The following is a 576,716-nucleotide window of genomic DNA, read 5'->3' on the forward strand; positions in this document are numbered from 1 at the left end:
TGTAAGTTTTCTAACCACATAAATAATACCCCAATCACCTGCAATATCTAATTTACCCATTCACTAAATCTGACACATTGGGATTGTTCCTGGTTTTTATGCACCATACCACCCAATAGTTTGATATTTTTAAAGAGTTGGTAACCATATTAAATAAGAAATAGCTGCTCAACAGTTAAAGTTGAGTCAGACTTCCCTGCACATTTGAGAAAATGAATTAAACCAATATAATATTTTAAAAAAATAATCAGTCCCCAGGCTGGTGTAGCAGCAGTTCTTTGATAACATAGAGATTCAGATTTTTAAGTGACTGATCTTCCATGGTCCAGTGGAGAACAAGCATGGAGTATTACTAATCTTCACAGCTTGATTGCTTTTTCTGATAGCATTACAAAATTAGTGGATGAAAGAATTTGTAATTTATCTGGGTCCAGGAAAAACCATGGATGCAAAAATCTTTACTTGCAAAATTAAATTCAATTTGACTTAGATGTGGAGCACTGACACTTAGATTTTAAAATGGCCTGCTCGGTGCAAACCCATCCTAATGAGAAATGGTTCCGCACCAAATTGTGATGTTTAAAATGGGGTATTTCAGGGGTCCTGCCTTATTTAACACCCTCGTTAACAATCCAGTGAAGGTGTGATGGTACATGTTAATTAAATTTTCCAACGATGGTTAATGAGGAGAAATTGAATGTACTAGCAAACATGAAGAATAATATGAAGGGTTCTTAGGTTTTGACCTACCTCCTTAGACGGTTTGCCATGCCAATTATGATGGATGGGACTGAAGAAGATTCAGAAGAGCTACATATAATATTTGGGTCAACAATGCAGAACAGCAATCAACTATTGAGTTCTGGGGAAGAATTATGGCAGCCATAAACAAATGCAAGGTCAAAAACAGGATACATTGATAAGGCATGGGAGTATCCCAAAAAAGAGAATGAAAGAGAAGAACCAGTAATATCCTTACATCCAAGTCTGAGCAGTGTGTTTCTGACCTAGTCTCAACAAACAGACTCCTTATCACACAAAACTCCCTTTTTATTTGGTGAATGTGGATTCCTAGCATTCACATCCAGAAAAAGTCCCGGCAATAAGTCTTTCAAGGTTTAATTGCAACAACAGACCATATCAGTCCTTGGGTAGTTGCCAGGCCAAGAGCTTCTAGTCACAACAGTACAATGAAATACCTGGTGAAGAATCTCTATGATGTACAAATTCAGATAAGCGAATAAACGAACTAATTGTCTCTTGCAGACGCTGCCATTTATTCCCTAAGGGAGAGGCCATTCAACATCCATTTGTACTTTTACCCCCGAGTCGACCCCTGTTCCTTAATTGTTCTCTTCTCTTGACAGCTCTATGCATGCACGCATCGGGAACAGGCTCCAGCTGTTCCGCTTATCTCTCACTCTGAAAGTAACTGATAACTGTTGGATGGCTCTGGCCCCCTCTCTGCCTCTGACACAGAGCCCTCAGCAGAGCCTTCTCCAGACTCCAGCACTGGCCCATGTTCCTCCCCAACCTCCACACTGTCCGAGTCTGCTACCAGCTCCGCTGGCCACTGGCAGTCCACAACACAGTGGGTCTATTTACCAAAGGTTTTAGCTGTGTTTCAAATAGCTTCCATATTCAGAAGTAAAACTGGAAGTCAATTTAGGAGGTTAGACTTTAATCACTGTCTAGAGCAAATCCAGACAAAACAACAACACGAGGAATCAAACTTTGGTAGACTGAACGATGGGAGAAGAGGCTTTAATGGAATGAAAATCCTTCAAGCCAAAAGACTGCTGACTGGATGATGACTCTCTCTTTTCTTCTCTGCAGAGAAATGAGCACTTAGAAATACTCTGAACTGGAGCTGGGGGCTGGAAAGAAAAGTACAGGAGCCTGGGAAAAGAGAAAAAAGAATTAATGAGCTGGATAGGACCTACCTCTGAGCCTGATTAGTTCTGTAAAGGCCAGAAATTGTCCACACAAGCTCTTCAGAGCTCAAGATGCAAGAAGTAAGATACTGGCTGAGATCCCATAATGATCTTCACCCTGAATCCAGATGAACGAACACAACAGCTGTGCTCCTATAACGTGAGATAGCAAGATGTGATTTAATGTTGATCAACCTTCTCCATCAATGGATGGGCACCCTAATACCCTGAAATACAAAATGCCCACCTTCGTATTGGCATTATACTAGGATGCTGTGAGAACTTAGCTAGATGATGAAGTTCATCCATCGTGTTCGAAGAGGACCTTGACAGCTAATTGAGGGGATGTCAAGACTTGCACGTGAATTGGATTAAAGTGAGGGAGATAAGTGCAGAGTCAGCCTCGTGCTCTCTTCCCAGATTCCATCTTGCTCCAATAGCAGGACAGGAGTCAAGACAGTTGGAGATGGGCTGGGCGTATTGGTTGACCAGGGCATCTTTCATATCTTGCCATGCTCTTAGCTCATACCACATCACTTGCAGAAACCGCCTTCATGACCGTTGTCCTACTCTAGTAGGTTCCATCCACCCAATCCGTCAGAATCTGTCTTCACATGCTCGGGATAGAAAAGTGCCTATCTCACCGAAGGTCAATGACCCAACAGCCACTCTCAACCTGGTTTGGCCAGCCTGTCAAAGCTGTTGCCTGGGGTGTGGCCGCTGCGCATGCTACAGCCACTAGACGCCACAGGTGAGAGCTGAGTGACAGGTGGGGACCAAACATGGACGAGCTGCCCTAAAAGGACGTGACATGCCCCTACACCAGAGGTGCTGCCTCTCCCTGAACATCCCATACACCCTTACATACACTTGGCTAGAAATAATCTGCTGGAGTACCCAATCTCGCCTCCCCTCCCCTGCAACATCTCAGCAGGGTTTCAGAAAGTTAGCTGGGAGCGTCGCGTTTTAAAATTCACTATTTTCGAGTAAAATCCTTTCAAGAAGATTATGAACCCCAGAAGGTATCTTTTAGGGATTCTGTGTCTTCTTAACTTGAGAGACAGATAGAAGGGGTCCTAGTGAGATGTAAGCGACGAGTAGGACAGAAGTGCATTTTTTTTAAAAAGAAAAATTAACATAGAATTGCAGGTGTTCATATGTGAGGAATAAACAAAAAAATTAGGTGATCATTGCACTGTGAAAACAAGATGACAGAGGTTGTAAACTAATTTCACAGGAAAGTGCTTTAAAAATACTCATTCATTTGTTTGTTTTCTGTAAACAAACTCAAAGTGTAATTTGAAGACTAAAAAGGCAGTAGCTTTAGGGATTGGTCAGTGTGACACATATTCATAAGACTCATAAATCTGACGAGTGACAAAGAGGACAGACCATGCTTAATTCATGCATACATGGTTGAATAAGTTACAGTTGGGTTAGTTCACACATAATTCCAATTCACAAATATTGTTTACAGCATCATATGTGAGCTAAAAACATATCTTAAAATCCAGTCAGTGAAACCTTACAGATGGGTATCTCCATTTCAAAATCTGTTAATAAAATGCTCTGGGATAAATCTGGCATGGAATGATAGATATAGCCATAGTATACATCCAAACTACAATAGACTGTGTTGTTTCTCTGTGTCATATAACACATATGTGGGCATATACATCTTTTTTACATCGTGGCGACCAAAATTGGATGCAGTATTCCAAGTTTGGCCTTCCAGCTTCCAGCTGATCCTTAAGAAGTGGCTGCAAGCTTAAAATTTCCTAAGATCCCCTGAATTTCTGGGAGCCAACGATGAAAGAATATTGAAAAGAGTCAAAGTTCTAAATTAACAGCCATGGCATCTTGCTTGGGTTGAGCCTCGGGCTCTTTTCTGCCCCATGGGCCCTGGCACTCTCCTGGCACAAGGTCAGGATTTCTACTGCATTTCCCTCATTAAGATCAAAGCTATCATCACCTTCTCTCTCTCTCTCTTTCTCTCTTTGAAAAAAGAAAGCAATAGAAGAAAAGTATGGAAAGTCTCTGCTTGAAACAGAGGATTTCATTCATATTCAAACAAACGTGAGTACAACCTTATACAAACTTCACCACTCTCTCTTCAGAGCTGGGACAAAAGAAAAGAGCAAGCTTACACAAGGATATTCAGTTCATGGCCAGTGTAAATGTCTCTGTCTTTGTCACAATTAAATTTTACAATGCCATTGCATTTGCAATATGCTTCTGCCTAAATTCTTGAGCTTAGTGGATCACAAAGTGATTACATTGGAAGAGGCGGCGCTGTACGTTTGAAACTGAAATTATTTCAGCAATGCAAACATTTCAGCTCTGTTAAGAATTTGCTTCAATGTGTATTTATGGTTGAGATTCGGGACAATCAATGGCAGGAAAAGCCAGTGCCATTGACTAGAAAGATCTTCCAATGTATATTGTAAGTATTATAAAAAGAACTATTCAAAACTCTGAATCAGCGATGGGTTCCTAATGGTTCAGAGTAGTTCGGCTGAGCCAGTACTACCTTGGCTGCCTGGGTCACTGGAACCGGCAGTGACCCAGGCCTGCCAGGTCCCCAAACCAGTTTTCCCGTGGGGCCGTAGGGGCCGTCATCTTGTTTTTTTTGTTCTGTGCATGCACAGAGAAATTTTCGTTGTACTGCACATGCACGCGCACCGCTCATCAAGCGCGCATCTATGAGCAAACCAGCAGTAGTGGCTGCCGGAATTCATCACTGCCCTGAATGGTAATCCCAAAGAGGGATGCCTTTAGCAGGCGTTTCGAAGATTCCTAGTTGACTCTTGAAAGACCACAAATTTCTGAAATGAAAAACAAACCGAAGGTTGAAAATGTCCCACATTCTCTCTTGAGTCTCTTTTCTCCAGTGTAGTGTCATTCAATAGATGCCCCTGCTTTCTATTCATTCATTCATCTTTCTTCTTTGATAACCTCTTTCAGTAGTCGGCAACTATTGTACAGGCTGTTGTTCAGTGGTGGGATTCAAATATTTTTAACAACCGGTTCTCTGCCCCGATGACCAGCTGGTTAGGCATGGCTGGGTGGCCATGTGACTGAGTGGATGTGGCCAACTCGACGTCACTCACGTCGAGGGGCGCTTCTCCTCGCCTGGCTTCTGGTGACCGTGGGAATTCTGCAATGGTTGCAAGTGTGAAAAATGGTCATACGTCACTTTTTTTTTTCAGTGCCGTTGTAATTCTGACTGGCCACTAAATGAACTGTCGTAAGTCAAGGATTACCTGTACAAAAATACAAAAAGCTTTTTTCGCTTGCAAAAATCTGCCCTAAATATCAGTCATTTAGATTAGAAATGCCTGCAACCCAGAGTTACAAATCAGGCAGGGTGCAAAAGCACCTTGACGGATTAAAATAGTTAAAATGCAATGATTTCTTCCAACGACTGGTTCTCCGAAATGCTTAGAAAGTTAACAAACGGTTCTAGCGAATAGGAACAAACCGGCTTAATCTCAGCCCTGTTGTTGGTATCAACAGTGATACTCTAATCCAGTGGGTCTCAACCTTCCCAATGTCGTGACCCTTTAATACAGTTCCTCATGTTGTAGTGACCCCCCCCCCAACCATAAAATTGGTGTCTCGGTTCCTAAGACCGTCGAAAATATGTGTTTTCCGATGGTCTTAGACGATCCCTGTGAAAGGGTCGTTCGACCCCCAAAGGGGTCCTGACCTACAGGTTGAGAACCACTGCTCTAATCCATCTGTAGAGGAATAATTCAGATTTTCGATTTGTAAGATAAAAATGTGAGACAAAAATATTTCCATAGAACAAATTGCATGCTGCCCAGCACCCAGTGGAGGTTGGTGGATATACAAAATCAAATGAACGAACGAACGAACGAACGAACGAACGAACGAACGAACGAATGAATGAGCAAACTTCTGTCTGTCTCTCTCCTGGCTTCTATCCACTGGAATTCTCACTTGGCTGGCATTTCTACCATTTTCATATTTGTTTAGCACAAAGAAAAGCCAAAATACAGCAATTGTTTTAAAAAAAAACTCTCCACTTTTGCAACATATAGATCTAACTATGTATTTCTATAGTATACCCACACAGGATCTAAATACCAGTATTTGTCATTTCAGATTGTTTCTACATTCTTCCTTTCAATCAAGGCTTTTCACAGGCAGTGCTGCCCACACATTCTAACTGTCCATCACTTTCAACAAGAAAGGAAAAATTAAAAAGGGCTATTTTTACAGTGCAATCCTTTATTCTCCATTGGAAGAGTAGCAATTCTATTTTCAACTGCAGATGAAGTCATTTCTGGCAGGCCAAGCTGCCAAGAGTTGTACTATTCCTCTCTATTTAGTGTAACTTTGCAGAGAAGGTAGGCTCCAACGTAGCCATACCAAAAATAAAAACATCTTCTCAGTGGTGGGATTCAATTTTTTTTTACTACCAGTTCTGTGGGTGTGGCTTGGTGGGTGTGACAGGGGAAGGATACTGTAAAATCTCCATTCCCTCCTTACTTTGGGGGAGGGGTATGTTAAAATCTCCATTCCCACCCCACTCCAAGGGAAGGTTACTGCAAAATCCTCATTCCCTCCTGATCCGCTGGGACTCAGAAGGCAGAGAATAGATGGGGGCGGGGCCAGCCACAGGTGGTATTTACCAGTTCTCTGAACTACTCAAAATTTCCGCTACCAATTCTCCAGAACTGGTCAGAATCTGCTGAATACCACCCCTGATCTTCCTCATTGAAAAAAGTGGTAGGCCCAAAAATGTGTAGACCACATCCTTTTTATCTTTAAAAATTATATTTTATTTCTGCTGTTTCCCATCTTTCCTATGTGAAGAGTCTTCTGGGCTCACACTAAGCACAGAAGATATAGAATTTATTTGAAAATTCTTTCTTGTCTGCAAAAAGTCATTGCTCTGCTCTGCTGTTCTATATATGCAATGGGATCTATGAGATTCTTTCTATTTAAACTTCGGTCATTCATAAACCCTAGCCTATGTTTAAACAATGAATCTGCTCAAATATAATAACCTGCTTCACTTTTTATGTAAACAGTTACATATTTATCTCCTTCAACATCTAGCTTGGTGTAAATACTTAAATACATACGTTTTTGCTCCGTTTCTATTGCATTTCTATTATGCCTTTTTTGGTGTGCTGAGAATTGCTTTTGAAATGTCTGGACGAGAAATTCAGTAGGCAATTATATTCTGATTGATATAGAGAGTTGAGAACTGGGGATCTGTATCAGAATTTGCAATTTCCTGAAGTATCAAAAACTCATGAAAAATAGGTATGGGCTACAATTCTTAATGAGTTGCAATTCTTATTGAGTTATATGGAGCCCTGGTAGATACCAAGGATTGGTTCTACCAGCATGGAAAACAGATAATCCAAACAAGGAGATAACAAAGGGACACCAAGTTGTTGTGTAATTTGTTGTTTATCTGATTATTAAAAAACAAGGAAGGGAAGAGCTTGAAAGATTTTCTGCCTTTAGTAATGACACAATAACTATGAACCATTTTCTGCAACTCTTTGAGTGTTCTGTTGGGATTCTTCTGGGGCAAATACAGAATCTTGGAACCATTAAAAGGAATTTTCCACTCTTTCCTATAATAATCAATTTCATTGTATTTAAGTACAATGACAATAAAGATTATACTTATAGTTAATGAGTTCATTAAGTTGGTGTTGCTTTGAATGATATTGCAAAGTTCTTCCTAGGTTCATTGTCATTTATCAGATAAGTTGCAAACTGTCTTGGTCTCTCTTTTTTGATTGTTTATTCTTCTTGTCACTTCTTCCAAGCAGGCCACAATCTCTTACATGTCATTCTGGATAATATCCATCTCAGATTTGATGTGGTCAGATTTTCATTCCAAATTCTCACATCTCATCTGGACATTATCTGCTCTGGGGGGTCTCACTTTGACTCAGATCAAAAGAACGAGTCCTTCACTGGTGGCACAACCCTACAATATTTCATTCTTAGCAAAGTTTGCTTGACTTCAACCCTGACTGAGTGTGGCCCACTCAAGTCATTTAAGAGTGGGATAAACAATGGGGAATATTGTAATGTTTGGTGGGTGTTTCCTGGCCATTGTCTGCTGAGTGGCAACTCCATAACAACAACTATATAGTCACACCAATTCTTTGTTTCCAGTGACCATGTTGACACTCTTGGTGGTGCTGCCTGAAACTTGCCAATCTAAAAAAAAAATCTCTTTCTTTCCGGTATTTACCCAATCTCTTAATATTCAAATGTCCCATATTACACTTTAGGAAGAGAGGAGGGGAGGGGAGGGAAGGCTATGTAGACAATGGAAATAAATAGATATGAGACATACAGAGCTTCAGAATGTTGTTTAAATCCATAGAGCTTGTTGAAACCATCTCCAGCTTCTGAGTGGGAGTAATGGGTTGACCACAATCTACAAAATATACGCTGGTATAAGAATTGTCTTCAAAATCTGCAAGTATTCTACCGAGAGGAGAAGAGAGGAGAGGAAGGAGAGGAGAGAGAAGAGAAAGGACAGGAGAAGGAGAGGAGAGGAAGGAGAGGGGAGGGGAGGGGAGGACAGGAAAGGAAAGAGAGGAGAAGAGAGGAACGAGAGCGAGAGGAGATAAAGGACAGGAGAAGGAGAGGAGAGGAAGGAGAGGAGAGGAAGGAGAGGAGAGGTGAGGAGAGAAAGGAAAAAAGAAAGGAAAAGGAAAGATTCCACCATCTCACCTTCTGCACAGTCCTGACAGAATCAGGTTGTAAATTCCTCTGATTTTGACAAAACACTGTTGTCTTACTGTACACGCCATTTATGCCGTCTCTTCAAACAAGTTTCATTTACCAGTAAATATGTTGTATTGCTGCTCTGCATTCATCTGTGAAAGTCTGACTCCTTTCATTCCATTCCCTGCAGCAGGGATCCGGGAACAGGAGATGTCTCTGGTAGCCAAGCAGCAGTAACTTGAAGGCATTTAAAATCACCCAAATAAACAAACATCATAGGGGGGTGGGGGAAATAAAATAAAATTCTCAGACTAAGCACATGTGTATAGTCCACTTCATTTGAGAAAATCAGCCCTGATTTATCAGAAGGCAAATTAGAGGAGCTTCAAAGTTCATGTGTGAAAGCTGAGTTTTTCTGACCTAGGCAAGGATTCTTCTGGGGGGAAAAAATCCACCCACTTGATTCCTATTGAGTTCCCCCAGGAAATCCTCTGTTCCCTTGTTCTCTAACCCAAGGACTCACACTCATCTTCGCAAGAGGGATTTGGGGGCGACATCCTGCAGTAAAAACATAACAAAGCTCTGAAAACAACTGAAAATCACAACGCTAAGGCACACAACCAAACAGCCCAGCTGAATCTCACATCTCAAACGATGAGCTCAGTAGCTTCCTGACTCCAACCCTCCAGGGATCTCCTAGGACTTTAGAGCCTTCCAAAAGGCTAACAGGATCAAGAGTCGTCAAATCTCGGGGGGGAAAGATCAAGCTAGATACCCTAAGGAGAATCAGTCAGCCATCAAACCCTGGAACTAACTGAAGCAAACGATGTCGCCATCAGGGTTACACGATTGTTGCCACCAAAAATGGTGTGGTTTTAACTAATAGCTTTCTAGGGGGAAACTAAAACTGGTGGTTTTATTTTAGAGAGTTTGCTTCTTAAAATGGCTTCAAGGTGGAGAGCATTGTAATGCAATGATGAAAAATGGAGACTCCTGACTATGTTATCTACAAATATGAATAAATACAAATGCATATCTACAAAGCAACCTTGATTATGTGTCAACTCTAAATTTCAACCAACAAATGCTCTGTCTTACACATTGGCAACAAAAATCAGAACACCAAATATAAGCTGGGTGGATACAACCTTGTCGACAACCCTCACTCTGACAAGGACTTAGGAGTACTCATCTCAAACGATCTAAGCCCCAGAGCCCACTCTAACAGCATAGCCAAAAAGGCATTAAGAGTTGTTGACCTAATTTTCGAAGTTTCTCATCCGGTAACATTGTATTGCAAACTAGGGCATGCAAAACTTTTGCCAGACCAATTCTCGAGTACAGCTCATCTGCCTGGAGTCCACACTGTGTATCAGACATTAACTCAATTGAGCTGGTCCAGAGGTATTTCATGAGAAGAGTACTCCACTCCTCTACTCACAACAGAATACCCTATGCCACCAGGCTTGGCATTTTGGGCTTGGGCAACCTAGAACTATGCCACCTATGATCTGATCTAAGCATAGTACACAAAATTGTCTGCTACAATGTCCTACCTGTTAATAACTACTTCAGCTTCAACTGCAATAATACACAGGCAAACAATAGATACAAACTCAAGGTAAACTGCTCCAAACTCGATTGCAGAAAATACGACTTTAGCAACAGAGTGGTCAATGCCTGGAATGCACTAACTGACTCTGTGGTTACATCCTCACACCCCCAAAACTTTAACCTTAAACCTCCACAGCTTCCACCTTAAACCATCTATCCGGGACCTCACCCCATTCCTAAGTGGTCAGTAAGAAGGGGGGGAACATAAGCGCACCAGCGTGCCTACCGTCCCCGTCCTACTGTCCCTATTTATTTGTACCCATTTCCTGTGTTCATGTCCATGTTTATACTTATATCTGTTATCTCGTACATGTTTGAGAAATGAAATAAATAAAATAAATATGTTGACAATGTAGCTTTGCACAGTGAGAAGCTAAAAACATCTTTTTTGGGGACTTCCTGCCTTCTCATGTTAAATCTCAGAACTTGGAATGATTTTAACAGTGAGTTGGGAGTTGAAGTCCATGATGTGTTAAGATCCCCTCTGAATCTATGCTACAGTGAACCGACTTTTATTTCTGAGGGGGTCGCTTGAGCCATTTTGATATATTTAATAAAATTTTGGAGGGGAATTGGTATGTTTCATCATTTCGAAAGTGACCTTGAGGCGATGATGGTGAGCTTTCGGAATTTATTTTCGATGAAACCCAAATCCATTGTTTTGATAGATCGTGTCATAAAAACTGGAAGAACGCAGCTGCTTTCCACTAACAGAGCAAAGAGAATTTTCTGATGAGCCCCTGCAGATTTCACGTTATTCCAAATTATGCATGGGAAGATCTTTTCCTAGGACCACAGGCATATTTCAAATTGAATTTCATGCAGTCCTTGGCTAAAAATCAGAACTTTCTGGCAAGGCAATCATTGCTATTTGCCCCCTTCTCAGCTCACAGAGAGAAGGAAAACCATGTCAGAGAGGTGAGGGAAGATATCAACCCAAAAATGAGACCCTCATCTAGTTGATTCTGGTCCTGTCTGTGTGTCTGGTCTGTCTGGTCTGGTCTGCCTGTCTGTCTGTCTGCCTGCCTGCCTGCCTGCCTATCTCTATCTATCTATCTATCTATCTATCTATCTATCTATCTATCTATCTATCTATCTATCTATCTATCTATCTAGATACCTATGTCTGTCTGTCTATCATCTACCTATGTCTGTCTGTCTGTCTGTCTGTCTGTCTGTCTGCCTGCCTGCCTGCCTGCCTGCCTGCCTGCCTATCTCTATCATCTATCTATCTATCTATCTATCTATCTATCTATCTATCTATCTATCTATCTATCTATCTATCTATCTATCTATCCAACTCAGAAAAATAATAGTGATGGTGATGCATACATTGCCAAAGAGAAGAAAAAGCATATAAAAATGCTTCAACAAAACATTGAAACAATTACAATAAAGTATGCCATTATAATATATTATAAAATTATAAGTTTTTCAGAGGGCGATATTATTCTGAAATGCATGCCTATTACATGGAATTGTACAACTGAAAAGGAGGAATGCATGTTATCTGTGGATTCTGCCATGACCCAGAATTAAAATTTGGCTGGTAGAAGCAGTGAACAACGACGCAAAAAGTATTTGTGAATATTCTTTTTCAGAGAACTGCCTTATCAACAGGAAAAAGTGGAACTTTTGAAAATGATGTTAGAAAGTCTTTTTCGTCTCTTCTCTTCCCTCTCTCTTTTTCTCTTTCTCTTTTTGCCTTCTTATTAAACTTTAGATACAAACAGATGAATGAAGCAACCTGAACAGAATAGCAAAGTAGTGCATGCCTAGGGCAGCAAATATGTTTTAATTTTTTTCCCTGACTTCTCTCTCTCTCTCTCTCTCTCTCTCTCTCTCTCTCTCTCTCTCTCTCTCTCTCTCTCTCTCTCTCTCTCTCTCTCTCTCTCTCTCTCTCTCTCGTCTTTTTCTAATGGATTATGTATCAAAAGCCTCTCCCTAGTCTGAATTCGGAGCGTTCCACAAATGAGCAGAATCAAAAAGTTTTTCTGCATCTGCTTTCTCAGCCCTGCTGTTACCCTTTGGCGCTGCCCCCATTACTTAGGGCTTATAGACTTTTATCTGTCTAGCAGCTGGCACCAAAACATCACAATCAACCCACTTATTCCAGGGAGTGTCCAGCATTGCAGCTGCTCAGAAGGTTGGCCTTACCTAAGAGATTTGCCTGACTCCACGGGAATTCATAACGAAGCTTTCTACCTCCAAAGTTGATGTTCTTGCTGAATAGCAAACTCTGAATTTTTAATGAATGATGGTGAACCTCCATCAGACATTGGTTCCAATTATGACCAAGCATCTAGATTTTAAGAGAGAGAGAGAGAGAGAGGGAGGGAGGGAGGGAGGGAGGGAGGGAGGGAGAGAGAGAGAGAGAGAGAGAGAGAAAGAGAGAGAGAGAGAGAGGGAGAGAGAGAGAGAGAGAGAGAGAGAGAAATAGATAGATAGGGAGGGAGGAAGGAAGGAAGGAAGGAAGGACAGGCAGACAGGTTTTGGGGAGAAGCAAGGGAGTCTATTCTGGAATTTAAAAAAAAAAGAAATCCAAAAACTGAACACAGAACAGCTATGGAATGCTTGAATAAAAGTCCCAAGCAGGAAGGTTTTTCCACCCACCAATCAACATGGAAAAATCAGCCAATGGGATTTGAAATGGTGGGAGGAAAGGAGAACGAAGGAGCATAACAGGGAGAAGACCTTATGCAAAACCTTATGAACCATTAAAAAAAATTGGAAATTTTCCATCTGGAGCACATGGCTGTTGTGGGCTTCACTTGTTTGATTTATGATTGGTGCTTGTGAACTCTGACATTAAGTGAGGTGGAACAAAGTTTTGTTTCTCTGCTTTTAGTTGAGGAGTTAGAGGCTTACTCAGGGTTGTGAGAGTTCAGAGGATGATGGAAAGCCTGCATACTCTGGCTGAGAGGGTTAGGAATACAAAGCTGACTCTTCTTACACTCATGAAGTCATCCAGGTTTTGCTCATATTAGTTTTCTTCTAACTGGACTGGAGAAAGTTGCTATAGATGCCAGAGAGAACCCTGATTTATTAAATATATCAAAATGGCTCAAGCGACCCCCTCAGAAATAAAAGTCGGTTCACTGTAGCATAGATTCAGAGGGGATCTTAACACATCATGGACTTCAACTCCCAACTCACTGTTAAAATCATTCCAAGTTCTGAGATTTAACATGAGAAGGCAGGAAGTCCCCAAAAAAGATGTTTTTAGCTTCTCACTGTGCAAAGCTACATTGTCAACATATTTATTTTATTTATTTCATTTCTCAAACATGTACGAGATAACAGATATAAGTATAAACATGGACATGAACACAGGAAATGGGTACAAATAAATAGGGACAGTAGGACGGGGACGGTAGGCACGCTGGTGCGCTTATGTTCCCCCCCTTCTTACTGACCACTTAGGAATGGGGTGAGGTCCCGGATAGATGGTTTAAGGTGGAAGCTGTGGAGGTTTAAGGTTAAAGTTTTGGGGGTGTGAGGATGTAACCACAGAGTCAGTTAGTGCATTCCAGGCATTGACCACTCTGTTGCTAAAGTCGTATTTTCTGCAATCGAGTTTGGAGCAGTTTACCTTGAGTTTGTATCTATTGTTTGCCTGTGTATTATTGCAGTTGAAGCTGAAGTAGTTATTAACAGGTAGGACATTGTAGCAGACAATTTTGTGTACTATGCTTAGATCAGATCATAGGTGGCATAGTTCTAGGTTGCCCAAGCCCAAAATGCCAAGCCTGGTGGCATAGGGTATTCTGTTGTGAGTAGAGGAGTGGAGTACTCTTCTCATGAAATACCTCTGGACCAGCTCAATTGAGTTAATGTCTGATACACAGTGTGGACTCCAGGCAGATGAGCTGTACTCGAGAATTGGTCTGGCAAAAGTTTTGCATGCCCTAGTTTGCAATACAATGTTACCGGATGAGAAACTTCGAAAATTAGGTCAACAACTCTTAATGCCTTTTTGGCTATGCTGTTAGAGTGGGCTCTGGGGCTTAGATCGTTTGAGATGAGTACTCCTAAGTCCTTGTCAGAGTGAGGGTTGTCGACAAGGTTGTATCCACCCAGCTTATATTTGGTGTTCTGATTTTTGTTGCCAATGTGTAAGACAGAGCATTTGTTGGTTGAAATTTAGAGTTGACACATAATCAAGGTTGCTTTGTAGATATGCATTTGTATTTATTCATATTTGTAGATAACATAGTCAGGAGTCTCCATTTTTCATCATTGCATTACAATGCTCTCCACCTTGAAGCCATTTTAAGAAGCAAACTCTCTAAAATAAAACCACCAGTTTTAGTTTCCCCCTAGAAAGCTATTAGTTAAAACCACACCATTTTTGGTGGCAACAATCGTGTAACCCTGATGGCGACATCGTTTGCTTCAGTTAGTTCCAGGGTTTGATGGCTGACTGATTCTCCTTAGGGTATCTAGCTTGATCTTTCCCCCCCGAGATTTGACGACTCTTGATCCTGTTAGCCTTTTGGAAGGCTCTAAAGTCCTAGGAGATCCCTGGAGGGTTGGAGTCAGGAAGCTACTGAGCTCATCGTTTGAGATGTGAGATTCAGCTGGGCTGTTTGGTTGTGTGCCTTAGCGTTGTGATTTTCAGTTGTTTTCAGAGCTTTGTTATGTTTTTACTGCAGGATGTCGCCCCCAAATCCCTCTTGCGAAGATGAGTGTGAGTCCTTGGGTTAGAGAACAAGGGAACAGAGGATTTCCTGGGGGAACTCAATAGGAATCAAGTGGGTGGATTTTTTCCCCCCAGAAGAATCCTTGCCTAGGTCAGAAAAACTCAGCTTTCACACATGAACTTTGAAGCTCCTCTAATTTGCCTTCTGATAAATCAGGGCTGATTTTCTCAAATGAAGTGGACTATACACATGTGCTTAGTCTGAGAATTTTATTTTATTTCCCCCACCCCCCTATGATGTTTGTTTATTTGGGTGATTTTAAATGCCTTCAAGTTACTGCTGCTTGGCTACCAGAGACATCTCCTGTTCCCGGATCCCTGCTGCAGGGAATGGAATGAAAGGAGTCAGACTTTCACAGATGAATGCAGAGCAGCAATACAACATATTTACTGGTAAATGAAACTTGTTTGAAGAGACGGCATAAATGGCGTGTACAGTAAGACAACAGTGTTTTGTCAAAATCAGAGGAATTTACAACCTGATTCTGTCAGGACTGTGCAGAAGGTGAGATGGTGGAATCTTTCCTTTTCCTTTCTTTTTTCCTTTCTCTCCTCACCTCTCCTCTCCTTCCTCTCCTCTCCTTCCTCTCCTCTCCTTCTCCTGTCCTTTATCTCCTCTCGCTCTCGTTCCTCTCTTCTCCTCTCTTTCCTTTCCTGTCCTCCCCTCCCCTCCCCTCTCCTTCCTCTCCTCTCCTTCTCCTGTCCTTTCTCTTCTCTCTCCTCTCCTTCCTCTCCTCTCTTCTCCTCTCGGTAGAATACTTGCAGATTTTGAAGACAATTCTTATACCAGCGTATATTTTGTAGATTGTGGTCAACCCATTACTCCCACTCAGAAGCTGGAGATGGTTTCAACAAGCTCTATGGATTTAAACAACATTCTGAAGCTCTGTATGTCTCATATCTATTTATTTCCATTGTCTACATAGCCTTCCCTCCCCTCCCCTCCTCTCTTCCTAAAGTGTAATATGGGACATTTGAATATTAAGAGATTGGGTAAATACCGGAAAGAAAGAGATTTTTTTTTTAGATTGGCAAGTTTCAGGCAGCACCACCAAGAGTGTCAACATGGTCACTGGAAACAAAGAATTGGTGTGACTATATAGTTGTTGTTATGGAGTTGCCACTCAGCAGACAATGGCCAGGAAACACCCACCAAACATTACAATATTCCCCATTGTTTATCCCACTCTTAAATGACTTGAGTGGGCCACACTCAGTCAGGGTTGAAGTCAAGCAAACTTTGCTAAGAATGAAATATTGTAGGGTTGTGCCACCAGTGAAGGACTCGTTCTTTTGATCTGAGTCAAAGTGAGACCCCCCAGAGCAGATAATGTCCAGATGAGATGTGAGAATTTGGAATGAAAATCTGACCACATCAAATCTGAGATGGATATTATCCAGAATGACATGTAAGAGATTGTGGCCTGCTTGGAAGAAGTGACAAGAAGAATAAACAATCAAAAAAGAGAGACCAAGACAGTTTGCAACTTATCTGATAAATGACAATGAACCTAGGAAGAACTTTGCAATATCATTCAAAGCAACACCAACTTAATGAACTCATTAACTATAAGTATAATCTTTATTGTCATTGTACTTAAATACAATGAAATTGATTATTATAGGAAAGAGTGGAAAATTCCTTTTAATGGTTCCAAGATTCTGTATTTGCCCCAGAAGAATCCCAACAGAACACTCAAAGAGTTGCAGAAAATGGTTCATAGTTATTGTGTCATTACTAAAGGCAGAAAATCTTTCAAGCTCTTCCCTTCCTTGTTTTTTAATAATCAGATAAACAACAAATTACACAACAACTTGGTGTCCCTTTGTTATCTCCTTGTTTGGATTATCTGTTTTCCATGCTGGTAGAACCAATCCTTGGTATCTACCAGGGCTCCATATAACTCAATAAGAATTGCAACTCATTAAGAATTGTAGCCCATACCTATTTTTCATGAGTTTTTGATACTTCAGGAAATTGCAAATTCTGATACAGATCCCCAGTTCTCAACTCTCTATATCAATCAGAATATAATTGCCTACTGAATTTCTCGTCCAGACATTTCAAAAGCAATTCTCAGCACACCAAAAAAGGCATAATAGAAATGCAATAGAAACGGAGCAAAAACGTATGTATTTAAGTATTTACACCAAGCTAGATGTTGAAGGAGATAAATATGTAACTGTTTACATAAAAAGTGAAGCAGGTTATTATATTTGAGCAGATTCATTGTTTAAACATAGGCTAGGGTTTATGAATGACCGAAGTTTAAATAGAAAGAATCTCATAGATCCCATTGCATATATAGAACAGCAGAGCAGAGCAATGACTTTTTGCAGACAAGAAAGAATTTTCAAATAAATTCTATATCTTCTGTGCTTAGTGTGAGCCCAGAAGACTCTTCACATAGGAAAGATGGGAAACAGCAGAAATAAAATATAATTTTTAAAGATAAAAAGGATGTGGTCTACACATTTTTGGGCCTACCACTTTTTTCAATGAGGAAGATCAGGGGTGGTATTCAGCAGATTCTGACCAGTTCTGGAGAATTGGTAGCGGAAATTTTGAGTAGTTCAGAGAACTGGTAAATACCACCTGTGGCTGGCCCCGCCCCCATCTATTCTCTGCCTTCTGAGTCCCAGCGGATCAGGAGGGAATGAGGATTTTGCAGTAACCTTCCCTTGGAGTGGGGTGGGAATGGAGATTTTAACATACCCCTCCCCCAAAGTAAGGAGGGAATGGAGATTTTACAGTATCCTTCCCCTGTCACACCCACCAAGCCACACCCACAGAACTGGTAGTAAAAAAAAATTGAATCCCACCACTGAGAAGATGTTTTTATTTTTGGTATGGCTACGTTGGAGCCTACCTTCTCTGCAAAGTTACACTAAATAGAGAGGAATAGTACAACTCTTGGCAGCTTGGCCTGCCAGAAATGACTTCATCTGCAGTTGAAAATAGAATTGCTACTCTTCCAATGGAGAATAAAGGATTGCACTGTAAAAATAGCCCTTTTTAATTTTTCCTTTCTTGTTGAAAGTGATGGACAGTTAGAATGTGTGGGCAGCACTGCCTGTGAAAAGCCTTGATTGAAAGGAAGAATGTAGAAACAATCTGAAATGACAAATACTGGTATTTAGATCCTGTGTGGGTATACTATAGAAATACATAGTTAGATCTATATGTTGCAAAAGTGGAGAGTTTTTTTTTAAAACAATTGCTGTATTTTGGCTTTTCTTTGTGCTAAACAAATATGAAAATGGTAGAAATGCCAGCCAAGTGAGAATTCCAGTGGATAGAAGCCAGGAGAGAGACAGACAGAAGTTTGCTCATTCATTCGTTCGTTCGTTCGTTCGTTCGTTCGTTCGTTCGTTCGTTCATTTGATTTTGTATATCCACCAACCTCCACTGGGTGCTGGGCAGCATGCAATTTGTTCTATGGAAATATTTTTGTCTCACATTTTTATCTTACAAATCGAAAATCTGAATTATTCCTCTACAGATGGATTAGAGCAGTGGTTCTCAACCTGTAGGTCAGGACCCCTTTGGGGGTCGAACGACCCTTTCACAGGGATCGTCTAAGACCATCGGAAAACACATATTTTCGACGGTCTTAGGAACCGAGACACCAATTTTATGGTTGGGGGGGGGGTCACTACAACATGAGGAACTGTATTAAAGGGTCACGACATTGGGAAGGTTGAGACCCACTGGATTAGAGTATCACTGTTGATACCAACAACAGGGCTGAGATTAAGCCGGTTTGTTCCTATTCGCTAGAACCGTTTGTTAACTTTCTAAGCATTTCGGAGAACCAGTCGTTGGAAGAAATCATTGCATTTTAACTATTTTAATCCGTCAAGGTGCTTTTGCACCCTGCCTGATTTGTAACTCTGGGTTGCAGGCATTTCTAATCTAAATGACTGATATTTAGGGCAGATTTTTGCAAGCGAAAAAAGCTTTTTGTATTTTTGTACAGGTAATCCTTGACTTACGACAGTTCATTTAGTGGCCAGTCAGAATTACAACGGCACTGAAAAAAAAAAGTGACGTATGACCATTTTTCACACTTGCAACCATTGCAGAATTCCCACGGTCACCAGAAGCCAGGCGAGGAGAAGCGCCCCTCGACGTGAGTGACGTCGAGTTGGCCACATCCACTCAGTCACATGGCCACCCAGCCATGCCTAACCAGCTGGTCATCGGGGCAGAGAACCGGTTGTTAAAAATATTTGAATCCCACCACTGAACAACAGCCTGTACAATAGTTGCCGACTACTGAAAGAGGTTATCAAAGAAGAAAGATGAATGAATGAATAGAAAGCAGGGGCATCTATTGAATGACACTACACTGGAGAAAAGAGACTCAAGAGAGAATGTGGGACATTTTCAACCTTCGGTTTGTTTTTCATTTCAGAAATTTGTGGTCTTTCAAGAGTCAACTAGGAATCTTCGAAACGCCTGCTAAAGGCATCCCTCTTTGGGATTACCATTCAGGGCAGTGATGAATTCCGGCAGCCACTACTGCTGGTTTGCTCATAGATGCGCGCTTGATGAGCGGTGCGCGTGCATGTGCAGTACAACGAAAATTTCTCTGTGCATGCACAGAACAAAAAAAACAAGATGACGGCCCCTACGGCCCCACGGGAAAACTGGTTTGGGGACCTGGCAGGCCTGGGTCACTGCCGGTTCCAGTGACCCAGGCAGCCAAGGTAGTACTGGCTCAGCCGAACTACTCTGAACCATTAGGAACCCATCGCTGATTCAGAGTTTTGAATAGTTCTTTTTATAATACTTACAATATACATTGGAAGATCTTTCTAGTCAATGGCACTGGCTTTTCCTGCCATTGATTGTCCCGAATCTCAACCATAAATACACATTGAAGCAAATTCTTAACAGAGCTGAAATGTTTGCATTGCTGAAATAATTTCAGTTTCAAACGTACAGCGCCGCCTCTTCCAATGTAATCACTTTGTGATCCACTAAGCTCAAGAATTTAGGCAGAAGCATATTGCAAATGCAATGGCATTGTAAAATTTAATTGTGACAAAGACAGAGACATTTACACTGGCCATGAACTGAATATCCTTGTGTAAGCTTGCTCTTTTCTTTTGTCCCAGCTCTGAAGAGAGAGTGGTGAAGTTTGTATAAGGTTGTACTCACGTTTGTTTGAATATGAATGAAATCCTCTGTTTCAAGCAGAGACTTTCCATACTTTTCTTCTATTGCTTTCTTTTTTCAAAGAGAGAAAGAGAGAGAGAGAGAAGGTGATGATAGCTTTGATCTTAATGAGGGAAATGCAGTAGAAATCCTGACCTTGTGCCAGGAGAGTGCCAGGGCCCATGGGGCAGAAAAGAGCCCGAGGCTCAACCCAAGCAAGATGCCATGGCTGTTAATTTAGAACTTTGACTCTTTTCAATATTCTTTCATCGTTGGCTCCCAGAAATTCAGGGGATCTTAGGAAATTTTAAGCTTGCAGCCACTTCTTAAGGATCAGCTGGAAGCTGGAAGGCCAAACTTGGAATACTGCATCCAATTTTGGTCGCCACGATGTAAAAAAGATGTATATGCCCACATATGTGTTATATGACACAGAGAAACAACACAGTCTATTGTAGTTTGGATGTATACTATGGCTATATCTATCATTCCATGCCAGATTTATCCCAGAGCATTTTATTAACAGATTTTGAAATGGAGATACCCATCTGTAAGGTTTCACTGACTGGATTTTAAGATATGTTTTTAGCTCACATATGATGCTGTAAACAATATTTGTGAATTGGAATTATGTGTGAACTAACCCAACTGTAACTTATTCAACCATGTATGCATGAATTAAGCATGGTCTGTCCTCTTTGTCACTCGTCAGATTTATGAGTCTTATGAATATGTGTCACACTGACCAATCCCTAAAGCTACTGCCTTTTTAGTCTTCAAATTACACTTTGAGTTTGTTTACAGAAAACAAACAAATGAATGAGTATTTTTAAAGCACTTTCCTGTGAAATTAGTTTACAACCTCTGTCATCTTGTTTTCACAGTGCAATGATCACCTAATTTTTTTGTTTATTCCTCACATATGAACACCTGCAATTCTATGTTAATTTTTCTTTTTAAAAAAAATGCACTTCTGTCCTACTCGTCGCTTACATCTCACTAGGACCCCTTCTATCTGTCTCTCAAGTTAAGAAGACACAGAATCCCTAAAAGATACCTTCTGGGGTTCATAATCTTCTTGAAAGGATTTTACTCGAAAATAGTGAATTTTAAAACGCGACGCTCCCAGCTAACTTTCTGAAACCCTGCTGAGATGTTGCAGGGGAGGGGAGGCGAGATTGGGTACTCCAGCAGATTATTTCTAGCCAAGTGTATGTAAGGGTGTATGGGATGTTCAGGGAGAGGCAGCACCTCTGGTGTAGGGGCATGTCACGTCCTTTTAGGGCAGCTCGTCCATGTTTGGTCCCCACCTGTCACTCAGCTCTCACCTGTGGCGTCTAGTGGCTGTAGCATGCGCAGCGGCCACACCCCAGGCAACAGCTTTGACAGGCTGGCCAAACCAGGTTGAGAGTGGCTGTTGGGTCATTGACCTTCGGTGAGATAGGCACTTTTCTATCCCGAGCATGTGAAGACAGATTCTGACGGATTGGGTGGATGGAACCTACTAGAGTAGGACAACGGTCATGAAGGCGGTTTCTGCAAGTGATGTGGTATGAGCTAAGAGCATGGCAAGATATGAAAGATGCCCTGGTCAACCAATACGCCCAGCCCATCTCCAACTGTCTTGACTCCTGTCCTGCTATTGGAGCAAGATGGAATCTGGGAAGAGAGCACGAGGCTGACTCTGCACTTATCTCCCTCACTTTAATCCAATTCACGTGCAAGTCTTGACATCCCCTCAATTAGCTGTCAAGGTCCTCTTCGAACACGATGGATGAACTTCATCATCTAGCTAAGTTCTCACAGCATCCTAGTATAATGCCAATACGAAGGTGGGCATTTTGTATTTCAGGGTATTAGGGTGCCCATCCATTGATGGAGAAGGTTGATCAACATTAAATCACATCTTGCTATCTCACGTTATAGGAGCACAGCTGTTGTGTTCGTTCATCTGGATTCAGGGTGAAGATCATTATGGGATCTCAGCCAGTATCTTACTTCTTGCATCTTGAGCTCTGAAGAGCTTGTGTGGACAATTTCTGGCCTTTACAGAACTAATCAGGCTCAGAGGTAGGTCCTATCCAGCTCATTAATTCTTTTTTCTCTTTTCCCAGGCTCCTGTACTTTTCTTTCCAGCCCCCAGCTCCAGTTCAGAGTATTTCTAAGTGCTCATTTCTCTGCAGAGAAGAAAAGAGAGAGTCATCATCCAGTCAGCAGTCTTTTGGCTTGAAGGATTTTCATTCCATTAAAGCCTCTTCTCCCATCGTTCAGTCTACCAAAGTTTGATTCCTCGTGTTGTTGTTTTGTCTGGATTTGCTCTAGACAGTGATTAAAGTCTAACCTCCTAAATTGACTTCCAGTTTTACTTCTGAATATGGAAGCTATTTGAAACACAGCTAAAACCTTTGGTAAATAGACCCACTGTGTTGTGGACTGCCAGTGGCCAGCGGAGCTGGTAGCAGACTCGGACAGTGTGGAGGTTGGGGAGGAACATGGGCCAGTGCTGGAGTCTGGAGAAGGCTCTGCTGAGGGCTCTGTGTCAGAGGCAGAGAGGGGGCCAGAGCCATCCAACAGTTATCAGTTACTTTCAGAGTGAGAGATAAGCGGAACAGCTGGAGCCTGTTCCCGATGCGTGCATGCATAGAGCTGTCAAGAGAAGAGAACAATTAAGGAACAGGGGTCGACTCGGGGGTAAAAGTACAAATGGATGTTGAATGGCCTCTCCCTTAGGGAATAAATGGCAGCGTCTGCAAGAGACAATTAGTTCGTTTATTCGCTTATCTGAATTTGTACATCATAGAGATTCTTCACCAGGTATTTCATTGTACTGTTGTGACTAGAAGCTCTTGGCCTGGCAACTACCCAAGGACTGATATGGTCTGTTGTTGCAATTAAACCTTGAAAGACTTATTGCCGGGACTTTTTCTGGATGTGAATGCTAGGAATCCACATTCACCAAATAAAAAGGGAGTTTTGTGTGATAAGGAGTCTGTTTGTTGAGACTAGGTCAGAAACACACTGCTCAGACTTGGATGTAAGGATATTACTGGTTCTTCTCTTTCATTCTCTTTTTTGGGATACTCCCATGCCTTATCAATGTATCCTGTTTTTGACCTTGCATTTGTTTATGGCTGCCATAATTCTTCCCCAGAACTCAATAGTTGATTGCTGTTCTGCATTGTTGACCCAAATATTATATGTAGCTCTTCTGAATCTTCTTCAGTCCCATCCATCATAATTGGCATGGCAAACCGTCTAAGGAGGTAGGTCAAAACCTAAGAACCCTTCATATTATTCTTCATGTTTGCTAGTACATTCAATTTCTCCTCATTAACCATCGTTGGAAAATTTAATTAACATGTACCATCACACCTTCACTGGATTGTTAACGAGGGTGTTAAATAAGGCAGGACCCCTGAAATACCCCATTTTAAACATCACAATTTGGTGCGGAACCATTTCTCATTAGGATGGGTTTGCACCGAGCAGGCCATTTTAAAATCTAAGTGTCAGTGCTCCACATCTAAGTCAAATTGAATTTAATTTTGCAAGTAAAGATTTTTGCATCCATGGTTTTTCCTGGACCCAGATAAATTACAAATTCTTTCATCCACTAATTTTGTAATGCTATCAGAAAAAGCAATCAAGCTGTGAAGATTAGTAATACTCCATGCTTGTTCTCCACTGGACCATGGAAGATCAGTCACTTAAAAATCTGAATCTCTATGTTATCAAAGAACTGCTGCTACACCAGCCTGGGGACTGATTATTTTTTTAAAATATTATATTGGTTTAATTCATTTTCTCAAATGTGCAGGGAAGTCTGACTCAACTTTAACTGTTGAGCAGCTATTTCTTATTTAATATGGTTACCAACTCTTTAAAAATATCAAACTATTGGGTGGTATGGTGCATAAAAACCAGGAACAATCCCAATGTGTCAGATTTAGTGAATGGGTAAATTAGATATTGCAGGTGATTGGGGTATTATTTATGTGGTTAGAAAACTTACACTCAGGCTCCTAACAACTCCGGGCAACTTATGAGAACAATAAGGCAAGAAAACAATTGTTAATACATTGTTAGTAGAAAAAAAAAAACCATTCTAAAAAAAATGTAGCATTAAAATATTTAATCTCTGATCAATCCACTGTGAGGGATAGCATCTGCTGATATCTTCATAAATGGTAATATAGTGAAATTGTGATCATGAGATCTCAAATTTGTAGGGAATTATAGGCAGCCTTGGGTTTGATCCCTATCTTCATATTGGACAAACACAGATCCTAGCAAGCAAAGGATTCCAACGTTTCTCCTGGATCCTGCCTGAAAATACATATATTCTTTTTCTAGATAAAGATATATCCAGTGGTGGGATTCAGCCGGTTCGAGCCGGTTCAGGCAAAAAGGTGGTTAAATTGCTGGCTGGCCTCGCCCCTTCCAGCCCCACCTCTTTCAGGAGTCCCCACACACCTTGTTTTGACTCCCAGGTAAGTGCAGGGAGGCCTACTAGGCCCAAAACGCGACATGTGGGTGGTGCGGTTGGGCCCCCCGTGGCCCATTTTTGCTCCCAGTGGGGTGCAGGAGACTGAGTGCTGCCTGTCACACCCTTGGCCATGCCCACCATGGCCACACCCAGCCAGCCAGTCATTAGGGCAGAGAACCAGTTGTTAAATTATTTGAATCCCACCACTGAATATATTCCTTCTCTACCTTGTCCTAAATGAACATGGGATTGTATATTCAGTCTCCTAACTGGAATGCAACATGTGTGGGAGTTTAAACTGTTTAGGTCCTGGAAATATGAACTCTATTCCTTTTTTTAAAAAATGCAGTTTAATGATCAAAACAAGTAACAATCCTCTTCTTATACCCTTGTGGTTTCCAGTGAAACAATTGCACGAGAAGCCAGTGGCTTGTTTATTCCCAGTGCGCACAAATTAAAGGAGCAGGAATATTTGGTTCTCCTCCCAGTAATAAGAATATCAGAAGTCATCGCTCCCCAAAAGTCCCATTGTAGCAAAATGCATGCTTCAATTATGATTTGCATGATTTAATGAGGATGAAATATGTGGAGGGTTGCACAACAGTGTCATTCTTGGCTTCTTTTTGTACAATCACTCAATTTTTTTTTAAAGAGCTGGGTAATTTATGGTGAAGCAAAACAAAGCAACACAACACAATACAACACAAAGCTCCGCAATGCAAGACTCATTCTTGTCACATCTATGTTCTCACTATCTCAAAGTTGAATTTGTATATAGGAGCCAGAGATGTTCTAACCGGTTGAAGAAGGACAATTTCAAACATCAGCATAAGTCTGTATGTTTTTCACAGTTTTCCTTCTGAACTCCATAGTTAAGATATTTAGGCAATGAATGAATTGACACGTGGTGCTAAGCCTAGACTTGAAATCCTCCTTTTCTGATCAAATTGGAATGACCATGTTCCCATCACAATTTTGGTTCTCAAATTTTTCTTCACCATGAACCCCCCTTTATGGCCTCCAAGACAGAACAGAACAGAATAACACAATTGGAAGGGACCTAGTCCAACCTCCTGCTTAGGCAGGTAACCCTACACCACTTCAGACAAATGGCCATCACTCTGCTAAACAACTAATTCCCACCACACTGTCATATTGCCTTCTAAGACTGTATTACTATTATTCTTCTCTTCCTTCCTCGTATCTATCTCTTCCCACTTATGACTATAACCATGTTGCTTGTATCTTTAAAATTTATATTGTTTTATTTGTTTCCTAGTATAATTTGATTGCTTATTAGTAACCTATGCTATCACTAAGTATTCTATCTTATGATTCTTGATGAATGTATTCTATTTTATTTTTCTTTATGTACACTGAGAGCATATGCACCAAAGACAAATTCCTTGTGTGTCCAATCACACTTGGCCAATAAAAAATCTATTCTATCCTATCCTATCCTATCCTATCCTATCCTATCCTATCCTATCCTATCCTATTAAAAACCTCCGGTGTTGGAGCATTTACAACTTCTGGAGGCAAGTTGTTCCATTGATTAATTGTTCTAACTGTCAGGAAATTTCTCCTTAGTTCTAGGCTGCTTTTCTCCTTGATTAGTTTCCACCCCTTCTTGTCCTACTCTCAAGTGCTTTGGAGAATAGCTTGACTATCTCTTCTTTGTGGCAGCCCCTGAGGTATTGAAACACGGCTATCTTGTCTCCCCTAATCCTTCTTTTCATTAAACTAGACATACCCAGTTCCTGCAACCATTTTTCTTATGTTTTAGCCTTAACTCAAGACTTCAATCATTTTTTCCAAGCCTTTGTGGCTTGACATTACAGCCCTCCACAGGGCTCCACAAACCAGAGGTTGAGAACCACCATCCAGAGGTAAAAACAAAACAAAACACAAAACCTACATATGTTAGGGTTGATGGCGACAATTGAACCCAGCCTATCCTTAAATCTATAAAAAAAGAGGTTCTTAAACTCCACCCCATTTCTTTCCCAAGTTTTCTGTTCTGTTCATTATTCAAAGAGATGGAGTTGTCATAGTGAACTCATCAATGAAATTGTGCATGTAATGTTACCATAACTGAAAGGAAATAAAAAGAAGGGCAGTGAAACCAAAGCGTTTAACTTAGCCTCTGAGCATGATGGAGCCTAATATAATTAACCAACTTGTGATATCTCTAGCAATTGTAATTCCAATTATTTGCTAGCTGAAGGCAAGTTTCCCTTTTCCCAAGTTAGGAAATCATGTAAATAGCCTAATTAATACAATTTGCCTTATGTTCTTCGAAGAAAAACAAAAACAAATATGTCAATTTTTTGAATAAATAACATGCTATAAACTAAATGTATATAAAAAAAAACCTCTGTCAACAGTCACTTTGCAGAGCAAATATTGTTGGTTTTTTCCCCTCAGCATTTTCATGTAGTTCAGTATCATTTAATAATATCAGAACTGCTACACCCAAATACCACCTCAACTCTGGTCTGCATTGCAATAAAATAGAAGACATCTTTTTGGGGTTGAAGGGATTAAAAAAGTTCTTTTGTAAATTCAGCTGTGACTATATATATGTACAACAGGAGACAAAGAAATACCTGAAAAACTGAATCAGTTTCTATCTCCACTCTTTTTAGTATCAAGGGATTTCATCCCAACTTCATCCCAATATGAGCCTCGGCAGTACAGTGGTTAGAATGTATTAATGCAGGCTAACTCACTGCTTACTCCAGGAGTTCAATTCTGAGCAGGTCAAGGTTGGCCCAGCTTTCCATCCTTCTGGATGCCAGAGGTGGCATGCAGATCCCTCTCTGCTGGCATACATGCCATCATCTCAGGTCAGATCTCCGAGGCGTTTCTTTCGTGAGCTTCTGTTTCCCTGCAAATGACAAAACAGAAGCTCACGAAAGAAAAAGATCTTTGCCATGCTGCCAGGGTTGGGATGCCCTGCCTCCTGCCAGCCAGCTGGTCTTTGGGTCTCTGCTGCGCAGGTGTGCATGCCCATTCATGCACACACACACCTTTCTGTTTGGGCACTCAATGTCTAAAAGGTTTGCCATCCCTGGTCTAGATGTTAGATTTTTTTCTCCATTTTCCCTGAGAGGGGAAATAAACCTCATTTCTACTCAAATATCTTGAACTAGCCTGAGCCTTTGAAATTTGAAGGAAAGTTTAAGTAGGGTGTCTGTACTATGGTTAGCAAGCTGCGTGGATCAGCCTTAGGCATTCGAAACGGGTAAAACACACATCCTTATTAATAAAACCCTGCAGTCTTATCTGATTTATGAATGAGATCCACAAAATGCAGCCCAAACCTGTGCTAAATAAATGGGGTATTTTGTTGTCTCCCATCAAGCCACTGCTCATTAAAAAAACAGTAGCCATCCAGGAGTAAAAAAATAAATAAAATAAATAAACATCCCTCCTCAGATGCCTAAAATCACTTGATTCATGAAGTTACTAAACAATCAGTCATCTCCCCTCTGTAGCATTTTTAATAGGTTCTTTGCTCATAAAAATGTCAGTCACATAAGACCATGGAGAAGAACTCTGTGCGAGAATATGACTTTTCATCTACGAACCCTTCAACCCTTCCAAGATCATCTGTGCAAATAGGAGTGATGAGTAACAAAACTGGAGGACAAAATCAATAACGATGGCAGGCCCCGTGTGCTTCTCGGTCCTAATTTGGAAGTAGCTTTAATTTAATTAATTAACTGTTGTAGTTGTTGTTAGTTGCGAACAGAGGTAGTATTCTGCCAGTTCAGACCAGTTCATCCAAATTGTAGCAGGTTGAGCTGCGCTGAGCGCATAAGAACCAGTAGGGAAGGTAAGTAAATACCACCCCTGGTCGCAAAGACATGTCCCATCCATCGCAAACCCATGGATGACATTCCTCCAGGTCTTCATGTCATGTACCATTCCCCGGAGTCCATTGAAGCTCACGCCTACTTCTTTGGTGACTCCAAGCCACCTCATTCTCTGTCGTCCCCTTCTTCTGCCCTCAGTCTTTCCCACCATTAGGCTTTTCTCCAGTGAGTCCTTCCTTCTCATTAGCCAAAGTGTTTGAGTTTCATCTTCAGAATTTGGCCTTCTAAGGAGCAGTCAGGGTTGATCTCCTCTAGGACTGACCAGTTGGATCGCCTTGCAGTCCAAGGGACTCGTAGGAGTCTTCTCCAGCATCATAGTTCAAAGGCCTCAATTCTTTGGCACTCAGTTTTTCTTATGGTCCAACTTTCACAAGTTGGACTTCCGCTTAATGCTCCAGCTGACAGCACTGGAAATGTGACACAAATATGAAATTCATGACCACTCTGGGAAGTGATTTTTTAAAAAAAAACATCCTTCCTGATATCTAGCCAGATTTTAATTTTGCTGTACACCCAGTTCACCCTCACCAGTTCACTTGCCTTCCTCCCTTACAATTCAAGTCCGACTTTCCTTTTGCTGGATGATGATGTTCGTCTATTGTGTTTGAAGAGGACCTTGACATCTAACGGGATGTGGGCTGTCCACAATGTGTCCTCAGGTGGCTGGTAAGGCCTAGATGGGCACGAAATGTTCTGCCACATGTCGGGCAGACATGTGTGGGCACCATTGTTGCAGCATTTGCAGCTCTGGCTTTGTGGAGTGCTCATCTCTCTTGTGCTATGGTTGTCCTTCTGTCCTCAGATGCCTGACAGCCTTGGTGGATCAGTGTGAGCTTTATCGATCGGTCTTGTGCCAGGGTTTCCCAGGAAGTGGTGTCAATTTCCAGGGACTTGAAGGAGGCTTTCCATGTGTCTTTGTATCGCTTCCTTTGTCCCCCCATGTGATTGCTTTCCTTGAAACTGCTCAGCATAGAGGAGCTTTTTGGTCTGGCGTCCTTGCAACATGGCCTGCCCAGCATGTCTGGGCTTTCATCAACAGGGTGTGAACTGATGGCAGGCCTGCTCTGGAGAGGACTTCTGTGCCTGGCACCTTGTCTTGCCACTGGATCCTCACTATTCTATGGAGGCAGGTCGTGTGGAAGTGGTTCAATTGCCTAGCGTGCCTCCTGTACAGTCCAAGTCTCCCTGGCATGCTATTTTACTTTTTTAAAAAAAATGGAATGATATCTTGCAGGAAGGCTGAAAGATGTGGTTCTTCTTTTGGGATTATGGTTTGAAACAAAACACCAGGGAAGATTAGACATGAAGAAGTACAATGGAATGAGCAGGACCATGAATCTCTGAGGGACAGAGAAGAGTTCAGGAGGTGGGACGGGGCAAGGACCCAACTCATGGGAAAACAGGCTGCTCATAAGCTCTGCCAAGTAGCAGCACTGCAAAGAAAACACCAGTTTCGATCCAATTCCAATTAATTCAGGGCCAAACGAAAACATCCCCGCTCATCTCTAAAACAGCTGACTCTGAATAAGTGCAAAGCTTTCTTTGAAGGTTCTTACCTTCAATGCTTACCTACGCGCTTGTTTTTCTTCTACCCTCCTTCTCTTTGGATGGGTGGCTCCTGTTCTGACCTAGGCTTAATAGAATCACGAAACAGATTCCTTGTTCCACAACAAACAAACAAAAAACAAACAAACCCCAACCCAACCCTTTTTATTTGGTGAATGGGAATTCCTAGCATTGACATCCAGAAAAAGTCCCGGCAATAAGTCTTTCAAGGTTTAATTGCAACAACAGACCTTATCAGTCCTTGGATAGTTGCCAGGCTAAGAGCTTCTAGTCACAACGCTGTAAAATGAAATACCTGGCAAAGAGTCTCTGTGAGGCACAAACTCAGATAAGCAAATCTTCACAATAATAAATAAACTAATTGTCTCCTGCAAACAGCACTCTCCTTTTGCTCTCGTTTATTACCTATGGGAGAGGCCATTTAGCGTCCACTTGTGCTTTTACTCCCGAGTCGAAACCTGTTCCTTAACTATTCCCTTCTCCTGACAGCTCTGCACATGCATGCATTGGGAACAGGCTCCAGCTGTTCTTCTGCCCCACTTATCTCCGACTTTGAAAGTAGATGATAAATGTTGCGCAGCCCTGGCCCCCTCTCTGCCTCCAACACAGAGCCCTCAGACTCCTTCCCCAGACTCCAGGACTGGTCCATGTTGCTCCCTAATCTCCTCACTGTCTGATTCTGTTGCCAGCTTCGCTGTTTGCTGGCAGGCCACAACAGCTTCATTGACATATCTGACATTGCCAATAGCTATTTTTTCCACCCACGTTAGCTTCTGTTTATGTTGGCACTGTTTGAAGGAGCTGGGTAATTGTGGAGAAGTTTTGGAGTCTGCAGATCTGGATATTATACTTTCAATGCTCATCTTGGGTCTATGTGTACATTGCAGTTAGGACACCTGAGCCTATTCTGCTCGCCTACCCTCACACACACAAACACATTTGGCGAGTTGTACTACTGGCAGTTTGTGAGCTAAAAGAGGCATTTGTTTCCCATGGAATAATACAACAGAAGCAAAATGAAAGGAAATGAGTTCATTTCACTAAGTGCTACAAAGAAAATCAGCTCTTTCTTGGCAAAGTGAATTCCCAAAGCTAAACTTGTATTTGTTGGGAAACAGAGAAGGAGAGATTGCATGCAACTAGCTTGGGAAAGCATCCAGTCAATAACCTCTTTGCCATCTCCCACTAATTTAGCAATCTTGACAATGTAGAACGACTTTAAGTAAATGATGCCATGAGAACGTTGCCACACCCATTTGTCCATCTGTCTTTCCATCCAGAGCACTTGACGTTGTGATGCTGTGGCAACATCAAAGTGCTGCCATTGTAGACACCCGATGTTAGAGTTTGCAGCAATCCAACCAGCACACAAGTAAATAATTCAGAAGGATTCATTTAAGTAAGAAACTTCTTTATATGTAATATATACAATATATATTGTACATAAATATATACAATATATTATATACAATAATATAAAGCAAATGCATGTATACAATCACAGAAGGCAGAATACAAAACCAGGAGCACAGAAACACAGAAGCAATATCCACAGAAGCAACTCTTATACATATTCAGATCAGTCAAACTAAGCCTCGCCCAGACTCTGAGCTGTCTGGGTCATCAAACGGTCCCCATTGGCTGACCTGCTACTGTTAGATACTAGCTTCAGCTATAATGGTTTCCACCAAGGTCCTCTGTTCTGGCGGGAACAGAGGCTTAATCTCATTGGTCGAAGGGTCTGACAGCTCCCTATAAAAGGGCTGCTGTCAGATTCAACCTTCGCTGGCTTGTACATAGTTGCTACTGAGTTAATAAAGAGCTGTTGTTACCGTTAGCCTGTGTGTGTCTTTCCATTACCCGATCTAACAGTTACCATGTCTATTCATGAACTCTCATACAGTGACACTTGTCTCAATGCCACTGTAAAACAAAAGAAAGCAAAGGGCAATCTTATTGTCTGCACACATCCACATGCACACCCAGAGCTGAGTATATATCAACAAATGCCAGTTGAGACTGGCAGAAAATCTAAGGCAGAAGCAGGTTGGGAATAAAAAGCAAAACCCAAGAAAAGAGAGGAACCAGGTTATTAGATTTAAAAAATAAAATAAAATGGGCTTCGTGCCCCACTGAGTGATACGAACATGGACATATTGACTTGATCATTATGTTGGTTTTTGTCACTCAAACCCAGAGGCAACTGTTGCCTCTTTTGTTCAATTTCTTATTCAAGAATAGTTTGTTCACCTTTCACTTGCAAAACCTCATCTTAAAAGATATTACATCCTGTGGAATTGCAAGCAGGCAACTGTGAAGAGCAAAATAGAAAGCAAAGACTCAAAACCCATCAACCAGCTGCCCATTTACAGTCTAAACCTGGTATTATTGTTTTGACTTTTGTTTTCTTCTTACCTTCCCTTTTTAAGTATCTTCAGCTGTTCTGCTCCTTTGGAATAAAATCTCTCCAGACTTTCAAATGGACTTTTCCCTCAGGGCATTCAGAAAGTCCATGAAGATTTAGTTACTCCAACAGACTCCGGGGGAAGTGAAGTGGCTTTGATTGGGTTTTTGCTGCTAGTGGTATACTTTTAGTTGTTATAGATGTCAGCTAATGAATTTATATGGTGTCGTTTCACTCTAACCTGCATTACAAATGGGGATTTTTTGGTACTGACATCTATTTTGTGATTGTAAAATCCTTAATGTCCATACATTTGTTTCATTTTGTTTTATGGTGTTTCTCTGCCCCTCCAACTGATGTAGAGTCTAGTTAGTGTTGAGATAGATGGACTCTTATCCGGCAGGTTTCTCAATTTAGGTTCCCCCAGACGTATTATCCAGGTTGGTTGGAAATTCTGGTTCTTCTAAGTTATAATAATAAATCATGTCTAAGATGCTACATTTTGGAAGACCGTTAAATAATATATGTGACTTAATCCAGAGGAAGCTATTGAAGCTGTTGATCCACTAAGGAAATAGTTCACATTTGTATGAACTTGTGATGGACTGTACAAGTCTGAATTCCCAGGAGGGAGGTTGGGTATGTCTAGTCTAACAAAGAGAAGGGCTAGGTGTAACATGATAGTAGTCAAATATTTGAGGGACTATCATAGAGAAGAGGGGGTCAACCTAGTTTTTAAATCATTTGAGGGCAGGACAAGAAATAATGGATTGGAAGCTTATCAAAGACAGGTCCAATTTAGATTTAAGGGGGGGGGAATCCTATCATCAAGAACAACTAATCAGTGGAACAGCTTGCCTCCAGAAGTTTTGGGTGCTCCAACACTGGATGTTTTCAAGGAGAGATTGGACAGCCATTTCACAGGGATGGTGGTATATGGTGGTCCCTTGCTTGAAGATCTCCACGGTCCCTTCTAACTCTGTTATTCTGTATTCTGAATAAGAGGCAACTCTGTTGAGTTTGTATGAGATAATAGTTCTCTAACTTCCCTAATAGTTCTCATTGCGTATGTTTGATATACATGGTGGAGTGTTTCAGTTTGTCCAAGATTCTTCAAGATTTGTCAAGTGTGGAACAATGTGCTTGGAAGAATCACCATGTGTCTGTCATGGTATTTGGGCTTGATAGAACTAGAGTTGCATATTTGATGACTTGCAGCCTTTATAAAACCAGGGTCTAGAATAAGTGAGAAAATAGCAGTATTCAGCATTCATCTGGTTAGATAGATTGATAATGGATAGACGTATGTTCCAACATATTCAAGGTAGTGTGTAAAATAATCCGAACCAGATGATGTTCAAAACAATTTTAAGAGCCAAGTTAAAAGAAAATAAAGGAAAAAACAATACAGACATAACATGTATTTACAAATATGCCTATATTGAAAATTAAAGCCATTACGGTCATCAGTGGTTCATATATATTCATCAATTCTGCACATCACTAAGTAGTTGGAGCCATATGCTCGTGTTTCAATGCCAAACAATAATTCTTTTGATTATGCATTCATTTTCTCTGTCCAAAAGTCAACTCCCAAGTGATTGAGATAAATGTCAAGGTTAAGTTAATACATGTAATTGCTTAATAAAGCTGTGATAGAATAGTCACATAAAAGAAAGTTCTTATTTATGTTATTTAGTGTGATAAACAAGTATTGTAAATAATAACTGACTCTAAAAGATCACCGTTGTAGATGATTTGTAGATAACCTCTATTGTACACCACCATTGAGAATTCTATTGGGCGTGAGCGGCATACAAAGGATTAAGTTTCCCAAGGAAGGAACTATTTTAGATATAAATATTTCCTTGTCAGCCGTGTCCTTCTCTAGGGCATGATGCTCATCTCCGTTCCTTGGCCAAGGGAGCCAGGGTTATCTGAAGATCATTTCTGTGGTCATGTGGCCAGTGTACGGAAGGTTGTTATTTTCCCACCAAAGTGGTACCTATTAATCTACTCACATTTTCATGCTTTTGAACTGCTAGGTAGGCAGGAGCTGGGACAAGAATGGGAGCTTACTCTTTTGCATAGAGCTCAGGTCTCAAATCTGGGCTGTCAGCTTTCCAAGCTCAGAGTCTTTAACTGCTGAGCAATTGAGCCCACCCCTTATTTTAAATATACAAATCCATTCAAAAGAAATTTGGAAAATGCTGTTCCCTATTTAGAACCCTCAAGGGTTCAATCAATGAGGGGCAACCTTTATTGTAAACAAAACAGTAAATCTCTGCTGATCTAAGCATCAAGGGAAGAGCCCACTTTTTTAAAAATCCCAAGAATAAATATATCGCACTGAGTGATTCATACAAGCAACATGGAAGAAAATATCAGTTCATCTTAATAAGCTAATTGAAAAACAAACAAAGGAACAGGAGTGAGTTAAATGCTCCTGAGATTAAAAAGCTGCTTTAGTGTATGGTGACTGTCAAAATCCCCCCTTCCCCAAAGAGTGTTTGCTTCAAATTAAAATTATTTACTGTAAATAAGGGTGTTGTTTATAGAAGCCACAATGTTTACGATTTGTTTGCTGAAATCAAACACCGGGTTGAGTGCAGGAGCTAAACATTTTCTCAACTGAAAAGAAAGAGACAATTGAAGACAAACTCAAACTATTCAGAGGGAAAGGAAGTGATTGAATGTGACAGGTATTCAGCAATTATTTCAGGTTAGTCTTTCCCCTGGAAAATCCCCACTTTTTCTTTTCTTTTTAAAAAAAATCATTTTCCCTCCTCCTTTTTCCCCCCAAAATTTTATTTTATCTAACAGACAAAAGGACTCGGATCATTTTTGCTTTATCTGATTTAAAAGCATGGAAATGGAGATCCAACAAGCCAATGTTTCTTCACAACTTGATTTAAACAGTGTTTTTCCCCTCCCTCTCTAATCTCTGGTGCACATTGATTGTATCCCCCCCCCTTCAAATCATTTATAAGTAGCACCAAGGAACTATCAGGTTATGTGGACGAACATGGAGTAAAAATAGACATATCCCTCTTTATTCAGCATACAAAATTGCTTCTTAGTTCATTTCATCCTTGTAACTGCCCCTTAAAGTAGATTAAGCTGATGTAAAAAAAAAAAAAAGGACTTGGACCAGACTTACTCTGGTCCAAGTACTAAATAAAAAAAAATACAATGGTTAATATGGTTACTGAGCCGAGGTGGCACAGTGGTTAGAGTGCAGTACTGCAGGCTACTTCAGCTGACTGGTAGCTGCAGTTCAGCAGTTCAAATCTCACCAGGCTCAAAGTTGAATCAGCCGTCTATCCTTCCGAGGTGGGTAAAATGAGGATCAAAATTGTTGATCTATCTATCATCTATATACATACGCATACGCATACGCATACGCATACACACACACACACACACACACACACACACATATATATATATATATATATATATATATATTCGTAGATTTTCACGGGTGTAGGTATGCTGGTTTTGTTGTATTCGGGTCTTTTCCCGTGTAAGGTTGAGATTGTCTTTGCAACCTTTCGGCAGGATCTCACCTGCCATCTTCAAGCTGTGGGCTTAAAATGTGATCGGAGCTGCCGTCTTTCTGTAAGTCTTGGTGGGAGGGGATGGGGTGCTGGCTTTGTTTCAGTTTGTTTCATCACAGAACACAAGAACGCAGTAAGAAAAAAAGAAAAAAACTTCCTCCCTTTTCCAGCACCTTAAAGCTACAGGACATGAAATCAACTTTGAAGGAGCCAGGTTAATCTCCAAAACAGAACACCTCAACAAGAGAATAATTATGGAAGCCATCGAAATAGAGAAACACCCCCACAGCATGAACAAATGTGATGATACCTCCCACCTACCAAACATCTGGAAACCAGCCCTAGCCAACAAACGAACACCACCCACCACCCAAGCCGTTAAAATACAAAACAACAATGCACACACAGCCTGCACCAATCAGCACCAATCTACCAATCATGATACAACCACACAACCAATCATTCCACTTACTGAAACAAAGCCAGCACCCCATCCCCTCCCACCAAGACTTACAGAAAGACGGCAGCTCCGTTCCCATTTTAAGCCCACAGCTTGAAGATGGCAGGTGAGATCCTGCCGAAATGTTGCAAAGACAATCTCAACCTTACACGGGAAAAGACCCGAATACAACAAAACCAGCATATATATATATATATATATATATATATATATATATATATATATATATATATATATATATATATATATATATATATATATATATATATGTATAATTTATTAGACTTCTAGACCGCCCCCTCTCCCCGAGGGGACTCGGGGCGGTGTATTTATATATATATATATAGCTTTTGATTAATTCCTTCTCTTAAGTGACATGCATTCAAAAGAAACCTAGCAACTTTCAATGTTTTCTTGCCCACATTGGTAGGAGAGAAAAAAAACTACATGAAATATGTCAGGCCAACATTTCATTGAGTTATCCTTATAATATTTGCAAGATTCATTTTAAAATGAAATAGCAAATGTTTACTTAGTCAGTATAATTATATTAGCATTTCCCTTATCACCTTGTGTGACTTAACCATTCTATAACTTTAGAACACAGAAGAGTCTTGCACCTTCCCATTGTTTGAGATTATTAACAGAACATTTTGTGGTGCCATCCCCCATCTCATCCCTCCCCCTTCCTCTGCCCCCCTCCCCCAATTCAGGGATGTGTTGCAAACTTACTAGCAGGAGCACCTATTCAGTGGTAATGCCTATGTTTGAAATGGTTGTTCTAGAAATGTTGGAAGTTGAAGAATTTTTTTTAATTGCACTAGTCTATTTTCACTGCTTTCCTTTTACTAGGAAAGCCAATTTCACACAGTTACTACTTTAAATGCATTTTATGGTGTTTTAAATATTTTATTGTGCGCTATCCTGGAAACATATTTGAGTATCAATCTACATGATCAATAAATAACATAAACGAGCTTCTTGGATCTTGCCTTGACTTGTATATAACTTGTTTTTGTTCACTTCCATTCACTTTAAGATAGCTTGCTTCCATTTTGCTCTTTAAAAAAAAAAACACAAAATGCACACCCACCTACACCCATCTATAACACCCACACACACTGCAAGTGAACCTGAGGAGCTTAAGTTTTCATCCTGCAGAATTAGTGTATTAGTGTAGATTCAGACCTGCTTTTCCGGATTTATGAGGATGCCTATGTAAAATATGGTGATGTCAAAATGCTGCTTAAATCACAATTGAGCAATAAACGGGGATCGGATGTATGGTAATTAGAGTGGTGGTGTACATACATTACTGAACTATTGCTATATGCTTTTGTAGCATGGTTTTTTTTAATGCAGTCTCTAAAATTAAAGTATATGTCTAGAAGGCACCTTGTTTTCTTTGTGTGTATGTGTGCGTGTGTGTGAACCTGTGGCTTAGTGGCTAATACAACTGCCTAATATGTAATACAGCCCTGGTTTGAATCCTAGTAAGGGAATGGCTAGCTGATGAGAGCTAAATAGCTTGAAATAGATCTATACTAGTCTCCCTTTATTTATTTATCAGCACAAATACAACAGATAGATAGATAGATAGATAGATAGATAGATAGATAGATAGATAGATAGATAGATAGATAGATGATAGATAGATGAGAGAGAGATAGATGAGAGAGAGAGAGAGAGAGAGAGAGAGAGAGAGAGAGAGAGAGAGAGAGAGAGAGAGAGAGAGAGAGAGAGAGAGAGAGGTGTGTGTGTATTGGTCTGACATGATCCAGTTTTGATTTTGACAGGATTGATTCCAATACTTTGCTTAAACTGAGGGAATTTTGAGGTTCTTTGTTCTTCAGGCTGGGCCACCTTACATATATGTTTAGAAGTTATTTATGTATCTAAGCTACTACCCTGTTTCCCTGAAAATAAGACCTCCCCGGATAATAAGGGCTTTTGAGCACATGCGCTGAAATAAGCCCTCCCCTGAAAATATTGCAACACAGCAGCAGCCATGAGGTGACCACACTCGCCGCCTCCTGCACCTCAAAAATAATAAAACCTCCCCGAAAATAAGGCCAAGTGCTTATTACGGGGGTGGGGTGGGGGGCGGAAGATGTCAAAGGAAAACAAGACCCTGTCTTATTTTCAGGGAAACACGGTATACTGCATTCATGTGAGCTACATTGGACAGCTGGTAATCTCTTGCCTTCAGATTTTTGTTTTCAACCTTCTTGAAGCCATGCCAGCATCGCTAATGGCAAGTGATTGTTGCTTAGCTGATCAGCCTGAAGGGCTTATCCCGTTACAAGCCTTCCAGATCTCTCCAACCTAATGCTAATTCCTAGCATTAGGGACATGATGGCTTAAGCCGAAAAGATCTGTAGTTCAAAAGCTGAGAAGGCTGAAACTTTGTCGTGGCCTACTTCTTTGCAGGAACATTGGATATTAATTGATAAAAGGTTGTCAAGAGATTTGTGAAGGCAGAGCAAAAGCAATGGTCAGAGGCATGGGCTGACACAGCATGCTGAACCAGGTCAGTTAAAGACTCGATTAAGTTTGCCTATATCTACAGAATGGGGGAGCCCAATGGCTCAGTGGTTAAAGACAGCAATAGCAATAACAGACTTATATACCACTTTACAGCACTTTATAGCCCTCTCTAAGTGGTTTACAGAGTCAGCATATTGCCCCCAACTATTTGGGTCCTCATTTTACCCACCTCAGAAAGATGGAAGGCTGAGTCTGCCTTGAGCCTAGTGAGATTCGAACTGCCAAATTGCAGGCAGTCGGCAGAAGTAGCCTGCAGTACAGCACTCTCACCACTGCATCACCATGGTTCATGCTGAGCTTGTCAGCTGGAAACCCAATTGAGACCCAATTGCCATGTGATGGGGTGAGCTCCCATCCTTGCCCCAGCTCCTGCCTACCTAGCAGTTCAAAAGCATGAAAATGTGAGTAGATTAATAGGTACCACTTTGATGAGAAAATAACAACCTTCCGTACGCTGGTCACATGACCACAGAAATGGTCTTCAGTTAACGCTGGCTCCCTCGGCCAAGGAACGGAGATGAGCATCGTGCCCTAGAGAAGGACACGGCTGACAAGGAAATATTTATATCTAAAATAGTCCTGTCCCCTAGCAGTTTGAAAGCATGCAAATGTGAGTAGATATATAGGTACAACTTTGGAAACAAAATTCCATGTGACTCGATGTATTTTCTTCCTGGCCCCTTGAAATGGCTTTGGACAATGGTGGCTCCCTCCAGTAAGAAACAGAGATAAGCACCTACAGCAGGAGTGTTAAACTCAAGGCCCCCAGGGTGCTTAGATTTGATCCTGCGGGGCTGCCATGGAAATAACAAAGCACCTGCCCGCATGCCTCTGGTAGTGAAAACAGAACTTGGGAGTGTCGCACATGACTCTCTCAATCTCTGTTTTCACTGGGAGAGCACTGCCGGAGCCCGGGAGGGCCACCTCCCCTACCCCCCGAGGTCAAACATAACCCTAAGGTGGCCCTCAATGAATATTTTGATACTCCTGCTCTAGAGTCAGAAACAGCTGTACAGGGGAAACCTTTTATATCCACAGAACAGGATCCTAAGAATCCTTTTCAGGTGACCATGGGGTAATTTCCTCTGCAAAACTTTATTCTCTCGTTCATTTATCCATTTTTTTGAAGAGGTTCTTTATACGTTTTCCAAAGGAAGACGCCTGCAGTGAAATGTTATTATTTCACTATGAAGAATGAGCAGAGATGATTATCCTAATAACGTTTCTTGAAGCAGGGGGAAAAATATGGCTTATTTATATAACATATTAGCATTCCTGCTATATGCAAAACAAGTAAATAAATGTTAAACTAATATATTACCAAAAAAGTCAATATTGATTACTTTGAAATTGATGTGCCAAGTACTGGGCTGTAAAAAATATGCTCAAAGTCCAGTGAAGAAGAAAAATCTTACATTCAGAGTAAAATAAATCGCCAAGCTATAATTTAATCATTTAATCCATTGCAATAATATTTTTTGCTGTAATTTATTGTGCTACTACAGAAGCTTTTTTAATATTAAAAAATAGCACATTACCGATTCAGGGATGATGGTTATTGTAAGGGTGACATTACAAGAATATCATTGAGGCTATTTGTCTTTTTAACTAATAGTTGATTATTATAATACATGAATCATTCAAAGGCATTTTTTTTACTATTTTCTTCTTCAGTATTGGACATGAAAAGTGTAGTTGGGGGAAGGAGAAGCATATATTTGGTCTTCCAAAAACTTTCTTTGTTGATTACCCCACCATTGGATGAGATCTTAGATAAGGAGGAAACCAAATTTGAAATTTTGGCCTTGGACAATCTGGGATTGCGCTGCCTGTGGTCTGATCTAAGCACAGTACACAACATTGTCTGCTACGTCTTACCTGACAACGACTTCTTCAGCTTCAACCTCAATAATGCACAGGCAAACAATCGATACAAACTCAAAGTAAACCGCTCCAAACTTGATTGCAGAAAATATGGCTTCCACAACAGAGTGGTCAATGCCTGGAATGCTCTACCTGACTCCGTTGTTACATCCTCAAACCCTCACAGCTTCAACCTTAAACTGTCTATTGTGGACCTCATGTCAGTCCTAAGAGGTCCATAAAGGGGGTGTGCATAAGTGCATCAGTGTGCCTTCCATCCATTTCCTGCTGTCCCCATTTACTTGTATTCATTTCCTTCGTTCATGTCCATGTTTATATTTATACCTGCTATCTTGTACATGTTTGACAAACTAATAAATACAAATACATTTAAACCTCTTGTGGGGTCCTTGTTGCTCTCCGAGCTTAGTTGTTTTCTGGCAGATGATTCATCACCCAAACTCCACTGATGATGTTATTAGTTTAGGTCGTAAGATGTCTGCACGAAAAGCACTAAGCTCAGACAGCACCAGAGATCAATCTAAAGCTAAGGACAAATTTCCTGACAGTTAGAACAATTAATCAGTGGAATGACTTGCCCTCAGTAGTTGTGAGGGCTCCAATACTGGAGGTTTGTAAGAAGAGATTGGGCAACCATTTGTCTGAAATGGTATCAGGTTTCATGCTTGAGATTGGACTAGAAGACCCCCAATGTCCCTTTCAACTCTGTTGTTCTGCTACATTATTAATTTAATTCTTCATCTTGAGCTGCAGTGCTGAATGTGCATTGAGGGAGGGGAGTATTTAATTTTAAACCATTGCTTTTAAATATTTCCACAAATGGTGACATTGGACAATTGCCCTGAATGACACTTGCCAATTTCTCCTTTGCCAACTCTCTCCTTGTGCTGATTGCTTGAATCTGACCTGCTTTCCAACACAGGTTATAGCATTTGTGTAATGCTCAAATTCCTGGCTTCTAATGAGCCTTGATTTCTTTTTTAAAAAAATCTATTATTCAGCATTTCTTGAGCAAAGTTGTTTCCTTTTGCTTGACATTAATCATGTAAGAATGCATTGAGGGGACTGAGCCAAGAGGGTATTGCCTGATGAGCACTGAAAAACCCTGCAATTGCAAAACTTACCTAATTTGCATAGAGACCAATCGTTTGGGGACTAATTGGTAGGTTTCAACTGTCTTTTCATTTACCACGCGGCATGAGGTGACAATGCTGCCTGGTTGTCATACCTCTTGGATATAAATTTATATCATCGCCACATATGGTGCTATCATCACTGCATATTCCCCATGGCAGCCATGTACTCGTGCTAGAAGACTCTCAGTGCGCAAAGTCACATCTCTCTCAAAAGGAAATGGCAACGGCCCCAAACTAAAAGGCAAATAATCATTCTCTGCAGGCCTGTTTTATCAAAGAACTATTTCAATGAATATTTTCTTCTGTCTTCTCCGCAGACTAATGCCTGCAATATATAAGCCTCTTGGGGGAGGGGGGATTAATAGATTTATGGTGCAAGTCCTAATGTGTCCCCACTCCAGGGGTGGTATTCAGCAGATTCTGACCAGTTCTGGAGAACCGGTAGTGGAAATTTTGAGTAGTTCAGAGAACCGGTAAATACCGCCTCTGGCTTCCCCCCCCCCCCCCATCTATTCTCTGCCTCCGGAGTCCCAGCTGATCAGCTGGGTCTTCTTCTGTTGCCCTGGAAAGCAGGTTAGTGGGGTAGGGAGGGAATGGAGATTTTGCAGTATCCTTCCCCTGGAGTAGGAAGGGAAGGGAAATTTTACAGTATCCTTTCCCTGGAGTGGGGAGGGAATGGGGATTTTACAGTATCCTTCTCCTGGAGTAGGAAGGGAAGGGAAATTTTACAGTATCCTTTCCCTGGAGTGGGGAGGGAATGGGGATTTTACAGTATCCTTCCCCTGGAGTGGGGAGGGAATGGGGATTTTACAGTATCTTTCCCCTGGAGTGGGGAGGGAATGGAGATTTTACAGTATCCTTCCCCTGGTATGGAGAGGGAATGGTGATTTTGCAGTATCCTTCTCCTAGAGTGGGGAGGGAATGGAGATTTTATAGTATCCTTCCCCTGGAGTTGGGAGGAAATGGGGATTTTACAGTATCTTTCACATGCCACACCCACCAAGCCACACCATGCTCACCAAGCCACGCCATGTCACACCCACCAAGCCACGCCCACAGAACCAGTAGTAAAAAAAAAATTTGAATCCCACCACTGCCCCACACTGATGGCTCAACATGGCTTTCTAAGTTGAGTGTTATGCAATCTGATGACATTTTAGGGATTTTTTTTAAAGGAAAAAAATAATTGAGGTCTATGGCTGAGCATCTCAAATACATGGGATACTATTAGCAGAAGGTCTATGTTATGAAATTATAATCTTGGAAATTACAACTGTTATCTTGGTGCTTGCAACATTTCTTCACACATATGAACTGTTTTGACTTGTGAGGCAATGGTGAGAAGCAAGAGAGGGGAATGGCTTTTGTGTACATCTAATTCTCACCTGGTTTATTATTCATTAAATGAGTTCTGTATTTAAGGGAAAAAAGGGGGAACTTCCTGGATATTTCTCTCTCTCCCTCTCTCCCTCCCTCTCTCCCTCCTTCCCTTTTCTCCCTCCCTCCCTTTTCTCCCTCCCTCCCTTCTCTCCCTCCCTCTCTCCTCTTTTCATAAATCTAATTTTAACTTCAAACATTATGAATGTCTGCTAGCATTCATTGCCTGATTGTCTAAACCCCATACCCTGCATCCAAGATAAACATATTATGAGCATTTTGTTTCTTTAATAGGATGTTCTGCTACTTCATTACTGAGAATTTTTCCAGCACTGGGCTTATCTTCAGGAACATATTTTGCAACAAGAACTTCTGCTGAATTCAAATCTCCAGCCGACTCACCCCTTGAAAATGATACAAGAGTTAATGGAGTTCTCCCTTCTCATCCAACGTCTCCTTTAAAACACATATAATCAATCCCCAATTCTTTTTGCATGTGAATAATTGGCTTGGCAGCCATTTTGTTATAAATATATATTGCATTGACTGCCAAAAAATACCCTGCTGAAAATACAAATCTATATGACTATATATTTTTAATTTTTTTTAATGCAGTGTTGGTTTTTTTTTTTAAAAAAATCTCCTTTGCATTTCTTGGTTCTGGCCATCTAGTTTGGCGTCTTAATTATAGAATAAGAGAGGGGTCAAAGTAGACTTAAAGACTTTCCAAGCAGCTGAAGAAGAAGAAGTGGAGAAAGACTGAAAGCAGACTATAACTATGCCAAAGACTTTTCTCAAGCTCAGGAAAATTGGAAGGTTTTAATCAGTAGAAACGATTGGAGGCAGAAAAGCATTAAGATAAAGGAACTCTGTGCCAACTACTTCTGCATGGAAAAAAAATGCCAGGTTTCTCCCACCTAAACAGATGAATTTTCTGACCTGAAATCAGGAAGCCATGTATTGGGCCATGAAAGCTAAATCTATTTTGTCAGGAGGTTAACCGGGTGCCTCATGTAAATTGCAAATGCTATGAAAAATAGATGGAGTGGAAACATTTAATTTTATGAGTGCCTACAGTGAGTTTGCTGGAGAGTCAGAATTTCAGGGTTGGGGAACTGCAGCCTGGCCGGAATTTCATTAATTGTTTGATATGTTTGCATACGTGTGCCCTACATATTTGGAAGACGTGCTTAGAACCAGCTACACACTAAACTCTTATGAGGAACTCTTTCATTTCCCAACTCTGTGGGCCAGACTATCGACCCTGTAAATGGATCACATTAGAAACATCATTAGAGACCATCACCGTGAAGAGATAACACTAGTGCTTAACACAAATGGCTTCTGTGAAATGTGTAGGCAGATAAATGGATGATTTCTCCAAATTTCTGTATGGAAACAATTTCTCAAGAGCAGGGACACTCTTCAATGGTGACACGGACACCACTTCGTGGTGTCTTCCCTTGGAATTTGAAAGCTACAGGTTGCTGAAGATCTGATGCATAATGAAAGACAGGATATTCACCCATATATTGTTTGGACACCTGGTAGCTAAATAACTATAATGATCCCCTTTTTTCTCCTTTGGGGAAATTTTGAAAGCAATTTCTCTTTCAGCAAAGTGAAGGAGAACTGGTTAAAAAAAAGGTTTAAAAAATCCAGCAAAATGTGTCTATCCAGCATTAGATGAAGACCAACTATAACTAAGCAGAAACTTTCTTGAGGGTTTTTTTTTTGGGGGGGGGGGGTTGTACCCATTGCTTTCACCATCACCAAGTATGATTTTTAGAAGAAATGCCCATCACAGGCTTGTTATCATTTTCCTGGTGGCTATGAAAAAAGTTTGTTTGTGGAAGTGTGTGCATTAGAACCACAAAATATACCCTTTTCATCAAAACATAACAGATGAGAAAAGAATAATAGAGTTAGAAGGAACCTTGACCGTCTTCTAGTCTGATCCCCTGCTGAAGCAGGAAATCCTACACCATTTCAGACAAATGATTGTCCAATCTCTTCTTAAAAATCGGGACACCTGCAACTTCTGAAGGTAAATCATTCCAGAATTTGTTAACCCCATGAGCCGTTTGGGGGAATTAAAAAAAAAATCAGTATGAGATACTAATATGCTATCTGGAAACCACAGGTGAATAGTAGTTGTGGGTAAGGTCTGTAGGGTTCACAGAGCAATGACGTAGATAGGCATCTGAAATTGTGACATTGGTTTCGTCCACTTTAGAACAACAACAAAAAATCCCCATTGCAGTTGGAAATTCTAACTATCTTTGTGAAAGAGATCAAAGATCAAAAGTGCCAGTAACATTTTCATTTGTAAATATTTTTTTAAAGGTAAAAGATTGCCTAGAAAGGGGTTGAACAGTCAAGGATGTCTTACATGTATTTCTTTATTCACTAAAGTTTTTTTTGCTATTATGTTCCTGTAAACTCTAAACAATTTACCTGAATACAGGATTAAAAATTCCAACAAACAAAACACAAAGAAACCTACTGTGAGAATGTGATTTATGGAAGGAGCACTTCTAAACAGCCATTTATTTTACAACGGAAACACACCAAGGTGGCAGATAACTAGATACCCAGGATAACATGTGATCCTGGGTATCTAGTTATCTGCTACCTTGTGATCTTTCATAACTTGCAATTTCTTCTAAAGGCAAGCCATTACTGGAGAACCTTATCCTCCAAAACTGAGATCTAGTTTATTCCAGAGGTTAAGAGTGTGTAGAGATTCCAAAAGTGGTCTTGTATTGACCATGGATCATCTCCCACGGGTGTCTTTTTCAGGAGACGACTTGTTTTTTTTTCTTTGAAGAGGTTTCGCTTCTCATCCAAAAAGCTTCTTCAGCTCTGACAGGATAGGGGGGAATGGAAGGATTGATACTCCTTGCAGACAGCTGGTCGTTTGCATCCTTTTAGAGGGCCGTTGAGGCCACTTGGAGGTTTATCTCTGTCCTCAGGGTCACCTGAGCAGTGGCGCTCCTGGTTCTTGTAGTCTGCAATGTTTTTCCTCTGGAAATCCATTCCTACCCCCCACACTGTTCCAAGCGTGTTCCCCCCAAATTGTATAGCTGGAGGTTATACCTCTAGAGCAGTGATGGCTAACCTTTTCAGTACTGAGTGGTGAATGTAGAGCGTGCACATGCACGCATGCAGGGGCTGGAGCACTGGAACCCTGAAGAGAACCCAGCTGCTCTTCCGTCACACTTGTGCACGCTGAATATGCATGCGCAACAGCCAGCTGCTCTGTTCTGGGTTCCAGCATGTGTATACGTGCGGAGCAGCTGCCCGCCGTGCTCATGCTGCTGGACCAGTTGTCCAGTGTGCATGTGCATGACAGAACCCGGAAGAGCAGCTGGCGACAGCACGCATGCCCACAGAAAGAGCTCTGTGTGCCACCTCTGGGATGTGTGCCATAGGTTGGCCATCATGGCTCTAGAGGTATAACATATACCTCTAGAGCCGTGGTTCTCAACCTGTGGGTCGGGACCCCTTTGGAAGTCGAACGACCCTTTCACAGGGGTCGCCTAAGACCATCAGAAAACACATATTTTTGATGATCTTAGGAACCGAGACACCAATTTTATGGTTGGGGGGTCACCAGGAACTGTATTAAAGTGTCGCGGCATTGGGAAGGTAGAGAACCACTGCTCTAGAGGTTATATCTAGAGTTTAAGATACCATGCTAGAAACCTGGAGACTGAGTTCTAGTCTCATCACTCTCTAGAAAGCAGGAAACGTTAAAAAGTTTTCAAAATCTTGCCAAGAAAACTGTAGGGATTTATCCAGACAATTGCCAGCAATCAAGCCTGACTCAAAGGAAGAAATACTGCAAATGTCATAAGTAATAAGCTCTCACTTTCATAATGCTAAAATTATAGGCAACATTTTCATGATAGACTGATGGTCAAGAACTGAATCCCTAAAAACGACCAATTCTGGTTTATATAATGATGACCAAGTTCTGTCTTTTCACCAAGTTTGTAGGAAGGAATAATAATAATAATAAAACCCAGATATATTTTTTAAAATTTTATTTGTAGGGGCTGAAAATTGTGGTGGGTGGAATATTCTATAGACTTTAAAATCTGCTTCTCTGTTTAGGGGGATAAGAAATATTCCATGTTATGGGTGACAGATTCTGCAGAGGTTTGTTTTAAATAGAACTTAAACATGTTTTCAAACCTGCAGAAACATAAGAATTCTCTGCAGGGTGACCTCAACGGAAAGTTCATTTAGATGGGCTGCCTTATTTAATGAAAAAAATATATTTTTGCCTCGTTAATCTAAAAATTGGCTGTGCTAATGATAGCATAGTTTTGGACTGCACATCAAAACACAAATTGAGCCTATTTCATTCTCTTAAGAGATTCTGAAATTTTAAACCACCCCAAATATATTTAGATGTCTTGAAAGTATGTTTTGCTAACATTATTAATACAGTATCTCTAATCGTAGGATAATTTTCAAATAATTATGGAAATGTCACTAGTGCACAATGTTATGGTGTAAACAGGGGGGGGGAACCTTTTGCTAAAATGTAACTGCTTATATAAAGGCTTTTATTTCTTAGATAGAGGGAGAAAATATTAAGGGCATGGAATTTTATTTATACTCTATTTTTACGGTACCACTATAAGAAGCCATATAGTACTGAAGTAGTATATTGGATTATTAGCTGTTACTGTGTTGGACAATAACTCTCTGAAGATTCAGCACAATCTCTGCCAGATAAATATGCCTGCTGTGTAAAGATGCAATGGAATAAACCCAGAATATATGGCTTCCAGGAAATTCTCAGATTTCAACCCATCAAATTTCTAGTTGAAAAGATTAGATATTTGTAATGAGAAAGACATAAGACCGGGGTGGCAAACTCAATTTCTTTGAGGGTTGTGTTTAACTTTGGAGTGCTGAGGTAGGTGTGGGCATGGCCAGCTCAACATCACTTGTGTCAGGGGCGTCTATGGTGGCCCAAGCACTCTGACAGCGAAAATGGGCTCCCAAGCTCCTCTTCCCGCTGCGACAGCCTCCTGCAACCCTCGTCCAACGAAAATGGATCTCATGAGGGTTGTGCGCGGCCTTCCTGAGCTCTGTTTTCACTGGCAAAGGGATCTCAGGTTGGTCTTTTTGATGTTCGCAGGATGGCCCCAAGGGCCAGATCTAAGCACCCCGTGGGCCACATCCGGCCCCCGGGCCTTGAGTTTGACACCCCTGGCATAAGAGGAGCTGTAATAGGTGACACAATAGACCTACAAGTGTCCTCAATTTACAGCCATTCACTTAGCAAGTATTCAAAGTTGCAGGCTACTAAAAAAAGTTACTTATGCCTGTCAAACCACTCCTGCAGATATGTAGCCAAAATTCAGGAGCTGAGAAACATGCCCAGTTAATTTGTTGATTATTTTCTGCCCTGTGTCCCTTCACTGTTGAATGCAGGTACTAGCTGTTAGGGATGAGTCTGTGATGACCATGGAACATGCATAATAAGACATAATATGGTTTTTTTTTGTTGCTGTTGTTGTTTGCAGAAAGAAAGAAGAATTGTGGTTGGGCACAATTTCTGGGAAATGGCAAGGGGATTTTGAATATTTTCATTAAGGCTCCTGCAATTCTCCACCAACTTTTCCTTTGTGGTCAGAAAACAATATTCACACCATATTCCCAGGCAAGAGGTTTGCTCACAGCTCTCAAAATTCCTGCTGAGCTGTTGTATACAAGAGGATGTGTGCAAAAGTGTGACAGTCTTCCATTAGGCAGACAGGGACGGGGAGGGGAAGACTTTGGTTTCCACTGTACTTTAACAACAAAGCAGTGTGTGTCCGAAACTTTAAAAGGTTACATCTAGTGGGTATTTTCAGTCGGGGAGAGATCAATACCGCTATTTAGTACCTAATAAATGGCTTTTATTGACCTAGACTGTATGTGTGTGTGTATAAAAAAGCACCCTGATCTCTTTCGCCCTTTCTGTCATATCTGTTTGCAGCTGGAGATATATGTGTGATGCCTCTGCCTCTCCTCCCTTCAAAATCTCCCCTGTCATTTACCTTTTCCATAAATCCTTTGACACAACTTTCCTGGTTTTCAGGCAGGGCAATAATTCAAACCTAAGTATTTGAAATAGTTGTTTTGTCTTCCATTTTCTTTGTCATATCGTCCATCTTAATGTTACACTGCATCCTTTCAAATTCAAACCTTTATTTTCAGAGTACCAGTGGCGGGATTCAATTTTTTTTGCTACCAGTTCTGTGGGCGTGGCTTGGTGGGCATGGCAGGGGAAGGATACTGTAAAGTCTCCATTCCCTCCCCAACTCTAGGGGAAGGTTACTGCAAAAATCCCCATTCCCTCCCGATCAGCTGGGACTCGGGAGACAGAGAATAGATGGGGGCGGGGCCAGCCAGAGGCGGTATTTGCCGGTTCTCCGAACTACTCAAAATTTCCGCTACCGGTTCTCCAGAACTGGTCAGAACCTGCTGAATCCCAGCACTGATGTATACAATGAGATTGGCTGATACTCAGTGTTTCATTTTTAACACAGATTGAAGCAATGACTTTCCTTTAGTTTTCCTCCTTACATTAACAGAATAATTGCAGCAAATTCTGCTCAAAGATCTTCAGAATATCAAATCTGTTCTAAAGTTGAAAATCGGAACTCTTCAGCTTTGGGATTTTTCTCTTTCCTGATTCACATTTTTTCTCTCTTAAAGCTCACATTATTTGCTGCTTAATAAACCTCACAATGACATCCACTCTGCTGATTTGGCTAGTACTAGTCAATGTGAAAAGTCAGCATATGAACTGAAAGTTCCCATAGCAACAGTGTGTGTCTGTTCATCTCTATTTTGCAGTCTTTGACATTTTTATATTGATACACCATTAATGAAATCCGTAAAGGTGGCCCTAAATTTCAAGTGTTTAGGGTTTGTCAGTTTACTTCGGTTCGCTCCTCGCTTTAATGTTCGGCTTACTGTATTTACGCAAAGGGATGAGAGCCAAGAGACATTTTCATGTTGCAGAAAATATTTTCCTTTCTCTCTTTTACTATAAATAGAGCATGGCGAGTGAATACGGCAGTAAAGTTGAAACTACCCTGTTTCCCTGAAAATAAGACCTCCACAGATGATAAAGCCAATCAGGCTTTTGAGTGCATGCATTAAAATAAGCCCTCCCCCCAAAAATAAGCCCTCCCCTAAAATATTTAAACGCATGTGCAGCCGGCCCCTACCATACCCTGTGGGGAAGGGGGGAACATGCCCCACATCCACCTGCCTTTCATGTGGAACCGCCTCATAGAAGCCGCTCCTGCAAACCCTATCTACCAAACCCCTTCTCTTAGTGACGGTCACAAAAAGAACAGCAGGCCCAGCGACGATAGGGCTGACAAGAGTGTGCCAGAAACAGAGACAGAACTTCTGGCCCTCTCTGGATCAGCTGATCTGCAGGCCGCGGGCCAAAGTTAAGGGGCCTCCTGCACCTCAAAAATAATAAGACCTCGCTGAAAATAAGGCCAAGCGCTTATTTTGGGGGTTAAAAGAAAATAAAACCCTGTCTTATTTTCGGGGAAACACGGTGGAGGTGCTAACTCTTGCTCAATCAATGCAGAGAAGCAGGAGATCTGTTGGCCCCACAAATGATACTGATATAACAACAACAACAAGAACAACAACAGGTTTAGAATGGACGTAATTGTAATGTGTGTCATAATTGCAGGATTTACTTAAAACACTGATTTGAACTGAAAAGGAACAGCAACAATGAGCATCAATTCCTTTCAAATAGTCTTACACTAGGTTGTAGGGGGAAAATATCTGTGAAAATACTCGTAGCAGAAGTTTAAAATTCTGGATCAATAATCCTCTGTCCTAGACGAGACCTTGAAATATGGAACAATATGAAAACGTTCTAGGAAAGGAACCTGAAAGCACAAAATAGTATTCTATAGAGGTCACAGCCAGGTGTGTGTGTGGGGGTGTGTGTGACATTGTACTTTTTTAAAAAAATATGACCCATCTTCAATAAAAGACTTTGGAATGACAGTCCGTCAAAAAAACTGAATTACCATTGATTTTGTGTTCTCCATCCATTAAGACTGCAATCTGACATTCTTGTTGGGTAAAAGGAAGATGACATTCTTTCAGATGAAAGCAGATGCATCCTTAAACCTCCTCTTTTAAATCACAGACCTTGTTTACACTGTTTCCCCACCCCCACCCCATCCCTTCATGTTTTAACTTTGCATTTTGACATTGCGTTCATTTGGTATGCTTTCGTTTTTCCAAACCACAACACAATCAGATCCAGGAGGAAGTCCATGTTCAGCCCAAGTAACATGACACAACAAAGTAGTTGGTAGGGCTGGCGAGAAGATTGACTTTTTTCAGATGAAAGCACACCGGTGGAAGAACTCCAAAACAATGTTGAAAACTGCATAGAAATCCTTTGAAGGTAGACTGAATGTCTAGAATGCAGCCTGGCAGATTCGATGGTGATTTATAAGGAGGAAAAGAGATATCATTGAGGTAGTAGAATGGGTGTCTCTTGTTCTGAAATGAAGCCAAAAAAAGTAGACTGACATTTTCTTAGTGCCCTTTCCTTCACGATTGGTTTCTGATGACCTTGTTTGGAGCCAGGAAGGACATGGAGGGCTTACTTGGAGATTTTAACTAGAAACTGGCATACAGAGAGAGAAAGATTAAACTTTCATGGGTGATCTTTGAATGATGATAGATAGATAGATAGATAGATAGATAGATAGATAGATAGATAGATAGATAGATGACAGACAGACAGACAGACAGACAGACAGACAGTCAGACAGACATGGATGGATGGATGGATGGATGGATGGATGACAGACATGGGTGGATGATAGATATCTAGATGATAACTAGATAGATAGCAATAGATGATAGATAGATAGATAGATAGATAGATAGATAGATAGATAGATAGATAGATAGATAGATAGATAGATAGATAGATGATAGGTGGGTGGGTGGGTGGATGATCGAGGTTAGATGATGAGACAGAGAAAGAGAGAGAGATGATAGATGATAGAGATGATAGAGAGATAGAGAGATGGATGTGTGGGTGGGTGGGTGGATGGATGGATGATAGAGGTTAGATGATGAGACAGAGACAGAGAGAGAAAGAGATCATATATAGATGATAGATAGATAGATAGATAGATAGATAGATAGATAGATAGATAGATAGATATGAGACAATTCAAAGTTCACCCTCAAACATTTTGTTCTGAAAGTTTAATCTTTCTCTATCAGATAAATATGAGAGGGAGGGTAGTCTAATTAACCTGGTGTCAAAGTCAAGAAATCTTCATAGCTACAGTAGAATCCTTAAGATGGAATATAGAAGGAGACACCTTATTTAATGTTTGCAAGTTGCCCTGAGTCACCTCTAGACCAGTTGGGTGGCATACAAGTCTAACAAACAAATACATTTGCAAAATTCAAATAAGATACTGCAATGGTTTGCATACAGTACAGCCAAGAGTTGAAAACACGGCCGTCGTGCCATGATTCTGGCATGAATTTACACTACAAAAATTGACTGTGTTCATCCAATATCTGTATCTATTTGCAACGATTCTTATCTGTACTTGCTTGCGGTGCTGAAGAGACGATTTGCTATCCGTGTGCCAATAATAAAATATGCGATGCATATAATAGTTCTTAGCATGCTTGATGTACAAGCATAGACAATAGACAGGCAGTTTGGAATGCAATTGACAAAAACCAAGAAGTGTATCTGCTTTTGTAGGGCTCTTGATATTCCATTTTCGCCTCTGGAAAGAGAATAGAATTCAAAAGGGAGGCCATATGACTTTCAAGAATTCAGCATAAGGACGGAGGAAAACCAAGCACAGTAGGCTGCTCAAATTCAGTTAAATTGCCAGGATTTGCAGCCTGATAAACAGGAGAGATGTTCCAGCAGAAGTAAAGAAGAGATGAAGCAGATTTACGCAGGATCAAGGTTTGAAGTTATGCTATAAACATGTGGGACAACTTTCACAGGATGAAGCAAATTTAAGCTTCAAGCCCAGCTTTTAATAAATGTTGCTACTGGTCTCTAAGGAGGCGGGCTGCTGTTAGCTCTCCTTTATATTATTTAGGCCATTTGGGGAAGGTCAGAGTCTGGGAGAAAAAAACAAAACAGAATGGGAGGCATGAATTTTAACAGACAGAATGTGCAACAATCCTGTTTTCCTCATATATGCAATGTATGACAGTCAGTCAGTCAGTCAGTCAGTCAGTCAGTCAGTCAGACAGACAGACAGACAGACAGACAGACAGACATATGGCTGTCCAATCTCTTCTTTAAAATTTCCAGTGTTGGAGAATTCACAACTTCCAGAGGGAAGTTGTTTCACTGGTTAATTGTTCTAACTGTCAGGAAATTTCTTAGTTCTAAGTTGCTTCTCTTGTCGATTAGTTTCTATCCATTGGAAGGTTTACTTAATTACCAGGGATAGATTGGGTGAAATATTTCTCCCAAATGATTCAGTGATAGATACTCCTAAATAAAGTATGCACGCTTGAGTTTTTAGGTTGAGTCACAGGGTTATTTCTTTTTCTCTTCCTTGGTTTTCCTCCACTGATTATTTCACAAATGCAGAGATGGTATTCAGCCAGTTCTGACCGGTTCTTGCGAACCGGTAGCGGAAGTTTTGAGTAGTTCAGAGAACCAGCAAATACCACCTCTGGCTGATCGGCTGGTTCTTCTTCCTTTACCCCGCACAGGACAACAGATCTGGAAAGCAGGTTAAGGGTGAGGAGGGAATGGGGATTTTGCAGTATCCTTCCCCTGCCACGCCCACCAAGCCACACCACACCCACAGAACCAGTAGCAAAACATGTTGAATCCCACCACTGCACAAATGTGAATGCTTTCCGCAACCCAATTTTAATTTGACAAATCACTAACTGACAGCATTTTTCTTATGTGTTGCTGAAATCCTTCACATAACCTCCACCTAGTGAATTCATTTACTCTGTCTTTGGCTAGAAAGCCAGGAAGCATTCTACTTTATTTTATTAGAAAAAAAAAATGTATATTATTATCCTACACAGCCCACTCTTTCCCCAACCGTCCTGCCTCATCATCTTCTTCATGTTGTAAAGACATTTATGTATAGGAGGGGGCAAATGTTGGACTTCAAGGCATGCTTTCTGGCGTCTTTGCAACTCCAGATAAGGACAATCTCGTACAATAATCCATGCAGACCATGGCCAAGAATTGCCAAGCAAATAAAGCCCAGATCATATTATTTTCTCTGAAGGTTATGCAGTTGATCATATTATTCTGACAATTTCAGCCAGCCAAACATATATTGAAGCTTCAAAATACAATTAGCTACAAAAGAGCGTGCATATATGATTTTATAATTTTGATCGTATCGGGGTCATTAATGTATTCAGGTGACAAAGCATTGCATTCCTAGATTCTATAATAAATATTTTCCTTTCCTTCCTTGTAGAGACTATTCTACGTGCAAAATGATATCTAGTATTGATATTCTGTTAGACAGCTGGACATACTAATTTTGTTTTCATTAGCGTTGTGCATTCACATTTTCTTTAATGCTGCAAAATAAGAAAAATATGATGATTTTCCCCATGAAAGAACATGCAACTGTAATTATTCCTAAAGCAATTATTTTTAAAATGCCCAAGCATTAAATCTCCATCTATTTTGCATGGAATTATAACGAAATGAATATATATATATATATATATATATATATATATATATATATATATATATATATATATATATATATATATATATATATATATATATATATATATATATAGTGTGTGTGTGTGTGTGTGTGTGTGTGTGTGCTGATAAATAAATAAAGGGAGACTAGTATAGATCCATTTCGAGCTATTTAACTCTCATCAGCTAGCCATACCCTTACTGGGATTAGAACCTGGGCTGTATTACATATTAGGCAGGAGTCTTAGCCACTATACTTTATCAGCTCAGCTGATAAAGGAGGAGAGCCTGTGGCATAGTGGCTAAGACTCCTGCCTAATATGTAATACAGCCCAGGTTCTAATCCCAGTAAGGGTATGGCTAGCTGATGAGAGCTAAATAGCTCGAAATGGATCTATACTAGTCTCCCTTTATTTATTTATCAGCACAAATAAAACACAAATATAAAAAGGCAACATTAAAAATAAAAATATGGTTTTCTGCCTGGATGGTTTTCTGTGATGAGCCGAAGGACAGAAGGAGGGAGTAGTGAGCTTCCTCCCATATTTGGGCATACCAGGGGTTGTAACACAAATACACACACACACACACACACACACACATATATATTTGAAGCATTTAGAACCATGAGTAAGGTAGACAGGAAAATGATCCTCTTGCAGAAAACTACCAAAAAGTTTAGACGTTCACGTTCTGTTGCATTTTGTCCAGCAAAGTTAGAAATGTGACTGAAGCAGAATTCCTACGCTGATTTCTGCGCAAGATCACCTACGCCATTGATCAGAGGTCCCAGTTTGCCTGCAATTTTCATCCAATTGAGCTGAAAAACAGTGGAGTTATAGCGATTTGCATTCTCTCAGTGGAATAGACTGGAATCTGTTTTTTTTCCCCCTGTGCAAATGAAGAGATTGCAGCAGATTGGGTAGCTGTACAGTTATCTGGACCTTATCAGATCATTCCTTGATAAAGAAAGAAAATGTTCTTTCTTCAACTCTGCATTAATGCAGTTTAAGGGAGATCTGACAGAGCACAAAATGTAGGTATTATATAGTCCCTGGGAGTTGTCACCGCTCTTAAACTGGGTCTGATGTTTGTTCACAATCTCACATTCATTCTCATAGCAATTGCTCGTTTTACCCTGATCAAAAATTCAGTTCTGCTAGGGACATTTTTGGAGTTCTCTGCTTGTTGCTTTTAGAGTCAGCTTTTGATATGATATTACATTAACAAAAGAGACGGCTACCGACACCTCTCACCTTTCTTCCTGGCACACAATTACGGTTCATTATCTGGTCATTGTATTATGTGGCAGATTATATAACCTCCGCTTTTCTACAGTGACAAAAGGAAGATTGCTCTTGGGTGCCAGATTGTGTTAAGCAATAGCGTCTACTTTTCTGTTAGTTGATTTCCCCCACCCTGCACTGACAATTCACTTCTCTATTTTTCGCCTTATAGATAGGGAAGTACACAGAATCAAGATCACGTGAAGTGTTAATAAATACCACTTTATAATGCCTTGGTAAGGCCACACTTGGGATACTGCATCCAGTTTTGGTTGCCGCAATGTAAAAAAAGGTGTTGAGACTCTAGAAAGAGCACAGAGAAGAGCAACAAAAATGATTAGGGGACTGGAGACTAAAACACATGACAAACAGTTGCAGGAACTGGGCATGTCTAGTTTGATGAAAAGAAGGACTAGGGGAGACATGATAGCAGTCTTTCAATATCTCAGGGGCTGCCACAAAGAAGAGGGAGTCAAGCTATTCTCCAAAGCACCTGAAGGGCAGGACAAGAAGCAATGGGTGGAAACTAATCAAGGAGAGAAGCAACTTAGAGCCATACAGTTAGAACAATGAATCAGTGGAACAACTTTCCTCCAACACTGGGAGTTTTTAAGAAGAGATGGGACAACCATTTGTCTGAAGTGGTGTAGGGTTTGCTGCCTAAACAGGAGGTTGGACTAGAGGATCTCCAAGGTTCCTTCCAACTCTGCTATTCTATATTATCTGTAGCCCCATTTCAACACCATTAACTTTAATCTTACCCCCCCCAAAAAAAAACGAGATAGGAAGGAAGAGAGAGAACCGAAATAATTCTGATTTGCTAAGGAACAAGAGGAACTAAACATGCTATTGAAAACCTCTGGCTTCTGAAGAACTGAGTCCACTCAGCTGCCTCATCCAGAAACAACCAACCAGCCAACCAACGAACTAACGAAAAAGGATATTTCCAAGCTCTTTTGAAAAATCTTCACTCAGCGATTCTTATAGTATATGCAATACATAAGGATAAGGAAACAAATTCATCCCTTCTTTGAACTTCCTGAAGAACAGATTGGACATATGTTCAGGTTTTTTTTTATGAATATGTACTTTTTAATCTCAGCGGTGGGATAAAATATGGCTACTCCTTTATAGTCTTTTGAAAAAGTTTCAATTTATTTCTGGTTCTGATGGAAAACAAGAAATGAAAAGGGAAGAACTGGCGTGCGGCATAAACACATATTTCAGCTTCATTATGAAAGCAGCGTAGTTTGTTTGATTATTGTAACACCCTAGTAGGGTGCAAAAAGAAAGGATAGGCGCACCTCTGAAATTGCTCATGGTGAGACAGTGAACAAACATGATGTGTGATCTGAATCTCCTTTACCTGCATTGAAGTCATTGTAATTGACTGTATTCCTTGATGGAGCCATTTGAGAATACATCATCACTTTTCATTTACAAACATGGAAACTTCTACCAATTCTTAATGTCGCTGAGCTTTGAAATATCTTCTTCATTGATCATTTCCTACCTTCTTTGTCTTTCATGGAATCGGACCATCTGTTCTTCCATCCAGGATTTCAAGGGAGATTTTCTTCAGTCCTACTGTTGAAACTTGGGAACATTCTTCATGCAAAATACTGCCCTGTCATTAAGGTCCTACCAGAAGAAGAAAGGAAAGAAACATAGACAGGAATTGTCATGCCCCCCCCCCCATCAGAATCTGAATCTGAATCTGTGGGAGAAGATGAGCTGGTACAAGAGCTGACAGAGATTGAGAGGGTGGCTCCATTGGCTTTGGAGGAAACTGGGGAAGGGCAGAGTCAATCTGGGCAAGGCTTTTCAGGATTAGAAAGGTTTACAGACAGGGAGGAGCAGGAGAGACAGAGCTCAGACAAAGAGCAAGGACCACCCCCTCCTGATCCTAGAGCACGGAGAGAAGAGAGAAGGCAAGAACAATGCAAACAGAGGCAGCTGTGAGGGAGGAGAGTGCCCCAAACCCCTTCACAAGGCACACTTGGGGAATGAGATGTAAGGAGGTTCCAGTGGGAGGGGCATTTCTTGGGAACAAGCATTGAATCTGTGGAGCCTCGTGTGCACTTGCCGATGTCTGTGATCTGTCTTGTGTGGCTTTCCCTGTTTGCCTGCTTCACTGAACTTCTTGCTCTGGTTACTGTTTGGATAACCTAGCTTACTGGACTGCTGGCCCTGGTTACTGTCTGGCTAACCTTGCTTATTGGACTACTCACAGCCAGACGTTGCTGAAGATGCATGTGAGAGCTTTGCTCCGTGACTTGTATTACACATGGGGACATTTGGGGGGCAAAGTTGGAGCAATAAAGGGGAGTTCTCTCTTCTCTGGCTGTGTTGGTTTCATGCCATGCCCCGAGTCATCACAGGAATCATTGAGAGATCATGGGACACTTCTATAAAAGCATAGCACATGTCAGAGTTCCAATAGATTCCCTAATTAAATCATGAGCCTCGAGCCAAGGTTCAAAAGAAATCCACTTATTTATTACGAGCTTCATGTCAGCACATTCCCAAGTGAAGCCAGCTCTGACCCCACGTAACGTATGGCTCCAATCATGACCTTGTTTCACCCCTCCCCCCAGGGTGTGTCATCAATCACATTCACGGGTTGTAGGGATTCCTCCCCTCCAGCTGCTGTAAGTAACTCTGGCATACAGCCTTGAGAGAGATAAGTCTGGAATATGTATCCGTCTATTGCTGCCATGCCGTTTCATCGGTTTCCCATCCCCTCTTTCCTATGGCAACTCGAGAGCAGGCCAGGGACGCTTTGCGAGTTGACAGTACACATGTTGCCTCTGAACAATAATTGATTCAACAATCTCTGCCTATTCATCATCATACAAATGTGGTGAGGAGGTGAGTAAGCTCTTTGGTGACCAATTGTCTCTTCTGCACTCATTCTTCAAATTTAGATTGGAGTCTTCGGAGCACTTTTTGGTTAGGTGAAGAACTGAACTTGGAATCTGTTCACAAAGCAAACACTTTCCCAATAAGCCAGGCCAGGACAGTTTCTGGAATTGTAGTATTTGATGATATTCATAAATCAGAACTGGGCATTACTAAAGAGAGACGAAAGAAATACCAGGTAAAGCTCTCTCTTAGGATGGGTAATTAAGGAGGCCTTGTTCTGTAGGAGAATTAAACCTCAACCCCCATCTTCATAGTTTTTAGGTGAAGCTTGGCATGTAGATAACTGTTATTGTAGTTTTTTCCAACTTTTGAAGAGATGACATGGTTCGTGGTATTCATAGCTTTTAGTCAATTTCTCTACTTTTTAAAAAATTGCTTTATGCAAGGGGGGAATTTACCTGGCGTATACGTAGACTTTCCTAATATTACCATTAGTTGAATGGTTTGGCCCTGTTTTGCTTTATCCCCCTTTTCATGTATGTAGGTTTTAAATATTGATTTAAGTTATTTTTATTTATTTTTATACGTTGCTCCAGGATGGGATTGCATGGGAAGCTAGATATCATTGTCTTTAAATATATCAGACAAAGAAATAGAGCCAACCAATCTAAAGCAGCCTCTTTCAGTGTTACTTCCAGCTCTGTTTGTCAAAAAGTGGCATTGAGATTCGTTTTTGCTCTGATCCTAGCTAAGCAGCTCACATGTAGCTCATTTATTACAAAGACCGAGTGCTGATGAGTATATCAAAACCGTATTTTGGTGGAAGAACACAAATACGACATATTTTCCTCTAATGAGATTTTCTTATTTCTTCCAACATTCTTGATCTTTTTCCCCCCTAAGATGCACACACGCAGAGGCAAGCACACACACACAAGCACAATCAAGTGGAACAAGCCAGTGTCTCAGCTGCATTTCACAGTTGTTTGGAATTATGAATTCTGATTGACTACCTGATGCTAAATCAGTAGCAACTGCCTGTAGAATGATTGCCAATTGAGCAAGAATCCTCCTCAAAGTGGCTTGGGTTTTTTTCTTAGCAAACTGCTCAATCTATTTAATGCTGGCACTCTGTTATCCAAGATGTAGAACAGATTTCTATTTACTGAAGTGCTAGTAGCATTCTATTGCTTGTCGATGTGTTCTATCTAAATTAACACCCACCTCTGCTGTTCCATTTCAAGGGAAGAAACATTTACTCCTTTCCCAAGCTTTTTGAAAAATACAGCAAGGGAGGAGAGAAAAACAAGGAAAGAATATAAATAACCAAAACATCAATAGCACGTGTGAAGAATAGTGTGTATTTTACCTCCTGAATTGCAAGAGGGTGGGAGGGGGAGGCTAGGACAGACAAACCAAGCTGCAAACAGGAATTTCTTCTGCAGGAAAATGGTTTTTGTGATTTTTGACACCCAACCTCTGATGTATTGGGGATAAAATCTTGAGACTTGAACAAACCTAGCAGTGGAAAATATGACAAATATCTAAGAAGAAGAGCAAGATTAGGGTGAGTTTCCATATATACTTTCGGCTAGAGTTGGATCTCAGATTACCGCAGAAGACTTGGGAGGGGTGCACCTCATTGGGGAAAGTGATTTATGACACAGAGTGAGGGGAGGGAAGGAACAGGTGTTAAATTCAGCTATAATTCAAATAAGGCTAAGATCTATCTGCGAAAAGGTCTTGCCAAAATAAATGCTCCTAATAAATGACTAATTTTCTTTTGAAATTTGGTCCGAGACTTATGAATCAATTAGGGCATTTTTTGGAAACCTGACACACTAACTTGGTCCAGCTTTGTTTTATCTTTCAGTATCAGCCAAGATTCTCTAAGATAATGAACAAATAAGGAATGGCAGCTGAAACTTTGGCGTCATGTTGATGGAACAGACAATATTGAGCACCTAGGAGTAATAGTCTACCTGAATAAACAAGTCCTCCTTTAGTATTTAGGAAACCAAGAAGGAGGCAAAAGAGAGTTAGGATAAGCCTATTAGTCCTACTTGAACCCTTCTCCATACACAGACGTTGGCCATATCATAGATCATCTTCTATCCATGGAGGTTGTCCTTCAGTAAGAATTCTGAAAATTCAAGGTTCAAGCTTGAATGAAGATCTATCAAGGCAAAGAGAAGCTTATTAAAACAGTCACCCTTTGAACATAGAAAGAAAGGCAAGGTGTTAGACCTAGCAACCACACTTATATAGAGATAAATATAGATATATTTGTAAATGCAAGGATACCATGTCTAAGGGGAGCTAAAGGTTCCTCGAAAGATAAGTCACAAGAGGCGGAGGTGTAGGATTCCTTTTTCTCCAGAAAATTGAATTTGGCCTCACCTATGTCATCACCTGCCTTGAATGAATGATTTCAGGTCATTTTCCCCCCCTCTCTCTCCCAGAGTGACAAAGTCAAATCTTCTAAGCTCTCCTCTGAAGGAAACAAGTTTATATCCTGACCTTTTCAGTTACCCTTTACATTCCTTTCCAATTATTTCAAATCCATCTTGATAAAATAAGGATTGCACACATAGCATTCTGATTACAGATAAACATGATTTCACACTGTGGTATAAACAGCTTTCCCAATATTTTCAGTACCCTTCTGGAAGCAAATAAACTGGTCACTGGATAACTGCCACTCTTGGACTCATATTTTCAATGAGTTATAGAAAAAAAATTCCTCCATAATAGGATTAACAATTACATCTTAATACATGTTGGGTATTTTTTAGCCAATATTTTCACTTGCAACGTAGACAGGGTGAATATTTTTCTGTACAGTTGTGATGTTGCTTTGCAATTCTCTATCCATCTTAAGTTTCCATTATGTACGCCTTCTGCCATTTAACCTGTTAACGGGAGCTTGTGGGCATATAATGTATCTTGATGGATCCATGTTGTCTTGGTCAATAACCAGTGTATCTCTGAAAAGCCCACAGGCAGGATAGCACCTTCTTATTTGCATTCATATATATCAATACAGATTTTCAGACTTCTGTTGCCTCTAACAAGGCAATTCATAGCCACCAGGATTAACAAGCATCAATACTCCATGAATTGATCTAATGCAGTTGTCAAAGTTGATGACCAACATAATGCCTTCCATTAACAAATTCTACCATTCCATGCTTGCTGATGTTACTCATGGTCTGAGGGAGGACATATTCAATATCTGAGCTATGGTGGCACAGTGGTTAGATTGTACTGTAGTATTGCAGGCTAATTCTGCAGAATGCCAGCAGATCAACACTCACTGCCTCAAGGTTGACTCAGCCTTCCATCCTTCCGAGGTCATTAAAATGAGGACCCATATTGTTGGGGGCAAGAGGCTGTCTCTGTAAACCTCTTTGAGATGGCTGTAAAGCACTGTGAAGCGGTATATAAGTCTAAGTGCTATGGCTATTGCTATCTCCTGAGCCCAGAGAATTTCAAACAGTAAACAAGAGAGGGAGAGAATTTAAAGAAAAAAACATTGCAAACGACAAAGGGAAAAACTTGAAAGCCGAAAAGATGTCTATAAGTATACAGTAGCCATGATGCATTGTTATTATGGGGCAAAAGAAGTTGGATTATCTTTCAGGAAACTGGAATAGTCAGATGCCATCTGAAGCTTACTGAGAGCGAAGAATGTCTTATTGCTGCCCAGGTATTCACTTCCTGAGATACATCAGAAAACCAAACGAAACGGTACTGTGGGCAATGAAATGCTTTCGAGGGCAGGCAGATACAATCCTGGTCGACTTCACAATGATAATGGGATGCTTTGCTGTAACCAAGGGCAGACGAGCAACACAAAGGGCCATTGAGAAAGATAACTCAGTTGACCTCTTTAGCTGGCAACAATTGACTAGTCCTATTGCATATTAGGGCAAAAAAAAAAAAAAGGACTTCCATCACCAGAGTGAAGAAAGAGATATTTGCACCTGCCTGAACTTAAGAAAATCTAGGTCAGCCAAACAATCCCTTCCGTTTGGAAAGGTGAATCAATTACGATACGTCAGAACCAAAAGTGTGGAGCCACGCCATGAAAACTTGACCTCTGCAGAGGGGATGAATCCTAAAGGAGAAGTGATGAATGCAAGGAACAAAAGAAGGCAGTCCTTTCTTTATAGATAAACCAAGGTGTAAAAATAGGTTGGGGCTATGGCTGAGCTCATTCCCGTCATCCCATTGTTAGAAACTTATTGCAAGAACTTATGGTGTGTAACTTTAGAGGTGTAAGAATGGGATTCGTAGTTCACCTACAGTTGGCCTCACCTGTGTACCACATCTACATCATATATATACTTATCCAATTTGCTTCCCAATTCTGTCCGGATTCTGGACCACAATTGTATGCCAAACATTTTATTGTTCTGCTTGTTGCAAGGCAGCTTGCAATTGGAAAAAAGAAAAAAAAAAGAAAATGTGCACCAGTACCAGCCAGAGGTGGCATTTGCCAGTTCTCCGAACTACTCAAAAGTTCTGCTACCGGTTCTCCAGAACCTGTCAGAACCTGCTGGATTTCACCCCTGACCTACAATTTTTAGCTCTAATGACTGTGGACTTATTAAAAAAAAAAGAATATCAACTTGAAAGTTTAACAGCTAGCCATTAGCAAGTCAAATATGACTTCCTCTTAATTTAAACACAGCTTGATTCCCAGGACAAACCTCCTGTGGAATAAATGCCATGAAATTATCCAGGTTTTGCTCAAGATGTAACAGATGAAGCTCTTTGTGTCTTTCGCCTCCTAATTTATACAGGGAAAAAATCCAGAAATGGTTAACAGGTTGGATAATGGGTGTCCCATGCTGCACTCTTGAACTGAAGCCACTTCTATTGTGAGTTTTTGGCAGCTTGTAACTCCATAAGGTTTAGCTTTCCTTTCCCCTACTGTTTGATGGTGTGTAAACATCACTAATTAGCTATAAATACCTACCAGCACCCAAATACAAAGTATCATACAAAGAACAGCTGTAGCATTCAATAAACTCGTCTTCGCTCTAATAAATCTGGAGGTTCAGACAAGTTCTGAGATTGGAAAAAGATTTGGTTTCCTTTTCTCCCCCTCTCTGCCCGCTTTTGTGGTGAGATTCAATTAATGAAAGATGCTTTAAGCTGCTGTTTCTGGGAGGAGAAAAAAAAACTTACATAAAGCCAGGATTTTAAAAAAACATGTGAAGTTTTGTTTGGGGAGTTGTATAGGCATTGCAGAAAGATTTGTGAGCCTCCCCACACCGTCCGCCAATTCATTGGCAAAAGCAAACAGAATAATAAGTAGGAAAAAAATGGAGAAGAGACAGAAAACAGTCGAGAGAGAGAGAGAAGGTTTCAAATGAACGGAGAACAATAACAGGAAAAAAGATGCTTCTTCCTATTTTTTGTACTGTTGTGATGGTAAAAACAAACTTGTCCTTTTCTTTGCACTCGCAGGCTTTGTACAGATCTGAAGATTATACCTTGGCTCTGCCCTTTTCTTCTCTGGGTTGCTCGATGCATATCCAATCTTTAAACTGATCCTTTTCAACCAACTGCACCTTGATTGTAAAAGCCTTGTCTTGTTTTCGTGGAGCGAAACGCTCGCGTGGATGGAACGCTGCAGATCTGTTCAATGTCACCGTGGTTAATTAATCAATTTTAATCAGGTTTTTGCATATTTATCTATAAATCTCAGAAGGGTCTACAGTAAAAAAAAAAAGCATAAACATCGTGGTTAATAAGCATCGATATACTAGCAACATGAAAAAGGTTTTCTGTTTTTTTTCTTCAAAGGAACCTTGATTAAACCTTTAAAAGAGGCCGTCACAACAAGGTGCTAATGCAGTTAGCACATTAGTCAGGAAGAGGTATTTTAAACATGCCACTGAAGCAGACTAAAGTTGACATTTTCTGATTATCTGTTTTGACCGAGGCTTCCCAAGAGCATGAAGCAAATGCCTGGTCTGATAAAAAAACCTTTTATTAATTGACTGTGAATTCTGCTCATCCACATCCAGCAAAGTCTTTCAAGGGAGGATTTACAGTCACAGACTTTATCTGGCTTGGAGAGCTGCCAGGCCGGTATCTGCAAAACCTGGCAAGGATTCCTGGAGAGTCACGAACCAATTAAGCAAACTAATTGTCTCCTGCAAACTCCACTCCCCTTTCGCTCCTCTTTTATTGCCTCTGGGAGGGGCCATTCATCGTCTGGCCTTACTCCCAAGTCGACCTCTGTTCTTTAGCTGTTCCCTTCATCTGGCAATTCTGCACATGCACACACTGTGAACAGGCTCCAGCTGTTCATCTGCCTCTCTGATGTCTGTCTCTGAAGGCAGCTGATAACTGGCATAGGGCTCTGGCCCCCTCTCTGCCTCCGATGCAGAGTCCTCATCAGAGCCTTCCCCAGACTCCAGGACTGGCCCATGTTCCTCCCCAACCTCCCCACTGTCCAAATCTGCTGCCAGCTCCACTGGCCACTGGTGGGCCACAACACTTATTATGGAAGGGATGATGAATTAGCATTGTTATTTGTCCATTTGTTGGTTAGATTTGTGGTCTGGCTTTTGTTTGGGAATCAGTTCTAGTGGTTCATTCTCTCATTTTTTCCTAGAAAGTGTGTGTGTGTTTATGTGTGTGTGTGTGTGTGTGTGTGTATATAGTGGGGTAGGTTGGACTCAGAAAGAGTGGCTGATCCAAAAGTACCTTATGAGATTCCACTGATTTGATTCAAGATTAACTGGAACATAAATCTCCCTGGTACCAATCAAATGTCTTAACTACGATGTGTATCTTATGATTCTTTAGCACAGCAGCAATACTTTGTGCAACTTGAAAGAAAACTAACGTTGATCAGAACGTGCTAGCCAACTTTTTTTTTTTACACAACACATAAGATACACAATGGAATTCACTTCCATCAGGTCTGGCAATGGCCAATTATTCCCTAAATTCTAGAAACAGTGTCGTTAAATTTTTTGAAAGGCATTGCGAATAACAATGAGTAGCAATTACATACGATGTAAGCTATAACATTCTCCTAAAATTAACCAGATGCTTTAAAAGAAATCTAAACAGAAAAAGAAAAATATAAAACCACTGCAAAGAAATCACCATTATTTCAGTGATTGGTGCAAAAGGAAAAAAAAAAGTCATCTCGTTGTGTCCCTAGGTTAATCTACAAACTACAAAAATATCTAAAATTTAAGGCGCTAGAGTGCAAAAACATGTTACTAGTAGTATTAAAACTAAAAAAAGGACTTCAAAAATCAACTAATCAGTTTAACCATATCTAAACTGTCCAGATTACAGTTTAACAGAGTTAGAAGGGACACTGTAGGTCATCTAGTCCACCCCTCACCTCCGCCCAGCAGACCCTACCCCATTTTTGACAGGTGGCAGTCCAGTCTCTTCTTGAAAGCTTCCAGTGATGAGTCACTATTGCCAATTGGATGGCCATATAAATCCATCACAAGAAATAAATACATTTCCCGGTGCAAAGAGAGAATGAAGGGTGTGTTATGGAGAAGGGGCCAAAGGTAAGGGGAAAAAATAAAGCATTGTTCCATTTAGCCATTTCAGTTCTGGAAGTGCAGCTTCCCTTGGCTATATTTCAGTTTTATTTCATTTCTGTTTAAAATCAGGGAATCATTTATAGACTTCCAACAAGCCTTCACATTTGGCATATCTGTCACACACCCAGATATACATGAATGACATTATTGGTCAAGATTCTAAAGGAACATTTCTACATATTTCTAAAGTGCATGGGCCTTTCTTTCCGCTTTTGCGCAGCAAGTAAAAACATGGCTTCATGAAAATTGAAATAAGCTTTTAGCAGCATTAACACATCTTCCATTTTCATGGGTCAAGAAAGGAACATGCTCTGGAGAAAACAATAGATATTTGCTTATGTATGGGTAAATGTTTTCCAGATGTGCAGTCTGGAAACCAGACCACATTGTACAGCTATCCAACAATTGCAGGAATAACACCCTAGTTGTCGTCCTCCTCCTCCTCCTCCTTCTTCCTCCTCTTCCTCTTCCTCTTCCTCTTCCTCCTCCTCCTCCTCCTCCTCCTCCTCCTCCTCCTCCTCCTCCTCCTCCTCCTCCTCCTCCTTTTCTCTCTTTCTCTCTCCCTCCCTCTCTCTCTCTTGCTAGTATCTTCTTTCACTGAATTACAATATTTGGCACTTGTGAGGTTAGCAAAAATAAATAAATCATTCAAAACGTCCATTTCAAGCTTTTTAGGTCAACCTAGAATCTCTCCTCTGGAGATCAATAAATATGTTACCGCAGTCCTGAACAAATCATTTTTTTTCTACATGATTTGCACAAACTACCCTTATTTGCACATCCTAGATTAACCTGAGAGTTAGAAAAATAGCCCTGTGCCTTTCCAAACCTTGCTATGCATATTTTCATGGACCAATTATGGGCTCATCTACCTTAGTCCAAAATCCCTGTGAAAGTATGCATTACTCCAGAGTTGAAGGAAAGGGAAGGACATCAGTGGTGGGATAACCAAGAGGGCTTGAGCATCCATTTTGTAATTACCATTAACTAATTAGTCCTAATTGAGAGCATGCAATACAGCTTCTTTTATTTCCAAATTGAGTTGCTTTTGCATGCTCTTAATTCAAGTTTAACTCAAGACGCTGAGCTTGTTGATCAGAAATGTCGGCAGTTCAGCAGTTCGAATCCCTAGTGTCACATAACGGAGTGAGCTCCCGTTACTTGTCCCAGCTTCTGCCAACCTAGCAGTTCAAAAGCATGTAAAAATGCAAGTAGAAAGAAAGGGACCACCTTTGGTGGGAAGGTAACAGCGTTCCGTGCGCCTTCGGCGTTTAGTCATGCTGGCCACATGATCATGGAGATGTCTTCGGACAGTGCTGGCTCTTCGGCTTTGAAACAGAGATGAGCACCACCCCCTAGAGCCAGATACAACTAGCCTGTATGTGCAAGGGATCCTTTACCTTTAACTCACGTTTTCTTCTATTTCTGGACATATATTTTCAGAGTGTGTAATTTTCAGAATAGATGAGAGACAGGGAGGAGGATGAAAGAGAGGAGAGAAAAAAGAGAGAGGGAGAGAGAAGGGAGGGAATTGGAGATTTTCTTCCAAAAGTTGTAGATTTTTCTTTCACAGTTTAAGGAAGTATAGAAAAAGAAAATGATACTTAAGTTGATGTTTTGAGGTGTTAGGGCTAAATTGGAATACTTTGAAAATGGCAAAATCTGTGGAATAACTAAGCTCTTGAGACACCATTACACCTACTAGCAACCTCTTATTAATACCTGAGTACTCCACTTTCCTTTCTCAGCATATTTGGTGGCCACTTGTTAAAAAGAAATATAAGTAGTGAATTCATCTTACCATGACTGATCATCAACTATTGAAGACATTTTATGCACTGCAATTGTTAACATAACATCCATTCATTACCAACTCACCGTACACCGCGGTAAATGTAATGACTGGGTCATCAATTTAAGCGTGTCACTTCCTCTGATCGGCTGGAGCCATAGGTAACTTAAAAGCACTTATCACTTTTATGGCATTTTACGGAAGGGTTTGATTTTGTTTCGATGGATAGAGTGATTTGGATGCTCTTGTAATTAATCCAGTTCATTTAAGAGGGACCTTGTGAACTTAGACAACGTCCTTATATTATTTGTCTAACCTAGTAGAATGTGGTGGCTCAGGGGCTAAGACGCTAAACTTGTCGATCAGAAAGTCGGCAGTTCCGCGGTTTGAATCCCTAGCACCATGTAACACAGTGAGCTCCCGTTACTTGTCCCAGCTTCTGCCAACCTAGCAGTTCAAAAGCACGTAAAAATGCAAGTAGAAAAATAGGAACCACCTTTGGTGGGAAGGTAACAGCATTCTGTGTGCCTTTGCCATTTAGTCATGCCAGCCACATGACCAATGAGACGTCTTTGGACAGCTCTGGCTCTTTGGCTTAGAATTGGAGATGAGCACCGCCCCCTAGAGTCGGGAACGACTAGCGCATACTGTATGTGCAAGGGGAACCTTTACCTTTACCTTAGTAGGATGTAACAGGAATAGTAGTCTTTAGGTTGTGCATAAGGTTGCATGATACTTTTAATCTGTAGTAGTTCATGTCGATTCTGGAAAGGGTTCATTCTGAACTCTTGGGAATCTACTACTAAATTGTATAAACCTGTAAAGTTTGTGGTGCCCTCTGAGTTTGATTATTTGCTTGCGTTACCCAACTAGCCAAGATTATCATTATGAATGAGTATGGGGTTTGCTACTAGTTTATAATACTTGCCCTGCCAGTAGGTGTGGTTTTCTCCTTGGTAGTTTCTTGATTTGGGTATTGTTTTCTTCCTGATTGTTTGTCTGGTGTTAATTGCTACTTATCTGGCTGTAGACTGAGGGAAAGGTTATGTTCTGGTCATTTTGTTCCTGTCTTAGCTTTTTAATGGTGTGTAAATGTGGTTTACCTCTATGTAGATCAGAACCAGTGAAAGATTTTGACAACTGCAGTTTCTTAAACTTCATCTTAGAACCCCTCTCCCCTTTTAAAAATTATGGAAGGCCCCAAACGGCTTTTGTTTGTATGGCTTATATTTTCAATATTTATCATATTAAAAATTAAAATTGATGTATTCATGAAATATTTATAGAATCATAGAAAAATAACAATATCTAAACCTATTATATGCTAACATAAATAAAATATTTTCCATGAAAAAATCTCTATATGTTAATAAATGTTTTTTAATTTTTTTTATAAATAGTAATGAGAAGAGAGACATTATTCTAATTTTTTTGCAAGCATCATCAATATCAGACAAATAATTTTGATTTCACTGATCCTGGTGTGTGTGTATGTGTGTGTGTTTATGTGTGTGTGTGTGTGTGTGTGTGTGTGTGCAGTCACACTTTAAGAAACTCTGGTCTATTGGACCAAATGTAGGTTTTTCTTTTTCTTTGTAGTATTATATTTTTGTCTTCAAAAATCCCTGAGCATGTCCTGTGCCCCCATGGATTTTTGCCACAGTCAGATTTCTCATTCTGCCCCGACCGTAAGTGATCAAAAGCAAGGTCAGTTGTCAAACTGACAAAAGTTGTGAATTTTTGATGTAGACCATCTAGCATTAGTGATACCAGTTGGAAACTGTCTTGAAGCATTTAGATTAAAAATAAAATCACATCTGTAAGTTTCCTGGGAGAGCCATACTATGAGTAGAGGCTTTAAATTTTTGGGAGAAGCTTTGTTCTGAATATTAATATTATTCAACCTAGTTGTGAATTCAATTATTTCCCATGATGCCAATTGCAATTGCACATCCCAACTTGTCTGTATTTATAGAGCCGAGGTGGTGCAGTGGTTGGAGTGCAGTACTGCAGGCTACTTCAGCTGACTGCTAGCTGCAGTTTGGCAGTTCAAATTTCACCGGCTCTAGGTTGATTCCGCCTTTCATCCTTCCGAGGTGGGTAAAATGAGGACCCAGATTGTTGGGGGCAATTGGCTGACTCTGTAAACCACTTAGAGGGGACTGTGAAGCAGTATATAAGTCTAAGGGCTACTGTTATTGCAGGCTAATACTGCCAATTGCCAGCAGTTCGATTCTGACCAGCTCAAAGTTGACTCAGCCTTCCATCCTTCCAAAAGTCGGTAAAATGAAGACCCAGATTGTTGGGGGCAATTGGCTGACTCTGTAAAACTGCTTAGAGAGGGTTGTAAAGCAGTGTGAAGCAGTGTATAAGTCTAAGTGCTATTGCTATATAAACAAGCAAACATCCCTGACCTTAGGTATGATTTTAAAACTTAAGTAGGATTTTAAAACTTAAGTAGGATTTTAAAACTTAAGTAGGATTTTAAAACTTAAGTAGGATTTTTAAACTTAAGTAGGATTTTTAAACTTCTAAGAAGCAAATTGAATAATGGACACCATTGCTTAATAAAGGATGATGAGAGATAGTCCACAGAAGTTAGCTCTTTCTCTCCCAACTTCTGTTGAGTTTCTGCATCCCCAAAATTTTCCCTCTAGTGAAACCAATCTCATTAATGTACAATTGAGAGGTGGACCTGGAAAGGGGAAAGGTGAGAAGGTGAGAAATGTTGGTGAGGTTACCATTTCTCTACTAACAGGATTATTTTTCTTTTTTTTCCCCTTTCCTTTCTTTTTCCTTCTCTTGAAAACTCCCCTCTCAAGCAGCAGCTTTCAAGGAAAGGCATCTCCCGGAGGAGATTCTGAACCAATCTTTGTGAGTAGTTTTTTTTAAATGAAGCTGAGGGCTGGCTAGGGCACTTGGGCCAAAGGTTGACCACCCCAGCTCTAATGAATAATAGTGCCTTTCTGCAGACACAATAGATACAATCTGCTTTATTAAGTTTAATGAGACTTTGTTCAAAATAAGAGTCTTCAGGAATAGATCTACAGCTTCACACATAGACATACACACAAGCAGAATAACAGGACCATGGAGGTCTTCTAATCCAACCCCCTGCTCAAGCAGGAAACCCTTCACCACTTCAGTCAAATGGTTATCCAATCTCTTCTTAAAAACTTCCAGTGTTGGAGCATTCACAACTTGTGGAGGAAAGTTGTTCCACTGATTAATTGTTCTGTCAGGAATTTTCTCCTTAGTTCTAGGTTGCTTAGTTCTCTCTTTGATCAGTTTGATCCATCCATTGCTTCTTGTCCTGCCTTCATGTGCTTTGGAGAATAGATTGACGCCTTCTTCTTTGTGGCAGCCCCTGAGATATAGGAACACTGTTATCTTGTTACCCCCTATAAGCGCATGCACGTGTAGAAATATTGAGTGAATCATTAATCAATGACATATCTAATATATACAATAGAAGAATCTATTCGTGAATTTAAGTGAGTGGGAAATTTCAATTGTATTATTATTATTATTATTATTATTATTATTATTATTATTATTATTATTATTTGTTTTGCTTTGTTGTTTCCCTTGTCACAGGTCTCCCAATTTGGGTCTGGAAGTTGCATTGGGGGTACAGTCCCTGCACTTATGGGGAAATCCTTCATATCTCCCTGTGACCTTTTTAGCTTTTACCTATTTGTAGAAAGGATAGCACATTCATTGGTGCCACTGCTTAAAAGGACGGGGGCTGAAAGAAATAATGAACTGTAGAGATTCTCAGTCATCCAGGTCATGGTTGTCCCCAAGCAGGGGTGGGTTCCTGCCAGTTCTAACCTCTTCTATAGAAGAGGTTCCACAAATCTACAGTGCTGTTTAGAACCGGTTCCAGCTCCCTCCCCCTGCCCGTCCACACATCATCAAGATGAAGAGCGAGAGGAGGAATTCTGGGAGTTGAAGTCCACAAGTCTTAAAGCTGTCAAGTTTGAACACCCATGGGTTTTTTTTTAAAGGGTTGGGGCTGCAAGGGTCTTGTAATTTGACAGCTTTTAAGACTTGCACACTTCAAATGCCAGAGTTTCTGAGCCAATATTTTGGTTGCTAAGCAAGAGCGTTGTTAAGTGAGTTTCACCACATTTTACAAGTTGGCCACGCCTACCCAGTCACATGGCTGGCAAGCCACTCCCACCTGGTCAAATGGCTGGCAAGCCACTCCCACAAAGCAGGCCACACCTACAGAAGAGGTTCTAAAAAAAATTGAAACCCACCAGTCCTAGACTTATGACCACAATGGAGCCCAACATTTTTGTGGTTAAGTGAGAGATTTGTTACCTGAGTTTTGCCCCATTTTGTGAACTTTCTTGCCACGGTTGTTAAGTGAATCTCTGCAGTGTGATAAGTTAGTAACTTATTGGTTGTTAAGTGAATCTGGCTTCCTCCACTGATTGCTTGTCGGAAGGTCACAAAAGGGGATCCATAGGGACAAGGCAATGGTCATAAGTATGAATCAGTTGCCAGGCACCTAAAATTTGATCGGGTGATCATGGGGATGACACAAAGATTGTCACTGTGGGAAAAAGTCACAAGTCACTTTTTTTCAGTGCCGTGGTAACTTTGAAGGGCTGTTGAGTGAACTGTTCTAAGTCAAGGGTTCCCTGTGACTCGTTTCCGCCCTCGTCTATTAAGAGACACAATTTCAGAAAAGGAAACAAAGTTATAAAACAAAATTACAATGTATGCTCCGGCATATGGAACCAAGTAATAACTGAAATGATAACATTAAGCTTAAATATTTTATGTTGTTGTAATAGGCTCATTCAACAGATCTTGGTGCTGTTGAATGAGCCATCAGTTCGTGAGACATTCAGCATAGTCTCACTCAGTAAGGTGCCTTCATTTCCTAATCTTTGATAAATGTTCCCCTTGCACATATGTGCTAGTTGTTCCCGACTCTAGGGGGCGGTGCTCATCTCTGTTTCAAAGCCGAAGAGCCAGCGCTGTCCGAAGACGTCTCCGTGGTCGTGTAGCCGGCATGACTAAACACCGAAGGTGCACAGAACGCTGTTCCCTTCCCACCAAAGGTGGTTCCTATTTTTCTACTTGCATTTTTACATGCCTTCGAACTGCTAGGTTGGCAGAAGCTGGGACAAGTAACGGGAGCTCACTCCATTACGTGATGCTAGGGATTCGAACCGCCGAACTTTCTGATCAACAAGCTCAGTGTCTTAGCCACTGAGCCACCTCATCCCTAATCTGTCATAAAGGTTTTATCATATCTACCTCTAAGCCAGCCCGGGAGAGGGGTAACATTAAAATTAACTGTTGAATATCACCATGCTATCTTCAAAAGGAACATAAAAGTTACTTTTCTGTTCTCTAAAACAGTCCCTGGAATGCCTTCTAATGGGAAGGTTTAATAGGCAAATTTGTTCGAGAAAAATGAAGAACTGCTGTTTTTACTCTGGGCAATTATCAATTATACCTCAAACATATAAACATTTTCCATGCATAAACAAAATAATTGGTAGTCTGCTGCTAACAGGGATAGAACAAAATAGAGGATTTAGCATCTTCTAAAAAGTCAAAAGTTTTGAAGGGAGAAAAAGAAATTCACACATATGGAGGAGGAGGAGGAAGGAGGAAGAAGAAGGGAGAAGAGGAAGAGGAGGAGGAAGAACATGGAGAAGGTGGTGGAGGAGGAGGAAGGAGAAAGAAGAAGGGAGATGGGAGACAGGAGATGAGAGTAGAAGGAGGAGGAAGGAGGAAGTGGGACAAGAGGAAGAGGAGGAAGAGAAGGAGGTAGAACAACAAGGAGAAGGAGGAGGAAGAAGAAGAAAGAGGAGGAGGAAGGAGAAAGAAAAAGGGAAATTGGAGGATGAGGGGGAGGAAAGGAAGAGAAGGAAGAAGAACAAGAAGAGGTGAAGGAGGAGGAAGGAGAAGGAAAAGAAATAACTGCACAGTAAGACAAATCCAGCATAAAATAGCTCAAATCATGTGTTTCTTAGCATGAGCCATTTTAAAACCATGGATACTGGAAGCAATTTGAAAGTAAATTGATCCCCAATAGGGAACTATGTAAGGAAATTAAAAGATAATCAGATCTCTGGTAAGAAAGCAGACATATACTGTGTACACAGCACTGAGATTAACCTAACAAGCCAGTAAGGCAAGAGAATAAGTTGGCCAAATTAATGTCTCAGGAGAACTGGGTAAGATATATAATGTTGTCAGCTCAATATCAACATCTCCCTTTAATGCAAATAAAAAAAGAAAGAAAATAAATTCCACTGGAAAACAAATCATTGTTGATTTTCACATTTCATTATTACTGAGGATGAAAATGCACAAAAGTCCTGAGTTTTGGGTCGGGAGACAATACTGGAGTCCCACGGCACACAACAAAAGATGTATTGTTTTGAAGGTTTTGGAAAATCCAAATGAAAATAAAAACCAATATATTTTTTTTATAGCTATGGTATATTTTGCTTTTTAAGGGGCTCAGTGGCTAAGACGCTCAGCTTGTCGATCAGAAAGGTTGGCAGTTCAGTGGTTTGAATCCCTAGCATCACGTAACAGAGTGAGCTCCCGTGACTTGTCTCAGCTTCTGCCAACCTAGCAGTTCGAAAGCACGTAAAAATGCAAGTAGAAAATGAGGAACCACCTTTGGTGGGAAGATTAACAACATTCTGTGCACCTTCGGTGTTGAGTCATGCCAGCCACATGACCACGGAGACGTCTTCGGACAGTGCTGGCTCTTCGGCTTTGAAAAGGAGATGAGCACCGCCCCCTAGAGTTGGGAACGACTAGCGCATATGTTGAGGGGAACCTTTAGCTATATTTTGCTTTTAAAACAAAGCCAGCCCATTGAAAGATGAATAGATTGGAAATTGCTAAAAGAGAGAGAGAGAGAGAGAAAGTGAGGGGAGGACGGAGGAAGGGAGAGAGAGAGACTGCAACAAGGTAGTTTGTTGGTGATATTTTTAAGAATTATTATTATTTATTTATCAGTGCACAACATATGTACATAGGTACAACTCACAGTGAAGACAGAAGACAGAAAATCCCTAACCCAATAAATCATATTAACAAACACCCAGCCCTATTGCACCAGTGTGAACATGTTACAACTTGCACGGGCCCTACAAGTCCATCGTACTATGTAGTTATGATGTTATTTTAAATTTTAAAATGTAAGTCAAGCTCCTATCATCAAAATATGATGAAGTTTGACTTGGTCTTCCATAGAGAAGCAGGCCATAAAATTTCTACCAGTTATTTTTTTCTTTTCTTTTTGGTTTTGTTATCTAAACATGCTTCCTCCTCTAACAATTCTCCACTGAAAGTGGGACTGTCTTTGCAACGTCCTTATTGAAACACCAGGGATGACCAGGAAATGCTTCTTGACTCCAGCGCTGACACGATTACACATTGCAGAATATTCAACCGTGCCTCTCCGAATGCTATATTTGGACTCTCGGCATTAATATACCCACCACTGCATTCAGAAACTACATGAGCAAGTCATTCAGGTGAAAGATGTAACTTCAAAGACATATGTTGCATACAATACCTGACCAAATAGAACCCTGTAGGAGCGTGGGAGATTGGTCGATTATACTTGTGCTTTTAAATATTTATAACATGCACACACACACACACACACACACACACAGAGAGAGAGAGAGAGAGAGAGAGAGAGAGAGAGAGAGAGAGAGAGAGAGAGAGAGAAGACACTGTTGGCCAAATATACCCAAAGGTTATCTACTGTTTGGTGTACATTGCACAGGGTAAAAAGTGCAGAATAGATTTGTGAGCATCTTATTCGACCGTTCTGGGCCACTGATATTTGTGTTGCAGTTAAAGTAGAAGGGGGGCAAAAATCTTGGAACAAGGATAGAGAAAGATGAGAGTCTTGATATCCTCCACATTCCCCCAGAATGGACTCATTTTCACAGGGGAGGGAAATGTTATTTCTTATTTAGCTGCACAAGGTATGGACGCCCTGGTTATGCTTTTGGTAAGATGATGTTGGTAATAATAGAATGTTAAGGAGAAAACAGGGAGGGAGAGGATGAAGGAGAGAGAGGAAGGGAGAGAAGAGGAAAGGCTAAGGGAGAGGAAGAGGGGAGGGGAGGGGAAAGGAGGAGAGAGGCAGAGGAGAATCTGAAAGAGAGGGGATAGGATAGGATAGGACAGGACAGGACAGCATAGAATAGAACAAGGATAGGATAGGATAGGGGAGAGGAGAGGAATAGAACAAGAATAGAACAAGAATAGAACAAGAATAGAATGGAATGGAATGGAATGGAATGGAATGGAATGGAATAGAATAGAATAGAATAGAATAGAATAGAATAGAATAGAATAGAATAGAATAGAATAGAATAGAATAGAACAGAACAGAACAGAACAGAACAGAGGAAATTTTAAAAACCCCAAATTTTTGCAGACAGATTTTTCATAGGCCCCTGGTGAATGTAACACAAAGACCTACAGTTCGCTCACAAACTCACAGCTTGGAGCTAACCTCAGCTAACTGGTAACCCCAGGTAGGGTGAGTTAAAGCCTGAACTTCATTTCCTACATGCATGCAAAACCTGGCTTTAAAAAAAAAACAACTTGAGTTACTTTTTTCCTTGCAACTAGTGGGAATCTGCCTCGTATACTTAGTTGATCATTCAGGACTCCGTCCAAACCCAGAAAACTCTCTACTTAGTTCCGTAACAAGTGTTTTCTGCAAACCCTGCCAGCACCTTCAGTAAACCTGGTTAATCTCAGACCTCAGCCTTATCTCAAGCTAACAGAAGGGTTACTTTTTTTAAAAAAAAGATCCTCCTCTCCAAAGTTTAAAAATAAAGTTGGCAATATAAAACAGTGATTTACCTGAGATGAAGATCAAAAAAAGAATTTCTAGTTAATCGTACTTGAGCGTACCTTCCTGTAGTACTACAAACACTATAGAGCCTTCGCTTGGTATTTTATAGGTAAGAACAGCCTTAGATAAAGAGTACAAAATAACACATTTTGGGAACCCTGAAGATACGCTTCTCTGAACAAAGAGCCACATAAAATATGTCACGGTGTGGGAAGATAAAACCTGTATTGGGATTTTCTTAGGATAAATGGCAAAACTTGTCAGACAAAGATCCCAGCTCCCAATTTCTGATCCATCCTTCACTTGGCTACAATGAGGCAAAAGATGAGATCTTTCAAGGCCATTTCCCAGTGAAGCAATTGAGGATCCACAACACAACCATAGTACTGTTTTAATTTCCCCATCAACACAAACACACCTAAAACAACTCTGTGGGTCTGTCTCCTCCTTTTTTCCTTTTGGCAGCTGCTGTTTCTTCCAACTTTAGTGTTCTTCTTGTTGTTGTTAGTTGAGAAGTCATGTCAGATCCATCGCGATCCCATGGACAACATTCCTCCAGGCCCTCCTGTCCTCACATCCTCCAGAGTCCATTGAAGCTCACACTGACTGCTTCTGTGACTCCATCCAGATACCTCATTCTCTGTTGCCCCTTCTTCATTTGCCCTCAATCGTTCCCAGCATTAGGGTCTTCTCCAGTGAGTCCTTCCTTCTCATTAGGTGGCCAAAGTATATGAGTTTCATCTTCAGGATCTGGCCTTCTAAAGAGCAGTCAGGGTTGATCTCCTCTAGGACTGATGGTTCTGATCGCCTTGCAATTGAAGGGACTGGCAGGAATCTTCTCCAGCACCAGAGTTCAAAGGCCTCAATTCTTTGGTGCTCAGCCTTTCTTGTGGTCCAGCTTTCACAGCCATACGTTGCAATTGGGAAAACCATAGCCTTGACTACATGCACTTTTGTTGGCAGGGTGATTTCACAAAGGGTGTTCTACTTTCCTGTAAAAGCCAAGATGCTTATATTTTGGTCAGCATACATATATCATTGTTGTTCACCATAAAAATATCTTTTCTTCTGCAACTCTGATTAGACCACAGTCTTGCATCATCATTATGTTATCACCTTCTTTCATACTCAAAGTGGTATTTTGATGAATAGTGAGATTGCCTTCAGAGTTTGTGGGTGCTTCTTCACTGGAAGTTTTTAAGAAGAGACTGGTCAGCCACTTGTCTGAAATGGTATGGGGTTTCCTGCTTGAGCAGGGGGCTGGGCTAGAAGACCTCCAAGTTCCCTTCCAACTCTGTTCTATAATAAGAAATTCCCTTCCACATCTCTATCAAAAGACAAACTCTGTCAAGGAAAAGGAAGTTTTTTTTTTAAAAAAAAGTTTGTTGCCGTTCTGCAACCATTCAGTGAAAACTCTGCTATTTGAAAATAAGGTGTGGAATTTCTTCTTCTTTCCCTTGTAAAAATTCTGAGAAATCATCTAACCTTTCTGGCCCAATTTCCAAAGAATTTGAAGAGGCCGTTTGTGCCCTGTTTTAATTAAGAAGAACATTGATTTTCTTTGTTTTGTTTCGTTTTTATCGCATCACACGCTCCTCCCCCCCCCTGCAATCTGAACAAGTCATCAAAGCGCATTTTAAAAACTGCAGTGGCAAACAGAACATAGATTCCCCCCCCCCCCCCCCCCGATTTTACTAGCTTCTATGTAAACGTTCACCAAGAAACAGATGGGAAACATCTTGAAGGTTACGGTTTCTTTTTCAAAGATGCGCTCAACTTCTGAAGGGGCAGACACAGTGAGAGGAAGAGACATGATATGATATATCCACAGTTCCTGTGATTCACAGATATATGTGTGGACACAGTCACACACAAAGTTCTGTGATATATACAAAGTACACACATTGTGTGTTTGTCTTTGCGTGTATGTGTGTGTGTGATCTTGGTATGGAAACCAGGAATCCGTAATATATATATAATGAATCCATAATATATATAATATACAATCTATCAATAATGTGTGCATGTTTGTTTGTTTGTTTGTTTGGATTTAAATGTAAGTGCATAGGTATATATACATGTGTATATAATATATTACAATATGTTGTAAGCTACCCATTGGATATTAGATGGATGGGAACAATGTTATAAATGTATAATGCAATGCAATAGCAATAGATTTAGACTTATATACCGCTTTACAGGCCTCTCTAAGCAGTTTACAGAGTCAGCATATTGCCCCCAACAATTTGGGTCCTCATTTTATCTGCCTCCGAAGGATGGAAAGCTGAGACAATCTTGAGCCTGGTGGGATTCAAACTGCCAAATTGCAGGCAGCGAGCAGGCAGCAGAAATAGCCTGTAGTACTGCACTCTAACCACTGTGCCGCCAAGTCTCAATACAATACAACATTATCAATCCTAATAAATCTGATTCTTTAATTGCAGATTATCTGTTAATAAGTCTCTACACTAGAATGAAAATCCATTTTGTATTGTTCTTCCAATGCATTAAGCAGTTTTCCTTTACCAACAGAGTGATACTAAAGGTAATTGTTTCTCTTCTGCAACTTTAGAACAGAGGTTATATTCAGTCTTTACCAACATTCAGTCTTCAAACTTTCTCAGAACTCAAATGCAGCCTTATTGTCTTTCCTAACAGCCAACTTGGTGAACAGAAGCATTGCAAAAAATATTTCCCTCTGTTGATTTCTGGTAACTTGTTTTTTTTTTTTTTAAGGGGAAAGAATAAGCATTTCTATAAAGCAATTTATGAAGAAAGTGGAAAAGTTAACCGATTCAATTGAAATAAACCCTGCATCTCCTTTCAGGAAAACCAAGCCATCTGGGATATTTTCTTTGAGGCCACGTGTAAGAATCTTCTCTGGATTTTCGATAGGAAAGTTCCAATGGTGGGATTCAATTTTTTTTGCAACCGATTCTGTGGTCATGGCTTGGTGGGCATGGTGTGACTTGGTGGGCATGACAGGGGAAGGATACTGCAAAATCCCCATTTCCTCCTGACCAGCTTGAACTCGGGAGGCAGAGAATAGATGGGGGTGGGGCCAGTCAGAGGTGATATTTACCAGGTCTCTAAACTACTCAAAATTTCTCCAGAACTGGTCAGAACCTGCTGAATATCACCTCTGGAATGTTCTCTTCAGATCCTTTCTTTCTTTCTAGCTTCACGCTTCACATCCCATTTGTCCTTCTAATTTTGACATTCCTTGTCTGAATAGCATAATCATCACAATTGTCTTAACGTTCCCCTTGCATAAGCCAAAATCTTAGCCAATGTTTTACTGCTGGCTGGTTTCCCCTAAGCAGTTACTGTTTTCCCATAGGAATTCCTCAACGTTAGCAGTGTCATGGTATATTCTGAAATGTGGGAACTCAGCAAGAGTCTCGGAAGGGAAGGAAAACTACCCCACAAAGAAAGGTATATATTGTGCACTCTATTATTCATAAACAAGCCTTGTGTTTAGTCTGTGGTTTACTTAAAAGAGATTCACACTTTATTTGTCGATGCCATCATAAAATACAGATTTTGAAACCAAACCAACAAAGCATTGATCCACTGTCGCCATGAAGTTTGCAAAGCATAGTTGCATAGTTATCTACGATAGCTAAAGGTAAAAGGTAACACATACGTGCTAGTCGTTCCCAACTCTTGGGGGCAGTGCTCATCTTCATTTCAAAACCCCAAAGAAAGTCCAGTTGCCTTTTGAAAAAAGCAATTTGGGGACATCGAGATTATTATTATTATTTATGTTTAAGGTTGCCGACCCCTGGTCTATACTCACGTGACTAAGACATAGGGCAATCTTGATGGCTGGATTTTTGATAACACTATTGCCTCTAGCATCTTGACTTGGTTGACCATATAGCCTGAGGTTACTCATGATTCACTAGTTCTTCTTTCTGATTAAAACATGCCCATCCAATACACTTCTTTGCAAATGAAGAGAAGCTGACATTGTAAATGCCTGGAGAAGGAAAGCAAGATTGGCAGAGATGTGGTCTCAAGTGGCAAACTCAGAAACTCGTCTTTTGCAGAGGCTTAGAAACCTGTTTGTGTTTTGTTTTTTTCTTTGTTTGCTTTCCCCTTAATGCCTTTCAAAGCAGAAGATCATTTTGAAATCATTCTCAGGGACTGCAAGTACGATATTCTTCCACTGTACGGAGTGTGAGGATGTCCTGTTTTTCATTGCACAATCATCTCTCCAGCAGTCTGCATGAATCTCTGTTTCCCATATTTTCATTACATTGTAAGTATTTTAAACCCACTTTCCTCCCTGGCTTTTCTGAGATAGGGAAATAGAGTCAGTCGGGGAAGTCTTCTGAGGGATAGAAACTTGTGTCACAAAACAAACAGATAAACAGCAACTGCAGCTTCCAATATAGAACTAGCTAGAATGGAAACTCAAAAGCACCACCAAGGGAAATGCTTCTCAAGGACTTTTGAGAAGAACAGAGAAGGGCAGAATCCTCCTTCCCAGGGGGACCCAAAATCCAGAGAAACGGTAAGGCGGGTTTCTCTTAATTAAAATTAAGGAGGCATAGAATCAAAATTAAGAATTAAGAATCACAATTAATTAAGGGTGGCGTAGAATCAAAGTCACGCGAAGTATTAGTACCACATTATAAAGCCTCGGAATGACCATGTCTGGAATACTGCATCGAGTTTTGGTCACCAGGTTACAAAAAAGATGTTGAGATTTTGGAAAAAGTGCAGAGAAGAGCAACTAAGGTGATTAAAGATCTGGAGACTAAAACATGAAGAGCGATTTCAGGATTTGGGTTTGGCTAGTGTGGAGAAAAGAAGGACTAGGAGGGACACAATAGCAATCTTCTAGTATTTGAGGAGCTGCCACAAAGAGGAAGGGATCAATTTATTTTCCAAAGCACCAGAGGGCAGGATAAGAAACAATGGATATAACTTAACCGAGGAGAGAAGCAAACTGGAATTGAGGAGAAACTTCCTAACGGTGAGGGCAATTAACCAATGGAACAGAAGTTGCCTTCAGACATTGTGGATCCTTCATCACTGGAGTTTTTTAAAGAAGAGACTGGACAATCACTTGTTTGAAATGGTATAGGATCGCTTGCATGAGCAGGAGGCTAGACTAGAAGACCTCAAATGTCCCTTCCAGCTCTATTCTGATTCTGAAAATCCTCTATGCCCTGAGAAATATGAGATCACCAACTTCATGGTAAATGATTCTTTGTTATGTAGGGAACACTTCATTAAGACTACTTTGCAGGGCTTGCTCCCTGAGAACATCCATTCATGTACATACAAACATACAAACATACAAACAAACAAACATACATACATATGTATAGACCGGTGCCCTAAGTTTTACCTCCAAGGTTTGCAGTCCATAGATCCTGTAGGCAATTTTGTTACCTCCAATGACTTCACCCCAGCATCCAAAAAGAGTTTTAAAAGTTATTTTCTATGTTGAAAACATAATATTCTCTTTCAAGAGAAGGCAAAATCGCAAGCAAATATTCAAACACTTTTATCAAGTTGGTTGCAGACATCATCTGCATATCCTCTTTTATATCTTATTAGGAACAAACAGTAGTAGTCGAACAGTAATTGGTAGATGTGGTATAGTAGGGGGCAATGTTTCCCTTGAGCAAGCACAGCTATCACAAATTGCTCTCTCTTTTTTCCCCTGTAATCACAAACGGCCAGTTTCTACTCCCATCTTGTTTATCTACCTTATCTGTTACCCTCCTTCCTTCCAATGCATTGGTTATAGTAAGAGAAAATGTTGTAATTGTACTTATAGTTGCCCCAAGCAAAGATATCTCCTTTCTATTTCTTTGTATTCTTTCTTTCTATACTTTTCCTTTTCGTTTGCTTCTTTTACTTGTTATGCTGTTGGTTAAAACTTTCATTGTTATTTTTTTAATGGAATGCTTCGAATAATTAAAATGAATTAGAACATTTAATGCAAATAGCAATATCACTTACACTTATATACCGCTTCACAGTGCTTTTACAGTCCTCTCTAAGCAGTTTACAGAGTCAACCTATTGCCTGCCAACAATCTGTTTCCTCATTTTACCCACCTCAGAAGAATGGATGGTCGAGTCAACTTTGAGCCTCGTGAGATTCAATTTGCCAAACTGCTGGCAAAGTCAGCAAAGGTAGCCTGAACTACTGCACTCTAACCACTACACCACCATAACATTTTAAAGAAGAGATTCCTAGATGTAGAATATGCTTATTGACTTCAGAACACGCTTTGCCTAGAGGAATTCCTCTTTCCCTCTCATTGACCACTGGAATCAATGACCCAGCTAAGTCATAATTGTAGGATGCATAACTGATATGGTTTTTTCTGACTTGAATGGAACATCGCAACCTGTCTGATAGCTATAAACCCTGAATCTTAATTTGAATAGGGAGAACTATATGTGCGGGATCATTCCTTTACCCTGCTTTTTAGCTTCTGGTGAAGAAACCCAGCGAATTTTCTTGGCTGCAGGAGAAGCTTTGAACTTTCCTTAGGAGCCATTTCATTTGGGGAAATCCACATCCTTTATTGCTTTAATTAGTCACCTTCTCTATTTCCAAAGAACCAATATTATTCCTGAGAAGTAGCCTAAAGCTAAGCTCAGATCAGACGATACAGCGTAGGCTTCAGCAACTGTCAGTTTTCCATCTCGGGAGGAAATACAGAGCGTGAGTCATCAGAACTAATGAACTTGATCTTGTGATACTGGAATGCCAATTATGTGATTTCTCCCTGCGGTCTCAACAACCCAACTGACATTTGTTCTTCTCGGCAATCCCCTGATTTCACAATACATGTTTCGCCATGAGTAGCAACCGTTGGGTAGCCTCCTTCACGAGGACACCATTTTTACTTATTTATTTTGTCCACTATTTTCCACAGTCAGAGGAATATGCCTGAGACAATACAGAGAAACAAGCCACTTCAACAAGTGGCCATAAATTATCACCAGATACTTTAGCAGCATATGTCTTTGTCCAGCCCTGGCTGCAGATTTCCACGAACAAACTTCAACTAAGCATTCTGACTGATAAATTCACGGGCATAAAGTATAAATCTCTCATTTTGAAGGCCTATCTTGTCAAACAGTCCCATTTATTGCCGGCATACTGCAGTCAACGCACAATGCCGTAGCCACTTAGCATAACAATTCCATATTTCAAATCCGACCGTAGGTAGTGCTAATTACAAGCAGATGCCAAATGGTATTCGCGTTTACCTTATTTGTCAACATAACACAGAATTATCCACAAATGTTGGAGCACCTATTGCTCATTAATGAATGCAGCACACATTCTATTCAACGCATGCATTCATCCGGATTTCAAAGATCCTGAATGATCTAACCTATAAAAGCTAGCTATATTATGTGACAGATATTGTCAGTTGACAGAACTAGGAAAAAATCTCCTTGGGAGATGGTGAGGTGGAGATGGCAAGAATGAATTGTATTGGAACTGCAGGAAGAAACTGAAGCAATATCACTTAGACTTATATATTGCTTTACAGTGCTTTACTGCCCTCTCTAAGCAGTTTTACAGAGTCAGCCTCTTGCCCCCAACAATCTGGGTCCTCATTTTACCCACCTTGGAAGGATGGAAGGATGAGTCAACCTTGAGCTTGGTGAGACTTGAACTGCCAAATTGCAGGCAGCCGGTAGGCAGCAGAAGTGGCCTGCAGTACTGCATTCTAACCACTGCATCACCGTGGCTGAATGACTGAAATGTACCACTAGGTTCTATAGCAAGGCTCTCAAACGTGGCAACTTTAAAACTTGTGGACTTCAATTCCGGCTATCTGACTGAGGAATTCTGGGAGTTGAAGTCCACCAATTGCCAAGTCATCTGGAGATCCCTGTTCTACAATCTCGTAGAGACAGGAAAGGAAGACAAGCTTCTTAGCAGTCCAAGCTTCATTTCCTCTTTTTCTTTTCTTTTTTTTGAGTCAAATCAAAACAGAACAGAATAAGAAAATTGGAAGGGACCTTGGAGGTCTTCTAGTCCAACACTCTGCACAAGCACGAGACTTATTCTCCTACTTGTGCAGGAGATTTAACTGATTAGGCCCTAACCCTGCATTAATAAATTCAGGTTTTTTTTCCAGATGGCAACTTCTTGAATGGACATCCCCCAGAGGTGTTTGGTCTTCACTTGTTAAGCTACAAACATGAGTTTACTAAAACATGGCTGTTATGCTCACATAATTTGCTAGGCCTAAACAAATCCTTATAATACCTTCAGGCAGGTATTCTCAAATGTGGGGATATCATGACTCCCTAAAATAATGCATGGTTTTGGACACATAAATAAAAGAAATGTTTGTTTTGGGGGAGGGGGAAATTAGGGTTAGCTAATCAGTCTTCGTTCAGTGGTTAAGATGCTGAGCTTATTGATCAGAAAGGTCGGCAGTTTGACGGTTCGAATCTCTGGCACAGTCAGTTGCACAGTGGCAGATAGGACAGCACTCCAGAGGGTTAAGGTCATTGCCCAGAAGGTCACTGGTTGCCTTCTCCCCTCTTTGGAAGAGCTTTGTTGCTCCCACTGCCTTAAGAAAGTTCAAAACATCCTTAAACATCCATCTCATCCTTTTTTTGAACTATTACCAGACGGTACAGGACAAGAAAAACAAGGACAATAAGGCTGAAAAACAGCTTCCATCCCAGAGCAGTAGCTATATTGAATTCTACTGTATAGTACACTATTAATGCAATATCGGGGGGGGGGGGTTCAATTCAATTGTAAAGAATGTGAAGGATGTGTGTTTGTGTTTTATTGTTATAGTTATAATGTACATTGAAGATGGCACTTAATTTCATTGTACAAGGTGCAATGACAATAAAGTAAACTAATGAACGAACTAATGTTGAAAGACAGGAGATCTGGAATAAAACCGAATGAATTTTTCAAAGGATTCTGCTTGACATCAAGGGGAGGGGGGGAAAAAAGACAAGTTAGACCATCTAAAAGCATTTCTATTTAAAGTCCTCGAAAGGCATCAAAGAGTGAAGATATGACATTGTGTCAGAACAAAAGGACGAATCTGTGACCAAGAATAGATGGTTACAATATCTTTTTGGCACAATTGTCAGAAGTACTTATTATGAGTGAAAATTACATAGAGGCACCCACTTGCTATATGCCATTGCTGCTCAATCAGGCAGCTGTGGGACCAACATGGGCAGTAATGATACAGATACTTAAGGGGGGGAAATATGGAGAGTTTCCTTAAATGATTCTGTTTAATGGATGGTTATGACATCAGTTTCTGACATGCCATCTGCAGGCATTGCAAATGCGTGCAAATATGTGGTTCCGGAAATGCAGGTAACAAAGAAAGGATAACAGAAGTTTATGTCTTTGGCACAACACGAAGGATGCAAATAAGATCAGAAATCACAGCCCTACCTGTTGCAGCCCAAGTTATCTATAAGATTTATGTGTTCCTGATTTAATTACCTAGCAATCTTAGACATGGTTGGTTTGGACATCAGAATAGGAGGGAATCAGAGGTGCTATTCAGCCAGTTCTAACAGGTTCTGGAGAACCGGTAGCAAGATTTTGAGTCGTTTGGAGAATCAGCAAATAGGCTGGCCCCGCCCTCCCTGCCTACTAGCCGTCCAGCTGATTTTTTTGTTGTTGCCCCAAACAGGAGAACGGAACTGGAAAGCAGGTTAGTGGGGTGGGGAGGGAATGGGGATTTTGCAGTAACTTCCCCCTGCCACGTCTCAAAGCCACACCCAGAAGACCAGTAGTAAAAAAAATTTCCGAATCCCACCACTGGAAGGGATGCAAAGCATTTGGGCATGAATTATCCAAATATGTCAGTGTGTGTGTGTGTGTGTGTGTGTGTGTGTGTGTGTGTGGTGTTATGATACTAATTATGATACGGTTTAGTACAAAAGTCTCTGGGAAATAGCAAAAATGGTCAAAATTAATTATGGATATATTTGACCCAGAATGCTTGTAATAAATATTTAAGCAGTCTCTCTGAAAGGGGAGAAGCAAGTGACAAGAAGAAATAAGTGGTTGTTCTGAAAAGCACAATTTGGAAAGAAAATATTATTTCCTTTCCTGTAATTAATTTCAGCCTAGAAAAGTCATCACAGGCTTATCATTGTGGGACTGGAGACATTATTTGCTAATCCTTTTTTTTAGGAGGAGGAGGAGGAGGGTGGGGGATCATGTTTAAGACAAAGGTTTATTCTCTGGTACCCAGCAGTTGAGACAGGATTCTATCTTGTACCCCTCATCCTATTCTCCAAAGCACTTGAAGCCAAGACAAAAAGCAATGGATGAAAACTAACCTGTGATTACCCAGGGCATGGCACAGAGATAACACAGGCAGCTGGCAGTTCAAACCACCCCTTTATTGCTCCAAATCTACCCAAATGCTCCCACATTTTTGGCAAGTCCCAGAGCAAAGTGATGACACAAACATACACACACACACACCTCAAGCAGCCTCTGGCTGCAAATAGTCCAGCCCAATGCTGTGAACACCACGGCTGCACAGCAAGAAATCCAACAGGGCAAGTTGAAGAGTCCAGGAAGCAAGGGAACACAACAAGTAATCTAGTAATCCAGAAAGAATGCAAGGAATCTGGGAAAGTTCAAACGTCAGCACTTAACACTCCAGGAATTCAGCATGTGTTTCCAACAAATGCCTCTCCCTACAGCATCTCCTTAAGTCTCAGTCCCCAGGTGTGGCTTGTTAAGAGGGACAGGGTGCTTTCCTCCCAAGTTGTTGGATCAGTCTGCGCTGTTCTCGCCTTCTCTCCACTCTCCATGCTCACGGATCAGGAGGGGGTGGCCCTGGCTCATCGCCTGAGCTCTGTCTCTCATGTTCACTACTTAGCCTCTCTTGGTCATCCTGCCCTACTTGCTCCCTGCCTACAAGCTGTCCCAAAAATTAAAGTCCTGGCCTGACTGGGTCTGCTCTTCCCCATTTTCCTTTGAAGCCTGTGGATCCGCCTCCTTGATCTCCGTTCGCTCCAGTTCCAGCTCATCTTCCTCTGCAGATTTAGGTTCTGATGGGAGCATGTCAAAGCCAAGCGTTCAACCTAGAACTAAGAAGAAATTTCCTGACAGTGAGACCAATTAATCAAAGGAACAACTTGCCTCCAGAAGTTGTGGTTGCTCCAACACTGGAGGTTTTTAAAAAGAGATTGGACAATATCTGTCTGAAATGGTATAGGGTTTCCTGCTTGAGCAGGGGGCTGGACTAGAGGACCACCAAGGTCCCTTCCACTATTAATCTGTTATTCTGTTTTATTTTTCCCAAAGGAGGTTACTGAAGGTTACACCTGGCCTTCAGCCTTCTGGGGAGGAAGATAAATGCTCCCAAAATAGGGGGTGGAGCTCCCAGAAAAATTGAAATGCAAACAAAATTACAAAATAAATACAGGGCAAAAAGGTGGCTGTGATCTCATGGAAGAAAAAAATGTCTCAGTTTTCTAGCTGAAGAATCCAGAACTATAAGAGAGGAGGGAAATGGACTTAGTTCTTGCTTTAAAGGAGTTGTGATTTAATTTTTATTAGCTGCATCAATTCACATACCTCTCCAGTTGGATTTCATTTGTGTAGGACTAAATTTTATCTGCTTCCTGCAGTGAGGAGAAATGTATAGGTGTTGCTGTTTTTTTTTACAGAAAAGGTTTCCAGCTAGAGAGGGTCAGAAATCTCAATGATAGTTTCTAAAGTTTGCACAAATGTTCCTCCAGCTGGGAAACCATGAATTCATGGCACTGGCAATTTTTAATAGCTGAAATTTGCAACTATGCCTTTCTGTAGTCACATGAGACACATTCGTGTGAGCATTAAAACTAAGATGGATTACACACATTTCCTTTTACCTGCACGGGTAGAAATCTAGGCAACCTGAAGATTTAAATTCCAGTACAATATGGAAGTTAGCTACGTGAAATCTTGTGAATACTACTTTATGTATATTACGAGCCAGTAACACGGCATTGCCCAGGTATTTGTTTATAGGGGGGAAATGTCCGGAGCAAACGTAATTTCTAATGTTGGATTTCCCCCCTTACCTGAGGGAAGCCCCTTTCTAGAGTACTGTGAAGTCATTACCATGGCAGCTCCACTGCGCTGCACAGTAGAAGCCATTTTATTGCAATACAGTAGAAGTCATTTTAAGGCACAAAAGGCTATATCTTAACAGGACATACACTCCGAGGGATGTTAGGATGTCTTACCCCCACAGTATTTGTTTCCAAAGAGTAAGTCATCTGTGTAGCAAGTTTGGTTGAAATTGTTCGACGCGTTTCAGAGTTATGCTGGAACATACACACTCACACAGTTGGTTTTATATAGAGAGAAGATTAGAGATGTAAAAATGTACCACTCTCAATATAGAACTTTTTGGGGAGCACTGGAAAGTTCTACTTTACTTCCAGATCACTTTTGACAATTCAAGGGATGTTTTCCCCTGCTGAAGTAAATAAAACTAGTTGCATTCTTGTTCTGGTTGATAGGATCTGAATGAAGGTCTACAGCAGAGCTTCTGATAAAGAACACACTGTTGAATATAGAACTGTGTCCTGATCGGGTAAGAAAATATACTTTCTTCATTCAAAATTACATCGATCAGCTGAAATAAAACCTGTTTGGCTTAGGTTGTGTGATGAACATGATAGGGACAGAGCAGAGTCACTTTGATAAATGATGGTTAGTTGGAAGAGAAAGTGAAGACTCCTTAAATGTCCCAGAGCAAATCTGGAGAAGATTTCCAAGGAGAGTTGTGGGTTTAAATATAGGCCAGATACTGAAAAGGACATTTTCTATTTTCTGCAGATGGGTTTTTAGAAGATAAGGTGATGGAAGGGAAGAAGTTTTATCAGCCACAGTATGTTCTGACCGAGGTTTCCCAAGAGCATGAAGCAAACTCCTGGTCCTGACAAAAGTCCCTTTTATTAATTTACTGTGATTTCTGCTCATTGAAATCCAGCGAAGTCTTTCAAGGGAGGATTTATAGTCACAGACCTTATCTGACTTAGGGAGCTGCCAGGTTGATATCTGCAAAACTTGACAAGGAGTCTCAGAGAGTCTTGAACCAATTAAGCAAACAAATTGTCTCCTGCAAACTCCACTCCCCTTTCGCTCCTCTTTTATTTCCTCTGGGAGGGGCCATTCACTGTCCACTTGTGGCCTTACTCCCAAGTTGACCCCTGTTCTTTAGCTGTTCCCTTCGTCTGGCAACTTTGTGCATGCCACACTGGGAACAGGCTCCAGCTGTTTGTCTGCCTCAGTGATGTCTGACTCCGAAGGCAGCTGATAACTGTCAGATGGCTCTGGTCCCCTCTCTGCCTCCGACACAGAGCCCTCATCAGAGCCTTCCCCAGACTCCAGAATGGACCCATGTTCCTCCCCAACCTCTTCACTGTCTGAATCTGCTGCCAGCTCAGCTGGCCGCTGGTGGGCCACAACACAGAGTATTGAAGTCTCTGCCAATTTGAGTGGGAGAGAATGTCAGCCTTTGGCTGTTATTTATTTTTCAGCAGAAAGTAGCATAGTTAGTAACAGTCATGTATAGGAACAATTATTTTAGTCTGGTTCATATATCGTTTATTATAGAACATTTAAGGTACATAAAAGTCAAGAGAGAGAAAAAAGTGTTTTTTGCAATGATGGTTATCTTCTCAGCAGGCTCAGAAACTGGGGGTCAGCCCAGGCAAAGGAATGCAATGATCCGAGTTGTAAGTTACAACAGCTTGGGTGAAAGTGAAGGTAGATATATGTGTTAACAAAACAAGCCTAAGAGGAATTGGCCCTGTATTTTTTTCCAAATCGAGTGAATTCACAAAACCCCACAATGAGGATATTTCACAGGTTATAAAACCTCTGTCTTTGAGCCAGGTGGCCTCATGGATTACTTTTAGTGCTTGCAAGGTTTCACTTTTATATTTGTGATACATGAGAAATAAATCTGTCTGCACGATATTAAAAAGCTAACTTTTTTTTTTCAAATTGGCTTAACGAGATGGCAGCAAACAGGATGTACCGTATGCCTGAGGTGGAGAAGGAAGAAGGGATCTGTTAAAGAAGAAACTTCAAGTAAAGATTACTCAGTCCCTAGAAAGAGGTTTGAGGTTTGAAGAAACTTCAAGTAAAGATTACTCAGTCCCTAGAAAGAGGTTTGAGGTTAGGGCTACGGCTAGGGTTAGGATTTCTCATTAGTTAATCCAGAAAGAAGAAAGAGCAATTAAATAAAAACACCTGCATTTTGTTTTGTGTAAGACAGAGCAGAGATAAATTTGGACGGGCTTTGTAGAGTCTGATATTCCATTCTAAAATAGGATCCTTGCCATGTCTGTTTGTCAACCTTCTCTACGAGGAAGGGCTGACATTAAGAAAAAATGTAGCTAATGTCCAAAGTATTTTCCCTTGACTGGATGGGGATTTTACAGTTTTTTAGAAACTGGTATACCATGGCTGAGGGATGTGGTGGCTCAGTGGCTAAAACACTGAGCAGTTCGGCGGTTCAAATCCCTAGCACCATGTAATGGAGTGAGCTCCCATTACTTGTCCCAGCTTCTGCCAACCTAGCAATTTGAAAGCACGTAAAAATGCAAGTAGAAAAATAGGAACCACCTTTGGTGGGAAGGTAACAGTGTTCCGTGCACCTTCAGCATTTATTCATGCCAGCCACATGACCACGGAGACCTCTTTGGACAGCGCTGGCTCTTCAGCTTTGAAACGGAGATGAGCACACCCAGCTCAAGTCGGGAACAACTAGCACATATGTGCGAGGGGAGCTTTTACCTTTATACCATGTCTAAAATAAGCTTTGAGAAAAGAGCTCTCTATTTTTCTTGCAACAATATAGCACATTTCTATACACACTTAATCAGAGCTTTAATTATCATCATAGAACATTGTTGTCTGTAGAGGCTGCTGCCAAATAACTAGTACTTGGGTTGTTGGTACTCTGTCCCTTTACGATCTTCCCCATGTCAGCCCAGGGAGTCCTTAAAAACTGGGCACAGAGGCAACTGGAGGCTACAGGGTTGAAGTTGTGGTGATGGTGTAGGAGTGAGAGGGAAGGTGATTTGTGGTTGTTTGGGAAACTAGAACAGCCTGAAATAGCTTACGATGGAAATGGAGCTCACAAAGAGAAGTAATGGAAGGGCAGAAGTTGCAATAGAATAGGGAAGAGTGGTACAGTACAACAAGTACTAACCTTGTGATGTGTTTCCTAGAGGCCAGGTGTGTTTGTATTGGTTCTCTGGGGTGTTGGAGCCTGCTAACCTGGGTATATGTAAAATAATCTGTAACATTGTTCTTCTAAGTTCTGAACGTTTAGTCCGTTGAGTTGGTTGTGTTGTGGCCAGCCTTGAAAATGTGGTAAGCTGTAGTTAAAAACAGCTTAGCTTTTTAAAATGTACTTTTTAAAAAAAAATGCATCCATGAGGATCTAGAAGAGATGACAATGATTTCTCCTCTACCATGGAACAAATGCTTTTTTCCTTGTAAATTGTATGTATTTTGGAGTCCCAACTCAATCAGATCTACAAGGGGACCTGCTAATATGACCTGTGGAAGAGCTTAGATGTTGTTATCTTCCTTGCCATCTCCTCATGGTTTCCATAGAACTGTGAAATACTAAGATACACATAGCTGGTCTATATAGGATGTTGAAACTTTGGAAAAAGTTCAGAGGAGGGCAACTAAGATGATCAAAGATCTGGAGACTAAAACGTATGAAGAACAGTTGCAGGATCTGGGTTTGGCTAGTCTAAAGAAAAGAAGAATTAAGGGTGACATGATAGTATCCCAGTATTTGAGGGGCCGCCACAAAGAAGAGAGGGTCAAATTATTCTCCAAAGCACCAAAGGGCAAGACAAGAAACAATGGTTGGAAACTAATCAAAGAGAGAAACAACTTGTAATGAAGGAGAAGCTTCCTAACATTGAAGACAATTAACCAGTGGAACAGCTTGCCTCCTGAAATTGTGGGCAATCCATCATTGGATGTTTTTAAGAAGAGCCTAGACAGACATTTATCTCAAATGGTATAGGTTCTCCTGCTTGAACAAGAGGCTGAAATAGAAGACCTCCAAGATCCTTTCAGCTCATTCATTTTAGATAGATGATAGATGATAGATGATAGATAGATAGATAGATAGATAGATAGATAGATAGATGATTGATAGATAGATAGATAGATAGATAGATAGATAGATAGATAGATAGATAGATAGATAAGTATAGATACACACACACACAAACTCACACATGTGACCCCTGGTAGTTCCACCTCATCAATTTTTGTGTTTGAGTAGCTACATATTTATACATAACCTTGAGCTCCTGGAAAAAGTAAGATACAAACTCCCTAAACAACAGTAAACAAGCACCTCAAAGCAGCAACTGCCTCTTAATGTTGGATATGTTGTAAGAATTGCAGTTGTAAGATCTGTATAATTAGAGGAGGAGAAGAAGGGAGAGAAAGTGGCATTTTCTACAGGTTGAAAAGCCAAAAAATTCTAAAGAATATGAAGTAACCTTTGAGGCTGAACAGTGATTCACTTGCACAGAGGCTATGAAAGATTAAAAAAAGAGGAGAGAATAGGCAGGTTCAAAAACAACACCTTTCTACACAACAATATACAATTATAACATTGCAGCTAACAAGCTTTAGAAATAAGGAGCAATTATGTTTCCCTTGCTCCTGTCTTAAAACCTTATTTTCATAACCTCCTGTAACCAAAAGGTAGCAAGCTTTCCACCTCTAATTGGAATTTTTACAATGAGATGTTAGACTCTTGGTGACGATGAGCCATTACTTACACAATGTAATTGTTAGATTGCTGTCATTTAAAGGAGGGGGGATTGCTCAGAATTAACGATTAATTTAAGGACTATTTTTGCATTACTCCCTGAGATACAGTGAGAGAACAATGGACACCCATCACTACACAGGAGTGATGCATTGAATTTCGAACGCCACATTCAAATCAAAGAGAGAAGCAAAATTCTACCACTCTGTCAAAAAATGGGGGGGGGGGGGCGGATTACAAATTAACATGGTGAAGTTTTGGCCGCAAAGTTACTTGAATGAATAAGTATGTTAAGAAAAAAATTAAAGGGCTTTGTAAATGTCATTTATCAGACAGAAGGATAAATAATGCAGAACCCGGAAGAAAGTCTACCAAGAAACTACAAAATTACATTTGTGTAATCCTACGTAAGTTGATATAATGTTTAAAGTGAGTTTGTGCAAGCGGCATTGACTTCCAACCAGATGTCTTTAGAAGGGCATTCAGTCGCCATTATTCTGTAAGAAGTCTGCCCTGTATCCATGCTGACTAGGGATTATGCCCTTTGCCTATACAAACTTAGATATGTCCTTCTGCCATTGTTTAAACCACTTGTTCCCAATGTGGGGTCCACGCCCCACGGGGGGGGGGATTTGATTTTTAATGGGAGCAATTTGAAAATGAGCTATTAACTGAATTTTTGAAAGCCCACCCATTGTTCTTATATATTTGTGATGAAACAGATGTGTTTCATTTACCTATTGTCGTCTTTGTTCAAGTGCATTTCCTAGGGCCTGGTCTGAAAAAGATATCCCAGCTGGAGGGAGGGGGGAGCAACTGCCAGCCAAGCAGATGTGTTCCCATTAAGGATCCTGGGACTGGCAGAGTCTCCCTCCCTCCCTCCCCCCCCCCCTCTCTTTTCTGTGGGCTTTGCTGCTGGGGGGTTGCAGGGAGAGCTGCTTTGTGGGAAGACAGAGTAGATGGCTGCTGGGAAGCCCAGCAGTGAGGATACAGACCCAGGACCCAAGTTTAAGTAAGAACTTGTTAGATTTACAGTTATTTTTAGTTTGCGTTTTCCCAGGCTGTGTTTTACAAGTCTTTTCCTCTCAGAGCAATCTGGGGCTGGACCACACATGTGTAGGCCTTTCCAAGCCTGTGTGATTCACCTCTACACACTGAACTACCAAAGCATTTCCCCACTAAGCTGCAGGTTCAGACCAAGTGGGCGAGTAAAGAGGGGGGGGGCATAGAATCTACTGTCTTTCATTCTTTTATTTTTCTTTCATGGGTGCCATGTTCTTTGGAACCTTGTTTAAACCAAGTTAATGGCCTTTTAGGCTTCCTCCACATGAGTAGGAGTCCACTTTTTGAATAGTAAGAATTATATGTCATGGGGGGGGGGGAATCAGGATTTTAGAGATGCTTAGGTGGGGCATGTCCCCCCAAAAAAAAGATTGGGAACCACTGGTTTAAACGGTACAGCGGTTGTCAGAATAGGTATGGTTTGAAATAAAAACATCTGGAGTCTTCCCCGTGAACCCCTGGAACTGTTCTTAAGTGTCAATCAAAATTCATTTGTTCTCGATTCCAGGAATGGAGTTAAAGTCCTTTTCCATCTCTGTGTATTATTTCGGTTTTACTTTCTGAAATTTCCAGCTTGTCATTAATTTGTTGAACCTCTCTAGTAAGATGCCCTGTAGGCTTCTGAAAGTGAAATTTTTTATAAGGTTTGATTGCCTGGACCCAAGGAACATTTAGGAGCAAAATGCCATCACTACTTCTCAATAGAAGCAAAATTAACTATGAACGAAAGCAAACTTGCTTGATTAAAATAGGTTCCAAGAGAAAACACATGCATTTTCTGCTCATGTTAGCACAGCAATCTATTTGCAACCCGATGGTGTTGCTGTTTTTTTGAGTTTATAGCATTTGGATTCCCTGTGTGTATGTTTGGATGACTTAAGCATAACACAGCTGTGTCTAGGGAGAAGAAGAAGCATAGTTTATATCACTTGAGCGCTGAACTAATAATTTAGTTGACCTCCCTGAACTACTGTCTAGCCACGTGTAAAATTAGGTGCGTAGAAGTAATCTAAACAATACAAAATTATTCTAGAAAAGAGAATTGATACTCACCCCTTCCATTATTATTTCAGGAATGGGTATTTTTTTTTTTAAAAAAAGATCTGTCTTTCCTACAAAATAAATATGGTCACATTGTTGCTTAATGAGTTCCTAAGCCATTTTAATATCTATTACAGACATTGTTCTATATTCTCATGTGCTACCTACTGCTTTCAAGAAAAAAAATAAAGTAGTGCTTCATGAAGACAATGCAAAGAAAGATAATTTCCCCTTAACTAGACATTTGTTTAATGATTCAACTCTAATCAGTATTCTGATGAATCCCAAGTTTTCTTAAAAACTTTTCAATTTTCATTTAATGAGAAAATCGGTAAAAATGAGCAAGTTTAGAGTATTTTGCTTGTAACTAAAGATCTTAGAAAATTGTGCCTGTGCCACCATCTTGTGCTTTTTCATATTGAAATCCCAAAAGATTTCACCTCTTGTATTCCGAATATCTTGTATTTGAAGCACTAATGGCTAAGAAGGAAATTAATTCCATTGCCTGGACATTCTGAGTGGCATTGCCTTACAGATGATCACTGATTCCTCTGTGGAACAAGAAGTTTCTTTATAGAGTTCTGTTCACCAAGTTTACAGAGCTCAACATTTTGCCCACTGGCAGAATTATACTAATCATTACTAGTCTAATAGCTTGTGGTACTATAAATATCTTGCTGTAGCATTCAGAATATCTGATGTTCTGGCTTTAATTTCCTAAACCCAATCCATGAAATCCCTTCATTTGCAGAAACCTCTTGGGGTGGTGGTGCATCTTACTGGTTGCAGAAGTTGAGCCAACTGTGTGCAGCAGTTGCCAAAAAAGCCAACACAGTTTTAGGTTGCATAAACAGAAGGATAGAATCAAGATCACATGAAGTGGTAATACTATTTTATAATGCCTTGGTAAGGCCACACTTGGAATACTGCATTCAGTTTTGGTCGCCACGATGTAAAAAAAGATGTGGAGACTCTAGAAAGAGTGCAGAGAAGAGCAACAAAGATAATGAGGGGACTGGAGGCTAAAACATATGAAGAACAGTTGCAGGAACTGGGTATGTCTAGTCTTATGAAAAGAAGGACTAGGGGAAACATGATAGCAGGGTTCCAGTATCTCAGAGGCTGTCACAAAGACGAGGGAGTCAAGCTATTCTCCAAAGCACCTGAGGGGCAGGACAAGAAGCAATGAGTGGAAACTAATCAAGGAGAGAAGCACCTTAGAACTAAGGAGAAATTTCCTGACAGTCAGAACAGTTAATCAGTGGAACAACTTGCCTCCAGAAGTTGTGAATGCTCCAACACTGGAAGTTTTTAAGATGTTGGAAATTCATGAGTTTGATCATTTTGCTGTGGTGTTCCAAAATAGTATCTTACACAGCTACATGGACCAATGAGTTCACTCAGTAGAAAGCAGTTTCTTAAGTCGCTGTCCATGGTTCTGTCAGCACTCCAGTCCTGGGCCTACTTATATGGACCATTGACCACAGGATTCTTGGTCTGTAAAGCATTGGCCATAATTCAAGAGCAAAGAAATGCTCTGCCACAGAAGAGCCCCTATGTAGTCCTCTGCATCTTTCCTTTAGAAGATTCAAGTGCCTGTCAATGGAAAATATATCCACTGAATAGCTACTGACAATCAGAATACATTGTTCCCCTGTATTCTTAATGTCCCATCTCCTACTGATACTGCTTTCGGATCATTGATTTCTCGATGAAAGAGGAAGAAATTTTCTTAGGCTTGCTGGAGAAAAACCATAGCCCACTCTGTTTCAGCTGTCCAGCCAAGAATAGAATATTGTCCTCCAGCTGCTCTTAATACTGAAAAAACAGTTTTAGTTCCTACTGATCTGTTAACTATATAGAAAGTTTGCGGTAAGCCCGATCTCCCCCATAAAGGTCTATGTGGATGGGTCATCCACTCTCGTGTTGAAGGTAATGATTTATTTGCTTCTCCTCTGAACCCCTACGATATAATCAAAACCATGATGAAAAAAGAAAGAACAAAGATTTCAATATTCATCTGGGAGGAATCTGCAGGGACTATGCAGAATTTGGACAGAATCTACCATGACTGTTTAACAATCGTGCTTCTTCTCCCATGCCAAGGATTAAAAAGTCCCCTGCGTTTGGTTTGACAAAAATCAGATGTCCGTATGTATTATCAATAACTAGTGTATTTATTAAAATAATGCAGAATGTAGCCGAATCTATGCTGATGTATGGTTCCTGCTGATATGAGGGGAATGACAAATGTACTTTTCAGTGCTTTAGCCAATGATATCCCATTTCAGTAAATGCTTCATACAAAAGCAGAATGCAGCCAGAATTCTAAATTGAAGGAGAATGAATAAGGGGAAAAAATACTGTTTACTGCAGATATGAGTGCTATGAATATTGTTTTACCATAGGGAGCTGCCGTTCAGGCATTCAGCCTGGCAAATTTTCTTGTAACAGCATTGTGTTGAGTCCCTGGTGCCTATTTGCTTTCTCCTTCAAGTAGGTGGAATGGGACCTTATCTACTCTTCATTCCCCCTACAGGCCTTTGATGCTAACTTATCCCAAAGCAAAAATGACCTTAGTCAAAGCACCAGAGACTGATTCAGATCTTTCCTCAGTCTTAATTTGGAGGACTTTACAAGATGCACACATGAACTTCTCTCAGCCCAATTCATTTCACAGGATTGTTATTGTGGGAAAAACAGAAGGAGGGAGGAGTATTAGGTAGTAAAATAACAGAAGGGACCTTGGAGGTCTTCTAGTCCAACTCCCTGCTCAAGCGGGAGATCCTATGCCATTCTGGAAAAATGACTGTCCAATCTCTTCTTAAAAAACCTCCAGTGATGAAGCACCCACAACTTCTGAAGGAAGCTGTTCCACTGGTTAATTGTTCTCACTATCAGGACATTTCCTCTTATGTCTAGGTTGGATTTCTCCTTAATTAATATATTATAATATAATAACAGAGTTGAAAGGGACCTTGGAGGTCTTCTAGTCCAACCCCGTGCCTAGGCAGGAAACCCTACACCACTTCAGATAAATGGCTATCCAACTTCTTCTTAAACACTTCCAGTATTGGAGCATTCACAACTTCTGGAGGCAAGTTGTTCCACTGATTAAATGTTCTCACTATCAGCAAATTTCTCCTTAGTTCTAAGTTGCTTCTCTCCTTGATTAGTTTCCACCCATTGTTTCTTTTCCTACCTCAGGTGTTTTGAAGAATAGCTTGACTCCCTCTTCTTTGTGGCAGCCCCTAAGATATTGGAACACTGATATCATGTCTCCCCTAGTCCTTATTTTCATTAAACTAGACATACTCAGATCTTCATATGTTTCAGCCTCCAGTCCCCTAATCATCTTTGCTACTCTTCTATGCCCTCTTAGCATTCAACTGAGAATTTACCAAATGGCAACTCAAATGATGAGAGAGTAGGATTAAAAAAATGCACTGAAATATCAACCCATCTGAATGACTGTACAAGCTTAAATAAAACTCAGTAATGAATTTGCACCTACAGCAGAAGGCATAAACCTATTTAAAGATATGTAAATTTGCAAAAAGAAGCTTTTTCCATCATTATTCATAAATAGCTACAATGGTTTACTACATTGACCTCATGTAATAATGAGCACAAACTGTTACGCTAAGTAGATCCATAAGGGAGACTACCTGAAATTCCTATTCATTCTACCTTCAGTTAGATAAAGAAAAGGCCAATTATAAGCATTAAAAAAATATATGAGAAAAGTGCCACATAAAGAAATTCAGTCAGGAAACCTGGGGAAGCAGGAAAAGATGAAGAGAATTCTGAAAGCTAGACAAGATGATCTGGATTTGTTTCTTTAACTAACACAATGAATCATGTGGACATGTTTGTTTATTCAAAATGCAACATGCATAACGTCTCTTCATAGTTGAATGTTCTAGTCTATCCCGTTCTATTCTTATGACTCATCTCAAATTCATGACCCTGGGTGTAAAAGTATAATTATTCTACAAAGAAAGATTTAACAGTAACAAAACAATGCACATATAATCATCTATGGCAAATAACATCTTCATTCACATTTAAAATTGTTGCTGTTTTAAGATGTTGCTTGTAGATGACCCAGATAGTACTTAATGTATTCATGTAAAAAGTTCCAGTATAATCCATGAAATTGATAGCTTGATTAAAGTAAAGAGGGCTAAACAGTTTCCATGAAAGAGTATCACATTTTTATTGAATCTGAAACCAAACCATCCAGCTAGACGTACCCAGTTCCAGCAAGCGATCTTTATATATTTTAGCCTCCAGTTCCCTAATCATCTTTGTTGCTCTTCTCTCCACTCTTTCTAAAGTCTCCACATCTTTTTTTACATTACAATATGAGATAATGACATGAGAAAACACTGTCTGATGAATATGAGCCACCTCTGAGCTATACACACAACGTGTGTCAGAAGAGAACTGAGTTCTGGTTAAGCCAACATCCCCACGCACTGAATTGCAAAGTAGATCTTGATTAAGTCCGGTACAAAAGAATATTTATATGACGTAGCAATGCATTAAAGGTTAACAAAAGCGGAGTCAATGTACGTTGACTGCTGTTAACAAAGATAAAAGCAACAATTCCTCAAGACTTACCTACTAACTCTTTACATTTAAATGCAACTCAGAAAGAATGAGAGAGAGAGAGAGAGAGAGAGAGAGAGAGAGAGAGAGAGAGAGAGAGAGAGAGAGAGAGAATATTGTGAAGGTTAATGTACAGCAGACACATTAGATGTATCCTTTATTAAGTGCTTCGAGAATGAGTGAACATGCTTGGAGATGAGTGAACGATCCAGAACCAGAAGCTATGAATAATCATAGCTTATAATAATCATCAATAATCAAAACAGAAAGCCAAGTGAATGGCAGAATCAATAGGCAAATCCAATTATGAGATAGATAGACAACCAAAACTCTAGAGCTTTAAAATCTACTTGATTCAATAAGTCTGAATCGATAGAGGAAGCCCTCTTATCCTACTTCAAACCCAAGTGGGAATAGCAATATACTCTCTCCACATATTTTCCCTTGAACTTCCATATGCACATACAGGTGCAGTTTTTTCTAGCTTCAAAATCATACCATAGCTTTATATTAATAGAATAGAATGGAATAGAATAGAATAGAATAGAGCAGAGCAGAGCAGAACAGAACAGAACAGAATAGAATAGATATTGGAGAGTAGAATAGAATAATAGAATAATAGAGTAGAATAGAATTCTCTTTCAGTTTTAATTCTATTCTAGTTTTATTGATAGAAATCTATTCTATCGATCAAACTTGTCAGTCCTAGAGGAGGTCAACCCTGACTGCTCTTTAGAAGGCCAGATCCTGAAGATGAAACTCAAATACTTTGGCCACCTAATGAGAAGAAAGGACTGGAGAAGAGCCTAATGGTGGGAAAGATGGAGGGCAAAAGAAGAAGGGAACAACAGAGAATGATGTGGCTAGATGGAGTCACCGAAGCAGTTGTCCTGAGCTTAAATGGACTCCAGAGGAACATTGGCCATGTGGGTCACAATGGGTAAGACATGACTTTGCAACTAACAACAACAACAAGCTTCTAAGAAGGCCAAGATCCAAACTTGGGCTCCTAACAATACTAGGCATTTCAGGTAGACATAAAACAGATCCTTACCACAGTGAAGCTTCTGGGACTGTGAACAACAGTTTGTTTTTCAGGAACAGCAAAGATAAGATGTACTGTACATCGAACAAGGATTCTTGTAATTCATTGCAAACAGCTTCCTCTTCAATTGTCTGAAGTATATCAAACAATTTGAGATCCTCCCCCTTTTCTCTATGCTGAATATACAGTAGGCAGTAATCCAAGGAATGCCAACAACAGCCATAACTGTCAACATTCATCTTATTCATTTATATTGAAAAAGTATTTTAATCTAAAGTTTCTGCTTATAAAAATGTTGACAGTCTGGTTTATCCCCCAGACAGATTTGGCATTTTCCTACCAGAAATTATTATTTTTTGTATCCTCTGTAGAAGACGTTATGTTTAAAGGAGGGAGAATCTGAGGCTGTACAATGCCACTTTGCACTGTGAAGCAGTATATAAGTCTAAGTGCTCTTGCTATTGCTATAGTTAACTCTGCCCACTGCCAGCAGTTCAATCCTGACCAGCTCAAGGTTGACTCAGCCTTTCATCCTTCCAAGTTAAATGAGGACCCAGATTGTTGGGGGAAAGAGGCTGACTCTGTAAACCTCTTAGAGAGGGCTGTAAAGCACCGTGAAGCGGTAAATAAGTCTAAGTGCTATTGCTACCCACATCATTCTCTGCTTTCCTTCTCATTTTGCCTTCAATCTTTCCCAAATCAGAGTCTTTTCCAAGGAATCCTATCTTCTCATTTGGTGGCCAAAGTATTTGGGCTTCCAAAGGACAGTTAGGATTCATGTCCTTTAGGATTGACCAATTTAATCTCCTTGCCATCCAAATCTAGATTATAAACTTGAGAATTCCCACCAGGCATAAACGGAAGAAAGAAAATGCTTGTGCCAGACTCAGTGACAGATTAAGTCTCACTGGTGCCCTAAGCATTGTCAAATCTTGGTGCCCCCCTCCTTTGTACATACTGTACAAATCTTCATTGTTTTTTTTTTCTTTCTCAACTTTGTGGTGCCCCTTGGCATGGCGTCCTAAGCACATGCTTCGTCTGCTTAATGGTTAATACACCACTGGGCAGAGTGCTAGAAAGTGTCATCACTGTAAATCTGGAACTGAAAGCTTCTCTCCCACCCACCCACCACTCCAAAAAAATCAGTGTGCATGTAATGAATCTTTGGCTTGATGATCAGACAGCTCTAAGAACAATAATCTTGAGTTTGACAGTTACTTTATGAATGTATTAATTGATTGATTGATTGATTCACTCCCATACTTATAAGAACCCAAAGATTCTGTAAAGCTATTCATCATTGATTTCTTTCAAAACTAAATATTGCTTGATTTACTCTGAAACTCATGATTGGTAGGGGTATACACAGGCTCAGTGTTAGCTGGTTGGGGGATAATCAAGAAGATGCAAATGCCATTGAGTTGTTGCAATGCAACTCAAGCAGCATCTCTCTTTTCTCCCATAAAATTTTATAATCGTACTTTATTGTCATTGCACGTATATACAGAGTATACCTATACGAAGAAATTTACATAACACCCAGAGACCAGGCCCAACACACATGACAATCCCCAAACACCCCCCATCCTCCAAAAATTCCCCACCACTGAACCACCCAAGCATCCACATAACAGACCAAGTAATGTTGTCCAACAGCTCACTGATGGTGGCCCTTTAGATCATTGTTGAGTGCAATTATAGCTCTGGGATAAAAACTATTTGGAAGATGTGTGGTCTGAGTTTTAATTGTGTTGTATCTTCTGCCAGGGGGCATCAGTCCAAAAAGATTGTAAGCAGGATGGGAAGAGTCTCTGAAAAGTTGTGCAACTTCCTTAAACAGCAAGATGCGAAGATGTCATCCAGGGCTGGTAGCTGGAGCCCTGTGATATTCTGGGCAGTTTTAATGATTCTCTGTAGAGCATTTTTTTTTTTTTTGGTCCACTGCAGAGCTGCTCCCATACCATGCAAGAATGCTGTATGTCAGGACACTCTCCATGGTGCTGCGATAGTAGGACAGAAGTAGATGCTAGGATAGATTTATCTTCCTGAGCATTCTCAGGAAGTACAGCCTCTTCTGTGCCTTCCTCACAAGCATGTTAGCATTCGTACTTCCATGAGAGGTCTTCAAAGATAAAAATGCCCAGAAATTTTAAACTACCAATTGTATTGTCACATACAAAGACGTCACATACAAAGTGCAGCCGAAGTGCAATGCTGCATTCATCTGTTTTGGTGCTGCATCTTATCAAATGCCCCTACATGTTGGCCAGGTGAGTTGAGATCAAAAGTTGTGAAGGCCTACTGGAGAGAATATCACCCCGTTAGTCATTAACAGGGCCTGTCCAAAACATTTTGCTGTCTGAAGAGAAGACCAAGATCTGTTCTCTTAGGTGCAAGATCTGAAACTGGACTCTAGTTAAAATCAGAACAGGCGTTGTCTCCTGATAGATCCTGTCAACCTCTGTTATTCCATTCTAACCTGATTTAATGATTGCAAAGATCCTTCGGATGTTCGAAGAGTCCAAGAGGTCCATTTCAAGGTCAGAAAGCAACTTGACAGAGAGAACAGAGTGTTTCATGATCCCAGGGGGCCTTTTATTGCATAAATGTGATAACTCTTATTTAGACATTTTAATGTTGCTTCCAGCCCCACTAATCTTCTTGGAGAAATGAAATTTTAACTCAAGAAGCTAAGTTAAAGTGATGTTAAACCCCCCTGCAGGCGTTTCATAGATATGTAATTTACAGGCTGGGGATTTACTGGAAAGAAATGAAGATGGGGTAAGCGGGAGGTTGAGGAAGAGGATATTGGATTTTTCCCCTCTTTTATTGTCTACTTTTGCATTGGCCAAAATGGAGAAATTCTATTCCACATCCTTCAAGTAATTATAATTATTGGAACCTACTCGGGTTTTTTTTTCCAGTTGGAACCATTTCATTTATTTCAAAACTTGGAACTAGGCATACCATGAGCCAAATTATGTGATAATGCTTCCCTTCTAGATTGCATCAGCTTCAGACAATGGGAAGTGAAGTTCATGATAGAATGTTTTCTTATAGAAGAAAATTCAATCTCTAAGTAAGCTCCTGGTGAATTTATTGGATAAAAGAAAAGGTTCCCCTCACACATATGTGCTAGTTATTCCCAACTCAAAGAGGCAATGCTCATCTCCGTTTCAAAGCCGAAGACCCAGCACTGTCCAAAGACGTCTCCATGGTCATGTGGTTGGCATGACTAAATGCCAAAGGTGCACGGAACCCTGTTACCTTCCCACCAAAGGTGGTCCCTATTTTTCTGTTTGCATTTTACATGCTTTCAAACTGCTAGGTGGGCAGAAGCTGAGACAAGTAACAGGAGCTCATTCTGTTATGCAGCGCTAGGGATTCAAACCATTGAACTGCCGATCTTCTGACTGACAAGCTCAGCTTCAGACACAGTTGCCCAGTTTCTGTCAGAATGCCTTTTGGCAAATGATTCAGAATTCCTCCCTTCTACTAGAAGCAAGTATGTCAGGGTAAAGTTTTAAAAGCTGGCCAGCTGCTACAATGATGTAATGCTGGGAATGAGTCAGCAAAGTTTTGGGGCTGATAACACTTTAAGAACCTGAAATAAGATGAGGCCCTATTGGGGCGCATCTCTCTCTCCATGTGTACTTCCATGCTGTAATTGCTGAGTGCTGTTTGTTTGAGTTCTGACTAAAATATGTGTATGTATATATTCTTTGTAGATAAGATCACTATTTAAATACAAACCTCTGTTTGCTGTATTTGCTCCTGGGTTGTCTCACATAGTCACACTGTGCGCATTCCGAAAAAGTATTGGGATGGCAACATTAAGGTGGCTGCTGCAAAGTGCGTATTCAATAACCAAATTACAATCCAGGTAGCAGTCATCGCAGTATGTAACATTGATGAGCAAACTGTCACTCAAGCTACAACTGGAGGAGAAAGATAAGTATCTACAATCTGAAGATGAGATTTTATGCATTGTGGATTAGTTTCTTTCAAATTGTCAGACCCTGTCAGACAAGGCAATAAATTTTGTCCCTTCAGACAATGACCTCTTGTTCAGGAATTTGTTTAAGCAGAAACTCACAAGCACAATATGATGAGCTGAGCTGCTTTATTGCAGAGAGAAATACATGCAGAATTTCCCTGTTGCAGAGCACAGCAATCTAAGCATTATTGCAGTGATTTGGTATTGTTTTTTGTTTTAATCCTGGATTATATTGGTTTCCAGTAAATTGCTCGGAGCCTCCAGCAGTTGAGTGACAGACTGTAGATGCCAGAGTAAATAAATAAATGCAGATCTATGGTCCAGAGTTCAAATCCAATACACATAAAATACATTATATACATTTGATATCATACAATTTATCTACCTTAAATGGTTCCAAATAGAATGCAAGCCAACACACTCTATCTCACTTAAGGTTCAAAACTTTAGATGTTTAAAGACCCATTACAGCATCTTCACTTATCCATGAGGTACCACAGTCAAGAGAGTCAAGCTTAAGAAACCTCCAGCTCTAATAAAGGGGCCTCAAGGAAATAACTAAAAGGTATATCTATGATTTGTCACATTTGCATTACAACCATTGGTTCAAATTTACCCAAGAATGCCCAGAAATAATTTCAAAATCATAGTGCAGATACTAGAGAAAAATACTGTTTCCAACAGTCAACAATGGCACAATTGGATGTTGGCAAATTGTCTCTCCCTACAATAAACCATAGTTTCGGGACTATCATTGTAGCCAATGCCAGAGATAATTGCATAAGCTCCTACATTGACCTTGATGTGAAAATATCACACACACACACACACACACACACACACACACACACACACATACATATGTACGTATGCATGTACCTTGTTTCCCTGAAAATAAGACTGAGTCTTATATTAATTATTAGATGACCTACAAAGTCCCTTCCAACTCTGTTAATTTGTTAACCTATTAAAACTGGAGTCCCTTGGCAACTGTGTTTAACAATTGAACAACCGTGGCTAAAAGAGTTTCCAAATCAGGCATGACTCTCTTTACAACTGCCTTGCTTAGCAACAAAAATTCTGGTCTCAACACACATATGTATGTATGTATGTATGTATGTATGTATGTATGTATGTATGTATGTATGTACCGTGTTTCCATGAAAATAAGACCTGGTCTTATATTAATTTTTGCTCCAAAAGACACATTAGCACTTATTTTCTAGTTAGGTCTTAGTTTGGAGAAAATATGGTACTAAATGCATCTGTCTTACTGATATCTTAAACAAGGCTTATTTTGGGGGTAGGGCTTATATTACAAACATCCTGAAAAAAATCACACTAGGGCTTACTTTACAGTTGGGTCTTACTTTGGGGAAAACACAGCATGTACATAAGTCTCATGAACAGAGCATGAAAACATTATCTTTTTCTATTAGAGTGGTGGCCCAACTCTACCCAAAATTAAGGGATTGCAGGTTCATAAAAAGGGAGGGTATAGGTTTTGGGGATGAGTGAGAGAAGGAAAAAAAAGATGATTGTCTGTTCAGTTCTGAGGATTTACACATGACTGACAGCCCTCCGTATGGACTTTTGAACACGTGGATGTGCCATTAGAAGACTTATCAAAAGCAGCACGGAGAAAATGTGCAAACACAGGGCAAACCAGCAAATCATTCATGACTTCTAGAGACCACATAGATGTTCATCAAGCTGCTCTCTCCCTAACCTGGTCTTTTAGGTCTTCTGAAAGTTACCCTGTAACGGAATACATCCTTGCTCTGGTTGTCCCAACAGTGGGTTCCGGCAGCCGCTACTGCAGATTTACTCAGGGATGTGCCCCACGGGCATGCTTCTCACTTGATGTGTGCTGCGCTCACATGCACAATACAACAGAAATTGCTCTGTGCATGCGCAGAAGCCAAAAACAAGATGGCAGCGCCTATGGAGCCATCAAGAGAACCAGTTCGGGGGCATGGAAGGCCGGAGACCCAGGCCACCAAGCTACACCGGTTCAGCTGAACTGGTCCGAACTAGTAGGAACCCATTACTGGGTTGCCCTCTTCTACTCTTTTGTTCCACCTTTCCCAGCATTAGAGTCTTCGGTAGGGAGCTAAATCTTTGCAAAACGTGTTCAAATTAAGACAATTTGAGCCTGGCTTGAATTTGATTTGTTCGATGATCCATTTGTTTTGTTTTCTTGGCTGTGCAGCACAACATTGTTCATCAGAAACCAGCACAATCTTCTTTTTAATTCCAGTGCACAAACACGTGGGGCGTTTCTTTTTTTCTCCCCCATTCTTTAAATACAACTCAAAAAGAAGCTTGATGAAATCATAGGCACAACTTTGGGATCTTCTTGTGACTGGGATTCGTCACACTTGGAGCTGGCTCAGGATGTAAACAGCTTGATGTGTAGGACAGCTGGGCTCAAATGTATGTATGTACGTATTCTCATTTTTGGGAATTAATTTCAGGAAAGCTCTGCTGCTGTTTTCTCAGATGCCACATTTACAAGATGAGAGCTCCTTGACTTGAAATGAATATGAATAGAATTCTTCCATAGGCTGCATTCTTCTCAAGGCTGGGACCCAAAAGACAGGAGAGAGAATAGAGAAAAGGTGGGGGAAAGTCCTCCTGCCTTGATTCATCTGGTAAATTACCAGGCATGGAAAGCACTCATGAACCTCATTTTGAAGAGACAACCCTACAAATGGAATTTATCTGCAATGCACATAAATTAACACCCACCTCCATTTCCTTCTCCTCATCTGGAATATTTTGAAATATTATCCCAAACTTCTACATGTTTTTTGTCTTCAAGAGTCTATGGAGATTCTCTATCATCCTTGTCTTCAGGTGTCTATGGAGGTTCTCCATCATCCTTGATTTCAGGTGTCTATGGAGATTCTCCATCATCCTTGTCTTCAGGTGTCTATGGAGATTCTCCATCATCATTGTCTTCAGGTGTCTATGGAGATTCTCCATAATCCACATCATGGTTGTCCCAAAGATGCTTTTTCAAAAGGCAAGTGGACTTTCTGTTTCCTTGAAGACATTTCACTTCTCATCCAGGAAGCTTCTTATTCTCCAAATTATTCTCCAAAGAACCAGATGGCAGGACAAGAAACAATGGTTGAAAACTAATCAAAGAGAGAAGCAACCTGGAATTAAGGAGAAATTACCTAAAAGTAAGGAAAATCAACCAGTGGAACAGCTTGCCTGCAGAAGTTTTGGGCGTGCTCCATCACTGGAGGTTTTTAAGAAGAGACTGGACACCCATTTGTCTGAAATGGTACAAGTCTCCTGCTTGAGCAGAGGGTTGGACTAGAAGACCTGCAAGGTCCCTTCCAACTCTATTCTATACTTCTGAAAAACAAAGTCCAGTTGTCTTTTGAAAAAGCGTCTTTTGAAGACTGTTGTCTTCAGATGATAGAAACCATTCATCCTCTCCATTCTCTAGATCCCATTTTTCCCCTATTCACCTCTTTTGTTTGATTAGATTTATGAATGAGAGGCAAATATGTAAAATGATAGATTGCCATTATTTCATTTCCAAATCTTCTTTTTGGATAATTGCCCAGTCAATAAGAGATACCTTCTGGCCCTGAAATTCCCTTGTAGATATCTGGCTTTATAAAAGGACAATAGTGATGAAAAATAATACAGAGGAATCTTTAACATAAAGAGGTAGCCTTGAATGCGGAAAGGGGCGATGGGATTCAATAAAAATATCAACGTAGAGTTCAAAAGCTATATTTTGTGGTTAGAATCCATTACTTGGTGAGATAGGGGGGGGGGGTGTTGGCAAAGTAGTTATTAGAAACAACGCCCACATGAAGAAGATTATGTAGGAACGTTGACTGTTGAATTTATGGGCATTTTTTGATCGTAAGTCTTCTTATATAAAAATCTCATAAAAAGGAAGAGTCCTTTTGTTATCCTTTACTTTTCACTGCTCCCACATACAATAAAGCTTTTTTTTAATTACATGGAAAAAGATATCTTTATAAAAGAGATAAACATTAAGCACTGTGCAAAATGCTCATATTCCTCATCTTAGGGTAAGATTGTTCAGTAGAAATTTTGGATTCATCTGAGATCCTACCAGAAAAATATCTCTGTCTCTCTGTCTCTGTCTCTCTCTCTGTCTCTCTCTCTCTCTCTCTCTCTCTCTCTCTCTCTCTCTGTGTCTGTCTGTCTGTCTGTCTGTCTGTCTCGCTCTGTCTCTCGCTCTGTCTCGCTCTTTCATGTCTCTGTGCCTCTCTGTTTTTCTCTCTGTCTCTCTGTCTCTTCTTCTCTGTCTCTGTTTCTGTCTCTCTCTCTCTCTCTCTCTGCAATACTTGCCTTAAATTAGCCCAAATGTTACCAAGAGGTGTGCAAGTTTTCAAATGCTCCAAAACTTTTCATTAGCCAAGTAACATTTTTATCACTTAATTATTTAATTTATTTATTATTTATGTAACCTTTCCCGATGAAGCATTTTTCGACAATTTGAAGCACACTTCACAGGGATTTTTTTTCCTGCCTGTTTTTTTTATTTGATCTAATTTTTCTCAGCTCTTTTATTGCCTGATAAAGTTGGATATATATATCCATATATATGCCATCCATTGTTCTCTGAAAATCTGAGGATTAATAAAAAAAATAAATCTAGATTTTGGTAGAGTTAATCAATGGCTTTTAAGAAGAGCTGATGGTTAAGGAAGCTGTTACCAGAGAAATCATTATGTGCATCAACCTAGCATCCGTTATTATTCGCTAATAGGATACTACGTGATCTCTACCCAGATAAAGAAATTTGATAGCACTTAAATATCTCCTTATTTCATTAATGGGTATATAAACAGTCTGGTTCTTGCATCCTATTCTTGTTTGGGTGGTGGATTTAGGTTTACAGCTGTTTAAAGTCATTATTAATGCATGTTCTGCGGAGTTCCTACCCTAAAAGTAGCCAAGGTTGTGAAATTATAACAGAATAACAGAGTTGGAAGGGACCTTGGAGGTCTTCTAGTTCAACCCCCTGCTCAAGCAGGAAACCCTATACCATTTCAACAAATGGTTGTCCAATCTCCTCTTAAAAATCTCGTGTTGGAGCACCCACAACTTCTGGAGGCAAGTTGTTCCACTGATTAATTGTTCTGTCAGGAAATTTCTCCTTAGTTCTAGATTGCTTCTCTCCTTGATTAGTTTCCACCTGCTGCTTCTTATTCCACCTTCAGGTGCTTTGGAAAATAAGTTGATCTTCTGTTCTTTCTGTCAACCCCTTAGATGTTGGAACACTGCTATCGTGTCACCCCCTAGTCCTTCTTTTCATGAAACTAAATGAAAAAATTGTTGGGCACAAACATCAAATGACCCCCTCACATCCATCCACCCACACATCTCTTTGTAATATGTTCAGGAACAAAGTGTGGGACACTGATCTGTGGATGTTCCTGCCACTTTCAACCCATTTATCCTTCTGTTGCAAACCTGCCCGATTCTCTGCGCTTTCCCAGAGATTCCAGATGCATTGTTGTGGGTTTTGAGTTCCTCTTTGTTTATTTGTTCACTGGGTTGGTTTCTGCTTTGGTGGCTTGTGCCCTTCAGCACCCCCAGGAGACGGAGAAGGTGGAACATACACAGGGCACAATTGAAAAGAGGCTAAAGCTGCGTAGAGCCACGCGAAAGCGAGGTGGATTGTGGTGTGTAAGCATATAAAACAATGGCTCTGTGCAGCCTCCCACGGTGTCAAATGTCAAGGTGAATTTCCTGGAATGGAAGGGTACGCATGCTGCTTTATGTGCGCAGAGGGATGTTTTATGTTTTATGAGGAAGAACAACTTTTCCACCAGAAAGCCATAAAATACTTAGCTTGCAAGGTTGGATGCTCTCTAGCTATACACAGCAGAAAAGGATAAGTGGAGAAGGAAAGTGGAAAGAGTTGTCTTCTTTTTTTTCTGTTTGAAAAGGGGAGGCAGGTTGGGTCCTACATTTTTTTTCCTTTTTGCTACCTTACCGTTCTACCGTTCTTCGTGTACCTTACGGCTAAGGAGAAATTTCCTGACAGTTAGAACAATCAATCAGTGGAACAACTTGCCTCCAGAAGTTGTGAATGCTCCAACACTGGAAGTTTTTAAGAAGATGTTGGATAGCCATTTGTCTGCAGTGGTGCCCTGCCTGAGCAGGGGATTGGACTAGAAGACCTCCAAGGTCCCTTCCAACTCTGTTATTCTATTCTATTCTAATCCATTCCATTCTACCCATTGTATAGCAGTTGTAGATTTCTTTCAAACATATTCTACACCACCACGTCAAACTTGCTGCATCATGATGCTGTCACATGATGTTTCACAACGTTTTTTCCCCTTCACTATAATCAATAAATAATCCGCTTGAATATTCGACTTTAGTAACAAGCAGGTTTCCTTTAAATTGCCTTTGAACTGGACAAACATGCTTCCTCTCTTTCCTGCCCTATCCAGCAGTGAGCCCTATTTAACCTGCTAATTGAACCTGCTTCACAGGATTGTCCATGGGGGTGTTTCTGTTTGTTTGTTTGTTTGTTTGTTTGTGAGAGAGAGAGAGAGAAATCAATGACTGTGCAATTAAGACTCACTTCTTTTGCCCTGAGTGCAACATATTGAGAAGACTTTTTTTTTTTTAAGTAGAGCTTCCAAGCACAATGTCATGGGTTATCTTGCCACTTGTCAACCCCTATCTTCAGACACTTGGTTTGGCCTATGTGTTGAGGATTCAATCTACTGCTACTAACTGAATGCCAAATTAAATTTGCAACTCCGCCCCGAGTCCCTTTTTGGGAGAGGGGGCGGTTTAGAAATGTGAAGAATAAATAAATAAATAAATAAATAAATAAATAAATAAACTCCTGTGGTTTAGGTGCTGGTGTCTAGGAGTAAAGCAGGGGTGTCCAAACTTGGCAACTTTAAGACTTGTGGACTTCAACTCCCAGAATTCCCCAGCCAGCTGGGGAATTCTGGGAGTTGAAGTCCACAAGTCTTAAAGTTGCCAAGTTTGGACACCCCTGGAGTAAAGTATCTAACTTGGAAGAAAGAATACATTTTGACTTAGTCCTAGGAAAATGAAAGGCGAGGAAGCAAATCAAGGTAACCTCACTTTTATTCTGTCTGGTAGAAGAGGCAAAGACTGCTAGATTTTCAGAATTTTCTCTCTCCCTCCCTCCCTCCCTCCCTCCCTCCCTCCCTCCCTCCCTCTCTCTCTCTCTCTCTCATAAACACACTCACAAATACACATTCATTGTATTTATCTCCTGACTAACTCCCAGACATTAAGCTAAGAAAAACAGTAGCCTACTCACAGTACAGATTAAGCATTTTTAAAACAAATCAAATCATATCATAAGAAAGTATATTAAATCAATGGTCAGATCTAAGGTAGAAGGCTCTACAAAGCAGTGATGGTTTTCAGGATCTCCCTGAATATCATTGGGAGGTTGGGAAGTGGATTTTAATAGGAGAAGATTTCTGAGGATCTGCCTTTAAGCTTCAGCTCCCTTGGTTATGGGGAATTATAAGTTGTTTCTCCTATGATGACCTTACAGGTCAGACCAATTCTAGTTGGAGAAAACTGTCTTCCTATCTACCTTTCTTTTCTTAAGAAGTTGAAAAATAATCAACAGTTCAGTTATTTCCCGAGGGAGAAAAAAAAATATTCTGAGAAATCCCATCACCACTCTTCAGCACAAAGACAGTTCTATCATTATCTAGACAATTTGTCTGAATCTACTTTCCAAAATTAAAGAATCCAAAGAAGCTAAGCCACATTGTCATAAGAAATAAAGTCAACCTAGCCTCGCAAATCCTCTTTTTTCATTGAAAGCTATCTCATGCCTTATCTAGGTAATAAAACAACATTTCAGTAGCTACATGCTACTGTATTGCTTTCTCATTAGCTTGGAATTTGGAGGACTTAATCAGAATTTTCCTTCACCTATCTGTTAGAAGAAGCACTTTCATGTTTTTTTGAAAACATGGCATTTTAAATCATTAGCAAGAATGTAGAGTCCAAGTACTCTGAGAATTATGATTCTCTATTGATTCATCCAATTTCTTTTTAATGAAAGAATTTGTCTGTAATTATTTTTGATAAATAATCCTAGGGTGCTTGCTGCATACCTAGGATGCTTTCATAATTTCTGTCAATTTATAATTATGACTGGAGGGGAAAAAAAAAACTTCCTTCAATTAGTGGCTAGTTTAGCTTTGTCCTCCTGGCATGTTTTCTCTTCTTTTTTCTTTTTAATTAGGGGCGTATGAATCATAGAAAGCTCTATTTCATTTTGCGGTGCAAGAAGTCTATTTGATTTTGTAATTTAATGAAGGAAATCAATTCCAATTGGTTTGAAGACATGATAAATCACGAGGGCCCGTATGCAAATTGATTCAAAGGCTTTTGATTCAATCCAAAGGTTTGACCAGGGGAAGTGATTTGACTGAATCACCTTTGAATCAAAGCATTGCGTAGTCCTAGTAGGTCTATCCCAAATATGAATTTCAGTTACAATCATAAAGAGGATTGTTTTAGCAAGTCTTGCTTTGAAATGATGTATTTAAATTCAAAGGAATCATAGAATTGGAAGGAACTATAGAAGGGACGCAGTGGCTCAGTGGCTAAGGCGCTGAGCTTGGCAGTCAGAAAGGTCGGCAGTTTGGCAGTTCGAATCCCTAGCACCGCATAACGGAGCGAGCTCCCGTTATTTGTCCCAGCTTCTGCCAACCTAGCAGTTCGAAAATATGTAAAAAATGCAAGTAGAAAAATAGGAACCAACTTTGGTGGGAAGGTAATAGGGTTCAATGCGCCTTTGGCATTTAGTTGTGCCAGCCACATGATCATAGAGACATCTTTGGACAGCGCTGGCTCTTCAGCTTTGAAATGGAGATGAGCAAAAAAAAAACTAGAGTCAAGAACGACTAGCAAATATACACGAGGGGAACCTTTACTTTTACCTATAGAAGTCATCTAGTCAATCCTTGAAAAATTGAAGGTTTTACAACAGCCTTTCTGATGACCATTCTGTCTGAAGAATGCTAGTGAAGGAGAATGTACTACTTCATACAGCAGCCTTCTTCTGTTAACTAATACAATGAACGTTCTTCTTGATATCTAACCTGAATCATCTTCTCAGTGGTTTTAATTCACTGATCGTTGTCTTGCTTTCTTGAGATATTTGAAGAGTGTTATCATATCTTCCCTTAGTCATGTCCCAAAGGTGCTTTTTCAAAAGTCAACAGGACTTCCTTTGTTTTTCCTTGAAGACATTTCACTTCTCACCCAAGAAACTTCTTCAGTTCAATGGAAGAAGCTTGTTGGATGAGAAGTGAAACAGCATTAGTCTGGCATGATCTGTTTTTGACAAACCCATGTTGGCTTTTGGTTATTACGTGGTTGGCTTCTAGGCATTTGCGGATTCATTGCTTGATTATCTTTTTCAGAATCCTCCCTGTTACTGATAAGTCTGTAATTTCCTGGATCTATTTTTTCCCTTTTTTGAAGATGGGAACTACACCAGCTCTTTTCCAATCCTCTGGCAGTTTCTCGGTGCTCCAGGATCTTTGGGTCATATAAGGGTCATATAAGATTTGGAAACAGCAACCGTGCAGTTTTGTGATGGAGGAGATTTTAGTAACTTCCCAAATACTACGATTATGGAAGATATTCATTTTATGAGACTGTAACTTATTTATGCATTTCAAGCATAAATTTGGTTCATACAGTTGGTTAATTGCCCAGTAAGCCAAGTTGCAGGGGCCAAGATAATAATTTTCTTGCTGGAAGAATATATATATCAAATATGACCACAATGAATAAGCACATTATGGCATTAACCACACAGTAATCATAAATGCAACATTACATTCCAATGGTTTATTTTTATTTTACCCATATTAAATCATACCTGATACAGAGAGTAAAATGAGTGGGAAATACAAGTGGGGTGGAATAACCTAAAAGAAGGACCAATCTTCTTGGTAATAACACAATGATCATAAAGCTTCCTTATCTATAAGAATGTACCTTAAAAATAGCAGAAAGTCAATTATTTGGCTTAGGCAGAAATCCTGCTCATCAGAAATTGCAGACAAAACCATTTGGCTACTCAAACAGATCACAAGAGGGTCATTTTTCATGATGAATTCCAAAATAAATATTACTAGAAGCTCTTCGATCAATATGCAAGCTTTTTATTGTTGTTAAATAAGAAATAGAAAAGGTGGGGAAATCAGACCATAGGGTTGAGGATTTGGTTGATAAAGAGGAACCTGTTTCAGAGATGCTGTTTAATTTTCAAGGTTCTGATGCCTAGAAGATGTCTTCATTATGGAGTGCCTTCTTGAAAATTAGAGAAGCTTCTTTCTTTGACACTGGTAGAAGCATTTCTTCTACCAGTTGGTGGAATCCAACTTGTCATGCTTAAGATTCCCAAAGTCTTTCCCAGTCAGGGATAAATAGAATCCAATCAATAGTCATATCGAATGATCTAAGTGCCAGATCTCACTGTAACAGCATTGCCAAAAAGGCATTAAGAGTTGTTAACGTAATCTTGCAATGCTTCTTCTCCACTAACATTGTACTGCAAACCACAGCATACAAAACCTTTCCCAGACCAATCCTTGAATACAGCTCTGGAATCCGCACTGTATATCAGACATTAACACAATTGAGTGAGTCCAGAGGTATTTCATGAGAAGAGTACTCCACCCCTCTACTTGCAACAGAATACCTTATGCCACCAGGCTCGAAATTTTGGGCTTGGAACACCTAGAACTACGCCGCCTACAGTCTTACCCAAGTGTAGTACACAAAATTATCCACTACAATGTCCTACCTGTCAATGACAACTTCAGCTTCAACCACAATAATACACGAGCACACAATAGATACAAGCTCAAGGTAAACCACACCAAACACGATTGCAGAAAATACGACTTCAAAAATAGAGTGGTCAATGCCTGGAATGCTCTACCTGACTCTGTTGTTACATCCCCAAACCACCATAATTTTAACTGTCTACTGTTGACCTCACCCCAGTCCTAAGAGGCCAGTAGGGGCATGGATAAGTGAGCCAGTGTGCCTAAGGTCCTTGTCCTAATGTCCCTATTTATTTTTACCCATTTCCTGTGCTTTTATTCATGTTTATTCTTATTTCTGTTATCTAATACATGAGTGACAAACTAAACAAATAAATAAACCCCCTAGACCAATCTGAAGTTCCAAATTGGTGCAGAGAATAAGCCTAATAATTAGTTTTAAATTTTACGTTGATTTCAGCTTGGCTGCATGCAATGACTATTGGGTTATGACACTCTCTTGGCCTTGAGTGAATGGGGACCATCCTTGCCTCACTTGAGTGAATGGCAAAGACTCAAGGAAGAACTTCCCTTTTGCCTCTTAGGCCATGGGCTATGATGCAACGGATGAGCGATGGCAGGATAAAGCCTTGGGAAAACGTAGTTTCTCCATAAATTATGACCACAGCCATGAAGCTCCCAAGGAAATTCAAAATAAATCTCTACCCTCTGACATTTATTACACATCTAAATGAGATACAGCAGATGTTGAACTGAAAAACTAAAGAGAAGGATATCAACAGTGAAGCTCGGCTACCGTTTAGCAATAGCGCATCCCTCTTTATGGGACAACAACATGCACAATAGCGCTGACTTGTCAAAGTCTACGTCATGGTGCGTCGTAGCAGGTTGGGCTCAGGTTGACTCAGGATTACCCATTAGAAGGAATTAATTATTCCATGCCTTAGAAGTCATGAAGAAAATGTGCACATAAAAATGCAAGTAGAAAAATAAGAACCATTTTGGTGGGAAGGTAACAGTGTTCCGTATGCCTTCAGCATTTAATCATGCCGGCCACATGACCATGGAGACATCTTCAGACAGTGCTGCCTCTTCGGCTTTGAAATGGAGATGAGCACTGCCCCCTAGAGTCAGGAACAACTAGCACATATGTGCGAGGAGAACCTTTACCTTCACCTAACATACTGAATCAGAAATTAACAATTCCCTTTTCAGCCTTGCCTGCTCTTGAACATAATCTCTCTAGCAAGTTCAGAGATTGCTGTGTTGAATGAGCCCCAGAATGGGTTAATTGAACAAACCATGGCAAAAATAATCACAGGTTAGCATGTCATGTAGAGATAACACTATTTAGTCTATTCAGGATCACACTTCATCCTTGCACTTTGGCTTGCTATTTCCTTATGCTGAGGGAAGCAAAACAAAAAACAAAACTCAAGGTCAAAGAAGAAAGTACTTGAATAAAGTCAATAAAAAAGTAAACAGCGTTGAAGTAAATGTTGAAAAATCAGGGAGTGATGTAAACTTCAAGGAAATCAGAGACAGCAAAAAAGAGGGCATCATTTTCAAAGTTCCTCCCACCCCCCCTCCAAAAAATCAGTAAAACTGAGGAGTATTTGGTGCTCTCTGAGTTTGGTGGTTTTCTTGCCGACATTTCATTACCAAACTAGGTAATCTCATCAGTGCTAGAAAGGAGTGGGGCTCTTATTTGAATATCCTAGTGGCTTGCCCAGTCAGTGTTGATGGGAGTGGTCTTGGGGGGTCCCTGATGAGAGTGTTGTTTACTGTTAGCTTGTTTGTCTGCAGTGTTGTATACTTGATTGTTGGTCTAGTGTTAATCTTGGTGTTAAGTAAAACTGAGCTATAGGATTCAGAAATCTGAGCCCATTTCCAAACAAAAATATTAAACCTTTTCTCTACTTGTATTCCCGAAGGATTATAAAGTCCATATCTTGGAAAAAGATAAGACTTTCAAATTCATGGAAAGTCCAATCTATATACCATCTTCAGTTTGGTGGGACCAATATATCCCAACTACGGTGTTTTTCAGAGTATAAGACCCTCTGGGGTATAAGACGCACCTTAGTTTTCAGGGAGGAAAATAAGGAGAAAAAAAATTCTGCCTCTGCCTACCAGAATCCATGGTATTCAGCTGACACATGATAACAAGGCCAGCCAATGAATAGGCATAGCAACTAAGTCAGCCAATGAGGGCTATTTGGACTCTGAAATTTGCTCTGTGAACAGCAAGGAGACAGGCAGGAAGGAGCCTGGCTTAGCCAAGAACTGAAAGTGAAACTACTTGTGTTTTGTTTGTATTTACTGCTATCTTGGGAAACCTGCTTTTGGTAATGTATTGTATATTATTATTATTTTGAATCCTGCTGAATCAGTTACTGTGCTTTCTGAATGTGATTGCTGCTGCAAACTCTGACTAGCCAGGTCAGCTTCAGCACTTATTGCAGCTTGATTCAGCACAGCTGATTAGCGGGTGGATCAGACTGCCAGAATACCCCCAATCAGCTGTTCCAGGCTACAGGGATTGCCACAGACCATCACTGCCTCCATGCCTCATGTTTTGGGCCTCTGATGGGGGTGGGTGAGGCTACATTTGGTGTATAAGACACACCCAAATTTTCATCCTCTTTTTTGAGGGGAAAGGTGAATCTTACACTCTGAAAAATACGGTATAAATGCAAAATGACAACCTCATCAACTCTTGTAAATAGAACAGAGAGAAGTTGCCATCTTGTTGTCTTCCTCAGGCCGAAAACATGTTTCTTGGACTATCTATGCTGATCAAATATACCTGCTTCCTTTCTGATCCTGTGGGGAACCTCAAGTAGAATTGAAGAGTCTCAAAAAAAAAAATTGCTCATTTTAACGACTGTCCGAATCCGCAAGGCTCAAGAGCTTAATTAAAGACAGAGAAAAAGGTGACAAGGGGAGGAAGGAAGGAGACAGAATCAAAGAAACACTATGAAAAATGAATGCTGAAATAGTTGGAAAGGATCCATGGGTGAGGGAAACAGCAGAAAGCATCTGGCACCATTGTACATGATTGATGTTCCAAGTCAGGAAGTGTCAAGGAGAGAGAGACATAGAATATGTCATACAAACACAATCCAGGGAAGTGGCAAAAGGGCAAAGTATGTGCTGGTGTTTTTTTTTTTTTTAAATTTATCCGATGATCCAATAGGTTGAAACGAAAGGCCACAAGAAAAACCGTATTCACAACTATAACGTAACTGAGGGCGGTTCTACAGAACCATTCTGCGTATATTTTTCAGACGCTGGTCCTTAAGTCAAATGAAAGAGAAGTTGGTTTAGAAAATATTTCAAACGAAAGAGAATTTGAGAAACTATTTCTCGGAAAAGTGGACCACAATGTCCTTGCAATTCTTGAGTAAGGATGAGGATGTCGTTATTTAGGGGGGTGGATAGCAATAGCACTCAGACTTACATACTGCTTCACAGTGCTTTCACGGCCCTCTCTAAGCGATTTACAGAGTCCACCTATCCCCCCCCCAACAATTTGAGTCCTCGTTTTGCCCACCTCTGAAGGATGGAAGGCTGAGTCAACCTTGAGCCTGGTGAGATTCGATCTGCCAAATTACAGGCAGCCAGCAGTCAGTAGAAGTAGCAGCAGTACTGCATTCTAACCACTGGGAGGGAGGGAGAGAGGGAGGGAGGGAGGGAGGGAAGGAAGGAAGGAAGGAAGGAAGGAAGGAAGGAAGGAAGGGGAAGGGGAAGGGAGGCAGGGAGGGAGGGAGGGAGGGAGAGAGAAGGAAGGAATGGCAACATCACTTAGACTTATGTACCACTTCACAATGCTTTTACAGCCCTAAGTATTTTACAGAGTCACCCTATTGCCCCCAGCAACCTGCATCCTCATATTACCGACCTCGGAAGGAAGGAAGTTTTTGTTGGCATTTTTGAAATCTGAAACAGATTTCACACCACCAATAGTAAGACTGTGGTTAAACTTCTCTCTGCAATTTCAAAACTTTTACAGTCATCTCTGTATTTTATTGATTTCCCTTTTTTAAAAAAAAAATCCTTATTGCGATGATTAGGTTTGTTTTGATTATTTATGAATGTTATTGGCTGCTTTGGAAGGAAAGATTCCTTTTTGAGCCAGGAGGATAAAATTTTTAATAAAGAAGACTGTCTGCATTTTTGCAACCTTACCCTCTGTTCTATTACTCAGAAACAAGTTCCACTGATTAAGAAAGGCTTATTCCGAAGAAAGGAAGCCCAGGTTTATAGCTGGCTGCACATTCCAATGGATTGCCTTTTCATGTCAGACTTACGTGTACAAATTCTTAACTACATGATGTCTAAGTAATAAAATCTGCTTCAATTCAAACTTGAGTTTGAGGGACTACATGGAGATATCCATGTTTTTTTCTTTGCAAAAATGTGGAAATGTTTTCCATTGTCTGTTGGTCTGTTTGTGTTAGAAATTCTGCTTATATGTATAGTAGCACTACAGAGCAAACAAAGAGTACAGTCACCATGTGCTTTACTGCTCAACTATATAAGTGTTACAGGAAACAGGAAACTGTTAGAACAAAAGTGCATGGAATAGATACCATAGATCCCAACTTGTAAAAACTGCTGTCTACTGGCTGAATACTACTGAATACTAACCAATGTCATTGTATTTATTTTGTACAATGACAATAAAGACTATACTATACTGTAGTTGTTGCATAAGAATGCATTCCAACAATGAATTCCAACAGTCAGCCAGTCAGTCTATTATCTGTCTATCTGTCTGTCTGTTTATTTATCACCTATCTACCGATAGATAGATAGATAGATAGATAGATAGATAGATAGATAGATAGATAGATAGATAGATGATAGATAGATGATAGATGATAGATAGATAGATAGATAGATAGATAGATAGATAGATGATAGATAGATAGATAGATAGATAGATAGATAGATAGATAGATAGATAGATAGATAGATAGATAGATAGATAGATAGATAGATAGATAGATAGATAGATAGATAGGTAGATAATAGATAGATTTCCTTTTTTTGTTTTTTTTATTAGCCAGTGGGAGTCACAATTTATTTCAAATTCCTGAAAGTGAGGTTTGTAGAGTTGTTAAGGAAGGAACCAGAGATACGACTGTTGCTGTTTTTATCATCTTTTGATTCATTTTTATTTGTTCTGTCCTTCAAAACCAAATTTATCCTAGAAACCTGCTGCTTTTGTTATTCATTCCATACTTGCAATCTGAAAAATTCCAACAAATGGAATTCTTCTTTGAAGCCTTCCTTTGCATTTGCACTGGAATGTGAGACACCACGAAGGCTGCAAACAAATGAAAAGTTGACAGTACCGCGAAATGCACCATTTGTACATATTTTGTATTTTATTTTATTTATTTGAGTTTATAAGTCATGGAACCTCAATAGATTTTGCCCATTCCTCCTCATAACAAAGAGGCATTCAAAGACTTTTACACTCCTACGTGATATTTGTTGCCATTGTTGTTCTTCTCTTAATACTTTGGAAAGCAATTTTATCTTTATTAAATTGAAGGTGAATGCCTAAAAAACAAGGAGGCAGCAACAAAGCACTCTTGTGACTCAGAAGGAGTAAATCTTAAAATGAATTACAGCTTAGAATTTATATAGAGTAATCTTTGCACCATGGCCCAATATTGGCTTTTTATTTTTATACAAGAAACTATACAAAGCTTTCCTGTTTTAGAAAGGGACTTTTCCTAGGTAGCACTAGTTACCATATTAAATTAGAATTTAGAATAACAGGGTTGGAAGGGACCTTCGAGGTCTTCTAGTCCAATCCCCTGCTTAGGCAGGAAACCCTACACCATTTCAGACAAATGGTTATCCCGCATTTTCTTAAAAACTTCCAGTGTTGGAGCATTCACAACTTCTGGAGGCAGTTTGTTCCACTGATCAATTGTTCACACTTTCTGGAAATTTCTCCTTAGTTCTAAGTTGCTTCTCTCCTTGTGCTTTAAATACATGTTGTGCTCCTTACACACAGATTTGTATGGTGCTCTTAGTTTATAAAGCACTGAATTGTAGGGGAGGAAAAGGAGCTCAACATAGACTATTAAAAAGGTAACAGTAGTAGCAAATGTAGAAGCAAACGTCTGGAAGAAATTGGAGAAAATTCAATTTATTTTAAACACACAATAAAACTGTGCCAAGACTGAATTCTGTCAGGAAGCATTACATTTAAGTTTGAGATATAGGTTTCTCAAAGAATTGTGCTTCAAAATGGAATGCCTTTACAGCATCAGAGCTGAAGGCTGGGCCAATCGAAGTAATTTTATTAATCAAATTTATTTATTAAACAAATTTAATAAATCAGTTTCCATCCATTATTCCTTCTCTGGCCTTCGGGTGCCTTGGAAAATACCCTGACCCCTTCTTCTCTGGGGTCGCCCCTCAAATATTGGAAGACTGCTCTCATGTCTCCCCTGGTCCTTCTCTTCACTAGACTAGCCATGCCCAGTTCCTGTAACCGTACTTCATGGGTGAGTGGGTGGATGTGTGGGTGCGAGAATGGATGCATGGAGAAACAGGATCTTCTGAAGTCATCAGCATTGATGAGACCTACTGTTCAGCAGTGGACATCCTGCCAAGAAAATCCCAACGAATTTTGAAATACTTTCTGGGTTCCCTGAAGTAAGTGCTTTGAAAGCTAGATTTTTGGCTTCACGTATAAAAATCACATTCTCCATGATGCTCTGGCTTCAAAACTTTAATCAAAAGCAGGTTATTCATTCTTTTGTTGATTTCCCTGTTACTTCTAAAGTTCTACACATTTAGAATGAAGCCGGGGGGGGGGGGGAGTGGAGAGAGAGAGAGAAGAAAAGTAGCATAATTCACTCTTGATGTCAGTTGAAATGCTCATGGGTAACCAACCATCAGCCATCCATAAAAGCCATAGGTGAAATCTAATTTTCATAAGCACCAATCAACACTGCAGATACTCTAGGCAGTCTGAAACTAATTCATGAGCATTTCACCGACAAAATGGAAAGGTCTAAATCTGCCCAATTTTTTTTTTATATTTAAAATGAATAATTCAACCGGCTCTATAAAACATCTATTTTAAACGCATTATTCCACAGCAGACAATGTTCTCCTTGGGGTTCTGTATATCATGATAACATTCAAATCATTCAGGGCTCTTGAGAAGCAGACAATATCAGAATGTCACCTGCTGGATATAATGCTGCCTTTACATCTGCTACGACACAGTCTGGTTGCTGCGATAAATAGAGGCCTTGTATATCTCCCCCCCCCCCCCATAAGGAGTAAGGTTAGGCAAGTAAGAAATGGAATTCCTGCCTGTTGGGAGAATTATTTCATTGAAGAGCTGATTGCCCAAGATCAGAAGGTCCTCAGTCATATTCTAAGGTATCTTGAACATTCTTTGTAGGTAAAGGTAAAGGTTCCCCTCGCACATATGTGCTAGTCATTCCCGACTGTAGGGGGCAGTGCTCATCTCCGTTTCAAAGCCGAAGAGCCAGCGCTGTCTGAAGACATCTCCATGGTCATGTGGCCGGCATGACTAAATGCCAAAGGCACACAGAACGCTGTTACCTTCCCACCAAAGGTGGTTCCTATTTTTTCTACTTGCATTTTTACTGTCAGATCCAACCTTGGCAACTTTAAGACCTGTGGACTTTTCAAATCCCAGATTTCCTCTGGATTACAGATCTTAAAGTTGCCAAGGTTGGGCACTCCTTACTGTATGTAGAACTCATAGAACAACAGAGTTGGAAGGGACCTATACCATTCCAGACAAGTGGCTGTCCAGTCTCTTCTTAAAAGCCTCCAGTGATGGAGCGCCCACAACTTCTGATGGCAAGGTGTTCCACTGGTTAATTGTTCTCACTGTCAGGAAATTTCTCCTTAGTTGTAGGTTGTTTCTCTCCTTGATTCGTTTCCATCCGTTGCTTCTTGTCTTGCCTTCTGGTGCTTTGAAGAATACGTTGATCCCCTCGTCTTTGTGGCAACCCCTCAAATGTGGATATTGTCATACTCACATATATGTGAATATCCGTCTTTCACTGTGTCATCAACTTTACTGTAGCACTTAGCTTTCCTGATGGACCAACTGCACTTAAATAGCAAGAGCACTTAGACTTCTCTACTGCTTCACAGTGCTTTACAGCCCTCTCTAAATTGTTTACAGAGTCAGCGTCTTACCCCCAACAATCTGGGTCCTTATTTTACCCACCTCGGAAGGATGGAAGGCTGAGTCAGCCTTGAGCCTGGTGAGATTCGAACTGCCAAATTGCAGGCAGGCAGCAGTCAGAAGAATTAGCCTGCAGTGTTGCACTCTAACCACTGTGCCACCACAGCTCTAAATCCTAAAGGAAGACTTTGCAAGAGACAGAATCCATGCATTCTGAAGTCCACCAGAAGCACATTTTTTAAAAAATTCTGTTAATTTAAGTTGCGAAGAGGAGAGAGAGAAGAAGAAGAAAAAAACTCTCACCAGATCAATTATTCTATGCATTTAACTCACAAAGCAAGGCAGGGGAGTTGTCACCACTAACCCAGCACCTTCAGGGTTAACTGTTCCACTCTTTCCTTTCTCCGTATACATCCTCGTGCATTCTGGCAATTCATCTGCACTGTCCATCCCTCCCTCCCTCCCTGCCAGCATTGCTAAGGGAGAAGAAAATGAACCCAAGATCAATTGTTTTGGTTTGAGGAATATAATAGCTGGAGAGAAGGAATGTCCTCATCCCACTTCCCCCCCCCCCCCCCATCTGTGCTTTGAAGAGGGATTAATCCTCCTCGGGGAGTCAAGATGCACGTTACATGGAAATATGAGTCATTTACTCCAGTTAGTAGAAGACGTTTTTTTAATGTAACTGGACTAATAGAAGAAGGCTCCTTAATTTTTCAAGTGTTAGTCCTTCTGTAGCCTGACGGGCATTGTTATCAGCATTCCAAAAGAGGCCATCAGATGGTAAAGAAAATCACTCCTATTTTTTAACCTTGATTTTATTCAACTTAAGCGCTCGTTCTGGGAACATTCGAGGAAACTGTTGAGTGGCAGGAATTGAAAAAGGTTCTACAGCCTTTGGTCATTGAATCACATATCGCAAGAACATTGAAGGGGGATGCTTTGCCTGCCCTAAAATGCACCTTCCCTCCCTATCTGTTCTTGCCAGCTGCAGATTCAATGGATTATTTTTTTCTTCGGAGAGAAGACTTTGTTTTCCTGGTTGATGACACGTTACCATTGACTTACAATAGTTCATTTAGGGACCATAGCAACCAGTAACAATGGCACTGAAAAAAAGTGTCTTATGACGTCTGTCGCTTATGATTGTGGCAGCATCCACGTGATCAAAATTCAGAAGCTTGCCAGTTGACTCATTGTTCTGATCCAGCAGCCCAAACACGACAAATCCTCTGACCTGAACACAAAAGATTTCTTTATTAAGAGTGCTGGCAAAAAGTTTATCTCGCAGGCTAACAAGTCCTTCTGGATAGAAGATGAGTAGTTGTCTGCCACACCTATTCATCTCCGCCCCCTGCCTTTGATCCCCAAAGGTAGGGTGGGGCCTCGCTAGCAGCGGTGGCTCTTCCGTCCCAAGGATCAGCCCACAGATTTCCACTGCTCTCCTCTCCTCTGCCTTCTGTGCATCCGTGTGTCAGGGACTGGACCTAGCTGTTCCTCCTCTTCCTCATCAGCCACCTCCAAACCTTGGGGCTGTTGACTTGCCATCTGAGGGCTGAGGATCAGCCCAGGCTCCACCTCTGTCTCTATCTCTGCCAGTTTCATTCCCTCTTCCCACTTGGAACTCTCTTGTTGCCTTGATGTTGACCTTGACTCCCTCATCTCCTCCTCTCTGATTCGGCTGCTGAAGGGGCCGGTGATCGTCAAGCCACAACACTCATATTTATGACGATGGCAGCATCTCTGGGTCATTTGATCCCCTTTTGCAAAGCCCTGACAAGTAGAATCAATGGGGAAGCCAGAGTCACTTAATAGCCATATTACTAATTTAGCAAGTCCCGTGATTCTACTTAATAATGTAGAATCTGCAAGGAAGGTGGTATATATTAATCCAACATCAGTATTTAAAGTTTGTTGCCTTTTACCAGTGACCAAAAAAGGAACTATTGTATTCGGGTCTTTTCCCGTGTAAGGTTGAGATTGTCTTTGCAACGTTTCGGCAGGATCTCACTTGCCATCTTCAAGCGTGGGCTCAAAATGTGGGCTTAAAATGGGAACGATAAATATATATAATTTATTTATCAGCACAAATGCAACACAAACATAGCAAAGGCAACATTAAAAATTAAAAAAAATATGGTTTTCTGCCTGGATGGTCTTCTGTAATGAGCTGAAGGACAGAAAGGGGGAGTAGTGAGCTCCCTCCCATATTTGGGCATACCAGGGGTTGTAATACAAATACGTTATATATATATATATGCTGGTTTTGTTGTATTCGGGTCTTTTCCCATGTAGGGGAACACGGGAAAAGACCCGAATGCAACAAAACAAGCATACCTACACCCATGAAAATCTACAAAAACAAATATATATAATCTTCCTTTTCTTTCTTCCATACCTCTTTAAAAGTATTGAAAGTGTCAGATTTTTTGAAAAAAAAATCAATATTTATTTATTATTCAATTTATATAGCTACCTGAACAGAGCTTGGATTAAACCTAAGCTGGCTTCCTACAAGTAGCCCAAATGAAGCAATAAATAAATAAAATTTATATCACCGACATCTATAAAACAAACTTTAGCCTGTTTGATTTTAATCCCTCTTGAATAAATAGAAAACTCCTAAAGTGGTTATAAGTCATGAGTGGTGTTAGATACACAGTCCATTAAACCTATAATTTATAAGTTATTAAATTGCCTTACAAGGTCGAGATTTTTTCCCCCTTTCCTTTTCCATCACAGGAGGAAAAAAGTTACATGAGAATCTGCCTCATAAGCAGTGGTGGGATTCATATTTTTTTTACTACCTGTTCTGTGGGCATGGCTTGGTGGGCATGTCATGGCTTGGTGGGCGTGGCAGGGGAAGGATACTGCAAAATCCCCATTCCCTCCATCCCACTAACCTGCTTTCCAGCTCCATTCTCCTGTGCAGGGCAACAAAAGAAGACCGACCATGCCGATCAGCTAGGAGGCTTGGAGGCAGGGAGGGCGAGGCTAGCCTATTTGCCAGTTCTCTGAAATACTCAAAATTTCAACAGAGCTGATCAGAACCAGTTGAACCTCTGCTCATAAGGTCTCAACTGGCAGAGATTTTAGGGTGGAAACTTTCCCAGTTTTACCTCAAGATCTTGAGAATTCCACTGGGATTTTTTATATGCAAAGGAAGTATTTTCCCACTATGTAGCTGTTCTCATTGTGGTTGCTTGCCCAAACAAATCTTACTTGTCTTCACAGAACACTTCAGAAAAGTAACAAAATAGTTGCTTGTGATCCACCTCCAGAAGGTTCCTGCTCAGGTATAGTGTAATGTTTGAAATTACGAGATGGGCTGATATTTTTCATTTATAAACACGAAACCACCTTAGCTAGAATCAGTTAAAATTGAATATCGGGTGATAAATGAGTATTTTCCTTTCTCAACATTATTCCTTTTGAAGCCTCACATTTCAGTTCAGAAAAGGAAGGGAGGGAGGAGGGAGGGCGGGAGGGAGGGAGGAAGAAGGAAAAAAGGGTCTTAATGGGAAGGGAAGGAGGGAGGGGAGAGGAAGGAAGGAGAGGGAGGGAGGGAGGGAGAAAGGAGGGGAAGGAAGGGAGGGAGGGTCTTAATGAGAGAAGGAAGAGAAGGAAGGAAGAGGAGGAAGGAAGGAAGAAGGGGGGAGGGAGGGAGGAGGTTTCTTAATGAGAAGAGTGGGAGAGAAGGGAGGGAGGGAAGAAGGAAGGAAGAGAGGGAGGAAGGGAGGAAGGGGAGAGGAAGGAAGGAGGGGAAGGAAGGGAGGGTCTTAATGAGAAAGAAAAAGGAAGGAAGAAGAGGAAGGAAGGAAGGAGGGAGGGAGGAAGAAGGAAGGGGGTTTCTTAATGAGAAAGAAGGAAGAGGAGGAAGGAAGAGGAGGAAGGAGGGAGGGAGGGAGGGAGGGAGGAAGAAGGAAGGTGGTTTCTTAATGAGAAGGGATGGAGGGAAGAGAGGGAGGGAAGAAGGAAGGAAGAGAGGGAGGAAGGGCAGAGGAAGGAAGGAGGGGAAGGAAGGGAGCAAGCTTCTTAATGAGAAAGAAGGGAGAGAAGGAAGGAAGCAAGGAAGGAAGGAAGGAAGGAAGGAAGGAAGGAAGGAAGGAAGGAAGGAAGGAAGATGAAGGAGAAGGAAACTCATATTACTGTTTAACTGTGATTTAGTCAACACACTAATCATTGAGTAACCCAAAGCTTGACACTGTATAAACACAGCCATAGATCAAGAAGCAAGTGTGAAAACATTCTTGAGATCGTATTCTGCCCCATACATCCCTGCGACCAATCCGCTCGCACAGAGAGGGCCTCCTCCAGGTGCCGTCCACTAGACAGTGTCGGGGGGCGGCGCCTAGGAGTAGAGCCTTCTCTGTGGCGGGCCCAGCCCTGTGGAATGACTTCCCTCCGGATATTAGGAATACCTCTGACCTCCGCTCCTTTCGTATTAAGCTTAAGACCCACCTATTCCAAGTAGCTGGCCTGGCTCAACTTTGATCTAACCATATCGCTCCTGATGGGTTTTTAATTGGGTATTTTAATTATATTTAATTATTTAGGGGTTTTTTAATCACTGTATTTTAATTGTTTTTTATTCATCAGCCGACCTCCTCCTTGTGTATGTCTCGGTATATGTCTCTGTTATATGTTTGTTTTGTCCACATATTTATTTCATATGTTTCATTGTACGCCGCCCCGAGTCCTTCGGGAGAGGGTGCGGCTAAGAAATAAATATTTATTTATTTATTTATTTATTTATTTGTCCACAAAAGTGAGACAGACAAATTGCAAACTTGGAACTTTGGAAGCCTACATTTGAGACCCCCAAGGAGACGCTGGTTTAAATAAAACATTTCCATCCGCATTTTACGATTTCTGAAGCGCCACATTGAGGCCTCCTTCCAAAATGAATATGCATAGTAGACAATTGATAATAGCCGCATAATTTAATTGTCAGGAGTAGATTGCTTCATCTTGAATAAGCGTATGCATATATATGAATGTAAACGTTGCTTGCATATTTTTAGCATCAGTTCATGGTATCATTACTTAACCCCAGTTAACAGGCAAGGAGGGCCTATTCTGAACCGATGCGAGATCTGAACCCTCGTTAGGGACAGTCCTGCCTATCGCAAATTAAAAGAGACTAATCGAGTGTCAACAACCATCTGGTTTTATATTCAGCATTATACTAATACTGCAGTCCTCTCAACTCGAAAAATAAATCTGTCTATCCATCTGTCTCCAACATTATCAGCTTTTCAAAAAAAAAGAGAGAGTTGAAACTAGAACTTTACTTTGAGGATGTGCGGTGGTCTTGAGGAGCTGATGCCACATATTGTTTTGGGATGTTTTTAAGCAATTTCTTTGAATGTCTTTTTATGGCGAACCATCAAGAGCCTTCTGTGATTGTGGACAGAATACCAATGTGAAGAATGCTCCCCTAAATAAATAAATCTTCTGATTCCAAGGATGTGTGCATAAATCGGAATGCGCATTAATCACCTTCATTTGTTCCTCAGTCTCTAACCATTAGATCATGAGAGAGGAACAGGAGGGGCGAGAAGAAGGTTGGGGAGAGCTACAGCATGCTAATTTTCATTGGACCCACGGAATTAATTTTCGGGAAATTTCCTTCTCCTAGATCAAAGGCTTGGAGAGGGATGAGCAAATTCCTTCAGCACCCAGTGGAATAAATAGCAAAAGTTATACAACATCTTATTTTCAAATGAGCTAGGCGAAACAGAGTGGTGGAAGAGATATTCACCGCTGCATGGATTATCCCATTAGTGTTGGATCAAAAAAAAAAAATTAACATGAACCTTTGGATTGACGGAAACTCAATGGGAAGCAACCCTGTTCAGCTGAGAATTCTTTGAATCACAATTAAAAGAGGAAACACATTACGGACAGCAATACAAGGAAACCTCATTTGAATCAAAGTTGATTCCCGTTGACCTTATCACACATCCATGTAGTTGTCTAGGCAACAATTACCTCCTTGTTTTTTTAAAAAAAAGAATGTTTATTTATTAAATTTACATGCAGCCCACCTCCTCAGTAATGTGATGTTGGGCAGCTTACAAAGAGCAAAAAGGTAACCTATAAAAGCAATTAAGAGTTTTAAAAGTATACAAAAACCAGAACCGCTGGTTGAGGAATTTGAAGAGTTGGAAGTCGATGCATTTTTAAGCTGCCAAATTTAAGGGCTGCAGCTGTTGAATCTTGGAGAAATGAGAGAAACATGGAGAACGGTTACAGGAACTTAGCATGGCTAGTCTAAGGAGACATTTATTTATTATTTTATCTATTTATTTGTCAACATGTACAAGGTAATAGGTATTAGTATAGACATGGAAATTTTCGCATGAGATTGGTGCAAATAGATGGCTGTAAATAAGTATAACATGGCCATGAACACATAAGATGAGTACATATCAATGGGGACAGTAGGATAGGGATAGTTGGCACATTGGTGTACTTATGCACGCCATAAGCAGGGTTCCAGTTTTGGTCACCACACTATAAAAAAGATGTTGAGACTCTAGAAAGAGTGCAGAGAAGAGCAACCAAGATGATTAGGGGACTGGAGGCTAAAACATACAATGAATGGTTGCAGGAACTGGGCATGGCTAGTCTAGTGAAGAGAAGGACCAGGGGAGACATGATAGCAGTCTTCCAATATTTGAGGGGCTGCCACAGAGAGGAAGGGGTCAAGCTATTTTCCAAAGCATCTGAAGGCCAGACAAAGAATAATGGATGGAAACTGACCAAGGAGAGATTCAACCTAGAAATAAGGAAGAACCTTTTGACAGTGAGAACAATCAATCAATGGAACAGAAGTTGCCTTTGGAAGTCGTGGGAGCTTCACCACTGGAAGCTTTGAAGAAGAGACTGGACTGCCATCTGTCAGAAATGGTGTAGGGTCTCCTGCTTGGGGGGGAGGGTTGGATTAGATGACCTAGAAAGTCTCTTCAAATTCTGTTATTCTATAGCAGACAGGGAGACTCTCAAATCCACCATTCCTTCATGAGTGATCAAAAATGCAATTCAATTAATCTTCTCTTATTAAAAAGAACCTCTTGAATCATTAAAAAGATAAGAAATGGCTAGACTATCGATGAACTATTAGTGTCTCTCCTTACCATCTCTCCAACCCATGATGTCAGAGACTACAGGTAGTCCTCAACGTACAACCATAATGGTGCCCAAACGTTATGTTGGTAAGTGAGACATTTCTTAATTGAGTTTTTCCCTATTTTATGACTTTGCTCACCACATTTGTGACTTGAATCACTGCAGTTGTTAAATGAATCTGGTTTCCTCTTTGACTTTGTTCATCAGTAGGTCTCCAAAGGGGATCACACAACTCCGGGACACTGCGACCGTCACAAATATGAGTCAGTTCTCAAGCTCCGAATGTAAATGAGGGGTACTGCAAGGGTCATAAGTGTGGGAAATGTTCATAAGTCCCTTTTTTCAGTGTCATTGGAACTTGAAAAGGTGACTAAATGAGAACTAGACCTATAAAGTAATAAAAAACCAGAACGCAGCAGACTTCATATAATACTGAAAGCCTCAGATATAACAAATTTGATATTCAGCTCTATTTATTATGATTTCTACACAACAATTTCGTTTATGGATTGTTTGCTCCTTACATTGACTCCCCAGCATTCTGGAAAAAAACAAATAAGAGCTCCATCTTCATAGTGAAAGTTTGCAGGAATCGTAATCTCTCTTCTTGTTCATTTCCCTCCACACACAGGAGAAACATATACAGTTAAGTGGTGATGATTAAGATTGCAAAAAAAAAAATGGTTTTCCTTAGGCAAAGGAACCCATTTACAAAAATGGTTTTCCTTGCAACTCTGTTCCATATTTATAGCTCCCTATAGGATCTTTAAAAGACCAGAATATCATAAATAGTGATTTACAAGCTATTTTTAATCTTGGTTACAGAAAGCAAAACACTAAATTAGTGTGGTGCCAACATTTCTTATGTTTTTCCTCTAGCATTCGTAGTCCCTTTCCTTTGATGGAAGTGAAATCTATTTAGAGGAATATATTCCTCTATTTATTTCCAGAGCGGCATGGCGGCTGAGAGGTGAAGACGCTCGCCTCCCACTGAAAAGGTTGAGAGTTCAATTCTAGGCAGTGACAGATGTTTCTCTATCAGGGCGCAAAAAGAAAATATCTGCTGTGAGCTCCACATAGGCATCAGGAACGGCATCCGGCCAATAAATTCTCAGCTTCATTCAGTTGTCCCCCACACCTCACCCCAAAGCAAGAGATTGCAGGAATTGTAAAAAAGAAAATATTTATTCCCAGTGAAGAGACTCTGGTCTTCTGGTTTCTAAGCTAGCACCTGAACCACTACACCAGGAGTGTCAAACTGACGACCCACAGGTGGGATGCATTCATGAGCAGGCCACGCCTACTTGGGAAAAATATTGTGAAATGTTACCTAATGGCAATGTGATGCAGCGAGTTTGACGCACTACACCAAATTCTCTTTCAACCAAGAGTTCCAGCAAATTTCCTTTTGGGGGCGGGGATGAAAACAAATGTCCAAAGAGGAGTGTTTCTCTCCCAACTGAAGAAGAACTGAGGAAAAAGTTTCTGATCTCAGCCTTAGTTGCCCCCAAGATCTCTTCTCATCAGCTTCCTTCATGGGTTCTTCATCATGAAACATGAGTGAATTAAATTATCTAAAATCATCCAAATGCTGCCAAATGATAAATTGCGATGATTATACGTTAGGCGTGAATTGCCTAGTTTAGCTTCTCAATATTATCTATTAAAAGAGGCAATAAATAGGAGCCAGGGCCTCATTTCTATGTTTATTCAGGGTTAAATATTTTGTACATTGAATCCAGGACTGATGGAAAGATGTTGCAAAAATGCTGCATTTCCTTTCCTATCCAGAGGTGGGTTGCAGAACCGGCAGCAACTGGCCACACCCCTGAACTGGTTCTCCAGTCTCTGCTGCCGTTGCCGGCATGTTGTTTATTAATTTGTCATGGTCTTCGCACATGCGCATAACAATTTACAGTAAACTGTGCACGCGCACATGTGTGAAGCATGCGCGAAGCGAAGCGGTACCAATGCCGTTACGAACCCACCCCTGTTCCCATCTAATAGTTATCTCTACATTCAGTTTGCCCATTTTTTTTCCTCCTCAGATTAATAAAGATATATTCTCAAATACCTTCCCTTGCTTTCATCAAAGACTGTCTGTAAGAACCAAAGCCTACATGTGCGAGCAAGTCCTTTGGAAAGAAAGTCATTGATTTTGTAATCCCATCAATAACCAGAAGCTCAAACCTGCAGGCCATTTCACATCAAAACTGTTTCTCATCTATGTAACAAAAAAGAAAGAAAGAAAGAAAGATCGAAGGCACATTTGTGTATTTATTGTGGCACTCTTCTTCCATTGGAAGAAGGGGACATATGGCTGGTTGCTGCCTTTATCCAACAGTGGAATATTTTAACCCATGCAGAGCAATATCGCTTCTGGGTTAACTTAATTATACCATACCGAGAGGTCTGAAGTTACCCACTTGGTTTTTTTTTTTGGGGGGGGGTGGTGGTTGGATTAATTTTGGGAATATGAGCTGAAAATGTTGCCCCTTGTATTCTCCCCCCCCCTTTTTTTTTTCATTTGATTAACTGGAAAAGCAAACTATTCTGTATTGTCTGTGTTTAATTCAACTGTTTAAAATTGGAATTATAACAATGACATTTTAATAATTTGCACCGACCTTGGAAGAATGGAAGGCTAAGTCATCCTTGAGCTTGGTGAGATTCGAACTGCCAAATTGCAAACAGCTGGCAGTCAACAGAAGTAGCTTGCAGTACTGCAAAGTAACCACTGCACCACCACAGCTCGTGATCATGAAGATGATGGTGATGATAGATGGATGGATGGATATAAATATAGATAGAAAGATGATGATAGGTAGATAGATAGATAGATAGATAGATAGATAGATAGATAGATGATAGATAGATAGATAGATAGATAGATAGATAGATAGATAGATAGATGATAGGTAGGTAGGTAGGTAGGTAGATAGGTAGGTAGGTAGGTAGGTAGATAGATAGATAGATAGATAGATAGATAGATAGATAGATAGATAGATAGATAGACAGACAGACAGACAGACGATAGACGGATGGATAATAGATATATATATTTAGATTGCAGAGATGTAATTTAGCTGTGCTTTTTCTGTCTTCAGTCTGGTCCTTCAGATCTAGATTTGAAATTTCAGTGTTCAGGGATAATCTCAGACACCACCAAAGAAATAGATTTCCAGAAGGTTTTCAGTGTCCAGTGTCCACCCAAGTGTCGCTGCAAGGTTTGCGACACACTCAAGTCCGGATTCGCCTGTTTGGGTCTTCAGGGTTCTCCCTTGGGTGGGAGAACGAGCCCCGGTCCTCACCGGGAATTTGGAGGGTCCACGCGTGGACGAAAGCCGCAATTCAAGACATCACACAAAGAGTTTTCTCGAGGGAGGCAAGCACAGAATGCTCGGAGAATGTGAAAGCTACATTCCTCCTGACGTGTTCTGCACAAACCCATTTATTGCATAGTTTTACAAAGGCTGGGAGATAAGCACGTACAAGAAAAGTACACTCAGTAATTTCCCACAAATAACAAGAAAACAGTTATCAAATATTATAACAAGCAAACAGCTATAGTTAAATGTTGCAGTTAGCCAACATCCTATGCAAGCACTTTTTAAGGTCATTTTCTCACGGCCTACTTGCGTTTCAGCTTCAGCAAAGCCTGAACCAATCTACTATTACTGTTATACACTCACACCCAAGAAGTCGATTTCCACTCAGCAGTAGTCATCTGGTACCCATTAGCAACTTCCAATGGTTTAGATTCTATGGCCTTCTCAAAACTGTACATAAATAAAGTTGGCTTGAGTATCTATTGCCTTTCTTCCTTCTCTTCTTTCTTTTCCCAACACTATAAAGAGCTCTACGTGTTTTCAAGGCCAGTTTTGAACCATCACTTAACTGCTTCTGTTTCTGCAGTGAAATTGAAGGACACATTTGGGTGCAATATTAAATATCACAATCAGCAGCAATCTGGCATTTCCTATCACCAGCTCATTTAAGCAAGCAGGCACTGACTTCTTAGACCTTGATATGCTTGTCATTCTGATGAAGCGGATTCAAATAACTGAATTCATTTAAGTGTCTGCAAACGATAGATTATTAATATGAAAAGGGGAAAAAAAACCAAAGGGAAAAAAAACAAAAGCATCCTTACGTGATCTCAAAACTTTGTCTGGAAGGAGAAAATAAATTACAAATGACCGCCACGCACTCTTACCAACTTTTATTGATGGTCTGATATTTTTGCTCAATGAACCCACAGCTTGATAGGTGATACATCACTCACTCCTGTGTTGAGTTTGTCAAATTTTCTCTGATTGAAAAGTGTTGTTGTTGTTGTTTTTTGCTTGGCACAGGTTCTGCAGCTCCCCACCATCCTCGCTAAGCCCAAAAGTTGTCAAAGAAACTTCTTTATGAATGCACAATTTATTCAGATTGTGGCTGGAGGTGCCTTCGTCCAGAAAGTTGTTCCAAAGATGAATCTGACAAAGTTTGCCTATCTTTTAAGAATGCTTCACACATGGATGTATATGTATGTTTGTGTGTGTACATGTGTGTGTGTGTGTATCTCACCTCTTTTATTTCTTATGGGAGGGCCATTCACCATCCACCTGTGACTTTACTTCCAAGTTGACCCGATTTCTGCGTTGTTCTTTTCTTCTGGCAGCTCTGCGCGTGTGCACACTGGGAACAGGCTCCAGCTGTTCCTCTGCCTCACTGCTGCCTAGCTCCGAAGGCAGCTGAGAACTGCCAGACAGCATTGGCCCCCACTCTGCCACCGAGGCAAAGCCTTCATCTGAGCCTTCCCCAGACTCCAGGATTGGCCCATGTTCTTCCCCAACCACCTCACTGCCCAACTCTCCTGCTAGCTCCACTGGCGGGCCACAACAAACGGCTTGTCTACACTCCTCCACAACCATCATCCTTGCAAGGTGACAAGGAAATGTTTTTTTTTTCAAAACAAGGTGGGCCTGTGCTCCATTTTGCTGTGGAAGTCTTGCCATTTATTTTTATTGTTTTATTTTTGGTGTTTCGCCACCCCGTCAACGCTTTCAGAAGCCTTGCTAAGAGCTGACAACCTGGTTTGTGACATTCTCATTATAGTCCTGGGTTTTCTGAGAAGGTGGCAGGAATAGTAAACAACTTGGGGTGTTTTTTGTTGTTGATGTTGTGGTGTTTGCTGACACAATGCAGTGTGATGAATTCCAGATTTGTTTACTAAAACATACACATTAGTATGGTACGTGTTTGTTCCAGTCACTTTTCAAGGATCGTTTCTTAGACACAGTAAGCACAACTGTGTATATAAAATGGGATTGTTTATGATCCACCTATTCCAAGGCCTCCGAGCTGCAAGGAGCCATGCAAGCTCATCTTTTCTTGCCCCATAGTCTGTTCTAACCATAGCTGCCCAAGCTTCATTGTACAGCTGGTTGTTGTTGTTAGTTGCGAAGTCGTGTCCGACCCATTGCGACCCCATGGACAACGTTCCTCCAGGCCTTCCTGTCCTCTACCATCCTATGGAGTCCATTGCAGCTCATGCCTACTGCTTCATTGATTCCAGCCAGCTACCTCCTTCTCTGTCATCCCTTCTTCTTTCGCCCTCAATCGTTCCCAGCCTTAGGCTCTTCTCCAGGGAGTCCTTCCTTCTCATTAGGTGGCCAAAGTATCTGGATCTGGCCTTCTGAAGAGCAGTCAGGGTTGATCTCTTCTAGGACTGACCAGTTTGATCACCTTGCAGTCCAAGGGACTCGCAGGAGTCTTTTCCAGCACCAGAGTTCAAAGGCTCCATTCTTTGGCACTCAGGCTTCCTTGTGGTCCAACTTTCATAACCATACATTGCAATTGGGAAAACCATAGCCTTGACTAAATGCATATAGCTGGTTCACTGCCTTGTCATGGTGAGGGGGCTTTCATAGCCCAATGAAGCTATGAGCAAGAAGACAATGGATCACCCACCCACCCCTGCCCAGAACATCACAGGTGTCCCTGACATGAGTAACATTGATCTGGCCACAACCACCTGGCCCCCCGAGGTCAAATACAACCCTGATGCGGCCCTCAATGAAATTGAGTTTGACACCCCTCGTCTAAATCAAGTGGGTTTGGGAATTACAGATCAAAGGATGACGACAACTGGTTTTTCTGGAGACATAACAAAAGAGATGAGGACAGTAAGTTTGGTCTAGCTTCTCTCACTCACAAAAATACGATCATCAGAGAGGAGACCATACCTGAAAAGAATTAAGAATGTGATCTGTTAACATAACTTACTGTTCTGCTTATTGGAGACAGACAACACACTAGGCTATATTTAAAACAGGGTTAAGTGATTTTTGGAGCAATGTCCCATAGGAATCCAGCCATTGTTTCAGCGGGTTAGTAGATCCTGACCATTGTGTTAAACTAAAATGTGTTTATACTTTTTATGGATAGATGAATGTAGCAATTGTTTAATCTGGGATTACAAATTGGCAGGTTGTTTGAACTCATCCAGTTATCAAAGAAATATTGGCTGAGTTCAAACATTCCTTTCAGCTAAGGGTTTGTTTGTTATCCCTGGTTTATTAAAAAGTAACTGTATTGTTATCTATTTCTTCTTTTCAGTTTGCAGTGTTAGGTTTTTAACTTTATGACTTCCAGAAATTTAGAATGATATATGCTTTGTTCTTAATTGCTATTATTTGAACTATTTAAAACCCTGAATAAAAAGTATATATATTTTTTTAAAAAATGTAAAGCTCCTTTTTTGAGTTGCTTTATAAGAGGCTCCCTTTAATTGTCTTTTAGTTCTCAGATTTGGCACTCAGACAAGGTCTCCTGGTATCTCATTGTCCTTATCAGAGAGAGATTAAGTGTTCATTAATTGGCAGCCATTCAGAGCTTTGGCTGTGTTGAGAAGTTTCTGACTCAGCACCTTCAAAGTTTTCCTCCACAGCAAAATTTGTGTTCATCGGATCTTGACCTTCTGCCAAAGATTCAAAGAACTACATGATGTACAGTATATCTATATATTGGATCGGATCGGATCGGATCAGAGTAGAGTAGAGTAGAGTAGAGTAGAGTAGAGTAGAATAGAATAGAATAGAATAGAATAGAATAGAATAGAATAATAGAGTAGAGTAGAGTAGAGTAGAGTAGAATAGAAGACTGGAATAAATATAGACTAAGCTAGACTAGACTAGACTAGACTAGACTAGACTAGACTAGAACAGAACAGAACAGAACAGAACAGAACAATAGAGATAAAGGACCTCGGACATCTTCTAGTCCAACCCCCTGCTCAAGCAGGCATCCCTATACCAATCTGGACAAAGACTGTTCAATCTTTTCATAAAAACCTCCAGTGATGGAACAGCCATAACTTCTGAAGAAAAGTCATTCCCTGATTAATTGTTCTATCTGTCAGGAAATTTCTAGGTTGATTGATTAGTTTGATTAGTTTCCATCCATTGCTTCTTGTCTTGCCTTCAGGTGCAACAAGCTTTGAGCTGCCTTGATGCAGCCGTCCATTTTGTCAAAGATCTTGGCCAACTTTTGGATTGCCCTAAATTTGGATAAAATCAAGCTAGGCTAAACATCCTTTTCGCCTCCTTCTTGGTTTTTCTTCTGCAATTTGGTAACAAATAGAAAAATGATCCCCCGCCGCCCAACCGAAAGGAAAGGAATTTGTGTTAAATAGAAGGACCGGTGTTTTGACTAGTTCCAAAATAGCTTCTTATGTGCTACAGAAGACTGTGATTTCCACCAAATACAATCTGAGGAATTCATTCTGCCACTGGCAAACTCTGCCGCTAAATTTCGCTGACTGTGTAGACCAGACTTAACATACACAAACACCAGTTATAAAAAAAATCTGCATGTATCTTTCCCTAATTCCCTGAAGTTTTTATCACCACATGCCCTTCATGTTAAAACATTCTATTTCAAACCATTATACAATTGACTTTGCCATCTGGCTGCTTTTGTGTGTATTTTAGATGGAGCCATTTATAATTAGATTCCAAGCATCTTCTCTCTAATTCCCTTCAGCTTCTGCCATTTTGAGCCATGGTGGTGCAGTGGTTAGAATGAGTATTGCAGGCTGACTCTGCTGACTGCCAGGAGTTCGATCCTGACCAGCTCAAGGTTTACTCAAGCTTAGAGAGGGCTTAAAGCACTATGGGATGGTATATACAGTAAATCTAAGTGAGATTGATATTGCTATTTCCTCCATGATTAAATTTGAACTGATCCTCACTCTGCTGGGTTGCTAATGGATAATACTCAAAGTGTATGCGAGCAAAACATTTGACCAAATAATTCAATGTATGATTTATTAAGGTGTGAAAATGGCCATTATATTGAAAAAGTCAAGGTACTGGGAAACAAAGATGAAACACACACACACACACACACACACACAGAGATGGGGGAGGGGGAGGAATGAAGTATCCTTGAACACATTGCAATGGGCTTTTTGTGATACAAACCTATTTGAAAGCAAGATGTGAAAAGGAAATACAAAATGTTACAATTTCATTAAGTACGTTGTGTTCTGTAGGGAGAACAAGGCAGGCAGGAACTGAGGCAAAGCAGGTTGAAGCTAACACAACCTTTATTAACAGTTTAACATGGCAAAATGTAAGGCAAACCTCAAACCGGCAAACAGCAACATTTGACAGCTGACAGCCCTTTTATACTAGAGCTGTCAGATGCTGAACCAATAGAATGGCTGCATCCCCCCCCCCCAGCTAGCTGCTCGCATCTCAACCAATCAGGGGCCGACAATGATAGTCAATGGTGTCATAGCCTCGAGGACTTAAAATATTGTGTTTGCTAAGATAGAAAAGGTTGCAGGTCAAACTTGTGCTTACAAACAGATTTTGCTTGGGTTTTTAAAAACCTAAAGAGAACAGATATAAAGGCAGAATGAAGTTGGAGCCCAATTGTCAACACTAATTAAAATGCAAAAGTACTTTGGCAGTTGCCAAATATTATTTTTTTCTCCATCTGCTTTGTATAAGATGACCATGAATCTTCCATCAATGACCCACCTCTCTCTCTCTCTCCCTCTCTCTCTCTCTCTCATCCCTCTTACTCTCTATTCATCCATCCATCACTACCCCTATCCCTATCCTTATCTCTATCTTTGTTTCCATCTCTATCACTATCTCTATCATATCTCTCCCCCCGCGCTCTCTCTATCTGTCTGTCTGTCTATCTGCAGTTCTGCACTCAAACCACTCTGCCACCATGGCTCAATAATCATCTGTCTGTCTGTCTGTCGGTCTGTCTGTCTAATCATCTCTTTCTATCATCTACCACTCTAACATATATGTAACATCCTTTCATCTATTATAAATCCATCCATCCATCTTCCAATCATCTATCCTCAGTCGCTTAGTAAATTTTTGAGGTTCTGTTCCACACTATACCAAATAGTTCTTTTTTACATAAAACTTTATTAAACTGCATTCAAAAGAGTTCTGCGGCAATAAAAAAAAAACCTATCTCTGGTTGGTCTTTGTAGGCTGAGGCGATTTCTTTCCTATCAGGTTTTATTCAATGTGATGAAAGCTACTTTCAAAAAATCCCTTGAAAGAAGAGAATTTTGGAGAAGCTCTCGTGAAGGAGAGCGGTGTTCTTGCATTTTACTTCCTTGCGGTTGGCCAAAGGACATGTATGAATGTCTTATTTTTCCTACCCCAATTAACTTTGAAGCCTTCTCTCTTCCCACACATCCATTCAGTCCCCAAGGCCTCTTTCATTAGTGCTCCTACTGTCACCCTTCAGGGCAGGTCTTCAATCTGATTTCCCCTGGGAAGTTTGCCGACATCATAGATCTGATTTCTTTGCCCACAAATTTGGTGAAAAGCTTCAAAAGGCCAGATTAACTGGCCGGGAACAGTAACTAAGCAAAGGAAGAACAGCCACAGCATATTCAGGATGTTACAAGTTGCTTCCTTTTGTAAGGAACAAAACTTAAGGGGTAAAAATTAGGAAAATTGAAGACTAGAAAACTCAATGATTGTTGTGACCCGCCAGCGGGCAGGTGTGAAAACCAAAATAACATATTTCCTAATGATAGGTTTATTTGTCAGGGAGACAGATGTTTTGGAAGGTGATGACTTTTCCTTAGCGGAGACATTAACAGATGCTAAAGTTGCAATAGCGGCAGAATTCTTATATTGATAAACTGACTAGATGTCTTCCAAGCTCCATTCACCATCTTTATTCACTTTTCCCCTGTGAATTGCTTTATTGACAGCAATAGCACTTGGACTTATATACTGCTTCACAATGTTTACAGCCCTCTATAAGTGGTTTACAGAATTAGCATGTTGCCCCCCAACAATCTGGGTCCTCATTTTATTGACCTTAGAAGGATGGAGGGCTGAGTCAACCTTGAGCTGATTAGGATTGAACTCTTGGCAGTTGACAGAATTAGACTGCAATACTGCATTCTAACCACTGTGCCACCATTACTCACAAAGTGCCCCTACCTACCTCTCTATTTATCTTTATGTTCAGCCTGAAGAAATGTAGTCCAGACACGTTAAGTAGGAAAGTATCGACTAAATGCCTATTTATTACTATCGTTGGTTGGCCAGTCAGCCAGATGTTCAGACTAGATTTGGCATATTAATCCACCTAATGAGTCCTTCCCAAGGACTGCGACTAGCCAGAAGTTGTTTGATGGTATCATTGCAGGATGTAAGCCATTCTGACTTTTTACAACTGCTACTTGCAATTGACAGATGGGGTTTTGTCAATGCCAATAGTGTCCAGATGGTGCTCCAGATCAGGGGTGAGTTTCAGCCAGCGTTTGCTCGTGTGCGCGCTTTGGGTGCACGCTCAGTTCAATGGAAATAGTTCTGCACATGCGCAGAACTAAAAAAATAAGAGGGTGATGGCGGCAACTGGGGAACTGTTTCGGGGGCGTGGCCAGCCTGGGTCACTGCTGGTTTTGCAACCCAGGTCAGCATGCCACTACTGGTTTGGCTGAACTGGGCCAAACTGGTAGGAACCCACCTCTGCTCCAGATGTTTTCAGATTTCACCCAAGGCATTTATTACCATTGGAACTGTCTTTACCTTCTCGTGCCACAGTCATTCTATGTCTATTTGCAGGTCTTTGTATTTCGTGAGTGTTCCAATTTTGTCTTCTAGTCCGCTGTCTCCAAGGACACTCACAAGCAAAGTTGATGGGGAAGCCAGCAGGAAGTCAGAAGTTGCTCCTGTGCTGCTCCATCTACCCATGCATCATTGCATGTCCTTCTCCACATGGTAGCAGCCACCTGCCTGCCTGCCACCAACTTCCTGCCAGCTTCCCCACTGACTCTGATTGTAGGAAGCCATAAGAGGTTGAAAGGAAGCCATTGCCTAGTGGCCCATGCAGTTCAGTTTGTAACTGCAATTTGGAATTACATTTACATTGCTTACAGATGGAAATTCCTGTTCCAGTTGCCTTCATATCTATATCTATATCTATCTATTCTTTTTCTTTTTTCTTGCATGTTTAATTCTTTCTTTTCATTTCTCTTTCTCTAAGTTCAATTTGCAGTAGCTTTATTTATCGTAGTTACAATGTTTAATAAAAAATATGCTGAAAAAAAATGTGTTGGTATGTCTTCAGCAGTGCAATAGTTCCCAGTTTCTGATTTCATATATTTTAGTCCTGGCACAATATTTTTCTCATTGTTGTTCTTTCATTCCAATGAATCTCACTTTTATGTAATAGTACATGACATTATATAAAGGTTACATATCCAGGGATGAAAGTGAATTGAATTCCTCCTATTTCTAGCATTAGATACAATAAAACTGGTGACTGTTTTGTACATTTTCAAAGCAGGATTATATTTTTAATTATAGTTTTTGCTCCGAGGGGCAGGAATTAGGATAAAATTGCAGAAGGAATGGGATAGTTTTTTTTTACTCAGAAAAAAAATAACCTTCAGCATTTATCAACAACCTTATGTGTTCTGCTAACTTCCCTTCCCTGCAATAAATCATTATTCCATTGATGGCATAACTATGTAACAACAACAACAATCACAAAAACACATTCTGTTCAGAATGAGACTTCAGTGCGAAGTATAAAAGAAGTTAAAACGTGAAGGCTCCTAACAAAATAGGTTAAGGGTTTTTATGGCTTATAGCAGAGATAGGTAAAGAAAGCCATGCATGATAGGGAAAATATGGATAAACAAAAGGTTTTTCTAAGCCTTTCACAAGATTTAAAGTTATGTTTGTCTATTGAGACTAAAAGAGAGGAAATGGAGAACCAAGGAAAGAAGCTGGAAAGTCATAGACTGCAATCAAATCTAGTAGCTACCACCAAGTAAGTGCGTGTGTGTATGTAAAATGGACATATTCAAATTCACAGAGGATTGGGTTATCATTGTATACAAGGCTGGATGACGTCAAACAGCAAAATATGATCTGGAACGTATGTGAGGATGCTCTTAGCACCTATCCAGAGCACCTTAAATCAAACACGCCTTTTTTTTCCCCTGAGACTATATACTTGCTACAGAGAGCAATTGTGCCAGATCAGGGAAAGAGGCAACTGCTGTAAGGTTTTCCCCAGAGGTGATGCCCCATGTCTAAAAAATTGAATGTTGACCTTCAAATCCACCTCAACGCACAACTGTGCAGCCTTAATGGCTACTATTTTTTTATGGCTGCTCACCATCCATGAGCCTCGGTGGTGCAGTAGTTAGAGTGCTGGCTGCTTCTGCTCTGAACATGACAGTTCAAATCTCACCAGGCTCAAGGTTGACTCAGCCTTCCATCCTTCCGAGGTGGGTAAAACGAGGACCCAGATTGTTTGGGAGCAATAGGTTGACTCTGTAAACCTCTTAGAGGGGGCTGTAAAAGCCCTGTGAAGCAGTATATATGTCTAAGTACTATTGCCACCCTCCTGTACTGCAGGCAGCACCCTTCAGAAATCATCTGCTGAGGAACATTTTTTTAAAAAAAATGGCCATCACCTCCTATCTGTAAACTTCCCATCTACATCTGACTGGACCCTATCTGATATAAAGTTGTGAAGTGCTTGGCTTGATTCAGCTAGATTCTTGCTGTTTTTTGTGTACTTCAATTGACTTCGGGAAGTAGGATGATGGACAGGTATCCGAATGAAACAGGCTCAAATGGACAAAAGGAAACTAGATGGAAAGGGATTAAATGAGATTTTTGGAGGTTTAGGTGGGTAAATGGAGAAGGTGGAAAAGTTGGATGGGTTACAGACAATGATAATGAAGTGGAGGTACTATGATTGGAAATGGCTAGACAATGAGCTTTTTTTTGGGGGGGGGAGACTGTGGTTTCTTGGGATAGACGTTATTTGGCAGCTTCCATAAAACTGACGATTGATTGGCTCACTGGAAGATACATTCTTGCTCTTCCAGGTTTGGCTTCAAACATAACGATGGTTTGAGTATCTCCAAATCTCAGAGGAGTAGAAATTGCGACCTACCATCCTTTTGCCAAAAAGCTTCTGTAATCTTTAAGCCAACCCAAGCTGCTTAATGCAGGGGTAATTTAAATTATCCCTTCTCTGAATTCAGAAATTATTCATTACCTATAAATGAAATAAATGAGAGATGGGGCCGAAAAACAGCAATAAAATGTTCTTCTGCCTTTGAGAAATAGTAGATATTTTTGCATAAATATCTTATTGGGTACAAATCACCAGCCTACCAATAGGTCAATCATGGCCTTGATAAACTTTCTGCAGAGAAACTGCAGAAAACTCTTTCATTTTTATTTTAACTACTAAGGTTCACGTAGATTGTTTCATGGGCAGTAAACCTTTCTTCTCTTCCTCTTTCCTTCTCCTTGGTCTTCTCTTCTTCCTTCTTCTCCAGTCAGGCTTGCAGCCATCTTTTCTTTTGGATCTTTGGCCTGCCACGCTTTCTATTATTCTCCTATGCTTTTTCTATTGTGGGGGAATGGGAGGGGGGATTGTAAGGAGTGAGATGTGATGTAGCCATAACAAACTTCTTTCTAGAAAGCCAAAGTCATCTTTTGTCTTTGCATCTTCACACCTGACCGGAACTGGACGGGTGGAACTGCCAACAAGGCAGTGGAAGATTGGACCATGTGATGGGATGTCAAGAAGCAATGGATGGAAATTTATCAAAGAGAGATCCAACCTAGACTTAAGAATTTCCTGACAGTTAGAACAATTAATCAATGGAATGGCTTACCTCCAGAAGTTGTGCATGGTCCATCACTGGAGGTTTTTAAGAAGAGATTAGAAGCTATTTGTCCAGGATGGCATAGGATCTCCTGCTTGAGCATGGGATTGGATTGCCCTGTTTCCCTGAAAATAAGATCTCCCCAGATAATAAGATCAATCAGGCTTTTGAGTGCATGCACTAAAATAAGTCCTCCCCGAAAATATTGCAACACAGCAGCAGCCATGAGGTGGCCACACTCACGGCCTCCTGCACCTCAAAAATAATACCTCCCCAAAAATAAGGCCAAGTGCTTATTTGGGGGCGTGGGTGTCAAAAGAAAATAAGACCCTGTCTTATTTTTGGGGAAACACAGTAGAAGACTTCAAATGTTCCTTCCAACTCTTATTATTCTGTTATTTCTCCTGCTCATATAGAGATAAGCTTTTGTTAACACATTTTCTTTTTTAATCCAGGAGAAATGTGCAAAAACGCTGCTGATTAGGTTATTCTACAAATCCTTTAAAATAAATGAATAAACAATGAGTGATTGATATATTCCAAAATTAGATTGTTGATTTTTCTCTCCAAGGTTCCAAGTAGGTATGATTGCATGCATTAATTTTCAGAAGGTGGAATGCTTCAGTAGAACAAATGAATGGACAACATAGGAGGGAGAGAGAGAAAGAGAGGAGGGGGAGAGGAAGAAGAAGAAGAAGAAGAAGAAGAAGAAGAAGAAGAAGAAGAAGAAGAAGAAGAAGAGAGAGAGAGAGAGAGAGAGAGAGAGAGAGAGAGAGAGAGAGAGAGAGAGAGAGGATGCTTAGGTCAAATTTTAGGATAGGAGCATTAGTTAGGAAGTTTTGCCTTATTTACTTTTTCCATTTGATTTTTAAGTTTACTTGGTTTGTTTTTGCAATTACATGGTTGGAAAAAGATGAATGGGGTTGATTTTTGGACATTTGGGAGGAGGGCTAGAGGAAGTAGGTAGAGTTGGGATGGATCATAAATTGACATAGGTTGACAATGAAGTAGAGACACCATGATTGGAAATTGTGAGCTACTGGCTGCTAGGAGACAGCTGGGGTTCTTGGACAACATGATCTGGACTGTTACCTCTTGGGAAGTGGGTTACTTACCTTAAAGATTAAGTATTGATTCTACCAGTGTAGAATAGTCTTCAGATGTGACACTGAAGTGACTGACAAACTATGGTGAGTGTGATGCAATATCCACCAGTGCTACTCACTAACTGCCAGCACCTTGGACTTAATGCCTCTAAATGCCTTAGACTTAGAGCTGAGGACCAATTGAGAAATTCATTACCAACAGAGCTCCATTTGTGATTGGAACCAAAGCAGTAGATAACTGGACTGGAGACCAGATTGCATTGAGATTTTGTCAGTTTGTTGCAGAAAAATCAAATCTAGAAAGCACATACAGATAACTGATTCAGCTGGATTTATTAACTTCTTTATAGTCATAATAACAGATGAATAAATGTACAATATCAATAGTAGATTCTTTCAACATGGTAGAAGTTACAAGCAGAACACAGGAAGGAGAGAACCGTTGGTTTGAGTTCAGAGAAGACAGAGTAGTTTCAGTTTTGATTCTCAGCACAGACTCAGATCTGTTTAAGCTCCCATTGGCTGACTTAGTTGCTATGCCTATTCATTGGCTGACCTTGTTATCATGTCTCTCCCAGTCATGAATATTCTAACAGATTTAAGAAGTCTCTCATTGTTTCAGCCTTGGACTATTGCAATGTGCTTGGCATAAAGACCAATAGAAAACTGCACTTGGTTTACATGCTAATTGGCCACAGATGACATGAGCATATTACACCTATACTTCCAGCTGTGGATTGGCTTATCATAAAATGCTGATATTAGCCCATAAAATTCTTGCCTAGTTGGCACTAAGGTTCCTGTAGGTCTACTTTTCCCCCCCAACTAGAATAAACCCAACCGAGAGGAGAAAGTTGGAGCAAACTGTTGGTAATTCTCAACTATTGAGAAATGAGAGGCACTGAAGCTAGGAAGAAAAGACTTCACTGTCATAGTCTCCTTGTTGTAGGAAACTTTGCCATCCAAAATCAGGCTTGTTCTGACCATATTTCAGAAGCCGATTAAAGAGAGTGCTTCTTTTCATCTACTTAAAGATGGTGCTGTAAAATCCTGTTCTGTTTTTAAGGTAACTTTAAGTGTGCGTTGTTATTGTTTTTATTTATGACTTCTATTATTGTATTATGCATGTGTTCTCTTATAAACTGCCAAGCCTTGATTGATGGCAAGGGTTTAAAAATGGAATAAATAAATCAAAAGAGGTGAGGTGGCATGTGTGACATTCTCTTACACATTCTGTGAAATATCTGAGGAAAAAATGTGAAGCCCTGAGCTTCTTTTGTGGTTGCCCCAAATCTGTGAAATGAACTTCTCACTTTTATTTACCTTCTGACTTCTAGTTTTTCTGATGTTTGCCTCAACATCAGATTCTGTCCTCAAAATGTAACTGCTGTTTTGTTCTTATTTTTTAGTCGTAGGCTTCCAATTTAGTAATCTTACATTTATGCTCCTGGCATTGTCATTTCTGTTTTTCTCATTCTTTCCAAGAAAATTCAGTTGGATTTCTAAGCCACTGTGTTGTTGTTGTTGTTTTTCTTCTTCTTAGCTTTCACATAACTTCAGCAAGTTGGGTTCTTTTATATATATTAAAGTTTATTATAGTATAAAATACAATTAGAAACAAAAATGATGGGGAATAGAGAAAGGTAAATTATTGTGGCCTGCCAGCGGCCAGCAGAGCTTGCAGTAGTTTCAGACAGTGAGGAAGTTGGGGAGCAACATGGGCCAGTCCTGGAGTCTGGGGAAGGCTCTGATGAGGGCTCTGGGTCAGAGGCAGAGAGGGGGCCAGAGCCGTATGCTAGCTATCAGCTGCCTTCAGAGTCAGACATCAATGAGGCAGACGAACAGCTGGAGCCAGTGTGCGCATGCGCAGAGTTGCCAGATGAAGGGAACAGCTAAAGGACAGGGGTCGACTTGGGAGTACCGCCACAGATGGACAATGAATGGCCCCTCCCAGAGGAAATAAAAGAGGAGCAAAAGGTGAGTGGAGTTTGCAGGAGACAATTAGTTCGCTTTATTGGTTTGTGACTCTCCGAGACTCCATGCCAAGTTAGAGAGGCTGGTGCCAAGTTTAATGGGATGTTGAATAATGATGCAAAGTGGGTAGATACCAGTGGTGGGATTCAATTTTTTTTTACTACTGGTTCTGTGGGTGTGGCTTGGTGTGCATGGCAGGGGAAGCATACTGTAAAATCCCTATTCCCTCCCGATCAGCTGGGACTCGGGAGGCAGAGAATAGATGGGGGCGGGACCAGTCAGAGGTGGCATTTACCGGTTCTCCGAACTACTCAAAATTTCCACTACCGGTTCTCCAGAACTGGTCAGAACCTGTCAAATGCCACCTCTGATAAATACATATCCTGTTTGTGATGTATTTTTTTCTCTTTCCTTTTATCCTGCCTTTGGATGCTGAATGGCAGAGTGTTTTCTTTCTCATTTATTAACCTTACGTAAAACTCATCTTTCTGAGGCAAAATGAAGGGGAACAAATATGCAGCAGCACCATTAGATGTCATTTAGGAGGTTCCAAGAGGTTACAGAATACCCTTCTTTGCCTTGAATGAGCAAATAAACGAATAAATAAAAATGAATGGGAATTGAAGAAAAAGTACTGCCAACGCTCATGTGAAATGCATGAGGGCCAGACAACGAAATATCTTCCGGATCCTACCCATAGTTATGGGAAGCCATTACTTTACTTACTATCTACTTAAAGCCTCCCTAAATTCACCCACATAATCCCATTACTGCTTTACCTGCCTATAAAGAGGAGCCATTTTGAGGCAGGCTAGCAGTATTAATTCTGAGGCTGTCATGAACGCCTACAAACCGTTTTCAGTAGCATTGATTTGGCTGTCAGAATGGGCAACATGTCAACATCGCAAGCTATCTAATTATAGTCTAGAAACCACGTTACTCCCCTTGCATCTCTAATGTAAGTTACAGCTGCATATAGGAAAGGATATGTGATTATAAAGATGCTTGATAGAGCCACTTGATCTTGCTCTGCAATGTCCAGGGATGGTGGGCACCAGAATTATTAACACGACAAGAAGGCAACTGAGCTGGAACATAGAGGTGGGTTGGAAGTAACTTTCAAAGCTTTGGGGTTTGAGGGGTGGGGGATATAGGAGAGATACAACATTTTAAGAATTTCTTTCTGGAAATGTAAGAGTTTTGCTTTTGAAAATGGATTGTTGTAAATGTTGTGCTTGAGGTAGTCAACCTGTGATGGGGATGACGTTTAATATAACTAAAAATACTGAGTGGTGGATTGACAATGTTTTTTTTTCCAATTTATGCCTTCAAGGTTGATCTTAGATAGTATCTATTCATAGAACTAAAAAGTTTGAAACTGCCCGATGATGAGACCATTGATGGCTGCACTCCTCACTGCATCTTACTTCACAGTTTGTCAGTCCAATTATTGGACTTGTTGTGTACTTACAGCATTTTATGCTGCCTGTCATCTTGTAAGAAACATCTCCGGAAACTTGTATGTGGAACTGGAAAATCTGTTGCATAGTCTTGTGAAGTAATTTCATACATGGTCTTTCTGGGGAAGACTAAAGATTCGTTCAACCCAAATTCTCCAAGCATGGCACATTCAAATGTGTGCACCCTGATCCAAGGGGGACAGGGATTCTAAACATCTGGAGAGTCAGTCATCTGGAGCAACGGTCACCAACTGGTGGTCTGTGAGAAAATTTTGGTGGTCCCCAGAAAAATGGTTTGCATTTTTTGATACTGCATTAAATCAGGGGTCCTCAAACTATGCCCTCTGGGACGGATACGTGCAATGAACGCTTGTGTTGCTGCAGAGTTTCCCCATTTGGGGTCTTTTTTTGTGGGTCAGAGGGGGTCAGAAATTCCAACTTGGGGTCTCGTATATTCTTATCCATAAAGACCTATGTCAATGTATAAAATGGAATTATTTCTTCTTCTTTCTTCTTCCTCTTTCTTTCTTTCTTTCTTTCTTTCTTTCTTTCTTTCTTCTTTCATTCTTTCTTTCTTTCTTTCCTCCTCCTCCTCCTCCTTCTCTCCTTCTCCTCTCTTTCAGTTTTCTACTCATAACATACCATTATTCTAAAGTTAAAAATAAAAGCAAGCAAACAAATAAAATATGCGCAAACTGAAACGCCCTACTCGTGTTTGATAGATTAAGAACAGGTGCACAATCACGCCAGGCAAACAAACAGTTCACACAGCTTCTTCTCAGTGTGTGAAACAAACAAAATAAGAGGTAAAAGGGAGGGGGGTTGATGCCACAATCTTCTTAACCCCCCTCTTACTTTCCTAGCTGAGTTTCTGTAACATTCACTTCAAAACAATGGCAGTCATACTTTACTTTATTTTGCATTCATGTAACCCAGAAAACAGAGTTGGCGCTGAGGTGCCAGGAAACGTGGCTTTATTTTTACTTAATGTCAGAAAGTAAATAAAAAGGGGGGGGGAATGCGAGGGGAAAATGCTCCAGAAAAGAAGTGTTTCAATTATACAATACCAACAAGTTGGAAGACCTGTCATAAAGGGAGAAAGTTATGTAAATATCAGGGCAAGCCAATCCACCCTCATTTTCGTATAGTTTTCCACAAAAAATACCCTACATTTAGTTCTTTTCATTAAAAAATTTCAATAGGAGATGCACAGCAAAGGAAGGAAGGAAGGAAAAGAAAGAGAGAGAGAGAGAGAGAAAGAAAGAGGGAGGGAGGGAGGCACGGAGGGGGGAGAAAGGAAGGGAGAAAGAAAGAAAGAAGAAAAAGAAAGAAAGAAAGAAAGAAAGAAGTAGGGAGGGAGGGGAGGGAAGAAAGAGAAAGGAAGGAAGGAAGGAAGGAAGGAAGGGAGGAAGGAGGGAGGGAGGGAGATAGGTAGGTAGGAAGGAAGGAAGTTAACAGTTCCTTTTTTTCCCCTACTGTTCAAAATATATGTTGTGCATTCAAATACACTAACACAACTCGTTCCCATTCTCGTTTCAACTTGACTATTACATTAACATTTCTTCAGTAGAGGTTTCCCATCTATTGCGTCCTATGAGGTTGTATGTGTGAAAGAGTTTTTAACTCAACCCTCATGTTGCTTTTCTGGAAACTCTGGAAAACACTGTTAAACAGGGAGTAGGCCCCGAAGGTCAATCTTTTCAGCATTTCACACCTCGAAGGCAATGATGATATTTTGGGTGGAATAAAACCAAATGTGCTAATTCCTGTAGAATTATACGTGGGCCAGGTTGAGGTGATTTCTCAAAACTGCATTCATTTTTGCCTGTGCCACTTGATTTAAACTTCTTTAACACAACATATGAAAGTAGGGGTCAACTGAGCATATTGTACCTGTTATTTTAGCTGTATATCTGCCAAATGTCTTTGGAAATGCAATGCCAAATGCAATTAGTCTGATTTTATTTTTTTTATTCCTTCCACATAATTACTTTTTTTGTATTAGTCTGTTGAATGGGGAAAAAAGAGTCAAAATCCATCCAAAAATCATCACTTTATCAGGGCCAGTCAAATTAACCTAGAAAAAGCGTGCCAGCTTTTAGACTTCTTAATCAGGCTAGATTGTACTCTTTTTAAAAAAACAAAAAAAAAACATATCTTCTTCGCTGTCTTTTTAAAAAAACATAATTTATACAAATCTACTATTTGTTAATCAAAGTCTACATTATGGAAGAGTCGCAGTGAATGATATTTTACATAATTTTTAACGAATGCAAATAACAAATGATTTTTCCATGTTTTATTTTTCCTGTCCTTCTTGGAGGAAGTTTAGTTCTCTCTGTTTTCTAAGTATAGTAAGGGGGAAATTCTCCACATTACTGGCTTTTAATTTAGATAATCTGTACTCAGGATTAGAATTTATATGAAAGAAGAGTGTCAAAAGTTCATCCCTTTCACTGTGACATCTTAGCCAGCATGTGGGCAATTCTTTATATGAGAAGGATGAAAATACCATCAATAATACAGTCTTAGTAAATAGTTTGACAGTGTTGAAGAAATTATTTGTTTAGCAGAGTGGTGGCATTCTGGGGAAAAAAAACTGTCCTTGTGTCTAGTTGTTCTGGTGTGCAGTGCTCTATAACATTGTTTTGAGGGTAGGAGTTGACACAATTTATGTCCAGGATGTGAGGGGTCTGCGAATACTTTCACAGCCCACTTTTTGACTTGTGCATTATACAGGTTCTCACTGGAAGGCAGGTTGGTAGTAATTATGGTTTTTTTCTGCAGTTCTAATTATCCGTTGAAGTCTGTGACTCTTTTGAACAGCATAACGAACAGCACAAGTCTGCTTTATCATATGCTCTATCTCCCCCCCCCAAAAAAAAAATCTCCTACAGCAGTATCTATTTTGGAAGCAACTATTAAATATCATTCATTTATACAGGATATCCTTTCTGTATTTGATCCAGCACTCCTAATGGAACCAGTAAAACGGTAAAGGTCCCCCTCAAACATATGTGCTAGTCGTTCCTGACTCTAGGGGGCGGTGCTCATCTCCGTTTCAAAGCCGAAGAGCCAGCACTGTCCGAAGACGTCTCCGTGGTCATGTGGTCAGCGTGACTAAACGGCGAAGGCGCACAGAAGGTGATTCCTTTTTTTTTCTACTTGAATTTTTACGTGCTTTCGAACTGCTAGGTTGGCAGAAGCTGGGACAAGTAACAGGATCTTGCTCCGTTACGCGGTCTTAGTGATTCAACCCGCCGAACTGCCAACCTTTCGATCGACAAGCTCAGCGTCTTAGCCGCTGTGCACAGGATTGAAACCTAAATGCACTTCTGGATGAGACTTTCTTATTGGTATTGTAGGTTGTTTCTTGGAGGATGGAGGGATAAATTTGGATGGATTTACTGGTTCAAAAAATTCAGATCTGAGGCCAAATCCTCTGCAGTCATTCTTCCGTAATGCAGATTTCCCCCTTCTTCCTAGACATTAACAACAACAAAATCTTCCCCCTTGTCAAATTGTAGACATCCCATGTGTTTTTCTTCCTCTTTAAGGAAAGGCTGAGAAAACATGTAATTTAAATGCAATAGCACCGTTCCCTGGCTAATACAGGTCTATGTGCGCTCTCAAATAACACTTAAGGCAGAATATGGTCTCTGCGCTGAAATAGCTTTCCCTCCCACCCTCCTTATAAGCGTGCATTTCTTTACAATTGGGTACAAAGGGCACAAATAGATCCCAAATTTACACTATTCGATATCACAATAAAATCCTCCTAGTCAACCACCTTGACAGCTATCTCAAGGACACCATGAAAATGGAAAACTTTACACAAGTAGTGTGGTGTTTCATTTAAACAAGTATAAAACTAAGTGATAAAATTGTATCATATCTCTCTGTCCATACTATCTATCTATCTATCTATCTATCTATCTATCTATCTATCTATCTATCTATCTATCTACCTATCTACCTACCTACCTACCTACCTACCTACCTACCTACCATATTTCTGTCTATCCCATGTCTGTCTGTCTGTCTGTCTGTCTGTCTGTCTGTCTGTCTGTCTGTCTGTCTATCTATCTATCTATCTATCTATCTATCTATCTATCTATCATCTATCTATCTATCTATCTATCATCTATCTATCTATCATCTATCTGGCTATCTAGCTATCTATCTACCTACCTACCTACCTACCTACCTACCTATAGACATACATACATATATACATACATATTGTCATCTTTCTGTCTATACCATATCTACCTATCTATCTATCTATCTATCTATCTATCATCTATCTATCTATCTATCTATCTATCTATCTATCTATCTATCTATCTATCTTTACTCTGGGACTTGCCAGAAACATGGGAGCATTTAGGGAAACCTGGAGCAATAAAGGGGCAGTTTGAACTGCCAGCTGCTTGTGTTATCTCTGTGCCGAGTCCTGGGTCATCACAGTCCCTTCCTCTCTCCCTATGTTCAGACTCCTGACTTCTGAATCCCAGGGATTACCAAATACAACATGTGGATGTAAGAACAATCTTACCCCAATGATCAAGTCCACTGTAATTTGGAATGAAGCATTTCCAAATATAGGACATAATTATATGTCAGGTAAAAAGACAAAACTGTTGCAAGAATGTCTTGGTAAGGATGTAGTTTGCCTTACAGCAGCGGTCACTAACTTCCAGAAACAGAATCCTGGGTTTTCTAAGTACTGATCATAATGGGGGGATTGTCAAAATCTGGTGATGACCCAATCCTTAATAATCTTACAAGGGAGGGAATGTGATTTACTATTTGTCTATATGTTGTTATCTGCTGTTAGATTGCTGGCAGGCCACTGTACCATCTGTGAGACTCTTGTTAGAATCTCCAGTCTTCCTTCACATCCTTAACTATGTCATGCATGTCATTTCATTCATATGCCGAGACAGAAGAGGGACAGAAAAGAGAAGGTGGCAGAACCAAAAGAAAAAAGGCCTTTAAAAAAAAAAGCAACCCCTTCAAAATAAGGTTGGTTGAAGGGATAGGAATTGTTTAGTTTTACTTTACGTTATTTTCATTGCACCTCGTACAATGAAATTAAGTGCCGTCTTCATCGTACATTATAACTATAAAAATAAAACACAAACACACATCCTTCACATTCTATACAATTGAATTGAAAACCCCTGATATTACATTAATATCGTACTATACAGTAGAATTCAATATGGTTACTGCCCTGGGATAGAAGCTGTTTTTCAACCTATTTGTCCTTGTTTTTATTATCCTGTACCGTCTGCCAGATGGTAATAGTTCAAAAAAAAAAGGGTGCCCAGGATGAGATGGATCTTTAAGGATGTTTTGAACTTTCTTAAGGCAGCAGGAGCTATAAAGCTCTTCCAAAGAGGGGAGAGGGCAACCAATGACTCTCTAGGCAATGATGTTGACCCTCTGGAGCTCTATCCTAACTGCCACTGTGCAATTGGAAAACCAGACACGGGCGCAGTAACTTAAAATACTCTCTATGGTGCAGCGGTAGAAGGTCACCAGCAGTTTTTTCATTCTGTTGTTGTTTCCTGAGAAGTCTCAGGTAGTCTTTGTTGGGCCATTTTGACCAGTGCTGCAATGTGAGCCCCCCAAGTTACGTCCAACAACTTTTCTGGATGCAGCTGTGCAAACTGCTTTCCAAAGGAAATTTACATACTACACAGCTTAGCAAAAGCTACACAAATAGACCTTAACTTACCACTATCTATTTAGTGACTCTTCGAAGTTTCCATGGCGCTAAAAAAAAATAACAATTTACAAACTTACATGGAATGCTGTTACCTTCCCACCAAAGGTGGTCCCCATTTTTCCACTTTCTTTCAAACTGCTAGGTTGGCAGAAGCTAGGACAGGTAAAGGGAGATCACCCCGTTATGTGGTGCTAGGGATTCGAACCGCCAATCTTTCTGAGTGGTTAAGAAATCATTTAAAGAGTAAGAGGAGATGACTGTTCAGACTGATATTTTTAAAATGGCTTAGAAATGTTACCCACCTATGGTAGTGTGCTCTGTTTTTGCTCTATGGTTCAATATGTTTAAACCAGCCACGCAATGATTATAAAATGTTTGATCTTAGGACCTCAGGTAAGTTAGACTAGAGTAACAGTTGGGTAGGATCTTGGAGGTCTTCTAGTCCAACCCCCTGCTTAGGCAGGAAACCCTACACCACTTCAGACAAATGGCTATCCAACATCTTCTTAAAAACTTCCAGTGTTGGAACATTCACAACTTCTGAAGGCAAGTTGTTCCACTGATTAATTCTTCTAACTGTCAGGAAATTTCTCCTTAGTTTTAGCTTGCTTCTATCCTCAATTAGTTTCCATCCATTGGAAGGTTTACATAATTACCAGAGATAGATTGGGTGAAATGTTTCTCCCAAATGATACGTTCTGACAATACATACAGTAATTTATTTTCAATTGGATATACAAGCCGCAGTAGCCTATTCCACCCACCAATACATCATGAACTATCCTAACCACAATGGCTAGATTCATGAAACATCAAGCCAAAATCCAACATACTGCATAGTAGTTTAGGATGACACGATGGTGTTCCTAGGCAATGAAATTTGCCAGGGTGGGGGATAAGAGACAAAGGGAATAAATCAACAGAGTGGTTGGAAGGATCACGGATCTCCACTCCTTCCGTCAGAAACTTAAAACCCACCTATTCCAGCTAGCCGGCTTGGCCTAATTCCATCTTTCCCACCTCAGTTTTATTTCTAAATTTTTAGGATTGGTTTTAGGGTCTGTTTTTAATGTTTTTAATTTTTATAAATTCGTACAGGGGTTGTTTAATTTGACTTTTAACTATATATATGATTGTTTGTATGTTTTTAAATTTATTCCTGTACACCGCCCCGAGTCCCTCCGGGGAGAGGGGGTGGTCTAGAAATTTAATAAATTATTATTAAATTATTATTATTATTATCATATTTCTTTGCAGTCATTTGGTCATTTGCACTCTCACTAGATATGTCAAAAGCTTCTTTAAGGTAGGACTTGATTCTTAATTCAGAGCAACCCTTGATGGAATGGGAGGACCCAACAAGAAGATACATAAAGGAGAACAATTGCTTTAGAATGGCAGCACCAGTCTGATATAAAGAGTAAAATAACACAATGTCTGGGATTTCCTTTTCAAATAAAACAGTGGGGAGATGGAATCTACCTGACCTTTCTCCACCAACGCCCTCAAGATATATGTTGAGACTAAGGCAGCCAAAATGTTCAACTAGCCGAACTGCCTTGCTGGCAGGTATAAATTTAAGAAGTTGTCATGCCAACGTAGCTAGTAATTCTTAGGTTGAGGAAGGCCAACCTTTTGGTGGATACGAGCATGATCTCTGCATTAGAGAAGCCACAGAAGGATGAGTAGAGGCTGAAACAAGCTTTAAAGTTGAAATGTTATTTTTCATTCCAAGGAAATTGATAATTCACCTGAGTTCAGTTGATTATATTCTGGAAATGATTCCCTTCAGATGTTTCACTACGAACTTCACAAAACACTAAGCTAGGCAGCGAAAAAGCCAATGCACTCCTAAACAGAGGAATGCAATCAAGATCACATGAGGTACTAATATCACTCAATAAAGACTTAGTAAGGCCACAACTAGTTTTGGTCACCACACAATGAAAAATATGTTGAGACTCTAGAAAGAGTGCAGAGAAGAGCAACCAGAATGATTAGGGGACTGGAGGCCAAAACATACAATGAACGGTTGCAGGAACTGGGCATGGCTAGTCTAGGGAAGAGAATGACCAGGGGAGACATGATAGCAGTCTTCCAATATTTGAGGGGCTGCCACAGAGAGGAGGGGGTCAAGCTATTCTCCAAAGCACCTGAAGGCCAGACAAGGAATAATGGATGGAAACTGATCAAGGAGAGATTCAACCTGGAAATAAGGAGAAATTTTCTGACAGTGGGAATCATCAACCCATGGAACAGAAGTTGCCTTCAAAAGTTGTGGGAGCTTCATCACTGGAGGCTTTCAAGAAGAGACTGGACTGCCATCTGTCAGAAATGGTGTAGGGTCTCCTGCTTGGGCAGATGGCTGGACTAGATGATCTACAAGTCCCTTCCAACCCTGTGAATCTGTTAAGACACACGATTCTTAATTGCTTGATCCAGTTTACCACATATCTGTAGAAAACGGGAGGAGTATTTTCATCCTAGTTTTTCAAATTTGCCCTTTTCCTCACTTTCCTCTTAATATACCTTACACACAGCCTTTCATAGCTTCTTCTCAAGGCTATTCCCTTGATCATATCTTTTTTCCCCTATTTATTTTCTATTTTTAAAAAGGGGAGAGAAATACATCTACAGGAGAAGAAAGAAACTGGGAGTCACTTTTCCCAGTAATTCAGACACTTCAGTGAAAACAATAGGCAAAAAAAACCAAGCCAGGCTACAAATACTAGATCATAGTCTACTTAAAAGAGAGGGAGAGAGAAGGAGAAAAGGATAATATCGTTTTGTCCGCTTATGGAGAGGGACCATTTCAAATAGACATTTGCTCAGCATGTGCAAAGCTGTTAGATGTTTGTGCTGTGGGATGCCAAATCCATCCGAGGCAAAACAGTGAGTTACGAAAGCGAAGAATCCTCAACTCTGGTATTCCATACTCTTCTCCATACAATGATTTGTTCCTGCTCCAGTCTCCCATGAGGGTATCAATGATGCTTTTTGTCCCTAAGTAGCTCAGATAGTCCGCAAAGCAAGCCCAGGACAGAAAAAGTAGTGTGGACATCCTCCTTCTCCCTGATATTAGGGGTCTCGTAGGTACAAGAAAGGAGTGTCATTTGGTGGTGACACTCTTCAGAACTAGAAGTCACCGTTGCCACAGTCTCAAAGCCAAATTCTATGTGTCTGTCTTTCTGTCCTCTCTGTCTGTCTTGCAGAAAACCACAGAGATATATCCAGGTAGTTGCCAAGGTGTCAGCATTGACTTGAAGGCAATGTATACACACAGACGCAGATAGACAAACAGACATTGCCCTTTCAATTCATTGTTGACTCCTGTCAATTGCCTGGACAAGTCCCTGCACTTTTCTTGGTAAGGTTTTTCAGAAATGGTTTACCATTGCTTGCTTCCTAGGGCTGAGAGAAAGTGACTGGCTCTGAGTCACCTAGCCTGCTTTTATGCCTAAGGCGGGACTAGAACTCATGGTCTCTTGGTGATTGGCTCAGAGTCATCTAGCCTGCTTTTATGGCAGAACTAAAACTCACAGCCACCCAGTTTATAGTCTGATGCCCTAATCCCCGCAACAAACTGGCTCCTTCATATTCTTCGGCATTTCTTATTTGGTTTCTTTCTGGAGCAATTCGTTTTTGTGTCTCTGTGTGTGTATGCTTTCTAAAACATCTCCACACCTTATGTCAGTTATAAGCTTTTTGCAAAGCAGCAAATGTAATAGGTAAAAAATGCTAAGAAAACAAAAACAAAAACAAAAGACCAGCAACAAGGCTCAGCTGACAAACTTGTGGCAGCATGAAATTGACTGTTGCGTGAGAGGGCTCTTTTTTAACACACACACGAGAGAGAGAGAGAGAGAGAGAGAGAGAGAGAGAGAGAGAGAGAGAGAGAGAGAGAGAGAGAGAGAGAGAGAGAGATTTGCAAACAGTTATTCAGTTTGGAGCAAATGGGCGAAAATAAATACAGCCCCTTTATTTTCAATCAGGGATCATACCACACACTGGCTTATAAAAGATAATACAAATAAACAAAAACTAACTCAAAACTTAAGGCCCAAAGGTGCTTTTTTTTTTTTTTCAAGAGGCAACTGGACTTTGCGTTTTTTTCTTTGAAGATGTTTCACTTCTCATCCAAGAAGCTTCTTCAGCTCTGACTGGATGGTGGGGAATGGAAGGAATTACACACCTTGCAGATAGCTGGTCATTTGCATCCTTTTAGTGGGTTGCTAAGGCCACCTGGAGGTTTGCCTATGTCCTCAGGGTAACCTGAGTGGCGCAACTGTGTGTGGAAGCTTCTTGGAACTATTGAAAGGACTGTGTTGTAGATTGGAGATCAATGATGTCATGTCCCCTCCCCCTCTGTTGAGAGAGGGCTGTTCAATTTTGAGATAGATGACCTCTTTTGACCTCTCTTTCAAACCAGTGGTCCCCTCTGTCCTTAATATGGACTTTGTTGTCTTCAAAAGAGTGGCCTTTGTCTTTGAAATGCAGGTGGACTGCTGAATCTAGCCCTGATGGGTTTGTTCTCTTGTGTTGTGCCATGCGTCTATGAAGTGGCTGTTTTGTTTCCCCAAAGAAGCACAAAACAAATGACACGCAATTAAAAGGAATTAGAAAAGTCATTGTGAACCAATCAAGATACTAATGCTTTGGGTCTGAATCCTCAAATAAAATTATATATCATGAAATATCCTTCCCCCCCCCCCCCCGCCAAGATTAAGGCATTAAATGGTGCCATATATTTTGACTAGATTCATGGCTTCGGAGAACACGTTCTGTTGATTTATCCTCTTCAAAGTCAGAGGCTTATAAGCTCTCTTACAATCAGAGTTTTTCTGTGATTTCCAAACAGTTCCACCATAGGGAAGACATTAGAAGGTCCTTCTGAAATTGGAGATTGCTACATAGGAAAGATAATCACCAACTTCAGTGAGTTATAGCTAAAAAGAAGAAGAGATAACCCTGGGCCACAGAAAAAAATATCTGAACAACTGAGGACAGATTTCAGCATGCTGTTATATCAAACTGAATCATTGTTTCTTAACTTTGTGTATCTGTCTCTTTTTTTACTCTCTTTTTTTTAGCTTTTAAAAGTATTAATTGTTCATATTCTATCCCTCCTATGCTGATCTATGCTGATCTCTCTCTCCCTCTCTCTCCCTCCCCCCCTCTCTCTCAGTAAAACAGTAGATTTGTAGGGTCCCATTATTGAAAAATAAATAAAGAAACTGAAAAGAGGGCGAATCAATGACCCTATGGTTCTTAATTCCATCCCTGGGCCTTTCCTACACTAAAAATACTGTTAATTTGCTCCCCTTCTACTGTTGTAAATATTGCTCCCTGAGAAAATAAGTGATTTATTTGACTGGAACAAAATCTATCTTGTGTTTCAAAGTGGTTTAGGGTTGCATGATCTATGCTTGGATTGGTTTACTTAATACTATTTATTGCCATATGAATGATATTAAGATAGATTTCCTCAGTTGTGTAAAATTACTTTTTCTTCCCCCCTGCAATTTTTACTTGCCATAGCAAACAAGGCTCTGCTGTGGATCAATAACATAATTATTACTTTCCCTCTGCTTTCTTTTAATGTAAAAAGCATTACATTCTCGGCTTTTTGAAAGAGACACACAAGAGCGCTGATCAGATGAATGGGTCTAAAAGCTATAAAGGACATGAACGCAATCACCTGGATTATTCACAGGTCCTTCAACAGGTTACATGATAAACATGCGTATCATCAAAAAGGGTCTGCGTATCTTGTCTGAATGATCAGAGAAAACAGCTACAGAAGATATTTGCCTGGATCTTCAAAACATCGCAAGCTCATGCAGTACAGTATAAGGAAGCTGGGGGGGGGGGGTCACATCTTTACTTTGGACTGACGAAGCTTAAGAATGAATTTATGGGTGTATAGATTTTCATTAGTAGCTTTCAACAGGTCACAATCTCAGGCCAACTTATTTATTTTCTTTTTAGATTATACCAGCCTGCCTTTCTTTAATATTTGTGGTACTAAACATAAGAAAGATATTTTTTAGGAACTTGGCATGCCATGGCAAACTGTAACTAACCTCAGTTTGCTGCTTGCTGTCCATTTTGGGGGGGAGGAGGAGGAGGAAGGGAAAAGGGAAGAGGAAAAAGAAAAGGAAAAGGAGGAGGAGGAGGAGGAGGAGGAGGAGGAGGGGGAGGAGGAGGAGGAGGAGGAGGAGGAGGAGGAGGAGAAGAAGAAGAAGAAGAAGAAGAAGAAGAAGAAGAAGAAGAAGAAGAAGAAGAAGAAGAAGAAGAAGAAGAAGAAGAGGAAGAAGAAGAAGAAGATTTACTTATTTATTTATTTATAAATTTTATATTTATAGGATACATTATCTGATAGAGGTTCTCCACTGTTGGTGGAGAAAATGATTAAAAGAACTGGAGATGGCACTTTAGATCTGAGTGCTGTATTAATCTTAATTTAAGGGATATCTTATAAACTATTTATTTATTTATTTATTTATTTATTTATTTATTTATTTATTTATTTATTTATTTATTTATTTATTTATTTATTTATTAAATTTATAAACCGCTCCCTCTCCCCAAAGGGACTCGGGGCGATGTACAGACAAAGGTTAAAATACCATATACATAGAAAGACATCAGAACCCCGTAAAAACAAATTAAATAAGATCTGTACAATAATAATAAAAAATTAAAACAACTTAAAAATCTACCCCAGGAATTTAAAATACCGGCCAGGAAGATTGAAGATTAGAACTATGATTGGGCCAGGCCAGCTAATTGGAACAGGTGGGTCTTGAGTTTCTTGCGGAAGGAGCGGAGGTCAGTGGTGATTCTAATATGTAGTGACTGGATAGTGGGGAATGGCAGGATTTATACTCCTTGCAGTCAGCTGGTCATTTGCATCCTTTTTTAAAGAGTTGCTGAGGCCACCTGGGGCTTTACCTGGGTCCTCAGGGACACCTGAGTGGTGCAAATGGGTGTGGAGCCATCTTGGAACTGACTGTGTTGTAGATTGGAGATAGATGATGTGGTATTCCTCCCCCTCCGTTGAGAGGGGGCTGTTCAGTGTTGACCTAGATGGCCTCTTTTGACCCCTCTTTCAAACCAGCAGATTCTCTCTGTCCAAAATATGGACTTTGTTGTCTTCAAAAGAGTGGCACAAGCCAAATGCATCCAGTCAGAGCTGAAGAAGATACTTGGATGAGAAGTGAAATGTCTTCAAAGAAAAACTAGGAAGTCCAGTTGCTTCTTGGAAAAAAAAAAGGACCTTTGGGACAACTATGACTTGGATGACATAGAATCTCCATAGACAATCCTCATTGGATTGCCATTCCTTCACCTGGATTTCTTTTCCTCCCAGGCTCCTACGCAGTAGGCTAGTTGGCCTTTCAGTCTCAGAGAGAGAAGATTTGGTGAAAGGAATCTCTCTTAAGCGAATAGCCATTTCTCCTGCTCTGTTTCTCCTCTTCATCTGCATCCACACAGCCTCACTTTGCATGCCTTAAGATCTCAGATGCCTGTTGAAAGAGAAGCAGATAGCTGATGACAGGAAGAAAACTCAAGAACCGCTGTGAAATAGAACTGACAACTGACATTGTCCCAAACATCCATGCAGAAGCCATGCAGTATTGAAGACGAAATGCCGAACTGGCAGGGCAGAATAGCAGAGACAAATGTCAGCAAAAAAACCAACAACAACAACAACTTAAAGAAGCCCAGTTTTTTTTTCTTCCGTTGTCAGAATGGCTGTTTCTGTCCGTCTCTGGGCTTATCTTCTATCCCCCCATCACCTTTTCTCATTTATTCATTGAGTGACATCTCTCAAAGTGACCAAAGGGTTAAAAAAGGGAGTGAGAGAATATACACAAAACGATAGGTGTCCTCTAGTAGAAAATGAAAGCAAACGTTTGCTAGGACAGCTGAGAGTGAAAGAAAGTGAGGTGGCGGAAAGTAGCCACACAAGGGCACCCAAAATAAGTCAGAGGAAGAGGAGGAGGAAGGAAAGGGGGAGGGAGGGAGGAAGGCGGGCAGGAAGGAAGAATAAGAATTGTTTCAGTATAAAATGTGCAAGGAAGGAAGGAGGGAGGGAAGGAAAAGGGAGGGGGAAAAGAAAGAAAGAAAGAAAGAAAGAAAGAAAGAAAGAAAGAAAGAAAGAAAGAAAGAAAGAAAGAAAGAAAGGGGGAGAGAGGGAAGGAGGAAATGGAAAAAGGAAGGAGGAAGAGGGAGGGAGGAAGGAAAAGAAAGAGAGGGGGAGGAGAAAGGGAGGGAGGGAGGAAGAAAGGAAAAGGGAGGAAGGGGGAGGGAAGGAAGGAAGGAAGGAAGGAAGGAAGGAAGGAAGGAAGGAAGGAAGGAAGGAAGGAAGGAAACCCTTTGGATGCCCCATGCAAAAGTCAAGGGGTGTGTAAAAGTCACTTTTGTAGAAGAATGCCTGCAGAAAGTTGGACGGACAACATAACACACTTCTCTTCAGTGAAGGCCATTGCAAGATCCTGCCAAATGGAAGGCAGCCTCCATTTTTATATATATTTAAATTTAAGCTTTAAATGATTCGCATTTCTTAATTTCGCTCACCCCCCAAGCAGCCTCGTGTGTCAGAATGCTGTCGCACAAGGGGAGCTGCCGAGAGGGGCAATTGGCAGAGACTTCCGTGGTCGCAGATGTAATTTGTTTTTTTCCAGACAGAACCGTAGGAACAGCTGTACCTGGGTCTATTTTTTTTTTTAAAAAAAACCTGAATTGTATCAACTCTTGACAGGATACACTTATCGCCATGAAGAGCTCTGGAAGGAAAAGTCAGTAAGGAAGGAAGGCAAACTGTCCCTAAAATGATTTAATTGGCAATTTAAACGAGCCATTCCCCCCCCCTTTCTCTATGGGATAATTGCAGTTATTTTGTGGCAGCATCGTTCTATGAAAAGACTGCCGTGAATGGAGGCTACTTATCACAGACAATGCTCGATCACTGCCAAGCAAACAAGGATGGGATAAAAGGTTGGGTTTTACCATCCTGTTTTTAAGATGATTTCGTAGATTAGGCTGCATTGTAAAAGTTGAGCCACCGCCTGAAGGCTGTCTGTAATTTCAGTGGGTGGGGGTGCACGCATAAAAAACCCACTTAAAAATTGAATTTTCCACCATTGTAAGATTGAAAAAAAGCATTTTTACAAAGTGTAAAAGTGTTTATCTGGGAGTCAGTTTGGTGTAGTGGTCAAGGCATCCAGTTGGAGTTCTAGTTCTTGTCTTAGGGCACCAAGCTAGCTGGGTGACTTTGAGCCAATCACCAGGAGGCAATGAGTGGTATAGACATCTAAGTGATCTAACTATTGCTAATGACCACGAGGAAGATAGATGGGCTCAGTTCTAGTGGTGATGGGTGCAGTGTTGGGAGACCTGAATGACCATCTTAGGAATGGATCCTCATGGAGAACATCTATCTATGGTTGCTAAGAGTTGAACAATGACTTGACGGCCACCTCATCACTCCAAAAATCAAAACCATCAGAAGTATCTGCAGATCCCAGTGGAATGAAACTAGAATCGAGAGGCACTGCCTTGCAAACTCGGATCCTTCCACCCAGGGCCGTGATGTCACAACGGAAACACAAAAGGGACCCAGCTTTCCTGTATGTCCTCTTTGCTACCCTGTAGACACCCAAGGAGTGCCACCACCTTCTTCTTCTATATATGTCAAAATGGCTCTCTCTGTGTGTGTATGTTCCAGTGCAACGTCTTGAGTAATTTCAACCAAACTTGGTACACAGATGACTTACTCTCTGGAAACAAATACTGTGGGGGTAAGACACCCCTAACACCTCTTGGGTTGTGTGTTCTGTTTTGATACAGCCTGTTGTGCTTTCAAATAGCTTCCACTGTACTGCCGTAAAATGGATTCTACTGTACAGCGCAGTGGAGTTGCCATGGTAATGGCTTCACAGTACTCCACAAGGGGGATCCCTCTGGTAAGGGGAAAAATCCAACATTAGAAATTATGTTGGGTCCGGATATTTTTCCCCTATAAATAAATACCTGGGCAACACCGGGTTATCAGCTAGTTTGTAATAAATAAATAAATGACAACTAGAAGGCCCAGAGACAAAGGCTGTCTTTTCACAGTATGTTCAACTTGCTTACAGTTTCACTGTGAGAAATTGTAGGGGAGCAGGTAAAAAAAAACCCAAGAGATTAATGGTGAGACAGTTGACAGTTCATCTCATAATAGACAATTTAGCCCAGGTAGAAGAGAAACCCAGAATGGGGGGGGGGAACATTTTAACATATTCAAAGACATTCCACCTCAATTAACTCAGTACAAAAGACACCAAGAAGATTGAGAAATCCCTATTAAGGGATTTCCAAAAAGTCTACACTTAACCCCAACTAACCATTAACGATCCCTTTCCTGCAATCTGCATAGTTCTGGATTCTTAGCTCTTCCCCCACCGCGTGGAACTCGACATCTTGAAGAATATATTGAATTATAAATGAACCAAATTCACAAAACAGTCTATCCTTAAATATATTTTTTTTAAAAAAAAACCTAACCAGAGTTAGAACTATAATGGTAGGCTAGATCGCTCGGCCAGTACTGTGACTTAAGTCTTAGATATGGAGCAAAATTTGGGGGAAGTTCAGATTGGTTCTGGTCCCCCTTTTAAATAAAAAATAAAAATCTCATCACACTTAAGAGAGCCAGAAAGTCTTCTTCGTTCCCCCAGTTCATGTTAGGATTTAGGTTCAGCCAAATCCAGTAACACATCACAATCAAGAGTGCAAATACTGCTTTGATGTCAGGAGCCAGCCTTATGATGCATTGTTCTCCCTTCACTGAGAAGTTCTTTCATGCCTTTGTAGGCACAATTGATTTGAAAACCATTGAAGAGTTCCACCCTTTCAGAGCCTCAGATGGAGAATGGTTTATTTTGGCTGGAGGGCGAAGATATACGTGTGTGTGTGTGTGTGTGTGTGTGTGTGTGTGTTATTCTGAATACACACACACACTTCCACAAACCAGCTGTCTCCCATTCGCTGAGCAATTTGAATTGCAGAAAGATTGTCCCCATAGAGTTGAAACTAGGCTTGAACTAGGGCAGTGGGAACACAAAAATCAAAGGCTACGATCAGGAAGCCACAGATGCTAATTGTGCAAGAAACCAAATTTCGAATCTTGTGTTGGATACCCTAACCACAGGTGGTTTTCAGCTGGTTCTTGCGAACTGGTAGCAGAAATTTTGAGTAGTTCAGAGAACCAGCAAATACCATCTCTGGCTGGCCCCGCCCCCAATCTATTCACTGCTTCCCAAGCCCCAGTTGATCGGCTGGATCTTCTTTTGTTGCCCTGCACAGAACGGAGCAGGGAAGCAGATTAGTGGGGTGGCGAGGAAATGGGGATTTTGCAGTATCCTTCCCCAGGAGTGGGGTGGAATGGAGATTTTGCAGTATCCTTCCCCTGGAGTGGGGTGGGAATGGGGATTTTTCAGTATCCTTCCCCAGGAGTGGGGTGGAATGGAGATTTTGCAGTATCCTTCCCCTGGAGTGGGGTGGGAATGGGGATTTTTCAGTATCCTTCCCCTGAAGTGGGGATGGAATTGAGATTTTGCAGTATCCTTCCCCTGGAGTGGGGTGGGAATGGAGATTTTGCAGTATCCTTCCCCTGGAGTGGGATGGAATGGGGATTTTGTAGTATCCTTCCCCCAGGAGTGGGGAGGGAATGGACATTTTACAGTATCCTTCCCCTTGAGTGGGGAGGGTATGGGGATTTTGCAGTATCCGTTCCCACCAAGCCACGCCCACAGAACCGGTAGTAAAAATGTGAATCTCTCCATTGACCCTAGCCCTGTCTGTGGAAATTCCATGCACATCCTTTCTGTCGGGTTTTCACTGAAAAACTGAGTGCAACTCAAAAAGGAGGGCACAAGGTAGACCATGGCATAGTTTACATAGGTAATAAAGGGGTTGAAAATCATTTTTGTGTAGGCTGCAGGCAATAAGTTGGTCATCGCTTATATTGCAATGCAGAGGCTGAGTGGAAAGCCGGATCAATGAGGAACAAGAATCTTTCCTCCCAGGTCCGCAGATGCAGAGGGAAGCTAGAAAAGGGGAGAAGTTTTGAATGCTAAGCTTATTCTTCCCCCCCCCCATCTTTGAAACATGCAGGGAGAGAGGGAAAAACGATTTCATTTCATATTTTTTTCGAAGCCCGTCTTCTATCCCCGTGGGAGCCCTTTTGCTAAAGGGGTCTATTTAAAAAAACATAACATATAAATATATTTATTAGTTAAATTTTATGTACTGCTGGAGGCCTTCAGGTTCTAGGGAAAACTCAGCTCACAAACACATGACCAAATAGCCGTTTTTTAAACATTTTATTTGGAACAATATCAAACCCCACTCCTCCAGCAGAGAATTTAAATCTAGATTTAGATTTGCTTTATTGTACGCATATACAAAGTATACCCATACAAGGAGATTCACATAACACCCAGAGACCAGGTCCAACACAAATGACAAACCCCAAACACCCCCCCACCCTCCCAAAATTCTCCACCCCTAAACCACCCAAGTATTCACACAACAGACCAAGTAATCTAGCATGTCCTTATTCAGGAGATTCTCTTTTGTCTTGCATCATTGTGAGTTGTATGAGCTCACAAACTGGCCAACAGGACACTGGCAATTCTCTCCAATCAGATTCTTCAAGCACCTTTCATTAAGAATTGGGTGATAAACTTCATCTGGACATTTTGACTTCATTGTTGTTGAGTCACTGTCATGTCCGATTCTTCATGGCCCCATGGACCAGAGCATATCAGACCTCACTGTCCTCCACCATCTCCATGATATTGTGGCCTGCCAGCAGCCAGCAGAGCTGGCAGCAGATTCGGACAGTGAGGAGGTTGGGGAGGAACCTGGGCCAGTCCTGGAGTCTGGGGAAGGCTCTGATGAGGGCTCTGTGTCAGAGGCAGAGAGGGAGCCAGAGCCGTATGCTTGTTATCAGCTGCCTTCAGAGTCAGCCATCAGTGAGGCAGACGAACAGCTGGAGCCTGTTCCCAGTGTGCGCATGCACAGAGTTGCCAGATGAAGGGAACAGCTAAGGAACAAGGGTTGACTTGGGAGTAAGGCCACAAGTGGATGATGAATGGCCCTCCCAGAGGAAATAAAAGAGGAGCAAAAGGGGAGTGGAGTTTGCAGGAGACAATTAGTTCACTTAATTAGTTTGTGACTCTCCGAGGCTCCTTGCCAAATTTTGCAGATATCAGCCTGTCAGCGCTACAAGCCGATAAGGTCTTGGACTGTAAATGCTCCCCTGGAAGACTTTGCAGGATGTGAATGAGCAGAATTCAGTGTCAATTAATAAAATGTTTTTTTGTCGGGACAAGGAGTTGCTTCACACTCTTGGGAAACCGAGGTCTGAACACATGAGCCTGCTGAAACTCATGTTCATTGCATCGATGACACTACCTAACCATCTCATCTTCTGCTCATCCCCTTCTCCTTTGGCCTTCCATCTTTCCCACAGTAAGGTCATTTCCAATGAGTCCTTTCTTCTCATTTGGTGACCAAAATATTCAAACATCTTGACTAGGTTGGCCTTTAAAGGCAGTCAAATACATTGTCTACCATAAGAAGCGTATCTTCTCCGGCTCTGCAGAAATTAGGGCATGTCCATTTAGATGCAGAAAACTCTTGCTGCTATCTAGTTGCATCTGGATTTCTACTAACTGGATACTCCTTATGATAGATACCCCATCATTTGAGAGAACATTGGGTTATACAAATAGGAACCCTATGTATCTTCAGATGACTGTGTCAAGGACAAGTGTTTTGGGTAAGGTGCGCACAGGGACTCAAAGGGAGATGATCCAAATTTCATCTTCTTCCGTTCCAGAAGGCAGCCGGGGACAAATAGGGGTTAATTTCCATTTCAAGCATTTCAGCTCCTGGATGTTAAGTCAACCTTTCCAAGCATATGGCCAGCCATATATATGCAGAGTAATCCCTTCTGTAGCATGAAAACAGTTTGGGATTGTATGCTAGGTCTCACATGGATGCATATACAAATGAGTGGACTTTGCAAAGTGACATTTGAAAGAGCAAAAAGCTATGATTTTTGGCAGACATTTAAATTCTAGCCATGCAAAGCTATCACCAATGGAGGGAAGGAGGGAGGGGGAAGGATCGCCTAAAATTCTCAGCTTTTTACTGTTCATTAAAAAATGGCCTTGAGCTTCACCCCAAAGGGCAAAAATCACATACCACCCTCCCTGCCCATCGTAAGCAAATATGGATGTGCAAATTAAAGAAGGCAGTTGCTTGATAGAAATATTTCCGGGCTGGTCTGTAGAGCCTTCAAACTGGAGGGTAATATAGCATCATTTCTTAAGGGACACGGTGGCTCAGTGGCTAAAACGCTGAGCTTTTCAATCAGAAAGGTTGGCAGTTTGGCAGTTCGTATCCCTAGCACCGCGTAATGGGGTGAGCTCCCGTTCCTTGTCCCAGCTCCTTCCAACCTAGCAGTTCAAAAGCATGTCAAAATGTAAGTAGAAAAATAGGGACCACCTTTGGTGGGAAGGTAACAGCGTTCCGTGCGCCTTCGGCATTTAGTCATGCCGGCCACATGAAAACGGAGACAGCGCTGGCTCTTTGGCTTTGAAACAGAGATGAGCTCCTTCCCCTAGAGTCGGGAACAACTAGCACATATGTGCGAGGGGAATCTTTACCTTCACCTGATAGCATCGGTTTCTGCCTATCACCCAACAAAAATGATATCGGGAAATTTATCAAGATGGAGAAAGCAAGGTAAAATGCTTGAATGCTTTCAATCTTGGAACTACCACTACTTAGGGCTCTGAAGTAAAGGAGAAGGTATTCAGGTAATAGTTTCAAAGGTGCTCTTTTTTTTTTTCCAAAAGGCAACTAGACTGTTTTTCCTTGAGGTAAAAGAAGAATATGTTTCACTTCTCATCCAAGAAGCTTCATCACTTGTGACTGGATCAGTACCCATCCTTCCATCCCATCCAGTCACAACCGATGATATTTCTTGGAATAAACAGTGATCCAGAATCATTATGTCCTCTGAATGTGTTGGACTGCAGGTCTAACAATCATAGTATCATAGTAGGGAGCCTGAGGTACTTCATTCATGAAATTCCTCCTCCTAGTTTTATGAATTTTCCCCAAGGAATTTTCCAAGCACCAGTGGATTCAAAATGTAAGGAAATAGACATCAAGAATTGTTTCCTAAGGATAAGAAGGGCTCAATAGAGGAGCAAACATGCTGAATACATTTAGTGGGCAATGACCATCTATGAAGGATGATGTAGTAGTTTTCTTCACATGGAAGGAGATGAAATATAATATCACATTTTCTTTTTGACTCTAAGATTCTAACTGATGATTGCAAATGTTGGCTTGTCTATTTGGATAATGTAGGTTGTCGGGGGGGGGTAGTCTTATTTTGGGACAGCTAATATTATTCTTTGATATAGTGCATTTTATAGACTGCATTTAAAAAAAAAGTTTCTAATAGCTTTGTAGAAGAGAGAAGGGCAGCTTGTGAAAGTATATAAAATTGACTTTGGCCATTAATCAGTCTAAGCCACGGTTATATTTCTGATCAGCATTTTCTCAGCCCTGTAATCTGAGATCTTTTAATTGCATTTTGTTATCATGGAACCTGATTATAGTATTATAAATAACCAGAAATGTCAGCTCTGGAATATAGTATTCATATGGAAAAAGATGGAGCTTTGTCCAATATTCTTGAGCAAATAACAGGGCAGAAGCAAATTACAGTTACTGTCTTTTCATATCAAATCTTCGGCCAATATTTCTCATCACTTCATTCTCATGGATGAATCTAAGTTCTCCAGCTGTCTGAGAAGACATTCAAGTATAAAAGCAGCTATGACCCGATTACATCTGGGGAACCAAGATGGATAACCATTGTTAAAATCATTTTATGGAACCTAGGAGCTGTGAGCTTTTTTGTCCTATGGGAGATGTCCTCTGGATCAGCATCCTACTAGAGATCTGATGTACCTTCATTCTTTTGGCTTCTCACAAGACATTGAAAACCTCCCAAAACATTTGAGCTGGGAGGATACAGTGAAACCAGATCTTAAAATATTTAAATGGATTATATGAAACAAGTAAGGATGCCTTCAGTACACCCATTGCATCAAATCACAACAGAGAAATAGGAGATGGAAAACAGAACCTCTAGTCCAAGACTGACAAGGGACCTCCTTTTGGGACCCAGGTTCGGATTGTCATCCAGTAAAGTATTCACTTTTAAGCATTGGCACAGAGCAGGTGTCAGGGTTCCAAGGGACACCCCCAACAGAATCAAAACCCTGAGTCAGGCATCTTTCTCAAGGCTTGAATTCGTGAGAGATGCCATATTGGCACATCTGGAAAAAAATCTGAATCTGAAAGTCCCAGGTTTTCCCCACCCAAAGTAAAGTCAAAGTTCCTTCCCCTCCATCCACATGTGCATAGCATGGTCCAATCAGGTCCCAACTTTGGTTGACTTCCAGTCACACCTCCCCAGGTGCAGGCTGAACATACTTGACTCCCAAGGGAAAAACGGTGTTATGATTACCCACCCAACACTATCTTCATCTCCCCCCTCCCATTCCCACAGCTTGCCCATCCACTGGTCTGGCAGCCGTGAAGAGTCCCATTAAAGATGGCTCCAGGGCTGACAGCGGGCTTTTTTTTCTAATCCTTCTCTACTCCCTTTTTTTAATCCATTATTTTTACCCTGCAAACTTTCAGCTTTTGGCTTTTATTGATGGGGGGGGGACTAATTTTGTTTCAAAGAGTGTTAAGAAGGCAGTATAAATAAGCTAGACTAATGAATTAATGCAAAGCTGCATTGCTCTCACATACCATGTTCTCCCTAAACACATTCTAGAGGGATGTCCTCTTTCTACCACACGCTTCCAACTTGAGTGGAGTTTACCACCATGTCCTGCTTTGATAAACCCTGGAGATCTTCCAAAGACTAGTTTTCCCTCTCTGGGACAGGCATTGAGTTTCCTCTTCTTGCTATGCAAAATTACAGAGTACAGCTGCAAGATCAAGAACACACAAAGTGTCAATACTACTTTATAATGCTTTGGTAAGGCCACACTTGGAATACTGCATCTAGTTTTGGTCACCACGATGTGAAAACTATGTTGAGACTCTGGAAAGAGTGCAGGGAAGAGCAACAAAGATGATTAGGGGACCGGAGGCTAAAACTTCTAAAGAACGGTTGCTGGAATTGGACATGTCTAGTTTAATGAAAAGAAGGACTCGGAATGACACAACAGCAGTGTTCCCATATCCCAGGGGTTGCCACAAAGAAGAGGCAGTCAAGATATTTCAAAGCCCCTAAAGGCAGGACAAGAAGCAATGGATGGAAACTAATCAAGGAGAGAAGCAACTTAGAACAAAGGAGAAACTCCCTGACAGTGAGAACAATTAACCAGTGGAACAAGTTGCCTCCAGAAGTTGCGAATCCCCCAACACTGGAAGTTTTTAAGAAGAGGTTGGACAACCATTTGTCTGAAATGCTGTAGGATTTTCTGCCTAAGCAGGGGGTTAGACTAGAAAACCTGCAAGGTCCCTTCCAACTCTGCTATTCTGTTATTATTCTGCACGCACAATGATGTGACTAATGGAAGGTTGTTGTCTTTTTAGCCCCTTCTTCTAACGCTGCATCTTTTTCTTTTTTTTACAAAGGAAAAGAATTGGTCCTGAGAAATGCCACAAAGTCAGCTTGCCTCCACTGCTGCTTGAGGCTATTGTCAGTGTTGCTAAGTAAGCAGTGAAAATCGTTTCTTTAATAGGGAAAGGCTTAGGTACCATGGTGATAGCTTTTTATAGAGCACCTAGCAAACAGTTGCAGGAGGAAGGAGGGAGGGGAGTGTCCGCCACTAAGACAAGAGTTGAGAATTGTAACTATTGGAGATGTTTTGCAGCTCTCTGTTTGCAAAAGCAAAAACATTGACTTGGAGATGCATGTTGTTAAGATGTACGGATATACAGTACACCAGTAGTTGGGATCCAAAGGGTGACAAACACATGCCTGAATAATTTCAACAGGCTTAAAGATGCTATTTGTCTTTCTTCTGCATCTCCTTGCTCATGATGTCGCTCCAGAAATGTCACCAGTCTTCAAGAGTCTCACCTGGGAACGTAACAAATTCTGATGCACCTGAAGAGTATTATCTGAGATTGGAAAAAAAAGAGGAGACATTCAGGATAACAATAACCGTCATTGATCATTCTGTTTTTCAAAGCGCTCAACCAGGTTGTGGAGTTTGGTTCAGATAGTGGGGGGGGGGGGGTTCATAAATAGCTTTTTTGAACATTTCCACTACTGAAGAAGCCTCTGGATGGAGTTTTTTTTTCAATGCTTTGCTTGGAATTTCATGGAAGAAAGTAACTAGAGAAGTTGCAATCAACTGGTGACAATAGTGTACACTGAAAGACACTCCCCCTTGTTGTTGTTAGTTGTGAAGTCATGTCCAATCCATCGTGACCCCAGGGATCTTCTTCTTTTATTTGAGTTTCATCTTCAGGATCCGGCCTTCTAAAGAGCAGTCAGGGTTGTTCTCCTCTAGGACTGATCAGTTTGATCGCCTTGCAGTCCAAGGGACTCACAGGAGTCTTCTCCAGCACCAGAGTTCAGAGGCCTCCATTCTTTGGCACTCAGCCTTTCTTATGGTCCAACTTTCACAGCCATATATTGCAACTGGGAGAACCGTAGCCTTGACTATACACACTTTTGTTGGCAGGGTGATGTCTCTGCTTTTTAGTATGCTGTCTAGATTTGCTATAGCTTTCCTCCCCGGGAGCAAGCATCTTTTCATTTCTTGGCTGCAGTCCCCATCTGCTGTGATCTTGGAGCCCAGGGCTCCCCCTTGACCAGCCTATAATTAACCAAGTTCAAGGACAAGGACACCATACCTAACTCAAGGAAAAAAAAATAGCAAGTTCTCTTTTTCTCCTGAAACAAATAGTCTTTCAAGAAACTGCTTAAGGGGAAAAAAAGGCAAGATATTTTGTTCAGTTTGGTTCTAGCAGATGTGTTTGCCCTAGTAAGACGATCAGAGTATGTATGTTTTTCTCTGCATTTTTTCTAGAGCCTCAATATCTTTTTTATAGTGTGTATAGACCAAAACTGGATGTAGTACTCTAGGTGTGGTCCTACTAAGGCTTTATAGAGTGGTATTAGTACCTCCCTTGATCTTGATTGTATTTATTGATTTATTTGTTTCGATTTATCAGTCGCCCCCTCTCCGCAAAGGGACTTGTATCCCTCTCTTAATGCAGCTTAGGATTGTATTGGCTTTTTTGGCTGACGCTGCACACTGCTGGCTCATATTTAGCTGGTTGTCCACTAAGACTCCCAGAATCCTCTCACGGTCACTGCTATTAAGCCTGGTTACACCCAGTCTATATGTGTACTTTTCTTGCCTAAGTGTAAGACTTTACTTTTTCTCTTTACTTTTGGAACTGGTTTGCCATTGCCTGCTTCCTAGGGCTGAGAGAGAGAGAATGACTGACCCAAGATCACCCAGCTGGCCTCATGCCTAAGGTGAGACTAGAACTCACCATCTCCCAGTTTCTGGCCTAACGCTTCTGCTACTACACCAAACTAGCTCTCCTTGCTATCGACTGAGTTATTGTTATTAATGCCAGTCACAGATCAGCCTTTTTTTCTACAGCCTCTTGTGCTTCACAGCCGAGTATCTACCTCTGTCTCAATTTCTTTGCCTTCAAAGAAAAGGGGAGCATGAAAGCCCAATGCAACATTTTCTGCAACTGACAATGTGCGCGCACAAATGCCATCAGCTCTCCATCAGGAAGGATCATTTCCACAAGCCTACCAAGTAGAGAAAAGTAATAGAAAAGCAGCTATTCAACACTGCTTGGGAAACTGCTATAAAACGCTCTTGAGACCAGAAATGAATTTTTTAGTCACAAAAAGAAGGAATTTCAAAAGGCAGGCCTCACCCTCAAAATGTATAAAATAAATAAATAAATCCGGCGCAATAGGCTTTCGTCCAAGTCAGAATATGAGAGAAGTAGGCATGGCAATTATGTTCTTGTTTGCTATCACCTTAATGCTGGGAGTAATTTCTTTGCGATTGCTGCAGATTTCATATTGCCACTTTGGATAATAACGACTGCAACGGATTTTTCTCCGTTCCAGTAACCATTTCCGTCAAAAGCATTTTCAGGATTTGCGTCTTTGGAGGAGTTCACAGAACCTGCCTAATCAGCTGTTAAAAAAAATTGGGTGGAAGACAGTAGTTCTCAACCTGTGGTCCATGGGCACCCTGGGGTCTGCGAAGTGTTGAAGAAATATTATGATTTAAATCTTAAGACTTGAGGGTCTGTGGCCACAAAAGATATTTAAAGATCTGAATAAGCTTTCCAAGCAGCCTTCAAGAAAAGAACCTATCAGGAAATCAACTTTTCCTGCTTTTCTTTTGTGGAACATGTGATAAAATTAATAGTTTCTTTCAGCTTTAAGCTGCCCAAACAGTGGTACATTGTATGTATAACTTGTTAGGCTTATTCCTTATCATGATTAATGGCAAATCACTCTGTAAAATATGGGTCATCCATCAGGAGAAGAAATGTGCCCTTAAAACAGGTGGTAGGAGAATTTGGCAGACTCTGTGGTGAGAAATATTTAAATTTTTTGTGTAATAGAATTAGGGGTGAGAATTCCCCCAATGATTGAAGACATTAGGACCTTGAACGCAGAATTTAGCTGCTCATTGGCTTACTTCTGTTTCCTATTTCCCAAGGTTTTTTTTTCTCGTTGCCCTAGAAAACCAAAACAAGAACCCAGTTTGTTCATCAAGGAGGGCCAAATGCAAAGAAATATAATTTGTAGTTTCTGGAGAGGTGGGGGAGCAATAGGAGATCTTGGTATATACAGATTTCAGAAGTTTTGAAAATTAAAAATCAGGCCCCTTTCCGAGAACATCTATTCTCAAGCACACCCAGATACAAGCTCTTTTTTGTCCTCTATACATTTGTCCTTCCGAACTAAAACTCAGTGTTAAAAACACATCATCTTCAGATCCTCAAAAGTAGCATCAACAAATAATAGATCAATTGCAGAGGTCTGCAAGTGGCAAATCTAGACAGCATACTAAAAAGCAACGTTCATTGTCAGTGAAATACCAATAAACTGATTTCCTTTGGAAGTATTTTTCCGCTTCGTTCTGTTTTAGAATTGTGTGTGCGCGTGCGTGCGTGTGTGCGTGTGTGCGTGTGTCATTTAGTGACCGTCCAAAGTTACAACGGCTCTGACAAAAGTGACTTATGACCATTTTGCACTGTTACTACCTTGGTGGCATCCCGATGACCATGTGATCAAAATTCAGACGCTTGGTGATTGGTTCATACTTACGACAGTTGCTGCATCCCAAGATCACGTGATCACCTTTTGCAACCTTTTGACAAGCAAAATCAATGGGCAAGCCACCGTGTTACTAAAATATCAACTGCAATCATTCACTTAACAACTGTGGCAAGAAAGGCCATAAAAGGAGGCAAAACTCACTTAACAAATGTCTCACCTAACAAGAGAAATGTTGGGCCCAATTTTGGTCATACATTGCGGACTACCTGTACAGATCTATGTCTGTGTATCTTTGTATGTATGAAGAGAGAGAGGGAGGGAGGGAGGGAAGGAAAGAAGGAAGGAAGGAAGGAAGGAAGGAAGGAAGGAAGGAAGGAAGGAAGGAGAATTGATAATTGACTTCATATTTGAGCAACAAGAGAATAGCCTTCTGCTGATCCAGGTGTTACCTCCAATGCTTTCAGGTAGACAACTGAAGCCATATCAGTCTGTCTTTAACAGATTTACATTTAGCAATTAAAATAACAGTTCCCTTATATTGCAGTGGAACATCAAAGAGAAGAAGACCTGGAAGGTCTTCAATAATCAGGAGGACCTGATGACCTTTCAAACCCCAGCTTCATTTTAGAAATCTGTATTTCTATGGTGCTCTGATTCTGAGCACTCTGGGATACAGGGAAGTAGGTTTGTTGGTCTGGAACATCAGTCTGAAGACCTGTCGACTTTCGCCTCTAAGAAATATGTTTTAAGGCAGGAAGAAAAGCATTGCAGAAATGACCTTGTCATCTCCATTCTTCCTTGCAGTTTTGCTCAACGCCAGCACCACGTTGGCTGGGGAATTCTGTGAGATGAAGTCCACGCATCTTAAAATCACTCAGGCCGAAAAACACCATACTAAGCCACGAGGATCGCTCACACAAAGGAAAGGGGAAGGGGATACATTCATTTTCCACGCTGTCTGGAAAATGGGGAAAGTGAAATAGGGCTTTCCCTTTCACTCTGTGATTTACTAGGCAGAAAACAAGGAACAACCAGTCAAATGCCACAACAAACATTTGTAATATGTCTCCTATCTGGATACAGACCAGCCACAATGATCAATTAAGCTAAGACAAAAGTCAAAATAACTAGGACTGCAAAATCATTGTACATCATACTACATTTACCACCAGCATTAAAACAGCACTTTATATGAGTATAGAGTCCTACCACTGATAACTTGACTTCATGAGCCACGGTGGCGCAGTGGTTAGAGTGCAGTACTGCAGGCTACTTCTGCTGCCTGCCGGCTACCTGCAGTTTGGTAGTTCAAATCTCACCAGGCTCAAGGTTGACTCAAACTTCCATCCTTCTGAGGTGGGTAAAATGAGGACCCAGATTGTTTGCTGGGGGCAAGATGCTGGCTTTGCAAACTGTTTAGAGAGGGCTGTAAAGCACTGTGAAGTGGTATGTAAAGTGCTATTCCTATTAGCATTTACAGGAGGAGAACCTACTATCTAATTTTGCTCAATGCCATTCTTAATGTTTACTTTCCTGCAGGATCTAATCTGGGTCGGTCACTGGGACCAGAGCTTTGGTTTTTCAAGCTTTTCAACTTGACCTGGAGCTCATCCTCAGAGAACCTCCCTCTGCTAGAGAATGGGTTCCAGTACGATTCCAAAAGCTCGGAAGACCAAACTTCTTGTTGTGGCCCGACAGTGGCCAGCGGAGCTGGCAGCAGATTCAGACAGTAAGGAGGTTTGGGAGGAACATGGGCCAGTGCTGGAGTTTGGAGACGGCTTTGATGAGGACTCTGTGTCAGAGGTAGAGATGGGGCTAGGGCCGTATGAGAGTTATCAGCTGCCTTTGGAGTCAGACATCAGTGAGGCAGATGAACAGCTGGAGCAGTGTTTCCAGTGTGGAAAGGGGACAGCTAAGGAACAAGGGTCCTTAGAGTAAGGCTACAGATGGATGGTGAATGGCCCCTCCCACAGGGAATAAAGAGGAGCAAAAGGGGAGTGGAGTTTGCAGGAGACAATTAGTTCAATTCATCAGAGTGAAGATCTGTTCCTGACTTCTTGTCAAGTATTGTCTGCTACAAAGTGGTGTTTGGAAGATATCGGCCTAGCAGCTCTCCAAGTCTGATAAATGTCACTAATTGTGAACTATCTTGAAAGACTTGGGGGAGGGAAGACTTTGCTAGAGAGGTATTCACTGTAAGGGGTTTATCAGGACGAGGACTTGGCTCCGTGCTGCTGGGGAAGCCTAAGTCAGAACACCTCTGGTCCTGATGACTGACCCAGTCCTGAGATATTATCCTGGTTTTGGATCCTGGGACATGTACTGTATATTAATTTATGTTCATCTACTCTTCTACCTATTACTAAATTATTAAACAAATATGGATTATTAGACAAATAAGCATACCATTCTTGATTAAATCCATTCAAAGACGTATGGGGCTGGGGGCTGGGAGGGGGGAAATGGATGAACATCTCATCAAGGAGGACTCTGGTTTTGAAAAAAAAACCACGCTCAGAGCCTCTCCTACCCTCTCATTTTTATTTTATTTTAAGTTGAGGAAGCGAGAAAGCAGAGTGGCACAAGGGAGAAAGAAAGATAGGCGAAGAGGGGTAGTGAGATGGAAGGCATTTTATCCAGGGCCTTTTCCAGGCTAAAAGCCTGCTGTTTTTCAACAGCCGGTCTCTTTAATGACACTTGAGATTTTTCAGTTACGAGAAATTGCCATTAAGAAGCAACATTCCGCTCCCTGATTGGGTTGCGTTATGATGGCGTCTTGTTTACCAGAATTAGCCCACCTGCAAAATTGCTGGCGAGGGAACATAAGCTGGTAACGAGCACAGTTGCTGCAGAGAGGTTAACTCAAAATCCTCATCGGAAAACAAACCTTCATCCATCTCTGGGTGAAATGGTCCAAGGACGAAGAACGGAAGGTCCAAGGTTATCCAGGATGACATAAAGAAGCAGGAATGGATGTCCAGGGTTCCAAGTAACAGCCCAGCTGAAATCAAAAGTTCAAGGGTAGAAGCTTCCTATAAGAATAGATTTATTAAAGGTAAAGGTTCCCCTCGCACATACATGCCAGTCGTTCCCGACTCTAAGGGGCGCTGCTCATCTCCGTTTCAAAGCCGAAGAGCCAGCACTGTCCAAAGACGTCTCCGCAGTCATGTGACCGGCATGACTAAACGCCGAAGGTGTACGGAATGCTGTTACCTTCCCACCAAAGGTGGTTCCTATTTTTCTACTTGCATTTCTTACGTGCCTTCAAACTGCTAGGTTGGCAGCAGCTGGGACAAGTAACGGGAGCTCAATCCGTTATGTGGCGCCAGGGACTCGAACCGTGAACTGCTGACCTTTCCAATCGACAAGCCCAGGGTCTTAGCCACTGAGACACCACGTACCTTATTATTATGCCTGTGCTATTGGCACAGCTGGTGAAAACCTGATTCTGGAGATCCCCGGGTTTTCCCCATCCAAATCAAAATCCAAAGTTCTCCCCCCCCCCCACTACACACAGCCATCACATGCCCCAATCAGGTCCCAGTCCCAGATCTGGATGACTCCCATCCATGCCCCACGAGGTGCTAGTAATAGTGTCCTTGGTTCCCAGGAGAAAGAATGTTACACTATATTGCCAAAAGTATTCGCTCCCCCATGCACATAATCAGAAGCAGTTGTGAGTGAATACTTTTGGCAATATAGTGTATTTTGGTTACATGTTTCCCCATCTATCTCTGCTCCTCTCTCCCTTTCCCATAGCTCTATCCAGCCTTGCTGGGGCAACCCTGAAGATGTTCCAAGATGGCTCCAGTCAACAAATGGTTTGTGAATTGACCACCGTCCAGTGAATTTTTTTACTAAACATTATGTGGGTGTGGCATGGCTTGGTGGGCATGGCAGGGGAAGGATACTGTAAAATCTCCATTTCTCCCCATTGAGCTGGGACTTGGGAGGCAGAAAATAGATGGGGCCAATCAGAGGTGGTATTTACCAATTCTCCGAACTACTCAAATCCACTACCAGTTCTCCAGAACTGGTCAGAACCTGCTGAATACCAACTCTGTGGGGAAGGAGAGAGGAAAGGGGAAGGAGCATGGAGAGAGGAAAGGGAAACTGGAAGAAAGGAAGGGGAAGGAAAAGGGAAGGGGAGGGGAAGGAGAGCAATGGAGAAAGAGTTTGGAGAGAAGGGAGGGAAGGGAGGAAGGGAGAAGAAGGGAACAGGCAGGAGAAGGTGAGAGGGAGGAGGGAGGAGTCTGGAAAAAGGGGAGTTGAAGGAAAAGGGGGAGGGGAGAAGGGGAGAGAAAGAGAGAAGGGGAAGGAGTCTGGAGAGAGGGGAGGGAAGGAGGGAAGAGAGAAGGAAGGAGAGAGAAGTGGAAGGAGTCTGGAGAGAGGGAGGGGAAACAGGAAGAAAGGAAGGGGAAGGAAAAGGGGAGGGGAGGGGAAGGAGTGCAAAGGAGAAAGAGTCTAGAGAGAAGGGAGGGAAGGAGGGAAGGGAGAAGGAGGGAACAGGCAGGAGAAGGTGAGAGGGTGGAGGGAGGAGTCTGGAGAAAGGGGAGGGAAGGGAGAAAAAGGGAACAGGCAGGAGAAAGTGAGAGGGAGGAGGGAGGAATCCAGAAAAAGGGGAAGGAAGATGGGAAGGGCAAAAGGGACAGAAGGGAAGGGAGGAAGGTGCAAGGAGGAAGGAGGGAGAGGGAAGAGGAGAAGAGATTAATCAAAGACGTAAACTTACTTTTTGCAAACCTCTGCAGTGAACCACGAAACAAGCCATCCTGTACGTGGTCCAGAAAACTAATCACTCCTTATTATTGCCAATTTATTGCTCTCGCCCTTGCTCTGCTTCCTTCCCTGCATTAGCATGCAGAGCCATTCCTCCACGTCTGGCTTCCTGACACAAACATCATGGGTGGATTTGGATCCATAAGCTACCAACAACAGAATGATTTGTTATCTCTTCTCTTCTCCCCGACACCCGTTCCTTACACTTCAGTAATGGGGTGTAAAGAATCATAACATCCATCTATATTTACTCATTGCGTAAACATGCACCAGACAGGCATATTGTTCTGCATGATTTTAATGTGCAGCTTCTGGTGGATGGGAAAGCATTTAGCCGAGTTCTCAGAATTGGAAGCCCTTTATGTGCTCTTCTGCCTGTGTGCATTTGTGTACGTGTACACACCAACTGTGTATTATTGCAGAGCTATATCTGTTCCTATTTGCTCATCCTGATTCACTCTAGTATTGGGATTATGATTGGATGCACAAGTAGCCATATATCCACTGGATTTGTCATTTTTCTCCACCTTCCCAATGACATGGGTTGGGAGATATAGTTGTTGTTTATGGAGATTCTCAGTCATCCATGGTTGTCCCAAAGGTGTTTTTTTTTTTTTCAAGAGTCAACTGGACATTCTGGACTTTCTTTGGAGACATTTCGCTTCTCATCCAAGAAACAAAATGCCTTTAAAAAAACAAACACAAAAATACAAGAAAGTCCAGTTGACTCTTTGGAAAAAAAACAAAAACACCTGTGTGTTGTTGCCCGACAGCAGCCAGCAGAGCTGGTGGCAGGCTCAGACAGTGAAGAGGTTGTGTGTGTGTGGGGGGGGGGGCAACATGGGCCAGTCCTGGAGTCTGGGGAAGGCTCTGATGAGGGCTCTGCGTCGGAGGCAGAGATGGGGCCAGGGCCGTCCGACAGTTATCAGCTGCCTTCAGAGTCGAATATCAGTAAGGCAGAAGAACAGCTGGAGCCTGTTCCTGATGTGCACATGCACAGAGCTTCCAGGAGAAGGGAACAGTTAAGGAACAAGGGCCAACTCGGGAGTAGAGGCACAGGTGAATAGTGAATGGCCCCTCCCATAGGGAATAAAGAGGAGCAAAAGGGGAGGGGAGTTTGCAGGAGACAATTAGTTCAATTCATTAGGGTGAAGATCTGTTCCTGATTTCTTGCCAAGTATTGTCTGCTACCGCGTGGCGTTTGGAAGATGTCAACCTGGCAGCTCTCCAAGCCTGATAAAGGTCTGTAGTTGTGAAATCTCATGAATACTTTGGGACAATGTTGTTACTGCACATAATGAACGTACATGCACTTGTGGAGCTAAAGAGGTAGACGATCTGACTCATATATTATTTGATTTCTCTTTGTACAGGGGGCGAGAGATAAGTATCTTGATTCACATATTAAACGTATGGTCCAGTGGGAGGCCCATATTAAAACAACATACCTTATGTGTAGCTAGAATTTGAAAATGACAGTTTATACAGCACAGTTTCTGATTAAAATGGGCCGCCTGAGATTGGCATATGTAGACCTGATTGGGGTAGATTGCAGGGGTGATACAGAAGTATAATTTCATGTCATTTTATTCTATTTTACATATTTATGTATTAAATTATTGTATTTTGCCTATTCTCATTTTAAATTGTTTGTTTAGAATTTTATTGGTAATATGTGTTTCAGCCTGTATGTTGATATGAACTATAGGCTAATCTCTCTTTCTCTCTCTCTCTGTCTCCCTCTCCCTTCCTCCCTCTCCCTCTCTCCCCCTCTCTCTCTCCTTCCCTCTATCCCTCCCCCCCTCTCATACACATAGACACAAACACCCATTATTATTTTGTTTCCTGAGGTTTGAACCCTGAAACCCCGCCCCCATTAAAAAAATTACCGAGCTGAACTTCCCGCAATACATTGCAGATAGCTTGTGCCACATTATTTTCATTTGCTATTCATGTATGCAAGGAAAATATATGGCCTGGGGTGGAGGAAAAGAATTAGGAAGGTGTGAATTGGTTTGTATGCACAGATTTAAAAAATAAAAAAAAGGTTGAGGTAAATCAAGTTATATTAAATTACCCTTCTAGGTTTCTTGAGTCATTTAGCATATGTCCTATAAAGAAATTCATTGTATGGACTTTTCACATGTCATGTAGGAACTAATGATGAGGAATAACTCTACTGCTCCTCGCCAGATTGAGGATCCACCCACAAAACCTGAACTGTGCTGGGAAACATCCATCATTTCTGTCCGTCCGTCCATCTGTCTATATCATACCTACCTACCTACCTACCTACCTACCTATCATCTATCTATCTATCTCTATTATCCATTTATCAATATATTTATTATCTATCCCCCTCTCTCTCCTACATCATATCTATCTATCTATCTATCTATCTATCTATCTATCTATCTATCTATCTATCTATCTATCTATCTATCCATCCATCCATTTATCTATCTATCTCTATTACCCATTTATCAATATATTTATTATCTCTCCCCCCTCTCCTACAATCATATCTATCTATCTATCATCTATCTATCTATCTATCTATCTATCTATCTATCTATCTATCTATCTATCTATCTATCTTTCATCTATCTATCATCTATCATCTATCTATCTATCTATCTATCTATCTATCTATCTATCTATCTATCTCTATTACCCATTTATCAACATATTTATTATCTCTCCCCCACTCTCCTACAATCATATCTATCCATCCATCCATCCATCCATCCATCTATCTATCTATCCATCCATCCATCTATCTACCTATCTATCGCTGTGGCGGTGCAGTAGTTAGAATGCAGTACTGTGGGCTACTTCTGCTGACAGATAGCTGCCAGCAGTTCCCCAGTTTGATTCTCACTGGCTCAGCCTTTCATCCTTCCAAGGTGGGTGATAGATAGATAGATAGATAGATAGATAGATAGATGGATGGATGGATGGATGGATGGATGGATGGATGGATGGAGAGAGGGAGAGAGAGAGAGAGAGGGAGAGAGCAATTGATAGAGTGATTGATAAATTGATAGATTGATAGATGATAGATAGATCATAAAGAGATAGATACTAGATGATAGATGATAGATAGATAGATAGATAGATAGATAGATAGACAGATAGATATAGAAAGACAGCAGCAGATAGATAGATAGATAGATAGATAGAAAGAAAGAAAGAAATAGATATAGAGAGGCAGCGATAAATAGATAGATAGATAGATAGATAGATAGATAGATAGATAGATAGATAGATAGATAGAAATAGATATAGAGAGGCAGCGATAGATAGATAGATAGATAGATAGATAGATAGATAGATAGATAGATAGATAGATAGATATAGAAAGACAGCAGCAGATAGATAGATAGATAGATAGATAGATAGATAGATAGATAGAAAGAAAGAAATAGATATAGAGAGGCAGCGATAAATAGATAGATAGATAGATAGATAGATAGATAGATAGATAGATAGATAGATAGATAGAAATAGATATAGAGAGGCAGTGATAGATAGATGATAGATAGATAGATAGATAGATAGATAGATAGATAGATAGATAGAAAGAAAGAAATAGATATAGAGAGGCAGCGATAAATAGATAGATAGATAGATAGATAGATAGATAGATAGATAGATAGATAGAAATAGATATAGAGAGGCAGCGATAGATAGATGATAGATAGATAGATAGATAGATAGATAGATAGATGATAGACAGATAGATAGATAGATAGATAGATAGATAGATAGATAGATAGATAGATATAGATAGATAGATAGATAGATACGAATAGATGGATACTGTAGATACATATACAGATAGATATACGGCTCTATGATCCTACTGAAGATTGATTTGGTTTGATTTACTTTCTGGTCTCTTCACTAGACTATTTGGCATCTGTCATTCTTACAATTGGACTCTATTCATTATTTTACTACAGTCTTATTATTATTATTATTGACCTATCCTTTCTTCTATAATCCTTCAGCGATTCCCCCGTACAAGGTGAAAGCTGCTCTGTTGAACAACAGTTGCCACACAGAATCTGCGTCAAGCTCTTGTAACCTCTTCCCCCTTCGAAAGAGCATAATGCAGCCTAAAACATGCCGGGGGGTGGGTGGGTGGGGGGTTGCGAATACAATAAGAGTAAAGGAAGGAGGTCTTTAAAGCAAGGTGGCAATTGAGTGTATTTTCACATCTAGACAAAGATGCAAGTTAGCATCCCATGTCACTGGCATCCAGTCAGACCCCGGAGTGTTTCTGATAACAACTCTGGGAAAAGGAGGGGCGAAAGCATCTTTAACTATCAGGGTGCAGTTTCGCTAATGTTTCAGCCATAAAAAGAAAGATTAATATGTTTTGCTTGAAGGTTACTGCACTCAAGAGATAATTCTTTCTGTTCTCCACCCCCACCCCCTCCTCTTCTCTACTACGTGCAAAGCTTCTTTCTAATTCATCTGCTTTATGGAATTTCAATCCAGAATGCTGCCAGACAAAGCAAAACTGGATTTTGCAAATCAAAGCGGAGGGAGGGGGGGGGAAATATTGGTGATTATTCTATACTCCATTTGCAGAGGCCTCTTTGCTGCACAAACCACTTAGCCGGAATATTTATTGGACTCTTAATTTCTATTCCTGGTGGAATCAGAACTCAAACAGCTTGTTACCCAATAAAATCTCAATGGGCTTTCCTCCCCTCCTCTTACTTGTAATCTGATTAGAGGAGCTGTCATTGACTTAAGAGTGTAAGCAGCTGATCTGACTTGCATCTCTTATTGAAAAGCTCCATTAATGGCTCCTTCTCTCCCAAAAGTGATCAGTGACTGACATACTTAAATGCTATAGAACAATTTAAAAGTGGAATGCAGAGATTTAAATGCACGAGTGATGGGGTAAAGTTTCTGAAGTTACATTTGAATGGTATGCTTTTGTTCTCTCTCTCTCTCTCTCTCTCTCTCTCTCTCTCTCTCTCTCTCTCTCTCTCTCTCTCTCTCTCTGTGTTTGTCTGTCTGTCTGTCTGTCTGTCTGTCTGTCTCTCTCTCTCTGTCTCTCTCTCAGAGAGATATGAAAAAATAGATGAGAATCACGGTGTGTCACTCCAAGATTGGAAACCTCTTGTTAAAACCTCTTCAACAGATGGTCCTTGCCAGGGAACAGATTCTACTTTCAAATCGCTTTGACTATTAAGAGATCTATTTTAATATACAGCCAACTCTATCCCTCAAACCCTCTGGAGGTGTAGCAGAGAATTAATCTGACACATTATGTTACAAATCACACCGGCTGCTCTTTAGAGTTCTCATAAATGGACTGCAGAAATCGGAGCATCCGCTAGAGGGCAGCAGAGGAAATTCAAAAAACTCTTTGCTCCCATCTAGTGGTAAGGTCTAAATTGCAAGTAGTCCAATGATGATTTGAATGGCGCTGAATGAGTAGTACTTACGGGCAGCCTTTATAATTGTGGCCCTACATGTAACTGAAAAGGTCATGACGCCAGGCTAATTTGGTAAACATCTGGCAAATCTGGCAAACGCCTGGCAAAGAAAGATGATGGTCTGATGAGCTGAAGATCTTCTCTCTTGTCTTCTTGATAATCATTGTTTCCCTTCAGTGATTTTTAAAATCCACGGTACAGTAGACATTTATGTCAGAGAGTTCCCCGGTCGCTGCTGCCATTGCATATTTTTTAGTAATTATTTCATGTTCTGCGCGTGCGCCAAACAATTTACAGTCAACTGTGCATGTGTGCGCAACGAAGCAAATTGGCAGCAATCCCGGCAGCAATCCGCCCCTGATTTATGGGGTATGTGTGCATTTTCCATTTGACTGGCTTATTGGTCCATTCCTTGGTCAAGAAGAGCTTGGATGTAAATAATACAACACACCTCTTTTGTCGCTTAGTGGCTGAAAACTCTCGCTATAACTTTGAGAAACCTGTACCAGTCCCCCCCACTTCCCCCGGTGGCCACAATTCAACTTTGGGGCTGATCAGAAGCACTGTGAAACTAACTGTATCGCCAGCGAAGAAAGCAAGAATCTCAAAGCTACTGGTTTCTTTTTCAAATCTGCAGGGGGGGTGGGATTCTTGGGAATCAGTATGATTTGAGATTGGGTATCAGGGCGGAAGCCATAATAAAAGACTTTGCACAAGCCTAATGAGACCACGTCGAGGGGCTGCGTCTGATTTGTCTCCAATGCTTCAGAAAATTGGATTTGTATTAAGTTTTTGCACCTTAATTTCCTCTCCCTACATTCCTACAAAAAGATTATTACATAAAACACCGGTTTAAAAGCGGCTGCACAGCCGGGAGGAAGATAGTCTGTGCACTTCAAGATGTTTTATTGGTTTCTGTGAACATTAGGCATGGTGTTCTCACTGGCCACCTACCAGCAGACTCAGAGAAGGGAAAAGAGAAATGGAAAGAGAAGAGAAATAAAAGCTGAGTTGCAGCAATCAAAATAAAAATATAAAAAAGTTTGCAGGACAATTCACCTTTCCTTTCAACTCTGCCTTAACTTTAGCTGCTGGGCGATTTCTTTATTCATTATTCTATTTGCCATCTTCTTTTTAACAGACTCCTGATCTCTTACAGCGACGGAAAGCTCTGAATAAATTCAACTTGCTTGTTTCTTTTAGAAATTAGGCTCTTTAAAAAAATAAAAAAAACCTCCCCCTGCTATGTTTTAGCATTTGTCACATTTTCAAGCTCTAAAGGGAAATGTTCTTCTTTCTGTAAATTAGTAGGGGTTTCGTGGGTGATGTAAGCACAGCTAGGGCCTCTGATTAAGCTGCCTTGGTCTTTAGTGGATTGAAGTTAGTCAATCACTTGGCAGCAAAAATAGAAATGTGCCTTTTGTCGACGGATGCATTACCTTGCAGAAATGAAAGGCTATGAAATGGCCAGAAATGGTACACATAAAAAACAACAACACCCAGATGTTGATAGATTTGGGTACAGGTAGTCCTCGAGTTACAACAATTTGTTTAGTGACCTTTGAAGTCACATCAGCACTGGAAAAAAAATGATGGATTTTCAAGCATATGACCACTTCAGTCATTTTGCCACCCATCTTTTCTACAAGCTGATCTTTTGTAGGAGGCTATAAACATGGATAAAAGGTGGCTCAGTGGCTAAGACGCTGAGCTTGTCAATCAGAAAAGTTGGCAGTTTGGCGGTTTGAAACCCTAGCGCCGTGTAGCGGAGTGTGTTCCCATAACTTATCCCAGCTTCTGCCAAACTAGCAGTTTTGAAAGCACGTAAAAAAAATGGAAGTAGAAAAATAGGGACCACCTTTGATGGGAAGGTAACAGCGTTCCGTGCGCCTTCGGCATTTAATCATGCCGGCCACATGAAAACGGAGACAGCACTGGCTCTTTGGCTTTGAAACAGAGATGAGCATCTCCCCCTAGAGTTGGGAACAACTAGCACATATGTGCGAGGGGAATCTTTATCTTTACATTATAGCATCATTTTCTACCCAACAAGAATGGCCATGGAGACATCTTCGGACAATGCTGCCTCTTCAGCTTGGAAACGGAGATGAGCACTGTTCCCTAGAGTAGGGAATGACCAGCACATATGTGCAAGGGGAACCTTTACCTTATAGATATGGATAGATATGAGAAAGGCAACAGATATGTGCAAGGGGAACCTTTACCTTATAGATATGGATAGATATGAGAAAGGCAACAGATCCCCGAGTAGCATTAAAACAATGGTGCATTGAAACATACAGCATTCCAAATCTAAAATGATTTGATAAAGACAATTATTTTGGGTTGCTTGTCTCTTCTTTCCTACCCAGACCCTAAGATTTCCCAGTTGGTATCACCTGTTCCAAAACAGTTTACCGTGTTTCAGGTTTTTCCTACGTAAATATTTATTTGATCATAACAGTGTTTCTACCAACATATTACAATCTAATAGATCTTCCCCAAGGCAGTTAACAATATAAAAGCGATAGTAATAACAAGCACAAAACAGAACTCAAATCCAAAAGCTATATAAAATAGGCATACATTTACTGATAGTTCACAAGTCATTCAAATCTATTCATGAAACTAGCCAGAATTAGAAGCAAAAGCTTCTTGGGTGAATTATGTTTCTGTGGCCTGTGGGCTAAGAGGGGACAAGAGGGGAATGTAATGAGTCTTTCAAGAGAACATGCTAAACCTGTCATGCTTCCGTTCATTGAAGGACACATGCACACACATATGTTGGGCATGAAGAACCAGGACCACACATTACCTTCCAGTTAAGATGATTTATTGCTCGTGGCTGTTCCCAAGAATCTAGTCAACTAATGGTCAGCACTAGAGGAGAGACAACGGAATTCAAGCTGGCTTGGACTTAAACCATTTGTGGGGATGTAATGATTCTAGGCTTATTCCTCTCTTGACTCCAACTCCAGGCTTTGCCTGTTCTTCTGCAGCACCAATATTAAGTAGAAGATATGGAAACGCTTAAGTAACAAAAAGAAGAGAACAGTTATAGACATAGGAAGGGGTTGTGGCCTGTCGGCTGCCAGTGGAGCTAGCTGCAGAGTTGGGCAAGGAGGAGGGAGACCTGAGATGCTAGTCAGCTCCTCCCTGGCTAAGAAATAAATAGTAGGGATTTGGAAGTGACCAGCTGTCACAAACAATCATTCATTTTCTAGTAAACAGCAAGCAATTTGGATTCCGTGGCCAGAACCAAGTTTGTTGGGACTAATTACGTTTGATTTTTTTTGTTTATCCCTGTGAATAAAAGACTGTGACTGCCCTGTTACCGAAATATATTTGTTTTACTCATGAGTAAACATTTTATCACTACTTGCAAAGGCTGGGTCAGAACAGAAGGATAGAAAGGATCATGTTCCCAAAATGCTCAAGTCCAAAGAAATTGGAAGAAAATCTAAATCAGGGATAAGACGACTTAGATTAAGTGAATATTAAATGTGAATCAAAGTGAAAATGGATGGTCGAAATGAGTTGAATACAACTTCCCATCCATTTAACCATTTCTTCTCATGCCATCTCAATAACAAATGTTGAAGGGGCTCGAGACGCATGAAGCTAAAACTCTGGGACTGTACAGATAGCTCTTCAGTGCCTATCTCTGAACACAGCAATTATTTCTCACTTTAATTTGCAACTCTTTGGCTCAAGCATTCTGTCGCCACCATTCTTTATTTCCTTTTAATTGAACTTGTGTTTTTCTTCCCAATGGTACGAGGAACTAAGTGTAGGTCCCCTAGTGTGTATACCGTGTGCTCAATTACTGAGCATTTGTCAAGAGAAAGTTGGGGCAACCATCGGTGTGAACAATCCACAGAGAAGGGGTTGGTGTAAAGAATAATTAGGAAGAGGTGGACTAGTTTTGAAATCCAAGATCAGTTTTGACATGGCTGAATCCTGAAAGCAGAGAGGAGGTGTGCAATCTGGCTTAGTGTTTTGATTGTCAGTGGGGTGAGAATCCATGCAGTCGGTCAAACAGAGAGCGGTAATTTAAAACAGAAGCTTGGCAGTCACAGATACACAGGGCCGACAACTTTGAGAACAAAGAGAAAAAGTTGGAGCGGGGAGAAAAATAAACAAGAGATGAAGGGCCAAAAGACAGAAGGTAGTGTCACTCACTATGCACTCAAAGTAATTGTTTGCTTGAATAAAACTGAACTGACTTTATAAAATGCTAGCTGATAATCCAGCATTGGGCAGGTATTTATTTATCCTAATCTTGTATTAGACAGGAAAAGCCCTGATTTTGTTGAAAATGTCTGGACCAAACGTGGTTTCTAATGTTGGATTTCCCTCCTTACCTGAGGGAGCCCCCTTGTGGAGTACTGTGAAGCCGTTACCATGTCAATTCCACTGTGCTGTACAGTAGAACCCATTTTACGGCAGTACGGTAGAAGCCATTTTAAGGCACAACAGGCTGTATCTTAACAGGACACACACTCTGAGGGGGGTTAGGAGTGTCTTACCCCCACAGTATTTGTTTCCAGAGAGTAAGTAATCTGTGTACCAAGTTTGGTTGAAATTGCTCCAGGCATTCCAGAGTTATGCTGGAACACAGACAGACAGACAGACAGATTCCCTTTTCCCATGGAATGAGAACTGAAAATAAGAGAATGATGGGAACAATAATCAGGAAAATTGTGCTCAGAGGATGACCTGAGACATCAAAGACCACCTGCAAAGGAAAGTCCTTTCAAATTATATCGCTTTTTATAGCTTCTTTTCTGCGCACTGCCCTGGGTTCAGATCTTTTCATATCTCCCATGGCAGATCTGTGATTATTAGAATCCTGGTAATGAACTGAGTGATGGATTCTTTGAGTAAATTATTTTGATTGCTGACTGGCTGTCACTGGGCTGCGATGCATATTTACCGAGTCTATCTGCTTGTTTGCTGATGGCAGGGAAGCAGAGGGGAAGGGGAGAGAAATCAATTTGACTAGGATAGCTGAAGACTGCTAATTTTACTAAGTGACTTAATGGTTCCTGTAAATTCCTGCCTGACATTCATTTTGCCCCTCTTCAAAAGCCGCTTACTTAAATTGATGGCCACAAACAGCATGGAGCCAAAACACCAGGGCTGGTCCTTCCTCTACAGAGGAGGCCAAGAAACTCAAGTTGAGCCAAAAATACTGGGTGCAGAGTCAGCTAAAAAAGAACGGCTAAATAAACGAGGCAAGGATAAAATTTTATAACTTAAGTAACTTACGGTTACTTTTCATAGATTTGGGGTACTCAAAAAAATTACAAAATAGGGTGTGATCTTTATTGTTGGTCGCAGTATTCAAAGCAAAGAATCCACGACGTCCAAGATGAAAACAAGCAGCAATCCAGAACAGGTAATAAAATCTTGATCGTAACTGACACGCTGGCAGGATTTCAATGCTGTATTTTTTAAAATTAAGAAAAAAATGTGGTTGCTGAATGTTCAACTCTACCTCAAAAGAGTCAAAAGGTGAAGTGCTGTTTCTCCCTCACCTTTAACATTTTAGCCTTACTCGATGTGAGTCTCCAGATATTTTCAGTTGCAATTCCCTTTCCTGAACTGTAGGTCAAAACACATTCAAAAGTTCATATTGAAATTGTGTAAGAGTGTAGGAAGTTAGCACTCACTCTTCGCCTAGGAAAAGGAGATATTTTAGGAAATATTAAAAGGGCAGACTATTTCTCCTAAAAGGGAGGCAGAAATTTAGTCCCCCAACCTTTGTCAATGGACCATTAATGGACCAACCTTTGTCAATGGACCAATGGGCCAGTCTACTCTACATAACAAAGATCTACGTCCTTCAGGCAGAGCCATAGTAGGAATTGCCCAAAGCCCTTTCATTACATCATCACCCAGCAAGAGTCACCCAAGCCTGGGACTCAAAGACAACATTCAAAGTTACTCCTGCATGGCCCCATGGGAGTCTGACAACCAATCAGAATACAAGCTCAAATTCAAAGCCCAACAGAGGGTATATAAATCTATCTCTATCTCTCACCCATGTGCCTTTTTTGCCCAGGACCTCAAACCACGTGGTCCTGTCCATCATTAAACCATCTTTCCAAGCAGTCTCCACGTTTCCAGTGTCTTTCTTCCCACTTGGAACTGAACCCAGGTGGACATTTCTTCCAACAAGGGACAATTGGTAGAAAAATTATTTCCAACGATGTAACACTTGCTCTTTGTTTATTGTGTGACTTATTGGGTGTCACAGAAGAGAAGAACATTTTAGGGTGGGATCTGAGGGATCCTTGGTGCTCTCTGAGCTTGGTTGTTTTCTTGCAGATCTTTCATTTGCCCAAGTATACTTTACCCAATTATTCTTTCTTGCGGCCATTGTTGAAATCTGGTAAAACAACATTCCATCATTTTTCAATGGAGAATACGGAAAGCTGGTAATGTATGCTTTAAAATGTTATTTAGAAAAGAAACAAAAGTGCTCAAATTTTCTATGCAAAACCAGGGGGGAAAGATTAAAAACTCATTCTCCCCCCCCCCATGTTCATGCGACCTACAGCTTTGCCTATTTTCCACACTTTCCTTCCCTAAAATGCTAAAAGCATGTAAAAATGACCTATCCTTGTTTTAAAGGCTGTTTAAAAGTTTTCAGTCGTGCTTCCCAAACACCATAGAATTTCTGTTATCGCAGTCGATTTGCATTTCCTGGGGAATCATGCATTACAACTGGACTTAATAGTGATTCAATAAATCTTTCCTTCTAATAGCAAGCTGAAATGGTTGGGTGTCCATCAATTTGGAAGAGATATAAGACCACAAAGAAGCAAGACGGGCATCCTCATTGCATATTCAAGGAACTTGCAGAAATAACTTCTAACTCGTGGGTTTTTTTCCCCAGGTTTATTTATTTTTATATGTTGATGTTGTTAGTTGCAAAGTCGTGGCCGACTCATTGCCACCCTATGAACAGTGTTCCTCCAGGCCTTTCTGTCCTCTACCATCCTCCGGAGTCCATTTGAGCTCACGCCGACTGCTTGCGTGACTCCATCCATCCACCTCATTCTCTGTCGTCCCCTTCTTCTTTTGCCCTCAGTCTTTCCCAGCAATCGCTCTTCTCGGTGAGTCCTTCCTTCTCATTAGGTGGCCAAAGTATTTGAGTTTCATCTTCAGGATCTGGCCTTCTGAAGAGCAGTCAGGGTTGATCTCTTCTAGGACTCACCAATTTGATCTCCTCGCAGTCCAAAGGATTCGCAGGAGACTTCTCCAGCATCATAGTTCAAATGCCTCAATTGTTTGGCACTCTGCCTTCCTTATTGTCCAACTTTCACAGCCATCCATTGCAACTGGGAAAACCATAGCCTTGATCATATGCACTTTGGTTGGCAGGGCGATGTCTCTGCTTTTTAGTCTGCTGTCTAGATTTGCCATAGCTTTCCTCCCCAGGAGCAAGCGTCTTTTAATTTCCTGGCTGCAGTCCCCATCTGCAGTGATCTTGGAGCCCAGGAAAATAACATTTGTCACTACCTCTATTTCTTCCCCAACTATTTGCCAGGAATTGAGAGGGCCAGATGCCATGATTTTATTTTTCTTAATGTTGAGTTTCAAGCCAACTTTTGCACTCTCCTTTACCTGTATCAAGGGACTCTTTAGTTCCTCTTCATTTTCTGCCATTAGGGTGGTATCATGTTCATATCTGAGGTTGTTGATATTTCTCCCGGCAATCTTAATTCCAATTTTTGATTCATCTAGCCCTGCCTTTCTCATGATGTGCTCTCAGTATAAGTTAAATAGGCAGGGCGACAGTATACAGCCTTGTCGGATTCCTTTGATCTGGATTTTGATCCAATCTTTGGTTCTGGGTCCAATTCTCACTGTTGCTTCTTGACCCACATAAAGGTTTCTCAAGAGACAAATAAGATGGTCCGGTACTCCCATCTCTTTAAGAACTTGCCACAATTTGTTGTGATCCACACATTTTTTTAAAACACACAAGCGGGACTTAGAGTGGGACTTAGAAAGCATGCAGTTCCACCTACAAAGTTTCCGTTAATTCCTCAATAGTTCTAATTAGCTGCACGTTTCTTATTTGCTTTGCTCTAACACTTTATTTGATTAATTTTATTTCACCCTCTAATGTTTTAACTCATTACCATCGCATCCACAGCTGCGGTACACAACTGCCTCTGAGTCAGTCTAGAAAATGAAAGTTGCAATAAGCCAAAGGCATACCAGTCAAGACAGGAAGATCTCCACAATAATAATAATAATAATAAAAATCTCATTATTTTTGTGAGAACCGGCAACCCGTTCGTAACCTGCTGGACTCTATTTCCCACCCCCACTCCCCTTCTTCCATATCACTTTACAAATGAGGCAGGCTAAAAAGCAAATGAATATTAACCAGGCTGGGGCTGAACTGTGCAGAAAATGTGAAGCATGTTGACTGTAGTTAAAGCTGACTTTTAGATATTAGTTTCACAGATACGTTTAAGGCTGTAACAGCCACCTCAGGGGTTGCTAGTTAAGTACCTAAATATTCCAAGTATAGGATTGTTTTCAGACTGTTTCCTCAAAGTCCACATGTAAAAAAAAAAAATTAATTCTGTATCTAATTTGTCAGGCTGTGTCTACGCTTGCGGTGGTTTAAACATTTATCAGCACTTAAGGCCAAGCCAGGTTGATGGTATCGATCAAATGTACTTAGAATAGCTAAAATGATCAATTTTAGGTTGGAAATCTGAGCGGTCCCAGTGAAACCCCCTTAATAGCCTTCAAGCACGGACAGTTGTCGATCTAATTATGCCACGGAATGATATTATTTCTTTCAAGTATAATAGCCGTGAATAGGAATTAAGGAGGTTTATCAAAACAATGCTTTCTTTTCTTTTTTTTTCTTTTTGCATTTTGCATTTATTACAAGCTCCATTGGACAATTTGCTGCTGTCTCGGGGTAGCTGGGAAAATTTAGGAAAATGGTCAGCACCCTATTATTATCCCTTACTTTGAGTGTTGGGAGAAACATGAAAAGTGGGATGAAAATTTATTTATTCATTTGTAAAAATTATCACCGCCCATCCTACCGTCTGGTAACTCTGGGAGGCTTACAATATTAAAAGATAAAACGGTATAAAACCTAATGCAGGTAGGCCCTTGACTTACAACCAGCTGGCTGGGGAATTCTGGGAGTTGAAGTCCACAAGTCTTAAAGTTCCCAAGTTTGGACACCCTTGGTGTAAACGGATTGTAAGTCACTTTTTCAATACTGGTGTAACTTTGGATGGCCATTAAATAAGTGGTTGTAAGTCAAGGGACTACTTGTATCCAGGAGCAATGACAATTAAAAGAAAAGTTGGCAATCACTACTCTCCGTTTTTTCCTCGGCAGTCTTTGAAGGATCCAGCAAGAGAGAGAGAAAAAAGCTTCCTGAGAAATAGAATTTCCACCCAGCAACTCCCAATTTATTTTCTTATTCTGTTCCAAAGCACTTATCATCTATCTTACCACAAGGCCCCCCAAAGTGCAAAATTATATTATTATGTAAAGATATGCTGCCACAATCATGGAAACTCTGCAGAATATTCAGGAAGAGCGACTTAAAATAAAAGAAATATTCCCACTGCAGTCATTTTGCTATCTCATCAAGCAGAAATTAATTCCATTTCTAGAGAAAAGAAATACTACAAGGATAGAATTTATTCTCTCCTATTTAATAGGGAAGTAATAAAATTTTCCTGCTGTAATGTATAGGATTAAGAGACCCCAGTGAGGGTGTAACAATCAAATTTGATCTCTCCTCCCTCCTGGTCATATTATCTATAATTTGGAGGGATATGCTTGTACAGCATAACAAATGTTTAAGTTCCAGGAAAAAACAAACAAAATAAAAATAAAAATAAAACGAATGAATGAATCTAGGATTGATTCCGTTTTTCTGGCATTCATGGGTGCAGGTTGGGGGTGGTTATAAGAAAATCAAAATACTTAACTGTAAGTGGAGGATGAGTCATTTTAAACAGTTTTTTTTAAAGGGTTTTTTTCAACACCTTTATTTTCTGCTGCCACTGATCCCAAAAGAAGCAATATAACTGAAAGAGGAAAAATGAAACTCTTGGCAGAGGGAAAAATGGAAATGCTTCTTTGACTTATCACTTGAGGCTAATGTCCAAAGATCTGGATGTGCTCAATAGAAATGTCTGGGGAAAGAGATCTCCCATTCAAGGAAGGAATGAAGGAAGGAACGAACAAAGGAAAGAAAGAAAGACAGGGAGGGAGAGAGGAAAAAAGGAAGGAAAGTAGAAAGGAAGGTCACAGGGAGGGAGAGAGGAAGGGAGGGAGGAAAGAAGGAAGGAAGGGAAAGAGGGAGAGAGAAAAGAAAGAAGGGAGGAAAGAAGAGAGGGAGGAAGATAGGAAAGAAGGAAAGTAAGAAGGAAGGATACAGGGAGGGAGGGAGGAAAGGAGGAAGAAAGAAGGGAGGGAGGAAGATAGGAAGGAAGAAAAGTAAGAAGGAAGGATACAAGGAGGGAGAGAGGAAAGAAGGAAGAAAGAAAGAAGGAAGGAAGATAGGAAGGGGGAGGGAGGAAGAGAAGGATGGAGGAGTAAGTGAGGAAGGAAGAGCACGGGGGGGGGGAAGAAGAAAGGGATGAAAGAAGGGAGGGAGGGAAGACACAGAGAGAGTGTGAGAGGGAGGGAGACTGGGAAACTGAAATAACATCCCAGAAGAAGACAGTGTAAAACCATTTCTATCTCCATGAACATATCCATGAAGTTACCTGGAGACAAAATAAACTTGAGGAGTTTTTGACTTTATCTTCTGCTGCCACTAGCATCATGTTTAATTACACAACTACTATGGGATGCCTCCATAGATATAGGGGGACCAAAAGAGGTTGTTTAGGGGAGAAATTCAAGTTAGGTTAAATGTAACTCCCGACATAATTCAATCTCTCCTAATACAATTTTTGGTGGGAGTCAGAGACCATCAAAGGAGGGCAATATGGTAGAAGTATCTGTTTCAATGCCTCTTGGCTTCTGTGCTTGATTTTTTATTTATTTTCTTTTATTTATTTCGTCAAACTACGTATTAGATAACATATATAAGTATAAACCTGATTTTGGATACATGAAATGGATATAAATAAAAAGAAACATTACGACAGGGGTGGTAGGCACCCTGGTGCGCTTATGCATGCCTCTTAGGAATTTATAAATCTATAAATCTTAGGATTTAATCAATAAATCTTGGGATTTATGGCCAGGTATCCAGGAGCAAAGAAAAATCCGGTCATTAAACACAACTTTCCATTTCAGATTGCAATGAAAAACACGTGAAATTGACCCTTGTCTTCGGAAGAATAAAAATACACCCAACAGAGTCAAGAAAAGGAAGCTGCACTCTTGAATAAATACAACAAAGTTTGCAGGCCTGGTAAAGCTGTGCATTTTTGTCAAAGAAGTCCTTGTGAGTATTAAAATTGTGATATTTGTTGTTTTGAACAGAATTAGTCAACGTCTTTCCCAAAGCAAGCCAGTTCACAAAGGGGGGCAAAGTTTTATTTTGTTTGATGTTTACTCTGTCTCTTGTCTTCTGACAGATTTCCCTTCCCCTAATTTTGCAAAGCTTCTTCTCCGGTAACACTGTACTGCTAACTAGGGCATACAAAATCTTTGCCAGAACAAACCTCGGATACAGCTCATCTGCCTGGAATCCACACTGTATATCAGACATTAATTCAATTGAGCGGGTCAAGAGGTATTTCATGAGAAGAGTACTCCACTCCTCTGCTCACAATAGAATCCCTTATGCCAGTGGTGGGCAACCTTTTTTTTCAACTGAGCCAAATCTCGCCAAAACCACGATTGAAATTTACTTTGAGAGCCACATTTTTAAAACCGAAAATACATAGGATGGTACACTGTTTTTAGTTTCAATAAGTTTTTATTGAGAATATTCTGCATGCAAGTATCCACATAGGTCGGGAGGATACAAATAACACAACTAATAAAACAAAAACTTTAGAACGATATTATTTATCGATAACGTTAAATTCCGTAAAATTTGCCTTACAATGTAGAGAAAATTACATCCTGACATTGACTGACAAAGTCACAACCACTAATGTGAACATTGGCCTTGCATTTCCTTGGATAGTTTGAGTAAGTCAGGTTTGTATGTTGTTTTTAATTTCATCTCTCTCTCCCACTTTCTTTTTTTCTTTTTCTTTCTCTCTCTCTCTCTCTGGCTCTTTGTCTCTCTCTCCCTCCCTCCCCCATCTCTGTCACTCTGTGTGTGTGTGTGTCTGTCTGTCTCTCACTCACTCTGTGTGTGTGTGTGTCTGTCTGTCTCTCCCTCTGTCTCTCTCCCCTCCCTTCCTCTCTCTGTCACTGTGTATGTGGGTGTGTCTGTCTCTCACTCATTCACTTAATCACTCACTCTCTGTCTGTCTATCTTTCTCTCCCTCCCTCCCCCTCTCTGTTTCTTTCTGTCTCTCTCTCTGTGTGTGTGTCTGTCTGTCAGTCTCTGTCTGATTCCCTCCCTCCCTCCCTCTCTCTGTTCCTCTGTCTGTCTGTCTTTCTCACTCACTCACACACACACACACACACTGTGGTCACCTTGTTGAGTGTTCCAATCACATTTGAAACACTCAACAACTGGCCTGCATTTATGGTATTTTGCAGCATTCTGCAGTCATAGGACCAAAATTGGTTGTCACTCGCCCGGGCTTTTGCAGAAGCTTCCCTCCGAAGCCCGAGAGGAGGGAGGGGAGCGGGCACCCGGCACACAGAAGAGCCGCATTAAAGGGTGCAAAGAGCCACATGTGGCTCCCGAGCCGCAGGTTGCCCACCACTGCCTTATGCCATCAGGCTTGAAATTCTGGGCTTAGACAACCTGGAACTACGTCGCCTATGTCTGACCTAAGCATAGTATACAAAATTATCTGTTAGTACATCATACCTGTCAACGACTACTTCAGTTTCAACCACACTAATACACAGGCAAACAATCGATACAAACTCAAGGTAAACCGCTCCAAACTCGATTGCAGAAAATATGACTTCGACAACAGAGTGGTCAACGCCTGGAATGCTCTACCTGACTCTGTTGTTACTTCCTCAAACCCCAACAGCTTCAACCGTCAACTGTCTACTTTGGACCTCACCCCACTTCTAAGAGGTCTGTAAAGGGGGCGTGCATAAGCGCACCAGTTTGCCTACCGTCCCTGTCCTACTGTCCCCATTTATTTGTATTTATTTCATGTGCTCATGGCTATGTTTCTACTTATACCTGTTACCTCGTACATGTTTGACAACCCAACTAACTAACTAACTTTCTAACTAACTAACTAACTAACTAACTAACTAACTAACTAAATAAAATTTCGAGAGGTCAAAGGCTGTAGGTGGATTAGAGGTTGGAGAATGGATTGGAGTTTTTTTTGGAAATGGCCAAAGCAGAGGAGGGACATGGATGTGATTATATCTTTATGAGGATGCAATTGTGTCTAATAAGAGAAGTGTGTGTCTACATCTTCTTTAAGACTTATTTCTTCATAAAACACACTGACACTCTTTAGGCTAACTTGCCTCTTCCCCTCTTCCTGGTTTTTTTTGGGGGGGGGGATTGAAACCCCACTAAACTACTTGAAAATCAACAGGGATAGCTGACATTTCTTCTGTAGTTGGAATTCATTTCAGAAAACTGGCTGGCTGTGAAATGTAGAAAAGTGAGGAAGGGTCTCGTTCCCTACTGCTGTTTTCTTTTCCTCTCTCTGTTTGTCTTTTAAGTTCTTGCCTGGCTGAGAAGAAGGAGCACCTGCTTGAGGTGGTGTCAGCTGAATTTCATCCTTTTAAATTAAGCATCACTTGTTGAAGTGGCTTCAACCCGCATTCTGCTAAAGCAAATGCAATTCCAGATTTATTTTGTTTGCGGACGCGCTAACTCAATCAGAAGCGAGAGCAACTCACAGCCAAATCCCTTGGGGTCTTCCATTCCACCGTGATTTGATTGGGTTTCTTGTAGGACTCTCAAACCTTTTTGCCTGATTTGATTTCGGGCTGGTGTGTAGGTGTGTGTGTGTGTCTGTGCCTGTTTTTGTGTATGTGTGTGTCCGGCTGCAGAATGGAGAAGGCAAACCGAAAAAAAAAGAGAGAGATAACTTTTGCTATCTGTATAACGACAGCAGTAGCATTCGCAATAATCAGCTCCGATACTATTAATATTTTGTTTTATAATATAGAAAACAAATTTAGATTTGTCCATCCATGTCTATCATAGTTGCAATTTCATCTGCAAGAAAAGAAACTTCCCCCTTTTTTTTTAAAAAAAAAAATCAAACTACTTGCCCAATGACAGTTGTTTCATAAGGTAAAGGTAAAGGTTCCCCTTGCACATACAGTATGTGCTAGTCATTCCCAACTCTAGGGGGCAGTGCTTATCTCCATTTCAAAGCCGAAGAGCCAGCACTGTCTGAAGACATCTCCGTGGTCATGTGGCTGGCATGATTAAACGCTGAAGACACACAGAACGCTGTTACCTTCCCACCAAACCTGTTTCCTATTTTTCTACTTGCATTTTTTATGTGCTTTCGAACTGCTAGGTTGGCAGAAGCTGGGACAAGTAACGGGAGCTCACTCCATTATGCGGCACTAGGGATTCGAACTGCTGAACTGCCGACCTTTCTAATTGACAAGCTCAGCATCGTAGCCACTGAGCCACCGCATCCCCTCAGGGCATTCTAGATTGGATGAATTTCAGTGGTTCAATTTAGGGCCATCTTGGAGGTCTGCAATGAGTATTTAAAGGATGCGTTAGCAGCCTCCCACGGTTCTCTTCCTTTCATTTTTAAATTCATTTTTAATCCCAACTCAAGGCGGTGACCATTCCCAACATACCCTATTTTCTCCATGACAATGCTGTGTGGTAGGTTGGGCAGAGAGAGAGAGAGAGTGACTGGGCCAAAGTCACTTGGCTGGCTTTGGTGCCTAAGGCAGGACTAGAATTCACTGTCTCCTGGGCCAAAGTCACTAGCTGGCTTTTGTGTTTAGAGCAGGACTAGAACTCACAGTTTCCTGTTTTCTAACCACTAGACCAAACTGGCCCTTTCTTTTAAAGCAAGCAGGCAAAAAAAATTGTAAAGTTCTTAAAAATAAGCTGTTTGGTTCTGCCCTTCCATTTTGGAGACCACCATTTTTTCGGTAAGAAAAAAAAGCAACATATATGTAATTTTTTGAAGAATCTGCACACAGTTAAAACTAAGGAAGAACTTCAAACGTCTTCTCACCTCTACTCTCTTCCAAAAGTGAAATCCTGCAGCATGTGCTTGCTGACCTCCTTCCACAAAATTAATTTCTCCGAGCAAATTAATAGTGAGAATTAATGAATAACACGTAGAAATGGAACCACAAAAATAAATTGAGCGTTTATTTGGGGTCTCTAGAAAAGGGAGCTGCTCGGAGCTTAGAGAAAGGGGCAGGGTTAAGAATGTGAAAAGGAGGGATGGGAAAAAAGAAAACTTTTGTGATGGTTGTTTGGCTTTTTGAAAACTCGATTCCTTGACATCTCAGCTTGTTCAGAGTTGAGAGGCCCTTCTCTAAACAACTGATTAGAGCGAAACCAACAAGGAGACTCAACAGCTTTCTCTCCTACTTTGCAAAACGGAATTAGCACTTTTAAAATTCCACTTTGGTCGACAGGATGCTACTCACCTTTCCCAGGGCTTGCCACCTTGTCTCGTGTGCTCATTCCATTATTTGTAGCACTACTGAGTGTTTTTCTTTCTTTCTTTCTCTCTCTTTCTCTCTTTCTCTTTCTCTCCTCTCTCCTCTCTCTCTCTCTCTCCTTCCCCTGGAGTGGGAGGGAATGGAGATTTTACAGTATCCTTCCCCTGGAGTGGGAGGGAATGGAGATTTTACAGTATCCTTCCCCTGCAGTGGGAGGGAATGGAGATTTTACAGTATCCTTCCCCTGGAGTGGGAAGTAGATACACTGGTTTTCTTTTTCCAAAAGGGCTTTCTTTCTTTCTTTTTTGAGTAAAGTTTTTTTTTATTCTTATTTTATTTTACACCAATATCATCAATATCATTGCACGGACAGTGTGGCATCCGAGTATTGTTCATTTTGTTACAAAACTAATATGAATACAGATAAACATTATTAATCAAACAAACATAGCCTAGTGTTGATATCAACACATATTCCTTCATTTTTTAATTAATCGGTATTTACTACATCCTTATAATAATCTTATTCTAGTATTATTATAGGTATTCATATCAGCACAAATACCTTCCTTTTTGATTAATCAATATTTACTACATCCTTCTAATAGTGATAACACAGTTCTTGGGCATATCTAATATCATCCTTTTTCAAAATCTAATCTTAACCTCTGACATTTACTTTAAATATGTTATACAAAATCATATATGACAATATTCCCCCTAATTCTATTTTTTTTCCTATTTAATCTATTCTAATTCTCAATACAGCCAATCTTATTGTTATTGTTGTTGTTATTATTATGTGGTTAATCTTTGGTGAGATTCACAGCCTTTGGGGCTGGGTGGTAGCTCAACAGCTCGAGTCCTAACCAAGGACCTAGGAACTGTTAAGGTAACGTCGGAGGATATAAGCTGTTCCAAGTCGGGTGGTTTTTTTGTAGAATCAGAATGTTAAAGTCTGATAAATTTAAAATTTCCAAATAGCGAGATAGCCCTTTAGGTATTGCTCCAAGGGCTCCAATTACAATCGGGACAACACACGATTTCTTTTTCCACAGTCACTCAACTTCAATTTGCAAGTCCCGGTATTTTGTGATTTTTTTTCTTGCTGTTTATCTTCAATTCGCGCATCTCCAGGTATTGCAATGTCATTATGATTGTTGTTGTTGTTATTGTTGTTATTATTTCTGGGTAAAGAACCTCCTTTCTTTTATCAGCGGTTTTGTGTTTTGGCTCGAGGTATCACTAAGAAGAAGAGGAGGCAATAAATTGCCCCTATTACCTTAATCATTGCAAGATTGCTGAATAAGCTTCCCTTCACCTCTAGAATCCACATCCCAGCGGCTGCTACAGCTCTTTTAAGATTAGCTGTTGCTTCCAAGGAGCAAAGAATATGAGTTAATCAATACAAAAGGCATTAGGACTGCATCGAGTATCATGTGCAACAAACTCTTCCATATAGTTCAGATTCTGATCATTATCTCTGGGGAGTTTACACATTTGATGTAAATGATTTCAGTAATAATTTCCTTGGAGGTATTTCCCTTGCAAATTGCCAATAAAAAGGTGCCGGGTAGGCCGGATATTTCTCCTTAGGTCTCCTTCTCTAACCCATTTCTCATGGAGTTCTCCCCCTCCATTTTCTTCCAGAGCTTGGAACCATGCCTGAATGAGTAGAGGCGTGCAGATAAAAATAAGCGATGAAGGCTGCCTAATTAAAGAAATTGTCCAGGTTATCAAATATAATCAGGACTTGTCTTGGCTGTAGGCTAAAACTGATGAACAATTGCAGGAACTGGCTATGTCTAGTCTAATCTAGTGAAAAGCAGGACTAGGGATGATGTGATAGCAGTCTTTTAATATGTTCTGACCAGCTTTTCCAGAGTTTGGTCCTGACGAACCTGTGCGGCAGTGGTGGGTTGCAAGCGATACGCCCCGATACGGGCATACCGGAGCCTTCCCGAAGCACCGGGTACCATTCTGGTACAGTGCTCAGGAGGGCCCACCCACCCGCCCGCGCTCCTTACTGTGGTTTAAAGCTGTCGGCACTTCCGCGGTGTGTACAGTGGCTGCGCGACGCTCCGCTGAGCAGTTGGAGTATTGCGGAAGCTTGCAGAAGTGTCATTTGAAGCTGGAACGCATGCGCCCAGAGCACGCATGCATGTCGGTGATGCTGGGGCCGGTCCAACTGCCCCAGTTGGAATGGAATCCGGAACCCACCACTGCTGTGCAGACACAATGTTTCCATGCAACCTTTTTGGCACTCGGACTAGAAGATCTGCAAGATCCCTTCTAACTCTGCTATACTATGTTCTACTAGAAGTGGTTCATCCAAACAGCCATCATCTCTGCCAGCTTTTCTGAATCAAAGGAGGCAAAACTAATGATTACATGGACTGCAGTTTTCTACCTGCTGGCAGCTGCAACATGTTATGTTAACAATTCATTGTGGTACATTATGTTCACCACAGGATACCTCTGTCAAGTTAGCAATTAAATGCATTATTAGTGGTAGCAATAAAGCTTGCTTGACCAGGGCTTCCATTTGATGTTTTACTTCTTTCGGTAAAACATGGGCCATCACGTTCCAAAATGATTCTCTGTTAGGGTGTAAGCAATTTGCACTAAAAATGGCATAAATACTGGGAAGCATTAGGTATTCATCTCAGCTTGCTTCTTATGTTTGCATCCACATGAATATCTGAAGGTTAAAACTGAGGAGGCAAAGCAGATACTAGAATCTCTTCTCCAAAATATTTGGCTGTGATATTTAGCTGCCCCTAAAAGCCTTCGAGGGACGCAGTGGCTCAGTGACTAAGACACTGAGGTTGTTGTTTTTTAATCAGAAAGTTCGGCAGTTCAGCGGTTCAAATCCCTAGTGCCACGTAAGGGAGTGAGCTCCCGTGACTTGTCCCTGCTTCTGTCAACCTAGCAGTTCGAAAGCATGTAAAAATGCACGTAGAAAAATAGGGACCACCTTTGGTGGGAAGGTAACAGCGTTCCGTGCACCTTTGGCATTTAGTCATGCCGGCCACATGACCACGGAGACGTCTTCAGACAGTGCTGGCTCTTTGGCTTTAAAACAGAGATGAGCACTGCCCCCTAGAGTTGGGAATGACTGGCACATATCTGCGAGGGGAACCTTTATCTTACCTTTACCTTAAAAACCTTTGGATGTTCAATAGGAGATATATTCAGAACCTCAAAATCACTGAATGAGGCAGCAATAGCACTTAGACTTATATACCACTTCACAGGGCTTTACAGCCTTCCCTAAATGGTTTACAGAATCAGCAAATTGCCCCCAACAATCTGGGTCCTCATTTTATCGACCTCGTAAAGATGGAAGGCTAGTCAACCTTGAGCCAGTGAGAATAGAACTGTCGAACTGCTGGCAGCAGGCAGTCGGCACTGCGCCACCACAGCTAAAACCATAGTGTCTGATTTTAGCTGTGGTATATACATAGTATATATATTCTGAGTCAATCTTCATTCCTGTTAGGAATGAACTCCAGACTGTGGGCAGAATTAGCCTGCAATACTGCATTCCAACCACTGTCCCACTAGGGCTTTTAGGATTACTTAGGGGACTTGAACAGACAACATGCTGGCACTCAGCAAAATTAGCCTGCGACAGTGCATTCTAACCACTGGGCCACTACGATTACTATTTATTTATTTTATTTATTTATTCTTAGTGCTTATAGACAGCCCCCTCTCCCAAAAGGGACTCGGGGCGGTGTACATTCCATATCAGAAGCACATCATGAGTAACTATAAAATAGACAATTAAAATTATTAAGTAGATAGATAAATAAATAAGAGGAGGATAAAAAGATATACAGAACTGTACTGCTAAGAAAATAATTTAAAATTTAAAAATTTTAAAACCCCAAACAAATATCCTAGAAAATTAAATTTAAAAAACAATCCCCCTAAAAAACCAGTAAGAAATATGTATGCCAGGAGGTAGACGTTATAATTATGCCAGGCCAGCCAGTCGGAACAGGTGAGTCTTTAGTTTCTGCCGGAAGGAGCGGAAGTCGGTGGTGGTTCTAATGTTGGGGGGGGAGGTCATTCCAGAGGGTTGGGCCCATCACAGAGAAGGCCCTACTCCTTGGTGTCGCCCGTTGGCATTGCCTAGTGGACGGCACCAGGAGAAGCCCCTCCCTGTGAGAGCGAATTGGCTGCAGGGATGTGTGTGGGAGGATGCGATCCCGCAGGTAGCTAGGCCCTGTGCCTAGCAGAAGTCTTTAGAGAATTTTATGTACCAGAGGTGAAGGGGTTATCTTACATTTGTGCTCCTTTTCTTCTAATTTTAGCTCTGACATAGAACAGTGAGTTCTTAATTCTCACATATCAAATCTAAATCTAAATCTTATCTATCCATACAGATTTTAGCATTTTAAACCAAAACTTCACAGCAGTAAGAAACAATCACACTTTGAATAGGAAAGCAAGCAAACAATTGATCATCCGATGTAGCTGAGTTTATTGGTATCTCTGTTGATCATTCGTTTTTACCCTTGTTCTGAAATATTTCTTTCTTCATCAGCTGTCTCATCTAATCCACGACTGAATCCTCAATTCTTTCACGAGCAAAGGGGCAACTGGTTTGTCAACCAACTCTTCTACTAAGCCTAAAAACACGTAGCATGCGCCGATTTCGTGACTGACGTTTCAAAAGTGCAGCAGCCTAAGAGACCGTCGTTATCGTCTTTTAGTTGGGTTTTATCAATCGCCAATGAATTGGATTGTCCTCGGGTGGGCTGCTTGAGTGCTGAAAAAAAAAAACACCATTGCTTGGGATTTCATCTACCTTGGCAATCCCATCTTCAGCGACAGCTCTTTGGTTCAGGAGAGAGATCAAAAGGATGCAATAGGAAAGTTGAGCTTCTGAAATCGCTGGCTATCAGGCCCTCCACCAGCATCCCAACCGTCAAAAGAATTGATCTCCGCTTTTACACGGATGTCCAATACAGGCAGTTGACTGCAGGCACATCAGCCAAATTGAAAGATTTCACATAAACTATTTTGCAGGCCTCCTGGCAAAAACGCTGTCAGATTTCACAGCTGTTCAGTGAATGAAAACAACACATCGTAAAGGCCTTGATCTTGGTGAGTTTGTTTCTTGCAATGACCTGCATCAATGCTCTCATCCAGGGTTTGTGCCTTTTTGGGTTTAGCATCTTAAATTGGCAACTGGCATCTATGTTGTTGGACAGCTTCAGACCAATATGGCCCTACTGTTATTACCTTATATAAAGCTTAGTCTGCATAATAAGAAGAATGAGTCTGTTTTTTCCTGGTGGCTAATTTGAGGCGGCTAATCGCTTCTTCCTCGTCCGAGAAGTCTTCTTCGTCATCTTCTTCGTGCTGGACAGCATGGTCCCTGCTGGCATAGGTGGCCGGTGGCAGAAATATCTGGATTTCTGCGGTGGATTTGTCCAACATTTCATATGCCGTGGCTTCATCCACTACTGCCTGAAGGCTTAGCTCTTTTCGTGCCAGCAAGCGTCGCTGAAGTCTGAGGTCTTTAATACCACAGACCAGCTGTTCTAACAGGGCATCATCCAGTACAGGAAAGTCACAGTGCAGGGCCGCTGTTCTGAGGGAAGTCGTGTAATAGCTCACAGATTCCCCTTCTCTCTGGGTCCTCTGCCTAAACACATAATGTGTGGCTATGCAGGAGGGAGTTGGAGAGTAATGATTTTTAAGTTTCTCCAAAAGAGTCTCCCAAGGCATCGAATGGACGGATTGAGGGGCTGCTAAAGCCCTGGCTGTTCCAAACATCTCGTGGCCACACACGCTGAAAAAATATCCTCTTTTACGGCCACTGGACAAACCGGTGAAATCGTTTTCCTCAAGGAAGCACTCGAACCGCTCGAGGTAGGCATCCCATGTTTCAGTGGCCGGTCTGAATGCCGTGAATGCCGGTAGATTAGCCATCCTTAGAAGGACAGAACTTGAGTGACTTTTCATCGCCTGTGACTAGAGGCAGCTCTTATTAGTGACTTTGCTTTTCCTTTACCTCAGTCCTGATCCCATCTTCGTCGCCAGTGTTCTGTAGGGAGAACGAGGCAGACAGGAACTGAGGCAAGGCAGTTTGAAGCTAACACAACCTTTATTAACAGTATAACACGGCAAAATGTAAGGCAAACCTCAACATTTGACAGCTGACAGCTTTTTTTATACTAGAGCTGTCAGACGCTGAACCAATAGAATGGCTGCATTCTCCCGCCAACTGGCTGCTCGCGTCTCAACCAATCAGGGGCCGGCAATGATAGTCAATGGCGTCGTAGCCTCGAGGACTTAACAGTGTGATGTTGTCTCCTATACTAATGCTTCCATGTCGGAAGCACCAAAGTGCTTCTGTGGTGAAAGGATTTGACAGTAACATAACCATTGCCCCGGGGGGAGGGGGTGCATCGAGTCAGGAGCTCATTTCAGGTCCCCATGAAGTTCCCTCCCCCAATGTGGTACCCATTTATCTACTCGCGGTTGCCTGCTTTCGAACTGCTGGGCCTGTGTGATGGGAGCTCAGCCCATCCTATGGAAGCAGCGGGTCTCAAACGTGGACTTTTGAGTTTTGATCAAATAAAAGCACTCTTTTATTTCTCAATCCTCATTTTTTCAAGATAAGCTCTCTTCTCAAAGCGGTTCTGTTGGTAGAAAACTGGCCCAAGTTTTCCGTTGCGTTCCCAAATGGCTCCCTTCCTTCAAAAGCATTCATTTTGGTGTCACCAATTGTTTGAAATCGAATGGCGACCTTCAATATCTTATCACACACAAAAAATCTCAGGAACTCAAGGCAATCTGAAATAAAGCAGACTGATTTTAATGGCTTCAGTAAGAGCATTGTTATATTCTTAATGTGGATCACCAGCAGTTGACAGTTGAAAAAGAATAGAATTGTTCAGATTTTTTCTTTTTAAAAAATTAGTAATTACAGAAGGCATTCTCCATTCTAGACAAATATATATCTAATCAAACAAAAACAAACCTCTCTCCAACCCCCTCCCCCACAAATCTTTAAGCGTGTTAAAATATTAAATATATACAATATATTTGAAAGCAAAAGCAATTTCTTTAAAACAAGTCTAGAAGATCAGTGGTTGACCCAACTCTAAAATAATTGAAACAGGTTTTCATTTGCAAATAAGGAATGTTGGCATTACATAGAAATACTCTAGGCTTTTTTAGTGCACATTAATAATGTACTCTTCTTATCAAAAATATTTAATACCGTTGAAAAGAGAATTTTATGGTTAATGTATATCGAAATAGATCTGACCTAGAAGTTGATTTTTACTAGATTGAAATTTAAATACAGCTTTTAAAGCTGTTCACCTAAAGCAGGTGGAAAAATGATATATCTCCATCCCCAGACCCAAAATTCTTTCTTCAAACTTTTTAAAGTGCAAAATTCTGTGGCTACTACGAGCAAATATAAAGATTTGAAGAATGTCACGCATCCGAAAAACTTGTGGAGGAATTGCTTGGGGGAAAAAAAAGATTATTTAATGAGAAATCAAAGCTCAGATCAGAAAACAATTGGTGTCAAATATGTGCTTTTGTTCTTTCAGTGGTATTTATCCATATGGAGGAACCATCAAGTATCAGAAGCACTACTAAATTGTTGAAGAAAACATTTTTAAAAAAAATATTAGAGCACAGTAATAATAATATTCCGGATTTCTGCTTGTATACACAGTTTTATATATGTCAGAATATACATAGCAAGTACCTCACGTCTTACTTATATGTTGATATAATGTATTATAGTGAGGCTTTTACTGTTTATAATAACATTCGTGATTATTAATACAACTTTCAAATAATGCTGGAAGCAGAGCTGTAGAATGGGAAAAATGATCTTAATATATTGATACACACTTAAGAACACACACACACTTCCAACACTGACTGCTAAGCTATGAGACAGGGTCAAACTAATTGAGGAGGGACAATTTCCCGGATTGTATTTATTCAATTTGTTTGCTATCCATCTTGTTGAGAGATGACTTTGCTTCTTTTAATTATGCATATCTTCATTTATATCATAAAATAATAGTGGGTGAAGAAACAAAGAGGAACCATGTTCCTCAATTCAGGGTGGACTCATTCGAATTCAGATTGTCATGTTTAGGATGTATTAGAGTTAAACGGGTTGCCCCAGTGTTAGCTTGTTTTTAATTGAGAAGGAGAAGAAGAAAAGAAGACTCCATGTGTAGTAAAACAGCGTTCTTGAAGAATGTATGCATGTGGGTATATAGTTATACAACATTAGAGGAGTGTGTGTGTGAGAGAGAGAGGGGGGGGAGGGAAGGGGAGGAAGGAAGGAAGGAAGGAAGGAAGGGGAAGGGAGGAAGGGAGGAAGGGGACGGGAAGAAGGGAGGGAGGGAGGAATTAGTACATAGTGGTCAGAACTGATAGGTAAACTTCAGTCACAGTCATCAACATACACAGATCTAGAAGCTGTTTAAAGTGACTTATTTATAATTTTTTCATAGTGGTTTGATTACAAAGCATCAGTCAGCACTGTCTACAAAAATTAGCACATTTTTATTTCTATCACTTAGATTCTGCGTATGATGGCTGCAAGATCAAAGCTTATAGTCTCCTGTGTATAGCCTCCTAAACACCTGCGGGCAGCTTTATTTGAAAAGTGAGTAGTCCAGAGCAAAACCTTGCTGTTGATTTACTTATTTTTAAGAAAATGAAAGTGTGTGTGTGTGGTACGGTATATGGTGTGCACAACAGTATAAAACCACAGAATTTAGCTTTCATTCATGCACCTAATGAGTTTTAGAATAATACTTACAAACAGCTCTATATGCTATGAATATTTTAAAGATTCTCCATTAATTTCTGACTTTTCTTTCTCAGTTTATTCTTTTAAACAACTTTCCCTGCGCACAAATATATACATATATGAGTTATGTGTGCGTACATGCAAATGTCCATGCATTTTATACGTCTGTGTGTATTTGCAAGCAATGAATGCATTTGGTGGTGTTTTTTTTCCTTCTTAAAATTAGCAAATAAGGCAAGGCAGATTTGGAAGATGTTTTGAGTGCTAGACTGCATTTTCCTAGGTCACCAAGTAAACATATGACAAAACAAGAATCACATCAATAACAAAATCAAGGTTATTTTCTTGTTTGTTTGTTTTTTTAAAAAAACGCTTGAATGTTTAGAGTGAATAAAAAGTATCAAAAGATTCAACAATCCAACATGAAGTTCAGAAAATACTTCTTGGATTTTTTTTTTTTTATAAATACAAATATCCTCTATTTACAATATATATTTCTCTCTTTGCTTTAGTAAGGTACATGTCTTTTTAAATTTACATAAAATATTCCAGCAGAGTGAGTGGGCTGTGAAAGTACCAGAACATGTTTAGATAATATTCTGCATTTGTTCCATTTTAGGTTTTTTGTGTGTGTTTGTTCTCTAAAATCTCTAAAAGTTGCAAACTATTGGTTGGCTCACCAGCACAAATGTCAGGAAATTAAAAATAATATAGCCAAAATCAGTGACGGTCAGAAAAAAAAAATTCTGCATTAAGTAAAATAAGGTTATGTTTAAGACGCTCTGATAAATGCGTGAATGATTTGGCTTTCAATTAGTAGGAAATGACTTACGTCATCTTTGAGCTTCAATGTTTGTAAATGCCATACGTCAGGAGACACTTTGGCCGTTCACATAATAGCAATAGTGCTTAGACTTATATGCCACTTTACAGCCCCCTCTAAGCGGTTTACAGAGTCAGCATATTGCCCCCAACAATTTTGGCTCCTCATTTTACTTGACCTCGGAAGGATGGATGCCTGAGTCAACCTTATTATTTTGACTTTATGTATTAAACAACATTTTGAGTCTCAATGTGTATGCCAGAGAAAGGTAAATCTGACTGTTTGCCTATTTATAAATTCTTACGGAGGTAATTTCAGAGCGTTTTCTCTTTTAGTCAAACAATTAGTGATTGTCGGAAACATCTGTAGCGATACGCCAAGGATACTCTTCGCCTAGTTAATGTCCTATTTCTACAAAACAACAGATCATTATCAGTTCCCTGTGAAATTAGTAATAGGTTTTGAACTATATGCCAGATATATAAAAGTAAAGCCTTCAAAGTACTTGCTCCACATAAACAATGCCACAACTCTCCTCGATAACAAATAATACTTACTGAGGTGTAGGTTTTGAATTTAAGAGATTGAAATCTCCTCAGACAAGGTTGCCCTTTTCTTTAGCTGGAACCAGCAGTGGGTTGTACATTTTGTTACTACTGGTTCGCTCCACGCCCGCACGCCCGCTTCACGCGAATATATGTGTGAAGTGGGCACGCGTGCGCCTTCCACGCATGCGCCTGGCCTTCCACACACGCGCTTTGCTTGCGCCTCAAAAATGTGCCTAAGTAGGATGGCATAGAGCCGGGGTAGGGGGCCAGGCCCACCCGTGATTTCCACTACCAGTTTGAGTCAAAACTGGCTGGAATGCTTACAAGGGTATCTAGTTGTCTACTGTAAGTAGTCAATATCTATAAGGAGGTATAGATGTTCTTAACTTGCCCTGTGTTGTTGGGAACAAGAGCGGGCAGTATTGTAAGTCATCCCCCCCCCTTTTTTTTTTCTCATAGGAAAATTTAGAATAGCATTTATCAAGAATCTCTCTACAAGGCAGACCTATGTACTTGCCAATTTCCTCTGTAGAAGCAATAGGTCCCAATAAGCAAAGAATATATAGATAGGTATCTATTATACTTGTTTTGTGATTGATGTTCTATGACGCATAGAAATGCTTCAGAAAATTAAAATGGAAAATTCATGCATTTAATGTAGACAATTGATGTACACGGTAGACGTTTTGAAAAATAAAAATAAAAACTAGTTAGGAATCTTAGATGTGGTGTGATAATTTTGTTACTGGTTGGCCTGAATAACACTTAAAATGGTAATATCACCCTTCCTTTGCTACCTCCAAAGTGCATTAAAATTACTTGTGTAAACTTATTGGTGAGAATTGCTGTAAATCATAAAATAGCCCAAATATATAGGGGAGTGGTATGCTTGTGAGTGGTGCTCAGGGTTCCCCCCCCCCCGTCTCTTTCTTCATTAGGATTTTGCTAGCCCAAAGATTGTGTAAAGTTTGTGTGACTAAGCTAAAGAAAACTAATTCTGATTCCTTACTCCTTGATAGATTTTAAACTCCAAAATATTAAACAAAGATAAAAAAAAGTAGTCTGGAAAGATTTTCTCTCTTTCAAACTATAGATGTAAAGTTTATATATGTGCCCAATTTAAAATTCCTTCTTTAGGTGAATTTGCAAAGGGTGCAGTCTAACTTTGGTTCAATCCTACGGTCTTGCTTTAAAGCAGCTATAAATATCTTTCTACCGCTGAGGCTGAAGAGTTGTAATAAAGTTTTGATTGAAACTCAAAGAGCTGAATCCATCCTGCTCGAAACCCTGAAATAAGAATCGTGAAAAATCGACGGGATACTGTTCCCCTGTGTTTGCAAAGAGATAGGGTCTTATCTACTGTATCAGTTCGTCTAAATTCATTAATATGCTGATTTCTTTTCCTTTTATGTCAAAATAAGAATTAAAACTGAATCGCTGACCTGATCTTTCGATGCTGTTAATTGAAAAACTAGGGAAAAAAATATCATTCTCATCGTTTGGGAGAGCTGCAAATAACTCCCTCATTCGTATCTGCTTCCTTGGTTGTCCGTTCACACAACGGCAATACTAAAAGGGAAAAAAGAGGAGGAGGAGGACGACGAAATAGTGCTGTTTTATAACACTGCTTTTAGCTCTTGAAGTTTTTCTTCGTAATATACACGAAGTTGTTGCTGTTTTTCTTTCTTTCTGTGTCTTCTATGTAGGAAGGTTCATAAAAAATATTTCATCCTTCTGGACTTAAGTTTTAATTTCTGCTCACGGTTGATCTTCTTGCTCCGTTTTACATCATCTTCTCCGTGGGAAGTGAACAAAATAGAAGTTCTTTGGCATGGGGGTGATGGAGAGATCATACCGCTGCGATTGTTCCATTGTGACGGGATCGGGACCTTTCTAAATTTACTTTCCGGTTATCTGGAATAAAGAAAAGGGAAAAGAAAAAAGAACCGTGTTAAGATTTTTAAAACATGGGTTAAGAGGTTTTTCCAGGCAGACCGAGATTCGGATCAAAGGCATATCTAAACAAATTATTAGGATATTAGATATCGCAGAAGGCTGCCAGAGCTTGGCGGAGTTAAAGGGGTATTGCAATCAACACAAAATTGCTTTCCCGATCCGGGGGAAGATAGGGTAAGAAAAGCATTAGGAAAAAGCCCCCCAATTCTCCCTCTTGGATAGGGCAGGTGACAGTTAAGTGCTACAGAAAACATTACTATTTAAATAGCTTCTCTATCCAGATGTTCTGCGAAAAGAAAGAGTGGCACTTTTTTTCCCGAGTGGAGGAAATTCACCAACCCTCACAAGAAGGATTCCAACATTTAGCGTATTCCCTACACACATTGCCAACAGGAAAAAAAAAGATAGGATCTTCAATTTAGAAGTAGTAACCAGTCCTATTCCAACACATCCCTCCAACCAGTGATATTAAACAAGATACGTAGCAATATTCACGATGAATTTTCCGCACCTGGCAATTATAACAATGCACGATCAACGTGGAGGGAAGGCCCACCTTAGCTTTTAAAAAAAAATCCCGGTATGAATTAAGCATAACTGCAATACAGGCAGGGTGAACCTATTCATATTTGATATAAATGTGTGCTCTCGTTAAATTTGCTTAGCAGTTGTTGTTTGTCCGGAACAGTCAAGCAATGAGTAACACTTTTGCTTCATCCCCTGGCTTCAGATCACACGGGGAATGAACAATTTATCAATTTGGCAATACATTTGGCAGTTTCTCTCCTGAGGAAATAAATTACTGGTAGGCATTGAAAAGGGAGTTGGGCAAAGAAATGGCTTCAGAGGTATTAGTTCCTTCCGCCACTCTTAATTAAGCTACCAGAACCAAGTCTCTGAGAATTCATCATCCTTTTCTCTCTACCATTTTTTTTTTGTGGTCTCAGAACAACTTACATTCATGATTAGTAGTGACAAAACACACAACTGAAGCTCCTTGAACATATTGCAAAATGGATGATATGCTTAATAGACTTTCCTGAAGTCACTGGATGATGACTGATGGGTAAAGAATTTGTCAATTCAACTCCAATTTGAGTTTAGTGTTGTGGACCCCCAGCGGACCTGACAGCAGGTAGTTGGGGAGGATAAGTCAATCCTGGAGTTTGGGGAAGGCTCTGATGGGGACTCTGCGGTTCAGCGGTTCGAATCCTTAGCGCTGGGTAATGGAATGAGCTCCTGTTACTTGTCCCAGCGTCTGCCAACCTAGCAGTTCGAAAGCAGGTAAAAATGCAAGTAGAAAAAACAAGAACCGCCTTTGGTGGGAAGGTAACAGTGTTCTGTGCGCCTTTGGCATTTAGCCATGCCAGCCACATGACCACGGAGACTGTCTTTGGACAGCGCTGGCGCTTTGGCTTTGAAACGGAGATGAGCACCGCCCCCTAGAGTTGGGAACGCCTAGCACATATGTACAAAGGGAACCTTTAGCTTTACCTATACTATGACAAAGATAAGGTGAACTGTAAGCATAGCTCTTGGGTGCTGACTGGGTGAGGTGTACTGAAGCAGCTTCTCTTGCACATATGGTCAAATAAATATTTTAGGCAGAAAGAAATGCACCATAAATGTCAGGGGCAGGTGTGTCTATGAAACAAGTAGTTGGTCTATGTTTCACAAATCTGCAGTCTTACGCCTTGCTCCTCTCAATCATAAAAGAACATATATATATATATATATATATATTGGAAATGGAGGGTGTAAGGAAAACAAATGTCTCCAGGGCACCAAAATTCTCTTGACATTTCTGCTGATTATGCTGCCTGGAGGCTAGGTATCCTGGGAGAACAGCAAACTCTCCCTGTCAGAGCACAATAGAGAACACATCGCTTCAAAGAGACTTACTTGGCACGTCCAATTTTATCTGCTGGAACCCAAAATCTAATCAAAGTGGCTAAAAAAAGGAATCGGATACAAGAAAAAAAACAAGATGGGAAGCTCATCGGCGTAGAGTGACATGTGTCGTGATAAAACTCTCTACTTCAAGGCACAACTTATATACTTTGTTCCTTTGTGTGTGTGTGTGTGAGAGAGAGAGAGAGAGAGAAAGAGAGAGTGTGTGTAGGCAGAAACACAGGATGCCGCTTTGGATAAGCTCTTGGACCAGAAATCGCTTGGCTATTTTCATCTTCCTGGCCTCGCTTCCAAAGAAAAGATTGTGTTGGATAAACAAGGAAGTTCTGCTCAACTTTCTCGAGCTTGTGCTCTTGTTATGGGGCGTGAGAATACTGAGACGGAAATGCATGATTGTGGAGGAAGAGGGCGATGGTGGGTGGGAAGGGCTGTGTGCGAGCTGGCAATCAATGGTGGCTTAGGGAAAGTGACAATCCAACAGTTCTAAACGAATCAAAGAGAGAGCCAACCGAAAACTATGGATACATTTCCTGACAGTGAGAACAATTCACCAATGGAATGGCTTACCTTCAGAAGCTCCATCACTGGAGGTTTTAAAGTAGAGACTGGACAACCGCCTGTCTGAAATGGTATAGGGTCTCCTGTTTGAGCAGGGGGTTGGACTAGAAGACCTCCAAAGACCCTTCCCACTAGGATATTCTATGTTTTGTGTTCTAACTTGGGTTATTACTCCATGGATTTATTAGCAGAACTGCACAGTGGCATGGCAGTAGACACCCAACGTTTGATGATGAAGCCTTTGCCGTGTGTGTTTCATCTACCATTGAATTGTGTCTGATTCTTGGAGACTGCCTGGACAAATCCCTGCACTTTTCTTGGCCAGGTTTTTCAGAAATGGTTTGCCATTGCTTGTTTCTTAGGGCTGAGAGAAAATACTGGCCCAAGATCACCCTGCTGGCTTTGTGCCTAAGACGGGACGAGAATGCACAGATTCCCAGTTGATAGTTGATACCATTACACCAAACTGGCTCTTTGCCACATATTCCCATAATTCACATGTGTGAATAAGATGCAGACAATTAAACAATGGAATTGATTGTCACAAAATGCTAGTGGCTACCAATCTGGATGGCTTGAAAACAGGTTGGACGAGTTTATGATAATGGAACAGAACAACAGAAAAATGAGTTGGAGATCTTCTGGAATAGAATAAGAGAGTGGGAAGGGACCTTGAAGGTCTTCTACCCCATAGCATTTTAGATAACTGGCTGTCCAGCCTCTTCTTAAAATTCTCCCGTGAAGGAGCACCCTCAGCTTTGAAGGTAAGCAGTTCCACTGGTTAATTGCCCTCACGGTTAGGAATTTTCTCCTGATTGCTTCCTATTCTCATTGAAAGTCATGAGGAGGATCAATGGCTATGGTCTTTGACAGCATTGAGCCATGGGGGCACAGAGTGCAATACTGCCCGCTACTTCTGCTGCCTGCAGGCTGCCTGCAATTTGGCAGTTCGAATCTCAGCAGGCTCAAGGTTGACTCAGCCTTCCATCCTTCCGAGATCCGTAAAATGAGGAGCTAGATTGTTGGGGGCAAGAGGCTGACTCTGTAAACCGCTTTGAGAGGGCTGTAAAGCACTATGAAGCAGTATATAAGTCTAAGTGCTATTGCTATTGTCCTTCCTTCCTTCCTTCCTTCCTTCCTTCCTTCCTTCCCTCCCCTTCTCTTCCCTTCCCTTCCCAGTGGTTAGAGTGCAGTATTGCAGGCTATTTCTACTGTTTGCTGACTGCCTGCAATTTGGCAGTTCAAATCTCAGCAGGTTCAATGTTGACTCAGCCTTCCATCCTTCCGAGTTTGGTAAAATGAGGACCCAGATTGTTGGGGGCAATATGCTGACTCTGTAAAACCGCTTCGAGTGTAAAGCACTATAAAGCAGTATATAAGTCTATATAAGTGAAACTGGAAGCTGCCACTGAGCATCCTTGACCATTTGGCTGATCCCTCCAAGAACACATTACTGGACCAGATTTGTAAGTTGTGTGATCTAGCAGGTCACTGCTTTAGTTCTTATGTTTTCCACCTATGTTCCACCTGTCGCATGTCTTATGTGTGACCTTAACATGATTTACGATTGACCTCATTATCTTTTCCCATGCTTCCGCCTGGAATTCTCTAACTCATGTTTCAGATGGCTCAGCTAGATATCATGCAGTTTTTTAACAAGATAATTCACCAGCTATCTTTTAAAAATATATTAAGGATGGGCATGTTGAGAAGTGTTAAGAAGTAGTAATTTGGTCATTTTTCTGCCTTTAATAATTTTAGCTGAAACTTCCAGGGGCACAGACAGATGGGGCCAGTAAATCTGCCACTTTTGTAATTAGGAATAAATTTAAAACATCTCTGTCTGCTGGTCCCTCCTTGCAATATAATAGAAGCTTTAAAAAAAACCAGTAAAAAGGATTCTATGCAGAAAATGAAATGAAGATCTTCTTTCTAGTTGTAAAGCTCACTTAGAGCTCATTTTGAGTCTTTAATAAAAGGTGCCAATGTAGAAATGAAATGATATCTTTTAGAGTGGAATGGAGCTGGAAGGAACCTTGGAGGTCTTCTAGCCCAACCCCTTGCTCAAGCAGGAGACTCTGTATCATTTCAGACAAGTGATTGTCCAGTCTCTTCTTAAAATCCTCCAGTGGTAAAGCACCCACAACCTTCTGGTGTTTTGAAAAAATAAGTTGATCTCGGCTGCTGCTGCACTTTGCTGGCTCTTGTTTAAGCGATCGTCCGCTAGGACACCAAGGTCCCTCTCACAGTTACTGTTTTTGAGCCAGGTTTCACTTATTCTGTACTTAATCTGCACCGCATCCAATGTGCAATGTAAATGCTTCCATTCATGTCTAAGTGTTGTCAAGCATGACTTTTGATCTTGCCACAGTGACATACAAGTGTGCTACAGTCACCCAATGGAAACTTGAAAGGAAAGCTGTACTTCACTTGTAAATCCTAGCTGGAAAAAGTACCGGTTTTTGCAGATATCCATGGCTGGAATTTTTCAGCCTGTAACATACAGGAATCCCAACGTATCATTTTTTTTTTCCTCGAAAGAGACAGACACTTTACTGCACTCCATACATCTTCAATGCGGATGGCATTTCTCAAAAAGATCTAACAGCATTTTAATTTCCCATATCTATCAATACAATACAATACAATACAATACAATACAATACAATACAATACAATACAATAGTAGAGTTGGAAGGGACCTTGGAGGTCTTCTAGTCCAAACCCCTGCCTAGGCAGGAAGCCCTATACTGTTTCAGACAGATGGCTATCCAACATCTTCTTAAAGACTTCCAGTGTTGGGGCATTCACAACTTCTGGAGGCAACTTCTGTTCCACTGATTAATTGTTCTAATGGTCAGGAAATTTCTCCTCGGTTCTAAGTTGCTTCTCTCCTTAATTAGTTTTCACCCATTGCTTCTTGTTCTACCCTCAGGTGCTTTGGAGAATAGTTTGACTCCCTCTTCTTTGTGGCAACCCCTGAGATATTGGAACACTGCTATCATGTCTCCCCTAGTCCTTCTTTCTCTTAAGCCAAACATACCCAGTTCCTGCAACCGTGCTTCATATGTTTTAGTCTGCAGTCCCCTAATCATCTTTGTTGCTCTTCTCTGCACTCTTTCCAGAGTCTCCACATCTTTTCTACATCGTGGCAACCAAAATTGGATGCAGTATTCCAAGTGTGGCCTTACCAAGGCATTATAAACTGGTATTAACCCTTCACGTGATCTTGATTCTATCCCTCTGTTTATGCAGCCTAGGACTGTGTTGGCTTTTATGGCAGCTGCTGCACACGGCTGGCTCATATCAAGGGAATTCCCTATCAAGGGAAGTGAAGAGTCACTCAGATCAAATAAGTAGTCCTCAATTTACAACAGTTCATTTAGTGACTGGTCAAAGTTACAGTAGCACGGAAAAAAAGTGACAAAACCAGTTTTTCACACTTACGACCACTGTAGCACCCGCATGGTCCTGAGATCAAAATCACTTGGCAATTGACTCATATTTATGACTGTTGCAGTGTCCTGATGATCCCCTTTTGCGACCTTCTGACAAGCAAAGTCGATGGGGAAGTCAGATTTCACTTAACAACAGTTCGATTAATATAACAACAACACACTGATTCCCTTAACAATGGCACGAAAGGTTGCAAAAAGGGGCAAACTCATTTAACAAAGGTTTCACTTAGCAGCAGAAATTTTGGGCTCAATTGTGATCGTAAGTCAAGGACTACCTGTATTTCTAAACCAGATTTTTTTTTTTGCAGGTTTTAAAAAAAACTGAATTTGTGGGACTTTTTATACTTGAAAGTTACACAATGGGGACAAAAATGGGTTGTTAACATCACCTTAAAGAGAAAGAGGAGAGTGGGGGAGAGGAGAGGAAGGGAGGGGGGAAGTGAAAGAAAGAAAGAGAAAGGAAGGAAGGAGGGAAGGAAAAAAAGAAAGAAAAGAGAAAAGGAGAGGAAAAAAATCTCAAATTTTAAAAGCTGTGTTAGTCAGTTTGGGAGAAAATATAAAGATACCTAAGAGGGAAAAAAAAATCTGCTCCCTTCTCCCAGAAGTGGGAATTATTTGCAACAAGGCAAACACAAACAAAACCTTGGCATAATTTAATGTAATACCCAGTGAAGAAACCAGTCATCTGTACTTTGCAAGTCAGAAAAGAAAAAGAAGGCACAGAAAGTGTGAAACTGATCGAAAAGCCAAAACAGTAAGGACGGCAAGGAAGCCACCTAATTGAATTATCTGCACAAACTCCCCAGAAATTAATAAGAATTGCAAATAAACTTAGCCTCCCTTGATCAAAAGTGAGACAGAGGGAAGGAGAACAAATCGAGAATGTCCATTCGCTCATTTCTATTTTAGGAAGGAGAAAAAATGGAATATCGTACGAATACGCTAGGTGAGACAAAATGGGGAAAATGCAATGTGAGCTGACTCGAATAAAAGTGATCTGCTGTCTTGTATTTCCTAAATAATACAGAATTCAGTGTCTGGGGAATATTACTTTTATTTTGTCTGAACTGGGGAGGAGGAGTAAGTTCAAAGACTGCCATCATAGAACAATATCAAATTGTTAAATAAAAGCCAATCAAGTTAAGTAAAGCATAAAAAAAAAGTGAAAAGAAACGAAAGGCCTTTTCAAGCAATAACTTTAAAAGCTTTGCAAAACCCTGCTCCTGGGGGATTATCTGTAGTTGAAACAAGCAGAGAAAGAGAGAAAGGAAGCATGTTTCTAAAGGCATTCACATTGCGAGGCCGTAAAAGTGTACCTATCAAATATTTATTTGTTCATGTAAATCTGGGTTCATTGAAATGCCCTAACAAACATTCTCTGTTTTTTTAATGATTTCATACTGTTGTGGCCCGCCAGCGGCAGCAGATTGGGATAGTGAGGAGGTTGGGGAGAAACATGGGCCAGTCCTGGAGTCTGGGAAAGGTTCTGATGAGGGCTCTGTGTTGGAGGCAGAGAGGGGACCAGGACCTTATGACACTTATCAGCTGCCTTCGGAGTCAGACATCAGTGTGGCAGAAGAACAGATGGAGCCTGTTCCCAGTGTGCGCATGCGCAGAGTTGCCAGATGAAGGGAACAGCTAAAGAACAAGGATCGACTTGGGAGTGAGGCCACAGGTGGATGATGAATGGCCCCTCCCAGAGGAAATAAAAAAGGAGTGAAAGGGGAGTGGAGTTTGCAGGAGACAATTAGTTCACTTAATTGGTTTGTGACTCTCCGAGGGTCCTTGCCAAGTTTTGCAGATCTTGGTCTGGCAGCTCTCCGAGCCAGATAAGATCTGTGACTGTAAATCCCCCCTTGAAAGACTTGGCTGGATGTGAATGAGCAGAATTCACAGTCAATTAATAAAAGGGGTTTTTGATGGGACCAGGAGTTTGCTTCATGCTCTTGGGAAGCCTCAGTCAGAACACATACAATTCCAGTATGACCAATCCAATTGAGAGCCACTTTGGTGAAGGCAACAGGCTGGAAACTGGGAGACTGGGAATTCTAGATCCACCTTAGACATGAAGCCAGCTGGGTGACCTTCAGCCAGTCCCTTTCTCTCAGCCTTAAGAAGCAGGCAACGGCAAACCATTTCCGAAAAAACCTTGCCAATGAAACTGCAAGGGACTTGTCTTAAAAGTCACCGGAAGCCAACATTGACTTGAAGAGTCAATGAAAAGAACCAATTCTAACCTCAACGTGACCCTCAAGTGCATTTCATTTGATGCCTAAAAACTCTGTTACAATCTTTAAATAAAATCTAACAAATCAAAAGAGAATGGCAGGAAGTGTGGTGATATCTGCTGATTCTAAACAACCAAGAAACAAAAAAAGATAGACCAGTTGACCAACAATATTCTCTAAGAAATAATGAATAGGTTTTGCTCCTATGGTACGAGTGAAGTACGTTGTCATCATTGCCCAGTAGAGTATGTAAATCTTCAAAAGCAATCAAGGTTTCCTAACTTTTAGAATATGGCTTTGTAAACAATGCCCACCCACCCCCAAAATTCTTGTGCAAATATTGCCTCCCCTCCCAACATATTCCACAAAACCATCGTACAAGTCTTGATCCCAAAAAGAGTTGGATATCTATGCTGTGGATGTGAGTCCCAGAAAGATAGCCACAAAACAACTTGAATAGATTCTATTCTATCTATTCTATTTTCCTTCAAGAAACATCTGATGAACTTTGCAATAAGGTAACCTGATGCTATGGAAGGTAGCATCCGTTTCTCCAGAATTCCTTCCCAGGTTGTAATACAGAAAGGGATGGGATGAACCCTCAGAATTAATTTGTCCACAGTTGCCATTATCTCAGTTTAAGTACAAATGCTTATTCCACGTTAAACTAGCTTAGCGCCCAGAGATTTGGTCTGCTTTCTTGATGTCATCTGTAGACAATTGCCCACAGGCACTGTTTCTGTCTGTTGTTCATCTATTTTGGCTTGGAGGCAAAAGAACAAAGATGATGGAGATAAAAACAAGAAAATTGAGCCAAATGGCCTTTATTTATTAAACTTCTCAAAGTTTGATTCAATGACATTCCAAATTGCTCTAAGGAAGGGGAATTTTGTACTTTCCTGATTAATCTTGCGGTTGCTGCATAGATTATGCAATGTAGTTTACAATACAGATCATAAAATTAAATATCGCTCAGGGCAACAATGGCTCCTGTCATCCTATAATCAAGCCTTGGATGTCAGACCATCATTTTCAAAGGTCTCCATCTGTCCAAGGTAACAAACAAACAAACAAACAAACAAACACACACACACACACACAAACACACAATCTGTGGACATTTAAAGCCACCTTCATTTATTCTCCAGCGTGCTTCTCCTTAAAATTGAAATCAAAACCCTTCACTGTCTCAGGAAGTCCCTGCCAAGCAAATGCTACATTTCAGGTCATTTTAAATAAAGCAGTGCATTATTTTTTTTTTTTTAAAAAGAAAGAATAGCTACTCTGTCAAAAAGGGATTACTTTGCTCTCTTTGCAACAGAGAGATTTCCTATGTAAATTGTCAGCTGCTGAGGCTCCTCGTAAAGTTGCTTTCAAGAGACAGGCTGAGGTTAGCAACGAAAAGAGAAAAGTTGAGAGGAATAAGTGAGCGTGAGCAGAAATTGGACAAGGGGTTTGGGGTTAGTATCCAAAGAGAATGCTGAATCCTGAAAGGACCCTGAGGAAAAAAAAAAAACTGGTCAGCTTTTAACAGAATAACAAAGTTGGAAGGGACCTTGCAGGTCTTCTAGTCCAACCTCTTGCTCAAGCAGGAGACCATTCCAGACAAGCAGTTCCATGGGTTAATTGCTCTCACCGTTAGGAAGTTTCTCCTTAATTCCAGGTTATTTCTCTCCTGGATTAATTTCTATCCATTGTTTCTGGTCTTGCCTCTGGTGCTTTGGAAAATAGGTTGAGCCAGTGGTGAAATTCAATTTTTTTTTAACTACTGGTTCTGTGGGCGTGGCTTGGTGGGCATGGCAGGGGAAGGATACTGCAAAATCTCCATTCTCACCCCGCTCCTGGGGGAAGGATATTACAGAATAATAATCCACTCTTGGGCCAGCCAGAGGTGGTATTTGCCAGTTCTGCGAACTACTCCAAATTTCCGTTATCGGTTCTCCAGAACCTATCAGAAACTGCTGAATTTCATCCCTGGGTTGAGCCCGCCTTCTTTGTGGCAGCCCCTCAAATATTGGAACGCTGTTACCGTGTTACTCCTCATGCCCTTCTTTTCAGGAAACTAGACGAACTGAATTCCTGCAACCATTCCTCATATGTTTTAGCCTCCGGTTCCCCTAATCATCTTAGTTCCCCTTTTCTTTTTAGGAGAAAAGTCAACGAAGCAGGAGCTTCGATGGCTTTGAAACGAAGCAAACGCTGAATTTAGGAAAGGACTAAATGGCAATTGGATCTAAGTTACAAGTATGTGCGAGGCAGGAAGGAGCATAGCAAAAAGTCTTTCAGGGTGTGCCTATCAGGAGAGGTTGAGTAACCTCCTTGATTATTTTCATCACTTTTAGTTTTATATGTAGCTCTGAAACAAAAGCATAATGAAGTGGGATTTGGTCCGTACACCTCACAGAAGGCTGTCATCAGAGGCGGTATTCAGAGGCGGTTGTCTCTGGTTCGGGCGAACCGGTAGTGGCGGCTGTGGGAGGCTCGGCCCACCCATCCTGGCACAATGTGCGATCACTGCGCGTGCAAGAAGGCAATGCACATGCACAGACACGGACTCACATTTGTGAATCAGTAGGGGAGGTAAAGGAATCCCACCGCTGGGTGCCATGTACCAGTCTGAGCAAAAGCTAAGAAGTGTGCAATAAGATTACCCCAAATGACTAATGGAAACAGGTCATTTAACAATCTTTATGGTCAATCTCTGAATATCAGCTTATCCAGATTAAGGCTATTTCTTTGGTGCAAATAATGAGATGAAGAGGGTTCTTTTTTTCCCTTCCTTCACCAGATGCCTTTTCCTTTTCACACTTGTCTTTTTACCTTCTTCCATCTTTAATTATGTAATGTATCCTCCTTCCAAACTGACTTAACTTGTTCTGGAGGGGAAAAAAAAGGAATTGTATGTTCTTCTCCAAAAGACAAAGACGCTGTCGTGAAAATAGAGTTTTTTCAGAGCGATTCTTCCTAATTTGCTAACTTTTTTTCACAGCTTTCTACCTGCTTTGCAATAAATTGGACACAGGGCTAGGCTGAGAATGTAAGAATTCTCAGATTGTAGAAAAGCACCAAGTTTAAGTTTTGACCAGCGTACTAAAAGCTCACATTTCAAAACAACCATAATTGTACAGCAGAGAGTTCAACAGCAGCTCTCTTGAACCTGCGAAGAATTTACAGCTTCAGCAAAGTGAACAGACCTCTCGTAGCTTATACTGCCTTGCTGCTATCATCAAGGTTCCTTTTCTTAATTCAAGATCTACCTTTCATTCTAGCTTAAGTACATTATTGATTCGGGTAGGTCAACTGGGTCCATCTCAAGGTATAAATTCTTTGCCAAGTCTTAAAACTATCTGTGGGTGAACTTAGATAAATATATATATATCCTGTTCTGACCTAGGCTACCCCAGCAGCACGAAGACGAGTCCTCGTCCCAATAAACCCTTTTAATTTAATTTACAGTGAATTCCACTCCAGCAAAGTCTTTCCTCTCCCACAGTCTTTCAAGATAGTTCACAATTACCGACCTTTATCAGGCTTGGAGAGTGGCCAGGCTGAGATCTTTCAGATGCCGCAATACTTGGCAAGAATGCAGGAATGAACTAATTGTCTCCTGAAAACTCCATTCCCCTTTTGCTCCTTTTTTATTCCCTTTGGGAAGGGCCAATCACTGTCCACCTGTGGCCTTATTCCCAAGTCAACCCTTGTTCCTTAGCTGTTCCCTTCATCTAGCAACTCTGTGCATGCGCACACTGGGAACAGGCTCCAGCTGTTCGTCTGCCTCACTGATGTCTGACTCCGAAGGCAGCTGATAACTGTCAGATGGCCCTGGCCCCCTCTCTGCCTCTGACACAGAGCCCTCATCAGTGCCTTCCCCAGACTCCAGGACTGGCCCATGTTTCTCCCCAACCTCCCCACTGTTCGAATCTGCTACCAGCTCCGCTGGCCGCTGCGGGCCACAACAATTCCAAAGCAAGAAATTCCATTCCTTAAGTCTAGGAACCAGTTTTCTTATTATCTCTTCTCAACTTGCAGATCAATACAACAGTAGCCCTAATGGTATCTTGCTGATTTATTAAATTCCTAACAGACCCTGAGACTAGAAAATATATTTTTAATGAATCTGCCTTCTGATACCCAGAACAGTGGAATCCTTTCTTTTGGGCTAATTAAACTTTTAAAACCCAACTGTTTTTAAAAGTGATATAGTTTGAATAAGGCCTCCTAAAAATGCACAGAAAAATAAATCTGAGTGTGACCTTTCAGAATTGACTTAAGATGACATTTATTGGGATTACTTTTCCTTTGTAATGAGAACTCAGAGAAAGATCAAGTGACACTACCTCGCAGCACGGAGGCTAGGTGATAATCTATGGGGTTCTGTATTCTATAAGGTCAAACTTAGGGAAGTTGCTGGTTTGGTAGGTTGAAGCGATTCAGATATGATATGCCTGGATCTATAGACTTGTTGGAAAAGTTATGCATGGTTAATGAACTTTTCATTTCATGCTTGTAGAACTCAGGGGCCTACAAATGCAAATAAGTCAATGTTTCATGCCTTGGTTCAGATCTTGAGTTCATTATTATCAATCACCATAAACATTTATTTATTTGGCTATTTTTTCCCCGCTTCAGGCTTTCTAACCAAAGTGTAGTTAAGGCAGTTTGCAATAGAATTATTGAACTAGAATATCATTTCCTACAAATCAACCACAAAGCCAATAGAAATAAAAAGACTACATCAGGGCTTCACAGAAAAATCAATCAACCAACCAACCAACCAACCTTGTGAATGGATATCCAAAGTGTTGCAAGATCTGTGCAGCAAAATAGAGAAGGAATCCACCCTCCTCCCAATAATCACTCTATATGTCAGAGAGAGAAAAAGAAGAGGAGGAGGAGGAGGTGGTGGTGATGGTGGTGGTGGAGGAGGAGGAGGTGGAGGAGAAATAATTCCATCTTATCCATTGACTTAGGACCTATTTATCTTTAGTAGTAACTGGTCTTCACGGATAAGAGTATGTTAGCAGTATGTGTTATTAATAAACATTAGGTTTTATACTTTATTACAGTTAAGAAAGTCTTAACAGTATGTGTTATTAATAAACACTAGATGTTATACTTTATTATGAATTGCTTTGCGTGTGGTTTACACAGAAAATATACAAATTAAGTGACAACGAAACCATAAATAGCACTGCATTATTTATACTGAATAATCCTTTTTTTATAGACAACTTGTCTTTTGGAAACTAAGATCTTATCCAACTTTGTTTTGTTTAAAGAACAAACGAGGAAAAAAACTTTGAATTTTCTTTTTTTTAAAAAAAATAGCGCTACTTAATATTTGAAAAATCAATTCAGAAATGCCATTACTTGGGATATCTTTTAAATGGCTGAGATTTCTTCCATTTCTATAACTGGAGCCCAAATTAGAGTTATTCCAAAAACACTACCATATGCTTGCCTCAAGGGTTACAAGAGAAATCAATCTTTTCCTTCCTTCCCTCCAAAGTAATTGGACTTTTAAATCACCCAGGAAAATTGGCCTCTTTGACAATACAAGATGAGCCATACGTGGGTATTTTTTCCCCTCTGTTGGGATGCAGTGAGAATAACGTGGAGTTAGAATTCAATCATGTCATTGGTATTATTTCTATTTCAGCAGCACCAAAAAAGCATTTCTTTTTATAGTCTCTTTATGACATAACATTTTCTCTGTAGGATCAGGGTTGATGGCTGAGCTATGTTCTTGTACCTGAATCTGAAGTCAGGGCAAAAGCATTCTGCTATATCCATGTCAAGCAGTATGAGAGATTCAAACACGGACTGGCATTTTAAGAGCATCTTCAATGACATCTGCTTTAAAGTCAGTTTTGAAGAGATGGAAATGGCTTGGGACAAAGTTACGCCAACTGGTTCCTCTTTCCACATTTACTCATCTAAACTCTACCCTCATTTTCAGAGGTCATTCTAGGATTCCCCCCACCACCACCAAATGAGGTTTAGTGGGCAACCATCAAGAGATATGTTTTTTTTTTCAATATTGCTAAGTTCTTTCTATTCTCAACCTATTCTCTTGATGATCTACTCAACAAATCCCAAAGTGTCTTATAGGTCTAACCCAAAGGTGCTTTTTCAAGAGTCAACTGGATTTTCTGGTTTTTCTTTGAAGACGTTTCGCTTCTCATCCAAGAAGCTTTTTCAGCTCTGACTGGATGGTGGGGAATGGAACGATTTATACTTTGGTCATTTGCATTCTTTTAGTGAGATGTTAAGGCTACCTGGAGATTTATCTCTGTCCTCATTGTCACCTGAATGGTGCAAATGGGTGTGGAGCCTTATTGGACCTCTTGAAAGGACTGTGTTGTAGACTGGAGATAGATGGTGTCATATTGGATGAGAAGCAAAACATATTCAAAGAAAAATCAGAAAGTCCAGATGGCTCTTGAAAAAAAACACCTTTGGGACAAGCATGACCTGGATGATTGACAATCTCCATAAATACTTATAAGCCCAAGTTTTCCCCACTGATAAGTGGCATTTATAAGCAAATCCTTTAAACCCTTATGGCATTTGTTTTCCCAGACAGCATTCAGGCAAAAATCTGTAAGAAATACCAAACTAGGCATTTGCATTTTACCTTTTGACATATTCCATATCTATTGTTTTGGGCAATCCATCGGTGACACAGGGACAAAATTCAGAAATACCACTCCATAAAATCAAACATCTGCATAGAACATGGTGTTATTAATATATCTTGCTTTCCATTGTAAGGTAAAGGTGCTAGTTGTTCCCAACTCTAGGGGGCAGTGCTCATCTCCATTTCAAACCCAAAGAACCAGCACTGTCCGAAGAGATCTCCTTGGTCATGTGGCAGGCATGACTAGATGCCAAAGGCACACACGGAACACTTTACCTTCCCACCAAAGGTAGTCCCTCTTTTTCTACTTGCATTTTTACATGCTTTTGAACTGCTAAGTTGGCAGAAGCTGGGACAAGTAACGGGAGCTCACTCCGTTATGCGTCGCTAGGGATTCGAACCGCCTAACTGCCGATCTTTCTGATCAACAAGCTCACTGTCTTAACCACTGAGCCACCATGCTTTCCATTGTAGATGCAGGTTAAAGAGCAAGCCATATTATTACGGTAAGAGGTACAATGTTTTAGTAATGTTGGAGTAGCAAAGAACAAACATCAAATACATACCACACTAGGAAAAACAGATGGGGAAAACATATCTACCTCTTTTTTTGATATGAGGGCAGACCTAAATCATTTGGAGCCCTGTCTTAAAATTGTTCTACTGAAACTTGAGTGTGAATTTTCTCCATGGGGTTGTGTATAAGGGTTCACAGCAATTATTAGACGTGATATCTGAATGAGTTTAGGTTCCCTTTAAAGCTTAGGTGCTTCAATGACCCCATTATTTCTCTCCCTGTACTCCCAAGCCTGATCTGCTTAATTATTTTGACTGGCGAAACATTGAAAACACGAATTGCTGATTTGTTTAAAACCAATGGGACAACTGAAAATACTCCACGGGAAAGGGGGGAAAAATAAAAATAAACTAAAATAAAAACCATCCAACAACAGACGAGAAAGGGAACAAAATATCATTTCTGTAATGGAGCTTGGAGACAGGACAAGGTTTGAGAGCCCTTTGTATTATTGTAGTTTCTATATCATGCGGCATTGAAATTCCTTTTCTGTTTAAACTGAAATATGCTCTCTATTAAGTCTTAATTAGACTGTCAGAAAGTGCCAGTCTGGTAAGATTTACACAGGGCAAGGGAGTAGCTGATGTGATGAATTAACTAAAGCAGAATATGTGAATTTGAGGGAGAAAAAAAAGCCGTTCCCCATCATGTTTTCCTGGGAAATGTCGTGGCTTCATCGGGAAGCTGTGTTTTTAATGGGCAATCTGAACAGAAAGGTTGGGTTTAGGAATGCACTCATGGAATGGAATGAGATGCTATCTGCTCAAGTCATGGTTCTTGCCTATTTGACTCAAGATCATCTCTCTGCTTCACTATTACCTGAGGGGAAGGAGAAGGAGGAGGAGGAGGAGGAGGAGGAGGAGGAGGAGAAGGAGGAGGAGGTGAAAGAAAGAGGGATTCAAAAAAAATTACTACCAGTTCTGTGGACGTGGCTTGGTGGAGGAAGGATACTGCAAAATCTCCATTCCCACCCCATTCCAGGGGAAGGATACTGCAAAATCTCCATTCCCACCCCATTCCAGGGGAAGGATACTGCAAAATCTCCATTCCCACCCCATTCCAGGGGAAGGATACTGCAAAATTTCCATTCCCACCCCATTCCAGGGGAAGGATACTGCAAAATCTCCATTCCTACCCCATTCCAGGGGAAGGATACTGCAAAATCTCCATTCCCACCCCATTCCAGGGGAAGGATACTGCAAAATCTCCATTCCAGGGGAAGGATACTGCAAAAATCCCCATTTCCTCCCCACTCCAGGGGAAGGATACTGCAAAATCCCCATTTCCAACCCATTCCAGGGGAAGGATACTGTAAAATCTCCATTCCCTCCCTACTCCTGGGGAAGATTACTTCAAAATCCCCATTCCCTCCCGATCAGCTGGGACTCGGGAGGCAGAGAATAGATGGAGGTGGGGCCAGTCAGAGGTGGCATTTACCAAAGTACTCAAAATTTCCGCTACCCGTTCTCCAGAAGTTCCAAACCTGCTGAATACCACCTCTGTAATATTACCAATTAAAATAATAAAACCTTGATTTTGTTTTAAATCAGGGAGCACAAAAATAAAGCAAGGGCTTTGAGTTTTAAGAAAGCAAGCTGCCAACTATGTTTTCTTTTCTTTTTTAAGGATTCATTTCTCCTTAAAGGAATAAGTTCTGACAGCAGGATCCTTCCCTTCCTCCCTGTTTCTCCCTGTTACGATATGTATGCTCAGCTTGGCCAACAATAAATATGCTTGTGCCATTGTACAACCCAATCTGCTCCCCGCCCTTTTTAAAAAAGGATGAATATATATATATGGAAGTCACAAGAGACTGGCACCAGCTTGTGCTTAAAGGCATTTTCTGACATCAGCTTTCACTTCACACTTCAGCTGAAAGCAATGGATCTGACAAAACACAAGGAAGCATGCGAGGAGGCACTTCACCTCCTATCTACCAGTGCCCTGACAGGAGTCAATAGTAATTCCATCACAAGACTTGCAAGGATAGTAATAATAATAATGGTAATAAAAAAAAAAGACGCTGCGGGATGGGAATTTTCCAAGGGAAAGCTTTTGAGCTTCAGATATGCCTTGCAACATTTTATTGAAGATGGGCATATACATAAATGGTATATATAATAAATGCATATAATAATAAATTATTGAGTATGCCACGGATTAGAACAACCAACAGGGAGGTGCCAGAGACATCACTAGAAGCCAAAATCACAAGGCTACATCTGATTTATTTTGGTCATGCCAAAGTGTGTCAGCTTTGGAAGCTATATTAACACCGGGAGCTTCCACGCTGCCACATTCTTGTACTTGGGGAATTAGGAGGGGGGATTTAGCAGAGGGAATGTAGTTAGACATAATAGCATTCTTCTTTTCAGTCAAGGTCATGGTATTCCTGCACCTGGAGGAGGAGTGGTTGAAGTAAGGCCACGAGTTGGGACGGATTCTGATTGGATGAGGTGATGGACTGATGGTTGCAGGGCATGGGTTGGGACTTTTGACTTACTGAGCGGAGGTCCAGAAATCTCGGATTCGGCTTTTCCCAGATGTGCCTGTATACCTACTCTAATAAATGTGAGCTTTGGGGAAATGCCTGTCTTGGAGTTTTTCCACTGGCGTTGGGTTTTCTGGAACGTTGACACCATGCTTGCAAATTCATTGGAGAAGTCAGGAATGGCTCGTGGATCAAGAAGAAGGCCAAGCAAAGAACTCACTGGCTTGATACCATCAAAGATACAAAGATGAACGTCCAACCATTGAAAGAAGCTGTGATTGAGAGGAGAGCATGGAGAGCACTATAAAGTCACCAAGCATCGGTCACAGAGGTGGCATTCAGCCAGTTCTGTCCGGTTCTCGCAAACCGATAGCAGAAATTTTGAGTAGTTCGGAGAACTGGCAAATACCACCATTGGCTGGCCCCACCCCTGATCTATTCACTGCCTCCTGAGTTCCAGCTGATCGGCTGGGTCTTCTTTTGTTGCCGTGCACAGGAGAACGGAGCTGGAAAGCAGGTTAGTGGGGTGGGGAGGGAATAGGGATTTTGCAGTATCCTTCCCCTACCACGCCCACCAAGCCACACCACGCCCAGCAAGCCACACCCACGGAACCTGTAGTAAAAAAAAATGAATCCCACCACTGAATTCAGACATGACTGAACGGAAAAAAAATAATGAATGAATGGATATAATATATGTTTTTGTCTGAACTGGACACCAAATTGCTTTCAATAGCTGGTATCTTAAATTCCATATGTTGGTTGTTCCATGGATTTTGACATCCTGTTTCATGGAGAAGATGATGATTTCATGCAGAAGATCAATCTTTGCTATGGAAGAGAGCAAGCTTTGGATCTGTTCATCTAAACCCATCCACCACTCTACCACAGAAGCTGTAGACACCCATTGCTGGTCAGCCTTGTTGAAAACAAGTCACTGTCACTTGCAACACCTCTTCTCTTATATTTGCAATTAAAAAAATTGTGGTGGCCCTCCCTTCCAACAATGGCAACTTTGCAACAGCCCATAACTCTCGTGTAAAATGGATTGTTTTTTTAAAAAAAATACAACAAAGGCAGCCTATCTATAATTATTATTTTTAGAATAAAATAGCAACATTTTTTATTCATGCCTGGGCTAACATTTGCAATTCAGCGGTTTGCAATATTTAAACGGTACTGAATATGCAAGAAGACACCGGGAGGCGGCTGGTGCAAGGAACAATAATTACTACCTGCCCACTGACAGTCTTACAGGTTGGCTGGAGAGCCTTGTCACTTACCTAGGATTCCTTCGCTATGCCCATCTACTGGAAAAACAAATAATAGAGCATGCGTCTTCAGCTATAAATTAGTTGTGAGCAAAGACTCTTCCCGATTAAAACAAAGCAAACAAACAGCTGGATGGATAATAATGTGGGGCACAGAACACACTTTTCAATTCATGCTTGGAATAAAGAGATCCTTTTATGTTGCTAGCTACGCATTTGTGAAAAAAACCTCAACATTTACTACTCATTTGCCTGACTTATTAGACTTATACCCTGCCTTTTTTAATAAGATTTTTCCTCTCTTCTCCAATTTTCACTTTGTCAAGGAGAGAGTGGACTGGCCCAAAGCTATTCTGTGAAATTCTCTTGTTTCTTCAGAGTTGAAGAAGCTTCTTGGATGAGAAGCGAAACGTCTTCAAAAAACAAAAACACAGCCCTGTTGCCTCTTGAAGAAATCACTTTTGAGACAACTATGACCTGGATGACTGAGAATGTCCATAGATGTTTCTCTTGTCAAGAGTACACTTGGATTTTCCTAGTTCTGATCTAACATTATTTTTATAGTTATAATGTACACTGAAGACGACAATTAATTTTGTTGTACGATGTGCAATGACAATAAAGTAAACTAAACTAATGGAGAAGAGTGAGTTTATTTAGACAGCTAGTCTATGTAGCGAATAGTCATCAGATCTATGTCCATGCTATCTGAATGCTGAACTGAGAAAGGCTCAGGTTAGATTACCCAATTGTTCCTAGAGATCTGTCTGTATTCCGCTTGAAATTTGGAAATATCTTTATAAAGCTGAACACGGTTATTATTCCAGGAACACACAACTGCCCTCAATGTTCCACTCCAATTTAAGCTTTAGTATGTTCTCAGAAAGATTAGCTCCGGGTGACATTTCCTAGCTTTGACTCGTCGATCAGCTGATTAGAATAAGTGTGCAGCAACAGGAAAAAAATGTGTAATTTTACACACATACACATAACCCAGATCAGTGATTGCTAGACTTAGAAATACCCCCTCCCCCATTTTCTTGCCAATGCATGCAAAAATAGATTAGTTCCAAGCGACTTGCTGTAAGCTTCTGGATGCATTATACACATCTCAGTAGTTTTCTGTATACCTATTTTCACAGCAGCGCAAAAAACGCCTTATAAGAAGCACTTGAATGGATCTTGTTTCCATTAGATACTGAAATGGATTTTTGGTGAGGTCAGCAGTTAGGTTTCTCAAAGCATCTCATGTATACGCGGAAGAGAAGGAACTGCCCTTCTGTCTTGCAAGACTTACGGATCCAGGGTTGAAAAACACAATAATAAGTATGATTACTAGTACTTAGTTTATTACACTGACTTTTCTTTAATGGAGGAATATTCCAATGTTGCCCATATCGAATTTGTAGTAGTTGCTTATTGGTAATAGTGAACCTCAACAAAGAGATGGAGATCCTAGAAAGAGTGCAGAGAAGAGCAACCAAGATCATTTTAATCATTTAAATATGAGCCAGCCGTGTGCAGCAGCTGCCAAAAAAGCCAACACAGTTCTAGGCTGCATCAACAGAGGGATAGAATCAAGATCACATGAAGGGTTAATACCACTTTATAAGGCCTTGGTAAGGCCACACTTGGAATACTGCATTCAGTTCTGGTCGCCACGATGTAAAAAAGATGTGGAGAGTCTAGAAAGAGTGCAGAGAAGAGCAACAAAGATGATTAGGGGACTGGAGACTAAAACATATGAAGAACGGTTGCAAGAACTAGGTATGTCTAGCTTAAGAGAAAGAAGGACTAGGGGAGACATGATAGCAGTGTTCCAATATCTCAGGGGTTGCCGCAAAGAAGAGGGAGTCAAGCTATTCTCCAAGGCACCTGAGGACAGAACAAGAAGCAATGGGTGGAAACTAATCAAGGAGAGAAGCAACTTAGAACTGAGGAGAAACTTCCTGACAGTTAGAACAATTAATCAGTGGAACAGAAGTTGCCTCCAGAAGTTGTGAATGCCCCAACACTGGAAGTCTTTAAGAAGATGTTGGATAGCCATTTGTCTGGAACGGTATAGGGTTTCCTGCCTAGGCAGGGGGTTGGACTAGAAGACCTCCAAGGTCCCTTCCAACTCTATTATTGTATTGTATTGCAAGATGATAAGGGACCTGGAGGCTAAACCATAAGATGAACAATTGAGGGAACTAGGTATGTCTTGTCTAATGAAGAGAAGGACATGATAGCAGTCTCTTTGAGCAGAACAATTGAGGGAACTAGGTATGTCTTGTCTAATGAAGAGAAGGACATGATAGCAGTCTCTTTGAGGAGGGGGGGGGGCAACGTAGTCTCCAAAGTACCTGAGGGCAGGACAAGTAATCAGTGGAAGATTAATCAAAGAGAGATCACACCTAGAATTAAGGATAAATTTCCTACTGCGAGAACAATTAGCCAGTGGAACTGCTTCCCTCCAGAAGTTGTGGGTGCTACATCACTAGAGGTTTTTAAAGAAAAGAATGGACAGCTATTTGCAAGATCAAATCTGGGTCCGTCCCCTGGACAAGAGTTTTTGTCTTCCGAGTCTTTCAGACTCGTACTGGAGGCCATTCTTCACGGAATTTTTTTCTGGCACAGAACATGCTTTGGGCTGTTCTGTGTGTGGTATTTATATGGTGCCTGTTGTATGTGGATTTTTAGATCTTGATCCATACTATCTGAAAAGCTGAAAGCACACACTCTGTTAGAGAGAAGTTCCTTTAAAATGGGCTCCAGAACGTGTCCAAAAACTCTGAAGACAAGCTGTGGTCCCAGGGACTGACCCAGGTTGAATCCTGCAAAATTATCCTGGGACACATATTCATTCGAGACATCTATTGGTCCAGAATTGTATGGGATCTCCAGTTTGAGCAGGGGGTTGAACTAGAAGACCTCCAGGGCCCCTTCAAACCCTAACATTCTATCTAAAGAAGTTTTCTTCATTATGATCATTGCAGTTCAAGCGACAACAATTTGAAAGCCAGGAAAGCTCACATATTCCTTCTTCAGTATCTGGCCACAGGGATAATTGGCTCTAAGTCACAATGTCCTCTGCCAGCACCAATGTACCCAGGAGCATTCCAGCAGCATCACAAAGCTGTTAAGTGCTCCTCCAAGTGCCGAGAAAAAGAGAGAGACAGACAGAAAACTGAATGGCAGCTTCAAATCCCTTGATGCCATAACGTCCTGTTTTTTGTTTTTTTTAACACCAAAAATTCTTACAACGTGCATTGCTTTTAATGGAATGAACTTGGAATGTGACAGGGCCAAGGTTAACTTTGCTTCTGCCAGTGCTAGTTAGTGTCATAACGGTTGGTGGCCGGAGAGCAAATCCTGCATTCTGACATCTTAAGGAATCTTTTGAAAGTTTCCATTCCATAATCTGGAGCTTTGGTTTCCGTTAATTTTCAACAGACATTTACTTCAATGGAAGGTCAGAATGTCAAGCGTATGTGTAAACTCCTATTAAAAAACTCTCTTTTATTAACTCAGAGAATATGAATTCTTTTTAGTCTCAATGAAGAAGCCTTCAGCACCTTAGGGATGTACACAAATTAAATTCTTCAACATAATAAGACTGATATCTTTGCCAGTAAACAATAGCAATAGCATTTAGATTTACACACTGTTTCACAGTGTTTTCAGCCCCTCTATTAAGCAGTTTACAGAGTCAGCATATTGTCCCCGACAATCTGGGTCCTCATTTTACCAATCTTGGAAGGATGAAAGGCTGAGTCAACCTTGAGCTGGGGAGAATTGAACTGGGGAACTGCTGGCAGCCTGAAGTACTGCATTCTAACCACTGCCCCACTATGGATTTTAATAGATGATGGATGGATGGATGGATAGACAAACAGAGAGACAAGACATAGTAGTAACTGTGAAAGGGATCTTGGAGTCTTAGTGGACAACCATTTAAATACGAGCCAGCCATGTGCAGCAGCTGCCAAAAAAGCCAACACAGTCCTAGGCTGCATAAACAGAGGGATAGAATCAAGATCACGTGAAATGTTAATACCACTTTATAATGCCTTGGTAAGGCCACACTTGGAATACGGCATTCAGTTCTGGTCGCCACGATGTGAAAAAGGTGTGGAGACTCTAGAAAGAGTGCAGAGAAGAGCAACAAAGATGATTAGGGGACTGGAGACTAAAACAGATGAAGAACGGTTGCAGGAACTGGGTATGTTTAGCTTAAGAGAAAGAAGGGCTAGGGGAGACATGATAGCAGTGTTCCAATATCTCAGTGGCTGCCACAAAGAAGAGGGAGTCAAGCTTTTCTCCAAAGCCCCTGAGGGTAGAACAAGAAGCAATGGGTGGAAACTAATCAAGGAGAGAAGCAACTTAGAACTGAGGATAAACTTCCTGACAGTGAGAACAATTAATCCGTGGAACAGAAGTTGCCTCCAGAAGTTGTGAATGCCCCAACACTGGAAGTCTTTAAGAAGAAGTTGGACAGCCATCTGTCTGAAACGGTGTAGGGTTTCCTGCCTAGGCAGGGGGTTGGACTAGAAGACCTCTAAGGTCCCTTCCATCTCTACTATTGTATTTGATATGGTATTGACAGAAAGATCAGTACTGCATTCTAATCACTGCAGAGCCACATTACGCTTTATTTATATGTTCAGAGGTATATAAGAAGATCAACTTTGAAAAAGAAGGCTAATAGGCTTTTGAAACATTTTAAAAGTATATTAATGGTTTTGGCCTTGCTTTCTCCCTTCTTAAGCGGAGAGAGAGAGAGAGAGAGAGAGAATTGAATCGAATTGAATTGTGCTGAACCTTTTGGTGCCTTTCGTTTGTCTTACTTTACAGCTGTTTTCAACTGGGCCTAATTGCAGAAGATCAATGGGATTGTCCATGTAGACGCATCCTGTATGAATTTTACTAGTGGTTGCATGAAACACACTTTCTGTGAAATCCATTTTGAAATGAAAGACATGGATCCAGAAGCCTATTCCGATTTTTTTTTTTTTACATCTAGCAGATTCTCAGTGAGAATTGATGGCTCTGAACGTTAATTTGAGCCTGGAAACCATTGAACAGAATATTGTTTTGTTAAAGAGAATACCAAATGGACTGAATACATGCAATAAGCACAGCTTTTCTTTGCCCAGAAGTGATCAAAATGGTGCGATGTAGAAGGCCACACTAAAACTATGAAGCGGAAAAAATAATTATTAGTATTCTAGGAATCTTTAAAGTGACTGCATCCTGGATTTAAGCAAAGCCGAAGACAAGAAAAAGGAAAGCGACAGGAATATTGATTTTTAACTTAGACAACTTTTTAAAAAGGATGTGCAAAGGAGATAATTTAATTGAGAGTTTCTTTGGTTTGTTGGTTTAGGTGTTGATAGAAACGGTCAGCTTCAACTCACCTGCTTATAGGAACCTAAGTCCAATGCAAATCATAATCTTTCAAATCATCACCAGTGAGCTAGTTAGATTTAAATTACTGCAAACTTACCTCTGAGAAGAACCAACAGATCTTTTCTGGTAGGGTCCTCTCTTTTTTAAGAGAGGAGTTTAAAGTACAAACATTTAATGCAGAAGAAAAACCAACCACACTTTGATCTTTTGAAGATCTGTTTTAGGATCTTCTAAATCAACCTAGAACTAAGGATTAATTTTATAATAGTGAGAGCAATCAACCAATGGAATAGCTTGCTTTCAGTTGTAGGTGCTCCATCACTGGAGGCTTTCAAAAAGAGACTGGCCAAACATTTTTCTGAAACGGTATAGTGTCTCCTGCTTGAATAACAGGTTGGACTAGAAGACCTCCAAGGCCCCTTCCAACTCTGTTATTTTATGTGCTATGTTCTAGAATCCCTACCAGGCTAGGATCCGGACAAGGACTCTAAGGAATATTGTTGAGTCTTATCAGAATATATAGCCTTTTGCCACCAAGTAAAGGATAATTGAGGGACAAGGTGGCTCAGTGGCTAAGACGCTGAGCTTGTCGATCAGAAAGGTTGGCAGTTTGGCGGTTCGAATCCCTAGTGCCACGTGACAGAGTGAGCTCCCATTACTTGTCCCAGCTTCTACCAACCTAGCAGTTCTAAAGCACATACAAATGCAACTAGAAAAAGAGGAACTACCTTTGGTAACAGGGTTCTGTGCGCCTTCGGCATTTAGTCATGCCAGCTACATGACCACAGAGATGTCTTTGGAGAGCACTGGCTCTTTGGCTTTGAAACGGAGATGAGCACTGCCCCCTAGAGTCGGGAACAACTAGCACATATGTGAGAGGGGGACCTTTACCTTTAAAAGATAATTTTCAAGAGGTTGTTCATACAGAAACATGCTTTAAGATGTACAGTATTTAACACATTGTCTGTGAAAGTTTGTTTTATAAAGATTCTTTTGGTAAGATGTTAATGGAAACGTATTCTTAATCAGATCAAAATGGTGTGCTTGATTAGTTGGTTACTCCTTAGAATTGTGGTGTTAATGCAATTTTAATCTAGACTTATGAGGCATTCTAACTCTAACAAACTCCCTTTAAATAAAGCAAACATAATGTAATCAGCAATGATTTGTCCACAATATTTGCAATGCTAAGTTTGGAGAAGAATTCAGTAGCACATTAAATTTCAGACCAGGGAAGAACAATAGGAAGTATTGCCAGAAGACAGAGTTGGGATTAGCTTTCTGTTGAAGGATAAAAACCTCACTTACAGTTTGTTAGAATTAATTAACTATACAACCTAGCCCAAACCTTCATTAAGCAAGCAAAAGTGACACTCAGAATAATTGCAAGGTCTTTGCATTTCAGCCCATGTAGTGCAAAATACCCGTTGTGAATTAATTTGAAATTTTGGTAGCACAATAAATCAAATGTGCTATGAACCAAACCAAGTATAACTTGATTGGGAGGAGGGGGGAATGTCCTTAAAGTCCATGGTGGGAAATCTCATTCCATTTAGTGGACAGCCGATTAAGCAGGCAGTGAATTGAAAGCATTAATTGGTGTAAAGGTTATGTCACGTTTTCCATGTTGTAAAACCTTAGCTCACCAGATACCATCCTTACATGATTGGCTGAAGGTTCATAAATATGAAGCTTAGTTTCCTCACCACAACCAACAGTGAAGCCATATAAACATAAAGGTTCTATTTGCTGTAGACACATAAGACAAAACATATATAGTTCTTGAGATAAGGTTTAAGATATAGCATTTTTTTTCTCTCTCCTGTGTTTCAGAGTCAATGGAAATGTTGTTTTTCACTTCCTGGTCTTGGTTGAAATAAGAGTTCCTTCTAGCATGAGAACTGCTGTTTTTTGTTTCACCAGATTTCACTCCTTCCAGGTTAATTTATACCTATTTGTCTTTGAGATTCATCTAAGTCAATTTTGCAAAAACGGAAGTTACTGGACTCATAGTACAAATGAAAGAAAATATTTTGTCAGAGTAATGGCGATTTAATAGCTGACCAGCTGCTGTATGGCTGTAAACCGAGATGATGACATGAAGATGACTCAACAGGGTTACTGTCACTTTAAGAAGCTGTGTGTGTGTGTGTGTGTGTGTGTGTGTGTATGTATATATATATATATATATATGAGGCCATGTGAGGGCATCTCTCTCTCTTCGTGTATCTCTCTCCTCGTGTATCTCTCTCCTCATGATCTATCTCCATTGCGGTAGAGTTGAAGATTGTTTGCTTGCCTGGTATTTGCCTAACACGTGTATGTATGCATATATAAGTCTTGTATATAAACCACTGTTTGAAAGACAAAACCTCCATGTACCGTATTTTGCTCCTAGGTTGTCTCAAAATAGTAGTCACACACTCTGATATATTTTGATCGCACATGGTTGATATTTTACAAGAGAAATCACTTGTTTTCCCATGTTTTGAATCCCTGAACTTTATTGGTCAAAAAGCAAAGGCAAACATCAGTTTGGGAGGAATGGTTCCTTAGAAGCAAGAACAATTCATGGACAACATTCCTCCAGGCCCTCCTGTTCTCTACCATCCTCCAGAGTCCATTTAAGCTCACGCCTTCTGCTTCAGTGACTCCATCCAGCCACCTCATTCTCTGTCACCCCCTTCTTCTTTTGCCCTCCATGTTTCCCAGCATGAAGCTCTTCTCCAGTGAGTCCTTCCTTCTCATTAGGTGGCCAAAGTATTTCTCTTCAGGATCTGGCCTTCTAAAGAGCAGTCAGGGTTGAACTCCTCTGGGACTGACCAGTTTGATCACCTTGCAGTCCAAGGGACTCGCAGGAGTCTCCTCCAGCATTAGCAGTTTACATTATGAAAAAGGGGGGATGAAATAAATATGGAAATTGAAGAGGGACTTTTACTCATTAGATACAGCCACATACCAACTCCTTCCAATGGAAAATGTTAACATTGCGAAAATATGTCCATGCATAACTCAAATTAAATATGATTTCACTTCTTTTAATTATGCAAAGGTTCTGCCCTCGCTTCATTCTGAGTTATGGAGACAACCCAGGACTGGTTCCAGATTCTGAAACCAGTTTTTGCCTCCCCTCTGTACATTTGATTTACTTTCCAAGGAGACCACCGTTACACAGGGTATATAGCAAAAAAGCTTTTTTTTTTTTTTTGCTGAGCTTTGTTTATAATCCAATTTGCTTTATTAGAAGATACCCTCATGTGACAAGAAGGGAGTAGAAAGAGCTATATCTAAAGCTTGGCCTGTTACAACTAGATTAGAAAAATGCAAAGAGGAAATAAAACATATTTCCTGCTCATTTGTTGTTTTAATTGATTTTCCTTCAGAGAACATGAAAACTGAAACGTAACAAAAAAAAATCTAATAAAAGTATTTATTGAAAAAGCTATAAAACAACAAGCAATATCTTTGGAGCAAACCTTGTTGGACGAGTGAATAGCAGTTCACCCGAAAGAAATAGCAGATAATAAAAAGGAGGGGCAGAAACTGTCTGCCTATCTATCTAATGCAATATCTCTTTCTTTCTACACAAATACACAAATATGGAGAGAGAGAGAGAGAGAGAGAGAGAGAGAGAGAGAGAGAGAGAGAGAGAGAGAGAGAACTCATATAAATCAATAACTCCACTGCTTAATTAAATTCACTTTGTTTTGGTGAATTTGCACCATTTGTAATATGTGTGTTTGTGTGTGTGTATAATATAACATCCTGGGATTTGAAAAGAAGTTGAAATGGTTCCAATTAAAAAAAATGAAAACAAAGTAAACATAGATTGGATGTTCAAATGTTTTTACTACCAGTTCTGTGGGCGTGGCTTGATGGGCGTAGTGTGGCTTGGTGGGTGTGGCTTGGTGGGCATGGCAGGGGAAGGATACTGCAAAATCTCCATTCCCACCCCATTCCAGGGGAAGGATACTGCAAAATCTCCATTCCCACCCCATTCCAGGGGAAGGATACTGCAAAATCTCCATTCCCACCCCACTCTGGGGCCAGCCAGAGGTGGCATTTGCCGGTTCTATGAACTACTTAAAATGTCCGCTACCGATACTCCAAACTATTCAAAATTTCCGCTACCAGTTCTCCAGAACCTGTCAGAACCTGCTGGATTTCACTCGTGATGTATATGTATGGGATATACAGTATTTCTAAAGTTTGGTTATACACAAACTGTGTGCTTTGACATTAAAATGCTGTTGAAACGTCTTAATGTGGCCACTCCCTGCTTTTAAATTCATTTGGAAGTCCAGCTGATTAATTTCTCTTGATATAAGATCAAGAATTAATGAACGGTTGACAGACATTGGGGATTATAAAATACATGTAAATGATGGTTGAGGAAAAATAAGGTAGTATCTAAGAAATGATCGTATATTTTTTTAAAAAGGGGGAGAATGAGCATCGAATTTTAGTTTAGGCAGCTTCCCTTGGGACATTTTAGAAGTCTGAAAATGTTAATTAAATGAAAAGAAAAAAAATGGACATGTTTTAGTACGTACAGTACATATGTACAGTAAAATAAATCTTTGAATTCATGAAAGATTTTATGTTCTTTGTTGAAATACTACCACCCTTTGGCAAAGAAAGAAATTAAAAAAAATCAGAAACATAAAAAGCTAATAGTGAGTAACTGATTGATGGCCAGTTTGGCAAATTCCCAATACTGTATATATTGGGTCAACTAGGTTAATACTTGCAACATGACTGCCGCATAGCTAAACAATTGTAATGAAGTACTAATGGTAAAGAAGAAACTAGGATCGCAGCAAAAGTATTTCAGTTCACACAAACTTTTAACGTGCTTAGCCCTAATCTGTTCCCAGCACTTTAGAAGAAAGTACATCAGGGATGTCCAAACTTGGGAACTTTAAGACTTGTGGACTTCAACTCCCAGAATTCCCCAGCCTGGCTGGGGAATTCTGGGAGTTGAAGTCCACAAGTCTTAAAGTTCCCAAGTTTGGACATCCCTGAAGTACATAAACAATGCCGTCAGCAGTTACCCTCAAGGACATTACCATTGGAATGCTGTGATTACATACTTAGGTCTGATGTTAAGTCCTTAAGTTGCAAAAATTGTATGATTATATTATTACAATACACCACCATTTTACTGAGCCTCCACGGTCTGCTATCATTTTTCAAAAGGTTTTTGACTATGTCAAGACAGATCTTGTGTCTGTTCAACCCAAAGAAATCAAACCTTAATTATTGAACATATATGGGAAGAGGCTAAGTCTACATAGGACAGGAGGATTTGTGAATAGGATTTGTGAATATAACTGGCCAGTTCCATATGATCTTAGGTCTTTAGCAAGAATAGCAAGATGTCATAAAATTCAGCTGTTGACTTGGGGGGAATCCTGTACAAAGGTTGTATAGATTTTATTCTACAGATAATGTGGTAAGCTTCTAATAGACAAAATGCATGGTGCAGCAATTTTATATACATATTTGGCTTACTTTCTCTTTAGTAAAACATATTTTCCCCTTCTATCTTGTGTTTACAATACTGTTAATAAAATCCACTTCTTTGTTATCCATTTTTATCTACCAAGCCCAAATTAGTAAAGATATATTGAACCATTATTTCTACATTTTCCCAAATTAAATAGTGTTTACTTTTAACATTAAAATAAATCATATTTTCAGCATTGGGGCATATGTATAAATGTCAAAATATTTGTTTAACTCAGGGGTCGGCAACCGTAAACACTCAAAGGGCCACAAAGATCCTAACTGGAAGCCGCCTGTTCAATTCTGGAGCCGACCGGAAGTCTGGTTCCCCATAGAGTCTCCTCCTAGCACGGCGTCCTTTTTCCTCAACCTGTCCTAACCAAAAGCCCTATCAGTTGTGGAGCTAAGCGGCAACCAGGAGCCACAGCAGAGGAATGAAAGAGGCACATGAAGCCCCAGAGCTGCAGGTTGCTGACCCCTGGTTTAACTGGACAGTGATATTTATGCCTTATGGAATATGTACAATAATTGGATGTCTGAACTGAGACCAATTTTGTATTTCAATTTACCTACAAAATGTCTAGTAGCAAAAGAGAAATTAGTTCAAACGTCAAAAGAAAAAAAACTCCGTACAATCAATTTATACAAATTCCGTGTTATTCAACAAATACTATCTAAATATTTAGCAATAATTATTATTGGGATTATTTTCAACCATTGCCCTGCCCTGTTTTTTTTTTTAAAAAAAAAATAGGCATTGCTTAGAATTAACTTACTTACATTTAAAGGATCTTTATTGTAAGAGAGAGATCAGAGTATGTTTATTAACAACAATATTTTAATCATGAGGAAGCACACTCTGAATGATGATAAAAGTGGCACATCCCTTAGCCATCTGTAAAGTTAACTGATTATGTAGGATATTCATTAACAAACATCACAATCAGTATTAAGTAAATAAGCAGACAATTAAGGAATCCTCAACACATAAAGAATAATGTTTTATGTAATGGATAATGCAGCCCACAAGACTAATTTTATATGATAATATACTTTTATTTTACTCACGACTACTATATTCGGGCTAGAAAATTAGACTACTTATGAATTTTTTTTTTAAAAAAAGTTCTAATATAGACATTTTGGTGTGTACTATGTGTATGTCATTTCCCTGTGAAATATATCAGTTTATTTCTTTTCTCTGTAAGGGAGCCACTTCTCTTATCCATGCTTGTTATTTCATAATGTAAGTTTCACATTATTGATTTTCTCATCTAATTTACAGGAACGAGACAAAAAGGAACTCGCTTCCTTTCTGGCACAACCTAATTATGAAAAAGCCATCCTCATCTGGCAGATCTCTGGTCACCGACAGCGGGATTGGTGCATGCTGTTGACTCTGCCGACCCAGGAGGAGAAATAGTCCTGTTCCAGCAACCTTTTTTCAGCAACAAATATCAAATATAAAATAAGAGGTAACCAGGTTTCAAAGAAAAAAATATTGTTGAACGTTAAGAATCACTGCAGCTTACAGAAATAGAAGTCACTGCGGAACACTAAGGAAGACGACAATTTATTCTAGCTTATAAATCCTTCAGTTGTGACTCAAAGCAAAACAGAAGTCTCAATCAGTTAACTAAAAATGATATTCCCACTTCAGAAGCTTAGAATTAATCAGCATAATAGTCAGCGATATGAAATCTAAAGTCTAAAAGTCTTAGCGTCAACTGATATATTAAATCTTATTAGCTCTACTTTGGACAGGAGGACCAGTTTGAGGACATAAGATCAGTCCTAGAGGTCAAATTTAAGACCAGCAACTCAGAAATAGGGCCCCGAAGGAGCGTGCAGCTGTAGACTTTACACCAAATGAATTATCAATTTGAACAGGCATCTATTCATTTGTTTCCTTGGGAAACTGAGGAGGCGGCGATGGCGTGGGAGTCAGTATCAGTATCAGGGCAACCTGGGAGCTCCGACGGGGAAGGGGCAGAGAGAGACAGAGATGGAGCCTGGGCTGTTTGTCATCCCTCAGATGGCGAGTCAACAGCCCCCAGGTCTGGAGGTGCTTGATGAGGAAGAGGAGGAATAGCTGGATCCAGTGCCTGACGCGCGGGTGCACAGAAGGCAGAGGAGAGGAGAACAATGGAAATCTATGGGCCGATTCTAGGGAAGGAAGAGCCACCGCTGTTAACTAAGCCCTACCCTACCTGTGGGGATAATAAGGCAGGGGGAGGAGATGAATAGATGTGGCAGACAACTATTCATCTTCCAGCCAGCCGGACTTGTTAGCTTGTGAAAGAAACTTTTTTTGCCAGGGATGCTGGTGCTTCTAATAAAGGAATTTTTTGAGTTCACGTCAGAGGGTTTGTTGTGTTTGGGGAGCAGAACAGACACCCAACAGGTGTCTCTGGACAAGGAATGAGTAGGTGAAATCTCTTGACACATAAGAGTCACCTATGAGCAAGATAATATTAGCTTTCCCACTGAGTTTTATCAACTAATGTCTAGCGGAAAATCATGGAACACTTATTTTAATGGAGAACATTTGTACCATCTCCGTTTTGAAGTTGTTTCCTCTTAAAATTAGATTACTGATTTTTAAGTGAGCTGGAAAAAAAAATACGACCTGGGCTTCAGACGTAGAACTAATGGGATATTGAAATACTGTAATTGAGAAGTACAGATATTGTGCCATGGAAATACTTAAAACTAATCTAAAGAAGGAACTATTTCCCAAGCTTCACTTATTAAAATATGAAATAGAAAGCTGCTGGAAAAGAATACAATATTCAATGATGTGTTAAGACATTTTGAAAATAAAAACGGAAATATATAGGATCGCCAAGCTGCCTCTTCTCTCTCTCTCTCTCTCTCTCTCTCTCTTTTTTTTTGCAGTAATCTTTGAAGCATTTCAACTCTCCAAAAACAAGAATAAGGAATAATCTACTCCCCCCAAGCTGCCTCCCCCATTTTACGATTCAACATATCTGACATTAATTTAAATTAATATTCCTTTTTTTAAACTCAAAAACGTGAAGTAGAGTCTGACTAACACACTTTCTCTGCATAATTATGATCAAAATGGGTTCATGCATATTTATTTGTGAAGAATAGCAAAGACTGATATTTCAACTGTTTGCCGTTTTTCTATTTCTTTCTCTGGTGTCCAAAGCAAACAGGTTTTTTTTTTTTTAAATCGCTTCTGGCAGCAGTGTTTGCTTTCTAAGCGTCTTCCGTGCAATATTGGGTAATAATTTTTTTCTAGAAGTTTTTATCCCCTAAGATTGTTTGAAAGATTGGAATGCATATCCTCTTAGAAATTTCTTATTGCCAAAACCTTCATTATATCATTTACAGTAATCACATTACGTATCTGTTCCCCCCCGCCCCTTAGAATCAGAAACTGCAAATGTTTGCAAAGCCCCTGACCTATGTTTTAATTCTGCATTCAGGTGTGTGTGTGTGTGTGTAAATGGTGTATCATGAACACGTTTGTTGAGAATGGGGAGAGAAATATTGAACAAACATTAGCATCACTTACACTTTAGCATTCATGGCTTTGCAGAAAAGTCTACTAATTCAAATCTTGAGCATATCTTCTTCCATTTCACAGGAGTCTCATATGTATAGTTCTTGTTCTAATGTGCATAGAACTAAATTATATTAATTACATACACTGTAAGTCCCGTACATGGATGATATGCTGCCAGTTGAAATTAATTATAAACATCAATAAATGGTTTTGTTTATACACAAGAAAGATACTAACCTTCTTTGTGTAACAGGTATCCATGCTAGCTTGGGAAATTAAATAACAAATGAAGTGGCTTTTTTGAGGGGAAAAAATACCATGGTTCAGAATAGCAACAGCAGAATAGAATAGAATAGGAGTTGGAAGGGACCTTGGAGGTCTTCTAGTCCCCCTGCTTAGGCAGGAAACCCTACACCATTTCAGACAAATGGTTGTCCAATCTCTTCTTAAAATCTTCCAGTGTTGGGACATTCACAACTTCTGGAGGCAGTTTGTTCCACTGATTAATTGCTCTCAGGGTCAGGAGATTCCTCCTTAGTTCTAAGTTGCTTCGCTCCTTGATTAGTTTCCACCCATTGCTTCTTGTCCTGTCAATTCCTGTCCTAGCAATAGCACTTAGATTTATATATCACTTTACAGTGCTTTACAGCCCCCTCTAAGTGGTTTACAGAGTCAGCCTCTTGCCCCTAACAATCTGGGTCCTCATTTTACCCACCTCGGCTGAGTCAACCTCGAGCCTTGTGAGATTTGTCTACCAAACTGCTGGTAGCCGGTGATTAGCAGAAGTAGCCTGCAGTAGTGCACTATAACTAAGAGCTTCTCAAGAGTTTGCTACTGATAGTTATCTTTGCATTTCAACTATTTTGATTCCTCAAGGTGCTCTGGCACCCTGCCTGTTTTGTATTCAGACAGAATGGTTTAGGTTTCCATGATGGCTGTGACTGACATTGATCTTCAGTGGGTATTCCCACTGGGGAAATCTAATGATTGGTGTTTAGGGCAGCTTTTTGCAAGCCAAGAAGGTTTTTTTTCCCGTATTTTTGTACAGGTAATCTTTGACTTACAACCGTAACCATTGAGTGACCATTGAGTTATAGAGAATGTTATAGCCTAGGAAAGCAATAGAACCAGGTGTTCCTGAAAGTTAGACTGGAAATAGGAGTGCGGGCAGTCAGAATTTCTAGAATACCAAGTTTACAGTCTAAATGCTGTCCCAATTTTTCTTTCTTTTTTTTTAAAATTTATATATAATAAATACTCAGCCCTAGGCGCCTGCGCCACATCTGCTCTATATTAACAGTTAGAAGTATATTCCTAGCCCGTTCTTCTTAAATCACGTAGCTTTAATTATTTATGAACATTATTCAGTGAGTTACAGTTGTGAATGGAGTTTCCATTTACGGCACACTACACAAGTGAAATTTGGATGTACTGGCACACTTTATTTGTCTGAGTATGCTGAGGTTCATAATGTAATATTTTGTATGGTTCTCTCCCCTACCCCCAGCTAACTGCAGGAAAAAAAAAACATTATTACTAACCGGCCTTCCATTGAGGATCTGTACGCTGCACGAGTCAAAAAGAAGGCTGTGAAAATATTTACAGACCCCTCGCATCCTGGACATAAATTGTGTCCACTCCTATCCTCAAAACGACACTGCACACCAGAACAACTAGACACAGTTTTTTCCCCAAATGTCATCACTCTGCTAAACAAATAATTCCCTCAACCCTGTCAAACTATTCACTAAGGCTCCATTACTATTACTATTACTTTTCTCATCCTTCCTATCACCCATCTCCTCCCACATATGACTGCAGGACTGTAGTTTTGTTGCTTGTATCCTTACGATGTATATTGATTGTTTCCTAGTATGATTTGATTGCTTATTTGTACCCTATGACTAGCATTAAGGCTTGCACCTTATGATTCTTGATTAATGTATATATATTTTTCTTTTATGTACACTGAGAGCACATGCACCAAAGACAAATTTCTTGTGTGTCCAATCGTACTTGACCAATAAAGGATTCTATTCTATTCTATCATGTAGATTCATAGATGAAAGTAAACGACTGGTCTCAAAAGCAATAAGGATAAATACATTCTGAATGCACAGGATACGAAAATAAAAGAAAAATATTGAATAAATATTGAGCCGTAAATATCTCTGTGTGTGTGTGTGTGTGTGTGTGTGTGTGTGCAGGCAGGCAGGCAGACAGGCAGACAGACAGACAGACAGACGGACATACATACATACATACAGGCTAAAAAAGAAATAGGACAAAATGATGACGTCCTCTCAAAAAAGTTAGACTGGAGCTTGTGCTGCGCATGCAATCAAAATTTCCAGAATATTAAACAATAAAATAGAGTCTAAATTCTGGTTGAGATTTTCTTTTTTTTTTTCTTTTTTTGGAGGAAAAAAAAGCACCCTCCCAATATGCAGCTCTAGGCATCTCTGCTACTCTATATTAACAGAAATATATTCCGAACCCATTCTTCCTAAATCACGTAGTTTTAATTATTTATGAACATTATACAGTGAGTTGCAGTTGTGAATGGAAATTCCATTTATGGCAGGCTGTAAAGTGAAACGTGGAGAGAGTGGAACATTTTATCTCTCTGAATATGCCAAGGATTGCATTTTAATTTGTATGGGTTTTTTTTTTTCTTTAATGCATGTTAATTGATGAAAGTAAATGACCTGTCTCAAAAAACAATAAGGATAAATGCAATTCTGAATGGACCGGATACTACAAGAGAAAATATAGAGAAAATTAGGCGATGTAATGAAGACAATAACAAAAGCTCATTGTTTTACAGTACAGGAGTGCAACCTGCAGATCTTCATTCAAAAAACAATTTTTTTAAAAAAGCTATAAATGCTGCTCATCCAGTTGAACCAGCAAACATGTTCAAGAGCTAATAGTAATGATTTGCTTTTGAAAGGGTGACAACCCAAGTTTGAACATCAGTGCCTTGTTCTAACCTGCAGGGCTGTGGTGGAATGTAGCCTGGAGTCCCAGGAAGGAGGGGCAGCACTCCAGAGGATCCAGAGACAGCAAAGTTTCGATAGTTGATATGGGAGAAAGAGGGTGAAGATGGTTCCTCCCCAGTGGTGGGATTCCAAATCTTTTCCTACCGGTTCTATGAGAGTGTGCGTCGCGCATGCAGCACACAAAACCCGCCCCTGGTGTCAGTGCTAGCAAGCTGAGCTGCTTTTTAGCTCAACTGAGGCATGGCAATCCTCTTTGCTGCGCAAATCAGCTGAGGAGAAAAAACGAGGAAATATAGGACAGGGAACGACAGGGACGGGAGGGCGGGCCCAACCAGAGGTTGGTATTTGCTGGTTCTCCGAATGACTCAAAATTTCAGCTACCGGTTCACTCGAACCGGTCCGAACCGGCTGAATACCACCCTAATGCTCCTCCCTAATAGCTCTCAGATTATGTCTTTTATGGTGCAAGTTGTCTGCTTTAGTTTGGAAAGATTTATCTCTATAAGGCGAAGAACAATAAAGTAAACCAGATTTAGAAGAATCTCAGCATGTCCTTCTTGGGTTTTGGAGCCTATCAAGGGCCTCCACGCCAGGAAGAAAGGCTGCTTAGATGAGCTAGCTTTTGCTGTTTGCTTCCCAAAGCAGCAGGCTGCTTCTTTGCTTTTTACAAGCAGCAGGATAACAAACTCCACAGTCCGGTTCTACTTGGGAAAATATTTTCAGCTACTGGTTTAGGTAGCCACCCAATACCTGCTGGATACATATCTGATCCTTACAGATAGAAAAGAATATTTGTAGCTTACGGGGGACACATAACTGATCCTTACTGATAGAAGATAATAATTGTAGCTTGGGTTTAGACTGTAGTGTCCTCGGTGCTGTTGTGGCCCACCAACGGCCAGCAAAGCTGGCAGCAGATTTGGACAATGAGGAGGTTGGGGAGGAACATGGGCCAGTCCTGGAGTCTGGGGAAGGCTCTGAGGAGGGCTCTGCATCAGAGGCAGAGATGGGGCCAGAGCCATACTCCAGTTATCAGCTGCCTTCAGAGTCAGACATCAGTGGGGCAGACGAACAGCTGGAGTCTGTTCCCAGTGTGCGCATGCACAGAGTTGCCAGATGAAGGGAACAGCTAAGGAACAGGGGTCGACTTTGGAGTAAGGCCACAGGTGGACGGTGAATGGCCGCTCCCATAGGGAATAAAAGAGGAGTGAAAGGGGAGGGGTGTTTGCAGGAGACAATTAGTTCATTCCTTCATTCTTGCCAAGTATTGCGGCATCTGAAAGATCTCGGCCTGGCCACTCTCCAAGCCTGAAAAAGGTCAGTAATCGTTAACTATCTTGAAAGACTGTGGGAGAGGAAAGACTTTGCTGGAGAGGAATTCAATGTAAATTAAATAAAAGGGGTTTATCGGGATGAGGACTCAGCTTTGTACTGCTGGGGAATCCTAGGTCAGAACAGGTGGTCTCTGGGTTTGGCTGTTTTTGTGCAGGTGTTTCATTAACAAGCTAGGTAACATCATCAGTACTAGGACCCCGCTGAGAAATGAAATATCCACAAAAAAACCCCACCAAGCTCAGAAAGCATCAAGGATCTCACAAATGTTCTTATTGGTATGTAGCTTTCCCTTGCTGATTACAATACAATAATACAATACAATACAATACAATACAATACAATACAATACAATACAATACAATACAATACAATAGCAGAGTTGGAAGGGACCTTGGAGGCCTTCTAGTCCAACACCCTGCCTAGGCAGGAAACCCTATACCTTTTCAGACAAATGGCTATCCAACATCTTCTTAAAGACTTCCAGTGTTGGGGCATTCACAACTCCTGGAGGCAAGCTGTTCCACTGATTAATTGTTCTAACTGTCAGGAACTTTCTCCTCAGTTCTAAGTTGCTTCTTCCCTTGATTAGTTTCCACCCATTGCTTCTTGTCCTGCCCTCAGGTGCTTTGGAGAATAGCTTGACTCCCTCTTCTTTGGGGCAGCCCCTGAGATATTGGAAGACTGCTATCATGTCTCCCCTAGTCCTTCTTTCTATTAAACTAGACATACCCAGTTCCTGCAACCGTTCTTCATCTGTTTTAGTCTCCAGTCCCCTAATCATCTTTGTTGCTCTTCTCTGCACTCTTTCTAGAGTCTCCACATCTTATTCCTATACTATGCAATATCTCTCAGTAGGTAGGTAGGTAGGTAGGTAGGTAGGTGAGAGAGAGAGAGAGAGAGAGAGAGAGAGAGAGAGAGAGAGGGAGAGGGAGAGGGAGAGACAGAGACAGATAGGGAGGTTGAAGAACTAGAAAACATGACCCACAAAGACAACTAGTTTGTGAGTGATGTACCGTGGCAAACCTATGCTCTTTGCTATTCCTGCTCACCATAGTTGACCAATCACTCCAGTGTAAGTATCCAAACTGATTAATAAATCTTTACAATCATGTTTGCATCCTCCGTGATCCATTTTTGTCTCTAATATCCGGTCACTTTAGCCAACGACAATAATTGGAACAGGTTGACAATCTACAGTAGGTTGACAATGATGAGGCGGACAGATCAGGATTAATTAACAACATAGGGCAAGGTTGATGGGGAAAAAACCAGAGCTAGTGGTCATTCAGAATGTAGGCATTTGATCTTAGACTTCTCCTTCCTGTGTCCAATCATAATTAATCTAAGAGCATGTTGGTAGTTTTGAAATTATTTAAGGCTGCAGAAGTTAATGCTTCCTGAAGCCGATGAAACAGAAGAAGCATCTGTCATAGAAATGCTAGGCACTCTGTTGAAATCTAATTCGAAAGAACTGTAAATGGAAATTTCACTTCAGCGGGATGAATCATTTCAGTGGAAAAGGAGGGGGGGGAAATCCATGCAGTCTTTGCTATCTAGAGGAATAAGCTGGCACTAGGAGCACTTGTATAAACATACAAGCTAAAACATGTGTTTGTACTTAGAACTGACAAGAATGCTAGATTTAACATTCAGAAGCTATCTAAAGACTTGTTGGTGGTGGGGGGGGGGAGGGAAATTCACTGCTTTGTTACTTTAACACAAACGTGCAACTCTAAAACTGAAGATCTCACCGAGGTGGACAGAATGATGACACCGTCAGAAGTTAGTTCAACATTGGGAAGTTAAATCTATATTAAATGCCTAGCTTTTGAGCATTACTTAATTATACCGTAAAAGGATTTCTTCAGCTTCACGAAAGAACGATGTAGGTACAATTGATGAGTTTTTAAAACAAGGTGAGCCAGCTACTGCTATCTCAATTACCAAAGACCGTGGCATGGAAAATGGTAGACTTTTGAAAACTTTTGACCGCTGTGATTCTACAAACTGGGGTGCAGATTTTGTGCTGCTCCGTAGGAATCTGAAAACATCATCTTAGTGGCAAAGGGAAATTGAAGCGGCCCATTGAAATGGCACATTCGTTGCCATTGTAACAACACATTTCCTCTGAATGGCTTGGTGTTGACAACTTCTCTCATTTCTAGAGATGTTAATGTAATGGAAATCCATAATGGATTTGTACAGAGCATGTATGTTGTGCAAGGAGGAATGGCGCGGTGGCCTAGAGGTGGCGCTCTCGCCTCACAATAAGGAGTCTGTGAGTTCGATCCTAAGAAGAGGCAGATATTTCTCTTTCTGGGCACACTGAGAATATATCTGCTGAACAAAACTCTGCATTGGCAACAGGAAGGGCATCTGGCCATTAAAACACTCTGCTAGCTCCATTCAGTTGCCCAGACTCCATCCCGCAAGGGATTATGGGGTGGTAAAAAGATGATGATGATGATGATGATGATGATGATGATGATGATGATGATGATGTATGGATGGATCTCTAGTCAATGTAGAGATTATACATGCTATTTGGTCTTCATCCTCTTCAAAGTACGTTTCTCCTCACATTTTCCTCACAGGAACAACTCTGTCACGTGGGTTAGGATGAGACATAGGGAGTAGCTCAATCCTGCCTTAGGCTTTCAGGCCTAAGGCAGGATTAGAACTCAGTCTCCTGGGAGATAGGCCCAAAGTCACCCAGCTGGCTTTCATGGTTAAGGCAGAACTGGAACTCATGGTCACCTCCAGTCTCTCGCCTGGTGTCTTAACCACCAGATCAAACTGGCTCTCCCTTTTTCTCTTATTATTTTCTAAAATTCAGATGAGCTAAGCAAGATGTTTATTCAGAAGAGTTAAAGAAAATGTCAAAAATAGTACCCTGGATGTTCAAACAATCTAATATTTTATGACACTCTTCTTCCAGATTTATGGTGGTTCCAATCAAGAATCTTTAAAAAAAAAATCTCCAAAAAACGACAACAACCCACAACTGGGCTCCAGCCCCAAAAGATGTATAGACTTGACTATAGATTTTCGAAGTGTCAAATATCATAGCGAAAATTACAAAAATGTCAAAACTCATCCATATTTAATACAAATTAAAATTACGGAATCCATTATTTCTCTGACGGCTGTGACAAAATCTTAGCCTTAGGTACAGTTTCTTTTTTAGATTTATAATCAGAATATGCATGCATGTATATGTAAAACCACATTTCATATCCTGCCAAGTATGATCTAATAGGATAGAAAGCTGATTTTATGTATATATCAATAGTAAGGGTTGCTGAGCTAGCTTTTCTCACCTCAAAATACAGCTGGCCACACTTCATGTTTCCACTGGCAAATTATATTTGACATTTAATTTAAAAACTAAGCTCCCCTAATCTAAAGCTCTAGTACAACAGTGATAAAGCAGCGAAGCTGTCTACAGATCACATTTTTTCCCCTAGTTCAAGATAATTTTATTTAAAGGTAATTGAAAATACAATTTAGAATTCATTACTTTTGATGGTTAATTACACCAGAACGGTTGCCTTTCCAAATGATGATGAAGCAATAAAATACAATAATCGTCTCCTCCGAAAATCAGTTATATAACAATCCAGAAGCAACCCAAATAATTATATCCATTTCACACTTCTCCCCAAAACGTTAGGATAATCAATTGTGTTCTATCAATGTTTCTCGACTTCTGCCATTTTAAGATGCCTGGACTTCAACTCCCAGAATTCCCCAGCCTGCTGAGAAACACTGTTTTAAATCTTCTTCTTGTGCCTTCCAACGTCATTGGATGTCGGCAATCATGTTGGTGATCCTATTTGCCTTCCAACGTCATTGGATGTTGGTGATCATGTTGGCGATTCTATTTTCGTCAACAGCTGCAGGAAAAAGTGCTGCTGAGCTTTATACAAACTAGTCCCTTCAATTTTGAAACCATGATATTCTTATTCTGCCTGGTCCTCGTTTGCCTTCAACCTTTTCTTGGAGGATTAAGTGAAGGATGCTGTATTTTTTGCATCACATGTCCCAAATATGTTAACTTTCACTTTTCTATGGTTTTGATGATTTCCCTTGGCTTTCCCAGGAGGCTTAGCACCTCCTCATTTCTGATTTTTGTCAACCTTTTAAATCTTGCTGCTGTTGTTAGTTGTGAAGTCATGTATGACCCCATGGACAACGTTCTCCAGGCCTTCTTGTCCTCAACCATCCACTGGAGTCCATTTAGGCTCACGCCTATTGCTACAGTGACTCCATCCAGTCATCTCATTCTCTATCATCCCATTCTTCTTTTGCCCTCAATCGTTCCCAGCATGAGGCTCTTCTCCAGTGAGTCCTTCCTTCTCATTAGGTGGCCAAAGTATTTGAGTTTCCTCTTCAGGATCTGGCCTTCTCAAGAGCAGTCGGGGTTGATTTCCTCTAGGACTGACCGGTTGAATCGTCTTGCAGTCCAAGACTCGCAGGAGTCTTCTCCAGCACCTTAGTTCAAAGGCTATGTTTAAATCTTATATAGTCTTATTTGTATATGTTGGTTTCCTAAATAAAATATTTAGTGGCAATACCACTTTAAGCAGACTACTCATCTGCAAATATAAATGCAGCTGTATTATTGTGCCATTTGTGTAATGCGGTGCTTTCCCCCTTAAAGCATTGTGCAAATTTGTCTCCAGAGCATTCTATTGGCAACAACATTTGACTTCAGCTTAGGTACATTGAGAATAGTAGGAGAAACAGATGACAGGGTCGATTAGTGTGTGATTAGACAATATACAAAAATCTTTCTCATCGTCCCAGCTCATAAGGGAAAAAGTCAAATTTGCATTTTAAGAAATGATTACCAGTATCTCATTTTACTCATCGAGTTAATAGAATAATTTATATTAGAGTTTCTTGTGCAGGCGCTCTCTATTTGTCATTGGGATACAAATTTGAATAGCTCTTTATCATTTTCCGAGGCTTGTAGAGTGTTATATTCTAGAAATATTTTGTCATTTGACATAAGTGTGAATTCATGTGTGAATTTCCCAACAGACGGTCATACAAAAGTCAAAGATTATGAGAGAATAGAAGAATTCTTGCTACTTAGCAGATGCAAGACCTTAAAAGTATCTCGGCCACCACATAAGCTTGGCCCAACTTCCATCATCTCAGTGTAAAATCACTTAGCACCATTCAAATATGATCACCCAAAATTCTTGAGTAAAGTTAGCAGGAAAATACCCAAAACTGAATAAACTTGCAAAACGGAAACTAAAATAATGCAGAGAGCATCTATCACTATCTCTCTGGGTATTTCTGTGTGGTGGAATATTAAGAGAATGTGTTCTACAATGTTTGATTCATTAAGTGATAAATGTGCAACAGAGCTATGGTTTAAGTAAAAGTTCATTAAATGAACTGTTCTTAGATTCTGAAGCAATTATGAACATTCTTTTACATACGTACGTGTGTGTGTCTGTGTGTGTGTCTGTGTGTGTGTGTGTGTGTGTGTGTGTGTGTAACTGTGGTTCTTTGGTCCTCACAAAGTTATTGGGCAGCCTTAATTTATTGTGTTTTTGACCATAAATAAACCTGGATTAAATTTAACTAACTGCTCAACAATGGTTAGGAAAAACAACAACAACAGAATGCCGGATAAAAGCTTTTTCCGTGTTTCCTACACTTAAAGAAGATGGTGATAATGATAACAGAGTTGGAAGGGACCTTGGAGGTCTTCAAGTCCAATCCCCTGCTTAGACAGGAAACCCTACACCACTTCAGACAAATGATTATCCAACATCATCTTAAAAACTTCCAGTGTTAAGAGTATTCACAACTTCTGGAGGCAGGTTGTTCCACTGATTAATTGTTCTCACTGTCGGGAAATTTCTCCTCAGTTCTAAGTTGCTTCTCTCCTTGATTAGTTTCCACCCATTGCTTCTTGTTCTACCCTCAGTTGCCTTGGAGAATAGCTTGACTCCCTCTTCTTTGTGGCAACCCCTGAGATATTGGAACACTGATATCATGTCACCTCCTAGTCCTTTTTTTCATAAGACTAGACGTATCCAGTTCCAGCAACCCATCTTTATATGTTTTATCCTCGAGTTCCCTAATCCTCTTTGTTGCTCTTCTCTGAACTCTTCCTAGAGTCTCAACATCTTTTTTACATCGTGGCGACCAAAACTGGATGCATTACTCCAAGTGCGGCCTTACCAAGACATTACAAAGTGGTATTAACCCTTTACGTGATCTTGATTCTATCCCACTGTTGATGCAGCCTAGAACAGGGTTGGCTTTTTTTGGCAGCTGCTGCACAGCTGATGACAAAGGCAGTGATGATTTTCTATATAGAAACAGATGAAAATTTTGCCAAATTTGACCCGTGAGAACCAGGCCCTACCTTATCACTTGAATTGAGACCTGGATCTTGGATCCACAATTATGGGAAAGAAATCCCTGAGAATTAATTTTTCTTGGGATTCTTAGGGGTCCCCAACCCCTGGTCCATGACCGGCACTGTCCCACGACATGCTAGTAACTGGTCTGATTAGTGGTTTTAACTAATTATTTCTGAACTTTCCTCCTATGGGTTGTGCCAACCCTTCTCGTTCTTGCTTTTTGCTTTAATCGTACACTTTGTTTCTATAACTTCAAGGTATACCCCAAAACAGAGTAAATTTAATCATAAGCTTCTCATCATTTTGCAGGAATGTCTTCATCAGATGAGTCCTGTTAGCATTGCTCCTCTACCAACAATCTCAATATTGTCAATATTCCTTTGTAAAATCCTGGATGTGGGTCAGTTAAATGCATAAGCTTCACAAACAACAAACAAACAAGTCTCGTTTGCTAAAACCTCGGCCTTTTTATGTGATTTCCCAATGCTGAACCTAATCATTACGGAAAACGGCTTTCTTTATTTTCCTCATTAGAAAACATCAAGGCAGTTTGTCTTAATCAGAGGAGGCTTGTTCAGTTAAAGACACTGCCATGATTTCCTTAGCCTAATTTGTTAAATAAAAGAGATCTGTTTCCCCTCTATTTTTAGGTGAGCAATATCAAGGTTTTTTTTTAAAAAAAATCATGGGTTTTTTTTGTTTGTTAAATATCTTATTCTCATACGCTAAACTTGTCAACACAACAAAAACAGACGCATGTTACAGCATTAAAAGGCTCCACTTGGTTTCAGATTTGTTAACAGTACCAATTCTGTTGCAAACGAAGCCAATTTAGTTGTTTCGAGATCTTCTATTACAGATTCTTTAAAAAAAGAACTATCAGGTAAGTGCATGACTGCAATAGAAGAAAGAAACTGAAATCGAGAAAAAACTTTTTTTGCCTTTTCATGTTTTTTTTTTTTAAAGACAGAACAAACAGGATGTGAAATATTCATCCTTAGGTTACAAAACGCACTTTCAGACCCCTCAGGGGCTGTTTATTTAGAATAGCATTCCACTGCAGATTTAACCTGCAAAAGAACATTGCATTTTCCTAGCAATTTATTTCCTTGTGCTTTGCAGAAGTATTTTAACAGAATTTGATGCTCTTTAGGTAAAGGTAAAGGTCCCCCTCGCACATATGTGCTAGTCGTTCCCGACTCTAGGGGGCGGTGCTCCTCTCCATTTCAAAGCTGAAGAACCAGCAGTGTCCCAAGACATCTCCCTGGTTATGTGGCTAGCATGACTAAGTGCACGGAACGCTGTTACCTACCCATCAACAGTGGTTCCTATTTTTCTACTTGCATTTTTACCTGCTTTCGAACTGCTAGGTTGGCAGAAGCTGGGACAAGTAACGGGAGCTCACTCCGTTACACGGAGTGTAGGGATTTGAACCACTGAACTGCTGACCTTTCTGATCAACAAGCTAAGTGTCTTAGCCACTGAGCCACAATGTCCTACTGATGCTGTTTGGACATCTTTAATTGCTTAATCTCGATACAGAGACACCCCTTCTATGGGCTAATTCACAGAGGCTTAAACATAAAGCATTTGTACATTTTACATCCAGGTTTCACAAATTGTTGTACAACTGCACCAGTAAAGTATTGACCCACCAGTAAAGTATTGGGTTAAACATTCTCTTGATGCAACATAACACAGCATGGAAAGCTACCATGTCAACAACGGCTGAGTTTAATACCCCCCCCCCCATTATTTATGAAATATAACTAGCCTAAATCAAGCTGTGACTGTGACACAGCAGTTAACACTACAAAAAAAGAAACTCCCTCCTTTAACAATGCCAGTTACAAAAAAAGAAGTCCAGCTGCTGGTATTGAGATCAAAATGTTAAATGGCATGCATTAGCGTGGAAAGCCAACGAAGGTGGTGTTTAGGGCAGAATAATTCCCAGTTCACATGCTCGTGAGCTCTGTCGGGGAGGGGGGGGGAAAGAGGCGCCCTAACTAAATCTTCATTTATAGATTATGGATGTGGGCTTGTTTATTTTTTTAATAGGATGAAATCTGCTTTTACAGAGGGAATGGCAACAGTTATGCCTTGGGATTTCAGTAAAGTATTGGGTTAAACAGATATGCCCCCTTCCCTCCCCCCCCCATTCAAATCACAGTGAATAATGAAATGAGGCAGGAAAGGGGATTTGGGGGAGGGGGTTGAGACTCTGGAAGGAGAAAAATGCAATTGTGTTTTGAAGGTGGAAAATTTGGGCAGATTCTTTTTTTTTTTTTTACTAATGTTTGAGAATCCACAAAGAGGGAAACTCATCTCCCTCCCCACAATGTTATTATAGTTAAATATACAGTGAAGGGGGGGGGGGGATTCATACATCTGGATTGAGACATTTCCTTGGGCAACATCTACTTTCAGACAGATGGCTATCCAACATCTACTTTCAGTTTCAGACAGATGGCTATCCAACATCTTCTTAAACACTGGAAGTCTTTAAGAAGACATTGGACAGCCATCTGTCTGAAACAGTATAGGGTTTCCTGCCTAGGCAGGGGGTTGGACTAGAAGACCTCAAAGATCCCTTCCAACTCTACTATTGTATTGTATTACTTAAGAATAGAGATCTGGTTTGGTCAAGCTTCATCATTGGAGACGAAAAATATTCATTTTGGATAGTTAAATAATTATGGGTTTACTTTCTAGGCACAGCTTGGGATGCGTATACTAAGAATCAATTCACTTTTTCCTAAACCAAATAGCAAAAATAAAATAAAATGTGGCTATTTATTTGTTTACTAGCCGATAACCAGGAATGACTCTTAAGTGAATTAAGCATGGCTTACTTCTGAACCAACATGCCTATCAACATAAAATATTCCTTTTATTAAGGAACGGAAAATAAAGTAATTTCTCTAGAACTGATCTGAAAACACTGAGACCAATTTTTTTTTCGAGTTCTTATTTAAATGTGCACCTTTCGTGTTTGCAATGGTTGATACTTTGGGATAATGTTTTCCCTAAATAAAGAAAGCAGAGGGGAGAAAAAAAAGGTATGCTGGAAAGAGGAACAAAATTGTTAACACCAAAGCAGTAGTACCAAATTTAATTTAAACCGCAATTTGTTTGCTAGGTTCAACGGCTAAAAGTCTAATACACTGTGACAAATCCAGTCAAGCTCATAACGGTTTATATTTACCAATACTGCATGGTTTGCTTGCTTTACAAACACAATTTAGGATCTAAATGTATTTTTACAGAAGCTTTTCACATGCGAGTGATTTAAACGCTAAAAAAAGCAATCTGGGTTAATTGATTATGCATTAGTTCACAGGTGTACAGGCCTGTAGACTGGATCTGGCCTGCGGGATGCTTAGATCTGGCCAGCGGTGCAGTGTGCACATGCGTTTTAGTGCCTCCGCGAGCCTCCACGCGCTCCAGCTGCTCAACAGACCATTGTGCAGGCGCTGTATGTGCCGTGCGCATGCGCGGAAGTGCCGAAGACTTAAAAGACTGTTAAGGAGCTCGGGCCGGTGGGTGGGCCCTCTGGAGCACTGTACCGGAACGATATCTGGTGCTCCGGGGAGGCTCCGGTATGCCCATACCGGGGCGTACCACCTGCCACCCACCACTGGATCTGGCTCTTGGGGCTGTCCTGGAAACATTGAAGGTCCAGCCCGCAATGCCCCTGCCAGAGAAAATGGAGCTTGGGAAGGCCGTGCATGGTGCCCCTTTTTGCTGGCAGAGGGTTGAAGAGGCCATCACAGCCGAAAATGGAGCCCGGGGGGGGGGCATGCGAGGGCCCCAGAATTCTGTTTTCACTGGCAGTGTTAGCAAAACAAGCTACTAGCAAAAGTGGATCCACACAGCCCCTCCTGGGCTACCACAGGTGCCGCCGACATGAGTGACGTGGAGCTGGCAATCTAGCCCCGAGGTCAAACCCTGATGCGGCCCTCAATGAAATTGAGTTTGACACCCCTGTACTACAGTATGAATGGGTTACTCCAGATTAATGTTAAAAAACCACTACAAGTAGAGATAAAACTCTTAATTTAATCATACATTATCCTTAGATTTTTCGACTAGATTAGGACACTCAATCTGTCCAGCAGGGAGACCCATCCACTTTTATATGGATCCTGACCTAATTGCCAAATGCAGAGCAAGGCCAAACTTAGCACAAAGTCAAGCATAACTTTTCAAAGCTTGAACCGACCAGATGAACTCATTGCTTCCTGCAAAAGCTCATGTCCCATTCGCTCCTCTTTCATATGTCTTATGGGAGGAGCCAATCATCTCCAAGCCTTAGTCCCAAGTCGACTCTGTTTTCTTAATTGTTCTTGCCTCTGGCAGCTCTGCACATGCACAGACTGGGAACAGGCTCCTGTTGTTCTTCTGCCTTGCCGATGTCAGACTTCGGAGGCTCCGGAGGCAGCAAATAACTACCAGATGGCCTTGGTCCCCTCTCTGCCTCCGACGCAAAGCCCTTGTCTGAACCTTCCCCAGACTCCAGGACTGGCCCATGTTCCTCCCCAACCTCCCAGCTCCACTAGCCACTGGCGGGCCACAACAGTACAAACTTCAACTCTAAGAATGCAACATACATTAAGCCCACAAATTTCCCGGTTTGATATGCTGGCTGGGAAATTCTGGGAATTGAAGTCCATATATCTGAAGATTGAGCAGCCCTGATTTAGATAGGCGCACAACACCTATTACATTCATTTTATAGAAGAGGGTTAGTTTAGGAAATAACAGAGAAAGAACAAATAGAAAGGGGCTGGCTTAGAAATAAATAATTTGAACAGAGGCAGTATCTTCAGAGAATCAGACGGGCTCAAGTCAGCTTTGAGTTCTCTTTTATAATTGTACTCCTGCCTGTTCTACAGAACTTGAGTTACGCCATGGAGTAAAAGAAAGTAGACAGTTGAAAGAACGCGTGCATTGCACTCCTACAGAGATGGACCAGAAACGAACTAAAGTACTTTTTTCTTTCTGAAGTCAGTTTGTGATTAAAATTCATGCTGTGAGGATTTTATTTAGTTTTGCTTTATTTTTGGCGAGAATAAGAGACCAAACAGTTGACGTGGAATTAGAAGGTCAGTCCCAGAACGGAGTACCTATTTCAAGTTGTTTCTGGCTCTTTAGGTATTTAAGTTATTCATATCTGCAGGCAGGCCAGAGATGAATAACGAGGAAAGAGAGAGATGAGTTTCGTTATAAAATATTATTCCAAGTAAATAAAGCCAATAGAGGTATTCTTATAATCCCAGGGGTGCATCTCCTGCTTTTTCAAATTCAATTATTGTTGCGGGCTTTTTTGCAATACATCTGGTTACTCGGCCATTAATTTTGGGTTTTTTTAACAATTCAATGGGGAGGGGGGGAATGAGAAGTTTTTAAAAAAGTCTTTACAAAAGAGGAAACAGTTTTGTCCTTACACAAAGACGAGGGAGCACGAGAGGGAGAACCAGGGAGAGACCCCTGTGGATGAGGGCCGTTGTAAATCAGATTATTCCCCAGCATTCTTTCAATATTCACCTGCCAGTAAAATATGTACTCGCATTGTCTCTGTTTGAATGCCTATAAATATCCATCGGAGGGGATATGGTCACTTCTGCATTTTATTACTCCGTTTCTTGAAGAGTTCCCCCCCCACCCCTCTGTTCGTGGAAAACAAGCGTTTCTTTTCTCAAAACTGGGCCATGTGCCTCTGAGGAGATAGTAGTACATTATCATTCCCACCTTTTAACTCTTCTCTCTCTCTCTCTTTCCCCCTCCCTTTCTCCCAGCATCTCTGAGCCCTGCTATGCCCAGAAGTGCTTTCACTCAAGCCGGGCCATCAAATCAATTACCTCAGCAGTCTGCTTTCTAAATATGACTGGCAATGAATGACAACAGGCGAAACGAACTTCAGGCAGGATTTGTCGTCGATAATATAACGTTTTTTGAATAGACACGGCAAGATGAATGAGCTTGGTAATTTGGCCAAGCTCTTCCTATTCAACAGATGCACCGTGTCACGGAGTAGGGTGGTGGGTTTGGGGGTTGGTGTTTTGTTTTGTTTTTGCTTTTTAATAGAGGTTCTACCTTTTCGGAGTCAAAGTCACAAAGAAAAGAGAGGGGGATGGTATTAAGAATCATTTTAGCTACATGGGTATGTCCTTCTGACCTCGCTTTTGGATTGCTTTGGCCTCGCTGGGAAATCGTCAAAGAGAAACACGTCTCGAGTTAAAATTCTTTTTCTTGCACCGTTGGAAAATTCATTTGTTTCCTGCTGCCAGCATTCAGTTCAAGGAATTATTTTGTTTTCTCTTGTTTTTTTTTTTTTTTTTTTGTTTTTTTTTTAATTGCCTTCCTGGAGAGGCTATCAACTTTTCGGTGTTTGATGAAAGTCTTTTTTGACCCAACTCTGCTTTGACCCAACTATCCAAGTATATGGTTTTATTTCTGCTTCTTATCTGATGGCCAGCTTGTTTAACAGTCCTCAACTCAAGAAACAATGGGTGTCAACTAATCAAGGAGAGAAGCAACCTAGAACTAAGGAGAAATTTCCTGACAGTGAGAACAATTAATCAGTGGAAGAAGTTGCCTCCAGAAGTTGTGAATGCCCCAATACTGGAAGTTTTAAAGAAGACGTTGGATATCCGTTTGTCTGAAGTGGTGTAGGGTTTCCTGCCTAAGCAGGGGGTTGGACTAGAAGACCACCAAGGTCCCTTCCAACTCTGTTATTCTGTTCTGTTATTCTAGTCTAACTCTGGGACATTGCAACCATCATAAATACGAACGAGCTGTCAATCGTGGATGCTGCAACAGTCACAAGTGTGAAAAATGGTCATAAGTCACCTTTTTCAGTGTCGTAGTAACTTTGAACTGTCACTAAGTGAACTGTTGTAAGTCAAGGACTACCGGATTATGGTTTATGTGGTTAATTATAACAGGATGGTGCAATGCTCAGTTGAACTTGGGAAATGAAGAGACAGAAATAAATGACAGAGATCTAATAGGATGACTTCCCATTTGGGGTTATTCGCACTTCCATTGTGATACACACACCTGATATATATATATATCATGGCACTTATTTTAAAAAAATAATTTTAAAAAAGCTTACATGCAGATCAGCTCAGAATTGGTTTCCTGTCTGGAAAATAAAGCCACTGTATTCCATCCCCAGGTTCCCATTTCACATAAACTGGTCTCCGGAAACAGAATTATTTATTTTAGACTATTTATATGGTAACAGTGTGGAAAGAAATGTCCCATTTTTAGGCCAGATCTCTCAGCATTTCAAGGGAGAACATTTTATGTGTGGTCCCTGGATGATGAGCGGAAAGAGACTTTCAAGAGAATAAATTACAGAACGCGGCAGTGTAAGTAGAATTTGCCAGCGATTCAGAAAGTCTGAAACATATTCAAAAAGCTCAGGTGTTAATTCCAATTCTGTTTCATGCTATGCCTCAAAATACAGAATTCAGTGACCCTGGAAAGAAAGATTGAACTACTTGTTCTACAGAATTAATTCCAACCATATAGGTAGTAATTTCTTTCCATGGCCAGGGCTTAAAATACAATAGTTTAATGGATTTCCTTTATAGATGAACTCTCTTTCACCTGATTTCTTTCTTTTTTTTAAAATACCTTCCTTTTTGCACATAAGTCACAATGTTGTAACACTGAAAATAGAACCAGGCGTATTATAGCCAAGCACTTTGAACAGAACTAACTATACCCCAATTACTTAACCCCCCCCACCCCCCCACAATGCAAATGCACCAATTTTCATAATTTTATCCTTTGTCAATAAACTGACAAATACTTTAACTATTTTAAAAGACTTTCTCAATTACCATATTCATAGATGCTCGATATGTAGAGGTTGCAGGAAAGGCAGAGTGGGTCAACGATGGTCTGAAAAGAGAGTTTACTGACCTCTCTCTCTCTCTCCTGTTAAACCTCCTGCATGCATCACACTTATTTATGAGAAATTAATAGAGGTCGGGAGGAAAAAGTGAGATGTAGCTCTGTATGGTCCCCCTCCTTCCCTCTCTACTCTGCCAGGTGCTATGACAGAAGAGGACAGAAGCTCCAATGGGTTGGCAACTGGTTTAAGAAGATAAGAAAGAGAGAAAATAAGAAAGTAAAGACTCTAGAAAGAGTGCAGAGAAGAGCAACAAAGATGATTAGGGGACTGGAGGCTAAAATATACAAAGAACCGTTGCTGGAATTGGGGATGTCTAGTTTAATGAAAAGAAGGACTAGGGGAGACACGATAGCAGTGTTCCAATATCTTAGTGGTTGCCATAATGAAGAGGGAGTCAAGCTATTCTCCAAAACACCTGAGGGCAGGACAAGAAGCAATGGGTGGAAACTAATCAAGGAGAGAAGCAACCTAGAACTAAGGAGAACTTTTCTGACAGAATAATTAATCAATGGAACAACTTGCCTCCAAAAGTCACTGGAAGCTTTTAAGATGTTGGATAACCATTGTCTGAAGTGGTATAGGGTTTCCTGCCTAGGCAGGGGGTTGGACTAGAAGGTCCCTTCTAACTATTCTATTCTATTCTATTCTATTCTATTCTATTCTATTCTATTCTATTCTTCTATTCTTCTATTCTTCTCTATTCTATTCTATTCCATTCCATTCTATTCTAGAGATTAAAAAGCAATGATGATATGAAAGAGATTTTAAATACCATCTAACCCAGGGGTGCCCACGTCGCCACCCTGAAACTCTATTCCAAAGCCAAAGAGACAGTGCTGTCCAAAGACATCTCCGTGGTCATGTGGCCGGCATGACTAAATGACGAAGGCACTGTTAACTTCCCACCAAAGTTGATTCCTATTTTTCTACTTGCATTTTTACATGCTTTCAAACTGCTAGGTTGGCAGAAGCTGGGACAAGTAACGGGAGCTCACTCGGTTATGCGGCACTAGGGATTCGAACCACCAAACTGCCGACCTTTCTGATCGACAAGCTCAGCGTCTTAGCCACTGAGCCACTGCATCTCTTAGGCCAGAGGTTATAGGGGCAACCAATTTACATGATTCTAAAAGAGAACTAGACAGGCTTATGTAGAATCAGGCCTTAAATATGACTAATATTGATAGTGTAGATAGGAGATGACCAAGCTGAGCCCAATGGAGGGATCAAACACGTCATAAGTCATGAGATCAAAATCCAACCCACCTTGAATGCCCTTCTTAGCTCCCGCTCATTTCCCTTGACTGTTAGTTGGCCAGATTCTTGAAGAGAGCCTAAGGCTGAAATAAATCTTTATACTCATTTGAACTGCCTGAATCTCCTGATTTCCACGGCGCTTGGTACATAGATGTTCAGTATTTCCTGAATCATAGCAACCTATCTTAAATACTGATTGGTGGAGATCAACACTAGAAAGGGTTTGAAACACCAGAAAGGGTTTCCATCCTAGTTTGAAAGCTTCCCGAACGCTTCCAGTTGGCTGCTAATGTGACACAGAATGCTAATCTATATGAATGCATAGCCTCATCCAGGCAGACAGGTTTTAATGCTCTTTCCAGTCTGCAAACTCTTTTGACTTTCCCATTTAGCACAAACCATAATTTACCAGTAGGTCTAAATAAATTGCACTTTCTGTTGAAGCTGAAATTGAAAATCTATTTTAAGCCATAATCCCAACGGAGAATGGAGCCTCCAGCTTGTTTCTAATCTTCCAAAATTCTGGTTGCCTGCACTGTTCAGAAATGGACTGTTCAACCCTTCATTTACCATTTAACAATTTGACAAAGGAATTGAAAACGATGGCCTGTAACCTCATGTTTCACTTAAAGAGTGAGGCCATAAAGCACACGGGAAAAAGAATGAACATGCATAAATATACCTCTGAGGCTGGCACCGGCCCTCAATGTAGAAAGATCTGAAATTTGGATATATTCCCTGATTAAGCTACTGTCATCTAACCAACCCTTATAAAGGCAGACGGAGGCATAAAACTACTTAAATTTTAACCCGAAAGTTCTCATCTGTTTCTTTAAAAACAGGCTTGCAAATATATGTTATTAATAGCAATAGCACTTAGACTTATATAGCGCTTAACAGTGCTTTACAGCCCCCTCTAAGTGGTTTACAGAGTCAGCATATTGCCCCTAACAATTTGAGGTCCTCATTTTATCCACCTCGGAAGGACGGAAGGCTGAATCAACCATGAGCCCGGTGAGATTTGAACTGCCAAATTTCAGGCAGTTGGCAGGCAGCAGAAGTAGCCTGCAGTACTGCACTCTAACCACTGCGCCACTGTGGCGCATACAAGCGCTATCAAGTGCTTTTCCAAAGGCAACTGGACCTTGATATTTTCCCTTGAAAACATTTCACTTCTCAGCCAAGAAGCTTCTTCAGTTCTGAACTGAAGAAGCTTCTTGGATGAGAAGCGAAACCTTTTCAAGGCAGAAAACAAGAAAGTCCCAGTTGCCTTTTGAAAAGCATCTTTGGGGCAACCATGACCTAGATGATTGAGAATCTCCATAGGTACCCAGGTGTTCCTCATTAAAGAATTTCCCTTAAAAAAGAAAAAAGAAACAGAAGAAACATAGTCCTTTACTTAGCATCTTAATATTCATTTTCTTTCAGATGTGACAGGCACCGTCTTGGTAATTTTATTTTTAAATCCAAGCCAAAGATTGAGGAGCTGAAATCTTGGTTTCAACTTCTAATTGTTCTGACTCAGCCTTAGCAGAAACAAGAAACAGACTCCTTGTCCTGAAAAAAACCCTCTTTATTTATCTCCTGTGAATTAATGGCATTCACACACCGAAAAGTCCAGGCAATAGTCCTTCAAAGAGTTAACTGCAGTAACAGACCTTAGCAGTTCCTTGAGATAATTGCCAGGCCGGGAGCTTCCAGCCACAAAGCTGTAAATTATGTTCTGGCAAGCAGTCTCTGAGGCAGGAAACACGATGAGCCAAATCTACAGAAATCCGAACTGTTGTCTCCTACGACCACCACTCCCCTTTCCTTCTATTTATTCCCCAGCCATGGAGGAGCCATTCAGTGTCCACGTGTGCCTTGGTTCCCGAGCCAACTCCTTGTCCTCCGTTGTTCACCTCTCCTAACTGCTCTGCACATATGCACATCTGGAACAGGCCCAAGCTGTTCTTCCTCCTCACTTATTTCCGCTTCTTAAGGCAGCTGCCTCTCTGGTGACTAGGAAAAGTCGGACGGCCCTGGCTCGATCTCTGCTTCCGATGCAGAGCATCCCTCAGAGCCTTCCTCAGACTCCAGAACTGCCCAAGTTCCTCCACAACCACTTCATTGTCCGAGTCTACCGCCAGTTCTGCTGGCAGCTGGCGGGCCACAACACTATTCCTCAATCATCCTTAACTGGTTCCCTGTACAAAGCAGCTAAACAGCTAACTAGCCTGAACTGAAAAGGAACAGAAGGGAGACTGTACTCAGAAAAATGCATAAAATGCTCAAAGCAAACAAAATATGTTCCGCTTTCGCTTAACAAAAGAGACTGCCTTACCATGTCTTTCATTCTATGTTCTTCTGTTAAAATTACATTGTTCGCAGCCCAAACTGTTCACTCTAAAAAAAAAACAACCCAAGGTTACAGATATCTGTTGTTCAGTACACTGTTGGAGGGAGCATAATTGGCATTAGCTGAATTTCTATGTGTGGGAGCTATTTTGGTAGGCCTGGCAAACAATAAAGCCAACAGGCAGGTTGCAGAAATATTTATCAGCATTTGATGGTTTCCCGTTTGACATGGTGAAAGGGACTAGAATACTTTCAAGTGTTCTTTTCAAACTGTTATTATTATTATTTTCAGATGCTAGGGGTCAACTGAGTACGAGTAAGGTTACCATTCAGATCATAATCATGAGCTGGAGTAGGATTGGGGAAGAAGGTGCCTCAAATCTCGGGGGCTTAAAAGAACTTCGGTGATTTGAACAGCAGCCTTAATGGGGCTCTTTTTACTTGTCCCATGAATAAGCAACAGTACAACTTGCAAGAAAAGTCTTGTGGTTTAAAGAAAGTTTATTTGAACGACAAGACATCCGTGCCAAGCTGCAAACTGCATTATGATCCAAAATGGTTAAGAGTTGACTTCTGTCATGTTGTAAGAGAGCAACAGTTCAAGTAGCTACTCTAGGGCAGGGGTCCCCAACCTTGGCAACTTTAAGCCTGGAGGACTTCAACTCCCAGAATACCCCAGGCTTAAAGTTGTCAAGGTTGGAGACCTCTAGGGGACAGCAAAGAATCAAAAGTGTTGGCGTCTCTTTGCTGCCATCTGGAGGTCTTCTGGATCTCTGCAACCTACCGCTGGTAGCCCTTGCCTTCATACTGAGACCAGCTTCTCACGCCGAGGTTGCAAGCTTTCCAGCAGTTATTTTAACAATAACCTGATCTTTGCCGACATCAGGTTATTTCTGTTTCCAATGAAATGTGACATAAATCATCATTATTTGCCTTTCAGGCAGGGATGGAAACTTGCTTACCACTGGTTCTTTCCCCGCGCTAATTGAAGGATTTTATGTGGCTATCACTGTAGAATCGTTGTCTTTGGGCTGAGTGCTGAGTAGCATTACTGCTGGTTGCTATCTTTTCATTCCATTCTGTTTATATGTCTAGCTCATGCTTTTTTTTTAGGAATTGTCCTAAGATACAGAAGGAGCAAGAGAGAGAAGTGAAAATACAGCTACTGTCTGGGTTTGGCCACAATTTTAAGAGAAGGAAAAGAGAGCAAGTCTCTCCTTCTTAATCATCTAAGAATCTCTCTTTGGTTCCCATTCATTTTCCCAACTCAGAGGTAAGTGCTTTGGCGGATCTCTATAAATAGGAAGTCAGAAAAGGCAAACCAGAAGGAAATAATAATAAAAAAAAGCTAACACAGCTTAGAGTAGGTCAAAACCCACTAGCAAACAATCTGTACAAGCACATCACTGCCTGCCATATGTTACAAGATAAATGTTTCAGAGACTGTTTAAGAGTACAGGTGCAACTTGCAAATGTGTGGCCTTAATATCAATTGACAAGGTCTTTCCGTTATCCCCCCAGGCCTTTTGCTACAGATGCTTTATTTTATCCATATGGAATAAAACATTGCCCCTAACATACATTCCACTGGTTTTTAATTTGTTTGCTGGTCCTTCCTGATGTTCCCTTCCTTGCCATCGTCTAGACACATGATTATGACTTTTACTCAGTTTATTTATTTATTTATTTTCAGTATTTCTAGACCGCCCCCTCTCCCCGAAGGGACTTGGGGCGGTGTACAGGTGTGTCATTAAAACGAATACAAAAAATGAATATCCCATACCCTTAAAAACAAATTAAACCTCATACAACTGTACAATAAGTAAAAATTTAAAATTAAATTAAAAACAACTAAAAGTATACCCCTAGAAAATTTTAAAAAATGCAGGCTTGAGGAACTAAAATTGGGAATTAGGAATTAGGCCAGGCCGGCTAGATTGAACAGGTGGGTTAGTTTGATTACTTCCAGGGTGATCTCTCTTCACTATGTCGTGGTCTATTAGGATAACTCTAGTTCCCCATTTTCATACACTTATATCAGGGTCAAAAAACCAAGAAACACATGGAGAATTACTTCTAAGCAGGTTCCTCTACTGTTCCTCATCTATAGACACAAAATCTTGCCAAACTAAAGCAATGACTTGCATCATTAAAGGGGTACTCTGAGAACTTATAGGGAAGAGCGATCTCAACCGTTGTTGTGGCCCACCGGCGGCCAGCGGAGCCGGCAACAGAGTCGGACAGTGAGGAGGTTGGGGAGGAACATGGGCCAGTCCTGGGGTTGAGGAAAGCTCAGACGACAGCTCTGCATTGGAGGCGGGGAGGGAGTTAGACAGCAGTGAGGCAGAAGAACAGCTGGAGCCTGTTCCCAGTGGGCACATGCGCAGAGCTGCCAGAAGACAAGAACAAGTAAAAAAAGCAGGGTTGACTTAAGAATAAAACCACACTTTGGAGGTGATTGGCCCCTCCCAGAGGAAACAAAAGAGGAACAAATGGGGAGGGGTCTTTTGCAGGAAACAATTTGTTCATTTGGTCTGGAAAGTTCTGTTTGTGATTATGAGAGACTCTGTGCCAGGTTTTGCTTTGCTCTGTGTTTGGAAACTAGTTATCCGGCAGCGCTCTAAACGAGATAAGGTGCATGTGGATAAACATTCCTCTGAAAGACTGTTTGCCAAGCCTTGCTGACTGTGAATGAAAGGACTTCACAGTCATGTAAATAAAAGAGGTTTTGTCAGGACCAAGACTCTGCTTCTTGCTTTCTAAGGAAGCCTGGGTCAGAACAACCGTCTTCCTCCCAACCAAACTAAATGTTGGCATCTCTTGGTCCCCGACAGCTCCTCCTTCCTGGAAACTCAGAAATTTACTTCTGAGGGGAGAAAGGGAATGATGGCCATGTATCAGTCAAAATTTTGTAATTCTCTATGCAAAGATTAAGCCAGATCCCAGATAGATATGTTAAGTGTAAGAACTAACCAGCATTCACCCCATTTCTTCAGAAATTGAATGGAAACATAGTCAGCATTCTCAGAATGCCAATAATTTTATGAGGAAGCTCACAATTATTGACCCCTTCCCTGCAAGGTTCTCAAATCCCACCGATCACCGATCTTGAAAAAGGTCTCCTTATCTGCATGTTTCTCCTGCGATTCCACAGAGGCCTTTAAACTCATTGTGTGTTCCTCTTCGGGTTGCTGCAGCGTACACTTGCAATGCAGACATGTTGTTCGTTTTCCAAAGTCTATATTTAAAACCTTTTTTTTTTAAAAAAAAGGAGTACCTCCATATTCTCATATTATAAGTATATGACGTTTCCAATTTCCTTTATTGTGCCATTTGTCATGCTGCGTACAACTGGATCTGGTTATTAATTTTCCCCCCTCCCCCTCCCCCAAATCAAATTCTGGCAGTTTGGAATTTCAATTTCACAAGTCTTTAATGATTTGAACCATATCTGGACCTTACATTTCCCTTCCATGTTCACAAAGGATTAGCAATGAGCATGGGCATGCCAGGATACAAATTACAAGTGTAGAGTGACCACAACAATATCTGACATTCAATTAAGCTTTTTTTTTTTTTTTAATAAAGCAATTTTCTTCAAAGTTCATACCACACGAGCTCAGAAAATAGTAGTTAGAAGATGCTATTCATGAAATCAGTCTGATGCACAACAGAGAGCCGGCATGTATCGGTCTGAATTAAAGAACTACAACCTTAACCTGGGGTTCATCTTATTATTCACCATAATACAGAGTTCCCAATGGTTAAAGGAGCACCTGTTGTCCTGCTCACCTGTTTGTCTGAAAGGATAAGTGAATAGGGCTTGACTATTGTTGCGATGTACTGCTGTGGCGGTGCAGTGGCTAGAATGCAGTACTGCGGGCTAACTCACTACTCACTCCAGGAGTTTGATCCTGACGGGGCTCAAGATTGACTCTGCCTTCCATCCTTCCGAGGTCGGTAAAATGAGGAGCCAGGATGTTGGGGGCAATGTTGTAAACTGCTTAGAGAGGGCTGTGAAGCAGTATATAAGTCTAAGTGATATTGCTAGTCGTATTAGGAGCCCTGGTGATGCAGTGATTGTATTGCAGCAAAACTCTGCCCACAGTCTGGAGTTTGATCCTGACAGGGCTCAAGGTTGACTCAGATACTTAGAGAGGGCTGTAAAGCACTGTGAAGCGATATATAAGTCTAAGTGATATTGCTACTGTCGCATCTGTTCTTTGTATTAATACCTAGCTCTGGTACTTCAATGCTTCATGTAACTATTTCTACCTGCATTCAAACTGTTGGTGCATCATGAGGCAAAGAGCTATTCTATTCATATCTGCCTTGGGCTTCCTATAGATCTCCGATTGGATACTATGGAAAAAAAATGCAAAAATTAGAAAACTGGTCTAATCCAGCACATAACCATAACAGCAAAGGGAAAAGGGAAAGGACTCCCTGCAGATTTTATCCGCTAGTCATTGCCGACTATAGGGGGTCATCTCCGTTTCAAGGCTGTTGAGCCACGGAGCCATTGCTACCTTCCCACCAAAGTGGTACCTATTTATCTACTCGCACGTGCATGTTTTCAAACTGGCTAATTTGGCAGAAGTTGGGGTGAGGATGGGAGCTCACCCCATTATGTGGCACTCAGGTCTCGAACCTGCGCTACCAGTTTTCCAGCCAACAAGCCCAGCATCTTAACCATCGAGCCACCATGATGCCCCAATCGTAATGGTCAGGGTGTCAAATACAACTGGCAAAGAAACAAAGACGATCGAATATCTGTCCTTCACTTACTATCCTCAACAGAACAAGGCGCCTAAAACTGGGCATTTGTATTCTTTCCCGAATACTGCAAGTCATTTCTGTTGCAAGGATGGACGATGTTGCCATTTAGCATGTTAACATATGAATTGCTTGGAAAAGCGGCACTGCTTTATAATTTGCTTTAAGAATGAGAGGGGTTGCAATATCTGATAAAGCGCTATAAATCAGAATAAACAGCTTCGTGAACTGGATGCAGCAACACAACAAGTTTTGTTCTGACTACAATTATTGGATGTAGGGGAGATCTGGATTCCATCTAAACATATTGGGTCAAAGTTATCTCTCTGGTAAAGTCTATTTTGCAGGATTCCAGTATGTAGCTTGATGGATTAAGGGAGGGGTGGGGGAAAAGAACTGCTTTCGAATCAGCAAAAGAAAAGAAAAAAACACATTGTGTTTTTACAGTCCTGGTAACCTTCCAAGGAGACTGTAAAGAATAAGCATGTTTATGTTTGCCATTTAATGTTTGGTAAGACAAAGTTGCAATTTGAGGTTTGCTAGAGCGTAATGCAATAATTACGGCTGAAAACTAGTGACAACCAAGCTCGATGTGTTCATTAGAGCATTTATTAGCTATAAGTAGTAGGCAATAGTGGCAACTAGGAAGAAGCTACCCACCCGGTAAGCTTATTAAGCAAGTGGAGTACACTAATAGAATAAAAATATACACTTTGGTTTAGCTCGTCCGTCTTTTAAACACACACAGGCACAGACCTAAAGTGAGCGTTTCCACCGCAATCTGGGTTTAATATTGATGCTGCCAATTTCTCCCTTTGCTAAAATGCTAAATACTAATTAGTTCCCAAACTCTTTCCTCAAGCATCAAGCAAGATGCATCTGCTGAAGCAATTAGAATTAGAGATAAGATTCCGGTGGCTATTTTTCTTCTCCGTTCAGTATTATTTGGAACCAACTTTGTACTCTCTAAGCATACAAATACGCTGTTCTTTTTTTTTAAAAAAAAATCCCAACCGTCTTACAATAGGAAATATTATAGGCCAAGAGAGATCCGGAACAAAAACCAATCCAGTTCTAAATACAGAACTATTCACTGTGCATGTGATCTTTATGCAACAATTCCACATTATTAATGACTAATTGTTAAGGCCAACAAAGGCTGCCATGGCATCAGTTTAGCTCCATCATTTCCAATAGCAGATCGTTCTTTTTTTTGAAACCATCTTCAGAAAAATAGAGGGGAAGGGATGCTTTGTTTCTGTCGAACTGCGTTTCCATGGATCTGGCCATCTGTTTATGGAGTAAAACTTCTCTTTGTTTTCTGATAAAGGAACAGAAGGCAAGAAATTCTTTTACAGGTAGTGTGTAGATCTTAGACTGCTGTAATTAGAAAGAGGTTGGAGTGGTCTGGTGTTACCATATTGAGATTCTCTAGAAGGAGAAGAATGTTGGGGCCGGTCGGCTACCGGTTCCTCCAGCAGCTGAATCAGAGAAGGAGGCAGTGTGGGAATCAGGGTCAACATCAAGGCAACCTGATGCTCAGAGGGGGAAGTGGGAATGGAGCTGGCAAAGAGAGAGATAGGAGCGGAGCCTGGGGCGTCTGTCAGCCCTCAGATGGAGAGTCAACAGCCCCCAGGACTGATGAGGAAGAGGAGGAACAGCTGGGTCCAGTGCCTGACGCACGATTATGCAGAAGGCAGAGGAGAGGAGAGCAGTGGAAATCTATGGGCTGATCCTTGGGACGGAAGAGCCACCGCTGCTAGTGAAGGCACAACCTAGCTCTAGGGATAAAAGGCAGGGGCGGGGGGGAGATGAATAAACATTGCAGACAACTATTTATCTCCCTGCCAGATAGGCTTGTTAGCCTATGGTGAATTTTTGCCAGGGCTGCTGGCACTCCAAACAAAGGAATCATTGCTTCAACTACAGAGGGTTTGTTGTGTTTTGGAAGCTGGCTCAGAACAAAGAAAAAAAAACACACACCAGTGTCTTACATCCGAGTTCCAAATAACCACTTTGAGGATGAGCCATCTCTTTGCTAGTAAAGATAACAGTGATTGGAGAACAATTTAAATCCCCACTCCAAATTTAGCTGAAAGACTGGACATCGCCTTGACATTAAGATTTAGGAAACAATCTCTTGGATCTGATCCTTGTATTTGTGGGCATTCAGAGAAACAAGACGGCATATTAAATTGTAATTGATGTTTTCAAACATGGCAAAATAATCCATTGATAAAAAAAAAAACGAGTAACATTTGCACGCTGTCGAAAACATTCTTTTTAAAGTAGTTGCATTCTAAAGAGAAGCTAGAGTTCTAATCAGTCATCATTCCACCTCTGAAAATCTCAGATCTCAACACCAACCCCTTAGCAAAGTTACATATCTTAAATTCTATTTATAAAGGACTGTTGTATTCCAAGAATTTAAAAAAAAACATTTTGGGGGAAAAATAAATATGAATGAAACTACAACAGTGTAAAAAAATGGAAACTAACATCACAAGTTTTAAAGTTTTAAAGTTTTAAAATAAAAGATAAACTGTCAGGAAAGATAGTGAGATTTTTTTTTAAATATTAGAGATGTCTACCATTATACATTTGTTCAGTGTTCATGTTTTGTGGTGAGGTCTGGAAATATTTAAAAAGCAATAAATAAATTGGTGAAAATATAGTCTTGGGAGGAGGTTAGCATTTATGAAACATTTCTTTTTTAAAAAAATCACTATTTAAAATCAAATATTACACAATTTGCAAGCGAAGAAAGAAAAGATAGCAATGTATGATTCCAAGTGTTATTTTGCACTGAATGAAACTGAACCTCTGCTGGATTCCATGCTGTTAAATATGCTATGCTTTTTTTCCACAGAAAAAGATCAATAATGAAAGTGAAATGTTTTTATGGCCTCCCTCAGACATCAATGTTCTTTCCTAAAATGAGGAGGGAATGCACAAGGATGCACACCGGAAAAACAAAAATCTTGCCTGTGAGAAGTTTTTAAGAAGATATCGGCTAACCATTTGTATGAAGTGGTGAGGGGTTTCTTGCCTAAGCAGGGGGTTGGACTAGAAGACCTCCAAGGTCCCTTTCAACTCTGTTATTCATATAGTTATAAATTTACCTGAGCTTCTCAGTCCTCATAGTAGGATGTGTTACTCCTACACCCCCAGGTTAACCACACTCCATCCCCAAGTTAATTACACAAATTTGTAAAACTTGCGGGATCGTATTCTGCCCCATACATCCCTGCGACCAATTCGCTCGCACAGAGAGGGCCTCCTCCAGGTGCCGTCCACTAGACAATGTCGTGGGGCGGCGCCTAGGAGTAGAGCCTTCTCTGTAGCGGGCCCAGCCCTGTGGAATGACCTCCCTCCGGATATTAGGATTACCTCTGACCTCCGCTCCTTCCGTATTAAGCTTAAGACCCACCTATTCCAAGCAGCTGGCCTGGCTCAACTTTGATCTAACCATATCGCTCCTGACGGGTTTTTAACTGGGTATTTTAATTATATTTCTAGGGGTTTTAATACTGTATTTTAATTGTTTTTATTTTTAGCCGACCTCCTCCTTGTGTATGTCTTGTGTATGTCTTAGTATATGTCTTTGTTATATGTTTGTTTTGTCCACATATTTATTTCGTATGTTTCATTGTACGCCGCCCCGAGTCCTTCGGGAGAGGGTGCGGCTAAGAAATAAATATATTATTATTATTAATATATATATATATTAAAGTACAGTATGCCCTAATCCTCTACACAATATATCCTTTACATCTAATTCTGCTTGGTATGATTTGGTTCTATACTAAAAATAATATCTGACATCTTCTGTGTATTAGCCTGATTCACATTGAGAATCATTTTATCTGGAAGCATTCAAGGAATTAAAATATATCTCCTTGCATCATTATCATCTTTTATCGTCCTCCTCTTTCTTTTGGGAACTAGTTCTAAGTTTGGAAATTGAAATGTGTAATAACAGCATTCGGTTTTCGGAGAAGATATGTAGCAACAGATATCTGGTATCCAAGTATCAAACAAGGCCTTCTCCTAAACAAATCTCTCACAGCTAAGCTTGCAAGGAGGGGAAGTAAAATGAGCTATACCCTCAGACTCTTGGGCAAAATCAATTCATAACACTGGAAGGCTGTCCCAGAAAGAGTTAACAATGGCTCCAAATTAATCCTCAACTTGCAATGGAGTTCTCTTGTTGTTGCAGGACTCAAAAATGGCTTGCAGCGCTCTACATAAACTAGTACCTAGACTTATATACCACTTTCATACCGCCTCTCTAAGCGGCTTACAGAGTCAGCAAATCCCCCCCGCCCAAAAAAAACCAATCTGGGTCCTCATTTTACCAAGCTTGGAAGGATGGAAGGCTGAGTCAACCTTGAGCCTGTGAGGATCAAACTCCTGTCAGTGAGCAGTAAGTTAGGCTGCAATACTGGATTCTAACCACTACAGTACCATGGCTCAGAAAATTAGCATTTTCTCCCAGGAACACTTTCTGGAGATCTACAAAATTAAAGCAAACTGCATTTGCTTTTGAATCTGAATTTGGGTGAGATTAAGAATGCTCAACTCACCCTGTCTATGCAGTAATGCTACTTATTCCCTTCCACATTTTCACTGGATATAGGAAGCGGAATAGAGTACCTCGGAGCAAAATTAACTGAGAGTTGATAACAGGAGCAAATTGGGCGATCAATGGCTGTAACCATAAGTAACATGGAGGACTTTATGTCAAGGACCACAGGGACTCACTTTGTACATACCTGGAAAATCCAGGATGAATTGTCGTTGTTGTTTTTTTAAATTATGCAAAGGATGTTTTAAAGGTTCATGGCATGTTTTTATATGCTTCCCATTTCATAATACCAGGAAGCATAGGTGCGAATTTGCAACTGAGTGCAGGCAGGGGGACTACAATTCCTCCTCTGTGCAACAGGGTTTTTAATAATCAAGAAATATGAACACAAATACATGACTAATTTGTGGCTGCAATTAATGCGGAAATACTTTCCCCCCTAAAGTAGTTGTACAGGCACTCAACAACAGAGCCAACAGTCTTGTGGGACACCTGTATTTTTGCGCCTGCTACTATTCTTGTAAATTTCCATGCTGTAGCCAATAAAAATGCAAGTATGCAGCGAGCACTTTAAAATAGCATTCAGTCAGCATGATAATTTTTACATTTATTTATTTATCGAGCTTAAACCTAGAGCAATCAAAGAAGACCCTTGAGAGTTTACAATATATCTAATTAAATGCAATAGGGTGATCCATGATACAAATTAAACACTTAAAAAAAACCCAGCTTAACCACCTTTCCAATGCAAACTAATGAGTAAATAACTGATGGGCTCTCTTCATGCTCTAAAAGGTATTTGAAGTAGCTTATGTTTAAATAGCTGATGGTTGGATCGATGGACAGACAGACAGACAGAAGGTATGTAGAGTTTCACAGGGGAATTGTCACACAAAGCAGTCAAAAGAATGTGGGTTTCCATCTCTCTTACTTTTCTTCACTTCTTTTCAAATTAATAAGACACCTGCCCCTGAACGGCATGAATTTTCTACGAAAATAATACACTCCAACCAAGTTTTCTTAATGTGAACAACGTATAATTTGAAGTAAAAGATAATGTTTTTCTTGTATTTCTGCTTTATTACATATCTTGGTCTATCAAACAAAATATACTAGACAAGCAATTTGGATGTGTATTGGGTTGTTTGAAGAAATACAAGAGAAACGTTATAAATAAAACATCTTTTTTTTCTGTAATTGTCTATCTAAAATATTACATTTTCCTGACAGTCTTAACTATTACCATGAATTTTTTCCTTAAATGCCCCCATCTCTAGTGAAGGCACAGTCAAGAAAATAATCTGCCATTATAAACTTCTCTCTGACAGATTCGCTCTGTCAAAGTGATATTTAACACCTCTATGAATTCCAGAATTCAACAGAATTTTCCAGAAACTGTACAAAAGTTGTACCCTGAACTCTATTTGATGAATAAGCCTACTGTTGTGACCACCGCAGGTTGCAATAATATGACAGAGTATTAGAAAAGTATGAATTTAATAATTAGAAGGAGAACAAAAGAGAAAGAATACAAAGAAAATAGCGTTAAGATAGAACCAGCCTTATAACTGGGGGCTTCAAAATGTCCTTAAAAAATAAATAAATGGCGAAGGTGAGGTCTTAAAAGCTAAGAGTTGGAATGGCTACAGTTCCAACTAATTAATGCAGGGAAAATTAATGCTTCATTTTTATTTAGCAGTTGCTTTGCCTTGTTGGTTCATATTCAATTCCTGATCCATTAAGAATCCAGATGTATGTAGATTCTTTTTAACAGTTCTTCCCCTAAGTTAAGTCTCTCTTCTCTTATGCCTGCATCTCAGGTTTATGTAAAGACTTTAAAAACAGAGAATTCTCCATCTTTGGCCAGTACACAACTGAAGAATAATACTAATAAAGAATAAAAATAAGCAAGGTACTCCCCTAATGAACCTATTTCCCCAACAAGTCAACTACCATATTTTATCCTTTTGCTTTGGACCAAACTCTTTCAGATAGAAGGATGTTTGGAGGACTTGTTCTTGTGCGACTATTGTCAATCAACAAGGATCCACCACAAAGACTGACACCATGAATCACGATGTTATTAGACATTCATTGATGAAGGTATCCTAAACGTGTTTTCTTTTGATGATAAAACTCTGCCCAGTATATCTTCAATCAATCAGAATCAATCAATCAGAATAGACTTGGAAGGGACCTTGGAAGTCTTCTAATGCAACTCCCTTCTCATGCAGGAGACCCTACATCATTTCAGATAGTTGGATGTCCAGTCTTTTCTTAAAAAAAAAAACCTCAAGTGATGAAACATCCACAACCTCTGAAGGCAAGCTGGTTAATTGTCTTACTGTTAGGATTTTTTTTTTTCTTAATTCCAAGTTGTTTCTCTCCTTGATTAGTTTCTATCAATTGTTTCTTGCCTTGCCTTCTGATGCTTTGGAAAATAAGTTGATCCCCTCTTCTTTGTGGCAGCCCCTCAAATACTGGAATGCTTCTATCATGTCACCCTAGTCCTTCTTTTCTGTAGACTGGCCAACGGCCATACCCAATTCCTGCAACCGTTATTCATTTGTGTCCAGGCTCTTAATTCTCTTCGTTGCTCTTCTTGGCACTTTTTCCAAAGACTCAACATCTGTTTTTGTCATATGGTGACCAAGAACTGGATGCAGTATTCCAGGTGTGGTCATACTAAGGCTTTATAAAGTGGTACCAATACTTCATGTGATTTTGATTCTATGTTTATCTGTTTATAAAACCAAGGATTGTGTATTAGTTTGTTTGGCTGCTGGCTCCTATTGAAATGATTGTCCACTAGGACTCCAAGGTCCCTCTCACAGATACTGTTTTTGAGCCAGGTTTTACCTAAACCGTACTTCTACCTTTAGTTGTTGGTTTTTTTTCCCCCCTGCCTAGGTGTAACACTTTGCTTTTCTCCACAGTAAATTTAAATCAAAAGGCATCTGAGTCCTAAACCACATAACTTGTTTAGCAATCGCCATGATGGGATGAATTTCAGATCACATAATATATAGCATGCCACAATAAAGAAACTGACCCCAACCTTGACTGTTGAACACATTACGAGAATGATTGAATGACGGTTAAGTTGATATTCTACCAAAGGACCAAATTCCTTCTCCTGCCACCTCTCATCACTGAAGGATATGTGGCATTATATAAACATTTCCATTGTGTCATAAAAAAAATAAAATGCCAATGTTATTATTTATGCTTCGAGTGAAATGGCCTTGACCATTTGCTGAAATCCAAGCTATGCAGAGTTTTATTCCCACTTAAACAATGTAAGGCAACAACGTATGTTTTTCTTCTTCTTTTTCTTTGACAACAAATTTGTACTTAAGGGACATCATTAAAGTGAGTGTGTGTGTGGGGGGAAATATATAATGTAACCTGATTCACATCATTAAAAAATGCCCTCATAATTTCTTCTCTCTTTTTTTAAAATTACTTGCAGCTGATAAATGCCACATTCAGAATTAGAGGACCCCAAAAGCACATACATAGGTTATTTAACCTAATAAACTGGAATATGGTTAATTGGAAGACTTTTGCGCGATTACTGTTTTCTGCAGCTGGCTAAGTGATTGTTTCTTATAAATTATGAAGGTTTTGAAATCTATTTTATAAATGTGTAATGAATCTATTTTTTACCATATATATATATATATATATATATATATATATATATATATATATATATATATATATATATATATATATATATATATATATATATATATATATATATATATATATATATATATATACATACATACATACATACATACATACATACATACATACATACATACATACATGGAATTCTCCACTTGGTAAGTCAATAACATATTGCATTTCAGTAGAGATAAATAGACAGAAAAGGTTTTGCATGATTAGATGGCGGGCATCAGTCTGAAGCAAAAATAGAAATCATGTACAGCTAGTCCTCAGCTAAGAACCATTCATTCTTATGACCATTTTCCATAGTTACTGTCAGGCCTGGAAGCCATCTTTTACATTGGGCCTTCCGGCCTGGGACATTTAATGCTGTGGGAAAATGGGAGGCGGGATTATACGGAGTATGGGAGATATGTAGTCTAAATAACATTCCTTTCTCAGAGAGTCAAGGACGTCTTGCCCTGCACCTTGAGGGGTGTGACTGGGAGGCACCTCCAGATGGGATGGTGCCTGATTCAGACATGTGACGGACATGTGGGGGCTGGGCAGGGACTTGGACTTTCATTTGGGTGGAAGCTTTCAGATTCGGGATTTCCCAGATGTGCCAATATGACATCTCTAATAAAATGGAACTTTGAGGAACTTTTAAGTTTTATTTCGTTGGGGGTATTATTTGGAACCCTGGCAGTTATAACAGTTGTACTCACATGATCAAAATGTGGACACTTGACAATTGACTCATATTTATGATGATTGCTGCGTCCCAAGGTCCCCTTTGGCGACTTTCTCACAAGCAAAGTCAATGGGGAAGCCAGGTTCACTTAACAATTGTGTTAGTAACTTAATAACTGCAGTGATCCACTTAAAAATGGCGGCAGGAAAGGTTGCACAATGACTGTCACTTAACAACTGTCTTGATTAGCAATTGGAGGTTTTGGGCTCAAAAGCTTCAACAAAATTGGAATAAGGGAAACACAGACTATACCTCAGTAGAAATAAGCACACAAGTATTACAGCAAGATTGTCCAAACTTGGGAACTTTTAAGACTTGTGGACTTCAACTCCCAGAATTCCCCAGCCAGGCTGGCAGGGGAATTCTGGGAGTTGAAGTCCACAAGTCTTAAAGTTCCCAAGTTTGGACACCCCTGCGTTGCAATTAACATGGGTGCCTTGATTTCCAATTGTAACTACTTATGACTAAAATTCTGGTCCCAATTGTGGCTGTAAGTCAAGGATTGCCTGTGCGTCCAAATTTTTATATCAATGCAGTTTTTATATAGTGTGGCCTGGTGTTGGTCTTTACTCCCCACACTTGCTGTATTACCTATCGTCACTTCATCTCAAATGACAGTGTCCTCTTCTCTACATGCAGAAGCACAATTTCATCTGCGAACTAGAAAGTAGCACTTCTGTTGTTATCCAATATCTTTATAATTTAGGAAACACTCCCCAGTTGCCTGCTGTGTGTTTTAACAGATTTCAGTTTCACTTAATCCCTTTCTCTTCCCTGGCTTCAACTTCCTGAGATGCAACGTTGGACAAACAACGCAGAAAAGCACGAAACGAAGACAATGGTCTCAAGAGCTGAATTTCCCATCGTTATTATATTAAAGTGCCAGTTGGATATCGTGGCGCTTCCCTCCATGTAAGAAAGACACATATCACCATCTTATTCGGTTTCGGATATCCCTTCACTAAACACATGCCCCAAATGCAATTATTTTTGAGAACTGGCATATGAAACTCAATGGCAGCCGTGGGAAAAAGAGACTTCATTGAGTCAGGTTGATATCCTGTCATCCGTAGAAATTAAGCAGAGCATTTATCATATGTTCTGAGCGAAATAGTTTCAGTGACTTTTATTGGGACTTCCTCTTGAATTAGCTGAGTTTGCAGGGTCAGTAAATGAAAGAGACAAGGCGGTGTCTCATGATTTACTAGCACAACCAAGAAGCAGCTGTGAGAGCAGCTAGCTAATTGTGGATGACACTTAGATAAACAGGTAGATAGGTTCTTACTTGAGGGACAAACCAGCAGAGAGTCCCAGTAGGTTAAATTGGGAAGCAAAGAAAAATCCAGAGGAAGGAAATTCAATCACAGATAATCCTTGATTTACAACCATTCATTGAGGGACCGATTGAAGTTTGAATGGCATTAAAAAAAAAAAAACACCTTTTGACCATTTTTCACACTTACGACTGTTGTAGCATCCCTACGATCATATGAACAAAATTCAGATGCTAGGCAACTGGTTCATATTTATGACGGTTGCAATGTCCTGGGATCATGTCATCCCCCCTTTTGCGACTTTCTGACAAGCAAAGTCTATGTGGAAGTCAGATTCACTCAATAACTGTGTTACTGACTTAACAAAGTGCAGTGATTTGCCTATGGAGAGTCTCAGTTATCCAAGGTCATGGTTGTCCCAAAGATGCTTTTTTCAAGTGGCAATTGGACTTTCTGGTTTTTCTTTGAAGACGTTTTGCTTCTCATCCAAGAAGCTTCTTCAGCTCTGACTGGATGGTGAGGAATAGAAGGAGCTATATTCTTTGTAGACAGCTGGTCATTTTAGGCTCCATGCCCATTTGCACCAATCAGGTGACCAATCTGAGGACAACAGATAAATCTCCCAGTGGCCTCAACGACCCTCTAAGGGTGCAAATGACCAGCTGTCTGCAAGGAATATAGATCCTTTCATTCCCCACCATCCAGTCAGAGCTGAAGAAGCTTCTTTGGATGAGAAGTGAAAAGTCTTCAAAGAAAAACCAGAAAGTCCGTTTCCTCTTGAAGGAGCACCTTTTAGGGACAACTGCACTGATTCACACAACAACTCTGGCAAGATAGGTCATAAAACAGGGCAAAAATACATCACTTAATAACGGTCTTGTTTAGTAATGGAAATTTTGGGGGCTCAATGAAGGATCATCTGCACTATCATATTGTTGCCCAGAAAATTATGTGAGCATGTAGTTGAGCTTAGCTCAAGGGAAATCCTTATCTAGACAAAAAAAATATTGGGGGTAGACAGAAGAAACCGGAGGTTTTAATGGCACTCGGGGCTAATGGATGTGAAATAACAGTGTGTTACAGAAGGCAGATTAAGCACAAGTTATGACATTTATTAACAGCAATTATGTTTTAGGAAAATTAGGTAGCAAATCACCTCCATACTTTAATAAAGATGTTGTTGATTGTATCACCGCCGTGATGAAAAGCTGCTTCACTTCCCCTTCTTAAGAATTCATTTTGCACAAACAAGGTTTGAAGTAACGTGCAAAGACGTATCTCTAGTTACAGAGTTCTCGTTGGAAGGGCATAGATCATAAAATTAATTACATCCCCACAGTAAAATTGATCGGGGCCAAATGTTTTTCTGCCTGAAGTATTTCAAAGGCAAAAAATGGCCGGCCACAAGTATATCAACCTCATTAAAATATCACTTTGGGGAAACTGAAAATGCAAAGTTAAAAACGGAGTAGCCGCAGTACTGAAAAGTTAATAATAAAACAAATGTTCTGGAAGATAAATTGGTTTGTGCAATCCTTTCCTAGCATGGCTTCCACTAAAGAGAATTTGTCAGATAGTTTTCTTGCTTCTAGTTAAGGTTGTGTTGTTCTTGCTGTTCTCCAGGGTACTTAATATTGACAATATAGGTGGAAGCCACTTGTAAAATACTAAGCAGGTAGCATAATATGTCTTTTTAAAGGGACTCACTCCCCTCCAACATCATTTACACTTATTGAACTGAGAGGCATTCCTGCTTTAAAGCTTCGCTCAGCAGGAACCACAGAAATATGTGGAGAAAAGTAACAAAGGAAGCAATCAGATTAATGGGACTCTGCTTTAATCTCATTAGTGTTGTCAAGAACCTCCTTTTAAAGTTTCCAACGGCAGCGTTCCTGTTGTCTCTATTTTCCTGCCCTTGCATGTGTGAGGCTGAGAGCAAAATCACCTTACAAATATAGATGTGATGCTACGGTTGTGTTGAGCACGTGCAAATCGTTCTCTCCTTTCTGTCTAATCCCCATGAGATCAGGATCCAACAGGATGTGAGTGAACTACCTGGAAAATAAAATCTGGCGACTGAATTCCTAGTTTATTTGGCTTGTTTTAAGGGTTTATTGTGGGGAATTGATTTACTTAAACATTATTCTGAGTGTGTACACTTCCCTTATCCTTAAGGAGATCAGAGACATCTTAAATTGTTCCAGCTGGTATATATTAAAGGGAAAGGGAAAGGTTCCCCTTGCACACATGTGCTAGTCATTCCTGACTCTAGGGGGCGGTGCTCATCTCTGTTTCAAAGCCGAAGAGCCAGCACTGTCCAAAGACGTCTCCCTGGTCATGTGGCTGGCATGACTAAATGCCGAAGGAGCACAGAATGCTGTTACCTTCCCACCAAAGGTGATCCCTATTTTTCCACTTGCATTTTTACATGCTTTTGAACTGCTAGGTTGGCAGATGCTGGAACGAGTAACGGGAGCTCACTCCATTACGCGGCACTAGGGATTCGAACTGCCGAACTTTCTGATCAATAAGCTCAGCATCTTAGCCACTGAGCCACCGTGTCCCAAGCTGCATGTAATACACAAACATTACAAGTCATAGGCATCTTGATTCAGCCTACAATGCGTAATGTCTAACTTACAGTCTCAAGAGTTAGTAACTAAACCATTTCATGGTGATAACTACTCTGCAGCAAGAAGGAAATTATAGCATGGAGTAAGCCTGCAGATGCAATATTTCTGAACTAGGACATTCCTAAAAGGGCAGCAGCTATTAATGTTTCTAAAATGTTTAATTTTATAGTAAAAGATTTAGCAGCATAGAGGAAAGTAAAAAAATAAATAAAAAAATAAGAACAGTTAGCTACGAAAGAAAAGAAATAACTTAAGCTATTATTAGAGGGAATATATTTCAGAATTGGTCTTGTTTTATCGTCTCATAGCTTGTGGCTAGGATAAAAGGTCACAGATAATTGGTGAAGGTATGATGAACGCCTTTTAAAACTTGTCCCTTTCATAGTTTTAGCTGATGCAGGACATTCAGAATTGTTAAAGGAACAGGCATTTTAGGACATACTGACATTTTGAGTTATTGAATCACTACATCCCTGTTTTTAAAAAGTCTACAGAAGATGCAGAATTTACATTAAAATCTTCCTATGCCCAAAATATCAGCCATGCCCTGTATGTTGGAGGGAAAACATTCACAGATGAAAAATGTATAGAACATGTGTTTCATCTCAAGTGTATATGCTGAAAATACACCATGCAAAAGTTACGTTCGTAAGAAGTTAATTAAAAAGCATTCTCACCATTAAAATATGAAATAAATATCTGCTGAAACAGATGTTTCGTTAAAAATATGGCATACGGGTAAATTCAAATAGGTCTCTGTCTCTACAAAGACCCAAACACAGACATATAATAGAAATATATATAAGAAGAGACAGACATTGCAATCTCCGGGACTTAAAATATATTGTCTACTTAGCTTTCGTTAGCCTCTGCTAACATCGTCAGAGTGTAAAAATTACCATTGAAGAGATATTTGCCTTTATACATCATTGATCAATTTGGCCATTCCACGTGTGATAGGCCCATCCACCTGCCTCCCACCTGTAATTAGCTCTGTCATTTTTGCTCCAGGCATGTTTTTTAGGATAGTTCGAAATACACACATGCAAGTGCGCACATACGCGCGCGCGCACACACACACACAAACCCTTGCAATTATTTCAGCTTCATGTATGCTGCAATCTCATACCTACTTAGGAAGATATCCAAAAATTCATAAGACAGCATTATGAACTTTAGGGGACAAACGAACAAATCAGAGAGGTTGTTCTTCTGAACAACCAAACTTTTCATTGGGAAATGATGCTTCTTTGAATTTGATTTCAAAATATGCTTTGGAGCCGTGGGAGGCAGCCAAGTGATCCCAAGAAAAGACACCACTGCTTTAAAGAGCTTCAGATAGGTGGATAGCTGAAGCTCTTTAAAGCAGCTGTGTCCTATGTTGATATGCAATAGAGACATTTGGACCCGAAAGACTGTTATTTAAATTTTTAAATTTTTTCGTACATTAGGATGGGATCAATATTACTACCTCCTAACTAATTTAGTTTATTGGGGAATTTGAATAAACTGTCTTTGAAACTATCAGCTGACATTAAGTCAGTAAACAAGTGAGGGAAAACGCAACCTTTAGTCTTCAATCTTCCGTTATACGTTGGACTATTCAGTCTTTGTTAATTGATTCTTTTTTGTTGCTAATTTCATCACGTTAATCATGATCACCTTCTGAAATAATTAGGTTAATAGTACATAACTCTACAATGTCCTTTCTTGTCTACTGATTTCTCCTAAAGGATTGCTGTTAAAAATAAACATGGCCCTAGGAACATGAATGCAAACAGAAGGAAGAAGAAGTAACCATGTTCTCCACTCACAGTCAGATCAGATCTTCTGAGACTGAAAGTAGGGTTTTACTTTACAATTTTCACAGTCTTTACATTTTGAACACTGTTCAATCTAAAACAGGGGTGTCAAACTCAATTTCATCAAGGCCGCATCAGGGTTGTGTTTGGCCTTGAGGGGCCAGAGTAGGCATGGCCATGATGGATGGGCCACACATAGCCTGTTGTGGCCCACCAGTGGCCAGAAAAGCTGGCAGCAGATTCAGACAGTGAGGAGGTTGTGGCACACTGCCACATCAGTGTGGCAGAAGAACAGCTGGAGCCTGTTTCCAGTGTGCGCATGCACAGAATGGCCAGAGGAAGGGAACAGCTAAAGAACAGGGGTCGACTTGGGAGTAAGGCCACAGGTGAACGATGAGTGGCCCCTCACAGAGGAAATAAAAGAGGAGCGAAAGGGGAGTGGAGTTAGCAGGAGACAATTAGTTCGCTTAATTGGTTCGTGACTCTCCGAGACTCCTTGTCAAGTTTTGCAGATATCGGCTTGGCAGCTCTCCAAGCCAGATAAGGTCTGTGACTGTAAATCCTCCCTTGAATGACTTTGCTGTATGTGAATGAGCAGAATTCAGAGTCAATTAATAAAAGGGGTTTTTCTTGGGACCAGGAGTTTTCTTCATGCTCTTGGGAAGCCTGGATCAGAACAAAGCTCCGTTTTCGCTTGCAAAGGCATTGTGGGCCAATCCTTTGCTGTTTCTATGGCAGCTCAGCCTTGAGTTTGACACCCCTGATTTAAAACATGTCACCGTGCAATCCCCACAATGTCCATATTTACATCAGAAGTGGAATTGCAAATATGCATGGGAATAACAAGGTATCCCCATGCACCTGCAAACTTTTGTTCCTTCCTTTACACATTGACCAAATTTAGAAGCTTCTGATCAGTCTGTTAAAAAAGAAAGAAAGAAAGAAACAGCGGCTTTCAAGTAAATTGTGATATATTTAAATCACATTTGCCGACTCCATGAGACGGCCAGCTATGGCAAACCACATCAAACCACATCAAACTCAGAATAATGGTACATGAGGGATCGGAGAAGAGGAACCTGCTCTGCGTTGTCGTTTAGCGCTTAAAAAAACCCCCTACAACAACTCAGGAATGTTCATTAGCATGCGTTTTAGCAAAATTAATAGTCTGAAGGACAAGGTACAAATTCTATCCATGAAAAATGAAGATTGATCGTTCTTATAGGCTGAGGATTGCGGTTGACTCAATTTAATTATTTGGAACATTTTTAATGATTTGCCACAAACTCCGGAGCATTATTTACGTTCATTTACAGTGGTATCAATCAAAACAGGAGCTCCTTGAACTTTAGTTGTTTTTCCTGAGGCAGTTATTATAATTATCCCATTACATCCGTTGATTGCACACTGATGTCCCGCTGGTAATTCTTCACCAAAAGATACTTCGATTGAAACTCATAAGGAGGTTCCTCATAGCTACCTTTGTCCCATGACTACTGTGCTTTCCAATCATAGCTATATTTTTATGTCCCTGCCCCGGATGCAATCGTTTGTCCTACCTTGAGGCCTTGGCATTCGTTTCCTGCGATCCCTGAACGCTTCTCCAGACTGCAGGGCTTCCAACAGATTATCCATCACTCCCGTCTCATCCCCTTCTGTGAATAGCAGAAAAAAAAAAGTCAAATTAATTGCTTTGCAATTAAGGCTGGAACACTGGGGAAAAGAACGGATATGGAAAGCAAAAAGTAAGGTTACATTTGCATGACAAAATGCACCGGATTAAGGACATGTATGACAGGGCGATGCAAGCTGTTAAATTCCATGCAGAGCTATTGACTAGTTCGCTTCTAAGATTCTATGAAGTGAAATTGACATCCCTTCTGTTTTTTAAGACCTTGTTTTTAATCTTACTGATAACGTGGGCCACAGACAAACATACAGATGTTTAATCTGCAGCTGCTGTTATCCTGTGCATATCTGTAGGTCCCCTAAGCATGAAGCTGGAAAATCTTGCAGCAGAATTAATACATGTTAAGAAATGCACAGAATGTGGCGCTATCAACACTCCCCTGTTAATAATGAGAATTTTGGCTCTGCTATTTTTGCGGAGAGCGTCTCCATTTTAATGAAAGTGTAAATACATATAAACAAGTATCTGTTTGTACCTGTCAGTTTTATTTAACTATCGAGAAAAAAAAAGTGATTGCGAGCAACAGGTTTGTTTCTATTAACCCGAGACATTAAAATCACACTTTGTACTACTAATTTCTCTCCTTTCCTGTCTTGTTCATCATTATTCACTCAGACATAATTTTACTAGAATTTGTTTATTCTGATAGAAAAATTGTGAATAGGCCTATAAAAAGCAAAACCAACTGTTTCAAAATAAATAGGCAGATATTTTTTCTTCCTAAAGCAGGGAGCGTTTGGGTTGTAAAAATGTTTGAAAGTCTGGGGCACTCAGGGAAGCGGGCTGAAGATTTTCACTTTGTTAATCATTGTTACCTTTATTTGCTCATTAATCACTGGCATTTTTAAATTTCAATTTATTTTATTCTGAGAGCTTCAAACAGCTTTTGACAATTTAAAAACACATAACGCACAAATACTGAAATGGTCATAGAAGACCAGTCTGTCACGTTACTTCTTTTATCCACACAAGATTACAGAGTCAACTTCAAATTTAAAAAAAAAGATAGAGGTTTATTTTCTTATGCCCATTAGTGGATTGATTAATCAAATAAAATATCATCACAGATTAAGGCCACATGTTTACATCAATTTAATTTATCTACATGCATTTATTATTAAGCTAAGCACAACAAACACCACTTAGTGAGGACTACACTATATAAGGTATTCAATATAAAGTTTCCTATTCAGTGAAATATTTAAATAAAAACAATCTAAGAGAACTGTAGAGTATCCCTATTCATATTTCTATGATAGACCACAGATATATGCATGTCCATGGGTACGCAAAGATGTAAATACTTAAAACTTGCTAGAGCAAAATAGCAGTAGCACTTATATACCACTTCACAGTGCTTTGCAATCCTCTCTTAAGTGGTTTATAATGTCAGCATATTGCCCCCAACAATCTGGGTCCTCATTTTTACTGACCTTGGAAGAATGGAAGGGTGGAGCCGGTCAGGATAAAACTCCTGGCAGTGAGCTAAATTAGCTTGCAATACTGCATTCTAACCACTGTGCCAAAATATACCATTTCTTGGTATTAGAAAATTCATTGGTGGGCTCAATAAGGCAGTCATTCAATGATGATGGAGGAGGAGGGGAGAGGAGGGGGAGGAGGAGAGCCAGACATATGCTGGAGGAAGAAACCACCATGAAAATGGGTGCTTCAGAAAGCAGGTGCTGTGGCAGAGAATGCAACAGAGAGCTAGTATGGCCTAGGGGTTAAGGCACCAGGCTAAAAGCTAGCAGACAATGAATTCTAGTCCCACTTGGGTTATATAAAGTCAGCTAGGTCACTTTGGCCCAATTACTAGGAGATGGTGAGCTCTAGTTCAGACTTAGGTATGATAGCCACCTAGGCCACTTTGGGCCAATCACCAGGAGACTTCAATTTTAGTCCCATTTTAGGGATGAAAGCAGGCTGGATGACTTTAGAGTAGTCCCTCTCTCTCAGATCAACCCACCTGACAGGGTTTTTGTAATGGGGAAAATAGAAGAAAGGAATACTGTGGTGCGTTCATGACTCTGGAAAAAAAATACTGTGGGGGTAAGACACCCCCAACACCCCTTGGGGGGGGTGTTCTGTTAAGATACAGCCTGTTGTGCCTAAAATGACTTCTACTGTACAGTGCAGTGGAGTTGCCATGGTAACGGCTTCACAGTACTCCACAAAGGTGGCTCCTTCTGGTAAGCGGGAAAATCCAACATTAGAAATTACTTTTGGTCCGGACATTTTCCACCTATAAATAAATACCTGGGCAATGCTGGTTTATCGGCTAGTATGACATATAAATATGTAAGTAAGGTAATGAATAAGAAGGCAGAGTTCCTAAGACCCATCAGATGACATGCTTAACAGATTGGTGAAATACAGTTCATGGCAGAACAAGAGAGCTATCTAGTTCCAAATATTGTCTATTCCTGAAAAGGTTACGCAACCCACTTTTTCGGCGTAAGCAGCTGTTTCGACATGATGTTCTTACAACCTGCTATTGCAATTTACATTTCTCTCGCCACCATAAGTAGGAAGGAATTAAATAATGTTGAATTACTGTATTCTTCCTTTAGAAAACATATAAAATGCAATATTACTTTTTCAGCCTAATTACCAATTTGGTGAAAACTAATTTTCTATTGAATGCTTCCAATGTCTTCAAGTATTTTTTAAAAGCAACAGAGAGAAAGCGGGAGGGAAAGAAAAACGAACGTTAGAAACCCTTATAAATCGGTCGCATCCCTGTTAAAAGAGGCCCACTTAATTGCTCATAAAAGCTATTTTCTTAAAGTGGATTTTTCCATTCGACAACAAGGAACTTGTTCAGAAACTGGAGCGCTCTGCTCCACTTCATAACCAATGATAGTTTATAGCAATTTGGGAAGGAGCGGAACGAGGTATTAGGTAGAGATCAGATTGGCGCCTCTTTCAATCATACCCAGTTGCTCACCTACATGAGTAACAGTATGGATCTGACATTTAATCCATCTCAGGAGCAGCTCAAAGGGATTAAAGTAGGTTTGCTTTTCATAAATATAATTTATTGGGAATGTTAGTCCTTCCACAATGCAGCAGATGTTTCTGACGCATTTCTAAGTCCTGGGAAGCAAGCAATTTCAGCACAGCTCACAGACTGCTAAATTAACTTAATGAAATATCTTACGAGGCTGGAAACCAAAGGATATCAACGTTGTGAGATAATATGTCTGTGTCTGTGTGTGTGTGTGTGTGTATTCATATTGTTCTACTGATGGTGATTTTAAGGTTTAAGAAACTATATATGTATGTATGCATGCGTGTGTGTGTGTGTGTGTGTGTGTGTGTGTGTGTTGCATTTGTGCTGATAAATAAATAAAGGGAGACCAGTATAGATCTATTTCAAGCTATTTAGCACTCATCAGCTAGCCAGACCCTTACTGGGAATTGAACCTGGGCAGTAAGGGTATGGCTAGCTGATGAGAGCTAAATAGCTTGAAATAGATCTATACTAGTCTCCCTTTATTTATTTATCAGCACAAATGCAACACAAATGTAACAAGGCAACATAAAAAAAATGGCTTTCTGCCTGGATGGCTCCTAGGATGAGCCGATAGACAGAAAAGGGAAGCAGTATGCTCCCTCCCATATTTGGGCATACCAGGGGTTGTGATATATGTGTGTGTGTGTGTGTGTGTGTGTGTGTGTGTGTGTGTACGTACGTATATGTTATGCATGCATATACATACATACATACATACATACATACATACATACATACATACATATATATATATATATATATATATATATATATATATACACACACACACATACACACATATTCATGTAAGGGTCATGGTGGCTCAGTGGCTAAGTTGCTGAGCTTGTCGATCAGAAAGGTCGGCAGTTCGGTGGTTCAAATCCCTAGTGCTGTGCAATGGAGTGACCTCCCATTACTTGTCCCAGCTTCTGCCAACCTAGCAGTTTGAAAGCATGTAAAAATGCAAGTAGAAAAATAGGAACCACCTTTGGTGGGAAGGTAACAGCATTCCGTGTGCGTTCGGCATTGAGTCATACCGGCCACATGACCACGGAGATGTCTTCGGACAGCGCTGGCTTTTCGGCTTTGAAATGGAGATGAGTATTGCCCCCTACAGGCGGGAATGGCTAGTACATATGTGTGAGGGGAATCTTTACATACATACATACATACATACATACATACATACATACATACTCATTCATAGTGTTCTACTGATGGCGAAACATTATTGTAAGGTTTAGGAAACAGTATACACACATACACACATACATACATACTGTTTTCTAAGCCTTAAAATAATTTATCGCCATCAGTGGAACAATATGAAGAATGGTTGCAGGAACTGGGAATGGCTAGTCTAGTGAAGAGAAGGACTAGGAGAGACAGGATAACAACTTCCAATATTGGAGGGGCAACCCCAGAGAGGAAGGGATCAAGCTATTTTGTAAGGCACCTGAAGGCCAGATAAGGAAGAATGGATGGGAACTGATCAAGGAGAGATTCAAATTGGAAATAAGGAGATATTTTCTGACAGTGAGAACAATCAACCAATGGAAAAGAAGTTGCCTTCAGACGTTATGGGAGCTTCATCACTGGAGGCTTTCAAGAAGAGACTAGACTGTCATTTGTTCAGAAGCGGTGTAGGGTCTCCTGCTTGGGTGGGGTGGGGGGTTTGGACTAGATGACCTACAAGGTCCTTTCCAATTTGCTTAGCAATCAAAATTCTGGTGTCAATTGTGCTCAAAAATTGTAACCATTGTAGCTTTAGGGATGGGACAGAAAGCCTTCAAACCATCTAGAGATGTTTGAGGAATGTATATAGAGAGGAGAAAGGACAGGCAAGAAACTCAACCTATGCACTTCTCCAGGAAGCCTGACAATTGTATCAGGTGTCCAGATTCAGTTTCAAAATTATTGATCAGCATTTCATTGACAAATTTCACAACAGAAATCTCAGCTAAACATCCCTGTTTATTTTTTATTTTTTTTTAAAAAACCCACTCTCATTCATCTTACACTTAATGTTGAAAGCATTATGATTTCCACTTGACACTGCGATAAGCTAAACACTAGGAAAAAAGGCTTCCTTTCCCATTTATTACCGTGTCAAGCAGGAATCATAATACTTTCGGCATTAACCGTAAGACAAATGAGAATGTCTTTATATTAAACATAGGTAGGATCGGGCAAAGATTCAAAACAGACAGTGACAAATGGAAGCTGCTTCAGGGAAAGAAACCAGGATGACGAAGAGTTTCCCTATTTTTCTACTTTTACGTGCTTTCGAACAGCTAGGTTGGCAGAAGCTGGGACAAGTCACGGGAGCTCACTCCCTTACGCGGCACTAGGGATTCGAACCGCCCAACTGCCGACCTTTCTGATAGACAAGCTTGGCGCCTTAGTCACTGAGCCACCGTGTCCTTTGGGCAGGCTATCCAAATGTAAATAGGCAAGCATCCGTTCGGATTGTAAAAGGATGTGAATCCTCCTTACATCTCCACGAAAAGACTTGACTGCAGGTTGGTGTGTTTTGGAGGGAGGGCGGTGGGTCAGGAATGCATTAAGTTGAAATGTTCAGGGTTATTCCAAGGAGTTCCTTAGGAGTGGACCTCTGGTTCTCCCCCCTGGGTTTCTCATTATGTTTTAAAACAAACGAAATGTTAATTACACAGCACCACAAATATAGTCAGGCAGGGCAATTTGGGATTTGGGTCCTAATCAAAAATGGATATATATGCGGAAAACTTGCAGAAAGCTTGAAAACACAGGGTGACCTATTAATACGGTGCATACTTTACAGAGCTATGGGATAATTAATCTATGCCACTCTAGACAGAAAATAATAATAATCATCTTGATATATATATATTTTCTCCCTTCCCACTAAATTATAGATGAAGAACTAAATACTGATGGCCTTCAAAACATCAGGCAGAGGATAGCCATGGATAAGATTGTAACACAATGTTATTAACAGGGTTGGAAGAGACCTTGTAGGTCATCTAGTCCAACCCCTCACCCAAGCAGGAGACCCTGCACCCTATCTGACAGGTAGGTAATATTATTGGCAGGTAGAATTTAGTTTCTTGGGTTGACTCTATCTTTCTTGCAATCCTGATCAGGTAGAACCATTTCAATTTGTGTGCACTATTCCGCACCACCAATAGAAGAAGCAACATGAGATTTTTTGCTCTTGATGGTAGTTGTTATGTATTGAATGTATATAGTTGTGTTAACTGTGCTAAAGTGAAACTAACCTTTAGATGATCATGTTAACTGTGCTAAAGTGAATCTAACCCTAACTGTTAATTGTGTTAAAGTGAAACTAACCTTTAGATGACCCTAACTGTTAACTGTGCTAAAGTGAAACTAACCTTTAGATGACCCTAACTGTTAACTGCGTTAAAGTGAAACTAACCTTAACCTTTAGATGACCCTAACTGTTAGATGACCTTAACTGTTAACTGTGTTAAAGTGAAACTAACCTTTATATGACCCTAACTGTTAACTGTGTTAAAGTGAAACTAACCTTTATATGACCCTAACTGTTAACTGTGCTAAAGTGAAACTAACCTTTAGATGACCCCAACTGTTTTGGAGGGAAATATAGAACATTTATATTTAGGAAGGCTTTTTCTAGTTCTATGATTGGTTAAGGCTCTGTGGGCCTAGAGTATACCGGTAAATCATAGGCAATTACCTGCAGTTCCTCAGTTCCATTTTTGGGTCAATAAAAGCTGTTGCAGCTATGTTCTTGCCTATTGAAGCCCACTACACAATAGTAGTCTTTCGACATTGATCAGACCAAGGACTATAACTTTCCAAAAGTGAGCACACCGGATCATCTTAGGCCAACTTGAAGACTGTATCCTGTTGTGTTCTCCTGAATTTTTGTAGATGAAATTGTACTTAACACATCCCAAAGGTGCTTTTTCAGGAGGCAACTGGACTTTCTTTTCTTTTCTTTTTTTTTCTTTTGAAGATGTTTCGCTTCTTATCTGAGAAGCTTCTTCAGCTCTGACAGGTTAGTGGGGAATGGAAGGATTTATATCTAAATAGTGATTTGTAGTGATTTATATCACTATCCTGTCAGAGCTGAAGAAGCTTCTTGGATGAGAAGCAAAATGTCTACAAAAGAAAACAACAACAACAAGAAAGTCCAGTTGCCTCCTGAAAAAAAGAGAAAAAAGAAAAAGAAAAGCACCTTTCAGATAAACATGATCTGGATGACTGAGAATCTCTACAGACTTTTTACTTAAGACATCCCTGCCTGGAGAACTGGGTTACTGGAGATTGTCATTTCCCTGTCAAATGATGAAGTGACAGACCATCTTTTTTGCTCCACTTTGGGTCAAATTCAAATTCTAAGAAACAGCCACATCATCTTCCTTTTTTAAAAAAACAACAACAACACTTAGCGCTGTATCTAAACCAACAACAGCAAAACCATCCAATATACTGGCATAAGAATAAAGGAAAGCAAACTCATTTCTGTGCCAGGCAACATCTAATGTTACTTGGCTAGTTAAGTCAATAACTCAGTTGTTAAGTGAATCTGGCTTCCCCATTGACTTTGCTTGTCGGAAGGGGGAAATCACGTGACTCTGGGACACTGCAACTGTTGAAAATACCTGCCTGTTGCCAAGTGTCCAAATTTTGATGACATGACTGGGGTGATGCAACAATGGTTGTAAGTGTGAAAATCGGTCATAAATCATTTTTTCAGTGCTGTTGTAACTTCAAACAGTCACTAAAAGAATGATTGTAAGCCGAGGACTACTAATATGGTAAAATTGAATGGAATAATAATATTATTTTAATCAGGTCTCAAAAGTTGCACCATAATGTAATTAAAAGAGAGAAGAGAGAGAGAGAGAAGAGAGAGAGAAAGAAGAGAGAGAGAAAGAGATGAGGGAGTGGAGAGAGAGTGAGAAGGAAGAGAAAGACAGAGGAGATAGAAGACAGGAAGAAAGAGGGAAGGAAGGAAAGAAGTGGGGGAAGGAACCTGCATAAATCTTCTGGACCACGGAGGTAACTTAAGTTTGTTATTTCACAATGTTCTAGGCTCATTAAATAAATGAAAGCAGAGAACTGGAAGCCAACACAAAAATATCACCTAAAGGTTAGCTGCATGACATCATTTTTTTTTAAAAAAATGTTTGGCTCCACAACATAACAAACATGTCAGCAAATGTTGCGTACCCTCTGATAACCATCAAAATAAGCATACTCCTCCTTTTCTGTCATTTAAACTTTCTATATCAATGCAACAATATTGAATATTCTGCTTTCTTTGCCTGTTTCCCTGGAGATAAGAAATTAAAAGTGCAAGGATGCATTCCTAAAACACTGCTACGTACAGTTGTATATTTAGATTGAAGTATTTTCTAGAATTGGAGAGAAAGATTATGTAATGCTTTAAAATGAGAATGGTGAACTCTATTATAACTGGGTTTTAAAACGTTTGAAACCATATGCCAAGGTCTTTTTCTTTTCTTTTTCCTTTTGATTTATCTGTAAAACACTTCGAGAAGTAGTCATATCTATCTGGCAGAATTAACTATCTGAATGCAATACAAAAGAGATGCTGCGGCTTTTAAAAATGCAGTAACATGAGAAAGTTAACTCATATATATATATATCACAGAAGACCATGCAGGCAGAAAACCATATTTTTATTTTTACTGTTGCCTTTTTATATTTTGTGTTGTATTTGTACTGATAAATAAATAAAGGGAGACTAGTATAGATCTATTTTGAGCTAATTAGCTCTCATCAGCTATCAGGTATCAGTCCCTTGGACTGTAAGGCCATCAAACTGGTCAGTCCCAGAGGAGATCAACCCTGACTCTCTTTAGAAGGCCAGATCCTAAAGAGGAAACTCAAAGACTTTGGCCACCAAGTGAGAAGGAAGGACTCACTGGAGAAGAGCCTAATGCTAGGAACGATTCATGGCAAAAGAAGAAGGAGACGACAAAGAACGAGGTGGCTGGATGAAGTCCCTGAAGCAGTAGGCATGAGTTTAAATGGATTCCAGAGGATGGTAGAGAACAGGAAGGCCTGGAGGAACGTTGTCCATGGGGTCGCGATGGGTCAGAAACGACTTTGCAACCAATAACAACAACCCCCAGAAATCATGTTTTAGCACCCTATCAAAAACATCATTTGTCCTTGTGATGTTTCAAGACTTTTTTTTCCCTCCTGTAATCCACTATCATCATCAATGAAACCAAAGATTGTCCAAGCATGTGGTCAACAGACTGCTATCAACCAGATGGTTTCAGTGGAGGACAAAGGCATTTAGATGTCAGATAAAAGGATCTGTCACTATGCTTCCTACATTTCAGAGCCGCATTAGTTACCTAGATCTGTCAAGGGAAGTTAAAACGGACGGATTCATCTGTTTTAACAGCAATTGGGTCTCTTTACCCTGGATTGTTAATCAGAAGAACAGAATTAACTCTGCTGCATGAAGCACAATGAAGCTATTCACATAATGCAATTTTGAATATTAATAGACATGGGCTTAGGATTTAGCTATTTGGATGCTAATGTGTTTTCCGAGGCGAAATACCTTGACATTGCCAGATAGCCGTCAATCCCCAATAATAAACTCACTCTATTATGCTCATCTGTGTTAAGGGAATGTTAATATACCTTTCAAAACAATTAATTCAACACTAATTATACGTGAGGCAGCTCATTCTTCCTTTCATTCTTATGCCACAAAGTTTACAGGTGATTTTAATTGCCATGGTAATCAGTGATAATGAAGATGTAAATTGTTTCTGATTAAGTAATATTTGCATCAAAATGTTTTCTAATACATTTATTGCATTAAAGCCTGTTGTCGTTGTGGGTGGCCTTGGTTTCATTTTACATACTTATGTACCTCATAAGAAATGTCATAACTGAATAGTTATATCGGCTTAGTTACGCATAAGATTAGAGATTTGTATTGGATTGAATGCAGGTTTGTATTCACCAGGTACGTAACAGCAATATGCATTTCCTATATTCTTGCCATAATTCAAAGTGGAGGGAAAAAAACCCCAGCTGAGTTGTGATCTGAATTAGTAACAGCAATAGTACTTAGATATAAATATATATGTATTTGTGTTACAACCCCTGGTATGCCCAAATATGGGAGGGAGCTCACTACTCCCTCTTTCTGTCCTTCGGCTCATTACAGAAGACCATCCAGGCAGAAAACCATACTTTTATTTTTAATGTTGCCTTTGCTATGTTTGTGTTGTATTTGTGCTGATAAATAAATAAAGGGAGACTAGTATAGATCTATTTCAAGCTATTTAGCTCTCATCAGCCAGCCATACCCTTACTGGGATTTGAACCTGGGCTGTATATATATATATACCACTTCACAGTGCTTTACAGCCCTCTCTAAGCAGTTTACAAAGTCAGCATATTGCCCCCAATAACCTGGGTCCTCATTTTACTCCCCTCGGAAGGATGGATGGCTGAGTCAACCTTGAGTCAGTGAGAATCGAATTGCCAAATTCCTGGCAGCTGGCAATCAGCAATCAGCACAAATATACATAGCAAAATGTGATCATCTAGCCCAGTGGTCCATGAGAAAATTTTGGTGGTCTGCAGATAAATTATTTGAATTTTTTATATTGCACTAAATGCTATTTATCTTTTTTTTTTAAAAAAAATCAATATTAATGGTCTGCAGGATTTAAACTTATGAATTGAGTGGTCCCTGAGGTTTGAAAGGTTGGTGACCCCTGATCTATCCTATAACTTTCAATTGTTGGGGGGGGGGTGTCTACGCAACATTAATTTAGAATTAGAAGGAGGAAAATGTGAGTGTAACTTTGCTGAAGCTTTCAAATCTGCAAACTTACTGCAGCAAAGCAGGAATGCAAACACATACCTTCCATTTTTTAGAAGCTAAAAAAAAAGACCTCTTAAAATAACACAGCACTAATTGCCTTGCTGAATAATAGATTACAAACTAAAGATGTAACTTTTTTAAAAAAATAACCCAAAATAACAACCTATGCTGATTTTATTGTAAGATGTAAGGGATTGATTGAAGCCCTGAAGAGTCCCACTACCTCAATTCACACTCATTACGTGATTTATTCTGATACACAACTAATATACCTTGACATCTTGCATAATATTTGTCAAGAGAGAAATATTGGTGGTGTTTTTTTTTTGTTTCCCTCAAATTGAATCCCATCAGATTTGCTCACTGGGTAGAAAAAGGACAAGCTGCAGCCACACACTGTGAATTTTTATGTGTTTTATGATTGGGATGGATTAAGCTGTGCTTCACCACAGAGCTGAAATGATCACAGAGGGAAGGACCAGCCAACTGCCGAGTGAAGTAATCTCTCGTTCAATCTCATTCATATTTGTGTCATCTCTCTTCTCTGTTTCGGAAATCCGATGGGATGGGGAAGAAAAAGCATGCATTTCAACAGTCCTTTGCAACTCTGCAAAGCAGAGATATTAAGAGCCTATTGATTCGCTCCCTTGCCTTCCCCCTCATCCCCTCTCTCAGTGAATGCCCTTGTCCACAAGAGAGTGGCAGTTCAGTTACCCAGCAAGCTCAGCGTGGCTTCCTTTATCATATCCAATTGTCAATCTGCATCAAAGCTGTTGCAGCTCATTATACATACATGCAGACATACATACATACATATAATACACACACACACACGCACACACTATCTATCTATCTATCTATCTATCTATCATCTATCTATCTACACACACACATACACACACACAGACACACACACACACACAGACATATATATATATATATATGTATGTACATATATACACACACACTATATAACACTATATATATATATGTGTGTGTGTGTGTGTGTGTGTGTGTGTGTATGTATGTATGTATGTATGTATGTATGTATGTATGTATGTATGTATGTATTTATTCTCTATTTCGATAGCTTCCATAATTATTCTCTTCTTGAAGTGTTCAGTTTTGGAGATTAACCTGGTTCCTTCAAAATTAATTTCATGTCCTGTAGCTTTAAGGTGCTGGAAAAGGGAGGAAGTTTTTTTCTTTTTTTCTGACTGCGTTCTTGTGTTCTGCGATGCATGCATTTATTCTCCTGTTCGTTTGTCCTATGTATGTATGTATGTATGTATGTATGTATGTATGTATGTTGCATGTATGTATGTTGTATGTATGTTGCAGGGCAGATTTTGCATGGTATTTCGTAGACTCCTTGGTTTTCTAGCTGGATCTTGTCTTTGGGGACAAGATATATACACATATACACATATATACATATATACATATACACACACACGCTACACACACACACGGTCCAACCTGTGAAGGTTGGACCATAAGAGAGGCTGAGCGCCAAAGAATGGAGGCCTTTGAACTATGGTGCTGGAGAAGACTCCTGTGAGTCCCTTGGACTGCAAGGCCATCCAATCGGTCAGTCCTAGAGGAGATCAACCCTGACTGCTCTTTAGAAGGCCAGATCCTGAAGATGAAACTCAAATACTTTGGCCACTTCATGAGAAGGAAGGACTCCCTGGAGAAGAGCCTCATGCTGGGAAAAACTGAGGGCAAAAGAAGAAGAAGGGGACAACAGAGAAAGTTGAGGGTAGATTTCAATGCCTTATTTTACTGCATCAAAGGAGTTGGAAGTCAATGCCTTTTCTTTTTCCCTTGCTTTCTCCCTTCCCCTATTATCCACTTCTGTTTGTCCTTTCCTCATTTCCCTAATATTTGCTTTTGTATGTCATATTATAAATTAATAAAACGATAAAACACTGATTAAATAAAATGAATAAATAAAATGTACTAAATTAACAAATAAACGGAAAGCAAGGAGGTGGACAGTACAAAGGTGAAATCATCTTCGTAACATGTCATCTGCCTCCAGAGGTCAGAGGCCCCTCAGGCCCCAGACCAGCTGGGAGGACCAGATTTCGATGCCCTTCCCGAAGGCCAAATGAACGGGGGGCATTTACTGAGCTCTCAATTCTGCCTCCATCCACGTCGCCTTACCTTTATTCATGTCAATCAGCTGCTTTTTCTTCTTCTGCCGCTCCAATTTTTCGCGTTCTGCTTTTTCTTTGGCAAGTTTGGCTCTCTTGGTCTTTTCCTCCAATTCTCTTCTTTTATGGTTTTCCTTCAACGCTTCCTGTTATCAATCATAGCAAAGACAGGAGTTGTTTAGGCAGAGAAAATCGAGGGGAACTTTGTTTGTTACAGACTTGGCTTGTATACTTAGGTGCCTGGAGGGGAGAAAAATGCCTAGCATAAGGTCACCTTTCAAAGCACCATGTTTTTTTTTTTTTTTTTTTAATGAAACAACTAGTTGATAACCCGGCGTGTATTTATTTATCCTGTATTAGTCAGGAAAAGGAAAGAATTATATCTAGAGTGTTGCATGACTGCCACGCCCCCTATCTCGGCCCATACGACCGCCCCACAACCCATTTTGGGCCTTCCCTGCAGCCTCCTGGGAGCAAAAATGGGCCGTGGGGGGAGATTTCACTGCATTCCCCCCCCCCCCCGTGCTCCCCCTGCACACGTGTGGATGACGCCACACAGATGTGCGTCCCCTGCACATGGGCACACGTCTCCCACATGCGCCCTGCCCCTTCTCCCGCTCTACTCTACTCTACTACAATATAATAGCAGAGTTGGAAGGTACCTTGGAGGTCTTCTAGTCCAGCCCCTGCCTAGGCAGGAAACCCTATACCGTTTCAGACAAATGGCTATCCAACATCTTATTAAAAACTTCCAGTGTTGGAACATTTACAACTTCTGGAGGCAACTTCTGTTCCACTGATTAATTGTTCTGTCAGGAAATTTATCCTCAGTTCTAAGTTGCTTCTCTCCTTGATTAGTTTCCACCCATTGTTTCTTGTTCTACCCTCAGGTGCCTTGGAGAATAGCTTGACTCCCTCTTCTTTGTGGCAACCCCTGAGATATTGGTTGACTGCTATCATGTCTCCCCTAGTTCTTCTTTCTATTAAACTAGACATACCCAGTTCCTGGAACCGTTCTTCAAATGTTTTAGCCTACTCTACTCTACTCGAATTAGAAGCCCAGTACCTAACAATTTTTTTACCTGTCAAAATGAATATAAGGGATAGCGAAACTATAATGAGGCAAGCATTTAATCTTGGGACAACTTTTTTGAACTTCATAAATTCCTTTCTGACACTGGCAATTACAAATCATAACATTTTTTTTGCTTTTGGTGTGCTTTTCCTTTTCAACAACCTTCCAGTACTTTGCAAATTACTGCTTCCGAAACTGCCTTGGGCAAGTTAGACAAACGTTGTGCCCGCTGCCCACTTGTCAAAGAGGCCTTTTGGAGTTGTTGTTGTTGTTGTCATTTCAATCAAAAATCCGGTGAGGGGAACGAGGCTGCGAAATGATTTCCACCTGTTCCACAGCCTGTGCTTCATGTCTTTTGGTTACACAAACATATCTGAGCACAGTCAGGTCACAATTAACAAACTATACTGGATAAAAAGACGGTAAAGAACTGAAACTATTGAGATGTTTTTTTTTTATTAAAAATAATGAAACCAGCTAACACATCTTAAATTATGGGCATCACTTCCTCCGGTATCCCGTCTGGTGGGAAACATAATAGTTGCAATAATAGCACTGAAGAAGTTGATCAATCAGTAGCCAAAGTTCAGGGTTTGTATCACTGCCCTAAATTAATGTGGATGGCATGTGACCGTGATGGAAAACCTGTGGCACACAAAGCCATCTCTGTGGACAAGTGTGCCATCATCCCAACTCAGCCAGCTGGTTGTCAAATTTCCGAGATGTGCACCAGCCAGCAAATCATCGGATTTCTGAGACACGCATGCATGCTGGACAACCAGCCATCGGGTTTCCGGTCCTCTTAATTTGGGCACTCTGCGCCTAAAGGTTTCGCCATCACTGGCATATGAAGTGAGCAAGCTTGATAGAAAAGAGCCGATGAACGAGGGCTGAAGCCTAATATTCGGATGTGCATATAAAATTAATAAAATCTAGGAGCGTTTCTTTTTTTTTTTTTTAAAGCCAGATGACATTCTTATCTGCCCATTTATTTCATTTGATATTTTTCTTCTTTAAAGATAAGGGGCAACGAGAAAATGATTTTTTTTTTTGGGGGGGGGGGTTATGTTATTAGCCCATTTTGTCCATTAGGGTAACCGGGTGACAGCATGCCTTCCTTCTAAACAGCACCTCCTTTTCTGCGGAAATTAAAGGTGCACTATTAATTGTATGAATCCATAATAAATACTGATTCCCCCCCCCCTCAGGAAAAGTAAAAAAGAAAATCTATTCGAGTGGAATATATAATAAATTCTACACATTGTATACAAAAATCTTTGGTGGGGAAAAAATAAATAAATAAAACGCTTAAGTTAGCAGGTTAATATGTTTGCTGACATTCATCCTACTTTGACAAATATTAAGAAAATGATTTTTTATTTTTTTGGTTCTGTTGACAGCATAAAGTCTCTGCCACTTTGTTTAATTTTTCTATAGAGGCAGAAACAGAAGTCAATTTTCCTGCTTCGGGTAGAAGACTCATGCTGGAAGATGCTAATTAAGTGTTAATTGAAGCATGTTAATGAGAAGATTAGCTTTTGGTTCTATGCTTTAGGATAAGAATAGACAGCTACACTTTTGCTAGACAGCTTTCAAGAGTTCAATATGTCTCTGTGTGTCCATGATGGATGGATGCAGTGGTGGGATTCAAATAATTTAAGAACCGTTTTTCTGCCCTAATGACCAGCTGGGTAGGTGGGGCTCACTGGTCATGTGACTGGGTGGGTGTGGCCAACTCAACGTCACTCAGGTCAATGGGCGCTTCGCCTTAGCTGTTACAATGTAATAAGGGTTAACCGGAGAGGCAGTTTCCGTAAGCAGGGCAATAAAGGCTAGGCTAGAAACAACACCAGAAGGTTTCCTTCCTGCCTTCCTTACAGGATTAGCCCTGGAAAGTGGAAAAAACAAAACAAAAGGAGATTTCTTCCAACAACCAATTTCCTGAACTGCTTAGAAAGTAAATAATAGGTGCAAACTGACTGAAAACCACCACTGGATGGATGGTTGTTTGTCTGTCTGTCTAGCTCCTTTCGTATTAAGCTTAAGACCCACCTATTCCAAGCAGCTGGCCTGGCTCAACTTTGATCTAACCATATCGCTCCTGACGGGCTTTTACTGGGTATTTTAATTATATTTAATTATCTAGGGGTTTTTAAATATTGTATTTTAATTGTTTTATTTATCAGCCGACCTCCTCCTTGTGTATGTCTCGGTATATGTCTCTGTTATATGTTTGTTTTGTCCATATTTATTTCATATGTTTCATTGTACGCCGCCCCGAGTCCTTCGGGAGAGGGTGCGGCTAAGAAATAAATATTTATTATTATTATTATTATTATTATTATTATTATTATTATTATTATTATTATTATTATTATTATCTTAAAAAAAATAATTATAACTACAAAAAGTACAAATTACAGAGGCTTGAAAAAAAAGAAACGGTAAATTGCATTAAGCCGATCCAGTTAGCATATCTGTTATGGCAAATGATATCTGCAGGTTAACAATAAAAAGAGATGATGAAAGCATATATAATAAAAGGGTGATTTTTCACTTTCTAATAAGGCGCCTGGAGAAAAAAAAAAGGATTAAATGAAAAACAAATGAAAGGGGAAAAAAAACTTTGTGGAAGATTTGTCACGCAGAGGAAAATAATAATAAATGAACAAAACGTCTAAATAAGGAAGATTACTGAAGTTACTGACTCATCTAAAAAATAATAATTGTACGGAGGGGAAATGAAATTAAAGCAACATAATTTTTTTTTAGAAATGGTTACTATCTGCTTGGTAAGTCAAAGGGTGAAAAAGTCTTTCTTTTTTTAAGACAAAAAGATCAATTTTTTATTTTCAATTTAAGGTTTGTCTGAGACCTCATAAGACTTAATTGAAGGAAGTAATGAATATTTTGCTTGAGAAATTAGATTTTGAAGGCAAGTTACATGATAACAGAAGGACTTCAAATGGAGTAGTGATAACAAGATTTTAGAACTAAGGAGAAATTTCCCGACAGTTAGAACAATTGATTGGTGGAACAACTTGCCTCCAGAAGTTGTGAAAGCTCCAACACTGGAAGTTTTTTAGGAAGAGACTGGATAACCATTTGTCTGAAGTGGTGTAGGGTTTCCTACCTAAGCAAGAGATTGGACTAGAAGACCTCCAAGGTCCCTTCCAACTCTGCTATTTTATTTTCTATTAGGATTCACTAAATTGACTTTGTTATTTTGCCACTTCATCACGAATAAAACATAAATGAGTTTATCACACATCACAGCTACTTTTTCAGGTCCAACAAACACACACTGACTTGATTGAGATGAGAACTGCAATGCTAAATTATTAAAATTATGAAATCACAAATCTCTTTTGGTTTGAAGCATGTGGTTAGTTGCAAAGTACAATACAATAGTAGAGTTGGAAGGGACCTTGGAAGTCTTCTAATCCAACCCTCTGCCTAGTCAGGAAGCCCTATACCATTTCAGACAAATGGCTATCCAACATCTTCTTAAAGACTTCCTGTTTTGGGGCATTCACAACTTCTGGAGGCAAGCTGTTCCACTGATTAATTGTTCTAACTGTCAGGAAATTTCTCCTTAGCTCTAAGTTGCTTCTCTCCTTGATTAGTTTCCATCCATTGCTTCTTGTTCTGCCCTCAGGTGCTTTGGAGAATAGCTTGACTCCCTCTTCTTTGTGGCAACCCCTGAGATATTGGAAGACTGCTATCATGTCTCCCCTAGTCCTTCTTTTCATTTAATTAGACATACCCAGTTCCTGCAAGCGTTCTTCCTATGTTTTAGCCTCCAGTCCTCTAATCCTCTTTGTTGCTCTTCTCTGCACTCTTTCTAGAGTCTCCACATCTTTTTTACATCGTGGCGACCAAAACTGGATGCAGTATTCCAAGTGTGGTCTTACCAAGGCATTATAAACTGGTATTAACATTTCATGTGATCTTGATTCTATCTCTCTGTTTATGCAGCCTAGAACTATGTTGGCTTTTTTGGCAGCTGCTGCACACAGCTGGCTCCTATTTAAATGATTGTCAACTAGAATTCCAAGATCCCTCTCACAGTTGCTACTATTGAGCAAGGTACCACCTATACTGTACCTGTGCATTTCTGTGCAATGAACAACAGAAAATCGAAATTTGAAATGGCTAAGCAGATATTTGTCTAATACTGCCAAAAAAAATGTCTGTGTTTACGCTGAAGGATCCATCCAGCCATTCATTAATTCTTATGAATCTGAAAAGTCATTCCCCAAGGAGTCAATTGTTTCAACCAAACAGAAATAAACAAGCAAGACCTTTTCAGAAACAGGTACCAAAGCAGTCGGCAAGCACTGAGTTTCCATGTTTCCCAGTGGGTGGTGTGAAGCAGAAATAACAACAGTAACAACAGGCCCAGTTTGCACTGAACAGTGCACAGAAACATCAGGCCTGACACGGAACTTCTGAGGGATGTCATAAAAGATTATGATTCTTGGCAAGCCAAATGATTGTGATAAAACTCTCTAACTGGCAGATAAAGAGTACGGAAGCAGCAATATGGGGGGGAATAGCAGTGTGGCAAAACACATCATTCTGCAGTGAACAAAATATGGATTTTTAACCTCCCAACTTTTCAACTCGCAGCCTTGAACTAGTTTAGCCTCTTCTGCTTCTTGCTTACAGAATTAAATAATGCCTTGGTAAGGCCACACTTGGAATAATGCATCCAGTTTTGGTCGCCACAATGCAGAAAAGATGTGGAGACTCTAGAAAGAGTGCAGAGAAGAGCAACAATGAGGATTAGGGGACCGGAGGCTAAAACAGATGAAGAACGGTTGCAGGAACTGTGTATGTCTAGTTTAATGAAAAGAAGGACTAGGGGAGAGATGATAGCAGTCTTCCAATATCTCAGGGGCTACCACAAAGAAGAGGGGATAATCTATTCTCCAAAACACCTGAGGACAGGACAAGAAGCAATGGGTGGAAACTAATCAAGGAGAGAAGCAATTTAGGACTAAGGAGACATTTCCTGAACCAATTTTGTTGTATTTAAGTACAATGACAATAAAGATTATACATACATTCATACATACATACATACATACATACATACATACATACATACATACATACATACATTTGTGTGTGTTGTATTTGTGCTGATAAATAAATAAAGGAAGACTAGTATAGATCTATTTCAAGCTATTTAGCTCTCATCAGCTAACCATACCCTTACTGGAATTAGAACCAGGTTGTGTGTGTGTGTGTGTGTGTGTGTGTGTGTGTGTGTATGTCACTGCTGCCAGCGATTCTGGATTCTCTTGTACTCATCTACTTAACCTTGAATGGATTCACCTTCAGAGCATTCCATTTCCTTCCTAGGAAATAAATAGCTATGACATGTAAATAAAGCCTGTTTCCTGAGAATACTTGTAAGATCAAATTAATTGGTCATATACGATTCACATTCATGGATTTGATTACTAGAAAGACCAAAGGAAGGCCAAATAACCATCCAGCTTCAAACAGCCCCACTTGAAACAAGCTACAAATTACAAGCATCATGAAGGACTGATTTTTTTTTTTTAAGGAAGAAAAATGTAATAATCACACCTTAAAAATGTCGCTGTTTTGCCTGAGGGATGTGAATGTATTGAAGAAGGAGATTTGGGCTGTAAGTTGTTCACTCCTGAAAAAGACGAGGGTCACTTCATTCATTTAAAGAAGTGGCACCCCTATGAGACATCATGAAATCCAATTCATTGTTAATATTCATATCTGAATTCTGATGTGGCTAGGCCATGAACCACTGTAATGAAGGCCTCCATTTCATCTCTGACAGTTGATTTTGATTTTGCAATGTATTAATTGAATTATTTTATAGAGGCAACTGCAGAAATTTAATCCCACAAACCGTCCTAAAAAGAAATCCCTTGTGTGTTGACAAATTCACAATTAGTGTTTATTGTCGATCTGCAAAGCGGCTTTGATTCTGAATAACTTCCACACAAAAAAATCAAAAAAATCTCTCCACATTGTCAATTATTCAACTAACGGCTGGTTTCTAAACTGTTTTCCATATATTTAGGATGCAATGTGTCTTTTTTTTTAAATCATCCCGTTATGAAAATACAGAACGAGTTTTCTGAAGAACTGACACAGTCCAACAACTGTGGGACTCCGTCCCTGTTAAATGTCCAGTTAACACAGCTCAGAACAGTGATCAATAGCATTCTTTTTTTTTTTTTAGAGAGAGATCGATAAAGGAGAATATTTGTAGCTTGAGGTTGAAAGATCCTGTCGGAGCTTGGCTGTTCTCTTGAAAACATTTCTTTACCCAACGAGGTAATATCATCAGAGCACTGATGAATGTTACGTAGTTTGGGTAATGAAAAGTCTGTAAGACAACAACCAAGCTATTGAGAAGCACAAAGGACCTCTCTTTTTAGGTGGATATTATTATTATTATTATTATTATTATTATTATTATTATTATTATTATTATTATTATTATTATTATTAATAATAATAATAATAATAATAATAATAATAATAAAAATAAAAATAAAAATAATAATAAATATTTATTTCTTAGCCGCACCCTCTCCCGAAGGACTCGGGGCGGCGTACAATAAAACATAGGAAATAAATATATAGACAAACATACATATAACAAAAACGTATACCAAGACATATACATATACAAATATACAAGGAGGTGGTGAGCTGATGAATAATGAAGACTTTGGGACATTTTTATGTGCTGCTATCATACTGCAGATTCTCAAACCGCCCTACCCTGTAACTCTTTCGTCCTCTGCCCCACTTAATTCATGTTAAAGAAATGAATATGAAACACTGGGCACATTGTGACTCAATGGCTACCGCCCCTGTCCTACTGTCCCTATTTATTTGCACTCATTTCCTTTGTTCATGTCCATGTTTATACTTATACCTGTTATCTTGTACATGTACATTCATTCATTCTCATATTCTCTCTCTCTCTCTCTCTCTCTCTCTCTCTCTCTCTCTCTCTCTCTCTCTCTCACTTGTTATTTAGGAGTCAACAATAAAATTAAAAATGAATGTAGTAAAGTTGGGAACTGTTTTATGGTGCACACCAACTGTTGGTAGTTGCTCAACAGATTAAAGCTTGCTGCTGGCGGTAGGCTTCGGTGTGCTAAAAGCGACAGCAAGTCACTGAGCATCCCTGAGAATTCTAGGCAGTTTGAATAGTCCCTCAAGGCAAGCATCGTATTCTGGAGCATATGCCTTTTCCCATCCTTTCCTTATGATGCAGTTAATTACAACAACCCAGAGGCAGCCAGTGGGAGCAACATCTGCAAGAACCCAATTTAAAGAGGAAGGAAGCAAAACAGGATAATGTTTTGCCTAATAGGTCCAGTTTAGATCTTAAAATTTTAGAATTCTCATTATGGTGTGGAATAAAAGGAAGAGCATAGGATTTGCATGATGAGTCCTTTTGCTTTGTTGTGTCAACTAATGCAGGGGTGTAAAACTGGATTTCTTCAAGAGCCGGATCAATATTGTATTTTCCCTCCACGGGCCAGGGAGGGGGACATGGGACGGATGTCTCCTGCAGCACCCACCAGCCAAAACGGGGTGCAGGGGGGCCAGGTTTTCAACATTGAAAACCAGTGTATTATAACTGATGAGATATTATACCTGGACAAATTCAAGATTTGTCCAAATCACCATTGACCTCATTATGTGACTTTGGGCTAACCACAGTCTCTCATCTCTATATCACTAAGTTATTGTGGCGGTGTTAAGTTTTCAGAGACATTGCTTACATAAACACCTTGAACCCACCGAGGAAAGGCAATCAGTACATGCAACTGATTAATCAATGCAATAAACATCAACAAACTGACATAAACTTTATCTTGGTCATTGAGCGGCATTCAATAAAGCAAGCAACTAAAAACCATTTGTGCTACTGAATGTACCCTTATTGGTCAATGACTTAAATGAAATTTCTGTAAGTCTCAAATAAATGTATTATTCCAGGATTGGTCAGATAAGTGCTAGACAAGTCATTCCAGACTGCTTAAATATCAATGGGACTCCAGGATTGTTGTTGTTGTTGTTGTTGTGTGTGTGTTTTTTTAACCCATTTCTCATATCTTATAATGACTTATGAAATCAAGTTATAGCTTCAAGCAAGACTACATTATTCTAGCCTTTTATGGATCACTCAAAATTCTAGTTCTATCTACCAATACTCTAGGACAGGGGTGTCAAACTCGCGACAACACATTGTCACCACGTGACATATCACAACTTCCCCCCCCTTTGCTACGCATACGGCCGTGGGCCGTGAGTTTGACACACCTGCTCTAGGATTTTAAGATAGTCCTTCCTTTCCTCTTTGAAAAGTGTGAAATATTTGATACGCTGAGCAAAAAGAAACAGTTGTCGCTATGTCAGTATCTTTCATTTCAATCTATAAATATATCCTGGGAAAAAAAATGCCTCAACTATTTTCTCTTGCATTCTGTTTTGTGGTTAGAGTAGAAAATAGGGTCAAAAGTTACTAAACAAAGCTATTATATGATCCTTGAGCTTTTTTGATTGTTACAAAAGTAACTCATTGTCGGATGTTTGATGAACCACGTCAAGTGAGAAAAAATAATAATAACATTCCTGACACTATAACTCTTAGAAGCACCTCTTCTTCCACGGAAAGCTATTTCTAACAGCAAGAACTATTATGAATAGCCTTGGATATGTCATGATTAGCAAAGAGCTGGAGGGGATAATAATTAATGGACATTGTTAAGTAATCCCCCTTTAAAAAAAAAAAGGAGAGTGCTTTAAATTCTGCAAGTAATTATTTGCTCAAGCTTAACTATTCTGGCAAAATCATTTCTGAAAATTAAATATCTCTCAAGTATATGCTGGGATTACAAATATCTGCTTTTTTGTGTGGTTGTGGTTGATTTTGCCACTCAGAACATGCAGTGAGAAAAATGTGCAGAAAAGCCATCAATACCCAAATCCTATTGAAATCAATTAAATCCCAATTGAACATGCTCATACTTTAAATAGGTCTGAGAAGATATATGACTGATTAATCCACCACTGCTCCCCTATCGCAGGATATTTGTATAGATTTTACACGATGGAAAACTATTTTCCCCATAAAGATTTTGCAGCACATTTTCACCGATAAACACACTGAAATATAACAAAGAATTATACATAAATTCCAGATCTAAGAGCAGAAAAAGAATGGAATAAAACAGAACATTGAATGGAAAGCTGAATATGCAGCCTGTCTATTATTGATCTATTTCCTTCAAGGATTTGATTTTAATCAACAGAATTTGGTAAGACACTGGACAATATCCTAGAAAGAACCATGCACAAATATATTTATCGGCATAGGAGTGATGAATCTCTACTTACCAAAAATAATGTCCGGAATGTACTTAGATCTCCAAAGAATTCCTCGATGGTCACAGATTTGGAATCAAAAGTATAATAGTCTCCCAAATTATCATACAGCTTTATCATGTTGTTATGCATGTTTGATAACTTTTCATACTGTTCTCTGGCACCCTTGGCAAAACTGTGTTCTTGTGGTTAAGGAAGCTTGAATGAATAACACGACCAGCCTAATATCTAATTTCTGCTTTTACCAATGTTTGATAGAAAAAAGTTCCACATTTTAGCCAGCTTAAGATTGTTCGATTCAAGTTCGCTCATGTACAACTGCCGGTTGCTTGAAAGAAATCAGTGTTTGCTCGCGTTCCTAATCTTGAGCAATCTGTGCTCTAGGATGCTGGACTTTTGAAGCAAAGTAAATAGTTAGCATTAATATCCCATCAGAAAAGACACAGGGAAACATTTGGGAGCGAAAAGCGCCTGTGAAATCGGAAATTCTCATTGGATCCTGTATTTTAGGATTCAGCAAATGCAGAATCATAAAAAAATATGATAAAGTAAAAAGGAGTAAACTCAGGCAAACCAAATAACTCTACTCAGAATAAATCCCAATAAAACATAAATTATTAACATAAGGCATCCTTGGAATGGCATGACACGTATATTGCAAATATAGTTCTGAGATGCTATATAACTCCTAATCCAATAAAACTGTCTCTTTGCTATTCGGGAGATGCATTAAGAATCGTCTGAGAAAGTTGTATGAAAAGTCACAATGGGCATATAGTAAAATGTTGTAAGAATCTAAACCACCTAACAACATTTAAGCAAAAAATGAGCAGTTGTTTACATAATTACTCTGTGTGTTTCAGTGTTTGCATGTTTGCGTGTGTATGTGTGTGTCACTGTATGTTGGGACTTCTGCTATGCTGTCGCTTTTGTGCACTTTTGTGTTTGATGAACTAACATTAAGCAGAGAACAAAAAATAATATTTCTCTAAGTGCCGTGATTGCAGCAGAGTGAACATACTGCACTTAAAAAAAAAAAATAACCAAAGAAAACAAAAACTGAAGAGGCCTTAAAAATTAACCCAAGATCTACTTGACCTTCATAACAATTTTAGTTACAAATTGCAATAATTGTCACCTGAAGTGGAAGGAAGCAATTTCATAAAGGAGTTAAAACGTCAAGAACAATGCAAATGCAAATAAAGGTTAACATTTTATTAAGGGAATAATTAAGTCATACCTTTTCATTCTTCTACTTCAAATTCAATAAATGCTTCATTAATTTTTTTTTTCTAATGACAGAAAGAAGGGGAAAAGGAGATTAGTAAACTTTATTCTTTAGCAAATAGGTAGCAGCCCGTGTGATACCAATAGCACTTAGACTTATATACCGCTTCATAGTGCTTTACAGCCCTTTCTAAACAGTTTAGAGAGTCAGCATATTGCCCTCAACAATCTGAGTCCTCATTTTACCCACCTCAGAAGGATGGAAGGCTGAGTCAACTTTGAGCTGGTGGGAATCAAACTGCTGGCAGTGGGCAGAATTAGCCTGTAGTACTGCATTCTAACCACTGGGAAGGGAGGGAGGGAAGAAGGGAGGGAGGGAAGGAAGGAAGGAAGGAAGGAAGGAAGGAAGGAAGGAAGGAAGGAAGGAAAATAGCCATAACACTTAAGACTTATATACCACTTCACAGTGCTTTAATGCCCTCTCTAAGTGGTTTACAGAGTCAGCCTCTTGCCCCCAACAATCTGGGTCCTCGTTTTACTGACCTCAGAAGGATGGAAGGCTGAGTCAACCTTGTGATGATGATTTTCTATTGATGCTCCATGAAAGTTCTCCTCTATGCTAAGTTAGTTTTCCTACTGCCCCGTTCCAGGGGAATAAACATAATCATGCATGACACATGTAAAAAGGGGACAGTTGTCATGTTGTTATAACTTACATTGTGAGTTTTTTTTTAACCTCCATTATTCTAACAAAATGGAGAAAGATTGAAAAAATAATAATATGTTTATAGTACAGATAGAAACGTACACAAATATATCTGTGCTCGATTAAGCTCTATGATCGGCAGACAGTTCAGATTCACCAATTACCTTTCCCCACCAGGCAACAAAGTTGCACAGAGCATTGGAATGAACAGTTGGCTATTCAGTCTAAAAGACACAAGACGTTCAGAAGACAAATTGTACTTTTCCTAGCTCTTCCACTCAACCTCAATCAACAGTTGCATGCAACATTTCTATTAATTACATTCCTTAGTGTTTAATAAACATCATGTTGTCTGGGTATTTAATTTGCTTAACAATAACAAATGTCATTCTTACTTCCCATCCTTTTTTTACAACCACTGGTAAAATAAGTTCCAAGTTTGATAGTATTTATCAAACAACTTTTCCAGTCTGTTTATCATCGGCTAAATGTTCTTCTTGTTTGAGGATTCCTCTCACTGTATCTTTGCAAAACTCCTCTGGATAACAAATACAGGATTATTTGTCCTTACAGAAATAATCAGTAACATTTAATAATCCATTCCAAAACCTTTGTGTACTTAAATACTTCAGAGCTGATTTGCAGGTAAGTACTCGAAGAGTGGGACGTGATGGCTCAGTGGCCAAGACGCTGAGCTTGTTGATCAGAAGGTTGGCAGTTCAGCGGTTCGAATCCCTAGTGCCACGTAACAGAGTGAGCTCCCGTTACTTGTCCCAGCTTCTGCCAACCTAGCAGTTTGAAAACACGTAAAAAATGCAAGTAGAAAAATAGGGACCACCTTTGGTGGGAAGATACCAGTGCTCCGTGCGCCTTCCGTGTTTAGTCATGCCGGCCACATGACCACCAAGACGTCTTCGGACAGCGCTGGCTCCTCAGCTTAGAAACAGAGATGAGCACCACCCCGTAGAGCCAGAAACGACTAGCACTAGCAAAATCAACATGAGTTTCGTCCTACATGTGATGGAGTTTAATGAATTCAGTAATGAAGAATTCTTGTCTTGTATTTGGGGACTTTTTTTAAGGCAGGCAACTTATAAAACCCCCTGGAAACTATTCCGGTTCTTAAATTAAATACATGAAAGGAAAAAGCCCAATCTCTATCAATGTGCCAACGCTCAAGAGAAGAATGGAAAAACGTGAGGATAAATATGCTGCGTCCTTCATAATAGCGTCCCTCTCTTGCCGGCGTGGGATAACAAAGGAAAGCCGACCTACCTGACGGAATAAATTGACACAGAAATAAAGAGGAAAGCACAACTGAATAGCTTCCAGAGCACAGCCAACACAACTGATTTGTAAAGGACGTGTAAAAAAAAAAGGAGTTTTATTCTTTGCATTGTAATGTTCTCTGGGAGCTACTGTTTCCAAAGAGTCCTTCCTGTTCCATTCCTCCCTTTAATGAACACGGATATGAATATGAATTTGACCCACATTGGCAAAAATGGAAAATAACAGCGGCGGTAGCACTGTGAAAAAAAGAAGGCAATGTCACTTCACAATACTGTTGACTTCCTTCATCGTGGAAGCTTGCCACCTCTCTAACCATTGGCTTTTCTAGCTGGGGGCGGGGGGAACAAAGAGGGAAGAAGAGAAGTGGGTGAAAATAAGAGAAAACATGTTTCTTCTCTTGCAAGGACAAATACTGAACAACCTATTGAGCCATGGTGGCGCAGTGGTTAGAGTGCAGTACTGCAGGCTACTTCTGCTGACTGCAGGCTGCCTGAAATTTGGCAGTTCGAATCTCACTAGGCTCAAGGTTGACTCAGCCTTCCATCCTCCTGAGATGGGTAAAATGAGGGCACAGATTGTTGGGGGCAAGAGGCTGCCTCATTAAGCCGCTTAGAGAGGGCTGCAAAAGCACTGTGAAGCGGTATATAAGTCTAACTGCTATTGCTATCTGGCAGACTAGCAGTTTCCAAAGCTTTGTTTTTATCATCCTCGAGCACGGATGGTTTAATGACAAGTCCATTGGCTAGTAAACATCAGTATACATACCAAGCACTAGTACCAACAACACGGAGGTGCTTTGAATGAAAAGGGGTGATATAAAATCACAAACAAATGTTGTGTAGCTGTAGTTTCTTTTCTTCTTTTTTTAACCCGATTATATTATATTAATATAGGAATTATATTATATAGGAATTCAAGTGGCCCTTTGTAACTGAAGAGAAGAGAGGGTCTGGTAAGTAAGATGATTGCCTTCTTTTAAAAAAAAAAGAGAGGAGGGAATGTGATTACGTAGCAACCATGATGCTGAAAAATGGAGACGCGTACACAAAATGTCCTTGGGAATTTTGTTTTCTTTCATTGACATCAACAATGCATAAATGCACCGTAAATAGAGAAAGGATTCAACATTTTAAATACCGTTCATATCCATGCATGTTATTGCTTTGAAGAGAACTCCTTCAGAAACATACGGTACATAAAGATGAGGATAACTCACACTAAGCAACGATGTGCTTGCTTAATTTCAGCTACATATCCAGCCACAGTTTAACTGATTTTTATTCTATGTTTTTTTTTCTTGTACACCTCAATATGACATTATTCTCCAATCTCCTCTTTTCTTCAGAAGATTGTGAGGTAAGCTGTGGGGGGAGGAGAGAGACAGATAGAAAGAGAGAGTGAGGAGAGGAGAGGAGAGGAGAGGAGAGGAGAGAAGAGAAGAGAAGAGAAGAGAAGAGAAGAGAAGAGAAGAGAAGAGAAGAGAAGAGAAGAGAAGAGAAGACTGCCCCAAAGTCATCTATCCATGTTTTGGGTGCAAGAGGACACCCTGAGTTCTAGTTCAGCACCTAAATTATAATATGAAGTTTGTTGTTTCCATAAAGTAGTTCTACTGTGACATCAAGGAAGTGAGCTTCTTGAGCATACAGTCTGAAGTAAGGCTGATGGTGAAATGAAGCTATAAAGGAGAGTATTTGTACCTCAGGGTTGAAATGAAGGGTCGTGGGTGCTCTCCGAGCTAGGTGCTTTCTTGTAGACATTTCATTACCCAACGAGGTAACATCATCAGTGCTGATGAAGTTAGCAAGACTGGGCAATGAAATGTCTTGAAGAAAACAACCAAGCTCAGAGAGCACCAAGAACCCCCGAGACGAAGCTGTCGAGCTGATGATTTGAGTACCACAGACCAAAACGACTGTCCTCGCATAACGCACACAAGAGCATCACACACAATATCATTCCCCATAAACCTGCCCATCAAAAGTATTTTAACTTCCACAACTTCTTTTTGCCAGATATCCCACATCTCCATCCAGACTTCCCCCCGCCCCCCGAAAAAAAAAAAAAACAACAATTACAAGAAAGAGGCTCTCAGTGGTGATGCCAAAGAAGAATCAATACTCTCAGACAGGTAAAATAAGCTTTCAAAACCTTTCGGAGAAAACTAAACAAAAGATTCCTTTGAATGGAGTACATAGTAACTTCATAAACATGTCCAGGAACTTTTCAACTGGAAAACAGTTTGGCAATGGGATTGAGATTTCTAGACAAAAGGCTTGAGATCTGCCACCATCACACAATTTTGCAGGAGGGTTTTTATTTTGCAAAAAAGAAAAAGAAAAACACCTGGTGGAAATTGAAATACAAAGGGCCTCCAAGATGCTCCCCATTGATCTAGCTACATCCCCCTGGCGCTCCTGTTCAGTGTGACAAATTGCTTACTGTTGCCGCTGTTTGTTTCCTTATTGACTCTTCTTGCAAAGGCAGACATAAAACTATCCCGGTGACAAAGGACAGAGAGAGTTTTCTCAAAAGCAAAGAAGATAAGAAAGCAGAAAGGGTGATAGCTCAGCCGCTTGGCCCCAAATTTGGACCAATTTCTTGCAAGAAAGAAACTCCAGTGGTTTAGAGACATAGCGATATGAAAGGAAGCAAGATTTATCTGCTCTTGTCGAAGTACTCCACATGTCCCAAAACGCCATCTTTAGAATGGCTGACGTATTTCATCTAATAAATCTCTAAAAGGGATCAGTGAGTAGATATTACTTCATCATCAAACTTCACAGACACTCCTCGATTTGCAACCATGTGAAGATCAATAGTACTGAAGAAAGTGACTTACAACCAACTGCAACATCCCCATAGTCAAGTGTCAAAATTAAACAACAACAACAACAACAACAACTGGCACCTATTTTTGATGGTGGAAGTGTCCCGGGAACTTCCCGGCTGACTTCCAAAACGCCATTCATTTTAATTGTCATTCATCTTCATTGTCAGGAAAGGGTGTAGGGTCTCCCGCTTGAGTGGGCAGTTGGACTAGATGACCTATAAGGACCCTTCCAACTCTGTTAATCTGTTATAAAATGCAAAGCGAACGGGAAAGTTGGATTCAATTAATGACCATATGATTCATCTAAAACAGGGGTGTCCAGACTTTTTGCAAAGAGGGCCAGATTTGGGGAGGTGAAAATATGTGGGGCCGACCATTCAGCCTGACATTCTTTGAACCATTAACGTTAAATGCAAATGAACTATTTTATGAAAGACTAAACAAATAATTCCGGTGGGGAGAAAAGGCTGCGGACTGCTCAAAATTTGAAAACGGGCCACAATTGGTCCCGGGGCCGGACTTTAGACATGTCTGATCTAAAACAATTGAAGTGATCTGTTGAACCACGGTGACCAAACAGGGTCATAAAATCAGACACGAGTCACTTAACCACTGCCCTGCTTAGTAAAGGAAATTCTTCTCCCAACTGTGGTTGTAAGTCAAGGATTGGCTGAAATTTTCCACAGCAAATACCTTCACATGTAATTTGGTAGGTCAAATGTTCTACACGACAAACAAAATCAAAGCAACAGGAAATGAGCTTGCCGAATCAAAGTCACTACTCTGATGTTATGATAGAACTTATAGCACTTAGACCAGGGGTGTCCAAACTTGGCAACTTTAAGACTTGTGGACTTCAACTCCTGGCTGGGGAATTCTGGGAGTTGAAGTCCACAAGTCTTAAAGTTGCCAAGTTTGGACACCCCTGACTTAGACGGATATGCCGCTTCACAGTGCTTTACAGCCCTCTCTAAGCAGTTTTACAGAGTCAGCATCTTGCCCCCAACAATCTGGGCCCTCATTTTACCGACTTTCGGAAGGATGGAAGGCTGAGTCAACTTTGAGCCGGTCAGAATGGAACTGCTGGCAGTTGGCAGTATTAGCCTGCAATAACAGTAGCCCTTAGACTTATATACCGCTTTACAGTCCCCTCTAAGCGATTTACAGACTCAGTCTATTGCCCCCCAACAATCTGGATCCTCATTTTATCAACCTCAGAAGGATGGATGGCTGAATCAACCTTGAGCCTGGTGGGATTTGTACTGCCAAATTGCAGGTAGCCAGCAGTCAGCAGAAGTATCTTGCAATACAGCATTCTAACCACTGCGCCAAGACGTACATGTAATATACTCTCAATGATAATGCCAAGCCAACCTTGACGGCTGCTAATGGGTTTACAGGAAAGGAACTTTAATTTTCTTCCCAATGCGGTGTAGTTGCAAACCGTCAATTGGGGGGGGGGGAGAATGCAGTGAAAGCGACATGAGTGACAATTGGTTAGTTATGAAAGGCAGCTTGCAGAAAAACCGGAGGTTTTGCATCCGAGAAGTTGCCGCTCTACAAACTTCTTGGATTTAAAGGACCATGAAAAGCGCCAGAGAAGAGAAACCCCATGTGACTCAGACATTTGGCATACAGAGTGTAATCCCCAAAGTCAGCTAAGACCCTTCATGCTTAACACGGTTTTGCATTCCTCAAATTATCACGTTTTCGACTTGATGAGCTGTCAGGTTCACATTATCATTAATATATACAACGATGACCCAGAGGAACGGATCATGAAAATTCTATGCAAATTCACAGAAATTTGATTTCCATATCTGGGCGGTGGGAACTGAACTGAAGTTCGCTGTAATTGTACAAGACTGCAGCACCACAGGCTGATTGTTATCTGAGGTTCGGTCTAATGATTGAGCACCTCTGACTTGCATGAACATGTCAATGCAAATTAGGAGCAACATGTGTCTGGATCCATCAGTGTAAAAGGGGAGAGGAAGAAAGAGCAAAATCTCACGCTCGCAGGCTGTGTGCATGCTTAAAACCAGATATTAATAGAATGTCTTATCAGCAGGATGAGTTCACTTGGATTTCCAATTTCCTACGATTTGGGCACCATCCTAAACGACATCTGCTTTTGTTTCCATGGCTGGTGTGATCACCTGTGTCAGGTGAGGTACTGCAACAGGGCTTTGCAAGATCAAATTGATTCCTCGCAAGCAATTTAAGCAGCTCACAAAATTGGTGCATGGCGCTAATTATATACTACATTTATTTTGGGGAGGTATATTCTGTCTGAAATCTAATAATAACCGTTCACATTAGCATCAAGATGTTAGGATAACAGCTCAGTGATGGAAAAAGGCATAATTGCTTAATTATCACATTGCATTGATAGAAATCAGCCACTAAGAAGGATAAGTAACGATGCAATTTTCCCAATGTAGTGGGGGGAAAACACCATGGTTAAGAGTACAAAATTCTTTATTTAAATATGTGTGGGTATAAATCTGCCGGCCAGGACTTATTTCATGTTAAAAGTAGATTTGAAGTCTGCTTGGAATAAAAGTGGAACTGCTTCATGTTATACTGCTAACGTTTCAAGGAAATTACAACGCAGGCGTTTGACTTTAGGCCAAGATACGTAATTTTCTCAAGCCAAACAGTCTAGCATCATTCTAGATGCCTTCCACAAGAGTTTTTTTAATTTTTATTTCTCAAGTAAACTCTTCTTTAAATGTTTTTTTTTTAGAATTCTGACGTCTACATTGATTTGTCATGTTAAAGGTAAAGGTTCCCCTCGCACTTATGTGCTAGTCGTTCCCGACTCTAGGGGGCGGTGCTCATCTCCGTTTCTAATCCGAGGAGCCGAAGGAAAGGAAACGTATCCCATCCCACTGCATTGTCCTCAATATTCCAGCACATTAGGGGCATTATCAGAAAAGATTGCTAGAGCATAAACATCTTGTTCAGTGCTATAATACAGTTTCCAGTTTCAATATAACTTTATGTGATTGAATTCCCAAGGTAGAAGGCAGGGAATGTTTCTGGGAGGGCTTGGTACATGAAATAGAATATGCTTTCACTTGTTTGAGTGCTCATCCATCAGCATCTCAGAAGACAAGATGGAAAACAGGGAGGGGTTTTCAATAGTCCCATTAATTGATGTATTCAGTGCATGTAATCTGCCTTGCGATCAAAATGGACACATCTCTCTATTTTAGCAGTCTTTTATTAAAAAAAAAATCCAAGTTGATCTATTTGTATAAGCCTAATGGTTAAGGTACCGGGCCAGGTGGCAGGAGACTGTGAGTTCTAGTTCTGCCATTAAAGCCAGTTGGGTTACTTTGGGCCAATCACCAGAAGATGGGGAATTCTAGACCTGCCTTAAGCATGAAAGCCGGTTGGTGACTTTAGGCCAATCACCAAGAGGTAATGAGTTCTAGTCCCCACCTCAGGCGTGAAAGGTTACCTTGGGCCAGTCGCTCTCTCTCAGAATATAGCTGTGTCCTTTGCTTGGTTTTGAGTATAAGCTGACCTTCAAATTGCTGAGAACCCATTAAACAGAAATCCAATAAATATTTACCTTTTGAAAATCTGCCAATAGATTATTTACGTTAACCTAACATGTCGATCAGGAAGGTTGGCAGTTCGGCAGTTGGAATCCCTAGCGCCGCGTAATGGAGTGAGCCCTGTCCTCTGTGTTCCTTCTTTCTCTGTAAAGTCAAGCAAGATTTTGAATATTACAAGGTAAGAGGGGAGAGACTGAATTGATTAGTTGCTTCTCTCCTTGATCAGTTTCCACCCATTGCTTCTTGTTCTACCCTCAGGTGCCTTGGAGAATAGTTTGACTCCCTCTTCTTTGTGGCAACCCCTGAGATATTGGAAGACTGCTATCATGTCTCCCCTAGTCCTTCTTTCTCTTAAGCTAAACATACCCAGTTGCCTTCAGAAGTTGTGGGAGCTTCATCACTGGAGGCTTTCAAGAAGAGATTGGACTACCATTTGTCAGAAATGATGTAGGGTCTCCTGCTTGGGTTGGGGGGGGGGGTTGGACTAGATGACATATAAGGTCCAGTCCAGCTGTGTTAATCTGTAAATGCTTTGGTGTCTAAAGTGGGACTAGAACTCACAATCTCCCAGTTTCTAGCCGGATGCCTTTATCCCGGCACCAAGTTGGATGTCCTTCACTGAGTATTCCCTGTTATTTCCCTACATTTAACTCTAAAAATCACAAAATAGCAACAATAAATCCTACCAGGATTGGTTTTATCATCACCCTTGTATCTTAATAATTTTAAAACTTTACGTTTTGTAAGCCTTCCAGAGACTTCTGGAATGGGTGACCATAAGTAATATAAAGGAACTAATAGCAACTTTATGGGCAACATTTTGCAAACGATCGTAACTATTCTTATTTTGCCATTTATAAACTGTTGAGACACGTTGGATGCCCAAAATTCAATCTGACTTCAAATTATAGAAACCTGGATTTATCTGTTTCAGTTCTAGAAACAGAATCCTGAAGTAGTTTTTTTTTTTAAAAAAAATCGTATTTTCCTTGTAATTAGTGTTGGATACAATTTGAAGAAATCTCTATCCATACACAAATTTAACAAATAACCCCGGATATGGACACCAAAAAATAAAATAAAACCAGGAATCTTGGAAGAACAAGAGAAATCTAGTTATCTTCCCAGGGGAATAAATTAGGTTAAAAAAATCTGCTGTAACAACAATGAAAAGGTTTAAGACTGAAACTGATGCACAGGTAAAACAAACCAAACAAATATATATGTGCCTTGCGATTTACGTTTGCATAGTGCTTCTACGATAATTAAATACAAACATCGTGAAAAAGCATAGTACCAATTGTTTACTAAAAACAATGAGAATCTAGCAGCAAAGCAAATAATTACAGAAAGGAGAGAAACTCGGTCTCTAACCGTTCTTATTAAGCAAGTCAACATTGATTTTGTCATATGCTATATTTTTTTCTTGATAGATTTCTTTTTTTCCCCTCGCTCCTCTCTCTCTTCCTGTCCCTAAACTAGCTAATAATGGAGCTTTTAGAACCAACAGAATAAGAAGAGGGAAAAAAGAACTGCAAAAAATCCAAGCAATTATATGTTTGTTTGGGTAATGGAATTAGGGACGATAGCAATTGCCTTCTTTTGTGGAGAAGGGTTGTGGCAAAACTGACACTAAAAATGACCATCATGCATAGACAGAGAAAAATTTTGCCCAAGAATGACACTAAAGAGAAAGGATTACAGCCCATAAACAAATAATTCCCTCAACACTGTCAAACTATTCACTAAGGCTTCATTGCTATTGCTATTAGTCTTCTCATCATTCCTATTGCCCATCTCCTTCCACTTATGACTGCAGGACTGTAACTGTTGCTTATATCCTTACGATTTATATTGATATTGATAGTGTCCTGATTGCTTATTTGTACCCTATGGCCGGGGGTGGGTTCCTGCCAGTTCTAACCTCTTCTAAGGAAGAGGTTCCACAAATCTACAGTGCCGTTTAGAATTGGTTCCAGCTCCCTTCCCCCGTCCGTCCGTACATCATCAAGTTGAAGAGCGAGTGGAGGAATTCTGGGAGTTGAGGTCCACAAGTCTTAAAGCTGTCAAGTTTGAACACCCCTGGGTGTTTTTTTTTTCCTAAAGGGTTAGAAGTGCAAAGGTATTGTAACGTGACAGCTTTAAGACTTGCACACTTCAATGTCAGAGTTTCTGAGCCAACATGACTCGAGGAGGAATTCTGGGAGTTGAAGTCCACAAGTCTTAAAGCTGTCAAGTTTGAACACCCCTGGGGTTTTTTTTTTCTAAAGGGTTAGGGGTGCAAAGGTATTGTAACGTGACAGCTTTAAGATTTGCACACTTCAATGTCAGAGTTTCTGAGCCAACATGACTCGAGGAGGAATTCTGGGAGTTGAAGTCCACAAGTCTTAAAGCTGTCAAGTTTGAACACCCCTGGGGTTTTTTTTTTTCTAAAGGGTTAGGGGTGCAAGGGTCTTGTAACTTGTCAGCTTTAAGACTTGCATGCTTCAAATGTCAGTTTCTGAGCCAACATTTTGGTTGCTAAGCAAGAGCGTTGTTAAGTGAGTTTCATCACATTTTACAAGTTGACCACGCCCACCCAATCACATGTCTGGCAAGCCATTCCTACCTGGTTACATGGCCAGCAAGCCACTCCCACAAAGCAGGCCACACCTACAGAACAGGTTCTAAAAAAAATTGAAACCCACCACTGTCTATGGCTATCATTAAGTGTTGTACCTTATGATTCTAGACAAATGTATCTTGTCTTTTTATGTACACTGAGAGCCTATGCACCAAAGACAAATTCCTTGTGTGTCCAATCACACTTGGCCATAAAGAATCCAATCCAATCCAATCCTATCCTATCCTATCCTATCCTATCCTATCCTATCCTATCCTATCCTATCCTATCCTATCCTATCCTATCCTATCCTATCCTATCCTATCCTATCCTATCCTATTGTATATATAATTATAACTTCTCTCTAAAGGCTTAAAGTTGAATTCTTTGAGAAACAAATTGTCAGGTTAAATGTCGAAACATATTTAGTGTTGATGAAATTTAGCTCTTAACCTGTCAACACAAAGAGAAAAAAAAACAGGTAATAAACACAATGCTGAGCCTTATACTAATTGTCTACCCTATATTTACTCAAAATACATAGGCAGTTGACGGCTTTAAGCGAGATTGAAAACATAGAAATTGATGTTTTATGGAGAATTTTTTTTAAATTCAAACCAATAACTACTTGTTCAGAAGGAATGGACGGGAGAAAGTAGGGATATATTTTTCCCGGAATAATACTTAATTCCTAAACCAACAATAAGATCCTACAGAGTAGGTGCCGTTATGCAGAACAAAGTAAGAGAACAAAATTGTCATGGGAACAATAATGTTTGTCCGTCTTAGTAACCTTTAACACAAACCAATGTGCAAGGGATGTTTTAAGCATAGCTCTTGTAAAAAGGTTGAAAACCCCATGAGAAATAACCCCATTACCGTGAGATAAATCAGAATGACTTACTTCAGTTTTACACTAAGGTCTAATTTACATGGACAATATCCTACACACTGCTTTTTTTTCCCCGGTGTTGTTCTTTTGCTGCAACATTCCCACAGAATCTAATACAGCTACAAATAATTTAGTAGGGCCATCAATTGACCTTTTACAGACTATCATTCAAGCCATTCAAGAAACAAGAAACAACTTTGTTCCAGTCATATAATATCATATAAGCAAGTAATAAAGACTCACAGCATCGCAAAAGATTGTTCTCTCTTTTTCAGAAAGCTCCCCGGCTAGACATGATAAATAATAAATAATTAAAACCCCAAATCTGTTATTTTGAGTTGAATGTTCATGAGCGAAAATATTAATTAACTTACTCAAAAAAAAAAAAGAAAAAAAGAAAAAAAAAGAAACAACAAGCCCGAATTCCATTAGGGGGTAAAAGTATCTAAATGTAGCCATTCCCTTTCATGAAAATGATATTATTTTATTTCATTTTAATTACAGGAAATGCTTTATCTGCACTTTAGGAGAGATCATAAAACTCAACAAAACCATTTAGTGCGAACCGTGAATAATCGTAGAAGGAAACCAGTTCTACTTTAGGGTGTGTTTTTTTTTCTTTTTTCATTTTCAATGCGCATCTCGCAGTGGAATAAGGAAAACCATTACCCAATTAAAACAAAAATAATAATATCAAAACATTTTATCTTCCAGTATTTTTTTTTAAATATGTTTTTTTTTAAAAAATGATCTGCTAAGACTAGTGTGTTGATGACAAAGGAGAAACAAGGTTTCCCCCCCCCCCCCATTCTACAGCAATGATTTTCCAAAAAGGATAGGGGTTCTTTAGATTTGCAAAAATAAAAGGAGTTTCTAGGAGAGACCAAAGCGACACGGTGGCTCAGTGGCTAAGATGCTGCGCTTGTTGATCAGAAAGGTTGGCAGTTCAGCAGTTCGAATCCCTAGCGCTGTGTAACGGAGTGAGCTCCCATTACTTGTCCCAGCTTCTGCCAACCTAGCAGTTTGAAAGCACGTAAAAAATGCAAGTGGAAAAATAGAAACCACCTTTGGTGGGAAGGGAACAGCGTTCCATGCGCCTTTGGCATTTAGTCATGCTGGTCACATGACTATGGAGATGTCTTCGGACAGCGCTGGCTCTCCGGCTTTGAAAAGGAGATGAGCACCGCCCCTTAGCATTGGGAATGACTAGCCTATATGTGCGAGGGGAACCTTTACCTTAGTTGAGCCACTTTGGCATAGTGGTTAAGGCACCAGGCTAGAAGGGAGCCCCCTTGTGGAGTACTGTGAAGCTGTTACCATGGCAACTCCGCTGCGCTGTACAGTAGAAACATTTTACAGCCATACAGTAGGAGCCATTTAAAAACACAACAGGCTGCATCTTAACAGAACACACACCCTGATGGGTGTTAGGGGTGTCTTATGTCCACAGTATTTTTCTCCAGAGAGTAAGTTCTCCATGCACCAAGTTTTGGTTGAAATTGCTCAAGGCATTCCTGAGGTATGCTGGAACACACACTCATTTTTATATAGAGAGATTACTTCACTCCTTAGGCAAATGGTGTCTCCTCCTCTAATTCTATCCTCTCTTCCATTGTTGTGTTTAGTTTCATTCCCTTCCTTTCTTCACTGCTTCCTTTCAAGAATACCAATTTTGGGGGGAAGGAAGGAGGAATGAATGATGAGATGGGTCTATAGATGTGCGAGTCCAAATATGTTTTTTTTTTTGGCTTGCAAATGCAGATGGGGAATTCAAATTTATAAACAATGCACCTTATTTTAGAAGCTACTGATACAAATCGGTAGCTATTTCTTCAATTAATATGAATTTGGCTCTTATCTACTCTCTCACACAGCTCAGGGATTTTGGGTGGTGGGGGTAAGATCCACAATTCCACGGTTTCTCCCCGTCTATTCTTTCTTTTCTTGGAATTCGGGGCTGTTTCCCTTTCAAGATCTGCAAACTGGTCACTGCAAAGTATAAATCAAGGAGAGGCCTTAAATTCTATTCAGCATCAATTTCTTTTGGGATACAGAGAAATAAAGAACAGCTGGATGCATATTTATGAAGCTTCAGGGAGTCCAACAGACTCAGAATTGCTTTGTTTATGCCAGCCTATTAAGGATTAAAACCATAACCTCTTTCTCTTTGAGCATGCAAATGTTATTAATTAAATAATGTCGTGTGTCAGCTTCATGACTTTTCAATCAACCAGGGAAGTATCTCCTTCTTTCAGGAAAAAAGCTACTGGGGGAATTATTTGTTATTGTGCCCTTTCTTTTCTGTTGAAAGTTGAGTTGTGGGAAACAAACGAAGCCCCTTATTAGATATGCACACCAATGTGCATATGTATGTTGTGTGGTGAATTCTCTCCCCTGAGAGAAAAGGGGCAAACCCCACTAAATTAAAGGTTTATTTGTGGCTTTATCATCCCAAAACTGTCCCTTGCTCCCTTGTTGAAGCAAAACAATAGTTGCATGATTACTGTCTAGATCACAATCACTTCTTCAAAGTAAGGGAAGAATTTGTAGAATGGATTGAGTTGAACCTCTGGGATCAAATGAGGACCATCTTGACTCATCTTGACTGAAAATAGCTCTTCTAAGGACAATCCACGGGCAAGAAATGATGGATAGAAATAGAATACCTATTAATGTAAGAGTTATCAAGATTTAGAATAGAGGTAGAAAATGCATATTCCTATATAATATTTTAAAATCAGCATGTGGATGAAAGGATTAGAAGTTGAAAGATGATTGTATTATGTACACTTAAACAACAATAGCATGGTTATTAGTATTGTGCATTAAAATACTGAATAATTAAATGATGAAGGGTTATCTACATGGTGGAGCAAATACTAAAATATTAACTTTAATTGTAATATTTATAAAGTTATTATAATGATGTGAGCATGATTAAGGTAATTAAGATTATCAATCTTATTACTATTATTTGGTATCAAAATTAATGATACCCAGATGCCACACTGTTTGTGTATTCAGTACGTATGTACGTACGTACGTACATACATACATACATATAAAATAAATAAATACAAAAAAAGGACAATCCAGGAATCTTTTTAACCAGTTCATGTATTTCTTCCATTGTCTTCTCCTCCTACTTCCTTCAGTCTTGCAAACAGTTTCTTTTCTTTGTGACATATATTATTTTTCTTGTTGGACAATTAAAGTGTCAGACCTGGAAGCTATCTTGTGCATTGGGCCTTCAGGCCTGCCACAGTTTCTGCTGTGGGAAAAATGGGAGAGGGGATTATATGGAAGTATGGGAGATATATAGTCATTATAATGTTCCTTTCTCAGAGAGTCAAGAACATCTTGCCCTGCAGCTGCAATGAGGTGACTGGGAGGCATCTCCAGTTGGGACGGTGCCAGATTCGGACATGTGATGGACATGTGGGGGCTGGGCAGGGGCTTGGACTTTCATTTGGGTGGGGACCAACCTGGAACCTTTCATATTCGGGTTTTCCCAGATGTGCCAATGGGACATCTCTAATAAAGTGGAACTTTGAGGAAACTCAAGCCTCGGAGTTTTCTTTTATTGGGGGCGTTACTTGGAACCCTTGGACACAAAGCATTTAAAATCTGCTTATGAGAAAAGCTTGGCTCGAGATTTGAGAAATCTCAGTTATGATTGTTACCTATCATACCGTTAGTGCTAGGAATTAATATGCTTGGGTATGATCAAGACCCACATTGCGGATCACCATAATTTACTCTAATTTTGGAGTCTGGGTGCCAAGACATGGAGATCATTTTAAATTGCACTTCGCCCATGTGAGCGGCCTTGCCCCTGTTTCGTCATCATCATCATCAACAACCATTTAACTATTCCCTCATTAAATTTATGCGTTCCCATAAAATTTGCTCCGGGGTTTGTGCAGGCAATTTTTAGATTCAATCTCATATTTTACGATTCCCTGCCCATGTTTCAAATCTCCCCAGGCTCTCTATTATTGCTCGGGCCACCCTATAGTTTGCGTTACTGACACATTTATTATACGTGGATTTAATTAAAATTCTCTTTAGTTTTTTTTTCCCTACAGATCTCATAGAAAGGTTCTTAAATAAAGTGGAGACCAGCACAGGATCCCCAAAGCACCATACTAAATCTCCCAGAGTAATAACACACTGCTATTTATTACATCCTCCCCTCATATTTTCTTTCTCTTTTTGAGACCACCGGTGTTCATGAAGTCCTCTTACAGGAAAAAAAAAAAGCAGAAAAACAAAATAGACCTGCCATATATGTTGTATCTTAACAAGTGTGAAATTATTTCTTCCCTCACAACTAGTCATTCCCCATCTCAGAGCTGGCATAAGGACCTTTCCAAATCTACCAGGGAGGTCTCATAGATAATTTCTTCACTTTATTGCTTCTAGATAGCTGTGGGGAAGAAAAAAATGGCCAAAGATAGCTAGAGGTTGTAAAAACTTTCAAAGAAGCTGGGTCGCATTGATTGCAGGCATAATATTAATCCACTCTCCCCTGCGGAATTAATAACCTTGGTGGATAAATTTAAGGTGGGATTTTTGAAGTGGGAAAACAGTACTTTCTATGATCTAAATTCCACAACTAAACTTTTAAAAAACACTTTTTGATCCTAAGGAGTTGTTGCAGTTCCTTTTTCATCCTTATCAATGTCATTCGGTCCCAAAACCTACAATTGATCATGATTAATCAAATATAAACAATAGGTCCTTGTAAGTATTGATCAATCCAGACAGGGGAATTCTAAATATACATATGTATATATATATATATATATATATAGATAGATAGATAGATAGATAGATAGATAGATAGATAGATAGATAGATAGATAGATAGATAGATGATAGATAGATATAGATAGATGATAGATAGATAGATGATAGATAGATGATAGATAGATAGATAGATGATAGATAGATGATAGATGATAGATAGATAGATAGATAGATAGATAGATAGATAGATAGATAGATAGATAGATAGGTATAGGTATAGGTATAGGTATAGATATAGATATATATTACAATCACTGTTCCCATTGCACACGGAGTGTTCTGTTGTGTTCATGACACAAAGAAAGGTAGAACACAGAGGGGGGGGGGAAACAACTCTGTATCCAAGGGAGATGTATGAATTGACAGAATTATACGTTGGCAGGTTTGACACTTCGCTATTGTAGAATGGATGAGTAGATCTTAGGACCTTAGGACTTACTTTGTTCTTTGTTGGAATTGCATGACTATGGCCAAAGGCAAAACTGAGCTTAGGTGTGTCTACGTGTGTCTGAGCCGAATGGAGTTTAGATTCCAGGTGAGTAATTTGCATATTTTAAAAATGGCACCTGGTAGAATAGACGAGGATGACTCGTTTTCAATCTCTCAACTTTAAACAGATCTTGTCACAAATATTTTGCTTCGTTTACTTTATATGTTAGATTTATATTCTGTGTGACACACTAGCTTAGCTTGGTATATACATCACCTTCCCTTCTTGAAGTCTGCCCTTCAAGAAAAGCCCTATGGGAAATTGGGCACAAAGTCACCTGTGAATATCCAATTCACAAAACCGGGAATCTGGAATGAATATATCACAGTAACTTTTGATACTGTTCCTTGGGCTACTTTGATAGTTTAATCAGGCATTCATCACTGAAGGATGAGTATATGCAATGTAATTTTAGAGACAGTTGGATGGATGATAGACAGACAGGATAGCTAGATAGGATGGACAGACAGACAGCAGACACATACACATAGGTAAAGGTTACCCTCGCACATATGTGCTAGTCGTCCCTGACTGTAAGGGGCGGTGCCCATCTCTGTTTCAAAGCCGAATAGCCAGCACTCTCCGAAGACGTCTCCGTGGTCATGTGCCGGCACGACTAAATGCCGAAGGTGCATGGAACTCTGTTACCTTCCCACCAAAGGTGGTCCCTATTTTTCTACTTGCATTTTTACGTGCTTTTGAACTGCTAGGTTGCCAGAAGCTGGGACAACTAACGGGAGCTCACTCTGTTATGCGGTGCTAGGGATTCGAACCATTGAACTGCTGATCTTTCTGATCAACAAACTCAGCGTCTTAGCCACTGAGCCACCAACTCCCATACACATGCACGCACCCAAACCATTTCCTATTAAAATAATGCACACACTAACAATTAGAAAACCGTGTATATTAACTAGCTTCATTGCCAGGTTAATATAATATAGGGTGAACACAGAGAATGTGTCTGGCTCACTAAAATTGCTGAGAGAAGGAAGGCATTCCCCACTGGATATTACATTTAATCATAGCTGATGAACTGTGTATCTTTTCATTTAAATAGACAATTAAGTATACAACTGTTTCCAGAGTTGCACAAAGGCAAAGAAGGGGTGAATGGGTGATGAGTTTCATAAGAACTCCCACTCTGTTATTAAACCTCACCTAAATTCATCTTTTACACTCACGGTTTATCGTGTTTTGCGATTTACAGTTGCAAGAGGCATCCTGACAGAATCATGAGCTTGAAGAGTTTTAGATTTCAGCCACTGTCCGCTGAATTTGTAATTAGGACAGCGAAATGCTCTACCATCAAACTCCTGAGGTTTCTCCAAAGCTGCGTTTCGAAAAAAAAAAACATAGTTTATTCATTATTTAAAGTGAACGTAATATTTTGTCCCCAACATCCCAGCCAATCTTGGCCTGACAATGGGATGGGACCTTGATTGGACCATGTGACGGACAGGCTGGGAAGAGGGAAAAAACTTTTACTTTTAGTTAGGTGAAAACCGCAGGAATATTCAGAGCCGGTTTTCACCAGCTGATGCCAATATGATATGTCCAATAAATCAGTTCTTCGAGGAACCTACTTGTCTCCGAGTTCTCTTTATTATGGATGCATTACTTGAAACCCTGACAACTGAGTCTACGTTGGTAGAAATCAGTACCATGCTGTAGTAGAAGAAAAAGCAGAGGCGGAGTCAAGAGAGGAATCAGGCTGGCGTCATTACATTCCCACAAGCTGTCTCGGTCTAACCCAGTGGTTCCCAACATTGGCCCCAGGATTATTACCCTCATAGGAGGGCAATTTGATATTTAATGGGGGCAATTTCAACTTTGTTTAAACCACGCTAGTGGCCTTTTAGACTTCCTCCACGTGAGTAGAGTTCACTTTTTGAGTAAAGTAAGAATTATATGTCACCAGGTGGGGAGGATATCGGGATTTTAAAGATGCTTAGGAGGGGCATGGCCACAAAAAGGTTGGGAACCATTGGTCTAACGCAGTGGGTCTCAACCTTCCTAATGCCTTTAATACAGTTCCTCATGTTGTGGTGACCCCCAACCATAAAATTATTTTATGTTTTCCGTATTTTTTTCGAAAATATGTGTTTTCCGATGGTCTTAGGCAACCCCTGTGGAAAGGTCATTCGACCCCCCAAAGGGGTCCCGACCCACAGGTTGAAAACCACTGGTCTAACCCCTCTTGAATCCCGTTGATTCTTATCTAGCACCAATTTAGTGCTGATCATTAGTTGATCGTTATAGACATGAGCAATAAATCAGCTTAACTGGAACTTAATGCTCTTGATTCTTCATATCTGACATTAGCCTTTAAAAAAAAAAAAGAAAACCCTGAAGGTTGTACATTGGTTTCATTATAAAGCCTGGAATGAGAAGAAACTACATATCCATCTTACTACGCAGGTGGGGGTGAGGAAAGCTTCTTCATTCTGATTGACTTGTATGACGGTTTTGAGTCCAGGAAGCCTCTCCATGCTCGATCAGCAGGGCATCATTAGCACACCGACAAAGAACACTGACAGAACGTTAATGACATTTACACCACATCAGCTATCAACACCTGGGATTTCCTGAAAGCTCCTTACGGGGGAATAAATTCAGTTAAACTATTCCGAGATGCACATTTCTCGACTGCACTTTTTCCCAGACAGAGGAGGGCTACGCCATGGCTTGATTGCTCACATTAAAACCTGAGCATTTCCTCAGCTAATGTCTTCCCCAAAGTGAGCAAAAGGGATAAACAGACAAATAAACCAGAGCGTTGATCTGCGGTGATCCAGGTTTAATTCACCATTCAATTAAGGAGTTCACTGGATGGCTTTGAGATAATCACTCTAGCTTAGATTCATGCCTGCTTCACAAAGCTACAGCTAGATGGCATCGAGCAAGCAGGAAGACCCCCTCACCATTGCCACCTTGAATTCTTAGAAGATCTAAGCAATATATTTCATTTATAGATTTCTAAGGGATCTTGGAGTCCTAGTGGACAACCATTTAAATATGAGCCAGCAGTGTGCAGCAGCTGCCAAAAAGCCAAAACAGTTCTAGGCTACATCAACAGAGGGATAGAATCAAGATCACGTGAAGGGTTAATACCACTTTATAATGCCTTGGTAAGGCCACACTTGGAATACGGCATTCAGTTCTGGTCGCCACGATGTAAAAAAGATGTGGAGACTCTAGAAAGAGTGCAGAGAAGAGCAACAAAGATGTTTAGGGGACTGGAGACTAAAACATATGAAGAACGGTTGCAGGAACTGGGTATGTTTAGCTTAAGAGAAAGAAGGACTAGGGGAGACATGATAGCAGTCTTCCAATATCTCAGGGGTTGCCACAAAGAAGAGGGAGTCAAACTATTCTCCAAGGCACCTGAGGGTAGAACAAGAAGCAATGGGTGGAAACTAATCAAGGAGAGAAGCAACTTAGAACTGAGGAGAAATTTCCTGACAGTGAGAACAATTAATCAGTGGAACAGAAGTTTCCACCAGAAGTTGTGAATGCCCCAACACTGGAAGTCTTTAAGAAGATGTTGGATAGCTATTTGTCTGAAACGGTATAGGGTTTCCTGCCTAAGTGGGGGGTTGGACTAGAAGACCTCCAAGGTCCCTGTATTGTATTGTATTGTATTGTATTGTATTGTATTTTTTTAATAAAAGAAATGTATATAATGACTTTATACACAGACACCTTTTTTTCACTCTGAAACATCATACATGGGTATTCCAGATACATCACCTATTACAAGGAAATGCTTCAATATGTAAATGTGTGTATCATCTCTATATATCTCTATCCAGGGGTGGGATTTAGCCAGTTTGGACCAGTTCAGGCGAACCGGTTGTTATGATTTTGCGTTGTTCGGAGAACCGGTAAAATCACGCACCAGCCAGCCCCGTCCACCCTCCTACCCTGCCCTATATATTATCTTCCCTTCACCATGCGTTGAAGGTAAGCATGCCACCCGCTCGCCCTTCGCCTTGGGTTGGGGGCCCGGGACACGGAGACGTCTTCAGACAGTGCTGGCACTTTGGCTTTGAAAGGGAGATGAGCACCTTCCCCTATAGACAGGAAAGACTAGCACATATGTTACCTTTAACCAAAGTTTGTTACGAGCCAATTATTGTTTTTTCTAGTTCTGAAGAGAAGGGGGAAATTACCCCAAAACCTTTGAGCCCTTTTTCTGCTAGCTGTTTAAAAGAGCTTACAAAATATGTATATATTTGTAGGATTAAGAAGGAAAAAAGGTGCATGATGACAGTAAGAAATGGAAATTCGATCACCATAATTTCTCATAGCTGATAACATAATTTTAGCATGTATGATGTGCTAGGATTTCAAATTGTTCTGTGATGCTCCTTGGTGTTTTTAAATCCGATGCGACTTAGGTAATGTGAATTCACTCATACATTAACTATAAGTAGCTTTCCATTTCTACGAGTTAAATAATGTTTACATCGTAAACAAATGAAAAGTACTGCGGCAGTCAGAAAATACACATATACATATTTCATTTCATTATTTTCCATCATGTTGGTAGAGAAAGTTTTTAGAGAGAGAATCATTTTCTTCTTTCGATTAACCTTTCGATTTCTATATTTCTCTATATTAGGCAAGGCATCTGTTGATTTTTTTTTTTTAGATTACCCAAACCCATTCTTCCTCTCTACCATTATCCATTTTGTTAAAAAAATAATCTAACAGCTTGTACTTCGAATTAGATATCAAATGTTTTTTCTTCCTTCATTACGATATTAATGTTATTATCCAAAAATACATAATCTTACCAATTACAGGAGCCAGAGAACAGTTAAATTAGTACAATCAGAATACAGAGTACTCATTTTATTGAAGTGCTTTCGGTACTAATTTGCACCATTGATGCCACATGTTTTCTTATCACTAATTGCAAAATTATGTAGGAATCACAAAATATTTGACTTCCTGTGCAACCGATAAGTTACAATGCCAGCTCCTCTTCGCTAATAGAATAATGAGAGGAAATAAGCTAAAAGTGAAAGATAATTACCTCACTGGTAGATCACGGTTATGAAACACAAAAGCAATACATATGTCTGATCAAGGGGGAAAAAGGACGATAATTTGGTTATAGCACTGTTGGGGGAAGGCTTCAAAAATTGCACCAATGGGTTTGCTGCCCCGTTGCTGGGTGGGTGTGGCCATGGTGGGCGTGGCTTGGTGGGTGTGACAGGGGAAGGATACTGCAAAATCTCCATTCCCACCTGTTAAGTTGACACTACACCACCCCACTCTGGGGCCAGCCAGAGGTGGTCTAATTGGCCTCCGGCACAGTGGTGAAATTCATTTTTTTTACTACCACTTCTGTGGGCGTGGCTTGTTGGGCATGGTGTGACTTGGTGGGCGTGGCTTGGTGGGTGTGACAGGGGAAGGTTACTGCAAAATCTCCATTCCCACCCCACTCTGGGGCCAGACAGAGGTAGCATTTGCTGGTTCTCCGAACTACTCAAAATTTCCACTACCGATTCTCCAGAACTGTCAGAATCTGCTGGATTTCACCCCTGCTCCTGCACCATTGGGGGGGGGTTTCACCCTCCCCAGACTCCGGAGCCTTTCCTCGAGCCTCTAGGAGGGCGAAAACTGCTTCTCCCAGGCTCCGGAGGCCAGAAACGGAGCCCATTTCCGGACTTCTGGAACCTCTGGTAGGTCCGTTTTCCCCCCTCCTGGAGTCTCCCTGCAGGCATAAATAGCCTTTAGGGGGCTTGCAGAGTGCTGTTGGGGGAGTGGGGGGAGTGGGGGGGGAAACAAGCAAAAACGGGACCGTTTTTCATTTTAAAAAGGGCATGAATAGCCTTTAGGATGCTTCTAGAGTGGTCCTGGGGGCCGGGGAGTCGGGTTTCAGGAGGCAAAAAATGCTGTATTCAGTGTATAAGACACACCCAGATTTTCAGTCTCTTTTTTTAGGGAAAAGGGTGCGTCTTATACTCCGAAAAATATGGTAAGTCTTCTCTAAACTGTGCACGCACGCCCAGCGAACTGGTTGCTAAACCGGTTAGAACCCACCCGTGATAGTACATAAGGTCTCAATTGCAGGTTATGCGTTCAGTATCAAAAGCAGAAAGTCTCTTAGGGTCAACTGTTGAGGAAAAGAAGTAGAAGAACGTTGTTGTGACTCTTCCGGGTTTGTGAGCTAGATAGCTGACTTGTTGCTACGGCAACAAGGATCTCTAGGCCCAGTTGTTATGTTTAACAACTTCTTAGGAAATCAAACAAGAAGCCATGTAGGTGATACTCATAAACAAACCCTATCAAGTTCAGTGGAGTTTATTTCCTAGAAGATGTTTATAGACTTGTCATTTTAAATCCTTTCACTCGTAATAGGTGATAACCCTGAGGTCCTCTATCTTTCCTTTAAAAGGTACGCAAGATGAGTATAAAATAATATGCTCACATTTGCCATCAAGTGGACAGTCGCAATTAAGACCATCCAATCATCTCTAATGGATGGATACGAGATGCACAAGGCTTTTCTTTAGAAATGCCTTAATTATCTGCAGGCAACAAAACGCAGTAGAAAAACCAGTGCCAGGTTTTTGAAATTTCTTTTGTTTTCCTAAACAATCAGATCTAAATCACTCAGGATCTTTTAGCAAAAATAAAACTTATTAAGGGATGAATTTTCTCAATTACTGCAAGGATAGGGAGGGGGGAAAAACCCGTCAAATACTAATGGTAAACTATGTTTGGGTTTCAATGCCAAGAACTGGAACTTACTTGCATATTATAGTTACGGAATTAAATAAAAAGTATTCCGAATTGCTCCAGATGTCAACAAAGAATCAATAAAATTAGAAATTACGTCTTGGGGAACCATTTCTTTCTCTGATGCTCCCTAACTTAAAGGAAGAGTAAGCTAAAACTGATGCAGCTACTATAATCCTAAGAACAAAAGATAATAGCCAAAGACGGGGAGACGTGTGTTGAGGCTCCCTTTATGTTTTTTTGAGATGCATGCTTGTGTCTGTTAGTCATTACTTTTTATTCCAGAATGATAGGTAATCTGATACCTGCAATAGCTGCTAGCAATTAATTAATTCAATCTATAATTATCTTCTTCAAACTGACTCTAAACTGCAAACCTCAGGGCCTGTTCGCTTTGTGATTCTCTGCAACTTTCTGTGTTTTTGTTTTATTTTGGTTTCTCTTTTGCTTAATGAAAAATGTGGTAGAACTAAAAAAACTTCCCAACTCTTTGGCGTCATTACGGGGCCCAATAAAGATATTGCGTACACTCTCCTCTTTGTTAACTACATGTTGAAGTAAGAAAGAAAATAGATGCGAGAACTGAGATTTGTCTGGATTGTTTCATTGTGCTTAGCCTTTTTTTACTTTTTTCTCATTTGGAGAAATCCACCTGGTGCTGTTCACGTGTCTGTTTGTCTATCCATCCTAAACAATTTGGTACTGTTACCAAATCTGGCCATTTCGTGTCTTACTCTCCCCGCCCTCCCTGCGGCCTACGCTAAAACATTTTTAAGGAAGTTGAGATTTCTTACCTTATTTCAGAACCAACAAAGGAAGTTGTAGGCTTTGTCTGAAATGTCCACAAGGACCCAAATGAAGTTGCCCTTTGGGGTTCTGTCCAAAACACACTAAGTTACCCTAGTGAGAAAATGACTGAAATATCATGATTTTGATTAGGGCATGGAATGAATCGAGGCAAAACTCAATTCCTATATTCAGTAGTCTAACTAAAATAATGAGAAAAAGCAGATATTCCTTTGGAATTTCACATGAATATACATCATAACTGTGGCTGACAACTTTCTGATCAAACAGATCGTTCCTTAATTCAAAAGTTATTTCATGTTATATTGCTTAAACTGCAAGAAGGGCATAGTTCACATATTTGACTAGGAAAAGAGCAATGTTATGTCCTCGACACTAAAAGCAACAATACGCAAAAGGATATGATCATTTTTTCGACGAATTTATCACGAGGATCTTCTATTTGGGGAAATTTCTTGATGTCATTTTCCAAACGCTGTATCTGATGTCCCATGGAATCAAGATTGCTTTTAAGACTTTGAGCTGAAACTGAGAGAGAGGGAGAAAAAAATGGTAATTCAGAAATCAGATCAGGACTTACGACTGGGGGGGAAAAAAAGCTATGTCAGAAGTAATATTCGTGAAGGCAGTGAAGATAATTCCATTAATATGTGCCCTCATTTTTCTGAATTACGGCTCATAAAAGTTCTACTATTCATAAAATAAAGGGAAATATATAATATAATATACGGAATCATCATGCTTAATGTGAGAATGTCACTATTTTATTCTTCCATTAGTTCAAACTAATCTAATTCTATTCAAATTTATTGATAGAAATGCTAATACTTCATTCCTTTGAATCTAATTTGTAGATTAAACAGAAACCCAGTTTCAAAGAGATTCCATCTTAGCAATATATATAGTTGGTGATTTAAAGAAAATCTGCAGAGTACATCTTTTTATCTCTTTCTCTCTAGTCATGAAATGTAGAATCTGTAGAAAGCTGTAACTGCTGTAACTTTTTACTGGCACATCTAACTTTAATTTAATGGGATAACGCAAATTATTAATGTTCCAAATAGTGGTAAGCAAAGGCACAGGAAGAGGGTAACACATCACCTTTGTAATTATTTTTTGTAATTAATTGCTAAGCAGCAGTTACATTGTTCAGATTAATATTTTAAAAGTTAATCAATTAGTATTATTGCATTCACCGTGCAGTATCTTATCTTTTCTCTTAAATTATTTGGGGATAGCTTATTAGCTCTGCAGAGTAATATTGTGAAGGGAAGAGAAAAGGAAAAAAAAATGTTCAAAGGGACAGAAGGGGTTTTGTGTCTCTGTGTGTGTGTGTTAAAATATATACCCTGCTTTTGAAATGAGCCTCAAGGCCTTTTGTAAATAGCAAGATGGTATCGGTAATTGCTGAAACAAAGCAAAACAAACAAACAAACTAATCTGTAAGTGTAGTTCAGACAAAAGCACACCCCTTTCTGCATTACAGATGAAAGAAACGAAGAGCATGGAAAGAAAAATTAGGACGTTTTTGTTTGTTTCAGTCATCATTTCTGTGTAGAACCAAGCAGGGGGAAAAATTGGTTGTTGTGTTATCAATTTCAGCCCGTGTACATTTATATCCGAGGCAGTTGTTTTAGCATATAAAAGGAACAAAAGTGTTATTACTGGCGGCCCAAAGGAGGCCAGCGGAGCTGGCAGCAGATTCGGACAGTGAGGAGGTTGGGGAGGAACATAGGCCAATCCTGGAGTGTGGGAAAGGCTCTGATGAGGGCTCTGTGTTGGAGGCAGAGAGGGGGCCAGAGTCATCGGACAGTTATCAGTTGCCTTCGGAGTCAGACATCAGTGAGGCAGAAAAACAGCTGGAGCCCATTCCCAGTGTGCGCATGCGCAGAGTTGCCAGACGAAGGGAACAGCTAAAGAACAGGGGTCGACTTGGAAGGTGGATGATGAATGACCCCTCCCAGAGGAAATAAAAGAGGAGTGAAAGGGGAGTGGCGTTTGCAGGAGACAATTACTTCGCTTAATTGGTTTGTGACTCTCTGAGACTCCTCGCCAAATTTCAAGGGGCTTGAACTATCTTTTGGGTAGGGAAAACCTGGAAACTTTCAGATTCGGGTTTTCCCATATGTGCCACTATGACATCTCTAATCAAATGGAACTTTAAGGAAACTCAAGCCTCAGGGTCTTCTTTCGTTGGGGGTTTTATTTGGAACCCTGACACCCCTAACGTAAAAAGTGGGATAACAAGTTGTTTGATGGACTATTTTGCACATAACTGCATTGTCCTAAAGGAAAAAAAAAAAACAGACAGAATGTGGAAGGCGAAATCCAGTACATGAATTGTCACAACCAGTAACCAGAAATAGAAGATTGTTTTTTTTTTTTTCAAACTCCAGCATTATTAGCTTTGCTTGCCAAAAAGAAACCCAAGATTCATGAATACATTTTCAAACACACAAACACAAATTGCTGGAGTATGCCATCCGTGGTGGATGATGATGGTGGAAGACAGGTTAAAGATTTTTGCCAACCAGTCATTTTCTTTTCGTCACGTCACAGAAGCACAAATAATTCAAAACCAGCTTTTAAACAGATTATTACTTAGGGAGCAATTCATCCTGGCGAGTGTCTCGAATATGGGAAAGGTCATAAGACTCATTTCATTGTCGAGACAAGTAATCTGCTAGACTCTTAAGCATTCGGGTTGCAAAAATTGCCTACGGAGAAAAAGTGGCAAAAGGGAGAACATTTTCTTCTCACAGATTGTCTTAGCAATTTCTCTTGTGTAAGTTCTACAATGCTGGATACTCCCTTGAACAATGTTTAGGTTACAGGTAGCCTTGACTTCACAGCCACTGCAAGGTAGTTGTTAAAAAAGTGAGCTACAGTGGCGCAATGGTAAGTGTGCAGTACTGCAGGCTACTTCTGCTGGCTGCCGGCTGCCTGCAATTTGGCAGTTCGAATCTCACCAGGCTCCAGGTTGACTCAGCCTTCCATCCTTTGAGGTGGGTCAAATCAGTACCCAGATTGTTGGGGGCAATATGATGACTCTGTAAAACTGCTTAGAGAGGGCTGTAAAGGACTGTAAAGCGGTATAAAAGTCTAAGTGCGATTGCGAAGAGTTGTGCCTCATTCGACAAACTCTTTTTGACAACAGTTTTGACACAACCTCTGCAATTGCTAAGAGAATCATGCGTGGATTAAGCAAATCTGGACTCTAAAAATCTGCAGATTCTCAGCTATCCAGGTCATGGTTGTCCCAAAGGTGCTTTTTCAGGAGGCAACTGGATTTTCTTGATTTTTTTTCTTTGAAGATGTTTCACTTCTCGTCCAAGAAGCTTCTTCAGCCCTGACAGGATCCTTCCATTCTCCATCATCCAGTCAGAGCTGAAGAAGCTTCTTGGATGAGAAGCGGAACGTGTTCAAAGAAAAAACAAGAAAGTCCAGTTGCCTCCTGAAAAAGCACCTTTGGGATAAATCTGGACATGTGTCAATGTACAAATGTTTCAAATGTACAAAAATGTGTAAGGGAAAAAAACAATGACACGCAACAAAACATAATCAGATTCTGAAGGTTTGCCTTGTGCGCAGTAATTATGAGCTACTTATTTTTGTAGGAAAACCGAGGCACACTGAATAGACAACAATTTAGTACAGACAATGCTCTAATTACTTAGGATGAGCATTAGAGTTGAGTGCTGTGAATATGTTTGTGTGTGTGTGTGTGCGCGCGCGCGTGTGTGTGTGTACGGAAACACACCTAAGTCCTCTCGCTTCTCTCTGGGTTTGTAATAATGATTTGGAGGGCAATCAAAACTGCTAAATTGATCAAGTTCATTTTGTTATTGCAGATAATGATTTAATAAATCACTTGGGTGTGTGAGCTATAGACTGGAATTGCACCTAAAGCATCATCCTGTGCAAACTCACACACACTCACACCCATAAAATCACCCCAAAAGTGAGAACAAATAAAGAAAGAAATAAAGAACCCGAAGATGAAAATAAAATGAAATAACATGGAATCAAAAGCACCCTAAATGTTCTCAGAGCACCATTCAGATGCTGAGAACATTAAATAGCACTTAAGAGAATAGATACCTGGGAGCTGGCTACCCCCCCCCCAAAAAAAAACATAAATGAATAAAGGTACATAATTTAATTGGAATTTTAATCCGGAATGACTTTAAATCCTCATACTCAGATTGCAACATGAATATTTTACAGTGCTGACAATTCTATATATCTCACACTCTTACTTTAGCTAAAGGACTTGTCTTCAGGACAGCAAAATTGTTGCTAGGATACTACAGGAAAGTTTAAACAACCACACTGGTCTTCTCCAATTTGAATTCCTGCAAATGATCTATAACCTACAGAAGGGAGTGCTAACAAAGCAACATATTCATACAGGCAGTCCTTGACTTACAACAGTTCATTTAGGGACCGTTCACAATTACATCATGACCAGAAAAAAGTGACTTATGGCCATTTTGCACACTTACAACTGTTGCAGCATCCTGGTGTCTGGCTCATATTTATGACGGTTGCAGCGTTCTGGGGTCACAAGTTCCCCTTTTGCGACCTTCTGACAAAGTCAAGGAGGAAGCCAGGTTCAGGTGGGGAGGGGAAGTAGAACGTCTAACTCCTTAGCATCAGAGCGTGTTAATTACTATATAAGAAATGCTAATGATCTAATAGTCATTTCAAACAATCCTTTCTTAGAAGCCAAGAGGAACAGACGTGCCAAATTTCAAGTTTGTAGGCTTTACGGTTCTGGAGATTTCGTGATGTCATATAATATATATATTATATTATATGACATGCTATCATGTCACAAGAGGTATAATTTAATTTTTTTATGGCCTTGGTTTGCCTTATGTATTATTATAATCTATACCAGGGGTGTCCAATCTTTAGCTTGCTGGGGAATTTGGGGGGTTGATGTCCACAAGTCTTAAATTTGCCAAAGTTGGACACCTCTGATCTACACATTCAGTGTTGGCTTTGGGAGATTCATCAGAACAACATTCCTAAACACAGTTTAATCACTTTTAATAAATAAATAAAATAAATAAATAAAATATTTAATAATCATTAAAATGCTAAAGAACAACATCGCAACAGGTGACCATTCCCGTTTTATAGTCTCTCTACGATTAAAAATAATAATAATCAAATCAAATAAATCCCTGAAGCAGTACGGAAAGTAAAATAAAGAACTCCTATTTAAAGCCATCGTACGTTAATCCTGTCCTTGTCTTCTGAAAAATTTATCTTGCAGAAAAATCTTACTTAGAGCTTCAGATTGCTCTGTTCATTTACTTGGGCAGGAAAAGATAGAACAAAAATTTAACGCAAGCGTATTTCACAACCAGTTTTGCCCAGGAAGGCATCAGGCCTCATCAGAATTTAACGAGACATTTAATCTCAGAAATAAATTAACTGACATTGTAAGATCATGTTTAATGAGGCAAGAATGCAAAAAAAAAAAGGGGGGGGCTATGCTATAGCGCTAGTATAACCTATGAAAAATAAGTGTAAGACTCATCAACTGTTTACTTTTCTGTACGATACAGACAGACTTTCAAAGTTCATAATTAAGGCAGTGAGTCAGCTAACGTTTCTTCTTCTGCTTTATTGCAGTTAAAACAGATGATACATGGAGGTGATAATTACAAGCGTAAGTGTTCCATGAACATTTCATTTGTGAGCTATGAGCTGTTCAGATTCTGGAGGTTAGTACCAAATCAGATGTGGTATGCACAGCTCTTTTAAGCGTTTAAAGAGAGATGGAAACAGAGAAAGTAGTCGGGATCATAACACCACTGATTTAAGGTCACCCGAAAGTCAAAACTCCCAAAAAATCCTTCGCCCATGACCCCATCTTCATCCTGAAAAATAAATCAATATAAACTAGCTTCAATAGAACCATCTGGACAAAAACAAGACTCTACCAAACACATCACCCATAAATTTTGGACCTTGTAATTGGAAAGTTATCCAACAGTGATCAAGGCGGCATCCTACGCAACTTCAGATAGGAGCTGTGAAAGATGAGAGCAATTTTGCCCTCAAATTTTAGTGAACGAGTCACATGGGCTACTGAGGGTTATATCAAGTTCTCCATCATCAGGCTAAATCTAAACGACCTCAAACAACTTGAAAAACCTGTGCTAGATAATTTGGAGACAATGCAATGGAAAAGGAGAGGGGAATAAAAGCACCTGCAATTCCATCCTTGTCAAAGAAGTGGCTTCATGATGAGGTTGAGTGAATTTGAAGTGGATTTCTTCTACCTGCAATTCAAATCGCTTCACTGTCCTGGGTTTACATATTAAATGCTGACCTGGTCAGTTTCTAAAGTACAGGAGACGCTACTTAGACATGATTCTATTGTGTTAGCCTCACACCAAAAGAAAATTTTGACAGTTGTGTTTCTACTTTGTTTATAGTGGGGAACATTTTTACCTGAACACTAGGTAACACTTAATTCTGACCTACAATTTCCAACTCAACAACAATCTTTATTAGGCTATGGTATCTGGCCCTAATTTGTGAAGTTCTATGCTTTTTCACCATTCCCCATTTTTAAAAAATAATATCTGATCTTACAAAAAGATCTGGACAAGTGAAAATTTTGCACACACCATGATATCATTAGGGGCAGTCTAATTAAAGACCAGGACTGTAAGTTAATCTTAACACACAACAATATCAATCAAAAATCAAAAGGCTACATAAACAGAGGGATAGAATCAAGAACACGTGAATTGTTAATACCACTTTATAAGGCCTTGATAAGGCTACACTTGGAATACTGCATCCAGTTTTGGTCGCCACAATGTAAAAAAGATGTGGAGACTGTAGAAAGAATGCAGAGAATAGCAACAAAGATGATTAGGGGACCGGAGACTAAAACATATGAAGAACGGTTGCAGGAACTGGGAATGTCTAGTTTAATGAAAAGAAGAAGCAGGGGAGACATGATAGCAGTGTTCCAATATCTCAGGGGTTGCCACAAAGAAAAGAAAGTCAAACTATTCTCCAAGGCACCTGAAGGTAGGACAAGAAGCAATGGATGGAAACTAATCAAGGAGAGAAGCAACTTAGAACTGAGGAGAATTTTCCTGACAGTTAAAACAATTAATCAGTGGAACAGCTTGCCTCCAGAAGTTGTGAATGCCCCAACACTGGAAGTCTTTAAGAAGATGTTGGATAGTCATTTGTCTGAAACAGTATAGGGTTTCCTGCCTAAGTGGGGGGTTGGACTAGAAGACCTCCAAGGTCCCTTCCAACTCTGCTATTGTATTGTATTGTATTGTAAAAATGCATTTCAGATTGGAAAGAACCAAAACCATCAAGCCAACGACGGTAACAGGAACTAAGTGGTGTCAGAAATTATTTTACTAAAAGAATTCTTCAGATGAGTCAAACTTGAGAAAATATAAAAAGTCTTCCCTCTCCGGCAGTACAAAGCTTTGAAACTTTATTAAGCTTTCAATTAGCTTAATAAAGTGAGACACGGATTAATAACAAATAAAATAGGCCAACAATTAATTGACCTGATGTATTGAAAGCAAGTGTATGCTCCAAAGACATTACAGCAGGGGTGTCAAACTCAAGGCCCGGGGGCCGGATCTGGCTCAGGGGGTACTTATATCTGGCCCACGGGGGCCCCCATGAAACAACGAAGGGGCGCTCCACAGTGACTCTTCCAGAGAAAACAGAGCTCGGGAAAGTTCCTGGAGCTCAGTTTTTGCTGGCAGAATGTTGCAGGAGGCCATCACAGCTGAAAATGGAACTCAGGACCTCGTTTTTGCTGGTAAAGTGCTCTGGCCACTACAGGAACCCCCGATACGAGTTATGTCAAGCTGGCCATGCCCCCTGGCCACACCCTCTCCCTCCCCCCAAGGTCAAACACAATCCTGATGCGGCCCTCAATGAAATCTAACTTGACACCCCTGCATTATAGCATTTCAACATATATCCGGGTAGAGAAAAAGGAAAACTATAATTAGGACAGCTGGTAGTATACAATAATAGGGTTGATATGCATCAGACACGGTGGGCACACGGTGGCTAAGACGCTGAGCTTGTCGATCAGAAAGGTCGGTAGTTCAGCAGTTCGAATCCCTAGCGCCGTGTAATGGAGTGAGCTCTTGTTACTTGTCCCAGCTTCTGCCAACCTAGCAGTTCAAAAGTATGGAATAATGCAAGTAGAAAAATAGGAACCACCTTTGGTGGGAAGGTAACAGCGTTCCGTGCGCCTTCGGCGTTTAGTCATGCCAGCCACATGACCACAGAATTGTCATCAGACAGCACTGGCTCTTTGGCTGAGAAATGGAGATGAGCACTGCCCCCTAGAGTCGGGAATGTCTAGCATGTATGTGCGAGGGGAACCTTTACCTTTACCTATGCATTGGCAATATTTTATTGCTTTGCATCAGGAAGTGTACCTAGTATGAAATGTATCCTGTGAGCAGAACATTTTGTAATAAAAGGAACAGGCACAAGAACAAAGCACACTAATAACATTTCCACGGCATTACAAGGGTGGAGCTGCTGGAAGTGGAATTGCAACCATCATCTCAGGAGTGATCAAATCACCCAAGAATCCAATCGAGGTCTTTCTGTGTCTATTAAGCTTCAGACTATCACCTGGCTGCTAAATTCAAAGAACTGGTTCTTCAGGCATAGAATGAACTCTCGGAGTGCACTCTATTGATCACTTGCCTGCCTATCTACTTGACCCAACGGTAGAAAGCAAAGCAAATAAAACACAGCTACTGCATTGCTTTTATGGAACAGAAGACAAATGGGGGGGAGGGGGGACACTGTGGGAGCAAGAGAGGTACTGTTCTGCTTTTCTGGCGGTTATTAGCTACCTCTTTTAGTAGGCCAGGTTCTTATCTTCAACCACAGTTCCATGGGAATAAACTTCTGGTGAAAAAATAATAATAATGCTGCTTTTTAAAAAAAAATGGTTTTATTTTTTTAAAGTTCTCATAAAGAGAAAAGCTGTATGCTGCCTTCCTTTAAGAGCTTCACAATTAGGATATGTCTCCTAGTGCTTTTGATTTTCTTTCAAAGCAAATACTAACATATTTTCCCTTTAAATGGAACTGGAAGGAGTGTTCTGATGAATTAATTTTGGGTGGTTGGAGATAGATAGATAGATAGATAGGTAGGTAGGTAGATAGGTAGGTAGGTAGGTAGGTAGGTAGGTAGGTAGGTCATCAACATTTAGCGTTTAAAATAGAGACAGTGCATGAAGAATTCACGACGGGGAAGGATGAAGACATGAAAACTTCCACAATTAGCTCTCCTCTATATCAGCAAAGAAGGAGGCAAGCTTTGGGATAGTACGTTATCCATTTAAACTGATCTTGTGCACTGTTGGCACGTCATCTTTTTCTCTCATTCATACCTGCCAGGATAAACAATCCCTTGATAAATCAGAAACAAACTGTCGGTATGATAGCTCATGGCACCAGACCGGCGTGAACCGATCTTTGATGGATGACAACATTGAGTGTTCCAATGTACTGAAGGATGATGTGAGGATGAAGACCAAACAACTCCTTCCCATATTTTACACTGCATTAAGGTCTTCAAACTACCGGCTGTTGTGACCCACCGGCGGCCAGCAGAGCTGGTAGCAGAGTAGGACAGTGAGGAGGTTGGGGAGGAACATGGGCTGGTCCTGAGAGTTGAGGAAAGCTCAGACGAGGGCTCTGCGTCGGAGGCAGAGAGGGAGCTAGACAGCAGTGAGGCAGAGGAACAGCTGGAGACTGTTCCCAGTGTGCGCATGCGCAGAGCTGCCAGAAGACAAGAACAACTAACACAGCAGAGTCGACTTAAGAGTAAAGCCAGACCTTGGATTTGATCGGTCCCTCCCATAGGAAACGAAAGAGGAGCGAACAGAGAGGGGGCTTTTGAAGGAAACAATATGTTCTTTCGGTTGTTTCAAGAGTGGAAAGTTCTGTTTGTAACTCTAAGAGACTCTGTGCCAAGTTTTGCCTTGTCCTTCGTTTGGAACTCGTTATTTGGCAGCTTGCCAAACAAGATAAGGTTCGTATTTGATAAACAACCCTTTGAATGACTGTTTGCTAAGCCTTGCGGACTGTGAATGAAAGGAATTCACAATCATGTAAATAAAAGAGGTTTTTGTCGGAACCAAGACTCCGTTTCTTGCTTGTTAAGGAAGCCTAGGTCAGAACGCAGGCATTCAGGAATGCCCGATTTCCAGTGAAATATTATTTCCAGTTCGGCTGGCGCTAATGTCTTCCCTTGTCAAACGCTTAAAATGAACTTTCTAGAACAAGCCTGGAGCAACTGGCTGCTCTAATGATAATCGCAGGCTGTTCTATCCAATTCACCAGACTGGTGGGAAATACAACACACAGCACTAAATTCCATAGCTGTAGCATTTTAATCCCAGGATGTTAATTAGCAGCTACTTTAGACAATGCAGCAAACAGCAGTCACCTGACTGTCAATCTCATCACATTAACCCTCTGGCTTGCTTAGCATATGAAAATGATAAAGCCAACGGTTTATTAATCAGGAGACGTGAACGGAGGCCTATTGGAAACTTTTAAAAAGGTGATAGGCATAATCACTACAACACAGCTGTCTTCCACACAGGATAGTTTTGAGGCTGATAAATATGCAAAGGTGTTTTGGAATGGCAACGTATATATATATTTTTTGTGCATCTTTGCAAAACAAGGTAATGAAAACATCTTAGACATATGAATCAGAGCTAGTGTGGCACCTAAGGTAGAAATATATGTATGTATGTATGTATGTATGTATGTATGTATGTATGTAAGTATGTATGTATGTATGTAAGTATGTATGTATGTATGTATGTATGTATCTGTTTTAACAACTTTTTAATTAAAATTGTTCCCGAGTGTTAAGTTTATCTAAAATAATATATTTTATACTCCAGCAATTTATCTTTCTTCTGCCAAAAGGGGTGAATTTTGTGTTGTAGAGGTAGAATAGAATAGAATAGAATAGAATAGAATAGAATAAAATAAAATAGAATAGCAGTTGGAAGGCACCTTGAAGGTCTTCTAGTCCAACCCCCTGCTTAGGCAGGAAACCCTACACCACTTCAGATAAATGGTTATCCAACATCTTCTTGAAAACATCCAGTGTTGGAGCACTCACAACTTCTGGAGGCAGGTTGTTCCACTGATTTATTGTTCTAACTGTCAGGAAATTTCTCCTTGGTTCTAAGTTGCTTCTCTCCTTGATTAGTTTCCACCCATTGCTTTTTGGGTGCTTTGGAGAATAGCCTCCCTCTTCTTTGTGGCAGCCCCTGAGATATTGGAAGACTGCTATCATGTCTCCCCTAGTCCTTTTCATTAAACTAGACATACCCAGGTTCTGCAGCTGTTCTTCATATGTTTTAGCCTCCAGTCCCTGAATCATCTTTGTTGCTCTTCTCTGCACTCTTCCTAGTGTCTCAACATCTTTTTTCATTGTGGCGACCACAACTGGATGCAGTATTCCAAGTGTAGCCTTACCAAGGCCTTATAAAGTGATATTAACAATTCATGTGATCTTCATTCTATCCCTCTATTCATGAAGTATGTGAAGTTTGAATGGGTGCCTCGATATGAAGGATATTTTTTCTTTCAATTTAACTTAAGCACTAAGTGTCTAAAAATATTTGTGTGTATGTTCTCGAGATGCAAAAATGGAACTTCCAACTTATACTCACTTCATATAACCAGATCAGTAAGACCACAGCTGGAATATTGCAACCAATTTTGGTCACCATACTACAAAAAAAGGATGTTGAGACTTCGGAAAAAGTTCAGAGAAGAGCAAATAAGATGATCAAAAGCCTGGAGACTAAACCATATGAAGAACAACTGCAGGTTTTGGGTCTGGCTAGCTACTCTAAAGAAAAGAAGAATTAGAGGTGACATGATAGCAGTATTCCAGTATTTGAAGAGCTGCCACAATGAAGAAGGGGGTCAAATTATTCTCCAACGCACCAGAGGTCAGGACACGAAACAATGGATGGAAACTAAACAAGGAGAGAAATAACCTGGAATTAAGGAGAAACTTCCTAACAGTGAGGACAATTAACCAGTGGAACAGCTTGCCACCAGAAATCACTGGAGGTTTTTAAGAAGAGACTGGACAGTCACTTGTCTGAAATGGTATAGGCTCTCATGCTTGGGATAAATCTCATGGGATTTTTATTTTATTTTTTATTTTAAAAAATCACTGATCTTTATCCACCTTGGTACCCATTCAAACAAGGAATCTTGAAAGAGAAATATATACAAGGGAGGTCATCGAATATTTGCTTCAACATGAAATTAAAAAAAAAAAACCTGCCAGACTCAATTCTGCTAGATATGGTTAATCTAGGTGGATATTTCATATTTAAAAAGGAGTATATTTCTTTATTTCTAATCTCTCTAATCACAGTTTGCATGGCACACTAATGTGGTTCTCCTCCTATGTTCTCTAAAAGGTAGAAGGTGACAAGCAAGAAGGCATTAACAAACAAATGATATGAAACCAATTTATTAACACCTGAACTTCAGTATTTCTCAATTAGAAGAAGAGGAAGGTCAGGCAAAGCACAGATAAAGGGCATTTCATACACCCACACTAAAAGTGAGATAATAAGTAATAAGCACATTATCAAACTAGCAAAGCGACTTTTAAAGCATCTTCAAGCAAAATGGAATTCACAGTTCAGAAATGTGATGATATGCTGCTTTGCAGTGGAATTGGGAGCATTTATCTTATCCTACGTTCAGAAAACTTTTTGGGGGGGGAGTGGGGAGAGAATTAGGAGAAAAAAAATAGTATTAATCAACAAAGCAACAAATTGAAGAAACTGTTGTGGCCGGCCAGCAGAGCTTGCAGCAGATTCGGACAATGAGGAGGTTGGGGAGGAACATGGGCCAGTCCTAGAGTCTGGGGAAGGCTCTGATGAGGGCTCTGTGTTGGAGGCAGAGATGGGGCCAGAGCCGTCTGACAGTTATCAACTGCCTTCGGTTTTTGTAGATATCGTTTTGCAGATATCGGCCTGGCAGCTCTCCAAGCCAGAGAAGGTCTGTGACCGTAATTTCCCCCTTGAAAGACTTTGCTGGATGTGAATGAGCAGAATTCACAGTCAATTAATAAAAGGTTTTTTTCTCAGGACATGGAGTTTGCTTCATGCTCTTGGGAAGTCTCGTTCAGAACATAAACTTTCCAATTTTATGTCTTTGTTTTCTCCTAGATGTTATTCAGACACTGATACTTTTCTTCTAATATTAATCTGGCTCCGGATCTCTAAGGAACGTTATCTCTTTAAATGATATTTAGATTCAAAAAGAAAACTTTATTAGAGTGAAGAAGTATAAAAATTCAAGGACTTATTCAGGCCAGCAGCAATATTTTGGATGAATTTCAAGGCGCCTGATTATTCCCCACTGTATTTATAGTCATCTTAGAATTTAGGAGGGATTTGAAGATAGATCTCCATCTATATGACTTTGCTATTATGGTTGAACAATGTTTTATAAGTCACCCAGGTTGTGTGTTTATAGGTCCCATTAAAATATGCTGAAGAATTGTTTCACTATTTATAAGCGGTCTTCAAAGCCATTCCAACATATCACAATAGCCTTATTCTAGAGTTACCAAAAATTAAGATGATTAAGATTTACCATAGGAGCCTGTAATTAACCCCATTAGTATAAGGGATGTAATTAACGGTAATGAATAAAACTGAAGTTAATAAACAAACACAGTTAATACATTATGAAACTCTTGTAAATCCTCCTTTCCTTGCCTCCCACAGCATCTCAATTCATTCACACTGTTAAATTTAAAAAGAAAAAAGAAAAGAAAAAAGCTAGAACACAGTAATCAAAACCAGGACATCTTTCTGCATTTCAGAGACAAATAAAAAGCAAAGAAACTACACGGTGAGTTGAAAAAAATAAATAAATGCAGGCAATAGGTCAACCTGGGAAAATAGAAAATAACTTATTTCACTATGGAACAGCATTATGGCAAAATTAAGATATGGGAAATACAGTATAAAGTGTTTGTTGCGTTCCTGGAGATTTAGCAGAGTAATAAGATACACTGGGGAAGAGAGAAAAGGGGGGGGGGAGGTATGAGAAGCAAGATCTTCTCCCTGCTGAAATGTGGACAGCAACATTGAAAACTGTGATTGGGCTCCTGCATTGTGCTAAGCCACGGTTTACCAAATTAATAAACCACAAAGCCCTCACCAAGCCTGGCAACTTTAAGATTTGTGGACTTCAGCTACCAGAATTTCTCAGCCAGAAGTCCACAAGTGAGAGGGAACTTGGTGTCTAAGTGGACAACCAGTTGAATAATGAGCCAATAATGTGTGGCGAAAACTAAAAAAGCCAACACAATTCTAATTGCATTAACAGAGGGATACAACCAAGATCAAGTGAGGTACCGATACCACTCTATAAAGCCTTGGTAAGACCACACCTAGAATACTGCATGCAGTTTTGGTCACCACACTATGAAAAAGATGTTGAGAGTCTAGAAAAAGTGCAAAGAAGAACAACCAGGATGATTAGGGGACTGGAGACTAAAACATATGATGAACGGTTGCAGGAACTGGGCAAGGCTTGTCTAATGAAGAGAAGGACCAGGGGAGACATGATAGCAGTGTTCCAATATTTGAGGGGTTGCCACAGAGAGGAGGGGGTCATGCTATTTTCCAAAGCACCTGAAGCCCAGACAAAAAAATAATGGATGGAAACTGATCAAGGAGAGATTCAACCTGGAAATAAGGAGGAATTTCCTGACAGTGAGAACAGTCAACCAATGGAACAGACATTGCCTCTGAAAGTTGTGGGAGCTTCATCACTGGAAGCTTTCCATAAGAGATTGGACTGCCATCTATCAGACATGGCTTGGGAAGTGGGTTGGACTAGATGACCTACAAGGTCCCTTCCAACTCTGTTATTCTATTCTGTTAAGATTATTTTAACAGTTTTAACCTGAAATTCTCGGAAATCATCTCTAAAGTCAAAGCAGGATGCCACGCCAACGAAGAACGTTTACAGAGATTTGAACATGTTCCACAAGATACCATATGGCATAAAAGAAAAAGAGTTTATGCTGGGATGAGAGAAAGAGAAAGACTCTTGAGAAGTTTTGGAAGAATAGTTTTATGTGAAAATTATTTGAGGCAACTTTTGCATAACTTCACTTCCATCCACTCTGAATAGTCTCTTTTGAACTTGACTGTGGCAGGGGTCTCGTTTGCTTACTTGCTTGTTTGTTTTTTAAGCATTGGAACTTAATGATACTGAGAAAATAGAGTCTTTTGTGGCATCCCTTATTTTCAAGTATTTCACAAAGTCCGCCTATTCTACAAAATCCAACTGAGTGGACTTGCTGTAGGTCCCTTCTATGAAATGAGGTCATCTGGCAGAACCCAGAAGAAAACAAGTCTTCTCTGTTGGGGTGCCTGGTTTCAGGGTGCTGAGTAAGCTACCTTACAACAGTTGGAGAATAACTGTATAGCAGTGGTTTGGTCTCCATTGTGCTTCATATTCTGTTCTTTTTATTCTTTTTTGTAATCTTAAAGTTTTTTAAAAAAATATTTTATTGTCTTACACACCATTGTAAGTATACCTTCACATAATTGTTATTTTTCTTTACACTTGTCGTTCTTATACATTTGTTATTCCATTTAATAGGTTATAATATACAGTTTGGGTTGCTTTATTTACCATCCCTTCCGCCTGTTGTAACATCATCTTATTTCCCCTCTCTTTTCTCCCTCCCTCCCTTCTCTACTCCTCTCCTTCCCCTTCCTTCTTTCCTTACCTCTCCACTACTCCTACTGTTGTTTTTATTCTTGTTAGCTACTCTGCTATTGACGTTCTTTGGTTTAACCTATTTTTGCTGTCCAGACTCATAATTGCAAGGTGAGCAAGTCACTCCAGTAAATAAATAACATACACCTTGCAACATAATTAAATCAAAGAGCAAAAGGTATCATAAAAAAGAAAATAATTGCTTGATCCTTCAAGGATAGAATAAAATAAAATAGGCATTTGCTTAAATAGGCCTATCCAATCTAATTATATCCAAGTTGAGTTCACCCATATAATTCATTTATTTTGCTTATTATTTATTAACAGCCTTAGCGAAGCAGGCTACTGTAACTTCTTCACCAAGCACATAATAATAATAATAATAATAATAATAATAATAATAATAATAATAATAATAATAATAATGCTAGGCCCCTGGGTGGGGCCCGACTAGTCATCAATGCCAAATCCGGCGAAAGAACTGGCCGCTGTGATACAATTCTGTTGATGCAATAATTAATAATAATAATAATAATAATAATAATAATAATAATAATAATAATAACAACTACTACTACTACTACTACTAATATTAATAATAATAATAATAACAACAACAACAACAACAACAATAATAATAATAATAATAATAATAATAATAATAATACAGCAATAACTCAGTTGGCTGAGTTTCATGTTTAATGAATAAAGTATAAATAATATTTCAGAGTTTTGTGCGTGAACTCAGGCACAGAGTTAACTTTGCTTCTGAAAAATTTGTAAGAATGAGAAGAAAAAAAAGCTGAACAGTCCCTTTTTATGTTCACCGCTATAAATAATTCTACACCTTATCAAAAACCCTGACCGTGACCCGCACTTTTTCTCCCAAAGTACAAGAACATGGAATGATGGTCTTAAATTGGAGAAAAGAATGTTTCAGTTAAACATCAGAAAGAATTCAACAGAACTACCAATGAAAAAGGAGGTGGCAAGGTGGTTTTCATGGATGCAGGGGTTGGAAAGCTAACAGGAAGAGATGCTTTAAATGTTGTGGTCCGTCAGTAGAGCTGGTAGCAGAGTGAGGAGGTTGGGGAGGAACGTGGGCCAGTCCTGAGAGTTGAGGAAAGCTCAGACGAGGGCTCTGTGTCGGAGGCAGAGAGGGAGCTAGACAGCAGTGAGGCAGAGGAACAGCTGGAGACTGTTCCCAGTGTGCGCATGCGCAGAGCTGCCAGAAGACAAGAACAACTAAGACAGCAGGGTCGACTTAAGAGTAAAGCCACACCTTGGAGGTGATTGGCCCCTCCCATAGGAAACAAAAGAGGAATGAATGGGGAAGGGGCTTTTGCAGGAAACAATTTGTTCCTTTGGTTGTTTCAAGAGTGGAAAGTTATGTTTGTAACTCTAAGAGGCTCTGTGCCAGGTTTTGCCTTGCTCTGCATTTGGAACTAGTTATTTGGCAGCTTGCCAAACAAGATAAGGTTCGCATTTGATAAACAACCCTTTGAAAGACTGTTTGCTAAGCCTTGCTGACTGTGAATGACAGGAATTCACAGTCCTGTAAATAAAGGGGGTTTCCCTGGGACCAAGTCTCCACTTCTTGCTTGTTAAGGAAACCTGGATCAGAACATTAATTTGGATTCTTGTACAGTGTACAAAGCGGGACTCAATCGTCCCTTCCTAACAGAAACCTTCCAAATTATAAATTCATGATTTCCAAACCAATTTTGATGGACTGTATTATGTTTGCCCTCTCTTCATCTTCCAGAATGGATTTCATGTTCTTACTATTGGATTCCAGGTAAGCTTTATACGCTTTTGAAGACATTATAAATATTTTATTTTCATTCCCTTTTTCTTTCTCAAGGTTAGCCTTGTTTAAAGGTTTCCTTTTATGCCTATAGTTTATTTTGTTAATAACTTTATAGTTTTTGAATTGGAGGTCGAAATCAAATCACTTTTCAGGAATTAAACTGCTGTTGGGAACTGAATCTGATGAAGATGGTTCAGGTAACTTCTCTGTGCTGGCACCATTTTTTATTCCCAACCTCAGCATACATTTAGATTAAATTTCACCTAATTCTATGCCCCACGTACGTAGTTCTTTGCAACCGAAGTTCAACATGAAATGCATGGTGGCTTTAAGTAAAACTTTCTGCTCCCGCGGTTTGATTTATTTCTAGAGCTGCCAGGTTGCTAAGAAATTCAAACGAAACATGCAGAATGAGGATGTGAAATCTATATTGTTTCTATAGTCTCCAAGAGGAAGCCTGACACCGTGCAGGGGAGGAGAAAATGAACATCAATTCGTTAGAGAACTCCATTCTTTCTCACAGTAAGTTCTCAAAATTAATTTTGTAACACTAACTGCAAACGGGACGTGGAGAAATGGAAAGCTAAATTTATACCTTTTTACCCTGTTTCTCTGAAAATAAGGCTTCCTGGATAGTAAGCCCAATCGGGTTTTTGAGTGCAGGTGCTAAAACAAGTCCTCCCCCGAAAATAAGCCCTGCTCTAAAATACTTAAATGCATGTGCAACCAGTCCCTGCCATTTCCTGTGGGTGAAGGGGGGGGGACATGCCCCACGCACCTCACAAGTGTCTACCATCAACGCAGAATGGAATAATCACCTCCTACTCTATACTTACATTAATTACTTCTTAATTACTTCTTAATTACTTCTTTGTAAATCATGGGTTTGGGTCACAAGGCATATTGAATCCTGTTTCAAAGTCTCTTACCATTACATACCCCTAGTTCATCGACCCAATGTTTGTTTATTTTTTAAATCTATGATAAGCTATGGTCTAACCCACTTTGCTGTCTTACAGGAAGCCTTAAAATGAGGTTTGGGTATTGTCTTTACAGTACTAATGAAATGCTCATGAAAGAAATTTTGTTTTATATTTCCGAGTTGTTTTATTTTTGCATCTTCAAGAGGATTAGGAAAGGACATCTTCCCCGAATCAAGAGAAATAATGAGAGGCCCAGCGCATTCTGATTAGGGAAGCTTTTTAAAAAGGAATCCGCATTAGAACTAACAATGTAAAACTAAAGAGGGTAATATTGTTTCACAACATTTTAATTAGCACTTCAGGAGTTGCATGTTCTCCCTCCTCCTCAAATGTCAAAGTTCTTCCTCTTACACTACTCATTAATACAGCAGAGGAAAAACAGAGCACTCAAGTTCAAAAAAAGTCTTAGTTTAACAGAGGCGCCATTTTTCTTTTTAAATTTTTTATTTAAGCACCACAGACCTTTTCAATGCAAGGCATGAAAAGTCTGGATGAACCAGAATCAACACCGTAACAAGACAACAATTGCCGAAGGTTCCAGGTTGGCCGTTTAAAACATGAATGAAATTCAAATTGTTTTCATTTGATGAGTGCTTTTGCAAGAATTGTAAACTAGAGGAAGATTTGCTTTCGGTTTATCACTCCCTCCGTAATGTGCAAGTCTGCCAATTTATTTGGGTTTAACTATACTGCAGAATAGTGAAGAATTGAGAAATAAAAATCCAATTATGAAATCTGACTTGTGAGCTTTTGATCATGATTTCTTTATATATGTATTGCCCACCCTGTCTCAGCAACACGGTTAATCAGCTTTAAATTATCTACAACAGAGCTTGCTTTTTAGTCGGTCAATACTAACAGCTCAAAAGTTGAGGCTCAACTTATACTACGAAGCAAACCCAAAATATCCATTCACACTTTCCCCCTGTGGACTTGCATGGATCATTTTCTACTGATTATAAGTTCTTTTCCTGAACATTTTGCATTTGAATATATTAATTAGCTCTCCGCCACCCCCAGCCCGCCAACTCTTAAGTCGACCCTGCTGTCTTAGTTGTTCTTGTCCTCTCTCCATTGTGGAAGTTAATGTGTAGTGAGCATTTGGGGTGGAGGAAAGAACCTGTCCTAGGGTTTTTATCATCTTTTCTTTAGGGTACAAAAAAAAAAGAATATCAACATATCCTATTTAAAGATGTAAATCACATTAGGGGAAAAAAAGCCAATAACTTCTGTCCTGGTGTTTCTCCTATTTTAAACTAGGATGTTATTGATTGCAACCAATTGTGTAATTCCGCAAGCAGGCCGCAATTACTGCTTGTTAAATCCTCTTTTTCATCCCTGCAAAAGTGTGACATCCAATATTCTGATTTCCCCTGTGCAAGCCACTAAATGATTCCTTGTGATTTCATTACACTGATGTCTGCTTATGCTGGGTGTATGTTAATCATTTTTTGTGCACCTACATGTGGAATAATTCCAAAACTTCGTCGCTGCATTGCTAAGCCCTGAGCATTTTTTAAAATTAGGCTACCTCTTAACACTTCCTATTGTCTTCAAGAATATCTTAGGACCATCATTTCTATCAAAAAGGCTTAAAGGAAAGAACTTCTCAACACATACCTCCCAGAGGTAGGTATTTTAGTTTTACAGTATCATCTAAAGAATTTTGAGGCATCTAGAAGAGATCAAGATGCATTATTGCTAAAGCTTTTATGAATATCAAGATTTGTGATACAACTCTGTTATTGGGAATGATGTATCTGTTAACCATAGACAGAATATTTTCTCTTGTGATAATTTGTTTGCAGAATGCTCCTTCCAGAGAAATTTGCCTTTATCTTCTCAAACAGGTATCATAATATTCCCTGGCTTTTTCTTTTTTTAAATAAGCCTAGAGTTTAATTTTCTATGCTTTAGGCTACTATTGATTCCACTTTTATTTATTGCTTGTAATATTTATCTTTTGATATGTATTTGATTTTGTTTACTGTGGCTTATATAATGGTCTGATCCAACAGACCTCTAATGGATTGACTTACATTCCCTTCTGCGATAAAAGGTTAAAAACTTTATACGTAAAATGAAACAAAAGTGCATACTAATAGTAATAATAATAGTAGCTAAAGAAGAAAGTAGAGGTAGTTGGGGGGATAGAGGTAACTTATCTTAGATCTTTCATGTATACTCAATTGCTCGTAAAAATAATTGGCATGTGTCCTTAAGAAGTTGTACTTTAAATGAGGTCGATAATACCAGAATTAAGATAAAGGAGATTTGAGCACCTGAAGTTACATTATATTACGCCATACAAATTCATGGGTTCTGTCTGCCTGGACATCTCCATTTTATAATATTCAATTTAAAAAAAAAAAACTTCTTTTTGAGACAAGGACAGCTGGGGACATATACTATACTATATACTATTTGGGGGGCAAAGATATAGAAACGACATACTCTAAATCAGGGGTGTCAAACTCAATTTCATTGAGGGCTGTATCACGGTTGTGCTTGACCTCAGGGGGCTGGGATGGGCGTGGCCAGATTGATGTCACTCATGTCAGGGGTACCTATGGTGGCCCATATGTTCTGCCAGCAAAAACGGGCTCCCAAGCTAGTCTAATGCAACCCTCCGCCAGTGAAAATGTAGCTTGCAAGGGTTGCCTGTGGTGCTCCCAAACTCTATTTTCACTGGCAGAGGAATTGCGGGCCAATCCTTCACTGTTTTCAGGATGGCCCTGCGGGCCAGATCTAAGCACCCCGCAGGCCGTATCCGGCCCCCGAGTTTGATACCCCTGCTCTAAATTTATATATATTTATATAGACATTTATATATGTATGCATGTATATAAAAGACTAATGTGAAGACAAAGACTAATTTTATATATAATCTGAAGACACATAGTGGATATTTCACCCACTATGGATTGTTAAATGTGAATGCCAACTATTATGTACAGTATTTAAGCTTTGAGTTGAAGTTGCAATACCCGCAAGAATTTGGGAAATATAGATTTTTATTTATTTATTTATTTAACAGTTTCTTCAGTAGATCCATAGATTTGATGGATGGGTGGGTGGGTAGATGTATGGGCAATAGAGAAAAAAAAACTTATACTCAAAATCTTAAGGGAGATAGGATTTCAGATTCCTAAGTCTTTCTCACTTGTATTGGTGCAGTGATTTTAATTAAACTTTATCAACCCCTTTGGTTTAATACCTTGAGCTGACCTTTTAACACTTCAGATGTTTTCGATGAAACTGCCAAACCTCCCAGTAAGATGGTAATGTTTGTATGTGGAGAGGTGTCATCTTAAAAATAGCTTACATATTTATACATTAAAGAAAAGATCAGCTTTGATCACTTGACCAAAAATGTATTTCATGCCTGAACTCTGCTATAATTTACACCTGGATGATGGAACATCTAGTTACAAGAACATTTTCTCTAATACTAACCCCCTACAATTCAGATCCAAAACTTTCCTGAAGAATAATTAGCATAAGCACCAGCACCGTGGTGAAAATTCATAAAAGCTGTGCAAAGTTCTGCAACAGGGAATCGACCATCTGTTTCTAATTACATAAGTGATGGCAAACACTGTTAAATTCATTACATTTAATTGATAAGACCCATGTTTAACCTAATCTGAATTTAATTTAGAAACCACCTTCATATTTTATCCATGTGTGTCTATAGATTTGATGGCCAAAATGTTCCGATGTCAAGAATTTGGGCTAGTAGAGTTATAGGCATCATCAAGGCAAATTTTGTGGCTTTGTTCCTTTGGGATCATATGAAAATAAGATTAATTTACGTAGACTAAATATCTATAGTAACTTTTTGCATTTTGCAAAGTATTTCTTTTTTTTCCCAAAATGTGGATGGATGGACAATTGGATAGGTTTTGATTTTTGGGGGTGGGGGCGGGGGCAAGCTGAGCCGTGTCTGTAATTTTGCTAAAGCTTTGATTTTAATAATTCAATCCAATGAGAAAAAACAGAACATTGTAATTGCACATGAAGATAAGAAACTGAAATTTTGAGATAATTAATGAGTTAAAAGGTGACTCATCTTCAAAGCACTTTGCTGTAACTTTTTATGCCTGCAGTTCTCAAAGATTTTGGTCTCAGCATCACTTTACATTCTTAAAAATGATCAAGAGCCCCCCCTCCCCCCCAAGAGATTGGCTTATCTGGGCCATATCTATCAATATTTACTGGTTTAATGTCTATAGAGATTCTCAGTCATCCATGGCTGTGCCAAAGGTGATATTTTTTTTTCCCCAAAAAGTAACTGGACTTCCTTTGTTTTCCTTGAAGAAGTTTTAATTCTCATCCAGAACTGAGGAAGCCTCTCGAATGAGAAACAAAACATCATCAAGCAAAACAAAGAAAGTTCAGTTGCCTTTTGGAAAAGCACTTTTGGAACATTTATTGATTTTGAAAGAAATAATTTATTTATTTCACTTTGCAGAAATCTGAAAGGGTCTTGAGGATTCCATCCTCTAAGAACCGGCATTGTATCCGATTACAATGCTTAATTCCCTAGTAAAGCAAATTACTTGGTTTCTAGAAAAAGCTAGAAAAAGAACTATCTGTTAGTGTTCCCCATCTTTACGGTTACCACAGTCCCACAAGGAACAAATGCAATGTTCAAAAGACCTGCCACATGTTAGCAGATCAAAATTTTTATCATTTGATCTACCTTTGCTCGCACTTTCTACATGTTCAAGTTCATCGGGGAATTTTAGGATGTCTTGATATTTCTCTTCACAAATATCAGCCAGGAAATGCAGCAGGGTTGTTTTTTGATCAGATGATTTTGTGTCTCTAATCTGCAAAAATGAGGAAAAAAAACAAGAAAGCGTTGAAACATGATTTCCTAGGACTTTGCTTCAAAAAAGCTTTTTCAACATATGTTCTTGGATTTGCTTGCAAAGATAAATTAATTGCATTTCTAAGTTAACACCAAGATGAAATGTGGGCTTAAAATATTATTTTTAAAGAACCCTTATGTTAATATATACATATATATTTTTTTAAAAAAACAGGCATCTATTTAGCAGTTTATAATTTTAGTTCTAATGTTCTTTGTTCACTTTGTGAAAAAAAGAGGTGCTCCAATGGAAGAAAATTAACTTTTTTTAAAAAATATTATTTTCTCCTGAAATGCTGTCTAACTAAGTGGAGTGTCTTAAATCTCCCATCACTCAAATACATGACTGTGGATGATTCTAGAGTTATATATGCATATGTGTATGTTGTTGTTGTTAGTTGCAAAGTTGTGTCCGACTCATCGTGACCCCATAGACAACATTCCTCTAGGCCTTCCTGTCCTCTACCATCCCCCTGAATCCATTTAAGCTCACACCCACTGCTTCAGTGATTCCAGCCAGCCATCTCATTCTCTGTTGCCCCCTTCTTCTTCTGCCCTCAATCTTTCCCAGCATGAGGCTCTTCTCCGGTGAGTCCTTCCTTCTCATTAGGTGGCCAAAGTCTTTGAGTTTCCCTGAAGAACAGTCAGGGTTGATCTCTTCTAGGACTGACCGTTTGGATCGCCTTGCAGTCCAAGGGACTCACAGGAGTCTTCTCCAGCACTATAGTTCAAAGGCCTCCATTCTTTGGCGCTCAGCCTTTCCCATGGTCCAACCTTCACAGCCACACATTGCAACTGGAAAAACCATAGCTCCTTAAAGCATGCTAATGGATTCCTACCAATGGTCTTTTTTCAATTCAAAAGACAACCGGTTCTATGTCTCTCTTCGGGTTCCAATCCCTTCATTGTCCTTCTTCCTCCACTTATCAATCTGGTCAAGGCCTTCAAGATCTGCATTCTTGCCAAGTATTGCGGCGTCTGAAAGATATCGGCCTGGCCACTCTCCAAGCCTGATAAAGGTCAGTAATCGTGAACTATCTTGAAAGGACTGTGGGAGAGGAAAGAGTTTACTGGAGAAGAATTCACTGTAAATTAAATAAAAAGGGGTTTATCGGAACGAGGAGTCGCCTTCGTGCTGCTGGGGAAGTCTAGATCAGAACAATCCTATCCTATCCTACCCTAATTTTCTGTTATCTACCAGAATCTCCTTTTTTTCTTTCTTTCCCCAACTCTGTGTGCTTTGTTAAATAAGCATTTAAGCACTCCCCGCACCTCTTCAAACCATTAATAAAAATGCTGAAGAGCACTAGACCTAGGGCTGAGCCTTGCTGCACTCAATTCAACACTTCATTTCAGGTTGATGAGAATTTGATATAAATATTATATGACTTTTGTTTTAAATGAGATGTGAATCCACCTAAAAGACGTGACAACCAACCCAAATTTAACTTACTAATAAGATGCCTGCCGCATTTCGCATTGTTCGAATAGCAACAATTGTGAAAATGCTAAACAACCCCCCGTCAATTTATAGACGCAAAACTTCGAAAGCTACCACGACAATGTGGTAATCTCCTGACTACTAATGAGGCTGTGGGTTTATTCAAACGCTTTCCCCCCCCCTCTGAACCATAGTTGTATAAATATTAACAGTTCAATGAATCAACAATCATGAATGCTTCAGTGCATATATCAAAACTACAACTTCTGCCTGCCAGCCTTGATGCAGTCCATGAATCCTAATGGAAGCCTCTTTTATTTAAGCAAAATTAAGTCCTGCGATTCTCTGCCAAGGCTTGCTTACAAATTGCTGCTTTCTTCAATCATCTCACACGCTGCCGTACAACATCCGGATAGATAATGCATTTTTAAGGATTTGCAATCAGCATAAAGATATTAGTTTTGCAGAGACCCTGTTTCCCTGAAAAACAAGACTTGGATAATAAGCCCAGTCGGGGTTTTCAACGCATGCGCTAAAATCAGCCCTTCCCGAAAATATTGCAACACAACCGCAGACATGAAGTGACCATGCTTGCCGCCGCCTGCACTTCAAAAATAATAAGACCTCCCCCAAAATAAGGCCAAGCGCATATTTCGGGGGTCAAAATAAAATAAGACCCTGTCTTATTTTGGGAGAAACACGGTAGAACCAGACACGTTTAATGCATAGTTTCCGAGATGTCTTATCTTTTTGCATCTGCCACTGAAAAGTGCTCTTTCCCAGTGATTCAGGGATCAAAAGTGCCCAGGGCTATATTTCTACAAATCAATAGCACTGTTGCTGATTATATCAAGACAGCCCTTGTGACAGGTTGATGGGGGAGCTTCACCGCAGTCCACTCAATAAAAAAGGGTAAGGATACCATCTGTTGCTTTTAGGAGATGGCTTCCCAATAAGGAAGACCGAGATTAAACTCAATGAACAAAACAAATCTCTTTTCTTCAAAGTTACATGGATAGTTATTAGGGCCCTTGCATTCTAGTATAACCTCATTCCCAGGTACGTTGCTGTTTCAAAGCCAGCAACCTGAGTTGAAACTCTAAGTACAGTAGTCCAGACCAGTCATGGATTGCAAATGGGATTTTATTTAGTATTACACACCACCTTTGTAAAAAAAATGCAATAACAATAGCAGTTAGACTTATATACTGCTTTACAGCCCTATCTAAGCAGTTTACAGGGTCAGCCTATTGCCCCCAACAATCTGGGTCCTCATTTTTATCCACCTCAGAAGGATGGAAGGCTGACTCGACTTTGAGCCTGGTGAGAGTCAGACTGCCAAATTACAGCAGCCGGCAGGCAGTAGCCTGCAGTACCGCACTCTAACCACTGCACTGCCATGGCTCATTTAAATAAAGATAAATTGTGTCCAGTCGTGTTTGACTCCAGGGATGGTACTTCTCGGTTAGCCAAGGGAGCCAGCATTGCCCACGTTTCCATGGTCATGTGGCCAGCGTGACTATACACCGGGGTGCACAGGACGACATTACCTTCTCACCAAAGTGATACCTATTTATCTAATCGCATTTGCATGGTTTCGAACTGCGAGGTGAGGAGGAGCATTGTGCTGTGCTCAAGTCTCGGACCTGCACTGTCAGCTTTTCATCTGGCAATCCCAGCATCTTTAACTCTTGAGTTAACGTACTCTCCTTTGTTAAAAAAAACCAAAAAAATAAGGCAAAAATAACACAAAAAGCAAGCCAGTAAAAGCAACTCTACTACAAACATCTTTATTTCAGTACTGTATGTTTTCAGTTCACCTGGCCAGGCGTAACTGCAACCTGTACTTATGATTTACAGCCCACAGACAATTTTCAACCATATATTAGTAGCATAATGGGTTGTTGTTTTTTTTGACATTTAGATTCAGCTGCACATCTTTTTTTTTAATTGTAGTGATTATGAACTGTGACTTTTTAATTGCCCTTATAACAAGTTATATTTGATAAATAAAACAATATGAATATATAATACAAGAACAGATTAGCCTTAAAATAATATCATGTCTTTCTAAAATAGAAGATGTTTTCTCATCTCATTTTTTCCAGAGAACTGTGACCTTGCCTTCCCTCATTAACGCATCTATAGTAACAGGGGATAAAAGTAGCAGCTTAACCACAGACTCATTATGTATGTATGTATGTATGTATGTATGTATGTATGTATGTATGTGCTGCTTTTCATTAATGATGTTCTCATAGAATTATCTATTTTCAACTCTACAAGGACAACATAAAAAAAAATACATAGTGCATTTCAGTAAATTGATAATTCAATTGTGAAATGTGTTATCAAGTTACCTCAAATACCCTCAAAATTCAAGATTATTCTGAGACCATATTATTTCTTATTCCCGCTCACTTTAACATAACTATTATAGGACCAATTTCCCAGCAGAATGCATAAGGTAAAGGTTCCCCTTGCACATATGTGCTAGTCGTTCCCGACTCTAGGGGGCGGTGCTTATCACCGTTTCAAAGCCGAAGAGCCAGCGGTGTCCAAAGACATCTCCATGGTTATGTGGCCGGCATGACTCAATGCCGAAGACGCGTGGAACACTGTTACCTTCCCACCTAAGGTGGTTCCTATTTTTCTACTTGCATTTTTACCTGCTTTCGAACTGCTATGTTGGCAGAAGCTGGGACAAGTAACAGGAGCTCACTCCATTATGCGGCACTAGAGATTCGAACCACTGAATTGCCAACCTTTCTGATCGACAAGCTCAGCGTATTAGCCACTGAGCCACCCCCTCCCTTTAGCAGAATGTATAGTTGGACAAAAAGAGAGAGAGAGAGAGAGAGAGAGAGAGATACATCCACTTAGCTACTTCGTACATCTGAGATCTTACAGAAATTAGTCTTTAAAGATTTCAGATCCAGGAAAGAAAGGCACTTATAAATATAATTTGAAAGAAGGCAAAACTAAAGACGTCCTTCCTAATTCATTCATAAGAAATGGTGACTGATGTGGAGGGTACATCCACGTTATAAATTTGTTTCTTGATTAAAGTGATGTTCATTATGGATTAACGTTGGGGAAAAAAAAATATTTTCTCTTTAATACTAGTGATTGAACACCAGAGAGAGAGAGAGAAACTACAAAAGCTGGAATTTGATGCTTGGCCCAAACCCCATTAGCTTGACGGTCTCATTCAAATCAACACAAATGCGTATTGTACATTTTCTAAAGACTTCCTTGTAATTGCGATTCCTGATAGCACCAACACAACAAAGCCATCCCAAATGCATTTTAAGATACTCTATGGACAATGCCGATAGTTATCTCCTTGAAAGTCCAGCACGCTACATGTAGAGAAATGCACCCAGTAATTCATGCACTATTAATTACGGAAAGGAGGGCCCGTAAATCAGGTTAATCTATGCTTGAATCATCTCTTGTGTCCGGATATACAAAAGATTTAAATGGTAACTTTTTTTCATAACATGCTCTTTCAAATCCTGCTTTAATCTCCTCCTCCTCCTCCCCCCCCCCGCTTTCCATCGGCCCACAACAGGTCTACTGCTGTTTTTATACCTTTTCAGTTTGCGTTAAAGCTATTATTTATTGTGCTGCAGCCGCTAAGGAAGATGTTATTTCCTCCCCAATTCAGTTGGATAATGGTCAGTGAAATTAAGCTGTCCTTTGGATTAAACCTCACATTCTCATTTCCCCAGATTGGGTTCAAAGGATTTAGCGCTGTTCTCTTTTTTCTTTTTTTCCCCCCTTCTCTTCACACGCACAAGCAAACAGGTCTGGGGTTTACATAAAGAAGCGCATTAACCACAAACGTCCTCGGTAGTTAGTGCCCCGCCGCAAAAATTAAGGATACATTAAAATTTCTGAAATGTCGGTTCCACGTGATATACCATTCAAGGCATTAAATCAAAGCCAGGCAAAAACAGAAACAAAAAAGCAGATTGGAAAATCTGACCTGATCTTCAACACTTTTCACCATAGATAGGACTTGGGAATTAGAAGCAATATTCCAGTTAAAAAGGGGTGTATTTGTGTTACAACCCCTGGTATGCCCAAATATGAGAGGGAACTCACTACTCCCCCTTTCTGTCTATTGGCTCACTGCAGGAGACCATCCAGGCAGAAAACCATATTTTTAATGTTGCCTTTTTATATTTGTGTTGTATTTGTGCTGATAAATAAATAAAGGGAGACTAGTATAGATCTATTTCAAGCTATTTAGCTCTCATCAGCTAGCCATACCCTTCGAATCCCAGTAAGGGTATGGCAGGTTCTGACAGGTTCTGGAGAACCGGTAGCAGAAATTTTGAGTAGTTTGGAGAACTGGCAAATAGCACCTCTGGCTGGCCCCAGATTGGGGAGGGAATGGGGATTTTACAGTATCCTTCCCCTGCCACGCCCACCAAGCCATGCTCACATAACTGGTAGTAAAAAAAATTGAATTTTACCAGTGAGGTAGCCTTCGATTTATGACCTCAAAATTTCTGTTGCTAAGCAAGACAGTTGTTAACTGAATTTTGCTCCACTGTACTGTCCTGGGTTTTTTTTTTGGGGGGGGGGGGGCATAACTGTTAAGTGATTCGCCGGAGTTGTTACGTTGGAAGCACAGTTGTTAAGTGAATCTGGTCTCCCTGTGGATTTTTTTTTTGTCAGGTCGCAAAAGGGAATCACACTGCAACCGCCATAAATATGAGTCAATCGCCAAGCATCTGAATTTTGATTATATAACCACAGTAATGCTGCAATGGTCATACGTATGAAGAACGGTGCTAAGGCATTTTTTTCCAGTCCCATTGTAACGTCGGTAACAAAATGAACATTTCTAAGCCAAGGACTACTTGTACTATACTGTTACTCCCGTAAAGATATTTTTATACTCATAGCATGTTGTGGCCTGCCAGGGGAACTGATGACAGACTCAGACTGTGAGGAGGTTGGGGACTAACATGGGCCAGTCCTGGAGTCTGGGGAAGGCTCTGATGAGGGCTCTGCGTTGGAGGCAGAGATGGGGCCAGGGCCGTCTGACAGTTATCAATTGCCTTCAGAGCCAGACATCCGTGAGGCAGACGAACAGCTGGAGCCTGTTCCCGATGTGCACATGCACAGAGAAGGGAACAGTTAAGGAACAAGGGTTAACTCAGGAGTAAAGCCACAGGTGGATGCTGAATGGCCACTCCCATAGGGAATAAAGAGGAGCGAAAGGGGAGGGGAGTTTGCAGGAGGCAATTAGTTCAGTTCATTAGGGTGAAGATCTGTTCCTGATTTCTTGCCAAGTATTGTCTGCTACAGAGTGGCATTTGGAAGATATCGGCCTGGCAGCTCTCCCATGTTTGATAAAGGTCTGTAGTTGTGAAATCTCTTGCGAGACTGTTAGCCAGGACTTCCCTTTAAACTAAATAAAAGGGATTTTATTTATCGGCTTTACGCTTTTGGAAAGCCTAAATCATAACATAACCACTCACCTTGCATATCATAAACTTGTACCACAAGTTTATAATATTTCCAGCAAAAATATCTATTTAGCTCTATCTATCTATCTATCATCTATCTATCTATCTATCATCTATCTATCTATCTATCTATCTATCTATCTATCTATCTATCTATCATCTATCTATCTATCTATCTATCTATCTATCTATCATCTATCTATCTATCTATCTATCATCTATCTATCTATCTATCTATCTATCTATCTATCTATCTATCATCTATCTATCGCTGCCTCTCTATATCTATTTCTATCTATCTATCTATCTATCTATCTATCTATCTATCTATCTATCTATCTATCTATCATCTATCTATCATCTATCTATCATCATCTATCTATCATCTATCTATCTATCTTTATGTAGCTATCTGTCTGTCTGTCTGTCTCTCTTTCTCTCCCCATCTCCCCCTACCTACCAATTTATCACCTGCTCCTCAATACTTGTCATTATGAGTAGGACTTGGGAAGTAGAAGTAACATTCTAGTTTAAAAGGAGATTTTACATACACACACACACACACACACACACACACAGAAAGTGGGTGGAGAAAAAATGTACTGGCACTTGAAAAATGTATTTTTATACGGTTCACACTCACCTTGCAAAGGAAGCTAATATTAAAACCCAGCGATTGGGCATTTCTTGAGCCGGAATTCATGTAGTTCCCAATCATTAGCACAAGTTCTAACAGCTTAGTGAAGCTCTCACTCTTCTTCAGCTCTTCACACGCGATCGTGACAGCCATGATGCCAGGCTTGATGTTGTTGATGTGCTCTTCAAACGTGAGCTTGAAAAGGATCCCGTTGAGACGAGGCTGCAGAAGTTTCATTGAGCTCATCTGGAAAGGAAGAGGAGGAAAGGGTGGGGAAAAAATAAGATGCTTCAGACAATAAAACAGATGAATAGCAACATTTCTAGGGGATTTTTGCACAGGCGTAGGAATGTACAGCTCATTTAAATTAGGTACTTGGTTGGTTGGTTGGCTGGTTGATTGGTTGGTTTTTCAATCTAAGGAAAATAAAAATTGCCCCCAGGCTTAATAAATTAATTTCATGGATAGAAAGACATATAGGTAGAAGAGAGAGGGGGGAGGGAGGGGGGAGGAGGAAGAGGTAGGGGGGGAGGTTTGTTTACGTACGTACGTACGTACGTACGTACGTACGTATGTATGTATGTATGTATGTATGTATGTATGTTATGTATCAGTGGTGGGTTTCCACTTTTTTTACTAACAATTCACTTGCAGAAGCGTCGGAGGGGGGGGGGCAGAGGGAGCCTCTTGCCACCAGTACCAGTTCGCCCGTTCCGGGCCAAAATAGGAGCAATTCACCTCTGCTCTGTATGTATGTAGAAAAATTATATTTATAGGATACATTATCTGATAGTGGCTGTACTACTGTTGGTTCTGTTATGGATGTGTTCTAACCTAGGCGTCATCAAATCACGAAACGGACTCCTTGTCTCCCCAAAAATCCTTTTTAGTTGGCTAATGTGAATTCCTAGCATTCACATCCAGCAAAGTCCCGGCAAACAGTCTTTCAAGAGTGAATTGCAAACACAGACCTTATCAGTCCTTGGAGAGTTGCCAGGTCGACAGCTTCCAGACACAATGCTGTTCAAGGAAATACTTGGCAAGGGGTCTCTCAGATAAGAAAATCTTCACCCTAACTAACTAATTCTCTCCTACAAAAATCACTCCCCTTTTGCCCCTATTTATTTCCCATGGGAGGGGCCATTCACTGTCCCCTTGTGCCTTTACTCCCGAGTCAACCTCTGTTCTTTAATTGTTCCCTTCTCCTGACAGCTCTGTGCATGCACATATCGGGAACAGGCTCCAGTTGTTATTTAGCCCCACTGATAACCGACTCCAAAGGCAGCTGATAACTGTTGGATGACTATGGCCCCCTCTCTGCCTCCGACACAGAGCCCTCATCAGAGCCTTCCCCAGACTCCAGGACTGGCCCATCTTCATCCCCAACCTCCTCACTGTCCGAATCTGCTGCCAGCTCTGCCGGCCGCTGGCAGGCCACAACAGGATGGGTAAAGAAATATATCAAAAAACTGAAGAGGAGGAGGAGGAGGAGGAGGAGGAGGAGGAGGAGGAGGAGGAGGAGGAGGAGGAGGAGGAGGAGGAGTTTATATGAGCAAATTTCTTCTAGGGCTAAAGAGACAAATTGGTCCAAGATAATATAGCTGGCTTTGCTCTCATTTCTAGCTTGGTGACTTTAGCTATTCCACCAATTACAACCTGATACATATTGGTTCATTTAATCCAGGGGTGTCAAACTCAAGGTGTGGGGGCCCGATCCAACCTATGGGGTGCTTAGATCTGGCCTGCGGGGCCACCCTTGGAATAGCAAAGGACCAGCCCATAGTGTTTCTGTCAGCGAAAACGAAAGTTTTTTTCTCTGGCAAAGGGTTGCAGGAGGTCATCACAGCCAAAAACGCAGCTCAGGAGACCGTTTTTTTCTCGCAGAGCACTTGGGCCACCACAGGTACCCCCAACATGAGTGATGTTGAGGCTGGCCATGCCCACCCTAGCCATGCCCCTCCCAGGCATGCCCCCCCCCAAGGTCAAACACAACCCTGATGTGATCCTCAATGAAATTGAGTTTGACATCCCTGATTTAATCCCTATCAAGTTTACTAGTCCTTTACGTTGAAATGGTTTACTGTTTTTTTTTAATTTGCAAAGAAGTCAGTTCATCAACAACATAAATAATTAAAGTAACCAAGAAACAAAACCTGAGACAAATGGTACCCCATGATGTGCTTTGCTCAACTTTGCTAAGGATCACAAATGTTTGCATTTACCTATGTACAATTACACAATAGCTTTACTGTGTCATGAAAGAAAGGAGAACCTGAAATATTGAATAAATATTACAATGCACGTTATCTGGTGATTTTCTTCTTCTTCCTGCTTTCCCAATAATGCATCCTGTCATTTTATTTCTCCAAATAGTTTTATCAATCCCATTTGAGATAGTAAAAACACTTTTCCCCCTCTTGACGATATTCTCCAAAGTGATATTATTGTAGAGATTGCTATATACAGTGCATTTTAAAGAAGGATAACCATTATAAGCAAAACTCAGTCTTCCATTAGCTTAATCAAAGCCCTTGTGATATGCATTGCCGAAGATTTATAGAACTATATTTAATCTCCATTTAGAAAGATGTTGATCTCCGTTGCAGAGTTTCTATTGTGGTTAGGAGCAGCGTAATAATCGTGCAAATAATGTTGATGTATACAAACAAGAGCATGAACAGATACAATTATTAAATGCTTTTTAGTGTCGCTGCAGGAATTATAGCTTGCTAAGCCCTGGTGTAAGCCTGGAAAACAATTGGACTGAAAATGATGACAGTTGTCAGATATGATTCTATGTTGTATTTCATAAGACCTAGATTTTGGCTTTATGATTCCTTATGTAAAGTGCCCATAGGTACTGAATGCAATTGCATAATATGCAAGGGTTCAATTCCATTATGAAGTCACTGTCCATCAAAACACCACCAAGGAAATTTCATTTTTCAACCTGATCCATATTAAAAAGAGAAGGCAACAATAGCTTTTAAAAGCTGTTACAAGTACTTTATTTCCCTACAGACTTTCTGATAGATTTATGCTTTTGATACTTAAAGCATTTCTAAATGGCTTTTTCCTCCTTTGAGCACCTAAAATAACCAGACTCTTTCACCCTGGCGGATCTCCTTCAAGGGGGTTATTTTTCTGTCATCCTGAAGGTCAAATGGTATTCTTAAAAGGAGTTAGATCCATAATTCATGTCAGGCGGAGAAAAGTTAATTCCTCTAAATTGTGCTCCAATCCAATCATGCATTTACGTACATTCTTGGGAAACTGGCTTGTAATATTTAAGAGCTAAATACATTTTTTTTTGCTTCATTTATTTTTCTGATCTTCCAATAAAGATTAAGGGTTGAGCAGGAGCAGGGAAGACAAAAGGGAGCGAATTAGAGAGAGAACTGAACAAATAATAAATGCAATCAACATTATTGTACTTACGTATGTGACAATTAAATTGTATATTTGTTGTTAATGTTTTCTTTAGATTATCATGGTGAAATTCATAATATATGTCAGGAAGTGCTTATTAAATACTGTATCATTTCTTTGTATCAGAGAAATCCCAAATAAGAAACATTAAAGCAACCTCAAAACTATAAACAGTTTGGAACATGTCAATTTTCATATCTGAAACATCAACTATAATAACTTTACTTTGTTTTCCATCATTCAATGTCATCTTCCTCAAAATCACTGCAAAACTTTTTTTTTAAATACACTAGGATACAATTCCAAATGCTGTACCTAATTTGAAGACATAATTCATCTTAATGTTTCATCTAAATGAAAATGTGATGCTCTAATTTTCATGCACAAATAAGAATATTAAGCTAATTAGACTGTTATAATAAGTCACCTAATTAGAAAGTGTGACTTTTCCAAATGAATTTTGAACATCCAATTTTGACCTTTATTAGATTTGATGGGTATATTGATTATCCAATTAAGGCCTTATATTAATCATTAACTCACCTAATGTGTATATGCAAATAGGTGTATGCATTCTGAAGAACGAAAACAATCTCTCACCTTCAGACGCAAATTGCAAGCATCCTATACACTTTAAACACCAGGTCTCAGATTATTATAAGCAGGACCCCTTTTTAGCAATGATGTCTATAAAATCTATTAAATGTGATCAGATTTTATAAGCAGCACCTTTGAAAGGTTCAACATGATTGCATAGTAACAATGTGATCCTCTAATTTCATTATTTAACAAGCCTCTCTAACAAACAGCACATCTTATACATGTACATATACATATACATATACACAAGCATATGCACATGCACACGCACACACACACGCATACATATACGTATACGTATACGTATACCTATATGTATATGTATCTGTATATGTATATGCATTTGTGTTGCAACCCCTGGTATGCCCAAATATGGGAGGAAGCTCACTACTCCCCCTTTCTGTCCTTCGGCTCATTACAGAAAACCATCCAGGCAGAAAATCGTATTTTTTTTTTAATTTTTAACGTTGCCTTTTTATATTTGTGTTGTATTTGTGCTGATAAATAAATAAAGGGAGACTAGTATAGATCTATTTCGAGCTCTTTAGCTCTCATCAGCTAGCCATACCCTTACTGGGATGGCCCAGGTTCAAATCCCAGTAAGGGTATGGCTAGCTGATGAGAGCTAAAGAGCTCGAAATAGATCTATACTAGTCTCCCTTTATTTATTTATCAGCACAAATACAACATAAATAAGTATGTATGTATGTATGTATGTATGTATGTATGTATGTATGTATGCTGGTTTGCACTTAAAATGTGAGTTAGATGTCATTTATTAGTACATCTGGGTGACTTAGTTAAAAGCTGTCAGGCTAAAGCGAAGAACAATGTACAATCATCCAGCCAAAATTCAGTTCTTTATTTGCGTGCATACTATAGACAGAATCTTGCCAGAGTAAGCTCTTGCTACTCTCATCCACATGGATATTTAGGCTCTAGGCAGTGGCTATTTTTATTCTTTTCTTCTATCTTTTATCCAGCTCTGGCCTGGGTTGTCTCTTATCTGTGTGTCCCCTCACTTCCCCCCCCCCACAACAAAGCCTAAATTAAAATAATACTTCTTCAAAGAATACAAATTGGGGCAAAATAAGATTAGAAATGATTCTGGAAGGTCTAGCTATCATGAATGTATTTGGGTCCACATAAGCAAACAGGTTATAAGGTTGAAAACATCATTTGAGCAGAGGTTTAGGACTACCTTGAAAAAATGCATTGGGATTAAATTTCAGACCCAAGAGGTTAAATGGTAATAAAAAAGGCAGTGAAGGTGGGTCAAAGAGATATTGAAAGGACAAAGAAGAGCATCCTTTTAGCTCCTAATCGCTTTCCACTCATATATATGCTCTGTGCTCCATAAACAGGTGAATCTTCCCTAAGTCCAGCAGAATTCTTTGTAATACGCAAAACAATAATAAAAATGTATTTGTGTGTAAGCTGTGGATTTGCAGATAAGTAGAACAACTGTCAGAGATTAACGCTCCCTTGCCAAAATAGGACCTCAACACTGTGTGAAGAAATTATGAAATCCCTACGCGTTTCAACATGACAAAAATTCTCCCATGGATGTGATGTTCTTAAATGAACTGTTAGTTTGGATAATTACAGCAGTTCACCATGTAAGGGGATGTTTCTCTCTAATCTTAAAGGTAAAAGGTAAAGGTTCCCCTCGCACATATGTGCTAGTCGTTCCCGACTCTAGGGGGCGGTGCTCATCTCCGTTTCAAAGCCAAACAGCCAGCGCTGTCCGAAGATGTCTCCATGGTCATGTGGCTGGCATGACTAAACACCGAAGGCTCACAAAACACTGTTACTTTCCCACCAAAGGTGGTTCCTATTTTTCTACTTGCATTTTTACCTGCTTTTGAACTGTTAGATTGGCAGAAGCTGGGACAAGTAATGGGAGCTCACTCCATTACGCGGCGCTAGGGATTCGAACTGCTGAACTGCCATCCTTTATTATCGACAAGCTCAGCATCTTAGCCACTGAGCCACCTTTTGCTCTAATCTTGCCCAATGGTGGGGTTTTTTTTAATGCAATGTGATTATATGGGATGCACTCTGAAAACTTTGCTCCGCCTAGAACATCTCGGAATCCGAAGAGACCCAAAAGAAGCTTAAATGACAAGTGTGAGAAAATATGGGGATTCTGTTCCAAAGGAAAAGACATTCACATGTCTTGATGGAGCCCTAAGGGAAGATAAACGGGTAAAAGAAACAAAGACTTCTGACAGCGTAACAGAAAGAAAACCAAAGCTGCTGCAATCAACACCTATAAAACTGTTAATATAGAAATATGGTTCAAATTGAGTGATATCTTTTTCTTTTCCTAGACTCTACCTCATAGTGTCCCTTGAAGCCACATTTTTAGCTTTGATGAAAACTGTAATATCTACTTTAGAGGAAGGTACTAGATGAAAATATTCAAGTAACTTTGTATTTTGTAACATTGTTCTGACCCTTTTTTTTTCTCCCCAAGAATCTTTTGGAAGTAGTAATGGATTAAAATATTTTTTTATGCTTGCAGGCTATTCTGAAGCAAAGTTGGAAAAAGAGATTCCAAGTATCTTTCATTCCACAATTAATTCCACCATCTGAGCAGTGATTAGGGATCCAGCTAGGTGGCCACATCTATCTAACCTTTGATCATCATGACACATAAGGTCAGGCATGATTAAGAATTTTAGCTAGAGTAGAAGTAGAATAAATATTTTATGGAAAGGAGAGGAGGGGAAAGGAGAGGAAAAGAGGAGATGAGAGGAAGGCCAGGAGAAGCAGGAGGAGAAGGAGGAGGAGGAGAAAGGAGGGGAGGGGAGGGGAGGAAGGGCAGGAGAAGCAGAAGGAGAAGGAGGAGAAGGAGGAGGAGAATGAGAATGAGAAAAGAGGAAGGGCAGGAGAAAGGAGAGGAGAGACAATTCAACTTACCACAACTCCAAACTGTTCTGACTCACAGAGATCATCATATTCATTCTTCAGTTCAGCTAAGGCATTAAGTTCTTTTTGTTCAGGGAGATTTTTAACCAAGTTCTAATGTGAGAACAGAAATTAGAGATTACTACTCTTCTCTCTCTCAGAAAGGAAGACAACAATTAAAGGTTTTCACAGTGTCCCACACATCTTTCTCCCAGCGTACGATGGTGTCCAATCATATCAAAAAGTGATTTGCGGCAGTTCAAAGACTGTGTCTTTTAACTACCGCAATGTCCTAAACTTGCAAAATGCATTATAACTTCAAAGGATTATTTTGATATCCATTGAGCAATTACTTTTTTCATGAAAAGCAGATCTCCCCCCCCCCCTTAATTCACAAGCAGGCAATCCCCAGATATTATTCACTGTTTGGGAATTATTTCATTCACTACCCATTCAATATACTGAGAACATTTCTGCTGAGTTTTTAGCAAAGGGTTGTGTATACCCTGGCTCCAAATATAACGAGGTGATCGTATGACCTTGAAACATGAGCCCGTGGTTTCTTTCCATATATTCATGACAGTGTCCATTCCACTCGTGGGTGTGAAAGAGGAGCTTCAGTGTGAATCATGAAATTACATTTCCAATTCAGCCTTTCTGAAGAACGGTTCGATAAAGCCTTACATCAAAACTATTACAAATTATACATCAGACATCCTTTATTCCAGATTCTGGAAACATCACTGATCAAATTCTTCTCCAGGCAGACGTTGTTGCTGTTGTGATGGTTATGCCAGAATATAGAATAGAATGGTAGAGTTGGAAGGGACCTTGGAGGTCTTCTAGTGCAACCCCCTGGGTAGGCAAGAAACCTTACATCACTTCAGACAATATCCCAAATCATCTTAAAAATTTCTAGTGTTGGAGCATTTACAACTTCTGGAGGCAAGAAGGGTTGGAGAACCTGCCAAAGTGCAATATGTACCATGGATGGCAAGCACTGTGTATAAACTGAAAATGAAGAAAGCTTGGCTCTTGAGATTATAACAGAAGAAGAAGGTAAAGAAAGAAGGATCAACGAATACAAAAATCAGAGGAGGGTCAACATTCAATGTCAGAACTGAGTTAAAGACTTTTCAGTGGACATTTTTGCACCCAGTTGGAATTATTACAAACTTTTGAAAGCCTCTTGTGGTAAAAGATGTCAACTCTTCAATAATTCTTATTTCTCCAGCCAAAATGTTCTCACCCCCACCTCTTAACACATGGGAAGCATAACAATTAAATGAAAGCTATCTATGTATATAAAAATGGCCGTGTGTGTGTGTGTGTGTGTGTGTGTGTGTGTGTGTGTGTGTTCCAGCATAACTCCAAGGTCCCTTCCAACTCTGCTATTCTATTTCTAAAGTGACGTAAAGCTGTGTTTTATATTTATGACCATTGCAGCAATTCCATGCTCACATGATCAAAATTCAGATGCTTGGCATATGACTCATATTTAGGAACATTGCTGTGTTCCGACAGTTGCAATGGGGTCCCCATTTGCCACCTTTTGACAAGGAAAACTCCATGGGGAAGCCAGAGTCACTTTACGACCGTGTTACTAGCTTAACAGCTTCAGGGATTCCCTTAACAACTACGGCAAGGAAGGTGGTAAAATGAGGCAAGGCTTGCTTTACAATGGTCTCGCTCAGCAACAGAAATTGTGGTCAAAAGTCAAGGACTATCTGCAATCAACCTTAGATGGAATCAAGAGTGTTTGAGTTCAATCATTACGTTCCAGAGCTGGTTCCTGGCTTCCATTCATAAAAATGGATGAAAATGTCTTTAGAACAGTGAGGAAAAAGGAAAACTACAACTTTCAAAATTTGAAATCGGTATTACAAGTTGGATTGTTTGTGCGTTGTTTTGGAGTGGTACGGTGGCCTAGAGGAGAAGCTCTTGCCTCACAATCAGGAGGCTGTGAGTTTGATCCTAGGTAAAGATAGATGGTTGGTTGGTTGGTTGGATGGGTGGATGGTTGGTTGGTTGGTTGGTTGGTTGGATGGATGGATGGATGGATGGATGGATGGATGGAGTGATGGCCTAGAGGTGGAGCTCTCATGTCAGAATCATGAGGCTGTGAGTTCGATCCTAGGTAGAGGCAGATATTTCTCTCTCTGGGTACAATGAGAATATATCTGCTGAACAAATCTCTGCATTGGTGACAGGAAGGGCATCTGGCCATTAAATACTCTTGCTAGCCCCATTCAGTTAGCCAGACTCCACCCTGCAAGGGATTCTGGAGTCATTGAAAGATTATGATTGTTTGTGCATTGTTTTCAGGCCTTATTCCATACATGAGCCCGATATAGCTCAGCACATTCATAGTTATATTACAGTTAAACATTTTTAAACCCAACCAAAAAAAAAACCCAACCCAACCTCTTTCTGAGTAGAACCCACATATCCAACTAGAGAAAGTGAAAAAAAAGTATTTGTGACAGTATTGAAGAAACGTAGTGTTTAATCTCTCATGCGTCATATTTCAAATTTTGCAGCACATCAGCACAGAGATGTTAAAAACTGCCCATTAAACCAAACCGAGACATCACTTAAACTACTTTTCACATTTCGGCAATAATTTAGCAGAAACTTTTATTTTCTGAAAATGTTAATTGCACACTTAAAGGTTAGTTAAGTGAAAATATTGAAACAGGTGCCCTTTCTTGCATTCAAAACATATCACCTTTCCTTCCTGTTTCAAAACAACTCATTAAAGTGATAGCGTTTCTTTGGGCCTGCTTTGTGCCTTTTCATTATTAAACCTATCATAACAGATAGAGATGAGCTCTTTCAGGAATTCAGATGAAAGCCTCGTTTCCAATTCAAAGTCATTTCTAACAGGCTCTGAATTGGTATTATTGAACAATTCTTCAATATGACTGCTTATTGTGTGTGTGTTTTTTTTTAAAAAAATATTATTATACGAAGCATCGGAATACTCTGTAAAACAGGGGTCTCAAACTTGATTTCATTGAGGGCTGCATCAGGGTAGTATTTCATCTCGGGGTGGGTGCAACCAATGTGGGCATGGCCAGCTTGACGTCACTCGTATCGGGGGTGCTTGTGGTGGCCCGAGCACTCCGCGAGCGAAAACAGGCTCCCGAGCTCCATTTTCGGCTGGGATGGCCTCCTGCAACCTTCTCCCAGCAAAAATAGAGCTTGGGGGGGGGGACTGCCAGCGGCCCTCCCAAGCTCTATTTTTGCTGGCTGAGGCACTGCAAGCCAGTCCTTTGTTGTTTTCAGGACAGCCTTGCAGGCCAGATCGAAGCATTCTGTGGGCCTGAACCAGCCTCCGGGCCTTGAGTTTGACACCCCTGTCGTAAAAGATCCAGCTACTCCAAGGTTGTCTGTTTCTGATTCTTGTTAGGTGTGATCCCAAGTTTTCTAGATTTGCCAAAGCAAAATTCACACCAATTAAAATATTGAGATGACACAAATGATTAGATCGCTACGGTATGCTAAAAAGGATTTTAAAATGATTGTGAATCAACATGCATATTTGTGAATGTGGTCCAGGGATAAAATTCAGCAGGTTCTGGACAACCGGTAAAGGAAATTTTGAATAGTTCAGAGAACTGTCAAATATCACCCCTGGCTGGCCCCAGAGTAGGATGGGGATGGAGATTTTGCAGTATCCTTCCCCTGCCATGCTCACCAAGCCACGCCCACAAGAACCGGTAGTTTAAAAAAAAATGAATTTCACCACTGATGTGGTCCTATTGTTCCCTGCTGGGAACATTTGATCCATGTGCATCAGCTGGATTTTTCCCCTCCCCATTTTTAAGGATTAGCATCACTGAAGGTTTTCAGCATATTACTTTGGTCATAAATCAGAATTTTAAACACTCCTCTCCAGTTAAGGCATATAATTTTGACATTGGATGCAAGCTGCACAACGAGCTTCAGATGTCCACAGAGCTTCATAAGAGTGTTAAATTTGATTCAAAGAAAATGGCATAGTAACTTACCTGAATTAATGCTTCACTTAGTTTTGCTTCATCTACTTCTAATATAATGTGTTTTATTTCTTCGTAAGGCATGCGGAAAGATCCCAGGAATATAGCTGAAATGACACACCATCATAATTTGAGAGAAGACATTAAATGATGCCTCTTGTATATTTTATGGTGAAAAGTATGGCTTTTTTCAAGGACTCGTAATCTGAAGACAGGTTTATACCTATTTTATGCATTGTACTGCATTGTATGAAATAAAACACCATTTTATACAATGAAGTTGTGGTGTGAAGGATAAAAATATAACTTAGAAATGTAGGCAACATGGTACAAGTCTGGGGACAGATATACAATATATGAAAATACTGATTTTGTGGTGTGTGTGTGTGTGTGTATGTGTAATACCTTGGTATTCAACTGTTTTTTAAAAGGATCCAATTTGGCACTCAACACATGTTGACGTTTGTTCCGATACTCGTTGTTTGTTTAGTAGTAAAAGCACAAGTTGGAACTTATTTCTGTTAGCTGCCTTGTGACTTTCTTACATTATTTCTTATGGGAAAAATTGTTTGGTACTCATCATTTTGGGTACTCATCACATCTCCTGGAACCAATTAATGATGAGTACCAAAGTACCTCCCTCCCTCTCTCTCTCTTTCTGTGTATAATGTCAATACAGTTAAGTTCTAACACTTTAATTCTTAGATTTATGAAACAAAACACCACCATCAAACTGAACCCAGATCCTAATGAAGGGACAACCAATCAAAACAGAGCTCTGTTACATATCTATTGTCATCCATTTCTGCTGAAGAAATGGTATCTCCACAGGATACTGCTAATGAAAACAAGGGCTGAGAAGACAATATAATCCATTCCTATAATAATTTACTTCTAAATATTAAATGATAAATCTATTCCTTATATTATTTTTGAAAAGGCTGGGGGGAAAAAACCCTCAAATGAGCCTTGGATAAAATTACTATGTTACATACACAAATTTTGGGCAGTCTTCCCATCCAATATTCTTAATTCTTTCACTTTCTTCTTGGGCATCATTAACTTCTTCTCCTCCACATTCTCCACTGTCTTTTTCACTACAAAGCAAAAAAAAAAAAGTCCTTGATTATTTACATATACAGAAACCTTTAAAATGCCAGAGTTGGTTTTCTTAAGATCTTGCTTAATTAAAACAACAAAAAATATCAAGTGAATGTGCATGTTAAAAGGAATGGCATTAAGACCCACAAAGAGTAACATTTGAATTTTATTTTGGGATTTAAAGGATGATTTTTTGATAAGGCTAGGCTACAGTTGTGCAACAACAATGCTCACCATAGAATCCCTTATGCCACCAGGCTCGAAACTTTGGGCTTGGACAATCTGGAAATACGCTGCCTACGGTCTCCATAGTACACAAAATTGTCTGCTACAACTCCTACCTGTCAATGATTACTTCAGTTTCAACTCAATAATATGCGGGCAAACAATAGATACAAACTCAAGGTAAACCGCTTCTAACTCAACTGCAGAAAATAAGACTTCAGCAACAGAGTGGTCAACGCCTGGAATGCTCTACCTGACTCCGTTGTTACATCCTCAAACCCTCACAGCTTCAACCTTAAACTGTCTACCGTGGACCTCATCCCATTCCTAAGAGGTCCTTATGTGCTCCCTACCGTTCTTATCCCCATTTATTTGTACTCATTTCCTTTGTTCATGTCCATGTTTATACTTATACCTGTTATCTTGTACATGTTTGACAAACCAAATAAATAAAAAATAAATAAATTTAGAGTGTCAACCAATTGCAAAATGGACCGGCGCATCGTCTACCCTTTCCATCATCTGGACCCTATTCAACTGGTTGTCTCCAAGAACCACAATTTCTTTCTCAGCATGTTAGGGCCTCCTACTGGTTTGCATCCAACACGGCAAGACCGAACTGGAGTTTGACTTATTCCACAATCATGGCCAAGTTAATTTAAAACACAGCCAAGGGAGCTGGGAAGGAGCTACAGGTGTCGGAGAAGGCAGAGTTAAGTGCTTCACCAAACAAAATAAAAACCAAAGTGTCTATATTAAACCTGTTGGTAAGCAACCGAGGTTTTGTTTTCGGTGAAGACGGCAATCTATTTTGTGAGCCATCACGTCTTTGTTTATTCAAGCCGGAGAGAAAGAGCTGATGCAACATGCTGCAAGAGGCTGTTTTCCAGGTTATGCTTATGTGATGAGCTCCATGTGCAGCTGAGGAGGAAGCTGAGGCGGCTACAGTACTGACTATCCCTGAAATTAATGGATCCCCGGGAAAGGATAATTTTATTGTGACACCTGCTTTATACCTGCACTTGTAACAATGACATTTGCCAACGTGAACGAGAACGGTAGAGGAAATTAAATGCAGCCAGTTGTTCTGGTGACAAGGAAAACCCAAAAGAAGGTTGCAATGGTTGAGAGACTTAATTAACTAAAACTTCACTATTAGCCTATCCCAAAATCTGGAAACACATGGGTTTTGAAAATTAACAGCTGCATTCTACTTAATGTACTCTCACACCTGATCATTAACTCAATTACTGATCTCCATTAAACATTACCTCTACACAATTTAACAGTTATAATGTTAAGACAAAGCAAAATATTGAACACCGGTGGTGACAAGGTAGACTACAGGATAAAATGCTTGAATAAGGAATTTTAAAGGGTAAAGAAGGAATTTTAAAGGGTAAACACCTCACCCTTGGGTGTAAAATTGTACTGCAAAAAAACTATATCTTGATATATCAAAGGCTCTTCTCTGAGCTCAATGTGGTTTACCTTGGTGCACACATTGCGGCTTTCTCAAAAACCTGTTTGTTCTCAAAACTCTCCTGACAATCAAAATTCTTTACCAACCAGACCTGCAACCTACTTTCCCTGCCAAACTGGGTGGGTAGGACAGGATGATGTCAGAGGTGAGTTTCTGCTAGTTCGGCCCGTATCGGGCAAACCGGTAGTGGTGGAGGCAGGAGGCTCCGCCCACCTGCCCAGATGCTTCTGCGCAGAAGTGTCGCGCATGGGCACGAGTGTGCGTGCACACATGAGCAATCCCCTAGTTTAAAAAAAAATGGAACCCCACCACTGGATGATGTAAATAGGACAAGATAGTTCCTCAGGTAGCCTTGCCCCATGCCGTCAAGTCTTTTCAATTCTATCTTGTCCATTTTTACACAACAAATTGCATTAACATTGAGAATAGAATAAAATAGCACAGTTGGAAGGGACCTCGGAGGCAACTTTCTCAACACCGGAGATCTCTCCAACGAGTCTTTTCTCATTTGGTGGCCAAACTATTTGAGCTTCAGCTTCACTATCTGTCCTTCCAAAGGACAGTGAGGGTTGATTTCCTTTAGGATTGGCTGCTTTGATCCCCTTTCACTGTTTTGGTCTTTGCCAAGAAGAACAGAATAGAGCTGGAAGGAACCATGGAGGTCTTTTAGTCCAGCCCTCTGCTCAAGCAGGAGAACCTTTACCATCTCAGACAAGTGGCTGCCCAGGCTCTTCTTAATAACCTCCAGTGATGGAGCAGCCACAATTTCTGGAGGGAGGCAAGTTTTTCCACTGGTTAATTGTTATGTCAGCAAATTTCTCCTTAGTTCTAAGTTGCTTCTCTCCTTGATTAGTTTCCACCCATTGCTTGTCCTACCCTCAGGTGCTTTGGAGAAGAGCTTGACTCCCTCTTCTTTGTGGCGGCCTCTGAGATATTGGAACACTTGCTGTTATGTCTCCCCTGGTCCTTCTTTCCATTAAGCTAGACATACCCAGTTCCTGTAACCGTTCTTCATATGTTTTAGCCTGCAGTCCCCTAATCATCTTTGTTGCTGTTTTCTGAACTCTTTCTAGAGTCTCAACATCTTTTTTACATCGTGGCGACCCAAACTACACAATTTACATAATCTCATGGTAAATGACTGATTTACGTGAATGCCTATAAGTGTGCCATCTAACTGACCATTCCTAAGTAAGAAAAGATTAGCTTCCACACTAATAATCACCTCTCAGTACTAATCAACAAGCCAAAAATATTATCTGGAAGACTAACAGATCACCGATAAATCTTAATTCCATGAGTCCCACAAGTTTAATCATTGAAAATCATTACGTCAGTCATTTAATTAAAGGAAATTTAACATTTCTCCTTTTCACCTTCTCCGAGTGCGCGTACTTAGCATCACTTTCTTTTTCATTTAATTAATATATGCATAGCCTGTCTTTTTCTGTTTAAGGAACGTTCATGTTGACTTAAACATTAAAAATTATACACGCAGAGACACAAAGTAATGTTAAGTTGCACAACAGCACAACATGCTTTTGGGCTAAGCAAAGGAGACACCTCTCTAAACCAATGATTAGATGTGTTGACTCAGCTTCCCCTGGGAAGGTACTTTATAGAATAAATCCTTTAACAGAAGAGTAAGAGTTGCATACATTAATTTTCCACAAACACCTGCTAACATTTAATAGACAATGAGGCTCCCAGCTCTTATCTTGTGGGTTTCAAATTCTTTAAATGAACATCCAGGTTTTTATGTGCAGGTAGTCCTCGACGTAAGGGACGTGGTGGCTCAGTGGCTAAGACGCTGAGCTTGTCGATCAAAAGGTTGGCAGTTCGGCGGTTCGAATCCCAAGCACCACACAAGGGAGTGAGCTTCCGTTACTTTTTCACACTTTACTCACATTAGCCAAATAAAAAGGGTTTGGATTTTGGGGGTCAAGGAGTCTATTTTGTGATTTGTTGAAGCCTAGGTCAGAACAGTACAAGGATAAGCAAGTGTTACAAGCGAGCACTGCCTATTCATTATCATAAAATCTTGCTAACGTTTTACCAGAAAGTAAATTTCCAAGCCAGTGGTTTCAAAAGCCCGTTTTCCCGATTTCATAGCAGTTGCTCTAAAAAGGACAATAAAGTTTTTTAGTGCATTTATGCATAATTATGTTATTTCAATGCTTTAGAAAAAAATCCAGAGAAGTCCACTTATAAAAGCTGCTTCCCTTTTCAAGGAAACTTCAGTGCAGCTTTTTTTTTTTTTTGAAAACTAGAATAAAGCAAGTGACTCGAGAGACTCCCTCTCTCCGTAGTTCCAACCACCTGCAATATTTATGCTATTTTGTCTGAGAAATAATTCCCCCTCTTAGTAAAGTTGACACTGATGCTAAAGAGAGCTACCGTATTTCAAGATATATGGCATCTGTGCTGAAATATTCATTGGAAATGCTGACAGCTTAATAAGATTTTCTTGATAGACTATGCTCTTTGACATGGAAGAAATGTGTGTGTGTGAGGGTTATACTGTTTTGTTGTTTTTAACAGAAAAACAACAACAACAACAACAGCAACAAGGACAACACAACTGCAGCCAGATCTAGGTGCACAGAATAACGTGCCTGCACATTTTTCTACAAGCAAAGTGATTATTTTCACACACATACACCCACAAAATGTCTTTCCCCAGAAGCCCATTGTTCGTGTTGAAAAGGTAAACCTCAGCGCTATTATTACTTAATTTGTAGATGTCTCCTGTAGTTCTGAAAATACAATTGCTTCACTTATACTTAAAAGACACACATAGTAACTAAAGCTACTAATCCAGGGGTGTCTCACTCAAGGCCCGGGGGTCGGATCCAGCCCCGTGGGGTGCTTAAATTTGGCCCACGTTGCCGCCCTAGAAACAGCAAAAGACCAGCCTGCAGTGCCTCTCCCAGCAAAAACGGAATTCGGGAGGACTGCATGCGGCCCTCCCGAGCTCCATTTTCACTGGCGGATCATTGCAGGAGGCCGTCAGCTTGGGAGCCCATTTTCACTGGCAGAGTGCTCGGGCCACCAGAGGCGCCCCCGACACGAGTGACGTTAAGCTGGCCATGCCCACCAAAGCCACCCAAAGTGAAACAAAACTCTGATGCGGCCCTCAGTGATATATAGAGTTCGACACCCCTGTGTACTAATCCATCCATCCCCCCACCGCCACCACCAAAGGAAATTTTTTTTTACCGATAATTACAGATTCATGTTTAGGGATTGAAGTTACGATGGCACTGGGGGAAAAAAAGTTACTTATGATGGGTCCTTGCAACATCCCTACAGTCACATGATCAACATTTGGGGACTTGGCAACTGGCATGTTTTAATGACGGATGCAGGATCACATGGTCACTATTTGAAGACTTGCCAGCCGAGCTTCCAACAAGCAAAGTCAATGGGAGAAGATGGATTTGCTTAACGAGCAGACGGTCGACTTAACAAATGCTGTGGTTCACACAACAACCATGTCAAAAGGGTCATAACAGTGGAGTATGGCTCACTTAAGAACCTCCGTGTTTAGCGACAGAAATGCTGGTCCCAAATGTGATTATAATTTGAGGACTACTTGTATACAGTACAGGCTACTATCAGAGGTGAAACCTGAGTTATTAATACCGAAGGCCCATCTGCTTGCATCAACTGTTTTAAAATTATGATGGGTTATGGGGGATGCGGCCATCTTTTATTTCGGATCTTTGGCCTGCCACACTTTCTATTATTCTACTATGCATTTACTATTGTGGGAAAATGGGAGGGGGGGATTGTAAGGAGTGAGATGCGATGTAGCCATAGCGAAATTCTTTCTAGAAAGCCAAGGTCATCCTTTGTCTTGGCACCTTTGCACCTGACCGGAACTGGATGGGTGGAACTGCCAGCATGACAGTGGAAGATTTGATCATGTGATGGACTTGTGGGTGGGTGTAGGGGGGGGGGGCAGATCTTGAACTTTCAACTAGGTGGAGAAGACTAGGAATTCAGATTCGGGTTTTCCCCAGATGTGCCAACGTGGCTCTCTTAATAAATTGGAACTTTGAGCAATACTTTGCCTTGGACTCTGATGTACTTTTGGATGCTATCTGGAACCCTGACACAGGACCATAGAAGAGCAAGTTCTCCTGTTCACCTATTTGCAATTGTTCAACTCCTGCTTTGCCACGATCAGATAATTTACTCCATCTCAGTAACTTGAAGAACTTTCAGACGAAGCTCAATGTCTCAATACTTTTCTGTGTCGTCTGCACACACCAAGGGATGCAAAAGGGAAGTTGGAGTACCATGGTGGCAACCATCCTCAACAGAGAACCTGTGGCCACGTCAGCTCACACGGCAACGCAGGGCTCTATCTATGGAACGCTATAGTGAATACTGCATGATGAAATCTCCCTGCAACTGAAGTATCAAGAGTGTAATAACCCGAGGTCAGTTCTTTGCTACTTTAAGTTTCCTCAAGGTGATTGTCAGCTCTACATTTTGTTCTTATGAAGTTATAAAACACTGTATTGAACAAATGAGCAAGGTACATCTCGGTCATGATGTTTTTCCCACACTTAATTAAAGACAGGAAAACAAACAAACATTTGCAACCAGTTGTAGTTTGCAGAGGGAATGAAACAGAAAACATAGCGTTCTTCGGGTTTTATTTCTCTACTTAAAAAGAAAGGAGAAGGATTTTTTTTTAACTATTAGTCTTTTTAACATTATTCAGTGCCATATTTAAGCAGATGCCGCCTTCCCCATTAGGTTGCCTGGATGCAAATTCATTCATTTCCTTCAACAATTAAATTCATCTTCAGGATGACACGTAAAGAAATCCAACGGTATTATTTTTTTATAAAGCACTTAATACTTCAGCGATGATGATTTTTCTCCGAATTCAAAGCGTGTAGGTACCTGAGAGGGTGGGATGTGTGTGAAAAATGCAACGCAGCTCTCAACTGGCCTCTTATTTATTTGTTGAAGTGTTTTGTTTGTCAGGATGGCAAAATGTTCATATGTTTATAAACCTGTTTTTACTCAAATCCAATTGGGTTCCAGTTGTAGAACCCAAAAAGCAGACCCCTGGATGTTCCTTTTCTTCACGAAAAACTCTTTTACAATTGCTAAAAAGCATATTTAGATTTATAAAAATAATCTAAAATTTGTCGGTAGGTTAAGCCATCGTTCCACAACCGTAGGGGATAATCATCAACTTCGCTCATCTCAAATTTCAGTAAATGTCTCCCTAAAAATATTTTGAGCCAAAGAAGTCAACTTCTTTTAGAAGTTGAAAAGGAAAATTATAAACACTTTGAACATACCTTCCTGTGCAAAGAACTACTTCTTCAGTGGTTTAAAATGTATATGAGAAAGTTGTTTCAGCTTTAAATTAAATTAAGATGGTTGTAGCCGGTCTTATTTCTTTTAATAAAATATGCATAGGCTACCTGGGATAAATATGAAAAAATGGGGGATGAGATTAAGAATTAAAAAGTTCAACTATTTATCTGAAACTACAAAGCCCTTACTTTTGCCATAATTATTTCAGAAGCTTCATCTCATTTTTGTACAAAGGGGGTATATGTGGAATAGGAAATTATTCATCAGCTATTTATCCAGATAAGGAAACAAAAGCAGTATAATCATTTGATGTTAAAGCTGTTTTTAGCTTGCACAAAATCAGAAAATCTATACTGCTTGGGCGTAAGTCTAATAAAAATTGTTAATTTCTTACTTCTGCATAAAAACTTTGATTTAACTTGCTATCAGATTTGCATTAAGTCATCATAATATGACATCTGTTGGGAAAAATCTGCATTTTATGGGTGCAATGCGTTACTTAGATCTTTGCTATTAAAAACTCAAACTTTTCTTCCTTTGAATATAAAACCTATATGCAACTACAAAAACAAAGACAGAGGAACAGAACAGCAAATATAACTTAAGATACTCTAGGATTCTTCCTTGCCTCTAAACTAATGATTAATAATTATACAATCCTCAATTTCCAACCATTCATTTAGTGACTATTTGAAGTTGCAATCATCATTGTCTTTTAATGAGCCCATAATCCCTTACAGGGTTTATGGAGGTGAGTGTTTACTGGCCAGATGCCCTTCATGTCGCCAATGTGGAGTTTTGTTCAGTAGATATAATCTCAATGTGCCGAGAGAGAGAAATATCTGCCTCTACCTAGGATTGAAGCCACAGCCTCCAGAAACATTCAAAGTTACAATGGCCTGGGGGGGGGGGGAGACTTACAACTGTGGTAACTGTCACATGATCAAAACATGGGCACTTGGCAACTGGCATGTATTTATATGACTGTTGCACTCAGGCATGAAATCCTCTTATCTTCGTTACCACTTCGGTAGCGGGAGCGTGCCCTTCTGGCATGGGCAGAAGATCTGTGTTGATGTCAGGGTGTGTGGCCGGAGCCTCACACCACCGCCACTACCGGGTCACCCAAACTGGTGCAAACTGGCAGAATGCCACCTCTGGTTGAGCTGTCCCAGAGTTATGTGATTGCTAACCTTCCTAGCTGACCTCTGTCAAACAAAGTCAATGGGGGAGAGCCAGATTTGTGTAACAACCACAGTGAGTCTCTCAACAACCAATGCCTTAAAACCAGGTGCAACTCACTTAAAAACACCTTGCCTGGCAACCACAAATTCACAAAGTCCTCAGTCGTGACCTGAGGACTCCCTGTGCTTTTTTAGATACATATAGTACCGTTCCTGTCGTTTTTTAAAAAATATATATTTTTATTGTTTTTACATTTAAAACAAGAGCAGTAGCGCGAAGTCGAAGTGACCATACAATCACATTATATACAATTAGTCTCATCCACTAGTAGCCTACTTAATACATTATCTATCCTTCTGTCCAATCACAGTATTCAGAGTTTGTTCCAGTCTTGTCACCTTGTCTTATACCAATCATAAAATCTGATCCAGGCTTCAAAATATTCTGATTCCCCTTTATTTTTAAGTTCAAGAGTGAGCCTATCTGCTTCCGCACAGGCCAAAAACTTTTCTGATTATATCTAGCTCTGATGGTATATTTTCATTTTTCCAATACTGTGCACACAAGTTATGCGCACCGCAGTTAGTACATGTATAATTAGATAAAGTGTATCTTTCTTAAACCCCTCCGGTATTATGCCTAGGAGAAAAATTTCTGAGTTGAACAACATTTGTTCTCCCACCATTTGTTCCAAACCATGATAGTACTGTTCCTGTAGTCCAGTGATGGCGAACCTATGGCACGCGTTCCGAAGGCTTCAGGGACTGTCTGGAGGCTTCCCTGATACCTTCGGAGCACTTAAAACCACCCTCCGAGCAAACCGGACGGTCCCTGAAGCCTCCGGCGGGCCTCCAGGGTGGCGGGGGAGGCTCTTTTCGCCCTCCCCAGGCTTCTATAAAGCCTCTGGAGCCTGGGGAGGGTAAAAAAAGCATTTAAAAATGGGGGGCGCGCGTTGTGCACGCATGCACACTGGGGGCATTGCGTATTGCATTATGGGTGTGGCACGCCCGCACATGACCCCCCTGCACTCCCCCCCTTGTGGCACGCGAACCAAAAAAGGATCGCCATCGCTGATGTAGTCTGACCGCAGTACTGAAGCGATTCGTTTAAGATACCTATTGCCTTTCCAAGTTCCAAAGACATAAATTCTGTTTGTCCTCATGGTGAGATTACTTAGAAAGCGATGTCTACTTTCCACACAATAGACAATTTATGGGCAAACCCCCCTCCCCCCCCACGATTATCCCTCCGTCCGAGGCTTTAAAAGCAGATTGAATAAAGCCATGAATGAAGAATCAACAATCAACAATTTATGAATACACTTCAACTGGCTCAAACAACACCATATATCAAAACCTCAATAAAACGGATTGACACAGTAACACAGACGTGGGGAGGAAAAAGGAAAAAAAAGAAAGGAAGGAAAAACAGGAAGACGAAAAAGGGAAAAAAAATCAAATTCCTTTCCAACTTGACAGATTGCTGTGAATGATCCTAGTGACAGGTTCTAATAAAGTATTAATATCCTTTGATTGCTGACAAATCCCACTCCCCTTCTTTGCAAAGACATGACCTTCAGCTAAATCTTGAGAGAGGGTGAAAAAAAATAATGGAGGATGAAGCGAGAAGGCTGGCGTGGAAAGATTTATGCTGTATTTCTGAGGCAAAAAAATACATTGCAGAATCAGCTGCTTTGTTGACTGGCATAGAAAACCATTTCTTTTCATGCGGGTCTGCTGATAACCCAGTACTGCCCAGATATTTATTTATCCCAACCCTCTTTCCACAATTTCTAATGTTGAATTTTCCCCCTTACCAGAGGGAGCCCCCTTGTGGAGTACTGTAAAGCCGTTACCATGGCAACTCCACAGCACTGTACAGTAGAAGTCATTTTAAGGCAGTACAGTAGAAGCCATTTTGAGGCACAACAGGCTGCACCTTAACAGAACACACATCCCGACGGGTGTAGGGGGTGTCTTAACCCCCCTCCCCAGTATTTGTCTCCTTACGGTAAGTCTGTGTATCAAGTTTGGTTGAAATTGCTCGAGGCGTTCCAGAGTTATGCACACATGCAGACACACGCAGAGAGAGGGAGGGAGGGAAGGAGGGAGGGAGGGATAGATAGATAGGCCAAGTGTTGTGTGTAGGTAGGCTTATCACAAAATTGTGACTGTCAGTCAAGTGGGGATCAGATCTAGAAGAAACTAGTTTGTGAAGGATCGCTAAATATCCTAGGATCTAACAATGGGTTCAAATGCAACCTGTTAATTTTTTTTTTAAGGGATTTATTTAAGATGCAAAAAATGCAAAGGAAAGTCGTAGGAAAGATAGAGGAGGGAAAGATGCGCAGTACTTTGGTGCATTAGAGTAACATAATAGCATCAAACCTCAGCTTTTTACTTCTACATACTAGTATACAAACTAGTCATTTCTATAACAACAAACCTATCTAATCGGGAGAAATGTAACCTGTTAAATGTGATAACTGTTAAATCAGGAGCAAGGATAAAGTTGAAAAGCACTATGACTTTATCTCATGATACTCATTTAGAAGGGTATAAATGAGAACTACCAAACGATCAAGGAAATTTGGCACCAAATAAAAGTCAGCGGACTTCAAAGGGGGCGGGACTTAGATCTCTTACGTGGGCGTAAAGATTGAAAACTGATGATGTGTTTGACTTTGCCCTCAGGCTCAGTCTGTTCATCTCCTACATTCTCTTCCATGTATCCTGTGGTCACTTCTGTATCTTTCATCGATAATCACCATGGGAGAGTTACCACCCACCCACTTCGGGTAATTTCACTTTTCCATCTTATAAAAAGGAACAGGCTGACAATGCTCCCAAATTTTACATCTCAAAAGCACCACAAATTGATGCCCCTTTGAACCCACTTCCTTTATGAAACAAGAGGAAGGAAAATGCCAGAGGCTGGAGCGACATTGTGACTGTTGAACCCAACACACAATTCAAAGTGGGAGCTTCCTACACCGCATGTATTAAGAAGCATGTCGATCCCTATATTCCTAGCTGATTCATCAAGCTCTCATTCTTTGCTAATGAGGCTCAAAATCAGTTTGGCTTTAAGGATGAAGAAATAAACTGACAACCGCTCACAAAAGATGTGTACAGTTGCAACGCATGTTTGATGCGCCGGCTTCTCTATGTATTTCAATGCGCCGTCTGAAGGTCTTTTTTATAAGAAACAAATGGTTTTTGTATTATCTCAAATGATCTAATCAACACACTTTTCGGACCGTGCCAGCTTCTTTCAATCAGCTTTGCAGATAGTTTTGGCCAGGGATTTTAAAATTAGACTTCCAAAAGAAACTCTTTTTCTCCCTTAATAGGCAGGTATAATGGGGAAACAAAAATATGCTGATGAGAAACATTATGCCTTTCCAGAAGTTTCTATTAATGCTCAACAGTGAGGCATGAAACTGGGAGAAAAGACCATCATACAAGTTTGAAAACATATGCAGGCAATTACGTATATATGTATATATGTATAGGTTCCCCCCTCGCACATATGTGCTAGTTGTTCCTGACTCTCCATTTCAAAGCCGAAGAGCCAGCGCTGTCCGAAGACGTCTCCGTGGTCATGTGGCCGGCATGACTAAATGGTGAAGGCACACGGAACGCTGTTCCCTTCCCACCAAAGGTGGTCTCTATTTTTCTACTTGCATTTTTTACCTGCTTTTGAACTGCTAAGTTGGCAGAAGCTGGGACAAGTAACGGGAGCTCACTCCGTTATGTGGTGCTAGGGTTTCGAACCGCTGACAGACAGACAGACAGACCATCAATTTCTTCCGTTTTTTTCCAGCTTTCCGCAGAATTTTCATTATTCTAAATGCATCCGAGTCCTATATTTCATTTCATTTCCCTGTTTAGAATCTAAAACGATCTTAAGCCTCATACCGATGGAATTCAGTTAAAATAGATTAATATTTGGCAATGCACTTGAAGAAAATCAACCAACTGCATTGCCTTTGCAAATGCTGGTTATCTTGAAACCCTTCTCCCAGATTCACTAAGAATAGATCATAATACCCAGGTTTGCATGACATAACATCACATTAATCCCAGCTTCATCCACCACGATGGCCATGTGCAGCTAGCGGATGGACTCCGTAGCCTTCCCTGCTACCCTCCTCCCTAGCCTCAAGAAATTATGCACAGCTTCCTAATTAAAAAATGAAGAAAAAAAAAACCAACAATCCAAGATCTGAAGCCAATGTTATATTAAGCTTTAAAGATAGCTTGTAAAGCCTGGCTCATGTTCAGAAGTAATTAACCATTCTCCTCGGTTTGGATGTAATGAAAGTTTCACTTAATTGTACTTTCTGTTTTCCTTTACCAATGGAACAAAGACAGAGATGTAGCACAGATGTTCAAGCAGACTGCGCTAGCATACTTCAAGGATAACATGCTTTATTAAACTTATAGAGAGTGGGTGCAAGTAGCAAAAACGAAGTGTTTTTTTTTCCCCTGCTCCTTTTTATGACCGGTGGTGAGTTTCTCTTGATATTCACTACATTAATTCCTATCTTATATGCCACACTATCTCTGCTCAACAATAAATTGCGAAGCAAATCACATTAGCATTTTTTCTCATAATACAGAATAGCTGTTTCTTCCTCTCTTGCAGGTTTTGACATTTTTCCCCCCTTCCTAATTTATGCATTATCCAATTAAATGTTCCCTGCTAATCACTTTCCTTTCCTAAGTCTGAAAATCAAGAAGCACCGTTCGGTTTTTTTTTTTTTTTAAAGGCCTAAATCAGGGATGGCAAACCTTTTCGGTACCGAGTGCTGAAAAGGGAGCGCACGAGCTCCCATGCTAGTCAGGGCCGCAACACGGAAGAGGAGCTGCCCAGGGGAGGGTATGCACATGCCAGCAAATGAACTCCCAGTTTCTGGCGCACATCCGCACCAGCCAGCTAGTCTTCCGGTTACTGGTGCGCATGCCCGTGATGATCAGCTGGTTGGCGCACATGCTCACGTTGGAAAATGGAAGACCAGATCTTCCACTTTCCAGCACTGCTGCATGCACAAAGGCTGGGTGATCACCGCACCTGCAGAAACCCAGAAGAGGAAGGGGGAAACACCACGCATGCCTGATGACATGGCTCTGTGTGCCACTTCAGGCAAGCGAGGTGCCATAGGTTCGCCATCATGGGCCTAGATCCTATTGACATAATCTTCATCATAATTAGGCCGTTAGGCTGTTTTCCAACCATTTGGGGGCCGGGAGACCGCCTGGAAACAGCCTGTTTTGGGGACATTTTTGGGGCTGTTTTCCAGCACCCGCAAAGACCAGCTGGCCAGTGTGCATGTGCGTGCTGGAAACCAGCAGCTGGCAATGGTGCGCATGCCCACAGAGAAAGCTCTGTGTGCCACCTCTGGCATGCGTGCCACAGTTTCGCCATCGCAGTTCTATAGCATGAACGTTGGAACACATGTCTAAAACGTTTGAAACAGTCTTAGTTCTCAATTCCTTTTCATTAAGTTAATGCAAAAATCATAGCCCGTAACATACATGGCCCATAGATCAAGACTACTTATACCAACGTATTCATATTTCATGCTAATTAGTCCCTGTACACATAATCACTCTCCCTGGAGTGCCCACCACACTACATGTGTCTCTGTCCTCAAGACTGCTCATTAAATTTGCCACAGTTCATTTGAGCACTGTATCATTATTATTATTTTTTTACTTGAATTAGACATGTTAGAAACCCGGGGCCTCTTTTCTTCCTTTCTCCGGTGAATTTCGTACAACATCTTCCCGGGCCGAGCTCGGATCCTGCAGCCGAAATCATGTCAGTATGTTCTCTCCACGTATAAACAAGGTTATCGCAAAGGTAGACCCGTGTCCTTAATGCCTCAATTGTGCATTCAGGTTATATCCCCTGCATCTGACAACTTCTGTAGAAGCAGCCATCCTTATTCTGTTTAATGGAGACCTTGGAGACCAAGCAAGGTTGAGAAAACGGCAGGGCTTATTGTTAGACCGAGGCATCTCTTCAATAATTGTAAATCCCCAAATCGCTCGTCCTACCCACCCACCCCTTCCCTCCACATCTCTGTCATTATTTAATTTTAACACAGAGCATATTAAACAGGGAAGGAGGCTGAGATCATATTCTCATCCGCTCTGGATCCTACCCAAATTAATGCTCCACGAATATCAGGATGTGCTTCAAATTGGGCTAACCCACAGTAGAAAGATCTTCAAGTGCATTGAATGCATTTATTTATTTGTTGTGTTGCTGGGGATTTTTTTTTCTCTCTCTCTCTCCTTTTTTTGCCCTCTCTCGTGGGTTAGAGAAAGCCAGTTCCTGAAGGGGCAGCTTTTCTATCATAGACAGTAGCATTGTCAAGATAAGGTACTCTAACCCCTCAAGAACAGAAGCCGTGATTCATGCTGACAATTTTCAGTGCACGGTGGGTCTCTATGCAGAAAAACTCTTGCTTTTTATAGGGAGAGAAAGCCTCTGCTCCTTGCATGTCCTTATTTCTTATCTTGCTAATTGGATAGCCTGGGCCTCCACGGTTGTCCATCCAAGTCTGGAAAAGTAGAGATAATGACACCACTGCAGACACTGCCAATAGCAACTCCTGTAAGGGTGTGCGGTAAACAACCTCTTGGACTGGGAAGCTGGATCCTTCAGCAGAGAAATAAATACAAAGCCTGGGGCCACCGACAGCGGCGTGGCACAAGGGAGGTGGCTGATGAGGTGGAGAACACCCTACCTCATTTCCGGAGGCACTTTGCTACCTCCTGCTTCTCCCTCCTGCTTAGTTGAATTTTAATTGGGACTTTTTAAAATGTAAAATCAGTATTGTTGTTACATGTTATAACTGCATTTAATTCAACATCTGTGAGCTCTCCTTTAGCAAGGTGGATACAAGATAGATAGATGGATGGATGGATGGATGGATGGATGGATGGATGGATGGATGGATGGATAGATAGATAGATAGATAGATAGATAGATAGATAGATAGATATGGATGGATAGAGAGAGAGAGAGAGAGAGAGAGAGATGATAGATACATGATAAATAAAAGATAGATAGATAGATAGATAGATAGATAGATAGATAGATAGATAGATAGATAGATAGATAGATAGATAGATAGATAGATGATGGATGAATAGAGAGAGAGAGATGATAGATACGATAAATAAAAGATAGATGATAGATAGATAGATAGATAGATAGATAGATAGATAGATAGATAGATAGATAGATAGATAGATATGGATGGATACAATGGGATAATACTTATAACAATACTTATTTGGACAACAGCAAAAAGTGTGTTTCTTTTCATTTCATTACTATTTAACTTAATGGAAGTTATAAAAGTAAAGTTTCCCCTGCATATATGTGCTAGTCATTCCCACCTCCTAGGGGGCAGTGCTCATCTCCGTTTCTAAGCCGAAGAGCCAGCACTGTCCGAAGATGTCTCTGTGGTCATGTGGCCGGCATGACTCAACGCCGAAGGCGCACGGAACGCTGTTACCTTCCCACCAAAGGTGGTTCCTATTTTTCGACTTGCATTTTTACGTGCTTTTGAACTGCTAGGTTGGCAGAAGCTGAGGCAAGTCACGGGAGCTCACTCTGTTACGTGGAGCTATGGATTCAAACACTGATCTGCCCACCTTCTGATCAACAAGTTCAGCATCTTAGCCACTGAGCCATCTTATAACTCTTACAAACTAAAGTTCGTTGATGCCATAACTGTCTAAATAATATCTAATCATTTAATTTCTGTTACATTCAACATGGATATTTGGGGATCCATTCTGAAGGTCTGGAAGGAAGGCGACATATGGCCCCTGGAATTCAGTTTAGGCACCTCTGATTTATTTTACCAGAAGGAAAGCAATACGTCGTGCAAAAATGCAAAGCCAATCATTGCTTAACAAACTGGATATTCTGAAGCGGAAACTGGTTCTGCAGATTTTATTTTTAGAACGCAAAGATTTTTTTTAAAAAAAGGTTCCCTAGAAAGACTTAATGAATGTGTAGCCTATTTTGTGATGATGTTAGAGACAGAGGGAAAAACTTCTCCGGTGGCTGTTTTCCAACTGCTGCCTGTGGAACAAAAGAGGAACTTGGCGTTTACAAGCATCGCTATGGCTGCAAGCATGGGTTTGTGGCCTGGCGTCAGTAGAAGGCTGCTCCTTATGGACTTCTTTTGTGTGTGGTTGAATGAAATGGCAACTGATGCGCTCTCCGTCCAAATAGACTCACATCCCCCTACAACAGAAGCAGGTGCGATCAAGGCAGCAGTGTTTGCCCACCAGCTTTTCAAACTTTGCACAAAAGAGACAACATTCAAGTAACTCCTGGGAGGCCCACACAGCAAACGGCTTCCACAATAGCCCAGCTGCAGGGAAAAAAAAAAACCACATCTATCATTCTTAAGATCGATTTGCAACCCATAACCTTCTAACGGGGAGGGGGAAAAATACACGTAAGGAGCTCGGTGAGAATAGGTTTCGACATCTAGAGATCGGTTCTGTTCCATGGCAATTTCTTCACACATCTTAAGAGATTTAAATCTTAAATAAAATGGGGTCATAAAAAGTTGGAGGGAAGTGGACAAAGAGACGATCAAATCTGCACTCCTTTGCAAATAAAATAAAATAAATCTTGGCAGCAAGAAAAACTGAAAATCAGTGGGCCCCGCTTCCAATTAAGCACCCATCAGATAGGGCTGAGTACAAAGAGTACAAGAGGTGCTATTTGAATTTTGAACTTTGCAAAATGGGTAAGATCAATCTATAGAAAATAGAAATGATTTTTTAACAGCGATCCAACAAAGCTCTACGCAACACAAAAAGGAAGAAGATGTCTGAGATGCCCACTGTACCCCAATCTTATTTATTTGTTTATTTATTTTGGTTCTTCAAAAATTATTTTAGGTTCAAAAACCTAACATCAAAAACATCATCAAAAAAGCACAACAAATTTTAGTATATGTGCTGCCGAAGCGAGGTGTGCAAAGGGGGCAAACACTCACATACCATGATAGGGAGATAACCATTCTAAAACAGATTCCCAAAAAAATTAGGGAGAAAAGGAAAAATTATTCGCAATTGGCGAATAAATTATACCAGAAGGGGGTGTGGTTTAGATGGTTGATGCCTGAAGGTATGCTGATATTCTGGGAGGAGAAAAGAATTAGAATTAACACACCCATAGAGGCACAGGCCTTTATGGAAAAAAACAAAGCGAACCTAGAAAAAACAGAAGATACCACAATGGTCACACAGGACACGGGAGGGGCCGGAGCTCTGCCAGCAGGGGGAGAAGGGGCAATACCAAGAAAGCTCAGATCACAAAAATGAATAAGAAAGCCACAATGTTATAAACAAACCGAAAGTAATAATGAAATTATATCTAGATTATATATTATAACAATATAAGCTGACTGAAAAAAAATTTTTTTCTAGAATTAATATGCTGATCTTTTATGACTATGGATTAATGCTTGATATATGGATGTAACCTATGAGATTGGAGGGAGGGGGCCTCTGTCACACTTGCTACTGCCAAAATCTGTAACCATTCCATTTACCCTTTTCCCTATAAATGTTTTAAAAAAACCAATAAAACTTTTTTTCAAAAAAAAAAAAAAAGCACAACAAAGAATGTTCTTTCTGCGCCAACTCAGGAAGCTCAAACTGCCCAAGGAGCTGCTGATTCAGTTCTACAGAGGAATGATTGAGTCTGTCATCTGCACCTCCATAACTGTCTGGTTTGTTTTTGCAACCCAACAAGGCAGACACAGACTTCAGAGGATAACTAGATCTGCAGAAAAAAATAATTACTGCCAACCTGCCTTCCATTGAGGACCTGCACACTGTACGAGTCAAAAAGAGGACTGTGAAAATATTTACAGACCTCTCACATCCTGGACATAAATTGCTTCAACTCCTACCCTCAAAACGACGCAATAGTGCACTGCACACCAAGACAATAGACACAAGAACAGGTTTCTCCCCCCAACTCTTGATAAACAAATAATTCCCTCAACATTGTCAAACTATTCATTAAGGCTACATTACTAATAGTATTAGTCTTCTCATTGTTCCTATCACCCACATCCTCCCACTTATGACTGCAGTATTGTAACTTTGTTGCTTGTATCCTTACGATTTATATTGATATTGTTTCCTGATCGCTTATTTGTACGCTGTGAGTATCATTAAGTGTTGTACCTTATGCGTCTTGACAAATGTATCTTGTCTTTTTATGTACACTGAGAGCATATGCACCAAAGACAAATTCCTTGTGTGTCCGATCACACTTGGCCAATAAAGAATTCTACTCTATTCTATTCCATTCCATTCTATTCAAATATTGATCAGAGATACAAGGCAGGATGAGAAGATTGTGGCATTAAAGATTTTTAAAAGAGACTTAAAAGTTAAGTGGTTTTGGAGATGACTTGGGTGTTGATTTTGGAAGAGGCCTCTAAAGGGCTGGAATATTAATGGGCAAATTAAAGAAATATGGTGCATTGGCAGGTCAGATGACTAATAAACAGAAGATGAAGATGTTAACACAAAAATATGCAGACGGAAGATCAAACCGAATGGATGAGTAAGGCAGGTCTTAAGACTGAGAAGAAAATAAAATATCTGGGTATCCCTATGACAAATATGCACTTGATGTTATTTCAAAGTAACTATATTAAGACACGAAATAAAGTTTAAAAATATACGTTAAGATGGGATAAAGTGCAACTGTTGTTGCCAGGCAGAATATTTGTGATTAAAAATGATGTTTTGCCTAGAATACTGTTTTTGACATGCCTAACAGGACTAGAACTCACAATCTCCCACTTTCTAGCTTGGTGCCTTAACCACCTGACCAAGCTGACTCTCAATTTAACAACAAACCAGCATTTCACGTTTTTAAGAAGATGTTGGATAATCATTTGTCTGAAGTGGTGTAGGGTTTCCTGTAGGGTTGGACTAGAAGACCTCCAAGGTCCCTTCCAACTCTGTTATTCTATTCTATTCTATTCTGTTGTTTTGTTCTGTTCTGTTCTATTCTACACAAATAAACTAAACATAAATGTTTAGACATTCTCAACTGGAATTAAGAGCAGATTTATTTATAACTTAACAAGAAAAAAAGTTATTCTACATATATATTTGAGACAAAGTCTAATGTGCAATTTTAAAAATCATCTGACTTCTTATCTCCCACTTTCATGATCTGTCACCTAAATGTGTTGTTTTAACATAAAGGCAGAAACCAGCACTGTATCCCTAATTTACCAACAATGTATTAAAGTCACAAACAGAGGCCACTTGGTCATCATTCATATTCTCATTTCTCATTGGCAAGCCAGATACTCATCTAGTTAACATTTTCCCTCTTGGGGAAATTCATATCTGGCGTTTGCTTCAAGCTCTATTCCCCAGACGTAAATTAACTTCCCATTTAGCCATTGTTACCTGCCTGCCATTCACAGGCATCAAGGAAGAAGAGAAAGGAAAATTCAAGTTGGAGATACCAAGCGTGACCCATCAAGAAGATCAAGAGAGCCATCTGCAGTTTGAAACCCAGATGACTCTGATGCTTATTTATCCTTCTCTTCCCATCCATCACCTTTAGAGACTTCAAATTCCCAAGTCAGTGACTGAATCACAGCAAGCGTATCGCCCTTAACATTAACATCCATTTGCAACTTCAGAGCCAGCCTTGTTCACATCTGTGCCCTCTTGTGGCTTTCATGTAAATCAGAGAGCACTCTATCCATGCAAGGAAGAGTGATGCTTTGTTTGCTCTTTATGGGGTGGAAGAGCCTTGCATTAACTCCAGGACTTTCCCTCTCTCTCTCTTTCTCTCTCGTTTTGAAGACAAACTGTGCAACTTTTTCATCCATAAGATATTTGGAATCAAAAAGCTGTTGCAAGCAAATTCCTGAATCCGAAATCAATTTCCCCATCTTGGATCTGGACAGACAGTTATGACCAATTATTTTGAAAGGTGTCAAAAGCCGGACACCAAAAAGGTAAACTAAGTAGAGATTTATTGTTGTAGAAATAGGCAAAACCAAAAATACTGTGATTTATGTTTGTTTGTTTTAAAATTCACTAATCATAAGTGTGAATACTCTTCCGCTTTCTGGCAGAGTAAGTGAAGAGGAACAAGTGGCAGCAAGTCATTTTTTAAAAAGGCAATAATATTGTTTTAGAATTTATGTCGGGTAAATTATACATTAATTAGTAACTTGTTATTCATCCATAAAACAAAAGATTCTTTAGATGCTACTATTATCGTTCCCTTAGCAAGGTGAGACAGAACTAATGTAAATCTTTAAATAAAGTTTTATATTTGGATTACTATGTAAAAAGTTGGAAATAGTGCTAAAGAGGAACTATTTTGGATCATACTGTTGACCCAAACCAAAAGAATAACAGGCAAAGTGGTCACTTTAATTTAATGTTAGCCGTTTCTTATTTTTCTGTCCTAATAAAACTAGATAAAAAACTCCAGCTGGTCCTGTTAGGAAAACAGCATGGATGATTCTATGTGACTCGCCAGGAATTAAGCTTAACTCAAATGTAACTTTAGCTTACTTTATATATTTAATGTGTGAGAAACAGATTAAATGACATTAACTTGTCAAATGTGTTTATTTTAATAAAATTATGGCTAGGTCTAATCTACTGAACTGATCAACCTCCATAACTGTTATATCCTGGTCATTTATGCCAAACAATTGAGAATATATTTATTATTTCTCTATTCTTCAAATGTAATGTGTGTGTATGATGCATACATTTGATTAATATTTGTTATTAATATATGATTAACACTATACACATACATGTGTATACACACAAAAACAGTTGTATATCAAATGCATGTGTGTATGAATGTGGGGGATTGGGTGGATGTGTACACACCTACACAATTTTAATATATTTCTAAGAACTCTACCTGTTATACTTCTTTTATCAAATGTCATATATCATTTTCATTGATGCTTAATGACACCAGCTTAAGGTATACTTTCCATTAATCAGTTGGCTTTTCTAGGATCTATCTATTTATCTATCTATCTATCTATCATCTATCTATCTATCTATCTATCTATCTATCTATCTATCTATCTATCTATCATCTATCTATCATCTATCTACCTACCTACCTACCTACCTACCTACCTACCTACCTACTGCAAAATTTATTCTTAACATTAGTAGAGATTTCTCGAACATATTCTTTTCCATTTATGGAACAGCTTGGTAATTAACTATTACCTGCCATGATTCAACATGATATATGAAACAGAGCATGTTATCCAAGATATTCAATAAACTGATTTTTAGTAGAATAACAATTGTTCATTGTCTTATGCACATAAAATACCTTGATCAAAGAGAACAAACAGAATACAATAATGCCAAAACGATTAGTACTCTTAAACATTTATAACTGACAGTCTCCTGCTAAAGCAACCTAACCACAGAACAACTTCTAAAAAAACATAAACCAGTGGAAAAGCAAAAACCTAGCAACATAGTTAATTTCTGCCAACATCCACCTTTCAAAGGAACCTTAAAGAAGAGTTTACGTTTATTCAATATTCTTTCAATGCAGTGCAATAACAAACAGAGACTGTGGCATTTCACAAGGTTATTACTGAAAAGGTTAAATAGCATTGTGATTAGTAAGGTCATAATGTAACTTTTATTGACTGCTACACAATTAATATTAATAAGACCAAATATAATTCAGTTCCCATCACTTTCTTACAAATCCCACCTTCCTATTTAAATATAATTCTTTGGTTCCCAAATTCTGTCTATTTACCAGAGTCTATTGTATCTGGAAGTTTTCCCAAGAATATCAATCACACAAGACAAGGTTTAAAACATACACTGTCTTTGTAGTTATGTACTTATTAATAGAAAGTGTACATGTCTTTGCGGGCAGAATTAGAACCAATGGAAGAGAAATATCTGCTTGATAACATTCAACAAAATATCCTTGACAAATTATAGCTCTCAATTATATGCAAACAATGTGTTTTTGAGCACAAATATCCTCCATATAATGTTTTTTTTAAAAAAGCAAACTAGAATATACACATTACATTTCACCTGCTTTTGTTTTTAAAGGAAACTAAAAATGTGTTTTTAACACAATCAAATCTTACTGACAAAAATCAATCTATTTTATAAGTAAATTACATGCTAAAACAGACATTTCCACAATTTGTCCAAACCCAGTTATTAAGAAAATTTTGTCAGACAGCCATTATCAGGGAAAATGATAGGAACGCCCTCAGTCAACTACGCTGGTTCTATTACAAATAACATTTTAAGCTTTTTTAAAAAATTAATTACTATTTTTCAGAGAATCTTTACCCAATCTGGGCAAAATGATTTTAGACAGCAAATTAAGAGGTGATCGAACATGTTAGAGGAAGCTAATCAATCTATTCTAACGGAAAACAGTGCGAACTGTCGGGAATTGCCTTAACATTCAAACAACTCTAGAATTAAGTATGTATCTATTTACAATATTTGTATTCCTACTTAAAAAAAATAATAAGACAAACACTATGAGGAAGGCTCAATTACTTTGCATTCAATGTAATGTCTGGCGATATTAGTTTTTATCTATCAAAATGACATGAGCCAATATCCATTCTAGAATGTTCCCCAAAAGAATTACTACATTCAGAAATTGTATTGAAATATTTTACTCGGATACAAATGGGATCTTATGGGGGGGGGGGGGGAGTTTTTTTTTCAAAAACGTGTCTTTGGAATTCCCACACTGTACCTTTTGCCAGGTTTCAATTTAAGACAGTTTCAGGCAGTTAAAAGCATGTTTAGCGCGTTTGCGTAACCAAGGTTCTCTTTGATCATCAGTCAGCATTTGGATTCCTGAAGATTTTGGTCTCTGCGTGTGATGATAAATCTATCACAGTAGGCACTGATGGAATGCCTTGACAATTGTGAAGATGATGGATTGAAAGGATACTTTGGAAGAGCAGGTAACTCCATCCTCCCGTCACTCATAAAGTCAATGGGACCTATCTACTTATTCAGGGTTTGATTATTATTTTTTTGTTATGAATTTTGGATGAATCACTGCAAAGTGCTTTTACGTAGCAAGCAACATAAAATAGATTCCATTTCATTCTCCATTTATACGTAACTGCTGGGGTTGAATAGAACAGAGTTGGAAGGGACCTTGGAGGTCTTCTAGTCCCACCCCCTGCCTAGGCAGGAAACCCTACACTACTTCAGACAAATGGTTATCATACATCTTCTTAAAAACTTCCAGTGTTGGGACATTCACAATTTCTGGAGGCAAGTTGCTCCACTGATTAATTGTTCTAACTGTCAGGAAATTTCTCCTCACTTCTAAGCTGCTTCTCTCCTTGATTAGTTTCCACCCATTGCTTCTTGTTCTACCCTCAGGTGCCTTGGAGAATAGTTTGACTCCCTCTTCTTTGTGGCAACCCCTGAGATATTGGAAGACTGCTATCATGTCTCCCCTAGTCCTTCTTTCTATTAAACTAGACATACCCAGTTCCTGCAACCGTTCTTCATATGTTTTAGTCTCCAGTCCCCTAATCATCTTTGTTGCTCTTCTCTGCACTCTTTCTAGAGTCTCCACATCTTTTCTACATCGTGGCAACCAGAACTGAATGCAGTATTCCAAGTGTGGCCTTACCAAGGCCTTATAAAGTGGTATTAACCCTTCACGTGATCTAGATTCTATCCCTCTGTTGATGCAGCCTAGAACTGTGTTGGCTTTTTTGGCAGCTGCTGCACACATCTGGCTCCTATTTAAATGGTTGTCCACTAGGACTCCAAGATCCCTTTCACAGTTACTACTACTGAGCAAGGTATCATCTATACTGTACCTGTGCATTCCGTTTTTGTTGCCTAAATGTAGAACCTTACTCTTTTCACCATATAAATCGTGCAGCACAGCTGATTGTTGCACACTTGATCATCGGGACTTTTTTTTTTTTTACTTTTTTTTAAGCATTTTTTTTTACTACTGGTTCAGGCAAACCAGTAGTTATAAAAATGCTTTTAAAAGTTTTTAAAAATGTTCCGAAGATCAGCTGTATGACAATCAGCTGTGCCACGTGATCATCGGAACTTTTTTTTTTAGCATTTTAAAATTCCCAGTTCGGGCGAACCGGTAGTATTTCACTTCTGGATGGAGGGGGCATGCTTGCTCTATCCTCTGGAACAGCACCCTCCCCAGAGAAGATGCCCAGTTTCCCAGGGTTCCAAAATGTTCTTGAGATGTAGCAGTGATCTAAAACATGGGCTTATTTCCCATTGTTGGTTTTTTTTTTTTTTAATCTTAAATTTGATACTAGGATATTGTTAAGCCTCTCAGAGTCTTTTTGGGCTGGGACAGCTATAACAAATCATCACCATCTACCAAACAAATGGCTCAGCCTAAAGCAGTTCGATATACTACTTTCCAGACAAGAGTTTTTAACTGAACTTGCCTGGAAAAATTACATCACAACTAACCTAATAGCAACCTCCAATATTTTGCTTTAGGGCAAGAAAGAAAATTCAAGGCTCCTGCTATTATGCCGTGCTATTTAAACACACACACACACACACACAAACAAACAATGTCTCTTGTTTCTAAAGGCTAGAATAAGTGTATATATGTACTTCGTTCTTTAGGGTACTCTGTAAGGTTTTAAAGTATGTATCTTCTATATCTTTACATCGAGAAAAGATAAACTGAGTTAACAAAGGAATAAACTTAATGTTTTCCGTTCAAGAGTGGGGAAATAAAAGCTTCATTCCATTAGATAATATAAAACTGTCCAGCATTTCATCCTGGTTTGGGAGAATGCAATATGGTTTGGGAGAATGCAATGTATGTATGTATGTATGTATGTATGTATGTATGTATGTATGTATGTATTTGTGTTACAACCCCTGGTATGCCTTTTTAGGCATACCAGGGGTTTTAACACAAATACATACCTATTTCCCTGGCTCAACTGATAAGGAGGCGAGCCTGTGGCTTAGTGGCTAAGACTCCTGCCTAAGATATAATACAGCCCAGGTTCAAATCCCAGTAAGGGTATGGCTAGCTGATGAGAGCTAATCAGCTCGAAATAGATCTATACTAGTCTCCCTTTATTTATTTATCAGTACAAATACAACATTTATTTATCAGCACAAATACAACACAAATGTAACAAAGGCAACATTAAAAATATGGTTTTCTGCCTGGATGGTCTCCTGGAGTGAGCCAAAAGACAGAAAAGGGAAGCAGTGTGTTCCCACTATATATATATTTATTTATTTATTTCACACTAATCTCTAAGGCATTACTAATACAAATATTAGTATCAATCCACATGTCCATTTATTACCATTCAGTAATGGAGAAATAATTACCCTTCATCTGTGTGGCAAAAGTGAGCGCCAGTTTGGCAAACAGATCCGGATTTTCAAATTTTTCATCCTTAGCTTTTATCCAAAAGCAGTGTTCTTGTATTTCATGTGGTTCAACCTGCAATGAAAATGAACCTAATTATAGACTATCAATTTAAATCACTTAACCCTCCACAAATCATGACAGTGGCAGATCATTACATCTGTACATCCTGCAATCAAAGCAAATTATTCAGAGACTGGAGTTTTCAATCTTCTCCATCAAACGAGAAACGAGGCGTTTAAAAAAAAAAGGAACAAAAACATGATTTCCCCCTACCCCCAAAAAAATGATAGTAAAAGCTGCTTCAATAAAAGTAGGATAGCATCTTATATTGTGCCTGGCTGATATCTATGGAGATTTGCAATCATCCAGGTCATAGTTGTTCCAAATGTGCTTTTTCCAAAAGTCAAATGGATTTTCTTAGTTTTTTTTCCCCTCTGAAATCATTTTGCTTCTCATTCAAGAAGCGTCTTCAGTTCTCAACTGAAGAAACTTCTTGGATGACAAGTAAAATATTTGGGATTACCCAACTGATGGTATGAAGCAGTGGTAGGTTTCAAAAATTTTTAGAACCTCTTCTGTAGGTGTGGCCTGCTTTGTGGGAGTGGTTTGCCGGCCATGTGATTGAGTGGATGTGGCTTGCCAGCCATGTGACTGGGAGGGCATGGCTAACTTGTAAAATGTGGTGAAACTCACTTAATAATGTTCTTGCTTAGAAACCAAAATGTTGGTTCAGAAACTCTGGCATTTGAAGCACGCAAGTCTTAAAGCTGTCAAGTTACAAGACCCTTGCACCCTTTAAAAAAAAAACCCAGGGGTGTTCAAACTTGACAGCTTTAAGTCTTGTCGACTTCAACTCCCAGAATTCCTCATCTCACTCTTCATCTTGATGATGTCCGGACGGGCAGGGGGAGGGAGCTGGAACCGGTTCTAAACGGCACTGTAGATTTGTGGAACCTCTTCTATAGAAGAGGTTAGAACTGGCAGGAACCCATCCTTGGTATGAAGCCTGACCTTGAAAGCTGAACAGGATCTATCCTGCTTCCCCCAAAATAAGTCTTCCCCGGATAATAAGCCCAACTGTGCTTTTGAGCGCATGTGCTAAAATAAGCCCTCCCCCCAAAAAATAACCCCTCCCCGAAAATATTGTAACACAGTAGCAACCACACTTGTCACCTCCTGCACCTCAAAAATAATAAGACCTCACCAGAAATAAGGCCAAGTGCTTATTTCAGGGACCAAAAGAAAATAAGACTATGTGTTATTTTTGGGAAAACACGGCAGTTACTAAAGATTGAGGGCAAAAGAAGAAAAGGACGGCAGAGAATGAGGTGGCTGGATGGAGTCACCGAAGCCGTCGGCGTGAGTCTAAATGGACTCCAGAGGATGATAGAGGACAGGAAGGCCTGGAGGAACGTTGTCCATGGGGTCACGATGAGTTGGACACGACTTTGCAATTAACAACAACAACCTTTAAATGTATGTATGTACTGTTTTACTGTTCACTGTTTTACTGTACACAGTCCAGAGTCCCTTTCTGAGGGAGAAAGGTAGTCCAGAAATGTGAAGTACAAGCAAAATAAGTAAAGATTCCTTCCCATTCGCTTCTCAAAATCTAATCCATTGGAATTAGGTTGCTATATTGGACATTACGTTGCAAAAATGAAGATCTATCCAAACATACTTTTCAGCTCATGTCCAATGGGATAATATTAAGTAGTGTTTATAGAACTGGGCAGAAATTGTGGCGGACTGTTTATTGTGTTGTGTTGTGATCTGCATTCATAATAAATACACACCTTAGAATGGAATAATCTTCAGATGTTCCTGTCCTCAACTTGCATAATATTGTGTACATATTATGAGCTTCCTACTGCTCATCTACCGCAGCGGACTACATAATAATAAACTGATTTATAGATGCAACTTAAATCATCCAAGCAGAGCGAAGAAGAGCAAATTATTAATAAAAACACAGCCCCTCCCCAAAAAACCCAGATGCCTTGCAATATCTATTTTATTCTTGGATTTTATTCTCCATATACATGGAACATCTGCAAAATGTATTATGGCATCCCCCACTTTCACCCCACAGAGAAATCCAGATTATTAAAACCAAAATTACATCTCCTGCCCCAACAGGCCACTTTAGCCTGCCTGAAACATTTTTTCTATTAAATATGATATTATAAACTAGTTTATGACCACAATGGTTTATGATGAGTTTTTTAAAAAATATGTTATTGAATCTGTTACCTTTCGCACCAGAGGGGAAATGGTAGATTATATTTATAGAGATATATAAAACAGAGACCATGTATGTCACAACTCTAGGTAAGAGCTTCAATATTATCTCTTGAGAATATCCCCAACCACTGAGAAGGATTAAAGTTTAATACATTTAACGGTTCACAGAAAAACAATTAGCTTCTTTTGTGTATTCAACATTAATTCATTGGCATGAAAGCATTACAGATTCTCCTCAAGTTAACAATGGCATTTGTGACCAGGATTGCTATCGTTAAGGGATGAAGTCATTAAGCATGATTTTGCATGTGTGGTTTCGTGACAACAATCCAGATAATCCTGTTTGTTGTTGTAACCACCACATGTGGGTTGTTTGGGTTGGTTTCCCTCGCACATATGTGCTAGTCATTCCCCACTCCAGGGGGCGGTGCTCATCTCCGTTTCAAAGCCAAAGAGCCAGCGCTGTTCAAAGACGTCTCCATGTTCATGTGGCCGGCATGACTCAACGCCGAAGGTCCACGGAATGCTGTGACCTTCCCACCAAAGGTGGTCCCTATTTTTCTACTTGCATTTTTACGTCCTTTCGAACTGGCAGAAGCTGGGACAAGTAACGGGAGCTCACTCCGTTGCGTGGGGCTAGGGATTCGAACCGCCGAACTGCCGACCTTTCTGATCAACAAGCTCAGCATCTTAGCCATTGAGCCACCAAATCCCTTTGTGGGTTGTTTACCGGAAAACAGAAAGAGTCCTAGGTAAGGAGTGTAGGGGTGCTGCAGAATTAGGTGGGGTGGATGAGACCCTGGGAGGCTCAGTGCAGGCCACATGCAACAACAACAAAAGTCCAAGTTAAGTCTATGTATGTGGGTGAGCATAGGGAGGCCAGGAAAGGAGGGAAAATCATGTGTCAATGTTCCTGTGTGTGCAAGTACAGGGAAGCTGGAGGAAGGAGGTGCTTTCTAAGTGGTTTGGAGTCAGTATCATAACCCCAATAATCTGGGTTCTCATTTTACTGATCTCGGAAGGATGGAAGGCTTGAGCCAACCTTGAGCCGTTCAGAATTGAACTCCTGGAGTGAACATTGAGTGTATGTGGCAAGTATGAGCTGGTTGCCAAGAACCTGGATGTTGTCCACACAACCTTGGGATGCTGCACCAGCCAGAACCTTGAGGACTTATCTTAACTCACTTGCTTAGCGCCATCCTTTAAGGAATCGCTGAACATACGATCATAACTCAAGGACTATCTGCATTCTGTTTGACAGTAGAAAAACAGAGGGAAAACATTCAGGAGGCTTGATAAGAGATACCTTGGTCCAGTTGATTCTCTTCATAGTTACATCTGGACTGTATTTCTTCTTTGGCTTCATCCCAAAAGGCAGCACTGGTGCGGTTACTACAGAAGGTATCCCACCAAAAGGAGGAGGTGGGGGCAATGGTGGACCACCAAACATAGGAGGAGGAGGAGGAGGAGGTGGTGGCCCTCCAGGTAAAGGAGGAGGTGGAGGGGGTACGCCTCCAGGTAGAGGAGGGGCAAGCGCACCACCTGGCAATGGAGGAGGGGGTAGTGGTGGTGGAGGAGGAGGAGGAGCACCAGCACTAGAAGATGCCGAACCCTACAAAAACGTTTTGGAATAAGGAGACAGGAAGATAAAAACATGTCAACCAAGTGCTATTAATATCGCATAAATCATTTTCCTTTCAATGGCAATCAGATAATTTTCTCATCCTGAGAGGTCTTTGGTGCTCTCTGAGCCTGGCTGTTTTCTGCCAGACGTTCCGTTAACCAAGCTAGGTAACATTATCAGTGCTCTGAAATGAGGGGTCCTTGGTGCTCTCTGAGCTTTGGTTGTTTTCTAGCAGACGTTTCATTAACCAAACCAGGTGACATCATCAGACTAGATGATGTTACTAAGTTTAGGTAAGGAAACGTATGTAAGAAAACAACCAAGCTCAGCAGAGGTGGCATTCAGCAGGTTCTGACTAGTTCTGGAGAACTGGTAGCGGAAATTTTGAGTAGTTCAGAGAACTGGTAAATACCACTTCTGGCTGGCCACGCCCCCATCTATTCTCTGCCTCCTGAGTCCGGGCTGATCAGGAGGGAATGGGGATTTTGCACTAACCTTGCCCTGCCACGTAAACCGAGCCATGCCCACAGAACCAGTAGCAATTTTTTTTTTAATCCCACCACTAAAGTTCAGAGAGCACCAAGAAATCCTCAGTTCAATCCTGAGCTACCAATATTCACTTTTACACTCCTCCTTCTAAATGTCTCCAAGTCCTTATCCAAGTTCATCCAATTACGTTCTGTTACATTTTATTCAAATGTTTCACAGAGATGAAATCCATAATAAATGAGAATATGGTCAGAGGGTGGGGGGGATCATTTTCAAATCAGCTCAGTTATTTAACAAATATTTTTAGCACTTCGTTACAGCAAGGGCCACGTGTAACTTTTGTAAGAGTTACTCCACGTTAGGACAGATCAAGAGAATTAATAAAGCGTCATTTGAAAACAAGGAAAAAAAGGTCCATTAACAAAGCTACATTTCAAGGGTTTTCGGGATATTTTGATCAGTGTGGTATTCATAGAAGTGTTAGAAAAGAAGCCAACAGGCTGAAATTGAATAATCATCCTAAGTCTTCCCTTATTTAAATATTCACTACCTCAGAAAATCAATTTTTTAAATTACGTTCACCGTATAAGCAGGGAAATTAGGATGAAGATCCTACTCTTAGCTCTGGTTCTTAATCATCGTCATTTCTACTAGAATGGTTACATGAGGGAAATTTGTTAAGTAAACCAACATAAGCTTTTAGCAATTTCCTAAGACATTATGAGGCCTTGAACAAAATATCACCGTGCCTTCTTTTTTGTACAATATGACAATACTCTCATAACAACTCCATAAATTGAAAATGTATTCATTAGGATTCTTTTTTTTAGAATAAAACCAACCAGAACAAATGAACTTCCAATGACAGATTATCAAAGAGCTAAATGTTCACTCTTTGTTTTTAAAGTGCCTATAAAATTTACAATTAAAGATTAAATTTGTTCTGCTTCCTTTTAAAACCTTCAACTTTAAATACACCTCCGTGTAACAATGTTTAGTCTCTACTGGTATTTAATCCTAAATATCAATGGTATGAATAACATTATGTTATTCTAGGCATGTTTGATAAGCATTTACATGCACCAAGGCAATAATCAGATTTTAAATAAACCCAATTAAAAAGAACCCAAAGTATCCTTGCATTTAATTTCATTTTGTCGTTTAAATTTACATCTGAGTGGAAGACACTTACATTTATCCTTATGTTGAAACAATGAAATGCAAATAGTTCTTGACGTGACCTCAGTGGAGAATTTGCATTTCTTATCAAGACAATTGTTAAATGAGTTGGGCTTCACCAAACAATTGAACAATCACTAAACCAGGAGTGTCAAACTCAATTTCATTGAGGGGCGCATCAGGGTTGTGTTTAGACCTCGGTGGGGTCAAGAGGGCGTGGCCAGCTCAATGTCCGTTTTCGGTTGCGACGGCCTCTTGCAGCCCTCTGCCAGCTAAAACAGAGCTTGGGAGGGCGGCACCCCCTCCCTTGAGCTCTGTTTTTGGCCATGACAGCCTCCTGTAGTCCTCTGCCAGTGAAAATGAGGCTCAGGCGGGCAGTGCATGAGTCCCCCTAGCTCCATTTTTGACCGTGATGGCCTCCTCCAGCCCTCTGAGCTCCGTTTTCACTGGCAAAGGCAACACAGGCCAGTCCTTCTCTGTTTCCAGGGTGACCACGCAGGCCAGCTCTAAGCACCCCCCAGATTGCATCCGGCCCGTGGCCCTTGAGTTTAACACCCCTGCACTAAATAAATGTAAACCGAGCACTATTGGTAACCTTTATCATCCCAGCTATACTTAGCAATTAGCATCCTATCTCCTTTAAACCAGAAGTCCTTTCAGCGGGATAAAGATGTCACTAATTTATGTCATACCTGGGTTCGCAACTGTTGGATTTCAGCTTCAAGTTGTCGGATTTTCTCCTCACGCATTTGAAGCTCAGCTTGTGCTTCCTGCCGAGCTGAGAATTCTTCATCAAACTGCAATGATCACCAATACAGAAATAGTCATTTGTCTTGGTCCAAATTTAATACTGCTACACAAGAATGAAAGTTTGAGCAAAAGGAATCTGTCTGGCTTTGTGGACTACTTAAAATAACACCAATGTGGCGGAATGGAAGGTAGTCAAAGCACAAAGTATCTTGAGATAGTTTCCTTCATATACCTATAAGATAACAGTAGGCTATTTCCCATTTCCCATTATAACCATCTTGATAGATTCAATCACAACTGCTCCAAGTATGTAACTTGGTAAAACTGCTGGTAACATCACTATAAAAATTGCAAATGTCTATCTCAAGAAATGAGCAATTAAATAATCTCTTTTACCCAAGCATTTTATGTATAAAATCAAACCACAACTATTATCTCAAATTGCAAAGAATATTATTTTCAAGTCTCTTTAACTTCAACTTAGTAGCAGTGATGTATTTTCTGCCACATGAAATCTGCCCACAGTATTGATACTGACAGCATGTAATGTTCTGAATTCTTCAAATGGACCAGTTATATCAAATTCATTTCTCAAGTTCATTTTCTCAAGCACCTTGAAATAGTTTCCTTTATATACCTACAAAGCAACTGTAGGCTATTTCCCATTATAAATTTTTATTAGGTGAAACAATGGGAAGTATTACTTAACTCTTAACTCTAATTAATATATGTGGAATTGTGCCAAATGATTAACTGGAGAGGAGAAACACCAGTAGGGGTAGTTAAAAATTCTTGAGTCAACTTAGAACCTCTGGCAGTCCATAGATTTAGGTTGGAGGTAAACAAGAATGTTTATGTTAGAGATGAATTGGCTAAAGCTGTTTCCACATAAGAGATAATGTGTTGCCCATAAGAGCAATTTAAGGATTTTAAGCTATGATAGGGCAAATTTTCAGAGACAGACAAAAGCTTTTTCTACCACACCAAATCCACCAATTTCTAACCTAAGTTCTGCCTGGTTGCGGAGGGATCTTTCAATTATTCATTGAAATAATTAGTTTGATTTAAATAAACTCTAATTATGTCTAAGTGTATTTTTATCACGTCTGGGTCGCGCTGTTTTCAGATATAAACGTAATAACACAATTCTGAAACCGAAGACCTTTAAAAAATACATGTAGAAATATAACAATGGAAGTTTTTCAAAGGCTGCAATATGACGAATTGTTTGGGGGGCCTACCTTTTTGGAAAAATCAGCCGCCTTTTGCTCACTTTCTTCTACTTTTGCTTTGTTCACACAGCTGTCTGAAAGGATGAAAATAATAGGGCCTAACATAAGTACAATTTTAAAAATCGAAGATATACGCTGTCATTCAGAGATATCATAACCCAGATTATTTTAAAATAATCTGGGTTAAAACATAATGTTCTTAAATAGCCTGAGATTTGTTTTATAAAGGAATTTATAGAAGACTAGATAGATAGATAGATAGATAGATAGATAGATAGATAGATAGATAGATAGATGGATGGATGGATGGATGGATGGATGGATGGTAGATAGATAGATAGATAGATAGATAGATAGATAGATAGATAGATGATAGATAGATAGATAGATAGATAGATAGATAGATAGAATAGATGATGGATGGATAGACAGATAGATAGATAATGGGTAGATGTTGATAGATGATAGATAGATATAGCGATAGGTAGGTAGGTAGGTAGGTAGGTAGGTAGGTAGGTAGGTAGGTAGATAGATAGATGATAGATAGATAGATAGATCATAATAATAATAAATAAGATGCACTTACCCACAAGATGCGTGAAGTCTACATCCAATCTTCCTCTATATTTGAAGTCAGGATCCATACCACTACAGTGTAACACTATCTGTGAAACACATTCTTCTATTATCTTGTAATACTGAGGGCTGGTGTGAAAAATAAAAGGCAGTTGTTTTTACAGTTTACAGTTGTTGTAATAAAGAATCTATAGGCACAATTGAAAAAGGGTGAAAGAGTCATGTAATCCAGTGGTTCTCAATCTTTTCTTCACCATGGACTCCCTTTAAATACCTTTTATAGTCACAGAAAATGGTTGTGTACCCTGTGTACATAACATTTCCTCAAGCCTTTATGACCCCTCCCCTGACAACATGGCGGCCCCTCAGGAGTCCATAAACCACAGGTTGAGAACAATTGATGCAATCTATCTAACGATCGGGAACAAGATCATTTGAATTTAAGCTAAAGCACACCAGAGCAGTCCTCATGCCTAACAAAAGATAAAAGATCTGTTTTATCTCCCACCAAAATGCAGTGGGATCTTTTGCTCTGTAATGGAATCAACTCGAAAGTGTTAGCAATTAATTTTCTAATGTCTCTTTGATAGTTTCTACCTGAAAACAAAGGTGGGAATTCATGTTCCCTTTACTACATGACATGCTCATTTAATTAAGCAATGGGATGCACCATTGAAACATGAAAAGCAAAATAGCTGACTTACCGTACATAATAATCATTCCTAATGAGTAAAAAATGCTGTAAAATGGATAGAAAGTAGTTTTCTGATGCTGTTTCTTTTAACATGTTATACAGCAAGTGGTAAACTTCATTCACATCGGTAAAAGGACCATTAAGGAAATGTCAGAATAGATAAATCATAATTGCTGCATTTTTTGAAACTCAACACTGAAAGAGTTTTGAAAATTATTCTACTGTGTTGCCAAATATTGGACACTAACTTTGAACCCTAAACTGGGACATGTCGTTTAAACCTCCATTTATTGCTATAACAAAAAGTTAAAGTAAAGCTTTAAATGCTATTATTTAAGTTTGAGATGTTTAAATGTTAAATGTAGTGATCTTTGTACTTACCGCTAATTCATTTTTCAATGTGAGGATTGTCAAAAATTAAAAATACCTCTAGCTCTTTCAGTTTTTAAAATGTATTAAAATGATTAAGAAAATAAATACACACTGTAAAGTTATAGTGTGACTTAAACAAAATCACAGGATTTGTTTTAGTTCCCCTGAAAAACACTAATATAAATCCAATAATCTCTTTAGTTCCAAGAAGAAAGTTCAATATAAGTTCATGTGTGACTAATTTAACAATACTCTTAATTGACCAACACATCCTAAATAATTATCACCTTTCCCAAGTTATTTGCAAAAACAGTACCTTTTCTTGAACCTTATTAAAACTTACTCTGTTTTCAAAGCTTTCTTATTTTCTTTTACCATTCAGTTCTAAGGAAAACAGTATATATATAATTTTTTTAAAAAAAAGGATATTCTATTTCCACTTTGATGTCATTGAGACGATGGGCCATTTCAATTGAATCTTCCTCTTTGTTTTCATCAAATACTTTCAACTGAATATCAAGTTCTTCATTCTCCTTCTCTTTTAGGCCCTAGTATTTCATAAAGCAATTCAAACAAATTACATGTATGGTGCCATAAAGCATAAACAAATATTAAACATTCATTTCTCAACTTTGTACCTGCGTGCAACTGGCAAAGTCTGATGGAAATTGAAACTGGCTGAATTTCAAACAATTCTATCTATCCTGTTTGTTTACAGTTGTGATTCTGTTTCTTTGTAGTAAAATGCAGCCGATTCAGATCCTTCAATGTTTTACATCTAACAAAAAAGAGTCCATACTTGGATGCACGTCCCAAAAACAAACTTAACTAGACCAAATAAAAAAAATTGCTCCAATATAATGGTTCAATACCATTATTATCTTGATATATTTAACCATAACTGCTCCAGTAATCTGTATGTTAACTTGTAAAACTGCTGGTAACATCACTATAAAAACTGTGAATGTCTATCCCAAGAAATGAGCAATTAAATAACCTCTTTCACCCAAGCATTTTATGTATAAAATCAAACCACAACCATTACCTTAAATTGCAAAGAATATTATTTTCAAGTCTCTTTAGCTTCAACTTACTAGCAGTGATATATTGTCTGCCACATGAAAAAATCTGTCCACAATATTGATACTGACAACATGTAACATTCTGAATTCTACGAATGGACCAGTTATATCAAATTCATTTCTCAAGTTCATTTGCTGCCATGATATATTATTTTTGGCAGAAGCTCTTATTTCTACTGCCCAATTCTTCCTTTTAAGAAGACAATTTGTACCTTTTTTATAACAGTATGGTAAAACCAACAAAGAGAGTATGGTAAAACATCCTAAGGAAAAACAAATGCCATATTTTTCAGAGTATAAGAGGCACCTTTCCCCCTCCCTAAAAGTGGGTGAAATTTAGGTGAGTCTTATAGACTGAATACTGGTGATTTTGGCCTCTCAAATTCTCTGCACAGTCTGTTTTAACCAAAAATGCACCTGTTTTTGGCCTGCAGAGTGCTTCTGGGGGCCAGGGAGGGGAAAATTGCAATGCGCGGAGGACAAAAACTACTTTTTTCTTGTTTTCCTCCTGTAAATTTAGGTGTGTCTTATAGTCCAAAAAACACAGTAAATGTATAAAATAAAAGAGAGATTAATTATTGCTTCATCTTGATTTATTTTTCTTGTAAAACATCCAGAGCCACATTTCTTGAAGTGGACAGCCATGTAAATTATTTAAAGTAAGAAATAAATAATATAATTATAAATTGAATTACAAAGGAGACCAGTTATATTCATAAAGAATTACCAAACTTACGAAGAGATAATGTACGGGTTTTTTAATTAATCCTCTAAATAAATAGCAAAACAATAAATACGTTTAAAAGAACTGCAAATTAAAATGAAATGTTTTGGATCTTAGAGTCTATGTGTCAGTCTGTCTACTTTCGTTTTGTTTTCCTGCTCTATCTGAGAATCGTTGGAGATAAAATTATGCTGTCCTGATAGCTATATCGTCCTCATTTACTTAAACGGTAATTAAATAACATTAATATCAATCATTAAAAATCACAAAATAGGTTTTCCACCGGTGTATGCAGTTTCTGTTAATTTAATGTACTGTGCTATTAAAAAAAATGCATCATGGTAGTGAATTTTAAAGCTCACACTGGATACCTTTTAATTCCAACACAAGTAATTATGGATTTATATCAAATTAATGTGGCCTAAATTCAAGTACTGTTTAAATATTAGTGTTGGGTTTTATTTGCAGTGCACTTGACGTGCACACATCTAAACTTTTATAGCACGCCACACCTGCAATCATTGGAATTAATATGTTGCCTTGAAGTTATTTTACTACAATGTTTTTAATCCTGTAGCACTCCAGTAACGCTCCATAATCACATTCAAAGTTGCCAATAGAAGAAGTAGGAAGAGGAGGCGTGGAGAGTACATTAAAAATCTCAATAATGTGGAGTCTGTGGTTACCCATGAAGAAAACAACTGGTCTATGCTGGTCTTGTTGTATTCGGGTCTTTTTCCCATGTAAGATTGAGATTGTATGTGTGTGTGTGTGTGTGTGTGTGTGTGTGTGTGTGTGTATGTATGTATGTATGTATGTATGTATGTATGTATGTATGTGTATATATATATATATATTGTGTATATAAGATTGAGATTGTATATAGATATATATATACTGGGTTCAAATCCAAGTAAGGGTATGGCTAGCTGATGAGAGCTAAATAGCTTGAAATAGATCTATACTAGGCTCCCTTTATTTATTTATCAGCACAAATGCAACACAATATATAGTGAAAGATTGTCTGATCATTAGATTAGTAACATCTCCCCATTTTAGCTTTTATAGATATCTAGATTTTATTAATCTCAGCTGCTCTTTCAATTGAACACAGAAAGGTAATTCTATTTTAATGTGCCCTAAATTCTTCTTTTTAAGTGGCATAATTATTCTCATAAATTATATTCGTTAAAAGCCATTGTGGTGATTTGAGGTCCTGAACAAGAGAACCTGCAGTTGCAAGAATAAAAGATTTAATTAAACCTGTACATCTGTCAGTCGTGTGTGTTTGCTTAAAAATTTGGCTGCACAATAGCTTTTCTCAAAAACTACTATGTAATTGATCAAATTTACCCATGTTACCAAATTTATCTAATTATTAAATGTTAAATGATAAAGGAAAGGTAGTAGTTTACAGGATGAATGATTACATCCAGTAAACTATTACATTACTTTTTTTTTTCTGTGTAATATATACAGTATATGGATGTATATAGATGTATGTATGCATGTATGGATGGCTTTGCAAACTACCATATCAACTGCACCTTGTGGAGATACAGAAATTAAAAATATAACCATTTTCTTTGAAATGTGGAGAAAACAATAGAAATACCTTCAAAATGAAGAAAAAAAAAAAACCTTACACAATATACCGTGTTTTGCTGTGCTAGGAAAAGCAATGTTTCACATTATGTTTCAACATGGTAATCATCAAGAAAAGTGAGGTGAAGTTATGGCTCACCATATTTCCAATATATATTGTATTGTTCCGCTATAAAGCTTTGCAATCATAGAATCCATTTATTTTCCCAACCGCTTTCTTTTGAGGGAGCAAATGGAAGAGTTTGGAAGTCACAATTTCTGAGAATCATGGCTTATCGTAAATAAACTAGAATGACTTCCTTTTGCTACTTGGAACAACAATGGCCTTGAAACAGAGATGAAAACTATCTATCTATCTATCTATCTATCTATCTATCTATCTATCTATCTATCTATGGTATCTATCTATGGTATCTATCTATGGTTATCTATTTATGGTATCTATCTATGGTTATCTATCTATCTATCCATCCATCCATCCATCCATCCATCCATCCATCCATCCATCCATCCATCCATCTATCTATCTATCTATCTATCTATCTATCTATCTATATCTATCGGTATCTACCTACCTACCTACCTACCTACTTACCTACCTACCTATCGCTATATCTATCTATCTCTATCTATCTATCTATCTATCTATCTATCTATCTATCTATCTATCTATCATCTATCAACATCTACCCATTATCTATCTATCTGTCTATCCATCCATCATCTATTCTATCTACCTATCTCTATCCATCTATCCATCTACACACACACACACACACACACACACACACACACACACACACACACATATATATATATATATATATATATATATATATATCCATCTATCTATCTATCTATCTATCTATCTATCTATCAATCAATCTATCTATCTATCTATCCATCCATCCATCTATCTACCTATATCTATCTATCCATTTATCTATCATATTATCATATTATCTATCTATCTATCTATCTATCTATCTATCTATCTATCTATCATCTATCTATCTATCTATCTATCTATCTATCTATCTATCATCTATCTATCTATCTATCTATCTATCATCTATCTATCTATCTATCTATCTATCGCCTATCTATATCTATACATTATCTATAATGTATATAATTTATCAGTTATCCATCCGTCTATCCATCCATCCATCCATCCATCCATCCATCCATCCATCCATCCTTCCTTCCGTGTATCTATGTATCCATTTTGCATTTGTTTCTTCAAAAAATAGCCCACTTTCTCCATGACTCTATGGGAGTGAATTTGTCTCTACTCTGCATCCTTAAGAACCAATTTATTGACGTGGCATTTTGCTTGCCTTAAATCCTTTTCATCTATGTTACAAACAAGCTACCTATTCCCATTTATTTCTCCTCTACAGACTGCTTGCTAATCAAAATCAGCTTCTGTTGATTACAGTTTAATTTTGAAAGGATTAGATGAAGACCAACATTTATACAGTTTCTTTTCTAACCGGCCTCGGTAGAACAATCCAACGGGCAAATAATGTTATTCCTTCTGTGCATTTCTAATAAGTGAAATTGAAAGCGATATCCAGGCTGAGCCCAAGGGAGGAGTCAAACACATCATCTGTCTCGAATTCCTTTACACCCAGAAGAGATTTAAGTCTAGCCCACCTTGACTTATTTAACACTAACCTGCTTCGACTATTAGTAATTCAGATTCTTGTAGAAAACTTTAGCATACAATAAACCTATATATTCATTTGAACTGTCTGGACTCCTGATTTTCTGCACTGGACAGAACTATTTAATTTACTATATTTCTTTAAAAGGACTCAACAGTAGTTCTTTCTTGACTTAAAAATGGGGAAAAAAGCTATATTTTTCCTTTAAAACATAAGGGGAACTTTTTTTTTAATATGAAGGGCTTGTCTGATAAGATATACAGTAATATGATTTTCTTACCTAAAGAAGTATAAAAACATATGTAAAATTAACAGTGTGTACAAGAACAACAGTTCTGGTTTACCATAAATGCAAAATCCTTCGGTTCTTTACAATTCCTTAGAAGTCATTTTGGAATCAGAAATTAAAATTTAAAACCAGCCCACAGGCTGAATTTCATTTCAAAACTTTGATTCTCCTGATCATAGGTGTATGGCACTATTAACTACCCAGCACATACTTTAAAATTTCCTACATCAATAAAAGTGATCATTTGTCATAAAAATAAAAGTATTTTTTTTTCAATGATGAACATTTTTAATGCTGCAACATTCTGCTTCCCTTTCACAATGATTAAAAAATGATAAAGAACCATTAAGGTCAAACCTAGTCATGTCTTGCAAGTCTTTTGTAAGATTTACAATCACAAACCAAGCAAACACAGATCCTGGTGCATTAGCACTTCTATTGCAAGTAACTTACTGGTAATATTTTCTTTAGCCCACAGCGCAGGAATTCATTTCTCAAATGTACCCTAAAATCAAGCTCTTCTGGAGAAGTGACGAGGGCATTTATGAACTGCATGCAGGCAACCTGTAAATAGAAGTTGCAGTTAAGTAGCTTGTTAGAATCAGCACATCCAATGCACTTGTGCAATAAAATTGGAGAAAACAACAAAGAGATGTATATTTTAACTAACCCGAAAGAGTGCGGAGAAGAGCAACAAAGATGATTAGGGAACTGGAGGCTAAATTGTATGAAGAACGGTTGAAGGAACTGGGCATGTCTAGTCCAGGAGTTGGCAACTAGAGACCTGTGTGGCCCTTACATCCCTCTGTTGTGGCTCCCTGTTCCCGGTTGGGGGGGGAGCATGGCGCACAGGAAGAGACTCTATGGCAAAGGGAAGGTTTTCTGGTTGGCTATACAATTGATAGGGCTTTTGGTTAGGACAGGTAGAGGAAAAAGGATGCTGCGCTAAAAGGAGACTCTGGTGGGGGAACCGGACTTCCTGTCAGATCCAGAATTGAATGGGGGGCTTTTGGTTAGGACCAATGTGGCTCTTTGAGTGTTTAAGGTTGTCAACCCCTGGTCATGAAGAGAATGACTAGACAGGACATGATAGCAATGTTTCAATATCTAAGGAGCTGCCACAAAGAAGTGGGACTCAACCTATTTTCCAAAGCAACTGAAGGCAGGACAAGAAGCAATGGCTTGAAGCTCGTCAAGGAGAGATTCAACCTAGAACTAAGGAGACATTTCTTGACATTGAGAACAATCAATCAACGGAACAGCTTTCCTCCAGAACTGGTGGGTGCTCGATCACTGGAGGTTGGTGAGAAGAAATTGGACAGCCATTGGTCTGGCATGGTGTAGGGTCCCCTGCTTGAGCAGAGGGTTGGACTAGAAGACCTGCAAGTTCCCTTCCAACTCTGTTATTCTTGTTTTGTTATTATTCTGTTACTGTGTTACTTAACCCTCCATCCTTCCAAGGTTAGAAAATTGATGACCCAGATTGCTGCGGACAATATGCTGACTCTGTAAACTGCTTACAAAGAGCGGTAAAGCACTATAAAGTGGTATATAAGTCTAAGTGCTATTGCTAATGCTATTGTCCGTCCTTCCGTCTTTCCTTCCTTCCTTCCTTCCTTCCTTCCTTCCTTCCTTCCTTCCTTCCTTCCTTCCTTCCTTCCTTCCTATCTTCCTTCGTTCCCAGTGCTTAGAATACAGTATTTCAGGATAATTCTGCCCACTGCCAGCAGTTCAATCCCCATCGGCTCAAGGTTGACTCAGCCTTCCATCCTTCCCAGGTCGGTAAAATGAGGATAAAGATTGTTGGAGGCAAGATGCTGACTCTGTAAACCGCTTAGAGAGGGCTGTAAAGCACTATGAAGCGGTATAAAAGTCTAAGTGCTATTTGCTATTGCTGGAACTGGTTATTTAATCCTTAACTTTTTCAGAGACAAGCTCAAAAGGTCCTTTTTTCAAATGGATAAGTGTCCTCAAATTACTTTTACCAGCACTGCAGCACTGAAATCTATAACTTGATCATCCATAAAATGAATATAATTTTAATATATAAAACACTGTAAATTCTTCTAGCATCCCTGTAAATACTGCATTGTAGTGGCCTGAATTATCCTTGTTATGTTACAGCTACGACATAACTGAACAAGCCAAAGTACATGTCCAATCAGAAATTAATAGAGAGAAAAGGTGCCATCTGCTGTGATTGTTTTTGCCAGGAGAAATTCTGACTTAATTGCTTGTATTAATACTGGTAGAGAGACCATTTCAGTGAGAGACGAGTTAATGAGTCTTGCAGTTGTACCTTCAGTCACGGAGTATGGATGTGAGAGTCATAAACATCACAAAGTCCTTAAAGGAGATTGACTTTGGAATCACTGTGATGGAGCATATCACATGGGCAGTGTGCATAATGCTATCCACACTTACTTCTCTTTTAATGTGCCCGTGTTGCATGTAAAAGCTAAGCAAATTGGGTTTTCCTATTTACCTAGATCAACAGGTTATCTCTTAAGGCCATACTAAAGAGACTAGGTGCTAAAAAAAAAGAAAAAACCAACTCAGTAAATTATCAGCAATTCCATTTGAAAACCAAGACACTAAAATAAAAGGGTGATTATATTTGACGTTGACAAGGCGATGCTATTATTCAAATAAAAGTCATTGGCATCCATTCTACTAAGACGTCTACCCTTGAGAGGAACTGAAAATAATAGCAACGGTGGTACATTCGTCCACTGGAAAGCATTTCAAGTATAGCGCTGGGAAAATCAAAAACAGGGGTACCCATCCTTCGATGGAGCAAAATGGCAAATTATTGACTGATGAAAAAGGGTTGGAATTCTAAAAACAAATCCTCATTTAGTCTAGGTCAGGAGTTGGCAACCTTAAACACTTAAAGAGCCCCAAAGGTCCTAACCAGAAGCCCCCCGTTCAATTCTGCGGCCGGCCGGAAATCTGGTTCTCCCACCATAGAGTCTCCTCCTAGCGCAGCATCCTTTTTCCTCTGCCAACCAGAAGTCCGGTTCTTCCACCATAGAGTCTCCTCTTACTGTAGCATCCTTTTCATCTACCTGTCCTAATCGAAAGCTCTATCAATTGTGGAGCCAACAGGTGACAAGGATCCACAGCAGAGGGATGAAACAGCCGGATGCAACTCCAGAGCTGCATGTTGCTGACTCCTGGTCTAGGTGGTCAGCCTAAGCTGTTATTTAGTGTGGCATTTTACTGCATTTAGATTTGAGGGTCTGTTTTACTTCAAGATGTTAAAGCAAATATGTCACTCTTAAGGTATTATTCTTGACTTTATTTACTGTTAATTTTATTTATGGCTGCAGAGCACTTTTGTATTTATTCGGAGAGGAGGAGGTCTTTTCACGGGGCAAGCATGAGTAGAAATCACACTGTCCACCCCTAGAGCTTGCCTCCAGAAGAGAAAAGGGATATCATTGCATCGTAACCTGACCTTTGGAGAATCTAATCTTTCCGGTTGGTTCTTTGTAGCACTCCAAGTTTTCATATTGTCATGTCAAGATTACAGAAATAATTCTTGTCTTATGGACTTAACCTTACAAGACAGAAGTCACCAACTCAATCATTATCTCATTCAGATGGTGGCATTCCAGGGCTTGGTTTTATTTTTGCAGTGATTCAATGTCTCACAGACAATCTGTAAAAAGACTTGCTCTTTGAACAGTAACTAACCACCCAAAGACTTCTATTTTCAGTTTTATGCTCCCAGAGATGGGGAAATTGTGTGTGTGTGTGTGTGTGTGTGTGTGTGTGTTGCATTTGTGCTGATAAATAAATAAAGGGAGACTAGTATACATCTATTTCAAGCTATTTAGCTCTCATCAGCTAGCCATACTCTTACTGGGAATCGAACCTGGGCTGTACTACATATTAGGCAGTTGTATTAACCACTAAGCCACAGGCTCTACTCCTTTATCAGCTAAGCCAGGAAAATAGGTATCCCAGTAAGGGTATGACTAACTGATGAGAGCTAAATAGCTTGAAATAGATCTATACTAGTCTCCCTTTATTTATTTATCAGCACAAATGCAACACAAATATAACAAGGCAACGTTAAAAAAAAGGCTTACAATATATATAATTCCATTCATAATTGCAAAGGAGACGTGGGGAACTACGGCTTCAGTGCACTCAAAATGGTTGTGAGTCCTCCTTATGAGAAGTGGTTGTTTTCTTGCAGACGTTTCATGACCCAAACTAAGTAACATCATCAGTGCTGGGAGCCAGGTGGAGGAGGAAGAGGAAGAAGAGGAGGAGGAGGAAGAGGAGGTTGCCTATGGGGTCCTTGGTGCTCTCTGAGCTTGCTTGTTTTCTTGCAGATGTTTCATGACCCAAACTAGGTAACATCAGTGCTGGGAGGGAGGAGGAGATGGTGGTCTTATCCATTATCCAAACTATGTAATATTGTCAGTGCACTGATGATGTTACCAAGTTTGGGTAACAAAACATCTGCAAAAAAACAACCAAGCTCAGACAGCACCAAGGACCCCTCATTTCAACTAGAAATATTCTCCTTTTATCAGTTTATTCTTTAAACACAAAACTCTGGGGGGAAAACAATTACAGCAAATAATTTTTTAAAGTATGTGAAGACTCTCTCCATGGACCGAAAATGTATATTCTAAAATATGCTCTCCTGCATAGAGAAAAGAGAAGCATTTATTGTATAATTCTATGCCTTCACAAACAGTTTTTTTTTAAAGTGAAGAGTGAATTTCTGCAATGTATAGCAATGGGTGTTTCAAATGTATTTATGCAGAGTATAAAAGAAGATTATCAGGCTTTTTGTACCGAGATTTGAAATGAATATTTACTTGGGATTCGAAACTTCTACCCAAACAAGGTCACTGGAACCAAAATTATTTCCAGCCATTTTAAACGTTTTTGATGCAGCTAGTAATTAAAATGCATTGTTGCCTAATCTAATTGTCTAAACTGTAATCCAAGAAATCCTACCTGTAATTGCAGAGCTTCGTGATTTTCGAGCCCCTCCACTATGTTAGCAAATCGTTCTCCATTATTCCTCTCAGCTGCAATCGTTATAGCTCCTAAAATTTTGTCGAGCCTGTAACAGAGATTTATTTCAATGTGTTGTAAAGATATGCACGTACTTTAACAGACTATTCAAAAATCACACCTCGGATTCTTAAAGGCCTTTTTTTTTTTTTGCCTCTTTGGTAGCAAATTGATTTAAAAACCAACACCTAAAAAGCAATCTGCTACTAATCAAGGAAATAAATCTTTTGAGTTTCGCTTGCTGTTCCTTCGATTGTTTTAAGGTTCGGATCCTTAAGTAACTCACCTGAAAAAGTTCACGGAAGAAAAACGATTCCATCCTGTAGTCCTCCTTGCAACTCTCTATGCTTGCATTCAAAAATTACTCCAAATCAAATAAATACCTCTAGCCTTGTTGCAAGAGATGATAGCAATTTCTGTCATGTGCTGTGGGTGCAAAGTGTGAGGTCATGTGATAGCTGGGGTGTGCTGCTACAGGTTTGCGTAACTAACTTAGGGACGGTTCGGAGAACCTTCAAATCTCACTCCTGGCTGGCCCCGCCCACCCACCCCTCCCAGGAGTCTCCACAGGGCCCATTTTGGAGGTAATGTAGGTGCAGGACCCACATGGAGGCTCGGGGGGGGGGGAATGGGCCTCCCAGAAGTTTCCGGCCTCCAGAGTTTGGGGGAGGCAGTTTTCGTCCTCCCAGAGGCTCGAGGAAAGCCTCCGGAGCCTGGGGAAGGTAAAAACAATCCCCCCACCATGATGCAGGAGGCCGACTAGGCCATGCCCACCACAGCCATTTCCCACCAGCAACAGGGCAGTGAACCCGTTGCTAACACTTTTGAAGCTCACTCCTGTATGATAGCACTTACTAATGATGGCAGTTCTGGCCAGCACTGGTTACCATCATTAAATGACTAGCGCAGTACTCCGTGGTTACATGATCACGATTTGCAACGTTTTCACAAGCAAAGTCAATGGGGGAGTTTGACACCCCCGATCTAGGAGATCGCAGACGTGTATATCCTCCAGATGAGCAGTCATAAAAGAACTCTTAAATCTCTTCGGAAGTCAAGGGCCAAGAGGAAACACATGGAGGTCAACGTATTAAAGCAAAAACTAAACTGATAATGAAAAGCAGTTGCCCTTAAAAGTAGGGTTCATACATTTATTTAATTAATTAAATGCACTTAATAGTTCTGTGACTTACATGTTTTCTTCTCCCACGATACAAATGGCAGAGAGTATTTTCACCGTTTCGGTCATCATGCTGGGTTGCTTCGGATCAATTGCTCTGGCAAGTAAGAGGAGGCTTCGTTCATCTCCCAGTATTCTTTGTAGTCCATACTTGGAGGGAGAGAGAGAAGGAATGGTTTAAAAGATATGAGATTGCAGCACGCTCCATCTTCCAAGCTTTATAATCCCTAAACAAAGCTCATCAGTGGAGGAGGGTAGAGGTGGGAAAAAGATTGAACAACCAATAAGCAGAAGCAGAAAGAGATTCTTAAGAGAGGAATATGGGAGACAAATCAAAAAGAAAAGAAAAAAAGCATAGCAATAAAAGTATTGAAGCGGGCAAGAGATGATGGATAGACGACTTTTCGTTGTTGGTGTTGTTTTGATTTGCTTCTCTTTTCCTCTCTCTCTCTCTCTCCTTTCTTTTTTTGTAGGTAGGTGACATGACCAGAAGTTAGGTAGGATAGAAAGAAAATGATTTTTTTTTTAAACAAAGGATGGCACCACCACAAACCCAGGAGGCAAGCAGGCAAGGCCACACATGCGGGGCGACGTGGCTTCTTGTGCCACTTTGAGGAGGTGTCATAATGGGTTCACAGTCCTATAGCATAAACGGAGAAACTGATGGAGACAACGGGAGTCTCGCCAGGTTCAACGAAACATACTTTTAAAAAGGGTCAGGTTCCTAGAAAAAAGAAATTCCCCCTATGCAGAAAATGCCAACTGTACTGGAAAAAAGATGACGCGTCCATTAAAATATTGCAATTGTGTATTTTGGCTATGCTTATCAGGGAGATAATTATATTTCATGATGGAAACACAGCTTGAATGCTACGTAGCTTGTTATTTCCCTGCCAATGTTCTCTTAATGCCGTCTTTTTTTTTTCCCCTATGGAAAAAACAATGCCTAGAAAATTAAATTTCTAAGTCTTGCAAACAACATGGAAGTAAAAACCAGAAGGAGATTTCGGTTTCTCTTGTCTTTTTTTCTGAATTTAGAAATACACTGAGAATAATTTCAAGCAGTTCAAGGTATTACCGCATTTCCACACCCTCGCGTAGCCCCTTACACCTTCTTCCTAAAATTAAAGCACTAAATTTGGCCTCCGAGGTTCGCAAGCAGAGTGGAGAGATTTATTCAAAGTTGGGTAACTCAATACAAGTTTTACTTTCTTTACGATATTATGTTGGGATTCCACATCACTGAAGCTTTGTAATGAGGAGAAGGAGTGAGCTTGGGGGGTCAGGAAGAACAGCTGCTTCCTAGACAATAATCAGATAAAAGTAATCTGAGTCGGGGGCAGAGCTGTAACCTGGGGGAAAAAAATCTCTGACGAGACCTTCCCTAGTTTCCAAAAAGATAAAGGGGGGGGGGGGGGCATTGCGAGATTCCGTTCCTGTATCTTTATAATAAAAGTAATATTAGCCTGCATGACTTTGGCTTCCTAGTCGGGAAGAGCTGACCTTTAAAAAAATGTGACGGTTGTGGGTTTTTTTCTTTCCCAGTTCTTAGAAGAAAAGGAAAAGCTTTGGTATACTTGATGCCGTTTTCAAGCCTTAAAATAACGTATGGATTGGTTTCGCCTTATTCCAAATTCTTTGCGGCAATATTAAACTACAGGCAAACCGTCATCATTAGTAGATCAAATTTCCATTTCATTAAAGTCATCTCTTAAAGACAGTCATTCATTACCAGTTAAAGTGAACTATCTGAAGAGAGAGAGAGAGAGAGAAAAAAAAATCAGCCAGGGCTAAAATTCCTACCTTATTATTCATAAACGCTTTGAGGCACTGTATAAGCTTATGTTGATTTTTCTTGTCAATACTTTCTTGCCTGAAAATTAATAATAATAACATTAACTGACGGTCCTATATTAATCACTCTTTTTCACTTCCCTTTATTGCTTCTTATACGTTCAATACTCACTGTCGCTTATCAAGGAGTCTTTCAAGGACATCCAGGAGTAGCCCAAGGCCTTCATATCCAAAATTGTTCACCCAACTGTAAAAAAGAAAAAGAAAATTACAAATTAGTTCATGCTTGCTCCGGTGTGTACTTTACACATGAACTTTCTGATGACTATTGCTTATTGATAGGACTTCCAGCATGGCTTAGGCCAGGGGTGTCCAAACTTGGGAACTTTAAGACTTGTGGACTTCAACTCCCAGAATTCCCCAGCCAGCCATGCTGGCTGGGGAATTCTGGGACTTGAAGTCCACAAGTCTTAAAGTTCCCAAGTTTGGACACCCCTGGCTTAGGCAGATGTTGAGCTTCCATGCTTAACAATCAGAGTTAACAGAAATACCCTGTTTCCCCCCCGCAAAAAAAAAATAAGACCTAACTAGAAAATAAGTAATTTTTCAGGATGCTCATAATTTTAAGCCCTACCCTCAAAATAAACCCCAGGTAAGATTGTCAGCTAGATGGGTGCATTTAGTACCATATTTCCCTGAAATTAAAACCTAATCAGAAAGTAAGCCCTAATGCATCTTTTGGAGCAAAAATTAATATAAGACCCAGTCTTATTTTCAGGGAAACATGGTATGTACTCAAAATATAAGAGCCGTCGTTCACTTATCAATCATCGGCATTTCAAATGGACAATCCAAACTTTAATCAAGGGAGAAGAATAACAGAATGACAGAGTTGGAAAGGACCTTGGAGGTCTTCAAATCCAACCCAATTGGTGTAGGATTTCCTCAAGCAGGGAACCCCCTACCGTTTCAGACAAAATGGCTGTCCCGCAAAATGTTACAAAGTTGTGATATTTATGTACTTACTTGCCAATCACATCTACATTATATTAAAGTAAGCAAAACATCTTTACAATCCCCAAGGCATGTCACAACTTTTGAGCACCACTAAGGTTTGGAAATTGAAAGCGGAAACACTCAATAGAATACAATACAATACAATAGTAGAGTTGGAAGGGACCTTGGAGGCCTTCTAGTCCAACCCCCTGCCTAGGCAGGAAACCCTATACCGTTTCAGACAGATAGCTATCCAACATCTTCTTAAAGACTTCCAGTGTTGGGGCATTCACAACTTCTGGAGGCAATTTCTGTTCCACTGATTAATTGTTCTAACTGTCAGGAAGTTTCTCCTCAGTTCTAAGTTGCTTCTCTCCTTGATTAGTTTCCACCCATTGCTTCTTGTTCTACCCTCAGGTGCCTTGGAGAATAGTTTGACTCCCTCTTCTTTGTGGCAACCCCTGAGATATTGGAACACTGCTATCATGTCTCCCCTCGACATGCCCTACGTTGACACTCGACATGCCCTACGTTGTCCAATGTTTTCTCAGCAAACGCCAGTGTTGAAAACTCCAAAACCTCTGGGGGCAAGCCGTTCCACTGATCAATTGTTTTTGTTGCCAGGAAATTTCTCCTTATTTCTAGGTTGGTTTTCTCTTTTATTTTTTACTTTTCATCCATTGCTTCTTGTCCAGCCTTTCCGATGCCTTGGAAAATAATTCTTCTATCTTCTTTATGGGAGCCCCTTAAACATTGGAACACTGCTTTCATAACAACCCTAGTCCTTCCTACTGGTTTGACTGCAGCTGGCCGGCCTCTGAAGGGTCTGGTCAGGATTAGTCTACCTGTCTTCAACAGGTGACGGAGAGGCCAGTCTAGCCAGCCTCAGGAACCAGTCAACTGAACCAGTCAACTGAACCTCCAGGCAGTGGTGCAAAAGCACTGCAGTGGTCATAAATCTCATTATTGCATGAAATCATGATTCACATGTTGAATGCCTTTTGTCTGTTAGCCCATTTGAACTACATAGGTTCACATTATCAGGGTTCCAAGTAATAGATCCATAGCAAGCAAAACTCCAAGGCAGGTAGATTCCTCGAAAAATAGCTTTATTGGAAATATCATAGTGGCACATATCTGGTGAACGCCGATTCTGAAGTCTCCCGTGGTTTTCCCCTAATTAAAAGTTTTTCTATGTTCTCAAAACAATCAGTCACATGGTCCAATCATGGAGTGGTCTAGCAACCGGGTAGAATCACTCTGCTTTCCTTTGACCAGGTGTGAGAATGTCCTTGGTTCTCAAGAAAAAATATTTTGTTTTGGCTACAGAATCTCTTCTATCTCAAATCCTCTCTCTCTATCCCTCAACTCCAGTGTGGCAACGGTCAAAAATGTCTTCAGTCAGGTCAACTTCACAAATATTGTTCCCCTATGATGCACCATTTCATCCAGTTAACAGCTACAGACAGGAAAGCTGTGGTAATATATAGATATAGATCTCATTTTTTTCTATTGTTGCCAAGAACTTCATTTACAGATGCAGTATGTTTACAAAACTATAACCATTTGGCTGGATCATCTGGAATGCACAATTTTCTATTTTCTAAAGCATGCTTATGTAGGCAAATCCACCTTGGGAAAAAAATTAAAACCTCAGCCTCCTAATAATTTACTTTATTCTAATTGTTTTTCCCCCTCTCTATTTCCAGAAAGTATTATTTTGACATTAATGTACTCGATCCTCCAGTTCTTCCAATTTTCCACACAGATGAACTGCCACACAAATACAAATAATTAAAATGAGCAGAGACACTTACAACACCATCACAATGACAATGCTGTGTTTGGTTATTTCAAAAAACATTTGCTCAGCATCTAAAGTTTAGTTCTTGAATGGAAGATAAATGAGTAGAGCATTAAACATGTCAAAATCCATAACATCCTATTAATGGTTTAAGCTTTCTGAAACTTTGGACATCCACTAAACCCTAAATATGGTTTCCGCTTCAAAAATGTACGATTACCATAGTCTCCTCACCTTTTTTTTTAATTATAAAACTCAACAATTCTGGACATTGGCACGAGGAACCCCAAGAAGCAGCAATTAAATCCAGAACACCAGAACATTTGAGCAGTTGGGTTTCTCTATGTTGTTCACGTTTGCCGTTGCTTATTAGTTTACCTTTGGCTTGCATGCAAAATTCAAGTCACTAGATGTCTCTGCAGAGCCATCAAGGTTAAAACTGATTAGCAATTGAGAAGCACTTCAGAACATGCATTTTAAAGAGACTCAAGAGGAGTCGGAATCAAAAAGTCTGCAAAATAGCACAATGAGATTAGGACAACAAGGGGACTCCAAGGCATTCGTATAAGTAGCAATAAGCCACGCAAACCATCCTCAATTTTCCATGACATCTGAAGGATTCTGACTTTTGTAACTCTGGAAATTAAATCTGCAGTGGTGATGTAATTCTGCAACATTTGTCCTACAGAAAATCAAGCCTTGTGGTTTTGCCAAAAATGATGAAGAACTGGTGGCCCCATTTTTTTTTTTTTTGAAGTTGGAAGGCCCTCAAAATAGAGTGTTACATTCAAAAAAAAAGGTTCAAAGTCATTTAAGTTAGAAAAATAAAGGAAATCCTCAGATCCAGGGAAGGGAAGGGAAGGGAAGGGAAGGGAAGGGAAGGGAAGGGAAGAGGAGGGAGGAAGGGAGGAAGGAAAGAAAAAAGAAGATGAATATTCATCGCTCAGGATAGTGATGGAACAAGAAGCGAGAATTATACAGAATAAGCGAACATATTAAAGCATTTACAGAGATATTTTTCTGATAGAACCCAACAATACCAAATTCAGCAGTATGTTAAAAGGAAATTTCAAAGTCAGCTGAACAAAGACAGCGGCTGAAACTACAGAAGCAAATGAGAGCACCAAAATATAGATAAGCAGAAGCATCGCCCTTTTAACAAAAGAGGACAATGAAGAGTAAAAAAGAAAAGACAACTAAAAGGGAAAGCATAGGGAAAGTTTAATGTAGCCTTGCAAAACAGAGATAACTTTCATTGGTGAGAAGAATGCTATGGCAATTAACAGGCGCAGGGCAACTCTGGAAGAGTTGATGGGGTTGGTGTCTTGCTCTCAACAATACAAACAGTTTTAAGCAACTCTCAAAAATAGGTCTCCAAGGACTCAAATCACCTTTCTCTACCTTTATCTTGGAAGTGACATCTGAAAGTCATGTTTACTCAAAGTTAGGAGGTGGTTGATCGAGTAACAGTCTGGTTTGAATAACTGTCAGAATAACTGTCTGCTTTGGCTCTACAACTAAACAAGACAGACACAAACTCCAATGGATAATTAGAACTGCAGAAAAAAACAATGGCTACCAACCTGCCTTCAATTGAGGACCTGTACACTGCACGAGTCAAAAAGAGGGATGTGAAAATATCTACAGACCCCTCGCATCCTGGACATAAATTGTGTCAACTCCTATCATCAAAACGACGCTCTAGAGCACTGCACACAAGAACAACTAGACACAAGGACAATTTTTTCCCACATGCCATCACTCTGTTAAACAACTAATTTCCACAACACTATCATATTACCTACTAAGACTGTATTACTATTATTCTTCTCATCCCTCCTGTTATCTATCTCTTCCCACTTATGATTATAACCATGTTGCTTGTATTTCTATAACTTATATTGTTTTGTTTCCTATATGATTTGACTGCTTATTTAGTAACCTATGACTAGCATCCCATTCTATTCTATACTATTCTTTCATTCTAGTATCTACTCTACTCTACTATTCTATTCTATGGAAACAAGGTCTGTCTGTTTGTCTGTCTGTCTGTCTCACCAGGCTCAAAGCCTTGAGATGATGAGATTATGGGATTATTAAAAGCCCTGGTTCGAATCCCAGTAAGGGTATGGCTAGCTGATGAGAGCTAAATAGCTTGAAATGGATCTATACTAGTCTTCCTTTATTTATTTATCAGCACAAATACAACACAAATATATATATAGTCATACCAGGGGTTGTAACATAAATACATACCTATTTCCCTGGCTCAACTGATAAGGAAGAGAACCCGTGGCTTAGTGGTTAAGACTCCTGCCTAAGATATATACAGCCCGGGTTCTAATCCCAGTAAGGGTATGGCTAGCTGATGAGAGCTAATTAGCTCGAAATAGATCTATCCTAGTCTCCCTTTATTTATTTATCAGTAACTCTGTAAATTGCTTAGAGAGGACTGTAAAGCACTGTGAAGTGGTATATAAGTGCTATTTCTGTCTGTCTGTCTGTCTGTCTGTCTGTCTATCATCTATCTATCTATCTATCTATCTATCTATCTATCTATCTATCATCTATCATCTATCTATCTATCATCTATCTATCTATCATCTATCTATCTATCATCTGGCTGAATAGAAAATAAATTAGTTACCCAGATAAAATACAGTAAAAAAACAGGAATTGAATGAGCTACAACGCTTCAACTAAAGCATAACTAGTTTACTCCAGAAGCCAATTCATAATTTCCATTTCCTGGATAAATGCACAGGAAAATCCAACGGGGATGGAATTCCACTTAGGGTTAGGGTTGGATTTAGAGAGGAGTAAACAAACATCACTCATAGATTCAGAGAGGTTGGTTATCCTTAGAAGCGTCCCACATTTCCAATCCTCCTTATTTTCTTTTCCTGAATAGTCCATGGGAAATTCCAGCAGGCAAAGGAGTTACTTTTCAACTTCCTGTTTAAGACAGGGGCAGCATTTCTAGAAAGCAGGCTTGCCAAAAATTCCTTGCATACCAAGTGAGGCCGACTGTCAAGCCCAGTTTAATGTATTCCAATTACAAAGTTAAAGACAGCTTGAGGATAGGTTCTGAATGCAACAAGGCATAATATTAGCACACCGGCCATATGTTGGTGCATATAGAAGTATTCACAGCTTACCCATCAACAGTTTTAATGTTCAGCCCTGTGCCTCATTTACCAGAGGTAAATAACAGGATCGGTCCCTTAAAATCTGAAGCTGAAAAAATAAAAAATAAAGAGCCTATCCTTCCAATACATTTTCAAGGGAAATGGCGTTACACAGTGTACGAGCATATCAATGCATAAGAATATCTAATGGATTGGAGCCATTTGTTTCATATAAGTAGCTATCTCATTTTTAGTAGCCATAGCAATTGCACTTAGGCTTATATACCGCTTCATGGTGCTTTCCAGCCCTCTCTAAGCGGTTTACAGATTCCGCATATTCCTCCCAACAATTTGGCTCCTCATTTTACCCACTTCAGAATGATGGAAGGCTGAATCAACCTTGAGCTGGCCAGGATTGAACTGCTAGCACTGGGCAGAGTTAACAATGGCAGTAGTACTTAGACTTACATACCGCTTTGCAGTGCTTTACGGCCCTCTGTAAGCAGTTTACCGAATCGGCATATAGCCCCTTAACAATCTGGGTCCTTATTTCTACCAACCTTGGAAGGATGGAAAATTGAGTCAACCTTGAGCCGGTGAGAATCAAACTGCTGGCAGTCCGCAGAATTAGCCTACAATATTCTGCATTCCAACCACTGCACCACCATTGCTTCTAAGACCTACTACTGGGCTACTACTTTTTTGTCTTTTGATAACCACGTAATCCTTCGCATTGCGATAGAGTCGGAGGAATTGAATGGAGTAAAGTGTTTACTGGACGGATGCCCTTCCTGTTGCCAATGCCAAGTTCATAGCACATATATATTCTCATTGTGCCCAGAGAGAGCCACCACACCACCCTGGCAGAGAAATAATTAAATAAGATAATAGATAGGCAAAAAAAAAAAAAAACCCACCAAAACCCACCCACTGAATATGTGGCTTTTTTGATGCGGTTGGTCTAAATTCTACATTTTGTTTCAACTTGGTATACAATATTTTGCAAATTCCTACTCTGCGACGGTTCTGAGAAACAATTCCCCAAACCTACCTTACTGGATTGCTCGTCAGAGACACCCTCAGAGATTCTAAGCAGTTAAGAAGTTTTTCTTCTGAGATACCCGATCGTAGTTCGTGGACATATTCCTGCGACGACAGTGTGCACTCGTGTTTACTGTTTTTCAGGCCACCCTAAACGAAAAAAAGAAAATCCAGGGATAAACTTATTTTGGGAAACAAGATTTAGTTGACGCATGCAATCAAAAGAAAAAGCGACCAACTTTATTTCTTCCTGTCTCCAGGCTCCACTTCTTAGTTAAGTTCTCTACATGTCCAATGAACCTAGAACCACATAACTCTGCAGATATAATTACTTACTTAACCAGGCCCAGGATTAGGTTATTGGATTGTACAGTTCGTTTTCTTACAGACTTATCCTCTCACCCAACTTTAGCTGGGATAAAAGTTAGGACTGAATCAATTTAACCATGCAATTCTAATGACAAAGTCATAATTCTCATGGGAATTTGGTTTTTTAAGAGGATACATTTAAAAAAAAGTCTTAAATCCTTGGTTTGAAATCCCTACAGAGCTACGCGGTTAAAATGGGTGCCTTAAATAATATGTGTGTTCTATATTCTATTAATTATGTTTTGTGTATAAGGAGAAAGAGAATGGGTGTATTTTTTTTTAATTTTAAAAATTGTAATACATATGCGTACAGAGAGAGAGAGAGTAAACCTTCCTTAGTAAATGAGATAGGAGGAAACAAAATCAGATGAGCTAAATCTACGTTATTGTAAGATTACATTAATAGATTCCTACAAGTTTGACAGCACAAACTTCCTGCCAGCCATTTTTAAGTGCTATACCTATTAAGGGAAGTTATTTATTAGTGTCTTTTTTTTCTTTGACTATTAACCAATTGGGGATTCCACCCTCTCATTTGATTATTATTATTCCTCTTATTTGATGATGATTATTCCAACACTGGAAGAAGAGATGGGATAACCATCTGTCTGAAGTGGGGTAGGGTTTCCTGCTTAAGCAGGGGGTTGGACTAGAAGACGTCCAAGGTCCCGTCCAACTCTGTTATTCTGTTATTTCATAGGCAACATATCGTATTCCTGAGCCTCAAGAGTATCCATGTATCCATTACACAGTCATGCATATGAAGATTATTCTAGAATAATCGCTACTGCACAAGTAATGTTAAAATAAACATGAAAAAACAAATATCAGCACTTCAGTTGTCCCTTTTCTCAACAATAAACAAAAAATAGTGAACATTGATTTGGGTATCTCTAAAATATTAATTCTAGAGGGGTTACAGATTTATTTCTTCCCAAACAATAAACTATTGTATTTGAATCACCACTGAAGAGGTCACCCACACTCAGAAAAAATAGCTGATATTAATTCTTATATATGATTAGAAATCCCTAACCCTTCTGCAGTCACGACATAAGCCTAAAATTGAAAATTAGGCTTGTCAAATCCTACCGTTTCCCCGAAAATAAGACAGGGTCTTATTTTCTTTTGACCCCCCCCCCCCAAAAAAATAAGCATGTGGCCTTATTTTGGGGGAGGTCTTATTATTTTTGAGGTGCAGGAGGCGGCGAGCATGGTCACCTCATGGCTGCTGCTGTGTTGCAATATTTTTGGGGAGGGATTATTTTGGGGGGAGGGATTATTTTAGCACATGCACTCAAAAGCCCGATTGGGCTTATTATCTAGGGAAGTCTTATTTTTGGGGAAACAGGGTACATCTTTTCTATCTCCATAGAGTGGAGAGTTGGTCTCTGACAGAACGTCACTTGAAGCATTTGAAATGTGGATTGACAGGGGGCTGTTACGTATAAGTTCGGCTGACAAAATCAGAAAGGAGGTGGCGATAAGCCGCCTGGGAAAGCCAAGGGAGATCATCAAAACCGTAAAAAAGCCAAAGTTAGACTAGTTTGGACATGTGATAATGCCACACCCAGAAAAGTACGGCCTACTTCACTTAATCCTCCAAGGAAAGATGGAAGGCAGAAGAAGAACAGCATGGCTTCAAAACCTAAGGGACAGGTTTGGACAAAACTCAGCGGCACTTTTCATGAGGCGGTTGATAAAGATAGGATCGCCAACATGATTGCCAACATCCAATGACAGATATGGCACAAGAAGAAGAACCCATTTCCTGACGTACTCAGTCTTTGGAACTTCAAAAAAATTTCAATTCTTGCCCATCTTAAAGCAGCCCTTGAGTGCCCTGCCATTACAAATAATAAGTAATTTGTATTATTAATAAGTAATAATGAATCTATTCCATATGGTTAGGAGATGCTTTGAATCCAAAGACTTTCTCAATATACTTCCTGAAAACCCCTCTGGATACCACCATTTGAATGCCACCAACTTAAGATTTTGTTCATTTGTTTAAGTTGAGTGGGGAAAAAATAACCTATGGAGGAGAAAGGAGATTCTCAGTAGTAAATTTCCCCACTATAGCTTTTCTCCTAATCTGGCAGAAGAATTTGAAGCCCTAGATCTCTGGGGTAATTCAACATTTTGCATTCAGAGTATTATTAAGTTTCAACTAAGAGGCTAATTTTTAGTACATATCCTGCTGGAAATTATGGTGTGTGTTTACACATGTACTAAGAAATGCAAAGTATTCTGTACATACAATGCCAAGAAATATTTAAACAGATGTTCACGTTTTAGCACAAAACTATTTTAAGATCCCTAATATCCATATATATAGCAGCTTTCCCAAACATGTTTACTTTAAATAAACATACAGGGCTGTCAAATTTACACGTGAAAGATAAAACTTCTGAGCTACTTATTTGTTCATTTCTCTTCTATGGCTGCTTGAGCTTGCTTTATAATTGTGGCTAACAACAAAGGTTATACCACAACAAGAAAATATGTCAGGTTTCATTTAATGGAAGATGCCACTGCTAGTATCAGAGCGTTAGACATCTATTAGCTATAATGTTGGGATATCTCTTTGCCTTTTGGTACTGTCCATGGGTTTTCATGGCAATGATACTGGAATGGGTTGCCATTTCCTTATCCAGTGGTCACGTTTTGTCAGAGCTCTCTGCTATGACCTGTCTGTCTTGGCTGGCCTGCATAGCATAAGCTCATAGCTTCATTGGGCTACACAAGCTCCTTTGCCACAACAAGGCAGTGAACCATGAAGGGGTACATGCATACAGTCAAGGCTAGGGTTTTCCCAGTTGCAATGTATGGCTGTGAAGGTTGGACCATAAGGAAGGCTGAGCGCCAAAGAATTGAGGCCTTGGAACTCTGGTGCTGGAGAAGACTCCTGCAAGTCCCTTGAATTGCAAGGCAATCAAAGAAGTCAGTCCTAGAGGAGATCAACCCTGACTGCTCTTTAGAAGGCCAGATCCTGAAGATGAAACTCAAATACTTTGGCCACCTAATGAGAAGGAAGGACCCCCTGGAGAAGAGCTGAATGCTGGGAACGATGGAGGGCAAAAGAAGAATGAGGTGGCTAGATGGAGTCACCAAAGCAGTAGGTGTGAGCTTAAATAGACTCTGGGGGAAAGTAGGGAACAGGAAGGTCTGAAGGAACATTGCCCATGGAGTTGCGAAGGGTCAGACCCGACTTCACAACTAACAACAACAACAACAAGTTTCCGATTGCCTAGTTTCAGTAATTCTATTCAGACCTGGATTTTTCCACCCTTTTAAGCCTGTAGTAATTTACATCACAGCACTTTTATGATGGAAAGGGACAGAGCAAAACTGCGCACAGGAAAGATGTGAATGCAGTCTAACACGTACTGCTTTGCCTTCAGCTTCAATGAACACATGTACGCCCTTTCAACCTTTCTACCCATTACCTCGTGAGCTGTATCAGAAAGCAAACACCCTTCATAATGTTGATTCTCCATTTACAGCCACATCATCGCATGTGCAACAAGAGTTCCAAGCCATTCATTTCAGGAAGGGCAAGTGGAGCAGGTTTAACCTCTAGCCCACTTCATATATATTTTTTTATAGCTCCATTGATCAAAAGGGTCTGCATAATGCAAATGCACAAAGCCAATTATGGAGCACAAAAGTCAGAAGGCGCTACTCATTAGCGCTTGAAAAGAAAGAGAATATTTCACATGTCAATAACAATGGCCAACTCAGCATTGTCCGGTCACAGTCCAGGAACCTCTAAGAGAGCTGCAACCTAACTTCAAAGCCCAGTTAATGAAAACAACGTAAGACATGCACGCATTTGTGCTGTTATGTGTAGCGATAACCAAATCTACCATTTTGTGTAGTCCTAGCATTCTTATTAGAGTAACTAATAAGTAACTAACAGGCAAAATCTTTAACATTCTAAGCTACCCAGAGTCATCTTATGGTGAGATGGACAGCAAATAAACTTAATAAATAATAATAATAATAATCTTAAAATTTGTTAAATTTATTCCCCCCCCCCCCATCTCATATCCAATGATTCTGATTGACTTATACGTAAATATAATTCCATGAGACTCAGTCTCACGTCTATTAAAACGCCAGGAAACAAGTGCCTACACATTCCATTTTTTGCAGTTAATGTTTTTTATTGTGTTGTAAAGTATTATAAAATACCAAGTAAATAGAAAAGCAGTTGGGGGAAAGGGAGAAAGAGAAGTGAGGGAAGATAAGAAAAAGAAAGAAAGAAAAAGAAGCGTTGACTTCTGACACTCTGTTACAGTAAAATAAGGCATTAACATCAAATCACAATTTATTTATTTTTTGCTTTTTTGGGTGGGGTATGATTCATATATTAATACAGAAAATAATACAGGGAAAAAAATGAAACCAGAAATTTTCCTTTTGCTCGTAATGGAAAAAGAACTGGAGAAAAAAATTGGAACTTTGTTATTATACATGTTGACTGCAGGAAGACTATTGTATTCCTAAAAATGGAAGGACGCTTCGATTCCTACTATGGATGAAGTTGATGGGAGTGGCAAAAATGGCAAAATTAATTACTTTGATTAAAGAAAAGCACAAAAGTGCTTTTGTTTCCACATGGAGACCGCCTCTGAACTCTGTGCTTGATGTGGAAAAGAATGAAACTCTGACTTGGAGTTTTACCCATTAGACCAGGGGTCGGCAACCTTAAACACTCAAAGAGCCATTTCCCCCCCCCCCACAGAAAAGAAAACACAGGGAGCCACAAAGGACCTAACCGGAAGACCCCCCTCCCCACCCACCCACCCCGGTTCAATTCTGGAACTGACCGGAAGTCCGGTTCCCCCACCATAGAGCCCCCTCCTAGCACAACATCCTTTTTTCTGACCTAACCAAAAGCCCGGTCATATCCCACCACTAGCTAGGTGACATCATTGGCGCACAAGAGAGTGGATTTTTGTCCTGCATTTACCCTTTGCATCCTTATTTACTGTGAAAATACCTTGTCTCGTTTCTGAATTGTAACTATTTTTTCAATGGAATGCTGATCTTTCCAAGGCTTTACAGTTTTCACTTCTCTTCTTACAGAAATTTATGAGACTGCCTATATGGTGGACCGCCAGAGGACTCATTGGACCTTCGGGCTCTATGCCCGTGCCAATATCCAGGTCATCGCACAGTTTACGCCTACTGACTCAAAGTTCTTCTAGCCAGTTTCAAATATTGAACGTCTTGTCTATTTTATAACAAAGCCATGTTTGATAGATGTCACCTTCCCACCAAGTTGGTAGCAATGGAGCTACTTTGCTGGAACTAAAGAGCCATGGTGGTGCAGTGGTTAGAGGCTGCTTCTGCTGTCTGCTGATTGCCAGCAGTTTGGCAGTTCAAGTCCTACCAGCTCAAGGTTGACTCAGCCTTCCATCCTTCCGAGGTCAGTAAAATGAGGACCCAGATTATTGGGGGCAATAGGCTGGCTCTGTAAGAGAGGGCCGTAAAGCACTGTGAAGTGGTATATAAGTCTAAATGCTATTGCTATTGCTACATAATCAACATTTTCCTTCTACTGCAATATTAACTAATTATATGCATCGTAGTGATTTTCTCAATTTTGACAGATGAGCAAACATCTCTTTAGATGCTCAGCCTCTTTAGAGGTTACATCATAGCTGTAGCTCTGATAAATTGCAGGTTGGCTTATTTCAGAACAGTGGTTATTATTAATAGACAATTCCTAAAGCTCCTTAGCTTGACATAGTCTCTGCCTGCATTTAATGAAGTCAAGTCAGATTTTTTTTTCACCCCCAGCATCTCTAATAGGATTTGTATATGTCTGATAGTTAATTATATCAAGGACCACCTCAAGTTCACTAATCCTTTTTGTGCATCTTTCAACCGTTAAGACATGCTAGATGAAGGTATTTCGATTTGCACAACTGTATCAACCATTAAGAGTATTACAACTTAACAGAGTGTAGAAAGATAATGAAGAAATTGAGAAGCTCCAATTATCACACAAGTCTCTGCAACTCCTTGAATTTATGGGAGCAGTATATCTTCACAATTCTGCAAGACCTCCATTTCTTACAGAGCAGCATGTTGATCACTGTTTGATCACTGCCACAAACTCTTGTCCCAAAGGTTCGTTTTCAAGGGGCAACTGGGCTTTCTTGCTTTTCCTTGAAGATGTTTAGCTTCTCATCCAAGAAACGTCTTCAGTTCATCTAGAAGAACTAGGAGCTTCTTAGATGAGAAGCAAAATGTCTTCAAGGAAAAAATAAGCAACTCCATTGCCTCTTGAAAAATCTTTGGGAAAAGCATGACTTGAAATGACCAAGAATCTCCACAGATGCTGCAAACTCTCGTTTCATGTTTTGATTCTATTCAGAACATGTTTTATCAGGCAACAATTCTTGGTCAACCTTGCCTGAATGTAGAAGCAAAGCAAGGTCACACTTTGTTTTCATGAGGATGGGAGACAGATATGAAACAGGAGGTCTCTAGCCCGTTCTCAAAACACAGTCCTTTAAAATAGAAATGACAGATCAATACCATACCGTTGTCAAGAAAACTGTATGAATGGGTCTTCTTAGTCATCAGTAACTGATCTTAATTTGAGGATGCTTTTAGTTCCACTTCTGAAGGACACAGATACCATTATTCCAAAAGGATGATTCTGTTTCAAATAAATATTTAGGGAACGCTGCAGAATGCCACCGTACAAAAAGTAGCAACAATAGAAATGAGATATAGTTTACTGCCCAAGCAGAAATAATGGTGCATTCAAATTTGCATGTCATCTTGGTCTCTCCTACATCCAAGGGCAGAACATAAACCAAACTTAAATCTCAGGATACCACTAGGTAAGGATTTTTCTGTGCCGTGCACCTTGTACAAAATCATAAGTCAGAATAAATCCCAATAGTATAAAGGTTTTTAACTCCAGATAATTCTGATACACAAACACAGACAAAGCAATATTTATTCTAAATTATATTGCTTTCTTGGAAATGTCCTGCATTTGGTCATTTCTACTTTACTTGGGATTTAACACTTAAAGTCTTCAAGATTTAAACATGTTGGCATCATTTTTGTGAACTACTAAAAGCTAACTGAGATTTTTGTTTAGGAACTAAGCGTTCCCCATGCTGAATTTAATTTAATTGTGATGGTAAAGGTTCTCCTCGCACATATGTCCTAGTTGTTCCCGACTCTATGTAGCGGTTTTCATCTCCGTTTCAAAGACGAAGAGCCAGCGCTGTCCGAAGACGTCTCCATGGTCATGTGGCCGCCATGACTAAATTCTGAAGGTGCATGAATGCTGTTACCTTCCCACCAAAGGTGGCTCCTATATATTTACTTGCATTTTTTAACTTTTGAACTGCTAGGTTGACAGAAGCTGGGACAAGTAACGGAAGCTCACTCCGTTATGCAGCGCTAGGGATTTGAACCACCGAACTGCCGACCTTTCTGATCGACAAGGTCAGCATCTTAGCCACTGAGCCACCGGGTCCCTTGTGAAATACGTACATAAATCACTAAATTGTCAGAGGGAGTCCCTGAAAATAAACTTCCTGAAGTCAAACTGGCTTCCTCAACTCCCAGGGAAAACAAAAATTAAAATAAAATAAGGAAACAACATTTTGCAGCAAATCGCTACCACCTTTGCAATTATTATGCCATTTTTAAATATACAGTGGTTAATTCAAGCATTTCAATTCTTTCAAAATTGATAGCCTTGGGGAAAAAAGGGTGGGTTTTCAAAATCCATTTTCAAAGCTTTCCACCTGCATATTCCCAACCGCTAGCCACAGTTCAAAGTGGATAATTCTTAACAGGATTACTGTCTCACAATTTTTGTCTTATTTTTGCTTGCAGCCTACCTATCGTTACAACTCTGTTCATCTTCTTTTGCTATAGACATGCTAATATAAAATGATAAAGCTTGAACCTGTTTCTTTAATGCAGGATTCAGATGTAAGGAATCTGAGAAAGGATTCCACCTCCAATTTTATTAGTTAGTTGCTTATCTCTAATGAAATGTACAAAAATGCTAAGAGCGGTATTTACTTTACACAGGAAGGAAAGGATATGTATTTATATAACGGCACAATATTTCATTTGGGGTACATTGCATCTGTTAAGTTCTTCCTAGCATGGATTCGCACATACAAAATAACCCTGACCCAATTAAAGGGCTACTGTACATTTCAAAATTACTCCGATTGCTCCATTAAACTATCTTCATTGTTGTTAGTTGCGAAGTCGTGTCCGACCTATCGCGACCCCATGGACAACGTTACTCCAGGACTTCCTGTCCCCTACCATCCTCTGGAGTCCATTTAAGCTCACGCCTACTGCTTCAGTGACTCCATCCAGCCAACTCATTCTCTGTCGTCCCCTTCTTCTTTTGCCCCCAATCTTTCCCAGCATTAGGCTCTTCTCCAATGAGTCCTTCCTTCTCATTAGGTGGCCAAAGTCTTTGAGTCTCCTCTTCAGGATCTGGCCTTCTAAAGAGCAGTCAGGGTTGATCTCCTCTAGGACAGACTGGTTTGATCGCCTTGCAGTCCAAGGGACTCGCAAGAATCTTATCCAGCACCAGAGTTAAAACTATCTTCACTATTATTAAAATATTCAACTTCTCTAATTCAAGTTACTAAAATAAATGCTTCCGACGTCTTATGTTGTGCGCCAGTAAATTCCATTTACAATTACTTCTCAGGACTTGGGGGACTGCAAATGAGAGTATAAAAGTGCAGCAATAGGTGTTATGTTAATCTAACTCGTCTTTCCACAATATAAAAAATAACCTTCTAACCTCACTTAACCAAGTGGCTTAAAATAATATAAAGTTATCAGTGCTGGTAACATATAACACAGCCCGAGGGAGGAAAAGATAAAGAAAAAAGAAAAGAAAAATAAGAATCTCAACCTATTCATTTCAAGGATGAATTTTAAGGAAGAATCCTTTGATCATTTGTCAACCGGGCCACCCAAGAAAGGGCTATAAATTGCACTGAGATGTTGCCGAGAATCTGAGACACACACAGATTTTGTAAGAACATTAAGAGCCATGCTGCAGAGATCAATGCAGGCCATCACTTTACATGTGCTTACAAGAAGCCACAAGCAGGATATGAGTACCAGAAAGCCAACCAACCATGTTTCTCCAGAATTAATGTACCGTGTCATGAAGAATAGAAAAAAATAATAATTATGAAAAGAGACATTTAGAATCGAGGACTGCTTCTAGAAACCCATCATTTAAAAGAAGCTACTTAAAAGTGCTTACAAGTGACAGTTTGGTCTCGAACCGTGATGGCGAGCCTACACTTTTGGCACATGTGCCATCGCCACCTGGTGTTTGGGTTTCCAGCACGTGCATGGCGGAGCCCCGGAAACCCAAAAGCCAGGTGGCGATGGCATGCACGTGCCAGCCACTTAGTCTTCAGGTACCCGGCACACCAGTAGGTCTTTGCATGTGCCGGAACACCAGAAACCCAGTGTACATGTGCGCACTGGCCACCTGGTCTTCGGTTTCTGGTGATCCGGCATGCACAAAGACTACCTGTCTGGTGCGTGCCCGAAAACCAGGTGGCCAGCGCATGTATGCAGACCGGGCAGCTGGTCTTGTAGGTTTTCGGGACTCTGGCGTGCACACACACATGTTCCAGTGCCAAAAAAGTTCTCCATCACTGGTCTAGAATTTAAGGAACCTGAGTAGAAAGTAGGAGACCGTTGAGTTCAAGTCTCTGTTTACCCATGAAAGCTGGTTGGGTGTCCCTCTCTCTCTTGGCACTATCTACCTCACAGCAGTGGTGGGTTCCAGATCTCGTCGCAACTGCGACGGTGCCGGACGTCCACCACATGTACTTGCTCTGCACATGCATGCATACACACTGCCCTGCAACGCTCTAGCTGCTCGGCGGAGCATTGCACAGGGGCCATACGCTGCATGTACATGGCAAGATCTAGACAGTCAATAAGATGTAGAGTCACTACATTTAGGCAAGAAAAACAAAATGCACAGGTACAGTATAGGTGGTACCTTGCTCAATAGTAGTAACCGTGAGAGGGATCTTGGAGTCCTAGTGGACAACTATTTAAATAGGAGCCAGCCGTGTGCAGCAGCTGCCAAAAAAGCCAACACAGTTCTAGGCTGCATCAACAGAGGGATAGAATCTAGATCACGTGAAGGGTTAATACCACTTTACAATGCCTTGGTAAGGCCACACTTGGAATCATGCATCCAGTTCTGGTCGCCATGATGTAAAAAAGATGTGGAGACTCTAGAAAGAGTGCAGAGAAGAGCAACGAAGAAGATTAGGGGACTGGAGGCCAAAACATATAAAGAACGGTTGCAGGAACTGTGTATGTCTAGTTTAATGAAAAGAAGGACTAGGGGAGACATGACAGCAGTGTTCAGATGTCTCAGGGGTTGCCACAAAGAAGAGGGAGCCAAACTATTCTCCAAAGCACCTGAGGGTAGAACAAGAAGCAATGGGTGGAAACTAATCAAGGAGAGAAGCAACTTAGAAGTAAGGAGAAATTTCCTGACAGTTAGAACAATTAATCAGTGGAACAACTTGGCTCCAGAAGTTGTGAATGCTCCAACACTGGAAGTTTTTAAGAAGATAATTGGATAGCTATTGGTCTGAAGTGGTGTAGGGTTTCCTGCCTTAGCCGGGGGTTGGACTAGAAGACCTCCAAGGTCCCTTCCATCTCCTGTTCTGTTGTATGATGTAGACATGCCATCTAGATGTAGTAGTTAAGGTGTTTTATTGGGATTGGGATTGGGGGGGGGGGGGTTGTCTGTGAAGTCAACTGATTCATTTTGGGCTGATCATTCTCTTTCAGCCAAATTAACCTTACCTGGTTGTAGCTGTAAAGAAAATTGGAAGGTGATACATACTATAATTAACCTCTGGAAGGCACAGAATATAAATCTCAATTTTAATCTAAATTAGTCTAAACTAAGAATAACATAGGCCACTGAATTCACTATGATAATTGTGCCAAGATATGGTTGTTGTTGTTTTTTTTTCCCCTCCCAACTTAATTTAGTTAACTTTTACTGTAATATGCCTAACTTTTCAAGAGAGGCAATAAATTAAGAGGCCTTAAATAATTCATGTCAGTGAAAAAATAATATTGCAACTAGCAGCAATTAAGAGCTTTATAATCAACTGATTTATTTTTCCTCCTTTGCGTTCAGTCCTTGTTGATGATAAATTAATACTTTCAAGCATGATATGGGATGCAGTTTCTAACTTCACTGACATTCCAAATTAGGCTTCAAAAGTATCCTTCCTTTCTTCTTCCCTCCCTCCCTCTCTTTCTTCCTTCCTTCCCACCCTCCCTCCCAATTTTGGAAACTTGCAGAAATGGAACCATAAGCCTTCTGTTCTATTCCTACTGTTTAAAAAACAGAAAGAGAAGAAACTTAAAGAACATAGCGAGAAATCCAGTAAGTAGCCTAAGATTATCTCTCCCTGTGCTGTTAGATAAAGTGGGGCATTTAATCAATCAATCAATCAGTGGAATGGCAGGAGCTGTGGGTGCTTCATCACTGGAGGTTTTTAAGAAGGGAGTGGGCAATATTTTGTCTGAAATGTCATAGGGCCATGATGGCGAACTAATGGCACAAGTGCCTCAGTCAGCTCTAGATTGGAAACGGATCATTTCCAAACTTCCGGTTGCGCCGTTGGGGCTGTTTTTCACCCTCCCCAGCCTCCGGAGGCTTTCCTGAAGCCTGGGGAGGGTAAAAAACGCCCCTAACGGCCCAACCGGAAGTTCAGAAATGATCCGTTTCTGGCTTCCGGAGGGCCTCTGGGGGGGAGACTTGGGAGGCCATTTTCATCCTCTCTAGGCTTCGGGAAAGCCTCCAAAGCCTGGGGAGGAGTCACGCACAAATGTACAGGTGGGCAGGGAGGATTGAGTGGGCACGCGGGCGATATTGTGTGTACAATTTTGGCACTCCGTAAGAAAAAGTTTTGCCAACACTGGCAGTGGTGGGTTCCGGGAAGTCCGGCACGTTATAGCCGTACCGGTAGTAATCGGGAGCAGCGGCGACTGTACAAGTACGGTGGCTTGTTTGACCCACCTGCTGTTCTATATCTGTTTTTAAGGCAACCGGGCCAATCGCGCAGGCACGCAGTGTGACCTCCAGCGAGCAGCTGGGTGTCGCAGAGGCAGTGGAGTGCGCATGTATGCGCAGCAGACGTCGGGCGTATGTGCATCAAACATCCGGCGAGTGCACAAACAGATCACGAGCAGTGTACCGGTAGTGAAGGTAAGAGCAATCCACCACTGATCGCTGGTATAGAGTCTCCTGCTTCAACCGGGGGTTGGACTAGAAGACCTCCAAGGTCCCTTTCAACTCTTATTCTCAAAGTATTTATAGTTGCATGAGATGGCTCTGCTTTAACTCAATAGTCACAACTGAATAAGCATGCCAGCCTACTCTTTTCTCTCTTTAGCCATGGCAATATTTCAAGATATCCTACTCAAATCTGTTGGAGACTCATGAGAAGGGCAGATTTTTATAAACAAACAGTTGTCTTAAAATTTAATGCTTAGACTGAAATCTTGTGAAGATGCCTCTGACCCATATTTCCTATTCTTAGCCTTGCATTGACTCCCAAACTAGCTTTTTGGGATACTGCAAAATCAGGGGGTAAAAAATAATAATTCATGATTCACTACAATCCAACCATCACTTTGGCATTTTAATTTGCAGACTATGCCTCGCAATTGCGGGAACTGCTTTCATTCGGGGGCTTAATACTCTAATTTATTTTATTTATTAATCCACATTAATATTCCATTAAAGGGCTTTTAAGAGACTTACAATAAAAAATGAGAACGCAAGTACACCAATCAAAAGCATTAATAAGATAAAAGATATAACTCATTCCTATCTGATTAAATCCTTCTTAAACAACTGAAAACTCTTAAAACTCTCTTCAAACATTTTCTCAAAGCTAAAAGAGGGTCAGCTGTCCTCAGGGTTGATCCAAGGAAGAAGCTATGACTGAGAATGTAATTTTCCAGGCCCCAACCTCTCATATGGCAGCATCTGAAGCATCTCCTCTCTGTTGTAACTTGGATCATCTCTCAACAACCCCATAACCCCTTGCGGGGTGGAGTCTGGGGAAATGAATGGAGCTAGCATAGTGTTTTTAATGGCCAGATGCCCGTCCTGTCGCCAATGAGCAGATATTCTCAGTGTGCCCAGAAATATCTGCTTCTACCTAGGATCGAACTCACAGCCTTTCAATTGGGAGGCGAGAGCTCCACCTCTAGGCCACCGCACCACTCCTCTGAGAACATTTACTTGGAGCGGACATACTCCAAAGTTTGTAAGCACCAAACCTGTTGCTACCACATCTTAAATCTAATAATTTTGGGTCCCCTCCAATATGTAATCCATTAGAGTTCCAAATAGCATCCAAAATAAAATAAGAATGGGAGGTTAGAGGTTCCTCAAAGTTCCAATTTATTAGAGAAGCCATGTTGGCACATCTGGGAAAACCCGAATCTGAAAGCTTCCAGGTTTTCCCCACCCAGTTGAAAGTTCAAGACCCTGTCCAGTACCCACGTGTCCATCACATGGTCCACCCATTGTCCGGAGGAAGATTCCTCCCAGTCATGCCACTTTAGGTGCAGGGGAAAGTTGACCTTGACTCACTTAGAAAGAATGTTATTTTGACTACATACCTCCCATGCACCATGCAATCCCCTTTCCCAGTTTCCCACAGTAGAATATAGGGCAGGCTTGAGGGCCACTGTAAAAGATGGCTTACAAGCCTGATACCGTTCTTATATCAGCACACCATAAATAGCAAAATAAATGGAACTGGTTAGTGATCAATCAGTCAGTTTAAGAATGGAACTGATTTATATTAATCTTGACATTCTCAATTCATCCAATTCTCAATTATCCCCTCTCAGGGTTTCATTTGTATTTAAGAGACCATAGATTTGTCACAGGAAAATTGGGATAAAATTACTTAAATTCAATTTCATATTATCCTAATTTTTTTTTAGGCCAGAATTATATACAGAAGATAAATCTACTACAGCAAATTAAAGAGACATGCAAATAGTCACTATGCGGTATAATACTGGCAAGCGATCTGTCTATTTTTACTGGTGTTATATCAGGCATTACTGGTGTTATATCATGCATTTGAAGTTAAGACAGACAACATATATATATATACTCACCGGAGCTTTGCTTCCAATTATCTGCATGCAGTGATCAACGCAGAGAAGTGAGAGCAATGAATAGAAACAAAAAAACAACAAAAAAAGGTACAATAAATAAGCTGAAGCATTTCACACAACCCACCAAGTGTTTAGCATTTAGTAAATTGTTAAAAGATGTTTAAAATTAAAAGAGAAATATTCATAAACAAGCAAGTCCAAGAACTATAAAATGGGATACTTTAATTGCACATATCCATAACAGTTTAATCTAACAAAAAGAGGACTTGTTTGATTAAGAATACAGTGTGTATTAGTGCATGCAAAAAAAAAAAGAACAGTGGAGAATTCATTAGGCACACATTTTAACAAAACTGCTTCTTTTTCCTGAGAAAAAAAGCTTGTTACAGGTTAGACAGCTGCAGCAAGCAGACTAAATTGTAGTGGTACTTTTATTATGTTTTCACCTTAAAATTTAAGCAGCTCTGTTTTCATTCAGTGCATCTGCATAGAATGCCAGTCATAATAAAGAGTTGCATTATGTTCACGTTGTAATTAACAATTAATTATCATATATAATTTCTACGTTCCCACCTTTTGAAAACAAGGTGATTAGAGCTACAAGATAATTGTCCCTTTTCGCAATTATCACACCAAAGGGCTCACAACAGGAGAAAATTGTGCTGCTGACTCAATTCTAGACCTGATTTCTAAAGAGAATGCATAAAAGATGTATTTCGAAACATGAGAAGGAACAGCAAAAAAAAAAAAAAAAAACAGAGAATGGAATGAGCCAATCTTAATCTATCTATCTCCATCTCCAGTCTCCATATCTCTGTCTGTCTGCCTATTGTGGTACAAAGAGATGTTTTATTCATCATAATTCTAGCAGCATCCTGGGCAAATTCACACAAAGCTAGTTATAGCTTCGAGGAAACATCTGTACAACTTCCTGTGATATGATAATGGCTGGGGGGGGGGGGACACGACAAAATTTAAGACATGCTATAGATATGAGCCAGATTTCACCTCCATCATCTTCTTCAAACGTTCTAGCAGAATATAGTAATAATAGTGCTTTCGAACTGTTAGGTTGGCAGAAACATGGGCAGGTAACAGGAGCTGACTCCGTTATGCGGCGCTTGGGATTGAAACCGCTGAACTGCCGACTTTTCTGATCGACAAGCTCAGCGTCTTAGCCTCTGAGCCACCGCATCTGCAACTGGTGCCCACCTACACTCTAACTTGAACGGTTGGATATGATTGCTTTCCCACAATAGATTTGCTAGTTCATTCTTTTTCTACCAAATCTAATGGGTTAGTTATAGTTATATACTTGTATGAATGAGATGGAAGTTAAGGATGATTTGCAATTCGATAAGCCTTGGCAGTGATATCATATAAATAGAGGAGGTTTCTTATTTCCTGCTTTTGTTTATGTTTACTTCTTTGTCCTGCTTTTGCACTTTGCATAATGATGCCTACCGAAAAGGTACCAACCTGATGGATATTAATGCATGTATATATGTAGAGTTGAGTGTACTATTAAAACGCCTGCATGTGTTCAACTTTGCATTGAGAGTTGCTTGCCTTCTGTTCCCTATTTACAAACAAACCGAGCAAACACCCACCTAATCTCATTTATGAGTTTGCTTTCATATATAATACATGAGTATTCATATAGCGTTATCTCCATTCTGCATTCTGATTTAGTTTCGTTAGAGTTTACTCAAATTCTGCCTTTAGGTATTTGAGAAAGGGAACGGAATGCGCAAGCTTGCATTTCCCAAATCACCTTAACTACCAAACAATTACTTCAGCACAAAACTGAGTAAAGATGTTGAGGTTTTTCGAAGTAACGTAAAGTCCTATCCATCTCATAATTCTGTCTAAAACAAGCTAGGGGGCAAAAGCACTTATCAGTGGAAACATATTTCTGCCCTCGGATAGCCAAGCAAATGGAAGGATGTGAAATCTATCCATTTTGGTTGTGGTACCAGCTTGTAAAAAAAAAAAATGTTGCCGAAAAGATGAAGAAGAAAAACTCTTGCTGCTGTTTTCATCTTACAAAATTTCCTACTTTGCTTGCTAGTTAGGCGTAAAGATAAAGGTTCCCCTCACATGTATGTGCTAGTCGTTCCCGACTCTAGGGGGTGGTGCTCATCTCCGTTTCAAAGCCGAAGAGCCAGCACTGTCCGAAGACATCTCCGTGGTCATGTGGCTGGCATGACTAAACGCCGAAGGAACACGGCACACTGTTACCTTCCTACCAAAAGTGGTTCCTATTTTTTCTACTTGCATTGTTGTGTGCTTTCAAACTGCTAGGTTCGCAGAAGCTGGGACAAGTAAGGACAGCTCACTCCAAACAACTGTCCTTTCTGATCGACAAGCTGAGCGTCTCAGCCACTGAGCCATCACGTCCCTTAGTTAGGTGTAGCAAAAAGCTATTTCGCATCTAGGATGACAACTGAGAAAGCCTACACAATCTTAAGTAGTTCGAGCTGGATATTATCAGGATCAACTGTGTCACTTACAATACCGTGCCATTTTTTTCTCCATCAATATAGGAGAACATTACAGTAGGTACAGATAGTCCTTGACGTATGACCACAATTGAGCCCAAAATTGATGTTGCTACGTGAGACAAATGTTTAGTGAATTTTACCCCATCTTTCTTGCCACAATTGTTAAGGCAATCGTTGCAGTTGTTAAATGAGTGACCCGGTTGTTAAGTGAATCTGTCTTCCCCATTGACTCAGCTTGTCAGAAGGTTGCAAAAAGGGGATCCCGGGACACTGCAACCGTCGTAAATATGAGTCAGCGGTCAAGCGTCTAAATTTTGACCACATAACCACTGGGATGCTGCAATGGTTATAAGTGTGAAAAACGCTCATAAGTTGCTTTTTTGGCACACTTCCCCATCACTGATCTATTCCACAGCCAAGAAACTTTATTGGCCTGATCTACAAGTACAACTTGTTTCACAGCATGAAAAAAAAAAAATGTTTCCGATTTGAGTTCAACACAACCAAACCGACAACAGACTGCTTTATTAGGCCATGAATGGTGTCTGCTGCTTGGCCTTGCGATTTGTACTTTAATAAAGCAATCAATTAGACTAAAAAAGCCATTTGCAAAAGCTACTTTACAAAGAAAGCATTGCTTGCACAATGCTTGCAGAGTTTTGCGTAACTGTCCTAACCATCGGATTCCTCGGAGTTGAACATCACGAGACAGGATAGGAAACATCCCAAGAAAGAACAGCGTAGGAAAACGAAATCATTGATCCCAGCAGTTTTTATTTTTAAAATAGCACCAAATTTATAGCATCAGTCAATAAGAAAGCAGTTAGGAAAGATATGTTTGCACCTTAAAGTCAGAAAAGTCTGGTTGTTTTTTTTTTTTTCTTTCTGCTATCATATGCGTGCAAGAGACACTGTGGAAAAAGCTTGATAATTATTCCAGAGCAGTGGATTTAAAATACTTATTGGTTTACTGTAAGGAGAGAATCATGTTTCAAATTGACTATCCGGTTGTGAGATATGCAGTACATTCTAATTAAGGCTTTTATCTACCCTTGAAGGCATTTTAAAGGATTTCAGGAAGAAAGCTTTGTAGGTGCTCTTAATAATGATAAACGGAAAGCAGAAATTTGGAGATTTGAGTTGAAAACTGCAGATGTTGTTAAGAGCATTAGTCTGACCTATCTTGGGAAGCGAGGAAGGCAGAAACTCTACTCACAGATTTGGCAGTTGCAGAAATGTACTGGACAACCATTTCACGTTTCGTGGTCAAATCTTTATTCCGTAAAGGAGCTTTGCGTTCTTCATTTAGATTCATGTCTTCCTATAAATAAATAGGCATAACATTGCCAAGATTGGATTATTATGTCATAGTTTTGCTTAATCTTCATGACTGCAAATGCTAAGAATTACTCTACATCTAGGCAAAATATAGCGTTGACTGGTTTACTTGAGACAGGCGATATTCCTCATCATTATCCTAAGCTATTTGTTTATGGAAACAGCTTTCAAGTACACTTCAAACTCTTCCCTTTTTTTAGCCCCCATATCATACCCAATGCCAAGACCGGAATTAGAACAGGGCCGGGAAAAGATATGTGTCTCGGCTCAAAAATTGTTGTAACAAGTCATCAAAGAATATTTATTACAACGGAAATTGAGAATGGGTGGAAAAAAAGTATGAGGATGGAAGGCAGCCATTTTCTCTGCTTTCTCTTCTACCCCGTCAATTGTTGTGGCCCGCCAGTGGCCAGAGGCGCTGGTGGCAGACTCAGACAGAAAGAAGGTTGGGGAGGAACATGGGCCCGTCCTGGAGTCTGGGGAAGGCTCTGATGAGGGCTCTGCGTTGGAGGCAGAGATGGGACCAGGGCCGTCTAACAGTTATCAGCTGCCTTCGGAGTCGGAGATCATTGGGGCAGAAGAACAGCTGGAGCCTGTTCCCGATGTGCGCATACGCAGAGCTGCCAGGAGAAGGGAACAGTTAAAGTACGAGGGCCAACTCGGGAATAAGGCCACAGGTGGATGATGAATGGACCATCCCATAGGGAATAAAGAAGAGGGAAAAGGGGGTTTGGAGTTCGCAGAAGACAATTCATTCGCTTAATTAGTGTGAAGAAGTCTCAGAGACTCCTTGCCAAGTATTTTCTTGTATATATATATATATATATATATATATGGTCTTGTTGTATTTGGGTCTTTTCCCATGTAAGATTCACACACACACACACACACACACAAACACACACTATATTACTGCCCTTTCTAAGCAGTTTACAGAATCAGCAATGTGGCCCTTGGAAGGATGGAAGGTTGAGTCAACCTTAAGCTGACCTGAATCGAACTCGTGACTGTCAGCAGTTGGCAGAATTTGCCTGCAATACTTCATTCTAATCACTGTGCCACCATGGCTCTTTAGCTAATAAATTAGCTGTTACATCTGCAGAGACAGCTGCCTTCGGAAGCTGAGATAAGTGGGGAGGAAGAACAGCTGGGGCCTGTTCCAGATGTGCATATGCACAGAGCTGTTAGGAGAGGAGAACGACAGAGGACAAGGAGTCAACTCGGGACGCAACACACACGTGGACGCTGAATGGCCCCCTGGCTGAGGAATAAATAGAAGGAAAGGCGAGTGGTGGTCGTAGAAGACAACAGTTTGGATTTCTGAAGATTTGACTCATCTTGTTTCGTGCCACAGGGACTGCTTGCCAGAACTTAATTTGCAGCCTTTCGTCTGGGAGCTCACGGCCATGACATTATCGCAAGGACCTGATAAGGTCTGTATTGCAGTTAATGGAGGGTAAATGCAATTAATTCAAATAAAGAGGGGGGTTTTGTGACAAGGAATCTGTTTCTTGTTTCTGCTAAGGCTGGGTCAAAACAGGGAGTGTGTGACATTTGGCAAGAGAAAAAAGCTCGTGAATTCTAGTTTATTAAAAACTATTTCAGAGTTTTCAAAAGAACAGAATTCGTCAAAAAAATCTAAATTTATGTGGCGCGAAATCACGGGCTGGATGGTTCCAAAAAACAGGGAGTCCATCCAAAATGTCACATTGCAACATCTGTTAACTAAAATAGATTCTTGTTTGTCTTTTCAAGCATGCTTTGAGAGGAGAGTGCTTGCAATGGCTTCACTACTTGGATTCTTCAGCTCCGTCACATGTAAAGCCGCACACGACGTGGGATACGGAAGTCCCAAGAAATTTACTTTAAAAGTATTCGCTCTCATGAAAAGCAAGCAGCTCAAAAAGCCTAACTGCTTGCTTAAATAATGCAGGGCCCCGCATTTCCACTACATTACGGCCCATTAAAATGGAAAAGAAAGTTGATGCTTGACTCCTTGTGGCATATGACCACTCATCCGTATGATTTTTCTTGGCATCAGTATTGCAGCGGTTTGCCAATGTCGTGTTTTCTGAGTGTTGTAGGCAATCATCCCTGGTATTTTGCTGGTAGTCTCCAGCCAAGGACTAACCACAAAAACACAGAGACAGTTGCCAAGGCAGACAAGCTTGGCCAACAACCACTGTCAGCCGAGGCTCTTCACTCCAAACAAGAGAACAAATAAACCTCCAATATGTTACTGCCTGCAAGATAGCAAGCAGAGCTTAATCCAGGGATAACAACTGAAGGGGTCCAGTGATTATCATGAAAATATCTCACAAAACTTTCACAAAAGAGTCCTTTTTTAAAAGAAAGAAAGAAAGAAAGAAAGAAAGAAAGAAAGAAGGGAGGGAGGGAGGGAGGGAGGGAGGGAGGGAGGGAAGGAAGGAAGGAAGGAAGGAAGAAAGAAAGAAAGAAAGAAAGAAAGAAAGAAAGAAAGAAAGAAAGAAAGAAAGAAGAAAGAAGGGAGGGAGGGAGGGAAGAAAGAAAGAAAGAAAGAAAGAAAGAAAGAAAGAAAGAAAGAAAGAAAGAAAGAAAGAAAGAAAGAAAGAAAGAAAGAATATAAAATCTGGCTTTGAAGCTACAGCAACCTACACAAAACAAAAACAGCAAAATAACACCTGATCCTTAAAATACTGTTTTTAAAGGCTTGAACATTATGGACCAAAACCTGTACATTGCCATCCTCAACAGGGTGGACTTTTCCCAGTGTGACTAAGACTGACTCAGCCTTCCAACTTTCTGAGGTGGGTAAAATGAAGACCCAGCAATAGGCTATTGGGGGCAACAGTCTGACTCTGTAAACCCCTTAGAGAGGGCTGTAAAGCACTGTAAAGTGGTATATAAGTTCAAGTGTTATTAGTCTTCCTTCCTTCTTTCCTTCCTTCCTTCCTTCCTTTCTTCCTTCCTTCTTTCCTTCCTTCTTTCCTTCCTCCTTCCTTCCTTCCGTTAGAATGCAGTATTGCAGGCTAACTCTGTCGACTTCCAGCAGTTCAATCCTGATAGGCTCAAGGTTGAATCAATCTTCCATCCTTCCGAGGTGGGTAAAACCGCTTTGAGAGGGCTGTGAAGCACTGTAAAGTGGTGTATAAGTCTAACTGCTATTGCTATTGCTGCCTGATGCAAGTTGTATCTTTTGCAACCCCCTTATATCATTTGAGCCATAACATCATTAAGCAATTGACGGCTTTTGCACAAAGGTTATCAATCAGGCCAAAATCATACATTCATACAAGTAGCAGAATGTCAGTTTACAAGATTATTGTGCAAATTAGGTAAAATCTCCAGGATATGCTATATTTCTGATGAGGTGGACATTCCTGAATAATCTTCATTCACCCTCCCCCTTTAAAGCAAGACTTCACAGTGGATGGGATATTTTGCAATTTTACAAGGTTGCTTTACATTTAAAAAAAAATGTTTTAATCTTAAATTATTCGATTTTAATGTTTTATTATATTGATTAAACTGCACATGGCCCAGAGCCCCTCCATGAAGTAAGTGGCTAGTTAAGACGTTTGATATATAAAGAAATAAATATGCCACCAGGAAATAAAACATAGGGTTTGAACAGCAGCAGTCGTAATCAACAAATGCCCGCTTATAAAATTGTGGTTCACAATGAAATCGTTGTTATGGTGATAAGCTTCAACATGTTTTGTTCCTCCCAAAAAAATGAACTGAAGAAAAGGACTTCATATTAATCCTTTATACCTCTGCTAAAATGGACCACAGCCTGATAACATACATCCCATAATAAATGTATTGGTTGCTTTCTTGCACTGCAACAGGCTTGGTGATGAATACTATGAAGGGGTGCTTTTAAATCTTTGTAAACTTCCTGACAAAATCCTTAATAACTTCCATTAGGAAATAATGGAAATAAGGTTTGTTTATCAAATGGCTTTCATTTTCAAAACTACTTTCACTCACTGAATTCGTTCCATACCCATCAACACTCTAACCATGACTGAGCATTTTGAGTTGCAAACTATTAGTGGCTAATTAGAAACCATTGAAAAATTGTCTTGATGGGATAAGACATGATCGAGCTGTTGCACACAATTACGTGGTCACTGAGAAAGATGAAAACGTCACAAGGGCTGTCTATTAGCATTTTTATTTGAGGTAAAATGGGCTTTCTAGCCCTCTACTCAAGGAAGCCAACGTCAAAGCCCTGATAGAATCCTCCATTCTCAAACCGTCATCTTTTAATTAGTGATGTCACTTTTCTTAGAGAAAGGAACTGTTTCGTTCAGAAATTTGATAGACCACACGTGACTCTTTCATCCCTCTGCTCGGCTCCTGGTTGCCGGTCAGCTCCACAATTGATAGGGCTTTTGGTTAGGTTGAGGAAAAAGGAGGAGACTCTATGGTGTCTTCCTGTTGGCTCCAAAATTGAACAGGGGGCTTCTGGTTAGGACCTTTGTAGTTCTTTGAGTGTTTAAGGTTGATAGACCAATGGCACAAAACTCTCAAACAATGCTCGTAATATAGGCACACGTCCATTGAGAATATTAAAACTTACCATCATCTTCTCAAACAGGTCCATAACTTCTTTTTCCGATAAATTCATTGAACGTTCATCAAACAGTGGCTGAGCCACCGGCAATTCGTTTATAGAGGCCGGTGAATCGATGGGATGCTGGATAAGTAGCCTCTCCTTTTTGACTCCAGATTTCCTAAAACTAGTTAATCTGTCCCGCTGCAAAAAGAAAATAAATATTCTTAAAACGTAGATGTCTAGGAGAAAATGCATCGACACACTGCTTCACATGCTAACAACACAGGAACGGTCATGCCCAAAATTAAGCCATAACCGCTTATTTCTGAGACTGTACTTCATGTTCTTTGTTTTACCTAATCGTGGCGACTGGACAGAATCAGGATACGTGGTTTATTAAAATAAGAGACTCTCCAGATCTGGAACCAGGTAACTCTTGAAGCAAGAAAAAACTAAGTTTAAACTGAGCCAATCCTTATTCTGCATCTATTTCTTCTGCTATTAATCAATGAATAAGGCACAATTTGACTGAGATTCTAGAAGCACATTGTTCTCGGAAGTCTTTCAGGCCAGTATTAAAGCCCACTCCATGTATAAAATTAAAACAAGGTATTTAAAGAAAGAACACTTAGATTTTGAGAATATTTTTACATATCTAACAGTTTTGTTCTTACATAATCACAGCACCCTGGCTTCAGCTGCAGAGACATACCTCACCGTCTAAAAGGGGCATCATTTCCATAAACTGGCTAACTGGAGAATGTTTAATCAGCGGAATAGAAATTCTTTTCTATTCTGGCCGGAAGCAAGGCATTTTTTAAGGCCCTCCATGATATAAGTACAGTCTCAAAGCAGAAACAAATCAGCTGTAAAGATGCCTTACATGAGATAAAGTTACATGCTCCATCACATTAGTTGAAGATAACATTAAGAAGCGCAACGTTGCAGGCAAAGCCTTAATCTATTGTTTCTCTTAGCACTACATGCATGCCTGGTTATGTATTAGTAGAAAAGATTCTATTTTTTTGCGTTTGCTTAGCTGGAATACATTCAGCAAAACGAGGGTTAGCAAAAGGTGGATGATGGGAAACCTTCATGAATGAATGAGTTGGGTGCAACCTGGTGAAGTTCAGTAGGATTTTACTGGAACAAGCTATGGATTGCAATACATCCAATGCTCACGTAAGAGTGCAAAAGTGCGGCAGTGGGTAAATTCCTTCCAAGAAGGTATGGATTTATAGTATGTGTTGAATCGGAGATAGAGGTGTGTGGTTTTTTTTAATAAAAGAGGTCAGCCGTAGCCAGGGTGTATTTGATTTATATCAAGTTGATTTAAATCACGATTTAATCAACTCGATTTAAATCACAACTTTTAAAGAGCCATTTTCATCTCTGTCCCACAGGGGCTCCCCGACCGTCCCAATATTGCAGAATATACAGCCTCATGCTACATAACTAATCTCCATTTCATGCTGAATAAAGTAATTTATTAATGTATCTTAAATAGAAAACTATTTTTATTCCAAAAGCATTTTATTAAAATAAATTTGCTAAAAATGAAAAGGAAAATCCAATTTATTTTTTTAAAAAAATCCGATTTAAATTTTAAAAATCTGGCATGTGTGTTTAAAAAAAAATCATCGATTTTAATCCACCCTGGTCATAGCTAAGGGTGCCATAATTGCCATGCAGGCAGCACAGATTTGTGGAATCAGAATACAACATAATATCAAAGGACTCTATCTACTTCCCTGTCAGGTACTATGGATTTAATAGCTGCCAGCTGATGTCAGGTAACTGTAAGCTGATACAACGTAAGGCTGATGCAATGAGGTGTCTATATATAAGTGGCCATTAGATGGCATTTCTCTTTCTCTCTCATCGTGTATGTCATTTCTCTCCCTGTGACCGTAGCTGAGTGGTAAGGGATTTTTATCTCCATGTATATGTCTGTATATATTTGTATATAAACCACTATTAAGGGTCTGTGTATTGTGTGCTGTGTTTTGCTTCTGGGTTTATCTCATAATAACAGTCACGCTATGAAATCTCTGACATTCTCATTTTAGAAGACTAGTTAAAATTATATCAACACATGGAAGGCTGGGCCGGGACTCAGATCTTAATTTTGATCTGCCATGGTGATCAATTTAATTTCAAGATTTCCCTGGAATACAAATTCTCACTGGTTGGAGGTGACAGCTTGTGACCCTAGTGTAAGAGCCAGTTAAGGATGTTAGTGGTTATTAATAGGAGCACATCATACAACTCTATTTATAATTAAGGTTATGCAATATACTGGAAGTGACATGCACTAGAAGACAAACCCACATATGAGAATCTTACCACATCATCTGCCAAAGTTTTTATCTGTAGATTCTATTCAAATCAAGAAGACAAGAAAATGTGTGTTACCTAGCGTGAATTAAATGTAGAGATCCCTCTTTTCATTTGCACTGAAACTTTTGTCTTATTTTCTCACTAAATACCAGCCTCAAAGGGTATCAACCCTCTTGCTGTCACAGAAGCTTACATCCAAAACGGGCCGCATGGAGACTCCTGGGAGGGGAGGGACCAGGTGGGAGGGAGGGTTTGGGTGGGGTGGGCAGGGTCAGACAAGGGTGGGATTTGGAGGTTCTCCAAACTGGCCATAACATTAGCTACAGGTTCTCCCGAACCCGAGCAAACCTGTAGCAGCCCATCCTTGCACAGAACTAGTGTTAGCTTAAAAAACAATTTTTTCTCATGATTTATTATAGAAACTCGGGGGTCATTGCTGCTTAAGTAACAATCTCTTATTCTGGTAAACAAAAATATTTTTGGGGGGGAACAGCAACAAAACCTGTTAGGTACTTACTCTCATCCAATGTGCCACCTAATCTCATTTGTTTTGTTTGACCCGTACAGCTGTGACTAGAACATTTCTCTTTTATGTTATGTATTCCAAACTATTTTTAGAAAGGACATGCAGCACTATATTTCTGTTTCATATAATAACTCAAGCAAAGCTATTTGGAAAGTGAGTTTGAAGCTATTGTTGAATTCTGGACGTATTCCTATTATTATCTCTCTTTTTTTTTCAGCAATATGCCACGCGTTGTATTAAATTCTGCCACACTTATTTATTCCAATGTATTTTATTCATCAATAATGCATAAGATTCTTGACCTCAAAGCTCATCGCCAACAAGAGAAAAGCTATTACAACCCTGCTTGTTTTCAAGCTTTAACTATGATTGATTTAACCATTCCTGTAACAGCACAGGAAATCCTTAGTGTTCCATCAATGTTGCCATCTCAAAGCAGACATCATTCAAGGTGTAACTGGTCAATTATTCCAACTAGCATTCTTGAAGGATGACTTGGAAGTCTAAACTCAATCTCGCTTTAATTGCCCTAACCGAAATGAACAAATTTGGTCTAAAATCCACTTTTTTTTTTCAACAGGCCACTGAACTGCAGGGGGTGTGGGGGGGGGGGGACAAAAATAGCACAGATCACTTTTTCTATCTATTTAGAAAATTGAATTCATGCTGGATAGGGCATAAGCAAGCAATTTCTACCCTAATGTTTGCATTTATTTCTAAAAGTGCATTGCTTAGAGAAATGAACAAGCTGACATGGAAATGCAACGTTATTTCTCTGTTGCTCAATTTGAAAATTCCCTCTACTGTAAGAGGTCCAATCCACACAACACACACACACACACACACACACACACACACAGAGCCAATATTTAATGATAGAAAGGACAAAAAGATAACATATCTGAACATATAGACTGACCTTAATTTGCCACTTGAAAAGTGTGTTGGTTAAATTTCAACTTGCACAGCACTGATAAATCAGGTAATGAGCATATAATATAAACAAATCTCCTGAAACAATGCTGATGCATTGCTAATTAGTAAGTCCAGCCCCCACACAAGAAAGTGTATAATCTTATTCAATGAGTCATGAGTTCTACCAAATGGGATCCATTCCAATTAATTCCACTAGGAGTCTCCACACAACTGAGGACACAACCAAGAACACCTCAATGTGTTTGCAATTGCAAAGGGAACCGGAAGCCACAACATCTGGAAACGTAGAGCAGTACACTAGAAAAAAACCCACAAAGGCGAAAAGAAGGAAGAAAAGCCACAGGGACCTCAATCTGGGACAACAAAACTAGACCGTCCTCCCACAAAGAATATAATTTGCTTAGTTTGTAATTGACTGGGCAAACAAACATCCAATTGCGGTTTTTAAGGGAAAAAAGGACATAACATAACATAAATTGGTTTTACCCCAATTCCAAGCAAAGTGTAACCCGAGGGAACAAGCACATGAACCATAAGCCCTAAGCTTTTCTCATGCAAAAGAAAAGAGGGTTAGAAAGGACTTCACTTCAGAAGTAATTAAAATCAAGTAATTTATTCAAATTGCACCAAAGACGTATTCCTTATCCAATCACACTTGGCCAATAAAGAATTCAATTCAAGTCAAGTCAAGTCTGTTCTATTCTATTCTATTCTATTCTATTCTATTCTATTCTATTCTTCTATTCTACTCTACTCTATTCTACTCTATTCTACTCTACTCTATTCTACTCTACATTCTATTCTATTCTATTCTATTCTTCTATTCTATTCTATTCTATTCTATTCTACTCTATTCTACTCTACATTCTATTCTATTTTATTCTATCCTATATTTGTTCTTTTCTGTTCTGTTCTTCTATTCTACTCTACTCTACTAATATTCTATTCTATTCTATTCTAGCCTAGCCTAGCCTATATTTGTTCTGTTCTGTTCTACCTATTCTATTGTACTCCACTCTACTCTATTTTGCTCTACATTCCACTCTATCTTATCCTATCCTATATGTGTTCTGTTCTATTCTAGTCTAGTCTAGTCTCGTCTAGTCCCATTCTATTCCATTCAATTCCAGTCTATTCTATTCTGTTTCTATGTTCTGTTCTGTTCCGTTCCGTTTCATAGCATATTTTATTGATTATGCACCATTCGAGTCCATGTCAATGCTTAAGAGACCACAGACTGTAGACAGAGTTTCTTCAGGACAATCTGTCCTCAGTATAATTTATAATGGCTTCCAAGGTCTATTGTTTCTATTAATTTTTTTAAAAAAAATGTCATCAAAGGAGACACAAATGAATATCTCTGCGTAAGGAAGAACTCTTAAGAGTGTCAAGTTGGCATACTGGTTAAGGTGCCAGGCTAGAAACTTGGAGACTGTGAGTTCTAGTCCTGCCTTAGGCATGGAGCCATCTGGGTGATGTTGGGCCAATCAATCTCTCTCTCCTGGTCCTAAAGAGGAAGCAATGGCTAACACTTCCGAAAACTTGCCAAGAAAACTACAGGAACTAAGTCCAGGAAATCATCAGGAGACAACAATGACTCTCTCTCTCTCTCTCTCTCTCTCTCTCTCACACACACACACACACACACACACACACACACACTGTACAAGGTCTGCCATAATCTGCAGGCTTTTTGCCATGTTACTGAAAGCCTTAGAGGGAAACATTCCTGAAAGCAGCTGGATTTTTTTTTCCTTTCCTGATTTAATCAGTTTAAATGTTTTTGCCTTGCGCACAATGCAGTACAAATGGCCACTTTTGTCTCTTAGTAATGCTGTAATGATTTTGTAACAATCTTTGCTTTGCTTGAAGAATAAACATAATTTGGAGGGTTCCTAATAAAGTAGAAAAGCTTTTAACTGTGGTATTTTTAGCTATATATATAGATATTCTCTCCGGGATCAATTGCAATTTTTGCTCATTTGATATCCCAGTAATATTGTCGTTCACATGAGGAATGCCTCATATTGTGTAGTACCGACAATAATTTTCTACAAAGAGGGAATAAAATAAACAAACCAATAAAAATGGCTTGGTGCATTTCAGCTACGACAGCCTTAAACAAGTTAAAACACCCTGGTGATTATTAGCTATTCCCGTACGTTGCTACTAGCGGTCATGTTTGGCTTAATTGACCAAGAATAATGGGTGGATCTAAAACTAAGGGTCTAGGATTGTGTTGAATGAAAAGCTAAGAATTTTCTTTTTCTTTCTTCTTTCTTTCTCTTTCTATCACAAATTTGAGGAAGAGAAGCAGCACAGAAACTTATGCTTGTTGGGGAAAGATACCACGTGCAACCTCTGTTAAGCATCTGGGGTACATGTTTCTATTCTTTAGCAATCTAGCATGTGATGCTATTAGATTACTACATGTAGTAATCACTTGTGGATTACTTACGCTTTCAAAAGCCGGCTCTTTCAAGGACAACCTGAGATTATCTAATCCCCAATAATGTGCTTTGGCCTTTAAGCAAGTTTTCCCCCTTTAGCTTGGTATTTATCATTGTCATTTTCTTATTCCATTCATGCGGGTGTTTTAAGCTCTGCTTCGGAAGCCACCTAAAATTACTTAAGTACTTGAGGTTATTGGGCTTTTCTTATTATTTCTATGCTACCCAGAAGTGGCATTCAGCAGGTTCTGACCAGTTCTGGAGAACCGGTAGCGGAAATTATGAGTCGTTCAGAGAACTGGTAAATACCACCTCTGACTGCCCCTCCCCCCCATCTATCCTCTCCTCCTGAGTCCCAGCTGATAGGAAGGAAATGGGGATTTTGTAGTATCCTTCCCCTGGAGTGGGGAAGGAATGGAAATTTTACAGTATCTTTCCCAGTGGTGGGATTCAAAATTATTTACCATTGGTTCTGTAGGCGTGGCTTGGTGGGCGTGGCAGGGGAAAGCTACTGGAAAATCTCAATTTGCTCCCCACTCCAGGGGAAGGTTACTGCAAAATCCCCATTTCTTCCCGATCAGCTGGGACTCGGAGGCAGAGAATAGATGGGGACGGGGCCAGGCAGAGGTGATTTTTTACCAGTTCTCTGAACTCTCAAAATTTCCGCTACCGGTTGTCCAGAACTGGTCAGAACCTGCTGAATACCGCCTCTGATCCTTCCCCGGCCATGTCCAGAAAGCCACGCCCAGGAAGCCACGCCCACAGAACTGGTAGTAAAAAAAAAATGAATCCCACCACTGATGCTATCTTTTCAAACCTAGCTGGAATTGCTTGTGTGTTTGGGCCAGCATCCGAGGGAATAGGAGGATAAATAATTATATAAATGCAAGAGCAGACCAGCCGTCTGTCAAGAGTAGATTCAACTCCATTCATTTCTATATCTATAACTCATCTGTGTAACTGCAAAATAGATTAAGACGCTAATTAACCCAACCAAAACTCAAATACGGGTAACCCTCGCCTTACAAAAACAACTGAGCCCCAAATTCATGTTGCTAAGTGAGACATTTGTGAAGTGAGCTTTGCCCCATTTTACAACCTGCTGCAGTTGTTAAGTGAATCACTGCAGTTACGTTAGTAACACAGTTGTGAAGACAATCTGGCTTCCCCGTTGTCAGAAGGTAACAAAATGGGATCCTATGACCCTGGGACATTGGAACCGTCATAAATATGAGTCTGTGGCCAAGCACCTGAATTTTGATCACGTGACCACAGGGATGCTGCAATGGTCGTAAGTGTGAAAAACGGTCATACGTCCCTTTTGCAGTGCAGTCGTAACTTGAACAGGTCAGTAAACGAACCTCCCCAAAAGTCAAGACCCATCTATAGATCTGGCTCTTGAATGCCTCAAATCTTATCCCATGGCAAGGGATAGGAAAGCTATATTCATTCTTAGGAAACGATCTTCAGAAAAAGCAATTTTATACCGAGGCAACTGAAGCTAAACTTTATATTGGTTCAATTTATTCAAACCTTTTCCACTTTCATTGCTGTTTTGCTGAAACATTTCAAGAAGTAGCTTCGGTCTATTTTATTTTAAACAATTTTGAGTACGCAGCAAACTAAATAGCAGGCTTACACATCAAATTCCAAAACCTGCCAAATGATTACTTTTGTATTCTTTTAGCCTAATAAGCAAGCAGAATTACCCTCCATCTCTCTGGATCCTTGAAGTTATTTCTATCCAGAATCATCTCACATTTGTGTTGCTTTTCCAATAGCCTCTCAAGTTAAGCATCAGCCACAATAAAGCCAATCTCCAATGAAATATGGAATAATAAATTTGGATCACTTAATGCTTTCATTGAGGTCAGCAGTAGTCGGTCTCTCACAGACAGGGCAGTAGGTGGTGAATTATTTCTTCTGTGCTTTTTAAACTTCAGAATGAAACATTTTATTATACTACTTCAAGATTGGGTACTAAGGTAAGGCATAATGCTGTCTTTTTAACAGTGGGCAAACCATTGTCTGAATCAATTTAGAGTTATAAATCATGTTTTACAGTTAGTATACTGCAATAGCCAAGCTAATTAGTTTGTTAAATCGTTAACAAACCATGGATTATTATGTTGGGTGAACCTGGCTCTCAAATATTGTATTTTATGCTGTGGCTCAATTCATTATGTTTTCAGAGTATCATTGAAGCAAATCAATTGTTAGTGTTATAGAGCACAATGATATATAACGGGTCTTTCTAATTTGTTTTAATACCTACTTAAGTACAACAAGGCCATAGTTTTATGTGTTCTATTGCACTATTCTATTTTCTATTCTATTGTCATTTTGTAATACATAAATTTTCAAAAATATATTGAGAAATTTTCACTGGAAATATAGATCTACAGTATGTCACATGCATTCTTACTAATATCAAGCCAAAGAATGATACTGTATTGCTGAAATGTTTATTCGAAAGTTCAGCTGAATTCCTCTTGACAGACTTGAACATCGGGTACTATCTAACAAAATGAAATTCAATGGTGAAAAAAGTATGGTTTACATTTAGGCAAGAAAAACAAAATGCACAGGTACAGATAGGTGGTACCTTGCTAAATAGGAGTAACTGTGAGAGGGATCTTAGAGTCCTAGTGGACAACCATTTAAATATGAGCCAAAATGTGCAGCAGCTGCCAATAAAGCCAACACAGTTCTAGGCTGAATAAACAGGGGGATAGAATCAAGATCACGTGAAGGGTTAATACCACTTTATAATGTAAGGCCACACTTCAAATACTGCATCCAATTTTGGTCGCCACAATGAAAAAAAGATGTGGAGACTCTAGAAAGACTGCAGAGAAGAGCAACAAAGATGATTAGGGGAATGGAGACTAAAGCATATGAAGAACGGTGCAGGAACTGGGTATGTCTAGTTTAATGAAAAGAAGGACTAGGGGAGACATGATAGCAGTCTTCCAATATCTCAGGGGTTGCCACAAAGAAGAGGGAGTCAAGCTATTCTCCAAGGCACCTGAGGGGAAGACAGGAGAGAAGCAACTTAGAACTAAGGAGAAATTCCTGACAATTACAACAATTAATCAGTGGAACAACTTGCCTCCAGAAGTTGTAAGTGCTCCAATACTGGAAGTTTTAAAGAAGAGATTGGAAAACCATTTGTCTGAAGTGCTGCAGGATATCCTGCCTAAGCAGGGGGTTGGACTATAAGACCTCCCAGATCCCTTCCAACTCTGCTATTCTATTCTATTCCATTCCAAACAGAAGGATTCGTTTGTAGCAATTGTCTATGCTATCTTTATTGTTGAATCTGATAAACTAACACATCCTGATATGGCCACCCGCATAACAATCTCTTCTACTGATTTGGGTGTGTGAGGCTTGAATAGAGGAGGTTTTAATTTGGGGCAGAAATAAGCTGTCTTCTTTTCCACGCAGTATATATGGAAACACACGTACACAGAGAGATAGTGGTATCTATCCTGGTTTCTGAAGGCCACAAGACCAGGGCTAGTGATATGATTTATACTGATGCTAGATCTTAAAAATGAGGGTATGACCCTCTTTAAAAGTGAAACCTGTATAATGCCCTGTTTTCCCCAAATATTAAAGTATTATTTGTTATTGTTATTTATTGGATTTCTCAACTGCTCCCTCTCCCCAAGGGGACTCGGGGCGGTGTACAGACAGAATAAAATACATTATATACAACAATTACAAAGCCCCATAAAAATAAATTAAACACAAGTTTGTACAATAATGCAAAAAAGTAATGCCCTGTTCACCAAATAAGTATCAAACCAATCCAACTTCATTTAGCAAACAGCTACAACAAATTTACTGTTGGCTACAATTTATTGCTGGTTACAATTATTGGCTTCTGCATGCAAACAAGGTAGGAACCTGGTGAAATGAAACAATTTTATTTATAAACAAATCTCCCTGAAAGACACAGAGAGGAAAAAGAAGATGTTACAGAGTAACTCTCGGCTATTGCACAATGTTGAGTCACAATTATGATTTATGTACAAGACAAACTGACGACTTATGAACTGTTTTAACCGGACGGAATGTTCATTATTGGTCAATTTCCATATATTGTCTTTAGAAAGTTAGAACGGTAGAGTCTCTCAATTGATTATTTTCAACACAAAATTATTCATATGAGAGAAAGAGGGAAATAAAAGGTGGGGCAATTATGTTGACATTGTGGAATCATGAAAAACAGGCTGACTTTACTATTGCGTAATTCGTCAAAGCTTTCCCCTATTTTAGGTGGGTCCAGTTTCACTTCTCTTGTTCCTTTAGTTTCTCAATCGTATCAGAACAGCAGAGATTCCACATGTCAAAAATTCCAAAATTTAGAATAAAATATCTCCAACCCTCGCATCACAGTCAGTGAAACAGCATTTTTGGGGATTCGAAACATCCTTCAATGTCCTACTTGTTTCTTCAATACGTTGCTCAGATCAACACATTCACTTTCCATTTTGAAGGTTTATTAGGTTTAAACTCTCTGTGCAGTTTGCCAAACTCAAGTCATCTTAATACTTGAGTCACTAACACTTGCTTTTAAGAGACAAGTTTAGCTAGACATTTCAAGATCACTAACGTGACCTTAATTTTCTGTATCCGTATATATCACACACACACCTTTTTTTTTTTTTTTTGCTCTGTTTTAAAACGCAAACTGAACTGAGCATCCAGCATAAAATCTGAATAAATGAATCCCTAAATAACATTTTGGTACAGATCATGATCCATGCTGTTTTTGAGATTAATTCATAGAGCATAAAAATAACAGAACAGAAAGGGAAGGGAAGGGAAGGGAAGGGAAGGGAAGGGAAGGGAAGGGAAGAGAAGAGAAGAGAAGAGAAGAGAAGAGAAGAGAAGAGAAGAGAAGAGAAGAGAAGAGAAGAGAAGAGAAGAGAGAAGATTTGGAAGGGACCTTGGAGGTCTTCTAGTCCAACCCCCTGTAGCACTTCAGACAAATGGTTACCCAACCTCTTCTTAAAAACTTCCAGTGTTGGAGCATTTACAACTTCTAGAGGAAAGTTGTTCCACTGATTAATTGTGCTAACTGTCAGGAAAATTTCTCCTTAGTTCTAGGTTGATGATTCAACTACACAGGTGTAAACAGAGGTGTGTCTACTCGTCTGTTTATGAACAACACAACCAAAGCTGGTTTCCCAAATCAATATTTTTCGTTCCAAAATGTTTGCACATCAAAACAAGAAAATGAAATGAACGTCCGTCAGACGCCCAGAGCTCAATAACAAGCACCACTGAATGTGTAAATACACTGCCCAGCCCTGCTTCAGTCAACCGTTCTTTGGAATTAGAAAGCACTTAATTGTGCAATATCCATAAAAGCTCTGAAGGTAAAGGTGGCTTCTCTCAACCTTATCTGTGATGCCATACTGCCAATGTGAGTGACATTACAATGCATTTCCAGCATGAAACCTTCAATTACTCTATAATTCTATAAATATGTTCAGAAATAACGCCACTAAGGTGTTGAGAAAAAAAGGAGCATAAGGGAAATGTGTATGTTTTAAATCAGGGGTCCCCAATCTTTTAGACCTCAGGGACCACTAAATTCATAACTGTATATCCCTCAGACCAATAATACGATCTGCCTAATGACTGGCTGGGTGGGCATGGCTAGGTAATCATAGGATTAACTTGATGCCACTCATGTCGAGGGGCATCTTGCCAGCCTCCACTCGCCCCTCCCCTCCCAGTCACTCCTCGCCTGCCCGCCCGGGCTCCTTAGGGCCCCAATAGGAAACAGTTGTTGGAGCTAAGCAGCCACCATGAGAAAGAGTTGGCAAAATAGCTGGCTCAGTTCAAATTGGATCTGACCAAGAAGGAAGCTCAGCAGAAGCACCTCACTGAGGACTAGGAGCATAGGCTTTTCAAGCAGAGGGAAGACCTGCGGGAGTGCAAGGCCAGGCACCGGCACCTGGAGGCTCAGCGGGCTGAGATGGTCAGCCAGTTCCAGGCCATGATGCAGTCCCACTGGAACAAGGACCTCCAACTCTTCGCCACTAGTGACACTTCCCTCCAGCCTTCGCCCAAAGCCCCACACCAGGAGGCTGAAGCAGACCCCACGTCTGAATTTCTATCCCCCTCTGACCCACACAAAAAGACAACGAAGGGAGAGACTCTCTGCAGCCACACAAGAGTCCATGCATGTATCTGACCCAGGGGCCAGAGTTTGCGCACATCTGATGTGGTGCAATATAAAAAAATGCAAATAATTTTTCTATGGACCACCAATATTTTCTCACGGACCACCAGTTGGTGACCGCTGTTCTAAATCAACAAAATTAAGTGTGAGCAGCTTACTGAAAAACTTTCACACTCACCCTATATACCTATTTGCCACAGGATATATATCAAGCGGAAAACTGAAAAATCTGGAGACAAATGCAAACATTAAAAACAAATTCCAAACCATGCTAAGTAATATTTAAAGGAGGCCATATAAAGCAGCATCCAAGCAATAAAACTATGACTAATAATCCTTTAGATGTTTTCCTTGGAGAAGTTGTCATAGCAAAGTCAACCCAGTGGAATTCAAGGCATGCATTACAAGCACATTGCTTTAATTCCTCTGCTGGGAAAGGATTTAGAATTCCAGATTTGATCAATCTGCTTGATTTCGACTGAAAGCACATGCACATTCTACCTTTCCTTGTGGCACCCCAATGTTATAATCTTGCGGGGTTGGTTGGACCAAGAAACCATGCCTAGCCAAGAAGCTGCGCAAGGGAGGACCAGAACTTAAATCTAACGCTGAATGGATGACTCAATGGAGCTACTGATTTTACTGAATATATTGCCAGTTCCAGTTAAGCTGATTTATTGCTCAAGTCTATTCACAAGAATCTAGTCAACTAATGGCTAGCATTAAACAGGCACTAGGTAAGAGTTAACAGAATTGAAGAGTTCAATGCTTGTGGGAAAGTAACAACTCCAGGCTGATTACTGTCTTGACTCCGCACCCAGACTCCGCTGATCCTTCTCCTACACGCACTTTGCTTTAAGCCCTTGAGTAAGTATCCAAAGGAATTAAACGTCTATCCTAGAAGTCTGTTGAGATTCTCAGTCATCCAGGTCATGGATGTCCCAAAGGTGCTTTTTCAAGAGGCAACTGGACTTCCTTGGTTGTTTTTTCCTTTTGAAGACATTTCACTTCTCATCCAAGAAGCTTCTTCAGCTCTGACATGATGGTGGGGAATGGAAGGATTTACCGTATTTTTCGGAGTATAAGACGCACCTTTTTCCCCAAAAAGAAAGGGTGAAAATCTGGGTGCGCCTTATACACTGAATACAGCAATTTATTTTCCTCCTGAAACCCCACCTTCGCGTATCTCGCAAAAATGGACGTGCACACAGTTTAGGAGCTGCAAAGTGCCCCTGGGAGATGGGAAAAGCAAAAATGAGCAAAAAATTGGCTGTTTCCTCCCCCTTCCCAGCCTCCAGGAGCACTATGCAAGCCTCCCAAAGCCTATGCATGCCCTGTTTTTTGCAAAAACCTGCAGAGTGCAAAAAAAAAAAAAATTAAATTTACCTCTTCAAAATCTTGGTACGTCTTATACTCCGGTGCGACTTATAGTCCAAAAAATACGATATATTCCTTGCAGACAGCTGGTCATTTGCATCCTTTTAGAGGGTCATTGAAACACTTGGAGTTTATCTATGTCCTCAGTTACAAGGAGCACTACTCAGGTGACCCTGAGGTCACAGATAAGCCTCCAAGTGCTTCAACGCCCCTCTAAAAGGATGCAAATGTCCAGCTGTCTGCAAGGAATATAAGTTCTTCCATTTCCCACCATCCTATCAGAGTTGAAGAAGCTTCTTGGATGAGAAGTGAAATGTCTTCAAAAGGAAAAAAAACAAGAAAATTCAGTTGCCTCCTGAAAAAGCATCTTTGGGACCTCTATTCTAGAACTGTTGAGAAAATTCCTGGAGAAAGAACAAAAAAAGCTTGCTTTAAAGAACTCATGTATGGCAATACGTACCATTTTTTTTCTTTTTAAACCAAAGCATGCTGACCTATAGGGAGACTGATTTATACTGTCATCATATACTGGCTGAAGAATGCTGCAGAAAATAATTATTAAAGTTGGAGACCAAAAAGCTAGCATTACAACTAGCTTAACAACAAATTACTCAACTGTAAGCACAGAAGATCTCTGTGAAGGTAGTAAGTTCTGGACATTACAAAATTAAATTGGGATGTACGTTCCAAAAAGTGTCCAATTATTTTGGAGAAATAGTAAGCTCGTCATCTTTTTCTTTTTAAAGAAGGTGCTAATAGCTGCTTTTTGTTCCAAAATAATTGGTAGAACCAAAGTTATGTGATCATTTTGTGTCTCTTCCCAAGATGATGGTTGTGCCTTAAGATTTGTGCTATCCTTGTGGAAACGAGTGGAGGAAGAAGGAAGCAAGAAATAGCTGCCCACTCGTATCTGAGCTGTATCTGTGCAAACTGACAGGTTAAAAGATTGCCAAACTTAGAAAATTACTTTATTGAATTACCACCCCACTGAATTATGTGCAAGGCAGTTGCCAAGACAACTTCTTCAGTTACATGGCCAAAAATAAATAAGACAAACTTTCTCTTGAAGCATATTTCTTGCATTTATAAACTGAAATGAATTCAGTTATTAGAACTCTAACATCCAACTCTTGGGAAACCAGTGTTGTGTTGTGACCTGCCAGCATCCAGCGGAGCTGGCAGCAGATTCAGACAGTGAGGAGGTTGGGGAGGAACATGGGCCAGTCCTGGAGTCTGGGAAAGCCTCTGATGAAGGCTCTGTGTCGGAGGCAGAGATGGAGCCAGAGCCGTATGCCAGTTATCAGCTGCCTTCAGAGTCAGACATCAGAGAGGCAGAGGAACAGCTGGAGCCTGTTCCCAGTGTGCGCATGCGCAGAGTTGCCAGACGAAGGGAACAGCTAAAGGACAGGGGTCGACTTGGGATAAGGCCACATGTGGACAATGAATGGCCCCTCCCATAGGGAATAAAAGAAGAGCGAAAGGGGAGTGGAGTTTGCAGGAGTCAATTAGTTCGCTTAATTAGTGTGAAGATTTGATGACTCTCAGAGACTCCTTGCCAAGTATATTCTTGCACAGCATTGCATTTGGAGGAGAACAACAACTATGGGATTCTTGGTGTTCTCTGACCTTGCTTATTTTCCTGCAGATATTTCATTACCCAAACTAAGTCGCATCCACAGTGCTGGTGAAGTTATCTAATGTGGGTAATGAAATGTCTGCTAGAAAACAAGTAAGCTCAGAGAGCATCAAAGAGTCCTCTCTTTAACTTGTACGTATTTTAATCTCGTAATTTACACTTTAAATGTTATGTCCTATAGTATTGCCTTATTTTGTGATGCTTCTGGCGTGATTTGGAACAAACAATGCTTTGTCAATCAACAGGACTTAGCTGCTCCATTTCTCAATGCTCACTCCCAAAACTTAAAAAAACAAAAACAAAGATGCTTTCAAGGTGAGTTTGACTTCTGGTGACGGCATACATGAAACTTTCTTGGGAGTGTCTTGTGAGCATTGTGCTGCTGCTTTCTTCCAAGATATGGGAGGGGGAGTTTCTCCCTAATTTCCCAATCTAGCCGACGGTCCTATGTTTCCCTAGCAGTGCCCCAATGAATGGCTGAACGTAGAGGATTACCTTTATGCTGATCAAAAATATGGCAAATTACCAAACTACATCCAGCAGTGATTGTGAACGCGCCATTGTTTATTCGGCTGATGGTTCTATTGTTGTTACGTCCTGCATTTCTCATTCCTGTGGATTTTATCTAAGTTATAGAACTATTCTGCATTATTGTTTATTTTTCCATGTTATACTTTACCTCTTCCACTGATGTATGCATGGCTGGAGGAATGAAATTACTGGGAAGTTTAAAAGGATAATAAATAATGAAGAAAGCAGTAAAAAAAAGAATATACTACTGATTTTTCTTATTTCTGGTATAATATTCTCCCACGGCATCTGGGAAGGGAAGTTGGAGATGAACCACCAAGGCTCATCGCCTAACACAAGGATGAGCCAACTGCGGCTCTGGAGCCACATGCGGCTCTTTCATCCCTGTGCTGCTGCTCCCTGTCGTCAGTCGCCACCACAATTTTGAGAGGAGTTTCTGGTTGGGGGGAGAGGGGAAGCAGGGTGCACCAGGAGGATACTCCATGGCAAGGCGAGGGTTTTCCGGTCAGTTCCACAATTGATAGGGCTTTCGGTTACGACATGCAGAAGAAAAAGGATGCCGCGCTAGGACTCCATCATAGAGTCTTCCCTTATTGTGTGTGTGTGTGTGTGTGTGTGTGTGTGTTGTATTTGTGCTGATAAATAAATAAAGGGAGACTAGTATAGATCTATTTCAAGCTATTTAGCTCTCATGATCTCAGCCAGCTGGCAACTAGGAGCCGCACCAGAGGGATGAAAAGAGCCACATGTGGCTCCAGAACCACAGGTTGCTGGCCCCTAACCTTGGTGTACAAATCCCTCCCCCTTAGTCTTGTCACTCAACACCACCCCTTTTCCTGAGACTGACTCATTCATTCCGTGCATCCTGTAATATCTGTTTTGTTTACAATTAGCTCTTCCACCCCCAAACTGCAATCAAAGCTGATAGCCATAGAAACACAACAAATAAAATACAATTGAAATACATTACTAAAAGAGGCACTGCACAGGCTAATTTAAGGAAGTATATCTGGCTCTAAATATCACCCGTGATCCTTGCAAAGCTGTGAGAAAGAAGGTTTTTCATTAGGCATGCTCTGCTTTTCAACCAATAGGAATTTTGATCTCAGGTTTTCACAGCCCTCTTGGATCCTGAAACTGCTGTGTTACCTATGTTACCATATAGCACCTGTAGATAGAAAACAGAGCTTATTCCTCAAAACTTACTGCCTCAGAAAAACCAGTCATCAACAGGCACAACAGGTACATAGAGATAAACAACGACCACATGCCGTTCAAAAGAGACAATCAAAAAGCCAAAAAGGAAATAAAAAGATCAAAAGCCTCCCCACACCAACAACCAACCCTCATATCAGCAGGAGAGTAACACCAAGATTAGCACTAGGCCAACAGTCAAGAAGCAAACAATCTCCCAAAGAATTACCAACTCAGAAAAACAAGATAATAGTAAACAATAGGCTAATTAAGGAACCACTAAGAGTAATTCCTCAGGGACATGGTGGCTCAGTGGCTAAGATGCTGAGCTTGTCGATCAGAAAGGCTGGCAGTTCGGAAGTTCGAATCCCTAGCACCGTGTAACGGAGTGAGCTCCCGTTACTTGTGCCAGCTTCTGTCAACCTAGCAGTTTGAAAGCACGTAAAATGCAAGTAGAAAAATAGGAACCACCTTTGGTGGGAAGGTAACAGCGTTCCGTGCGCCCTCGGCATTTAGTCATGCTGGCCACATAACAATGGAGAAATCTTTGGATAGCTCTTTGGCTTTAAAATGGAGATGAGCACCACCCCCTAGAGTCAGGAATGACTAGCACATATGAGTGAGGGGAACCTTTACCTTTACCTTGCCGCAGTTGTTGCAATGAATCATTGCAGTTGGTAATTTAGTAACGTGGCTGTTAAGTGAATTCAGCTCCTCTGTTGATTTTGCTCGTCAAAAGGTCGCAAAAGGGATGACGTGACCCCAGGACACTGCAACCGTCATAAATATGAGCCAAGCATCCAAAGTTTGATCACATGGCCATGTGGAGATCCAAGTATGGCCATGGCCAAGTATGAAAAACGGTCATAACTTTTTTCAGTGCTGTCGTAACTTTGAACAGGTCACTCAATGAATGGGAGTAAGTCGAGGACTATCTGGACTTAGCCCAAAACAAAAAGGATCAGCACAATATTTTGCATTCTGAAACAAGTACCTTGCACATTCCTATTCAGAATTAAAATTATAGAGCACCATGAAACCGTTTTTTTTCTGCAGCCCAATATCTATATTTATAAAAATGGCTCTCTTGGTGTGTGTGTGTGTGTGTGTGTGTGTGTGTGTGTGTGTGTGTGTGTTCCAGCATAGCTCTGGAACGCCACAAGCAATTTCAACCAAACTTGGTACAGAGACGACTTACTCTCTGGAAACAAATACTGTGGGGGTAAGACACCTCTAAAGCCCCCCCAGGGTGTGTGCTCTGTTAAAATACAGCCTGATGTGACTTTAAATGGCTTCTACTGTACTGCCGTAAAATGGCTTCTAATGTGCAGCGCAGTGGTGTTGCCATGGTAACGGCTTCACAGTACTCCACAAGGGGTTTCCCTCTGGTAAGGGGGAAAATCCAACATTGGAAATTAAGTTTGATCTGGACATTTCCCCACTATAAATAAATACCCGGGTAATGCCTGAGTAGCCGATAATTCCTGCCGGATTATCGGCTACTTGTATATAATTAAAGCACCCTTCATTCTGTAAATGACAGAAGCATAAAGTGTATTCAGAGATGAGAGAGTATCATTTACTGCTCCTTTCTACAATAGTCAACAGTGGCAAACACTTCCTGCTTACTTCTTTTTTTTTAAAGTTTTTTTATATTTAAACATAAAAGACAACATAAAAAATTCTCATCCATTACATACAGCATGTTGTTTGGTTACAAGCGTTTGTGCATCTCATCCATTCATTTATGTATACAACCACAAATTTTCGGTCTAATATAACTAGGTACCTCACTTTCATTGTACATCATATATTCAATTACGGTTAATATTTCTTTCTTTTCAACGAACCTAATTCCCTTGCATTCTTGATTGTCAATTTAATAACAATATACCTTTATGTAATCACTTATCTCATTCTGAATATTTTTTACAGTGTAAAAGAATTTACCAACTGTTTATATTTATACATCACTACTTTCAATTATGCATAATCCCGCCAATCATCCATCAAGTATGCTTATGTTCATTGTTGTCCTTGTACATCATACATTCAAGCAAAAATGTTATTCCTTCATTTTTAAACAAAGTATTCTAAATACTCACTTCATATATATACCATTCTTTCATTACTTCCTTATTAAACTATTTATCAACAACAAGATATCTTTATAATATACATCACTACTTAAGAGTTATGCATAATATCACCAATCGTCTATCAAATGTACATAGATTCATTATTATTCTTATCCTTCATTTTAAAACAAAATATTCTAAATTATTCAATTCATATGTCAGTCTTTCATTGTATCATTATTAATCTATTTAACAACATAATTGTATTATCACTTATCTCCTTCAATTAAAACATAAATAAAACATTTTTCATTTCCAGATTTTTTTTTTGTCTAGTCATTGAGGACATCTGGCTAAGGGTGTGGCATGTTTTATCAAAATAATAATAATCCTAGGATGTATAGCCTTTGGGGTGTTTTTTTAATTGTTCCCCAATGTATATTCAATGTAGTGAAAAAAAGCCATAGGCCTGAACCCAGGTGTAACAAAACTGCAGATAAAATGGGTATCATATATTTATCAATGAACTTATCCATTCATTTAGTTAAGTTTTTTTTAAAAAAAAGCTTGTGTTCTGTTCAAGAGCTGAAGTCAGGACCCACAATTTCCTGCTGTTCACAATGTCACACAGACATCTTAGTCATTAGAATTTTCATTGCATTTAATAGCCTGTAATTTAAACTACGGAGTATCTACTTTGTTGCTTTAATTACAAGTTGCTTGTTGGGAAAATTAAGTTTTAGCTTTAGTTGATACATTGTGAATTGCTGTTGTTACATTTGTAGCTTAAGGTAACGTATACAAATACTCAAAAGTTCAGCTTGCTATTGACTAGGAATTTCATTTTCACCTCTTTTTCCCTAAGGATCTCACTTATGATGAAACCTCAAACCTTCCTCTAAAAACTGACTTAATTGCCCTGCTATTACTTCACTCAATCACTGGCAACACAGAAAATATTCAAAGAGGATTTACACGCCCAACCTTTTCAAGACAGAAGTTCATTCTTGGATCTTTACTATAAGGGGGGGTGGAAGGGGAATACAGAAATGGACCAGGAAAGTTTTACTAAGTCTGAAAATGCTAGACAACGAAATTGTTTGGCCTCTAACTTCTGTTTATCTTAGTGCTGCCTGCTGAGGTCATACCTTGAAAAATTGCCAACTCTACTCAAGACTTCTTTAGAGATAAACATTAAAAAAAAAATGTCCAAGTCATAATCTGTCTGTCCTTTGGTTCCTGTAGTGTAGCCAAACAGTACATGTGCCCCTTAATAGCAATGGGGGTGAAAAACCCAGCTATCACTTTTGTGATTCTGAGATCACACCAGTAAAAATCTGCTGTGCAACTATTAAGTCAGACATGTGCAAAAGTGAGAATGGGCTGGGCACAGCTTTCCAGATGCCAGATTTCTAAAACTCAAACACTCTTATGTTCTTGCTTAAAACAGTAGATTGACAATTGGACTGAAACTGTCCAGCCCTACTTCATCTGGCCATGTGACCAGAAGATCTTCTATCTTTCCAGACAACCAATATGCTTGAGTTGGTGTACCCAACCTAGAATATGTTGCCCTTTAGATATTACTGAAATAATAAAACGAACTGAATTACACTTTCTCTGAAAAGTCAAAAACTAGTGGAAGAGGTAGCAATGACTTTCCCAAAGCACGGGTATGTTTAAAACATCTTATCCAAGACTCTTTTTCTCCCCTTGTGGACAACCTTAATTTTTGAAGCAAGCTCAGCAGCTACACCTTTTAATAAACTTCGTTATCACCAGCTTTTGTGTAAAGTACAAATAAAAGCTTGATCAACAACGCTATGGAAAGTTCCATCTACCAACGCTGCTTCTGTTCACCAGTTGTTGAAGGTCACTTCTACAGTAGCCTTCACCAACCTGATGTCCACCAGATGTGTTGGGACTTCAATCTCTCTATTTTTGTAGACCAGGAAGGATGGGTGCTGAAGGCCACAAGGGCTGGAGAATACCAGCTGAGGGCACTTGTATCTACTGAGAAGAAGGAAGTAAATGACACATGTGACCACATCAACATGCAACCCATGTACAAGACCTCGTGATGCAATTACATAATTTCATCCCCATACAATGTGTGTGTCATCATTCACTGTAACTGGTTAAGAGGCAGTACCAAGTGAACACATCTGGAGAACACTAGAGTGAAGAAATCTCTTCCAGAAGACACAAACACCAAGCCATGGGACAAGCCGGACTTCTCTGTAAAACACACAAGTGACAACAGTGAAACGTGCCTACCCCACTCCCCAATTCACCCCTCTAACTGAATCAGCCAAAAAGAGCTAGGAATTACCAAAGTTTAAATTCAATTTTTCTGGAGAATCACAGGTTGGGAAGACTGTTGGATGAATAACAAAGGACAGTAGACCAAGTTGGTGATATCCAATCAACTGTAACTAAACCATGTTTTAGTCACATCCCCAAACCCCCATAATTTTAACCTGTCTACTGTTGACCTCACCCCATTCCTAAGAAGTCTGTAAGGGGCGTGTATAAGCGTACCAGCGTTCGTAACGTCCCCGTCCTACTGTCTCCATGTATTCATACCCATTTACTGTGTTCATATTTATGGTTATACTTATATCTGTTATCTTTTACATGTTTGACAAACTAAATAAGATAAAATAAATAAAATAGTATAATTCTATCATTCAGGCACAAGCCAACCGAGAACCTTTAACTACCCAGAGAGGCCCAGTACACAGAGATTAGCAAACTCCAGAGACTTTTGGTCTACCGAGGTAAGGCTGGTTCCTACAACAAGCAGAAGGCTGGTTAGCAAGCCACAGTTATCCCACCCTCTACGAGGAACCAAAACCTGCTTTGTTTAGCCCCAATTTATCGGAAGTAACAGCAGTCCTGATTCAAGCATCCTTTCAACGCCTCTCTGGCTTCCACCACAATTTCCTGGGTTTCACCCAACCAGGAAGTCTTGGTCGCTTCATGCAACAGGTTGGCTCACCAAGCTTTCCCTTGGATTATGCATCAAGGGAAGACTTAAGTTTCTTCTGACACGGTTTTCTGGGGTTCACACAACCAGGAAGCCCTGGTTGCTACATGCAACTAGAAAGTTCAGGTTGGCTCACCAGGGTTTCCCTTGAATTATGCACCAAGGGAAGCCTTAGTGGCTTCTGCCATGGTTTTCCTGGGTTCACACGACCAGGAAGCCCTGCTTGCTCCTTGCAATTCTGGAAACTCGGGTTGGCTTAGCCAGGATTTCCCTGGGACCATGCAACCCGGGAAGCGCTGAAGGACTAGCCAAATCTTGCAAAGGGGCAACTGGGCAGACTTGACCCGCTTCTCATATAACGTCTGAACCCGCAAGCGAGGCTCCCCCGCTTTCTGCACTCACCAGCTTGGGTTTATTCTTACTCTCCTCCTCCGAAGGACGTCCCCCTCCGGTGCCACCCCGCCTCGGGGTACCTTTCCCCGGCGGGTCCTCCCCTCCGGTCCCCTGGCCCTCCATGCCGGCCCGGCGCCTATCTCTTTTGCTGGCCGCCTTGCTCCCGGCTCGCCCGGCCCGGCTGTCAGGGCGCTCGGGAAGCGCTTCTGCGCATGCTCCGACGAGCCGGGAACGAGGCGGCGAAAAGTTCAGGCATCCTCCCTGTTTCTGCCCAGGGCTGCGGGAGTGGGCCGCCAGGGCGCAGGCGCGGGAGCGCGCTCAAACAAACACTCCGCTTCCCCACCCCACCCCACCCATCGTGCGCACGCGCGCTCTTCGGAGCCGCCGAAGCCGTCACATTGGGCCGCTGCCCTCACCTCAAGGCTAGGCAAGGGGGACCCGGAAGCGCCTGTGAAGATAGGGCGCCAGAAAGGCAAACCTGGCGGAAGTCAGCTGGAGAGGGGAGGCAGGCATTTGAGGGGCGTCATTGCACAAGTTGGGAAGGAAGAGGAAAGGCTTTAATAAACTCCCATCGCCTATAAACCTTTTTTTTTAGGGGAATTCATGACGAAACTGGATATTTTGCAATAAATGCAAACCTATGTGAACCATAAACACATAAAATAGCTAGTGCAGACAGGGACGTTAAAAATACACACACACACACACACATTAATGCACACCTGTTGCTGCATAGGGAGGACCCCAAAGAGCTTTGGGTTGTATAAGTTACATCTATTGATATGTACTATATTACAAATTAAAAACAAATATTAAAATATGTTGACCCCCTGAAAGGATATCACGGCCCCTCAGAGTTCCTCAGACCACATTCTGATAACTGCCGTCCTGGACCATCCAAAAGTAGTAACTCCATTGTGACTGAAAAAAATATTTTGCTACAGAGAAATATTAAAATGCTTTGCTATTGAAATCAAGAAGGAGCTTTTTATAATGTGCCAGGGAGGGGGTTACCTCAAAAAGAACAATTTAAAAGCTGGAAATGTCAAGTCGACCACCTTCATAATTGGATAGAAGTGCTTGAGGGCTTGCCTGCAGTTTCAGAAGAGGAGAAGACAGTTTGGAGATGTTTAAATAAACTGCACTACTTTGGCTAAAGCTAAAGTCCGCTTGTTAAAAACGGGGGTTTCTTCCTAAGGGCAAGGATATTCACTGCAAATTTGGCACTATTCAAAATCCAGAGATACTTCACAAAAAAGAGTCCTCCGCTCTTCTGCTCGCAACAAAATCCCTTATGCCACCAGACTTGAAATTTTGGGCTTAGACAACTTAGAACTACGCCGCCTTCGGTCTGACCTAAGTGTAGTAAATAAAATTATCTGCTACAATGTCCTACCTGTCAATGACTTCAACTTCAACCACAACAATACACAAGCACAAAATAGATACAAACTTAAAGTAAACCGCTGCAAACTCGACTGCAGAAAATATGACTTTAGCAACAGAGTGGTCAATGCCTGGAATGCACTTGTGGTTTCTTCCCCATACCCCCAAAACTTTAACTACTGTCGACCTCACCCCATTCCTAAGAGGTCTGTAAGGAGTGTGCAAAAGTGCACCAACGTGCAATGCCCCTTGGCACCAACATGCACACAAAATCACTTGCTGGCCCAAAATATCCCTGCCATCAACGTGGCTTGGCATTGGGCTAGAACTATACAAATGCATGCTTTCATCAAAGTTTTTAATCTTTTTTTTAAAAAAAATAAATTAATAATTTCCCCTTTACTAGTTCCTACATTTTTGATACGAGATGAGACTTTGCTTTCAAGGCAGAGACTGTCAGTATATCAGCATTGTTACAGCATTCATAAAATGGTGGCACTTAATCATTTAATGATTTTGCAGCGTATAAAAATGAAGGCATCTATCGCAGGAGCGACAGGTACATTTTGTTGGTCAACGGAGTTCCAACAAGCAAGGACCATTTTTTCCTTCGGTTGGAAATCCATCCCACCTTCCTATCTGAAGTCAGACAATTTGAGCTTTAAATGGTGCAACCTGTGCCTCGTTAATCATATGATGACCTTCTCACCATGTTGTGGCACCAGGTTTTGGAATATTTTTTGGCAATAGCACTTAGACTTATATACCGCTTCATAGTACTTTACAGCTGTTTCTAAGCGGTTTAGAGTCAGCTTATGGCCCCCAACAATCTGAGTCCTCATTTTTACCAACCTAGGAAGGATGGAAGGCTGAGTCAACCTTGAGCCGGTGAGGATCGAACTCCTGGCAGTGAGCTGAATTAGTCTACAATACTGCAGTCTAACCACTGCGCCACCAGGGATCACAAGCAATTAATGAGCCAGAATATCGTGCAAGAAGTCATACGTGCAATATTTTGATATACACAGGTACATCTTTATTACATTTCTTGAATGATCCATGGATTCAACCAGTTCCTTCCCTCCTCCCCTTCCCTCCCCAGGGTACACAAAAGCACATTGGCTTGTTCTTTCTTATACAGATGCATAAGGTAAAGATCCAGGAAACTCATCAAGATCGTTTTCAAAATTGCCCTGGGAGCAAACGCATAAAGATCTTGAAAAATATTAATTTCCTGTTTGATTAAGCAGAACATCAATGCATGGCCAGTATGATTTCTGTTGATATGGAAACCAAAAGGCTAAATCTAAGGTTGGAAACAATATTCCCTGTGCAGATGGGAGAAATTACCGTGTACTAATTGCTTCAATTATTTTAACCCTAATTTGCAACTGTAACTGTTGCTCTCATCCTTTCCTGAGGATACATTCTGGGAAAGGGGAAATAAATAGCCACAATTGTGTTCATACATGATACTATTATAGTATCTCATCTAGAGTAGCCCTACAGCAAGACAGGTGGCAAATACATTTAACAAATAAATAAATACATACATACATAAAATGGCCACAGTTGTGTAGCTGTGTTCAAACACAATACTGACCCATGGTTGTTGTTGGGTTTGCTTTGTTTGTGGTTACTTGAAAATTCATGCCAGAAGAGTGGATCAAATTGTCTACACTTGTGCATCACCAATTCCACAAATTTTAGATTATTTAAAAAAAACTATAAACAAAAGTTAGGTAGGCAATTAAGCCTTGTTAAAAAGTAATTGGCAAAAGCAAAGGGAGATGTCTCCTGGCACCGACCAGCCCCATTGCTGAGCTACACACAAGTTCTCTGAGCTTCCCATGCAAGGTCACAGAGCCACATTTTCACTCCTTTTCGGAAGGCCAGGAGAATGGGGGCCCTCCTCACCTTTGGAGGGGGTATTTCACAGGGTGGAAGGCAATGGCAGAGAAGGCTCTTTTCCTGGACCCCACCATTCAGAGTTCTTTAACTGACAGGATCTGCAACCTGACCAGGTGGGATGGGCTGATGGGATGGAATGAAGCATGTTCCATAAGGATCAGTGGTGTGATTCAAAGTTTTTTACTACTGATTCTGTGGCCATGACTTTGTAGGCCTGGCATGGCTTGGTGGACCTGACTTGATGGGTGTGGCAAGGAAAGGATACTGCAAAATCTCCCTTTCCACCCCACTCCTGGGGAAGGATACTGCAAAATCTCCCTTTCCACCCCACTCCTGGGGAAGGATACTGCAAAATCCCCATTTCCATCTCACTCCAGGGGAAGGATACTGCAAAATCTCCCTTTCCACCCCACTCCTGGGGAAGGATACTGCAAAATCCCCATTCCCTCCCCACTCCTGGGGAAGGATACTGCAAAATCCCCATTCCTTCCCCACTCCTGGGGAAGGATACTGTAAACTCTCCATTTCCACCGAACTCCAGGGGAAGGATACTGCAAAATCCCCATTCCCCTCCCCACCCCACGAATCTGCTTTTGAGCTCCGTTCTCCTGTGCAGGGCAGCAAAAGAAGATTCAGTCAACCAGCTGGGACTCCAATCAGCTGGGACTCGGGAGGCAGCGAATAGATTGGGGCGGGGCCAGCCAGAGGTGGTATTTGCTGGTTCTCCAAACTACTCAAAATTTCCGCTACCGGTTCTCCAGCACCTGTCAGAACTGGCTAAATACCACCTCTACATAAGGTGTAGGGTTTTTGTTGCTGCAGATACCTTTGACAGGAAATCAATGTCATTTCGGCCACGAGAGTATGTTCCATTGTGAGATCCCAGAGCCGATTTTGTTTCAAAACTAAAGTACTTGTGATCACAGCCCTCTGAAGAAATTAAATATATTGCGCAGAATAGTTTGAAAGCAGGTGCGGCTTCCCAAAGGAACTCTGGCTATAGAAGAAAGAATGGGGAAGTCTAAAAGTCATAGCAGAGAAAGCATTACTTGGACATTTTTAGGTTGCAATCCAATGGCACTTTACGGCAGATTAAACTTCCTTAAATTCTCTGAATGTTTGGTGTGCTGAGTATGTTAAAAAAACAACAACTTTGGGTTCTATTCCTGGGCTCTAGAAACTGTTTTGCTGCCTCTTGGGAATTTGAAATATGTGAGACTTGCACTTAAAACTGTTATTATTCCATAACAGAATATCAGAGCTTGTGGGTGCTGGTAAAAAGGTGTTATTGACCTTAGAAACTGACTTGCTTGTTCTTGTTCTTTACTTATCTACTCTGATACTCTTACATAGTTGGTTATGTAAATATAAGAAAACAAGGTTCTCAAATTCTTTTTGAAACATTCTAATCCACCATCAAAGTCAAACAAGGGGGAATTTGGGCTATGTCCTACCTAACTTCTAAGTTTCACACTCCACTCGTCCTTGATCTGTGTGTTGTTGTTTTTTAATTTCAACCAACTGGAAGTGAAACAGGTAGAAATTGCAGATTTTGAGATAAATTAAAATGACAACTCGTGTCAGTGGAGCTGTGGATTCCTAAAATGGAGGTCACAGAAAAATAGATCTCCAAAAATCTCAATTTTCTCAACGGGTTTGGATTGACATAGCAGGTTCAACCTGGTTCTCTAAAACTGGGGAGAATTGTACCCTTTAAGTGAAGTTTTGTACAAATATTCTTTGTTGCTTCAGAGAATGAGATGTCCTCACTTGTTTTTCAAAATACAGCTGTCACATTTATATATGTTTGTGTGTGTGTGTGTGTGTGTGCGTGTGTGTGTGTATGGAGAATAAAATAGAGAATAGAATAGAGTAGTGCAGGGGTGTCCAAACTTGGCAACTTTAAGACTTGTGGACTTCAACTCCCAGAATTCCCCAGCCAGCAGAGCTGGCTGGGGAATTCTGGGACTTGAAGTCCACAAGTCTTAAAGTTGCCAAGTTTGGACACCCCTGGAGTAGTGACTTGAGACTAGACTAAACTAGAATAGAATAGAATTATTTTATTGTCACTTTGAATTAGGCAGGGCATGCATGGCCATATATCCTAATGCCATTTTGATCTTTGAAACCAAACCTCTGCACACCTAAAATATTGTCTGGGTTTAATTGGATCATATAAAATATTTAAATTAAAAAGAAAATACACTTAGACTTTGCCTTGGTTTCCTTTGCTTTGTCTCCCCTCAAAGCACACAGAGAAATTGCCAAAGACTTCTCCATTGTTCTACAGCAGATCTTGTCAAACTTGCAGGGGGGATTCACTACTACATCATCAGTGATGGATTTTATCCATGGATGATATTGTTCTCCTTCTCTACTATTGCAAACTAGAAATTGTATGCACTCGGTAAATGTCAGATTAATCTTAGATTAATCTTAAAAACACATTAGCTGGTAGGTTTATTTGGGCAGCAGGAAGCAGTTTAAAAATGCAGCCCGGGTTTTGAGATCCCATAGATCAGAGGTGTCAAATTCGATTTCATTGAGGACCACATCAGGGTTGTGTTTGAACTTGGGAGGGGGGCAGCGTGTGTGTGGGCAGCTCAATGTCACTGATGTCGGGGGGGCACCTGTGGTGGCCAAGTACTAAGGCAGGACTTCTCTCAGACCCTCCCTCACTCTCATTGTAATCTCCTTCCTTCCTTCTCTTCTTTTTCGTTCCCTCTTCATACTTTCTTCTTCCTTCCCCTCTTTCCTTTTTCTTCCTCTCTTTCCATCTTTCCTTTTTTTCTTTGTCTTTCCACTTTCTCCTTTCCTGTCCCTTCTTGCATGCTCAAATGCAAAAGGGGAAACACTTCTCCTTTTGTCTTGTTTTTAGTTTGTTTTGCTAGCTCTCTGCCAGTGAAAACGGAGCTCGGGGGATGGGGGGTGCAGCACTCCCGAGCTCCATTTTTGCTGGCAGAAGTACCGCAGGCCGGTACTTTGCTGTTTCCAGGGCAGCCCTATGGGCCAGCCCGAAGGTCTTGAGTTTGACACCACTACCATAGATGGTTGTGTGTCTCTGTCTCTGGTACCTCTGTTTTCCCTGTCATTTTGCAAAACGATAGTTCAAGTTATTGCTGAAGCAAACTTTATTTATTTTTTAATTGCAAGATGAGTCACACAGCCTGGCTGGATTTTGCTAGTGGGAACTTGGGTGACCAGGTGTGAAAATATTCCTGAGAACAAAAATAATGCTTTAACGATTCTTTCTTGCTTCCCCCACTCTTCCCTTTATGTTGTTTTCTTTTTAAAAGATTTATATGTATTTCAATGCCAGGAAGAACTTTACTTTTAGAAATGTAAATTCTCCAAAAGGGTAATGAGATATACTGTAAAATTAAAACTAGGATGATGAATACCTGTAGTCTTCAAAGTGTTCATTAATTTAATTTCCATATACAGTAGTGGGTCAGACAAAAACAGGAGTAAATTTTGTCTGTATTATGGAGTTTGGATTACACCGTATATACAAGTGCCTATTAATGTCCTGTGCAAGCAATTTTCATTTTGATGGCAGCATTTCAGTAATAAAGTGCATTGTACTATCATAATTTATAAATAAAGCTCTAATCTACGCATGAATATTGATTACTCCTTTCCACCAAGTGCCAAAAAGGAACTTTCAGTTTATGACAATTCTTTATGGTGATTTTCAATTATTTCTCAAGGTGGCACGTTCTTATTGCCTTATTGCAAGCAAAGAAGGCAATTTAGGGAAAGAATTGCCACTTGGCTGAACCTATCTTATCTACCTGATGGTGCAAGTTGTAATTTTTTAACTTTAAAAAGGTCCCAGAATTTTTTGGCATCCTTTCTGAAGGCTGCCACTGCATCTCTCTTGTTCTGGGTGAGAAGGTGGATATTTTGGATACACAGAGGATGGGGTTATGTTTGTAGAAGCCCAGCCACCCAAATCATCAGCCACTTCTTCCTTAACTGTATCTGGGAACATGAAACGAGGATCTCGTTGCAAGTCTTGTTTAATTTTCATTTCTGCCAAGGGTACCACTGGCCTCTCAGGTTTCCTCCCAATGCCTTCAAGTTCCCTTAAATATTGGTTGAGCATATCCCGTATTGAATTTTTCTGCTGCATTTCTTCTCTTTGCTCTGCTTTTCCAAGCCATGAAATCAACAGTATCTGAAACAATAGTAAAAGCATTATTCTTGACTGTTGTCTTTCTCCTTCAATTCCCTTCCCACAAAAGAATAATCTTCCCACAAGCATAAACTTCTCTGAAAGGGAAAACAAAGTGTTAGAAAAGTTTTTAAAAGATGAAACTATTGATGGACGTATCTGAAAATAGAGAGTCGGAGTAACTTTGTATTTCTGCTCTTTTGAATTACCGTAACACAGTTCTAGTTCAGAAACTGGCTGGTAAAAGGGGAAAAGAACTGGGTAAATTTTGTGTGCATTTAAGGAAGCTTTGAATTTTAGCTTTCTCTTATAATGGCGGAGCTTTGGCATTCTATAAAGATGGGGTGAGGAAGGTCAGAGGAAAGGGGAGAGGTTGTTTTGTAAACTAGACAATTTTTATACTTTGGGGGTAGCTTGGGGGGGGGGAAGGGAAAGTACCAATTTTCTGTTTTGTTCCAAAGAATCTAAGGGACAGATGGTGTTGTACACACACAAAAAAACCTAGGGTGAGGTTTGCTATGAAAAAACCCAATTGCTTAAAATGTGAAGTGAGAAAGCTTTCTGTATGGCAGAGGGTGCATTAGTGGATTAGATGAGCTTTTGATCTGAACTGAGTACAGTCAACTCTGCAAAAGCATAGCTTCCTTAGTGCTTTCTTGAATCCAAACATGGCACTATGTCCTTAAGCCATGATTTACAATCCTGAATGGCCAGGTTTCACCCAGTATCCTTATTTTAAAGCAAAGCAATTGTGTTTGGTTTAGTACGATGAGTGAGAAGGTCCTTGTAGTATGTCTTCTTAGCAGATCCTAAGCTGTTATTTTAATAATAATTAAAAAAACACAGATACACATATGGGCAGGACAATATTAACCAAATCAATAGTATTATGAAACAGCTGGCAAAGCCTCGTTCTCATTCTCAATTAAATTAATCATGTTTGTTGTGCTTATTTGTTCAGCTGCATATGGATTAGTTTAAATTTTAGTGCCCAAATGACTTTGCTATTTGGGCAAACACGTAAGCCTAATTGTGTACCTAAAGTTGCTTCTAATCATTAAATTTTAATTCATCTGGAACACTTGAAAGAAACTTTAGTAGGATAAATATTTTGGAATGAAGCCAAGGATTGTGTTGGTTTCTCGGTTAGCAAGCTTTTGAAATGAAGTGCTTCAACAGGGTGATATGAATATAGCACAATGAAATAAAAGGTTGATGATTAAAGAATGGTACAGTGATTTGTTTTATGCAGATGCACAGCACAGATGTAAAAATATTGTAAAAATGGTTTAAGAAAGGGGACAGGGCATTAATATAGAAAAAATAGGATATTAATGTATGCAGTAGTATGGCACTTAATCACAATGGTTAAATCCATAGAGTTTACTCTAGAGGAACCATGCTTACACTAGATCTATTGAAGTTACTACAGTCTGGGATTCTGGGACAATTAAATCCCACTGATTTCTCTAGATTTGCTAAACATGCTTAAGTCAAGATCGAAATGATTTTCGTCTTGAATATTCATGAACACAATTCTCCCAGCAATTCTCTCCCAACTAGACCATTGTGTATCTGTCGAATCAAAAGTAAATCCTGAGGTGCATTTAGTATAGATTGGCATCTCTTTAATTATGCAGAAAGAAAGAGCTGTTCGTTAAAAGTGGAAATTAGGTCAGAAGAACTTCTATTCTTTCCCCGATCAATATTTATTTATTTTTGCTTGGTATCTTCATACTTTGGTCTCTGGTTTGTATTAATGGTGTATGCATATATATTGTCAGCCCAATCTCATTCCTGCAGTATCCATTTCTAGGGTCCAATGGCAGTTTATGTACAGTAAGTCTGTTGGGTTGAGCTCCGAGCTTGACAGTTTGGTTGCAAGTGTTTCATCATCATTTGTTGCGACATCGTCGGTGTGTTTTGAGTTGTGCTTGTCTGTCAGAACACAGGTCTTCAAATACCTTTTCATGAGACACAAGTTAGTCTGAATGTTGCTTATTTGGATATTTCTGAGTCATGGTCTGGTTTTGGCTTGTTTGATAGTTTGAATGGCTGGCTGTTGTTACTAAGCCATGGTCTGATTTCTTATGAGACAATGGGTTATAGTTTTGTTACTGCACAGGAGGGTGTCTGGCAGGTTATGTATTGGGGTACTAAACTGTTTAGAAAGCGCAATGTTCTTTAATTTTACAATGTATTTTATATGCTGTACTATCATCTGGTACATAACATTCCATGTTACTTTTCCACAGAAAAGCAAATCAACCAGTGGTGGGATTCAAAAAGTTTTACTACCGGTTCTGTGAGCATGGCTTGGTGGGCGTGGCAGGGGACGGTTACTGCAAAATCCCCATTCCCTCCCAATCAGCTGGGACTCAGGAGGCAGAGAATGGATCAGGGGCATGGCCAGTCAGAGGTGGCATTTGCCGGTTCTTCAAACTATTTATAATTTCTGCTCCTGGTTCTCCAGAACTGGTCAGAACCTTCTGAATGCCACCTCTGAAGTCAATCTAACCTTAAATGTACTCTTATTTAACCCAATTCCATCTTTAGAAAAAGAACCACTGTCTATATTATTCATTTCCAAGAGAGCCTTGGCATTTTAAAAACATTTTCTCCCAAATTAACTTTTCAGTATTGCTTCAACAATAATTTTCAAGGCATTAAAGAACTATTGGCCTTTTTAGTGTTTGGAACTAGAATTGTCCAGCATGCAGCGTCACGTCGTGATATGACGTATCACAACTTTTTTCCCCTTCCCTAAACTGGGTGTGGATGTGACCAGCATGTGACACATCCAGCCTGCGGCACGCAAGTTTGACCCTCCCGTTTTAGAAACAAAATTTTTTACTTGGGGCAACTTTGTCGCATTTCCTCATCTTTCTTCTGTTTGTTGTTTGTCCTCTTGTTTAAAGCGGATGGTTGTGGACTTGGTGTTCCATTTTTTATGGAGATGGATTTCCTTGAGAGAATGATGCCCAGAGAACATATTAATAGAAAGAATATAAATCTTGTAAATAAAATTATTTCATTGTTCTTCACTGAAGTTCTTTCTGTTCCGGCTAGAAAATTGTCTACTGAACTGCCAGCCGCATCTAATACCCTAACACTGTTCTTGGCACACGGGAAAGTATTTATTTATGAGTCAGCAGGGTTTGGGTACCTGGGCTATACCTCTTCCCTACCTGCCATCTTTTAAGGTTCATCTTCCTAGTTCCCGAAGCTCTGAACTACATCTGGTAGTTTCCAGATATGGGTTCCAGCCAAGCTGTTTTGCTGTGTCAGCCCATTACATGCTGTTAGAGGCCGACAATAAAATGATGCCCCTCTCTATTTTGGGATAATGCCAGCTGAGTTTTCAGCAAGGTTCAGAAAGTATTCATAGAGGATCCAGAGCAGCATCCTTCACCAAATCTGAGAACAGCAAGGGGCATACCAGAAGGACATCTGTCTCCCGTTGCTGTCATTCTCTGCTCTTCCAGATCTTCTCTAACTAACTTATCTAACTTCCAGATCTTCTCTAACAGGCTGCTACCCTGTGTGATGGAAAAGCTTACCATGTAAAAGTATAGAAAGTAATAGGAAAGGAATAAAGCAGGGGTGTCAAACTCGATTTTGTGTTTGACCTCAGAGGGGATAGAGGGGTGTATGGCCGGGGGAGGCATGGTCAACTTGATGCCACTCGTGTCGGGGGGGGGGGGGGAACCTGTGGTTGTCCAAGCACTCTGCCAGCAAAAACTCCTTTTTTGCTGGCATAGGGTTGCAGGAGGCTGTTGCAGCCAAAAATGGAGCTCAGGAGAGCCATGTGCGGCTCTCCTGAGCTCCATTTTGGCTGGCAGAGTTGCAGGAGGCCGTCACAGCTGAAAACGGCACTTGGGAGGGTCTCATGTGGCCATTCTAATCTCTCTTTTCACTGGCAGAGGCACCTGTTTCCAGGGTGGCCCCATGGGCCAGATCTAAGCACCCTGTGGGCCGGATTCGGCCCCTGGGCCTTGAGTTTGACACCCCTGATAAAAGGCTATAAAGGGAATGAAAAAAAGCACCTATACCGATTCTGCTAAAATGCCGCCCTGGCCAGTGCAATAAGAACGACAATTGTTATAGCGTGCCACCATTCATTTGCAGGAGCAATTATTCTATTACACGTTTTCCCCTGCCTTGACAAACACCATTGTTGAGAAATGGTATTCACCTTGATAATTAGTCCAATCACCAAGCACTTCACAAGCACAGATGCCGAAAGCTGATGCTTCATTTATTTGCTGTGTTCCTGTTAAGCCCATCAAATAAACAAGCTAATCAAGTTATTGTTGGTGCGTTGCATAGAGCAAGCAGTGAATAATACCTTTCCCCACAAAGTGTTCTGGAAGGTTTTCAAGAGAGTTTGGGAAAGGAGTCAACAAATGAAATGACATTGACAATAAGCCGTTCTAAATAGAAGTCATTATTGTTAACCGAAAGTAGAAAGAAATACTCCATGTTACTCTTTGTAACCTCCGTGCCTGGGTATATAGAAGCAGCAGAGGGAAAATTGTTCATTAATGGAAATAAAACGGAGAATTTTCACACTTTAAAAATCAAGGTGTGTTTTATGCATCTCAAGCACCATGAGTTTAAATTTAGATATATGCATTTGTTGTTTTGTATTCAGTGTAATTTCGAGGGCTTTGAACTACCTTTATTCCTGTATCTCTATTCCCGGTCCTTGTTTTACAGCCATTGGGACCAGAATTTTCATGGATAAGCAAGATAGTCTCCCCTTCGGGGAGAGGGGGCGGTCTAGAAATCAAATCAAATAAATAAATAAATAAATAAATACCGTAAGTCAGACCTGATTTTTACAACCTATTTTTGCCGCAGTTGTTAAGCAAATCCTGTTTCTCCTAGTGATTTTGCTTGTGGGAAATCATTAGATCAACTGTTATAAACACAGGTCCATTGCCAAGTGCCTGAACTTTGATCCTATGATCTTGGGGATGCTACATCTGTCATAAGTACGAGGACAGGTCATTAAACAGAATTTCCAGTACTGTAACTTTGAGTAGTTGCTAAAAATGAACGTTTGTAAGTCAAGGATTAGCCGCATGTCTTTTACCCTCACTGTTTTAGATAAACTGACAAGGTGATAAGTTTGCAAGTGTCCCAACAAAATTTAAGTGCCAAACTTCCTTCTGGCTTTGACATAATTACATTGTCACAGGAAAAATTGGCTGAAGATGAGAGTACTTTGGGATTATGGGGGCACACATTTTGATCGAAGTTTAAAAGGAAGCCACAGCGAGAGTGCCCAAGGGCTGTGTAGTAGAACGACAATTATATAATCACTGTAGAAAAATCATTGTAGAAACGTGTTAGGTCAAGTAGCTTAGATTAATAGAGTAAGGGGCTCCTCGCCTGATTACATATTAGCCAAAAAGGTCTAATAAATCTAAACCATTATGCAGTTCTGTTTTCCCATTATGACTTAAAAGCAAAGAAATAGGTCACATCGTTTTTCAAATAATTTTAGGGTCACTTAAGTTTTTTGGGGAAAAAAAGAGAAAGTGCCTCCTTTCCTTATGTGACATCATGATGTTATACTTGCTTAGCCTTCCAGCTGCAAAATATAACATTGCATATTAAATATTTCAAAAGATGTCCTTGGTGGTAATTAGTGCAGTACTACTGTTGCAACCTCAGGCTACAGATTGGTACTTGGACCCTTTTCCTGGCTATCATGATCCAATTTTTTTTCCCCAAACATTTTTTAATTAGCTCATAAAGTATTATAAAATACAAAAGTAAATAAAAGAGCAGGGGAAGGGGAGGGGAAGTGGGGGGGGGAGAGAAGTGAGGAAAGATAGGGAAAAGAAAAGAAAAAGAAGAATGAACTGTGTTGCAGTAGAATAGGGCATTAGCATCAAAGCACAACTTTTTTGTTTTTCCATCATAATAAGAACAAGAACATGGAAACCACTTCAGAATTTCATGCTTGATGTGGAAAAAAATGTAACTTTGACTTTGGGTTTTACAGATTAGATTGATAGATCTTTATAGATTTTTTTTTTTTTGGAGTTTGGGTTTAGTAGTTTCCTGCATGGTAGGCTAATTAGCAGTAACAGTATAATAGAGTTGGAAAGGGACCTTGTGATGAAATTCATTTTATTTTACTACCAGTTCTGTGGGCATGGCTTGGTGGGCATGGCAGGGAAAGGATACTGCAAAATCTCCATTCCCACCCCACTCCAGGGGAAGAATACTGCAAAATCCCCATTCCCTCTCTATCAGCTGGGTCTAAGGAGGCAGAGAATAGATGGGGGTGGGGCCAGCCAGAGGTGGTATTTGCCAGTTCTCCGGACTACTCAGGTTTTCCACTACCGGTTCTCCAGAACCTGTCAGAACCTGCTGAATTTCACCCCTGCCTTGGAGGTCTTCTAGTCTAACCCTCTGCTCAAGCAGGAGAACCTATACCATGCAGGACAAATTGCTGTCCAATCTTTTCTTAAAAACCTCCAATGTTGGAGTACCCACAACTTCTGGAGGCAAGCGGATCCATTGATTAATTATTCCGTCAGGAAATTTCTCCTTAGTTCTAAGTTGGATCTCTCTTTGATAAGTTTCCATCCATGATTTCTTGTCCTGGTCTCAGGTGCTTTGGAGAATAGGTGGACCTCTTCGTCTCTTGGACAGGCACTGGAAGTACTGGAAGATTGCGATCATGTCACCCCTGGTCTTTCTCTTCTTTAAAGGTACCCAGTTCCCACAACCGTTGCAGATGCTTTATTCTGAGTCCCTCCAACTTTTGGCAAACTCTCCTGTTCTTGACAAGTTTCTTCCTCCGATTCTTTCACCGGTGCAGCTGAACGGATATTCTGGCAGGTTGCCCTTTGAACCATGATGTGCTCATTTCCTGGCAGATATTCAACGGGGCCATTCATAGTGCTGAGTTTACATGATTTCACAGCCTGCTTTACCATTGTTGGGCACTGTGGTGTGCTTTGTAGACTGGGCCAAAGAGCAAAGTTGTAAATCATTGCAGGTAACTTACTTCCTGAACGATACTGCTCAGGAAAAGCTTCAATAACTCGGGGAGAAATATTTCAATTTATCCTGTTTTTAATTGCTCCTTGCCTGCATCCTGAAAGCCTGAAGGAAAACTTCAGGAAACTTGAATGCATTTGGTTTGCCTCAAGATTGATGAAATAACTTTGTTCCAGTGAAGCAATAACATATATTTACTAGGTAGAAAAGAATACGTCCCCACCACCATAATGAATTAGAAAATTCAAAATTTTTCAGTTCAAAATTCTGCAACTGGAAAAAAATTGGAACAAAAAACACTGCTTGTACTTAGATTAGGTGGTTCAGAATCCATGGGCATATTAATTGTCAATGTCCTATTTTTCAGCCTTGTGCCCCGAGCCTATGGCCCTTAATTTTGGCAACATTTCCAAAGTTTTATTTTTCTTAATATTTTCAAAATGGATTATATTTCCCAAGAGCTCTGCGATGAGGTGACTGGGTGGCATCTCCTGTTTTGGATGGTACTTGATTGGATCATGTGATGGACATGTAGGTGCTGGGCAGGGACTTGGACTTTCTTTTGGGTGGGGAAAACCTGGAAGCTTTCAGATATATGGCATCTCTAATAAAATGGAACTTTGAGGGAACTCAAGCCTCGGAGTCTTCTTTCGTTAGGGGTGTTCTTGGAACTCTGACCTCTGCTTCCATTCCTGGTCTTATCACCCATTAAAAGTTGAGTAAAAAACATTCTGGTGTTATGGGATACGTCTCCTAGTAGGTATCCCTTAATAACCTTCTATGGTCTTCTGGAACGTTGGTAGGCTGAGATGGCTCCTGGCATTTCAAATATGGCCCACAACATATGTAGATGCTTATCCTCTGACACTACCATGTTTTCCCCAAAATAAGACAGGGTCTTATTTTCTTTCGATCCACAAAATAAGCAGTTGCCCTTATTTTTGGGGAGGTCTTATTATTTTTGAGGGGCAAGAGGCAGTGAGCGTGGTCACCTCATGGCTGCTGCTGTATTGCAATATTTTCGGGGAGGTCTTATTTTTGGGGGAGGGCTTATTTTAGTGCATGTGCTCAAAAGCCCAATTGGACTTATTATCCGGGGAGGTCTTATTTTCAGGGAAACAGGGTATTGTCCATCTAGCCAAGCTCCATGGGAAGGCATCTTCCAGATGAGTGGACTTCATCTCCCAGACTTTCAAAGTCAACATGGCCACAACTGAACACATCTAGAAATTGAAGTCCTTCCATCTGAAATTTGCCAAGGTTGAGAAAGACTGATTTAGCTAAGGTTCTCAAGGCGATTAAGTTCTCCTCAAACTGGGATTTGGTATTGGAGCACATGTTCTTCCCTTGAGTCTTGTCTTCTCCCCCCACTTCATTGTTGTACCATAATGGTACACACTTCCTCTCTTATCGTAACTGCTCTCTTTTCAACTTTTTTGTCTAATAATTAACATTGGCTTCCCTTTAGTTTGTGCACCAGATGTTTAGCCTGTTCCAGGACTTTACCCCCTATGCATTGTTTACCTCTCTTCCTTTTATGAGCCAACTTCCATAAGATGTTTGAGCATGATTGGAAGCCTCTAAGTGACTGTAGCCCCTGACAGCCATCTGTGCAGATGTTCCTTCCAGCTCCCCTTTTTCTATTGCCTGCATCACAGCTGGTCACCTCGCTTGTTTTAGTGGCCCTGGGAGAAATAAGGCAATGCTGCCTTAATCTTTTCCTTGCAATTCCTTGACTATCTGTGATACACAGAAGAAGAAGCCAAATGCCAATAGCTATCACCAGATGGGTGATAGGTCAACTGGGAAAGGGACTTCTGTCAAGAGTTTAGAGTGTCCATTACCTAGTAATGAAAACCCTTGGGTCAGTGATACGCAAGGATGTTCTAAGATATGCAAAGAGAGGATGCTAGATACAGCACCTGGACCAGTGGTGGGTTCCTACCGGTTAGGCCCGGTTCGGCTGAACCAGTAGTGGTGTGGCAGCCTAGGTCGCTGGAACCAGCAGCAACCCAGGTCAGCCATACCCCCAAACCGCTGCCATCACCACCGCCATCTTGTTTTGGAGTTCTGCACATGCGCAGAACAATTTTAATTGAACTGTGCATGCGCGCACCACACATCCAACATGCACATGAGCAAACCGGCTGGACCCAACCCCTGACCTGGACCCTTGCGAATGAAGGATAATGACACTTTAGATCAGAGGTCTCTGGCTGGGGAAGTCTGGGAGTTGAAGTCCACAAGTCTTAAAGTTGTCATGTTTTGAGAGTCCTGCTTTAGATCATGGGTGTCCAACCTTTTGGCTTGCCTTTTGGCAGCGGTGAGTGAAGGGCAATTGTCTTGGGCTGCATATAAAATATATACTTAATATATATAAATAACAAAGTTCGACGCGTCTGCTATAGGAAAATGCAGGACTCCCTCTGAAGACTGAACATTGAAAAGGCCTGGTGGAAAAAGTGCCCTATAAAAAAACCAACTTCTAAAACAAATTCTATTTCATCTACAGTAATTAAATGGGAATCGTTTGGAAAAGAGCTCTAGAGAATATTTTATACCAAGCACTAATGTATACCGTACAGCCAGAATTGTGTATGACTGAGTACAGGGTACCATAAACATAATGGGTGATCATCACTAAGTAATCTAGAATGAGTAAAGTTGTTAATACGTATAGTGAGACATGATACTTCACTGTAGCTTGGTACAACAATTAAATGATTTCCCAGTTCTCTATAGTACAGATGTGTCAAACTCAATTTCATTGAGGGCCCCATCAGGGGTGTGTGTGACCTTGGAGAGGGCAGGTGGGTGTGGCCAGGGTGGGTGTGGCCAGCTCGCTGTCACTCATGTTAGGGACAAGTGGCCCGAGTGCTCCCCCAGGGAAAACGAAGCTTGGGAGGCCCGTGTGCGGCCCTCCCAAGCTCCGTTTTTCCTGGCAGAGAGCTGCAAGAGGCCACCACAGCCAAAAACAGAGCTCGCGTGGGCCACACACTTCCATTGGCAGGGTCACTGCAGGCTGGTCCTTTGTTATTTCCAGAGTGGCCCCACGGACCAGATCCAACCCGCGAGTCTTGAGTTTGATACCCCTGCTCTAGCAGAGATGTTGTCCTTCCTGCTCATTTCTGGGCCCTCTTGTTTGTTTGTTTTTTCCCCTGATATATTTCACACCTCAATTCCTAGAGAATTAATGTGAAGTTCAACTGCTCTAAGGCCTTTTGTTTTATGTTTTTAATGAGTGCTTTTAGATAAGCTGGGATGCCAGTTGTTTCAACCATTTTCAATGCTCTTTACATCAGTTTCCCTCTCCATGTTGTATTTTCCAAGCATGCTAGGTTATTCTGCCATCATGTTTTATTTACAGTATGTACTTATTTTGTTTGTTAATTATATTTATATGTTGTCCATCTTATTTAGAGCTGGCTCTAGGCAGCCTACAACCAATTAAAAACAACAATATGAAACATTAAAACAATATGAACATTAATTTAAAATTGACAAAGATGGAAAGGAAGGGGGAAAGACGCACCCAGGGAGAAGGTGGGGTCTTATTTTTGTAACCATCTCCAGATTGACTTCACTCTCATTAAATGAACATCTAATTTAATTAGTTAATAGGTATCTCGGCTAGAATCTTACCTTTCAACGACTTCTTCAGCTTCAACCTCAATAATACAGGGGCAAACTATAGATACTAACTCAAGGTAAACTGTTCCAAACTCGATTGCAGAAAATAGGACTTCAGAAATAGAGTGGTCAATGCCTGGAGTGCTCTACCTGACTCCATTGTTACATCCTTAAATCCTCAACCTTAAACTGTCTACTGTTGACCTCACCAGCATGCCTACCGTCCCTGTCCTACTGTCCCCCATCTATTTCTATTCATTTCTTTTCTTTATATCCATGTTTATGTTTATACCTGCTGTCTTGTACATGTTTGACAAAGTAATAAATACAAATATAAATACAAATTGCCATCTAACCATTTTGGAAGATGTGTGTTTAAGAAAGGATGCTTAGATATTTGGAGAAAAAAGAATGTTGGCTTTATAGAAAATATATCGTTTCATTTTGACTTACCATCGAGGAAACCATCAGCCAGAACGGCCTTACATCAGAAAACGTTTCTAAGAATGCCCTGTATCAAAGGGTATGGTGCAGCAGCTCCTTGTATGACTTGTCCACCTGACTCCGTAAAAATGGGAATGGAAGCAAAACGAGGTGGAGACATAGGTATAACTCCATACAATCAATAACCACGGGGCAGAGGCAACCTATGAAGATCATGACAATTTATTTCATATATGAAACAGATTAATGCTAATTCCACGAACAGCTGGATAGCAGGATGCTCGATAATGAGGAAAGTCATTTTAATTTGATTTTAGTCTTAATTTTTAATTGAACTTATTAGAAGTGCAGCAGGGAAAAAATTTGCTCACAGCTGCTGACGTAAAAAAAAAGAAAGGAAAGGAAAGAAAAAGCAATGGTCCCCCCCCCATCCTCGAATTAATTAATTAGTGTGCTCAAATCCAAGAAGTTTCTAACACAGGGGAGTTTACAGGTGAAGATAGATTATCCTTCTTTATTTGGCACACAGCTGTACATTATGCTGCTAATAGGAGACAGTGACAAACATCAGCAGGGTAGCAATAGAGTGGTCTTGTACCAATTACAAAGAGCCTTGTAAGACTGATGCAACTGTACCCTGGCATATGCCAGGTAACAGCCATGCCATGGTATATATTCTACAGGTCATCAGTAGAAAAAGATTGTGCAAGTGTATTCTGACCCAGCTCCCCAAACATGCCAAATCATCTTTGGTTAAACCAATGATTCCTTTATTAGGTGTATCAGCAGCCCCGGCAAAATCTCTCTCATACAGCAGGCTGACAAGTCCGGGCAGGCGGGAGATGAATAGTTGTCTGACACATCTACTCATCTCCCCCACACCTCCTTTTATCCCCAGAGCTTATGTGGGGTTTTGCTAGCAGCAGTGGCTCTTCTGTCCCAAGGACTGGCCCATGGATTTCCACTGTTCTCCTCTCCTCTGCCTTCTGTGCATCCATGTGTCAGGAACTGGACCCAGCTGTTCCTCCTCTTCCTCATAAGCCACCTTAGGGCTAACAGAGGGCCCAGGACCCCAGAGAGCTCGCTCTCTCTCTCTCTCTCTCTCTCTCTCTCTCTCTCTCTCTCTCTCTCTCTCTCTCTCTCTCTCTCTCTCTCTCCCAGCTCCATTCCCTCTTCCCCCTTGGAGCATCAGGTTGCCTGGATGCTGATCCTTACTCCCTCGCCTCCTCCTCATCTGATTCGGCTGCTAGAGGGACAGGCGGCCAATGGCTACAACAAAGTGGTTTTTGCTTAGCATCATATGGCCTGTTAACAAGCATAACCCACGTACTTTGAAAACTTTTTAGGGGCTCTGAAGGACTGTAGGTTTGCAAGTCTTCAGTAATCCTAATTATGTGCCGAGAGAGAACATTTTAGGTTATTTGAAACCTCCTCTTGGTGGGGTGGACGTCTGCCTCCTGTTCTGAGGCTGATAATGATACCATCAGAGAATATTTTATTCCTCGTTTCCCATCTTTTTATTTTTTATTTGGTGTCCTTTGATCAATGAAGTCACCTCGCTCTGAACCGTATCCTCATCTGTAACGTGTTGGGCCCCATTTTTTCACATCGTTGGGCAAAACAATGTCGACTACGCTCTTCTGACTCCGACTGATGGATTAGCAATCATAAACAACAGTTGGGACAATCAGAAGATCAAGTGTCGTCTACGTTTGCTGCTGCCACGATGATGAATTGTCCTGATACGCAACAAATGCTATAACACGCCACCAGCCTGTCTCTCTCTCTCTCTCTCTCTTTATATCTCTCTCTCATTCAGGAGTTCTTTCCAACTTAGATTGCTGGCTAGAACTAACAGTGATAACCAGCTTTCTTTCTGTGGAATGTAGACCATGAATTATTTCCTTTGGATGCAAAGCATGTTTCCATTTTTTTAAAAAAGAAAGCTTAGGTTTTCTTTTGTCGATTCCAGGACAGGGAAGACGGAGTATAATTTTAATCAAACTTTGAATGTGATTTTGAGACCTTGCTGCCGTTCAGGGGTGGGCTTCAAAATTTTTAGCAAGGGGTTCTCTGCCCAGTTCCTGGGTGGGCGTGGCCATGGTGGGTGTGGCCTAGGTGCCCCCCTGCACCACAGCAGGGGGGGTGTTTTTGTACTCCCCGGGCTCCGGAGGCTTTCTTCAAATCTCCAGGAGGGCAAAAACTTCCCGAACATCCGGTAGGTCCATTTTTCACCCTCCCCGAGCCTCCCCCCACACCTTGCACTTATCTGCATCCAAAACAGGTTGTGTCTCCTGGGAGGGGAAGGGCGGGGTGGGCGGGGCAAGCCAGGTGTGGGATTTGGGGATTCTCTGAACTGCACAGAATCTTAGCTAGAGGTTCTCCCAAACCTCTGCGAACCTCCATCAGCCTGCCCCTGCTGCCACTACTTTCTGCTGCACCATTCAGGAACCAGACACAAGATATGTTGATCATCATCACAACGAGAAAGGCAATTATACTACATGGGCTAACAAGATACAGAATAGTCCAGGAGGGGTCTAATTGTAATAATGTTAGATTCTAATATTCCCAGGAGAGCAATTATCACAGCCAGTAAGGAAAGTTGCAGGAAGACAGTTCTAAACATAACATTGGGAAGCAAAAAAAAAAAAAAAAAAAGCTTCCAGGCCAAATGTTTACAACATGTAGCAGTTGTTCGTTTCATTTTTTTTGAAACCTCTGGCTTTGTTTTCCTAATGAATACTGTAATGACTCACAGAATAGAATGGTTCTTGTTTTTGTTTTTAATATTGATATTGATATTGAACTTTATGCTTCTGTTCTTTGCTAGCTTCTGCAATTTGTCTTGCTTTCTGATTTACCTGATTTATCTCATTCTGTGTCATGGTCAGTTCAGCAAAATGTTGTTGCATTTGTAGTTCTTTATGGGAGTGGATGAAAGCAAAAAAGGTTCTGGGATCCAGGGACATATTTTTAGGTGTCGTGTGCTGGGATACAGCTGCGTCATCCTTTGTGCTTCAGGATGCTTAAATACCCTTGAAAGAATGCGTAGAAGGACAGACCTATCATGAAGCAAAGTTCACGGGATACGAAGGCAGGGATTGAAATCTGCTGACGCCGTAATGGCCTTTGAATAGTGATCCCCTGCTGTGTTTCATAAAGCAAAATGTGTTACCCCTTTGCAATATTTCTAATGCCAAGTTTATGCAAATCAGCCAAGATCAAAGTCAAAGGTGGCCACATTTCACCTGAATTTTCACTGATTGCAAGAATTGATTCCAACTCATCCAAGATCCCATCTAAGATTAAACTATTGGCTGTAATAGGGAATGCATGTAGCCTCTTTTTGTTTGTTTGTTTGTTTATCCGGGCAGTATAAAATGAAAATAGGAAGGAAGGAGAATCTGTCAATGACTATCTTGCCAAATTATAGTGGGAGAGCTTCAGAAGTTTCCTTACAATAAAATGTCAATCTACCTCCTGGTTCCTCCTTTAAAGCAATGAGAACAGGAATGGAGCTCCAGCTTGTCTGCAGAGAACTTACAGATAAATGAGGTTCAACCCATACGCATATCACCCTCTCTTAGTTCAACTCTTCTGACAGGGTGATTGTTATGGGAGAAAATATGAGGAGGCAGGCGTGTTGAATAGGTTCACTGTTTTGAGTTATTTGTAAAAATAATAAAGGCGGGATACAGGTAAATCAAATAAAATTAAAAATTAAAAACAAGGATGAGAAAGACAGCAAACCATCATCCCTCTTCTAATAAGCAGAATTTTCATTCAACAAATCACAGTTAAACCACCAGGGTGTTTCAATGTATGTGGTTCTAATCTCTGGCTAAACATAGTTTGGAGTATATGGGGAAGTTAACTAAGCCAAATCTTGATGCTGAGTTCTTGGCACACTCAGCTTCCTGACGTGTCCTTTGTCAAAATAATAATAGGTGTGACTATAAATAAACTTGTCCCTACAGCCAAAGAGCTTAAAACAACAAATATCCAGTTTAGCAAAGTGGCCTGTAGGATGAGAAATGAGTCTCGGGGAAAAAGCAATGTTGCTGTGCAGACATTATCATGAGTTAGACTCTCAAGAATGGTGGCTTTTTAAATCGAGCTATAAACTATATTTGCATGAGCCGCTAAGCCCAAAATCCCAGTTAATAAGAAATGTGAACCAGTTTGCCGGTTTTCAGATGTAGGTTTTAAACCAATGTTTCCTACTTCTCATATGGTTATAAGTCTAGCTGCCTATCCATTTTAAATACTAGTTTCATGGCATTATAAGGAAAGGTTTAAAACAACCAGCAGGCCAATTGAAACAGAGCAAAATGCTTCCTTTTTAATTTCTGAATTATTTCCTCCTTCAAGAGTGAATCTCTTCTTCAGGAAGAGAAGAGTGAATCTCTTCTTCAGGAAGGAAGGAAGGAAGGAAGGAAGGAAGGAAGGAAGGAAGGAAGGAAGGAAGGAAGGAAGGAAGGAAGGAAAAGAAACAGGGAGGGAGGAAGGAAGGAAGGAAGGAAGGAAGGAAGGAAGGAAGGAAGGAAGGAAGGAAGGAAGGAAGGAAGGAAAAGGAACAGGGAGGGAGGGAGGAAGGAAGGAAGGAAGGAAACAAACATGTGATGACTTCCTGCATTGAGACGGATTTCCAACTTAATGAAAAGCTAGGGAGCATGTACCAAGACACGCACATATGCTGCAGAGAGCTACCATTCTCATTTCAATTCTGTTCATGAGAAAGGGTCAGGGAGGGGCAAAGCTTGAGAATGTACATCCATTTTTTTTTACTACCGGGACTGTGACCAGGTCTCCCAGCTCTCTCCTCATCACCACCATACACACGCCCTTCTTGTATTTTACATTTTCTGCCTTCCGAAACATTCTGTCACATTCTGAGGGAATTAATATCACCATTTCAGTCGGTTATGCCAGAGACCTATTTGCTTGGATGTCTCCGTGTTTATGACATCAACTGGTTGATTTGCCAATTCAAACTCGGAACTCCGCTACCCAATGCTTGACATTAAAGTGTGGTGGTTGTTGCTGTTGCTGACCTTGAGTTTTGTCCCTATCCACTCAGTATGTTTACTTTGTGATTTAGTGTGTTATCCAAGCCCAAGCAACCATTAATTCAGCAAACCACAGTTCAGTCAGCCACAAATGGAGGAGTTCGTGGACAACCAATTGATTTACAATTCAGTTTTTAGGGCCCACGTTCCTCAAAAACAGATCTAGAAGATCTCATTAAGCACAGAGGTTCCGTGTATAGCAAACCCCTGGCCCAAGCTGTTTACATTCTTGAAGCCTGATTTCCTATCACTGAAAAGACCGGAAATGGTTAGCTCTGGATCTAGAAAAAAACAGGAAGCAATAGATGTTCGTGAGATGTTCTTCTAACTTGTGTTGATTTTTTTGCATGTGGACTTCAATGATTTTAGAACTGCGAAATGTGCTCACAACCACGTTTTGAAGTTCAGTGATGCTCTGTTTCAATTAACTATGGTTTGCTGACACTTACGAGGCTGGCTGGATTTGCCCCACCCCTTCTCTGTGTATGTGTTTTAGCAGAGTCCTTGGTGTTCTCTGAATTTGGTTGTTTACTTGGAGAGCTCTAGGGAGATTTCTCAGGCATTCAGGTCATGGTTGTCCCAAAGGGGTTTCAAAGATTCTCAAGAATATTAACAACTGGCTGACAGAAAACAGTATAAATCCTTTCCATTCCCTACCAGTTAGTTAGAACTGAATAGGATAGCACTTAGATTTATATACTGCTTCATAGTGCTTTTACATCCCTCTCTAAGCAGTTTACAGAGCCAGCCTATTGCCTCCAGCAGTCTGGCTGCTCATTTTACCCACCTCGGAAAGATGAAAGGCTGAGTCAACCTTCAGCTGGTCAGGATCAAACTGCTGGCAGTGGGAATACAGAGTTAGCTTGCAATACTGCATTCTAACCACTGGGAGAGAAGGAAGGAAGGGAGGAAGGGAGGAAGGGAGGAAGGGAGGAAGGGAGGAAGGAAGGAAGGAAGGCAGGCAGGCAATAGCAATAGCACTTTGCAGTACTTTCGCAGTACTATCACTTCGCAGTACTTTACAGCTCTCTCTAAGCTGTTTACAGAGTCAGCATATTGCCCCCAATAATATGGTCCCCATTTTACTGACCTTAGAAGGACGGAAGGCTGAGTCAACCTTGAGCTTGGTGAGATTTGAACTGCCAAATTGCAGCCAGCCGGCCGTCGGCAGAAGTAGCCTGCAGTACTGTACTCTAACCACTGCGCCACCACAGCTCTCGAAGAAGCTTCTTGGATGAGATGTGAAATATCTTCAAGAGAAACCAAGGAAATCCAGTTGTCATTTGAAGAAGAACATCTCTGGGTTTGCTTGCAGATGTTTCATTGCCCAACTATGTAATAGCATCAGCGCATGCATTTTAGTGCTGAGTGGCCCAAAGAGGCAGAGTGCAAAGGATAATCCACCAATGCTATTTTTGCTAACCTGCTGAAAGGAACCAAAATCTTGTCCTGCTCTTTGCAAAACATTCTAAGCTCTAAACTATAAAAGTTGGTCCCATCCAACACACTAAAGCATTCCCAAGTTCTTGATGTGTTTTATCAAGCCAATATTGGTCTTCGTACATTGTGCGGTAAACACAGCCTTCTAGGAATGCATTCCTTTAATCTGCACTGCTTCAAGTGCCTTGTTTCTTCTCTTCTACCCCATAGTTACTCAGGATGCATGAAGATTGGAGAGGGCCAGCAGGACCCAATGGGCAGTTTGCTGGAAATTTGCATTTATTGATTGAAAACTTGCTCGGAGTGAAAAGTGGCACTTGACGTGTTTTCATTTTCTCTCGGCGAGTCTGGTTCTACGGCTAACAATGAAAAATGTTAGCCATTAGTAGGGTGCTTTGTTTTCCAACAATGCGAATATGTTTGTTTGGATGGGTGACTCAATCAGAAGAAAGCGTGATCTGGCATAGGATAAAAAACCCAGCACCGCCATTAAGTATTGATGGAAAACACTTAAGTACCAAGAACACAATTATAGAAATGCTTTGGAGCCAGTTTTGAACAATACTTAATGGGTTTTATCTGTCAGTTAGATTGCATTTCTGAGGAACAACTCTCAGCACCTTTTAAAGCCACATAGTCCTGGTAATTGTCGAGTAAAATATGAACACAAGTGTGAAATATTAGTACATATATGCAGAGAAATCACTGGGGAGTCTGTTGGTTTGAATCTTGCATCGATATTCCAGGATTTCAAGCAAGCTCAATGCAGGTTTTACTTGCCATGCCTTGTGATTGTCAGCCCTCTGGTGATTCCCAGTAGAAATTAACCAGACAATATAGTTTTTGTCTTAAAGAATCTTTTTTTAGTGAGGTGATGTCAGCTGGAATGCATGTTGGCTTAGCACAAGATGGCAAGCCGAAAGCAAACTATTTCAAAAGTCTAAGTCTCAGCAGTAAAGCAGTGATTAGACATCTGGAGGTTATCACGCATGGTTTGTTATTCCTATAAACCTGTCTCCCACCGGCTGGGAGAACAAGCCATCGGTCTGTTTGTCATGTTTTTGGGAATAAACTAGGTTGAAACATCATGGCAAACTATGGATAGCAAGTGCAGCAGCTAGCAATAGCAAGAGCACTTAGAATTATTATATACCGCTTTGCAGTGCTTTACAGCCCTCTCTAAGCGGTTTACAGGGTCAGCCTATTGCCCCAAACAATTTGGATGGAAGGCTGAGTCAACCCTATTTTTCTACTTGCATTTTTACGTGCTTTCAAACTGCGAGGTTGGCAGGACCTGGGACAAGTAACGGGAGCTCACTCCGTTATGCGGTGCTAGGGATTCGAACTGCCGACCTTCTGATCGACAAGCTCAACATCTTAGCCACTGAGTCATCACGTCCCTTAATTTATGTTACTTTGCCCCAATTAGCACACATTCCTTCTGTGTTTCTAAAACATGCTGACATGCTCGCACTCAAATTAGGAATTTGTTTTCCTCACAGCCCGCTAATCAGAAATGAAATAGCAGTTCACACCTTAGCTTAATCCAAAGGTGGAACCCTGATGTACCCTGCCTTCCAAATCCCACATTTTAAACATAACATTCTTCTCTCCCTTTCTAAAAATCCGGCCCTTTCCTTGCCTGATATTAGTGGCTGTTTTCAAAATAAATATATTGAGTTGCCATATTTGTAAATTGGACGGCCCTTCGGTTGGATTTCACAAATATGCTCCTGAATTGGGGACGTGCCAAACCTACTGAGAGCTACCGCTGCACTTTCATTAGTTCTCAGCAGCCCAGAAATGGTTCACTCCTTATGCGTCTTTGTCTACTCGAGGCTGCAGTCACATTTCAAACTTTTATAAAATGGTCCTTTGAGTCCTTGTGACAGATATGGTTTTTTCTACAGATGAAGCCATTTATTAGTAGTGTCCAAGTCTCTACGCAAAATGTGGATATTTGTTTCCCTCTACCATAGAGCAATTTTTTTTGAAGAGTTTAAAAAAAAAACACCTAAGGAGGCAGAAGGGGATTGTATTCCTAACACAAACCCTGATGCATATAGTTGTTATTGTTAGTTGCAAAGTCATGTCCGACCCATCGCGACCCCATGGACAACGTTCCTCCAGGCCTTCCTGTCCTCTACCATCCTCCAGATTCCATTTAAGCTCACGCCGACTGCTTCGGTAAATCCATCCAGCCACCTCATTCTCTATTGTCCCCTTTATTTTTTTACCCTCAATCATTCCCACTCTTCTCCAGTGAGTCCTTCCTTCTCATTAGATGGCCAAAGCATTTGAGTTTCATCTTCAGGATCTGGCCTTCTAAAGAGCAGTCAAGGTTGATCTCCACTGGCTCAATGGCTAAGATGCTGAGCTTGTCGATCAGAAAGGTCGGCAGTTCGGTAGTTCGAATACCTAGCACCACATAATGGAGTGAGCTCCCATCACTTGTCCCAGCTTCTGCCAACCTAGCAGTTTGAAAGCACATAAAAATGCAAATAGAAAACTAGGAACCACCTTTGGTGGGAAGGTAACAGCGTTCCGTGCACCTTCGGTGTTTAGTCATTCCGGCCACATGACCCCGGAGACGTCTTCGGACAGCACTGGCTCTTTGGCTTTGAAATGGAGATGAGTACTTCCCCCTAGAGTCGGAAACAACTAGCACATATGTGCGAGGGGGAACCTTTACCTTTAAGGATTGCCTATTTTTAACCAAGGAAGACTTGCATTTTAAAACATTATTGATTAACACATGTGTATTTAAGAGATGGAGAGCAGGCAAGAAATATAGATGTGAATAAATATAGATAAAGATTCATCTCAAAGGCTCAGCTGGAAGCCTGTAGCCCTCTCAGAAAAACTAGATTACAGAATAGATTTTAAAAAGAAAAATAATTACAGGTAAATCAAGGAAACCACATTTTTATGTTTTATTTATTTTGTTCAGGATAGAGAATTGGATGTAAAGGAAGCAGAATTAAATCCATGTTTTAGCCACAAGACTCACTGGTCTCACTAAGAAACTTGAGCAACATAGCAATAGCACTTAGACTTATATACCACTTCACAGTGCTTTACAGCCCTCTCTAAGCAGTTTTACAGAGTCAGCATGTTGTCTCCAGCAATCTGGGTCCTCATTTTACCCACCTTGGAAGGATGGAAGCCTGAATCAACCTTCAGCCTGATGGGATTTGAACTGCCTGGCTCACACCTGGCTAGGTGGCTCAGTGGCTAAGACGCTGAACTTGTCGATCAGAAAGGCGGTTCGAATCCCTAGTATAGGTCTCCCGCGTGAGCAGGGGTTTGGACTAGATGACCTCCAAGGTACTTCCCAATTCTGTTACTGTTAACCACTGTGCCACCGCGGCTCATATCTCTTTCTTAGTTGAATTTATTTCAGAGGTCTGTAGTTAGTTGAAAATTGGCAGATCTACAATTGTTCTACCCTGAACCTTGAAAGCCAATCAAGGTAAGATATGACCAAATAATATTTACTAAGTAATCTGTAATATAATCATAAAAGTTCTTAAACCCTTCTAATAGCTTAAAATTGCAGCCCTTACAAGCTAAAGGGGACTCAAATGGGCTCCTCTCTTTAAAATGGGTTTATGAAAATTCCATTTGAAATTTGGCCTCCGTAAAAACCCTTAAATTAGAAATGGATTAATGGCTGTTCTTCAGACTGGCAGAGATTTTTTTTTTTAAAAAAAAAGATTCTAAACTAAGCCTCTCTTGAGAATTCATCCCGGCTAATTTGTTTGTTTGTGCTTTCACTGTACAGTTTAATTAAGTAGTCATGTTAAATTGTCTTGTGTTTTATAGGTCTGGGATTTATTTCCTCTGGGGGCCCCATTTTTAGGTAACGTCGTTTCTCTGAGCAAGGAGTCCATGCCTCTTCAGAAGAATGAGATGGGATTTTTGGTCATAGATCACAAGAGTTGATGGTTGAACAAAATTCAGCCATGGAGAGAACTGTTTTGACCTTGGCTTCCCAAAAGCACGAATCTGACTCTTCGTCCCGATAAAACCCTTCTTATTTAGTTTAAAGTCAATTCCTCTCCAGCAAAGTCCCGGCCAACAGTCTTTCAAGAGATTCACAACTACACACCTTCATCGGGATTGGAGAACTGCCAGACTGATATCTTCCAAATGTCACTCTGTAGCAGCAATTACTTGGCAAGAAGTCAGGAGCAGATCTTCACCCTAATGAATTGAATTAATTGTCTTCTGCAAACTCCCCTCCCCTTTCGCTCCTCTTTATTCCCTATGGGAGGGGGAATTCACTGTCCACCTGTGGCCTTATTCCTGAGTTGACCCTTGTTCCTTAATCTTCTCCTGGCAGCTTTGCGCATGCGCACATTGGAAACAGTCTCCAGCTGTTCTTCTGCCCCACTGATCTCCGACTCCGAAGGCAGCTAATAACTGTCAGACGGCCCTGGATGCCTCTCTGACTCTGATGCAAAGCCCTCATCAGAGCCTTCCCCAGACTCCAGGACTGGCCCATGTTCCTCCCCAACCTCCCCAATGACCGAATCCGCTGCCAGATCCACTGGTGGGCCACAAGAACATGGTGGGACTGAGGAAGGAGTTGGTTAATTCCCTTTCCACACTGAGAATTTAACTACTGAGAAAGCATGGCCTCTGAGGTTAATATTAGTCATGGCAGAGGAAAAAAAAACCCACCATCCACATATATAAGCTTTCTTAAGGCAGGAGATTTATCCTCCATGACTAATCATAGCACTTATGCATTTAAAAGTTTTGGATCAATGCTCCCGCATAAAGAAAATTGTTTACAGTACTTTCTCCTGTATAATTCCAACCTCCATGGACAATCAACAATCACTATTGCGGCATTTCAAAAATATGAAGAATTCGAATGATGGAGCTCCCTCTAAGGTGGTCCCAACGTTCTGATGTTATTACAGAGTCTCTCCATTTTTGCTTAGATATGAATATAATCTTCCCTGCAGCATTTTGCAGTCTCCCTGGTTTCACGGACTTTTTAGCCCTCAGAAAATCCAACACAAGAAGGCTCCTTCTGTAGGCCTTACATACTTCAGACGAGGAAGAGAGGACAGCCATGAAATGATAGAGTGAAGGCTAACACAGAAGTTGCTTAAAAAATAATTTCTTCCAGGATCTCCTAATACCTACTTTCAACAACAACAAAAATCACGCGCAGAAATTCTAAATACGAGCATGAGTTAAAAAGTAAGGAAGAATTGGTTTGTGAAAGAATTGGGTTTAGGAATGTTCTCAAATCAGAACTTGATTGCAGGAGATGACCAGGCTGAGACTGAGGGATGGGTCAAACACATCATTAGTCTCAAATCCCTTTGCACCCTCAAAAGAACTAAATCCAGCTCACCTTGAATCCCACTGACGCTTGCCTACTGTCAATAAGATTTGAATTTTATTACTGCAGATCAGTGGTAAAATTCAATTTTTTTACTACCTGTTCTGTGGATGTGGCTTGGTGGGCAAGGCAGGGGAAGGATACTGCAAAATCCCCATTCCCTCCCCACTCCTGTGGGAAAGATTTTGCAAAATCTCCATTCCCACCTCACTCCTGGGGGAAGGATATTGCAAAATCTCCAATCCTGCCCCACTCCTGGGGGAAGGATATTGCAAAATCTCCATTCCCACCTCACTCTTGGGGGAAGGATATTGCAAAATCTCCAATCCCTCCCCACTCCTGGGAGAAGGATATTGCAAAATCTCCAATCCCTCCCCACTCCTGGGGGAATGATATTGCAAAATCTCCAATCCCTCCCCACTCCTGGGGGAAGGATATTGCAAAATCTCCAATCCCTCCCCTCTCCAGGGGAAGGATACTGCAAAATCCCCATTCCCTCCCCACTCCTGGGGGAAGGATATTGCAAAATCTCCAATCCCTCCCCACTCCTGGGGGAAGGATATTGCAAAATCTCCATTCTCACCTCACTCCTGGGGGAAGGATATTGCAAAATCTCCAATCCCTCCCCACTCCTGGGGGAAGGATATTGCAAAATCTCCATTCTCACCTCACTCCTGGGGGAAGGATATTGCAAAATCTCCAATCCCTCCCCACTCCTGGGGCCAGCCAGAGGTGGTATTTCCCGGTTCTCCAAACTACTCAAAATTTCAGCTCAAGAACCGGTCAGAACCTGCTGAATTTCACCCCTGCTTCAGATTCTTGAAGAGAGTGTGCAATAAACCTGCAGCCATTTGAACCATCTTGCTTCTTGATTTATTGCACCTGATAGTGATTTAGAAATTAGGGCTATGCAGAAAGGTGGATACATACAAATAATAAAATGTACTTTTGAGTGCAGGTAGGTATGCATACAGCACCTGCTGAGGACACCTTAACGTTGTTCTGTCTTTTCTTAGATTTGCCCAGCTGCTCTCTATTGTTGACGCATAATCCTAAGAAGCACACATCTGGTTGAAGAGGCAAGGCGCCTCTGGGAATCCCATTTGCTGTTCAAATCCATGCTTCCGCGCAACCTTACTGAAAATATGTCTTTCTTTTCAAGAGCTGAATCTCTCATCAGTAACACTGGATTCTTGTCTGAATAGATGCTAAAGCCAGCATCTTGTACACTTGGACTGCTTAGTGTGTCAACAAACAAAGAGAAAAGAGAAGAAGCATATGTAATGAAGCTGCCATCTCTGTGCTGAGCAATATGAGAGGGGGAAAGAAAAGATCTCTTAGAACTCAAAGGCATAACTGCTTGATGTTCAGAAAAAGCAGAAGAACAGATACTGAATGGAAACGGGTGATTTTAAGCTCTTCTGGGCAAGTTTAAATTTCTGACACATTGTTTACGAAGCCTCCGGAACCTTTTCAAGGTCAGCTATGTCTATGTTAACATATTAGACCAACTTGAAAGGAAACAAACTTCCTCCTGTCCCCATCATATTGAGTTTTCTCTGCTAAAACAAAGAAAGTCACTTCAGCAAGTTTTACAATGCTGGGAATTACCAGGAGGATGAGAAAGAAACACACCAGGTGTTGCTTGCCATTGTGCTTTACATCAATTGTTGTTGATTTTCTTACAGTTTGACTCCCTGTCTCATAATAATTGAGTTGGGTGGCTACTTAAAAAGGTTCTAAATAAATAAAAAATATCTCAGAGTTCAATTTCACCCACGTGAAGCATAATGCAACTTGCTTGTTCTTGGCTTAGCATGCAGTACGAACCCCACCATTTAAAAATCATTAGGAATTATAGGTTGTATTGGGCGGTTTGTTTATGGATTGGTATGGGGCGATTTGAAACTCTTGTGGTTTATTGAATGAACTAAAGGTAAAGGTTCTTCTCGCACATACCTGCTAGTCGTTCCTGACTCTAGGGGGTGGTGCCAGCGCTGTCCGAAGACACCTCTGTGATCGAGTGACCGGCATGACTGAATGCCGAAAGTGCACGGAGCACTGTTACCTTCACACCAAAGTGGCAGAAACTGGGACAAGTAATGGGAGCTTGCTCAGTTACGCGGCACTAGGGATTCGAACCACCGAACTGCCAACCTTTCTAATCGACGAGCTTAGTGTCTTAGCCACTGAGCCACCGCGTCCCTTATTGAATGAATTACAGTACCGCAAAACCAAGGTTATGTATGATATATGCGCCAGGACAACATATGTATGTCATTTGTTCTATGTGTGCTACAAGATTTCATGAATAACAAAACCTATTCTTGTCCATCCTCCGATTACTGATAAATTACAGCTACCGTTATCCCTGACTGTTGAACACACCCAGCTGTGAATGCTGTAAGTTGGAATCCAAGAACTCAACCCAACCATCAACCAAGGCTGGCCAAATGTTGATTAAATCTGATGGTCCCTGATATTTGGAGAAACAAAGGGGTGCAATAACACAACCCCATTTCATTAGACCTTTCCCTTCCCCTAGATTAACTTTCCTAGGTAATGATAAATGCAATTTCCTTTTGTTCAATATGATGGAAATCATTAGAAGTTCACAGTTTGGGGTATTTTTATGAACCAAACCGTTCAACCTAGGGGTTAACCGTATTGCTGGATATTTAATTTTATCTGAGCCAATCTCAGAGACAAAACAAGATAGAAATGCCAGTCACCCTGTGAAATGGGGAACAATGCTGTCATGGGCCAATTAATTTCATATCCAAGGATGCTGCCAAACTGATCTGTTAAAAGACTGAGTGGATAAATTGAGGGAAGAAATTTGTTCAGCGAACAAAATGTCATCAATGTACAAAAGTAATTTAGATTCCCCAAGCCCAAACTTTATTCTTGACTCCATGGTGTATGATGCATAGCAAATATTAATAGCCATAATGCTAGAACAAATACAAAAAACATGAAGCAGATGTCTGGGTCTTTTTTATGCTTGGAGAATGAAATTAGAAAGTTTGGCTGCCTTTGGTTCCATTTTAGAAAAGCACATGATGCGTTCCATCTCCTTTTACAGTTGTTGGAAAACTTTCTCCTCGTTGAGAAGTGGGGGGGGGGGAGATAAGGGATTGAAGGAAGCTGCTTCGGGCTCCTATCTTGGCATCCATTGTCTTAATAGTCCAAGAGATTCTTCAACAGAACTTCTGAAGTCAAAGGGAGAAAATGCCAAGCAGGTTCATTACAGCCTATTCTTTCCCTTTCCTCTTCCCAAAACAAATCTAATCTAGACCTGTGATGGTGACCCTATGGCACGCGTGCCCAAAGTGGCATGCTTAGCCATGTCGCCTGGCACATGCAGCGCAGTGTGTTACTCTTTGGGGTTTCTGGCACACATGCATGCACAACTATCAGGTGGCCTTCGTGCGTGTGGCAGTGCCAGAAACTGGAAGAGCTGGCCAGCTAATCGTCGCGCACGGATGCATGCCAGTAACCGGAAGACTAGCTTGCTGGTGCACATGCGTGCACCGGAAACCAGAAATTCATTTCCTGGCACGTGCATGCCCCCTGAGCAGCTCCTCTTCTGGGTTGCGGCCCTGACGAGTGTGCACGCTTCCTTTTCGGCACTTGGTGTCGAAAAGGTTCACCATAATATAGACCATATCATTTGGTTTGGTGAAGGGTTCCATGTGCAGAACTGCAGCCGTATCTCTTTACTATGGTTTCAGCCAGGCAAAAAGTTGGGATCCTAATATATTTCTGGTTTTTCCGCCCCTCCTGGCTGCAATTTATCACGAGAGCAGGGTAAAAGGATATTTTAGAATAGGTCTGTTTTTTCTTCAATTACTGACAGCATATCAAAAACCCTTAGAAATGCAGCTGTCACCCTGCCATGAACACCTCTCTGCTTGGTGTGAGTCTAGATAGGATTGCTCTGTCAAACTGTTAAATATTATGAAAGCGGTACTAATTCCTATCCTTCTAGCCCTAAAGATACCGTGATCTGAAGTCCCTATGGCGCACCAGCCATATGGCTCCATATGGTTCATTAATGTCACTGTAGTTCCTGAGATGCTAAAACTCTCCTAATTTTCAGCATCATTTTCAGTAACACAATAGATGATGGACCACTCATTATTCCTCATCATTATCCACGGTAACTAGTATATACAGAAACTGGATTGTGTAAACACCTGAACTTTGGCCAATGTAATCAAACATGACAGAGCTTAATAATTTAATTTAGATGTTAGCATGTTGTATGAATTTTGTTAAACAAGCCTAAACAATGCTCCACCATAAGCCATGGTTTATATATAACAAAACAGTTCAAGAATATTTCTACTTTCAGATGGGAAATGTGATATGCAGGCAGTTCAAAACAAATAGAATCTCAATTCCATTCTCATGTTCTTCAAGAAGTAATGGGTGGAAACTAATCAAGCAGAGAAGAAACTTAGAACTAAGGAGAGATTTCCTGACAGTGAGAACAATTAATCAGTGGAAGGTCTTGCTTCCAGAAGTTGTGAATGCTCCAACACTGGAAGTTTTAAAGAAGATGTTGGATAACCATTTGTCTGAAGTGGTGTAGGGTTTCCTTCCTAAGCAGGGGGTTGGACTAGAAGACCTTCAAGGTCCCTTCCAACTCAGCTATTCTATTCTATTCTATTCGAGAGAGGTTGCTTATCTTTTTCTTCAAAAGACATGGTAGCCAGCTCCTGCAAATTAGAGGCAGTTTGGTCCAGTGGTAAAGGCAACAGGCTAGAAAATAGGAGACAATGAATACTAGTCCCATTTTAGGCATGAAAATTGAGTGGCTGACTTTCAGCCAATCACCAAGAGACAATGAGCTCTAATTCTGCCTTAAGCATGAACACTGACTGGGTGATTTTTGTCCAGTCATTCATTCTCAGCCCAACTCACTTCACAGGATTGTTGTGAGGAAAATAAGAAGAGGGAAGAATATTAAGCATGTTCACCACTTTCCAACTGTTTGGGGAAAAAACTGAACCTCTTTATTACTGTCGGGGTTCCAGGTAACACCCCCAACGAAAGAAGACTCCAAGGCTTGAGTTTCCTCAAAGTTCCATTTTGTTAGGGATGCCCTATTGACCCATATGGGAAACCCCAAATCTGAAAGCTTCCAGGTTTTCCCCACTCAAAGTCCCCGTTCAAGTCCCCGCCCAGCACCCACATGTCTATCACATGATCCAATCAGACACCATCAAAACTAGAGAAGCCTCCCAGTCACACCAGCACAGCTGCAGGGAAAGGTGTCCTTGATTCTCTGAGAAAGGAATGTTATTTAGACTATATATCACCCATACTCCATATAATCACCCCTCCCGTTTTCCCACAGCAGAAACGGGAAAGGCCTAAAGGCCCAATGTAAAAAATGGCTTCCAGGTCTGACAATTACTGTGTGAACCAACAAATGTTATACATGAACCCCGCCAATAGCTGTATATTGAATAAACAGTGATCAAGCCAACAGTTACTCAATGCAGTGGGCAAATTTAGTATGTAACAAGGACAGTGCCATGTTGATGATATGAGCCTTGTAGCTAAACGAAGGCCATTTCTCAGAGCAATTTGATTTTGTTGCATTTACTGATAACAAGTTGGTTTTTTTGAAATAATGACTTTAGCCTATTGTGTTGTCCCTTTTGGTTTAGGCTTGTTGTATTTTTTTTTAATGTTTCTGTTTCTAAGACAATGTTATTGTCTTAAATTACCTATTGAAAGCATTAAGGGCAGCAAGATATAGTGTAAGGATGGGTTTTCTATATAATTAATCCAATAACAGTTTTTCAGAAGATTTAAATATGGATAATCATATTTGGAAAAGGGATGGGATGGCTCAGTGGCTAAGACGCTGAGCTTGTCGATCAGAAAGGTCGGCAGTTCGGCAGTTCAAATCCCCAGTGCCGCACAATGGAGTGAGCTGCCATTACTTCTGTCAACCTAGCAGTTCAAAAGCATGCAAAAATGCAAGTAGAAAAATAGGAACCACCTTTGGTGGGAAGGTAACAGCGTTCCGTGCACCTTTGCCATTTAGTCATGCTGGTCACATGACCACAGAGACGTCTTCGGACAGCGCTGGCTCTTCGACTTTGAAACGGAGATGAACACCACCCCCTAGAGTCGGAAACGACTAGCACATATGTGCGAGGAGAACTTTTACCTTTACCTTAATCATATTTGGGGTTCTGTTGTTTAATACCTCTTGATTTGAACGTCCTTCTTCCTTGCTCCGATCGCCCTTTTCAACTCAGAAGTAGTCCAGAATTAACATTTTATTAGCAGTATTATTAACATTCTTGTCAAACCTGAAGTTTCAGGCAGTACCGCTTTCTAATACCGCAGGCAATTTGCAAATCCAATTGTCTTCCAACCATTTCTGGGTGATCTGTGAGTTTTTCATAAATAATATAAGCCATTGCAAAGGTTTAAAATCCACGGGGGAAAAAAGGCTGGAAGTTTACAGGAAATTATTTCATGAGCCAGGAAAAAAATAAAATAATGCACAATGCAATTCAAGGTCTACAGTGAGTCAATTGCAAGTCATTACAAAGGAAACTTAAAAAAAAAAAACCTCTTACCGATACTGAAAATGTTTTTCAATTGCTGTCCTATTTTAACTTTAGATTTTGCTCCCACCAATTGCCCTTCCAAGGTCCTTTTGTTATTATTGTTGCATAACAAATACTCTGAATATTACTTATATTTTTGGTGGTTTTATATTTCTAAGCTGAAAGCCTCATATTGACAACTTCATTGATTGGCCTGTCAGACTCTGATGACCCCAGTTGTAATAAAATGAACTATTGACCAATAAAAGATCGTGCCTCACACTTTTCACTTGCATAAAATTATGCACGGATCTTGCTATACGAATATGGCCAATTGCTTTGGTTAGCATTTTACTAGTGTCTATTTTCTTTAAAAAACAAACAAACGAACCAACAACTACACTCTAATCCTGACATGAATTTAATTTTTTTTGATTATAAAGAAAGCACCACAAAAATTCTCGAATTTTATGTCCATATGTTCAGAGGTAGCTTCTCTGTGCTGCATACAAAGTGATGAGATATTCTTTTCTTTCCTTTTTAAGGTTAGGGAAAAAAAAAGGGTCTTGCAGGAATCTAAAAACTATCTGTTAGTTTTGCTGACATCTAGTGGCTAATCCCGCCATGCTGAATTCAGTTTGTTTATTTATTTATTTATTTAAAAAATAAGATTTATTTATTTTTATCTTGCCCTTGTAACTTAAAACCCAAAAAATCTGATTGTTATTAAACGACAGGCTACATATATAAGGGGGAAAAAAAAGCCTTATTGTTAATTATATTTCATAATTGGGAATGAGGCCAGATGGACTTCTCTGATTAAATATAATCTGGCCCAAACATTTTGTCACTAACATGTCTTTGTTTCTCCTATTGATTAATAGGTAGGACAATTGCAGTGGTAGGATTCAAACATTTTTTATGACCGGTTCTGTGGCCGTGGCTTGGTGGGCGTTGCTTAGTGGGTGTGACAGGGGAAGGATACTGTAAAATCTCCATTTCCTCCGCACTTCAGGGGAAGGTTACTACAAAATCCCCATTTCTTCCTGTTCAACTGGGATTCAGGAGGCAGAGAATAGATGGGGGCGGGGCCAATCAGAGGTGGTATTTACCGGTTCTCCGAACTACTCAAAATTTCTGCTAGCGGTTCTCCAGAACTGGTCAGAACCTGCTGAATACCGCCTCTGGACAATTGCAATTGTAGATATTTAAACATGGATTCCACGCTTTTGCTTAACCAGAGATTCTACGTTTCTCTCAGAGTTCCGTGGTCATGGCAAAGATTGAACTTAAATTGGAATGGGCATGGGATCCAATCCCTTTTAGACCTTTGCGATCAAGATTTAAAGAGGTTAGGCCGCTAGAAGAAAAAGAAGTGGAGTCTCATGAAAATATGTGATGGGCCTAAGCTTTAGACTCCAGCCCAACTAAGCCCTTGTGATGAATAAAGCATTTGTTTGAATGGAGTCCTGTAAAGAGAGCTCCTACTTTTACACCTCGTACTAAACCATTTTGTGGTGTGCTTGTGTTGTCACAGTGAAGGACGCATTATTTGAGATGATTTGAGATCCATCTTTTTCTTTTTAATGCTATGCAGGAGAGTTTCTGTTCCAAAATTATTGTGAGGGAAAGTCCAGGCAGTCCTTGACTTACGATCTTTTGTTTAATGACCACTTGAAGTGATGACAGCTTTAAGCCAAGTGTCGTGTGACTGATATTCACATTTATGACCATCCCCGTAGTAACACGATAAAAATCCAGGTATTTGGCCACTGTGGCCGGCATGTGGCAAAGTGGCTAAGACGCTCAGCTTGTCGGCCAAAAGACTGCCAGTTCGGCGGTTCGAATCCCTAGTGCTGCATAACTGAGTGAGCTCCTGTTATTTGTCCCAGCTTCTGCCAACATAGCAGTTCGAAAGCATGTAAAAAAAGCAAGTAGAAACATAGGGACCACTTTGGTAGGAAGGTAACAGTGTTCCATGCGCCTTTGGCTTTGAGTCATGCCGGCCACATGATTACAGAGACATCTTCAGACAGCGATGGCTCTTCTACTTTGAAACAGAGATGATCACTGCCCCCTAGAGTCGGTAACGACTAACACATATGTGCGAGGGGAACCTTCACCTTTACCTATGCACTTACAAAGTTTCCTGCAGAGCGGGTGCATTTGTGTGCCATGGGATTCTTTCCAGGGGGTTTCTGACAAGCAAAGCCAATGGGGGAATCTGGATTCACCTAATCTATGTGTCATGCTTAAGGACCACAACAAAATAAGTCATAAAATGAATTAATCAATTGATAACCTTGCCACTTAGCAACAAACTTCTAGTCTCAATTATGGTGCCAGAATTTGAAGTCAACATGTAAATAAAATAAACTTGTACCCTTCTATCTTATCCAAACGATCTTTAATCCAATAATACTGGCTTAAATCCAGCTTCCATTAGATGTGCATTTACACGTGAACGCTTCCTGCTGCTTCAAGTGTATTTTATTTATACAACAGGTTTGCGTGACCTTACAACCCATCTTACAAGAACATTAAAAACTCTCAATTGTAAAATCACTCAGCAGAGGGAACTGAATACAATATTCCAGACAATGTTTTCACCAGAAATGTTCTAATATCTTTTAAATAACATTTCCTTTCTTCTTGGGACGCAGAAATCTTGCTGATTCCAGCTCTTCTGCACAATTTGCTAATAATTGGCCGGCCATTTTTAATTTAACCATGCTCCTACCTCTTTCCCTCCTGCCGTCCCTGACAATGACCATCTCTGTAACGTCAAAGCCATAAGACAGCTCCCTCGTCTGCTTACTTTGTGTCTCTCTCTCTCGAGTGCAGTTGTGAATAAGCTATGGGGATTTATTGACAAAGCAGAAGAAATTCTTTGTTTGCCTGAATTAATCTCCTTTTCTCCAATGCATTAATCTCCTTCAATAAAGATCATCCAATTTGGATTCAGCACTTTCAGGGAAGCCTCCCCCCCCACCTCCCCCCTCGGTTCCTTGAAACGTGTTGCAGAGTTAAATGCTTCTGCCTATTGACTTGGAAGCACGGCGATCCATAAAGCGATGGGGAATGGGATAGTTGCCTTCAGAAGGGGTGGGTGGTCCAACACTGGAGGTTGTTTAAGAAGAAATCATACAACCTTGTGTCTGGAATGATATAGGGTTTCCTGCTTGAGCAGGGGGTTGAACTAGAAGACCTCCAAGGTCCCTTCCAACTCTGTTATTCTGAGTTTCTGTACCTTGGAGACTTTAAGACTTATGGACTTCAATCATTTACTGAATATTGGGATTACTGCTGGTTCGGTACATGCACAATTTTGCACGCTCGCTCGCTTCGCTCACGCACGCACTTGACGCACACTCCACGTGTGTGCGCAGTTGCCCATAAATAGGTCTGCCATTGTGCAGAACATTAAACAATGGGGAACAAAAATCATGCCACACCAAATGGAGAACCAGTTTGGAGATGTAGAATGTCTGGGTTGTTGCTGGTTCCAGTGACCCAGGCCAGCAAACCACTATCGGTTCGACCGAACAGATCCAAACTGGTAAGGAACCCACCTCTGGTTCAAATGGCATTCAAAACCATAAACCATGATTTGGAAATGTACAGCGTTCCCACCATGCAAACAAACAAGGAGCGTGGCTTAGCATGTTTTACAAGCCCAGACGTCGATTCCACCTGTTAGCTTATCTGGGTCAATAGGGATGAGGATTTTTGGGGAGATTGAGATGAGGGTGATCTTTCATCTCACCCCTTGGTGATGCCAAGAATCTGGAAATGTTGACATCCAAAGTGCGTTTCCTTCTAGTGAATTACAATGTTTCGCACCGGGCACACAGTTCCTAGCTGATTCCTTTTCTGAAGATCAGCCAACAGCCCTTAAGATCAGAAATTTAGAATGACGATCCAAGACTGACCAAGAAGATCCTCTTCTTCAGAACTGTATGAAGATCTTCTATGTCAGGGGCGTCAAACTCAATTTCATTTCATCAGAGTTGTGTTTGAAGTCAGGGTGGGGAAGAGTGGGTGTGGTCAGCATGACGTCTCTTGGGGAGGGGATGCCTGTGGTGGCCCAAGCGCTCTGCCAGCAAAAATGGGGCTCCCGAGCTCCATTTTTGGCTGTGAAAGCAGCCTCGAGCAACCCTCTCCCAGCCAAAACGGAGCTCGGGAGGCTGCCCATGGCCCTCCTGAGATACATTTTAGCTGGCCAAGGCCCTATGGGCCAGTCTTTCCCTGTTTCCAGGATGGCCCCGTGGGCCAGATCTAAGTATCACGTGGGCCAAATCTGGCCCATGGGCCTTGAGTTTGACACCCCTGTTCTACGTCATTATAGAGAGGAGACCTAATAGACCTTTCAATTGTTGGGATTGATGCTCTTGGAAAGAGCAAGCTCAATCAACTATTTGCCACAGTAATGAAGTCTTAAAGGTTCCAAAGCAGAGTTTTCTTGGAAATAAGAGTCTGATTGAAGACCAGAAATTCTCTTTCCAATAAAGCTCTCTATATTTTATGGATAAATTGCAGCTGAGACTTGGGCAGGACTCCAAGAGGGGGAAAAATTCCACTCAAGTTGGCTAATTGCTGGAACAATATTTGAAATTATTCCCCAGTATTTATTCCCCTGATTATTTCTTGGTCTATACTTCACTGACAGAGCTTATATCATTCCTGTGCCCTGTTTTAATTCCTTCCTCCTAGCATTATTCTGCATACTTGGCTTCGTTGGCTAGCTAAGAGTTTTAAGCTTAGTGTTGCTCAGAATAAAGTGCAACACTTTAATATTTTCCTGTAAATTGGGGGGGGGGGAGACACCCATTCAATTGATTTATTCTGTTTTACCTGGCTGCCCAATTTATAATCATTCTTTGTCCAAATCCAACATGAACCACCTTGAAAGAGACAATAAGAATGTCTTATTTCTAAAAATAGCAGGCATCACATTTAATGAGGAGGATTAGAGAATAAGAATGGAGAATAATGATTTAAAGGTTGATTTTAATCACATTTGTAGTGGTCTGTGACTGTTGTAATATGTTTTGCTTTGATGTAGCCGACCTTTTGCGTATTTATTGGAAAACCTAAAATAGCACTAGCACTTAGACTTATAGACCGCTTCACAGTGGTTTACAGCCTCTAAGCAGTTTACAGAGTTAGCCTATTGCCCCCAATAATCTGGGTCCTCACTTGACCCACTTTGGAAGGATGGAAAGCTGAGTCAGCCTTGAGCTTGGTGAGATTCGATCTGCCAAACTACTGGCACCCGGTGATCAGCAGAAGTAGCCTGCAGTACTGCACTCTGACCACTGCACCACCATGTTTCTTAGCCTCTTTGGATTAAAGTTGAATGAGATTTTACCAATCGGTATTTGAACTTAATGCCCTTTCAAAGGAGCCAACCACAGTTGGAGCAAGATGGCCATTGCCTCCTCTGCCAGAGCTCTAAACTCACCAGAGATCAGAGATCTTGTATTCTCCTACCAAGAATCAACTGTGGCAACATGACAGTCAATATTTTTTGCAGTCTACCCTGTTTCTATCTCCCCCCCCCAAAATTCTTTGTCGAGTGTTCCAATTAAGTCAGGGGTGTCCAAACTTGGGAACTTTAAGACTTGTGGACTTCAACTCAGGGGTTGCCACAAAGAAGAGGGAGTCAAACTATTCTCCAAGGCACCTGAGGGTAGAACAAGAAGCAATGGGTGGAAACTAATCAAGGAGAGAAGCAACTTAGAACTGAGGAGAAACTTCCTGACAGTTAGAACAATTAATCAGTGGAACAGCTTGCCTCCAGAAGTTGTGAATGCCCCAACACTGGAAGTCTTTAAGATGATGTTGGATAGCCATTTGTCTGAAACGGTATAGGGTTTCCTGCCTAGGCAGGGGGTTGGACTAGAAGACCTCCAAGGTCCCTTCCAACTCTACTATTGTATTGTATTGTAACTCCCAGAATTCTGGGAGTTGAAGTCCACAAGTCTTAAAGTTCCCAAGTTTGGACACCCCTGAATTAAGTAAAGATTTCCCTCGCACATGCTTGCTAGTCATTTCTGACTCTAGGGAGCAGTGCTTATCTCTGTTTCTAAGCCAAAGAGCTAGCACTGTCCGAAGACGTCTCTTTAGGCTGGCATGACTAAACACCGAAGGCGCACGGAATGCTGTTACCTTCCCACCAAAGGTGGTTCCCATTTTTCTACTTGCATTTTTTACGTGCTTTTGAACTGCTAGGTTGGCAGAAGCTGGGACAAATAATGGCAGCTCACTCCATTATGCGGCACTGGGGATTTGAACTGCCGAACTGCCGACCTTTCTGATCAACAAGCTCAGCGTCTTAGCCATGCTCATCTTAGCCACTGAGCCATCCCGTCGCTTTTCCAAATATGACATGCTTTCGAACTACTAGGTTGGCAGAAGCTGGGACAAGTGACTGGAGCTCACTCCATTACCTGGCGCTAGGGACTCGAACCGCTGAACTGCTGACCTTCTGATTGACAAACTCAGTGTCTTAGCCACTGAATCACGGTGTCCCTATATGTTCCAATTAGGAACACAAATATATGTTTTGAATGTTTCCAAAGAGGTTAGCAATTGTTTCCTCCCCACACTCTATTTTTATTTTAAGAATTCTATGTAACATGCTGCTTTTTAGAGCCCCTGGGTCAGGCAATCTATTTTCCTCAGAAAGTAGGTGCAGGAAAGCCATTTTATATTGCCGCTGGATAGATGTTTAGGTTTGTTTTTTAAGTGCTCTGCTTTTTTTCCGTCTTTGCTAGTCAAAGCGGGTTGGGTAGCAGATGCTCTTGTTGTTTTCCCTTGGGTAGGCTTTAGAATAGAAGTCCGCTTTTTTGGGGGTGGGGTGGGGGGTGGGCAAAGGAAGAATGTTGGTAACTGAGGGATTTAGGGTCTGTTCGCTGATGAAGTGCATCCACACTGCATTTAATCACTGCCACTTGATATTATAAGACCACAGAAGCTTAAATTAAAGAAAATATATTGCATAGATCTTGATTTGAAGAAGCTCATTAATCTGTGTTTGCATTTGATTAGACTAAACTGGAATCACTTAGGATAATTCACCCTCCTGCATTCATGAGAGAGGAAGAAAAAAGGCTCTAAGATTCAAATCTCAGCATTGTTAACATACATACAGAGAATTGAGTCGGGGATAATACAGCCGTGTTTTTCAGATGGCTGAATCGGAGGCATAAACCCATGGATTATCAGAGGCAGAAGCAGACTTGTGTAATTATAGAGTGCGAGGGGACCTTGAGGATCATCTAGTCCAATCGTCTGTGTTGTGCTGGAAAATCAATTAAATTCAGCCTCTTCTGTGGGATCCTTGATGCTCTCTGAGCTTGGCTGGTTCCTTGCAGACATTTCATTATCCAATTATGTAACATCATCAGTGCTGGAAGGGGGTAGGGTTTGTGTGGTGGTGGTGGTGGTGCAGGAGGAGGAGGAGGAGGAGGAGGAGGAGGAGGAGGAGGAGGAGGAGGAGGAGGAGGAAGGTGACGATTACAGTGTTCTTGATGCTCTTTGAACTTAGTAATTCCTTGCAGACATTTCATTACCCGTTACCCAACTATGTAACATCATCCATGCTAGAAGGCAGTAGGGTTTGTGCGATGATGGTGCAGGAGGAGGAGGAGGAGAAGGATGAAGACTACAGGGTCCTTGATGCTCTCTGAGCTTTGTGTTTTCTTGCAGACATTTCATTACCCAAACTAGATAACTTCAACAGTGCTGGTAATATCATCAACACTGATGAGATTACCTAGTTTGGTAATGAAATGTCTGCAAGAAAACAATGACGCCCAGAGAGCACCAGGGACCCTCATTTCAATTCTGAGCTCCAAATGTTCTCCTTTTTTGTTACCAGCCTCTTCTTTAAAACTCCCAACATTCACAGCTCTCCCATTTCATTACTGTATTGTTCTTATAAAGTATTATTATTATTCTTCAACCAGCATATGAGATAGTCCAAATACATCCATGTTTTAAAAGACGATCCATAGTTGTAGTCTATACAATTATAATCAATAAAGTATTGTTCTTACCTTCGGGAACTTTGCCCTTAGACTTAGATAAAGTCTAGGTAGCTGCAATTCATACCTGCTCTGAACGTCTCCCAAATGAAGGCCCAAACATACATGTGTCACAGAATGATGGGAGTCAGTCCCCAGGACTGTTGAATAAGTTTCAGTCCAACTTATTCCTACCCCAAAGTTACACTTTCCTGCAATTTCACTACCTCTATATTGGGAAAGAAAGGATGCCATTTGATGCCAAACACCCTGAAAGGACTATTTTTGTGAGTGGAACGAATGTCCTCAAAGCGCATCAGACAAAAATCCTTGTATCAGACGTTCAGGTGGAAATCCATCATTGCTGGCTGTCTCTTCTAAAGGCACGTATCGAGGAGACTATTCCTCAAAGGGTCTATAACAGATGAGAGTGTTTACTTGACCCAAGCCTATCTTGAAAAGCTAAGTTGGATGGCAAACTACAAGGCAATCTCAGGAATTCAAAGTTAAGCCCTCAAAAGGGCTGGGGGGAAAAATGCATGAATGAAAAAAAAAAAAGACCTTCTCATCTGCATAGCTGCCGAAAGAACTACACAAGGCATATCTATGAAACCAGTTGGTGTCAAGCTGTTTGTTCTGTTCTCTCTTTCTTTTCCAAAAGCTCTTGTGAAATTGTTCTAAGCAGAGCTTTAAAGAGATGATTATTTCTCTCTCCCCCCCTCGGCCATATGATGGATATTAAAGATATGAGTCCAATACTTAGGTGTTGAGATATCTGATATCATAAGCGAGAAATGACGGGAGTTCCAGAACAACTGCATCAGAAAGGTCAGATCCTGATGTAGTCCTTAGATCTCAAAGAACCATAAAAATGGATTGCATGCTTTGGTTCCAGATGTTTATCCAGCTGATGTGTTTCATATGACTATTAATTATGAAGCCAGGCTAGTCACATCCTTTGTGTGAAGCTTTCAAGTAGAGCAACACAATTGTACTAGTTCCATTAACTGTGAAGGTCTTGAAAGTTGCCTAGATGTAGTGTTTTCCATGTATTAAGAACTCAGAACTGGTATCCTATAAAGGTGATGCTGATTCATTGATTCATGTGTATTTTATTACTATATTTCCCTTTTTATCTATTTTTCCCTGGAGCTATATCCTGTATTTTACTTTTGTTTTATATTTTTGATATGGTCATTAAATCGTATCAGTCAATAAAATATCTTTCTAGGTAGGAACTATTCTTCAGTTCATGCCATAGAAACCAAGTCAGGATTGCAAGAAATAGACCCATAGCAAGCAAAACTTTATCTTCAGTGGCAACACTGAAGATCCAATATAGCTTCGGTTAGGTCAGCTTCAAAATTGACACCAATTGGCTTCATGGCAAAATTTTGGAAGCACAGCATAAAGAGAAGTGAGTGGTTCTGTTATACTTGTCACTCTTGTTTCTTATATGTTATAGCTAACATTTATACACAAAATGGTATGGGCATCTAATGCATCCATGAGAAATTAAGCCTAATCTCTACTTGCTATACTTCAAGAAGAGATGTTCTAAAAAAAGCAACTGAGTCATCTTTTGTGTATTATTGGAACAGTGTCTCCCACCCTCCAGCTGTGTTTCTGTCTCTCAATTTCTCTGTCCCTCTGTCCAGTTCTTGCCTAGACAAGCTCCTTACGTAATGAAATAGTCACGAAAACTCTGACCCCCAAAGGAGCAACACTCTGGAACGCCTCTTTCCATTTTAATAGGCTTTGTGAGTTTATATTTAATGTCTGTGTTTCTAGCAATTGCCCACATTTGCATGTTTTGAAATGACTTTAGTGCTGCGCAAGGACTCTGCAGTTGCGCCAATATATTATCCAAATGAAAATAGAGTATGCATAAATGCTGGCAATTTGCATTTACCCTAAAGGTACTCCTGCATTTTTAAAAATCGTTTTGAGCTAAGAGTCTTCTGTGTTAGGGGAATAGGAAACTTTGGGCCAGCTGAATGTGTCTAAGACAAAAAAAAAATCAAGAAAAAGAGATATGTGTAAATAGGATCAAGGTTTATCTCACTACTAAAGAGAGGCCGAAAGTGGATCAATTCAAGGGATCAAATCATATTCAAAGCTGTTCCAGTTTTTCCAGTATTTTTTTGTTGTTAGTTGAGAAGTCGTGTCCCACCCATCATGTCCCCATGGACAACGTTCCTCCAGGACAACCTTCCTGTCCTCTACCATCTCTGGAGTCCATTGAAGCTCACGCCTACTGCTTCGGTGACTCCATCCAGCCACCTTATTCTCTGTCATCTCCTTCTTCTTTTGCCCTCAATCATTCCCAGTGTTAAGCTCTTCTCCAGTGAGTCCTTTCTTCTCATTAAGTGGCCAAAGTATTTAAGTGTCATCTTCAGGATCTGGTCTTCTAAAGAGCAGTCAGGGTTGACCGCCTCTAAGACTCACCGGTTTGATTGCCTTGCAGTCCAAGGGACTCGCAAGAGTCTTCTCCAGCAGAAAATATATCATGATTGAAATGAGTCCTTTTAACAATCAAGACACAGACATAATGGAAGGAATACTTCCAATGATGGAACAGGTCTTCTTATACGTGTTATTCTCTATCTTTGATCAGAAGTGCCATCAATCAGCTACATTGGACACCACTCTATAGTTTTTATTGCATTTCATAACTTCAAAACGTAGCTGTACAGCTAGAATACAGTGATTATGTGTGCTAATATCTCTAAATCATTGGTTTATCCATATAACAAGACTTTTAAAAAATATTTGCCTGAACAATACTTCAATTGGCCTTGCTTCCCCTTCCTTTTATATCTTTTAGTTTAATTATTATTATTTTTGTAGTCTCTGGGGTATTTTTATGTTTTGTAATTGGCTGTACCCCTTGTCTTGGTCTTTCTGTAATCAAGATTTGATTTGATTTGATTTGGAGTGCTTGCCTTAAGTCCATCTGAATTATATGTATCTGAGATTGGGATAGTCTAACTTGTACCTAGCTGTCTATGGAGATTCTCAGCCATCCAGGTCATAGTTGTACCAAAGTTGCTTTTTTTTTTTTCCAAGAGGCAACTGGACTTCTTGTTTTTCTTTGAAGATGTTTTGCTTCTCATCCAAGAAGCTTCTTCAGCTCTGATTGTGGATGATGGGGAATGAAAGGATTTATATTCCTTGCAGACAGCTGGTCATTTGCACCCTGTTGAGGCTATTTATCTGTGTCATCAAGGTCACCTGAGAGGAACTGTTGAAATTGGGGGAACAAAACAGACCAGCTGTCTGCTGCAAGGAACATCACTCCTTTCATTCCCCACCATCCAGCCACAGCTGAAGAAGCTTCTCGGATGAGAAGCAAAACGTCTTCAAAGAAAAAAAACCCCAGAAAGTCTTGTTGCCTCTTGGGGTGGGGGTGGTGGTAGAAGCACCATTGTACCTAGCTGCAGTCTCAAGCAATCTTTAATTAACGAGAGAGATTCAGACCCAGTAACAGCAACTGAAAATGCCCCTTTTCACCACATTAGAGTTTTTCTTCCTTCCTTCCCTTATTTTTTGGGGTTCTCCCATCCTCACTCCCCCCTTCCTCAGCAATTGACTTTGCAATCCAATTCGTAGGAAAACTCTCAGATTGTATATTGATGAGGACATGGCACTTGTTAGTGGTCCCTGCCCAGTGCAGGGTCAAACTATTGATTTTTCTTCTTCTTCTTTTTTTCTTGTTTACTATCTTCTGCAGTCAGGAGCATTTGGAGCGAACGAGGGCTGGTTATTAGTACACAGGATGGGTTGGAAGCCTGATGCATCAGATGAAACACACATTGACAATGTGCTAAGGCTGGCTGGGTCCTGATGGATATCCCTATCGATTGCTGCTTTATCACACACACAAAAAATGGTACTTAGGCTTGCAAAGGGAAGGAGCTTATTTTTGCTCTTTTGTCAACTACACGTTTGTCATTATGGCGAGCCAAGACAGCCAGCTTTTCGGGGATCTGTTATTGGCTATTTCAGGGAAATAGCTAGGAAAAGTGCAACGCTAGGAATCTGAGGAAAAGAGACGGAAACAAGATCCCCAGATCCTCTTTGCCATTTAATGAATCTTTAGCTTTAACAGGGCCTCCCCAGTGCACTTTTTAAAGTGAGAATTTACACTACATCTATCTGTATAGATAGAGAGACAGCTTGGAATTTCTTCCAGGAGGAGGTGCCTCCACCCTTGTGTTTTCATTGAGACCCCCCAAGGCCATTGCTAGATTCTTAACTTCAGTTGGCTTAAGTTGTCCTTCTCCTGCAGATAATTTAACTTCTTTTCAAGGGTGGTGTGTCAGTCCTGGTCTATTTGGAGATTGTCCTGCTCATTTTGACCAGCAAGCCTTAGCCCGAAGACCTAAACAGATGGTACTTGTTTATTTCCATCATGCTGGGGTGTCTACCACAGGAATGAGTGTACTATCACATTGCTGATCCCCCCTCCCCAAATGATCTAACTGATTTCCATTTGCTTCCCACACCTGAAAGGATGATGGGTAACTCATCCGCCTTCGATGAGTTACCGAAAGACAATTTCATTCTCCGACTCGTTTCTTTTTAACCTGACGGCAGCTTTTAAGCATTTAAATAACACCCGAATCACTGGAAACATTTGTCTCTTAATGAGTGGTATATAAACCACCTTAAAATAAATGGAAAATAAACTCATTTTGCAACGCAATGATTACGCCTCATTAATTTCATTCCTCCCACCCTCCCCCCATTTTTTCTTTGCCAAACAGCCTAACTACTCCTTTTAATACACATAATTGGGGCAGAATACACAACGAACTGTTTCCTTAAGTGTGGCAATATTTTGTGAAGGATTTAGCGGCCTGTGTAATGCAAACAAGTAAATGGTTAGTGCGTTCAAAGCCTCTGAGTGCGCCATTACCACGGTTGTGTTGATATGAGGCTTTTATAGGCCTTTGTTACTTGTTATCTACTCAAAACACAACTTCTGCTTCCCCCCCCAAAGATTAATGACCTTTTAACCCAACTAATAGAAAATTAAAATGCTAGCTATTCTCTGGACAAGCACTGTTTGATCCTGGGTCATAAGCTAAAGCAGGGCAAGATTATAATGCATTTTAGAAGCACTCTGGCCACTGATATATCACATCCTTTTTATTTATACCCTTACCATGAAGATAACATTATACATATAAGGTTTCTAAAGATTGGCAAAAAAAAAAAAAAGACAGATTCCAATAATCCTTTATAACAGCTCCACAGCATTGTTAAGATTTATTATTGTCTCTGTTTTGCAAGTAGGAGGGTAGAGATAAAACATGATTTATTTAAGAGCCGTGAACGATTATTGGGCCACAGTGACATTTTGTATTGAGTTCAGGGAATCTCAGATTTTGGCTTTCCCAGATTTTGGTTTGGCTATAATTTTCCCAGTTGCAATATATGACTATGAAAGTTGGACCATAAGAAAGGCTGAGCACCAAAGAATTGAGACCTTTGAACTATGGTGCTAGAGAAGACTCCTGCCAGTCCCTTGGACTGCAAGGCAATCAAACAAATCAGTCCTAGAGGAGGTCAACCCTGGCTGCCCTTTAGAAGGCCAAATCCTGAAGAGGAAACTCAAATACTTTGGCCACCTAATAATAAGGAAGAACTCCCTGGAGAAGAGCCTCATGCTGGGAAAGATTGAGGGCAGAAGAAGGGGACGACAGAGAATGAGGTGGCTGGATGGAGTCACCGAAGCAGTAAATGGACTCCAGAGGATAGTAGAGGACAGGAAGGCCTAGAGGGATGTTGTCCATCATGTCGCGATGGGTCAGACATAACTTCACAACTAACAACAAGGTTTAGAGGCCACCATCTGGTTGAAGAGATGATTCTGCTAGATCTGGTTGGGGAAGTGAAGGCTCTTGGAATAGAAATAGCAAGAGCACTTATATACCACGCCATAGTGCTTTACAGCACTCTCTGAGCAATTTATAGATTCAACCCATTGCCCCCAACAATCTAGGTCCTCATTTTACCCACCAAAGAAGGAAGGAAGGCCGAGTCAACCTTGTGCCTGGTGAGATTTGAACTGCCAAATTGCAGGCAGCCGGCAGTCAGCAGAAGTAGCCTGCGGTATTGTACTCTAACCACTGCGCCACCAAGGCTCATATTAAAATATAAGTATGTGCTTTGAAAAGTAATGTGTCTGAGTGGCATGTTTGGTAGTATGGCATTTCGAGCCTCTTGATCTCTTTTATCTTTTCATCACGATGTCATGATTTTAAAAGCAAACAGGCTTGCCAAAAAAATGCTTTCAGTTCTTGGCGTAAACCTTGGCGGTGGCGAAATCTTCTTGTGACTAAACAAGCTGTGACAATTATGGAAAGCCCCTTGGATAAATTAAGTCTATGCTGGCCAGTCAGAGAGACTTTTGTGTGTGAGGAAATCTATTGTTGCTGAATTTCAGATTTTGAGGAGTTGATGGTTTTCATCTCCCTCTGGCATGTTTTAACAACATCTTAAATACACTTTCTCAGCAGAGATTTCAAACCTTTAGCCCTCCAGAGAGTGGACATAATAATTAATCATTGGTAAAGTTGACCTCAGATAGTTGCAGGATGAAAGCCCATTGTGCTCCTTTGAGCGCAGTGGGGCTGACTGAGCAGGTCAGCATAAGATGCAAACATTACTGTAATTAATTTTTGCATAACTTCATATATGCTTGTCATTTCTCTTTAATGATCAATCTACATTCCACCACATTCAGCAATGAAGTGATTAAAAGCACTGGAGGCCTCGAGTATGGTCAAGAAACCTTTCCCCCCTTAACTTTGCTGAAAATAACTATCAACAGGATGCTTGCACCACACAAATTTCCATGGCTAAGCAAGGCAGGTCAGTGGCAGTGAGTCACATTCCATTTTTTTTGCCACTGTTAGGAGAAACATTGTAGTTAAGCAAATCACATGATCATTAAGTGAATCTTTGTTGTTAGTTGTGAAGTCATGTCGAACCCATCACGACCCCATGGACAACATTCCTGCAGGCCTTCCTGTCCTCTACCATACTCTTTGGTGACTCCATCCAGCCACCTCATTCTCTGTTGTCTCCTTCTTCTTTTGCCCTCAATCTTTCCCAGTATGAGGCTTTTCTCCAGGGAGTCCTTCCTTCTCATTAGGTGGCTAAAGTATTTGAGTTCATCTTCAGGATCTGGCCTTCTAAAGAGCAGTCAGGCTTGATCTCCTCTAGGACTGACCCATTGGATTGTCTTGCAGTCCAAGGGACTCACAGGAGTCTTCTCCAGCACCATCGTTCAAAGGCCTCCATTCTTTGGCACCCAGTCTTCCTTATGGTCCAACTTTCACAGCCATACATTGCAATAAGTGAATCTAGTTTCCCCCAATAACTGCTTGGTGGAAGCCAGTTGGGATGCTGCAGCCATCATAAATATATGCCAGTTGCCAAGCTCTTGAATTTTGATCACATGACTGAAGCTGCTGCAACAATCATAAGTAGTAAAAACTGGTTGTAAGTCATTTTATTCAGTGCCATAAATAAATGGACGTAAGGCAAGGACTACCTATAATTAGAACAGGTCTTGAAATAAAATTCATATATGAATGCTCTTCCATGGACTGCTTACTGAGGGATGAAGTTCATCAACTTCACACACTTAGGCTAATTATTAATTAATATCAGTATTAATGTTGGGTAATAATACCCTACTTATAAATATCACAGATGGAACTTTGATGGTGTTTTATGATGGAATCTTATCTTATTTCTCAAGAGCCACGGTGGTGCAGTGGTTAGGGTCCAGTGTTGCAGGCTACTTCTGCTGACTGCCGGCTGCCTTCAATTTGGCAGGTCGAATCTCACCAGGCTCAAGGTTGCCCCATCCTTCCATCCTTCCAAGGTGGGTAAAATGAGGACCCAGATTGTTGGGGGCAATAGGCTGACTCTAAACTGCTTAGAGAGAGCTGTGAAAGCACCGTGAAGTGGTATATAGGTCTAAGTGCTATTGCTATTTCTCTTGTGGCCAAGTGACAGGATGTCAGGCTAGGATAGGATCCTATGAAGCCTCAGATAAATAGATTTACAATACAGTACAATAGTAGAGTTGGAAGGGACCTTGGAGGTCTTCTAGTCCAACGCCCTGCCTAGGCAGGAAACCCTATACCGTTTCAGACAAATGGCTATCCAACATCTTCTTAAAGACTTCTCCTTTATTTTTATTTCTCCTCTTGCCCCCCAAATGACATAAGCATATTTGTGGATTTCACGCTTGCTATCAAATTCATAGCCGCCAGATATTAAATAATGGATGAATATTTATGAATTCAACTCAATGGTCAGTAGGTGGAAATCAAGAGATGCATACCTAATAATGAAGCTGGCCATCAATTTTATTTATTCATTACATTTACATGCTGCCTTTTGAGCAACTTATTGGAAATCAAGTGATGTGCATTAGCTAATCTATAGCTTTCTCTATATCCTGTTTGAACAGAGAATTATTACACAGAGAACCAGTTTGGTCTAGCGCATGGGTCGGCAACCTTAAACACTCAAAGAGCCACAAAGGTCCTAATCGGAAGCCCCCTGTTCAATTCTGGAGCCGGCAGGAAGTCCGGTTCCCCCACCATAGAGTCTCCTCCTAGCACGCCGTCCTTTTGCCTCTACCTGTTCTAACTGAAAGCCCTATCAATTCTGGAACCGACCCGTGACAGGGAGCTGCAGCAGAGGGCTGAAAGAGCCACATGCGGCTCCAGAGCCGTGGATTGCTGACCCTTGGTCTAGTGGTTAAGGCACCAGGCTAGAAAGCAGGAGACAGTGAGTTCTAGTCCTGCTTTAGCCATGAAACCTGATTGGGTAACTTTGGGTCAGTCTCCAAGAGACCGTAAGTTCTAATCTTGCCATGAAAGCCAATTGGGTGGACTTGGACCAATCACCAAGAGTCTGAGTTCTAGACCCACCTTAGCCTTGGGCCACGCCTTCTCACCTTCAGCCCAACTCACCTCACAGGATTATTGTGGAGAAAATAGGAAGAGGAAGGTGCATTGGATATGTTCACCATCTTAAGTACTTGTAAAAAAAGAACAAAGGCTGGATAGAAATAAATAAAACAAAACAATGTTTCTTTTCCTTTCCACCACCTCCTGAGTCTCACCACTGAAGAAATATGGAACGCTCTCTCTCTCTTTTTTCCTTTGCCGTAATTTTCAGATTTAATTGGCTTCTGTGATGGTTATTTACGCCTCATATTTTATTCATTTTTCAAATGTCAGGTAGGATTCTGGAGGGGGCCAGACTTCTTGGAATCTCTCCTCAGCCTCCCAGGTGAGACTAATTAGCATTCTTGGCACAAACGCAATCCTAACTAATTTGTTATTGAGCTTAATCAAGCTATCACATCTAATTTCATCTTCCTGTAAAAACTCATTTCAGGTGAAATTATTCCTTTCTGCTCTGAAAGGGCCGTGTTGGCACGAGCCACGTCAACTTTGCCCCCATTTTCATTTCTCACCACTGGGCGAGCCATTCCGTTGTCAACTTTGCTTTCTTAATTCCAGACTGTTGCAAAGTTTCTCAGAATTACAGAGTTGACAGAATAAAAATGAAGAGGGTGAACTGGGTTTTCGCCAAATCTCCATACTGCTAACTACAAGAAATTTGGAAGGAAATTGATCTTCGCTAGATGTACTTTCCAGACAAACGTGGATTGTATTTTTTCTTCTTCTTATCCTAACAATTTCCCACAACTATAGCGGACACATATTTTCATTGTCAATGTTCCAACTGAGAAATCCATCCAAAGCAAGCAAGACGATCCAATCTCTTAATGCAAAACTTAAATCATTTCGGCCCAGATGAGGGCAAAACCAGATCTAACTAATTCCTGTGCAAGTCCACATAATTAAAGCATAGATTCTTCCTCCCTTTATTAGACAAGGTCACATTATCTAATTTGAGTCTCGTATTGTTATGAGAAAAAGCCTTTGGCTCTGGCAAACACCTGCCGAAGTGTTCTTGGTTCTCACGGCTGCCTTCTTGATGTCTGGAGCCTATATTCCATCTCCCCCTTCTCCTCCATGGTTCATTGGCAAGCTGGGAAGAGATAATGTAACAGCAAAAACATACTTCAAAGCTTGATATTCAGATCAACTAAGTGTTGATCCATTGGTTACAGAAGAAATTGACCAAACAGTTTGTTGCCTTAGCCTGGCATCATGGGCTGAGAAAGGGTAATGGACCCAAAGTTACCCAGCTGGCTTTCATGCCTAAGACAGGAGCAGAACTCTTAGTCTCCTAATGTTTAGCCTTCACCACTAGACCAACCTAACTCTCACAACCATGTGGCAGCCATAATAACCCACCATCATAAGGACATACGGAGTATTTTCATGCCTTTGTTGCGAATAGTGAAACTCTTCCAGATCTTCCAAGTGATGGCTTTAATTTTCAGAAAGTACACCAGAGGGTGGAACCCTACAAGATGGAATTCCTTTGCCAACAGGGTCAAAATGATGCCTCTTCCACTGTCACAAGTAGGGCAGGACAATCCCATTATGGTGAGGCAGTTCCTCAGATTGCTGAGAGTTACCCTGTGGTAAGATGGGCAGGTAATGTTAGGGACCCGGTGGCTTAGTGGCTAAGACGCTGAGCTTGTTGATCAGAAAGGTCGTCAGGTCGGCGATTCAAATCCCTAGTGCTGCATAACGGAGTGAGCTCCTGCTACTTGTCTCAGCTTCTGCCAACCTAGCAGTTCGAAAGCATGTAAAAATGCAAGTAGAAAAAGAGGAACTTTGGTGGGAAGGAAACAGCGTTCTGTGCACCTTCAGCATTTAGTCATGCTGGCCACATAACCACGGAGACGTCTTCAGACAGTGCTGGCTCCTCAGCTTTGAAACGGAGATGAGCATCGCCCTCTAGAGTCGGGAACGACTAGCACATATGTGCAAGGAGAACCTTTACCTTTACCTAAGATGGGCAGCCTATAAATGTTATAAATAAATAATTAAAAACCTGAACCCATCCACGAGTCACAGAAAGAAAAGGCTGTCCTTAGTTACATATGTGGAAAACCGTAGCCTCTTGATCTTGCTGGATTCCCAGTATTTCTCCAACATCTCTAGAAGGTTGCAGGCTTCTCATCCCTGCTTCAAAGGGTTTGTTTTCCATAATTTAGTGGAGAGATTCTGACTTGATGCCTTACCTTACGTCAGGCTGATTTCTGAGCTGGTACTAAAAACAATTCTAAAAAAAAAAAGCAAGGGGTTTCTTGATTACCATATTTTTTGGAGTATAAGATGCACCTTTCCCTCCCTAAAAGAGCATGGAAATGTTGATGCATTTTATACACCAGGGGTGTCCAAACTTGGCAACTTTAAGACTTGTGGACTTCAACTCCCAGAATTCCCCAGCTGGCTGGGGAATTCTGGGAGTTGAAGTCCACAAGTCTTAAAGTTGCCAAGTTTGGACACCCCTGTTATACACCAAATACCATCAATTTTGGCCTCCCGAAGCCCCGCCCCTGCATTCCATTTTTGTGAAAAACGGGTCGTTTTTCACAAAAAACGAGACATTTTTGCCTTAGCCCCCAGCAATACTCTGCAGGTTTCAACGGGGCTTGGAGAGGACAAAAATGTCCCCATTTTTGCCAAAAACAGCATGTTTTCCACAAAAACAGGGGGGGGGGGTGTTCCTGGGGGCCGGGAGGACAAAACCTTTTTTTTCCCTTCTTTACCTCTTCAAAATCTTGGTGCATCTTATACACCGGTACGTCTTATAGTCCTAAAAATACGTTATTCCTGAAAAAAGGTCTATAGGAGTATCTTCTAGAAATCCCAGGAAAACTCTTAACTTGTTGATGGAATTGGGATCTTTTCCTCAATATGTGTTCGCGGATAGAGACAAATGCTCAAATTTAATGAAAGGCAAAAGGTTCACAGAAGTGCAAACCGTACCATCTGCTTGGGCTTTTTTGCAAAAAAAAAAAAAAAAAAAAAGCTTATTACTTGACTCCTCGGTTCTTTTGATGAATGCCAGAATTGAACTGTAATGGATCCTTTTATAGTGATTCATATTGTGTGTGTGAAGACAGCCACAGCTCATTCTATTCATCATCTGAAGTATTTATACCCTTCTTCATGTGCTAAAATTATCAAGTACCACGCTTGGAGTAGATATCTCTTGTGAGCAGAGAGTCATTTCTTTTCAAGTGGGCGCCCTTAATGGTTAATAAATATCTGCATAATAATGTTCCTGTTGACTTAACATTCATGTTGATATATTTTTCATTTTATACATATTTTTTTGCCATTCCTGCTGGCTACTTAAGTCATTATACAGTGCAAATAATCTGCCTTTGCGAAAGAGACGGAGGAAAAATATTATGAGCTTATCTTCACTTTCTCTTTTGCATAATTTTCGTGACAAAGTCTTGGCTTTTGTGCCTTTTTTCCCCCCCAGACACGATCATTGCTCTGGCATTAATATGAGAACTGTATGTTTTCAGTAGAGAATAAAATGCAGCAATTCTGGAATTGTTGGAAGAAGAATTGATTGTTCCAAAATTAAACTAACAATCAAGGACTGGTGGTCGTGGATCATTTGTTTTGATGGGTTGGGAAAGTTTTCTCTAATGGAAGAGAAGATGAATATTTCACGTTGGGGAGAACAATGAAATATGAGATTGCATTGACATTCTCAGCAAAATCATATAACCATTTCCTGGCTTTGTTTGTCCATCATGGCAAGTCATTTTATCTGTCAAAACAATGCTAGATTCACAGATAAGGCTGTAAAACTGACAGAATATTCCTCGATTTAGTGCAATAAGAAAGGCAAAGATTCCCTAGATTCCGACGCTGTGTAGCCTTCCTTGGCACCAATTTAAAGATCTGACCTTCTTTTCCACTGCAATTGTGTTTTAGGTTGTGGCAGTAATCAAATAGTGCAGGAATGAAAGTGCTCCTGAGATTAAAATCACAAGTTGCTGTAGAAGGTTCTTAGAAAGAAGGGAAAGTGCATTGAAAGTAGCTTTTTTTGTTATTACAAAAGATTCCATTATTCCACTTTCTTGTTTTCATGGCTGGCCCAACTCTCTCTCAACTGGATGCTTTCCAATGTTGGGTTTATACATTCCAAAACTTATTGGGTGAAAATGCCAAGGGTAGCAATCCAAAATATTTAGAATCCACTGGTTTTGTTTATTTGTTAATATCATGTATTGCCTATGAAGCTCTAAGTGGCATGCATCCACTAATCCATCCCTTTTTTTACAATCATAGCAGCAGTTTTTGGGATGAGACAAAATGACCAAGTCAAAAATTACTTAATAAACAAAATTCTATGAGGGATCTTGGTGCTTGGTTGTTTTCTTGCAGATGTTTCATGACCCAAGCTAGATAACATCATCACTTCTTCTGCAAGAAAACAAGCAAGGCCAGAGTGTATTTCAACTCACAGCTACAAATCATCACCATCATTTAATGAACCCATAATCCCTTGCAGGATGGAATCTGGGCAACTGAATGGAGTTTGCAGAGTAGAGTGTTTACTGGCCGGATGCCATTCCTGTTGCCAATGTGGAGGTTTTTTTCATCAGATATATTCTCATTCTGCCCAGAGAGAGAAATATCTGCCTCTACCTAGGATTGAACTCATAGCCTCCTGATTGTGAGGTGAGAGTGCCACCTCTAGGCCACCGCAGCACTGTAACCCTGTAACAGGTCTTTCATACTGAAGGGTGTGTGCACATTTAAAACAGCAAAATTAGATTGTCCCAGGGTATTTTCCAGATATTTAATGTATTTACATTTTGGTACCATTCATTTCCAATTGACTGTGTATATTTTAAACCTTGGTCTGGCTTTTTTTTTTTTTTTTGCTATAACCCATAGAGCCATTTTTATAACACAGTAAAACTCTAAAATGGGAGACAAAATGAACAGGATAGTGGTATCTCTAAAGGTTAAAAGATAAGTGTGACATTTAATTGTGTTCACTTGGTGGTAAACCCTTATTACCATTCAAAACAGTATTGCTTGTTTGAGTCTTTTAAATATGCAGTATATGCATTTGTTTGCAATGATAGGTGTAGCTAAATCCATAGACAATTACAGCAATGGGCACACTGAGAATATATCTGCTGAATATAACTCCGCATTGGTGACGGGAAGTGCATCCGGCCATTAAATACTCAAGCTCCATTCAGTTGCCCTGACTGCACCCCACAAGGGATTATGCGGTCATTTAAAAAGGATGGTGGTGATGATGATAGAAAATTACAACAATCCACATCAGTTCAATACATCCCTTCCAACATTAGCAGCACTAATTGTCAGGATGTGCTTTCATATTACCCTTGCGGCCGTTGCAAACAATGCAACTTACTTTGTTATATGTTCATCTACATTAGTACACAGAAAGCGGATGTCAACTTCAAAATTAGACCGATTCAATTGCATTGTCAAAGACCTCTGCTTTATCCCCAACCCTCCAAAGCACAGGGTCCTACATTTCTACAATGCAAGACATCTCTGGTGGAAATTAGAAGGAAAAAGTCCTAGAAGAAGGAAAAGGGCCAACGGTCGCCAATTCAGCAAGTCTTCAGTTGAGCGTGGCAGCAGTATCTAACTGATCTTGGTTGAGTCTGGAAAAAACTAAACTGTGTTAAAACTGGTTAGCACTTGGATGGGCCAAAGTTTAGAAAGGGAACTCAGAATCATATCGTGAAGGAAGATTACCATTAACTATTTTTGTATTGTTGTCAAGTACAGTGCTGTATGACAGGTAACTCAAAGGTACTTATTGTCAATGGCACAATCTTCCTTCTTGTAAGATATAATGCTAGAGAAAATGGTCAAAGATAGCAATAGCACCTAAATACAACTTCACAGATCTTCTCTAAGCAGTTTACAGAGTCAGCATCTTGCCCCCAATAATCCGGGTCCTCATTTTACTGACCTCGGAAGGATGGAAGTCCAAGTCAATCTTGAGCCGGTCAGGATCGAACTGCTGGCAGTTGGCGGAGTTAGCCTGCAATTCTGCATTCTAACCACTGAGCCAGCATAACTCTTCGATACCTTGGACGGCACACTACATGTATGTAACGATGAGGTCATCTGAAGTTGTCTTTGATTCAACAGAGCTTTTTTTTTTTAAAAAAATAATGACATAGATTCTGGCTACTGGCTTTCCTCGCCTTGTGAGGGGCATTGTTTCCTTTCCCAATATGAGGTCTTTTGAAAATTCTCTTCATTCTATTTCCCCTCTCAACTTTATAGGAAAATATGGTGTGCTAGTGAGTTTCTAGACTAGCAGTAACAAGCTAAATTGTGTCTGGTTTTGCTAATATGGAACACCGTTGATTTCATTGCCCGTTTCCATTTTCCAAGACATCTACATTTTGGAATCAGACGGAAAATAGAAAACATTTGTGACTCTGAACAGCTGGAATCTTTATTTCATGAAACTGACCAACATTTATAGCTGCTGCTTCTCAGCTAGTTCCTGGAGAATCCCCCATCACAACTGGATTGCGTTCTTCACCCAATAAGTCTCAATGTGAGCGCTGCGAGGGCTGCCATCGGCAGATTAACAGTTCTTGAAACTTAAAACTTGCTGTGATTTTGCAGAACTTTGCCTGGCTTAATAAAAAAAACATTGCCTCTGCGGATTTGAAGGTCCCCCCCCCCCCTTCTTTCCCCTCATGTTCCATATGGCAGTGTTTGCATTTTATCATAATTGCCAGGTTTACAACAAAGGAGTAGTTTCCCTTTGAACCCCTGCACTTTTGATGCTGGATCCAAAAAGATGGCGATAAACGCTCAGCTTCTCTTGTTGCCAAGCAGCCTTTCATTTGGAAATAATCCCCACTCAGATAGGAAGATGCCAGGAATATGCCAATGAGGGTGTGAGCACGAGGCATAAAAATGTGGCGCCTGCTGGCCCCTGAAAGCTCACTCTCATTATTTTTAAGGTACAAAAGTTTTGTTTTTTTAATTTAACAAAATCTAAATTAGTACTCAAAGGATTCTGTTTCTTCCCCCGATTGCAATACACAGTTTCACTTTTTTTTTTTTTTGGTTCAAAGCTATAATTTATCTACTTAGGAGCAAGAGCCATCTGTTTGGAAAAGGGGTGAAATCAAAGCTTAGGTAGGGACCAAACGGGGGGAAAAAAACAGTGCAACATTAAGAATGATTTCTAAGCTAACAAGGAAACAGAATTAGAGTTAAAATGCATTGGCAAAAGAATTGAACCTTGGGAAAGGAAATTTGCATTCTTAATGGCGATCCAGATGCAATTCTTGCTACTGTTCTCACCTAAACTCGTTTCTCCAAATTGGCTCCCTTCAAAAGTATTGGGACCGAAATTCCCTGGGCTGACTTGGACCTGCAACCTGTCAGGCACCAGTTTAGAGAAGTCTGATCCTCGGAATCCCATTACTCGTCCCAGCTTCTGCCAACCTAGCAGTTTGGAAGCATGTAAAAATGCAAGTAGAAAAATAGGGACCACTTTGGTGGGACGGTAACAGCGCTCTGTGTGCCTTCGGTGTTTAGTCATGCCGGCCACATGACCACGGAGACGTCTTTGGACAGCGCTGGCTCTTCGGCTTTGAAACGGAGATAAGCACGGCCTCCTAGAGTCTGGAATGATTAGCACATATGTTTGTACTCTTTCTAGGGTCTCCACAACTTTTTTCTTTTTTCTTCACCAATGCAGTATAGCTGGATTCCCTTTAATAACAGATAACAGAAGATAGGAAAATCAGAAACCCTAAGGAGGTAGGAACATGAATCTTGGGTCATATGAGTACCTCTCTAGACTTCCATTGAAGTGGATATTCTGTATTTGCCACGAAATATGTGACAGGGGCACCAGAATTAACTAAGTGGCAGAACGACACAACTGTCTTTTTATTCTCTCTTTTTCTGTTTTTCTCCAAATATCTGGTTAAAAAGTAGAACCTATTAAGAGACTGATGCCTGGTAGAATTTAGGAATTTTTCAGATTGGTCAGTGATTCTATTGTACCAAAAGTCCAATTGGTTGGAGAGATATCGTAAAGGAACTAAAGAGTCTAAAAACTGGTTACAAAAGAACCATTTCTTGAAGTACCTTGGAAAGCCTTTAGGAGTTGGGAAAAAGGAATCTCTCTTCTCTTAATGAATGGCAATATAATTTCATGTCTACTTATAATGGTTTAGGTAACTATTGTCTCTTACCACTTGTAAAAGCTATTATATTTTCCGATTGTTAAAAGAGTCAGCTAATACAATCTCCTAAAATGACATGGGAAAAAAATGCCTGGCGCAAAATAGTAAATATCGAGTTAAATTGCACATGGATTTCCTTAAAACCAGAGTCCAAAAATTAGGGCTAATTTGTCTTTTGCTAATCTAGTAGCACTTCTGCGCAGGCAAACTATTCTGAAGTGAAGCTAGTATAATGGTGCAGGATCCAATCTAGCTCCTTCTCAGGAAGCGTGTTGTGGCCTGCCAGATTCGGACTGTGAGGAGGTTGAGGAGGAACATGGGCCAGTCTTGGAGTCTGGGGAAGGCTCTGATGAAGGCTCTGCATCAGAGGCAGAGAGGGGGCCAAGGCCATCTGACAGTTATCAGCTGCCTTCCGAGTCAGACATCAGTGGGGCAGAAGAACAGCTGGAGCCTGTTCCCAGTGTGTGCATGTGCAGAGTTGCCAGATGAAGGGAACAGCTAAAGAACAGGGGTCGATTTGGGAGTAAGGCCCCAGGTGGATGGTGAATGGCCCCTCCCAGAGGAAATAAAAGAGGAGCAAAAGGAGAATGGAGTTTGCAGGAGAAAATTAGTTCACTTAATTGGCCCATGACTCTCTGGGAATTCTTGCCAGGTTTTGCAGATCTCGGCCTGGCAGCTCTCCAAGCCAGATAAGGTCTGTGACTGTAAATCCTCCCTTGAAAGACTTTGCTGGATGTGAATGAGCAGAATTCACACTAAATTAATTAGAGGGTTTTTTGGTTGGGACCAGGAGTTTGCTTCATGCTGTTGGGAAGCCTCGGTCAGAACAAAATGTCCCTCTTACCCGAAGAGAGTAATTCACTAAGAATGGGCTCCAGCATGAGTCCGAAACCTTGGAAGACGAAACCTCTAGTCCCGTTAACTGGCCCAGATTAAATCCTATAACATTATCCTGGGCCACATATATTTGCTTTCATTCACAGAATTATGGCTGTTAGCATTATTTACTGATAGTGTGTCTGGCCCCAAGCCAAGAAGGACATGTGGCAATTCTTCCAAGCGGAGTTCTTGATTGTATCACACTTGTAGACAAAAATCTTGCCAGACCGAGGACTCTGCTAACTGCAACTACAATATACTCTGGGAACTATTAGGGAGGGGCTGTCTTCACCCTCTTTCTCTCACACCGGCTATCTGAATTGAGTCGCCCCTTGTTTCTCTGGAATGCGGTTCTCTCCCCCACCCATTCCATGGGAATCCATCTCCTCACTACATTCCACCACGCAATTTTCCTAATCATGCCGCCGACAATATTATTTTATTGATATGAATACAATTTGAATGTATTTATACAAAGCAATTTACATCTTGTCTATTAGTGAACATTTTTGAGGCAGCTGATGGTATATTTGAAATGGGCTACATAAAAATGTAATTACTTAAGAAAAGCATGAATCCTAAGCTGTGCCAAACATTGTTGGTTATGCAAAGGGAATGTTTGTCGTTTTTGAACCTTCTACATGTTCATAACAAATGGACATTGATGGTTGCCGAGCACATCTATGGTTGCTTATCCATTTAATGTAAAAGCCAGTGTAGCTAAAGCCACATTAGCTTTAATTGCTAAACCATTTCCTACACATGCCACCACTACTCCCCTATGACAAATGGCTTCCTAGACTTGCAATTTTGATCCACAAACTCAATGTCTCTATAAATTACAACATTCTCAAAGTTACCAATAATGGGTAGCTTGAAAATACATATTGTCAATGCTATAGACATGCTACTTGTAAGATATGCCTTTGAACGATAATGCCAGAGAAAATTGACGAAAATAGCAATAGCACTTAGACTTAAAACCTGCATCTGAAAGCTTCCAGGTTCCCCCCCCCCAAAAAAAAGAAAGTTCAAACCTCTGCCCAGCACCCACAGGTCCATCACATGGTCCAATCAAGCACCATCCAAACCAGGAGATGCTTTCCAGTCACCTCATCGCAGCTGCACAGCCAGTTGACCTTGACTTTCTGAGAAAGAATGTTATTATGGCTACATATTGCCCTCACTCTGCCTCATCTCCCCCTCCCATTTTTCCACAGTAGAAAATGTGGCAGGCCTGAAGTCTAAAACATAAAAAAAAATGGCTTCCTGGTCTGACGTACCACTTCATAGTGCTTTACCACCCTTCTCTAAGCAGTTTACAGAGTCAGCCTGTTACACCCAACAATCTAGGTCCTCATTTTACTAATCTTGGAATGATGGAAGGCCGAGTCAACCTTAAGGTGGTCAGGATTGAACTCCTGGCAGTTGGCAGAGTTCGCCTGGAACTCTGCATTCTAACCACTGCGCCAGCGTAGCTGTTGTGTAAAAGAACAAATAATTGAACACTAGATAAACTAATCCCAGGTTGCTTATTGGAAGCACTAATAATGAAGCTAAGTTTTAAATATTTCCGATGCATAATGAGAAGAGTTATTGGAAAAGATCCTGATGTTTAGGGTAGCAAGATGACATTTGTTGACTCACACAGACTGAAATCTTACTGAACAATAAGGAATATCGTCCTTGGCTTTTATCAGAAACTTAATGCAGGTTTATTTGGAAGCAACAGAAGTTTCCATGAAACGAGTTATAAGCTGTGTTTTATTTTGGAAACAGAGGCTATCCTTGGGGGGGGATCACATTTGAATTGATACTCTGTGTGTGTGAGAGAGTGAGAGAAAGAGAGACAGAGAGAGAAAGGAAAGAGAGAAAGAGAGAGAGAGAGAGAATGAGATAGAGAGAGAAAGACAGAAGGAGGCAGAGACATTCATATGTATAAGTAAGGTGATAAAACTAGTATTTGAAGTTGGATGCAATGCCATGGAAAGGATAAGATTTCAAAAGTCCATTAAGTTTAATGTTAATTGTTTTCTTCCTGTCTTATCTTGTTTGAAGATTTTGTGCCCTTGATTTTTATTCTGGCTTTCTTGGTTATCCTCCTGCTCTTTTATCACCTGGGCAAAATTGAAGTCCAGGTGTGCCTGGCAGGTATCGTAAAATTCTCATAAAAAGTGCAGATGCAGATAGCCGGGGGGGGGCATGGCGGGGGGAGATGACACTCTCACCGAAGTGAAAAATCTGGCTGCCTGCGCATAAATTGCAAACTAATTTGTTAGCATGCTACCTTTCTGATTGCCTTGCCTGAATAATTTTCTTCGCAACCCCAGACCGAAAATGTGATTTCACCAGCTCTGGCTATGAGTCATCTCCCTGCATTAGTTTCTTCTTGCAGATGGGATCGTGAAGACTGACAGCTGACAACGTAGAACTGAAGTGGTAGAACACTCTTCCACTGTCAAGGTATATAATCTGCAGGATAAATTTTCTCTGGTTCTACCTTTTACAGGTGGGCTTTGGAAGGGAAATATAAATAGGGGGCACACACATGCATAAGGAGGCATTGTCACGAATGGGAAGAGGTGGCCTTCAGCAGGTTCTGACCAGTTCTGGAGAATCGGTAGCAGAAATTTCGAGTAGTTCGGAGAACCGGTAAATACCACCTTTGGCTGGCCCCGCCCCCATCTATTCTCTGCCTCCCAAGTCCCAGCTGATCGGGAGGAAATGGGGATTTTGCAGTATCCTTCCCTTGGAGTGGGGAGGGAATGGAGATTTTACAGTATCCTTCTCCTGCCATGCCCACCAAGCCACGCCCACTGAGCCATGCCACACCCACCAAGCCATGTCCATAGAACCGGTAGTAAAAATAATTGAATCCCAGCTCTGCGAATGGGTGCGTGAAATAAGAACAAATGAATCCGATTCCAAGGGCAGTGATTGGTGTGAATTGTTGGACCTTTCCAGGCCAGAAAGAAACCACAAGGAAGGAGGCAGCTGTGACCCAAAGGAAGAGAAATCAGTTCTCAGAGTACGAACGTTTATTTGTTCTGACCCATCTCCCCAAACATGACAAACCCTCTGAAGTTAATTCAAACTTTATTGGGAGTGCCAGCAGCTCTGGCAAAAAGTTTCCCTCTCACAAGTCCGTCCGTCCATCTGTCCAGAAGATGAATAGTTGTCTGCTACGTCTATTCATCTCCCCCACTCCCTGGCTTTTATCCCCAGAGGGGCTTCAGTATCAGCGGTGGCTCTTCCTTCCCAAGGATCGGCCCACGGATTTCCACTGCTCTCCTCTCCTCTGTCTTCTGCACATTCACATATCAGGCACTGGACCCAACTGTTCCTCCTCTTCCTCATCAGCCACCTCCAGACCTGGGAGCTGTTGACTCTCCATCTGAGGGCTGACGGATAGCTCAGGCGCCATCTCTCTCTCTCTCTCTCTCCTCCCTCCCTCCCTCCTTCCCTCCTTCCCTCCTCCCTCTCTCTCTCTGCCAACTCCATTCCCTCTTCCCCCTCGGAGTTCTCAGGTTACTTCGATGCTGACCTTGACCGACTAACATTTAAGAATATAGTTTATGAACTGTGGGGGTTCTTGCTGTTCTTTCAGCTTGGATATTTTACAATACAATACAATACAATAGCAGAATTGGAAGGGACCTTGGAGGTCTTGTAGTCCAACACCCTGCCTAGGCAGGAAACCCTATACAGTTTCAGACAAATGGCTATCCAACATCTTCTTAAAGACTTACAGTGTTGGGGCATTCACAACTTCTGGAGGCAACTTCTGTTCCACTGATTAATTGCTCAGGAAATTTCTCCTCAGTTCTAAGTTCTCAGTTCTAATTTTCTTGCAGATGTTTCAGTACCGCACTAGGTAACACTGATGGTGTATCCTAGCCTGGTAACGAAACGTATTCTGGAAAGCAACAAAGCACAGAGAACACTAAGAACTCAACATGCCATCCATCTCATGGCCTAATTTAATGCCCTCTCCAGGTATATGATGTTATAAAAGGAGGGCCCCGTTTTTGTTCTTGGTTAATGTCAGTTGCTAGGTCAGCCATGAGGAGCAGAACGTAAAGGTTACACTTTCAGTGTGGAAGAGATTTCTCTGAAATGTTGAACTTTAATCTTTCCAGCACAAAAAGTATTGTGAGATGTGTTGCTCCTCTCCGCTCTCACTCTTTTGCCTCTTAAAAGCCCGGAAGCTATTTTAAAAATAAAGAGAGAGTATGCCTGTGCAAAGAAAAAAAAATCTATGTTTAAATATTATTTGTGCATCACACTTGTTATCCTCACAAAGCGTTTTTAAAAAAACACCGTACCTCCAAAAGTTCTCCTTTTGTTATTTCGTTCATTTCATAAAGTGCTGCAAGAGTTCCAGTGATGAAAAAGCAAAGTTTATTTTTTTTAAATAAAAGAAGGGTGCCACCCACCCACCCATAAAACAACTGCTTCACATTTTCCCCCAATCCAAATTAAAGAGGTTTCAGCACATTTAAATTCAGCTGTGCTGGTTCCCCTTTCTGTTAAAGACAGCTTTTCGGTGACCTCTGCCAGTTTCCGACATTACATTTGTTTGCAGTGTTTCCATAATGCAAAATAAAGCTAAGTTAAATAATACTTCCCCCTACATTTTATGATCTTCTTTTATATTCTGAGACAGAAGCTTAATGGCCTCTGACTGCAGCAGTATAAACTAATGAGAATCATTAGAAGCTACTAATCTTCTAATCGAACTTACACAGTCAGGACCATTCATGGAGCAAGCTGGATAGCCATCTACAGCTTGCTATTTAGGGATGTAGATTGTGGTCCTGGGAAGTAAAGAAAATAAACCACAAGCAGGTTGATCTGGCTGACTTTCCCTCGATCAAGTCCGCTTCCTTGTAAGAAGGTAGTAAGGCTGATGTTTGAATGCAATCTGAGAACAGGAATCTTCTCCTGTTATCTTGGTATTATGGCAAGGCATTGTAGAAAGTTAGCACCCATTCTTCTTCTCCTAGAATAATGAAATATTTTGAGAAATATTAAAAAGGCAGAATATTATATTTCCCAAAAGGAGAAACCTAGAGTGGCTCAGTGGCTAAGACGCTTGAGCTTGTTGATCAGGAAGGTCGGCAGTTCAAATCCCTAGCGCCGCGTAATGGAGTGAGCTCCCGTGACTTGTCCCAGCTTCTGCCAACCTAGCAGTTCAAAAGCATGTAAAAATGCAAGTAGAAAATATAGGAACCACCTTTGATGGGAGGGTAACAGCGTTCCGTGCGCCTTCGGCATTTAGTTATGCTGGCTACATGACCACGGAGACATCTTCGGACAGCGCTGGCTCTTCAGCTTTGAAACAGAGATGAGCTCTGTCCCCTAGAGTCAGGAATGTGACGTATCGGGACTCCCCTCCCTTCTTTGCTAAACTGGGTGTGGCCAGTGCGTGACGCATCAGGCCCATGGGCCGTGAGTTTGACACTCCTGTAGTAGATCAGGTACTATCTCAATGAGTACACCTTTACAGTTTGCTCCTAAAGGTTGGCATGGACCATTATATCTCATTTTTAATGGCTCCATTAAATTCCATTTGTTTTTTGAACCTGGGCCTTGAACAATTGCTGGATGCGCCTCAATTATTCCGGGCTAGGGAAAAAATTAGCTGGCAGGACTGTTTCAAGTTCAAATCAATAATTAAAAGATGCTATCTGTTTCTTTGTAGTTACTGCCATAAACACTTTCTGAGCCCGAATAACAATTACAGCGAAGCTAAGGCATTTAATCAAGTCACTAAATGTGCAACTTATAGGTTATCAGTAACTGCAGTGGGATGATCAGAGTCTTCTTACTGGCAGGTCCCCTACTAAATCTGCACAATATATATGCAAACTATGAAACGACAATCCAAAGCCCTTTCCACAACCCACGAGTGAGGGGAAGCGATAATTATTTAATGAAAGAATCAGAGCGACTAAGCGTTATTCCTCAAAGCCAATTTTTCGTTGGCTGGGTGAGTTTAAGGTTCAAATGAATAATATTTAGCCTGACACCGAAAGGCTCCTGAAAATGCACACGGCTTGCAAAAAAAAAAAAAAATGCAGGACAGCACTGCTGCAACGTTACAGCTTGGTGCCTAAATCAGTTTTATGTTCTCTTTTATTTGCCCTTTCAGGTTTGATGCTTTCTCGTTTTTTGTTTTTTTTTACAATAAAATAAAGCTGTCTTCCAGAAAACATCACCCGCCATAAAGTGATCTTTTCATCAATAATTAGAACACAAGAAAACAAATCCCGGTTTCTTTGCCATTAATCATGAGTAACAATTGTTGGATCCAGATTTATGGGTGACAACCAAGTCTCAGGACCAGGAGTAGTTAGAAAGGCTGCATTTGCCAGTGGCGCCAGTCGTCCTCATAATGTACCATATTTTTTGGTGTATAAGATGCACCTTTTCCCCCGCTAAAAGAGTGTGGCAATGTTGTTGTGTCATATACACTGAATACAACCATTTTTGGCCTCCCGAAGCCCCACCCTCGCACCCCATTTTTGTGAAAAATGGGCTATTTTTCATAAAAACGGGAGCGTTTTTGCCTTCCCCCACCCCTCCAGAAGCACTCTGCAGGCTTCAGCAGGCCTGTGGGGAAGGCAAAAATGCTCCCATTTTGGCAAAAAAATTGGGGCATTTTTGCCCTCCCTGAACCCTGCTGAAGCCTGCAGAGTACTCCTGGGGGTTGGGGAGGACAAACACCTTTTTCCCCCTGACTTACCTTTTGGAAATCTCGGTGCGTCTTATACACCGGTGCGTCTTATAGTCCCCAAAATACGGTAGTTTAGAAATTGAGCGGTACGGTTAGTTCTCGACTTACAGCAGAGTTCCTTTAATGACTGTTCAAAGTTACAACGGCACTGAAAATAATGACTTACGACCGTTTGTCACACTTACGACCATTGCAGCATCCCCCATGGACACGTGATCAAAATTCCTATGCTTGGTAAGCGATTCATATTTATGACGGTTGCAGTGTCCCGGTGTGTGTGTCATACGATCCACTTTTGCGACCTTCTGACCAGCAAAGTCAAGGGGAAAGCCAGAATCACTTAACTGCATTACTTAGCTTAAGAACGGCAGGGAATTCACTTAACAGCTGTGGCAAGGAAGGTCGTAAAATGGAGCAAAACTCGCTTAACGAATGTTTCAGCAACAGAAACTTGAGGCTCAATTGCAGTAATGGTGTCCTCTTTTCTTCACTACCGGTTCGGTAGCGGGAGCGCATGCGCAGAAGGTCTGTGATGACATCTTGGTGGGTGGGCAGACCCTCTCACCGCCGCCACTATGGGTTCGCCCAAACCGGTGCAAACTGGCGGAGTACCACCTCTGCTCAATTGTGGTCGTAAGTCGAGAACTACCTGTATTTTTTATTTTATTTTAGATATGGAATAAATGAGCTGGAAGGGACCTTGGAGATCTTCTAGTCCAGCCCCCTGATCAAGCAGGAGATTCTCTAGCATTTGAGACAGGTGACTGTCCAGTCTCTTATTAAAAACCTCCAGTGATCAAGCGCTCACGATTTCTGAAGGCAACTTCTGTTCCACTGGTTAATTGTCTTCACTGTTAGGAAGTTTCTCCTTAATTCCAGGTTGCTTCTCTCTTTCATTAGTTTCCAACCATTGTTCTTGGCCTGCCCTCTGGTGTTTTGGGGAATAATTTGTTGCAGCCTCTCAAATACTGGAATATTGCTATCATGTCACCCCCAATTCTTCTTTCCTTTAGCCTAGCCAAACCCAAATTCTGCAACTGTTCCTCATATATTTGAGTCTCCAGGCCTTTGATCATCTTAGTCGCTCCTCTCTGAACTTTTTCCAAAATCTCAACAACCTTTTTGCAGTATGGTGGCCAAAATTGGTTGCGCTATTCCAGATGTGGTCTTATTAGGGTTTTTATACGGCAATCGTTTTCTTCCCAGAAGAGGAAACAGGAATGGTGGGTTTGCTATCTACTTAGCGCGTAATGGAGTGAGCTCCTGTTACTTGTCCCAGCTTCTGTCAACCTAGCAGTTCGAAAGCATGTAAAAATGCAAGTAGAAAAATAGGAACCATCTTTGGTGGGAAGGGAACAGCGTTCCTTTGGCGTTTAGTCATGCTGGCCACATGACCATGGAGAAGTCTTCGGCTTTGAAACAGAGATAAGCACCGACCCCTAGTGTCGGGAACAACTAGTACATATGTGCAGGCAGATTTGTTAGGTTTATCCAATAAATATAAGCAATGAAGATTTTTAGCTGGAACCTTTTCAAACTTCTAGACAAAAGACTCCCCACCACTGTTCTTCTAGCCGAGAAATGAACTGTTAATATCAATTTAAAAAAAGACAAGTCCAAATAAAATAAGGTATCAAATTTTCATCAGTCTTCGGAAAAATTCTATGAATACAGTGACCTTTGTTAACTGATATTTTTTTTATTAAAAAAAAAAAAACCTCACCACGCTAAGGCAGCATCGTTCTTCTTTTTATACATGTAAATTGGAGCGGATTCATTAAATGACAATTTGTTCTCTCTTTTGCTTAAATGAATTTATATTAGTCGGGGAGAGTGCCTTAACAATGAGCCCTGAAAATCATTTGATTTAAGCAGGCAAAGGAGTTTATGCTGAAAGCTGGGTGGGTTTTGGTTTTGCATGATGACTTCATTAAATGGATTGTGCACACTTGTGAATATCTTGCTTCTATTCATGGAGACTTCTGTTGGTTTGTATGGGCTGTAGATGTGAAGTGGAAGCTAATGTCTATGGTTAAACTTTCGGACCTCAGGGACCACAAAATTAATCATTTTAAATCCTGCAGACCACTAATATAATCTGCCTAATGGATTGCTAGATGGGCTTGGCTAGGTGGTCATGTGACTAGACGGGCGTGGCCAACTTTATGTCACTCACATTGAGGGGTGCCTCGCTGGCCTCTACTCCCCTCTCCCCTCCCAACCACTCCTTGCCTCCCCACCTGGGCTCCTTGGGGCCCCAATAGGAAGCAGTTGTTGAAGCTAAGCAGCCAACATGAGCAAGAGTTGACAAAACAGTTGGCTCAGTTCAAATTGGATATGACCAAGGAGGAGGCTCAGAAGAAGCACTGAGGACTACGAGCAGAGGCTTTTCAAGCAGAGGGAAGACCTGCAGGAGCTCAAGGCCAGGTACCGGCGCCTGGATGCTCAGCAGGCTGAGATGGTCAGCCAGTTCCAGGCCATAATGCAATCCCAATGGAACAAGGTCTCCGGCTCTTCACCACCAGCAGCACTTCCCTCCACCCTTCGCCCAAAGCCCCGCACCAGGAGGCTGAAGCAAACCCCAAGTCGGAATTTCTGCCCCCCTCTGACCCACACAACAAGACCCAGAAGGGGGAGACTCTCTGAAGCAACACAAGCGTTTATTGCATGTACCCATCCCAGGGGACGTAGTTTGAGGACCCCTGATTTAGTGCAAACTAAAACATGCAAATAATTTTTCTGCGGACCACCAAAATTTTCTCATGGACCACCAGTTGGTGAAGGCTGGTCTATGGAATATAAAAATAGCAATAATAAAACATAACGCTAATAGCAGTGTTTCAGTATCTAAGGGGCTGCCGCAAAGACGATGGGGATCAACCTATTCTCCAAAACAGCTGAAGGCAAGGCAAGAAGCACTGGGTGGAAACTGATCAAGGAGAGATCCAACCTAGAACCAAGGGGAAATTTCCTGACAGTTACAGTAGAGCAAGCAATTGGTGGACTAGTTTGCCTTAGATGGTGTGGGTGTTCCATCACTGAGGTATTTAAGAAGAGATTGGATAACTATCTGTCTGAAACCATATAGTCCTGCTCAAGAAGGACTAGAAAGCCTCCAAAGTACCTTCCAACCCCATTATTCTAATATAACTAGATATGAATAAGTTTAAAAACAAAACTATCAAACTTGAATCACACATTAAGTTTCCCTTTTTGTTGATAGTTGTGAAGTCGTGTCTGACCCATCGTGACCCTATGGACAACGTTCCTCCAAGCCTTCCCATCCTCTACCATCCTCTGGAGTCCATTGAAGCTCTTGTTGACTGCTTTGGTGACTCCATCCAGCCACCTCTCTCTCTGTCATCCCCTTCTTCTTCATTTGCCCTCAATCATTCCCAGCATGAGGCTCTTCTCCAATGAGTCCTTCCTTCTCATTAGGTGGCCAAAATACTTGAGTTTCATCTTCAGGATCCAGCCTTCTAAAGAGCAGTCAGGGTTGATCTCCACTAGGACTGACCGGTTTGATCGCCTTGCAGTCCAAGGGACTCGCAGGAGTCTTCTCCAGCACCATAGTTCAAAGGCCTCCATTCTTTGGTGCTCAGCCTTCCTTATGGTCCATCATTCACAGCCACCCATTGCAACTGGGGAAACCATCGCCTTGACTATATGCACTTTTGTTGGCAGGGGTTCCCTTTACCTCTTTGCTTTTGTTTGCTCCAAGGCTGCTTGATATTTGGCTGCGTGTCTAAACTTTTGGCTTTTCCGAATCGTCCTTCCATCCCCGCAAAGTGATGGCCTCATTTTAAGATGACATGATAGCCAAATCAATCCAGATGTGGATACGCCTGCAGGATGGCTCAAATTCATAAGCCTTATTTGAAGTGACTAGGGAATTTATTGGTTAGAAACTTTTAAATCTCCAAAGGGAAACCACTCTTGCTTTTCTTTTTTTTGACAAGCAGACCTGACAGAGGTTCAAGAAGAAGCTTTAGCTTCCTTAGGGAAAAAAGATTGTGTGCCATTCGAGCACAACTGACAGGCAATTTAAGCCAGTTAGTTTGACTAATAATGGCAGTTGCATAATGCAGGCTATGATATTAGACTGCTAAAATAATAGTTTTAGAAGAACGAATGAGGGGAGAATACTGTTACCGACATAGGTATTATTTTTAGGACAGCCAGTCCAGATTTCAACGGCTGTCTATCAATAGCTTAAACAGTCTGGATGGGAAAAAAAACTTAATTGAAATATTTCCTCTTGTGTCTCATACCAAGTGTCTGGATTCAAGACTTGCCAACTTTTTTCTTTCTTTCAAAGTTTGGACAGATGGTGCTTCTATTCTGATGGACAGAGGCAAAAAGCCAATGCTTCAGTTGCCGAGATTGTATTTTACTAGTGAAAATGTTGCTGTGTCACAGTGTAAAGAACTAAAGGTATCCACTGAATCCACACAGATAGAATAGAGTAGAGTAGAGTAGAGTAGAGTAGAGTAGAGTAGAGTAGAGTAGAATAGAGTAGAATAGAATAGAATAGAATAGAATAGAATAGAATAGAATAGGAAAGTAAAGAATGGAATGGAATAGAATAAGAAAGTAAAGAATAGAATAGAATAGAATAGAATAGAATAGAACAGAACAGAACAGAACAGAACAGAACAGAATAGAATAGAATAGAATAGAATAGAATTCTTTATTGGCCAAGTGTGATTGGACGCACAAGGAATTTGTCTTCGGTGCATAAGATCAGGGTTGAACTGTGGGCTTATGGAGTTTGACTGTTTCTTTGCTGATGTTTCCTTACCAGTGAAATGTCTGCAAGACTAGCCCACTGATAATGATGCCTAGTTGGGTAATGAAACGTCCTCAAGAAAACAACCAAGCACAGAATGTCAGGCTTTGTATAGGGCAGGGATGGTGAACCTTTTTGGAAATGCATGTCAAAATTGTGTGCGCGTACGCAATTGTGCATGCATGCATGCCCCACACCCACAATGCAATGTGCCCTGCCCCCTGTGCATGTGTGCACGAACCCCTGCACATTTAAGCATGACCCCCCCCCATGCAGGGGGAGATTACGTCAAAAATCAGCTGGCCCATGCACACTGGAGCAGATGGCTTGCGTGCCCAGCAGATTTGGCTTCACGGAGGAGGTTCACCATCATGTGTATGGGGCCTCAAGCCTGCCACATATTCAAACATATTCTACTGTGGGAAACCGGGAGGGGGGATTGTATGGAGCATGGGCAATATGTAGCCAAAATAACATTTCTTCTCAGAGAGTCAAGGTCGTTTTGTCCCTGCACCTGGACGGATGTGGATGGGAGGAATCTTCCTTTGGGGAAATGACTGATTGGACCATGGGATGGACTTGTGGGTGTTGGGGCAGGGTCTTGAACTTTCAACTGGGTGGGGAAGACCTGGAAGCTTTCAGATTCGGGTTTCCCTAAATGTGCCAACATGGTTTTTTTTAATAAATTGGAGTGCTGAGGAATCTCTTGCCTTGGACTCTTATTTCATTGAGGGTCCTCTTTGGAACCCTGACATTCACCTGGATATGCAGGTTTCCAAGTTTTCCCTCTCTGAGCACCAAGGACCTCACTGAGTAATACTGGCAACACTCAAGGATGCTAACCCATTTCATTGCACGATGCCCTGTAAACTGAGAATGAGAGGTTGGCCTAGAAAATTTGAACTTGGTTTCTAAAATGGAAGGTAACACAGCTTCTTTTCCAGCTGGATCTCACCCTTTGAAAGCATCTCCAAAGGCAGCTTAGAAACCGTGCATTAACATAAGAAAAGGAAGTTTTCTCTGTGTGATTGATGGTCAAAAACTCCACTTTTCCTATCAGTTTCTGAAACTTTAATTACATGGCAGCTATATATTTCAGGAAGATGTAGGCTGCTTAGATTATGAAGTGTGTGTGTCTATGCGTGGCAGGAAGAGGGAGGAAGGAATTTTTTTTTTTCACAGTTTAGGTGAAATTCTAAAATAGATACATCATCATTTAGTTCGGGAAATATGGCAGAAATTTTCCCAACCGTGCTGACTTCAATTTCTACGTGTTCCTGTGTGTTATTTGTGTATTTGTATATTTTTTTAAAAAATGTTTGTTAAGTGTATGGATATACACTTAACAAACATTTTTTTAAAAAATATACAAATACACAAATAACACACAGGCACAGCACACCAACTATCCCCAATCAGCAAGCACGACCTAAGTTTGATGTTGGTAACAAATAGTATTAAAAAAAGTCTTGGCAGAATTACCCTTTGACAGCAGAGAAATTTTTCATTCCAGCTGGTCATTAGGTCTTTCCAACTGTTGGTGTCTCATGCAATCTGCTTTAATAGCTGCATATAATTAGCTTTCTCCAGATCACAGGCTTTGGGGGGGTAATATTCAAGTCCAAATATCAAAATCCAAAGAAAGATAACTCAAAGGGACATATGTTCAAGGCAGCCTTCTCACTGCTGCCTTTAGCCCTGAAGATGGGTAGCCGTGTTGATTTATGCATATTAGCTCTGAATCCCGATATGAAAAAAAAAATGTATCAATTATTTTGCTTCAGAAGTTCTGGAAAGAAATGAACCAGGTTGGTATAAAAACCAGTATGTCATCTGGATGTACAGATATCTTTGAGAGTTTTAATACAATAAGGGTTTTAGCAACAAGCTTGACTCTGCTAATCTTAAAAAAGTATTTTCTGGAAGCAAGAATGGAAATTTGGAAGAATAGAATGGATGGAAGTCTCACTGTTTGATAAAGTTTCAGCATGCTGTGTATATATTTGAACTTTGTGAGTATTCTAGCCAAGGGTTTATTTGCTTCTGTTTCACAATAATGACCAAACATGATTTGGGAAACCATGGTTTCTTGAGAAAGCTATCTTTGCCAGCCCATAAGTCATCATTTAGAAACTGTAACAACTATATTTACACATTGGATACAATTCCAACTTAACTATATATATATATTTAAAAACTATGAGACAATCAAAACACAGCTTTAAACCATATGATGATTATAAACCACATATTCCCAAAGCTCAGACTAACTTTCTTCTTTAAACTAACTCCATTTAATCTTTGCAAATCTCATTTTCTAGCTCCATTAAGGTTCTGCCTCTTAAAATTTGTCGTGTAGGATTGCCTTTATTTTTGGACCGATGGCCATCCATCCTGCTTGTTAAAATGAGAAATATCCAGGGATATTAGTAGGATCAATAGATTGTTTCAGGAACTCACACAGAGAGGGACTTCTCCGGGTGCCGTCCGCCAAACAGTGTCGGGGGGCGACACCCAGGAGCAGAGCCTTCTCTGTGATGGGCCCAGCCCTGTGGAATGACCTCCCCCGTGACATCAGGATTACTTCCGATCTCCGCTCCTTCCGTGTACAGCTGAAGACCCACCTCTTTCAATTATCTGGCCTGGCTCAACCATAATTTTTCTTACTCCTCCTGACTGTCTTTTTAAATTTTAAATTTTAATTGTACATTGGGTTTCTTACAATTGGGGTATTTTAATGGTGATTTTTAACTGTCTAAATGTTGTAATTTGTTACCTCCTCCGTGCATGTGTGTCTTGGTATATATGTATGTTTATGTGTTTGTACACATGTTTTATGTTCTATATGCTCTATTGTATGCCGCCCCGAGTCCTGTCTGGAAAGGGAGCGGCTAATAAATTCAAATTATTATTATTATTATTATTATTATTATTATTATTATTATTATTATTATTATTATTATTATTATTATTATTACTAAGGGTTGGAGAATGGAATTAACTATCTGTTCATATGTCTTGCCCATCACTCCCTTATGGACACAGATGTGCTAGAGCAGTGGTTCTCAATCTGTGGATCGGGACCCCTTTGGGGGGTCGAAGGACCGTTTCACAGGGGTCACCTAAGACCATTGGAAAAAACATATTTTCGGAAAAATACAGAAAACATAAAATAACCACAACATGAGGAACTGTATTAAAAGGTCGCGGCATTAGGAAAGTTGAGACCACTGTGCTAGAGGTTGCTATCCCATCATAAAAGTTGGTGGAAAATAACCACATTTTTTAACAATGTTATCAGATTCATTCAGGGGTGGGATTGAAAAATGTTAGCAACCAGTTCTCTGTCCAGTTGCTGGATGGGTGTGGCCGTGGTGGGCATGGCCTACTTGGCCTCCTGCACCATGAGGGGAGTTTTCACCCTCCCCAGGCTACAGAGGCTTTTCTCAAGCCTCCGGGAGGGTGAAAACGGCTTCCTCCAGGCTCCGGAAGCCCTCTGAAATCCAGAAACAGGCTCATTTCTGAACTTCCTGAACTTCTGGGAGGTCTGTTTTTCACCCTCCCAGAATCTCTGCTTAGGCACTGCACTTACCTGGCATCCAAAATGGGCCATGTGGAGACTCCTGGGTGGAGTGGGGTGGGGTGGGCATGGCCAGCCAGTCCTTGTAACTACTGGTTTGGTGAACCAGATGTAAAATTAACATCTGGTTCTCCCGAACTGATCTAAACCAGCTGAATCCCACCCCTGGATTCATCCAATTCAACATCTCTCTCTCACTGTCTTTGTCTGTCTGTCTGTCTGTCTGTCTGTCTGTCTGTCTCTCTCTCTCTCTCTCTCCCTCCCTCCCTCCCTCCCATTAACTTGGGGATATGAAATAGAAGATATGCGTATGAAGGATATAAAACAGAATTATGTCTCAATATCTGGGTATCGGTTGACTCTGTTTCCATTGATCATTGCTATTGTCTAATCTGTTTTGAGAAGATGTTCTCCTTTCAAATGAAGCTAATGCTAAATTAATACCCAACACCTGCTTCATAATCAAAACAAGTTGTAGTTTCTACTCCAGTCTTCCAACAGCTTTCCAGGTGAGGATTCAGACTAATTATTCATGAAACATGAAAATAACAGGTCCCCAATTTTGGGACACATTCAATGAGGAGTGCTCAGAATTCAGCTGGGAAGGAAGGAAGGACTGAGAATAATGGGTAAAAGAAGTAAATAAGGCCAGGAGAGAAAACAAATGGAAATATGAGCCCTTCTCAATTTCCTGGCTGGAGTATTGATTTCTTACATTGTCACCTCATATCTGAGATGACTCAGCAGGAAACCAGCCTCGAAAGCATCTTTTCAACATGAAGGGGCAAGGATGCACGTTAGAAGGAGGATGATGAATGTTGATTCACTAGTAGAAGACCAAATGCCATCCTTCTTCATGAAGGATTTATCATTTTCCACCTTGTTCTGCACTAGTCTTAATAAGCGTTTGATAAATGCCCATTTAGCTGTAATAGAAACATCACTCTTCAGATTTCAGTTCATGGGTCACTCGTCAAAGCATTGCATCTTAATATGGTGGCGTGAGATTGGAGACAACTATATCAGCAGATTTTTGCAGGTCTACTTAATTGTGTTAGGTTTCCTAATTAAGGGGTGGGAATGGAGAATCTATCTATTTCCTTCCCCAAATGTAGAGAAATGACAGAATTGGAATTTTTATCAGAAGTGACATAACATTTATATTAAAATAGGGTACAATATGTTATTGCGCTCTGTCAGGGCCAAACAATTTGTGCAAGAATTGGCTTTAATGGAAAATTCATTGTTAGAGTAATATGCATTTCTGGTTAAACGTAAAAGTAGCATTTGAAGGACTTCTATATGTTTAAAGTGGGCATTAGAAAACATTGTGTTTAGGTGGAAAGTACGAGGAGGGAGATGTTGCTAGCATTAGTTCCAAGGCATGATTTAATGGACTTTTTGTTTCATTATTTCATTGATGCTTAAAGGGGAAAGATCAATATATCAGAATGTGCATCTGCTACTTTATAGGAATTTAGCATGAATTGTGATGAGGTTCAAAAAGTTGCTTTCTGTTAGAAATATAGCTAGGGAGCAACTCCTTAGGGAAGAGTTTGAATTATGAAACTTTTTCGCAGAACATTAGGTGAATTACGGTAGTACAATGAGTTTCATTGTATAGGATGGCTTTCAATTGAGCACAGTGCAAAATGCATATCCAAAAGACCACTTGGGCTGATTTTTTCAAAACAAGTCTTTCAAAACTCTGTGTAACATGATGTTGAGAATTGTCTAAAATGGATGCTTAGAGCTCCATTAAGACTTCAGCAGAAAGGCAGCATCTAACTACCTTGTTTGGTCTTAGAAGCTAATGATAGTTGGTCCTTGCTTGCTTGCTTGTCCGCTCTTACACATTTGAAAGCTTATGCAATATTTTGTGATCTGGCCTACTAAGTGTTTTCTTTTGCTACGTATGGAGTTTAAAATCCTCCATTCGAAATATTCAATTGATGTTGTTTTTTTTTCTCTTAAGTATCCAGAATAGTTTCTTACTATGATCTCTGATCCGCTGGTTTTTGAACAGCAGTCTTCCAACATAGCAGATTCCGGCAAGGTTCTCTTAGGTAAACAATGTAAAAAAAAAAAATTGAAAATATTACAAGGTGTCAAGAGAACGACAGATTCATGCTATGTGAGAACTGCAGATCCCTTCATTTAGTTGAAAGGGCTTTGATGTCACAGTACCTGTAATTGCAATGTTAAATTTTCTGTACAGAGAAGAAAAAAAGTTAGCTAGTAGAAGAATACCGATTTTAAATTTACTTGTCCCAGTGGCTTTATTCTGAATATCATATTCTGCTGCCTAATACAGTCTTGTTCCTTGTAATCACAAGCTACAAAGCAAGCTTGGAATTGTTTTTAGAAAAAAAAAAGAAAAGCTGAATTTTGCAAGGTTCCCCCTCCTCCTTTTCTTTCCCTTTCAACTCTTTATGTCAATTGTCAGCTGAAAAGAATTACTGGATATGCATAGAGCAGACTTGGATAGCACCGGGATTTGTTACAGGTTCCCCAGGCAAATAAACATCTTTGATCATTTCCCTGATCCTGGAATTGTCGCCTTGCAAAAGCTGTTGATGGTTCTTTTCTGAAAACTTTTCAATAGATTGCTCTGTTTTGCAGACAAAAAACGTCTTAGATATAAAGACTTTTTGTAGATATGAAGTGCTTTATATGCGTAGAGCCACCCAGAAAGGCTGCATTTATATTTGCATGCTAGGTTTTTTTTTTCCTGTTTGTGCACAAAAAGTCTCACTCTAATCAGAAAGATGGTAAAATGGAGGTGTATGAAACTGTTGTGCATGAAAATAGGTGGGTGTCAGGCCTGCAGCCATCTTTTCTTGTTGATCTTTGGCCTTCCACACTTTCTATTATTCTACAATGCATTTCTATTGTGGGAAAATGGGAGGGGGGATTGTAAGGAGTTACATACTGTGTAGCCATAACAAAATTCTTTCTAGAAAGCCTAGGTCATCCTTTGTCTCTGCACCTGACCGGAACTGGATGGGTGGAACTGCCAGCATGGCAGTGGGAGATTGGACCATGTGACGGACTTGTGGGTGTGGGGGCAAGATCTTGAACTTTCAACTAGGTGGGGGGAACTGGGAAGCTATCAGATTCGGGTTTTCCCAGATGTGCCAACATGGCTCTCTATAAATTGGAACTTCACGCAATAATTTGCCTTGGACTCTGATTTGGATGCTATTTGGAACCCTGACAGTGGGACTCTAACTCTCAGACTGCACACTTCCTCTAAAGTTATTATTCACAATAGGAAGGTACTTAATATGCCATCAGCCTTTAATCCCTCAAGTTCTTGAGGTGTCTTTTCTCAAATAGATGCTGATCAGCTCATTAAAGATTTCTGTCTATCAGGCTTGTCTCCTGGGCAATGTGTGACTGGTTGAGTCTTGTTATTCAAAGGTTGGATCCCATGAGTTCTCACTACGGCTGTGTTTTTTTTGGACATCACAGAAACTCTGATTTAGATCATTTGCTTAAATTCAGAGGTATATTTGCTAGGCTTTTTTCTGAGCAACTGTCTTTCCCCAATGGGATCGACTCGACCCACTTGTTCTGGGGGAAGAAACCTACCACAGACACCATCAGCCAAGGAATTTGCAGCTGGTGAGGTCCAGAAGAATCTTTTCCGACATGGCCCTCGCCCTCCTTTGGAACATCATACCACCAGAGGGGAGATCTTCCCTTTCTTCTGGCCTTCAGGAAGAACCTTAAAACCTGGCTGGGCCAGATGGCATGGTGCCCCAAAGGAAAAGCTGTAGACTGGAGATGGTTGGGGCAGTAATAGAGAAGATACCAACACTGCTCTGCTCCAAACCTGGGCTTTTATTCTTTTCTTAATCTTGGGTCATTCTAATCTGTTTTTATAACTAGCCAATGACCCGGCTTTGCCTGGATATTTATTTACAGGGGGGAAATGTCCGGACGAAATGTAATTTATAATGTTGGCATTTCCCCCTTACCAGAGGGAGCGCCCTTGTGGAGTACTGTGAAGCCGTTACCATGGCAACTCCACTGCACTGTACAGTAGAAGCCATTTTATGGCAGTACAGTAGAAGCTGTTTTAAGGCACAACAGTATGTATCTTAACAGAACACATACCACGAGGCGGGGGGTGTTATGGGTGTGTTATTCCCACAGTATTTGTTTCCAGAGAGGAAATCATCTGTCTACCAAGTTTGGTTGAAATTGCTTGAGGTATTCCAGAGTTATGCTGGAAGATACATACACACAGCCATGTATGTATGTATGTATGTATGTATGTATGTATGTATGTATGTATGTAACTACTTACGTACATACCGGTACATACACACACACACACACACACACACACACACACACACACATATTTCTGTGTTTGATTACATTGATATGTCACTCAGAGTCTTCTCAAACCATGAGTTGGGTGGCATTTAAATAAATAATAAATATTGTTCAACCAAATTATATGTAACTCTGAATACACAAAGCATTTATGTAATGATATCTTTGTTATAGGTGACCTTGAAAATATGAAGGGTTTATGAAATGATGTTGATCAATTAAAATAGCACTCCTTGTTAATTGTTCTGCAGATTTGTTTTTTTTTAATTGGAAAGAACAATAATGTATTCAAACCTGATAGAAGTGGCAGGGTTAATTTTCATCTTAAAAACAAAATTCTCATCTATGAGTATGAACAGGAAGATATTTTTTTTCTACACTGGCATCTAAAGTAGCACGTGCCAAATTTACCTGGGCATAAATGCAGAATAACAGAATAATAGGGACCTTAGATGTCATCTAGTCCACCCCACTGCTCAAGCAAGAGGACTTGTGCCATTCTGGACAAATGGTTGTCCAAACTCTTCTTCAAAACATCCAGTGTTGGAGCTCCCACAACATCTGGTGGCAATCCGTTCCACTGATTAATTGTTCTAACTGTCAATAAATTTCTCCTTAGTTCTAATCTTGTTCTGCCTTCATTTTTGTCTGAATTTTTTGAATTTTTTTTATTTGATTCTCTTCCCCATTAAAAAAAACTTTAGTACTGTTTTAAGTAATATATTAATGAACTGAAAGTAATTTCATTCATTTATAATGGGTCTTAAATGAGCAGCAGCCTTAACATTTTAAATTATGTTGTAGACTATATAAAATTGATCTTGGCTAATAACTTATCATTGAAGTAATCAAAAGAGATAGATGAAAACTGTGCAATATAAACTCACAGAAAAATAAAATGTGATGTTCTACAGCTGAAAAATATATTTCAGAAGAAAAAGAGTTTTGCTTCTTCTAGAATTAAGGCAATGTCACTAAAAGGACAACAAGGAAGTCAGTGGACATTAAGGCATATATATATATATATATATATATATATATATATATATGTATGTATGTATGTATGTATGTATGTATGTATGTATGTATGTATGTATGTATGTATATATATATATATATATATATATATATATATATATATATATATATATATATGTTATATTTGTACTGATAAATAAATAAAGGGAGACTAGTATAGATCTATTTCGAGCTGATTAGCTCTCATCAGCTAGCCATACCCTTACTGGGACTTGAACCCGGGCTGTAAATATCTTAGGCAGGAGTGTTAGCCACTAAGCCACGGGCTCACTTCCTTATCAGTTGATATATATTAATTAGGATCTGAGAGGGAGGACATAATAGCTCAAAAGTTAAGATATAGATTCTGATTCCAGGTGATTTTTTTTCAGCGACATCTACATATAGATTAGAAAACCTTGCCAATCAAAGTAAAGGTGGAATAAAAACAACATAAAGATAAAAACATGAATAGAATAGAATAGAATAGAATGGAATGGAATGGAATGGAATGGGATGGGATGGGATGGGATGGGATGGGATGGAATAGAATAGAATTCTTTTTTGGCCAACTGTGATTGGACACACAAGGGTCTTTGGTGCATATGATCCCAGTGTACATTTAAAAAATACATTCATCAAGGATCATAAGTTACAACACTTAATTATAGTCTTAGGGTACAAATAAGAATCAGGAAACAATCAATATCAATACAAATTGTAAGGATACAAGCAGCAAAGATATAGTCATAAATGGGAGGAAATGGGTGATAGGAACAACGAGAAGACTAATAGTAATAATAAAATAAAGCATAGCTCTTCCAGAGTTATGCTGGAACACACACACAGACACATACAGATATATATATATGATTATGCTGTATTGTAAAAGTTGATCTTACAGACCTGGGCATTTGAGTTGGCAGTATGTGAAATAATAAGATATTTTCCATTCAAGTGTGCTTGTACTCATAAATCATACCGAATTTGAATAGATAATGGGAGCACAGGATTAAATTGTAAACCTTGATCTTCCGTTAGGAAGGATGTTACATTATTGACTGCAAGGCAGTTGTCAATTCATGAAAATGATTTGTAGGGAGGCAAGGTACGGAGAACATTGCAAACATTGTATTTTTTATTTCGTTGGTTGCTTTCATCTTATTTGCTCTTCTAAAGACCGGAAACAAACATATGTTAGTGAAATGTAAATATAATTATTTCAGTAATACAAGGGGAAGGTGGAAAGCTGATCTTAAATGGATGGCATGTGGTATACATGTCTTCATTAGAACAGAAGCTGGAGAGGTCGCATCCAGTGATTCAAAGGTCAGATAGCACCAATTTGTCAACAGTGAGAATGGCCCAACCTCTGTTGCCTCGGGAAGGAAGGAGTTAGAATTTAAATCCTGAACATGGGTACCGACTTCAACCTGCCTGCAATGCAACAGCGAGAACTTCTCTAGGATTACGGCTTCTTTTTTTGTCTGCTTTTTTAAAAAATGAATCTGCACAAGTTGTATCTGTGAGACTGCTTCCCACTAAGCAGACTCTTGAATAAGCGACTAATAACTGCAGAACTTAGATTCACCGCTGTTCCTGAAAGAACCTTGGAAATAAGTGACTAAATGTAGGAGAGGAGCAGGCAGAGGTAGGAGGGTAGAATTAAATGAGTCAGCAGCCTAGAATCGCTATATTATCACCAATGGTCTGAGTCCAACCCCAGCTGAATTTCATTAACCCTTTTCTGGTGCCAATTGAGTATTGAACTTCAGTTGACTAGTTTCCTGTGTATAGGCTTGAGTAATAAATCTTCTGAACCGCAATTTACCATACGGTCCTGATTCTTTGCGCCTGATAGTAAATTGGAGCAAGCTAGAGGAAATGCATCTTCATTAGTTCAATCTATTTTCAGGGTCAATTGGAGAAGCATATTTGGGGATTACGATGCTGATCTCAACTTGAAGATTAAGCAGAGCTAGTAGTCGACTTTTTACATTTCAAAGCAAGGAATGATGATTTAGCTTTCATTCAGAAAGTTAAATCATTAGAAAGGTTTAGAACTCTGCAGAAGCCCTATGTCCAGGTTACAAGTTTTTTTCCCTAGTCGGTAGTAAACCCACATTAACCCATGCCTCCTCCTCCTCCATCTCCATTTTCTCTTAAAGGCTGTGGGAGAAGCCGTCAGTCAATCCATCAATCAGGCATGAATGCAGTTTTCCCCTCCAATAACTCTAGCCTTCTTCTCAACATCAATTGCAAGATAGTGACTGAGGAAAAAAAATGCTATGGTGACCTGAAATGAAAGGGAAAGAATACAGGAAAAGCAAGACCGATGGGATGAAATGATACCCTCAGGTGGTAGAAAGAGGTTTCAGAGGGCATTGGGCCACGATGCTTTGAACTTCCAACAATGCCTCCCTATAGCAACATAAGCTCCATATTTCCAACATGCTATGCTCTCGGGTGATGATTTTGTGACCCTTAAAATTGGGGATGCCTTTGAAAAAGGCATAAATGGCTGGTTTTACTTCTGTTTGCATTTCTGCAGCTCCTGTAACTATGGGAATTTGCTAATGCCTTTCTTATTTGCTATGTAGAGCATCGCTCTGATTTTGGCCTTGCTGAAAGGTATGGCTTAGGTCTGACATTCTAAGCCATTTTCCTATTAATGTCAGCTAGATGTTTTCATTAATGGTGGATTTAATACTTTGGCTAAAACCTGTTCCTTCTGGGGATTTAAGAGAGAAAACAAAGAACCGGGGTGTGGGGGGGGGGAAGCATCCCTAAAAATAATTAAGGACTAGTGAGTGTCATTTGAACTGTATGAAGTAATTGATTGTAATTGGTTCTTCTAATGCTTCTTCTTTGATACATTTTTCGTCTTGCTCGATTTTTCATTCTCTTTCGCTGCTATCTAATTTTGTTTTAAATGATGTATAACTAAAAGGGTTTGTCTGCTATTTTTTTTTCCTAATTAATTTCCCCCCCAATTCAGGGCCAATAACAGCCCTGGGAAGGCAAAGTCTTATAAAACTATTTACAGCCACGTATGCAAGTCTCAGGATTGTTATTAATTCGGAATAACATTGCTCTTCTTTTATGAATGCTTTTTGATCACACTTATGAGTGACAGTTTGGTGTAGTGGTTTAAGGTGTCAGATTAGAAATTGAGAAACTGAGAGTTACAGTCCTGCCTTAGGCTCAAAGCCAGCTAGGTGACCTTGGGCCAGCCACTTTCACTTGGCCCAGAAGCAGACAATGGCAAACTATTTACAGGTACGGTATATGTGGTACCTTGCTCAATAGTAGCAACTGTGAGATTCATAGAGGCACAAAGAGAGTAGAGAGGAAAAAAGGAAAATGGTATCCAAAAAAGAAATTAGCCAAAAATAAAGAGAGAAATAATGGGAGATGGGAAAGAGAAATTTTGGGGAGAGATATCCAAATAATCTATCAAAAAGTGGTAGAAAAAATTCAGAAGAAAAGAGCTAAGACATATAAAAAGAAGAAAAAGAGAAAAGAAAGTTTAGGAATAGGAGATTAGCAGAATTGCTAATGAATTGTTGGAATGGAATGAAATACCTAAACAAGGTAATAGTATGTTTTATTTAGGATGTGTATGAGCTATATTAATATTTCTAAATGTGTAAAGCAATTATGTTAAATGTTAATCATATAAAAATTGAATTTGAAAACATATGTTGCTAACAGAAAATAGATGGAAAACTAATGATAGGTGGATTTATTTCTAAAGAGAATTAAAAAATGTTATTGTTTATATATGTTAAAAATTAGAAATTGGAAAATATGAGAAGAAAAGTATACGGCTAAAATTGGAAATAATGGAAATATAAGGTAGAATGAATTCTGTGTCTGCGGGAATGTTAAATGTGGAATCCGGATAGCACTCTGTTCACAACAGATTTTTTTTTATTATTTAACAACAACAAAAAAACTTTTTATAAAAAAACAGTAGTAACTGTGAGAGGCATCTTGGAGTCATAGTGGACAATCATTTAAATAGGAGCCAGCAGACCGGACTCTAATTTTGGAAATTTGGCACTTAGAAAAAAAATGGCAGGGAAGGAGAAATCAGCCACCCCCCCAAAAAATTGTGCATTTTTGGATTGTGGTCAGAAGTATTCGTGACCAGAGGTTCTACTGTATATAGCTGCGTCTTATAGCCAACTCTGGGTGGCCTCCAATCAAAAGTTAAAATAGCCATAAAAGGCACATGAAAACTATAAAAACTAACACACTGAAAAGGCCTTCATGCAAAAGGCAAGACACACCTCCAATCCCTTGCAAGGTGCTTGGCAATTGCATGTGTTAACACTCCATGCCCGATTTGATGAATGCAACAAGGAAACAGAATCCTATCACTCAACACAAGTCGGACCTTGTCCCCAAATCTGAAAAATCCACAAGCTAGTGCTGCTAGATATGATTGTACATGAAAAAAAAAAAAGGATTGGGGGAAAAAAAAAACAAGAGGGAGAAATTTATGGAGCTTCAAGACAGCTGGATATCAGCTTGTGTGTCAGCTGGGCCCCTTTTTATCACTCCAGTGTCTGCAAAGTTGATGGCTTAGTCAGATAACAATAGAAAAGTAATAGCCTGGCAAGCCACAAAAAAAAAAAAAAAAAAAAAACACCCAACAACAGTTATATCTATTTAATGGAGGCAGATTGTCCTCAGCAAAAGTATTTTTAAATCACTGGTTCCAAAACAATGCATTTCATTAGTAAGGAATGCTGGTCAGCTCTATCAGAAAGTTGTGTGGTATGCGTCGACAGGCACACACAACCTACCCACCCTCCAATAATTCCCAGTAATGAAAAACCAATTTTGGCACACATCAATGTTGACTCGGTTTCTGAATCTACCAGAATCTGTTGCCAAGAGTCTGGAAATGTGATGATTGTTGTCTTTAGAAGAGGAAGGAAAAGATTTACTGCCAGCTACGGGTGTTAAAGGGCTACCTCTAATTTATCACCCTTGAAATGTTGTAAAAACTCTGCCAGGCAGGTTGTTAAGTTGTGGGGGTAAGCAGTTCAGAAATGTAACATGAAGACCTACCAACAGAAGTTGTGTGTTCATGGATGCTTTAAGCCAATGCAGTGTTTGTGATCAACATCTTCTTCTTTTAATGACCCCATAATCCCTTGTGGGGTGGAGTCCCGGCAACTGAATGGAGCTGAGAGTTTATTGGCCAGATGCCTTTCCTATCGCCAATACTGAGTTTTGTTCAGCAGATATATTCTCATTGTGCCCAGAGAGAGAAATACCTGCCTCTACCTAGGATGGAACTAACAGCCTCCTGATTGTGAGGCCAGAGCTCTACCTCTAGGCCACCGCACCACTCTCCTTTTAATCATTAGCATATTATATGAATTTAAGAAGCATTAACTAAGAATCCAGGATATTTCTCAAGACTAGCTGAAGAGAGATCCACTGGATATCCCACGAGGCAAGTGAGATGGTAAAGGATGCCAAATCAAACCGTTTGCTCCTCCAGAAAATATAATCTGGCAATGATGATGCTCGAGATCTGATGTTTGTGATTCTTCTGACTGGACCTGCTAAAGTTCAAGCTAGGACCTTTGATGGGCAAAGAATACCTTCTCCTTGTACCATGGGATGATTCTTCACCTTGTAAAATGTCTTGACCTAGCATGTGGAAAGGGCCGCGGTGGCGCAGTGGTTAGAGTGCAGTACTGCAGGCTACTTCTGCAGATTGCTGGCTGCCAGCAGTTTGGCAGATCGAATCTCACCAGGCTCAAGGTTGACTCAGCCTTCCATCCTTCCGAGGTGGGTAAAATGAGGACTCAGATTGTTGGGGGCAAAATGTTGACTCCGCAAACTGCTTGGAGAGAGCTGTAAAGCACCGTGAAGTGGCATCTAAGTCTTAAGTACTGTTACTATTGCTATGTGGTTTCATCTGGGGAATTATCTGGGAAAAACACTCTAGCTTGATGCTCTTCTCTTTTCATTTCAACCTTGAAATGAGGGGGGGGGGGGTCTTTTTAAGGCAGGCATTTATATTTTAAGGGGCCGTCCGAATTTCTAAAATGAAGTAATACTGGCTCAAAGGAAGATGATTGTCCTGCCTTGGAGGTATCTATGGAGATTCTCAGTCATCCAGGTCATGGTTGTCCCAAAGGTGCTTTTTTTTTTTCAAGAGGCAAATGGACTTTCTTGTTTGTCTTTGAAGACGTTTCACTTCTCGTCCAAGAAGCTTCTTCAGTTCTG

At 40.3% G+C, this 576,716-nt stretch overlaps 1 protein-coding gene and 1 long non-coding RNA gene across 2 annotated transcripts; one reads left to right on the plus strand and one right to left on the minus strand.

Moving 5' to 3' along the window:
• The first annotated feature begins 71,580 nt into the window (after positions 1–71,580).
• Positions 71,581–182,016, plus strand: LOC309397603. Its single transcript, XR_014176291.1, has 3 exons — positions 71,581–71,614; positions 90,131–90,204; positions 181,975–182,016. It is a non-coding gene; the product is annotated as an uncharacterized lncRNA (long non-coding RNA).
• A 28,972-nt stretch (positions 182,017–210,988) lies between these two features.
• On the minus strand, positions 210,989–487,122 carry DIAPH2 (diaphanous related formin 2). Its single transcript, XM_081963960.1, has 27 exons — positions 486,855–487,122; positions 466,537–466,569; positions 464,215–464,391; positions 459,526–459,630; positions 441,215–441,354; positions 434,408–434,482; positions 434,245–434,314; positions 432,455–432,591; positions 431,202–431,310; positions 426,672–426,782; positions 421,278–421,396; positions 420,487–420,603; positions 419,793–419,911; positions 419,216–419,280; positions 417,917–418,021; positions 415,239–415,544; positions 411,646–411,760; positions 385,848–385,949; positions 384,865–384,959; positions 380,864–380,965; positions 373,916–374,155; positions 366,175–366,304; positions 343,234–343,359; positions 316,863–317,026; positions 306,378–306,513; positions 293,198–293,293; positions 210,989–216,273 (listed from the first exon to the last, which is right to left on the minus strand). Exons 1-27 carry the CDS (start codon positions 486,966–486,968, stop codon positions 216,209–216,211), a joined length of 3,273 nt encoding a protein of 1,090 aa, XP_081820086.1. The 5' UTR covers positions 486,969–487,122; the 3' UTR covers positions 210,989–216,208.
• Between the last annotated feature and the right edge of the window lie 89,594 nt (positions 487,123–576,716).

The sequence above is a fragment of the Natrix helvetica genome (genome assembly GCF_964273705.1).
Source record: "Natrix helvetica genome assembly, chromosome: 11".
NCBI lineage: Eukaryota > Metazoa > Chordata > Lepidosauria > Squamata > Natricidae > Natrix > Natrix helvetica.

Bases quoted from the DNA above. Each gene is read 5' to 3' on its own strand.
- DIAPH2 (XM_081963960.1), bottom strand. From the start codon at position 486,968: ATGGAGGGCCAGGGGACCGGAGGGGAGGACCCGCCGGGGAAAGGTACC. The intron at 317,027-343,233 runs TATCCTTTTGCG...CACAAGAACACA, and splicing joins ATTCGTCGAAAAAATGATCA to GTTTTGCCAAGGGTGCCAGA. The intron at 293,294-306,377 runs GTAAGGCGACGT...TGCTATTCACAG, and splicing joins GCTGATTGACATGAATAAAG to AAGGGGATGAGACGGGAGTG.